The sequence below is a fragment of the Leptinotarsa decemlineata genome, unplaced genomic scaffold (assembly GCF_025532065.1).
Source record: "Leptinotarsa decemlineata unplaced genomic scaffold, Ldec_3_MD MMD2_tig00000199_RagTag_RagTag, whole genome shotgun sequence".
Classification (NCBI taxonomy): domain Eukaryota; kingdom Metazoa; phylum Arthropoda; class Insecta; order Coleoptera; family Chrysomelidae; genus Leptinotarsa; species Leptinotarsa decemlineata.
In genome coordinates this window covers 11,135,497-11,620,399 of record NW_027412544.1, presented here as the reverse complement: position 1 = coordinate 11,620,399, position 484,903 = coordinate 11,135,497, and the positions used below count along the sequence as shown (strand labels likewise).

At 34.5% G+C, this 484,903-nt stretch overlaps 6 protein-coding genes and 5 long non-coding RNA genes across 13 annotated transcripts; 5 read left to right on the top strand and 6 right to left on the bottom strand.

Moving 5' to 3' along the window:
* The first annotated feature begins 14,294 nt into the window (after positions 1-14,294).
* On the top strand, positions 14,295-18,832 carry LOC111516771 (uncharacterized). The gene is made up of 3 exons (XR_012464974.1): positions 14,295-17,502; positions 17,596-17,865; positions 17,922-18,832. It is a non-coding gene; the product is annotated as an uncharacterized lncRNA (long non-coding RNA).
* An 11,177-nt stretch (positions 18,833-30,009) lies between these two features.
* On the bottom strand, positions 30,010-32,461 carry LOC111515808 (uncharacterized). Its single transcript, XM_023172010.2, has 3 exons — positions 31,845-32,461; positions 31,491-31,790; positions 30,010-31,283 (listed from the first exon to the last, which is right to left on the bottom strand). The coding sequence occupies exons 2-3, from the start codon at positions 31,671-31,673 to the stop codon at positions 31,146-31,148; spliced, it is 321 nt and encodes a 106-aa protein (XP_023027778.2). The 5' UTR covers positions 31,674-31,790; positions 31,845-32,461; the 3' UTR covers positions 30,010-31,145.
* Positions 32,462-85,261: 52,800 nt separating this feature from the next.
* LOC111504126 (RYamide receptor) lies at positions 85,262-385,641 on the top strand. Its single transcript, XM_074172935.1, has 6 exons — positions 85,262-85,499; positions 190,667-191,282; positions 223,965-224,169; positions 335,959-336,027; positions 359,341-359,542; positions 383,126-385,641. The coding sequence occupies exons 2-6, from the start codon at positions 190,747-190,749 to the stop codon at positions 383,314-383,316; spliced, it is 1,203 nt and encodes a 400-aa protein (XP_074029036.1). The 5' UTR covers positions 85,262-85,499; positions 190,667-190,746; the 3' UTR covers positions 383,317-385,641.
* LOC141481504 (uncharacterized) lies at positions 152,597-155,361 on the bottom strand. The gene is made up of 3 exons (XR_012465026.1): positions 155,179-155,361; positions 155,000-155,087; positions 152,597-153,357 (listed from the first exon to the last, which is right to left on the bottom strand). It is a non-coding gene; the product is annotated as an uncharacterized lncRNA (long non-coding RNA).
* On the top strand, positions 194,919-196,033 carry LOC141481432 (uncharacterized). Its single transcript, XR_012464973.1, has 2 exons — positions 194,919-195,449; positions 195,520-196,033. It is a non-coding gene; the product is annotated as an uncharacterized lncRNA (long non-coding RNA).
* LOC141481430 (uncharacterized) lies at positions 195,493-196,646 on the bottom strand. The gene is made up of 2 exons (XR_012464971.1): positions 196,182-196,646; positions 195,493-196,144 (listed from the first exon to the last, which is right to left on the bottom strand). It is a non-coding gene; the product is annotated as an uncharacterized lncRNA (long non-coding RNA).
* Positions 201,902-203,410, bottom strand: LOC141481431 (uncharacterized). Its single transcript, XR_012464972.1, has 2 exons — positions 203,257-203,410; positions 201,902-203,219 (listed from the first exon to the last, which is right to left on the bottom strand). It is a non-coding gene; the product is annotated as an uncharacterized lncRNA (long non-coding RNA).
* On the bottom strand, positions 282,464-286,996 carry LOC141481508 (uncharacterized). Its single transcript, XM_074173131.1, has 3 exons — positions 286,146-286,996; positions 285,813-286,088; positions 282,464-282,528 (listed from the first exon to the last, which is right to left on the bottom strand). Exons 1-3 carry the CDS (start codon positions 286,282-286,284, stop codon positions 282,464-282,466), a joined length of 480 nt encoding a protein of 159 aa, XP_074029232.1. The 5' UTR covers positions 286,285-286,996.
* On the bottom strand, positions 319,874-321,946 carry LOC141481429 (uncharacterized). Its single transcript, XM_074172937.1, has 2 exons — positions 321,065-321,946; positions 319,874-321,007 (listed from the first exon to the last, which is right to left on the bottom strand). The coding sequence occupies exons 1-2, from the start codon at positions 321,231-321,233 to the stop codon at positions 320,601-320,603; spliced, it is 576 nt and encodes a 191-aa protein (XP_074029038.1). The 5' UTR covers positions 321,234-321,946; the 3' UTR covers positions 319,874-320,600.
* LOC141481428 (uncharacterized) lies at positions 345,038-346,692 on the top strand. The gene is made up of 3 exons (XM_074172936.1): positions 345,038-345,555; positions 345,615-345,836; positions 345,895-346,692. Exons 1-3 carry the CDS (start codon positions 345,385-345,387, stop codon positions 346,540-346,542), a joined length of 1,041 nt encoding a protein of 346 aa, XP_074029037.1. The 5' UTR covers positions 345,038-345,384; the 3' UTR covers positions 346,543-346,692.
* A 51,612-nt stretch (positions 385,642-437,253) lies between the features above and the next one.
* Positions 437,254-450,841, top strand: LOC111514085 (retinol dehydrogenase 11). 3 transcript variants are annotated; one of them, XM_074172933.1, is made up of 4 exons: positions 437,254-437,470; positions 440,982-441,311; positions 446,082-446,213; positions 449,529-450,185. In XM_074172933.1, exons 1-4 carry the CDS (start codon positions 437,335-437,337, stop codon positions 449,627-449,629), a joined length of 699 nt encoding a protein of 232 aa, XP_074029034.1. In that variant the 5' UTR covers positions 437,254-437,334; the 3' UTR covers positions 449,630-450,185. The 3 variants fall into 3 exon arrangements, with proteins under 3 accessions (XP_074029034.1, XP_074029035.1, XP_023026093.2); XM_074172934.1 differs by lacking the exon at positions 449,529-450,185 and adding an exon at positions 450,575-450,717 and having other exon boundaries at positions 437,255-437,470; XM_023170325.2 differs by lacking the exon at positions 449,529-450,185 and adding an exon at positions 450,575-450,841 and having other exon boundaries at positions 437,257-437,470; positions 446,082-446,359.
* Positions 450,842-484,903: the final 34,062 nt, after the last annotated feature.

The window sequence follows — 484,903 nt, the reverse complement described above, 5'->3', positions numbered from 1 at the left end:
TAAATACAGAAATATATATGTTATCGAGTGTGTATGATATAAATCAAAAGGGGGAAATTCGTGGACAGAACACTCAAAAAATGGGGGCATGAAAAAACAACAACTAACCCAGCTAATGCCACGCAGAGAGAATAACAGCTGATTGGAATTTGGAGGTTGGCATCTGATTATTTCCTGATGTGATTATACTCTTCAGCAACAGGTGAGTAAACGTAACGATATATAATACAATTTTTTTAATAGAAACACTTATACGCATCATGTGAAATCGTCTCATTCGATTTACAGAAATCCTACTAGTAATTTAATCTGTGTCAGACATCATTCATGAAAGTTTTTTGTGGTCTACATGTTGGTTTGAGTGAGATTATATGGCATCTTGAAAATAGGTAGGTATTAAACATAAACAATTTTCCACAACACTACTAATTCCTTTTTTCCTTTTCAGGGATTGATGGAGCATTATTACGGTCTGCATATGAAAAAATAAATACCCGGTTATCATCGGCTCACGAATTACCTGAATGAAAAATCAATTTTACCGCCGACACAATCTGGATATAGAAGAGGACATATTTGCACTACCGCCTTGCTACATATAGTCGATAATATTCTCTCAGCTTCAGATTGAGGTTTATGTACAGCCCTGAGACTTCTCCTTCTTCTTCTATACATCATATAGGAATATCTGCAGATAGTGTTGAATTCTTCAATAATTATTTGAGAAGAAGATATCAGAGTGTGACAGTAGCAGCCAATAAGTCGAATTTTCTAGAATTGAAGTCGGGAGTGCCACAAGGTTCAATCCTAGGTCCACTACTCTTTTCTTTTCATACCAGCCAGCTCGTTAACTCCCTTGGACATTGTTCTTCTCATTTATATGCGGACGACACACAGATCTATATCTCTTTTAAACCTGAAGACGTTGATAAAGCTTGTGCACAAGTTAATAAAGACATCAATAATTTTGTTGAAACTGCAACTGATCGTCTAGTTAACAACCCAAAAAAGTGAAATGTTTCGATATTTGGGCCAAAAAATGTCAGGGAGAAGATTGAAGACAAAATAAAAATAAAAATACTTGACAAGGACCTGTCCATTGTAGATCAAGCGAAAAGTCTGGGACTCATCCTCGAAAGTAATTTAAGATTCGAAACACACGTGAAAAAACTTATTCAAAAGGCTTATGGAACTCTTAAGTTTTTATGGAAATAGAAATTTTCTTACAAAAGCAACAAAAATATGTGATGGTTTAGTTTTGTCCACCCTGAATTTTGCTGATTCAGTGTACGGTCCATGCTTAACGAAAGCATATGAGCAAAAAATCCAAAACATTCAGAATTCATGTTTACATCTCATTCATGGGATTCGAAGGCGAGAAAGTATTTTCAATTAATTGGTTGAAACGGGTTGGTTAAATATGGCAAAGCGTAGGTGGTTTCATGCAGCGTGCTTATTTCACAGAATAATCATAACGAAGATTCCGATTTACTTATATGAAAAAATTTCATTTAGAACCGATGTTCATACAATTAATATTCGATTTAAAGGTATTTTAACACCACCAATTCACCATCATGAATTCTTTAAACGGCCCTTCAGTTACCAAATTGGCTACGTGTACAACGGTATTCCAAACGAAATTAAAAAAATGAAAGCGATTAGTTTTAAGTACTACTATAAGAATGTTTTGTGTAAGCAATAAACCAAATAATACATTTCAGATCTTGTTGATCAGAAGTTGTTAAGAGTCCCTATTATTGTTAATTTTTTTTTTCAAATTCTGTATTATAGGCATATTCCATAATGTTAAGCTTGTGTGAGGTTGAGTGATAGAACAAATCAGTAATTTTGAATTATTGATTTGAACTTCGCCTTTGACGTGAGCCCTAGGATCATTAATGTTCCAAATGTAAAAAAACTATATGTATCGTAGATTGACAGAATAAAGACACATTATTATTATTATTAAACAAAACCATACACATTCCTAGAGAAGATCTAACACGAAGAAGAGTACCTGATGCAGAACAAATACAGGCAAATTTACCTAAAGTACCTGAAATACCTGAGTTAAGACGCTCCGACCGTATAAAGAGACAGACAACAGGATAACCAGTTTGAGGAGTGCCAGATGATGACAGTACTACCAACTGTCGAAAGCGCTCGCAGATAATCAATAGAAGATATAAAGCCTCAAATCCTTCTTGTAGAATTTTAATATTGAAATATTATTATTATATATACGTATCCATTGGATGGAAAATATAAGCTCAAGTCGCTTTAGCTCATGATTAGGTACTGTATGTTGAATATGGTTTCAGTTGACTGAGTGAAACGTAAGCCACACTTCGAAAGAAATAGCATTTGATGAATACAAAATACTGCATGATAAAAGAAAAGGCTGTGATGTTATGAAATTTGTCTGAAGACTGTATCGAGAAGAAAAACATACGTTTAAGAAAATACATTTTCAGAAATAACATCTCGAAATATTGATTTCTTCTAACTACCTACACCGTAGGTTCCGGTAAATAGCTGCCAAAAAACAAATACTTCTTCGGGTAACACAACGCTGGCTATTGAATTATATTCGACAGACACGTATGCAAGATACCTTACAAAGTTTAAGTCTCGCAGATGTTTGTCGTTCATGCAGGTGCAGGGGCATGTTGAAATAGTGCGAGTAGATCACCTACGGCAAAGTACCTGGGACTCGCTTGATTTCAACATACATGTATGAAACCTTCGTCTAACTAGTAACAGCTTCATCTCGAGGGAAGAAACATCCCATGTATCAATACTCTAACAGATATCAAAACCTGTCTGAAGACATCTGCGGTACTAATCTCTTGCATAAATGTCTGTATAAAAAAAATCCCTCAGAAGTCGAAACTTGTACGAGCTAAGGATTAACGAAGTCGTTACCTTTCAACGTGTGATTCCTATATCCTGTTGGATATAATTCAAGATCCAGCGTGATAACAGCCCGGGAAGTATTTGTGTTTCGACAGGCATTTACCAGAACATACGGTACAGGTAATTGGGAGAGATGGATATTTCCAGATTTCATTTCAATATATTCATTTTCTTACACGTATGTATCTATGAATTCGAAACTTTCCTGTAGAATGTTTTCTTGAATGTTCCATCCATTCACTAGAGGGATATCTTCATTACTATTGCGGGATAATAATGATTCAACACATGATAAGACATTGGTTTTCGTCAATTAGGTGGTCCCTACATCTTCATTTCAATTTTCATTATGTGAAATGAACATGTAACGGACTTGCGATAAAAAATGTATTCCCCATTTAATTTCAGTATTTCATAAATCTCCAAGACATCTGATGATATTTTCATTTTCAATAAAGTGGAAATATATATATATATATATATATATATATATATATATATATATATATATATATATATATATATATATATATATATATATATATGAAAGTAGCTGTTTCAGGAGGACTTTATTCCAGTTTGTGTCTGAAAGTTACTTCTTTGCATGATCTACTCATCCATGTATAGAGTTACGTCCTTCCTTTCTTTGGAAGACTCCCTCATCCTTCTTTTTTTGTATCAAGATGGAGTAGTAGAAAGCCAAAAACTTTCTTTCCCAAAAATTAATCACTTCTAAAAAATATAACCCCCTCAATTCAAATAAGATTCCTCTTGGCTGGGATTAAATCAAATAGATGAATGAATGTCATTACGATGTCATCGATGACATAAGCAGATCAAGCTTATTCCGTGACATTAAAAAATCGTAATTCATGAATGAAGTGTGTGTATTTTCTATAATGTTATCCAATTTGGTACTGAAGAGCCTTAGGGCAAGTGTTTTAAGGGAAACATCGGTGTATAACAGAGGATGGCAGTGTTTTATGTGAGTGCAATTTGTTACCATTCATTTAAAGTAGAACGTATGTGAATGATATCTGATTTTTATTCCACAACGAATGTTTGAAATACAAACTGAGTAGAGAAAGGTATCTTCTGTATAATTCAGTGTTCATATAGAAGTATTTGTTTCGAAAGAGTTTTTTCTTTCGTATAATCCAATGTTCATATGAAAGTAGCTGTTTCAGAAGGACTTTTTTCAGTTTGTGTCTGAAAGTTACTTCTTTGCATGACTCCCTCATCCTTCTTTTTTTGTATCAAGATGGAGTAGTAGAAAGCCAAAAACTTTCAATTATCCCGCTTTTCATATATATCTTCACCAATTTGGAAATTATTATCTTCTTTCGTGTATACGAAATTATTGTTTTTTTGTTCAGATGCACACGTACCCCTGAGAAATTATCACGCTAACAATGGAAATCCATTTCACATACAAACGGATCTCATCAAGACTCTTTACATCTGCAGTAGAACAGAATTCTAAGTTCCAATTCCCGCAAATCTGCAAATTTTAATTAACAGAGGAAATCGTTGCACGGAATCACGACAACATAATTATACTCCCCTCTCCTGCTTTCAGCACCAGTTTAATATAATATACAGGTTCTGAGAACATTTCGTATCAACTCATGACGGTGAAACAAGTACGATATAACGCACCCACATTTAGATTTTTTTCGAATCTATCTAGGTATAAATGAAACAGAAACGAAATGGTGAGTTTGAATGTTAACCTGAAATATTTTTGTAGTCCTCGCATCGTCCTCTTTTGAGATGAACCATTGCACATTTGTCTATCTCGAATTTCATACCGATAGCATGCGTGTACTCTTCCACCACCCTCAAGGACTGATGGAGATCCTTCTCTCCAGAGGCATAAAGTTTAAGATCATCCATATAAAACAGATGAGTGACCTTGTGCCTCCGGTTTCCGGGGGGTGCCACAGTTATACCCTCGAGTCTTTTTGAGCGCAACGGATAATGGCAATAGTTAGATGCAGAATAGAAGAGGGCTGAGGGAATCACCCTGAAATACACCCCTTCTGAAAGTGACCCACCCTGTTTGAACTCTTGCTTGACTAGGTGTTATGGTGAAGCGAGTTCGCCAAAGTGGTGTCAGTTGTGCAATGCATCTTACTATGTTGTCGGGTACCGCAAGGCATCTGAGCAAATGCAAGATGAGCTCATGCAAGATGAGCTCATTGCGGCAAGCCGGTATGATTTTGAGATTCGAGAGGAGAGAAGACATCATTCCACCAAGGACTCCAACAATCAGAACGACCATCTTGACAGAGTGATCTGGATAGAGTCTGCGGAGTTCGAAGAGAAAATCTCGATATTTTATCCGTTTTTCCTCCTCTTTTCTGACGATATTCGTCTCGCCAGGAGCTGAAAACCACGACAAATATCGTTTTGGTCTGGTGGTCGAGAAGGACTACATCAGGCTTGTATGAGCCTGAGGGTGGATAACGAATAGTTCCAATAAATTCGGCACTTCTCGTTCCCCACAACGGATTCAATATCCCCGGAGCGTAGGCCAACACCGGTGTCTCGTCAATACCGTAAGAGTGCCGTAGATGGTAATATAGCACTCTTAGGGCCGCGTTATGTCGATGGATATAGGCCGAGACCGCATATGCTGGACATGCTGATAGCAAGTTCATTAGGGTCTCGGGCGCCTCGCGGCAGGCCCTGCACCTTGTGTCAGGAACCTCTATACCCATCACGCGACTGCGGTAGACTAAGGTGTTGAAGACACCATCCTGGCAAGCCATGATGAACCCCTCAGTTTCCGACTTCAGCCCACTCGACCTGAGAAAAGCGAACGTCAGGCGCTTTGATATGCCAAGGTCTTCAATATTATTGAAGAAGACCCCATGCATTGGCTCATCCCTGTGTCTCCGCAGAAGTAAGGTGATCTCTGCGGCTTTTATCTGAGCTTTTTGCTGAACGGGTTCCAACTCGGTGACAGAGTTGTAGTCACCTCGTTCAGAGTCGAAAATTATACCGAGTTCATCAGCTGCTCGAGCAGCTGCCCTAAGGAGAAATGCTCCAATTTCTGCTCTCTCATGGTCACGGACCATGCAGAGAAGGGGATCCGAACTCCTGACGACTTTACAGGCTGTATCCAGTACCATTCTGTCATGTAGACACTCCAAACTCAAAAGTCCACGACCTCCCTGTTGTCGGGGGAAGTACAACCGTGGAACGGACGATTTGGGATGCAAACTCCTATAGAGATGCATCATTTTTCGGGTCCTTACGTCGAGTTGATACAGCTCCTCCCGAGTCCACTTCACTACTCCAAACGAGTAGAGTAAGATTGGAACGGCAAGCATATTTGTTGCAGCAACTTTGTTCTTCCCCGACAGCTCTGATGACCAGATCTGTCGAAGTTTGTGCTGATACTTGCCGCGGAGAGAGTTTTTCACTGCGGTTACCTCTTGTGAGTGACGCTGTTCCACCCCGAGGTAAGTATACGTCTCTCCGGCATCCAGATGGTGTAGGATGCTTCCATCTACGAGCTGCACATCCTCTCCGTAGTCCCCGCATCGTCCTCTTTTGAGATGAACCATTGCTCATTTGTCTATCCCGAATTTCATACCGATAGCATGCGTGTACTTTTCCACCACCCTCAAGGACTGATGGAGATCCTTCTCTCCAGAGGCATAAAGTTTAAGATCATCCATATAAAACAGATGGGTGACCTTGTGCCTCCGGTTTCCAGGGGTGCCACAGTGTGTTTCTGAGCGCAACGGATAATGGCAATAGTGAGATGCAGAATAGAAGGGGACTGAGGGAATCACCCTGAAATACACCCCTTCTGAAAGTGACCCACCCTGTTTGGACTTTTCCTTGACCAGATGTTATGGTGAAGCGAGTTCGCCAAAGTGGTATCAGTTGTTCAATGCATCTCACTATGTTGTCGGGTACCGCAAGGCATCTGAGCAAATGCAAGATAAGCTCATGCGAAATTGTATCAAATGCCTTACGGTAATCAATCCAGGCCATAGAGAGGTTACGCTTATATTGTATCGAGTCCTGTGTTACACATCTATCGATGAGCAGGTTCTCTTTACATCCAGCGACTGTTGACAGTGTTGTCACTTTTATAAAGTGAAGGTGAAACTTGGGGCTGATAGAGTAAAACGTAAATAGAATGGTTGATAAATTAGATTCCTTATTATTGGATATTTTATTCCAAGTGGCCAATCACTGTGGGGGAGGCCAACGACTGTAACGTTTACCCTACGTCACGATTGATGAAATGCTATTAGCCTTCCGTGGCCGATGTGCCTTCCGAATGTACATACCTAATAAACCTGCAAGATATGGAATAACAATATATTCGCTTGTAGATGCTAGGATGTATTATACGTTCAACATGGAAGTGTATACAGGAACCCAACCAGTTGGACCATACCAAGTGAGCCATAAATCTCTTGATTTTGTCAGAATGACATCAAGATAGCATTCTATGATAGCTATCCATGATAGCAAAAAAAGCATCACGATGGATAATTTGTTTACCTCTATCCCCTTAGCACAATCACTATTGACTGATCATAAATTGGCTCTTCTGGGAACTTTACGCAAGAATAAAGTGGAAATTCCACCAGAATTTCTAACAGTGCGAAGACCTGCTGAAACTAGTATGTTTGCTTTCACTAAAGACATGACTTTAGTATCTTATTACTTGTCTACTATGCATCATGACGATAAAATCGACGAAAGTACTGGAGATAAAAATAAGCCAGAAATGATCACCCAGTATAATGCGACAAAAGCGGGGGTAGATTGTGTGGATCAAATGGTGGCACCATACGATGTATCAAGAAATACCAGGAGATGGCCAATGACAATATTTTATTCCTCGCTCAACGTCAGTGCAATAAATTCGTTCATCATATATAGGACCAACAATAAGGATATGGTTATCACAAAAACAGGGAGGAGAAAATACCTGAAACAACTAGGAATGAGCTTAGTTGCGGAACAGCTAAAGAAAAGAGCTATTGACAAAGGTATATCAAGAGATGTAAGGCTGAAAGCTGCGAAGTTTAGTGGACAGAGTTTGGTTGAGCAAGCAGATCCACTACAAGGAACATATCAAAGATGTGTCTTTTGCCGAAATCGCAAAACAAGATTTTTCTGTCACATCTTAAAAAAAATGATTTGTATGGAACATTCCAAGCATACATGCCTATACTGCGCTCAAAATTAACGTTCCGAATCCATGTACCACATAATTTTTCTTCACTTTGTATATTTTCATGAATTTTCTGTTACATTTTATATGTAAAACATGATCGTGGGACAAGAATATACTACAGTGTTCTATATATCGGAGAAGTGAAATGTTCATATAATTCAGATTGAACCAACCTCCTCAAGGTAATTCGTTTGATCCATTTTAATAATATAGTAGAGACAAATTTTAATGAAATGGATGAAACACTTTATGTCTAATTACCACTAGTTAATTTTATTTATACGACCGATTTCGGGTTTAACCTCATTCTCAAGTATAAAACTGAAATACTTGGAAGTTTTCAGGTAACATGGAAGGACAAGTAGTTGAACAACAGGTAGTTGCATCTTCAAGAATCAAAAAACAAGTTAAGTAAAGATAACCTTGAAATCCTACACATATTTAATAAAAGGGAAAAAATGAATTTGTTGGGAGATATGGAAATTAACAAATCAATTGAAGACAAGAAATATATACCTAACCCTAAACGAGAAAGTCGATTTATGTAGGTCTCCACCCTTGAATTTATGAGTTTAACAACTCCTATAGTTTTCAGTGTTGAATTTTGAAGTTAGCGTATTTCATCAGTTCGGACTTCCATTGTCTAATATAATATAAATTGATTTGATAACCCTGAAAAAATCAAAGAGAATAACCGAAAATAACAATTTTATCAAACAAAACACTGAAATTACAAAGAAATAACATACGTCTCCAAAACCAAAGAAGCCGCGTATATCTTGTCCAACAACGCATTTAGTCAAGCTAGCGTAGAAATACGTAACATATGGAAACCTCTAATCAAGCGAAAAATGACCAACTCCCGCCAAACGGTCATCTCCCGCCAAAACCAATGAAGCGGAAAGAGGGGATAGGTGAAAGCACTCGAATGACCTATAAATAGTCAGATCTCGGAGGAATGAGTCCAGTTATCACCCGAAGACGATAGTGGATACTAACAATCGAAACGTTGTGACATAACTTGGTTTGAAATCTTTTAATTTTTATTTTCTCATTTTTTGTTAATGATATTTTTAATTTTTTCAATTTTTCAGCTTTTATTAATATTTCAATTTTCATTTGTTTGGTTTTTGTGGTATGTTATTTCTTTGTAATTTCAGTTTTTTGTTATTTTCGGTTAATTTTTTTGATTTTTTTCAGGGTTATCAAATCAATTTATATTATATTAGACAATTAGACAATGAAAATTCAAACTGATGAAATACACCACGAAACATTGTCAACCACCTTCAAACAAACGTTAAAAGTTGGCACCCTGTTTCGTTCAACTACCTGACGTGGAACTGTCCTTCATCTTACCCGAAAACTCCCAATATAAACGAGTTTTCAAACTCCACATTTCAGTTTTATACTTGATAATGAAGTTATAACCGAAACCGGTCGTGTAAATGAAATTAATTAGTGGAAACAAAAAGTGTATTTATTATTTTCTTTAAAGTGATCATGAATTACCACAAAATGAACAATCAACAACAACAACAACAGTCAACAATCACAAATATTAGAGAAAAACTGATAATTTTAGAGCTTTCCAGAGTTATGTTTTTTTGCTCATACTTTGCAAACGCTGGCTGAACCCTGCAAGATAGATCAAAATAATGCAATACAGTATTGTACACCTTGAAAAGGTCTACAAAAAAGTCCGCGATGGTATATGTCTATCACTTAGGGATATCATACAATAATCATTTTTTATCCGCTAGAAATAATGACTTATTTATGAAGCAATTTTAGGGAATAATCAGTAATAATCCTTATGCAATTAAGTACCTTAAATGCATTGTGCATTCAATATAAATCAATATGGCCCTTTGCAGCATGTAAATAAATTAATATTTTTGAAAATATATCAGAAATAATGGCTTATTGACGAAGCGATAATGAGCAATATAGCAATAATCCTTATCAAATTAGGTACCTTGAATTTATTATGCATTCAATATAGATCAATATGGCCCTTTGCAGTATGTAATTTAATGAATATTTTTGGAAGTATCACAGATTTGAAATGCAGGGACATGGCGGTTGCGGCGGCTCCGGCCGGGGTGCCGGTGCCGCCCTTAGCACACAGCTGGTGCAGCACGCATTTATATTTGGATATATTTAGTATCAGCGTTACACCCGCGCGAGACCGGGGCAGACGCTAGTATATTATTATGAATCATTCTGGAGACGACTACTTCAGGAAGATAAATAGTCAATTAGATATAGAAATAAAATACTTTGACTAATTTTCACTTACTTACTTAAGTAAGTACAAAGTATTTTATTCCAATATCTATAATTGAAGATGAATTTCCACAAAATAAATAAGTCATCAATATCACAAGATAAATAGTAATTATTTTGACAACTTTGTATAAATTCATTTCATATGTGCCTACCGTTACATTATTTTAAGTTTTCAACTTGACTGCTAATGAAAAAACACCAAAGTGTATTTTATATTTGAAATATTATCTCATTATTCCTCTTACAAAAAATATAAAAGTACAACTGTAAGGCTGTCTGCTCAACGTGATGTCTGCTTTGCATTAATCAACCGCATTTTGTCTAATTTTGAAAAGTGTGAAAAACAATTAGCATCTTTCTCGGCCTTTTTCGGTCACCTGATATAATTAATGCTTGAGAAATATAATTATGTCGGTATTCGCGGACCAAGTTTATTCTGAACTGAATGGTATATTCCAACGTTTGTTAATGTTAATGAAATTCGTAAATTTCACAAGTCACTAGTACAAGTAACTGGCCTGCTAGTGAGCTATCTCAAGTCCAAGGTTAGTAGGTGTCTACATTAATTTCGATACTAGTATCACTAGTAGCTAGTAAACATAGCGATAAACATGTCTTTTCGTCGTAGAAGTTCGCGTTCACAATACATTCGAATCAGAAAATGTATTTTAAATGTGTCCCTGTGTGTAATTGAAGAAATCAATGACCTATATAATGATGAAGTGAAAGAAGGTACCAGAAAAAGAATGTGGACAAGACAATGGATAATGAGAAGAAATACTAGAGGAGCATCTGCATTACTTTTAAAAGAACTGTCAACAGAGGATCCTGAGGAATATAGATTGTGTATTCGGTTAACTCCTAAGCAATTAGAAACTTTGCTAACTATGGTATCACCAGTAATTCAACGTTCTGATACTCAAATGAGAGATGCCATACCTGCTCGAACAAAACTAGAAATAACTCTTCATTTTTTAGCTACGGGAAATAGTTATAGAACCATCCAACATTTGTTTCGTGTTCCGAAACCTACAATATCAAAATTCATACCAGAAGTTTGTGATGCAATTTTTGAAGCATTAAAAGATTTTGTAAAAGTGAGTATAAATTATATACTATTTAAAGTAACATAGTATGGAATACAGAATAGTTGCATAGTATGGAATACAAAACTAAATCATTAACACTTACAAAAGTTCTTAAAGTAACATAGTATGGAATACAGAATAGTTGCATAGTATGGAATACAAAACTAAATCATTAACACTTACAAAAGTTCTTAAGTTCTTACGAAAGTTCAAAAATACATACTAGTGGTTGAACAGTTGCTATAAAAATAAAATACTTTAAATATCTCTTATGGCCTCTGCAACAATGGTACTTAAAGAATATTGATGGTTCTTGTCACGTTCATTGGAAGATGGCACATTGTAAGATAAATAGGGAGAAGGGGTTTGGGGAAAAGAAGAATTCGTATCATCAGCATCAGAGCATGTATAATTAGAACCTTCAACCGCATAAGGACTGGACGAAGAACTTCTTGTAGGAGGAGTTATTGCATCTATCGGAGTTACTGCCATAATGCGATACCGGTTTAATGTTGCCTGCAATTCTGTTTCGCATTGAAGTGCCAAATGAATTGGCTAAGTGCCAGATATCTTGCAAACGTGTCAAATTCATCTTCCTCAGTGTCAGGTGTTACAGACTCAGTCAGTTGGCGAAGTTCCGATACTGCTGCAGACAAATCTTGCAGACGCCTTTTTTTTCCAGCTGAGGAAGATCGTGGAATGGGTTGTTTGCTGCTCTGAAGGGTATTTCGCAGAGTAACCTCGTTTTTGGTTATTTGGGAATTACTATCTGTCTCTGTGTTCTGTGGCCTTTCAGCGGTTTCCTCATTATAATGTAGTTGAGTCTCATTAGAATTGTCCTCCTGACTTTGCTGATCTAGTTCCTAGAATAAAATACTAATGATTTATTAGGGAATATCCAATAAAACTTGAAGTTGTCTCCACCAATTCAGTTTAAAACAAATTTTATTTAAACTTAGTTAAAAAAATAAATTGGTTAAGAGACTCTTCAAGTTTTATCAGATATTGCTTAGTTGTTTTTTCCACTCCACTTTGAGATTGGACTACAACAATGTAATAATGATTAAACCGTATTAAAGAAATGCAGGAGAGTACTCCATTAATCATAAACTAGGTTAATGGTTTTAACATTTGTTTCTAGGTGCCATAGCTTAGAGAAGAGTGGGAAGAAATTGCTCGTGGTTTTCAAAGTAGATGGAATTTTCCTAATTGTTCAGGGGCCATCGACGGCAAACATATATTAATTCAAGTTCCCCCCCATTGTGGAACCAAGTTTTTTAATTACAAAGGTCATAACAGCATTGTACTTATGGCCATTGCAGACTACAACTATTGCTTTATGTATATCGATGTTGGCTGTAATGGAATCGTATCAGATGGAGGTGTTTTCCAGAACTGTTCTATATATACAGCATTAGAAAAGGGTATACTTCCAAAGGGACATTGTCTTGTCGCTGACGATGCATTTCCTCTAAAGGTATATTTAACTAAACCTTACAACAGCTTACCTCTGACCAAAGAAGAAAAGATTTTTAACTATCGCCTAAGTAGAGCAAGACGTATTGTTGAAAATGCATTCGGTATTTTGGTTAGCAGATTTAGGATTTTTGAAAATAAAATATCATGCAATTTGTCAACTGTAGATAAAATTGTTAAGGCTTGTTGTGCTCTTCATAACTGGTTAAGGAAAACTGCCTCGAACACCTATTGTCCCCCTAGATCTGTTGATGAAGAAATTATAGATACAGGTGAGATTATTCCAGGAAACTGGAGGTCTGAAGTTCAACAAATAAGATCAATTACAAAACCTACTACAGGTTATAAATCATCTAGACTTGCCAGAGAATTTAGAGACCACATGAAAAGGTACTTTTATAATGAAGGTGCTGTACCATGGCAATAAAGTAGAATTTATTTATTGTTAAGTTGAAATAAATATTGCAGAGTATTTTTTCTTTAATTTCATTCACTGCACACCTATACCCCTCCTATACTACATATTTATAACATCATTATCATCTTATACTTAAGAATAATTTCCACTTCTACATTACTTTTAAAAATTTCTTCCCTTATTTTTAAACTTACCGCACGCCCCTGCTATTTATATCAAACAAACATGGAGTTAATAATTGAAATTATAATATATCCTTACCATATGACTTTGTGTCGATCGTTTTTCCTTAGTTTTTCTAACAAAGACATCCATAATTTTAAATCATTTCATGGACGGTGTGTAAACATCATCTCCACCCATTCCAGATTTTATGGGCTTCTCAATTTTCTGTAACTCTTGATTATACGTGTTTCGCAAGTTCTTAATTTTTATCCTAGCTTCAGCTACCGAAAAGCCATCAATATTCATTTCTGCAACGATTTGCTCTAGCGCTGCTAATCGTAATTGGTTATTTCGATATATAGGTTCACAAACATTCCACAGGCACTCATGATCTCTATAAAGTTCAACAAATTTAATTGTTTCTGCTTCTGACCACTTCATTTTAAAATTTAAGTTTACCGTTCCACGTGCTCAGTGTACACACAAGCAAACGTAAACATAACCTAAAACCAACTGTCCTACCACTTCCACTGGCATCCGTGTGTTTACATTCGGCGAGTAGTAGCGCGACCAGTAAATTTTTTAGAGTGGGGGAAGGCTAGCAGACTAGTAAATAGCCTGGGAAGCTATTCACTATCCTCGCCAATCCACTGGTACAAGTACTAGTACCCGTACTAGTCTTCGGAGTTTACATTAGATTAGTAGCTGGCTTGCAAGTTACTGGAACCAGTAACTAACCCATTTACTGATCTAATGTAAACGCCGCTTTATACTCAGTATAATACTGGTCATATATTATTACGACTGACATTAAGTTTATCCGACCGGCTTCATTTTCTTGCAAATAAAACTGTTATTGATATGTGGGACTACTACGACAGAAATTATTCAATTCCAAATACAGCTGAAACACTAGTTGATAATTGAATTCTATTATAGTAATTTGAAAAATCAATTGGAAAAAAAATAATCTCATAGTAATTGGAATAATCAAAATTTGTTGTTGTTTGGACAGTCTGAAAATAGGCATTCATTAACTGAGGATGTATACAGAGTGGGCTAAATTGGGCACTGGAAGTGAATTTCTGTTTTCAAACTAGACAGATGTGCTTGAGGGCCAAATTTTATGACAAATGTGAAGGTGAAATCGCACATCCTGATCTATCATCGTTTCTGAGTTATAGCATGTTTTTCAAACATTAGCATTTAGATAAGTTGCTGTAACTTTTTTCCTGTCGAAAATTTCTTATTTCTATGGAAAAATTTCCGAAGTATTTTTGTACGTATCTTATGTTTAAAATTTGTTGTGTTTGAAATATGTTTTTCCCGTTAACCAGCTATCGCACCCCTACGAACGACAACCCTCAGAAGTCGAGACTTGTACGAGCTAGGGACTAACGAGGTCTTACCTTTTAACGTGTGATTTCTAGGACGGGTTGGACGATAGCTAGTGAAAATCGAGCGTGAACCATCGACTTACACATCGGCCGATTAACTACACCCACGTCGAACCGCCCAGCCACCGACCGTAGAATTCAATGATGTGAAAAACTCATTTATTCAAATTAGTTCTGTTTTAAAAATCTGTTTTGAAATCTATTTTTCCGTTAATCAGCTGTGGCCCCCATATGAACGACAACTCTCAGAAGTTGAGGAACTTGTGTGAGCTAAGGACTAACGAGGTCTTACCTTTTAACGTGTGATGCCTAACACAGTTGCAAAATCATCCCAGCTTCAACCAGATGAATTATCTCGATAAAAATATCTGGCCGAGGCGGGAATCGAACCCACGGCCTTCCGATCGTGAGTCGGTGCACTACCACCGCGGCCAATTTCACACACAATAACAAAAGTTGTTGATTGAAAACTATTTTTTTCAATGAGACAGTCTGTATCTTCCTGTATATTTCAATAGAATATTATTGAAGTTTTATCCCAACACCAAACCGTTATTTCAACACCTCGACACGTGTTTAAATCACCATGTAATCATCTTCAAGAGAAAGATTAATCTTCCTCCTGCCATAATTCAGAGTCATAGTCAGCCTAATGGACAAATACACTTCAAAACATATTTCATGGGTAACATAAATAACTGAACGAACAGATACAGTTTTCAAGTAAGTGGACCAATACATTCATTTAATAGCTCACATGGGACTGAAAATGTGATTAAAAGTTTTTGAATGGCTCATCTCAGTCAAGAAGTTTTCCGCAAAACACATTGAAGAAAAAATTGCTCCGAAAAAACAGAAGTGGTAGAATAAAAAAAAATCATCACTATTCAAAGATAAAAACAGAGATGTAATCAAAGAATACGTTTACAATAATTGATATAGAGAAAAGAAATAATTTTATTAATTTTCATTTGATATTTTTCAACCCAAGTTGTGGTTTCATTTCAGTGAAATGAAATAATTCACAATTCATAGTAATAAGACAGACCCACAGAATTTGCAGTTCGGCCAGTTCTCATCAGAATAAGGAAAATATTTGCATTTGAAGAGAATTTCTGACAACTGTTATTTTTAATAGAGTTCGTCAAATTTAGGAGGTGAAGAAATCATTCAATTGAAGTACACCAGTTCAACTGAAAGCTAAGTATTCTTAAAATATAATATTTATATAAAACACATATTTTGCTCATTTTAAACAACTTGTATAAAATCATTCTATTCTTTAGGTTAATTTCCTAGTTGTATATCATTCATTTCAATGACTGCTAACGATGTCCCTTCCCTTCATAACAAATTCTGTAAAATTTGTGAAAAATACTTTAAAACAACGAAAGATCTCAAAGTTCATAATGGTAGAGTTCATAAAATTTCGGACACAAAATCTTCTTTGAATTAATCAGCTTTCACACGAGCTGTCGATTCTGTTCTGTTGCCTCATTCTAATAAAGATGCGTCATTCAATACTACGTTTCATGAAAAATTGTCCTCATTGAAACGATCCAGTCACATTATAAAAAGGATTCCCAAATCTGCTAGAATTTGTTCTGCCTCTGCCCTTTGCGGAATTATAGATGAATCGGTATATCGGAACGTATTCTTCAACTCTATAAATCCACGGTCGATCAGCTGATCGATTTTTATATTCTCAAATCGAAACTGTCAAATGTCTGAATAAGTGCAATATGGTGCATGTGCAATTGCAATATATATCAATAAATTGATGTTTCATATAATACAAGAATGATATTATTTACGAATGTTTTTCCCGTTAGTATATATACTATTAGTTCACAGACGTCTTGGTAAGTAGCTTGTTTTGATTTAAAATAATAAAGATGTCAGTTTAATGCATAAGGTGAATTGATAACTAATATTTACTTTGTTCTAGGTGCTAACTACAAAATACCACTACTTGCTCTTACGAGTTCACGGAGTATTCTTGGTGATATGAAATGTTCCTTATATGGTAAAAAGAAGCAAAAGTTGTTTGTGCAAGTCAAAATTATTTAATGAAGTAGATCCTACTTGTATATTCCTTTGGAGGTTGTCCTTTCTTTTGCAATTCCCAACAATGGCTTTCTATACAAGGTTCGTTCAGTTTATCAGGATTGGAGGAAGTCTTATACTTTAACTAGCAGAGGAAATCAAGCAAGCTCTATCTACTAAGCAGGGATGAAGCTGTCTCCAAGCGGTTAGGTGTGAAGCAAAGTTCTAAACATGCATGGTAGCTAAATTGATGTATAGCTATAGGACATAATGATTTGGGAACTGGTAATATCCTTCGTACAGAGAAAACGTAAAACTAGGTACTAAACAAAAAGAGATCTGAGAATACAGAAAAGTTACTAACCTGTGGATCCATTAATACATACGAAATGCACTTATTAGAGGATAATCCCCAGAATGTGTCTCAGCGGAATATCTACCTTCAATTGAGGGTGGTCTCGGAGAGAGTTTCGTCAGGAAACGTTTGAGGTTAGTTGAAAACCAAAATCCACATTAGATGGTTGAAATATCAATCCTATGACAATTTTCTTGATGATTTTACTACCACTTTTTATTTTTCAGACTCAGAAAATCCTCTATAACTTGAGAAAATCACAACCACATGTTCCACTTTGATAAGCTCACAATAAAAAGGAAAAAGAAACAGATAGATTCTGGAGGTCAAACTAGGAATATTAGTGACATTTCATCAAAGTTGAGAATATTGAAGATGACTGAAATCAAATTTTCAATATTTAGCCTAACCTAACCTGTATGAAAATGGAAAGTTGAGGAATGGTGATGAAACAGATAATGTTCTTAACTGGTATCTTAAATGAGAAAGCATTCGAAGTAGGTAAAGTACTTCTTTTGCTGATCGAACATTCAAAAATATAACTTTATTTCAGATATTTTTCTGCTGTGCAAGATCATCGACTTCAAGTTATTCATCCTGAATGATTTGATACATTTTATAATGTTTTGGCTTACGAGAGCGCTTTTAAAGTTATGAGTCAACTAGGAGGTATCAGTATAATTGAACCCGTAATACACTCCTCTTTCCCGATAGAAGTTTTTTTTTCTCAATCTGGGGGATGAGCTTCTAAATATTCTGCGTGCTCAACACCGCAATCCCGGCCAAACTCATCCTGAAGTTCATATGTCCATGGAGACACAATTCGAGTCACAACCATCGGACCTACTAACCTGGGAGCGAGCTTGGCTGTGAAATCCCTAGTCTCGTTAGAGATGACATGGTTTCTTTTCCAAACCTTCTGTGATTTGGTAAGGCGCTTATCCCGTCGTCTTAGATTGTATCCCTTTTCACTTATCTCGTTTGCTTTCTTCAGTCTTCGAGATACATCTTGAAAAACCTCTCTATGATTCTCGTTACGAGTTGAAATATCTTATTCTCGGTTGAATTCTATAATATCTCCAGTATCGGGATTAACTTTCCCAGAAACGCTAACCTCACGCCCAAACACAATGAAATTAGGTGTCATTCCCGTGACTTCGTGCCGACCTGATTGCGTAAGCAATGTTCGCTAGGTATTTATCCCAAACTTTATGATTTTCACCGACATACGCCGTGAGCATAGTTTTGACCACTCGGTGGATTCTTTCAATGGGGTTGGCTTGGGGGTGATAATTGGCTGGAAAGGAGTGGGTAATCTGATATTCCTTGACTACATTTCGAAATAGTTTACTTTTAAATTGAGGTCCGTTATCTGTTATCAATTTATTAGGAGCACCATATACTAAGATAATTTGTTCCTATGGAATTCTGGTAACGTTTGTAGCAGTAATCGTTCTCAGTGGAAACAGTAGCAAAACTTACTGAAACAGTCACATACCGATACAATGTAACTATTTCCGGTGGAGCTTCTAGGTAAGGGTCCCACTATATCCATACATACCAACTGGAATGGATAAGATACGGTAGTTGTCTTACTCAGCATTAGACCGGCTGGTTTCTTCTGAACAGGCTTGGTTCTCAAACAGGTTTCGCAATTCTGGATGTATTTTGCTACGTCGGTCTTCATTTTAGGCCAGTAATTTGATCGAGATAAACGTCCTGAGGTTTTGAAACACCCGAGATGTCCACAAGTTGAAGGATCGTGGTGAGCCCTAATGAGGTCTTTCCTTTCTTCCTTGGGTACAACTAGAACCCATTCTTTGGTTAAAGGGTCATCCAGGTTGGGGTATTTCACTCGAATTCTTTTATAGAGTTTATTAGTTTCTACTCTCCATAGAGGATATCGTGATGGAGATTTCTGGACTTGATTAACTATACGACAATACCACTTATCTGAACTGGAATGATCTATACGGGTCTGTTCTGTATCGTTCACGTCAAGAATTACATCTAGTATTGGTACCGCCCGAGAAAGAGTGTCAGGTACCACGTGCTCTTTGCCCTTCCTATGTATTATGTCAAAATTATATTGCTGCAAACGTAGTGCCCATCGCGCAACTCTCCCTACTGGATCCTTGATCTGAAACAACCATCGCAGACTATAGTGGTCAGTTACAACTGAAAATTTCGATCCTTCGACAAAAGGACGAAGTTGTTCCTCCTCAAAAAGCACCGCAAGACACTCCTTTTTGGTAGTAGTATACCGACGTTCACTCTTCGTCAATGAACGACTCAGGTAAGCCACGACTCAGGTAAGCCACGTCCTTTTCGCCATTTTTCGTGATAGGACCGGTCCCAAACCGTAATCTGACGCATCCGTTTGTATGGTGAATGGTATGTCAAAATTGGAACAGGAAAGGACCGGTGCTGAGATAAAACGATCTTTAATTGTATCTAATGCTCTCTCGCATTCCTCTGACCAGACAAATTTGGCATTCTTCTTCAAAAGAGCTGTTAGTGGAGCTGTTAGAGTTGAAAAGTTGGGTATGAAACGACGGTACCACGAGGTCAAACCAACTATCCTCCTCACTTCAGAGACACTCTGAGGAGTAGGAATGCGAATAATGGCCTCGACCTTTCCAGAGTCAACCAATAAACCAGTAGAATTCACAACATATCCCAAATATTTCAACTCTGGTCTACAAAAACAACATTTCTCTTTATTGAGGGTCAATCCAGCGGCCATGATTCGAGACAAGACCTCTTTCAAAACAGATCGAAGGTGGGAGTACAGATGACCACGTCATCTAGATAAACGAACACATACTGCTCAAGGTCCACTCCCACTAGTCCATCAAAAAATCGCTGCCAAGTAGCTGGAGCGCTATGTAAACCAAAAGGCATTCTTCAAAACTGGAAAAGTCCTCGAGTTGGCACGACAAACGCCGTAAGGGGTCTGGAAGCTTCTGCCACCTTAATTTGCCAATACGCCGATTTTATGTCCAGTGTGGTCAGAAATTTTGCATCTCGCAACTTATCAAGTGTAGAACTAACGAATGGTAAAGGGTAGGCATCAGGAAGACTTACTTCATTAAGTTTTTTATAGTTCACGCAGAATCTATATTGACCGTCGGGCTTTTTCACAAGAACAACGGGAGATGCCCATGGTGAATTGGAAGGTTCCACTATCCCCTCTGCCAACATTTCCTCTAATTCAGTGTTAACTTGCCTTTGTGATGTAGGGGAGAGTGGATAGTGTCTTTGTTTTATCGGTGGGGAGTTGGTTCAAATATGATGTTCAACTGTATCAGTACAACCCAATTTGTCTCCCATTGACCGGAAAGTACTATCTATTAGGTCATCTAATATTTTGCGCTGTGCAGGGGTAAGATGATCTGTACTGTGTATCGCTCAGGTCTCTGTTGTTACAACACCTTCCTCAGATCTGAAAGTCCATTCTTCTGAGTAAAAGTCCGGTACAATTCACATTTTCGACCAGAAGGTCGCTGCTGTTTTGTAATTTCGCGTGATAAACGAAGCTCCTCAATTCTTTCCAAAAAGTTGGTAACACTCTACTCACCATCGAAGTGTATTCGCCACCTTGATACATCAAAATTTGGAAATCTCTCTTCTGGGTTGTGATGAACCAATACTACATCATCAGCGGATGGAAAAGCGAGGTTACGAAGCCGCGAAGTGGAATTCATTAAATCCCTATAATTTTCGTTGCGTCCATGCACTTCTTCCCCTCTTCCCATATCCGAGAAGAAACTTCGAGGCCGGGTTAGGTTGTGCCCTAAAAGAGAAAATCCTGCGTCTGTACTGAATCTGACAGTTTCCCGTAATGGTCTATTTCCAATTGGATCTATAGTGTTAACATGTTCTTGAATCCGTTGAGATTCGTTTCTAACTGCTTCATTTCCAATAGGTTAAACATCAGCTTCTTCCTCGATGAAATCAATCAAGAAAGGAATATCTTCATTCAGTTGGTTTTGAAGAGCTGTAAGTGTTCGTTGCATATTCATCCGTGCCGCTTCAAGCTCTCGGGTTGATCTATTATTTAAAGTAGTATTGTTTGTTAATATCACTTCAGGCAATAAAGGATTCTGTTCAACTAAAATATGTCCTCCAATTTCGTTAACCCCATTCAGTAATGAACCATCTTGTGACATTTCTGGGTTGTGCGACTCCATCAACTCTAAATTTTCATTGATCGATTCTAAGTTGCTAAGAAGTTGACCACATCGTGTAAGTAAAAACTTTTTTCTTTCCTCCAAGTGGCATCATTGTTCACCGCTACTCTAATCAATCTTAGACGGATATGGTTAAGCCGAGACGTAATACGCTTATTCTCATTCACTCGATTAGTAATATCAAAGTTATCAATGTCATTTTCTTAAGTAAGTAACTTTCTATTACAAACATAAAATTCTTCCTGAGGTGAAAGAATAACGACTGGAAGAGAAGACGTCTCTCCCTCCTTTTCATTTCTTAACGCCGCTCTTAGGGTTGCTCTATTTTCTGCGACTGTACGCCGAACAGGTAAACTACGGATCATAAGCTCATGAGCTATTCCGTCACCTAATAAACGATTGACTTCTATTGTGAAAGAAAAAAAATTTAAAAATCAAAATTGTGAAAACCGTACGATATCAATTTATGTGAAAACCGAACGTACGATCACTAGTCCAATGATAACTAAACGTATGGATACCTACTAACAATGAAACAAACGCACGCAAACCCGCCACTTTCAGAAAAAGAAAAAAAACAAGTAAAAAAATATCAAATCAAAATTTAAACTGAGTATGCGCAAAAATAACAACACTCAATGTCACCCGAATGACTTCGCACACAGAACTGAAATAACCTAATACCAAAAGAGAACAAAAAAAATACACATTAGGCAAAAAAACACATCTATGAAAGTCCAATTTACCTTTTGCTTTTTTTTTCTATGCAACAAGTAGTCACCTGTGAAAGGTAAAAGAAAAGTACCACTAAGTAGGGCGCCAAATTTGTTACGCCCACAATAATAAGATGGAAAATCAAATTATCGAAGCGTAATAAAACTAACTCAAAAACAAAACTCTAAAATCAAAATCAATCAGCCAGTAGAGGGTTGGTGGGTGGAATAAATTATTTGACCCTGAAGATAACAAAAAAACAATATTTATTAACTTCCCTCTTTGGGTAAGTACTCTTTTCACGAAACAATGTAACCCTGGATAAAATTTCCGAAAGTTAGGGCCGTCGGTATATCGGAGCGTATCCTTCAACTCTATAAATCCACGGTCGATCAGCTGATCGATTTCTATATTCTCAAATTGAAACTGTCAAATGTCTGAATAAGTGCAATATGGTGCATGTGCAATTACAATTATAAATGCAATATATATCAATGAATAGATGTTTCAAATAATACAAGAATGATATTATTTACGAATGTTTTCCTTTCTTTTGCAATTCCCAACAATGGCTTTCTAGACAAGGTTCGTCCAGTTTATCAGGATTGGAGAAAGTCTATACTTTAACTAGCAGAGGAAATCAAGCAAGCTCTATCTACCAAGCAGGGATGAAGCTGTCTCCAAGCGGAGGTGTAAAGCAAAGTTCTAAACATGCATGCTAGCTAAATTGGTGTATAGCTATAGGACATAATGATGTGGGAGCTGGTAATATCCTTCGTACAGAGAAAACGTAAAACTAGATACTAAACAAAATGATACCTGAAAATACAGAAAAGTTATTAACCTGTGGATTCATTAATACATACGAAATGCACTTATTAGAGGATAATCCCCAGAATGTGTCCCATCAGAATACCTACCTTCGATGGAGGGTGGTCTCGGAGAGAGTTTCGTCAGGAAACGTTTAAGGTTAGTTGAAAACAAAAATCCACATTGGATAGTTGAAATATCAATCCTATGACAATTTTCTTGATGGTTTTACAACTACTTTTTATTTTTCAGACTCAGAAACTCCTCTATAACTTAAGAAAATCAGAACCACATGTTCCACTTTGATAAGCCCACAATAAAAAGGAAAAGGAAACAGATATATTCTGGGGTTAAACTAGGAATATTTGTGACATTTCATCAAAGTTGAGAATACTGAAGATGAATAACATACTTTCTGTCAAATTTTGAATATTTAGCAAGGTTGGATCTTTTAGATAACCTCTATCCAAACAATAATAAACTAACCTATATGAAAATGGAAAGTTGAGGAATGGTGATAAAACAGATAATGTTCTTATTCTTTTCGGAAGGTAAAGTACTTCTTGTGCTGATTGAACATTTAAAAATATGACTTTATTTCAAATATTTTCTTGCTGTGTAAGATCACCGAGTGACTTCAAGTTATTCATCCTGAATGATTCAATACATTTTATAATGTTTTGGCTTACAAGAGTGCTATTAAAGTTGTGAGTCAACTAGGAGGTATCAGTATAATTGAACCCGTAACACCGTAGATCTTCTCTCGCATCTCTTATAAAGAAAGACAGTATACTTCCTAATTCCAAGACCAATGTCATTCCATCTCAGATCGATAAAAGTAAATATAACCAAAACTTTTCTAAGCTTGTTTTGGGTAAAATAGCTGACGGTGACATTAGGTCATCTATGAGAATCTTGAGCTCAAGTGATACGTTGGCCGAATACGATGAATCCACACTTTCAGTTCTCCGATCAAAACACCCTTGATCAGATTCTTTCACAAATTCTCTGGATTCGCAGCCACCACATGATTTTTAAGAGTTTCCGGTGTTCCAATTTTCAGAACATGAAGTATCGGAGAAAATTGAATCTTTTCGTTCTGGTTCTGCTGGTGGTTTAGATTCTTTCCGCCCTAGCCATATGCAAGACCTCATTAGTCACAGCTCTTGAAATTCAGGACAGAAACTTCTTTTTTCTGTTACAAAATTATGTTACTTCATTTTTACTAGAAGGGTTTCTCCAGAAGTTTGTCCTATATTTCTTGGTGCTTCACTGTGTGCTCTTCGGAAAAAGGATGGAGGAGTAACACCGATTGCCGTCGGTACGTTTTATCGTCGATTGGTAGCTCAACTTGCTTGTATGAAGATTAAAGACGAACTAGGATCGATGTTACGTCCACTACAGTTTGGTTTCGGTACTGTAGGTGGATGTGAAGCTGTTGCTCATGCTGCTTGTAGATATATTAATCTTCATTCAAATCCCGATTCAAAAATTTTCCTGAAAAAAGACTTCAAAAATGCTTTTAAAATGATTGGCCATCAACGAACTCACTAGAAGCTCATCATCCGAATTGAATTGTTGGTATTTTGACGATGGCTCAATCGCTGGCGATGAAAACAGTGTTTCAAAGGATTTAGAAAAAATCATTGATTATTCAAAACATCTTGGACTTGAACTAAATTTTGAAAAATGCGAGTTGATTACTCTTTCAACTCAGAATAATATTTCCAATCCATTTTGAAATTGGCTCCTGACATAAGAATTTTGGAAAAGTCTAAATGGAGTCTTCTGGGTGCTCCTCTCTCTAAAGATTCACTTTCAGAACATCTTCGAGAAAAAAGGGAATCACTCAATTTGCTGACCACCAGATTGCATGAACTTTCAAAACACGTTGCATTTTTCCTTCTGGAAAATTGTTTGGCGATTCCAAAACTCATGTACGCTCTCAGATGTTCCCCCACTTGGTCAAGTCAGTTAGAGCTTGACGAATTTGATAATTTACTCCGCCACACGACGGAATATGTTACAAACAATAATTCCAATAATGATGCATTGCTCCAAGCAACACTTCCTGTAAACCTTGGCGGACTAGGGCTACGTTCGGCTTCTTCCGTAGCTTTACCAGCTTTTTTGTCATCAGTCAATAGTGTTTTTGATCTTATCGAGACGTTTTTTATGCTGAAGGTGAATCACTTTGGCATGCCGCAACTAATATTGCTCCTCCTACAGATAAAAAGAAAATACAAAGTACATGGGACCGACCTCCTCTGAACATTATAACTGATAAACTTCTGAAATAAACAAGAGTATACGATAAGGTTCGTCTGAAAGCAGTAATGATCAAGGAATCGGGTGCTTGGCTGAATGCTTTACCTGTTGCATCTCTTGGAACACTATTAGACGATGAATCAGAATAGCAGTAGGACTTAGGATGGGTTAATCTATTTGTGTTCCTCATACTTGTGTTTGCGGTAGTACAGTTGATGAGAAAGGTACACATGGTTTGAGTTGCAGGAGAAGTGCAGGGCGTACATCTCGTCATCACCAAGTGAACGAAATATTGAAAAGAGCTTTGTTGTCAGCTGATGTTTCTGCAATTCTGGAATCCTTAGGTACCAGTCGTGATGATGGTAAATGACCAGATGGTATGTCTCTCATACCATGGAAATACGGTAAACTTGTGGTATGGGACTTCACTTGCGTTGACACGGTCGCATCTTCCCATCTAGCCGGAAGTTCGAAGTCTGCTGGAACTGCAGCATTGTCTGGCGAGAAATTGAAAAGGATATATATATTTATATATATATATATATATATATATATATATATATATATATATATATAGTTTAAAAAAACTAAAAAACACGCTTTCAAAGAACATCGAACTAAAAAGTTGAAAATATTTTTTTTAAATAAGCCTAAAACAATATCGAACGAAAAATACGAGTATTATTGTGAGAAAAGCGACGTGCGCTTGATATATAAAAAATATGGCACAAAGCGCCCACCCTCTTTTCACAATAATACTAGTATTTTTCGTTCGTTATTGTTTTACAAACAAACATGCATACAAACAAACATACATACATACACACGTACAGGTAAAGCTAATAAAAAGCGTGTAAAAAATACCAAAATCTTGGTAACAACTATCTGTTCCATCCAGTAGCGGTTGAAACTTTTGTTGTTTATGGCCCGGAGTCTCTGTTATTCGTTCGTGAACTCGGAAGGAGAATAGGCCAAGCAACGAAAGATCACCGTTCTACCTCTTTTTTGATAGAAAGAATTAGCATTGCTATTCAACGTGGCAATGCTGCTTCTGTCCTTGGAACATAATTTTGATGAGATCATGCAATGCCCTAATTTCAGTACGGAACTGAAATATCTTCAAAACAAGCCGAGATATGTGGATATTCGTCAGTCCCCTGTCAAGGTTAATTCACAAGTGATTGATCCACCTTCTTCTCTTTCAGTGCGGTCAATGACCTTGGGTCATTCTTACCCCCTAAATATGAGTTGCAATTCTCGTAGTTCTGATTCACTTTCAGTGGAAGAGCTTCATGAAGCAAGAGCCGATTCGATCCCTCTACGAAAACCTTTTTCACTTGGAAGGATCGATCGCAGCTTGAGAAATGGTTCTTATGGAGATTATGTGAAACATGTTCTTCCTTACGAATCAGTAGTTGTCCTGAAAATTCAGAGAAGAAAATTGGATTGGATAATTTAGGAAACACTTGCTACATGAATAGTATTCTACAAGTGTTATTCAGAATTTCAAAAACGAAATTTTAATGTTGAACGAGAAAGGGAATGTTCCCTACTTATTCATCAAACTCAAACACCTGTTCATGCAGCTGCAGTTTCGTAAGAATATATCATCTTTTTCTCCAACCCATTTTCTGGAATCTTTGAAGTCCACTAGATACTCGTTAGGACAACAAGAGGATTGTTCCAAATTCTTGGGATTCTTGTTGAATACTCTTCGTGAGCAAAACAATAGCAAAATCAATACTCTTGACCGCTCTGGATTGGATGATTCCGTAAAGTCCATCTCGTCTTGTGTTTGTAAATGTTTTGCTGGAAAAATCTTCATTTGTTTACTTTGCAGTAGATGTTCAAGAGGTAGTGAAAACTTATGTGAATTTCTGGAACTTCATCTAGCGTTTCCTAATAAGACTAATAACCAGTTCGTGCGATGTTTATTGTTAGATCATCTGAAAATGGAATTTTCAACAGGTGATGATAGACTGTATTGCCAAACATGCGTCAAACTAACTGACTGCTATAAGAAAACAAGTATAGCTGAGGCACCAGTCAATCTAATGATAACACTGATACTAAACCTCTGACGGAAGCAAAAAATTCTTTCAAAATAGATGAATATTTCAATCTAGCAGACCACTATTATAATATTCATGCAGTCATTGTTCACTGTGGTTCTGACGTTGAATTTGGTCATTATCACGCCTTTGTCTAAGACGAAACGGACTGGTTTTCAAGTTTGACAATAGTCATGTCACGAAGTGTTTTGGCGATGTATTGAATCTATTGGAGTCTCTGGAGACACCCTATATTTTATTTTATGAGAGAGAGGACATCGGCAGATCAAGATCTTCAGACGATGTGGTGCTGCAGGTTTTTCCGGGTTTTCCTGCAGCTGAAAAAGTAAATGCGTCACTGAAATCAATGAAGTCGCCCCGGAGCGCCAATTAATTTTAATTGTTGTTTTTTTATCGTTGTTTTATAATTTCATTGAAAATTATATTATTTTTTTTCATACCACGTGTGCATTAGTAATTCTGTAGACGGTTGATTGGACAATTACCTTTTGTTAGAAGTTCTCAAATTAAAGAATACTTCATTCAAATAGATATTGATTCAACCTGATAAAATTTTTTTTGTACTGAAATATCACAAACCTTCTTTTACTTTGGTTGAAATGTCTGATGCAAGTTATATAATCAATGCTGCTGTGACGTATTCATCGTCATGAATAGTCAATGTAATAAAAAAATCGTAAAATCATCACCGTTAAATAAGTTTTAATCTCCACTTCATTATGTTCAATCTGAACAATATCATACCTCCAAAAACTGAAAGCGAGTTTTCGAAAAAACTATTGCCAAGAAAAAAACAATTGGAACTTATAACTAATATTTGTTCCACAAATTATATCTTACCATAAGGTGACCAACATAAGTTGGTCACTCAGAATTTCGTTACTAGCATGTCATAAAAATATATTTAGTGTTATTTTTACCTGTTTTTTGAACTAAGTTATATAGCGAAAACCCATAGTGCTGTTGCGGATGTTTGTATAGAAATCATTCAAAGAGGTAGACATTCTAAATATTCACTATTCATTCTTCTGTGAATTTATTACCAAATCATTCATCATATATAAGATCTTTTATTTGTGATTAACATGTCATTTTTCATTTATTCATTTTTACTCAGCCACACTACGATTATTTTTATGCCATCTGTTTTTCAAATTTGCAATTTCAAACTCAAATCCAAAGTTTCCTTCTTCGTACCTCAAATTGCTTTACACAACGCGATTTCTGTTAAGGCGTCCATGCCAAATCAATCGAATTTGAAAATCTACCATTCGAGAATATATCTAGTAACAAACAGCAAAATTACATCGATACTTTCAAATTATAACATACCAAATTTTTGCATCTAAGATAGCGCAGAAATTAAAATTGCTTCGACAAGCTAAATGGAATAACGCAGTAGTAGTTATTATGTTATTATTATTCTAACTAGTACAGAAACACTACATTTCCGCATTCGACACCGTTATCCGAAAAAGCTGATTTCGGGTAAGTAGTCGAATGTGGGAAAGTATGAGTTCAGATCAAGCATTTTTCCACAAGTGAAAATGTTATAAAGCGCTGAAAAAACTATATGCGGAACAAGTCCTGATCTGAATTGCTTGTAGATATAGGGTGATCCACTCACACGCACGCTTGTACAAAAACACATACAAAACAGGAACTTCTTCAAAAAATTATTCTCCATTATTATCATCGGATTCCTGCACCACGAGAATCTAGTTAGAATATTATTCATCATGAAATGCAAGTGCAGCGTTGCCTGATTGTGGGGTGACCAACATGGTATCCATTGAAAGCGTTCATATAAGCCTGGGCTCACAAATACACTATTCACAGCAAGTGTGTATGTGTATATGGTGTAATTGTCGGCCCAACCAAAAATTTTCCAAACGTCATTTCACATGATAACATGTCCTCACAACACTATATACAGTGGGAAACGTCGTATATAAATATATATATATATATATATATATATATATATATATATATATATATATATATATATATATATAAATTATAATGGTGAACTTTATACAAGTGTAGAAGGGCAAACTTTTTAGTTCACCCCGATAAGTTACTGCGTAAAATCAAAGTATTTTTCACAAAGAAAAATCTTCTATTTATCAATAACTTGTCGTATTTAACAATTTTGCCTATAAAAAAAATTGTTAAGAAATAATGCAATACTTATCTTAACGTTTCTGAGGCCAAAATCTGCCTCCGTTTTCAGAAATGGACAAAAAAAGTTCTAATGTAGTGGCAGTTATTCCTTTTTGATTATTGATTTCTTTACTTCTTCGACAGATGTCAAAGAAGTTTTGAAATATGAAATTATGTCAATGTTGTCGATTGACAACTGAAAAAAGTCGATGTAATAATTTTTGAGTAAATGGTGATTTTCCTTTTTAGCACTCTCTGCTCCTCCAGTTTCATAATTCAAAGAGATGGATGTATCTGTTAATACGTGGTATGAGATCATCATGAAAGATGAGAAATGAAACTTTGTGTTTTTTTACTACTTTTATTTGTAACCAACAATATTGTATCAGTTTGAAGAGTGGATTCGATTTTTTTCTTGGGTTATTTTCGAAATTTATCAGTTTCTAATAATATATTATCAATAATTGGTTTGCATTCATAAACTGACCATCATTCCAAGGTATTGCTTATCTGTTACAAGTTTCATGGGATTTTTTTCATATTATCAGATTTGCAATTTCATCAACATTTTTTCTGAAAAAGAAATCTATTGAATTTATGCAATAGTGACTGTGAGAAAGCAATAATTGAACCATTTTGTTATATTGCTGAAGTCTGTTTGCACCTTTCTGAATAAAGCTTTCCAAATTTGTCTGAATATAAAAAAGTTGTTTCACTGGCGAAACTAATAATGTGTTCTGTACTATTTTCATGAAATAATTTATAATATGGAATATTTTATAATAAAAGGTATTGGTTCTGAAACCTTACCATGTGATATATCGAATTCAATATTCAGTATAGGGCTTTTTTGTCTGCAATGGAAAAACAATTTCTCTACCTGTTATACAGAAATTCCAGAGTGGCCGCTATAATGCGTACATCCTCTACAGTTTTCAATAAAATTCCAGGTGACAGAGACCGCGTCGAAAATGGAAAGTAGGTTAGTTTAACTAAAGATATTCATACATATTTTAAATCATTAGTGCAATTGCATTCTGTGTAGATCTCGCTATCATTAAGAGCGCTCCATACCTGCAACTGGACCCTCGAACTGCATCTAACGGTAAATGTCTGAGAATATGGTAGGCGGTCCTATTTTTACAATCACAGACATACTGAAAAAGGGACGCCTCCTTCTATCTTGATAGATATATTCATTACGCAAATCGACAAGTTAATGTTGTTGCGACTACAGAGGGGACACGGCAAACTCCATAGACGGAGCGTAATTGTTTTACGTTTGGAAATTAATTAATCGTTTAAATATTTTCAATGGTGAACGATGTTTTATTATTCTATTATTATCATGAGGCTATTGCCAGAATCATTTCATCTTCAACAAAGGTTGTCCTACATTGGCGGTGATAAAATTCCTTCTAGTTTCGAAAATGCACCTATATTATCAAACAGAAAAAAATTCTGAATCGAATGATACTTCAACCATACTTTTAGAAGCCGGCAAAAAGTTTTGACCTAAAAAGCATTTGTGAACTAGACTTTTCAACGGTATGTTTACTGGCGTGGTGGATTCCGAATTTCCAATTTCCTCGGGTATCTAGGATCTACCAATTTGGGCAGGAGGCAACTGTTGTAAAAATTTTCCAACTTTCGTTTCTTTTTATTCGTCCAGAATGAATCGTCCTTGATAATCTAAAAAAAAATCCTATCAATTTTATAAGGTCATGGAATATAAAACAGAATTAATATATAAAGTGCTCAGCCTATAATTTTAATATTTATAATCAGAAATATTTTTAAATGATTGGGGTGAGTTGTTGAAGGCAGTTTAAACATGGATGAAAACCAATTTATCGTTTTGATATCACAGATTGTTATAGGTATGTTACTAAAACTCACCTTTTCAACTAAAATTCCCAACGGAGTCCAAATTACAAAATAACACAGAGAACGCTGAGTAATGTGTAGCTGTCCTTGTACTTGATAGTAATAATTATGATTTTGTTTCAGCTGTAAGTGTAGATTCTCATCTAGAGTACAGAAATTTATTATTTTCTGCTCGATTGCTTCTTTGGGGTGCATTTTTGACGCAGTTTTGGGGCACTTCACCTCAACAATGGCGTCATCTCCTATCTACCCATCAGGACTGGCTCCAAAAATATAGTCGTATTCATCAATGAACATTCCACAAGGTTCAACCTGTGACAAAAAAAAATAATATTTACTCTTGTGTATCATTAAAGGAAGTATTACTTTGACATCAAAATCATTCTCTAGTTGTCTAATTGCGAATGGCTCATGTTCTCTTATTGACACAAGATGTTGTTTTCCGCATCTTGCAAATGTCACCAAAATGTGGAGCTGTTAAGCGAATACTTCTCTCCTGTTGCCATAAAGGATTGCCAGATTGACCTATTGTATTGAGTTCAATGAGTTTTATCTCTTCGGCAGTTTTTTTAATGAATTGAGAAAATTGTATTTTTTTCGCTCGAATTGATCGGTAGATAAATCAGGATCAGGGATAGCGTCTGGGCCGTAATCCTTATCTGGCAGATCATATTTCTTCTTAAATTTTGGTGGAAGCTCTTTATTTTTGCGCCTCGTGATTTTCTGCAGTTGGCGTCTCCTTTTCATCATTTCTACATATCTTTTGGTATAAAATGGAACTTTGTGTTTTTCAACAGCATTATAATAGTCCCCATCAGAGTTGAATGAAATAGCAGCAGCTTTACAACGTGTCGCATACGATCTTTTACGAGAATAGTTTATTCTTTTACCTCCAACAAACTTGCAGATGATGCTGTTGTATTGTTCAGCGATATTGGTATCCAGGTCCGCTATTGAGCTGGCCTCATTGAAAACTAAGCGGTTAATACAGACTTTAATATATATAACTTTAATAATATAACTTCAGTAACGTTAGTTAAAAATAAAAGAGGTAACAAACATAGAAAGTTTCAATTATGGTTCCATCATAATGATTTCCTACAGCGTAGTAACGGCTACATCCATCAATTTATTTGTAAATACCATTACTTCCCAGTGAATTGCCACAATTAGTTATTTCTGATACTACTTGATGTGCTAGATCATCAGTCGATATATAAATGAAATTACTACTTTAATCAAATTTGAATTGATATTAACGGGAAACACTTTCATCGTCTCTTTGTCAGGGTATACTTTTGAAAGCACTCAAGGTTTACTCAAACAATAATCATTAATTGATATGAATTATAGTTCTTTCAATAAAAACGGTATAATAATACTTCATAAAAAATAAACTGAAATTATTATTCATTCCGTTGTTAATTATTCTTTCAACCATACCATAAAGTATCATAGATCAGAAAAAATAGTCTATTCCTTTATACATTTTTGAATATTTTGAACTATCTATCAATAACAGTCATTGAAATATTCAAATTGAAAGCTGATAATGAAATATTTCAATTGTAAATATTTGAATGCTGAGAATAGTGAAGAGTATATTATTTTGAATATTGTGAAATCATATACAAGTTACATTACGACAGAATGAAGGAATAAAAAATTCATTGCAAGCAACCATTGATCAAAATCGATAATAATTCAACAATAAAATTTCGTTACGGTCCCAGAAGCTGAGCAAGCTCACTCAAAAATGAGTTATTCAGGACGGATCGTATCGCCGCGGCTGTAGAATAACGGATAAGGAACTTGTATTTTCTGGGGATTCAGCACGTTTTCTTTCTACACGGTTTCGACCAAGGAATCGTCGTACCTTAACCAACAGTTGTAGTCGACATGAAAGACATCGGTTACAGTTTGTTCCTTGTTGGCCTCTTTGTCGTCGTGGTAACCGACGCGACGGCGGATAGCTTGTACAACTTCTCTTCTGGAGACTGTATTTTCAACGATACCGGTATCGGATCAATTATATAGTCAAAATTCAAATTATTTAGTCAAAGCCATGTCTTTGTGCAACCGTCGTAGCTGTAATCGAAATATTCTGAAATCCAATATAAGGATAACGGAAGGTTCTCGGGGCATTACTTTCTACCCGCTTTGGACAATACCAGTCCCTCTAATATATGTATTTTTGGAGACAAATACCTCAAGCGCTTCTCTGACAGTCGAAACTTCCTCAATGTTGAGTTGCAGCGTGAGGAAACGCTGGATTGGTAGCAAATTGCCAGAAACGACTCTCCTCGATAGGAAGACTCAACAGATAGTCTCTGGTCTGGATTTCTGGCCAAACTGATCTGGAAGGCAATGAGGCTGCTGACTCCCTTGCAAAGGAGGGTGCTGCAATCAGCTTCATCGGACCAGAACCTGTCATTGGCATCGCTTTAGGCTTTGCCAAACAAGCATTGACCACCTGGATGGCAAGAAGATTTATGGACTTCTGGCAGAATCTTTCAGGATTGGCTCACTCCAAGGCGTCTATTCACCCTTCGAAGCTTAATTCCAAACAGTTGTTGGACTACAGTAGAGATTAACTACGATGTCTAACAAGTCTTCTTACAGGTCGATGTCATTTGAATCATCATATGCAGCGACTCGGACTATCGGAAGACAGTGTGTGTCATCTCTTTTTGGAAAATGATGAACCAGCAGAGTACATACTTTGTGCCTGTTCCACTGGGGATCAAATCAGGTTTTCAAAGTTCGGTAGAGTCGTACTCTTACCATCTGACCTGAAAGATCACACACCATACAAACTAATCGGGTTCGTTGAAAAGCTGGGTTTATTTGGTCGAGTGTGAATAGGTGTGACCCACAATAAACCCAGTGCGGGTTGCGGTGAAGGATTGAATAGACCCACTCACTTTAGACCTAACCTAACCCCTAAAAATATCGCTAATCGATGTACTGACAAAGTTGGTCCTTCCGGTTGCATATCATTTATTTTTCAATTCTATCACCTTTCACTCATTACTCGAATCATTGCTTGTATTAGAGTCAACAAGAGGTGCACCATTTAACAACTTCAACTCCAACTCCGTTGTGGACTGTGCGGGTTCAGCCAGACTCTTGACTTCAGTGTCATCAAAAATTCCCTAATCGTGTTCTGTCGAAGATTGACCATTCTGCTGCGAGTTTCGTGTTCACTATTGTGATGATACCCATGAACCGCAGGAGTTTGTAACGGAAAAATATGATGATTGGAAAGCGCCATCAGATATTGAGGCTTGTAATAGATAACACTCGAATGGGGATGGTGATAGGATAGGACTGACTAAACCATATAGGCGGATGCTGATTTTACTCATGGGAAACATGGACAATGCATTTATTGTTTCAAATGAGGAATTGTACCTGAACAGAAAACTATATTTCCCCTTTTCAATCCAAATATTTGCAATCAAGGGTATTTTGTCTCTTTGGAGATTTTGGAGATTTTTATACCGATTTCATGAATGAACTCTAATGCTTGGGGTGCAAAAGATATCGAATGTTCCGATTCTCATTACATAAATAATTGAATTATCTTCTAAACAATTGTATTTTCGTTTTTCGCCAATTCCGACGATGAAGTGGCTGAACCGCTAGATACTGAAGTCGTAGGAAAGTAACTAGGAACCGATGCACTAGAAATCCTGCCAGAAAATGGAAGTGAAGTCATCTGGTCGTTTCCCAACATCGCCAAAAGTGCCTGGGGATTCTAAGATGGAGAGTATATTTGCCGAACCTGAGGCACGTTTGCTGACATCAGCATGATGACCTACGGCAACTCAGGAAGATTCATTGTTCAATTATGTACCAAGAGATGGAAATGATAAGACATTCAACCGAGCGCCTGCATGTTTTGATGTAACTACTTTCATACGTGCCTTTTTTATAGGAGTTTCAGCCAAGTCTAGAATTCAATTTTGAATAACAGATGAGAGGGCATTGATAACTTCCTCACAGTCTCTTCCGAAGGAACCGTAATTTAAATACCACGCATTGAACTCTATTTTCAAAATTTTCATTTTGTGTATAAATGTATATTACTGGAGTTGTATTCCAACACCAAACCGTTATTTTTAACACCTTTACACGTGTTTTAATCATCAAGTGATTATCTTCAAAAGGAAAATCAAACAGTTCAGTCACCAAGTGATCATCATCAAGAGGAAGATTAAACAGTTTAATCTTCCTCTTGAAGATGACCACTTGGTGATTGTAACACGAGTCAAGGTGTTGAAAATAACGGTTTGGTGTAGGGATAAAACTCCAGTAATATCCATAAATACACCGTTATTTGAAGCAGATTTCAAGTTGAAGTCCCGATTCAGCACATTGAAAGCTTTCTTTTATTCCAATGATGACGTCATTAATGATAAGTTGTGGCGGTGGTGCTATGATATAATCAAATCATTTGGCAAGTTATAAAATTACTAGTTCCAAAGTACTAAAGTGAACATGAACAATAGCCGTTTATTCAATATACCCCATTTTTCACTTATTGATGCGAGGGTCATCAATGGTCATGAAACACGCACCGATATGTCAAAATTGATCATCCGTTATGTGTATATTGAAATATTGAAAAGTCTCCGACTACTGAATCTCCAGCGTCATATATATCTGCACCACATATCATCCATCAAAATTTTCATTTATCTTTGTACTCATTTAATTAAGGTAAATGACAGAATCTTGCTGGAGGTATTCGGTGGAATCGAATTATCACTAATTTGTTTTAATTAATTAATATCCCTGGAATGATCCCATCAATCAACCTTCTATGTCAGATATAAAGTTTCGTATAACAGCTGGTAGTATAGAGATAAGTAGAGTAATTAAGATAAGCAATTATCTCTGAAAAGTGTTTATTAGAGGATTTCAGGTGTTAATTAACTGCATCAATTCATTCTATTGTCCTCTCAACTCAGAGAATTGGATCTTCAACCTTTCGAATTGATTGAGGCAGCAGTTATTTTTTGGTTGACCGGAGGTCATAGGACATTTTGATCACCTTTTCAGGTATATATCGACAATACAGAAAATACCTGGAACAGAAAAAAAAACAATAGAATATGAAACATTAACGAAATCCACCACATAGAATAACTAAAATCCTAATTGAGTATATTCATCCACAGAATGAAATGTTTTCAACGAAGGTATATTTTCATCTAATTTTTGAAAAGTTGAAAATTCATTATTGGCATCAGTCAGAAGTAGGTTATGAAGATAGACATTCAAACAATTTGATCTAATTTGAACTTCCGTGACCACAGCGAATGATTGAGTCTTGTTATGTTATATGAATCTCCATCTGTTTTTTTGAGTTAATAACGTATAGGATTCACGAGTGAAAAAAATTATAATACACTGATTTTAATGTAATGGAAAGTAGGAATATCGAGAGCAAAAAACCTTGTGAAGTAAGAATCAATGTCTCTGATAAAAATCTATTATTACAGCATATAATGGAGATATGAGTACGTATCAAACACAATTTTTGGAATTTTTTATAACATTTCCCGAGGGAGTTATTCAATATTTTTCAATTCTGGTTGCGGGAATCGATATCGAAGTTGGTTCTCGAGCAGAAAGTTTTTCAGTTTTGCTGTAATTTTGTTTCTTCACATCACTGGCTTGCATCGGATTCGTTCATTTATGAAGAATTGAACAATAATTCATTTTTCACTCGACATGAAATTTTGGTAATTACGACCATCCGTCCGTCCGCGCCTCGTACTGACGAACACAGTGCGCGCTAAGCCTAATACTAATACTTTGTGGATAAATCACTCCTCTCAATAACTGAAATGGGTTCATGGCCTTCCTTTTCGCTTGTGATTGCTGCTATTTTTGAAATGAATTTTTTTTAGGTATCTTCGACAGAATCAGATCGTAACTGTTGAAATATGTTCGACCTCCATTAGTTCTGAGAGCCTTCGTGGCTTCGGAATGCGAAAAATAGACATGCTGCCAGGGCCGCATCTGGTAACTCGCCTCGATCGTAACCGTATATACGAAATCCTTGGCCACCAGTTCTGACGTTGTCAAATATGTTTTTCCATCTTCAAAACTATTCAAAAGTGGTGGGAGATTTTTTCAAAACACATTTTGAAGTACCTTCGAAAAACCCTCACGGAATGTTTACAAAATTCGCAGAAGTTATGAATGATTCAATTTTGTAATGAATATTATAATTAACGGTGAATTGGCGCAGTGGGTACAGTAGCCGTTTCATGATCCGAAGAACATTTGTTCGAATCCCCCTAGATCCATATATTTTCATGGCATTGCTGAATATGAAATGATTCTCCATTACATGGCTGATGGAACTGCGAATTATCATAATGCTCACCCAGAACACGAGGCTGATGACTCTAGTAATCAATACCGTTGTAGTATATTCATTCAAAGTTCCGGTATTATAATTGATAAAAATAGGCGCTTTATATTTTATTTATTTGGTGGAGGATAAAAAGTAGAATATTTCGAAGAAGGGTGGACGTTTATGTTCGGAACATATGAACATATTGTGAGTATGGTAAATGAATAATTAAGTGAATAATACTTTGAGAAACTGAGAAAATACGCTTCACTAGCGACAAAAAATCAAAATAAAAAAAATCATAAAATAATTCGAAACTAATTTAAGATTGTGTTCAACATCAATAATGATTCCTGTGGTCTGATGTAACTAATGACTTTCAATAAGTCTGAAATCAGAATGAATCTATTTACAAAAAAAATTGTTGTTAAAATGCGTGGGATACTTCGAATTATATTTGTATTAAGGTTCCAATCTAGCAAACAGCTCCTTACTAAGTATTTATAACAATGGATATTCAGCACCCCATTTTTCAAAATACAATTAATTTTTTTGGAAACAGATTCATTCTGATTTCAGACTTATTAGAATTTTGGCTCTAAAGATCCATCATCCTGTGCTTCTGAAGACACGGAAGTTATTTTATCAACCACGGATGTATATATTCCTTTTTCAATGGAACAACCTTCTAACGGCAAACCTTGGCTCAACAAAAATTGCGAGCAAGCTGTCTCCTCCAAAAGCAAAGAACTTCAGAATCAGAGAATCAGGAATGAACTGCTCGCCAATCCCAACGAGTCTAGATCCTTCTGGTCGGTAGCTGAAGCAGTTAATCAGAACTTTACAAAATCAACAATTCCACCACTAACACAAGCAGATGGTTCAATTGCAACAACAGGCATAGAAAAAGTAAATCTACTAGCTGAACAATTTGTGTCCCACTCCACACTCGATTTTCTGGGAAAGGCACCACCCACTATTCACACAATGGAATCCACAATGCTGAAAATTACTTCTCGACAGCGCCTAGTCAGGCGAATTTTGGAACAGCTCAAAATCAACAAGGCGTGATCCTGATGAAGAACCTATCATAGTACAAGTATTTTACAGACTTTTCAAACTGTCTTACAAGAAAGGCGTTTTTTTGTTTTTTTTTTTCTTGTTGAAAGATTACTCGAGTTCAGCCTATTTCCAGAAAGGGCAAGAAAACTCTTCCAAATAACTATACATAAGTCGCTTCGCTATCAGTGATGGACAGCAATAGGTCTTGGCACAATCATGTTGCTGGATTTGCAAAGGCTGCTTCTCAAAAGCTTGAAACACCGCTCAGAATCAGAAAACTGTACACATCCCATCAACTTTTGATGCTTCATAAAGCTCAGATTAGACCTTCTTTGGAGTATTGTTCTTATATATGGAGCTTCGCCCCCAAACATACCCTGAAGCTGATGAATTCCATCCTGAAAAGAGCCATCTGCCTAATTGGAGACGCGAAGATCATTTGCAATCTTGATAATCTGCAACATCGAAGAAAGGTTGGAGATCTGCCTCTCTTTTATAGATACTTCCACAAGAACTGTTCAAGTGATTCCACCAAGAGCGGTACATATCAGAAATACGCGACGAACTGTGGCTGCTCATCGTTTTGAAATTCAACTCGGTACTTTTCGAACTTCTCTGTTTGATGTTTCTTCCATTTGGAGACCGGCGTTTATGTGTAATGAACTTCCTGAGAATATTTTTTCAAATGGATTCAATCTCCAGCTATTCAAATCCAATGTGAATCACTACATTCACACAGGTACCGCTCTAAGAGCGTCTTCAGTATTTTCCTGTAGGGCTTGTGTTTTGTCGTTAAAAAATATAAGTAGAGGTATACAGCCGGTGCTGGGCCTCCCCTCACCACTATGACGTATAAATTGCTTTTTTTTTGTTGTTGTTCAGTAACATCAAGGCGATGTGATCTTGAAGGGTCTGGTGCAGGGATCGTTCAGAATTTTTTTTTCATATGAGATTTTTGGGTGTGTGAGTGTGTGTGACACCAACATTTGGTTGGTGTGTGAGAATGCACGGTACAGGGTTTACATCCTCCATTTATGTTCATGACCTTGAACATGGAATTCAACTTTGAGATTAGGGAACTAGATTGCATACATGGTAAAGTCAGGGTTTGATATTGTCCTTCATGTGTACTCTGTACCTGTTTCTACAGAATAAACACACGTCTGAATACCACGAAAATTCATCGACTGATGAGCGGTCCTTCTTCACCAGTTTGGACGATATCCATTGTAACAGAGAGTGTACACGTCTGCACTCCGTGAAATTTCAACGACCACTGTTTGCTTATATCGCCTTCTGTCAACACATCGAGTTGGAATTGGTTGTGGTTTGGGAGCGCCTGTGTTAGACGCATCGAGTTGACTTCGATTTTGATCTACGTTTCACCCTTAACGTACGTCACAAGGTAATAAGGATGAGGCGACTTTGAGGTAGTGTTTTCGGTTTGACTTTGAATGACTTTCATTCACACTTCATATTTTCACAGATATTTCGAACAATGTTCAAAGTCGCATAACAAGGCGACTTTGAAGTAGTGTTTTGGATTTGACATTGTCGTTCATATGTACTCTGTATCAGTTTGTACAGTATAAACACACGTCTGCATAACGAGTTGTGATTGTGAACGCCATCATTCAGTATGTGAGAGCGCATCGAGATGAATTCGTCTTGAGTATATATTTCTTCCAAAATTTTGTTTTTCTTTCAAAATTTTGTTTACATTGTCATAAAACGTATGTGAAACTGCTGATTACACAGAAATGGCTCATTCGAAATTCCGAAAGTAATACAGTGTTGAATAGACAATTGAAGAAGAACGGTTCCTTGGGGGACCCCTGTTCTTATGTTCATGGTTTCACTTAATGTAACGTTAATCTTGACACATTGTTCCCGATCAGTCAAATTATTGTGAAAGACGTCCAACACTAGATCCAGCTATAACGGGAACTGATTTTACAACAAAACACGATCATTCAAATAATTCGTTTCCAGGCTGGATACTACGAAGAAATGCCTCGATGACATGATTCAAGTATTTCACAGATTTCTCATGAGATTGCATGAAAATTAAAGTAGCTGTCCATCTGACAAATTGAAAAATTTTAAAGCACGAATCATTGATGAGCAAATGGGGTGTCGCGAAGTGACACCCCATTTGCTTTGAATTCATAACAATAACTGGCAGACAACAGTTTGGGCGATTACTTGATTTATAGATTACCCCCACTTAGGTGTTTGCAGGTTTTTCAATTCAAAAGTTATTACCTTCGGAAAAATCTTGATAATGTTTTTGTATTTTTTCAAACAGTTGTTTTACAATATGTTATACCGTGTCGTACGTTTCAGGTAATATTCGATATTTTCACAAATTGAATGTAAGCATTTTATGTGATGCAATTCGAAAAAATTATCGTGCGCTACCCTTATTGAATTGCTATATTAATATATTTTTTCCCGAATTGAAATGTATCACTGAAACCATAATATCTCTTCCTAATCATTATAGAAGAGATGAAAATACACACAATGAATAACAATCTATCTCACATGCATATGACAAATGCATTCAACTTTGTTTCTCGTTGATGTTTCATCGAATTTTCAACACCTTCCAATCTCCCTGGTGATACATGAAGACATTTGAGACTACCGTGAACATTTACGAGATATTCACTGTACCGGTTTATTCTAATTCAATTGTGACAAATCGGGCACGATGACAAAAATGTCCAAGCGAATCCAAGACACCCACCGCTTATTGATTTAAAAATTATGCGTTCAAGAATGAATAATTACACGTCATATCTCACTACATTCGTGATATTTTCAAACTCCCTCAACTCTCTTTCTAGCCTTACGTGATAATTGGGCGATCCCAAAGACATGACCAAAATCGTGTCAGTATCATTTTGTTTGTTCGCCACTGATGCGAAGAAAAATATTTGTTCGATCAATAGTCAAGCAATCCTCCTCTCTAAATTTAGATATGCGTATTTATCAGATTTTCCCTTCACTTACATTGCTGAATAATCACTTCTAGATGCCTAAACCAAACAAAATGCTAATGCTGAAATTAATAGATTTTCGAATGCCAGATTCTAATCTATTCAGGAAGAAGCAGTACACAGGCTACTGACAAAATAGTTTGATTTCACAAATGCATGTATGTATCAACTTTCTCATGTGTACTTCTTTCCTTTATGACGCCAAGTTTTTTGGTAGAGATCGCCTCGAAAAGAGTGTTTCAGTTCTGCTGTTTGAAAGCAGATTTCAGTTCTACTTCTTAGTGAATTGAAATTATCATCAGTGATGCATGTATACTTCCTGAAGTCTATCATTTTATATAAAATCATCGGTGGGAGTGAAGTCGACTGGTTTTTTCTAGAAAATAATAGACATAAATAGTACACCTTCTCATCCTAATTTTTGAACAAAACGGAATATCGAGGTTGGACAAAAATGGAAGGAATCATACTTCCCACTTTTCAATAAATGCATACTAGTTCAAGAAACTAAAAAACACGCTTTAATAGCAGCACAAAATGAAAATGATTCATTATGTTCGACATCGATAAAAAGTCCTATGGCTTGATGTAACTAATGACTCTTAATAAGTCTGAAACCAGAATAACTCTATTTACAAAAAAATTAATTTCATTGTGAAAAAGCGTGGAATGCTTCAAATTATATTTTTATTTTTAGCAAACAGCTCCTAATCAAGTATTCAAAACAACTCACGCTTTTTCACAACGAATTTTATTTTTTGTAAATAGATTAATTCTGACTTCAGACTTATTGGAAGTCATGAATTACATTAAGCCATAGGACTTAGTATCGGTGTTGAACACAATCTGAAATTAGTTTTGAATTATTTTTTATTTTTTAGTTTGCGCTGCTATTATAGCGTGTTTTGAGTTTATTTATTTTCCACTTTTTAGTTTGGCTTCCTATTTGAACATTTGTTTCAATATAAAATATATACGCATACGTCTCTTTTTCGACCTAAGCAAGGCCTTCAATACCGTGGACCACACTATATTATCACATATATTATAAAGGAACGGAATTCGAGAAAAATGTCTCAATATTCTGAGTAGTTATTAAAGAAAACAAGTAGTGAAAATAGGTGATGACCTGAGTGAACTGCAATATATTAGATGTGGTGTACCTCTAGCTACTGTTCTTGGTCCTGTTCTTTCCAACCTTCATGTCAACGATGTGTTTGAAGTCAACAGTGCAGGAAGAGTAATTGGATATGCTAATGATACAATATTCTATGAAACGGATACTTGGGACGAATTAAAAAACATGATGGAAAAAGATTTTATTATCATAAATGACTGGTTTGGCTAAAAATTCTCAACTGTCAATCCGGAAAAAACTAAACCATTCCATCAAATTGAAATCAACTTACCTAAAAAAACCATTATATATTGAATCTGTAAGAAACATAAAATATCAAGGTATATATATCGATAGTAACTTGAGGTGAAACTGCCATATCAAATTTATAATCAAATTTATAATTTGAATTAAATTTAATTTATATTAATTTATGATTATTTGTCAATACAAAACTCTTACAAAATGTTTTCACACCACCGAATTGAAGAAACTGTATTATTCTCTTGTTGAGAGTCATTCGAGATACGCTATTACGGTTTGGGGAAACGCATCTGGGATATAATTGAATCCTTTGCAAATAATTCAAAAAAGATTCATTCGACTAATCCCCAATAAACCCCTCAGATTTTCTGCCAATAGCCTGTTTAGAAATTAATTTTTTTTTTATATTGGACAGCTATCTCTCTCTCTCTGTTTTGGATGGTCGTTGCTTCCTATCTTCAGGCGCATATGACCAATGCTCCTCCTGTTACGTAACTGGCTGTTACATAACAAAAGCGCTTCGTCGGGGGACAAAGACTGTCTTGCAGCTTGCAAGCCTGTGTCCAGAATGGTGTGCTACTTCGTGTTTTTGACTAACTCGGCTGGATTGCTTTGGAATGTCTGGATAAAGCGGTACACGTAGCGTCTACTGGAGTGTCGAACGTTGTCTTGTGTGCTGGGAACTGGGGGATGAAAAGACAGATAGTACGTACATTGGGGTGGAGGGATGGGAAAAAGGAGAGAAATAAAAAGGAGGTGAAAGAAAGGGAACCATCCCTCCCTCCCCTGTTGACTTATACTTTGATATGATTACATGTCATAAAATAGACAAGAGTTTTGATAATACCGAAGTGTAAAGAGCCAAGTACTGTTGACATATTCAAGGGAGCCGGAATGCCTTTTTTGACAAGTTGTTGGTAAATGTCATATCCAGGGATACTGTTAATTGGGCATTCTAGGAACGTGTGTTCCAATGTGTCTAGTTGTCCACACTCGCAATGTGAACTTGAAGAGACGCCAATACAAAATAAATGAGACTTAGTCCAACAGTGGCCGGTTTTCATACGGATGAGGCTAGAAACATGTCTTCTGTCCATAGCTGGAATTGTCAGATACCAAGGCCGTTTGGGGAAGGTAGGGTGGATTCTACAATATGTCTTACCTTTATTCTGTATCTCTTGTTGCCATTTAGTATAAAAGTGTTGATTGATGTTGTTTTTCAGGAATGGTAAGTAATTATGTTTATCTGCTGGAATATTCAATGGAACACTGAGGATCGTGCCAACTTTTGCCAACTTATCCGCCTGCTCATTACCATCAATATGCGAATGTCCTGGAATCCATGTAAATTTGAAAGTATAATGTGGAGTTGTAGTAGATTGGACAGCTATATTTCCTATGTATAAACGTCAGATTTAATTTCTGTAATTCAGAAGCAGCTCAGTGAGAACATGAATATAATACACGAAATCGAAATGTACTCGCCTACCAGTACATTCTAAAGAAATCACTTTCTCAATGAGCCTTTTCATATGTTCCGTTAAAATTTTATAATTCGCTACCTGAAATAATAAAAAAAAATGAGCATTTGTTCGACAAAAAGCAGGGGGTAGATATACTTGAAGTTAGGAGATATTTTGTACAAATGCTGAACTAGGACTTCAAATACTTACCCAGACTTGACACAACTTTAACGACTGAGTTTAATACATTTTTCTTAGATGAAATTCTCCTTACTCATTGCTTTTTTTTATCATATTACTGTATTGAAATTTTATTATAATATGCATATACCTACCTGTTATTTTATTATATCACTTTATTAAAAATTCATTATAATTTCTATTTAAAATCTATTTAAAATTAATTTCATGTATGTTTCATTGCTATAACGAAACCAGTACTTAGGTACTTATCGTTTTTACTATTTTATTCATTTAATAATTATTTTGAAATGTAAAAATATTTTGTATTCTGTACAACTATCTGTTAAGTGAAAAAAGGTATATTATTATTATTATTATGATCATTTTTTCCGAAGTATCATGTGCCCTGAGCAAGCGCAGTGTGCCAAGAATGACAGGCTTCTGCATCTGTCCGGCTAAGATTTCTGCCTTAGTGCGGCAAGCCGCACTTTGTGAGAAAATTATTCAATCTTGACGATCCTGATCAGGATAAACTCATGAAATTATGGTATTGTCACCGATTTTTGATGGCTGTACAAAATTCAAAATGAATCTGTCTGTTTGAAGTTAGTCAAAATCGAGTCCAATGGAGTCGGTTACAAACAAACATACAAGTGGGGCTAATGAAAGCGTGTTAATTAAAAAGACTACATTATTGCATGACTGGTCGCCTTTGTCAACTTTTTTTTTCACCTTGAGCCTGGGCTCTTGCGATGATTATTTGGACAGCTACTTCAATTCTCTATCTGAACATTTTTTTAAAATTGTAGATGTTCACTATTCACTTCTTGACAATAACGGAACTTCAGAAATTCATTTCTTATATTATGAAACGTTCCGTGGATAGTTCTGGTAGGAGCATATCTTATTCTATCCATGATCTCTGGAATAGAATAGACTGCGGTTGTTCAACGTATACTTCAGACTTCACGAATCTATATAATAAAGAGGAACCTTATCTTACTTTCGTCCTCAGAAGGGTTTTCACTAGATCGCCTGATACGGCGGAGATAGGTGACATCAAATGTTCATTTTAGAGTTCATGAATTGAAAAAGAGGTACTTGTAACAAAGATATCCCAGGAATATTCAACACTGAAAATGAATTTGTGAACATTTGATAATTGTAAGTATAAGTCAGTAAGTAAATTTGTCATTATCAGGAAGTACACGTTAAAATTTTTTGTAATGAACTAGAGTGAGTTTTGAACACTTCTTTATTGATGAATCGAAGAGGTTTTTGTATTAAAGTATATAATTTTTCAAATTCTTGCAAAGCGCAAGAAACTGCAATAGAAATACCAAAATATCACATAAAATAGATAATGAAAATTTCCTTAGACTTGACTTGTTTGAAGAGTTGGAGATTTCTAAAGAACTTTCCAACAATGATCATTGTTTGAATACTCAAGTGAACTTAAACAGAGATTTTCTTCCCCTTCATAAGAGGATTATGAATTATTAATTGATCACAGTTTATTAATATGATTTATTCAATATTTTTCCTCTACATATTCAATCAAATCCATAATGGATCACTCCTCAAGTTGGTACCATTATTTTAACATGACACTTGACACATTCTGTCTCAAGTTGTCCTCCTTCATATGATACTTTGACTGAACCACATAGCCTCAATCCAAAAATGTATTTTCTTGGCTATAAGCCTATTTTGTTTTATATAATTTAAATATTACAATGTACAATTCACTTATCTTGATACTTCCTGTTGCCTGACAAGTAAGTAATCTCAAACAATTTTTCCAAATTTCTTAATCTTAAAAATAAAAAAAAAATTACAACTTCAATTTCACTAAATTCCCTTTTCAACTAGATCACTTACTTTCAGGTGAGCACTGATGATGACGAAAGTCGAAAGCGCTTTGCAAGAATTTTAAAATATTATACACTTTTATACAAAACCTCTTCGATTCATTAATTCAGTCTTTTGTTTGTTTCGGAGTATTAAACTACGGTTTTCGTGAAATGTATATAACGGTGTTTATGTTGAGTGTTAATTCTCTTTCAAACGATATTCGTTACTGAGTTGTTATAAAGTGAAATTTTCAGCCATTTTCAAATGATAAGACTCCTTTGTTGAACTTGTTTTCAAAGAAGCAAATTTCAAAGGAATTTCATAACTTCCCAAGCTACTTGAACTCTTATTTATTTAGATTTTTCCAGTATACTATGGAATGGTTGAAGAATTCATTAAAGTCTCTATAATAACCAGAAAAATATTTATTTCAGTTTTTTCATTTGAAGTTGCACTGTCTTACTGAAAGACAGGTACCTCACTTCCTGTCTGATAGTGGGTGATTTCTTGACAGATGAATTCCTAACTTACTATATTCTATTGGAAAAGTCGTTAACATATTATCAAAAATCTATATTTCATTCAGGGTGTAACTAAATGAGTGTAGACCATTTAAGGAGGTGATTTCTCATTGAAAAAAAGATAGGATCTTTCATATAAAGAAATTTCATTGGATCATCCCTTTTTAAGATACAGCCCCTTGAAGGGGGTACATAAAATTTGTATTACAGTTTTTTTCACAAGCACTAAAAAAGTTACGTTATTGAAATCAACCTGACGTTTTGTACTACCAAAAAGACACTAAGCCAGGAATTTATTTGGTTTACCCCATGGTTGTATGGGGTGGAAAACGCAAATTATTTCCAATGTAACTTTTTGTCTTATTATTTGTTTACCATTTGAAAATTTATTTCCGATAGCTTGTTTCATTCTAAACAAAAAATGTCTCGTGAGTTTTTGCCCAAAATGAACCAGTTCGCGGCAAAAAATTATTTTACGATCAACTACAGAGATACATCTTCATAAATGCGAAAATACGAAACTAATCTATCCAGTAGGTCGCTATTAGCGATAGTGACAATTAAATTGGTATGACGCTGTCAGTTTGTGAATTTTCGAAATTGAATTAATACTAATTGTGTGTTGTTATTTTGTTTTTAATTTGTTACTTTAATAATTCACTTGTTATTGAAATGGCATACACATATGAGGAAATGGATGATATGCATTACGTTTACGGTCTGTCGCAGAGGAATGCGTTAGAAACTTCTAGAAGATATGCAGAAATGTATTCTCGACGACAGCATCCTTTATATAGAATATTTGCTCGACTCAATCAACGATTACGAGAATATGGTTCATTTGACAAAAGAACGCAGGATTGTGGTCGCCATCGAGAAGTACGAACACCACAGCTTGAGGAAGCAGTACTTAATTTGATTGAAGAACAACCTACTACCAGTACTAGAAATATTGCTTTCCAGCTAAATGTTGATCATATGACGGTATTTAGAATTTTAAAGGAACAACTCTTATACCCTTACCATCTGCAACGAGTACCGGCACTGTTACCGCGAGACTTTCCGAACCGTCTTGAATTTTGCAATTGGATGCTGGAAATGATTAGAAGAAATTGTGACTTTTTGAAGACGATAGAATTCACAGAAGAATGTAGTTTTTCTCGGGACAAGATTATTAATTATCATAATTACCACATATGGGCTGATGAAAACCCTCACGCTATTGTCGAAACTAACCATCAAGAACAGTTTTCTCTTAACGTGTGGCTCGGAGTTATTGTAGATGATCCAAGTGAGCCTCATTTTCCACCTCCTCGATTGAATGGTGAGGCATACGTTCAATTTTTAAGAGAAGTGCATCCAGTACTGCTGGAGGAAATTCCTTTGGGCGTCAGAAGGGATATGTTTTTCATGCATGATGGGGTTCCCGCCCATATTAGTCGAGTAGCACGTCAGCATTCAACTGAAACATGTGTAAATCAGTGGATAGGTCGAGAAGGACCACAGAATTGGCCCGCTCGATCCCTGGATCTCAATCCTCTCGATTTCTCCATTTGGGGCCATTTACAGCATTTGGTTTATCGTACTTCTGTTCGCGATGTAGGGGACCTAAGGAAACGCATCATCGAAGCGTGCAGGGTAATCAGAGAGACTCCAGGAATATTTAAGCGAATACGTGGCTCAATGCGCCGACGTCTGGACGCATGCGTAATGTCTGAAGGTAGATATATTGAACATTTACTATGATTTCTACATGTTGTGTGTTTTGTTATTAATAAATTAGTTTTGTTTATTACCCTTTAATCGTTTAATGCAGGTACTAACTACAAAATAACAAAAAATCCAATTCGCATTTATGACGATGTATCTCTGTAGTTGTTCGTGCTGCGAACTGGTTTATTTTGGGCAAAAAACCCAAGCAACATTTTTTGTACAGAATCAAACAGGCTATCGGAAATAAATTTTTAAATGGTGAACAAATAATAAGACAAAAAGTTACATTGGAAATAAATTTTAGGGGTTGCATTTTCCACCCCCTACAACCATGGGGTAAACCAAATAAATTACTGGCTAAGTGTATTTATGGTAGTACAAAACGTCAGGTTGATTTCAATATTGTAACTTTCTCAGTGCTTGTAAAAAAAATTGTTATACAAATTTTATGTACCCCCTTCAAGGGGCTGTATCTTAACAAGGGATGCTCCAATGAAGTTTCTTTATATGAAAGATCCTATCTTTTTTTCGATGAGAAATCACCTCCTTGAATATTTTACACTTATTCAGTTACACCCTGTAGTTATGTCTTTCAAATGTACACTTTTGTATTAGTATTAGTAGTGAAAATCAACAACGACACAGAATTTGTAGAGATTATCTTCAATCTTTCGAAAGGATCAAAACTTCTCTCAGATGAGTTAAATATGTCCGAAAAATGTTATATTTCATAGTACATTTTCTATTATTCACAATAGTCACATCAACATCTTAGTTGCTATTGATACGTATGTTTCATATGGTTCATTTGGAATTTCAACAGGAAAATGTATAGATTTTTGGAAAATTAATTTGGTATTCACTTTGTAGTTTTTCTTTGAGACTGTACACGGTAGGCCAAATTGGACACTTTTTAAGAGATACTCCTGTTTTTGAACTAGATAAATGAAAACTGATGGCTGTGCCTGGAAGTCAAATTTTATGACACTCAATGGTGAAAACCGCATATCGATATCTATCATCGTTCCTGCGTTACAGCATGTTGCTGTAACTTTTTTCCTGTCAAAAAATTTTTTTCTATGAAAACCCTCTATAGCACTTTTCCACGTAGAAGTCAATGGTGTAAAAAGAAACTCAATTTTCCAAATGGGATATCAATAGTTACTAATGGAAAACTTGATGAAGAACAGAGCTTTCAGGTTTTTTTATGTAGATTTTGTTTTATACAAAACGGGAAAAATGCAAAAGCAGCAAGCAATTTGTATCACAAGAGGACGAAAGGTATCTCGAGAGAGAACAACCTTTTAGATACATTTTCTCAAGATTGCGACACCACCTAATTGATAGTGGTCAATTTGAAAAGAAATGGCCAAAATTATATGGATCAAATAGAAATGGGAAGTTTGAAGAAATACTCGTTTCAGGAGCTGTCAAAATAATCCCAAAATGTCAACGCAAAATTTAAAAATATCAACAGGCCTACCAAGAACTAACATCAGGAGGATTTTGAAAAAACACATATGCAAGCCATACAGGACCAGAAGAGTTCATCAACTCAGTCTAGAAGATTTTGAACTCCGCCTGGCTTTTTGACAGTGGTTCCTGGAAAGTTTTAACCAAGTGCATAATTTTTCGTTGAATGATGGCAGTCCCACATCTCAGAGATATTTAGAAACTTCGAGTCATAATATTGAAACCCTTGTTGATGGCCACTAATGGAGTTCAGAAAAGTATATTTTCAACAAAACGAGGCTTCGCCTCACAACACTGCAATTGTCACCAATTTTTTAGCTACAAATTTTGGTGACATAATTGGATAGCTAACTGAGAAATACAAATGAAAATAAAAAAAATAGCTGAAACTAACAATTCTATTAAGAAAAAAACTCTAAAAAGAAATTACAGTGAAATAAATTTCAAGTAAAAAATATAACAGTTGAACAAAACTGAAAAATTGAAAATTAAGAGATTCCAAGCTAAGTTACTTCACTAGAAATTTTTTTCTGTGTTATCGCCGCGTCGTCAACCAAAGCCTACTTGATTGAAGTGTGCGCCTGAAAGTCTACATGAAAAAACATTGAAGCTCTGTATTTCGAATAATGACTAGCAGAGCATCAAGTGTGCTTAATTTTTGGAAAAGTAGTTGATATCTATCGATATCTCATTTAAAAAAATGAGCAATTTTTAACAGGAAAAAATTTAAAGCAACTTATCAAACATGCATTTTTTGACAAACATGCTGTAACTCAGGAACGATGTATATATATGCGGTTTCTATCGTTAAGTTCGTCATAAAATTTGAGCCACAGAGACAGCCATCAGTTCTTATCTATCTAGTTTGAAAACAGGAGTTTCCCTTTAAAAGTATCCAATTTGACCCTCTCCGTACACAAAATGTTGTTTTCACGTTGCACCGTGTATATTTCATCAAATTTTAATGAATAATAGATAAATCAAAAACAAGCACTTTTTCAAATCACAAGAACTACAGTAACATCAATCAAGTTGGCGTTATTCAATAGTTATTCCAATATATAATGGTTCACTTGTAGGGATCAACAGAAATTTCTGAGTCATCCTTGTATGTCCTTGTTTAAATAGCACATTGTATTCAAGAACTATTGTTTGGAATGGCCACGATTTAACGTGACATTTCATTGGGCGCATCACATAGACGAAACTGATTTTGCCACTTTTTCATCATTGATATTTTCATCCGTGCCTTTATACATATAGAGTGGTCTAACGAAAAGTATGCACCTTGCTTTTCTCCTTTTTTTGTAACTTAACACAAAAATGCTCAGACAGGTCAATTTTGCTTTTGAGGGGGACACATTTCAGATGCATTTTTCTACTGTGCCTTTAAATGGAAAGTGGGGTCGAGTGATATATCATTTGCAAGGGCACAACATTATCTTTCCAATGATTTGTTTTTTTTTTTTTGTTGTATTTTGTTGTATTTCACTCAAACATGTAGGTATTATGAAGAAAAGCAACTAAAACCCAGTACTTTGAAATGTGTAATTGACTTAGTAGAATCCTACTTCAGCAAGTGCTGAAAATGTGATCCATTCGCTTTCATACAATAATACAGATTTTGTTCGAATCTATTCCTAACATTCCAATCCACCGTCCAGGAAACCGGTCATCTAAAAACTCTCTTACCGGAACAACATAGTGAGGAGGTGCTCCATCTTGCTGGAAATGAAACCGATCATCATTATGATTTTGATCATTTTCAATTATTTCTGTTATGAGAGGATCAATTGTATCTTCAAGCATGTTCAGGTAGACCTCACCAGTTAAATTCCCAGGAATAAAAAGTGGCCCTACGATATGACTACCTAATATGCCACACAAGACATTGATTTTTTGAGGGTACTGGGTATGGACCTCTCGGAATAAGTGTGGGTTACTGTCATCTCAATAACGGCAATTATGCCTATTTACAGCTCCATTCAAAAAAAATGTCCTCTCATCGGAAAAGCACGTGTTGAATGATAGGTGCGGATCATCAATTAGTAACTGGCTCAGTTGTTCACAAAATTGCAGCTTTCTATCAGGATCATCTTCATTGAGTTCCTGTACTAATTTAATTTTGTACGGATGAAATTTATAGGCTTTTAATATCCGTATTATGGACGAACGGGAGACACCTGAGGCTGCAGCAAGCTGACGGGTACTTTGAGTATGATCCAATTCAACATGTCCCAAAACAGCGACTTCCACTGCTTCATTTCTGATCGGTTTCCGTGGCTGGTGTTTCACATTACAGACAGATCCGGTATCGACTTTTGGACTAACTTGGCATCGTACGAATCATTCACATTTTTCCTGGGATGACCGTTATTGAAGAGGCGAGCAGTAAGTCTAGCACGACTATTATGTTGATAATAAAGTTTAACAATTTCAACTCGTTCAGGAATGGAATAAACTATTTTTACAGTAAAGTTGAAATAATTTCAAAAGCAACCGAACTAAATCGATGAACGTTTGCCTAAATTCTTTTTGTACACTTATCTGCTGTTGTTATTTGAACCAAAAAACGCACGAGAGAAATTGAGGAATGTAGTAGTGATAAAAATGCCGTTTTTTCCGCATTTTCATCAACACCACAAATATCGAGTAAATGTTCTTGCTTTTTTTATAACTATTCAAGTAAATACAACAAATTAGGTATCATTAGAAAGATAATTTTGTGCCCTTTCAAATGATATATCACTCGACCACACTTTCCATTTAAAATTTCAGGGTTGTTACTCACCCTCGCTAGGAGGTTGAAGGCATAGGTAGAAAAATACATCTGAAATGTGTCCCCCTCAAAAGCAAAATTGACTTGTCTGAGCATTTTTGCGTTAAGTTACAAAAAAAAAGCAAGGTGCATACTTTTCGTTGGACCACTCGATATATGTGGTAGTACGAATACGAAAGAATGCGAGTACGTTGTGCATTCGATGTTTGTCCACAAATTGGAACAAAGTAATGAAAACGAAATGATGTGGCTACTGCTCCAAATAATTTGCCCTTTTAATGAACAATGAATTAGTGCGATAACTACGATATACAAATCACTTACTGCTTACTGTGAAATATGCAGTGTATTAGTTGTGAAGAAAACCATTTGTACATCATACGTAGAGAGTATTCAAAATCATAGAATATTTTCAATAAATAATATGTTAACAATGTAAACTGTTAGTCTAATCAACAAGTTCAAAAACATGAAAAATAGAGATGAAGGTCCTAAAAATATGAGCGATAGCTCATTCGATTCGGAATCACCTCTAGAAAAATATTCTGAAGGATTTTGGTGCAGGTAAAAAATTGCAATTGTTATTAACAATTGTTTAAAAAAAATGATACTAAGTTTTTCGTTATTAACTCAAAAAATATTGATATTCAAACAATTTTTATCACCATTTTTCAAAAAGTTATTGAATTGTAGACTAACAAATTTTTTCCCACTCTTCGTTGGCATAAATAATGGGATAAATAATAATAGGTATAAATAATTGCCCTATAAATCTTAAACTTCGTGGATCCCTTTTGATATATATACTTCAAAAGATCCTACGATAAAAGTTCATACAAATTTATTAATTTGTTAATTATGATTTTTTATAACTATTGCAAAATTAAATATCTAAAAATTGTTGATAATTTTTTTAATTGATATTTAGTTATGTTTGTTTTCACATTAAACAATGGCAGTTATTATCATAGGATATGAGTTTTTTACGTAATTTGTTCATTAAATTGTTTTAAACAAATAGAGAAATTCATTATTTTTGAAAAATGTTTTTTGCTATTCCGTTTAGAGATAGTTATGATTTTTTTTTTCCTGATTTCAATTTTTAATTGTTTAAAATCGATTTTTTTATATTTCGATTGTTTAAATAATTAGTAAAGAATTAATTTTGCTTTTAAAAATCATAATTTACACTTTTAATTAGTTTCGCAAAATATTTTTTTTCCATCATTCAATTGTTTATTAGTTTAACAATTTGTTATAAACAAATATGGAGCATCGTTATATTTTTTTTTGAAGCACAAAGAAATTATAAAAGGAGCTATGAATAAAAGAATAACATGATAATTTTTTTTTTGTTATAATAGATATTAGAAAATTTATGACACGTTTTTATATATAGCTGTTTTTATAATTTTTTTCTGCTTCAGAAAACGTTGGTCAATATTTGTTTATAACAAATTGTTGAACTAATAAACAATTCAATAATGAATAAATTTTTTTGCTTCTGACCAACTAATTGAAAGTGTAAATTATGATTTTCAAAAGCAAAATCGTTTCTCAACTAATCATTTAAACAATCGAAATATAAAAAAATCGATTTTAAACAATTGAAAATTAAAATTGAGATTTTTTTTCAATCATAATTATCTCTAGCACGTTGAATGCCGTATGTATCCAACACGGATACACGCGACTCAGTGTTTCGATGGCCGCGTGAATCCATGGCGGATACATAAGTATTTCTGTAATTTCAGCCACATGTATCTGTGTTGGCTGCATGCCTTGCGCAGATTTTTATAGGAGCGTTCGCACTATGGCCTGGCATACCTAAAAGCATATTTGGCCTGTGAATTTTATTCACAGTTTTTTCAGGGGACGATTTTGTTAGTGAGTAGGTTTGAAATTGGGAATGTTTTTTATTCGACAACAATAAGCGCTAAATTATAATGAACAAAATGTATATTCACGGAAGAAATGAACATTACAAAAACAGATTGGGTATTTTATGCCATAAAACATTTGTGTACTTCAAAAAAACAAGATAAGCAATAATGTTTTTCACATGTTATACATCTGAATTTACTTTGTGTTGTTTGATTAGCTGCAGCCTTTCTCCCAACCTCTTCAGTTTTTTTCTTATAACATCGTACACATCTTCCTCGTTTTCTGCCAGCACCTTGACTTTCTTCCAAAACATGTTGTGCTGAAGGTTCATCAGCTGGTGCCGTTTTGTTAAGTGTCTCAGTTGGAAAATGTAACAAATCTGATATAACGCATTCTTTGAATTTTGTAATCGGCATTTTGTCGTTTGCAACCTCTTGATGCAATATATATGCATTCACCAAAGCCGTACCCAATAGAAGCTCAACTGCCAATTTTCGGTACCATTTCAAGCTCCTTCTCAAAGATGATGAATATGCTTTCATTTGGTCTGAAAGGTCGATGAAAGCTTTACATTTGTTATAGTCGCTTATTATTTTTGGTTTCTGTACTTCACCACCCCTTTGACTTACTGTTACTAGTTCATCAGTGTGTTTTGTACTAAGGACCAAAACATCTCTCCATTTCAGTACCACCACGCCTGTGTTGCTCTCAGCTGCGACAATTTCATTTTTATTTATCTTTTTAGTGACATCTTTGGGATTGAGCTTCCTATTTGAACGTAATGTCCCCACTAAATGTGTCTTTTGGTCTAACAAAGTGTGAGCTAGGGAAACACTTATATAGTAATTATCAGTATACAAGGTTCTCCCTTGATCTAATAAATTGGTTAAAAGGGAAAGTACTACGCTCGTTGCTACCGTTTGACCTTCAGTTTTTTCAGTCCCGCAATATACGCTAAAATTATAGGTATATCCTTTATCGACACATAACTTGAATAGCTTTATGCCAAATTTGGACGATAAACGTCCTCTGAAAGGGACAAGTGTTTCATCTATGCATAGCTCATTTTGAGGAATAATAACAGCTTGAAAGCTTATTAGGAGTTTATCAATGATAGGGTTTATTTTATGAAGTCGATTTTGTATGACTCCTTCATTATTGTTGAAATGAAGCATTTTTAGCAAGAGTTGAAATCTATTTCTGCTCATCAAGGACTGTATTTTATTGGAGTACAAAAATGATGTCCGCCAGTATGACTCGATACTTGGTAACTGAGACAACCCCATCCACATAATTATTCCAAAAAATCTCTCTATTTCTTCTGAGTTGGTATCGGCCCATGCTTTTATTGTAGACTTTCGAAGATTATTATTTCTCTTGCATTGTTCCGCATAACGATTCGTTTCAAGAACAATATGGCTTATTATGTAATCGGGTACCATAAGTTTGTAAAAATCGTATGGTGTTTTATCGTAGAACCGCTCATATATTTCTGATTTTATGCCAGGATTCGGCTCCGTGAACGGAAAGTCTTTTAGGTGATTACCTTGTACTGGTCCCCATGTAGGATCACTCGTTGGAAGTGAATCATCGTCTTCTGAAGACGATTCATCTACTCGAAATTGAGTACCAGTAAACCTAGTACCACGAAAATTGTGGTACTAGATTTCTTGGCCAACGTACTGGCATTCTTTGTTGAAATTAGTGTTGAACTCGTACTTGGCTGGAAAATATCTGTAAAAAATTGTCATGTCATTTCAAGAGATCAATTTCATAATCAAGTACCTAGAGTTTCGATATAACATTTTGTAAATGTTTTCTAGTCAGTCTAACACAAAGACTTGCAAATTGCATACAACATTTTTCCATTTATTTTATAATACCTAAATCTAATATTATATGCAATTTACAATTTTATTGACGGTAGGTCATTTAGTAATTTGTTTTAGATTTCGAATAACATTAGGTTTATATCATTTTGAAGGAATCATAAACTTACCTAGGTCAGATGATCTGGTTGCTTTCAGTTTTATGCGCTTACTTTTTCTGAAACTTGTAGAAGAGGAGCTACTATCACTATCACTACAGTCATCACTTTCTATTTCATATTCGTCTGATAAGTAAACATCTCCAAATAGCGAATTCTCTTCGTTAGACAACAACTCTTGCATGAGTTTTTGTAAATGTAATGCCGTATAAATAATGTAAAGAACACTAATAACTTATCAAAGAGTACGGAAGTTCAGTATCCAAAGTCAAGACACTGCATGAACTTCGTCTGATGAAAAGGCATTGCAAGTGATTTGTTCCAAACTTGTAAACACCTGTTCTAATCTTTTTCGACGTTGTTGCCGGCTCATGTATCCAGATTGGATACATGCGGCAGCAGTTTTCAAAAATGAATATTGTGGCCGTGGGTATCCAATGTGGATACATACTAATGACAACGTCATAAAATGTCAAAATCTATTTTCTTCATTTCTAACTTGAAATTATATGAAAGAAGAATATATTTTTGAGACACTACCACAAAAAAAAATTTGGCCTGATATACCCAATTTTCGGCTCCCACGGTGGCGTTCAACGTGCTAGACAACAAAATAGCAAAATAAAATTTTTCAAAAATATTGAATTTCTCTATTTGTTTAAAACAATTTAAGAAACAAATTACGTAAAAAATTCATATCCTATATTAATAACTGCCATTGTTCAATGTGAAAACAGACATAGCTGAATATCAATTGAAAGAAAAAATTATCAACAATTTTTAGGTATTTCATTTTGCAATAGATATAAAAAATCATAATTAACAAATTAATGAATTTTTATGAACTTTTATCGAAGGATCGTATGAAGTATATATATCAAAAGGGCTCCACAAAGTTTAAAATTTATAGGCCAATTATTTCTACCTTTTATCCCATTATTTATGCCAACGGAGATTGGGATAAAATTTGTTAGTTAACAATTGAATAACTTTTTGAAAAATGGTGATAAAACTTTTTTTTCTACGGCGCTCCATTCATTAAAGTGTTAAAATGACTTCTTATGTTATAAAAAAATTATTTCTTTTGATAAACTCCCTTTAGCGCTAGCGCGCGCATGCCGTAACAGTCGCGCGGAACCCTATTTTCAACGTCAAATTAAAATTATAAATAATGGAGATAGAGTTTCGGGAGTCCAGATTTTTTTATCGAAAATTTCCTCCTTTTCAACGAGCTCTTTTCAAAATTGCTCAAATATTAATATTTTTTGAGTTATTTTTAGGACCTTTATCTCTATTTTTCATGTTTTTGAACTTGTTGATTAGACTATGTCAAACGATCTGAAAATGAAAGAAATTGACGACTCACATATGTTCAAATGTCTCTCTTATATTGAGCACAAGGAACATCCAAAGAAGAGCTCTCTCTGGCAAACATTGAATGTTTTGTCTTTCCTTTTCTCTTGTAGAAAAAAAGATGCGGTATGAAAGTGTTTTTAATCGCGTATCTTGTTTATGATCCTCGTGCATTCTCTAATCGTTCACACAACTTCGTATATGGAGGAGTTATCGGCCTTTCTTGCACACTCGTTTTGATTAGTTTGCTCAATATTGCGTTTATCGTAATATGTTGTACTAGTATTTCATGTTGGTAACTTTCCCGCCAGGATGTGATTGTGTGGAAGTTATGAAAGGTCAGGGAGAGGGAAGTTCTCGTTGTTGGATTCTCTAGATTCATAAAAATGTTCCTTTTTGTTAAAGGTGTTGGCATCCACCTCAGTAAACATTTTGTCTGTATAACTTGAAAAAACGAATAGTTTTCTTAGTAGAACGATTATGGCTACCGTAAAATGCGCGAATCGCGCGGTACGTTGGCCGAACAGAACACCCATTTTGATTACACAATTTCATTATTTGCACGTGTTGTTGAATGCTATATTCATTCATGATGATTTGGAAAAACATACTGAATAAATAATAAATTTTACAAATGTAGCTTCAACAAGATGTCCGTAATCAATGGTCAAAGTTCGGAAGTCCCTGTTGGAAAAAACGTTATAATTTATGATTATGAATCTGATCCACTAATATAAATTGCATATATCCATGTTGGCTTTTCTTCTAGTCATTTTATTATCAACGTCCAGTGTTGTTGCTCATTTTCAACAATGATGACAATGCATTCGGTAGCTCGCTGTTCATCTTACCTATTCTTGAGGAGAAGTTAAAAATTTATCAGGGTACAAATAATGTAATTTTCGAGATGTGTCCCTTGAAGGCATATTATGTCAATATTCACACACAGAGGGTAATTCATAACATCTCCGAGACTATAATTTGCACCATTTATAGCTTTTGGAACCATTTATATTTAACCGCAATATATACTTAAATCCGAAAATAATATTCAAAATGAGATGAATATGAGTATTCCTAGGAGGTTTATTAGATATGAGGATATCAGCATTCTCTTCCAGCAGTAGTCTAAACTATTACTGCATTTACGGAGCTAGATTCACTTTTGAATGGATTCATTATCCATTCGTAGTTCAGTATGAAGACCGGAGAATATTGCCGAATGAATTCTTTCCTGGGACCAAGTAATCCGTCTATTCATTTGGTTACTTTGGGATGTTTGACAAATAATCTTTTCAAGGTCTTGGCAAAGCAAACAGTTTCAGGTGAGATATTGATTTTCTTTCATCAGTTGAATCTAGAATATATTTATTCGGTAGTTTATCAAAAGTGATAGTGAAAAACATGAAAATTCTATTATTTGGGAGTCAGTGTGTGGTGTAGTATTCAAATTTGGTATTTTAGGGTTTGATTGTGAATTCTTGATATTTCATACACCTTGTGAAGGAAATATCGAAATTTTTGCATCTGGTTAACTTTTAAATTTCAAGTGAATACATATTCATTTCCCCATTAGCACCGATAACTTCACAAGACGAAACACAGATCACCAGCATCGGATGAAAAATCATTCAGTAGCGGTTTAAACGAGTATTGTAACTGCTTGAAAAATGCGTACTGTCATATTTTCATCAATATCAATATTTTGTAGACTTGTTACTTCATTCTTTTGTACTTGAATATTTTCAAAAAAAAACATGTCACCAAATTATTGGAAATTTATTGGGTCCAGCAGCAAGAAAGAATGTGTACTCTTACACTATATTTCCAATATTTCGAAAGTATTCACTTCCATTCTCAGGAAGAACTACGGCAATATTTTCGAAGTTGTATTTACAAAAAAATGAAAGAGACTGAATGTATACTTACTGTGTCGATAGAAATAAACCCCACAAATGGAGAGCACATTGAGTGCAATAACACTATTGAAAGGAAAATGGTAGTTTTTTGACCACATGTCCCAACAATTAACGAAATTCAGTCGAACGATAGAAACAGTGATATTATGAATATGTTAATAAACATATCAACTTTACGAAATTTTTAAGTCATCACAAGGAAGTTTTGTATTATAGGTCACAGAACCACCAGAACAACTTCACAAAAAGAGGAATCCGGATTATTCACGGCAACTGACGTAAATTTTATATACAAATACAGTTCGAAGCCGAAACTATAGAGTCACCATAGGGGTTTGCATGCCGAATCATTCGTTCAAAGGTTCTATTTTCTCCGAAAACGGAGATGCGGTGGACTTTTCAGTGTTTACATCACAAAATTGTACTGGATAGATCTTGTAAAAACATAAGGAATTCGAATCCATTCACTACATGGTCCGCGACCATAAGAGACCGGGAATTGAAGCATATGTCTCGTTAGGGCATAGGGATACACAAATGCATAGGGTCTTCTTCAACAACACTGAAGATATCGACTCATCAACATATCTGACTTTCGCTTTCGTCACGTTGATTGGGCTGGAGTCGAAAACTGAGGGTTTCGTCATGACCTGTCTTCAACTGTCTTCAACATCTCAGTCTACCGTAGTCGTGTGATGAGTATATAGAGATTACTGACACCAGGAAGAGGGCCTGCCTCGAGGCATCTGAGACACTTATGCCGTCGCTTTCAGTATGTCCAGCCTATGCATCGACATGACGCTTTAAGAGGTCTCCATTACTACCTATGTCACTTCTTAGGATACTAACAAAATACTGGTGTTATTCTACGCTCCAAGGGATATTGAACCCGCTGTATGGCATGAAAACTGACAAATTTTTGAAACTTATCATGCACTGCCCTAGTATTTCCCTGTCTCCAAGCAATTAAACCTAATGAAGGTCTTCTAGAGCAACGGTCGGCAACAGGCGGACCGCGGTCTGTTTGTGTGTGTATGTGTGTTTGTGCGCGCTTGCCACTATTTTGTTTTGTTGAAACAAGCGCGAGCGAGTATCAAAATAGGAGGTGCGGGTGTGTGGGCAGGGGAAGCAGACTGTTAGTCGTAGCGCAAACCGCGAATCAACCATTCTTTTGTTTTGTGATTTTTCGCGTTTTCATAATATTTTCGTTCCTATGCTAATATGGATTCTAAAAAGTGTGACGTGGACAGTAAAAATAGGAGGTTTCTGGCAGAATGGACTGAACAATATTGTTTTACGCTGCCTAATAGGCAGCGTAATAAAAACCATTTTCAGATGATCAGAAGGTGACAAAATGTATGTCAGAAGTAGTCACGGCACCTTTTGAAGAAAAAAAGATGTCGCTGCATTTCAAAGTATTCCCTTATCAGAGCAAGAAGTAATTCACGAAAAACGGAAATTTTTGCTGCTGATATTGAAAACACCCTTCTTGAACTCCTATGAAAGGCACCTTGCTACGCCATAGCACTTCTGTTCAAAAATCTTTTCAAAATATGCTTCCCGTTAACCGAAATTGTTGATGATGAACAAATGTCTATTTTCGTAACATTTCTTGATAGTGAGTGTCAGATTAGAAGACATACTTCGGTGTAATTTCTCACAATAATTTTAGTTCTTGTGTTTTATAATTCAGAATTTTAATCACTTGTTTTTTTCTGGAGCTCGTCAAAATTTTCCCACAGTTACCTTAACCCACCTAAAACTACTTGCCGACCCCTCTAGACCTTTAAGCAAGAAGATATTTTGGTTGAGTTTATCGAAATGAAAAGAAAAAAAGATAAAATATCGTGATTATTCGTGATATTATAAACAAATACTATTTCAAATAGACTAGAGGCTCATTCTTAGCACATTATGCCTCTTTTCGCGTGTTATGGTATACTTGAAGTGTATTTATATAGCATACATCAAATGGTACGGAATCATTCAATCAATATTTGTGTATCGAATTTCATGTGTGATGGATAGACAAACAAGACGAACAGAGACCTTATAACATAGAGAAATATACATTCGGAGGAAATAGTAAATGAACTCATTTCTTCAAAAAGATTATTTGTATTTGAGAGTCATAAATTTCAGGATATCGTGTTTTCTACTCCAGAAACACGTTATCAAACGTGGCCTATAAAAACGCGTTTTTTTTTTTGCCCGAAATTTTCTGTTCAAAATTGGCTTTATTCATCAAAGTAATCTTCACCAAGAACAACAAAATCATTCCAGCACCGCTCTAATATTTCAACTCTAACTTCTGCATTCGAGTGAAATTTCTTACAGGTAAGCATTTTTTCAGGTCTGCGAACAACCAATATTCGCTGGGAGACAAATCTGGCGAATACGGTGGATGTGGAAGCAATTCGAAGATCAATTCATGTAGTTTTGTCACTGTTTCGATTGAACGGTGCGTTGTCTTGATAAACTATTTTTTTATTGCCATATGCGGTCATTTGCAATTATGGCTTTCAAACGCTCCAATACCATTATATAATATTCACTGTTGATGATATTTCCCTCCTCAAGATAGTCGATGAATATTATACCTCGAACATCCTAAAATATCAAAGCCATAACCTTTTCAGCCGATTGTTGTGCTTCCAGGCGAGGTTTACCAGTTGCTCCCCACTAAGATGACAATCGATTTGATTGGTGATGGATCCTTGTTTCAGCCATTATCACATATCGACACGAAAATTCTGGTTTTTTATGTTTGAACATGGCCAAACACTGCTCAGAATCATCAAGACGTTTTTGTTTTGGTCAACAGTGAGCTTGCGCGGCACCCACTTTGAACAGAGCTTTATCGTTGTCGAATGCTCTTTCAAAACAAAGCCAACACGTTCTTTTGATATCACTACAATGTCGGCTAACTCACGCAACTTCACGTCTCGATCATTCAAAACGATTTTGTGGATTTTTTCTGATATTATTGCCCCATTTGGACGTCCACCGCGTTCTGCATCATCGATGTCTCTACGACCACGTTTGAAGTCAGCAAACCAACGTTTAATTGTTATTTCAGAAGGAGGTGAGTCTTATCAACATTTTTCAAGACATGCCTTCGCTTGAACAGTATTTTTTTCTATCAAGAAGCAGTGTAAAATTAAACACGAATTTTTTTTGATCCATTGTTTTGAAAATAACAAAAGTAGTGTCACTCTCAGCAAAATAACTCACAAACTTATGATTAGAATATCATGAAATTTCAACAGCTTCCTTTTGAAGGTCAATACTAACTGAAAAAGCGGTGAATGCGATAAGACTAGCGCATCTATGTGTTGGACCCCAGACTTTTTTTTCATCTGATATGGTATTAATACAATTACAGTTGAACATTTTTCACTTCCTCATTTATTTTCATTAGATCATATAAAACGACCATTCTTATATCATTTTTTTATGTGAAGTAGATGTAATACTGAATTCAATTTATGTGAAAAACTGGAAAAATTTGAAATTTGACAAATAATCTATAAACAAACTCTCATCAGAACTGGAACGCATATCATTATACGAATGAAAACTTGTTCACTGAGACCTTTGTATTTTTTCCTCAAAATGTTAAGGCGAAAATAAATATTTCAAACCATTTTTTTGAAAGTTATTCTCAAATTTACGAGCTTGTTTATCTCATTCAAAACCATTGAAGAAATGTATCAAACATCGGATAGAGGGCGGAGAAGCAATGAAAATGCTTCTCCGCCCTATTGGGGACATTGAAAAATATGATTACCTACGCTGGCAGAGAGATAGAAAATGTGGAAGACTCGAGATTGAGGATTTTGAATGATTTCGCAACAAGGCAGCAAATAAGTGTGTTAAGGGCAATAAATAATTTGAAAAACCGAGTTCAAAAATGTCTTTAAATGGAAGGACTCCAATTCCAACATTTATTGCGTCATTAATTTTTTTGTGTATATAAATTAGTTCATTTCAATGTTCATTACAATTATAGTGTTCGTTTCGGTTATTATTGCTATCATTTCTTTTTCTGCTGATTAAAATACATATAATGTATTTTTCATGTAGATATGTTTCAGATAATCATAAAAGGTTGTCCTATTCGAAGTTCATTGTAGAAAACGTTCAGAGCAATAAAAGAAAATATGAATAGGTACCTAATAATGATAAAAAACTCTCGAAAAACTCTACGATACATAGGGAGACGTGGAAGTTGCTATTGTGTTTTCATCCAACTCAGTCAACCAATTTCCAGGTCCGTAATTCAAAAGGAAATAATTCACACAATTATAATCAAATATTACTCAAACATCCCGTAATATAAAATTCAATTTAAGTTCTTAGTATATAGTGAACGTCGAAGACACAAAAAATAAAAAATAAAATACAGGTCCGTATTCAAAAATTCAAAGATGGGGGTGGCCCAAGTCAGATGACACCCTGTATAAAAAATTCATGGGCATATTCTGAAAGCCCACATCAAGTGCCAATGGCGAAATGTGAACAGATTTTCAATATGTCTGTGAATAAAAAAGATATAGGTAATGAAATTATTTGGGATTTTTTGGATTTTCCTGTATATGTCCAGAACCAAAAGAGCTATATTCGATTTTTTTACATGATTGAATAGGTCACAATTCAACCGATACTCTATCTCTTATCGTTTACGAGATCCCCATGTACAGAAACGAATTTGAATAGCCTTGTATATACAGGCCGTTTCTTTATCATGTGGTAACATTGCTATATTATAAACCGTAATAAATACGAAGACGATCAAATGGGAAAAAAGGTAACTGTCATCGGGAACAATACAATGGTCAAAGAAAATTTACAGGAACTCTCGCCCTTCTCGAGTTATTCGGGGAAAACCAAAAATACTGTTTTTCGTTTTTTTCGAATGAAATTGTTATTTCGGAGAATATCAAAAAATGAAAAAAAAATTGTTATTGTATTCGAAGTGTACTATGACGATGTAATGATAAATATCCGATAAAACGTTTCATGTCAACATGGCCACCATCATCTTTTTTTTTTAATCGACCTGTCGTTTTTATCACAGATATTGATAAATCATTAAATTCACTCACAGATATTGATAAAGCATTAAATTCACAATCCTAGGGTACATCACATTTGATATTTTTATAGCGTTTTATTCGAAATAACTACCATCATCAGTGACAAAAATTTTGAATTACGGCCCTGTCGTTACTTCTTTAGTAAATTGTTTCGATTTCTTCATAATATGATTTAGACAACCTTATAAATTCTACAGGTAGGTACCCTAACACAACAAAGGTTTCTGGTTCAGCAGTCCAAATCTCATCCTCATTATTCGTAGGTTGCTGCTGGGAAACTGAAGAACCACTGACACTAAACCAGAAAAAAAGTTCGTCTGGAGATACGTCAATCTCTTTGAAGCACAATAAAAAATCGTACTTTTTCGTTTTGTAAATTTTTGTATTGCCGTAATCCTTCTGTCAAGGCTTATTTCTCCCTAATAACTCGTAATATTTTTATAATTCCCATTTCGAAAATAACAGTTTTTTTGTCAAAACTCGATTTTTGTACGATTTGGTATGATCAGGTTCTGCTAGGGTTCTATGACAGGAAAAATTAATGCGATGTTGATATCTGTTGATAACTGTCAGACGTTTATGAACTTATCAAAGATGTATTCAAATGATGAAGGACTGATATGCTATTTAGATATGCAAAATTAAACAGAAACCTCTTTTGGCAAGGAATATGTATGTTGAGCTATACCCGAATCGTCGTATTCCGAACATTCAAATGTTTAGACGATCAGAAAGAAATTTGAGGGACTATGGTGCATTTTACAGAAAGAAGACAAGAAAATGTGTGGTTACTGAAAGGATGAGAAATGAAATAAATATTATGGGTAAGCAAATATTACCATATCAAAATTTACACAGAGAAAACCTGTTTTTTTTTAAATATAAGATAAATCAGTTACAAAAATTATGCTAATCAAGATTGTTCTATAAAATCCACCAGAACTATTTTGAAAAAGAACAAATATAAATGCTACAGGATACGCAAATTCATCACTTCAATGAAAGGGATCATGGAAGGGGTTTACGTATTGCGAAGTGGTTAAGACGTAGAAATAGTGTAGTTGGAAATATTTGTGAAAAAATAATATGAACGGACGAGTCAAAATTCACCAACAATGGTTGGTTCAACATAAATATCCATTATAGGTGGAATAATACAAATGATCATTTACACAGGGAAACCAATTTCCAAGAAAGGTTCGGAATAAATGTTTGGTTGGGAATTGTGGGAACAAACATCCTTGGCCCTTTCTTTTACGATGATCATTTGAATAGTGAAATGTATCTTCATTTTTCATTCAACGAATTCGATGGCTACTCAGATGAATTGCCACTGAACATCTGCCGTGAAATACAATATTTTCAACAGGACGGCGCTCCTCCCCATAATGCAGCAATAGTAAGGAAACATTTAAAAGCAATATTCCCAAGAAAATGGATTGGAAACAATGTACCAATTCCCTGGCCAGTTCGATCCGTAGATATTACTCCTTTAGATTTTGTTGTCTGGGGATACATAAAGGATAAAGTTTTTTCAACATCAAGTATAGATATCGACCATCTCAAACAAAACATTAAAGATACATGCATTAGTATCACACCTATCATGCTAGAAAATTGCCACATGAATTATCTGAACCGACAACGTATGTGCATTCAACAAAGAGGTCGTCAGATTGAGCATTTGATGTAGATTGCCACGTATTGCCGTATTGGTTTCATTTCTCCCAAAATTTCATGATAAAATAAATTGTTTTCCTGTTTGATTGTTGTCATTGATGATGGAAGTTATTTCAAATGAAACGCTACACAAATATTAAATATGATATACCCTTGGATTGTGAATTTATCGCTTCATCAATATCTGTAATATAAAAGACAGGTCCGTATTTGAAAAAAAAAGTTGATCTTTGCCATGTTGACCCGAGACGGTCAATATTCATTACTACATCGTCATAGTACACTTCAAATACAATAACATTTCTCGCCTCCATTTTTTGATATTCTCCGAAATAACAATTCCATTGAAAAAAAATCGAAAAACAACATTTTGGTTTTCCCCGTATAACTCAAGAAAGGCGAGAGTCCCCGTTGATTTCTTTCGACCATTGTATTGTTACCAATGGCAGTTACCTTTTTGCGCATTCAATCGTCTTCGTATCTGTTACGGTTTAGAATATAGCAATGTTATCACATGATAAAGGAAACGGCCTGAATGTACTTTTTTGTACATTCTATTACTTTTCTGGAGAAAAATTTGAACACACCAATGTGTGGCATGATGTTTGTCGTAGTATGTATACGAGAGAATCAAGATATTTGTTTCAGTACAGATAAAGCATTATCATATTTATAACCGGTATAGAAAAAATTGTTATTGTTGATCAGTCTCAGTTGTTTCACTTATAGGTAAACCATGATTCATCATTCATTTCGCATTCAAAATATACCAATGCCAATAGGGTTGATACTTTCATGTATTGCGGTACTATTAAGAATTTTCTGAAATATTCTGATAACAGAATATAATAAAAGTAGTTGGAAACGATGAATAGTTGGACTTTCATAAAGTAATTTGCTTTTTTTGATATCATAAACAACAAAAAAGCAGAGTTAATACCTGAGAAAAAATCACTACATTATACAGGTTCTGCTTTATGACATCACCAACCTCACTATATTTGAAACATTTTCAAAACCACGAATGTAATTTATGAAATTTCCTTTGATACCAAGGTTTTCGCTGATATCATCGAAGAAATTTATGACCGCTAACACAGAAAAAGTAAGTAGAATGTTAAGATGTAGTGAAAGAGAATTCATATATTTCACAGCGACCAATTGCCAATGAAACTGGTATCACTCGGCAATCAATCTAGAAATTCTCAGAGTTGATACAACGTATTCGTACCATAATGGCTCTATATGTATCGAATTATCAGGACTATGATAGAAGACATTTCTGCGATTCGACTCAACAAAAACACCAATACATTATCTATTGATGCACGTTTGGCTAACCCATCCGATATACATGGCGTTTAATAAGAAACTGAGTTGACTTTTTTAATATTCAAAACTAATTAAGTTGTCCTTGGTGTTGATGAAAAAGTAACTGTGAATATGAATGTCCAACTACTAACTGTTTTCATTCATTTCTCAAGTACAACGTTATATTCGTATATTCCAATTTTCAATTGAATTCTTTTATGCAAACTTTCTGACAATAACTAACTTGAGACACTCGGTATTGACAGATATATGTTTAGGATACGCAACATTATCGATGAACGAAATTTCTTTGGAATGTTGTTTTTGTTTCGATTTTCATGACCTTTCATGATCTAACAAAACTTAAAATTGAGAGAAAATATATGCGAGTGTGGACAGAGTGGATAGATATTTCTGAAGCTATTTATCAAGTTATTATGGAAGCCCAACCCCGTTTCTCTCAAACTTCCTGTCTTTAATATTTTCTGTCTTATCTCCGCAAGAGATACCATTTTCATAAATGGGAGTGGAATTTTACGTGTTATACTTTATAAATTGAGCAAATTATACAAGTTTCAAGATTTGGGGGTCGGGTATATTACGACCCCGTCGTCGAGTTATATAACTACAGAGCATATTCAGACATTCTCAACTCAACTGACATATTTTCGACAATGCGGCGTTGTCACTTCCATAAGAGAGTAATAGTAATTTGATATTTCAAATGAAACATCCTCTATATGATATCATTTTTAAAATATAGAACAATTACCAGACAACTTTTCTTTATATTCCCCTATACCTGTATGTTACTGTTTTCGAAATATGAATTAATTTCAATTTTTTTTTCGGAAATCATGACTTCTGAAAAAGTTGATATCTTCGACTTGAAGAATACGATGGTACCGAAATTTGAAGGCTTCCCACATTCCACCGTAATCTGCGTTACTTCAATGCAGGGTGGTAAAAAAAAGACTGTTTTTTCGTTTGTTTGAAATAGTGACTCAAAGTTGAATATTTCAAATGCAACACCCCGTGTATTATTACAAATTCAGAAAGATGTTAAGATATGATTCCTTTCTATGTATATCATGCGTATACCTAACTACTCCCTTCAGAATGGTATTCCCATTCTGTATTTTGTGAGCAGAACATGATTACTATTCGATATTGATATTTTCGTCACTTCAGAAGTTTCTAATTTTTCCGAAACGATGGAACAAAAAAAACTATTCAAACGAAGTTCTTATGAATATGTTTATTATTTTTGGACCTTGTGATAAAACTATCACCAGAACATGTAGAAAGTGTTATCCATCCCTGTTGCCGATATTGCGAATATTCACACCAAAGATTTCCTCATAGGTGGTTAGGAAATTCTGGACCAGTGAGGTGGGCAGCAAGGTCGTCTGACTCCACAATTTTGGATACTTTCTTTAAAGAACAGAATAAATGGAGAGCAAGAATATGACACAGTGGGTGAACTTAGAGTAATTATCATTACGCGAGTCATATCTATCAGAAGAAGAGATATTGTTAGGGTTGTTCTCAATTTGAGACGCCAAGCTCGCTTATGTATTTAAGAGGAAGGTCATCATTTTGAATACTTGTTGGAATACTTTTTGTTCATTTTTAACAAGCTCATTATTTCATTATTGGTTTTTGGAACGCACCGTATTCAGCCGAGTGTTTGTCCAAAATACCGGAAATAATTCAAAACGAATAAGTATGTGCTGTTTTCGTACAATTCCCAAATTTATAATTGAGTTTCAACGTATCTCGTTTTTTTTTTCATTCATGAATGAGGACTTTTCGACTGAAGTATTTGTGCAAACTTATGATGTTTGATGAGTTCTGACAACTAGTGTTCATTGAACAAATTTTTTCGATGGAGTCATGACCATCTCAGATGAAGTTATTTTTTTTTAATACCTGTAGTTTCAGAAGAGCAAATGATAACAAATTATAAATCAATTGAATCAGAATGAGAAGCACTACTTTTCTGTAAAAAACAATATGGCGCTCATGTTGAAAAAAAAGTTGTTGATGATTACCAGAAGACGAAACATAGGATAGTAAATATGAACATAAGCTGAACGTGTGGCAGAAAAAAAGTATATATGAAAATTTGTTTTTGGTTTTGAGCTATGATTTCAAATAACGCCGGATATTTCCGGAAATACTCGAAATTTTTCTAGTTTCGAAACAGTGTCAACTTTGCCCTAATTTAAGCTTCCATGCATGTTCCGTAGTTCAGGAGATCCCAATGGTGGGGGTCGAATTTAAATTACAAATATGTAATATGAACCGAAAAAGAATAGTTTGATTCAGAAAAAACTTGTCCGAAACAAATTGTAGATAATTTAATCATCATTAATATTGAGGCCCAAAGGTTAGGACGCAAATTGGTGAGCGCGCGTAATAAACAATAAAAAACAGGTATTTTTCATGAGTCGAAAGTACCCTTGAAAAATATGAACTATCGTAAGAAATATTTTATATTTGCACTTCAATACATAATTGAAAAAAAATCCCGGTTGAAAAAAAATAATTTCTTTCAATTGTTTGAACAATTTTGTTTAAACAATATGGTACGGGGTTGCCGCCTGGCAACATGCATTTATATGATTACTGGAACATTACCACAGATTTTTGAAATATATTATATTTGAAAAAACGTCGAACAATCTCATTTTTCATTGATTCCGTTCATTATTTCAATGCTGGTTTCTTCTTCAGTTAGTAGAATCGTTTGTGACCAAATTTTTTTTTAAGATTTTAGCTGAATGAATTGTACACATTACTTCGTTTTCAGACTTTCATTCCAGGAATATTTCAGGAGGTATCAGAGTGGCCAAATAAAATTGAATGATTGACTTAATTATGTCGGAATTTTGTTTAATATCCAGTGTTTAGTATGCGTGATACTAGCACTAGACACTATGTCCATACAGAAATACAGTACATTACATTTTTTAGAATGATTCTACTCTGAAATGTAGTAGATTGATTTGACATGGTGTCCTACTCCTACAGGAATGATCATTGCGGTCACATCTTTGTTTCCTGAACTATAAGATCAATATTTGAATATGTATTGATAGTCATTATATACCCATATAATTGAAAACTTCGATTTCGTTCACAAACATATTAATGATTCAGTTTGTGACATTTGTGAAATACTCTTGATTCCACCTGCTAATAATCTCAGTCTTCATGCTTCAATTACACGTAGTCTTATTTTACTCAAAATACAAAACAGATATTTAATCAAGCACATGAGAAAGTATTTGATATTTTTTAAATTGAATGTTGACAATGTTCAATTGGATTACCTTTTTCCGAGAAGGATAGATACATCGTGAGTGAAAAATCTCAACTTCTCATATATCATCTTGAATATGATGAAACGTAACTCAGGTATGTATAGGTATCATACCATCAAAATACCAATGCCATACTGAGAAATTACAATATGTTTATAAATCTGTTCATAGTGCTAGGGAAGCGAAGGGCTTGTTGTAACAATTTTCAGATTAACTCCGAAATTTCAAAATCTATCTGTTAAATTACTAAAAATAAAACTGTGACTAAAACTTCAATTCCTTCTCAATTAATTGAAATTAAAAAATGACAAAATTGTAGGTAAAAACGTCACTATTTGCTTTTTTTAAACATCCGGTGTTACAACTTACCCCGGTCTTGGGGTTAGTTGTTACATCCATCGGGGCAAGTAGTACCAACAATGAAAAGACTAAAATGAAACAAAGAGATACAGAATAATTTATTTTTCATTCATTATTAACAAAATATTTGTACCAAATAAACATGGCACTAACAAATCACAGAAAGTAAATTAAATACTTTATGTGCATGTATCTGCCATTTAATTTAACACAGGTCGGTACAAATTACTCGTATAAGCGAACAGTATGGGTTATCGGCACGATATAAAAATTAATGTTGCCAAAAAATCACAGAATCATCAGGAGATAATATCACCAATAATGATTTACCCAGGAAGATATTTTATTTGAATTTCTGTTTTTAAAATTTGAAAAATTTGAGATGCATCTCTCATAACTATCATCAAACATTACTGATACATTGATTGGGAGAAGTAAATTCAGAAAGAACTTCTTTGAATCTTCAGCTTTCGAAAAACTGAATAATAAATCAGCTCACAACTTCAGTGATTGTTAGGCAAACCGAAACACAAAATAATCTGAAATGGTATTGATGAAACAACCTGTAACATCTGTCAATTTCTTCATTCCATATATATCAATTAAGGCTGCAGGAGGAAATTATTTCGCAATCTATGCGGTGGCTCAAAAAAATGTGACATATCAAAGTTGTGTTTTTTCAAATGAACACTCTGTATTTCGTTACACATTCGAATAGGGCAGAAAATACCTAAATGATTTCATATGGGGTACTGTGTACCTAGCCATAATAGTTCTTAAATTATTGATTTTTTTAAGAATCTGGTAGGTACAATTGGAAACTGAATAACATCGGAATGTATAGAAATCATCCCTTCGAATTCTGACCCAGCATGAGAGAGGTTTTGGGCTATTGATTTCGATAAAACTCAATATTATACAGAATGTTAAAAAATCATTGTCAGTTTTTCATAATTTCGAAGAGAGAAAACTTCGTTATTTCGAATAGAACACCCTGTATTTTTTTGGTGTGAATAATATAAAATTCAATCATTTTTCAGTTAATTTCGGAGTTTCCTATACTTAACCTAAATAGTTTTTCAGGTATTGACTCTTTAAAATGGTAGTTCTTATTTTATGAAAAGCTGTTTATTTCAAATTGTGTATATAAAGTATTATTTTTTTAATAAGTGTATTGAATTATGGTGTATTATTATTTCTCCCATATCATTGTCGATTGTAATAAAATACGGAGTGGGGTGTAAGGAGTGATGCTTCGTTGTCCATTGTTCTTAGCGTCTGTACGTAGGTACTTTGTATTGACTTTTTTGTCTTGTTGAGGATCCATGATACGGAATACGAATGTCGTGTTTGTTTTCTACTGATATACATCAAAACAGAATGAATAAAATGCTGCCTTGGGTCAAAGCAATTGATTTCACAATAAAACTTATTTGTAAGGTAGGTAGATTTATTTTTGGAAATAATTTTCGAAAAAATATGTTTGTATTACTCCTATCTTCTTCAGGATACTATCAGTTATTTCATCAGTGTGTTTCATATATATTTATTGGACAATAAATAAATAGTTAATGTTACACTGGATACGAGGATGAAACTACACCGAATAAGTATGAAATTGTAAAATACCTAATTTTTATTTTTTTTATCGAAAATAACCGCATCCACCTTATGGTTATTAGCGGCTGAAAATATATTCGAGCAGTAACTACATTAGTCGAGAAATTATATTTTGTTTGATAAGTTTAGAGCATTTGAAAAATTCTTAATCTTGTTAGCACTAAAATAGCTCAAGGTTTCCTGGGATTCCTTCGATATTTTGCACATTTACCTTTCTAACTGAAACACTGGGCACTGAACTATGATGTGTTGTACTGTCAGTGCAATTTCACAAAATTGTGGCACAGTGGTCGATCTGTTAGAGATATCAAGTATTCCTAGGTGAGTTTGGTGTATCCTAATCGAAGTCTAGTGATCATAAGTTGTTCCCTCTTTTTCAGTACTCCATAGTTCCATAGTACACCTTTGATTTTCTATTCTATCAGTTTGAATGCTATTCAATGTTCCACGTACTCAACAATATGTTCTTGAATTATTGTTTCAGGTCAGTGTGAGGGATATACGTTGTTGTTTCCTGGTTTGGGTTGTCGATGGCTTCCCGGCCATAAAACTCAGCACTTTCGTTTCCCACAATCCCACAAGCGAAGGGACCCAAAGCAGGATTATTTTCTTGTTGAGCATTTGGAGTTCGAAGAACTGTTGTTTGATGAGTATTGCAATGGGGTGTTTGATATACATTCGTTGAAGAAGTTGTAAGGCACTGAAGGAGCTTGAAATTTCAAAGCATTGGACAAATATACGAAATCCTTGAGGGCTTAAGTATTAATCACCAGTTAAAACGCCAAATTGAATGAATCCGTATGGGCACAGGTATCAAATATCGGATAAATCCAGATCCGTATGGAGCCGGAAGTGTTTAGATGTTGAGAACCAGGAAAAAATACGAAAATACAAAAATTGAAAAAAAAACTGTGAGGCATGCATATCCGCCTGCAAGAGTATACGTAATTCAGCCAAAATAACGACATCTGAAGTGATTCAAATTGGCGTGAATAAATATTCATTTTGAATAAATGATTATCCAAAAACCATAATGATAAGAATGATTTTGTGAATCATACACTTTTCGTAACCACTGTGATCTCCTGAATGCCTCCCGTACCGGAGCTAGGGAAACTAGGACCTGACAAGAGGTTTAAGATGGCTACGTGAAAAGATTGAAATGATAACAATACATTTGTATATTATAGAATCACATGTGATTGCATTAAATCACATCGCTGTTATACTCAATTGTAACTGAATCACATAAGTATTATATTCAATTGTATCTTCTTCATATAAAATGGGTTCAGTGAAGAAAAGAAAAAGGCTAATAGTACATCTGAGAAGAATCCAGCTACAAAAAGTTGCCTGTAATATATCTGAAGCTATAGTGGAGTATGATGATGGAGCTGATGATAATGGTTTCGAAATTCGGATGAATGCTTTAACGAAGCATTTTTCATTTTATCAGAATTCGATTTTTCAACAGCATTCATTGAGGAACACCAAACTGAACCCTGGATAAACTCTTGATAACTACTTGATAAGACTGTAACAGCAAACATAAGTTTGGCTATATGCTTGTCGAAGCCACCAAAATCAACATCAAAGGTAAAAGTATCGATGATTGGGCTCCATGTGAAGTCAATAGAAAATTTCTGGAAAAAAATCAGATACTGGTTGAAATAATTGACCTTTTTCTGTTTCATGAACAGATAACCATTAATCTGAAGTGATGGGTTCTAACGTCGTCGCAGTTACCAGGAACTTGAGGAATCTACAGAATATCTACTCGGATCCTGCTACCCAACGAACCTTCTCTTTATAGAAAATAATTGAGTTCGATACACAAATCTGGACCTGTCTCATTATATACATTTTTGTATACCACTTTTATAGATTTTGTTGTTGTAGCTTATCTGCAGTCTTCTGAGGATCGATTCATTCATGTTTCCACTTTCCCGTTTGCTTGCAGCCAATAGGATGGAGTATGAATCAGTTTCATGTTGTTCTCTTGACATAATTTTTGGATATTTCAGTAGTGAATTCTGTTGATAGATTTATTCGGCTTCAGATTCCCCAGCTGAAGAAACAGTTTCCGAGAGTAATAATCGATAACCACTAGAACGTGTTCTTGGTTTGCCAAGGGTCACATCAAATCAATTGCTAGGAACTTTCAAGGTCTCTCCAGAAAACTATCTCAACTGAAAGGGGGTGGTGTTTCTGGTCTACTAACCGGCAAACAACTCCTACATGTTTTTGCCCAGCGTTCACACCTCGATCAATCGGATGCCTCCATATCTTAGCCCTCAGTAAACATTTCAATACCGTTCTCCGAGACGGCCAATTCAAGTATTTTCTGTCTCTGTGAAGCGAAGCATTACGATTCGAAAAAGAAAATAGGGATTCTTGTCTGCTCTTTCCCAGTTATCTAACCGAAACATTTTTACAGCGTTTACAAATTTGTGGTCAGTCAACAATTCAGATTCAAACCATTTTAAGTGAAAATAAAAATGGTCGACTGTCAAACCAACGCTGAAGTTTTTTTCTGTATGAGTATCTGAGACACATTCGCTAGCAAACAAGACAACTTTTGGTATTTCTCTTTTGAGTTGAATTGGAACTGCTCCTAAAGCTGCTGGGCTAGCTTCTGTTGAGCCCATATAAGTAATTTTATCAGAGCTTGCTTAAGCTTCTCAAAGTTGTATTGATGTTCATTTGTCCAGATGAAACAAACGTTCTGTGTTGATGTCATAAAAATTTGGTTGTTGCCATGTTTTTTTTTTAATTCATCTAATGTGTCGAATAATTTTTAAAATTGTAATATTAACACGGAAAAACTGCTTTTTGAGCCCTAAAGAAGAATTCAAATACATTCGAAACGTTGGCAAGACAACAATTTTTTTTAAGAAAAAATTGATCCTTTTACCTCTTTCTTCAGAAAAATCATTGGATCACTAAACTAGTTAACTCAATAATAGTTATTATTATTATTTTCCCTAGAGGTTGTGCTGGTCGGAACCTAACCCCTGAAGCCCCGATTCATTCGGGAGAGCATTATCAACCAATAACCACTTCTCACATCTTGGCGTGAGTGATCATTGGGTCCGAAATTCATGGGCCATAAGCAAGCGTAGCGAGCCAAGAATGACAACTTTCTGCATTTGTCCAGCTGAGATTTCGGCCTTATTGTGGCAAGCCAACATGATCCCAACATTCAGCAGTGAAGAGGGCATCATTTCACAAAGGACTCCAATAATGAAAACAACCATCTTGACAGAGTGATCTGGATATTCTGCGGAGTTCGAAGTGAAAATCTTGATATTTTACACATTTCTGCCGTTTTCGAACGGCATCCGTCTCGGCAGGAGCTGAAAACTCCACGACAAACATCGTTTAGTGAAAGGAAGAGATGTAGTGTATGACCCCGTATACGACGGTAAATGATCACATTAACAGGAGTGAATATCGATGACTAGGAAGTCAGTAGATACGAGACCAAAGTGCGTTCCCCGGACAATAAGTGAACAGTGCACGTTACATGGCTCGTATTGTCTCGTAGAGGAAGATGACAACACAACTGACTTTCTCAGTATATTGTATGAACTTGGGTACATATCCAGTACCAATGATCTCACAAGAATATATACTGACCATATATTATGTCTTGTTCACATTTTTATCAAGAGTAAATGGAATATACTAGTATTATAGCTATAGGAGTTCTATGACATTCCTTATGGAAAAACACGTGCAAATTTGAGCAGGTTCATTCTGGACCTTTTTGAACCTCAGGCCCGGTTTACACAGATGGGACGAAGGTCAGCGCCTCTTCTCTGCAAGACGCCCATTATGTGTAAACTGAGCCTTAGCCTTCAAAGCCGACATCATACCACCTCCACTTCTCCAGTTTTACCGTCATACAGTAGACCAATCAGAAGCTACCGCGCGTTCAGCGGGAAATTCAAATGTAATGGGGATGATTACGGGAAACTCATCCGTCAGAATGCGCTGAGTGTTTGTCACATTGGTCATTAGCTGTCAAAGTTTCCACCGTTATTTATTGATTTATTTGAGAGTTTCTTATTTAAATTGCTTGCAATTCAAGATGTATTCTACATGGCGTATCGCTCAGTTGAAGGAGGAATTGCAGAGGAGAGGTACAACCCTACGAGGGAAGAGTTCATAATTTTGCATATTTGAACAAGTCTCTCATTATAAAAATAGTTTTTTGCATCCAATTTGCTCCCAAGAAATATATTGATGAAAAAAACCACATATTTTGTGTTTTTTTCACTAATAATCAATGAACATTATTCTAACCTCAAAAACATTGCAAGTTTTAAGGTTCAATTTTGTTTCCAGATTAGAGCCTTATGATAGACATTTTAATTTCGAGAATATCCCTCAAGAGAGACCTGTATAATAAAGAACAGATTTTTTGTTCATTAGAAATTCATCATTGAAAAATAATCTGAATAAAGTTGGTGTTTGTATGGACTGGCTAATTAGGTGGCTTTCCTTATCAGGATTATCTTCCTCGGGGTGGAAAGTAACTTCTGAGGCAATTTCTTGTTGGAGGTCTAGATAAATTATATCTGAAAATCAAATGGAATATAGTGGTGGTTGAGCAGTCAATATAATAAATTTATTTATTGGATACTTACCATTGAGAGGCAGCTGTTTATCTTTATCTTCGAAAATTCCAGATGATTCACAACTAGCTGGCTTCATATCACGTTTAGCATTCCTTTTTTCTAATCTTAACATCCGTGGATTGATAGAATTCGAAGTACAGCGAAATATGGAAGGTACAGCTGATTTTTCAAAAAATTTTCTTTGGAGTGAAAATCCTACAAAATTTTATAAAATTAATATCGCATATAAGTAAGTAGAATATTCATTCTACTTACCAGTTGTCTTTGAAGTAGTCTCAAAATCAGAATCTTTGAAATGTTCACCACATAACCTAGAATGATCAGTACATTTGAACTTTACTATCCTCAAAGATTTTTCCCATTTTCTTCTCATAACAGTATCTTCTAGAAACTTATAAACTCCCATTTCTTTGCACCCGAAAGAAGCACAACGACCCATTTCTCTGAATAAAAACGAAAAATCACAAATGTTCCCATATAACCAATCTATCTTTTGATGACAAACACTTAGCGCCCTCTATGTACAACAAATTGACAGTTTGCTTCCCCATTGATGAGCAAAGAGACCACGAGCTCAAAATCCCATGTATTTTCTTATGCCAATTTTTTTAGCAATTTTTGGTTCAAACAGGAGTAGGGGAAACGTGAGACGTCATCGACGCAGGATGGAATAAGTATCGGAGAGATTCAAGCGTGGGACTCCGCCTCTCGCTCCCCTTAGTACTCCGCATCACCGCGCAGGCCCCCTGAGTGCTACGCCGCACCCCTTGGGCCCCCTTGTCCCATTCCATTCACGTGATCTTAATTAAAGAAAGTTTGTTGGTTTGAGATTTGAACCCAGGACGTCGGCGTGGTAGACGTTGTCCTTAACCAAATGGTTGGTATTTATAGTGGTCATTTTGTCGGGAACAAAATTGACTCATTTTATATACTTTATCGCATTTTTTTGATTTCCGTAGAATGTTAGGGAAATTGTAACGTCATTATCATGTTGAATATAGAAAAATTTACTTAGATTTGGGAAGGAATTGATATTTCATATAAAGGTGTATGTGTGTGTGTACGAGTGAGACACAAGTGTGACGTAATCAACGCAAAGAGAGATGGAGATGTTATCAAAGATATACTTTGCTAGCGCGGTTTCGGTGTTGCCGCTTGTGAAATAAATAGTTGTTTATGGGGTAATCTAGCGTTGCCGGTTTCAAAATTAAGCATAAACGGTTAGGACTACGACTTGATGAAAATTGGAAGTTTAATAGAAGTCTAGCATTCCAACATGTCAGAAGGACACTAAGTCGTATCTTTGTTAACCAAATTAGCATAATCATGCGAAGGGGGAGGTGGCACCAAAGGTGTCGAGGAGTTACGTATTGTGAAATTATTGTTCGAAAATGGGCGCATTTTGACTGTTTTGCGTGCGTTTCGACCGTTTTGCGTACGTTTCAACCGTTTTGCTGTTTCGACCGATTTGCATGCGTTCAACCGTTTTGCGTGCGTTTATTCGTTATAGTTTCATCGTTATTGTCGTAGTCGTTTTCATGTTTCAATATGACAGTCATCTATCACTTAACGCGTTTCGTTAACCAAGTAAGCATCATTAGGAAATGCCTAAAGTCCATGCTTTGTCGTATGAACGTTCATTTTACGAATTTTCAGACTCCTGAACGGAACCTTTTGGAACACTCAGTCTAACTTCTGATACAGAGTTGTGTCAGTCAGCCAACCAGAATGAAGGAATCAAATATCGGTCGGTTGATTGTGTTAAATGAAATTGAACTTGAGAATGAGGGTCTAATAATAATAAAATTAATACTGACAAAACATTAAAATTTTGAAAGCGACATAATCAGCGTGGAAGGTGGTGTCGTGGTAGAAAAATGAATGAGTTAATAATAAAAAATGACGCAACTGTCAGAAGGGCAATAAACAACATCTTCGTTAATTAACGTCAGATCGTGACGTAGAGCACATCAAATGAAAAAGAAGCGAATGCAGAATGTATCTTCAAAGAAAAAACAAAGATGGCGCAACATATTAAGAAGGCACTAAGCCGCATTTTCGTTAATAATAGTTTGTTCTCAACATGCAGCATAATAAATGAAAGGGAAACGAATGCAGAATTCATCGACAGAGAAGAATAAAGATGGCCGCAACATGTCAGAAGGGCACTAATTCACATTTCGTTAATAATAGTTTGTTCTCAACGTGCAGCGATTCAAATGAAAGGAGAAGGGGTATATAATTCATATAGGGAACTCAAAGATGTCAATAGGGCGCTAGTTTACAACTTCGCAGACAGATTACCATGTAAGCACATGGAATGATGAAGGAACGTCATGGTGACATGTGAAATAGACATCATATGATGTGCACATAATGCAATAATTTCGAAATTTGTATGAGAAACATATATACTGTTGTAGAGATCTGGAGAAAAAAAAATGAAAATTTTTTTATCCACCTTCACGTTTGATGCAAAAACAAATAGATCCGGTAATGAAAAAATCTTCGTTCACTAAAACATACGATATATTTGGATTCCTTATGACGAGCCGGGTTTGAAAGCCGTCGTGGTTCGGAACTGTATCCTAACGTTTCGCCAGCACGAGAGGCTGTCATCTTCAGAGGTCTATTCATCCTGATGGCTCACCGATGACATCAGTGAACCGAACGAATACCGTAACACTGAAACATGTTTATATAATTTGGATTGAGAAGGAGAATATCTGTTTTCATATATAAATCCACGTATTGACCCAAAGTCTGACAACACATCCTGAGCTCGTTGATATAATCTGCGGGGACAGGGATTATTTTCTTATTTGTTGTAGAAGGCATCAATAGGAGGCAAGCAGTTTAATCAAATCTATCGAAGAAATCAATATAATCATAAGGCATGACCCCATTCTTGATAAGTAATTGAACCAAGTCTTCAGATAACTCAGAGAACTGAACCTTTTCACCTCAACTCTATCAACTGTATCAAATATGATGGTGATATATCCAGACATGAATTCATAAAGCGGAATGAATCGATGAATTGAAACTGCACTGGAGTATCATCCACATGTTAGTTGGAGCTGAATACGCCTGCGTTGTTGGTCAAGCTAGCGTAGAGATACGTAACGTATGGAAACCTTTAATCAAGCGAAATCTACCAACTCCCGCCAAACAGTCATCTCCCGCTAAAACCAATGAAGCGGAGAGAGGAAAGAGAGAATAGGTGAAAGCACTCGAATGACCTATAAATAGCCAGATCTCGGAGGAATAAGTCCAATTATCACCCGAAGACCTTTGTGGTTACTAACAATCGTGACGTAAATTGGTTCAGAATCTTTTAATTTTTCATTCTCTATTAATGATATATTTTAATTTTTCAATTTTCAGCTTTAATTAATATTTGAATTTTTAATTTTTTTTGGTTGTTATTTCTTCGTAATTTCAGTTTTTTGTTTAATACAATTTATTTTTGGTTAATCTTTTTATTTTTTTTAGGGATTTCAAATCAATTTATATTATATTAGACAATGGACGTCCGAACTGATGAAATACACCACGGAATATTGTCAACCACCTTTGTTATATATTGGGTAACTTAGTGGACTGTTTTAATAGGTCTTTGAAAATTATCGAGTAATTCGTTCTGTTCAGTGGTGCTAACAATAATAATGATATCAAAAAGAGAGAATTTAACGTGTCTGTGATTTCCTTACCTTAATTTCGGTCACAACGACACTTGAGGAATCGGTGAATAGAGAGAGAGAGAGAGAGATAAGAAACTGCACTTTTCCAGTACAACTGCAGTTTTCTCGAGCACTTTCGGTTCTTTCTCCGGAATCGAACCTTTTTGTCTATATGTTCTTCCTCTCGCGGCAGACAGAAAACCACAGTCTTCTCGCGATAAGAATATAAACAAAAAAAAATGAAAACAAAAACTCTACTTAATCAGACAAACACACTATACAGGGAGGTGGTGACGATACAACCTTCAAACAAACAAGGTTTGTCATCGCCCCATCTGCCTGTGAATAAGGTAACCAACCGCATATCCAAAATTTGCCCAATTTCTCGTATAAGGCAATTACATTCTTCACACACAGAATCGGTATCGGTTCGAAATTCAAATCATTCTATAACTTGTTGAAATAGACATATGAACAAGCCCATCGATTCAAAGAATGACATGACTGAAAGAAAATATCCCTCTCCGTACCTCACTTCTCATTTCACGTTATACTACAACCACACTATAAAAATAAAGTCTATGACTGAACAAAATATGGACAGAACTAGTTGAAATATATTCGTATACCTAACCCTAACATGGATGAAAACAATCAAAACAAACAATATGGTTTCAATTGGAATGGTTATATTTTTCCAAGTGATTAATTTTTGGAAAAGAAATTTTTTGGCTCCATTTGGATAAAATGTGGGAATCATCCAAAGAAAGGAAGGAAGCAATCAATCAAAAAAAGTACATCTATACAAAGATTTGTAGATCATGCAAAGAAGTAACTTACAGACACAATCTGGAGGAAAAAGCCCTCTTGAAACAGCTACCCTCACCCGTGTTAGTCTACCTAACTGACGCGTCCCCAGGTGTCGGATAGGGAAACGGCTAGTGGACTGGTGGCCCTGTCCGGAAAGCCAATGTGGCTTCACGGACGGGGTCGCCGGACTCCTAGTCAGTGGCAAAAATAAGTAGGGGGAGGAGAACTAAAACTCCCCAAAAGCCTTTGCAAAACATGCCACCGTAGTCCAGCGTAACCAAGCTGAGGTGTGAGGAATCGTGCCGACACCTGAATGGCCGCAGGGTGATATGCGGTTACGAATGATCCCCTTGGGGAACTGGGCAAAACCTCATTGTAATCAGCCTACCTCTGGTACTGCGGGGCTCTGCAGGAGGTGACCAACTTTTCCCTTGCTACTCGTGGGAACACACATGAATGAAACAAACACAAAAGCAGAAACAACAAAAACAAATACCAGTCCCGAGGCTGGACAGAAGTGCTCACCTCCATCTAAGATGGTTGCTGGGGATGAACAGAAATGTCCACCCCAATCTACCGTTTGAAATGAGGCTGGACATAGCAAATCACCTCGTGATGTAATAGAAAGGCCAAGGCGTAAGCGCATTTGCGGCGCTGAGGCCAAAAGGAGAAAGAGAGCGAAAGGGGCCGAAGTTGCAGCAACTATGAGTGCACCCTCCTCCTCCCTCACTCCACCTCCAATAGCAAGGACACTTGCTGATGCGGGCGCCAAGAGCTCCGCCTTGAATAAAGGTAAGGCTGCCCCTGCAGAAAAGCTTCCTCACTTAGGCACCTCCATGGAGGGAACCCCAAGTGCTGTGGATCTACACTCACCCTTCCTACTCTACAAATACAGATACAGCTACCCTCATATAAAGGTTGAATTACACGAAAGAAAAATACTTTCGAAACATTTTTTTTTATATAGACACTAAATTATACAATAAACAATCCTCTCTACTCAGTTTGTACTCCAAACTTTCGCTGTCGATATATTGAAGACACTTTCCTAACACCAGAAAACAAATACGGTCTCTTGACGCGCGTTTCACTAACCAAGTTAGGCAAAATTTTGTTTTGGTATTGGGAAAGTGTTTTCAATAAATTCATTTCACGCCAGAGCTTCCAGTACGAACTATCATTCGTTATGAAATTAAATGATATATCATTCACAGGTTTCCTACACAATAAAACAAATGAAAGAGTAAAATTTCACTTATATGAAACAGTTTCATTCTCACTGGTATACATCAATGTTTCGCCGTAAGACACTTGCCTTAGGACTCTTCAGTACCCATCTGGATAACATTACGAGAAAAAAACACATATTTCATTCATAAAATTACGACTCTATGTCACGGAATGAGTGTCATCTACTCATGTCATCGATAACATCGTATTGACATTCATTCGCCTATTTGACTGAATCCCTGCCAAAGGAATCTTATTTAAATTGAAAGGATTATATTTTTAGGAGCGATCAGTTTTTGGAAAAGAAGATTTTTGACTTTCTACTACTTCATATTGATACAAAAAATTGTTGAGATCTTCCATAGGAAGGAAGGAAGCAATAAATCAATTTCAAAAAAACATAAATTATGGATCAATATGGGTTTTGAATAATTGTTAGAATTCTGATTTCTATTTAATAAGAGTGCTACGGTGAGTTGCTCAGAATTCCAGATCTGTGAAAATATAAAATAGTAACGTTACAATGGGAAGCAAAAATGCTTTTTTCTGCATATATGTGGAAGTGATACCTGAAAATGAACAAAAATTTACATTTCGTATTCATCGATAACCGAGTTTTTCAGAACAATGATTTTTACGGACTAGCGCAGCAGATGGCCGATGATCAGTGTGTCTTTCGCAGAAAAGTTTCTTGAGAATGACCTGGAATATTCGGTGATGAGTTAGCTGTTTTATATCAACGTGAATTAGAATTGGTAACAAGTTCAAATATTTTCGATGAGAAAGTTTTCAAACCATCAGTTTCACTATTTTCAAATGAAATGAAGCCATTCTTTCTTATGGAATAAATGTATTTCGTTCAGCAAGCTTGTTTCACAATCGAAACTTTTTCCGATTGGTTATATAAATAGTTAATATGGATAATTCCAGGCGTGATGCGTCTTAAATCAAATAAATGAAATGTTGAGTTGAGAGGATATACAGGTGTTTGCATCTTCAAAAGCGCGTGCGTATCGCATAGCCGCTATTTTCACAAAGCTCTCAAACTGTATTTCAGTCGCGCGCGGAATTCACAGCAAATCTGCAAAGATACGGAACATATTGGCGGATCGTCGTGCGTAAGCTTTCGCTGGAAACATTCGAAGTTTTTTGAAATCTCATTGCCCAGTTTCGGGTTGATCAGTGAACAAACTGCTACTGATGACTTGAGAACTGACTTGAAAACTATTAAATGAAAATGTATTTTGTTGAAAATATGAATGAAGTGAATATGCAAATATTAAGATGTTGTGATAATGATGTTGGGGTGAGTTGATTGGATTATTCAGTGTGACTTTTGTATTGAAATTTTGCCTGAATTGAATACTATATGAATCGAAAAAATCAGAAGTAACACTTCTTTCAAAACATATTTTTTCTTTAAATACTTCACAACAATTTTTCATTTAGGCAAATGATGTACATTTCATTATTATTACTCACATTCACATACATAATATTATTCACATACAAACAATTGAATACCTATATCATCAATGCAATTTTCAGGAAAACAAAAAATTACATTATGAGTTCAGTGAAAATTTTTCAATTTTGAAAGAAAGACCATGAAAATGTTGATTTATTCGTGTCTGTGATTTGAACTACACAGACGTTAAACAGTTATATGTATATATGAAAGTTCTTCATTATAATTTTCATATTTTCCAGATTGTGGAAGGTGGAAATACGCAAAACAGGTCGATAAAAACTGATTTCCCCCCATATATATTTTAAATTTTTTTTGGCATATTTTGATATTTTGTTCATTATAAAAAAGTTTTATTATATTTGAAGATGAATTTCCAAGATAAGGTATAGATTTATAAGAAATATTGATAGATGAACTATTATTACATAAATTTTTGTTGATTACATCGGAATTTGTATAACTGCCACTTTTGAAAATTATTTTATTGGGAAGTTTTTTGGGATAGAAATTTTCGATCAATATGTCTCTAAGAAGTCTGAGATTTTTTTGCTTGAGTACTAATTTTTCTATTATTTTTTTCAAATAAAGTATTGAATTGATTTCAACTGATATATCTTCCTGAATTAGTAGGTTTCACATACCGATCAGTTATCAAGGAATTATCAGTTTTACGGATAACTCTTGTATCAAGAAGAGGAAGGGTTATTTTCTAATTCGATGGTGAAATGCAATTTTTCATCATATCTATTGACATTATCTATATATATATATATATATATATATATATATATATATATATATATATATATATATTTCAATAATAAATTCTACAAAAAGGATTCGAAGCTTTATAGCTTCTATTAATTATCTGCGATCGCTTTCGACACTTGGTAGTACTGTCATCTTCTGGCATATATATATATATATATATATATATATATATATTGAATGATGCAACTAATTTTTCTCCATTTCCATATTACAAAATTTATTTTAAAATATATAGGGCGACTCTCAAAAAAAGTTATACATACCAAAGTTATATTATTTCTTAATACTATAGACCAAATAAAGGTGAGTTACTTCCATATTTCTCGTACTTAAAATCGACCGTTTCTGAGAAATTTTGAGGAATTTGAAAATACGCCCAACCAGCCAAGTTGTTTTATAATTACATGGTGTTGCAACATTTTTATTTTATTAGTATTTTATAATTACTTCCAAAATGCTAATTGATTGTATTAGATGATCGGTGAACACAATACAGTTGTAGGCAATAAAAGTGTTTTATAAATTTGTCATAGAAGCGTTTATGAAATAAAATTGAAAAACTATTATGAAATAGTAAGGAAATTATCACAGAAACGTTTTTGCAACTAACTTATAAAACTTATTTTCCTATAAAAGTCACTTGTTATGTAGCAGTTTTATAACACTTTTCTGCGAGATTTTTATGATAGTTATAAAACTATTTCAAGCTTATTTATAACTGTTTCCTGTAGCTTTAATGAAATTATTTTATTAAAATTCTTTCAGACACAATTTTATTTTCATTACCATATTGTCACTTTAATGATAATTTTCCAACTATTTTATAGTATTGTATATTTACTACAATTCAAAAACACTAATATAACTGTTATGAAATCAAATTGCTTTTGCTAATACATATTTGCTGCCACCAATAATAAAATGCAGCATTCAAGAGAACAACCAGCTGATATCGATTCCTAATCATAGCTTTGGGAAATTCTTCAAAATTTTAGTTGTATTTAGTAAGAATATTTTTGTTAAGTTATTCAAGTGGGGCACCATCGATGTCGTGGTGGAAATTAGTTCTTCAGCAACTTCTAAATATTTGATTTTTATGGAATATAGGTACACCATAAGTGAATTCAATATTTTCAAGGCATTGGGTTTAGTAACTCAACCTTATTATTCACAATTTGAAAGACAGTAAAATACAAAGGTTTTGCACTTTCAAGTTTCAGTTTTTAGTTATCTATTCAGGAAACCTGGATATTTTGTTCTGAGTGAAGCAGTTTCGTGTTACAACTCTTTAAATGATGACAAATTCAGGTACATCAAGGTATGCTTCACAGACAGTATTCAGAAGTAACTCCTCGAATAACTAATAACCACTGTCATATAAACGATGTCCCATAAAAGATACATAACTTTGGCTTTTTCACACTTTTTGTGACAACTTGTTTGGATGAAAATGACCCTGCTTGCTTTTTGGGTTGCATAGAATTGATAATTTTTTCTTGTTCTGTATCGTCATTCTGCAGCATTCGTTCTAATAGTTCTTCTTCAGCAATTTGGTAGGTCATCAAATGACTTCGTTTTAGTTTATACATCATTGTAAACCAATTGGCTTCGGGCATATAATTGTGGTTTCGTATTAGCTTATCAGCATCAATTTTTGGCCATGAGGGTTGGTTATTATTTACCCATGACAACGGAACTATGGTGAACATAAATACCTAAAACTTAGATGAAATGAGTCAAATCCAGCTTCAAAAACACAAAACTATCAACTGAAAATATAGGCCTGAATTATCAAATATCTGGTCAGTTATTGAAGCTAATTAAAAGATATATTCCGACATCAAAAACTTACCCGTCATTTCCACTAAACGCACGACAAATTGAATATCAACAATATTTAATCCGCGTTCATATAGGTTATGTCTAATATATTATGTATTTAGCATTAGACAACGAATATTCATCATAAAAAAGGAAATATGTGATGAATATAAGTAATATATATTACAAGAGTCACCAAAGTGTCATTTATTAGCAAAAATGTAGCCAACTAACTTATAAACAATCACAATAGTTGTGTACCGACAGCAGAGCCACAGCGGAGCAGAAAGGCAAACAAATATTAATAGGGCCCTATTCTTAGTATTCTGTGTAAAAAAAAACATCAAAATAACGGAATGCTTAGTTGTGTTTCGAAAAAATATTTCATATAGAAATGAGTTGTTAGGGTTGAATGGGAGTTCAGTTTTAGCAGCTAAACCATACAAGGCGATTCACGAAATTTAATTCATTTGGGAGTATCTAGGTTTGCGATAATTTTGTGATTTGAGCGTATGCGTTCGCGTTAAAATTCAATTGTATAGGTTCGCTACCCGCTTTATATAATTAATTCGTGACATTGTTCGTATCCATAGGTATTCGTTAGTGTAAATGGCTTTGATGTTGGGATGTTGACTAATTGACGTATGATTAATTTTTGTGGTGGGTTCGAATACTCTATTTGTAACAAATATTTTTTTATAATTTTTTGTTTAGTGAAAGAAGGGATAATGGTTGGTTTGGGTTAGTTTGGTTTTGTTTCAGTTATTTCAGAAAATCCATATATTAGAAAATATACGGTCGGAAATCTTAATAGTGGGTCTAGAACGGTTTGGTGTTGGGAGAAAACTCCAGTGATATGAGGTAACACTCTCGCAACATACTTCCATATTTTCAATACATTGTAGCTTACGGCCAAAAATATATTGAAAACTCATTTTTATAAATTATAATAAATTGATATATTTTGTCAATAACCGATAATCAGTTTCTATTGTTACTGTATTCAATTCTAATTCATCCTTAATTTTAGACACTATGATATGCATATATTAGTGTAATAATTTATACTTTCAATTTGATAATGATTCAATTTTGTGTGGATACTGTAGTGAATTTTTCTGTTTGTATCCCGAATATATGAATAAAAATAAATAATAACTCAATGGCGGCCATTTTGAACATTTATTGGGGGGTATATGATAGTTTTAGATTCAGTTCGAGGTGCTCCAAATAGACGAAGAAATGACTTGGTGTTCCATAAAAAAACTTTCTGGAAGCTTTTTGAGTCGCCCTGTATATTGGAAATACTAAAAAACACTTCAAATTATCCCACCTAACTTAGTGCTTCAATTTTTTCTTGCGAAAATCATGAAAAGGTTATGAAAATGGTTAAAACCCGTCGTTTAACCTTTATAATCGTTGAAAGAAACTTTTAAGCCAAAACATCAAACACAGATAATATTTATCCAAACTATATGTGAGAAATCTTTTATTCATACTAGCACTTTTCTAGAAACCTAAAGCTTTAAAATTAGTCCGACTCTGCCGCAATACCATCACTCCCAGAACTAAGTGTTTCTTAACAGTTTTATAGGGGTAACATAGTAGCTAAAATACGTTGAAATGCTTGCTACTGATACCAATTCATTTACAGCTGAAAAGCACATAAATATTATAACATTATATTATTTAGAATAAAGTGAGTTAAGTTTACGACTAGAAAATTAATACGTCGACAGAGTGAATTTTTGTATAGTTAATAATTTCACCGAAAACATTTATAAATGAGTGGCGCGCTTAAATTTTGCTTATAATAGGCTATATATTCGTCAATAAAATTTCATTTGCAGTAAAATTATCAATCTTCGAAACATAAACAGTGTCTTCAACAGTTTCATGAGTGCAGAAGTGAAATTTTAAAATGGCTTCAACCTTTCTATTTGTTGGTTTTCAGTTGGTGACATATCTATTATATTTTCCTAGTGTCCAATACAAAATTACTTCTTGCGTCTTCAAGAAAACATTTTTAACACTTTTTTATTTTATTGTTATCGTTTTCGGCTGTATTATATTTTATAACGCCTACTTGGTACTACTAAAAAACTCTTATAAAATTGTCTCCTGATTATTTTATAAGTATCGCTTAAATATGTTGCAAAAGTGCAGTAAGGGAAGTCTTTACAAAACTACTTTTTAAGAGAGTTAGACAAATTTTATAGTAACTGCCAAAATGTTTATAAAACTGTTTTGTAGTGTAAAAGGCCCAACAAAATATTGATAATAACTGAAATGTTTTATAAAACGATGCCAATTTCCTATTTATAGCAGTTTTATAAACATATTGAAAACATTTCTGGGAGAAATGCAGTTTTATAATTTGTTTCTCCGAAACGTTTCCGCAACTATTATAGAATACGAAATTGCTAGTTGGGACAGACCATAATTCGAAAATTGTTTTCACCCTATAACGTGTAACGAGCTGAACGTGATTCGATGTTCTGCTTAGCTGAAAAGTTAAAGTTATCTATCACATAAATTTTTTAATTCAATATTATTCAGAGTGGCGAAAAAAATTGCCTCAAAATTTGGATATACACATTTAAAATTAAATAACTTTTTAAAGTTGAATGGAACACCCCGTATTTAGTGGCGTAATTTGACGCAGGAGCAGATTCCCTTCAAATATTTATTAGGGTTTCCTATACCTGTCTTTTCTGCTTTTTACACAAAAGGCGTTATTACATTTTACTTATGAGTAAATTTTTCATCTTGAAAATGGAACACCCTGTATTGTAATGAAAAACAAAAAAGCATTTTTGAAGTCAATTTATCGAAGAATCGAGAAACTTAAATAGGGTAAAGCAGACAGTCATCGGCCACCGGGTAGTGATTGGCATAGCCTCAGTTTTTCATAATTTATAATAATCTGGTGAGAAAGAAGTGGAATTTGATTTCATCAGTTGGCATCAGCAACCCTTTAGAATATGTTTCCCTGTTTTCCAAGTCATATCGCATAACCTCAAATGACTACGTCGTTGTGAATATGTTTGTGCTCTCTGTTCTTCAGTCTGTGGTCAGATATACTAAGAACTATTCATATCGACTGTTGTACGAGGTCGAATAATTCCCAATGTAAGTAGATTTTCACATTTTTTATGATTTATCAGTTCAAAAAACATTGAAGGCAAATAATTTAATGCCGGAAAACTGATTTTTATGGTCAAAATTCATGTTATACCGTATGCCAATCACTGGCATCGAATTTGATGTCTGAAACAGTTATTGACCATATGGCGAATGACTGCATGGTTGAAATTTTTCACTATTTTACATTTCTTAGTTCATTCAAATCCATTTCAGAACCTAATTGACAGTAACCTATCGAGAATGTTGAAAATACCATCGTATATAGTAGTTGGCCATGTGCCAATCACTATAATTGACCATATGCCAATAACTCTATGGCCACTCGAAATGAAATGAAATATTTTTGATTGTTCCTTTCTAGATGCCGAAAGTACAAGAAGAGGGAAAATATAAAAAGAATTACACGGAAGAAACTATCACCTCAGCTTTAGCAGCCATAAAAAATGGTATCTCTCAAAGACAAGTACACGGAAGAAACTATCACCTCAGCTTTAGCAGCCATAAAAAATGGTATATCTCAAAGACAAGCCTCTAAATTATTTGGTGTGCCTCGTCAAATGCTGCAATCCAGAAAAAGTGAAAAGTTTCACAGTAAAACTACCTTGGGACCAAATCTCATTCTCTCACATGAAGTAGAAACTATTTTAGAAAGTTACTGGAAAGTTTTCCCAGTCAGAAAACTTGATATTCAAGTATGTGTGGAAAAATTTTTGGATGCAAATCCTCAAAATAATCTGTTTTGTGATGATTTACCTGGGGACAAATGGTACAAACGACATCCAGCTCTAACTCACCGCACCCCAGAGGTTGTAACAGCAGCTGTTATTTCTGTTATTTCAGAGTCTGACATACGACATTGGTTTAGTTTGGTGGAGGAATATCTCAAGGGAAAGGGTTATTTTGATATATCGAGAGATCCAACCAGTGTGTTCATGGGGACGAGACATGTTTTTTCCTTTGTCCTGAAAATACCAAGGTTATTGCTCCTAGAGGTGCAAGAAACGTTTATGAGGTAGACTCTGCCCAAGCAAAAACGAACATAACCTACATGTTCACTTCCTCTGCTACTGGACAGGTGACAGAACCTATGCTAATATTTCCGTATAAGAGGCTACCAGCTTCCATCATAAATTCGGTACTAAGTTCTTGGGGAGTTGGTCATAGTGACAATGGTAGGATGAAGGTGGAATTGTTTTACGAATATATCAGCAATGTATCATATCCGTATTTGAAAAATTAAATTTCCGGTCATTTTTTTCGTGGATGGACATTGTACTCATCAAACTTTGAAGTTGAGTCAGCTATGCACGAAACTAGAGATAATTTTGATAGCACTCTATCCAAATGCTACCAGAATTATTCAACCTGCTGGTGTGGCATCTTTCAAGCCACTCAAAACCGGATGGAAAAAAGCTGTATTGGAGTTCAGAAGGAAAAATCCTCAACAATACTAACCAAGGAAAAATTTGCTCCAGTATTGAGAATCGTGATTGATCAGTGTGCCAAGGTTGATACAATAACATATGGGTTTCGAGCCAGTGGTTCATTCCCATGGAATGCCTCTACTATTGATTACGAGAAATGCCTTGCTTTGAACAAAAATAAAATTGAAATAATCCACGATGAAGAGGAACCACAAGGAACCAAAGATGCTTCCATTTCATATAACCACTTCAAAAATATAGTGGGAGATGAAAGAATTGAAATTCTTGAACAAATCGACAGCGTCAATAATAATAATGATGAGTCAATTATATTGTACAAACTGCACAGAGAATTCAAATAAAATGAAACCTTGGTTGTAGATGCTGAGACTGATGATGCTTCATATATCACAAGTGAAATACCTGCAGAGACCAAGATCAGTGAAGATATAGATATAACAAATCGCGAAATAATTTTCACCATCTGTGAATACCGAGGATCATGTACCTACCGTGACATATGATGTTATAGACTCGTTAGAGGAAAAAAATCATACTGGCACAGATCTTGATGAAAGAAATGAGTTTGGAGATGGTATAAATGAAGAAATGATAAAGATATAAGAAATGACAGTTAGTGCCACAAATGAAATAAATTGTGAATTTGATAAGCATTCAATGAAAAATACCATGAAATTAGATGGGTAGAATGAAAATGAAGAATCCGACGCTTTCGTCATTGCAAGAACATTACAAGAGAATCATGACGAAAGAGAAATCAATCCAGTGAAATCCAGTTTTTACGATCATGTGATATGGCCTAAAACCCCGGTAAGAAAGGGTAAGAAAAATAGTGAAAGATTACCATTGATTGATTGTTCTAACGAGCACTCAATGGAAGAACATTCAAACGGAAAAACTGGAAGCTAAGAACAAGGAAGAAAAAGAAAAGGAAAATAGAAAAATAGGAAGATGTTCGGAATGAGCTGAAAACGAAAAGGCGAAGTTGGAGAAAAAGAAGGCAATCAAGCGGAAAAAATCAATTTAGCCAAATTCACCAAAAGGTAAACAGAAATCCAAACTGCAATTTCTTCAGTTGATTCATTGGAGCAGGAAAGTCCTACTCCCCAACCTTCTTCAAGCATCAGCCGAGTAAACATTTCATCATGTGTCACAATTGCACGAGAAAAACACATGAAGAAAGTATTCGGTGACGACGAGAGCAATAATTCTACTGAAAACAATCAGGAAAAATTACTTCTTTCCAATAATCAGATTGCTCTTGGCAAAATCTGCTTCATCTGTACGAACAAGATTAGCCTAATATCAAAAGGAATCAAATGCTATGGATGTGAAAGAACCTAACATAATAGGAGCATTATTAGACTGACACCATCAACTGATACATCCTGTTCACAAATTCATTATTGTAAAACCTGCTCAGTCAAACCAAATATTTCTTGAAATCATTATTATGATATATCAGTTGAATAAATTGAATTTCTGGTAGGATTTGAAAACCTGGAGTTTCATTTCATTTGGGTATGCCAATCACTGTAAGTCTTACGGCCAATAACAGTAATGTAACGGCCAATGACTGTGGATTTTGCATTCTTGGAAAATTATATAAAATTCTGGGTTCAAATGGAAGTAGGGCACTATTTGATTCACTCTTCTCCTACTTATATTCTTTAGAAAGATTCTTTGACAACAGTATCCTTTATAATGTCCGTATTTATTCCATTAAAACAGATAAACTACGAGACAGGTCCTAAATGGCCAATGAATGTACGCTTTACCCTAGTTTATTATTTTAATAAATGCTCAAAATGGTGTCCATTATTCCCGATGCATAGGCGAACTCTTCCTTGGAATGAGTTCTGAACTCTGGATAACATATTTTGCGATATGGAACGAAACGCTCTTCTCATTCGTACTTTCATATCCTGAGGTGTCGTTGGCGGTATATCGTGAACAATACTTCTGATATACCCCCATAAAAAATAGTCGGGGCCTGGCTGGCCAGTTCTGTGGACCTCCTCGTCCTATCCAACTATTTGGATATTGTCTACCTAACTCGTTTCTAACACGTCTATCAAAATGTGCAGGAGCACCATCCAGCTGCATCCACATCCGTTGAAGAATATTAGGAGGTATACTTTCCAACAGCATAGGCAAATTACTCCAAATAAATCCGAAAAACATGACTCCGTTTACATACCCTTCAAAAAAGAGAGGACCTACCACTTGCGATCCAATTATTCCACCCCACACATTAACAGACCATCTGTGCTAGTGATCAAGTGTTCAAAAAATAATAGGGTTTTCGTCATTGCAGTAGTGAAATTTATGTCTGAAACTAATCCGTTGTTATGGAAAGTTGACTCATGGAAAAAGCACATAATCAAAAAAAAATTCTCCATCACCAAACTTTTCTGAAACCCATAAACAAAAATTCAGTCGTCGATCATAATCCTCTTAAAAAAGCTGTTGATGTAGTTGAATGCGATACGGGTGGAATTTGTTATTTTCAATTATTCTTTGGATACTCTGTCTGCTTATTCCAGTTGTTTCACATATTTTTCGTTGACTTGTGTGAGGGTGTTCAATTAGGGATGACATACTAAATAATCATTTTCCTCTTTTCCAGTAACCGGTTTTTGCCGTTATTGCATATTATAAAATACACTGCCTGTTCTTTGGAAAAATTGCAACAACTTTTCCAATAAACACTTGTTAGAATAACTCCTGTTAGAATACCTTTGAGCATATACTGTTGTCGCTTATGAACAATTTTATTCACACTCACCGATTATCAAAATCATATCTTTCTTCCTGGAGATGAATTCTCAGGTTACAATATTTCAAAATGACAATAATTTTGAACTACTTGAAACAATTATAATGGTTTGCTTTACAAGTTGTGTCACTGTCAAATACTTTTTAGTTCATAACAATGAATAACGTCACCTAGGCCAGAGCCTACTATTATTGAAAAAAAAAGTAGAATAGGTTTTATATATATATATATATATATATATATATATATATATATATATATATATATATATATATATATATATATATATATATAGCACCTGAGTTGGTTAACGTGTTGCAGCAGACGCACCAGGTAACCATTGGTCGTGATACTGTCAGAAATCGACTGCATGAAGCAGATCTCCACAACAGAAGGCCACTTAGATGTCCACTTTTGTCGCGGTAGAAGATTAGAGTGGTGCCAAGAACATCAAAACTGGGATGCAGTTTTGTTTACAGACGAATCCAGATTTGGATTTCATCCAGATTCTCGTAAGATTGTGGAGACGACCTGGACATAATGAACGTTTGAGACACGTCCAGGAAGTCCACACATACAGAGGTGGTACAGTAATGCTATGGGGCGGAATCATGATCGGCGGCAGAACCGATCTCGTTTTTCCAAATCGCTCCCTCACAGCTCGACAGTACCTCGACACCATTCTTCTACCTATCGTCCGTCCGTTTGCTGGTGCTGTTGGTGAAAACTTCCACCTAATGCACGATAATGCTCGTCCACATGTCGCGCGTCTAGTGACTGACTGGCTCACCAACGAAGGAGTTGATGTATTGCCATGGCCAGCACAATCACCGGACCTGAATCCCATCGAGCATGTGTGGGACATGGTTCAACGAAGAATTACTCCGCATATGGGGAACATTCACACAACGTTTCAATTGAGAGAGATTTTAATCGCTGAATGGGCAAATGTACCTCAACAAGACATTGACAATCTTATTTTGTTGATGCACGATAGATGTAGGGCCTTAATAAACCAGCGTGGAGGCCATACTTTGTACTGATTCCAATTTTTTTTGTATTATGATTTTTTTTGGGGTGCCAAAGAAGAGCCATATTTTTTTTTAGTTTTGCTCATATGTGCACTCAGTATTTTTGACCATTTAATAAATTTTGTTGTAAGTTACATTCGTTTAATAATCACCTGTCAACTTTTTTTTCCCTAAAGCGATCTAAAAAAAAAATATTGCCATTTTTAAAAATATTCCTAGACTTTTCCGATGTGTGTATATAAGATATTCCTGGGGTGGTTGTTGGAGCCTCGGTTGTTATAACTGCGGATGTCATTTGCTCGTGTAAGCGTCATGTGTAACAGTCATGTTAATGTGAATTATATCAGATGTTACAGATATGTTTGTCCAGGTTCAGGTGAAGTATGGCGAAAATTAAACGTACCTTGCTTGTTTGAGTACTCGAAAAGTTGAGTTTCACTGAAAATTCTGTACTGAAGAAAATGAAGTATGTTGAACCACTCGTCAAGACAAGAGTTGAAGTATTCATAAAACAGAAAAGAAACTGACTCGTATTTGGATTGTGGAAACCGTTGTTGTGAAGTAATTTCTTGCGTTCAATAATTTGACGTAGGATATAAAAACAGATTTTCTGTAAGGGAACATTGATAGAGAAAAGTATGTTGGTATTCCAGATGAGTGAATCGCGATAAAACTGTCTTAGTCATTATTTCTAAATATAATCTGCGCCCTCGCAGTCAATGCACATACCACTGACAATATCTGCCGCAGTGCTAGACGAAACGTTTGTTACTTCCATTCCGAATGTTTTCAATCGTAACTCCGGTTGAGAAAGCCTATTGAAAATGTGTTTCTTTGTAAGTTACGAAGAGCGATCTATGGAATATTTTGGCTTTCTAATACTTTCTTTAGGAAAAAGTGACTTTCGTAAAAATGATTTATCATATGTTGCATCGTACTGATTATTGAGAATATTACACTCTACTCAGGTTATTGATTATTGGTGCAAATTCCTCTGAGGAATTCCGTAAAAATGGAATATATTAACTACAGAATTTAGTAACTAGTATGCTAGAAACTCCATGATTTTGAATAGCTCTAAATCAAAATGTATGTAATTTTCCACATGATCTATGAATATATAAAATGATTTTAATGTTAAAATTGGTAATGAAGTGATCGGTTTGTCTGAAACAACAATATTTTTGGGATTTAAATATCAGCTAGGAAACAAATATCAATTTCATTTCAAAAAGAGTGAACAGTGGATACTTTGCTATACTACAATTTAAAAATACCCTCAATACCTCACAGCTACTTAGCATTTATTATGGTCTAATTTATTCCCGAATATCCTACAATGTTATACTATGAGGTAATAATAATCATTTTCAAAGAATATTCATGTGCCGAAAGTTGGAATAGACTTCAAAATTTCAGATTTATCCTTCGAAACGATGCGAATTAATGTATGACACTCTACGAACACAGGGCATCAAACTTTCTGATAGGAATTGAAAAAATACATTTGGTATATATTCAACTCTGGCCTGGAGAAATACCTCTGTTTCTATAGTATAAACGAATGTTCAGATCAGGAATAAATTGTATTCTGCATAAACCACCTAATTCATTACTCGTATTATTCACAGAAATGCTTGTTTCAGCTCTCTTTTACATGAATTTTCTAATATCATGTATTTAATCTGAATTGAATTAAAAGTTTATTTAATAATTCGATTAATTCATTCAGATAGAAAAAGAGCGGACGCTGACTCCTTGAGATATGTACTAATTGTGAAATGATACTAAATGAAACAACATTTTGAAATTATTGTTATCAAACTAATTGTTTTTTGAAAATCATGTACTTCTTTGAAACCCTGTTTTTTATCAATATTGGTTTTGAGTAATCTAACATCTAGCTAGATCATCATGGGCATTGCAAAGGTTTCTTTGCGCACGTCCATGTCCTGTTCTGTGTAAATCGTGTTGGAATAATTCAGATGATTTAGCGGCTTGGATGATTAAGAAAAACTTTGTGAGTGTGTATATTCGTGAATTGAAATCATATACCGCAGTGAGCTTTTTGTGAACAATTTCACGAGTAGTGTGACAGCCTTTATTAATTTCATTCTGAATTAATTACTACAAAGAGTAAGTTGAACAATGGGTTATTCAAGTCAAGTCAAAATATGCTTTATTGTCTGAAGATTCATATGTTATTGACAAAGCTTGGGTGAAATAATTAAATAAAAAAAACAAGCAAACAATATTACACATACCATCTATCGCTACTTAGTCATATAAAACTATAAACTACAAAATATTTACAATTCCAAATAGATACTGAATATATTAACAGAAACAGTTTGTATTCACTTATCACAATACAACACTTTAGGAAAATAGCCAGTAATAATGTATTTTAAAATTTTCCAATAGTGATTACATGAACTGTATTGAGAGTCAGACACAAACCATTCAATCAATCAATCATGCTTTATTGTCCAAAAATCCCTATTTGATGAAGCTAGTGAAACTTTATGAAGTCAACAATGTCAAAGTTTTTTGAAAAAATATTAAAATTATGATATACAGTGAACAATCATTATAGGGTTGAAAAATGTACATATACGAATACACATTAATTGAACAATATATAAACCATTACAGATAATAAATAAATAATTTTAGATATGTAAGCATCTGAAATACTAAGACTTTCTGACGTGTGGTAACGTCTGTCATTATTCACTGCTGAGTTGAAGTATTTTTTTTTGAATTAGGCAAACGGTTTCTAAAAAAAATAAACAATGAAAAGTTGTTTGAAGCATGCTTTTTAATATTTCAGATATGGCAATACATTTGAGTCTTTACAATTGCTTTAAGCTTTTCATAACAATACAGCGTGTTTTATTTTGAAAATGAAAAAATTACTCATAATTAAAATATAAAAACGCCTTTTGTGTAAAAAGCAGAAGAGATAGGTATAGGGAACCCTAATATAATTTTGAGGGAAATCTACATCTGCATCAAATTACACCATTAAATAAGGGGGATTCCATTCAACTTTAAGAAGTTATTTGATTAAATGTGTGTCCAAATTTTGAGGCAATTTTTTTCGCTACTCTGAATAATATTGCATTTCATGTGGTAGTTAACTTTAACCTTTGAGCTGAGCAGTACGTTCAATTACGAGCAGCTCGTTACACTTTACAGGGTGAAAACCATTTCTAAATTATGGTCTGTATTTTTGAATTTCTCAAAATTTCTCAGAAACGGTTACTTTAAGTATGGGAAATATAATAGTAACTTACCTTTATTTTGTCTATAGTATCTAAAAATAAAAAAATAGAGTGTTCCATAAGAAAAAATATAACTTTGGTATGTGAATATTTTGGGAGTCACCCTATATATTTCAAAATAATTTTGGAATATGCTTCTCATGGTCCCACATATTACTGTGCCAAGGCGAATGTTTGTTTCTATTTGTCTCAATCTTCATGTAATTTTCATTTCTGAATGGTTTCTGCTGAAATATTAAACGTATCTTTGAGGCAACATAATAACAGTTCAGTATTAATTATTTCCTAGATATAACAATAGTCTGCATCGTCCTGGGCATACTCCACAAAAGGTCTTTGATGGTGTCTTGTGGAATTCTATTCCATTTTCCTATGCAGCAATTCTTAATTCTGCAATTGATTTGGAAGCTGAATTTCGTACCCGTATGTTTTTTTGGAATGTCCCAAATATGTTCTATGTGATTTGCGTCAGGAGTGTTTGGTGGCCACTCGACTGCCTTGAGTCCAACAACTTCCAGATACTCGGCCACGTTCATTTGATTTCCATAACTGTATTCTTGTTTCATCTGTGAGAAGATTTTTTCTCCACTGATGTTCATTCCAGTTGACATGGGCAATGGCAAATTGTAACTGTCTAGATTTGTGAAGTAGTGTATAAACCAACTTCTTTGAGTCTTTCTATTACTGTTTTGACACTTATGTTAACTCGTAGTGTACTCAGTAAATTAAAATTAAAGATTGCGTGATATTTCACATGAACGTTCTTTCAACTGCATCCAGTGATGATGATCAATTTGATATCTTTGTACTTGGTGACCAAACATTGATTTTACTTACTTTATATCCAACAAAACACAACAGTTCTATGAGGTTTTCAAACTGCCATCCACCACAATACATTCTTTATAAATATCACGAATAAGTACTGGGGTTATTCTGCTAATTTCGACCCTGATTTGATTCTTTATCCCATCTAAATTTCACGGTTTACGTAAGATTTTGGTGACCAATTTATCGTTCCGCGTCTACTAATCTACCTCCTAGTAGAAAACAGTTATTTAGAAACTCGCGTATACGTCAACGTGAATAGTGGGTGGGTTGCAATATGACGTTGCACCCATATGCTTTGAATTAAAAGGGGTATAACTTCAGGAAAGAATCACAATACTGAAAAAAAACCCTCACGAAACAACTGCTCCTATATGATTATCGAATTATAAAGAAAACGCCTTTTCCTGTTCAGTTTTCACTTCAAACATTTGTTATGGAATTGAATCAGATATCATCCACAGGATTTCTTCACAATATAGTATATGATGAGGTGAAATTCACTTACAATGTCATCCTCAATGGCGGACGTCGATGTTTCGGAATCATACACTTGCCTTATTGCCTCATTAGTAAAATTCTGGATAACATCATAAGATTGAGCACTCGATTAAAATTTGTTAAAATCTGTTTTTGCATTAACCAGCTATCGTCCCCTACGAACGACAAATCTCAAAAGTCGAAACTTGTGCGAGTCAAGGACTAACAAGGTATTATCTTTCAAAGAGTGATTCCTAACACAGGTTGGAAGAAAGGAAGTAAAAATCGATCGTCAGACCTTGCAGCTTGAATCAGCGGTTCACATAGCAGTCGATTGACTGAGTGAAGCAAATCACCCACGTCAACCCAAGCTACCATCCCAATTCATTCATAAAATTACGACTTTCGGTGAGTTAGGATTGTTGGCGTCTGGAAAAATATGGGCAAGGAAAGGTATGAGTTCAGTGTTTAGAAATCTCAAATAACGCCCTCCTGTGGAATTTTTTCAAAAAATAAAAGCACAAGAATGATTTCTTTTTGTATTTCTTCCCAAATATTGAATTTCTTAGGGTGTCAGCATGCCCCTCAATTTTTGTTTTAGGATTATTCCTACTCCAATATCTGCAGTTTTGAGAATTCACTGAACTATTCAGGCAAAAAGTAGCCGCATCAAAAAATATGTTTTGTTCAATGAAACGTGGATTGCGTTTATTCTGCATCATTTGATAGAATTCCATGCGAGCGGAAGTGAATAGATGTACCTATGCAATGCCGGACAGAGAATTGGAAAATGGAAAAAAATGTTTTTTTAGATCAGTGAGATCAAGTATTACTTGATATATTATAATGATTCCAGAAATTTCATTTGAAATATAAGAATATGGGCATTCACGGCTGGAGTCATGATCAGAGAGAACACAATTCAAGGGACCGTGGTCGAATGAGATTTGTAGTAGCGAAAGTTTCGTGTGCTACCGAAGATTCAAGCAACGACTGAGACTTCCAGTCAACCATGGCTCAACAGCCCGACCTTTCTTCTCTTTTTTCAAAAAAATTGTTTCGATTTTCTAGAAGCGTTCAATGAATTCCGTTTTCATTTTTTAATTTTAACGTAATTTGAAAAGAGAATCGATTCATTCCTATAGTTTCACGTACGAAATATTGAAGACATTATTTTTATCGGATATGTACATTTAGCCAAACAAAATATTGTCTCAGTCGCTTGCGATCTGCTCATTTAATGATAATACATTATTTGAGCAAAAATAAACAGATATTTGACCTCAGACCAGTGGCGTTGAAACTTGGGGGGAGGGGAAGTTATCCTTGCTGGAAATCACTGGATGATGATAGAAATCTGTTGTTGGTTTAGAAAATGACACTCTTTTTGAATTCCGAATTTAAACATCAAATGATCAAACTCAATTCCATATCGAAAGCACCATATTGGAAAGTTGTTGCTATTGAATCAAAAGTTTTTGGAACCATCACACCGTCCTCAATATAGAAAAAATTTAAATGACTCTTATGATTTGTTGGATTCTTATTAACTTGCTAGAGTATGTGAATTCAGTTACATACAAAAATGGAAACAAAGATGTACAAAATCATCACTCAGAAAAACGATAAAAAATACGTTTAGAAAAAAAAATCTTGTTGATGTATTAATGAGGAGTTATTTGAACTTTGGTTTTTTATACTCCATCTAAATGACATAAATTTGTACATCGATTTGCATTCACTGATGTTAATTTAATAGTAGGCAAAAAAGGATTTGGCAATAGAATAGTTGAAAAATTTTATTTAAACATCATTTACAGTTAAAATACCGTTTTATTATCCTCAGTGCGAGGATGGATGTAGTAAATCAAGTACTTACTTGTGTGGTGGTTTCCATCTACCACTGCTATTTAATCATATGTCATTAACTATCCTGTATCTATATTCATGGACCTACAATGTTTTGGTTGGTCAAGAAGATTATTTGGTTGGTCAAGAAGAGTACTTCACCTACGCCACTGAAGATGACTGCCTCAGTTGCAGTTGAAACGTTTGGAGATTATAACCAAAGAAGACCACGGCAAAACCCAGAAACCAATCAGAACATTATCGCTAGCTGTGAAAGCCTACATTCCCAAATAAACCTTCATTTCCAATAATGAATTTGATAAAAAGATGAATATTGGGGGTGATGAAGATTTTGCGGAATATCGTTTCTGTTCAGTTGAATAAATCCAGAAGTTTGGTAATAAACATAACAAATGTTCTGATTGATTTGTTACATATATATTAAAATACGCGAGATCACACCTACAAACAGCGCAGATGCGATTGCTTTACTACATATTGTTCGAAGCCCACCTCACATACGGAATAATTGCTTAGGGAACAGAAAACACAACTTTTCTGAAACACCTAGAATAAGCACAAAAATCATTATTGAAAATGATCCACCTCAAAAAAGAACTTACCCAACCGACTAATTAATAAAAAACATCAATTCTAGACAACTCTACTTTCTCGAAACTATAATAAGACAACATATTAATAGACATGAATTAAGGAAAATAGAACACCAATATGAAACTCGACACAAAAATGATGCATATGTTTCGACTTCACGCAAAAACATCGTTCAAAGATTTTACTCATACCTAACTCCTCGATTATATAATGTCGTCCCACATTATATAAACAATCTCAGGAGTGAAAATTCATTTAAAAATAAACTGAAAACCAGGGTCTTGAACTTGCCAAGGCTTCAGATACACCAGTACGTTGATATGAAAAATGTTTACTATCACAGTGACATGCACAGAAACTGATTCACATCTTCATACAGAAAATAGCACCTCTCCTGTGGTATTGGAGTTACTAATCAAACCAAACTGTCTGTTCATTGGTATTTTTTTAACATTGCGGTTATGTTCTCGAGTAGATAGGACTGAATTCTCCGGGAGAAGGCAATATTGAGAGCAGATGGTTGTTGGAGAACAGATGGATCAAAAACACCTTCCGGTTCTGGTGCAGGTGTTTTAGTCGCAGACCCAGGACAGAAATATATACCTGCCTAGGAACCTTCTTTGGAATCAAGTACCTGAATGGTATATATTGACGAATGTAATGAATCATTACTGTAGTTTACTATATTCGTTTGAGAATGTCCATATAGGACAAAACTGCAGACAGAGCGTAAAGTAAGTAAAAGTAGATCCTTTTTTTTTAATAAAATTTTTTATAGCAAAGACGAATCGAAAAATCCATAGGGTAAAAACCAAGAATGCCACAGTCCTTCGCGTACTTCTGATATGTACCAAATGTGCCAAGTCTCTTGAAAACTTTCCATGGAAGCATCTACAGAAGAGAGACAAATCTCCAACCTCTCTTTGATGTTCCAGGCTATCAAGGTTGCACGTCTCCAATTAGGCGGATGACTCTTTTCTAGATGAACTTCAGGGTATCTTTGGACAGCCCCAAACATGAGAACACTATCCAAGGCATGTCTGATCTGAACTTTATAAAGCATGAAAAGTTGCTGAGGAGTGTACAGTTTTCTGGTTCGGATAGCAAAATTGTCTGACCTGACATTATATATCCGATTATATCCGATTCGCAGACATGTATCTCCTAGGAGAAAACAGATGCCTGAGTTTTTGTGGCATTGAATTGAACCTGGTTACGTTCACCCCAGTTCGAAATCACATCTAGATCCTGCTGCCAGTGAAGATGTGCCTCTGTAGCCGGTGTCGATGTGCATCGTAGCCGGTGTCCTGGAATCCAAATGGAATGACGACACAAGTCAGCAAAGCACTATATTGGATTCTTTCCATATATTCATATACAATTAAAAAAAGTTTGGAGACAATATGGATCCCTGGGAAACACCAGCGTTGATGACGAAAGTATTCGAGAGATATTTATCGACTGCCACTTGCAGGAAAAGTTCTTTCAGGAAGCTGGAAAGCCATACACAAAAATGATCCAACATGACATATCATCGAAGTTTGGCCAGCAAACCCTCATGCCACACACGGTCAAAGGTCATAGAAATATCAAGTGCAACAGATCTTGATTCTGCATGTTTCCTGGTCGCATTTTTCCAAATATGGGTGACATACGATAGGAGGTCGCCTGTTGATCTTAGTTTCCGAAAGCCATATTGATGATCACTCAAGATGTTGAAGCCATCTTCCAATAAGGAAAAAATATCCCTTCCTTTTAAGACAGATTGAAAAGTCTGCAAAATACTGGTGCGAGTTCATTAGCGTATTTTTCAAGGACGATGACGGGCACTCTATCAGGACCATATGCCTTGTTGATATTGAGCTGTTTCGAAATTAGCTTGGCGCTATTGGAAAGTTGTGGATTCTAGTTTGAAAATAATGGGTGGTGCCTTTTCCTGAAAATCGACTGTGGAGTGTGACGCAAATTGTTCAGCTAGTAGGTTCGCTTTTTCTATAGCTGTTATTGCAATTGAACCATACGCTTGTGTTAGTGATGGAATTGTAGATTTTGTAAAGTTCTGATTACCAGCTTCAGCTACCGACCAGGAGGATCTAAACCTGTTGGGAATGGTAAGCAGATTATCCCTAATTCTCCGATTGTGAGGTTATTTGCTCTCATTTATTTTGAGTTTGTAGCTGTTGCAAGCATCAACAAACCTAGTTTGGGATTTTTGCGCCACTGCCAGTAGGCAAGATTTTTGGAAGCGACAGCTAGCCCGCAATTTTTATTGACCAAGCTTTGCCGTTATAAAATCGTTTCATTAAAAAAGAAATATATGCATCAATGGATGATAGAATAACTTTCGTGACTTCAAGATCTTTAGAGCTGAAACAAAAATCTAGCCAGGGGAAATTTCGGAAATGGTCTTGAAGATCCTTCCATTCAGCTGATCTGTAATGCCAAATTTTGCGCGACTCAAAATGTTCCTCAACATCTATCGGTGATTCACTCAACACTGCAAGTAGTTTATGGTCAGAGAATCCCTAAGTAGATCAGAAGAAAGAAGAAGAAAGTAGAATTGGATGGTTCATTTACAATCTAAGTAAGTCCGCTGCTTATTGCAAAAGCCTCAGCTTTTCATCGGTTTATTAGTGCACTGAATTTTTAGATCATATTGTTCTTCAACCAATTTTATTTCACGATGAATTGTATGCCTGAGTGTTATTTTTGAACATTTTTAAACATTATAGTATTGATTCTTCACTAGCTTTATGATATTATTCAATCGATTATTGTATGATTCATATTCATTTTTCCTTTCTGGGGTATATCTATATAATTATCTCTTTTTCAGGTGATCCTTTTGCCGTATTGAGGTAATCAGACCAGTAACGATCTATGATCTGATTCGTTATATTCATTGTATTGGGTATTATAAAAATATGAGGCTGCTTTTCAGAAAATTTATAATTCCAAACTTGCATTTCATCCGTCTCTGTCATTTCTTCCCATGTTTCCCCTCTCAATGTTTTACATATTTTATTGAAATTTGTAATAATTTTTGAAATTCTGTTGGGTCCATTTTTATTTGCAGGAGATGACTACATTGTTCCTGATATTTCCAGGTTAACTGGGTAGTAGTCGGTAATATCGATTTTAAATAATGCCGGTGTAAATAAAATGTTTTCATTTACGTTATTTTCACGTACGAAAATATGGACAATTGGTTCATTTAGGAAAAGTAATAATTTTCAGCAAATATATTGAGATATTTATTAACAGAACCAGAAATTTCATCTATCGAATTGATGTTTATGTCACCTATAGACATATCAATACTATTAATAATGGAGAGTAAGATGATGTTTTTCCACTCTCAATATCATCAATAGTTAATGAAATTTGTTTTAATTTGGTTTCAGTTATTGACATTATTTCGAAATTGGCAATAAAATATATAAAACCTGATGTACACCAATAGACCATCATTCTGATTCACGTTTGAATTATTGTGATGTGCAGTGTAATCTTATAATTAATAATCATTTACCGACTAGACATTCTGTGTTTCCTATATAATTATCATGTTCTTTTACCTCCTCTAGATGATTGATAGGTTCATCAAAATTTTTGTTGAGGTTCATGATATTGAACTGGATAACGGTCAACTCCTCATATTTTCTTTTCCATCGGAAAACGCCCGAAAATCACAATTTTCATGAGTTTAAATTTCCTTCTGAATATATCATTCATCGAAAAACTCCATCATTCCGTATTTTCATAATTGAGAAAAATCTGCCCTTCGTAGGTCCAGACGTTCTATAATGACGTTTTTTCAATAGCTTTCATTGGAAATTTTGAACCTGAAACTTGTTCAATCTCCCTTTACAACGACCCCGGTTCCTTTCAATAGCCTTTTCTTCACATAAATTATTCGCTGCATCGCATAGGCTCCAAGTCTCATGAAAACATGAAAATTAATTCATCTTGTTTTTCTTCAGGTTTCTGTTTTTTTTCAACTCTGTAGCATTATTCTGTATACGCACTACTCATCTTAATTGCCATTATGATATTGAAAAATTTGATTATACCTCGTCTAAATTTTCTCCATCAGAGACTATGTTCACTGCTCTATCAGATGAATCTTCTGACCACAATGCCTTGATAACTTCTGCGAAAGCTTTGATTAAAGCACCCTCCGTACTAGAAATATTAGTATTGGTATCTTTCATGTCCTCATCTTTTTCCAAATATTCCAGTGACCATCTCGTATTTGATAAATACTGAATTACTCTGTTCATGAAACAGGTGTTGCCAATATTTTTCGACCCATTAAGCCCAAGGGTTTTGACTGAGCATATCACTGATTTAATTGTGTTGTAGCTGTTGGTGATACGTTCGCCACCGCTGTTTTCATTCCAGTAATCACGGATGCAATGAATCTTCCCATGATTGGACCAACTGAATGAGAAATTTGAAGTTAAATTTCTTGAAACTGAATCAGCTATACTCATGGTGGTTTTTTCGAATTTGTGAAAGAAAGATAACTCCAGAACTTGTTTATTCTCCTCTGCATCTTCTGACACAAATTGGAGAACCTAACCGAAGACCTATCCAAATCCTAAAAGATGCATCATCTAAGAGGGTAGCCAAAGAAGCCACAAGAAGAGCATTTAACCAGGGACTAGATTTTTTGGACATAACAGCTTTGAGTCCAGCCATTTGAATATCGAAACGTTCAGCTGTTGATTCAAGAAGTTGATTATGAACCAAATTGATCATTAGATAATCCCAGGCTTTCTGACACTTTTTATTTTTGGGAAGGGTATTTTTCATTTGAGATAACCATTTATTTTCATCATTCAAGTAATACGCATTAGAAATTTCATACAAAGATTTGGAGAGAATGGAGTTGATCAAATGACGAGAACTGTTATAAGAGGAAAGAAATGCTGGCATTGAGAGAGATGAGGCTGATCAAATACCCAAACCACCAGAGTTAACTGGGAGAGTAGATTGACTCCAAGTGATGTCTTCGAATTAACTATTGGTAATTTTTTGGAAAGATTGGCGTGAGGTGCAATCGAATTCTTGTAACTCCTTTTGACATATCAAAGTTGGACTGCATCTTAGGATATACAATAATTTGGGGATTGCCAAACAGTATTTCAATAGAAAATATGCTATATGAGAAGGAAGACTATTGAGACGAGATGGTAGTAGAATTATAGACTCTGTTTTTCTGTGTGAGGCAACGTGATAAAGACTCTACAGAGAGAGGAGCTCCCAATAAAGACCAGTGTATTTTGGGAACAATTTTAATTTGTGAAGAAATCATTGTGAAAGAATTTGTAAGCATCTGAAAAGGGGCAAAAATTTCACATTTGTCAAAATTTAATTCAAGTCCAACGTCATAGAGATAAATTATTCTTTGATATTCCTGGAGAACAGAATCTATATTACCTCCAATTGAATCATCGTCTAGGTATGAAATTATTTTTTTCCCCACGAAAAAAGTGATACAATACCTTTTCCCTTGTATAATAAATAAAATTATTGCTCATACCTTTGTTGAATATTCTGAACAAACTTCTGAAAGCCACCATAATCTATTTGCTTCATTACGTTCGAAGAAATTACTTCATACCAAGAAATATTTCAATAAGCATGAGAATTATTCGAATATTGCTAGCACTGAATTTAATTCCGAAATTCTGCAATGGAATTTTCATGGATTTAATGTTTCGAAAAGAATTATATTCAAATTAGTTGTAAAGTTGGTCTGCGTTATTTTTGCCTGGATATCTTCTATGATCGGAACATTTATAGTATTTTTAAAGTACTCTGAAATGATAGTTGCTTGTTAAATAATGAAAAACCTTCTAGTAAATCATTTTACATTCAATGTACTGTTGAAGAGAAGTTTTATTTATTGAGAGACGTAATAAAATCAGCCGATACTTGATGAAAATCCATAATGTATTCAAGAAACATTTCATGTTTTCGCTGAACACTTTTACAAAATCGCGACACGTGTTTTGCTATATAATAGCTTCTTCAAGCGTGTCTATAATGACTATAGTAGAGATGTTCAGTAGAAATCTCACAATAAACTGTCTTTGAATGAATATTCCAGTCATGATTTTTTATACAGATACATCGTTAAGAGCTGATTATAATTCGGTGTATAATAAACCTAACGGAAATGAACTTCAATTGAATTTGCCCCTTGATTTGTAATCGGTATATCAGTTTTCATCATGGAGACTTCAAAACTATGTAGCATTCAATACCAGCGTTTTTTCATAACGTTACACACCCTATACCTTTCAATGATAAATTGGAAAATAATATATTTGGATTTTCTGGTAGTGAACTAGACGGTTATGGAACAATATCCTGAATTTTCAATGAGAAGATATACATTTGACCGGATATTTGAGATTTGTATGAACTACCAAACCAGATTCCGGTCTGACAGTATGGTTTGGCTCATCATCTGAAACAAAAAACTCCTTCTCAAAAAATGTATTGTACTCCACGATCTCAATGTATCGAACTCAAACAGATATAGAATCCACACTACTAATAGGTCAAAAAGTCTCATATGCCATTTTCAGTTATCCGTTTCAGTTCTCTTCATTATACAGGGTACAGCGCGATAACCGTCGGTAAGCCGTATTTAGGGGAATAATATGATTCATATTGTGAAATTGGCAAATTTGGATTCTCAAATATGCTTCATTAAATGAAAACACTTCCGGTTATACCGGTAGTTTGTACCAACTTTCTTAATTCAAATGTAACACTCTACATATTTTAACATTTTTGAATACCTGCCATAATTCTGATCTGAGTTTATGTGAAACTCGAACATTCTATAACAAAAATGTGCCGTTCTCGAGATATTCATTTGTTTACTTAAAAATTTTGATAAAATACGTAAATGAGCTATCATTGATTTATCAAAATACTCCATTACATCTTCTTGTAGGAATAACATTTCCAAAATGTTATGCAAGATGTTCGGATTCTACGACTAATTCGGAAGATATAAATGTGCTCAACTCCAGTTTTCTCGAATAGAACACCCTGTATTTCAGGATACTTTAGAAATTCTGATATGATTTTGACTCATTTTCATGAAGTATTTCCTATCAAAAATCAACTATTCACAAAATATATCGGTTTTTCTTGAAAAAATAAAAATATGCGTGTGTCCGCAATAAAATTACATACTACGAAACCTTCATTTCAAAAAGTTACAAAAAGTTTATCAGAGCTATCAATTTGCCGTCATGTTAACAGTAGACAGGATTTCAGATAAATGAATACTGACCTGACAAATTTTTATTCTGAATGATTCATAAAAGAGCGAAGGTTCTAAGATGTTGCACTGTATTTTCACATAAAATATAACAACTACTTCCAGGCATTTATTACCTCTTTTCATCAAATTGTGTAGCGAAACGCCTTTCAACTGAAATTTATGGTAAACATTCTATAATTGTTTCCATAGTATTTACCTAGGTATACTATAATATAACTAGTTTGTATGCCAAAACGTTATTTCGCTGTCACTCAAAAAATCAGAGAATTACACTCATTGGATACATAAATGAATAAACTTTTACCGTCTATTCAAAGATATGTATATGTGTGTACATGTATAAATGTATATATATATATATATATATATATATATATATATATATATATATATATATATATATATGTATATGTGTATATATGCACATATGTGTGTATGTATGTATATAAATAAAGGGCTATATATGCATATATAGCCCTTTATTTATTTGTTTTTTGTTCATTGTTACATATTATGTCACTAGGAGTTATAGCCAGAACTTTAGCCATGCCCGGATATATTTCCATTATAGATAGTGTCAATAATTTTCATCAAGTAAGGGGTCAGAGTATTCAATGTTTGTTTGAAGTTTTTCATGACTCTTTAGGATTTCCTGTAGGTTCTAAAGTACTTACTTCCTCAGGTAATTATGATTCTGAAACAATTATCGTTACGATTTATCAAAACATTTCAATGAATAACGAAAGTCATTTTTTGTGGAGGAAAAAATAAGTTTTTTATCGACCTTTTTGTTTGGGTAATTGTTACCTTCCACAATCTGAAAAAATATACTTGGCTACCCATCTTGAAGAAAACTTTGGATAGTGGCGAAATAGCAACAAACTGATATCGGAGAGTACCTTGTATTACATCGAATATTTCAGTTGTCAATCAACAACATTGACATAATTTCATATTTCAAAACTTCTTTAACATCTATCGAAGAAGTAAAAAAATAAGCTCTCAAAAAAGGAATAACTGCGTATATATTCGAATTTTTATCCATTTCTGAAGACGGAGGCAGATTTTGACCTCCGAAACGTAAAAGATAAGTATTATTTCTTAATAATTTTTTTGATAGGCAAAATTGTTAAATACGACAAGTTACTGATAAATAGAAGATTTTTCTTTGTGAAAAATACTTTGATTTTTACGCAGTAACTTATCGGGGTAAACTAAAAAGTTTGCCCTTCTACACTTGTATAAAGTTCTCCATTATAATTTTTATATTTTTTCAGATTGTGGAAGGTAACAATTACCCAAAAAAAGGTCGATAGAAAATTTCAATGAACTTTCGAAAAAACATCCATAAAAAGTTATAGGCCAGAAGATGGAATGTTGTTGTGAGAAGAGGGTGGCTGTTTGAGAAGATTTATTAGGTACCGGTACCGGTTGAAAGTGAATTTTGCCTCAAATTAGCAACTCTGGTACATAAAATTTGAAATTCAACGAAAATACAGTGTGAAAACTTGGAATTCTCAATATTTCATCCTACTGCCAACAATTATTATTTGTATTAATATTTCGCTTACACCTACCGCTACGGTTCAGCAAAACGGATCTGGAAATGAGAATGTTCATTGAAATTTTTCGATTTCATAGCATATAGTCAACGCGTTTTCCAACCCTATCTTTGCAACATATCTGTCCTTTCTTGTCCTACCTATGAGGATGACACTGTCTCATGTAAGTGCAAATTTTTGCCATTCGTCTAGTGTAGAACTCCTATGAATGATATCTGAATTTATTCCATAACGAATGTTTGGAATACAAACTGAGTAGAGAATAGTGTCTTCTGTATAATTCAGTAGTAGAAAGCCAAAAACTTTCTTTCCCAAAAATTTGTCACTCCCAAAAATATAACCCTTTCAATTTAAACAAGATTCCTTTGGGCTGGGATTAAATCAAATAGGTGAATGAATGTCATTACGATGTCATCGATGACATAAGTAGATCAAACTCATTTCGTGACAAAAAAAATCGTAATTCATGAATTAATTGTGCGTTTTTTATTATAATGTTATCCAGATTGGTACTGAAGAGCCCTAAGGGAAGTGTCTCACGGTGAAACATCGATGTCTACCAGTGAGGTGTTCCATGTAAGTGCAAATTTTTACCATTCATCTAATGTAGAACTCCTGTGAGTGATATCCGAATTTATCTGATTTAATTCCATAACGAATATTTGGATTACAAACTGAGTAGAGAATAGTGTCTTCTGATCAATTCAGTGTTCATGTAAAAGTATTTGTTTCGAAAGAATTTTTCTTTCGTGTAATTCAATGTTTATATGAAAGTAGCTATTTCACGGGGGCTTTTCGTTTCAGTTTGTGTCTGAAAGTTACTTCTTTGCATGATCCATATATAGAGTTACTTATAATAAAATTGATAACTTCCTTCCTTTCTTTGGAAGATTCCAACATTTTTTGTAACAAGGTGGAGTAGTAGAAAGTCAAAAACGTTCCTTCCCAAAAAAGAATAATTTCATATTTCACATTTAAAATTCGTCTATGAATTGCATAAATCACATTACCTTTGACTTTTTGACATTTTAAGAAGTAAACAATTCTGCGTTTCGTAACTGTGATTGTTAGCATCGTGAAATTTATCACCTAGAGATTTGTCCATACAATTTTATTTACAATGCTGAGTGCAAATAACAAATTTGAAATAATCCTAATTCATGGAGAAAATAAAACAGATAGAGAAACAGCAGAAATATTCATTCTGCGAAATCTTGTTATTGAATCATACTGATAGTTATGGACAAACATAGAGAGTAAAATATCAATTTTGCACCAAAAAACTAGTAAAAATTCAAACCATTTTCAACAAACATCAATATACTAGTTCGAATAATGAATTGGACCGAATTTCACATTAATATATTATTATAGTAATATGAGGGAGGTGTACTTAATATACTAGTACTCTTTATGATGCTAGAACGTAGGTAGGTGTCATTTCAATATTGGATATTTTTTTCAAATTCAAACAACTTTTGTTCTCCCCTGTACCCCGTTCGGAAATTTAGAATTTTGACAACTCAAATCGAAGTTTTCCGCAATGCACCAATTTTCATCAGTCATAAAATTTTCTGATAAATGTATAATAAAAGAGTTTTCCATATGGTGCAAACTTTTCGAAAGTCACTAAAGTGATAGAAAAAACTTACCACATTTCAAGGTGCCAGGTTAAGAGACGGTGGATTGGGTGACAAGGATACTTTCTTTCCGCCATTGATTATCGTTTTTATATGAGTAGAATTTTGCCCACTTTTTCTATTTATGAATTATGAGTCACCTGTAATTATCAGTCACTTATTTTTTCAGTTTCATTCTTGTAAAATTATTCTATCGTCCTACTAGTTGTGTACTTCTAAATCTTTTTTGGTTTTGTTCAAATATATGCATTGCGATTTTCACTTGCTATCGTCCAACCCGTGTTAGGTAATCACACGTTAAGTGGTAAGACCTCGTTAGTCCTTAGCTTGCACAAGTTTTGACTTATGAGGGTTGTCGTTCGTAGGGGTGCGACAGCTGGTTAACGGAAAACAGATTTTTTTTAAACAGATTATGTTGTTGAACACATTTCAAATAGCATTTTTTCTGATACAATTCTTGCCATGAAACCAAAATGTCAAAAAAACTCAATTACCTAATCAACAACTTATATTTTGAAAATAAGGTGGGATAATAATTTATATATATATATATATATATATATATATATATATATATATATATATATATATATATATGTATATATACAGGGTCCTGCAACAGTGGCGCGGTGTTCCATATCTCTATATAGGAAGCAGATAGGAATCTAATTTTCTATAATATTACCTTATTACTCGAGCTCGACAAAATAAAAATATTGGCGGTCACACAGGGTGTTCGATTTTTTCTGGGCGGATCCCAACTGTGTCTTTTTAAATGGCAACCTATATTTTTTATCGCTTTTTCGGTTTCTTCATAGAAAATAAAATAAACTTTATGTATATCTGCACTTCGAAAATATTGACGGTTTTCGAGATATCTAGCATGACAGGTTTTTTTTTCCAATATTCGTCACTCAGAATATTTGAAATTATAAAGTGGCGCCAAGTCCAGTTGAAATTTTTTTCTGGTCGAATATTCTACATTGGTAACTCTCTCAAACGATATATCTGAAATCGACCTGTGATATACAGGGTATGAAAAACCGCTTGCCAAATATTGTAAATGAAAATTTGCAAAATCTTCCTTAGATTAAATGGAACACCCTGTATATTATTGATCCATAAGAAGCGCCAACGAAACCTCTACAAATTTCATTAAGTATTCCCTATGGCTAAGTTCAATAGTTTTTCTTAAATGAGCATTTCTTTCGAAAAATGGTCATTTTTTCCAAGCGAAATCCATTTGACGACTGATAAAAATATACGAAAGATATCTTGTTTCAATTTTGTACATTAGAAGGTGTCCAAACAAATATTTTTTAACGAAATAAATGTATGTACCTATCACTTTTTGCTAAATGGAAAATTATTTTTTCATTGGATGCAGAATTTCACTCATAAATCGTGCAATATCAAACCAAACAAGTTAAAAGAAAGAAACATTATAAATAACAATTTTTTTCATGTTATTATATTCATTCAGAGCTTGAGTTCTAGATATTCAAATTTGTCAACTGGCAAATTACAAAACTACAAAAGGGAGAGTTTAATTAAGGTTGATAATGAAACTTTTATAAAATATGTTCAACATGTCTTCCATTTTCTTGAATGGAGAGCTGAAGTCTATGTTTGAAAGACTGTTCTACCCTGCGCAAGACAGCTGGTGTAATGCTGCGAAAAGCATTCGTTATTCTAAGTCGCATATTTTCGGGAGAAGTTGGTGGCTCAACGTAAACCATATTTTTTATGTATCCTCATAAGAAAAAATCTAGTTTCGTCAAATCTGGTGATCTAGCGGGCCACCGTACAGGCCCATTCCGTCCTATCCATTTATTGGGAAATACTTCATTTAGATGATCTCTCACTTCTGCCGAATAGTGAGCAGGTGCACCATCATGTTGTAACCACATTCTATTGCGGAGGTCAAGAGGAATATCATCTAACAAACCTGGTAAATCATTTCGTAAGAAATTGAGATACATTGCACCATTCATATGTCCCTCAAAAAAGTATGGACCAATTACATATTCTCCAATGATGCTTCCCCAGACATTTATCGACCACCTATGTTGATAATCCACCTGTCTCAATAAGTGAGGATTTTCTGTCGCATAATAATGGTAATTATGTCGATTTACAAATCCATTTTTATGGAATGTCGATTCATCCGACCATAAAATATTATTGAAAAACTATTCGTTTCGACGAATTTTGTTCATGGCCCAATTGCAAAATCTCAATCTTTTCTCGAAATCAGCATACAGTAGTTCTTGATGTAACTGAACGTGGTATGGATGCAAGCGATGTTTCTTCAATACTCGTTGCACTGATCTCTCACTTATATCCACTATTTCCCCAATTTGTCGTTGACTCCTACTAGGATCTTCTTCAACAGCAAGAAGAACTTGCAATTCATTATCTTCATTAGTACCTGGCTTGATGCGCTCATGTTTGGAATAATTAATAGATCCAGTTTCAACGAATCGTCCCAAGACCTTTCGGAAAGATCTTTCATCTGGATGCCTTCTATCTGGATACCGTTGAGAATAAATTCTACTTGCCAATAAACAATTCCTGTCTGATTCACCTAATATGAAAATCATATCAATCAAATCACTTTTTGATTACAACATTCTGATGAAATTATACCGACAGTTCAACTTCACGATTGACTAAAAATTTCAATATTCATTTGCAGCCAAATATTTTGTTCTGTCATTTGCCAGACTCCTTGATTTCCAATAAATATTTCATTCGCTGAAAGGTTGTTTTAGACCGAAAGAATATGGCACAAATTCCGAGATTTTTGAAATTATTGTAACTATTCAAGAATGTCCATTTTGTGGTGTAATTCGCAACTTGTTTATCTAGCAACAGGTAATTTTAGGAATGGGCGATATTTTAAGGAAAGGGTATTTTTTGTATATTCTTATCAGTCGTCAAATGGATTTCGCTTTGAAAAAATGACCATTTTTCGAAAGAAATGCTCATTTAAGAAAAACTATTGAACTTAGCCATAGGGAATACTTAATGAAATTTGTAGAGGTTTCGTTGGCGCTTCTTATGGATCAATAATATACAGGGTGTTCCATTTAATATAAGGAAGATTTTGCAAATTTTCATTTACAATATTTGGCAAGCGGTTTTTCATACCCTGTATATCACAGGTCGATTTCAGATATATCGTTTGAGAGAGTTACCAATGTAGAATATTCGACCAAAAAAAAATTTCAACTGGACTTGGCACCACTTTATAATTTCAAATAATCTGAGTGACAAATATTGGAAAAAAAAACCTGTCATGCTAGATATCTCGAAAACCATCAATATTTTCGAAGTGCAGATATACATAAAGTTTATTTTATTTTCTATGAAGAAACCGAAAAAGCGATAAAAAATATAGGTTGCCATTTAAAAAGACACAGTTGGGATCCGCCCAGAAAAAATCGAACACCCTGTGTGACCGCCAATATTTTTATTTTGTCGAGCTCGAGCAATAAGGTAATATTATAGAAAATTAGATTCCTATCTGCTTCCTATATAGATATATATATATATATATATATATATATATATATATATATATATATATATATATATATATATATATATATATATATATATATATATATATATATATCAAAAATCTCACAGACTTTCTGTAAAGAAAAAAAGAAAAATTCCCTATAAATTTCGTTCATGCACCATTCATAGCCGATAAGAGAAAGCTTATATATTTTCCATTATTCTAACGGAAATGATGAATCTCCTTATACTTCTAGATCTTTCGAAAATTATGAATTCATTCAGGAATAAGTTCGTGAATTGAATCCCACAATAGTATTTCCAATAAAACATCAATCATCTCTTCGTCTCTCAAATTTCTTTTCAGGCAGACGTCAAGAATATCAATCTTGATTATTCCTTAATGAGCACAGAAAAATGCATTGGTTCTCTTGATTGTGACGAGTATCTTGAAGTAATGACAAAAATAATCCGGTTATATCGATTTCATAAAAAATGTTCATATACTCCAAACTTGTGCACTTTGTTGGGGTTTCTCATATGAAAAGTTTTGCTTTGTAGATTGTGTTCCGCAAAGCCGTTTTCATTGAATTTCATAGATTGTGAACCAGCCATAGAATAAGTATTACTTGAAATTCATATATTTACAAAAATGAACACATTCTCTGGAATTGAGAAATGGATCTTCAGATAGTGTTGTTCATCCCAGGAGTCTTAAAAAAATTCATTTGTTTACAGTGACAATATACAGTGAGCGGCTGAATTACCTAACACATTTGTTATTTCACAAGCAATATACTTTTTACAAAGATACTGGAATAGTTTGATTTTTATTTTTGAAGCCGATTTCCAAAATTATATTCTGAAGATATTACATCACTGGTTTTGGCGTAGTGACGTTATGGGCTATTTTCTAAATGGAAGTATGGTGAATCGTATCTTCTTCGTATCTAATACCTTCGTACTTATTGACTATAAAATAATGAAAAAAAAAAACTTTTATAACAAGTTTTCATTCAAGTGCCCTAAAAAATAAAAAAAATTAAGTCACATTAACCACATTCACTTATGACTTTACAGAATTGAAAATATAATAAAAGCTTTATTTTGATCTTTTTATGGCACCTTAATAAAAGCTTGTTTTAAAAGTTTTTTATCATTATTTTATTTTATATTTTTTAGTTTCAATCGATAGTTATCGATCAATACGAAAGTCCATCTATAAAACGGAGAGTCCTTCAACAGAAAAACTTAAGGAAAGGGGAAAACTATTATTAGGATAAACTATATTCTATAGAAGTAGGTAGGTATCTACTCCTCCGGCATACCTTATAGAAGAATTAGCTTGTTATATACCTTAGTTCATTTCATGGATGGTGTCATTATTACATGGCCGAGTCCCAGTTCATTTCGAACAGTCTAATTCTCCTCTTAGGAGGCAATTGGCGTTTCAAGTTAACGCTTTCATTGGCAAGTTTTTCATTTCGCTTCAATTTCTCTTTCTCTTACCTTCTTTTCCTTTGTATCGATGTTTCTTTATTTTCCATAGTTTTCCCACGAGTACCGAAGAAATATTTGTCAACCCTTCCAGAGCTTCGTTTAGCAGGGTTGTCACCTCACAAACCACAAGAGGAGACTAAATCATCTGTCGGTAACAAATAAGACACATGGGTATCCGCGGCTAAGCTAAACAGTGGAGACGGGAGTGGGTTAAACAACTTAGCAAATTTCAAATAGATCTTAAAGGGCGCCAGGTAAATTTAATCCTCCAGATACCCTAAGTAACTCACAATATCAATAACTTACCAATTAATATTGGAAATAAAAGATAAAGATCCCCAATATGATTTATTCAGTAATCCTAACTTACATGGATTAACCAACAACGCTTCTAAGACAACAATGCAATATTCACACTACTACGCGATGTTCAAATGTCAATACAAGAGCGCGGTGTATATAACCACGAATTCAATCAGCCATAAATTACGGTAGTAACGACGCTCAAGAAAACTACAATACGTCGAGTAAAACTACCACGAAAATTGAGTAGGTGAAATCGTAAATACTAGTATCGGAAGGTAAGACAAACTCGTTTGCGTTGCGTGAGCTGAGGCGTAGGCGCATCGGTGTCAATCAGCAATCGTGAAAGGAAGAATATACCTCAATTTCCGTTTCACAGATGAATCACTATATCAATCAATAAACATAAGGGCAACAATTATTCAAATAACTCCGTATATCACAAATATTCAATTAAATCAATTATAACTTGCGTGCTCCTTTTGGGCCACCCGGTATATGGTGTTAGGCTACCCCGTGGTTCGACGGAAGTGGATCACCCTGTAGTACTGCTGAGAAGGATCACCCTGTTGTACGGCGGAGATGGATCACCCTGTAGCACCACCAAGATAGATCACCCTGTAGGGCACGACAAGCTGGACCAGTAATGGATCACCAAATAAGATCCAGAAAGATAAATAAAAAAGGAAAGAAGAAGAAAAAAAGGAAAACAGGAAACCAAGAAAACCGGAAAACAGGAAAAACAGGAAAAAAAGGAAAGAAGAAAAAAAAAAACCCTACGGAAGAAAATTCTCAATCAGAATCAGATAAAAACAAGGTGAGATTCAACCCCCATTCAATAGGGACTATTTGACTAATCAATACCCCTGGTATATTGGGTGCCCTGTATAACCATATAACCCGTAAAAAAAAACAAGAAAATTGAATGAGTATTGAAACCTCTCTTCAATACTAATATTCAGTTGAGATATAACGATGGAATCAGAAATTACTGAAATCATCAAAAACACATTTAATAGTAAAATTCTTACCCTGGCCAAGGGGTTTTCTATACGTTTCTTCGTGTGCGGTGTTCTGCACGGAAGTCTTACTGGGACTTGATGAGTGACTGAGGGCCTTCTGTTTCTTATGAATCTAGAGACGAGAAACGAAGGTTGTAGAATTGGAGAGGTGATATCATAGCTAAGACCACATGAGAGATGCGACAGTGATTCAGACATACCTAATTTCGGAAATCCTTCCACCTGGCACGAGTTCGGTAACCACCACAAATCCTCAAAAGAGCTTAAGTGTCAGACTGCAAATATCCACACCAAAATGACCAATCAGTCTTCCACTATACAATCCTGACTTGTAGAAATAATCCCCGTGAAGGATGGCACAAATACAACCAAATATATCCTACAATCAGTCTGATGGTACGTTGAACTCCGAACCAAGCTCATCGAAGGCTAACTTCCGAATACTAAGACACTGCCACATCTGACAGCTAACCAGTTGTTGCCACAGTGCGTCCAATCTACACTACAAGCACCAAGGGGGCGCTGTGCACAACATCATAAATCTATCAATTCCTCCACAGCCACTTGAGACATCATCAACAAGTCCATGACCCATCAAAACTCCTTCTCAAAGCAATGCAACCCTAAAACAACCCTTGACAACTTGAGTAACCGTTCAATCCCTCACCCGTGAACAACTGTAGAACTAGTTCGGTGTAAGTCGACGGAACGACACTACGAAAGTTCGGCGGATGTCAACCAACAGCTGTCTCTTAACCTTGTATATTAGAATGTTTACAAAAGTATGCACTCCAACCTATTTTCAACTATTTACCAATCCTTATTCATGCGATGGAATAGAAACATATAAGGTAAGTCTCCACATCCTTCCCTTTCAGTACAAATATTTAAGCATTCGTATTATGCAGAATATTTACCGAAAATATCAAACAGTATTCAGAAACCCAGAGCTAACTAATATTGTTTTTCAGGCGATATGACTCTAATATGTAGTAATCCTTCTGGAAGTTATGAATAACAATCTATGCAAGAAATATCCTTGGGAAGGTATAGAGAATAAGGCAGACAACGGCTGAAAAATGATAGGCGAAGTAAACTGAGAAACAAATAATAACAACTATTTCAACCTAGCGAGGAATTTCGGATCTCCAACGTCGATTGGCAATAGGAGAATGCGTAAGTACTGGTCAAGCAGTTAGTCAGGGAGCATACATTTATTCTTGTACATTTCAGGTATGGTTTTCTATGGAACGGAAGATTCCCATTACTATGATGTTAAATGAATAAAATCTACTTGTAACTTAATTACATTGTTAATATCCGTTGAATGAAGATCTTAGAAGGTAGTGTTTTGAAAGGTCACATAGGAGCAGTATTGATCTAGTGCTAAATTGAAACGTAACAGGGTAAGAGCTAATATACAAAAGGGTGCGCTCCGGTGCACTGAGGTGGTACGTTCACGACATCATTCTACATCCTGATGACACTCAGACCTCGGCACGGCCTCACCTTGATTTGGTTGGTAATTTGGTGGAAGATGCACCACTTTTTTCAGCTTAGAGCTTACTGGTGCCTGACGAAACACCGTTTCGGGTTTGATTTTGGAGTTTTCCTTCTCCTAGACGGGTTGCAGACCAATGCTAATGACGCCCATCTCACCAAATCACACAAGTCATGGTATGCTTCTTGTGCCTGTTGCTCACATTGCGTGCCGGACACTCTTACTCTGGGAACTTAGAGGGTGGTAGGTAATGATATTTTTTTTCAATGCAAATAAATATGGGTTCTTACAACCTACTACACATTTCATTGTCTTCTTTTTAGAATCTGGAAGTAGTTATTTAAAGGTAAAAGCTTGATTTAATTTTTTTCTGAAAATAATTTTTTCCAATTGGAGCCAACCCTGGATGTGACATCTATTTCATGGTGGGCCTACCAACTACCTATCATAAACGAATGCGTATACAAAATTTCGTGTCCCTGATACTTACCGATATGGAGATCTCTCGTACGGAGCCGATTCTGTCAGCAGCATCAGGTCACGTTTATAATTAGCATGCATTGTCATCGGTTTTGTACCAGCATGCAGAATTTGAGGTCAATCGGATACCGGGAAGTGGGTCAAATTAAACTTGCAAGATTTGTTAACATACATACAAGTCAAGTTAAATAAAAGCTTTTAAAAATAGATTTTTTTTCAGTAGGGAATAACCCCATATCTGGCGAAATTACAAGAGTTGAATAAGATGTTCAAAATGCCATCCACCAGTTTTTTGACAATGAGCGAGTACGCGGACACATCCCTCTTGCACATTGCGAATAACTTCCCACATAGCAATAGATATTCCAGGTATATTTCATGAATATACATTTAAGGATATTGTATTATGCTATGAATATGCCATGGATATATATATCTTCTGGAGAATATTCCCTGGAAGTGCTCCTGGCGAACTTTTGATATATTTCAAGAATATTCCTAGGGAATATTCTTGGAATATCTTATAATATTCTTAGAATATCTAAGGTATATTCTATTAAGAATATTCCAGGAATAGAACCCGAGGAATATCCATAAAATATTCAGGATATTCTTAGTTTATTGTAGGAATATACAATAGAGAAACACCATAGAATATTCTATAAATATATTTTATGAATATTCTAGGAATATTTGGAATATTCCAAGAATGTGACGAGTAACCGCTATTAGGCATGTATATATTGCATTTTGATACAAGATTCACACAAGTACTAAAACACATAATATTCATAAACAAATATATTTTAAAAACAATATACACTGAAATATTCGACGTTTCAACCAATATTAAAAATAAAAAATCTAATTCAAAATATTTATTCACTGAATAAAATATTCCTGAATACTGTCATATTACAAATATTAGAAATGTATTCAAATTAGGATATTCCTACTCTCAAACAAATGTATACTAAAAAATTTACTAAAATAACAACTCTGTGAATTCATCAGAACTAATTAAAAAATAATAAATATATCATTTCATTGAAAAAGAAAAAGTGTATTACATCAAGAAATAGGTTAGGTTAGGTTTCTCACTTAGAAAAATAAACCCACAAATGAAGTATTTAAAATGAGTGGTATGATGGGTTCTTCAATGAATTTCACTTACTTAAAGTTATTCAAACTTTGCTCACCAGAATAGTTTTCCTTATATTTGTCCAACAATGCATCAGCCAGTGTTTCAATAGTAATACCTGGAACAAAATGTACATTAACGTTCATTATCACTATTTGAAAGTGGCACAATAAAACTGGAATAAAAATCAAATAGATATTTTTCGCATAGGTTACTCATGAACATTTACAACATTTTATGACTTGGAGAGCAACTTGCATTGTCTTGTTGAAAAGTAATCATTACGTTTTCAGTTCCTTGGCGTACCTGCCTGTACCAGGTACCACTCTGTTTCGTTTTGGGCAAATTGATACTATCTTGAAAACAAGTGATAAAAATTATGAAAACAAATGATACAAAAGAATGTGTTATTCACTTACTTTTCTCTATTGAAGATACACAACTGAAATCACTCTAGTTCAAACATGTACTTAGTCAAACCAACAAATCCCACACACCAACTCTCCTCGAACCTAAAATGAGGTATAGTAGGTTAATCACCATGACTTTACTATCGATACTTTTGCATTTTACTTACTTTTCTTGAAGACTGACTAGATGCGACTCTCCTGTTTGAAGATCCAAAATCAAACTATTCGCTGTACTGCAAATTGGACAACCCCAAATTATAAATGGTACACTGAACGTGACAGAATTATACTTTGATAATAACACCAACACACCATGCATTACACACGCGAACCTGCCACGTCAACCGCCATGTTGAATCAAATGTCGAATTTAACGCAAACGCAAATGTACCATGCATTAAGGGACAGCCGCTTTCACAGAGCTTATTCGACTGTCGCGCGCTACACTTCAATCGACCAATGAGAAACGTTTACTCCAATTATTCACTTCCCCATTTCTCTGTTTCCAGAAATTTTCGCTTTGTTATTAAATAATTTCAAATACAAAAAGACAAATAGGATGAGAATTAACCAATTTATTGATGCAATTGGTTCATTTATTGGCCCATTCAAATTTTTTTCTCGTTTCCAACAGTTGCTGTTGGAGCAATTCATCCAGAATCTTTGCGTTGAGTTCAAAAACTGGTTAACACTATCAGGGTTATATACATTAGGTTATGCATTCGATTAAGATCTTCAAATATTTTTGTTTTTAATAATATTGAATTTTTGGATACGTTATTATAAGATAATTCAAAATTTCATTGTATAGAATATTCCAAAATATACCGTGGGGATATATTCTAAGAATATATCATATGGTATATTCGATCGACAATATTCTTAGAATATTCAAGGGAGAATAATCCATTTATAGACATTCTATGCACATTCTTTCGGGAATAATCCTGCCATATTCATTCAAGCATATTCTATGAATATTCTAAAGGCATGTATATATTCCAAGAATATTCTATGAATATTTGGAATATATACGTTCGTTTTATGATATACAGGGAATATTCCATGAATATCTAGTGCTGTGTGGGTTAAACGGCCTGCCTACATATATTTTCAATTACAAATAACTACGGTTCACGAGTGGGTCGTGAGTCGTTCGCAAGTCTATTGCATGGTTGTAACATTGCACGAATTTGGCTTGGGGTAGTCTGGGCTCGAGCTCGCCTCGCCATAACCTATATAAGAGTAAGGAGAATTTCTCTATGGAAAAATTCGAGATTTCACATTTTTGAGATCCTGCCAAGGCTCCAATCCCCTAGGCTACACCAATAGTTCCTTTTCAAGTATGAATGGTTCGAATGTCTCATAATTGGTTTTTCATGTATAGTATTTCCAATACCAATTGGAAAAGCACAAAGAAGGAATTCCCGCCTCGACATAGGCGTCAGCATATTATTTTTCAGTGGTAGTTTTTCAGTTATTTATTCTTACAATCATAGCAATTGATCACCCCATGAAAAAGTTATCTCAACTGAATTTTTCCACCATGGGTAATTATGAAAAGCTTCGAAATTTAAAGTAGTTGATTTCCGAGTCGAAAACTCTAAAATACAATGAAAACACAAACAATCACACCGAATTCTCGTCAAACATATATTTACAAAATAATAGAGGCCAACAACATTGCTAGAAAAATCAAAATTCTTCTTCGCTATATTCGGATGAGGTGGAATCATCATCGGGTTGAATAACGATCGGATTTATGGAACTTTGCACATAATATTTGTTCTCTTCTTTCATAACGTGGGCCACACAGTTCTTCTACACATCACTATTACCTACTTCATTCACTTCTCGCCTTACATTGTCAAGCATTCAAAGTCGGTGACTGATTACATTTCCGCAATTTTTTTTTCATTGTGGCCCATTTTCATTGATTGAACACACAATAGTATGGAGGCAAACGTAAAAGAATATGACCACGTGTTTCACACATCGAATCAATTTTTTTTTTAAATTACGTTGTTTTATGGTCGCCAGTAATATCTTTTTCGTTGGGATTTTTTGGGGTATTTTCAGGTCATGATTTCGCATGAAATCAACCATATCTGTTTTTTTTTTGTTATTTTTTGGTATTGTACTCAATAACCGAGAATGATACGAAGCGTTATCCATAACAATAACCGAGTTTGGAGGAATATTTGGGAGAAGCTGCTCACTGAACCAGATTTCGAATGAAGCCGCAGTCATATCTTCGTGATAATCAGCAGACGAATCTTTTATATTTTTGGCCGACAGAAGCAGAGTCAGGTACGAAACCACTTTCATTCCCGGCATGCAAAATTATAAAACGTTTTCCCCTTGAAGAAGGTGTGTTCAAAGCACAATACTTGGTCTACCAGCCATATTTGACAACATCATGGGTGTCAAACCAAGTTTCGTTGAGGTAGATTATATGTCTGATGGATTCGCGGTAGCTTTTAATTCGCCTCAAATATTCTTGTCGGCGTTGAATAATGCTTGTAGATTCCATTATGACCACTCGAATATTCAATTTTTTATATTTGAAACAACAAGACAATAAGAAACCTCGTAGAGTTTCGAAAGATTTGTAAATGTAATCGGGATAGTCTAGTAATTTATACCAAATCATTTCCAAGGTTGATACTCAATTTTTTAGGTATATACCATGAATTGTTCGCCGAATCACTTCTTTTGTAGCACCATCAACGTTTGCGAATTTTTTATTCTCTTGTTTTCGTTTCATTGCATGGTCAATGACATCCCCTATTTAAATGACTCGAAGAATTGTCGAACGAGATAATTTCGTTAACTCACATATTCTATTCACAATAGCATTCTGTGAAGTGTGACAGTTTTTCTTCTTCAAGCATTCATGGATATTTGAAATTACTCGCTGAACTTAAACATGTAAGTCCTCATTTTCAAATTCCAGATCCCTGTCGATTGACACTGATTCCTTACACGAAATGTTCTCATTTGTTTCAAAAGGTCTCCAGAAAGCAATATTGATGAAAGTACCCAAAAACACTAATATTTTCATGAAAATCGGTTTGAACGATGATATTGGAACCTTTGGTGTAAAAGTTGAAAACTTTTTCTAGAGATCAATTACCCTAACACCAAACTGATATTTTTGCACTCGACGCGCATTTCGCTAACAAGGTTAGCATCTTCAGGAGAAGCAAATTGATACTGAATTCAAAGACAAGAGTTAGCTTTTTATATACCTGAAGCTTTTTGGTCCGATGTGGACTTTGTTTGTTAAATGATGATTATCCTGATTGATTTTTCGGTAATTAACTAGTGGAACCACTACCTGCAAATTAATTTGTCCGCTTTTTAATCTATTGTTGACAAATTAATCACTCCTAAAAATATAACCCCTTCAATTCAAATAAGATTCCTCTTGGCTGGAATTTAATCAAATAGATGAATGAATGTCATTACGATGTCGTCGATGACATAAGTAGATCAAACTCATTTCGTGACATTGAAAATCGTAATTCATGAATGAATTGTGTGTATTTGCTATAATGCTATCCAATTTGGTTATCCAATTTGGATGAAGAGCCTTAAGGCAAGTGTCTTACGGCGAAACAGCGATGCCTACCAGTGAGGATGACAGTGTTCCACATAAGTGCAATTTGTTACCATTCTTTCAAAGTAGAACTCGTGTGAATGATATCTGATTTTATTCCATAACGAATGGTTGGAATACAAAGTGAGTAGAAAAAAGTAACTTCTGTATAAGTCAGTGTTCATATAAAAGTATTTGTTTCGAAAATTATTTTTTCTTACTGAAAGTCACTTCTTTGCATGATCTACACATCCATGTATTACTCATTTTCAAATTGATTACTTCCTTTCTTTCTTTGGAATAGTCCCACATCTTTTTTTGTATCATGATGGAGTAGTATAAAGCCAAAAACTTTCTTCCTAAAAATATAACCCCTTCAATTCAACGTATAAAACTTTCGAATTATGTTTCATATTCAATGAGAGATATTCAAATAGACCTATCAACAGATATGGGATTGAAAAAATTTTTGAAGGATTTGGACATGTCAAACATATCCCGAATGCTGAATATCCTCAAATAAAAGATAATGTCGGACTTTATTTTCTGTTCAGTCGAGAGGATGATCATCGTAGTACTTCAGGACAAATTACATCATACAGTGGCAAATCTCAACGTTCTGTATTACGTATTCTGAAAGTGGAAAAGTATCATACGTATTAAGTACAGCAACTGAATAAATATGATCCTGATCGCTCGCCATATGGAATCCTGTTGAATGATGCAGATGTATGTGTACTGAATCCAAGTTACTGTTCCGGTGAATCGTCAACACTGCAGATATTGGAGCAACAATGATCCTCAAAGAGTCAATATTTGGGAGGTGATAATAAAAAAAAGGATTGCTGGCATTTTTTCAAATCTCCCAGTGGAGCGTTATATGTAACTTCTGACAGATGAACCTGCAAGAGGAATTCATTCGCAGATTTTCCCATTGTCAAGACACTGCTATTTAACAGTTCAAACATCCCATGTAACTGTTTTTTTGGATATAAAGTCAATCTGCCGCTGAAATAATATCAATTGTCGGTTAATCAGTACAAAGATATCAAATTAATGATCATCACTAGATGCAGCATTGAAACACCTTTCAGATGAAGTATCACAAGATCTATATTTCGATTTGAAAAAAACACAATAAAATCACTACTTCAAAACCAGTAACGCGATATCTCCAGAATATGCATTTGAGAATCAGCATTCAAAAATAAAAATCGGTCTTTTTCAGGTTTTTCGTCAAAAGTTGTTCCATAATATAGCCGCTTACTGAATATGCAAATATATGATGCCGTTCAAATCGGTTCTCTTTGCTGACGACACCACTTTCATTCTGTCAGATAAAAGAATGTTACAGTTTCATCTCGACGAAGTATCTGCTAGTGCTAATCAGTGAATCTAATAAGCTGAAACTAAATGGTCAGAAGACACAATACATCCAGATTTCTGCCAATAATCAAATTATCTCAAATTGTGTAACTAATAAAGTTGAATTATTTGGCATTACATTAGATAATAGACTCAACTGGTCTGCACATATTTCTCAACTGAAGAGAAAACTCTCGGGTTCTCTATTTTTTCTTCTCCAATTGAAGTACATTACTAGTGCGAATATATTAAAAACCTTATATTTTTCACTGTTTCACTCTCATATTAGTTATGGTGTACAACTTTGGGAAAATTTATGTCAATCCATTCAATTATTTAGGATGCAAAAGAAATCATTGAGAGTTTTGGCTAATATTGGATACAGGGATTACTCTCAAGAAAAAACTCTGAATTATGTCATTGCCATCTTTATTCCTTCATTACGTTATGATTGGAATCCATGAGAAGAAACCATCCTTGGCGAAACAATGGCATATCTCTCTCTCTGTTTATAATCTGTTTAAAATCTGTTTTTTCGTTAACCAGCTGTCGCACCCCTACGAACAACAACCCTCAGTAGTCGAAACTTGTGCGAGCTAAGGATTGACGAGGTCTTACCTTTTAACATGTGATTCCTAACACGGGAATCATTTATAGCAGAAAAATTCCATAGATTACTCTCTGTACATTATTTTGCCCCAAGATTTCAAAAAACTCAGTCTGAATACTTACAAGAGGAAATTGAAACATTATTTGTTGAGGCATTGCTTCTATCTTGTCGATGACTTCAGGACACATTTTAGTGGTAACATACAAGTCACTACTTTTTGAATTTCAATTTTTTTATATATTTATAAGATTGTTGTTATTTGCTTGTAAATTTTAACTTGTATATTTCAAATGTAAAGCCAAACATGACTTGCTAGAAACATATTGTACTATGTAACGTAGTAAAATAAATATTATTATTATGGATAATGTTTCAGTACTACGACGGATTGAAATGGCCAGTGATGCAATTGAATCCAGGTTCGTATCCAATAAATCCTAGAAAATACAAATAAAACAGAACACAGAGTCAAGTGCTACAAATGCAATACACATATATACAGACGGCTCAAAAACCAAAGAAGGCTCACGATGTGGAGTTTACTCCAGATCACTGAGCCTAAAGATTGAGTGGGGAATGAGAAAAAATTCAGCGTGGTTCAAACAGAACTGGCTGGTATCTCAATCGCTACATGAGAAAAAACCAGGAAAGGAATTTCTGGCAAAAACATAACAATCTGGTCTGATAGTAGACAACATGTTACCTCAGGGCTAGTACTAGAGTGCAACCAAGATTAAGCCAAAGCCTTGGTAGCCTGAGGTGGGAGCGGCTGGACTAAGAATTTTAGGACCTGATCATCTGACGATGACCAGGAAAAACCTACGTTTAACAGTAGGATTTCTGACTGGCCACTGTCAACTGAGGATACACCTCCATATTATGGGGCTAGTGGACACACCTCTATGCTGGATGTGTGAACAGGAAGACGAAACTTTCAGGCATGTCTGATGCGAGTGTCCGGAGTTAGCGTCAATAAGAGAGTGTGCGTTTGGCGAGTCTTGGCCTACGCCTGCCGATATAAAGGAGATGTCTTCTAGTGAACTGTTTACCTTCCTGGAAAGGACAGGATGGACGATGATCTTGGAAGACAACTCCTTGGGAGGATGGGTCACATGTGGCCTATGTGCTGTGGGCCTACACTCACCCTCCCGAATACGCTGGCTCACGTATTCGGGAGTACCAATCAGGAAACCCCACTATTGTAGTCTGAAGTCTTATTTTGCATTGTCAATAGCTCAACAGCAAGAAATAAATAGTCTTGAATCAGGCGTTTCAAGTTAATAAGACTATTTCATAACTTCGAAATGAGAGAGAAAAAATGTGTTATAACGAATGCGTATTATTACTTTGAAAGTAGAAAGGGTGGATTGGACACTTTATTAATGGCGAGAAGTAAACCATCGCGAGCAACAGATGAATAACTTGAAATTATATCACAATAATATTTATTGAGTTTACGGTAATCAATTCTTTTATACGTTGATTTTTATTAAATAACTATTAGGTAAACATTGACGATTAGATGAACATATTTTTTTTGATAAATAGCCAATCACAATTGAATAATCTGTTAAAATTGATTAGAGAACTGGGAATTTCAATGAAAAATTATTAGAGGCGTAATTTTGTAAAATCAACTCTGACGATTGGAAAAAATGATGTGGATATGTTGCTGGAGTAGAAGATGAATATTTAGAAAGATCAATGCTTTTGTAGATGTTCATCCTTTCATAAAAACGTTAGAAGATGATACAAGCAACGACAGTGACTTCTCATCATCTTCTGAGAAAAAAAATTTGAACTTTTAAAATGTAATTCAGTGATTATAATGAGCACAAAATTTTTTTAAATTCATCATAATTTGTATTTTTTTTTTCAATGTTACTTCATTGTCACATTGAATTTTATTATTTCATGTATTACATAAAGGAAAGCTCGACTGGTGACACACAGGCACACAGAATACTTGAAACTATACAATGAACTAAAGGCAGATCCCATACTAGCTCATTAAGAGAGTCATAGTTACGACCGCACCGGGGGGCCTGGGGGGCCGGTTAGGCCCCCCAGACGTACCCTGGCGTTGGATGCGATCGGGCGTGAAGGGGTGGATTTTCGGGAAATCCTTGCGGGTACCGCCCCTCACCCCACACCAACAGGATTTCGCAGGGCTTCCTCCCGCTCACCGAACCCGGAATTGCTTCCTTACATCTACTCAGTGTGGCTAACCAAGAGACAGGACCATCGGCAGCGTTCGACCGAACGTTCGTACAAGTTAACTAAGCTCTTCTTTCGCCAGAGAGTGCTCGCGTCGCACACCTGCCCCCGCCAGCCATGCCAAATCAATTGGGAATATGGTCCCGAAAGTGGCCGGCCGGGGTCCTAAGCTCGGATACTAGTAGCTCCGTCCATTCGGGTTCCGACACCTCAAGCGTCTGCCTTGGTGCCCTCCAAGGCTAGACTCGGATACTAGAGCCCGGAAGGACCGCAAGCCCCGACACCTCGAACGCTTGGATCCGTACAGAAGCAGGCGAGGATCACGGAACAGCATAAGCCGTCCAGTGCCTCATAATGGGGCTGCAATGCACCCATGAATGGATTACCGCAGCCCTGTATCCCTTTACCCGCTAGCGGAGCCGCTGCCCCTAAGAGGCCAACGCCAGTTGGAGATGAGGCTCACTAGCCTGCAGCCGCGAGCGGGCACTCACCTCCCCCCTAGAACTCATGTTAGGAAAGTTCCCTTTCCAACGTTTGATGAGTAACCGTCGAGGACTCTCACGAGCATCCTCTACCACACATCATATGTCGAAGATGTCGCGCCCATTACCCGTATAGGTGCGAGATAGGTCGGTTCATCAACGACTTTTGGGTGTACACCGTGTGGTCTGCACCGCATACCCCTACGTTACCCCGAGGGGCACTCATGTTAGGAAAGCTACCTTTCCAGCGTTGGATGAGTAACCGCCGAGGGCTCTTGCGAGACACCTCTCCCACACATCTAGCTTGAAATCGGCCAACGCCTGTTACCCGCAGATGCGGGATAGGGTAGTTGACCGATAACTTTACTGGGTGAGTGCCGTGTGGTCTGCACCGGAGGACTGTCAAACACCCATAAGAGAGAGACAGTGACCCCCCGCCACTCACCCCGCAGTACAACTTTCAAAAAGATTTCAAAATCATCATATCAAGTACAGAGGACTGAAAAAACGGTCCACCGGTAAGAGCAGAAGAAACTTGGTATACAGATGGCTCAAAAACCGAAGAAGGCGTGGGAGGCGTTATATACGAAGGCAGAGCAAAGATGAGAATCGCACTCAGCCTTGGACAGAATGCAACTGTGTTCCAGGAAGAAATAGCGGCCATCGAACACTGTATAGGGGAAATAAACAGGCAGAAGGTCACAAATAAAACCATTGCCATTTTCTCCGACAGCCAGGTGGCAATTGAGGCGCTCAGCTCATTCCAAGTTTTCTCAAGACTGCTGAAAAGCTGACTGAGCACATTCAAGGTGCTAAGTACCCAAAATAGGGTAACTCTAGCTTGGGTACCCGGACATAAGGGTTACAAGAGCAATGAGGAGGCCGATGTTCTAGCCCGTGAAGGCGCATCCAAGGCTATGCTCGGCCCAGAACCCTTCTGCGAGGTAGCGAAAGCATTCATATAGGCATCCATATACTCATGGTTGCAATCCGAATCGATAGATTGGTTGAATAAGCTTCCATGAATGAGGCAGGTGGAAGAGTTTATGAAGAAACCATCGCCCAGTTTCACGGATGACCTGCTATACCAAAATCGTAAAGTTGCGGGGATATTGGTGGGTCTACTAACGAGGCGTGACCGACTCAGGAAACATATGAGCAACATGGGTCTGACAGAATAAACCCAATGCAGGTTCTGTCAAGAGGAGGAAGAAACCGTACTGCATGTGCTCTGTGAATGCGAAGTGATAGCAAGGCTGAGACACGCAAGATGCAGGGAACAGAAACTAGAAGCTGACAGCTATATAAAGGGGTCAGTGTCAAGGCTATGGAGTCTCATCAAAAAGATCAAGCTAGACAACTAGCTCTAACAACCAAGCAGCATCACAATAGATCTGAAAAGGTCGCAGTGAATCAAGCCATGGGCCAGCTCCCCGACAGTCTAATCTAATATTCTATAAATGCAATTGACTGTTGGGCGTTCCATAAAAAAAATAATATTATGGTGTCACCATATAGGGACACATGAATCGCAGTGATGTCTAAAATTCATCATCGTAACTTTTTCCTGTAACTGTTGATATAACGGAACCTTCGAATTCTATCAGAGGTTTACAACACCCTGTAGATCTGTCAGTGACCAATTCATCGACGTACAACAGACTTATGAAAAAACATTCATTATATCATTAGTTTATTTTAAATACATTATAAATTGTTACTATTGACAATCAGTTTGTGTGATCAATGGCTACCTTCTGGGGTGCATACAATTGGGTCTTGATGCCTCTCAAAATATCATCTCAGTTGGTGAATTAATAATGTTGGTTCGTACCGAACTGTGAGAAGATGAGTATTTACCACACATCGATAGGAATCGTACGTTGAAAGGTGAAGACCTCGTTAATCTTGAGTTCCTACGGGTTTTCAGTTACAGACCTAAGAATAGAATTCAAATATAACAAATTCGAAAGAAAATCGCTTCAATTCTATTCGTTCTGGATGAGTCGTTCTGTTGGAAGTGATATATGAATTTTCGAAAAAAGAGCATATTATTCGACAAGTTATTACTGGTTTCGGAATCTGAGTGCTATTTAAATTGTCCTAATTTATGAAAATTTACATTTTTTTTTATTGAAATCTTTGGATGAATATTTGGTTGGTGGATTTGAAGCCAGTTGGTTAGCGTGAAGGTTTGTTCGAATCCAATTGGAGAATTTAGTATTTTCACTGCGTATCGTTAGATCCGAGGTAATAATCGGATAAAAACCAAGACTTCGGTCATCCTTAGATAGCACAATTTTCGAAAACTGAAGGTTCTCTTTTGTGGGATGGCAACAGATGATCAGAGAAAAAAAAATTGATTTCCACAGATTATGAGATGAAGATGATAAAGTTGATTTTTCATCGGACTGTATTTCAATCTCGATTTATCAGCCTATTTTTCTCCAAATATGTCCTATTGATTAAGTTGCTGATGTATTTTATCAGTTCGGACTGCCATTGTCTGAAATACTATAAATTGATTTGAAATCCTTGAAAAAAAAATGAAAAAGATTAACAGAAAATAACAATTTCATTAAACAAAACACTGAAATTACTAAGAAATAACATACAAGCAACAGCCAAAATAATAAAAAATTGAAATATTAATGAAAGCTGAAAATAAAAAAGTAAAAATATTATTAACAAAAAAAAAAATAAAAATTAAAATTAAAAGATTCCAAACTAAGTTACGACGTTTTGATTGTTAGTATCAACAATCGTCTTCGGGTAATAACTGGCTTTATTTCTTCGAGATCTGACTATTTATAGGTCATTCGAGTGCTTTCACCTATCCCCTCTTCCCTCTCTCCGCTTCATTGGTTTTAGCGGGAGATAACCGTTTGGCGACGTTTGACCACGTTTTTCGCTTGATTAGAGGTTTCCACATGTTACGTATCTCTACGCTAGCTTGACTAAATGCGTTGTTGGATAACATATAACGCGGCTTCTTCGAATTTCCCTCTAAACCAGTGTTGATCTTTGTGAATGATTTCAGCTTGAGCCCATTTGATGTTATGTTGATGAGTCCAAACATACTCTGCTAGTCCGGATTTGCTGGTTTCTCCTCGCTGTGTGTGATTCTTGTGCTCAGTAATACGACATTTCAATGGCATCTCAGTTTCACCGATTTATGATTCTCCGCACTCCGGTAAATGCAATTTTTGGAATCGCAGTCTGCGTTTGGTTGCCTGGTTTTTATGAGGCTGCTACGGATAGTGTTCCCAGATTTGAAGCAGGTCCTAATGTTATACTTGGACTCAATCCTTTTTATCCTTTCCGATAATTCCTCTGGTGTGGGGAAGCACGGTATATATATATATATATATATATATATATATATATATATACATATATATATATATATATATATATATATATATATATATATATATATATATTGGCTATAACCTGTGAAAGTGGCAGTCCCTCATCTTGCGTAAAGAATCCGTCCTTCAGTTGGAAGTAGCAGTTTCGTACACAGCATCCTAGTAATTCCATGATTACTTGTATCGATAAGTTTGTTCCATCTTTCAGGTCACCATTGATATTATATTAGACATTGGAAGTACGAACTGATGAAATACGCCACGAAACATTGTCAACCTCCTTTAAACATAAGTTGCTGATATTCTGTCACAAAACATTTCTTTTTGCCAAGCATCATCGATGTTTTCACCTCAGCTCATTTTTTTCAATGATTCAATGTGCATAGACTTTTCTTCGGAATAATGAAATGTTTGTTGAGGAATAGACATAAAATCATTTTAAATTTTGTAAGAATATGCTGAAAGGTCAATAATCTATCAATTCTGACTTCAATTTCCCATTTTTTACTCACAAATAATTCCTTGATGTATCGAATCAACGAAGAAAAATATTTCCATGAGGATCTCAATTATAACACACGAAAATTATTGGTGGATATTTACAGCAAGCAAACATCCGATGAACTATAAACATACAACAGACATTGATTTGTAGACCACTAAATTATAATTGGAATAAAATTATTAACACGCACTAACATGCTCTGTATTTTGTTCATCGAATTCATCGAATGGAAAAATGTTTTGGCATCCATTACTGCCTCAACTGAGATAATTTTCGAGCAGTCAATTATACGATTCTCCAAAGTATCATTTCGAAGGACATAACTTTGATAGGTTGCCAATGCTAGTATACAGCGTGAGTCACGGTCGGTGGTAGGTTAGACGTTTCTGGAACGCATGATTTTTCTAATAATTTCACATTTTCTTACCTGTTCTATCGATGTTAAATATTATCATCATTGCGACATTACCCCTTCCATCAAAAAGTCCTAGCAAGTTTATTTTGTTTAATTTAACACCCCATATATCAACCCATTTTTGTAATCGCTTTTTTATTGTACTACTTTGGTGTTGTGAATATCGTGTACCTTTCCCAATCGGTTTTCAAATTTAAAAAAAATTGTGCTAAATGTGGTCCAAAACATAGACCTAATTGTACTGAAGTACATCAGTACTCTCAATTGATGAAAAGAAGATATGTTGATGACAGTTTGGAAAAATTTGAAATATTTAATTGCCACCTAGAAATAGACACCACATCATACAGGGCGTGCTAAAAACTATTATTTCCATAATGCATGAAAGTGGTCAAAAGATTTTCTTTTCACGGCGAATAGTGAAAAATTCAATCGAAAAAGCAACCACAAGTCGCCCACAAAAGAACATTTCAACATGTTTCGAATGTAATGGCTAACATTTCCAGTATTCATTGTAAAAATGTGATATTTTGTTTAAGAATTTTGTTATTTTCATTAACATAATTCTGTTATTTTCTGTACTTGCACATGTTATAGCACAGAAAATCTTACTTTTCAGCTAGAAATGCCTGATTTTGTATATAGTTGTTCCCTCGGAAAGTTTGAGCCGTAGTTAAGAAAATCATTTTGTAACCTTACAAACTCCCTTTTGTTCGTTATCGTTCATTCAGGATACATTTTGTTGAATTTTCTGCAAGTTCTGACAACGATATGATCACTTTGTTCATGTGTAATAAATGATTTCATAGGAACTTCGTTTGAATAATAAAATAATTATTTTTATAATAAAACCGAATTTAAAAAAATGTATCCAGAACAAGTGATTTTATTAAGAAAACTTTAAGATTTAGGTATAGGGACATGATATATCGTGTTGAGGCATTTTCCATCATCTTTCAATTTGCTGAGTAATATACGGGGAGTTTCATTTTTGACCACTTTCATGCATAATGGAAATAATAGTAATTTTAGCACGCCCTGTATGATATGAAGTCGATTTCTTGGTGTCAATAAAATATTTCAAGTTTGTTCAAACTGTCATCAAAACAATTACTTACATGAATTGAGAGTACCTACTGATCTACTTAAGTTCAATTAGGTCTATGTTTTGGACTATATTTGGCACAAATTATTTTTTATCTCGAAAAACGATATATATAAATTTAGGACATTATTGACAAAAAAGTATTTCATTAGAGGATCAATTCCAAAAATATGTTAATATACGGGGTGTTCCATTAAAAAAAATTAAGTGGTTTTTGATAGAAGTGGCAATGCCGCAATGCTGTCTCTCAACTTTTGTAGAACCAGTCATTTCTGGTAGAAGCTTTTCATCTAGAAAAACAGTTCGTTACAAAATGTCGTTTCTGAAATTAACAATTCAATAACATTTTAGCGTTTATTTTAAATGATTTTAAATGAACAAAAAATTGCAGTTTAAAAAAAATTTACTATCACTGTTCATTAACATTCACCTTAGCAACTCTACACCTTAAAAGTTGTTGATTGGAGGGTGTTTGCTCAGAAAAACTTATTTGTAGCAAATTCAATTTTCTAGAAAATCTTCATACTCAATAAAAAAATAATATCGAAAAATTGAGTTGAAATCAAAAAAAGTTTCAATGGAGTTTTGCTCCATAAGTTACCAGTTACCAGAAGTTGATTCCTTACTGAGGCACAATAATTACATGAATTATTCTCAATTCATCCAAATTATAATTTACGGGTGAAAGACGATGTGCTAGGTACGAAGAAAAGGAAGAGACAAGCAACATATACGAAGGCAAATGTCATTGATTTCCGTTTGAAATATGTAATTCCATGCTAAACCAACTAGACGAAATTTGGTGGAAGTGTGGTTAGAGACATCTACTGTTGAAGTGGACCTAGAAATGAGAAAACTGTTATGACAAATATATCAAGAAACAGAAAATTTATCAAGTAATGACTGATGAAACTTCAGTCATACAATTTATTTTCAGTTATAATCATACAATCTGTGATAGAAATAACAAAATTTACTGAATAATTATAGTAAGATTTTATAATTGTCACTTCTTTGACATGTATGTACATCTTTGTCAATATTCAACAAAATTGCACATATTTCGCTGAGGTGGTTATTATCAGACCTTTTATCAAGGCAATTCTGTGATTGTGATACAAAAGACATTTCCAGACATTTCCATTTTTTTCGACTGTCGAATTTATAGTACATTTGATGACTTTCTTTAAGAAACATGACAACTGAGAGCACATCTCTCAGGATGTAGTCAACTCTCACTTTTGTGTGAAGCACTCCGATCTCTGAGTAATCTTGATGTTTGGCCAATAGATTTATTACTACAATCATTGAATATTAGTGGAGTTTTTTTCCCAACACCAAATCGTTATTTTTAACACCTCGTCAGGTGGCGTTAAAAATAACGAAGGTCATTACTACACCAAAGGTTCCAAACATTGCATCATAACTACAATTATTATAAAATGAAACAGAGTGAATTAATTTCGATTTGAAGTTACTAGGAGTTTTATCTTCAAGTTTTGAAAACAATTCATTGATAGTTAAAGTGGTTCTAAAAGCTAATTCTTTATTTGAATTTTTGAAAATTCTACACAACCTAGGTGTCACATCAATAACGTAAGGTGAAGAGGAGAACAATATGGGATCTTGACAAGGACTATTCTCATTTGTGATACTATTGGATTGTATGAGAATTTGATCGATATGATTATTATTAGCATTAAATTGAACGCCAATGGTAGACGTGCTGAATAAGCTCTTGCTACAGAGAATCCGGATAGGACTCATTTATAAATAGTTGGTGGAAAATATTGAGGTTTTTATTTTAAAAAAAAGGTCGGAAATCTGGAGAATGCAATTTTTATTTCGACCCATATCATGGTAGTGCATATGAATTAACTAGAGTGGTTTGCCATATTGGAACTACAGCGACATTATTCCATATTGTATATTTTGTTCAGCAAACGCTTTTTAATTGTAATGAGAATTCATGGAAAATAACTAATGCAACTTGTGAGGGGATCCCAGGTTGAATTTAAAATGACGTCAATTCATTTTCTGTATTCTCTATAAAAAATGCTTTCAATTGATACCCATATGATGGAAATTCATAAAAAATTATTTGTCTGCCATCTTAGACGGATCGTCATATTTGATTCAGAGTATTTCATATTTCGTAATCTTCTCAGGTTACTTTCGAACAATTTACATATCGTAGGAGTACATAAAGAACTTATTCCTCATCTTGGGCGGTCCGACATATTAGGGTAAAACCAGGATAGATGTCCCAACGGGAAAGATGCCTCATATCGTAAAAAGCTAACTTCCCGAACTCGCGACTAAGAATTAATTCTATGGCACAGTATTTCTGTATACAGTACCTAGTTTCACTCAGCGTCGGTCCCTCTGATGTCGGTGTCCAGGAGTTTCATTTTTTATAATGATGACGTATTTGACACTAATGACATTTCTCCCTACTACAATCTCAACCAAAGCGTGTATACACTGCTCAACATAACAACTATTCATATAAACTGCTCAAAAAAAAAACAGTCTATGAAAACCATGTTGGGCACCTGAGAAAATTGTATAAATGATAATTTTGCATTTGTGTAATATTGAAGTAACCCAGATCATTTGGGCAATGATGAACTAAGTTTCAAGTAGATTTTAAAAATTCATGGAATCGGCAGATGTTCATATTCGAATGTGACAAAATATATTTTCATTTCAACAAGAAAAAAGACAAGATAAAGAACGTGTTTTGTTATTCATGAACCATGGTACGAATCCATGCGAAATTTCTTTGTAGTGATTTTTGGGGCCAAATATAGCATATTCATTTATTGATTGCGGACGAGTTTGCCGATTCGATTATATTAAGGACCAATTATTAAAAATATTCCTAATCGAATTCATCACTCAAGATTAAGGAATCTGTAGAGCCTATTCTTTCTGAATTATGTAGTTACTATTCAGGACTTGAAGAAGTAAAAAAGTAATTAAGTATGTAGTGTTCAATCATACAAAAATAATTTTTTTGTATGTATGTACTAACTATAAATGTATGTGAGAGTTTTCGGAGTCGGAAGTTATGAATTATTTACACTGTAAGATAATAGGTTGTTGTGCTGCTTTCAGCTTTTATCCAAGGATAAATATGACAATAAAATCACTGACAAGTCCAAATGCATTTTGACTATACCATTATATATGTTTTCCGACAGAAAACAACTACTTCTTTAGCTAATAACTCGACATATATTGACAAATGTTGATATTTGAATCTATACAAGTCTAGATGTCTAATCAACCCCGAAAAGTTGCTGCGTAGATTAAAAACAGTTATTCTAAATGAAACATGTCCTATTAGTCAGCAACTTCTTATATAATGTAAATTTGACTATCAAAAATACCTTACGACTGTTAACCTTTCGGAATCCAAGTCGCCTCAGACATAATTGCAAAGATTCTCACTTTGAAGAAACAACTTTGCAAGAGCTCTCTAGGACAAATAGTGGGACTTCGCCTGATTCGAACAAGGAACCAACTGCGAACCGTTTTGAAGTGTTCTTCATCAGTGCAGACCATGCTATCACGGTTGTATACACACAGGGACTCGGCACAGTATAGTTATATAAGTATACTGTGGACTCGGTATTCCTCGTAGACAGCTCTTGCAGAGTTGTTCCTTCAAAGAAAGGATTTTTGCACGTATGTCCGAGATATAATTCAACATCTGTTGGGATAGTTGCCAGAGAAGTAGTTGTTTTGTCAGACACATGCCATACAATGTATACAAAGGTATAGACATTTCCAAAATGAATGTTTGCAACTGTCCTGCAGTCCCTAAATAATTTCAAATACGTTTTTCCTCCTGACCTGACTGATAAGTACAGTAGAAAAAAATAAAACTATATAGCCCATAGTAAATCTGGAAAAGCTTAAGTGGGGTTGCAGTCAGAATTTTTGGTACTAGGTCAAAGAAGACTCCTTATTTTCGTCAAGCTTTCGATAGTTTATTTCTACCTTCCTCAAATAAGACATCACTTCAGGCTTTGAATACACTTTATTCAGAAAACTAACAAATTTTTCTATTGCTAAAGTATAATAAGTCGTGGGTACATATAAACACTAGGTATTTAAGAAGTATTGGAGAAAATTTACAAATGTCGAAGGTTTTGTATTTTTTGGTTTTCTTTAATTTTTTTCGATGTAGTTTTGAAACTACGATTTATAAACTTAATCGTATAATAAATTCTCACCCACACATATAATGAAATTGAATAATCAACTGGAAAATGCAAACATGGATGAGAAAAAGGCACTTCCTGGAGTTTATGTTTTATGCTCCTTCCAACACCAAGTTCTATCGATAAGTTTGGAAAATGTTCACTGAAAATAGTTTCCAAAATGTTCAAATAATCTATAAACTTTTTATTTGGAGTTTGTAGATTTCCAAAAGTATCGTTTTTTGCATTTGGATATGCTCTGAATTGCGTGTACAAAGTTTCTGCACTTAATAATTCATTTTCTCTAGCATAGTTAATGCAAATGTCACATTTGTGTATTTCGAGACATTTTTTCATAAAATAGCCACTTATGTAACTGAAAGAGTTCTGCTCAGGCAACTGTAGATTGGTGTAATCATTGCTATCTAGGAAAAGATATTGATGTATTGTATTCGGTACTAGTACCTCATATTCTTTCAAATTTTCAGGTTTGAGCGAAGTTAGTATTTCATCGAAGTCCTCTATACAATTAGTTCCCTCAATATGTTCAAAAAAACTAAGGGCAAATAGCTTTTTAAAACTTCTTTGAAACTGAATGCAAGTAGGATTTCGACAATTTCCACTCAACTGTCGAATCTTTCCAAAAAAGTTTTCCAAACAATCTTGGTTGAATCTTCTTGTGGAAACTTTGGATATTCCCTTATGTTTCAAAACAGGCCACAGACCTAAAAGAGCTGATATTGTTATCTGCCAGCCTTTTATGAATTTAATTCGATTAGTCACATCTTTGCCCGCTTCATCTATTACCCTCATACATTTAAATAATTGTTTCATTTCTTCAAGAAATGAGATCTGTTTTTCATTTCCTACAAATGGTTTGTTGAACTCTTTCACACCCATATTTCGGCTAGAATTGAATATGTCGAACAGTTTATCCATTTTTTCAATGAAATCTACAGTATGTATTGCTTGTGCAGTTATGATATTAAAGGAAATGTAACTGCTCAGCGCTGCTGCCTCAGTCGAACTAAAAACTTGTGTGGCAAGTTTAACCTTCATTTTTTTGAAATTATTAGGATAAATATGGTCATTTGTTAATTTGGGTGTTAATCGGAATTTCTGTTTTATATCCAATTCATAGAATTGTTGTAAATATTTTTTAGATGTCTCATTTCCACCGAACTGCAATTTATACTTGAAAAAGTTGTTTCTTGTGGATTTTACAAGATGTGGAACATCCACCATATAAAATATATTTGAATTGTCAACAGTGAAATATGGGTAGTCTGGTGTTATTCCAGACACTCTGGTGAATTTATGGAAGTTTCCACCATCATCTGAAATGACAACCATGACATTCAAACCTATATTTTTGAGTCTGCGTATGAATTCAGCAAGTATTGTATGTAAGTCTTCGACAGAGCACCCATTATTAACAAAGAAATATCCTAATTGCTGCTTCCACTTCTGATTTATACTCCTGGCCATCAACACCAATACTTCTGTGGCAGGAATGTACTGTTTTTGACAACCATCATGGAAACCAAGTATTTCATCCTTACTTATGTTATAGAAAAGATTGGTCTTTAGAGAGATTTCATCAATGCATAAGATACAATCCCTACTCTCTGCACTGAGTAGCTTAACTTTGGTTTCCAGAGCAGCAAAAACAAAATCATTGAAACCAGTAGAAATTGGCCATTTTCTAGTGATTCTAAACAAGGTACTTTTAGATGGCAGTCGAAATATTTGTTTTAAAAAATTGTACACTTTAGGGCCCAAGAAATATATAGTGAGTGCCAATAATTTGATTTCATTGTTATATCGGCACCCTTTTCCAGTCTTGCCAGATGAAAGCAACAACTGTGTTTCCATAAAGGTAGCTAAAACTGGTGAACACTTTTTCCTAATAAAATTTAAGGCCACTTCCATTTCATTTGAATCTTGCTGATTTGATGTGGTTGGTGGAGTGGACTTAGAATTGAGTTTTCTTTGAAGGTCTCTTATCTTATTTTGAAGGTGCAGTTTCCTTGGTGTGCAGGCAGACAAACTTGTGGATGTTTGAATGTAAGCATCTGAAACAAAAATATTCTCAATAAAAATCCAAAATGCAAAACAGAATTCTTCAATGAGCAAATGGCACATAGTGTAATTTATCATGTTTATAAAATGCATATATTGTATTATTGGGAGTGAAAGTTGCCCTCTGTGTGTCAAGCATGAAAGTGGATAGATTACTTTGTCAACCATGCCACTTAAACTCGTCTCACACAGAATACCACATTTTATTTACATTCACATAGAAATATCAGTTATCAAGAATTGCTTGAATCATTCTTCTTGATAATTTGATTAATCTTTTAGATAAATAAAAAATTTATGCCACATAATTTTGTCCATTAATAATGTGCCAAAATAAACAAAACTTCACTCAATCTTCACTACCATCTTCCAAAATATAAGTTGTAAAATGATTTTTTTGTCTTCACTTAGCTACCTGTGATTCCATCACACTCAAAAATATATTTTCGTGTATTGCTGATTCCATGATATTAATTTTATTGAAAAAATTAATGAAATGAATTTGAATACATATATGATACTTCTCCGAGTTGACATTTCGGATACTCAATATGTCTCAGAAACGGGGTTGGAAATATTTGTAGAAGTTTTTCATATTCTTGTACCTATTAAGTTCAGAATAAATTTGTCTTAAAAAAAAGCATGTACCTACCATCATTTATCAATAGTTATCATGACTGGTTCTTGTAGCAAATGTGGTTAAAAAATTTTTTCATTAAGACAAAAATAGAATTTTATAACAAAAACTTCTGAGTTGCCTTTATTAAACACTTATAATACATACCTGAGGTATCGGAATATTGAAGTTCAATATTTTCATAATCTATTGACGAGCTGGTGCCTGGAACAAGACTCAATAGTCTTTTGCATTTTTCGGTTGATGTATTGGCAGGAGGAACAGTTCTTGCCTTTCTGCTACTGACATTATCAGCTGTAACATCTTCATAGGTTTGCCTGCCTTGAGAGGTGCCTGCTACACTCTCAGAAATGTTCGACATCCCAGTATCATCAACAACGGGATCATCTTGAAAATAAAAAAAGGTATGGTGGAATTCATTGCTTTGCTTTCAAGAATAGAAAGTTATCTACTATTAACTACTGGACTTTACCTTGCTCTGAGGGGTTTATTTCATCAGAAAAACCGGTGGGAACTGCTTCTTTTTTCAATCTGTTTTTCTGCAAATTGGCAAACATATCACTTCCAAAGTGCTTACAACAGACACGAAAACAGGAATAGCATTCTTCAGACGTGAACTCCTTCAATTTATCCACTTTCAAAATGGCCTTCCATGAAGCACACCTATGAAAAAAATCTCAGTAAAGGGTTTTTTTTCAGTTTCAGAAGATAGTTACCTTGCATCATCTTTGGGAATCCTAAAAAAACTCAATTGGGGATTTTCCCTCGAATTGCTTGAACATACTACGCAATATTTGCATTGTTTTTTGGAAACAAACTCAGCCAAAACTGTAGACATCTTGCAATTCACTATTTCGCAGAAAAAACACCCACTGCTAGCAAACGAATAAAAGTATATGCAACAAAACTTAGAACACGTGAAAACTACGAAATAAACAAAAATCACAGTATTTTATAGGTTATGATTGCATTTTGCACTGTTGCCAATGTGACAATTATCGTTATCCGACATAATATTGTAGATTTGCCAAAATGATCATTTTCGAATAAAATACGTGGAATATTTCTAAGAACCAACGTCTCATCCAGTAATATTCCAGCAATCAGAATTTTATGAAATAAGAGACCACCTTTAACATTTTTTCACGAGTTGTAAAATGATGTACCACAGTAGGTGAAACTCGACAACTATGGAAGGTTTGTATGCCTGTCTTAAACTCGTCGTTTGCGCAGACCTAAGACATCGACGCGTGGGTCTGCGCGTAGGAAAATTCAAACCACAAATAAGCCTTTATGAAATTACTGTATACAAAATACTGTGTCTATGGTAGGAGCCGCAGTCAACCCGTACCTCATTTACCCAAGGACAGTTATGTGATGTAGAAGCGTTTGGCTCGTGGGTGTATTTATCTCCGCGACGATATTCAGAAACACGTCGAAGATTCAAAGGTTAGTATATTGCATTGTATAACTTTAAATTTGTAATGAATTCCGTTATATTTTTTATTACATCAATATACTGGTTCATTGAGTCTACATCTAGATGCGAATAGATTCTTTTCTTATAATTTATTTAAAAAAATATTTGGGTATCTATCCCTATCAGAAAGAATAGTTGCCCTGATTTTTCGAGGGATAGGTGCCCTTAGGGGCATCTATCCCTACATACACTGTCATTTATGATTACAGCAGAACTATGCCACGAAATTATAAAAGAAAGGAAGGAGTGCAAACTCGAGTATGTTCGTGGACCACAGTCAGCTTTCGATGAAATGGACAAGAAAACCATGGGGATAAACGAAATATCCCGACAATTTGGGATTCCATCGAGAACATTGCGAAGATGATATGTCGCTAGAAATACAACAAATTTGACCCTGGGTCAAATGGACAAGAAAACCATGGGGATAAAAGAAATATCCCGACAATTTGGGATTCCATCGAGGACATTGCGAAGATGATATGCTGCTAGAAATTCAACAAATTTGACCCTGGATATGTATCAAAGATCATGTAATACATGACACTTCAAACTTTCAATTAACTAATTGTTAAATATTGCTGGAGTTTCATCCCAACACCAAGCCGTTATTTTCAAAACCTCGACACGTGTTTCAATCACCAAGTGATCATCTTCAATGAACTACAGTTTAGTCTTCAGATCACCAAGTGATCATCTTCAAGAGGAAGACTGAACTACAGTTCAGTCTTCCTCTTAAAGATGATCACTTGGTGATCGAAACACAATGATGATTTGGTGTTGGTATAAAACTCCGGTAATATTCATTACCATACCAAAGGTTTCAAACAGTGTATCACAAGTAACTAATTGCTGCCTCTGGTTTCCGATAGATCCATTAACGTGAGCCTATTTTTAGGAAAACATCCTATTTTGTATTTTGACAACGATAAAAGGCTAGTAAACCACATTCTCGAACTTGGTGATGCAGGATTCCCACCAAATAGACAAGCCATACGCATGTTAGCTTATCAATTTGCTGAAAAGCAGGAGCTAAAACACAATTTCGACCACGAAACCGAAACGGCTGGAGGTGCATGATTCAGAAGTTTCATTGAACAAAATCCGGAGCTATCTATCAGACAAGCTGAAGGTTTATCCGTGACTAGAGCTGAAGGTCTTAGTAGAGAAGAAGTCAATGACTCCTATGATTTTTTTATCAAAGTTCTGACCCAAAATGCAAATGGATAAAATAATGTACATATCTTTATTGTGTTATTTCAATATGAAAAAAAAATAATTATGTGATGTACATGTTGAAATTCAATGTGAATGTTTCATAACAACAATTGAGAATTTATATTTTTGTTGAATAAATGCTTGTGAAATTCAATTGAAAAAACATGATCGAGTATGCATGTTGAAACTCAAGAATTTATATATTATTTGAACAAACGCTTTAAAAATTCGATTATGATCATTATTGTGATATTAGAATTATTTCCCAATGATAATAATTGGATGATTTAAAAAAAAAATTTTCATAATCATGACTCATGTTTTTTGGAGACTACCTAACATTTGGTTTGGGTTTTTTTTACCTACACGATATAAATGATATCTATCTTGGCGATTATCCTCCTCACTATTTTCATAGTGGGGCAACTATCCATACAGGTAGACATCTATCCTCAAAAACAATGTGCCACGAAAACGTATGAAATTAATATTTTTCAAATTAGATGGTTATTTCAAATAATGGGACATCTATCCCGGTTTTACCCTATATATTTAGATTGAAGTGACTTCGGTAATTTTTCAAATTCAACCTCAATCGCAACTTATTCACGGACACCGCATACAGACATTCTCAAAGAATTTGCTTCGTTTTCACACACAAAGGCATATTGGCACGAATAAAATGCCCTTTAGGACTTTTAGGGCCTTTAGGACATTTAATTCATGATGATAGTCTCCTTAGTTTTAGTTGTTTCTGTACTCTAATGAAACGAAATGGGGTGGAAAAGAAAGATCGGTGGTGTAATTGACCTGTATAATACTGTATACGAGCTAATTTAAAAAAAAGATCGTTTTTTCACGATCCTCCTAAATTATTATTCATTTTTTGTGATTGATTTGTGCCCTACAAATGGATGAGGTATGTGAACATTTTATTAGTATTATGTATTGTATTATGATATAAATTGATTTGAAATCCCTGAAAGAATCTAAATAATTTAAAAAGAATATCTGAAAAATAACAATTACATTAAGCAAAAAGAAACTGAAATTACAATGAAATAAAATACAAGCAACAACCAAAAAAAAATTATCACGATATGAAAATTGAAAAATTATTAACAAGAAGACGACTGCGGATACTAACAATCGAAACATAGTGAAGTAACTTGGTTTGAAATCTTTTAATTTTTATTTCTTGTTAATATTTTTTTAATTTTCATCTTGTGTTAATAATTCATTTTTTCTTTATTTTTTTTTGGTTGTTGCTTGTACTTTATTTCATTGTAATTTCAGTTCAGTTTTTTGCTTGATATAATTTTTATTTTTCAGCTAATCTTTCTACAGATTCTTCAAGGGATCTCAAATCAATTTATATCATATAAGACAATGGAAGTCCAAACTAATGAAATGTACCAGAAAAGATTGTCAAGCACCTTCAAACAAACGAGGTATGGGAATTTTTGATTTTGGTTTACTTTCAAATACTGCTGTCGAAATTTCTCCATTTCTCAACAACTGTTTGTATTTCGTTAATAGAAATTGGTTTCGAGAACTAAAATCAGCGAAATAATGCCAATTTAAGCTTCAATTAAACGTCGAATATTTATTGAAAAATTTGCACGTCAATTGAACATGAAATCACTGCAAATTCTCAATTTTGAAAATTTTGATTGTATCAAAAAACTCATATAACTTTTTTCAAAAATTTTGTGATCTGAAGATGATAGTGAAGGAACTGGATAATTCATGAATGACAATGGAAAGTCGATACTACTTTTCATTCACGATATGAACGTGTTTGTTGATACTCATTGTATTTTCCAGTTTTGTAATAATTTAGATTTTGATATATCTCTACATATTTTCAATCACATCTATATAAGAAAAACTGAAGACATGGGTGTTTTCATCAGTATAATTTGATAACAAATCCGGAAGAAATAATCATGGTGTGATATAAATGGCGAGCTGTTGGAATAAATATATTATAGGAATGAAATGAGTATTAATATTGCAGACATAAAATCCAAACAGAATATTCCAAAAATTTTGAAATGATTAATAATATAACCCAAGTTCAATGAATGATATCTTTTTCATGTGTTTTGTATTTTCTAATAACATTTGCATTACTTTTTCTGAATGAAAAAATGCAAATCTTAGTTGATAAACGACTTGAAGATAATGATAAATCTGTGAAAATTCTCATGTTACGATACGCCTGAAACTGATGAAATTTCACAATCCCTTCGAATGGGTGATAAATCTGAAAGTTATTGGGCTATAAAAGTTTTCTACGAAATTCTGTCGGCATTATATAGTTGGAAAGTTGATACCACCATTGTTATCTTTTGTGCCACCAAGCCACGTATTAATGTCACCATAAAAACCGATACAACTGAAAGTCCACATAAGTCATCATAAAAAACTCTGAGGAGTCCATAAGTACGAATACATTCACTTCGATTAAATGAATTATTTCCATGGGAAGGAAATTATAGTTTCCATTTATTTGCTTGAAAGTCAAGTATTAAATAAGTTATTTGCTTGAAAGTCAAGTATTAAATAAGAATCATGTTAACGATATTATCTTTTGGAGATTTGATGTTAACTGAGATCAAGGAATTAAAAATCGTGTTCATCAACTTTCGATGGAGCCATGCGTATTTTATATAATAATAATGAAACGTCTTCATTCACCTAGTAAGTAAGAACATACAGAATATACAAAAAATATTGAGGTGAATGGTCGGAATGTCAGCAAAGCTGTTTTTAAACTCAACCTTCAAGAAAAAAATTTGAAATTTGAAAAGAATAAAAGAAAATTACAGTACATACATGAATGATTATTAATTATTATTCAGTCACCAAATCTTCTGTGTAAACGCATGAGCCACGGTCAGCATGAGGAAAGTGAAATACTCAAATAAATGCTCTTTGAGTCTTTTTTTTTTAAGTTTTCCAACATGTAGGATCTTAATTCACTGGGCAGGAGATTGTAGAATTCAGCTGTGTTGTATGAGAAACTGCGAGTAAAAACAGAAGACCTGTTTTCAGGAACCGACCTGTTCCTAGGGAAAAAGCTGTTGATATTTGAGAAAGACTTCAATTTCTTTATTAAATAATGTGGCATTCCGGTCTTCAAGACTTTGTGGGTGATTGTGAGAAGGAGCAGTGTTCTGAGTTTCTCTAGTTGCAGCCAACCTGATTCCTCCATGACCGGTAATATGTGGTCGTATTTCCGAATGCCAAAAGAAAAACCAAGGCAACTGTTTTGGATTCGTTGAAGACGGAGAGAATCAGATTGCAGGGCCATAAATGCTATCGCAATATGACCCTTTCGAAATGATTAGCGCCTCACATAATTTTAGTTTAAGTTGTTTGGTGAGTAAGTCCCGATTATTTGTTTCGGTTACAAAAGGCAGAACGTCACCATTTATATGAATATGAAGACTATTTTTAGAAATATCTCGCAACCTTTTCGGTCCAAAGATCATTAATGCCGACTTTTTGGAGTTCAACTTCAAATGATGAGCTGATGAAATATCAAGGATGGCATGTAGATCACGATTGATGAGGTTTTGAGCGGAATCATTGTCAGGAAACTGAAAAGAGAAGTACAGTTTAGTATCATCTGCGTAATAATGAATGTTGCATTTTCCTACAAACTGATGGAAGTCACAAATATATAAGCTATATACTAAAAGGCCAAGGACGGATCCTTGAAGAACACCTTTGCTTACGGACAGAGTCTCTGAGCTGATACCGACCACCAAAACTCTTTGAGTTCGGTTCAATAAGTAATTTCTAACAAGAGACAGCGCATTCACAGAAAAACCGAAGATTCTGAGTTTATCGTACAGGATGTCAAAGTCAAGAGTGTCGAAGTCTTCACTGTAGTCCAGAAGTATTAAACAAGTTAATTTACTTTCATCGACAGCTTTGAAGATGTCGTCGGTGGTGGAAAGCAAAGCTGTGGTTGTGCTGTGTTGAGGTCTGAAACCGGATTGCACGGGTGTGATGATTTGGTGATCATTTATGAAGCTGCAAATTTGATCACCTCAACAACTTTTGAAAGACAAGGTAGGATGGTGATAGTAATCTCAATGGGTTCCAAGTTGCTTCAGAATATTTTTTTTCAAGAATAAAATCGAAGTATGTTTTTTTCTCACGACAAATTGCTCCAGTTGTGTGATTCCTGAGATCTTTATAACTATTCCAAGCAGTAGGAGAATGAGTTCGCTTACATTTTTTGTTGAAAGCATGGCCTCTAAAAGCAATAATTTCCTTGATGGTGTGAGTCAGCCAAGGGGCTGATGGCTTACTGAATTTTTTGGTAAGGATGGGGGTGTGTCTGTTGAATAGATGGATAATATTTTCGTTCAGAAGCATAGCCATTCCGTAAATATCATCAAGCTAATAGAAGTCACCCCAATTAATAATCTGGATATCATTACGAAATAGTTCGTGACTGAGGCTGCGAAAATCAGGATAGGAAATAATTTTGACTTTCAAAGGTATATGGATGGTGGTTATCTTGCAAGAAACAGCCAAATGATCGGATATTCCACCTAAGTCAGAGACTTTAATATACAAGACACTTCATCTTTGTACGAAACAAGGATGATATCTATCAGTGTTTGGTAATTAGAAGTTATGTGAGTAGGCACCTCAATAATTTGATGAAGACTGGCCACACCATCTTCAAGTTCGCTAAAGCATTGATTTACATCACCGAAAGGAGGACGATAAACTACTCCAAAAATATAAGTCTAACAACGAAAAGAAGTAGAGATCCATAGCTGCTCGAGATGCGAGCTAATATGAGAGTAGATTGAATTGAAAGGGTTATATTTTTAGGAGTGATGGAGTAGTAGAAAGCCAAAAACTTTCTTTCCCAGAGAGTAGATTGTTTTGAAACTGATTTTATTACCGATAAAAGAGGCGACTCCTCCACCTCGACCATCTCTATCGGCACGTACTAACTGATAGGAGTTGATTTTAAGTGCGTCCGAGCTTGAAGATGGATTTAGCCACGTCTCATTAACACCAAAAATATCAATGTTTTCTTTAAAAATATAATCCTTCAGTTGATCGGACCCAGTGAACAGGGATCTCACATTCAAGTGGGCAAAACTGAAAGTTTTGCCATTGAACTTTGAAAAAGTTCTTTGTGGTTGATAATAATGCAATGAAATCAATCTGATTCACAAGTGGGAAAATAAGATACAATAAATGAATCGATACAAGTGAAAAGGCGAAAAAGCACTATCAACCGCTAATTTATCTTGTTTAGTGGAATTAGTTCGGGTGGGATGGACTCTATGTCTGAGATTTCGTTTGGGGGATTTCTCCTCGGGGGAAGAACGATCTTTTCTCATATTTGCTCCTTCGTCTTTATCCTCTGAATACTTTTCGCTACGCAAAACCCATGTTTCGTTTCCAAGTCTGTTAAAAATAGGTGTTTTTATTGATGACCAGTATATTATTCCGTATAGTCACTTTTATTCCGTTTTCTTTGGCGGTATTGAGATATTTCCTCAGAGACCTATGGACAAGCTGGTCTTCAGAGCTTAAGTCATTAGCTACAAAAATGTTTTTGTTCTTCAGTTTATGGGTATTTCGAAGTATCTCCATTTTTTCCAATAGGACAGCAATTCCTATTATCTTTATTTGTAAATATGAATACGTTGTTCAAGTCATGCAGTTCAATTTGTATTTCTAGCAGGCTACTAAGTAGGGCAAGTGCTTCTAGTTTATCCTCGAGTTGGATGCCAAACACCACTAGGTTATTTCGACGAATTCTGCGATTCAGTGATTGTATCTTTTTTTTTCTGATATTTTCTGGTTAACGCATGCTACCTCTTTTTTCACTTCAGCTACTGTATCCTGGAATTGTCAAATTTTCTTTCGAGACCTTTCGAGAGAAACATGTTGAAAAATCTGGAAAAAATGCAATTTAAATGGGAACGTCTACATCAAGCTTATGAGAGTTGAAACGAAAAAGCCATTGTATGGCGAAACACGTGTTACGATTTTGTAAAACTGTTTAGTGGAAATCTCACAATAAATTGCTTTTTGAATACTATAAGCTTGATTTTGATTCGATCCAAATTACAGCGTCGACAACAAGCTTGATTTTCCCTAGATTTTTTTTGAATTGACCTGAATTTGCCTGACTAGCTTGAAAAAAAACCCAATTGATACTTAGAATTAACTAGTATGGAAAATGACTACGTAATTTACATTTATTTTGTACCTTAAAATTTGAACTATTTTCTGCTGGGGAATCAAAATTTCTAATTAAATTACATCGTTGTGCTCATCATGTGAAGCCATGCCAGAAAGGACCCTTTCAAAATTTTATCCTCCAGAGAAAGAATTGGTTTGAGTTCAGAACCTAGGCAATATTACTATCTGTTTTATTACTCCCTTCAAACATATACTGTTACAGGCTTTTTCCTGGCTCATAATAGTGCTCTACCGAAAGCCAGTATTTGAGGTAGGGTAGAGCACTGGTTATCTCAGTGGAGACGAGTGGTTCGTATTTACTAAGTAGTTCAATTAATGCAACATTTTCTTTGGAGAGAGAAAAAACGTCTATTTTACGTTACTTCACAAGATCACTTTCTGATATACTAATACCTAGCCGTGTTCGTACTAGGGGTTGAAATTAGTCTAATTTATTTATAAAGGTAATCAAGTTAGCCCAAAAATAACTACAAATAACTTGGCTGGTGACGAAATGAGGTTTCAGAAGAAAAAGGCAATAATCAAAGAAATAATGATAGTACTCATCCGATTCGTTACCTTTTCTCTCTTTTTGGCTGCAACCTGGGAAGTTGAAACTACACTCCCCCAACTTCCAAGAAGTAGCGGAACTGTCAGGCTTTCGACTTTCAGGAATTCCTTTATTTCGATATCCAACGACATAGAGGATAGAGGGAACACTATGACTCTATAATACTTCATCAACTATTTTATCCATACCTTTGATGAAGAGTAGCCTTAGAGTCTGATTTCAGCTTTGTATCCCCTTTGAAAGAGGTAATAACAACTAAGCTCACAACACTAGTTGTTAAAAATGGAACACGGCAATTCAATCCCCAATCGTGGGTAATAGTAATGAAAAATAATGCAGAACTCGTATTTTCACACTTACGAATTTTGAAATGTTGGAAAGGGTATAGGCTCCCGTTCACGAATCAAAATACTTGATATCATTGTCGAACTTCTTTGTTCCACTCATGAGAATAATTTGGCAGCTTGATGCGGAGCGATATTTAAAGTTGCCGAAACATCGAGAAACGTACCTAGTTGTAAACTTTGCAGAACAATGACCTTGATATAATTTATCGAGTATGCGAAACAAATTGACAACCACTCTAAGAGAAATTATACTTCAACAATACACTGGGGGCACTCACCGACTCCAAGTATAATATCCCCGCAAATATAAGTAGATATCCTTGCCTGTACCTCACTCCTCACTTCATGTTAATCACTATGACCGAATACAAGAAAAAAAAATACTTGACATCAGTTTATCTACCTAACCGTGGAATGAATGAATTAAACAAATTACCAATTGATATAGAACGTCAATAGCTGTCATAATTTTGGCTATGGTTTACGAAGTGCTGCTGCAGACTGCTCAGAGGAATCCTAGATCTCTGAAAATAAAAAACAGAGACATTAATTAACTGGTATGTTACAATTCACAAGTGGAAATTGAAAAAAAGGTTTTTTTTGTGTTCAGATTACCTTGCAAACAGTGGAAAAATGAAATGTTACAAGAGACTGTTTCCATTCTGGATAGATTACCATCTCCATCCTCTGAAACTTCTTCAATTTCAGTATGAAGTATAAATAACCCCAAGAGTCTATTGGATTGTCATCTAACGTGATCGATATTTTCACGCAATTCAAATCGAAATGTCAAATCGAAATTGTCTGTCGGCACATTTTATTAAAATGTTTAATCAAGTAAGTAAACTCAATCACATATGGCTGACTTGTCGAACGTGTTCATCGTGTTTCAAGCATGAAGTGATATAATGAGAGTATTGGAAATAGTTGAAGGTTTTTCAAATTCATCCTGGACATTTTTAGGGTCGTTCAGTCTAGTTTTGTGCATTTTCATACATTTTGGTAGTCTATGTCATCCAGAATATAATAGCGAATTGATAAACGTCTGCCGGAAAACAACTACTATCCCGGCTAATGTCACGCTGGATATTCTATAATATCCGATAGACATTTATGCAAGATATCTCAGAGAGGTTAGTCTCGTAGATGTATCTCGTTTATCAATCGACTAAAAAATGAATCAAGATTCTATCAGACCATGCTTTCGTGCTCTGTAATACGAGGAAAGGTCTCGAGAAGGAACTAGATATCATCAAAAATTATTTTCAACGGAATGGCGACTCCAAAGCGATGTTGGAACAGACTTTGGCTGAAGAGAAGCCGTCACAACCAGTGCTTGCACTTCCCTACATCAGAGGATTATCGGGAAGGGTAAAAAAAATGGGTCCAAGTGCAACATCAGAACCTGCTTCATATCTGGGAACATTATCCGTAACAGCCTCACGAAAACCAGGCCACCAAACGCGAACTGCGATTCCAAGAATTGCATTTACCGGATACCCTGTGAGTGCGAAAAATCCTATATCGGTGAAAGTGAAAGTCCGCATTGCCGAGCTCAACAAACCAGCAATCAGAAATAGCAGAGTATGTTTGTACCCATCAACATAACATCGAGTGGTCCCAAGCTGATATCATACACAGGGAGGAACACTGGTTCAGGAGCAAGCCGCATACATGTTGTCCAACAATGTATTCAACCAAGTACTTCAGGTACTTTAGGTGAATTTCTCTGTATTTGGGTTACACCAGGTAATATTCTTTGTGTTGGATCTTCTCTAGGTTTACTGTTTCTAGGGGTGTGTATCGTTTTGTGTAATATATCGAATGGTAGGTCTTGTTGTGTTTTGATTTGCGTTTGTTTCTCGATAAGTGAATTATGGCTGTTAAATTTATGGATGTTAAAGTTTTCCCAGATGTCCATACGGTTTCCTTTATTGACTTGTTTTATGAGTTGTAGGTTCTCTGTTGGAGGAAAATTATGTTTGTTTCGTATAACGTGTGTTGCGAGGTTTGATTTATATATTATTGGGTTTATGTATGCCTTTTTGTGCTCGTTGTACCTTTGCATCATTTTTTTCTTGGTTTAGCCGATATAGAGTTTGTTGCAGTCCAAGCATTGTATACTGTACACCCCGTTTAGGTTTTTGTCGTCTTAGTTTTCATAGCTGTTTATTTTTTGTGTTATTTTCGTGTTTGGCTTGTATGTGATGTTGATGTTCATAGGTTTGAATATGTTTGTTAGCCAAACACCAAACCAAAAAAATAACAAACATCTTCAACATTGCAGTCCTCAAGTTTTTTTCCACATAATTTCGAAGAATTCATAACCCATCCTTTACTTCCTCCGCAATGCACAATGTTAATTCGCGATCCATTGTTTGCAGGTATGTTAGGCGTACACATTCTTGAACTAGCAGTCCACCCTTTCGTAACTGTATCGTGAGTGACACACCAAGTTTCGTCCAAATAGAAAATTTGCTGTTTTCCTTGTCTATATTTAGTTATTTGTTCTAAGTATTTGTTACGCAATTCCACTATTCTTCTGCTTTCCATAACTGTTTGATGTTTGTTTATTATTCCAAATCGAAATCCTAGTTTCTTTGTACAATTCTGAAGAGTTTTGTCACAGCAGCTCACGTTATAGCCGGAAATATTCAATTTCTTCCTTATGATTTCAGTTGTAGGAAACTCATTGCTTTGGTAATAGTTGTATATTGTTTTTTCAATGATTTCATTGGATGGACATCTAAAGGTGTTGGTAATCCTGTATCACATCGCGCCTTGCGTTCATAACGTTTGTTTTTGACTATTTTACGTACAGTTGAGAAAGGATTTCTGGTCAAATCTGATGTTGCTTGTGATAGTTTGTTTTCCTCGAAACCAAACTTGAGATATAGATTCTTATATACATTAAAACATACTCTCTGCGTTTCAATATTCAAATGTATCCGAGTCTGCATCACTGGTATCTCTTTTTCGCATTGTTCACCATTACTATTGGAATCACTACACTGGGAAAAGTCTGCGCTTTCATCACACTCGTTATAACTATTAGTAACTATTAGGTCGATCGGTAGCCAGACAGTTCGACGTGGGTGCTTTGTTCACTCATTGACTGCGGTGTTGGTCGGTGGTTCAAGCCCTCTTCCGAACGATCGATTTTCACTTGCTATAGTCCAACCACTGTTATGAATAAAACGTTAAAAGGTAAGACCTCGTTAATCCTTAGATCGCACAAGTTTCGACTTTTGAGGGTTGTCGTTCGTAGGGGTGCGATAGGTGATTAACGGAAAAAATATTTTGAACAGATTTGAACAGATTTGAACTTGTCCAAGGACGCCACATTTTGTAGAGATAACAAAAGTAATTAAGTAATAATAACTGCACCAATATCGAATTTCAATACTCAAATCGCGATCAGTTCCTGAACTGAACGTTGATGGCACGACGGCGATAACCCTTCCCGCATTCCCCGATTTCTTTTCGTCACCGTAACATGACTTCAAATTCAATTTTATGACTCATCAGCCAATCATAAAACTCGGTTAGTAAAAATTATCGAATACGAACCGCCAATTCTACAGTCCACGTGGACTAGTTTGCAGCTGGTTCATTTCTATGTAATGGATTTTTTGGCCTTCGAGAGTGCCGCCAATTTTAACTGTGCCCGATATAATATGGTATTACTTTCGGAAGTGAGTTCGAAATGAGGTTATTAAAAATATAACATCAAAGACACGTGTGGGAAGTGTCCAAGTATCACCTAACTCCAAACCAAATTTCGATATCATAGTACTTCTTAACTAAAAGATATCGGCATTTTCAGAAGTCATGATTTTCGAAGAAAAAAATTGAAATTAATTTTTATTTCGAAAACGGTAACAGATAGGTATAGGAAAATATCAAGAAAAGTTGTCGGGCAATTGTTGGAGATTCCAAAAATAATATTATATATAGAGTGTTCCATTTGAAAAATCAAAGTTGCTACTGCTTTCTAATAGAAGCGGCAACACCGCATTGTCGAAAATATTTTAGTTGGCTAGAGAATGTCCGAATATGCCCTCCATTGAATTTTCAAAGTGATCCGTTGTCTGGTTCACCAGAAACGTCTAATGTGCCATCCACCGTGAATCAGCCTGTATATATATATACACATATATATGTCAAAGATAAAATTATTCAAAAACATAAGTCCACCAATGAAATTTGATACGGTGTTGCCAGTGACATCGTACAGAAAAATAGAGAAATTATCGTGATAGACAAAGGAAAGTGAGGGTTTATAATTAATGTACTATCAAAAATTATCAAATTTATTATCTTTATTAAAACTGAGGAGATAGGTACGTAACCTGCAAATCATTGGGATAAATTGAAACGTATTATGTTTATGCTTTAGGTTCATAGCTTTACTATTACACCTTGAATATTATGTATAGTTACATGAGTTCTGACTTACATTGTCTAATATAATATGAATTGATTTGATAACCCTGAAAAAAATCAAAAAGATTAACCGAAAATAACAATTTTATTAAAACAAAAAACTGAAATTACAAAGAAATAACATGCAACAATAACAAAACAAATAAAAATTGAGATAATAATAAAAGTTGAAAAAATTAAAAATATTATTAACAAGAAATGAAAAAATGAAAAGATAAAAATTTAAAGATTCCAAACCAAGTTATGTCACAAAGTTTCGATTGTTAGTATCCACAATCGTCTTCGGGTGATAAATGGACATATTTCTTCGAGATCTGACTATTCATAGGTCATTCGAGTGCTTTCACCTATCCCCTCTTCCCTCTTTCCGCTTCATTGGTTTTGGCGGGAGATGACCGTTTGGCGGGAGTTGGTCGTTTTTCGCTTGATTAGAGGTTTCCATATGTAACGTATCTCTACACTAGTTTGACTAAATGCATTGTTGGACAACATATACGCGGCTTCTTTGAATTTTCTCCTAAACCAGTGTTCCTCTCTGTGGATGATTTCAGCTTGAGCTCACTTGATGTTGTGTTGATGAGTCTAAACATGCTCTGCTATTCCGGATTTGCTGGTTTCTCCTCGCTGTGTGTGATTCTTGTGCTCAGCAATGCGAACTTTCAATGGCCTGTTAGTTTTACCGATGTATGATTCTCCGCACTCGCAGGGTATTCGGTAAATGCAATTCTTGGAATCGCAGTTTGCGTTTCTCAGGGTTATCAAATCAATTCATATTATATTAGGCAATGGAAGTCCGAAGTGATGAAATACACCACGAAACATTGTCAGCCACCTTCAAACAAATTATGTATAGTTGTTAATCATGTAAAAAGGCCGTCCTGGCCTGTTTGGTTGAAATCAAATAAATAAATAACAGTCTTTCAATGTTAGTCCTGTAGTCAATGGTATCAAAATTTTTTAAAATATGGCACATTTCCAAAAGAGTTATTTTTTGAACATTACTTTCTGTCTGAAATTTCAATATTGTCAAAGAAGAACTCAAGATCTGAGTCAATGGTGTGTTTATGTGTGCGAATTGTTTTATTGCACCTAATGCCACTTTGATGGAAAAGGATGGAATAAATGGAATTGATTCTGAAACCTAGTTTCACATTTTCAAATTGGAAGAAAAACTAAGTTTATGAAAAAGACTGCATAGATGAAAAATAAAAACTAAATTGTGGTATCAGCGGATCATCACCATCGTTCAAATTAATAATACTGTTATTGACAGTTTTATTTTTTCATTCGCACGCTTTTATTAGCTTCACCTGTGTGTATGTTTGTTTGTATGTAACTCTCAAGCTCGGGATCTGTATTTGACAGAATTATCGACATTATTGCTTGATCTATTCACGGGCAGATGGCGCTGAACGTAACCTCCTTGATATAATTCGAACTCACTTCACTCACTCATTTGAAAAAAAGGTTTTTTCATCAACACGCACGCCTGCTGCCTTATTTGTAACCCTCCTTTGCGCGCCTGCTGCCTTCCTTGGGCTTGGTAGCTGATTTCCAGGCTCCCTCTCCGGAATCGGAAAATAGGTATTGTAATTTTTTTTCTAAACGATATAAGGTTAATTGATGCCAAAGTTCAGATAAAATGAATATAGTTTAAAAAGACAAAAAATCACGCTTTTATAGCATATGAAAACTATAAAACACGCTTTCAAAGAACGTCGAACTGATAAGTTGAATATATATTTTTTAAATAAGCTTGAAACAATAACGAACGGAAAATACTAGTATTATTGTGAAAAAAGCGTGGGCGCTTTGTGCCATATTTTTTGTATATCAAGCGCACGTCGCTTTTTTCACAATAATACTAGTATTTTTAGTTCGTAATTGTTTTCAGCTTATTTGAAATTATTATTTTCAACTTTTCAGTTGGACGTTCTTTAAAAGCGTGTTTTTTTAGTTTTTTTAAACTATATTTATTTACCTCACTATGTACTGTTCAGGCCCTATCCTCAAAGCCCTGATACTATCGGGAGGGCGCGCCAGCATTATCAACCAACGACCACTCCCCACACCGTAGGGTAAGTGATCATAGGGTTCGAGAATCATGAACCCTGAGCAAGTGCCGTGAGCCGGAAATGACAGCCTTCTGCATCTGTGCGGCCAAGATGTCTGCCATAGGGCGGCAATCCTATATAATTTCAAGAATCGAGGGCAGAGAGGGCATCATTCCACCAAGGACTCCAATAAACAGAACAACCATCTTCACAGAGTGGTCTGGATAGAGTCTCTGGAGGTCAATGAGATAATCTCGATATTTTATCCGTTTTTTTTCCTCTTTTCAGACGATATACGTCTCGCCAGGGGCTGAAAACCCCACGATAAATATCGTTTTGCTCTGGTGGTCGAGAAGGACTACATCATGCATATTAGCTTGTATGAGCCTGAGGATGGGGAACGAATAGTTCAAATAAATTCGGCACTTTTCGTTCCCCATAGTTGATTCAATATCCCAAGGAGCGTAGGACAACTCCGATGGCTTTTATATCTCATTATTATTATTATTGAGAGTAGGGATGATATAGGATCTGTTGGAGAGTAATTTATAAACAAGAGATTTCGAAAAACCGTTTTGGACAATCAATTCTGCATATTTCTTCAAATTTTGTACACGAAGGCTGCTAAGAGAAATGACCACCACTTCAGTTTTCCTTCCCAATATGAAATTTATCTTCTGTTTATACTGATGGAAGAAGTCAAAATGTTGATATCTGCCAGAGGCACCTGGCTTTTTGTATCACGAAGTTATTTAAGAATTTTCCTGTCGTCCTATGATAGAGAATCTAAAAAAGGAAAACTCAAAAAGTAATTTGAAAGGAATTTTCTAATGCAAGATTCTACCGAATTGTCCATCATGTATTTTTCTAGAATGGGAGAAACAATTTATAAATTTTATTGGAAAAAGAAAACACAGTTGATTCTAATGGAAATTCTACTGCTTGACTGAATTTTGTGGGTTTATTTACAGCTCTTGGAAATGCCATTTTAATCTTTTTTGATAGTATTTATAGAAATAATGCTGGAAATATTATTGAAAAGAGCTTTCGAATCGAGACTTATAATGATGTGATCGGGAGGTAATTGAAATTCATTGATATAATTGCAAAATTAAAATGGATCTTCGAAAAAGAAGGTATTATCGGTAAGTATTGTGAGCTATGGTTAAAATATTGGTAATAAGTTGTGCAACTCCCCTATCGGGGTTGTTAACACCAAAAATTATTGGACGAAGAGTTGAAATTGGTTTGGAAATATTTGATAGTCTATAGAATTCATTGATTTCACCGGTATAGAAAGTACAATGGTGTAATCAGTAAAAAGGGCACCAACAGAAGTATTTTTTTTTAAGTTTTCCATTGATGAGACTATAGGATAATTACCTGATATCTTTGTGATATAAAAAGCCGGGTGCCTCTGGCTGATATTTACATTTCAACTACTTCCATCAAGATAAACAGAAAATGAACGTCATATTGAAAATATGGAGTGATGTTCACTACTCATAGTACACTTCACGTATAAAAATTTAATAAACCTGATATCATTTTTTAGACGTGATTCTTCTGGACTCTTACATTGGTACGGTTGGACTTTGGTTTCAATGTTATAACCGTATACCAGCGTTACCAGTTATAACCCTTTTCAGCGAATCTGGATCGCGTTTGATATCATTCAACAACTCCTAAGCGATGCTCATGTGACGATCTTTCAGTCAAAATTCAGCAATTTCGAAACTAACTCCGCTATCACACGCGTCGTGTCCAAAATTTTCGAAAAAAATTGCATGGCATGAGCCAACCGATATGTCGACATCCTCAAAAACTTTTCTGATAGTAATTCTACGATTTTCCATAACAATTTTCTCCACTATGCATTCATGACTGCCTTGTTCATGAATTTTCCTTGCTTATGATTATATCAAATCCACTCACCAAATTATCATTCATGTCGTATACTGGACCCGGATATCACGCATGTAGCTAAAGTTGCCTCGTGGTGACTATAGTGGTATCTTCAACCCAAGATGACCAGACTGAAACCACGAAGTGCAGCTGGCTTCTGTTGTTGACTGAACTTGCACTTGGCTATACAATACTGATGACAGCTAATGAGGCAGAAACACGTGGCAACATATGTCTGCGGTTTACGTATTTATCAGAGTTATGTTGCTTTCAGGGTAACGGTTCGTTGCTGTAACAGTCGTTTTCGGTTCAAGGGTGAAAATATAAGAAAAAATTGCATGATGGTGCGCCTCAATACACCAGAGGTAAAATAGCTACACAATCAGATCTCCGAGTGGGGGCTGATTAGAGGGCATAATTCTGCAGAAGTTATTCGATAGCCACCATTTCTGAAAGTCAGCAGGGTCCTTCTAACATCAGTCTACCGGAAAATAACATGGTAACTGCAGTTGCCAAGAGGCCCACTAGCAACTTCAAAATCGATTTCTGCAACATCAGAGGACTTTCCGTGATGGATATTTTTTTCAAAACCAAAATACAAGGACTACGGAAAAATCCTCAAAGCGGTGCCTGTGCGAAAGTACGTTCTCAGGAAGTTTATTCGACATGAACGCAGTTATTCAAATGAGAGAGTTCTTGAACAGTGGAATTCGAGGTGTACAGAGTTGAACCTCAATATGATGAGTAGCCACAGTCCGTTGCGTATTTCTGATAGGTATGTATCATCGCTCTTGGTGAAATTAAATGTGCCAAGTCACTTGAACAACTTCTGTAAAAGCGTCTATAAAAGAAAGACAAATCTTCAACCTTTCTTCAACGTTCCAAACTATCAAAGTTGTAAGTGATGTTCGTGTCTCCAATCAGGCGGATGACTCCATACAAGAGAACAATACTCCAAAGAAGGTCTAACCTGAGCTTTATAAAGCAATCCCACCAACATTATAGTGCCAAGACATATTGGTGTCAATTTTAACACCCAACAAACTTTTCGAAGCAGAAAGCGAAGCGAAGGAGAAAGCATTGAATTGAACCTGGTTACTTTCACCTCCATTCGAAATCACCTCTAGATCCCATTAAGATATGCAGCTTCCTGCTGCCGGTGGAAATGTGAATTCGTAAACGATGTCTTGGAATCCACATGGAGTGACGAGACAAGTGTGCTGTTAGCAAATCTATATATTGGATTTTTATTTTCTTTCACTGAGTCGCTGATATACAATGGAAGGAGGGATCCTTGAGGAACACTAGCGTTGATGGTGAAAGTATTAGAGGGATATCCTTCGAAAGCCACTTGCAGGAAGCTGGAGAGCCATATATAAAAATTATCAAAAAATGCTCAGTTCACTTCGAACTGTTCAAAAACTCTTCCATTTGAAGAACTGCGTTCACGTGTTATGAACTTCCTGAGAACGTTTTTCCAAATGAATTTGATCTTCAGCGATGCAAATCCAACAACAAATCCTACTTCTGCACAGGCAACGCTCTTAGAGCACCTCAAGGATTTTTCAGTAGTGCTTGTGTTTTGTCATTGAAAACTAAATATCCCTGCTTTTGAATATATCAAATTCATTTCCTAAATTTTTTTTTCTTCAGTTTATTCTTCAAAATTCTGATTGAGTATGAATGTTCAATAGGTTTCCGCGGTCAGCAATTTGATGAAATGTCGTCCGGGTTGAACCGCGTCTATAATTTTCATTTGTTCGACATTTCGGCTCCTACTTTGAACCTATTTTCAAGAACTATTTGAAACTGAAATCACATGACTCGAAAACGGGTTCGTAATCTACCTGACCCCCAAGTCTCGTCACTGGCTTTGTTTTTTGTTCCAAGTGTCTTTCTCGAGTCATGTAATTTCAGTTTCGAGTAGTGCTTCAGAATGGCTTCAAAGCAGAAACCAAAACGTCAAACAGATGGAAACTACAGACGCGGTTCAACCCAGATGACAGTTCATCAGTGTTTATAGATACGAACGGTCGTGACCTCTCATTTTTATAAAGCAAATGAAAAAGGCAGGTAACAAATTATTTCATGTCACAATGCTTATATTTCATAAGTCGATTATTCTTCATTCGAAGACTTCAATGAAGTATTCGAATTGGGCGCAGCGTGCTCGAGTCGTACCATCCGTTTTCCCCGTATTTTCATAGTTCAATAAAAATTAATAATATTTGTGCTACATTAATTTTCTGTTTATTAAAACCTTTTTTGAATTTTGAATATTTGGAAATGTGTGTGACATATTGGGAAAAAACGAACCCTACATTTTTTAGCAGATTATTTTTAATTTGCAAAAATATGTTAATTGTTGGATCAAATCATAAATTGTTCTGGTTCTGGGTGAACTAAAATTTCGCGAAGTGGCACTTGCGAACTGAACTATCTGCCTTATTTACACCAAAAATATCACATTGAGTAGGAATCCAAATAGAAATACATTCACTTCGAAAAGTATTCATATTGAGAACTCGAATACGTATTGTGAGAAATTACAGTAATCCGCTTATATACATCATCTAAATTATTTAGTGTATCCAGTGTTTCAGTATAATTTTCAGGAATTAATGGAAATTCAGAATGTTCGGAAGGAGAATGAGAATTGAACATTGGGAAAATGAATTTGAAAATTATGGACTTCCTCATAATGCGTACTAAAAACAAGATATTTGTGAGGTGGAAATATAATCATTCACCTATCAGCAACAGCTGCATTTTCACTATCAATGAGAAAATTGAAGATGAATTCATATGAATATTCGATCAAAATATAGCATTCAGGAATTTGAACAATGCTTTTGAAGATGGAAATATTAGTCGTTTCGGTTATTCGCCGTTATAATAACAATTTATCAAAATCGTTTCATCAGGAATGTCAATAGTTTGATGGTGTAGGATATTATTCAGCAACTAAACATCATTTCAATTGTTTGATTACTTCAAAGTGTATGCATTACTTTGATATATAAATTTAATATAGTGTCATTATAATTTTCATTTAAAATTTCGAAACATATCCTCAAGGATTCATTTAATATTTGAAGGGTTGAGTGGATACAGCTATTGATTTAAAACAAATCATTTAGGTTGACTTAAATACTTGAGATTATTTTTTCATTCATTGGGCTTTGAAAATTTCGGTTTCAATTGTTTCAGAAAACATCTCTATGGAATAAATGGAAGTAACTTGATAGATTTTACACATCTTACGAAAAAAGTATGTACTCGTTTCGCATTGGGTACTGTATGGGTATGAAAAAAAATTGGCTTCTTTCGGTAATTGAACTATGATGACAAAATCTTACATAATCATTGAAATTCATGTACCTCAAAATGAAATATCTACAAAATGTCCCGGGCTCCGCATCCATGGATGTCAAAACTTTTGCATCCGAATCAACCCTGGTATCACGGTTGAAATCACAACAGTTGATATCAATAAATTCAAAATAGCGAATGGATTCATATAGAGGTCTCTTGATACTTCAAACACAATTTTATATGAAAAATAATCTGATTTCGCAAGAGTATGCATAGAGGTTGAAAACAGAATAATAATAGAAACATCAAAATCATTTCACAAAACACAACTTCCTATTACTATCGCGAGTTGAATATTATTCTCCTATGTTTCAATTCCAATAAGATTTGCATACACCAAATTTCAGGTTCAAAGTGACAAACCCAACCCTGAGAAACTCTGGAGAGGTTTTTCTTTGTGGAATGTTCATAACGAACAGACACTTCATTGATCTTGTTGGTCATATACATGTTATATTTGAGTTTCCCAAATGCAGTTTGGATAAGTTTGGATTGAGTTCGATATCTTTCTCAACTTCTCCTCCTATTTGGTAACTAGGTATTCTTCTTGGGAAGAACTTGGCTACAGCTCTGAATCTGTTTTGGTTGATTAGTGCCGGTCCATCGTTTCTTGATGTCAAACTATCAATGTTTACATTGTTCTCATTTCTCCATTTGCAGAAGAAATATAATATGACCTAAAATATCATCAAAGCGATTATGAAGTACGTAACGCATGAAATGTGCTTTGAAACGAAAGGTTAATTAATGAATTTATCTAATTGGTCTAAATATTTATTCAATCAGAACTGGACTGTGTGCAAATCACCAACATTCATTTTATTAAAAAAAATTGGTTTTTTTTATTAAAAAGAGAATTTTTTTTCAACATCGTCATCATAATATGAAAATATTTTGCAAGGATAATTTCAAATTCAAAAAGAGGTTATCATCATCAGACGGTGATAATATAATAATCTTTTTCACTTCAGTTTATGCTTTCGAATTTGGTTGAAAGTCTTGAATTGAAGTGACAGGCAAATCTTCTTGATTATACTAAAACCAATAATGATTGAGAGTAGAAGTAAGCCCAGTTGACAGCAAATCGGGGGCGTGCTTATTAATTTTTGAGAGGGTTAAGAATGAAAGAAAAATTCTTAGTACAATTAATTAAAATATTCATACACATTTTTTATTTATTTCATTAAAACTTTGAAATATCGTAATTCACCTATTCGTTGTAGTCATTAGGTGGGCCTTATGAAAACGGAGTAATAATCGTTGTGATTATAGTAGGTACCAAATGAATTAACAATATTAATAAAAAACACAATATATATATATATATATATATATATATATATATATATATATATATATATATATATATATATATATATATAATATAACTTTTTTTCACTATTGGGTTGCAGCAATTGATAAGTGAACTCTTTATAACTATTATCAAGCTTTCGAGTAACCTAAACTCACCGTCAGGGGTTCTACAAAATACAAATTACAAATTTTTGGTAATAGAATATAATATAAATGTAAATGTACAAATTTTCGTCTAATCTTCAACTTCAGATTCGTCACTGTTGCTACCGCTATCATCAAAGTGAATTATGATTGATTCATTATTGTGTTCAATACGGTTGTCTACGTCCCACATTTTTGCTCCTCTTTTAAAACATGCTGCATGCATTTCTTTCAGTCTTCTGCAGAAACAGTTCGAATAGCTTCTTGTAGGTGATGTTGCACGTCCACTAATTTAAATGTTCTGTTTTCACGTGCCACATATCCTTTTACTTGCGCCCAGATTAATTCTATTGGGTTTAATTCGCAGTGGTATGGTGGTAACCTTAAAACTGTAATTCCACGACTCAACGCCATTTCATCCACTGCGAATTTTTTATATTTGTCTGTGTGTAATTTTGTTAGCTGAAGTAGTTTTGCCTTTGAACTATCTTTGTAATATTGGATGTTCTTATTAATTAACCATTCTTGAATTGCTGCTTTTTTCCATGATTATTTCGGTAATGGTTCTGAATGTCGACTATGGTATGGGGCATTGTCCATGACGATGACAGACCCCCAGGTTCCACAAGTTGAATGATGCCTTCAAACCATTTTTCAAACACCTCCGCACTCATCTCTTCATGATAGTCACCTGTTTTCTTAGATTTAAATATTAATTCACCATTTGGTGAAAATCCACTGTAGCTTCCTATATGCGTAACTATCAGACGACTACTTTTTCCAGATGGCTGTTTTAACCCAACTGACAAACCTTCAATAAAGGCTTGTCGTGCACTTGTTATATTACCATCCTGCCATACTTTTTTGACCGTATGTCCTTGGTTAACCCATGTCTCGTCCATGAAGTACAATTTTTTTTGAGCTTCCGAAATTCGTCAATTTTTCTTAGATAGTTTCTTCTCCATGCTATTATTTCTTGACGTACAATGAGAATGCTTCTCCTGTCAACTTTTCCGTACGTAAATTTCATTTCGTGTACGAGTTTCCTAAAAATTTCTTTACCCATTTTTGGGACCAATTCATGATCGCTAAGTGCCTCCAGAACTGTTTGTAGTGTGGTCAGCTCATTTCTGAAAAAAAGAAACTGTGAATAGTTCTGCGTATACTGGTTTTGGCTTCTTCATCAACTGTGATTTTTTTTCGTCCGCTACTAGTTTTTTGCGTTTGTACGTCCCCATGAATTTCTGCTTCTCTTAGTATTTCGTAAATCGATGATTTTGGTACACCGGTATAATCAGAGCACATATCAACTAATTTATCTATTATAATTGTGGAACTTAATGATGTAGAAATGCCCGGTTGGTTATTCGGAGGTACACTCGTAGAATTACAGCACATATGCACAAAGTCATCTTTTGGTGGCTGAGGATCTCTTTCAAGACAGTGAAATACTCGCAGTATAATTTGTTTTTCTCTTACTGACCGAGACTCCGACCGTTTTACCTTTTTCGACTTGGAAGGCCCGACCATGTCTCTCATTTTTTGAGTAGTTTGAGAACGGTGTAGAAATATAATTATGTAACGCTTAAACACTAATTAGCACTATTATTTTCACCAATTGTTATCACAACACGTCGATTGCTGACTAACTCAACTGTAAAACGTACCATTCACGCTGTATAATTCACAAACCAATGAAACGCTCATGGCTGCAAGTACATTAGCGAGGACTGCAACGATGAGATGGAAGTTACAGTAAAGTGACAAAGACAGAAATATCGTTGCGTACAGCTTTGCCACTTGTTGTAATAAATATCTAACACTATACAGAAAATAATGAATTTTAACTGATCAGTAACCAGGAAATGTATTACTCATTACAAGCTCATTACTGATTTTTGTCATAAATAATACCTTTTAATCGTACTAGTATTGTGTATTATCTATAATTTGCCACAACCTTCAACTCTACTGCTTACTATATTTTGATTCTGCTATAAACTGGTAACGTAAAACTCAGATATGACAACACGCTTTACTCTCAATCATTATTGGTTTTACTATAGAATATAACCAAGTAGGTCCTTTCCACCATTCCTGAAATTTTATATCAGGATATAATCGTCTACTAGTACAATCGGAATTATTATTTTTAGACAGACAGTGATACCTTTGAGCAATCAAAAGTATATCTTTTATGACGGATACACGATTACCAACAAAAGGTTCCCAAGAGTTTAACCAATGCGAAACAACAGTACTGTCAGAAAAGGTGGGTATATATACTTTCAATTGGTATTTTCTTTCCATATGTTTCAACAACGATTTCCATACATTTAAAAAGGAGAAATGCGGCACACAATCCGATTCGAGTTATAGAAATTTGTTTCAACGGATTCAGTATACATCAAAGATATTTTCACAGACTGATCTGCTATCAGGGCCCAGAGTGAATGCAAGCTGCATAGTCCTTGAGAGATCCACCACAAAACCCACATAAATATATCTTCTGAAGAGGATAAGTGCATGGATACAAGCAAGATTCAGAAGTTCTGAATTTCTTCCATCTCCTTTCAATTTTTCCAGAAAGAATTTTATCCTAACCTACTTATTAACCCACTGGATTAACAATTCAGCCACTAAAGAAACAGTTCACAAATATCGGATAGGATCCTAGATGCGATCTAGGTCAGACAGTATATTTCGCTTTGTATATAATTCATTGATAGAATTTACCAAATATGAAAAGCAATCATCCACAGGAGACTATCCCAGTCCTGAAATTTTCACCCAGGAATTGGGTTTATCATCAAACACCAAAAAGTTTTGATTGACATAATCTGGGGGCAGGCAGGTAATCAATTCAGAACAATTTGAAGTCTGTTTTTTTCAGTTCAAACCTGCTGTTTGAAGTAAAGATATTAATTGTGTTTGTAATGTACGGGCTTCAGTCAAATCAGTACAAGACATGCATATGTCATCAACACAGTTGCAATTCAAAAGAACTTTTGAGGCGATGAGAAACCTTTCTCGTTCTTCAGCCTTTTGACGCTCCGAAATAATTATGTAAAAAAAAATGTTTCGAAGGAAAGAAACCAATACATATATAGTTCATTCAGTATTATCTGTGAGTGGAAGAATGCAAACATGCCGGTATGCAAGTGACACTGCAATTCATCCACAATGTCAATGGAATATTTCTACTCGCTATGCCCCTTGAGGAGCCATTAAAATAGTGACTTGCGACAAACAACATCAAAAGAGGCGGACCAGGATTTTGTCATATTGCGTTCAAGACAGTATTAATAGGTGTCGGACGGGGGGGTATTAATATAAATTGTTAGTGATATATTTTGTATGGTGCGAAGACAAATGAAATACCGTGAAAACTAATTTTGTTTGAATTTTTATATTCAATATTTCATTTTTATATTTATATTTGAAATAGTTTTATATTCAGGATTATTACCTGCTGCAGATCTATAAAATAATCACAATATTAAATTTGAAAATAAATACAAATGTGGAAAGGTCAAAAAATCACTGCATTAGATAAATTAGCTTTTTTAAAAAAAAAAAGATTTATTAGTCAGTAACTTGAATTCATAAAATTTTGCATATAAAAATGAATATGTATCATCTGGTGATGTTTTGAAGGCTATCCATTGTCTTTATCCAACCTATTCAAAGCAAATATATACATATATATGTATATATACAGCGTGACTCACGGTCGATGGTAGGTTAGACGTTTCTGGAAAACGCAAAGCATGATTTTTCTGAAAATTTCACCTTTCACATTTCTTTACCTGTTCTATCGATATAAAATATTTTCAGCATTGCGGCGTTGCCACTTCCATCAAAAAGTCTTAGCAAATTATTTTTTTTTTAATGGAACATCCCGTAAATTAATACATTTTTAGAATCGCTCTAGTATTTCATTACTTTTTTATCAATAATGTCCTATACCTATCTCTATACCTATCAGAATGTTTGCAGGAGTCGAGTCGTAGTTGCTCTCATTGTTTTCGGAAATGAATTCAAACCCACGACCTTGGTACATTTCTGATATTTGGTATGGGATAATCCTTTTGTTGATAAATCGGCAATCATGTGAGTTGAGATATGTTGCAAAGATTAATTGCTTGTTCTGAAGTGTTTCACGTTTGAGATGATGCCGAACGTCAATGTGTTTACTTTTGGCATGAAACACTTGACTTTTTGCTAATTTCAGAGCAGAAATACTCTCTTCTTTTTCCGATTGATTCGGCCGTTATTTGATGAAGATCCATAATAATTTCAAAATTTCAAAACTGCATAGAGAACAAGTAATACGTTGGGAAAGTTAGTTGAAAATAATAAAGAAATCGAGAAATCAGGAGTATATATATTGAAGTATTGTAATGTCTAAGGTTTTAACAATAAAATGCCATTTAGGTTATTGCTATATTTCTAAAAGCAGACAAATACAATACTGTACTATTTAGAATAAGAAAGGAGTAGGGATGACATGCGTATCTCGTAGATATAAAATACTGACTTTAGGATGTAACACTCTTCTTATTTCGTTTACATACAATGAAAAAAAAAATTCTGGGAAATTCAACTTGCACATCAAGTAAAACAAAAAAAAAACATTCTTTATTTTTTATTGGTAAGTCACCTTGAACAAAATTAATAACGTAATCGAACAGGCGACTTCCTCACTCTTTTTGGTCGATTATTTATCAAAAATGATGTGCGCATCGGTGTTGAGGTGCTAGTTTCACATTCCATCAGGATCATAATGAATTATATTATCATCAACACCTACCGGCAAATCATTTTCGCGAACATTTTCTGTCAAAACCTGTTCATTTTCAAAAGCGATTTGTTTATTGGCGGAATCACAAACACTATACTCAATATTTGAGATACCACAGCGTATGAGTTGGTTCTGATGTCGTTTCCACGTCAAGTTAGTTCCATAAACTTTCACTAGATAGACATTTTTTTCCAAAATTTTCAGAACATGCCCAACTGACCATGTTGGTTTCATGGTCATGATACGACGAATCAAAAAGTTGTAATCGTCATTATATGCACACATTTCCACGCCACCTATGAGGTAGTGTACTTAGCGCGTTTTTTTTTTTAACGTGGTTTCCCCAGTAGGCCTATTCCACATGTCTGTTTTGATTCTGTCAAATTGAAAACTTGCATAATGAAATATATTAGAAAGGGTTGGAAATTATAAAAGCGATTGAAATTTAAAAAATGTAAAAATTTATTCATCTGAGTCATAACCTTCAAGTACTTCCTCTTGTCGTTCTTCTTCTTCTTCTTCTTGATGTTCATCCTGGGTGTAGGTAAACTGCGTCAAGAGTGATATATCGCATGTTGGTATCAAATGAATCCTACACTATTGGTGATTCAGCATTAGAACATGACTGGCCTTGACAATGTGTACATGCTAGAGAACACAACAGTCCAACTTCTTTACAACCACATTTAGCGCTGCATCCCTTTTTACAGTTGCAAAAAATTGTGCTCAGCAGTTTTTCAAGCGCAGGTGGGAAGTAAAGTCTGAATAGGTTCTTATGCATTGTCGACCAACTTCCAACCCCAGTATTTTGGGTCTAGCTGATAACCAGCCACACTTGAACTTGGTAATATACCCGGAAAAGATGTTGATAATCAGCAACTGAGGTTGGAGAAAGACTAGCTAATTGCACCTGTTTCTTATTTTTAGTGTTTTTACGAAACATGCATATCTATACTTATCTAAGCAGGTGATTTTTATGGAGCTTTGTACATAGGAAGAAGAAACTGAGTCCCGTTGGTGATAATTTCTTGTTGAGTCGAATTACTTTTTTTGAAAACTTCAGCACATTGAACTAAATCTTGTTTTTCAAACATTTTAAAGACTGTTGCTTTACCCCTCCTATAAAATGCAGACGTCGTATCACAGACAGTTATTGCGTGTAAAAATAGTACATGATTTTGACTCTTTGCAAAAGTAGATAAACTTTTTGACGAATATGTTTCGGTTTGACTTTGAGCTTTTCCTGGCTTTAGAAAGAAAATAGTTTTTTCAGGTGCAGTTCGAGCAGTAAGAAGTACGAGTAAGTCTACATCTTCACCAACAACAATAGTTGTATTTGTCAAATTTAATTGCTCTAAAGCTCTTTCAATAATCAGTACGTCGGCATCGTTATTAGCCTGTTTAACCAATATATTTTCGCCAATAAACTTATACTTCAACATTGAAATGAACCGAGATTTGTTGTGAGTATTTGCAAAAAATTACTGTTGACTGGTAGGAACTGTCATGAGTTCATCAAATAGAATATCGGAAGATGAAGATGTTGCTAAAGTTCGACGACGTTGTTCTGTAGCTTCAATATTTCTCATACAATCATCATAGCCATCAAATACGACCGTAAGTCTGGCACCAAAATGTCTACGTACATACTGAACGTATTTATCTAAAATAATGCTATATGTTTCTTCACTATCCCACACAACACGATGTAGTTAGTATCCACCGTCAATGATTTTTGTAGTATTAGTATTGTTAATTCCGATATTGACCTGTTGGAAACAATCGTAAATGGCAAGACTTCTGTATTTTACGCATCTCGAGGTCATCAAACAACGATAAAGGGTAGGGAGCTAATTAATATTCAAAATATTCCTCAATTTCATCTTGAAATGCTGCAGTAATACTATTGCGCTGGAACAATAATACAGGGTCAACAGGTACTTTTTCTTCGTGAACTTTTATAGTACTACTCATCGCTGAAAGAGGAACAACTTTGTCTGCGCGTTTAAATTCAATATCATTGAATGTTAGTCCTGTTATTTTCGCCATAGAGGCAACTCCAACTTCACGAGCTTGATAACAGTTTATTTTATCATCTCCAACGACATTATTTGCAATAGATATAATTTTGTTTACCTCTGGAAAAGGGTCATGTATTGAGAACCACTGTAAAAGTTTTCGGATGTCTTCAGCATATTTTTTTACTCTTGAGTCCCTCGCATCAACATTCTGCTCAGTCGTTTCCATCCTAACATTAGCGAGATATTTTAATTTTTCACACACTGTATTCATTGCATGCATACTATAAACCCATTTACTTATAAAACTCTCTTTCGTACTTCTCCCTCGAGCAATACCACCATCAGTCTTCATAGCTTTCATCATAAACTGCTCGATAACCATGTCCGTTAAAGTTCCACAACTCAATTTGTCTGACAGTAAAAAAACCTTCACTAAATTTTTTTTACACTTAGGGATCTATTAAATTTTGTAACTGTTGCATATCCTGCAAGTAGAGGCGTGCAGACTTAACATAAGGAAAATTTCCAGACGCGTGAAAATAAGGAAGCATTTCTTTAAAGCACTTTAAATGAGCTTTCCAATCCCCCATACGCTCAGTTCTCAAAAATTATTTAGCGACTGAAACCATTTGAAAATATTGAATCCAAAGTTTTGCAGTTGGTCCTCGCTTCTTATATTCTTTGAGCTTTGCATTAAATTTATTAAATAAAGCTCCAGATACTTCATCATCATTTTTAATATCATTGTATGAAAGAGTGTTATCTAATATATGGTCAATATGAATTAATAGATCTGCTTCCATGATGTCATTAAGATCAACTTCTTTCAGTATTATAATTGCTAAACCCAGCTGAAGTAAAATATGAGCTCGAACAGCTCTTGCGTAAGCATGATCATTCAGCATTTTTTCTAACGATTTTACAGCATGGATCTCTGCAACTACTTCTTTCATGCCGCTTCCTTGCATAATATTACCAATTGATCCAAAAAAGGACATGAGAAGATGAAATCCTCCGAGTCTAATGATGATTTTTGATACTTCAGAGCAGTCAGGTGCAGCTGATACAATTTCTCGAGCTTTTGCATACAAGGATTGGTCGAAAGTCACTAAACATACAGTGTGGCCATACCGTTTTGCATTCTCTAATGCACAAAGTAAAGTCGTGTATACGGTATTATAATTACTAGCTGGTTGATGAATAAATGGTAAAAATGAAATCTGAGATTTAGAATAATTTACATGACTGATCATTAAACATTCAATAAAACCATTCCAACCGGGTAAAGACGCATTTTTCCATTCCCCATAAAACCATACTACATCTGTTCTCTTGAGAAATGACACCGTTTCAGTTTCATATGCAAAATCTTCAACATTTATTTTACGGTAACCTACTACACCATCATTTTGATAGATCTGTATGGGGTCATGAGCTTTTGCCTTGAAATCTTTTGCTGAAAGCGCTTCTTTCATTCGTGGCAACGGTTCTTCCAGTAAAACGGATTGTTTTGGGGTAACAATTTGAATAATACCAATTATGTGAAGCGTGTTATTACCGTCTAACATATTTACATTGATATCAGCATTGTCTGCAACATATTGAATAAGTGTGCCACTTTCTGGCGGTAAAACATGAGGAAGACGATGAAAAACTGCTGCGGCTTCGTACATTATTGTATCATTATAAGATGCACACAAACCAATAGCCGAAAAAAATTTGTATGAGGCGTTTAGAGCCGAATCGTCGATAAAAAAAAACTGCGAGGCCTAATTGTAATATAGACTTAAAAGACCTTGGTCGAACCGCAGTCATAATACTATGGCAAATATTTGTGCATACTAATTTTAAGTGATGTAAATTAGATCGTTCATTCTTCAAAATCACTCGTTTCGTGAAATATGTCAATGACTCAGGAATTTCATTGTTTAAATCTTCAAACATGTGACCTGGTGGAGGGTAGTTAGAATTATCAAACACTTCGGCTTGAATATCTTCGCGAATGATAGCTGCTGCTGCTTCTAGAATTCTGAATCGTTCTTCTGTTTTATTCATTTTTTTCCTACCAAGCTTGATTCTATATATCATGATGATTGTCTTTTAAGCATTTAAATGTTGATGATCCCGATTTTTCAGTGATAATAAGTTTTTCCCCGTATTTGAGTTTTAGCCGTATCTTTAACGTCCTGTTATTTAAGGTTGCAGTTTTGCAAACATTAATTAATTCATTTAAAGTGAACTGACAGTCATCACTGTTTTCAACGTAAGTAAATATTTTCTTCATTGCCAGATCCATAGCTTCGTCTTTAGGACGGCCAACTTCACCCCCAGTGGAAGGTTCCAAGAAAGAAACATAGCAATCATGATGATACTTAGCTTTAGCAGCAACCAAATCATATTCATATTCTACTCGAGCAATAACAGCTTCTGATATAGCATCGGAACGAGTCCAAGCTACTTCCAAAATTGAGTCTTTAAAATTAAGAGTACTTACTTCACTAATTCGACGGCCAGAATCCGAAGATTTTTTCTCTCATGCTCTTCACTCAATTCCTTGCCGCAAAATGAGCATAGATTTGTTAAAAAAAAGCTGAATCACTTACACGTGATCTTGTACGAGGAAGATCCACTGTTGATGTACTGGCTTCTTGTTCGTCGCGTTGTCTTTTAGCTGCAGAAATAGAACACTTCCGAGTATAATTTCTACGACAATCTTCAGTTCATCTGAAATCGATACTTGCATTGATTAATGTCTTCATACCACGTTCAACACTAACAATTTCACCTTCAGTTAAAAGTTTTTCGCAAATGAAACAATCTTCGGACAATGTTTTTATAAAACTCAAAACAGCACGAAATAGTTTGAAGGTGATTGACAATGTTTCATGATAAATTTCACCAGTTCGGACTTCAATTCTCTACTATATAAAATGATATGAAATCTCTGAAACAACTAAAAAAGAAGAATTAAAAATGACTAGCTGAAAATAACAATTATATTAAGCAAAATAAACCTGAATTGAAATAATAGCGAAATGAAATACAAGTGAAATAGAACAATTGAACAAAAATAAAGAAATGAAAAATGACAGCCACAAATTTACTGTGCTTGCGAAACATATGATATATTCTTCAAATAAAGTTTGTGGAGATCAAATCGTGAGGTGTAGTTTTTGGAAAGAAATATTGTCGTTATATACCATGACACAATAAAGTTTTTCAAACCCCAATTTCTGTAGCAATTCCTGAAATAGATTGCTTTTTTTGCAACATCTGTTAGTCCCATATATTTCTCCTCAGTATACGACAAAGCGACGGTTTTTTACTTCTTAGCTTCCCAGGATATTGGATATCCATTCAGCATAAAAACGTATCCAGTACATGAGCTACGGTCAACGGTAAAATTAGCCCAATCGGCATCCACACATCCCTTCTTACCACTGTCAACGGGTTGGTACACTAGACCTACATCCATGGTACCGTTCAGATATCGAAGAACACGTTTTGCAGAAGTCTAGTGAGTACTTCCATAGTGAATGTTGAATTGGTTCAAGTAACTCACAGCAAAACTGATATCAGGACCTGTTGTGACTGCTAAATAGGTCAAAGCACCGACTAGTTCACTATATAGAAAATTTTCACAAATTGAATGGGCATACTTGTAGACTGGCTGTAAATCAAATTATCTGAAATAACAATTCATTAAGACCAGTCTCAAATTACCTATACTGTAGATTTATGGAATGACACCTATCAGAAAACAACTACTCTCCTGGCTGATACTACAAAGAGCGTTGAATTATATCCGACAGGTGTCTGTCTGTACAGGATTCTTCACTGAAGTTATTCCTGCATATACTGTTAGCAATACAACTGCCGAAATCGATTTTCAATTATTGGAACACACTTGCATACCGGTTTCGGGCTGTTTGGCCACTCGTCAGTGCGAAGTAGTGTCTTTTATCAACATAAAGTCGATTATTTCCGATAACTGAAAATCGAATTCCTTCAGAGGCTGAGGCGAACAACAAACAAAATGTTTGTCGCCCCATCTGCTTGTGAACGAGATTGGCAACCGCCAGGGGAGTAGTTTTCTAATTGGTATCAGTCCATTAACCTAGAGTGTAGGTAATTTGAGACTAGCCAGAAGAAAAAAATTGTTTTTTCAGATAATTTCATTTACAGCCAGTCTCCAAGTATCTGTTTAAAAAAAATCTGTTTTTCAATTTACCAGCTGTCACACCCCTACGAACGACAACGCTTAGAAGTCGAAACTTGAGCTTTCTGAAGATTAACGGGGTCTTACCTTTCAACATGTGATTCCTAACACGGGTTGGACGATAGCAAGTGAAAATCGATCGTTTAGACTAGGGCTTGAACCACCGACCAACATGGCAGTCAATTCGAGTGAGTGAACAAAGCACTCACGTCGAATCGCCTGGCTACCGACCCACCCAATTTGTGAATTTTTTTCTTGTACAAGGAATTGGGCAAATTTCGGATATGCGATTGGTAACCTCGTTTACAGTCAGATGGGGCGATGACAAACATCTTGTTTGATGTTCGCTTCAGCATAGTTCGAAGAATGATACTTCGATTTCCAATTATCGGAAATCATCGACTTCATATTGATGATAGACACTACCTTGTACTGACGAAAGACCAAATAGCCCTAAGCCGGTCTGCAAGCGTGCCCGTTCTGTAATTGTGAATCGAATCCGGTAGTTGTATCAACAAGAGCATATGTAGGAAATACTTGAGTGAAGAAACCTGCACTGACAACTGTCGGATATAACCGAACGCCCTTCGTGGTATTAGCAAGGGGAGTAGTTACTTTCTAATAGATGTCGGTCCATCACCCTACAAACTCTTCGAAGCTACTAGAATATCGTCCATATAAATTACTATGAACAATAGTTCTTTGCTTTTTTGGATACTATATAGACATTTGTTGGATTTGCTCCAAATGTCTTCAATATCTTGTCAAACTTCTCATGCCAGCACCTTCCGGCTTGCTTAAGTCCACACAAGAATTTCTTCAGCAAACACACTCTATTTCCTACTTATGCTTCTACTTTTTCCATGCAAATGATTTTGTTGGTATTCGTCAACGGTTCTTTTCAAAATTTCACAAAAATGTTCTGGAGGTTCCATGAAGATTGTCTGGTCGATTTCAGCATTAAGATAAGCAGTCATTTTATTACTAACAGCTAGAGATACCAGTAACCTAATCGAGCTTATTTTCGTGACAGGAGCGAAAGTTTGATTGAAGTGTACACCTGATTGTTGTCTGAAGCCCTGGGCTTCAGACAACAATCTTCACGAACTTCTTCACGAATAACTTCTTCACGAATAACTTGATATATACCCTTTCCGTGGTCTACCTTTCAAACCGGTTTTGATTTACTAGGTCTACCAGGTTTCCTTTTCAGAACAGATCGTTTCCACTTCTTGGATATCAATTTCACTCCTCTGCTCTATCGTTAACTTCATCATTAGTATCAGTTTCGATTTCCCTCAATGCAACTACGTTTGGTTGAAAATGTGTTGTCGATTCGTCAGGAGAAAAATCTTCAAATGTTTCAATACTAGATGTGCTTTTTTCTATGAAGTTTACATTTCCAGGAATTCCAATTTTATTTCCATTCGGTAACTAAACTCTATAACGTTTTGACTGTTAAGAATATCTTTAAAATATCCCCTACATTTTGTTTTATAAAAGAGAGGACATTGTTAGATCAAGATCTTCAGATGATGTGGTGCTTCAGGTTTTTCCGGGTTTTCCTGCAGCTGAAAAAGCAAATGCGCCACTGGGATCGATGAAGTCGCCCCAGAGCGCCAATTAATTCTTATTGTTGTTTTTATTTTATTTTTATCGTTGTTTTGATAAAATATAGGTCCCGTCTTTGCAGCGAGAATCGAACTTTCCTTTATTTGGTGTTTTATTCAGGCGAAATATTTTACATCCAAATATCTTGAAAAACTGACACTGGGTTTACTTTCTGTTCAATCTTCGTAAGGAGTCATCTCATTCAAACGCTCAGTTGGACAACGGTTTCTAATGAAAATCGATATTACATTTTCCTTCAGGAATTCATTGAAATTTTTACTAGTATATTCTGCCCCAGTATTAGTTTGTAAACATTTTATTTTCTTTCCCTTCTGATTTTCCATGAAAGTGATATACTCTTTTGTTTTCTCGAGTAATTCAGACTTCGTTCTCATAAAACGCACCTCGCACCAGCGGGATGCGTCGTCTATAAATTCAACGAAGTATTTTGCTCCGCTTTCAGACGCAACTCGCATAGGGCCACATATATGAGAGTGCACTATTTCGGAATCTCTCTCGTATTTCCTTAGAAACAGCATTCTTGTCGTTTTACATCGTAAACAGATGTCACATTCCAGGTCGCTATCAAAATTGTTTATGTTCGGACCAGTAAGAGTCTGTTTACGTCCAGCTTCAATAATGCCCAAGACGTCTGTGCCATAATCGGAGAGTTTCTGATGGGGATTTCACGGTTAGTGCTGAATCGTTGACATTGGAGGTTTATCCATATTCTCGTATGTAATACAAATCTCCAAGACGATCAGCAACTAACTTAATATCTCCATTAGGAGTCGTAATTTGAGCAATATTATCTTTTTATGAAACTTCAAAACCCTTATCTGTTATTTTGCTCACAGATAAAAGTTTAGTTCGCAAATCAGGTACGTACAATGTATTATTCAGATGAATGTTCTTTTCTCCACTGAAAACATCGACAGTGAAAGAAACAGTGCCTTTAGCAATGATTTCTTCATCATTCGATAAATTCAATCTGCCGCATTCAGGTTCAGAAATTTCCGTGAATTTATTCAGCTCATTTCATAAATGTGATGTAGCACCGCTGTCTAAACACCAACTGTATTATCAAAATGACCACTTTCTGATACGCACAAGCAATTGTCTTCAGTACAATTAGCTGACGATCAAGAGAGTTTGCTGCTCTGACAATCCACGGATTTATGTCCGATTTGTTTGCATTTATGACAACGAAACGTAACTACTACTTTCCGCTTAGAACTCAACTCATCATTTCTGCCCAACTTTCCATCCATTTTGTTCTTCTGCCGATTTCCAATGAATTAACGTTTATTTACAAACATTGCATTATGTACTCTAGCACGAGTTTCATTATTTCGCGCCTCATATCCTTCAATTATTTTCACTCGAAGAATGTATGGGGAAGGCAATTCGTCGCGAGACTCGATGGCGCATTTGAAGTTTTCGAAGCTTGGAGTTAGACTGTACAGTAACATTATCGCCAGAATATCCGGATTGATCTCAACTTCCATTTCATACACCTTGTCAACAGAATCGGAGAATTTATTGATATGTTCATGCACATCACTTCCATCGTCCATGCTTTAAAGTGTCAGTTGTTAAAGGAGTGTCGCCTTTCTAGCAGGACTCGTGAAGTGACAAATACCTTGTAGTTTCAACTATATTTCTCGGGAACTAGTACAACCTTTTACTTGTTCCAGTTCAGAGGGAATTATTAACAAAACTATGTCGGACTTGGCCTTACTATCATTCATGACCCAATTATTCCGTATGACGCTGAGTTGCAGGGAAGGTTACGGTTACTTAACGGCTTCAAAATGAATCAACAACAAATATATAAAAAAAATACAGATACAAAACTACGGATTGTATACAAAATGTTGGCGTAAGTTGCCACATTAAACAAAAAGAAGAGTTACAGACAAAAACGGATGAATTTTGGAACAATACATAAACCTAACAAAACTATCAAAACACTCTGAACAACTCAAAGAACAAATCTAATGTAGGAAAACAAGGCATATGTTAGTTCACATATATGGAGATTGCAATGCAGCATACGACGCAAAACAAATGAACGCAAAAAAAACAAACAACCTCAGCCATTAATTGAAAGGGATTTATTTTTAGGAGAGGTTAATTTTCAAGAAAGAAAGTTGTTGAATTTCTACTTCTCCTTTTTGATACGAAAAAAGTGGAAATCTTCCAAAGAAATGAGGGAGGCAATCAATTTCAAAAAAACACTCATGCGAAGAAGTAACTTTTTGACACAAACTGGAAGAAAGATCTCCTTTGAAACAGCTACTTTCATAAAAACCTTGAATTACATGTGAATACAAATGAATACTGAATTATACAAATTTTATTCCAAACATTCGTTGTGTAATGGACTCATATATGATTCACAGGATTCCTACACAATATAACAAATAAAAGAGATGAAATTTCACTTACATGAAACACCGTCATCCTTACTGGTAGATATCAGATATCATTCATGAAATTATAACTTTATGTCACAGTAGCTGTTCATGTCATCGATGAAAGTACTTAATGGCATTCATTCGCTCATTTGGTTGAAACCCAGCCAAAAAAACATTGTTTACATTGAAAGGGGTATATTTTCAGGAGAGGTTGATTTTTCGAAAGGAAAGTTTAAGGCTTTCTACTCCTTCATCTTGTTGCAATAAAATGTGGTATTCTCTCAAAGGGAGGAAGAATGCAATCAATTTCAAAAGAGTAACTCTAAACAAAAATGTGTAGGTCATGCAGTGAAGTAACTTTCAGACACAAACTGGCAGAAAAAGCCTTCTTGAAACAGCTACTTTCATATTAACAATGAATTACAAGAAATAAATATACTTTCAAACAAATACTTTAATATATAATCTTTGGAAAATTCCTAAATTTATTTGAATGAAGATGGAGAAATATAAAGCCAAAAACTTCATTTCCCAACCTCAGTCATATAAGAACAGTTCCTGGAGACAGGCTACACCTACTATATAATATTAATATCAATAGCTGCAAACAGATTTGGAATATACAGCACCAAAAAATTATAATTATGAGAAAGAGAATCAAAATTTTTAAAAACGGTAGTCATGTACACCATTTCATTCTTTCAACGTATGTCAATAAAATTATAACTGTTTCTGCTCTTTCCGCCGTTACTAATTGGGGTGTTGTTCATAAGTGATTTTTTTTTGGTTTTGAAAACGGAAAAGGATTATTTTATTAGATGTCAAACATTTATATGAAGGTGATTGACAATGTTTCGTGGTGCGTTTCATTAGTTCGGACTTCCATTGTCTGATATGATATAAATTGGTTTGAAAACGATTAGCTGAAAAATAACAATTATATTGAGCAAAAAAACTGAAATCACAATGAAATAAAATACAAGCAACAACGAAAACATGAAAAATGAAAATTGAACTATTAACAAGAGATGTTTCGATTTTTACTATCCACAATCATCTTCGGGTGATAACTGGAACTATTCCTCTGAGATCTAACTATTTATAGGTCATTCGAGTGCTTTCACACAAGAAAAACACACATGGAGGAGAAACCAGCAAATCAGGAATAGCAGAGCATGTTTGGACTCATCAACATAACATCAAGTGGGCTCAAGCTGAAATCATCCACAAGGAGGAACACTGGGTTAAGGAAAAATTCCAAGAAACCGCTTACCAACAACGCATTTAGCCATGCTAGCGTAGAGATACGCAACATATGTAAACCTCTAATCAAGCGGAACACGACCAACTCCCAAGAAATAGTCAGCTTCCGCTAAAACCGATGAAGCGGAGAGAGGGAAGAGAGAATAGGTGAAAGCACTCGAATGATCTATAAATAGTCAGATTTTGGAGAAAGAAGTCCAATTATCACCCGAAGGCGATTGTGGATACTAACAATCGAAATGTCTTGTAGTAACTTGCTTTGGAAACTTTTAACTTTTATTTTTCATTTCTTGTTAATAATTTTTTAAATTTTCTTCTCGTGTTGATAGTTCAATTTTTTATTTTCATTTTTTGGTTGTTGCTTGTATTTTATTTCATTGTAAATTCAATTTCTCTGCTTAATATAATTGATATTTTTCAGCTAATCTTTTCAGTGATTTATTTCAATTTATATTCAATTTATATCATAATAGACAATAGAAGTTCGGACTAATGAAATGCAGATGTCAAACATTTAAGAAAGCTAAGTAGAAACATTTTATTTTATTCATGATTTTTCGGTGTGTAGATAAAATTCATGATAACGACAAAGAAATGAATATTTAGAGTCTCCAGTGATTTCTATCAAGCAGTAACTTCTCGGGGTGAACTTTTCAGTTTGCCCTTTACTACACTTCAGCAGATTCTGTATTGTTTCATCTTTGTTCATTCATCGGGTTGCAGAAGGTTGAACATCCGAAAAACAGTAAGAAAAATGTTTTCTTCCAATTCATACACTCTTAAAAACTCTCAACATAACGTGATATGGAAATTTCATATTGATTTATCAATCAAAATGTCTACAGCTTTCCTTCTAATCGCCTCATGTTACAAATATTGCACTCACCAGGAATTGTAGTTTATCGCGAATAGTTTTGATGAGCATTATTTTGTAACGGTCTGAATTCTCGATATAAAAGCTTCATATTCATTTTTCAATTAAAATGTTTGCAGCTTTCCTTCTAATTGCCTCATGGTCCAAGTATTGTACTTACCAGGAACTGCAGTTTATCGAGAATAATTTTGAAGAGCATTATCACGTAACGTACTGAGTTGTCACCTGATAAATATTCAAAAAATATTGATATTTTAAGGTTCATTTCGTTGGCTTCATATTTATTCTGATCATTTTTTTCAAACCGATGAAATAATGAAAAAATTCAAGTCATCAAAACAAAGTGTTACAGCGATCGTTTTTTTTTCAAACTGAAAAAATGTTGAAAACATTGAAGGCAATGCTACCAAAACAGAGTTTCACAGCGATAAAACTTACCTTTTCAACAGCGATAAAACTGGCAGCCATGAAATTAACATCTAGTTTTTATTAGCTTCGAACCACACGTGACTTTCGGAGCCTAGTTATACTTCAATCACTGTCATTGTCCTGATCTAATTTAACCAATCGATTTAAATATTCAAGTATAATTAGGAATTGAATGTAGTAATACTTTCTATAACTATGACGCGCAAGTCGAAAGATAAGAACTCTTTGTCGTGTTTCTTGGCCCTGGTTTGAGTCATTATGCTTCATAAGCTGTATATCGCCTCTAGGGCGGGTTATCCACTCCTGAGCAGAAAGCCACTCTTTTATTTTTAGGATGTAGGGTGGGATGTGAATCTATTCGGATGTGACCAATCTTGTATAATTTGGATTGAACTTCATCAATTCGTCGTTTAATTATACTATACTTTACTTTACGTTTAATTATACTTATATTTCGATTTGGTCACATCCGAATAGATTTACCACCTTGTAGATGTTTGGAGATTCTAAGGCGATCTTTAGATTTCAGGTAATGAATGTCCGTATGACATCATTTCATAAAAATATTATTCGTTGGTAGAAAAAATTATATGTAATGCAACATTAAGAGTAATAGTATACTTCAATGTCCCTCTCTTTTATTTTTTGAACGAGTCGACTCAACAAATATAGTCAACTATATACCTTTTTATCTACCATAATATGGCAATTTCAATAACCCGATTGGGTTTGTTAAGTTATTTTTCGTTTATAAAAATTCCAAAAAATGTCAGTACGACAATGAACATCATTGTTCAGTTAGAATATTCCCATTTAGGTTTCGGTTTTACTAGTTGAAAGGTACCACGTCAACAATCTCTGAAATGGTCAATTCTCGTCCATTCAAGAAAAAATTGAAGCGAATTTCATTTACGGTGCGACGGGTAACTTTCACGAGACGAAAGAATTTTCAATGAACGTTTTCCGAATCATCCTATCTGTAGAAAATATCTAACATAAATAAGAAAAAGCCATCAGGTCATCTGTCCATTCCGGAAGAACAGCAAGTGAAAATAATTGCTGAGATGGTAGTAAATCCTGAACAGTATACTTATTCCGTCGCGAATGTTTATGAGGTGTCTGCTTCTACTATGTGGAGACTTTTGAAAAGGAATAGGTATCATCCATACAAAATTAAAATGGTACACCAATTAACTGAATGTGGCCCTGATCGAAGAACAGAATTCAGCGAAATCATGACGGAAACCATTGCAAGGCATCCTACCTATCTCCACAATATTTGTTTTAGTGACGAATGTACATTTTTTTAAACGGCAATGTTCACAGTCAAAATTGCCGCTATTAGACCAACCCTCACGTTTTCCGGGAAACACATACCCAATATCCAGAAAACATTAACATTTGGGCAGGAATATTGGGAAACTTAATTGTAGGACCTCTATTCATTGATCAAAATTCAACAGGGGAACTGTATTTGGATATGCTGGAAACTACTGTTAGCCCTCTCATCTCATTCGTCGAAGCGAATCCTATTGAAGTCGATATGGATATTTTATTCCAACAAAATGGAGCACCATCACATTACTCCAGACAAGTAAAAAACTATTTGGATACTACTTTTCCAGGTCGTTTGATTGGCCATCGGGTTCCTACAGAATGGCCAGTCCGCTCGCCAGATTTGACACCTTTGGATTTTTATGGGGCTATTTGAAGCAAGAAGTGTACAAAACTGATCCTGCTTCAATATTGGATATACGGTAGAGAATAATAAATATTTGTAGAGATATTGACGTTACTGTTTACAAAAATGTTCGGGGTGAAATATCGGATAGGCTGCTCATATGTCGAGAAGTTCAAGGCATCTTCTGAACTGACCTCAAGCTTATTAACTCATATTATGTAGTTGAATGTCAATGTATTCAGGCAATTATTTAAAGTTCCTCCATTTTGTAGTAGTTGAAGATATTGACATTATATTCTATGGTTGTGAAGCTTCAAAGGAGCTTCAAAAAGATCTGTCAGAAGACCTCCCTTTCCATTTAATTTTTTTTCCCAGTTGACGCCCAGTTGCCATCTTGAAAGTTTCATCTGTCAATTTCACTTCCAAATAAAGTATTCATGCATTAATTTCATTTTCCCTGATATCAATTTTTTGAGTTGACCCGTTCAAAAAATAAAAGGGGGGTCATCAAGAAAATGATCCCCCCCTTAATGACATTAAGAAAATTCGAATTCCACAAAATGTTTACATTTACAGCCAATACAAAAGGAAATCACAATGTGATATAATACAATATTTCAACACTAGAGGGTGAATTTTAATTTTTTTTTTTCAGATCATTTGCAAAACAGTCAATTGAAACTGAAGGTCTGTTGTAGAATTTATAGAAGGTATCTGACCTTCTAGACCAACCTGCAGCCGAACGAATGTGTTCTATGTTCATCCCCGATCTATTCGCCGCTGATGAAGCAGCGTGTATCGTGATGTGTCCTTTAAAAATGGCAGTATCCACGCCACTTTGTCGCAAATCTTCTTTTATCCATCGGCTCAGAGTTTGCGACGTGGCAGGGTGGCGAGGTTTTTTAATTGACAAAATAAAATGCTCATTAGTTTCTTTTCAAAGATTTTTTGTTTTCTCGATATAGTATAAGATGGTGGAGGCCAGACATAGTTCCGGTTTTTCTCTGAAAAATGGAAATTGTAGCCTTGGTTGTGGATTTTTAGGCTTGGAAGTCTGTTATACGGATTTCAATTCTATCTTTTAGAATGAAAATACCCGATAACGAGTAGTGCTTACTGTCTAGACTCATTGCGCAGAGGCTAAGGCCAAAAGAAGTGTTAATCTCAACGTTAATTTTCTTAGAACCAAGGACTCTAGTGGAAATGAACTACTTCTGTGCTCCGTGTTAGGAATCGCACGTTAAAAGGTAAGACCTCATTAATCCTCAGCTTGCACAAGTTTCGACTTCTGAGGGTTGTCGTTCATAGGGGTGCGACAGCTGGTTGACGGAAAAATAGATTTTACACAGAACAGATTAAACAGAACTGGTTCTGGGTCCCATATTCCCTTGTATCTGGGGAATGTCGGTTTTAGACATCTGTCCACTATACTACATTTTCCAGCTTCCAAAATTAGATTTAGACACGATCTGCTGGTATTTTTGGAAAAATAATTTGCCTCATTTTCCAGTTCGCCATTCAGAAATTCCAAGATATTTTTAGTTTCTGGGTGGAATGTCATATCTTTCTCATCCTTGCAGAATTTCCACCACTTAATGTAAGTCGAGTTACATTGTTTTCTGAGTATAATAACTCAATAACGCTGTCATGGTGTCTATAACTAATGTAGCAATCTGCTTTATGTTAAGGCTTCCCTAATAAAATGACTGCTCCCAGGATAAGCTGCCTCCAAAGCGGGTGGGGTTTTCTTAGGAGCTCGAATATGAAAATGTCAGAAACAACCATTGATTCTAGTTTGGGAAACCATGGTTGTGGAGTTGTGATGTCCACATTGGAAAAACTACAATTATTTCTGCATTATAGTTTTCTATTTTGCTGAGGACTTTTGGAATCAGTGAAAAAGTGAAAATATATATGCTTTCGAATTTTTCCACGAAAATGTAATAGCATCAACTCCTATGCTGTACGGATCAGGATCGGGATGAATTATTTGCATTTTGTATTCAAATGAGTAGCGAATAAATCGATTTCAGGGCTCCCAAATTTTCATGTAAACTTTTGAAATGCCTCTGAGTTGAGATAATACTCTGTTTAAAAGTGTTGTAACCTTGATTCTTTATCCGCCTCACGATTTTCTTCTGAATTAATGTAAGACGGTAAGACGCATAGATCATTATTTGTTTTTGTCACACCATCGTCATATCTTTTTAGGTAATTCGTTCAACTATTTATATTTCACACCCACCATCCAATTAATATAGGATACGGCTGTAGTGTTGTCTACACGTAGTAAGATATGGCAATTGAAATGATCTTTTGTGAAGATTTTGAGTCCATACAAAGCGGCTAATAGCTCTAGGTAATTCATAGAAACATATACAATTCTCCAGTAAAATAAACAATATGGTTGTAATCATGAAAACTCTCAAATCTCCAGGACATCTTCAGAATCCACAGCTACCGAAAGACCTGATCAGAAAGTTACCTGATCATTTAAAGCTGAAATGGGGCGACAAAATGATTGAAGGAAATGGAGTGTTGTATTTGGAAGATTTTGCCAAATGGGTGGGAGAAGTTGCAAGAGTTACAAGTACGCCTTCAGTTTCTGAAAGTTTCTGTAAATCATTGTTTCAAAAGTTATTCAGGGTGGTTCGTTTCAAATGGAATGCACTGTATATTCGAAAATTGAGTCTTTGATAATTGTAGTTTCACAAAGATTGCTTTGTTGAAATTTCTTGTTATTCAGGTGCATTCAGCTTGAGGTTATTCACACGTTTTGAGACGATTGCTCAATTTTCAGAATGTAATATATATTGGAAGACATATCTGCATATATCTGCATTTTACTGCCTCATAGGTACAATTGAAATAACCAGACAGTTTTATTGATGAATGACGCAAAAAATGATGGATGGGTGTCGTGCAGTGATTCACAAATGTTGACGATGTGGAAAGATATTTTGAACATCAATTATACGTCTTCAATGAAATAAGAGATAATGAAAAGAAATATATCTCAATTGAAACTTTTTCATCGAAACTTCTACAATAGTGAATCAATTACCAGTTACATCAAACCGCTGTGTTAGCAATTCAATATTCTTGAAAAATAATTCAGTACTTATGGTATACCTACTGGGCATTATGACGTAGTGTCTGCAAGGGATGAGAGGGTTGATAATGTCCTCGGTGTTTTAGAACGATTTGCAGTTTTGTATGTGATTTCTGGAGTGGATTGGGTAATACTGTATTTTTCCTCATTTATATTAATAATTATAATGAATTGATTAATGTAGTCGCTACTACGTGGTAGGAGATCATCATGAAAAATGAGAAATAAAATTTTCTATGTTTTACTGTATGATTTGAAAATGTCGATATAGGATGAAACTGCAGTAACGTTAGTTACGAATGAAAAGTGGTAAAAAAATATATAAAAAATTGAAAGTTTCATTTCTCATTTTTTCATAGCAATAATAATATTCACGAATTTTCGAAAAATATGTTATATTTCCATGTTTTAACGTTCTCCTTTAATTCCAGGAATCATCATGAAAAACCTGGGACTCCAAAGAAATGCAATATAAGTGATTACCAAGCAACTTCCGTCTACCGCCGCGAAAATGGATTTTAATGAAACACGAAACATAACGGATTGCGAAAACTTCATAATGCCCGAGAGTCCTTTGAGAAACCCGTATTTCCAAGGATCAGTCTATTCCATGTACGTCCTTATATTCGTAGTAGCTTTCGTAGGAAACAGCTTCATCTGCTACGTGGTGGTATCATCTCCGAGAATGCACACCGTGACAAATTTTTTCATCATGAACCTGGCTGTTGGTGATATGCTCATCATTGTCCTTTGCGTTCCTTTCACGTCTGTTTCGCTCATGCAGCAATACTGGCCTTTTGGTGGAATATTGTGTCCTGTAGTGAATTACTCCCAAGCTTTATCAGTGTTCATTAGCGCGTATACTTTAGTGGCAATTAGTATTGACAAGTACATGGTGATTATGTGGCCGCTGAAACCGCGGATTACCAAAGGGTTTGCTATTTCCATGATCGCTCTAGTCTGGATGATTGCAGGAACGACTGTTCTCCCCTCTGCCTTCTTCGCAAAAATCATTCAACCAGATTACCCCTATGTGGATTGTGACAGGTAAGATTTTTGAATAATTTTTATTTCATATGTAAAGTCCGGAAAACAAAATTTTTGTCAATAAGTGAAGCATTATAACGATATCATTTTGAACACATTTATCTGTGACGATAAGACCAAATCTACAGCTTTGTATGGATATGGTCAATTTGCTTTCATGTCCAGTGTATGAGAGATAATCAGCTGTTTATAGGTTTATCAGTCGGTCTGCAGGTTCTTGGGGCTGACGTTTCGTCTGCGAAGGTGGCAAATATTATCATAAGTAATGCGCAGTAGTGAAAGTAATCAACTTCACATACCATGAGCTATTGAAATTGGTGCACTCCCACGCCCAATTGCTCATATAATCCTGATGTCGTTAGGAAATGTTTAAAGGAGGCATTGCCATCTGGAGCGAAGAACCCGCTGATGAATTGCAGGTTTTCACCACAGTATATAAGTACACACCAGTAAGTTCACTCTCCGCCATCTTTGGGTCAAGATTCCCCACCTCAAATTTTATGCGCGGCCGAACTACAGCGCAACCGACTGAATCTGAGGCGTTCACCAAGTGAGCCAAATTGAGGCATGAAATATTATTGCAGAGTGAGTTGTTGTAAGTGGTGGTTTTGTATTTGTGAAAAATTTGCGTCTAGTTTCAAAATGAGCAAGTGTCAAGCTGTGGACTGCTGTAATTTGCAGGGTGATGTCGGCATTCATTTTTTTCGATTTCCAATTGACGAAAAAAGGTATGTTTTTCTATCATTCATTATGTAAGATTGGAGTAATGAATATATAACGAAAATCATAAAATAAATTGTTATAGACCATATATAGTGAAGGCATTAATATGCAGACTTTTTATTATGAATTTAATTTGATGAAGTTGAACGAATAGTATATGCCATTAGTTCCACTGGAAATCCACACAGGAAAATAATTGTTGAACCACATCAAGTTTTTATTTGTATCTGTAGGAAAACAATTACTTCCACTGAAATATTTGCAAAACCATTTATATGTTCCAGATAATCTACTATAAATAGCAAATATGTTTTTTCTCAGATTCTGTCATCAATAACAAAAAACATTAGAATTTCATTCGATTGACACACTTCATAATTAGCAAACTAGGCAACCCAGAACCAAGGAATCTGTATTATATATTGAAGTTTTGATTTACAACAACCAACCCAATAATATAAAAAAAAAATTCAGAAAAACGATTCAAAACAAAATGAAATTCTGCAAATGCCTTGGTAGTCATGGCAAAAGGCATGCATTCGAACTGGAAACAGCCTGTTGCATACTTTTTTACCAATTCATCCACATTAATACTGGATATAAAAAGTATTGTGATTGAAGCTGTTAGGCAATTTTCAAAAATTGGATTGAGAGTTAAAGGTATCATTTCAGATTTAGTTTCTAATTTTTATAAACTCGCCAGAAAAGATCTCGAAGTGACTGTAGAGCAGCCATATTTCTTTGTTGATGAGAAAAAAATATTTTACATCTGCTGAAATGTGGCAGAAACCATTTTTTCGATGACTTTTTGAAATTTGGTGAATATACAACGAACAAAAGTCATTTTGACATCTTAAATGACTTTACAACTTGGATAAAGAAAAGCAATATAGACTAGCACCCAAACTTACTGATTCTCATTTATTTCCAACTAACTTTCAAATGATGAAGATTAAATTAGTCAGTCAAGTTTTCAGTCATTCGGTAGCTACAGCGATGAATACCTATGCAAGTTTCAATCAGATACCATCAGCAGCAATAGGAACGGCTACATTCATTGAAAAAATGGATAAAATGTTTGATATTTTGAATTCGAATAGATTTGAGGGTGTGAAAGATTTCAATATACCTTTTTTTAGAACATCAGAATGAATTGATTTTCTGAGGCGCCAGTCAATGTAATTATAACACTGATGATCTTCAAACAAGACTCGACCTCTGACGGAAGCAAGGAACTCTTTTGAAGGTTCGAAATAAATGAACATTTCAATCTAGCAGACCACTATTATAATATCCATGAAGTCATTGTTCACTGTGGTTTTGGCGTTGAATTTGGTCATTATTAAGCCTTGGTCAAAGACGAAACGGATGGATTTATGTTCGACGAAAGTCGTGTTCTGGCAATGTATTGAATCTACTGAAGCCTCTGGAATCACCCTACATTTTGTTCTATGAGAGAGAGGACATTGGCAAATCAAGATCTTCAGATGCTTCAGGTGCTGCAGGTTTTTCCGGGTTTTCCTGTAGCTGAAAAAGTAAATGCGCCACTGGAATCAATGAAGTCGCCCCGGAGTGCCAATTAATTTTTATTGTTGTTTTTATTTTTATCGTTGTTCTATAATTTTTTAGCAAATTAATGTTATATCAAAAAAAGAAAAAAACACGACTGGACAAATGAGATTCATTGAGGGGTGGCAGATAACAACTTTGGCATTTCTGCAACTTTGGGAAAACCTACATAGTGAAGGACACTCCTACATATTAACGAGGAATATAAATCAGGACTGTGTGTAAAATTATTTTGGTCAACTTAGGAATACTTGTAGAAATGCCAGAAACCCAACTCCTATTCAAATTACCAGAGCTCCCAAAAACACATTTACTCTCCAGTATTTCACACAGGCAGAAGGAACTAACTGTCTAGAAGATACAAGTGAGATTCTATCAAGTATTACAGATGCAGACATATATAGAATGAAGATTATTGTGGAAGTTCCAAAAAATCACTATAAACCTTTGAGAGTAGAGATAAATGATTATAGAACTCTAGCCACTCCAGAAGGAAACAGTTTGGGCTATGTTCGTGGATATCTTTTGAAAAAGAAAACATCCATGAGAAGTATGTACAAATTTTGCCACGGTGGCTAGTACGACACTGAATGAAATAAATGTAGGTATATAGTCATTTCAAGGCATATAGTAATACAGTAGCCAAACAGTTTGGAAGTTTATATATGCCTTCAGATTCATTTTTACAATGTATCATACAACTATAGACAGAATTTCTATATCATTTCAACAACTTATGTGCCACTGATTGTGATAATTTTCCATTGGATTATTTATTTCCTCTTTTCACAAAGGTAAAAGTTTACTATACTTTGAAACTGCCAATAGAAATTTGAAAATAAATGTTGAAAAAAAATCAAAAACTCATCATTCTGAATAAACCTTTAAAATATATTAGCATAAGTTTTTTACCTAAATTGTATAATCTTACTACATAAAATATACGTTCATTTCACCACATTGTCTTATTTTTTATGAATTCCTAAACAGTTCACAATCATATGAGACATTTATTGGGAGCTCCTCGTAGCAATGATGAAGTCAGATCATGGTCACATATTTTTTGATCGAACCTCGTGCAGAGGTGCACAACAGCTCTTAGCCGACACCCTCCTGTCCCGCCACATGCCAGCAAAAAATAAAATCTCGACACGAAACATCATAGACGATTCTGTCTTTCACACTGGTGGCTATAGCAGGCTACACATATACGAAACATGTTCTCACAAAAGGTATTTATGATATTGCCTTAGAAATCGGTAAACACAATATAATAATTTAAATCGTATAAAGAGAGCTTGCATAATAACGAACAAGGATACCGGTACTTTAGAACCCATGTTACGGGTCAAAAACTCACAACGAGCTTTTTAATGTTTGCAGGATAATCACCCTGTATTTCGAATATGAAGGCTGATTATTTATCAACTGATTCAAATTTATAGACAACCAACTTCTCTTTGAAATCATTGTACAATGGGTCATATATCTAACGGGCGCTTTATCGGCCATTGTCGATTTAAAATATACCATTCGCTTAAACAGCTTATCACCCTAATTTCATATGAATTGTTTTTCAATTCGTTTTTCTGAACAGGCTTTTTCAAGTAAGGAATTGGCGAGCGATTGTAAAAGATTTCGACTGATGTACCTAGGTAGATTAGTGCTGGTTTTCTGTTTCGTAGTGAGAATGCGATTTTGTTTATTTTCCTATAGGGATATCTAGCTTCTCATAGAGTTTTCGTGCATTTGGTTATAAATGCGAAAACGTGTTTCAAGATTTGTTTTTTTTGGATTTGGGAAAACTGTAAACAGCACTTGTGTTCGATTGATCACGCGGAAAATCTTTAACATGAAGCCTACATAACATCTCAAGTGAGTAAATATAACTGCAACTTCCCGGTGTAACATTTTCTAATTTTCTTTTTTTTTCTGCTGCGTTCAGGGCTTTTTATATATACCACAAAGAAAAGGTCTGACTACCAATACAAACAAGTTGGGCTATTAAGACGGTTCTGGAGACCTCTGTATCCTGGGACTTATCCTGGAATTGGTGGCATAAAGATAAGTTTTATGTTTGTATCGTCTCCAACATCGATAGTCAGGTCCTGTACATTTAGATTCTCTTGTTGCTTCCACAAGCAATCGTTCAAGCGAAATCGTATTGGGCATTACCCTATTTGAAGATAAAACAACGACTGACAGTTATTTATAGTGTTTTCTTTAAATTTATAATTGATTTTATTGAAGTCATGAAGTTCCATTAAGTGGATTGTTGAAAATTACGATATATTTGGAAAAGTATGTTAGCCGAAATATAGATCTATACGGAGGTATAAAATTAAGTGTTACAAAATTTGATATTAAAAATATCGCCATGAGTTCACAACAATAATTTATGTGAATATTGACATTCCTAATAACTTTTTGCTGGGTCGAAATAAATTGTCTCTGAACCATTTTATTTTGTTCATTTCATAAATTTTGTTGTAACCATAACTGGAAATTTGATAACGGCACACCGCCTATCTGAATTTGGTTTGTATGGTATTCTCGCTTATACAAATTCACTGTTTCGTGATTTATTTTGTGAGTTAAGTATTTTACATGAACTACTGATTGGTTTAAATCACGTGGCGCTCATTTTTTTTTCTTTCTCCAATTATGACTCACGCCCACTCTCTGAGTTAGTCGGCGACCGATCAGTGGTTGAGCTCCTGGAAACCGTATAAAATAGGTAGTAGAAGCCGCGTGGTAACATATTTGGCGCCCAACAATAATTTTTTGTTTCAATTTTACCTTTTTTTTTCTTTTCTTTCTTGCTTCTGAACTATTTATTTAAGTCGCATTTTTTTTTTCAAAATCTATGAGGTAAACTTAATTATTGTACCAGCCAATATAACTGACAATTCTGTTTTCTGAAATTTCAAAGCGAAGTTGTGTCAGAATACATGTCGATATACAGGGTGTCCCATTAGTGTTTTTTTTCCGAAACCGAACATATTCGAAAAATTGTAACACTCATTAGTGGTATACTTATAAGCGTGGATCATTTTTATTGTTTCGTTTTTTTCGTTTATAAGCGTGGATCATTTTTATTGTTTCGTTTTTTTCTTTCATTTATTCCACCTTGGAGCGTTTTTTTGTTTTTTTTGCGAGGAAAGGGTGGGAGTGTTCATATACCTATTTTATCATATATTTTTTTTGTTTATTCGTTGTGTATGAACTATGGAAGTGAGTCGACTTCATAGTGATGAACTTTCTTATGAATTGCACGTTAGAGGGTTACCATATGAGGGTACGGTAGCGGAAAAACGTCAGCGATTGAGGGCTATTTTGAAAATAGAAAAACTTGGTGGAATTCCGTTCGCATGCTCAGAAAAGATAGATGCAGAAAAAGAAATACAAATTTGTTATGATAAGCTTGAAGATTTGGATAAGGAAGTCGGAAATTTTCATCTCGAGAATGCCGAAAACGAGTATAAACGAATTCAATCTCGGGTATTGCATGTTGTTGGTAGGTTGAATCGATTACTAGATCCAAACGTGGCAGGGCGTAAGGGTGAGCTGTTGGTCAAGGTTGGAGAAATGACAACGTTGTTAGATGAAATGGTTTCTTTATCACGACAACGAGTCGAAAGTCCACCGAAACTAAATTCAACAATTGCACCCAGTCCTACCACTGTTTCAAATCATAATTTATCAATCTTGGACCTACCCAATGATGACTTAGAAAGCCTTCTGAAGACTGCTGATTCTGCAAAGGGAAGCGGAATAGGGCTACTGCCAAATGGTTCGGAGCCTTTTCGATATCGTTCAGGGATGAACGGTAATCGAGAGTTTCCGAATTCAGTTGGAAAGACCACTACTCAAAATTTCGGTACCACAACTACGGTATCACAACCGAAGCATTCTAATACCACCGTAACGTTCTCAGGTACAGCTGTACCTCCTAGACATGATACATACCTACAGGGCAAGTCGATGAGTCAAATCTCTGGTATTTGTAAAAATGATATTTTACAAGGTTTTGATAAGATTCCCGGTAGCTTTGGACGTTCAGAGAGAGTGGCTCCAGATGGTCAAATTCCTTGTTATCCTTTTTCTGAAGATCGGTCTAAAGTTTTTAATATAGTATCGAGATGGAATTTACGGAAGTTTGATGGCAATTCTAATGTGTCAGACTTTTTAGAAAGAGTCGAGGAACTTCGTCTTGCTTGTGGCTTGTCAAAAGAGCAGCTAATGGGCGTATATATTCTACTCTTTGATGATAAAATAAAAGCATGGGTAAATGCCAATGTGGATATATGGCATTCTTGGGATGATCTTACCGTCCTCTTAGGCAATACTTTCCTACCAACCGACTTTCAGGAAGACCTTTGGGAAAACATCCGACATAGAGTCCAACACCCTGAAGAGAAAGTTGCACTCTATATTGCCGAAATGCAGTCTCTCTTCAATAAACTTTCAGCCAAGCCTAATGAGCAAACTCGCATTTTTCATATTCGTCGAAACCTACAACCTTATGTTCAACAAAGGATTTCGGCACAAGAAGTTACAACCGTATCCGAACTAATTAGGTTATGTCAGCTAGTGGAAAACTCTAAAGGACGAGAGGAACGTGTCAGTACTTTACTGGCCATCGAAAGAGATTCCTCCCTACCTTCAACAATGATCCGTGATAGTGATGTACTTCAGGGTCCGGCTCTTGGCACTGTTACTCAAGAACCTGTTCGCGCTATTGTGTGCTGGAATTGTCGTCAAAATGGTCACGTTAAACGTAACTGTCGAAGTCCGGCAACCAAGCACTGTTACAGGTGTGGTCACCCAAATGTCACCTCCACCAATTGCCCTTCATGTTCGGGAAACTTGCGGATGGCTCGCAGGTAAGTTGTCCTGTGAGCCTATCCACTGATTTAGACCAGAAGCTCCAGATTCAGTTAGATTTTATTCTTGCTAACGTCATCGGAGATGAACGTCCCTACCTGAAGGTAAAAATATTTGATCAAGTGATTCTTGGGTTGCTCGACTCTGGAGCCTCAAGAACGATCTTGGGCCAAAACGGGTACGAGCTTTTTAAAAGTTTTAATTTGAAACTATTACCTAGTGCTGTGACAAGCTGTAACGTGGCAAACGGAAGTAGTTGTCAGGTCGTAGGTAGCTTTGATATACCTTTTTGTTTAGAGACTCAGGTTAGAGTGATCAATGTACTGGTTATACCCTCTCTACCCCATCTACTTATATTGGGCTCTGATTTTTGGAAGAGCATGGGGATAGTCCCTGATATTAGAAGGGGTTTGTGGAATTTCTCTGATGGAGGTGATGATCAAATAGATGCTATTACTGACCATAGAAACTTGTGTCCCGATCAAGTGAACCAACTTGAGTCTATTGTTGGACAGATTTTCTCAGAAATGCCAGAAGGATTAGGGTGTACGACTTGTGTAGAACATAAAATTGTTACCAAGGCAGATCCAATTAAGCAACGCTACTACCCAATCTCGCCCGCTCTTCAGAAGCATGTTAACGAGGAACTAGACGAAATGTTGCAACTCGGAGTAGTGGAGCCTTCTTCTTCACCGTGGGCATCGCCGATTGTGATGGTGAAAAAGAAAGATGGACGTTACAGATTCTGCGTCGACTATCGCAAGGTGAATGCAGTAACAGAGAGGGACGCCTATCCTCTGCCGTTTGTCTCGACTACGTTAGACAAACTCAGAGATGCCAAATACTTGTCATCGCTTGATATAAAAAGTGCTTATTGGACTATCCCGATGTCTTTAGATAGTAAGCCCATAACTGCATTCACAGTACCAGGAAGGGGTTTGTTTCAGTTTTGTAGAATGCCGTTCGGCTTGCACAACGCTCCAGCAACTTGGCAGCGTTTTATCGATAGAGTTCTAGGCGCAGATCTTGAGCCTTATGTGTTTGTGTATTTGGATGATATCGTGATAGTGACACAATCATTCGAGAAGCACCTAGAAATATTGAAGGAAGTATTTACTAGGTTATCTTCTGCTGGGTTGACAGTCAGTCGAGAGAAATGTCAGTTCTGTCGGGAAGAACTTAAATTTTTAGGATATCTGGTAGACAGTAAGGGCTTGCGCTGCGACCCAGAAAAGGTTTCAGCTATTCTGAATATACCTAATCCAACTAGCGTCAAGGAAGTGAGAAGAATACTAGGTATGACTAGCTGGTATCGTAGATTTATCCCCAACTTTTCATCACTGGTGGCACCTATTACAAACCTTTTACGGAAAAAAGTAAAATTTGTTTGGACCGATGAATGCACATTGGCACTCAATTCTATCAAAGAGAAATTAGTTTCTTCCCCAGTTATAAGCTGCCCTGATTTCGAACGTCCTTTTATTGTCCAGACGGATGCTAGTAATTTTGGTCTTGGTGCAGTGCTTTCACAATCTTATCCTGATGGAGAGAGAGTCGTTAGTTTTATCAGTCGCAGTCTCACCAATTCTGAGAGGAAATTCAGCACAACTGAAAAGGAGTGCTTAGCTGTAGTATGGGCGATAGAAAAATTTAGACCATATATAGAAGCAACAAAGTTTAGGGTTATAACTGATCATTTTGCACTTATGTGGCTTAGTAATTTAAAAGATCCTAGTGGAAGATTAGCACGTTGGAGTGTTCGTTTACAACAATATGATTTCGATATCGTCCATAGACGAGGCAAGGATAATGTGGTGCCAGACGTCTTGTCAAGATCAGTTCCTGTTTTGGATGAAGTTTGTGTTGAAAGTGATTGTCTTTTCCCCGATTATAAGGACTCATGGTACTCCAGAATGATACAGAATATAACTTCACGTCCTCTAAATTTTCCTAATTGGAGGATTTCCAATGGGACTATTTACAAAAAGCTGCAGAGTCAGTATCCTGGTCTTGATAGTGCTGTCTATGACTGGAAAATTGTAGTACCGAAGTCACATCGCAAGAAAATTTTGGAGGACTATCATGATAGTCCGATCGCCGGACATGCAGGTATCTATAAAACCTTTAGTAGAATTGGTAACAAATTCTATTGGCCAAAGTTAAGGTCGGATGTTGCCAATTATATCAGACACTGTCAGGTATGTGCCTCTCAAAAACCGGAGCAAAAACCTCCAGCCGGTTTCATTTCCACCCGTCCAGATATCACAAGGCCTTGGGAGTTTGTGACTTTTGATATTGTTGGTAAGTTACCTAAGTCCACTTCCGGTTATATGTATATATTGAGCGTACAAGATTATTTTTCTAAATATTGCGTGTTTTTACCAATGAGATCGGCCAATGCTAGAACAATCGTTCGTCTTCTGGAAGATCATGTTTTCTTGGTTTATGGAGTACCACGGTTTCTTTTATCGGATAATGGAAAACAGGTAGCTGGTAGAAAAGTTAAAGAATTAGCACAAAAATATAACGTAAAATTCATCCAATCACCAAATTGGCATCCGCAAGCAAATGCGTGTGAACGCCAACATCGTACCTTGAAAACCATGATTTCATCATTTGTGAAAGATAACCATCGAACTTGGGACATACTTCTACCCAAGGTTTCTTGCGCAATCAGAACATCTCGAAATGAGAGTACTGGTCAGACCCCATATTTCATAAACCATGGTCGTGAGATGATTCTTAATGGCTCAGATCACAACCCACCACCGATAATTGAAGCCGACGTCTCGGATAATACGGACATACCTTCACCCGAAGAGAGATCTTCCGCTTTGAAAGAAGTATTTAAAGACGTTAGAAAACGATTAGATCAAGCGCAAGAGCGTGCTCAGAAGTCGTACAACCTACGTCGCCGTGATGTCCAGTATGAGATTGGTGATCGAGTATGGCGCAGGAACTTTCCTCTTTCTGATGCTGGACGGTATTTCACAGCAAAATTCGCACCAAAATTTTTAGGCCCTTTTAAAATCCATCGTAGACTCAATCCATGGACTTACGAATTGCGCGGACTCCGTGGTTCGAAGGGTGGCGTTTGGAATGTGAAAGACTTGAAACCAGATTTGACAGCAGAATAGTTCAATTTTCAGTTCGTGTAAGGATGTTATGATTATACAATATCTGGAACTCGCCACAGTGTCGATCGTGGCCACTTGTTGTAAGTGGATAAAGTTTTCTGGATGGATTGTAGACGTTAAGTTATTTGACAACTGCGATTTGTTGAAGGAGGTTGTGCTGAATATTCGTAACATGGCTTGAAGAGGATTAGTAATCAAATCACTTTCCTTACACGAAGTTCTCTTTTGTGAATATATTTTTTTTATATAGTATTCTATTACAGTTTATGATGTTATTCAAATTATGTTTTTTTTGTTCGGGAGTTGCAATTACTTCGATATTGAGTTTAACCAACAGATACGACCTTGGAAAAATTTCAGAAGAAATTTTCCTGGGAGTGAAGGGGGAGTTGTTACGGGTCAAAAACTCACAACGAGCTTTTTAATGTTTGCAGGATAATCACCCTGTATTTCGAATATGAAGGCTGATTATTTATCAACTGATTCAAATTTATAGACAACCAACTTCTCTTTGAAATCATTGTACAATGGGTCATATATCTAACGGGCGCTTTATCGGCCATTGTCGATTTAAAATATACCATTCGCTTAAACAGCTTATCACCCTAATTTCATATGAATTGTTTTTCAATTCGTTTTTCTGAACAGGCTTTTTCAAGTAAGGAATTGGCGAGCGATTGTAAAAGATTTCGACTGATGTACCTAGGTAGATTAGTGCTGGTTTTCTGTTTCGTAGTGAGAATGCGATTTTGTTTATTTTCCTATAGGGATATCTAGCTTCTCATAGAGTTTTCGTGCATTTGGTTATAAATGCGAAAACGTGTTTCAAGATTTGTTTTTTTTGGATTTGGGAAAACTGTAAACAGCACTTGTGTTCGATTGATCACGCGGAAAATCTTTAACATGAAGCCTACATAACATCTCAAGTGAGTAAATATAACTGCAACTTCCCGGTGTAACATTTTCTAATTTTCTTTTTTTTTCTGCTGCGTTCAGGGCTTTTTATATATACCACAAAGAAAAGGTCTGACTACCAATACAAACAAGTTGGGCTATTAAGACGGTTCTGGAGACCTCTGTATCCTGGGACTTATCCTGGAATTGGTGGCATAAAGATAAGTTTTATGTTTGTATCGTCTCCAACATCGATAGTCAGGTCCTGTACATTTAGATTCTCTTGTTGCTTCCACAAGCAATCGTTCAAGCGAAATCGTATTGGGCATTACCCTATTTGAAGATAAAACAACGACTGACAGTTATTTATAGTGTTTTCTTTAAATTTATAATTGATTTTATTGAAGTCATGAAGTTCCATTAAGTGGATTGTTGAAAATTACGATATATTTGGAAAAGTATGTTAGCCGAAATATAGATCTATACGGAGGTATAAAATTAAGTGTTACAAAATTTGATATTAAAAATATCGCCATGAGTTCACAACAATAATTTATGTGAATATTGACATTCCTAATAACTTTTTGCTGGGTCGAAATAAATTGTCTCTGAACCATTTTATTTTGTTCATTTCATAAATTTTGTTGTAACCATAACTGGAAATTTGATAACGGCACACCGCCTATCTGAATTTGGTTTGTATGGTATTCTCGCTTATACAAATTCACTGTTTCGTGATTTATTTTGTGAGTTAAGTATTTTACATGAACTACTGATTGGTTTAAATCACGTGGCGCTCATTTTTTTTTCTTTCTCCAATTATGACTCACGCCCACTCTCTGAGTTAGTCGGCGACCGATCAGTGGTTGAGCTCCTGGAAACCGTATAAAATAGGTAGTAGAAGCCGCGTGGTAACACCCACTAGTTTTATGTGAAGGTGTATGGGAAAGTTGTTATGTTAGATATAAATGGATAATATTTCAAAGTGAAGAATTAGTTTTTTCCACCTATTTGTATGTGATGCCTCAGTGAGTGGTCGAACTAAAGAGCTCTATCAGAAATTCAGTCATGGTATTCAAACAACTGAATTAAAAATTAGGAAAAACCATGAAACATGAATGATATGACGTTCTGAAAAATTGTTAAATACACACATTGGAAAAGTCTAGGGATATTTTTATAACATACTAAATATCATAAAAATAAATGCATGAGGTCGTTTAATTTCGATTAAATTGGTACACTCGACCACCCTGTAGATTTCTATGGGTTGAACAAAGCCTGCAAAAACGGTAACTAATCTTTCATCAAGTTTTTTACAAACTGTAGGTTTTCGGCTAAAATGAATAATCTGAAAGTGTCGAGTTTGTACATTCTATGCAGTTCTTGCTCAGCAATTAAACTGGAAATATTGTGCTTTAACATGGATCGCCATCACTTACCATTGGCTGAGATGAATAGAGCTGTAGGGCTTCTTCAAGGTGGCATGCGACAAAATGAAGTAGCTCTTCGTTTGGGGGTCTCCCAAAGTGTTATGAGTCGATTGTGGCGGCGTTTCCGTGAAACTGGCAGTCCAGCCGAACAACATCCAGGGCGAGGACGCGCTACAACTGCAGTTCAAGACCGATTTTTGGTCTTAACCGCAAGAAGACAACCGACAATCACAGCACCTGAGTTGGTTAACGTATTGCAGCAGACGCACCACGTAACCATTGGTCGTGATACTGTCAGAAATCGACTGCATGAAGCAGATCTCCACAACAAAAGGCCACTTAGATGTTCATCTTTGTCGAGAGGCAATCGCGGTAGAAGTTCAGAGTGGTGTCAAGAACATCAAAACTGGGATGCAAATGATTGGGCCACAGTTTTGTTCACAGACGAATCCAGATTTGGATTTCTTCCAGATTCTCGTCGAGTAAGACTGTGGAGACGACCTGGAAATAATGAACGTTTGAGACACGTCCAGGAAGTCCACACATACAGAGGTGGTACAGTAATGCTATGGGGCGGAATCATGATCGGCGGCAGAACCGATCTCGTTTTTCCAAATCGCTCCCTCACAACTCGACAGTACCTCGACACCATTCTTCTACCTATCGTCCGTTCGTTTGCTGGTGCTGTTGGTGAAAACTTCCACCTGATACACGATAATGCTTGTCCACATGTCGCGCGTCTAGGGACTGACTGGCTCACCAACGAAGGAGTTGATGTATTGCCATGTCCAGCAAAATTACCGGACCTGAATCCCATCGAGCATGTGTGGGACATGCTTCAACGAAGAATCACTCCGCATATGGGAAACATTCACACGTTTCAATTGAGAGAGCTTTTATTCGCTGAATGGGCAAATGTACCTCAACAAGACATTGACAATCTCATTTTGTCGATGCACGATAGATGTAGGGCCGTAATAAACCAGCGGGGAGGCCATACTTTGTACTGATTCCATTTTTTTTGTATTATGATTTTTTTTCAGGGTGCCAAAGAAGAGCCATATTTTTTTTTTAGTTTTGCTTATATGCGCACTCAATATTTTTGACCATTTAATAAATTTTGTTGTAAGTTACATTCGTTTGATAATCACCCGTCAATTTTTTTTTCCCTAAAGCGATCTAAAAAAAAATTATTGCCATTTTCAAAAATATCTCTAGACTTTTCCGATATGTGTATTTCAGCAAACTGTTACTGAATATCGAAAACAAATTGAAAAAGGCTTCCGAAGCAATAAGAGACTCCCAGGATAAAAACTGTCAACAAATGCCCTTATCAGTTGAAGATAAGCATATAGCTAAAGGTATCCATGCACGTTAAAATGTGAATACCGAACTATTGACATGGATGAACTTCGTCAGGAAGTCATAAGAAATATGAAAGAGATAAAAAGTGCGAAAGAAGCGAGCGAAGCCATAGTAATTGAATAACAAAGTTATTACGTTGGAAAGGAAAAATCAAGATTTGAAGAAGAAAGTCGAGCTACTGGAGAGGACAGCAAAGAAAATCATATCTTGATATTTGGCTCGGACCAAAGAGATACTACTACTGTCAATGTGTGTGCGGAATTGAAAAATTCTCTTGGTATCAATATCACTGAAGATCACATAAATAAAATGCATCCATTGAGACATATGAGATAAAACCCATTGATAGTGGAGCTGATGTCTTATATGAAAAAATAAGAGATTTTCAGAAATTGCAAGAAGCTGAAGAGAACAAATATATCAATCCTACAGAACTTGACATTTGAACAAAGGACAGAAAATAGAATATTATGTGAATAGCTGAACAGAACAAGACTAAACAAGGATAATATAACACATATAAAAAAACCAAAATGAACATCAATAAAAAAGCGTACACAGTGAAACAAGTTGAAAGATCCCATTTACAAACCACACAATAGCGCCCTCCTTACACTGAACCTTAGGAATAAAGAATATACACTTGAAATATAATCCTACCAACCTGAAGTTTTCAACGATACAATCAGCAAAGACACAGCTGCACAAGAAACGGCATCCCACCAAAAAAGTTAGACTACCGAAAAATCAACTATCGCTACGAACTCTAGCATAATCAAGAAAATATTGGTGAACCAGTTTCCAAAGGAAATAACAGACTGCAATCCGCAAATTAATGAATAATTACCAACAACGACAAGATATAAATTTACTACATTCTACTTACTTACTAACATTCTACTTACTTACATTCTACTACATTCTATTTACTATATTCTTACTTTTCTATAGGTAATCCAGGGACAGCAATCTTTACATAACTAACATATTATTACATGCATACACTATCACCATATTCGTTATTGTAAGCTCATCCAAAATTACTGACACAGAACTTTATATTCCATTGTAATTATATGGTGATATTTCTAAATTTTGGATCCTCATATGAGAGATTTTATAGTAGAGAAAATAAAGGTCCTCAATACTAATAATCACAGTATTTCAAGATCAATCTTGAAGAACTTGGAACGTGCCTTTTACTTTCTCCCTCATCATGACTGATTATGACTATACAATGACAGCAACTACAATCAAAATGACGGTGTCATTGTTTTTGTAAAAACAAACTTTCATCATTCCGATAATCATATCGAGCTAAACCGAAGTGTATTACTGAAAATCAATATGAATGTAAACGAACAGACTATCTGCATCTATGCGTTCTATAGATCTCCGGCGAGTGAATTGATTACTTTCTAAACCAACTTAATGATATGCTAAACAAAGAGAATGGCACCCACATTACTGTTTATTCGTTGCTGGCATTGATATATCGAAAGAAACTGAAGACTCGAGAATATATCTCGACATAATTAATGATGATGGGTTTCACACAACCATAAATACCACTACAAGAGCAAGAAATGGATCGGAATCATATCTAGATCAGATATTTATTAAAACAAAACAGCAAAACTACAATGATCTCCACCATCTTCACCACAATCAAAGATCACTACATAACGTTACTACAAATCGTACCACATAATAAAAAAATGAATGAAATAAATAATAATTCAAAAAAATACTTTAAGAAATTAGACAAACAAAAAAGCACTTCTTGAATCCATTAGCCACATAAATTGGGAGGATGAATTATACCCGATGCGTGATCTTAAATAATAGAAAAATTCATAAATATAATAAAAACCCGTGTTCGTAAATCAACGAGATACATAAAAATAGAAAAAGAGTGAGCGCAGACAAAAAAATGCATTACGAAACATTGGAAACAAGACCCAATTAATGTGAACATAAAAAATAATCATTCAACAGACATAAAATAAAAGATGCGGAAGACAAGTATTATGGAATGTTGCTGAAAAATTAACAGAATGCAGGGAAAAAAACTATGGAAAACGGTTAATGAAATTCTGGAAATCGAAACAAAAAACAAATGAACTACTTTAAAAATAATTGCTGACATGTATAACAGCTTTTTCGCGAATATAGGAGAAAACCTAGTAAAAAACATTAAAAAACCTAACTGCAAAAGTAGGAGAAATATAAGAAATGATTAATTTTTCCTCCCACCAACAAGTATGAAGGAGATAAAGAACGCCATAAATAAATTGAAGAATAATAAATCGCCTGGACACGATGGAATCAAAGCCGAAATTCTCAAGATTATTATTGGGTTCATTAAAACACTTCTAATGGGCATTATAAATAAATTCCTATAAAAAAACTTAATGCAAAAGTAGGAAAACTATAAGAAATAATTCGATTTTTCTCTCACCAACAAGTATGAAGGATATAAAGAACACCATAAATGAATTGAACAATAATAAATCGTCTGGACACGATGGAATCAAAGCCGAAATTCTCAATATTATTATTGGGTTCAATTGAACACCTCTAATGGGAATTATAATTGAATTCCTAGAAAAAAACTAACTGCAAAAGTAGGAAAACTATAAGAAATAATTAAATTTTTCTCTCACCAACAAGTATGAAGGAGATAAAGAACACCATAAATGAATTGAAGAACAATAAATCGCCTGGAATCAAAGGCGAAATTCTCAAGATTATTATTGGGTTCATGGTAAAATCTCTAATGTACATTATAGATAGTAACTCCAATATTCAAATGCGGTGAAACATATAATGTCAAAAATTATAGACCTATTATATACTTCTCATTATCGATCAGTAAAATTGTCGACTATATACATTTCTAACAAAATATAATCTGGCCGGTCGGTGGCCAGGCGGTTCGACGCGGGTGCTTTGTTCACCAACTCGAATTGACTGTCGTGTTGGTCGGTGGTTCAAGCCCTAGTCTGAAAGATCGATTTTCACTTGCTATCGTCCAACCCGTGTTAGGAATCACACGTTAAAAGGTAAGACCTCGTTAATCCTTAGCTCGCACAAGTTTAGACTTCTTAGGGTTGTCGTTCGTAGGGGTGCGACAGCTGGTTAACGGAAAAACAGATTTTAAACAGATTTTTTTCTGGGTATGGGTTTAGAGATAATAAATTCACTACTGATGACATTCACTCCCTAACAAGAACCATCTATGAATCTCTGGACTGAATAGCGAGATGGCAAATACGGCAAAAAGCAAACAAAAACCTATGCAAACAAAAACCACAGAAAAGAATACGCTGCTACATAAACCCAATGTTGAAGGTAACTTCTACCTAAATGAAGGTGAATCATCCAAAATCAAAGAAGTCAGTCATTTAGAAGGGACAAGCGCTCTCAAGCAAGCGGAAAGTGTACCTACTATGAATAAATACATCCACATCCAAGAAAGTGAAAACACCGAACTCACAAAACAAAATGAAAATGACTGGTGGAAAAAAGTCACCAGAAAAAGAATATCTGTTATCATAGAAAAAAATGCTGGAAGTGAGGTGAAAGGCGTTCCCAAAATAGCAAATCCTCATGTCAGTAGAGTGGACCCAAAGAATACTATAGAAGACATGCAAAAAAAGCCGGAAACACACTTTCCAGAAGTCAAATGTGAATCTTTGAACCCTAAGTATCCCAGCAGTTATTCATCATTCAAAGTCAGCATTTTTGAAGATATATTTCGAAAAGCCATGGACCCTGATGTTTGGACCTATGGAGCGTGCATTAGTCGATATTGTCAAAGGAAGGAGCGGGAACAAGTGATACGGTAACGTTTAAACCTGATCTACTGTTGAATAATATAAACACTATAAAAAATGACAAAATCAGTCATTTACTGACTGATATTGATGAACTTGAAAATATAAAATTTCTTTGCTTAGTAGAAATAGGCATTAAACAGAATGTTGTGAATGATGTTTATATTTCTGTGTTCAAACTTGTCAGTTCTTATTGTAGATCTGCGTTACGATGTGGAGGTGAAGGAATTTGGGCTCGTTCAGACTCAGTAATTGATAGTATTGACTTGTCAGATTTTTGTCTAGAGCAACATTTCGAAATATGTGCATGTGTCTATAAAAATGGTGGAACAACTTTTTGTATCTTGAATTGCTATAGGTCACCTTCAGCAAACGAAAACATATTCTTCACAAAAATAGCAGATGTTTTGGATTTTTCATATAAACCAAATTACAATTTCCTTTTATGTGAGGATTTTAATTTTGATAGATTTAAAAATACGAACTTCAACAAGTTGTCATTAATTTTGTCGTCATATAACCTTGCACCAAAGGTAGCGTGGCCTACCCGTGTCACAAACACAACCTCTACCTCAATCGATTAAATATTTTCAGATGTGAATTGAGGAACATGTTGGGTGATAGACAATGTATACTCTGACCACAGAACTATACTTTTTGACTTTCTCCAAAACACAAAAAATAAAATAAATTATTCAGACACGAGAAGACACTTTAGCGAACAAAACACTGGCAATTTTAAAAATACATTGATAAAAGAGGATTGGAAAGACCTTCGCAAAATTTCAAAATTTAATGCTAGTTTTGAATATTTCTACAATACATTTATATATCATTTCGATTTGAATTTTCCCAAAACTAAATATAAAAGTAATAAACGTCCCTCCAAGAATTGGGTTACCAAGGAAGTGAAAATATCTAGTCAAAAATTGAAAGACCTTTTTGTCCTACAAAAGAACTGTGCTAAAATTATCCCTATCTATAACCAAAAAAAAGAGAGAACATAATAAATTGGTAAAAAATACAAAAATAATATTTCTGTCAAAAAAAATGTTAACTCTGAAAATCAGTCAAAAGCAAGTTGGCAAGTCATTTCTAAATTAAACAATAAACAGAAGAAATCTACTTATGTTACATTGAATATTGAAGGCGGAGTAGTAGAACACCCAGAGGAGGTTGCTTCAATTTTTAATGACTTCTTCCAATAAAATTCAACAAAAAATTTGATTGGTCAAATGCCTAACTAATAGGTATATATAGCTCAAAGTTCGTTGAATATTAATTCAAGTACTCAATATCTCAATCCCTCTTGTGAACCAGAATTACTGAACTTATTGTTGAGGAGAATGAAAAATAAGTATTCTTCATGCTTTAATTAATTTTTATTCTTAAATAGGTAAAAACTATTACATATTTGATAAATTATTCATTCACTTCAGGAACTTTAACAGAGAGTATCAAAATCGGAAAAATTATGCCAATTTTTAAAAAGGGTAACGTCGATTCTCCTGGAAATTACGGACCTGTCACAATCCCATGTAGTTTTTAAAAAGTATCTAGATCGATTCATGAAATTCATTGACAAATTTTCAATTTTGAATGATAAACAGCATGGCTTCCAGAAGAATAGGTCGACGATAACAGCCATTCTGGATTTTTATGAAAAAATTGTAAACCTGATTGAGGCAGGCGAGAGCCCTGTTGGGGTCTTTTGCGACCTCAGTAGGGCTTTCGATTGTGTCAATCATAATAAATTATTAATGAAATTAGAGACATATGGAGTCAAGGGTGTTGCACTTCAATGGATTTCAAGTTTTTTACAGGATAGAACTCAGTATATATGCATAAAATATAAATGTAATGATGTGATAATAACAAAAAATTCAGATAAAACCAAACTCGTTATGGGAGTGCCGCAGGTATCAATTTTAGGTCCTATCATCTTCATTATCTACGTTAATGATAAAGAGAATGTTTTAGGGAATGAAATGTACACAGCATACGCTGACGATTTTACGTTAATTCTATCAGATTTTGATGAAGACTGCTTCGAAGAAAAATGCAATGTATATATGGAAAAATGTATATATGGAAAAGTTAAGCTATAGTGGTAATGACCTTCATTTCAACCAGTCGAAAACACGAATCGTAAGGTTTCATACCAGGCAAAAAACGTTTCAGCAAAAACTCAGTGTTACATCTGATAATGAACCGAAGGGCAGTACTGCAGAAACCGTGAAATTTTTAGGTGTATATGTTGATGAATTTCTCAGCTGGAAATCTCATTGTGTACAGTTAGTGTCAAAGTTAGGTTAGGTTAGGTTAGGTAGCATTATATTTCTTTTCAGGAATTTAAAAGAGGTACTGGAACAAAATCAGTTGATAACTCCCTATCACCCTTAAGTAAATTCACGACTGAGGTATAGGTTGTGTCTGTGGGGTAATACTATCCATGCACGGGATGTTTTCATTACTCGAAAGAAAATTTTGAGACTAATGGCAGGAGCTTCCTATGATCATTCATGTAGAAATATTTTCCCTTCTTATAAAATTTTACCTCTAGCGAGCTTATATATTTTCGAAGTATGCGTCTATATATTTATGAATATTGACAAATTTTATAAAAATTTCAACATTCATACATTGAACACAAGGCATAAAAATTATATTTACGTTCCATATGCGACACTCAATATTACTTCAAATTCTCCTAATTGTATTGGACCTAGGATATATAACCATCCTCCTGAAATTATAAAAAAGACATTATTTTGCTTCAAAAAAGCTTTACATGACTTCCCATTGGAGAAATGTTTTTACTTACTAGATGAGTATTTCAAAGAAAATTTTTGATATCAACTTGTGCTTGTTTAATGTATTTTCATGCACTTTTATTGTGACACCCAGTTTTTGTGGTATTTTGTTCCGTTTTGTAACCACTTTATTTTATTGTATTTCAATAATGACTATTCCTATACATTTTAGATATCAAAAAGAAAATAAATATTATTATTATGACTATTTTTATTATCATTATAAATACCCCTTCAATAGGTGTTTTCATAAATTTGAAAAAGGCATTCCATACGCGACCACTCCATACTATTAGATACCCTGGAGGATATAGGTGTGAGAGGTATTCTGACCTTGTCTTTCACGTTATACAAAAATTATAATATATTCACTCGAAAGATAGGCACAATGCGTACGGCAGCTCTTCGTCGGTATACACTATGGGTTTCGTTCAAAAAAACTTTTCAGTATCTTGAAATTTCAGCATTTGAATATTTTGTTTTATGAAGATCTGAGTTGGGCGCCACACAGCCAATAAAATTAATGATACATGATCTCGTCGACTGTGAAACGAAATCTAATCAAATTGAGTTTTTTAAGTCACAGCAATGAAATGAATTCATAAAAAATCAGATATTCTGAAGATACTTGATATTCACAAATTACTGGCTGATGAATTGAATAAGGGTAGAAATTAAAATCTGAAAGTGCTCCAAATTTGTCATTTGATCATAATAACTCAATAATGGTCGTAGGTAAAAGTACGCTTTCATTTACCTAGGGATAGTCCAGGTAAAAAGATCGGGAAAAGTATTACTTACAAGATAATTGTTATAAAAAAAAATTAGGAATGGTGTTAATAATTACCTCACCATAGTTTACTCAGTTCAGGTTTACATTATGAATGGATCAACTCAAAATTCAATAATTGTATCATGTCAATAAATCAGTATTTCTAATGAAAAAGTAGTTATTTTCAGAAAAATTTGTCAAGTGTAAGTAATATTTGCCTGTTAGTTTCTTGTCGAGCTGTAGCTACAGTTTTCTTCGACCAGGAATGGGACAGACTTGGAGCACGTACTTTTCTAATTGATAAAATGGGCTTAGAATATCTCGCGGATGTGGACAATTACATTTATCGAACTGGACGAATGAAAAACCCACCATACGGCAAATTAACTGAAAATCTATTCCGTAAGGCAATCAGAGATAGAAGTCCTTGTTCTTCCTTCTTCAATGGTTCCAGACAAGTTCTGTAAAAGCTCTTCTGCAGAAAAACTATTGCAAAAAGTCTCCAATACTAAAACCCTGGCAAAACAATTTTCATAATGGAAATTCATTCAAATTAAAATTTTCAAACCTTTCTAAACGAAGGATTTCGTTACCCAAAAAATCACGAATAATGTTTTCAAAGAAATGGCGTCGCTCTTTCTGGAAAAGTGGTTGTGACCCAGTAGAATCCTCAGGAAGTGCAACCTTTTATGGAACTCTCAAAATCTATATATGAAACTATATTCGAAACAATATCGTCAAAATTTTTGAAATTGGACCACACGGCTCACGTTCTCGTCCATCACTCTCCTTTCCAAAATGGCACATCTCCTTGCCGTTCTCATGATCAAGGATCACCTACCGCGCAAGTATATTCTATGGAATTCACCCAAATAATTTTGGCAACACCTCATTTCTGCCTTTTGGTCTAACGAAAATAGAAAATCTATTTCGAAGGGATTCGATTGAATCGGTCCTATTCGAAAGAAAAACTTACCAATCCGTACCGGAAACTAATTATCATACGTGTATTGAGAAGTGAAAATCTTAGCGAGGCAAAAGGTGTAAATTGGTTTGCCTTCCCCTCAGGAAACTTTCATTAAAATCAATTGGGATTACCTTCGGTGAAATAAAAATTAAATGAAAAGTACAGTAGGTTTTTATAAACGTAGGTTATTATTATCTCCTGAATACGTTGACTAGAATGATGAAATGCGCGTCGAGAAGAGTATTGCAATTCTGATGATAAGGGAAAAAACTTGTTTTGGAAACTTCGTTTATTTCACCCAAAAGTATTTACCTGAAATGTAAATTATTTCCTGTTTTTTTTTTGGTTAATTGAACCTTCATACTATCTGATGAGTTATTATTGCTAACTAGCTTATCATAACAATAGTATATATAACTTTCTTTTCAAAGGTTGAAGAAAAATTTCTGAAATTTGACTTACTTTCAGTATTTGCCTGAAGACAATATCAAATAATTTTGAAGATCATCATAACACTCAAAAACAATTATGAGTCCATGAAGGAAATGTTTTTAGTAGTCTTTGAAAAAATTTGTAATCGTTATTTAGCTAGTTTGAAACGGAGAGGCTTCAATAATGATCCTAAATAATTCACATATCGCTCTAAATATATTCGTGACATAAATTTGTATTGATGGGATGTCAGTTTTGTTGATTTATCTGGGAAAAGGAGATGAGATACGAGAGTATTTCGTATAAATATATGAAAGATAAATTTCATTTCATTGACTGACAATTACAAATTAACAAGCGATAACGTTATATTTCAAACAAATCAAGTTGAACTTAATTTCGAAGAAAATTGCTAATTTCACTACTACCCATCTATGTATATGGATAATAGATATAAATGTGTCATAACGTTGTACTTAGCATCCACATTTCCAGTCGAAGATGTTGTTAAAAATGTGCATGCATTCATAATTTTCTCTGGATCGGAAACCAACTTTGTTGAGAGTATTATAATAAAGTTAAAAATGCAACTGAAAACCTTTCTCTTTGATTTTGATTCAAAACTACTTCACTGTTCCACTATTATTTTCGTATCTAGCCCTGTCTTGCAACTAATCTCATTTCAATTCTTCACCTGCGTATATTTATATTGGGGAAGAACATTCCAATATGTTCATTATTACCTTCTAGATGATGGCTCTCAACCGCTATATCATTCAGTTATTCGATATCTTACCACAATGACACAGCATTTTTTATGTTTAAGATTTGTCAGTTCCGAGCCAGATTTTTATTCAATTATCTGTAAGCTGCATACGATTTTTCGTGAATTCTTTCCTAGGGAGGTTCATTGCAAAGTCAAGCTTCAATATCGACCATCGAACGAAATTAGTGCTCTGTCTTTCACTACAGGGTAACAGGATAACCCGCCATTATCTCATCAGCCTAAATGACAAACGCATTATCATACTCAGCTGTCCTCAAAGGACAAATAAATGCGATGACATTTCGCCTCATTGAGAGAGTTGAGTGTAGCAATACATTCGTTGTTGAGCTTAGCACTGCTAATAAGGCCTTGACGAAACAGAGTGGCGCTGTCTGGTGTTGAATTATAGATGCTCTATTTTTCAGCTCTGCCGTCAATGAAAATTCAGTGTTGTCACAAATATTAGCAAGTAATAATTCAGCACAAATTCCAACCAGAAAGTTAGACTGGCTCTACACTGCGTTAATTCAACCCTTAATATTAATTGAATTGGAGTTTACTTGTAGTTTACAGTTTACAAAAATACAACACGTAGTCATTCAACCGATCAATATTAACAAACATGCGTAAAAATTTCATAAAGTTATGTTACTCAAAAGGCATTATCATATCTTTTCATGAAGTATTGACCAATTATATCACATATATCACAGTGCATCACTAGTGAGAATTTTTTTTTCAAAAAAGTTCTATTGAAAATATTGGAATTCATTTCGGAACATTTTGTATATCAATCCATAACACCCTACATTCTCAGGAAAGTGCTTTTCTAGTGATGTTCACGTGTTCAGGAAAGTATAGAGTGTCCATTAAAAAATCGAGACTATTCATCTGAGTTTGTGGAAATTAGAATATCATGAACAATATACAGTATCTCAATTGAAAATAGGACTTTAATAAGTTATGTTGCTACTGGGTACTCTATACGTACACTAGTATAGTATCTCCAATTTATTGAAATAAAAAAACTTTCCGAAAAATTCACAACTTCACATCGTAGTTCCGAAGGAATCTCAATGTGACACTTACTGTATATGTTGCTCAGTTGCGAAATAAAAAAATACATAACGGAAGTTCAGAAAAGATGAAAACAACTAGTGAAAGATTAATTCGTACACCAATTTTAAAGGATGTAAAGAACTAACTTGAATCTTGATTTGTCTTCCATAATATACTCCACCAATCGCTATTGCTGTTTTTTCATTGTCATGTTGTTGGGACAAAATTACAATTATCTGAATAAACAGATGGGAGTCGCTGCCTATTTCCTTTGATGTCAATATCGACGCTCTATATTGACCCCAATATGTAATTTGATCGAGGATTCAGTGGTTTGTGAGGTATTGGATATAAAGTAAAACTGGGAAAAATGTCTGATAATGACTGGGAATGAAAATAATAATTCATCATCGTATACGAAGTTCAAGTACAAATATAAAAATAGTGAACATAATTGAATGCAAAGAAATCAACTCGTATTTGAAAAATAGAATGGGTATTAAAATGTTGATAATAGATTACGGATTAGTGAACAGGTAGTTATCATATCATTATTTTCAGGTTTGAAAAGTTCATCCAATTATTGATTTCCAGTTCCATTGTAAATTTTATGTTTTGTTGAATGGAATTGATGTATTGTAAAAATGACTGTAATTGTCGAAGTGTACCTGTGAAAAAACCTGAAAAGTCGTCTACATATTTGTACCAATCAATGAATTTTTCCAAAGATATGTGTTGTGAAATAGTTTGTCCATTCGAATTTTAGCTAGTAAGGGACTTGGACGATTACCCATTGAACTGACATTTCGCTTCATTAACTGTCAAACCAGAATCATTCAAATGTTGGAAAACTTTGTTCAAAGTATAATTATGATCCTGTTGATTCCTTCCAAAAATTAAAATGTCATCACTGACATTGAATACCCCTTTGATCTGTATAAGAGTTTGACAAATGATATTTTGGAAAATTTCAGCTGCAGCATTTACACCAAAGCTAAGACGTTTATATCTCAGCAAACCAACCTGTGTCGAAAAGGTAGTTACCATTCTTGATTATTAGTCGAATTCAAACTGATGATATCCATCATTGAGGTCTATTTTGCTAAATACAACAGCACCTTCGAGAGCCAAAATAATATAATCGATTGTTGGTGTTAAGTGACGTTCTTGTTTGATATCTTGATTGGGAGCTCGCATATCCACATACATTACAATGGTATCTCTACTGATACCCATGGAGTTGGTCCAATGGCAGGTTCGCTATTATCGACTGCTTGTAGTCTGCCCAATCCAGCTTACACTTTTTCCCTCGTATGAAATACTATTCTTCGATATTGAACAGATTTATCGATATAAAGATGTCCTTCAACTTTCCTACTCCTTGAAAAACGGCGGGAAAATTCTCTTTGAAGCTTTCGATTGTGTAACAATCTGTGCTTCTAATCAATTGTAGAATGTTCAGGTTCATAGCAGCTTCGCAACTCAGTAATGACTCACTTCTACCTTTTATGATGAAAATCTCAGTTCGAAATTTCGTATTATTGTTGTATTCAAGTATGGCGGGTAATTCTTCATTGACTGGCAAAAGAGTTTTCGAGTTGTATAGAAATATTTGCTGGTTTGTTGGTTAAATGTTTTTGTCTTCTGCTATTTTTCTAACTGCGTCGGAACTAATAATGTTCACGATTGCTCCTGTATCCACAATAAATTCAGTTATTTAGTAGAATTTGACTTTGATAGACCCATCTGAAACTGTATTAACTGTTGAAATCATTCTGACTGCTTCTTCTGACAATGATTCACTATTTTTCAAAAGTTACATTTTTGGTTGATTATTCATTATAGCCCTTGTTTGTTGTTTGAAGGGAATTTTCGCAAAATTTTTAAAATGTCCGTTTTTCTCGCATCCTCTACATTGCGCATTTTTTGCTGGGCATATCAACTTGGGATCTTGAATATGCCTGTTATTGCCATAATTTTCGTACATTTTCCCCGTTTTATTTTCTTTGACAGATTCAAAATTTCCAGCTTGACATTTTGACTTTTCTTATTTATTCTGCTTGAAAAAGCCATGATCTTTTCTACCCTTTCTGCTTTTTTTACTGGTTTTTGAAACATTTCTTCTTTCTTTCTATTCAATAGCCATAAGTTGTTCTAGTTCTAGTGTTAATTGTAAAGATAATGCAATTCACCAAATCCGGGTGAAATTAGTACTGAGAATAATTTGAGACTTGATTTCTTTCTTATGGTCATCAAAACTACAGTTTTTGTCGCCAAATGTAATATTCGTGTTGGAATATCAATTGAAATTGTAGGATTACTTTTCAGTCTTTGTTTATTTTCACAATCTCAGTTATTCAGAAAAGTGACAACTCAAGAGTCCACTTGACATACAACATATATAGGATGAAACATTACAGATACGACCAATCGATGAACCTAATTCGGGGTATTCCCTCATTATCAGTACCAACAGGTCACTACAGACGGAGACTACCGTCTGAGTATCCCGACCAAACAAAATCAATCATAAACTCTTTCTGCAGTCGATTCGGTATGATGTCTTCTGCGCCACCTACAGAAAAAGCCAAGAAGCGCATAACTATGACAGCATTGTATCGACTACATTGTGTAGATAAAAACGTATTTATAGAGGATCTCAAAAACGATTATGGATCATATATTCATGAAATATAATTTTGTTCAAGATAATGAGTAAACGGCCATGATAATCGAGTCAAAAATAACAGATCATTATCTTATAATCATTAATTTCAATGCGCCTCAAGAAAAAACGAAACAAACCTAACACATATCTATATCTGTTGATTATAAAATGCTAGAATTATTGGCAAGAAGGGAAGTCTGGGGTAGTAATTTCAGCCAAAATACCAATGTTGATAATATGTCTGAAAATTTAACATCGTCCAATGAGCATAATATCCAATCTGGCAAAAATATTCAAAAAAATAATAAAAAAACGTTCAATGACGTTCACAGAGAGACATTATATATTTTCAGATTTCCAATTTGGTTTTCAAAATGGAAGATCCACCTCTGATGGCAAGTTAACTTAGTCACACAAATATATATCGGAATACACATTGATCATAATCTTAATTGGAAAATACATATAGACTATCTTTGTAAAAGGCTCAGAGCCCTTTTGTATATTTTTCGAACACCTAAAAATATACTGAGTATCAATGATTTGCGCAGTATATATTTTTCGTTAGTCCAGTCTCTCCTAATGTATGAAACTCTAGGATAGGTTGGGATCTATAGTACAACTGAACAACCGCTTTTGGTACTACAGAAACGAATTCTCAAAATAATCTATAATTTGAATTTCCGTTTCCCATCGGCACAAATATTCCTATATGGTGATAAGGTAAGTTTGAGATATATTTATTTTGAACAATTATTAATATTTATATTTCAAAACAGAAATGAGTTAAAAAATCATCGACATGGATGTTAAACCCGACTCAAACTAAGATATACCAAAAATGAACAAAGCTATTGGACAAACATCAATTACAAATATTGGACCCAAATTATTCAATCTTGCTCCAAAACATATAACAACTACTACGATGAACAAATTCTACTAAATTGATGACTTCATTTTTATACAGTGTCATCCCCAAAGTATGCACCATATGGGAAATTCATTTATTAAGGGTTGTTCGACAAAAAATATTCCTGATGAAAGTTTGTGCACCCCCTAAAACTTAACATGCACCAACGAAGTACAGTAAAACACACGTAATATACGAGGAGCCTTCAGATATTTGATTTTGAGACAAGAGTAAAGTACTCTCATTTTGAAAATTTTTGAGAAATATAATTCAAAAAAATTGTTCAGCAATAAAACAAAATCTAGATTTGAATTCATGGCCATCTGAGTGAAGTTTTATTTTTTTACCGGTTAATTTTTTTTAAGAGTCAAATAATTTCCAAAGTTTTGGTGTCAAATAAATTTATTTTTGTTAACACCAAAAATCACTCAAAATTATACAGTATTGTAGCAAGAACTTAATTTCAATAATACCGAATCACAAAACATCAAAATAAAATAGGTAGTTATTTCGAAGATTTTCTTGTCCAAAATGAGTGTTTTGAGTTGAATTTCCAAAAAATCAATGAGTTTGTTTCGAAATACCTATTTTATTTTGATTTTTTGTGATTTGATATTATTGAATATTAAGTTTTTGTTACAATACTATATAATTTTGAGTAATTTTCGGTGTTAACAAAAAATGAAGATAACTTTGCACCAAAAACTTTGAAAATTATTCTACTCTTCAAAAAAATTGACCGTAGTTAACACCATAGTTGTGTAATTTTCAATATTACAGGCTTTCAAAATGAACCGTCGTATGAAGAATGCTGTCTATTTATCGTTTTAGCAAATTTTTTTTCGTAGTCCCCATTTAAAAAAAAATACAAAAAAAAACTCCACTCAGATGACCATGACTTACAATCATGGTGAATTTTTTAATGTTGAAAAACTTCTTTAAATAATATTTTCCGAGATTTTTCCAAATAAGGGTACTTTACTCTTGTCTCAAAATCAAATATTTGAAGGCTCTTCGTATATTACGTATGTTTTCCTGTATTTTTTGGTGCATTTTCAATTTTAGGGGATGCAGAAACTATTATTGGGAATAACTTTTGTCAAAAAACCCTTGATAAATAAGTTTCCCATATGGTGCATACTTTGGGGATGACACTGTATATAGTTTGCATCCCAACGTAGCATTTTGAATATTTTTAATTCAAGACGAGTTTGTATTTTATATTGTAACTTTTATATTTTTATACGTTCACACATTTAAATCTTTACGTTTTATATGTTTCACATCATTTACACGTTTAGACATTTTATATTTCCAGATTTTATATTCAGTATATCTTTTTTGTAGTATACTAAGAATATTAATAAATACTTTTTAGAAAAAATAATATCGATATTGTTAATACTATTTAGCACTAAAATGTTTTGCCCAAGTAGCTCAAAATATATTATATCTTGACCATCTTCAAAGGAAAGAATTTCGATATTGATGTTTCGCAGACAAGTTTTCCAAAAACTTACGTGAATCATCAATACCAATGTTTCCTCTGATAAAAATTCAATAATAAGATTCGTTTTGACAAACCTGTCCTTATATCTATATCACTTGCCCATTTTTTTTATTGTATGCTTTATTAATACATGTAATTTGGTAATCATTAAACTACTACTACTAAACTACTACAACTCCACACAACTCTACAAAGACACACTCCGGGGTTGGAGTCAGAATAATAGCGATATCCCGGAGAGGTGCATTACATGACCAATGTTCAGGTGAAAGACAACAACTAACTGTAATGATAATGAAAATAACAGTCTGGTATTTGCTGATATATTTCTATTGGAAATATCCCGCAACTAAAACTAAAATATATTACACGTATTCTGCCTGATTGACCGTATAATTGCCTCGTAGCCTTTTTTTCTCCGTTGTCAATTCGTACTCGTGAATCAGCTTCTTTTTTATCATTTGATATGCATTAGCGTAACAGGCGACTCTTCCAAGGGGTAGAAACATAGAGTTGATCTCGTAACATTAGGCCATCCTGTCGTATAGCCTGTCTCCAGTCGAACTCTCAGTAATTTCATCTATTAGAAGAGAAAAACCATCAATTTCATAGAATACTTATGTACTTATAAGCTAACCATCTCGAAATCACTTCTTTTTTATTGTGATTAAGCTTTGTACTATATAGTGCCCATCCAAAGAGTCACACATACTCATATGTGATTGAGCCTTGTACATATATTGTACCCATCTCAACAGTCACACAGATCCGTCTGCGAATGAGCCTTGTACATAAATTGTACCCATCTCAACAGTCACACATTCTCATATGTGATTGAGCCTTGTACATACATTGTACCCATCTCAACAGTCACATATACCTATACTATTTGCGTGGTCCAGGTAATTAGCTAGATGTTCTATAGATGTAAACTTAGCTGCCCCAGCGGAAAGTTTTGTGTTCATTTCTTATACCCCCAATGAACGAATAATTGATATTCGTCTCGTTGATGTCTAAATTCAGTTTTTTAATTTTGTTAAGTTTTTTGAAACAATAATCACTCAGTTTTTGTCCCTTCTCATGAGAATAGTTTGCAGTTTCAATGAACAATTTTCCGAATTTAACATCACTAGGAAAAGTTTCGATAAGAGATTTTTTCATATTCTCCCACAAAGAAAACTCTTGTATTAAAGAGTCGCACCATTTTCGCGCATTCCCACGTAATCTGCTAGCTGCTAATTTTACGCTAGTTTCACACACACCGATTTTGGACAGCCGACTTTGTACCGGTCTTCCAAATTCCAATAGTGAACCACATGTGGGAACGGGACCTGGCACACACGCCGACCGGTGATCGTCGCCGGTAAAATACCGGTGGGCAGCCGTCCACTGCCACTGTACCGGTAAGTAGTGGCGTACATGACTAAATACACTCTTTCATACTCACCGGTTTTTTACCGACCATTCCAGTCTCGAATGCTCGGTGAATGCGTGGTAATTACGACAACAAAGCAACTGATTGTTTGACCGATAAAAATCCGGTGAGTGTGCAAGCACCCGCTACCAATAAAATATCGGCCGATTTTATACTGGCCGTCCAAAATCGGTGTGTGTGCAACTAGCGTAAGACGCTGCACAGGTGCTGTTGTTTAAAATGGTCTTTCACGAAACCTAATGTGACAAACAAAATTCTACGCGGGAGAAATCGCGAGTAACAACTAATTCACTGATAATCCGTTTTCGAAATTACGGTAATGAAAACTTCACAATGGAAGGTAGGACTAGAATCTCTGGCGTATGAAAACTCCAACTGCAAGAAACACTTCATTGTGAGATTTGTACTAAACAGTTTTCCAAAAATATTCGTGATATTAGAGTGGGAGGAAGATTGATCTGTATTATACTTCGGTCCCATCCGATTACATACTCATCTTCCCTCAGCCAACACGATCTACTAAGTACAAAAATTAGCACTGAAGTGATAGAATCGTATCATTTGATGTATGAATCAGGAGCATTTTTTTCATTCAAACGTTTTTACCAAATCGTACGGGGTAGTGCAACTACAAGTGTGAATATTGGTAATCTTCGGTTGGTACCAAAGTATGATAAAGATCAATTTTCCTTACGAAGTAAGTTGGCTTATGTCAAAAATACCACATTTCATTTTGACGAGGCGTTGTCCAACTAACAACATTAAAATCTTGTTATAAATTCAAAGTCATTTACGCATGTGTATGGTACTTGAAGTTTTCAGAATGCTCGATGGACAGCAAACAAAACAATGCTGTCGAAGAGACAAGCCCTAATGGAGATTTATTCAATCTGTGATTTGACTGATGATTCTTCACAGCTATTGATGTCCAATACACATCACATTCCCAATGTCATTCATTTATCCCAACGTAATTAATTAACGCTACTGGCTTGCTGTAGGTGACGTTTACAAACACCAGTTTAATTCGATTGAATTTCATGAAGAATGCGAAAATCTCCGGGACCAAGACAGGTTATTTGAGAATATTCCGGTCAATTTAGACCTGAAAACAGTGATGAAATAACAAAAATTGCGACAGAGCTAAATTTTGGTGAAGATCTTCATTTCACCATAAAAAATGGAAATTTGAAAGTTCCAATCTGTCCATAGTTCCATAGGTCAAAATTTCAAGTTTTTTGAGCTTTTCTCGAAAATCGTAAGTTTTATCACAAAAATACTATGAACCAAAGTTGTAGAACTCAAAATTCTCTACAAAAATGGTGTCCAAAATTTTTTCTGGAAGTATCACTGTTCCTGAGATATCGCAATTGTAAAAGTCACGTTCTATGTAATATGCACACGTTTCCACACCACCTGTGAAGTAGTGTACTCGGCGATTTTTTTAACGCTAAAACGATCATCAAATTTGTTGTTTCAATTATTTATGTTTTCTTCCAGATATATCTGCCGTGAAGATTTCTCAAGGATCGGACAGGAGTACGAAGTACTTTACTCGAAAATTTTGATGGTTTTTCAATACGTTATCCCATCCATTGTGCTGATTTTCACATACACCAGTATCGCAGTTGTTATTTGGTGCCATAGAATTCCCGGGGAAGCTGAGAATTCGCGAGATATGAGGATTGCAAAATCAAAGAGGAAGGTAGGTGGTGAAATGAATATTTCCACAAATGAATGTCAGAAGTAAATAGGTACGACTTTCATTTCACTCATCTTCAAAAATCGAATATTGGTAGTTATCAGTTTGACACTTATTTGATGAATAACTTCTATGGGTAGAAACAATTTGTGACAAAATCTACATATCTATAACGAAAATGATTCACTCGTTAACCGAGAATCAAAAATAACTTCTTGATGACTGAAGGAGGATGAAATGTTCTTCATCTAAAACTTTAAATAATAGTCAGGTTTCATGTTTTAACAAAATGTAGATTGAACCAGCTTTATGAAAAACCTTCATATCCAAAACCAAGACCAGTGCACCACCAACAGCAAACGTACCGCCCAGTCGAGCGTGAAACATCATACCACCCAATTACCCCACCAGTCAACCGAAACGATTTCCATCAAACATGCACACCATCGACCAATCATGACTTTTCACGCCACAACTATAGCCTACGGCAACATATCATATCAGTAGACAAGCATAGACAAGAATGACTTCAATTTCAAGTTCAGCTACCGAGTAGACCACATGATTATGACAATGTAACATACGACAGCCATCTTGATTTTGAACAGGTTGGAGTCTGGCTCCTTTACCCTTACAACTGATGTTTGTCAAAGGGACAAACGGGTCATAACTGATGGTGGGATGGCGACATTAATGTCCTCAGATATTAGTGCCGGTCTTTACGGTATACCTCTACCTGGCTGGGGTGAGATGGATGGAAATATTGTTCATCTTTCAACGGGGGACATAGGGGGCTCATTCGACAGAGTGTCGGGGCCTTCTTTATCGGTATGGGTCGTCTACAGAATAATCTATAGCTTCCCTAACGAATAAGACAATGTAAAAAACCAAGAACAGAACTTGATAAAAATAATTGCGTAAAAGCAAGCGAGGCATAAGTGGAACTACCTATTGGTAGTGTACATGCTCAACAGGCTGAAACAGCTGTCTATCGATGGCTCTTGAATTGAAATCGAATTGGGAATGATGGGAAAAGTACTTATCTTCATCATTTGAATTTTATCGAATTATTGCAGCTCGATTGCATTAACCTTTCTTTATTTTATATCATTTTTAGGAGCATGTGTATCCGTTTCCTGATAACATTCTAGGAGAGCCCTCCAAATGTCTACCAATAAGAAAATATAATCCAGAAAGTCAAATATTCACCTTGGCGGAATAAACAGAATTCCTTCGTTCCTCATCGCCTCTTTCTAACGTGTGAAACAAATAACTATTTTTTTTCAAACATGTACGTATTTCAGATATACTAAAGTATTACTCTCGTAAAATCTGCCGCAAGCTATTTTTCGGGTTTTCTTGAACATACTCTGAAATTTGTCTGTCTATCTCTATATTCTCTCTTTGTCTCAGTAGATGTGTTTCATTTATTCTCCCGGTTCTATTGAATAACGTATTGATCCTGGAGACAGTTGTATGGTGGATATATTCACGATTTTGATGTCTTCTGTTAAACTCTTCCGCGGCCACCCTCGTTGATTGAGCATTCTCGCTAACTAAACACACAATCTGAATTCTCTCGAGTAAGTTGAGATTTACTATTTTGAAAACTCTCTTCGCCTAATACTCGTGCAAAGAGTTTGAGGATACCTAACTGTCAAAATTATAACAACTTAATTTCAAAGCATGCTATGTATTATGACTCACGATTATTTTATCGTAGGTATGAATACTTAATACACATAAGAATTATATCAACTCTTGTGAAGAGGTAAGATAAGATAAATAACTGGCAAGATGTACTCTAGAGAAGAAAAGATTTTTGGGAAAGAAAGTTTTTGGCTTTCTACTACTCCATCTGATACAAAAAACTTTCTTTCCCAAAAATTAATCACTCCTAAAAATATAACCCCTTCAATTCAAGAAAAGATTTATTCTGATTTAACTCTTACAAAGTTCAAAATCTAATGAATGTATTTTACAAATACAATATTTCACTTAGCTAATTAGAGAGGAGTCAACTTGGTCATTGTAGGAAGAGGAAAGACGTTCAGATTGAAATAGGTAGGAAAAGGTCATAATGGCGGGTAAGTCCCAAGATTAGGGGCACAAGGAACAATAAAGGAATTGAAAATCAAGCTATTTGTAGTTTACAATATTCACATGGAAATAAGCCTAAATATATGGGTTGCTCGAGTAAAGATCTTCGGGAATACTAAATTTCATGAGGATAAGTGGATCAAAAAAGGCCCATACATTAGAAAACCAACTGGAAAACCCAGATTGGGAGACCTTTGAGAATAATGAAAAACTATATAACTTGAACAAGATTAGTTAACAATACTTAAAATAAAAATTATGCAATAAAACAATTTGCTTTGTTGTAGAAATTTCAGAGCTGAAAACTTAAGGCTAAATACTAACGCACTGTATGACATATTAGGTTGAAACTTTGTATATAGGAGATTAAAATATGCCCAAATATACTATTGGATTTATGTATGTATATAAATCAAACCTCGCAACACACGCCATACAAAACAAACATAATTTCCCACCACCAGAGAACATAAAACTCATAAAACAAGTCAACAAGGAAAACCGCATGGACATTTGGGAAAACTTGAAAATCCATAAATTCAACAGTCATAAATCACTTATCGAGGAACAAGTACAAATCAAAACACAACAAGACCTTACATTCAATATATTAAACAAAAACAATACACATTCCTAGAGAAGATCTAACATACTAACTGTGTAGGCATGTTGAGATAAATGAATGTTTCGAAATTTCATTTCTTTATTTCATTTATCTCAACATGCCTACACAGTTAGTATGTTGAAAGAGATTATTTCTGGTACATGGACTTTATTCAAGAAATAGGGATGTTACTAGTTAGAATAGAATAGAATAGTTTATTGGTTACGAGATACATTTGAACAAATATTTGTAGTAAGTCATATATACAAATAAAACTATCACACAGCTTGTATAACAGAGCAGTGTACACAATAATAAAATCAATCAATCAACTAATGTTAAAAATGAGAACAATTGTTACTCACTCAAAGTCACATGAATTATCTATGTTGTATAACATGTATTCATCTGTAGAATAAAAACAGTGATTCAAAAAAAATTATTTCAGTTTTTGGTTGAAACAGTAGAATCTGAGTTGTTTTATGTATCATGGTAACTTATTATAGAATTTCAAATTCAATGAATTATTTTGTGGGGTGCTCAGTCTGAATCTCTCAGTTCTTATCAGATTTCCTGATCTTGCAGGATATTCATGTTGTTGCGATTGTAAAATGTATTTTGATTTATTTTTATGAATTTCAATCAATGTTTCATATACAAAAGATGTAGGAAGCGGCATAATTTTGTCATGAATAAAAAGTGGGCGACAATGATCTTTAAAGTTGGCATTAGATATTAGACGTATAAGTTTTTTTTACAATATGAAATTTTTTTTGGAATGACAAGAATCCCCCCACAACACTATGCCATATACCATGTGACTATGGAAGAGTCCGAAGTACGAAGATTTGACCGCTCTGATACCGACGAAATCCTTCAGTCTACGAATCATAAATATTACACTCGATAATTTCTTGGCCAGTTTGTCAACATGTCATGACCAGTTCAATCTGTCGTCTGTATGAATCCCCAGTAGCCTAACACTTTTACCCGAGGTTAAATACGTATTTGTGGAGCTTATAAGATTTTGAGTTTCAGCCTCATTAAGGAGAAGTAAATTTGAAACAAACCAGTTACTTGCACACTTCATGGTGGCGTTGGCAGAAACACTCAAATCATTAACACTACCGTTACAGTCCACCAAAGTGGTATCATTTGCAAAAAGAAAACATTTTTTAGGAAGTATATGGTAGTATAGGTCATTTATATATAGTATAAACAAGATTGGTCTCAGTACAGAACCCTGGGACACAACAAGTTTGACAGATTTCACATTCGATTCAATTCCATGTAATGATACACACTGTGATCTATCGTGCAAATAGGATTCAAAGAATTTAAGGGACAGTCCACGGATAATAGGAAAGTTTCTTAAGCAGAATATTATGCGAAACACAATCAAATGCCTTCGATAGATCGCACAACGCTATGAATGAATGTCTGCCCTCCTCAAAACCCATCACTATACTGGATATGATATTCAAAAGAGCATCGATTGTGGACTTACCCTTTCTATATTCAAATTATCCAGGGCAGAAAAGAGAATTAGCTTCTAAGTATGCTATCAATCTGCTTTTGACAATTACTTCGATAACTTTTCCAAGTATAGGTATTATTGAAATGGGTCGAAAGTTGTCAATAATATGAGGGTTTCCTTTTTTAAAAAGAGGTAGGACTACAGATTTTTTTAATATTGCAGGAAAAACCCCATGAGAAAAACATTCATTTATTAATGGGTACGCAATCATATTGGCAATACTTTTGATGATCCCACTGTTAAGCTCAAAAAAGTCCGAGCAATTGGAGTTCTTGAGAGACTGAATACTTTCCATTACTTCCCTCGGGTCGTGGGGAACAATACGAAGGAGTTAACGGTGTTTTAAGATTTTCCAAGAAATCTGTCGTTTCATAATTTACTTCAGGAAGAGATGAAATGAGATAATCTACAATGTCAACAAAATAATCATTGAAGTCGTTCTCCGAATGCGGTTTATCAATCTCCCTTGAAGGTCTCCTATTACACTCATAATTGATGATCCTCCAAGTATCTCTACTGATATTTGGAGAACATGCCAAAAAACTTTCATACGATTCTCGTTTTGCCAGTTGTATAGACTTTTTGTAATCTTTGCGTAATGTTTTGAAGATTTTCTCGGTTACCAAATATTTCCTAGCGTTTTAGACAACCCTGATGCTTGAGAGGATTTTCCTCTTATAGCGCAATTCATCACCCAACCAACTGACTGGAGGTCTTTGATCGCGATGATGTCTCGCCCTCCTCAAAGGAAACATCTTGACCACATAGCCATTCAAAACCTCCACAAGAAGTTCACCCAAAACATCCGGAGAACGATCCGTGTTTTCGAAAATACTCCAGTCGAAACAATCAAAGGCGCCCTTAAAAGAAATAAATCTTCTATAAATTGCGTCTTTTTTCATGTAACTGTAAATTCACTCAGCATGTATTGTCTCAAGTGATCCGATAGACAGGGTTCAAGAGCACCCGTCACAAAAAGATCATCAGGAATATTAGTTATATTATCTATGTAGGTAGCAGTGTCTAGGAAAATTCTTGTGGGTTCCTTGATTGTGACAGTCAAATCAAAAGATCCGAATAAATTTGTTAGTTCAGAAAAATAACGTGTTGTTGATAAAACATTTATATTGAAATCACCGAGAAGTATCACTTTACTTTTTTCTTCAGTATCTTTTGTAGACAAGCATCGAATGTATTCATAAAACTATCAAAATTTCCATTACAAGATCTATACAAACTAACAACGTGTACACCCGAAACCTCAATGCAACATATTTCCATATCCAAATCAATACAACATTCCTTGAAATTGAGGGGTTTATAAGTAATAGTTTATTTAACAAAAATCGCAACACCTCCATGAATATTTTTTTGTCTACAATAGTAACCTGATAAGTTCATTACTTTGAGATAAATTTCACTCAATCAGTGTTCAGAGACACAAAATACATCAAAGCTGTACTTACTTGAGAAGATATTTATCTGATCGATTTTATTTGATATGCATTGAACATTGATATGAAAAACGCTCAATTTATTCGAATTCGAAAAATCAAAACTTGAAATGTTCAAGTTTCTATTGTCATCTTGGGTCTCAGGTGAAAAAACTTGCTGACGTGAGTTCCCACATGCCAGATTTGAGAATTCATTGCCGGCTCAAAGTTTTTTTCATGTATAGTCACCTTAAACGAAGAGTAGCGATCTGGAAATTCGGCAGCTAGTGATTGACATTCAACTTCAGAAAAATGTGTTTTCAAAACATTTTTCAGTTCCCCGAATGTAGTATTCCTATTTACTCTGCATACATGCAGAGATTTCAGTTTCGGTACTCCTTTAACGGTGAGGTCGACATTTTTACCATAAACAAGTCGTTTTTTCCTGAATTTTTTTTCTGTTGTTGACTTCTCATCAATCTTTCCGTCCCTGTTCCATTACATCCTCAGTTGGATGCCTAACTAAATTGATGATCTTCTTGCATTTTCTTTCAATTTCAATTTTCAGTACATTTGATGATACTTGTGGTACCATGATTTTATTCTGTTTTATCATCAAATCGCTTCGAACATTCAAATTATTATTACAATTTTCTCTCGTTCTATTGTCTACAATTTTTTCTTTTGTTTCTTTGCTCGTCCCAGGATGAAATGAAGTATTTGTTAGTGACTTTTTTGAGGACATTCCTACGGCGTTTTTTTTCCGGTGAACAGCTGATAGGAATCGCCGTACTGGTATTATTAATGCATTTATTCAGAAGAACAACGTGATTATTTGGAATTGCTATTTTATTCTTCAACACGGAAATCATTTCGTCTTTCTGCCTGAGAATATACTTGAATCCAGTTCACCTCCGGCTTCTTCTACTGCATCGTAGAATACAGAATCTATTGGTTGACACTGTTCACACTTGAAATCATTTGGAACTGAGTTTTCATCAACATTTGCACATTTGAAATGTACGGATGCGGAACAAATCACACATTTCACTCCTATGGCAATCCTTCTATTACATTTTACACATTAACTAATTAAATTCTGAGAGAGCTCTGGACGTACGTCTGCACTGCTTAACATATTGTCTACCATCTCGTAGATGAAGGTTCTACACATGTAGTAGAACCGCGTTGAAGTCTATCAAGTCCAGTCACTTTGCTGTTCAGATTGGAACTTTTCTGCACTGATGGCATTAGCCAGAAAACTAGTTGTTTTCCGGCAGACATGTACAAGAATCAACTGTGACGGTACATCGGGGGAAGAAAGTTTCAAAATTTTACTATCGAAATATTCATTTTCTTATACGTATGTATGTTCCTCGATACAGTCTTCAGACTTATTTTCATTGAAATCGTACATCTTCCATTCATATCATGATGAACGTTATTAGATTTGAAAGCGCGCGAAACTCAATTAGTTTGTGAGAGACGTCAAGAGTAAATTACTCATCACACCTACCTCCAGAAACGGAACAGACATGATATTTGACGTAAGGGTATTGAATGACGGGCCTCAAACTATATAGGTAATAAACTCAAATATTCCTTTCGTCGAATATGAACCCGGCTCCGCATGGGTGCAATACTGATACCTAATATAAATTCACACACCGGAAATTTCAGGGAATGGAGAAACAGCGGTGAAAAAATAATTTTGTTTTACGAACTCTCCTTTTTCCCCGCGGCTGGCGCCCTAGTTGTTTAAAATTCACTTCTTATCAAACATATACAACATAAAACGAACCTACATACAAAATTTCAGCCTCCGAAAATATACCGGTATTGGAAAACAGTGATGAAAAGTTAACTTTATTTAAGTTGGAATATTTAAATATCCTTTCTTATCGCCCATCTTCAAAATAAAATGAACCTACATACAGAATTTCAGCCTCCGATAATAAAAGGTATGGAGAAACAGTGATGAAAAGGTAATTTTTATACGTAAACCCGCCCCTTTTATCCCCATGGGGGCTCCTCAGTTGGAATATTCAAACTTTTGTTTTATTGCACATCTTCAAGATAACGAAAAATTCAAACTATCGATCGGGGTGCACAAAAAAAGATATGCTAAATTGGAATCTCGACATTACATATTCACTATTATCTAGAAAACTTATGGCAATTCATGTGGATGTTGAAGGGAACCACTTAGTTCTTTGAAAATTTAATTGTCAGAAATATCAGTCCTCAGTTCACAATTTATTGTATTGAAATATGTGGATGACATGAGAACAGAAGTTATAAATAAATATAGTTCAAAAGAACTAAAAAACACGCTTTTGAAGAACATCGAAGTAAAAAATCAAAAATATTTTTTTTTAGTAAGCTTAAAACAATAACGAACGAAAAATACTAGTATTATTGTGAAAAAAGCGACGTGCGCTTGATATATAAAAATATGGCACAAAGCGCCCTCGCTGTTTTCACAATAATACTAGTATTTTTCGTTCGTTATTGTTTTGAGCTTATTTGAAAAAAATATTTTTAACTTTTCAGTTCGATGTTCTTCGAAAGCGTGTTTTTTATTTTTTTAAACTATATTTATTTTTCACTTTTCAGTCCGATTTATTGTCAAAAATACTTTTTTTTTTGTTCTAGTCACTAGTATTATAAATCTTCAACAGACGGCGCACGAAGATGGCGTGAAATTCCTCTCAAACAACATAATAAAGTTTGAGCATTAGTTTGAGGTCTTAAATTCTATAGTAATAATGAGATAGAGTAAGTCTCCAACAGAGGGCGGACAGTTGTAAAACTTATTTCGAAGTAAAGAGAAAATTTGCAGTAATAATTTCAAAAAACAATTCAGTCTTGATGTTCTGATTTGAAATTTCATTCAAAATATTAATGGACTAAAAATATTTCTTCACTAAATAATTTTATTATTCAAATCAATCTTTTGATTTCATATGTATGTCAAGCACCTTAATTCTAATTTTTTGATTTTTTGGAATATTTAAGTGACTGAATTTTTCAGGTGTAAAATTCACCATAAAGTTTTCATTGTTGAAATTCATATTCTGGTTTGCTTTCAAATTATCGAATTAGATTTCAAAATGTATCTTCCGTTTCGTTCAAAACTTTTTTCTGTACTGAATCACGGGTAATTGAAAATATTTAAATATTTCATCTGTAGTTCAAAATTTCGCTAACACTTATGATTCTTGAATTATGTTTTTTATTTTGATTTTCTTTTGAACAACCTATCAAGGAGGTTACGTATAGCGCTATCTGCACGCGAATAGCTCAAGCGAAGTAGATTCTTACTGTTATTTTCTATCCATTAACTTTTATATTTTAATGCTTTATAGTTTTTATATTCTCATACTTACATTTATGTCTTGCATGAGAATATTCATTATTATTATTATTTATTTATTCATTTCAATATGTAGCATATATATTATCACTTTTTGACTACTTTTTCACTCCAAAATGCTGAAATCACCAAATGTTCAAATATTACTTTCAATTTGTATAACTTATATTCTTTAAAATATTAACACTTTGACAATAATATTTTATCTTCCACAATATCTTTTAAGTTGTGTACCTTCTATTCCTTAGAATAGTAACATTTTGTCAGTGAGATTTCATCTTCAACAAATTAATACATTTTGATTTGATTTGATTCGATTCCAATAAACAGCGCCATCTGTTCGCAAATATATCAAGCAATAATTGATAGTTACGTACAACGCCATCTGCGCGCGAATAGATCAAGAAATATCATTAGGTTACGAACAGCGCCATCTGCCCGCGAATGGATCAAGCAATAATGCCGATAATTCTGTCTATACAGATCCCGATCTTGAGAGTTACACACAAACATGCTTACAAACAATCATACATACATACATACATACACACATACATACATACATACATACATACATACATACATACATACATACATACATACATACATACATACATACAGGTGAAGTTAATATAAAGCGTCTAAAAAAAGAATTTTCAAAAAGCAATAATTATTTTGAAAAATTGATTGAAATTTCTTCTGTTGGAGTGGAGATTATTACAGATCATACGTACGTTGTTATCTTGCATTTTTAGTTTCAGCAACAAGAGTTTTCATAATCAGAATGTTGATAGTTGTTGTTATCTTGTCTTGTTCAGAAATATAAATTAACGTATGTTTTCATTATAATGATTTACTATTGAACAAACACAAGGGTTTTGTATGAGCTGGCCAGCAGAAATAAGCAGGAATAATAATATAAATGTTTGTTAGAAGGTGGTTGTCAATGTTTCGTGATGCATTTCATCAGTTCGGACTTCTATTATCTAACATGATATAAATTGATTCGAAATCCCTGCAAGGAGTGATAACACGAAGACGATTGTGGATATTAACAATCAAAACGTCGTGAAGTAACTTGGTTTGGAATCTTTTAATTTTATATTTTTTTAATTTCTTGTTGATAATTTTTTAAATTTTCAGCTCGTGTTAATAGTTCGATTTTTTTTTTTTTGGTTGTTGCTTATATGTTATTTCATCGTAATTTCAGTTTTTTGCCTAATAAAATTGTTTTTTTGACAGATTCTTTCAGGTATTTCAAGTTACATCATATTAGACAATGGAAGTTTGAACTGATGAAATGCAGTACTAATGTTCTCTCAGAATTAATAATCAGTTTTTTCCCAACAATTATAAATGAAGATGTTTGGTCTCAAAATGTTGCTATAGAAATTATTATTCTCAAAACAGTGATTTGTGAGTTTTAAATTTTTAGTATTTAGCCTAAAGTTGCCAGCTCTAAAATTTCTACAACAATGCAGATTGTTTTATTGCAATATTTATATTCTAGGTATTGATAACTAATCTTGTTTAAGTTATTCAGTTTTTCATTATTCTCAAGGGTCTTTTTATCTGGGTTTTCCAGTTGTTCTTCTATTCTAATGTATGGGTCTTTCTAATCAACTTAGCCTCATCCTCATGAAATTTAGTATTCCCGAATGTCTTTATCCAAGCAACCCGTATATTTAGGCCTATTTCCATATAAATATTGTAAGCAACAAATAACTAGATTTTCAATTGTTTTATTGTTCCTTGTGCCTTATCTTGGGACTTACCCACTATTATGACCTTTTTCTACCTATGTTAACCTCTTTCTCTCCCTACAATGACCAAGCTGACCCCCTCTCCAGCTAGCTAGGTGAAATATTATATTTGTAAAATGATATTCATTACATTTTGAACCTTGTGAGAGTACAATCAGAATAAATCTTATCTTGTCTACAGTACATCTTGCCAGTTATTTTTTTTATCCTACGTTTTCATAAGAGTTAATATAATCCTTGTCTGTTTTGAGTATTCATACTCACGATGGAATAATCGTGGGTCAAAACTGAAGATGTCACAGTTTGCAGTGATATTTATCACCAGTAATCATTCCTGGGTTATATTAAAATATTTAAATATGCAATTGCATCATAACTGTTGTTTAACCTTTTTGCACAATCATAACAAAAATTCAATTGGAAACATTTTATATTCATATAAAATAGATGAAATACATTGAGAAAAATAAAGATTATGAAGCTTGCTTTATCGTCAAGAAGTGAATGGTTATTATTGAAATTAACAAAGTTAAAATCAATCCATGAATAATGAAACCTGATTTCCTATCACTTGTAGCGTTTATGAAATATATTATAAATAAATATATGGATATATAAAAAATTATATAGAAAAATATAAAAATATATTTAATTTTTATGTTACCATTGGTAATCCCAGATGATTTTCAAAGAAAGTTTTCTGAGGAGTACGCAATACAAAATTACTTTTCTTTTTCCGCTTAGATTTTCACTTCTCATTTTTCAGAAACGAGATATCTATAAATTACTTGTTTATTACTCATAGAAAGTCCTAGGTCTCTTCGAATATCTCCTGTTATTTATTTTCCCAAAACAGGTATATAATTAGTTTCCAGTACAGATTGTTGAATTTTCCTTTCCGATACGAGCGATTCAAGTTCCATAAAAGGTTGCTCTTCCTGAGAATTCTACTGAGTCACACCCACTTTTCCAGAACGAGCACGCCACGTCATCAAAAACGTTTACGTGATATTTTTGGTTAACGGGACCCTTCGTTTGGGAAGGTATGGAAACTTATTTTGTAACATTGATTCGCATAACATTCACATTTTAGTGAATTGAACTCTTGAATGAATTTCCATTATGGTGTCTGGCTCTGATGAAGTGCCCGTCATCGTTGTTGAAAAGTTCGCAATTGAACTCGCCCATCATTTTATAGACTTGTCAACTTGTCTTGCAAGGAACGGGTTTTTCCTTCTTGTTGGAAGATTGCTCGCGTTCAGATTATAAACAAAAAAGGGAAGAAAAATATTTCAAATAACTATAGATCAGTCGCTTTGCTATCAGTGATATCAAAATTCATGGTGAAAACCGTAAACCACCATATTCTTGAACATTTGGAAGACTTTAATATCTTGAGCGATCATCAATATGGCTTTCGGAAACAAAGATCACCAGACGACCTTCTATCGTGTCACCCATATTTGGAATAACGCAATCGAGAAACATGGAGAGTCAAGAGGTGTAGCGCTTGATATTCCTAAGGCTTTTGACCGTATGTGGATGAAAGTTTGCTGGCCAAACTTGTCGGACCATTTTTGTGTATGGCTCTTCAGCTCCCTTAAAAAATCGAACGTTCCCTACAAGTGGCCGTCAACGGATATCTCTCGAATACTTCTACTATCAACGCTGGTGTTCCTAGGGATCTATATTGTCTCCAACCCTCTCTCTGTTATATATCAACTGCTCATTGGAAAAAATCAAGAATCCAATTTATTTCTTTACTCAAGACAGCACACTTGTTTCGTCATTCCATTTAGATTCCAAGACATTCAGGCGCCTGATTCACATCTTCGCTGGCAGAAGGCGGTTGCATATCTCAATGTGGATCTGAAAGTGATTTCCAATTTGGGTAAAAATAACCAGGTTCAATTCAATGCCACAAAAACCCAGGTATCGGTTTTCTTCAAAGAGATGAATGTCTCTGAACCGGATATAATAATGTCAGGTCAGATAATTCCAGATTCTGCTTCGATAAGTTTGTTGGGGGTTAAAATTGACACCAATATGTCTTGGCACAATCATGTCGCTGGAATTGCAAAAATCGCTCCTCAAAAATTTAGAACACTAGAAAACCGTACCCTCCTCAGCAACTTTTGATGCTTTATAAAGCTCAGATCAGATCTTCTTTGAAGTATGTATTGTTCTCACATATTTGGCGCTTCTCCCCTAAGCATACCCTGAAGCTGCTGGATTTCATCCAGAAAAGAGTCACCCGCGTGATTGGAGACGCAAACATCAATTGCAACCTTGATAGTGTGTAACATCGAAGAGAGGTTGGAAATTTGTCTCTCTTCGATAGAGTTCAAGTGACTTGGTTTAATTGATTCCACCAAGAGCGGTACATATCAGAAATACGTTTCGGACTGTGGCTGCTCTTCGTTTTGAGGTTCAACTCAGTACACCTCGATTTTTACTGTTCTAGAACTCTTTCAGTTGAAGAACAGCATTTGTGTGGAATAATCTTCCTGAGAACGTTTTTCCAAATGAATTTAATCTTCAGCGATTCAAATCTAATGTGAATCACTACTTTCGCACAGGCACCGCTCTTAGAGTGCCTCAAGGATTTTCCTGTAGTGCTTGTGTTGTCCTCAAAACACAAAAAAATCCCAAATCACTACGCTTGTCCGTTATAAAAGATGATCATGATCCTCCGACCAGTAATCATTTAGGTTATTACAAAACATTTAACTCGGGTACGACTTCAATATTACTGGCCGGAAATGGGTCACAATATATTAAAATATGTAAGATCTTGTAAAGTTTTCCAATCACAAAAATCTTCGATTAATTCCAAAATGGGATTGATGGGCCGTCAGAAATCGTTTTCATTTCAGACTATCGCCGTTGACTTAAAATGGGACCGTTTTCACGTGGTGGGTGATTTTCCACGAAGTAAACTTTGCTCTCTCCCTTACGTAATGCGAAGAAAGCCTCTAACATCGTTCGATATTTAAAAGAACAAATTTTTTTAGTGTACGGGGTTCCACGGATCATTATCTGTGATAATGGAAGAGAATTCGGCGAAAAGGAATTCAAAAAACTAGTAGACTCTCACAAAGTACAAAAAATTTGCTTTTCGCATCTCTACCCCACACAGTGCAATTTCGGAGAACGAAACAATAAAACCGTCTAGTAAGTAATTCGTAACAGATCATAAAAATTGGAGTCCAGATCTTCCTAAAATTACGTCCCCGCAATCCTTAATTTTGCAAGACATATACCTAATTCTGGAAATTATTACGGTTACATCTCTGTCTTATTACTATTTATGTCTTGGGGACGGAAATAAATTTGTTGATGATAGATCAGACCTTTCACTTATTCCAAAGAATTTTGTGAAAAAATTCCTAAAGCTTATTTGAAAAACGAGATTTTCCATTTAATATAGGTGATGAAGTTTGCAGAAGAACTAAAATACTGTCACAAGCGTCTTCGAAATTTATGGCAAAATCAGCTCCGAGGTATGTCTTGGATATTGTTAAGAAAAAATGTTCCCGTTTGGTTTATAATTTGGCATTAGAAACCTCATTTCGGTTTTAACTCCGAAGTGTCAGTAGGGTTATATTTGGTTAGAGAACTCCTATTTCAAACTATGTTGGATTTGTTGAATTGATATAAAGATAACCAGTACTTTTCATTTTCAGGAACTTAGTGCGCGATGTTCCTGATTCTGAGAGAACTATCAGTTTCTGTTTCTGATAGAGTTGTTGTCATTCTGGTATATAGATTATCTTGAAGATAATTGTATTTAGATTTTGTGTAGTCATCTCAAGTTGAGGCAAACATATTCGATTGTGACTTTTTCCCGACTTATGAGAAATCCTGATTCAGACTTCTCGATATTAGTTATCCTTTTAGGATGTGTGGTACGCAGAGCTACTGTAGCCGGTACTTCAATGACTTGTACACCGTGTTATATAAAATATCCCTTTGGGTGTCAATTTTTTTTGAGAGGAGTTGGTAATCCAAATTATACTTTCATTTGTTTGAAACGAAATATCTATAAATATCTTTTTTATCGCTCATTTCTATTCCATTACGCATAAGAAGTTTTAGGTTTCCTCGAATATCTCCTATTATTTATATATAATTAGTTTCCTGAACAGATTGTTGACTTTTTCTTTTCAATACGACCGAGGTGTTCCCAAAATTATTCGGGTAGGTAGATTCCTCAGAATAGACTTGCGCGGTGGGTGATCGTTGATCATGAGAACGGCAAGGAGATGGAGCCATTTGTGAAAGGAAGATTGGACAAGAATCTCCAGATGGGATTTGTTGAGTGATGAGCCGTGTGGATCAATTTCAAGAATTTGAACGAACTAGTTTCAGATATAGTTTCATACATTGATTTTGAAAGTTCCATAAAAGGTTGCACTTCCTGAGTCCCAACCAGTTATCCAGAACGAGCGACGCCATTTCGTCAAACACATTTTTCATGATATTTTTGGTTAACGGAACCCTTCGTTTGGGAAGGTATGGAAACTCATTTTGATACTTTCATTTGCATGAGATTCACTTTCCAGCGAATCGAACTCTTGAATGAATGTTCATAGTGGAAATCATTCTTTTCAGTGTTTGTAGTGTTGGAGACTTTTGACGATAGTTTTTCCGCAGAAGAATTCCTACAGAACTCTTCTGGAATCATTCAGAAAGAAAGGACAAGGACTTCTTCTATCTCTGTTTGCTGCACGGAATCGATTTTCAGTAAATTTTTCATCTATAATAATTTTTGTCATTAAAAAAAAAATCACACACGATTAAACGACAAATTTGGGGCATATTTAGATTTTGATTTACCCCTTTGTTTCAATCTTCCAGCCAGTATTTTGTGAATATGACGTATTTTTAGAATATCTGATTTTTATAGATTCACTTTATTACTGTGATTTAACGGACTCAATTTGATTAGTTTTGGTTACACAGTCGACCACATCACGTACCAAAGTAAGTGTACCAAATGAGGCTCTCTGCATATGTTGTAACAGTTCATTTATAAGATACTGCGACAACCTGTATGTACATTTCGATAATTCAATTGAAATGGCGTGCAGGTGGACAGAGGACGATTGAAGCGACAATAAATTTCACACTTCGTGTAACTATTTAACTTCAAAGGCCTAAAAAGAAGCTAAGGTAAATCATTCAAGATATTACAATTTCTAGTTTTTGTGGTAGATTTGCAGAAACGATGTTCTCGTTTCAGGCCTAAAAGAAGGAATAAAATCAAGAAGAATCAGATTCAGTTGAGTTGACGTTAATTTCAATCAATTCAACTTTATCCAGCAAATTTGGCTTCATCTATATTTTGATCGTTCACTACCTGCTACGTCGTTGTCCGATTGTCTACCTTAAGAGCCCATGTTCATTTGATAAGAAATTCGATGCGAGTTACACCACTAACTAGCGGGGTTGAGGACAATTTTCTTAAGTAATTTCGGTCTGGTCGTGTCTGCAATTTTAGGAAGACTCGTGGAATTTCATCCCTTCCGGATATATAAGTACGTGAAAACCTACATCTTGAGACAGAGTGAGTACCTACATTCTCCTTCAATGTCAAGTGGACTATTGAAATAAAGAAGCTATGTGTTTTATTTATTATTGTTACCGAATGATTATTTATTGATCGTTTAAACTTGTAAATGCTTTCCCTCCAATATTGTTCTTATATACCTATTTGTGATTTAATCGACAGCTGTTGATTGAACAATTCCTATTGATTAAAAGTATTGGGTTATAATTATTATGAAATTTTGATGTTCATATATCTATTCATATTTGTAGGCTTCATTAGTAACCAATCTCCGTGTTTCATGTGAATTTATTTTCCTGCTACTTGTTTGCTAATTCAGTTATATTTCATAGTTAAGAGGGTAGCAAACCTCTTGGCAAGTTATCATATTTTAATTGATTAAATATATATATATATATATATATATATATATATATATATATATATATATATATATATATATTCATATATCTTCATTTATTTTGTTTGAATCCCCATTCCTCGTCAATTTATATAATTATATTTATTGGCTGGCACCTTCTCAGCTTACTAAAGAACATCTTGAATTTTCAATCAGAGCTCAAGAATTCGAATCCACGCCTTGGTTGTGACGCAGAAATTTCGTTTTTCAAGTAAGTACGCCACAATGTGTTGGTAATTTTTTGGGTGATTGATACTTTTGGTATCAAAGAGAGGATAAATGACATATTTAAATATGATATGAAATTATTAAATTTTGTCAAATCTTTTTTGAAGTGTTAATTTTAGCTCTTTAAAAAACGGTTGCTTCTGGACCTGATTGGGAACACTATATTCTTTATAAGGCCCGTACTATGTACCTAATAAAGCCCACTTTTGAAATGTCAATGAAACAAGAATGACAGGTAGTACATTCTCTGTCTCTGTTTCTTTGTTGCATTGCCTACAGCTGATGTCTCTATTGTACTGTTCTAATTTCTTCAGGTGTCTTCTCAGTGAACAGTTTCCAGTAGCGACTGAGTGAGTAGAGTAATTACTATTCAAACACATTTTTCTTCTTCGTTTTATAACGCGTATTTCACCTAATTACATAACATGGAAAAACACTTTCGGGAACTAAGGAAAAAATAAAGAAATTGTTTAATTTTCAGTGTTACTTCACGCGGTAATATTTTTATCCAAAATGTATGAGAGTCATATATAGGCTTTTTCATCATGTAGCAAGCTAAGCACTTCGATATTTCAAAGGAATTTGGTACGGTTTCGTAAAACTATGGCTGGAAAAGCAATATTTTCATCACAAACAAATAAAATCATTGAAACGAATTATTCATATTCCTGTATTCGCCTATAGTTCAGTAGATAATCATAATTGTGACAAATGTCAAGGAAGTTCGTGGACACTCAAGTGGACACGCAAAAAAAGACAAAGAAACAAGTTGTTTGATTTTGGTTGAATAATCATCAATACGATATTATTGTACAGATTGAGAAGAAAATAAATATTCATTCAATGACTTTATCTCAATGCGGAAAGCGCACATGTGCGCTTTCCGCGTTGAGACGCAGACGGCGCGCTTGAGCGTCCTGAGTCCTGTAAATTATAAGGAATTCGTAGAAAATCCCACACTTACGACTAGGTTATGAAAATTTTTCCGCTGATTTGGACATATTGTAGAGTAGATTCCTACATTATTCGTTTCTAAGATAAATAAAGCGCTTGCTAGTACTTTATAATCCAGTCATTTTGGATTTTTCAAACATCCATTATGGCGTTTTAATGAAGATGTGAAAATTAGACATTGATATCGTGCCGGCTAAAAAAGTTATAACGGTCAATAGGTCACGAAAATCAGTTTTTCGCGAATATCTCGCGAACTATCGCTCAGAGGTCAATAAAGGTCATTATAAAAAATATTTTCCATACGATTATCTACAAAAAATGTCTTTAGCATTTCTGTTAAGTCAACCGTTTTCGCGAGTAGCGAGTAGAATGCACTCACATAGGATATTGTATACCGTATACATATAAGGCGCATTGAAACAGATAATAATGACATTGAAAAACTTGTAGAGTGGTTTACATTACATAATCCTTTTTCAACTTGCAATGAAGTAGTTTCTATATCAACAGGAATTGTTGGCAATAATCAAATCAACTGTTGTAATGCCAAAGAAATTGGTCTGCAGTCAATAAAAAAATGATAGGTGTAACATTCGACAGAATTACATTAAAACGCCCTGCCAGAGTTCTTCCATTATCATCAGTAAACACTTCTATCATAGTTCATAACTCTCAGGTACCCATCGATCCCTTATTGCTATTTCAACGAGTTAGTTTAAATGAAAAATTTGAGGAAAATATTTGTGAATATTTACAATATGAATTAAGTCCATATCCAACAACACTATTTGATAAATTTGGCTTGAGAAAAACTCAGAAATCAAAAATATATCAAAAATTAGATGGAATATTCCTGAACCCACAAATCAAATGAAAATTTCCTATGAACAACGCAAAATGGAGTAAGCAGATTGATCATTGCCCAATTGTCTCAGAATTCGAAAAAACCACCATGAGTATATCTGATTCATTTTCAAGAAATTTAACCTCAAATTCCTAATTCCGTTGGTCCAATCATGGGAAGAATCATTGCATCCGTGATTACTGGAATGAAAACAGCTGTATCACCAACAGCTACAACACAATTAAATCAAAGATTTATTCCTCAGTCAAAACCCATGGGCTTAATGGGTTGAAAAATATTGGCAACACTTGTTCCATGAACAGGTTTATCAAATACGAGATGGTTACTGGAATATTTGGACAAAAGATGAGTACATGAAATATATCAATACTAATAGTTCTAGTACGGAGGGTGCTTTAATCAAAGCTTTCGCAGAAGTTATCAAAGAATTGTGGTCAAAAGATTCATCTGATAGAGCAGTAAACACAGTCTCCTCAAAAAGTCATATTCAGAGTTTTGCCCCTCGATTCATGGGTCATGTGCATCAAGACGCCCATGAGTTCCTTCGTTATCTTTTAGAAGGTTTACATGATGACGTTATTAGAATTATTGAGAAATCTAAACCGACCTTAACGGAGTTTAACGAAAAATTGAGCGACAACGGAAAAGTGCAAGAGTCATGGCTGATTTATTTGAGTACATATAACTCCAAGTTTGTAGATGATTTCGTTGGACAATTAAAATCCACGATGAATGGCACACATTGTGGACACTCATCTGTAACCTTCGATCCTTTCTGGGATTTGTCACTCCCCATACCACAAAGAACTGGCCAATTGAGTTTATCACAGTGCTTGGATTTCTTCACAAGAGAGAAAACTTTGGATGGACATGAAAAACAGACGTGTTCAAGTTGCAAGGAAAGAAGAAAATGCACAAAGTCCCTTTCAATCCATGAGTTTACCCGTATTTTAGTCATTCATTGAAAAAAAAAATCTCAAAAAGAAAGATTTAGAGGCAAGTTAAATGTTGCCATCGAATTTTCTCTAGATGGATTAGATATGAACGATTATGCAGTAGAAAATGTGACTCATTGTCGTTATAATCTATATGCACTTTGGAATCACAGTGGGTCTACTTACAGCGGACATTATATAACATTCTGCAGACATCCTCATACTAGCACGTGGCGCGAATACAATGATTCACACATGTCACCAATTTCACCAAAATCGCTTGTGAGTGGAGACGCATACATCCTATTTTATGAAAAGGAGGAAACAAGTTCGCACCATTGAGCGTTTTGAAATGTTACTTTTGTACTGTTGCTTTTAATGTTACAATGAATTGAATGTTACTTATTCAATTACGAAAAAATTAAATATCAATTAGTTTGTAATAATGCAACATACATAATCAATGGTGGATTTCTTATGCATCGTGTTGTATGGCAAAAAATGATACATTCAATATTATCATCAACAGATATAGTAATTATTCATTAAACAATTTTGGTCAAAATACTGTTGCCATTTTTGATAGTTACTCCGATAGGAGTAAAAATATCAAAGCGATAGAACAACTAAGACGAACCGCAGCCTTTCTACATCTTGTGAAGGGCACTTCAATGAATCGATGGAAGTTCCTGTCGGTCAAGAAAAATTTTTATCTAATCGATTTAACAAAAAAAATGTATTGTAATGCTCATTGAGAATTTCGAGAAAGTTGGTATTTCTACAAGACAATTACGTGATGATGCTGACGTCTTAATAGTTGAAACAGCAATTGAAAAAGCAATAAATAATACTACAATTATCGTTGGCGAAGACATAGATCTATTGGTACTTCTCATAGCACGCACACAAATACTTTATCAACCTACATCCATTTTTTTAAGAAACCAGGGAAAAACAATGTTGAAACAAAAATATACTCGACTGAGAGTATCCACACCGCAAGAAAAATATGTGACACAACTTCAACACTTTTTGAGAAAGGAAAAATCAAAATCATGAAGATGTTTGAAAAAAGAACCGATTCACACAATTCTCCAGAAATATTCCAACAAGAAAATTGTGCTCGAGATGCCCTTGTCAATGCTGGAATATATTTTCTACTAACAATGTACGGTGCTCCAAAATCTGAAAATTCAATTGATAATTACAGATACTGCAGCTTTGCTAAACTAACAAGGCAAAGCACAGCTGTGAAATTTCAGTTATTACCACCCACTTCTTCAGCTGCTCAACAGCATATTTATCGAGTCTATTATCAAATACAAACCTGACTAGGAAAAGAAACTGAACCAGAACAGTGGGGTTGGGAGTTGAAAAATAATATATTACAACCAATAAAAACTTTATTGCCACCAGCACCCGATGATCTACCGAACACAATCTTTTGTGATTGTACATGAGGTTGTAGCGGCAGATGTGGATGTAAAAATTTGGATAAAGATGTTCTAAAGCTTGTGGACATTGTCGTGGTCAGTCATGCTTAAACACAGAGTCCAGTAGTGAAGAAAATGATGAAGATGTTGACTTAAATACAGCAATAAACCCACTCGATGTTTTGTCAGCAACTTTTGATGAAGTTGAAATTGAGGATATCGACGACGAATGAATATAAAAGAAAGTTATATACAAACATTTGTTCCCTGGTTTTCAATGTACAAATAAAAAATTATTGAGCATAAAATAAAGGAAACTTTTCATTACAGTTCATGGATTATGCCTACGGGGGAAACCATGTGAAAAACGCGCCTTGCATTCTACCTCAAAGGTGGTGCAGGAACGAGAACATCATCATAATGTAATCACTTCCTCAGCGCTCTAGTCTGAAAACGGTTGACTTTACAGAAAAATGCAGAAATCATTTTTTGTAGATAATCGTATGAGGAATAATTTTCATAAAAACCTTCAAATGTTCGTGACCTTTTGACCCTTATAATTTTTTTAGCCGGCACGATATCAATGTCGATTTGTCACATCTTCATTAAAACGCCATAATGAAGGTGTATACTAAAATTCATCTCGAAGAATTTTTCCGCAGATAAAACCTCAGATGACTGGACTATTTACAGAAGGCATAATAATACCACTGTATATGATACGTTTTATTTATTTGTGCACTGTGCACTATACGTAATAGCAGAAACGTATTGAATTTTGCTGTATATGCTGGCCAACTTGATGTACTGAGTGTCAAAAGTCAGGTACAAAAGTTGGTAATATATAATTGAAGTAACCTGTATTGTGAACAGTTGAAGCTGTCGTCATCTCAAAAGCCAATAATAACAATACAGAGAAATAACGCCGCTGTCAACTAGTCCACGTGGACTGAAGAATTTGCAGTTCGTATTGGATAATTTTTACTAGTCGAGTTCAATGATTGGCTGAAGAGTCATAACATCAAATTTGAAGTCATGTTACAGTGACGAATAGAATGAATGATTTGAGTGTTGAAATTTACCAGTGAATAAGATTCGGATGCATTTGAATATTGAAACACAGATAGTATGTTTCAATGTATATAAGAATCTACATCTCAAGTTTGGTTTCGAGGGAAACGAACTATTACGAACAACATCAGATTTGTCCGAATTTCCTTTCTCAACTGTACCTAAAATAGTCAAAAACAAACCTTATGAACGCAAGAGCGATGTAATACGGGATTATCACAACCTTTAATTGTTCATCTAATAAAATCATTGAAAAAACAATATACGACTGTTACAAAAGCAATGAGATTCTTACAACTGAAATCGTTAGGAATAAATTGAATACTTTCGGCCGTAACATGAGCTGCTGTAACAAAACTCTTCAGAATTGGATAAAGAAACTAGGATATAGATTTGAAATAATAAACAAACGTAAAGCCGTTTTGGAAAGCAGAAGAATAGTGGAATTGCGTAACAAATACTTAGAACAAATAACTAAATATAGACAAGAACCACGGCAAATTTTCTATTTGTACGAAACTTGGTATGACACTCACGACACAGTTACGAAAGGATGGACTGATGGTTCGATAATGTGTACGCCTAACATGCCTGCAAACAAAGGATCGCGACCAATCATTTTATATGCGGAGAAAGTGAAGGATGGGTTACGAATTCTTTGAATTTATGTGGAAAAAAACTTGAGGACTGCAATGTTGACTAACGTAAGAACATGGAAGCTACTATTTTCGAAGATTGGTTTGAAAACATATCGTTCCCAAATTTGGATGCGAATAGTGTAATAGTTCTTGACACCGCTTCTTCATTCGCGACAGCTCATCAAAGTACCGAATAAAAATTCGAGAAAATATGAAATATAAAGTTTCTTCATGGATAACAATTTGTATTTTGAAAATAACTATACAAAAAACCAACTACGGTGGACAATTTTCACAACAGTTATAGTTAGGTATTTCGAGTGAATATAAATGTGAAGTCGTTGAGGTTGAAAAGAGAAGAAAACAGTTAAAACAGAAATCTTTGCCGATAGTAAAATATGATAAATTTATGTTACTTAAAACTTTAGGATGGTACAAAAAACTGGATCTTGACGTCATCACCTCTTACTGGTAAATGCTTGCTTAGAATTTAGAAAATATGGTAATATACCAAATTTATCATTCTATGATTGAAAAATAATTGCCGAAAAAATAGGTACAACGAATAAGAAAGGAAAAACTCTTAGAAAAAAGGGTCGTATGTGTTGTCAAAAAACATTCGGAAAGACACAATTCATCATTGTATGATGTGTTCACAACAACCAGAGTTATGTCTTGAGCCATGTCTCATTTTCCCGTTTTTCGTCCGAAAATAAACGAAATCATTATGTCACATATAAGGAACTTTTTTGATAAAATTGGGAAGAAATATCAATACCGCCATTGTACGGTACCATATTTATTACTGTCGCAGTGAAACTGTATGCTGAGAATCTACATTCTTTCCAAAATACATATTTATTAAATAGTTTGATTAGTAAACTAACACGAAATGCTGAATTAGTTGTTAATATTGTGAAGTAACTTGGTTTGGAATCTTTCAATTTTATATTTTTAATTTTCATTTCTTGTTAATAATTTTTAATTTTTCAGCTCGTGTTAATAGTTCAATTTTTTGGTTTTTGGTTGTTGCTAGTATGTTATTTTATTGTAATTTCAGTTTTTTTGGTTAAAAAAATTGTTTTTTCAGCTAATCTTTTAAATTTTTTTCACAAATTCTTTCTGGGTTTTCAAATCAATTTATATATCATATTAGACAATGTAAGTTCGAACTGATGAAATGCACCACGAAACATTGTCAACCACATTCAAACAAATATGAAAGAACTATAGCTTGTTATTCATTACTGAAAAAGTATTGTGCTGATGAATATCTCTATTGCAAAATTATTTTCCATAAACAAAAATCTCTTTTCAAAATTGTGTTGTTTTTTTTTTACATAAGTGGAAAAAACCCTATCAAAAAATCATTTCTACATGAACATCACATTACATAAAAGAAAGTGTTGATTTGGAACCACTTTTTTTTTTATAAACATTGAATTTCGTGAAAAATGATTTGTTTGGTCTCCAAACGTTCGGTATGCAATTGAAATAGATATAATCCATAGAAACGCTGAATATTATTATCATATATAAAAGAGGATCTAGTTTATACTCCAAATATTCGTTATGGAATTGAAACAGAAATTATTTACAGGAACGCCACGACAACCTCATATATGAATGACATAAAATCTCAATGCATTTTTGTTTTTGGAAGTACAAATAAGTGCCGTTTCATTCATTGCGTTGTGTAGCGGTCCTTTGGATGGAATATGTTTCAGTTACATAACGGATTGCTGATCTTGCGATTGCGCAGTCTCTGAACAGATTTCCTATGCAAACTAAACGATATTAAAAATATCTAATAAAGACTCATTTTTTCAAGAACGGTTAGCGTGACAACAACACAGCTCCAGATGTGGTTTGATAGTCAATTATTTCTTACTTCGATATGAAAAATGGATTGTTCTCAAATCAATGTTAAATGGAAAAACTACGAAACTATCGGGGAAACAAGGGAGTGTTACATATCGGGAAAACAGGAAAAGTCAATTTGTTGAGAGTGATAATTTGTGGTTTGGTGATTGTAAATCAAATACATTTTACGATGCACAGATGCTCAGGAAGAGAACATATATTATCAGCTAATGCAATGATTTGAAAAATATACAAAATATCAAAATTATATTTTAATGTATTTAATGTTCAGATGTGATGGCTAAGTAATGAAATGAAATAAAGTAAAATACTTTTATTTTCCTAAGAGACTGGCGATAATCAGTATATGAGTCATCCTTTGTTACGATGGAGAAAAGTAAATCTAAAAGTATTCACTAAGTGAATACAGACATGCATCCAGCAGAAAGTCCTTCAATTTTTTTTTCATTCATATATTTACACATACTAACATGTATTGGAAAAGCATTAAATAATCTCAGACTTGAACATCTTGGCATACAAGACGTTAATTTTGGTTTTTGTAAATGATATGACAGTCTTGTGTTAAAAGAGTGATATTCACCTACACGGATGAATTTATTTATGTTTTTGAACACAACAACACAACAGTTAAAATTTGATATTTATTCAAATATTGACGGCAATATGTCTTTTTTAGAAGACGAATAATACATCTCAGTACTCTTTTTTGCAATTTAAATATTTGCGTAATGGAAGTAGAATTTCCCCATGCACAGATACCATATCGCAGTCTTGAGTTGACTTGAGCGAAGTACTGATTTATCTTTTGACCTGCATTCAAAATCGATTTTAGACAATGAAACAAATATGTTATAGGGTTCAACTCAGAGACAAATCCAGAGCAATGAAGTTTCCAATCGAGATACTTATCAACCTCAATACCTGAAATTTAACATTATATTTTTGTTCTATCTGAGCATTTTCAAATAAATGTTGATTACCTTTTCTGCTTCATGCTTGTTATGAAAACATATGATATTGGTTTTTGTTGTATTGAGAAGTAGTAAGTTTTGAAAAAACCACTAATTCATTGTAGAAAGTACCCTATAACATATGATATTGGTTTTTGTTGTATTGAGAAGTAGTAAGTTTTGAAAAAAAACACTTATATATTGTAGAAACTACCCTATAACTTTTGTTTTCCGAGTCGATTTTCAATCTATCTGATATAATTGCAGATGTTTCATCGGCATATTGCGTAGTGAGAGCGTCAGATGTTAATGAACCTATTTCATTCACATACAGAAAGAATAACACAGGACCCAAAATAGAACCCTGTGGACCTCCAATATCAACTGAAACTTGATGTGATTTTACTGTTTTCATTCATCTATCCTAAAAAAAAATTCAGACTGTTATCGATTAGTCAGAAATGATGAGTACCAGTCCGATGATGGTCCCCTGATATCATATTCCTCTAATTTATTCATCAATATATCGTGGTTGACGCAGTCAAATGCCCTACTGAGATCACAAAATATGCCTTCGATTCATATTTTTCAAACTTGGCTAAAAACAATTCAAATTCAATCCATCATTGTTTTTTGTTTCATCATCGTATATAATGTTCTAGATTTGAATTGATAAAATTGGAAAATAGAAGGCCCGTGACGTTAACGTCTCATACCAAATTCATGTTCGAGATAGTTAACTTCTAAATTTTGATGTTTCCAAATGATGAATGCTCAATGTTGCAGAAATAACTGATTGAAGATTATTGAAACACAAAGTTCATATTCTCATTCATGAGAACCCAACGTCAAAGTTATAATAGCAACTATTTGCTTAAACATATTGGTCATAAGCCTGACTTGATCTCACACCCTAATTTCACAATTTTTTTATCCAGTACAATCAGCGTGAATGCTACGTTTCAAATGAAACGTTACCTTTTTTTACACGCTTTATATTAGCTTCACCTGTATGATCGGGATCTGTATTGACAGAATTATCGGTATTATTGCTTGATCTATTTGCGAACAGATGGCGCTGTACGTAACTATCAATTATTGCAATCAAATCAAATCAAAATATACTTTATTGTTGGAGATGAAATCTCATTGACAAAGTGTTATTATTTTGAAGAATATAAGTTATACAAATTGGAAGTAATATTTGAACATTTGGTGATTCCAGCATTTTGGGGTGGAAAAGTAGTCAGAAAGTGATAATATGTATCCTACATATTGAAATAAATAATAATAATAATAATAATAATAATGAATATTCTCATGCAACACATAAATGTAAGCATGAGAATATAAAAACTATAAAGCATAAAAATATAAAAGTGAATGCATAAAAAATAACAGTAAGAATCAACTTCGCTTGAGCTATTCGCGGGCGGATGGTGCTATACGTAACCTCCTCGATAGGTTGTTCGAAAGAAAATCAAAATAAAAAACATATTTTAAGAATTATAAGTGTTAGGGAAATTTTGTATCACAGATGAAATATTTGAATATTTTCAGTTACCCGTGATTCAGTACAGAAAAAAGTTTTTAATCTAAGTCGATCATTTGAAAGCAAACTAGAATATGTATTCCAACAATAAAATCTTTATCGTAAATTGTACACCTAAAAAATTCAGTTACTTAAAATTTCAAAAAATCTAAAAATTAGAATTGAGGTGCTTGACATACATATCAAATCAAAAGATTAATTTGAAAAATAAAATTATTCACTGAATAAATATAGTTTAAAAAAACTAAGAAACACACTTTTGAAGAACATCGAACTAAAAAGTTGAAAATAAATATAGTTCGAAAAAACTAAAAAACACGCTTTTGAAAAACATCGAACTAAAAAGTTAAAAATATTTTTTTTTAAATAAGCATAAAACAAAAATCGAAAAATACTAGTATGTTGTTCAAAAACGTGTTTTTTAGTTTTTCTTAAACTATCTATATTCATGTCTGATTTCTCATTGGAGTACATTTTCGAAATAAAAATTCTTCACTTTTTCTAATCAAAAAGATCAAAGTAATCGCTGTTCACCCAGATTCATGGGAAAGAAAGTTTTTGCCCTTCTACTTCTCCATCTTAATACAGAAGAATCTTCCAAAGAAATGAAGGGAAGCAATGAATTCCAAAAAATTAACTCTATACAAAGATGTGCAGATCTTGCAAAGAAGTATTTTCAACTCGCTAGTTTGTAATATCATCCTTTGATGAATTTCATTAGTTCGGACTTCCATTGTCTGATATTATATAAAATGATTTGAAATCCCTCAAAGAACTAATATGAAAAGAAGAATTAAAAAAGAATAACTGAAAATAACAATTATATTAAGCAAAAAAACTGAAATGAAATAACAGTAAAATAAAATACAAGTAAAAATAGAACAACTGAACAAAAATTAAAAACAAAAATAAAAAGTCAAGAGATTCCAAGTCGAGTTACTTCATGGCGTTTCGATTGTTAGTATTCACAATCGTCTTCGGGTGATAACTGGATTGATTTCTCTGGGAGATGACTATTTATGGGTCATTCGAGTACTTTCACTTATCTCCGCTTTCTTATTTTGCCGCTTCAGCGGTTTAGTAGGAGTTGGCCATTTTTCACTTGATTATGGGTTTCCATATGTTGCGTATCCATACGCTAGCTTACATATATTGTTGGACAACATGTATGCGGCTTCTTTGAGTTTCCCCCTAAACCAAAGACTACAGAATACTATAAGACGTGTCACTCGCTCATTTTTCGACATCTGAGAAATCTCGCCGCCCGCTAGCGACAGCGGGTAATTACCAGCCGAGGTAGTACAGTGTGTCGCTTGAAGTTACCAGTTCTCGTCGGCACACGAGATATAAAGGTTGTCCGTATTGTTTGGTATTGTCAAAGACTACAGAATAGGTAAACTTTGGTATTGTGATTGTGTTGTGTTCGTTCGGAGTTCGAAATATTTATTTTGTGAAAATGTCGACGTATTGCTCAGTGGATGGTTGTCTGAGTACGGTGGGAAGCCCAGGTATTTCGTTTTTCCGCTGCCCAAATTACAGTGAAAGGTATGCGTTCAATATATTCACCATTAATTTTTATTTTACCTATCTATACCTTTTATGGTTTTGTTGAATAAAATTATTCATAACGAAATATACCGCCGGCATTTGCCAATCCAAACTCATTTCAATCTTTTTTCAAAATGTTCAGTTTATCGATTGATATACTTGAATTTTTTTTTAGGTGTCAAATTTGGAAAAATGTATTAGGCTTCATTGGGATTCATAGATATGCTAATCTTACCCCAGAGCAGAGTCACAATAGAATTAAAATTTGCAGCTTACATTTTAGAGCCGATGATATTGTGAATTCTCGTATTCATAGCTATGCTGTTCCTTCATTGCGTCTGCCTCAAGATGGTTCTCAGAAAGGTTGGTTCAGTGAAGTTTATAGATTCAAATGATGAAAAAATCTTATTCCACTTTTTAGCATATGAAATTTACAATATCAATTTTGTTGTTTAAACTTTCCAGATGATGATGCCATTGCCGGTACTAGCAAGGATTTTATTTACATTGATGCTCAGGTTCAAACGGATCAATTAGAATCACGAGGTGAAATATCTTTTCGTTATATTATATACTTACCTGATCTATTTTTATATGCTTCGGAAACAAAAACGATGACAAGAAAACAATTATTGAAAGTACGTACATCTTTCTTTTAGATGAATGCAGCCAAACATCTGCTAAACTCTCTTCGGGAACTCCAAGAAAAGTGGCATTACGAAAAAAAATTGTATCACTAGAGAAAACAGTAGCTTCAACATCGAAAAGAGCACTGGACGAAACCGGAATTACTCTGGATGATGTTTTCAAGTTTCTGGATCGAAAATATCCTGAGCAATATTGTAAGCTCTTGAAAGCACAGCTTTCTTTGATAAATAAAGCACCAAAAGGGTCCAGGTATAGTGACGAATTCAAACAGTTTGCATTGACTGTTTATTTTCTTGGTCCGAAAGCGTACAAAAAATTTTCAACAATTTGTAGATTACCGTCAAAAAGTAGACTTCATCGTTTCACGAAAAATTGGATTGTTGAACCAGGCTTCAACGATTTTATTTTTCGTGTTATTGAATTCAGGATTGGGCTCATGAAGGAGAAAGAAATATATTGTATTTTATGCCTAGACGAAATATCTTTGAAATCTCATCTTTATTATGATATTTCCAGAGACAAAATAGTAGGTTTCCAAACGAGTTTGAATGGGACCTCTACTGACATAGCAAGTAGTGCTCTAACAGTAATGGTCAGAGGTTTGGCAAGCAATTGGAAAATACCACTTGCATACTTTTTCTATAAGACATCAGCAACTTCTGATGATTTGAAAGATATTTTGTTCAAAACGGTACGAAGATGCAAAAGTATAGGCCTAAATGTCATGGGGGTAGTTTCCGATCAGGGTTCAAATTTTCAGAAGTTGGTGAAAACTTTGAATGTTACAGACGAAAATCCCATATTTCTGATAGACGATCATAAACTTGTATATTTGTTTGATATCCCGCACTTACTGAAGTCGACACGAAACAATTTGTTTTCCTATCAGTTTTTACTTCAGGGTGGAGAAACAAGAAAACATTACATAGAAACAATGTATAATTATGATAGAAATAAACAATATAAATTGGCTCCTAAACTTAATAATGACCACATTTATCCAAATAATTTTCAAAAAATGAAAGTCAAGTTGGCTTCCCGAGTTTTGAGTCACTCTGTAGCCGTGGCTATGCACACATACATTGACTTCAATATTTTGTCCAAGGAAGCATTAGTTACTGCTGATTTCATTAAAAAAATGAATGATCTTTTTGATTTATTGAATTCGAGCAATTTTGAGAAATGTCAGGCTTTTATGGGAACGGAAAAGCAGATGAAATGTTTTCAAGAAGCATATGTCATGTTTCAAAATCTCCAAGTAAAAAAACACGATGGCAAAAATGTCACGAAACAATTGAAATTCATTTTTGGGTGGAAGTTGACTTTGAAAGCAGTTTTTGCCTTGTGGGAGATGTTGAAAGAACGCGATTATAAATATTTGTTCACGCGTAATTTGAATCAAGATTGTTTGGAGAATTTTTTTGGACAGATCAGAAATTATTCTGACAACGCAAAGAATCCAACACCCATACAGTTTTGTGGAGCTTTCAAAAAAATATTTGCTTTGAAATATTTGGTTCTAGTGAAGGTGCTAATTGTATGGATGATGTTAATGACGTTTTGTTAAGTTTGACGCCAGAATTAACTGAACAATGTCGATATATCCTTGCTAGACCCGACATTCCAAACTATGCTTCTCTGAAAGTTTTCACTCGAGATTATAAGAACCTTAAAAGTCCCGAAGGAAACGCTCTTGTCTATGTCACAGGATACCTCATGAAAAAATGTCTCATGCAACATTCGTGTGACATTTGCATACATTTTAGCAAATCCTCAGAAAACCTTCTTGATCAAGATGTAATTTTCTGTAAGCTAAAGGCTTACAGTACCAACAAATCATCGTTTGGTGGATTAACCGTACCATCAAGAGATATTGTTGACCATGTAATAGAGATGGAAAACATTCATTGAAAATTTTGATAAAATCGGCAGTGAGAAGGGAATTGGACAGTATTTGAAAACAAAATATTAGAAATTTTTTTTCTCACATCCATGTCAAAAATTCCCCTTCGATTATTATATATCTTTATATACAAGAGTTCGGATATACTTTACTTTAAAATTCATGAACCAGGACATGAAGATTGTTAGGAAACATAAATCATGAAATGTAAAATTGAATATTTTAAATCATTTATAAACATATAACATTATATAATTGTATTATTTTTGTTAATAAAACATGTTTTTCTGAACGTATGTTTATCATTTCATCAGTAAATCACTCTGATCTGTTTCTTAGATCATTCATTCATGAGTTTATCTATCATGTTTCTAGAAGTTGATCGACAAACAACTACTTTCGTATCTTTGTTTATCTGTCTGATACAACCGAGAAAGCGAAGTTTCAACTTCGGAACGTCCCCTGTAGATATCGCGAATAGGAACTGCCCTCGTATAACTTTCATGCGGCCGGCGGCTTCCGGACATCGTCTGTCGGCGATATGATTTATGGAAATCGCAAAAAATGCAATCCTGAGCCGTACCGACAAACGAATTCCTTGGAGTGAACCAACTTATAGTATTCGGTAAACTTTGCCTAAACCAATATTAATCCCTGTGTGGGACCACTCTATATTATGTTGGTGGGTCCAAACATGCTCTGCTATTCCTGATTTGCTGGTTTTCCCTCGCTGTGTGTCTTTCTTGTGTTCGGCAATGTGAACATTCAATGGTCTCTTAGTTTTATCGATATAGGATTTTTCGCAATCACAGAGTATCTGGTGAATGCAATTCTTGGAATCACAGTCCACGTTCGGTGGCCTGGTTTTCGTGAGGCTGCTACGGATAGTGTTTTCGGATCTGAAGCAAGTTCTGATGTTGTACTTGGACCCAATTCTTTTTATCCTTTCTGATAATCCTTTGATGTAGGAAAGTGCAAGCACTGGTTGTGACGGCTTCTCTTCCTGCTGTCTTTTAGCCAAAGTCTGTTCCACCATCGCTTTGGAGTGGTTATTCCGTTGAAGATCATTTTAGATGATGTTTCGGGTGATAACTGGCAGCTATCACTCGAAGAAGATTGTGGATACTAACAATCGAAACATCGTGAAGTTATTTGGTTTGGAATATTTTAATTTTCAATTTTCATTTCTTGTTAAAGATTTTTGGGAAAGAAAGTTTTTGGCTTTCTACTACTCCATCAGATGGAGTAGTAGAAAGCCAAAAAACTTTCTTTCCCAAAAATTAATCACTCCTAAAAATATAACCCTTCAATTCAAATCGTTCAAGATATTTTTAATTTTAGTTTCGTATTAATATTTCATCTTTTGGCTTTTTGGTTATTGATTGTATTCTATTTCATTGTAATTTCAGTTTTTTTGCTTGATATAATTGTTATTTTCAGCTAACCTTTTTAATTGTTCCACAGATTCTCTCAGGGATTTCAAATCAATTTATATCATAATAGACAATGAAAGTCTGAACTAATGAAATTAATCAATTTTCTATTCATCCATGTCCCGTCAATCTTCATCGCAAAAACTATTTCTGTGAAAATTCTTTTCAATTCTGAATTTCTCATATACTATTGCTGATATTCATCTTCAAATTACTTTCTCTCTGACATTTCATTCACGGTGTTTTTTCGATGTCGGAGCATATACGTATTGCTGACGACCTAACGAAATTTTACGAATTGAGAATTCATGAGTGAATTTCAATGAGAGAGTCCAAGCTGGATCTATATTACCTTCATTAAATTTTTTTCGTCTCTGGTCCCTTTCTCAATATCCCAAGAGAATTTTTAAAATGGAACAAGTTTTTTCAAGTTTACAGAGAAATTGCATTCCAAATATTTCTATACGATGGATCTAGCAAATGCCGAACATTTTTATTGGTTCAGTTCGTTATTTATTTCCATCGAAAAAAAGAAAATAAGAAATGTGATATAATGGTAAAATTTAATTTCATATCGGCTCATCATATTTCTTAGGTATATTCAAAAACTTTCAAATGTGAGATTTCCACTTGACAATTTAATTAACGCCTGAACAATAGCATCTTCAGGCGTTAGGATACAATAATTTTCCATTTCGTATTTTCCATATCATATTTATAGTCGTCTTTGATAGTCATTCACTTATTATAATAGGGGAGCCTAAGCGGGGATTTACTAAAGCGCGGCAGATTAATATACAAAGGGATACCTTATACCCGGTTAAGTACCTCCACCAAATATGAGCCCCATATATAAGGCTGCCTGTGAGGAATAGAGGATCAGATTAGTAAAAAAAAATGATCATCAGAAATTCTCGAGCGCGTCAGATTAAGGTGGGGTGAGTTAATTACCTGCTAAAAAGTGATCTGACAATTTGAGAGTGACGTAAAGAAAGGGGAAAGCAGTAAAGTTGTAAAAAAATAACGTCATTTCGACATTTTCGAGCGTAGCAAATTTTTTTTTTTCATTCTGAAGGGAATAATTCAACGATAACGAAAAATATATAATCTGACGATTTCCGCACAAAAATTCGTCGATAAAATTAAATGCTTGCAGCTGTGTGATACCTATATTTCTCTCTCCGAGTTTCTATTTCTCTATTCTCTATTCACTTTTTCTCTATCTATCACTCTCTCACTCCGTCCCCACTCTGAATTCTATTGCCATGACGCCATCACAGCTGATCACAGAGACTCGTTCGTGATGAAGATGAAGATGAAGATGATGATTAATTAATCAATTAATTGATCTATGTAGCCGTTACTACGTGGTAGGAAATCATAATGAAGAAAAGAGAAATTGAACTTTCTATTTTTTTACCACTTTTATTTGTAACTAACGTTACTGCAGTTTCGTCCTATAAGGACATTTTCAAACTTATACAATATATAAGGACATTCTCAAACTTATACAATATATAAGTTTGAAAATGTCCTTATAGGACGAAACTGCAGTAACGTTAATTACAAATAAAAGAGGTGAAAAACATAGAAAGTTTCATTTCTCTTTTCTTCATTAATTAATCAATTGATAATAAAAAATTATTTTTTTTTGAGTATTTTAAAAAAATTATTTTTTTATAAATACAAGTATTCTACTTAAAAAACATACACTTATTCATTTGCATGCTATTTCCTGAGCTTTTCAATTAATTAAGTTCAATGAATTGAAAAAAATATTGTTTTTGTCAGCTTAAGCGAATCCCTCTAGATAATGGTTAGATTATGAGACAGCACGTCTAAAACATGAAGATGAATTATAAAATTAAATTAAATTATATATATATATATATATATATATATATATATATATATATATATATATATATATATCTTAATCTGACGCGCTTGAGTATTTCAAAATGGCGAATTTTTTTTGCACATCAAAATAATGGCCACGAGTTTGCGTCAGATCGAAATCTTCAGATTATTGAATGAGAGTTTTTTTTGTTGCACTTAACACCCCCTTAGAAAATCTAACGCGCTCGAATACATTTTTTTTCTTTTCACTTTTAACCCTTACGTACAACCACCTACATCATGCAAACGATCAGATAAACATACCAACATTATTAAAAATACCTAGGGCATTGATGCTATGAATATCTGACGCACTCGAGTATGTCCATGCAACAGTATTTTTTTACATATTTGAAAATCTTCAACCGCTTCAACCGCTCAAAAATCGAGCTCTCAATTAGGTAGCAGTGAGGCACCAGGAGCGGTGGTGGGAAAATCACAAGAGAGAGATTCAACGATGTCAGTATCGAATTATGATAATATCAATTCAACTAGTAGTGATCAAGAGACTCATATATCTCCCAGTGAATTATCCCATCGCCCCCAGCGTTTCAGAAAACCGCTCAGGTGGGGGCGATGGGATAATTCACTGGGAGATATATGAGTCTCTTGATCACTACTAGTTGAATTGATATTATCATAATTCGATATTGACATCGTTGAATCTCTCTCTTGTGATTTTCTCACCACCGCTCCTGGTGCCTCACTGCTACCTAATTGAGAGCTCGATTTTTCCACCTCTTGAGGCAAAACAATTTGTTCCTTACTGATTTCAACTTTTCCTAAATTCACATAGCTATCATGAACAGGGAGAATCTGGTTTATGTGACGTTTCCATTCCAAATTGGTATTGGATATTCTTACTTTAACAATATTTTTTCCTAATCTACGAATTACAATTCCCGATGTCCACTCTGGTTTAACCCTTCTATAATCTTTCACTAGCACCTTTTGTCCTATTTCAAGACGATCCCGTATTTTTCCTCGATAATTTCTCTTCTGACGATTTTGTGATTTGATAATATTATCTTTAATAGTACTCATAGGTTTGGGTTTACGTACCGGTATATTTATGGGTTTAATTGAATCTAATCTAGTTCTGAGAGCTCGGCCCAGCATCAAACGGGCAGGGGATTCGCCTGTGCTACAATGCTCTGTATTTCTATACAATACCAAAAAATTATAAAGGTCTAATTCTGTAATCTGAGATTATTTCGAAATCTCATCAAAAATATTTTAAGAACTTTTCAAAGTCTTAATAATGAATTGTTTAATAGTTTTCACACTATTTTCAGCCGCCCCGTTTGAAGCTGGGTGGTGTGGTGGAGACGTCACATGAACAAAGCCATTATTAAGTAAAAAATTCTGAAATTCTTTGGAGATAAACGTTGGTCCATTATCTGAAACCAATGTCCTCGGGAGACCAAACTGAGCAAATAATCCCCTTAATTTACTTATAGTAGCTGATGCTGTGATTGAAGTCATTAAAAAAACTTCCAACCACTTCGATAATGCATCCACAATTACGAAATAAGTTTTACCATTAATTGGTCCCAAAAAATCTACATGTAGCCGTTCCCATACTTCGGAAGGAATCGGCCAGGGCGTCAACTCATCCTTTGGAGGGTTTTGTCGTTCTCTCCTACACGAAATTCAATTTTTACACATTTCTTCAATTTTTTCATTAAGAGACGGCCACCAAATATATGAAAGTGCCAATGCTTTTGTTTTTACAATTCCCATATGGCTTTTATGCATCTCACCTAACATAGCAGATTGCAATATTTCCGGAACTACTACTCGATAACCCCAAATTAAAACATCATCTTCAATACTTAGTTCATTTTTTCGTTTGAAAAACGGCATCAATTCACTTTTGTAATTTATTGGCCACCCATTTTTTACATATTCTAGGACTAAGCTTAACTTTTCGTCCCTTTTTAATTCCCTTTTCATAATTTCAATATTTATAGGTAATTTACTTTTTTCTACATAATTTAATGTTAAACTCGGCTCCTCTGTTATTTTTTGTTCCTTATCCATTAATGGAAGTCGTGAAAGAAAATCAGCACAATTTAGTTTTGAATTTACATACTGAATATCAGAATCATAGGAATATAAAAATATTGCATAGCGCTGTAACCTATTTGCTGTCATAACTAGGAAACCTTTTTTTGGTCCAAAAATTGACACTAACGGTTTGTGGTCACATTTTAGAAAAAATTTACGGCCCCACAGATACGAATGGAATTTTTGTACACCATAAACTATAGATAATGCCTCCTTGTCTATTTGACTGTATCTTTTTTCGGTATCTGATAATACTCTAGAACTGAATGCTATCGGTTTTTCAATACCCGGGAAAAGGTTGCACCTAAACCGTACGATGAAGCATCTACCGTTAAAATTAGATCAACATCTGGGTTATAGTGTGCTAAAACTTGAGGAGAAGTAATTGCTTTTTTTATTTCCGAAAATGCCTTTTCACATTGTTCGTTCCATTCAAATGGGTGATATTTTTTTAATAAGTCATAAAGAGGAAATAAAATGTCGGTCAGATTTGGTATAAATCTGTGATAGTACTGTACGCTGCCCAACAATGATTTTACTTGTGAAATATTTGTCGGTCGCGGAATTTTCAAAATAGTTTCAATTTTCTTCGCAGATTTATGTAACCCATTTTTGTCTATAACATGCCCTAAATACTCAACCGAATTTTTGAAAAAATGACATTTTTCTTTTTTTAATGTCAAGCCACTTTCTTTTAGTCTATCCAAAACTAATTCTAACCTTGCAATATGTTCTTTTTTATTTTTACCAGTCACTAGAATGTCATCCAAGAAACAACAAACTCCTGGTATGCCACTTAAAACCTGCTCAATTATATACTGGAAGTATCCAGGTCCAGACGAAATTCCAAAAGGTAGACGTGTATAGACGTATACACCTCTATGTGTGGAAATAGCAGTTAGTTTTTTTGATTCCTCATCTAGCAATATTTGTTGATAGGCAAATTTCAAATCAAGTTTAGAAAATTGCTCACCATTACATAATTTTGCAAACACATCCTCTATTCTTGGTAATGGATAACGACAAATTTCGATATGAGGATTCAAACTAATTTTATAGTCTTCACAGATTCGAACATTTACTTTATCGTCTTTTAATACTGGAACAATCGGTGTGCCCCATTCAGAATATTGGACTGGTTCTAAAATACCCATTTTAAGCAATTTATCTATTTCTATCTCTACTTTTTCCCTATGAGCATGAGCTATTGGTCTAGGTTTGAAAAATTTAGGTTTAACACCTCCTTTTAATTTAAGGGATAGTTTTCCTTTATTGAATGTTCCCAATTCGTCCTTGAAAACATCTGCATATTTTGTTTGCCAAGTTTCCACAATTTTTTTATCTGAAATCTCATCTATATAATTCAACTGCCTGAATCCTAAATTGAATTTGTGAATGAAATCACGCCCCAGTAAATGAATGGTTTAGACCCACCTTGCATTCTCTCTTTAAATGGCCTTTTCCTCCGCATTTCTCACAAATATATTCTCGGTAAAAACATCTGTAGGATTCGTGATTTTTGCCCCCGCACACCGAACAAAAAAACATACCTTTTTTAGAGGAATACTTTCCTGAAGCGATGTGTGGTCCTGTAGTCGTAGGTTTTTGTCTATGCATCTGCCCTTGACTACCGCCTCTTTGCCCTCTTCCGCGCGGACGTATCAAATCTTCTTCCAAGCGATGTAATTCTTCCACTTTCACTTGCACTGGTAATCCATAATTATTTTGAGCTGACTCTGTCGTTAATGCGCTGCTGATGGCTTCTTCAAATGTTAACATTTCGGTTTTGGTAAATAAGGTATCCAAAATTCTTCCAGGTTCGAAACCACATATAAATTTATCCCGAAGTGCATTGTCTAAATAAGTACCAAATTTACAATGTGTAGCTAGCCTTCTAAGACGTACTGAATATTCTTGAATGCTTTCTATTTCAAGCTTTTTCGCAGAATAAAAAGCATACCTTTCTGCATAAACTGCCCGTTGCGGTTGATAATGTTTCTCCAATAACTCAACCAACACATTGAAACCTTTATTTTCTGGTTTATCGGGAACACATAAGTCCTCGAGTAAGGCAAATGCACTCTGATTAAGGCTATTCAACAACATTGCTCGCTGCTTACTTTCCTCTGCCACCTCATTAGCAGTAAAAAACGATTTCAGTCGCCGGACATGGATGCCGAAATCGTGAATGTCTGGATTGAACTCCGTTTGTAACCCAAATTGTCCCGTCGCCATGTTACTTGTTTTCAATCAAACAAATCCGTTGTTAGACTAAATTTTCAATATACGTTCATCCTCGTCGCCACTTGTAATGTCTGTCATCCAGACATTACAAGTATTATAGTCCAGGCACATTCCTACTGACATTACAAGGTATATATTATATAACATTTTTTTCTTCTTATCATCTAAGCTTTGCAACCTAATATGTCTCAATGGCGCTCGAGTAAATCCCCATTTTGCATTGTGGGCTCTCCTGTTATTACATAACTGATTTCAATTTTCTAGGAGAGGTCATGGAATGGGAATCGATGCTTTCATTCTTGATCATTCACTTACGCCCCTGAAATACATACATGAAAATGCATCTAAAAATAATTGCAGATGTAGTCAAATAAAAATTGTATGTACTCTCTTATTAGTTATATTATTACTTTGAATGATGCATATTTCACTATCCTTGATTATATGAAAATATATTGCATATCACATAACATTTGTCAATTCAAATATACCTGATCATCAAGTCGAAGGGGGTATATTTCTATATATTTTAGAAAAAGAAAAGTTTCTTTTCAGAAAGATGTGTAGATTATGTGAAGAAGTAACTTTCAGATAAAAACTGAAGAAAAACTCTCAAAACAAACGATTTTTTTCAAACTACTTTTGTATGAACATTCAATAATACAAAAAAACACATTTTGCTATGGAGTTTGAATGCATAACATCCGTTATGAAATTCTATCAGATATCATTCACAGGGTTGCTAAACAATATAGTGAAAGAGATACAATTTCACTTACATGGAACATTGTTATCCTCAATTGCAGACGTCCGATATTCCAGAATAAGACACTTGCCTCATTGATGCCTTTTCAGCACCAACCTAGTGGTAATTATCAGTTTCAAAAGTAGCAGAGGTATTGATAGATCATCATTAATGATTTTGTAACATCTTGATAACATTATTCAAAGAAATATTCATCACATGTAGGTAAAAAATATTTCATCACTTCGAATTGAGTTCTCAAGCAACTTGCTATCATTTGTCTTCCTCTCAACAAATCTAGGGGCTTACTACGAATTCATCGCAAAACAACCTTTTTACATTTTTTCCGATTCTTCTTCTTGTCACTGTCGAAATAATGTATTGCGTCTGATCTGCCGTTAAACATTCTTGGATGATGATGAACGCTCACTGTGGTTACCCAGCATTCACATTATGTAGAACATGAGATGAGTTCGCGAAGGTTTTGTAATTACAAGAAATCGATCATTCCATAGTTTACAAAAGGAAAATCGCTCCATTAATAATTTTGTTCACTGAATATTTTGAAGTACATCCTAAATAACAGGCATTACATTCATTTCTTTATGTTATCTATAAGGCTTTATACTTCTTGCATCAATTCGAATGACTTTTATTAGCAACAGTGTCAGTCATAATTGGCATTTGTTCAATCAAAATTCCATCCAGAGTTTGCTGCAATTACATTAAATCTCTCTGAGTTTAATTCACCTAATGGTGTGAAAGGCTTGAAGGAAACGTGCGATTAAAGGGCCTGAAAGTACTAAACAACTGTAGTCATTAATCATCTGAAGATGCTCTCAGATCCGACAAGATATATCAAGCCGCTCGCGAAGCAAACATTCCATAAACATGAACGGTTTAACAGGCGGAACATCATGAATATCAGCTATTTCTAGCAGAAAACAAAGGCGCTTTTTTAGTTCAATCCATTGATGGCATGAACATAAATGTATCTTGCAATTTTTGAACTTTGTGGGATGAACTACATTCCATATAGTGGAAGAAACTTCTATACCTACCTAATGATACCTAAATACCTACATAATGAAGTTTCCATGATGAGGTTTTTCTGAGGTGAAAAGTTCTCATTTCCAACCTCAGGTATCAGAGAGTACATACATTATTCAAAAAAGATTTTGAGTGAAGCAGACAGCGTCAGCGTACCATCATGAAAAATATACATGAATAAAAGAATAATGTGTTGCACAAATTAATTGTCATTCATTCACAACACCACCCTTATCCATATTCATGATATACAAAACCTTGCAATGCGAACAATCATAGACAGTATCTGAAGAAATAACTTGAATACTGCGCCTTGAACCCACAAAGCGAACCTTAAGGGAATCAGACCAAAGAACTTTATGAAAGATAAAATCATGAACTATGGATAATGGGAAACGAATGTACTTACCTGAAGTTAATGTATACGTATACAAAAGTTTCCACAGCCCGAAATCTGTTTTTCTGTTTAAAAAATGTCTTTATAAAGTCAAATAAGAAATATAACAGAATGTATAACAGTATTGATGAATAATTCTTTTCCATTTCTGAATATTTGTTGATTTAGCTAAAGTTGAATTGGAAAATTTCTTTTGATTATGATTCGTTACTTTGGAAAATCTTCGACTGCAGTTGATGGTAAGTTTCCTGCAGAAATAGGTGGTAATGAATTCAGGTAAAACTGCAACAAGTCTGGATTTGAGGAGAGTCAAAGCCTTCAAATTCGAAATATTGTTTCTTAACCTGTAATTGCAGTGAAGTATTCTTAGGAGAAGAGTTTCTGCTACTGTGTTGATGAGGTTTTTGAAGTTTCTTTACGTTGGAAAACCTACGTTTCACAACATTGAAAACCTCACGTTTCACAACACGGTGCAACCGGTGAAGCCAAGTGTGAAGATGGGCAATACGTTGTTAATAAAAATTGAAAACATCACATATGCACGGAGTAACCAACAGGAGCCAACCACAAATTTATGATTTGAGTCAGGAGAGTTCAAAATCTGTTTATCCGGTAACCAGCTGTCGCCCCTTTATGAACGACAACTCTCAAAGGTAACATCCAACATGACCACGTAGATGGCTACCTGCATGGCTCTTGATTCCGAAATGTGAATTCTCTCAGATATTAATGAGTGTGTTTGAACCAAATCAAAAAGAAATCTCGCGGACACAACATCCATGAAATAAATATAGTTTAAAAAAACTAAAAAACACGCTTTTGAAGAATATCGAACTTAAAAGTAAAAAATAATTTTTTTAATAATCTTAAAACAAAATAACGAACAAAAATACTTGTATTATTGTGAAAAAAGAGACGTGCGCTTGATATATAAAAATATGGCACGCTTTTTCCACAATTGTAATTGTCGTTCGTTATTGTTTTAAGCTTATTAAAAAAAAATTTTGTAAGTTTTTAGTTCGATGTTCTTCAAAAGCGTGTTTTTTAGTTTTTTCAAACTATATTCATTTTTCGCTTTTTAGTCCGATTTATTTTCAAGTTCTAGTCACTAGTATTATAAATCTTCAACAGACGGCGCACGAAGATGGCGTGAAATTCCTCTCAAACAACATAATAAAGTTTGAGCATTGGTTTGAGGTCTTAGTAAGTCTTCAACAGAGGGCGGAAAGTTGTAAAATTTGTTTCGAAGTAAAGAGAAAAGTTGCAGTAATACTTTCAGAAAACAATTCAGTCTTGATGTTCTGATTTGAAATTTCATTCAAAATATTAATGGACTAAAAATATTTTTTCAGTGAATAATTTTATTTTTCAAATCAATCTCTTGATTTGATATGTATGTCAAGCACCTTAATTCTGATTTTTCGATTTTTTGAAATATTCTAGTAACTGAATTTTTTTAGGTGTACAATTTACGATAAAGTTTTCATTGTTGAAATCCATATTCTGGTTTGCTTTCAAATTATCGAATCAGATTTTAAAATGTATCTTCCGTTTCGTTCAAAATTTTTTCTGTACTGAATCACGGGTAATTGAAAATATTCAAATATTTCATCTGTAGTTCTACATTTCGCTAACACTTATAATTCTTGAACTATGTTTTTTGATTTTCTTTTGAACAACCTATCAAGGAGGTAACGTATAGCGCCATCTGCCCGCGAATAGCTCAAGCGAAGTTGATTCTTACTATTATTTTCTATCCATTCACTTTTATATTTGTATGCTTTATAGTTTTTATATTCTCATATTTACATTTATGTGTTGCATGAGAATATTCATTATTATTATTATTATTATTATTATTATTATTTATTTCAATATATAGCATATATATTATCACTTTCTGACTACTTTTTCACCCCAAAATGCTGAAATAACCAAATGTTCAAATATTACTTTCAATTTGTGTAACTTATATTCTTTTAAATACTAACACTTTGACAATAATATTTTATTTTCGACAATATCATTTAAGTTGTGTATTTTATATTTCTTAGAATAGTAACACTTTGTCATTGAGATTTCATCTTCAACAATAAAGTACATTTTGGTTTGATTTGATTTGATTGCAATAAATTATAGTTACGTACAGCGCCATCTGTTCGCAAATAGATCAAGCAATAATTGATAGTTACGTACAGCGCCATCTGCCCGCGAATAGATCAAGCAATAATGCCGATAATTCTGTCAATACAGATCCCGATCTTGAGAGTTACACACAAACATGCATACAAATAATCATACATACATACAGGTGAAACTAATATAAAGTGTGTAAAAAAAACAAACCACAGACACATGTGTTCCGTTATTGGTAACCACGTGTTGCTCAACTTCACACTAGGCTGCAGTGCGTTGATGAGGCCAAGAGCCAGAAACTCATGCCCGAAGTTTATCTTCCTTTATGAATCTTATGTCAGTGAGATTTTCACTTTTTGATTTAGGCCAGACACACTTGTCAATATCTGAGAGTATTTACATTCCGGACTCGTCACGTGGGTAGCTATAGCTGTCTACGTGGTTATGTTGAATGTTACCTAGGAATCTAAGGGTCTTCTAACTAAAAATACAAATGTATGGTTCCTGTTAGTGACTCCATGCCTATGTGATGTTGTCATTTCATGGTAACCAGGAGCTGTCTTTCTTCACAGTTGATTGCCCCTCGTTAATGAGGTCAATAGCCAGAAACACTTGTCCGTGGTTTGCCTTATTTTATGTCGGAGATATTTTCTTGTTTTGATATACTTCAAGTAGAAGACACATATTTTCCTTAACATCCGGTACATTTTCCGGTATTTTTTTATAACTCATAGTAAATAATTTGTGACAAGTAACACAATGGATAGCACACTCAAATTCGAGCTGCATAGGGATCTCGTAAATGGTAAGATGTACAAAGTTTCAAACGAAGTTGCTTATTATAGAAAATTGTCAACCGTCACAACTAAATCTTGATAGCTTGAAACTAAGTCTTTATAACGGTGGAGAATTTTTTTCTGTTAGATATTTCTTGATGTTAATTCTTGGACAGAAAATTTAATTATTATTTTTCATCACATGAATACTTGAATTCATTTATGTATCACAAGAGTTTCTTGGGATTTTTTTTAAATTCCCTTTTCACATAAGTAGAGCTGAAACCATTGCTATATAATGAATTCAAAACATTGCTATGATAACCTAGAACTGCAACACTATTTTCAACTCTCATTTTAACCGTACTGTTTGTACTGATGTATCAGATCGAATAAAAAAAGCAGCAGCGGAAAATGAAGATTAAAAAGTGCTGGTGGTATGATTCTCATCAAGTTCATCATTTCCGAACAAGTAATTCTTCACATTCTTCTTAATTTGTCAATATCGGTCAGATTTTCAACCCCCAGATAATAGATGCTTATGTTGTCTCCGGTTTGATCACCATGGTGTAGAGCCTTTGTTGATTTCGTTAAAATGTTATTCAAAGCCAATCGGTTCGGCTTGGGTGATTTGTTCACTCACTCGAGTTGACTGCCGTGTTGGTCGGTGGTTCAAGCCCTATTCTGAACGATGGATTTTCACTTGCTATCGTCCAACCCGTGTTAGGAATCACACGTTAAAAGGTAAGACCTCGTTAATCCTTGGCTCGCACAAGTTTCGACTTCTGAGGGTTGTCGTTCGTAGGGGTGCGACCGCTGGTTGAAGGAAAAACAAATTTAAAATTACAGATTTCTTTTTTAAGCCTGCTGCATATTCCTTACTAAAAAATCACTAGTGACACGTAGCACTGTACTATTATGATCCAGAATTAGTAACTCGTCATTTGAAATGTTTTTATTCAGAGTCAACACATACTGCATATCTTGCTACCAGTGTTCCTATTTTTTCCCTCGTTTCAGGATCCAGGCTTGAATGGAGTGTTTTCACCGCCAACCCACCTACCTTTTTTTCGATGCCTGAATCATTATTTCTGAAGACGTTTCATCGAATTTATCATGAATGCAATCCAAGAGAGCAACTGGAAGTATTTTTTTGTTTCTGTAAACATATTCTGCTTTTTCCATAACCCAACACAAATTTTTTTTCATTGATATACACATGTAGGTATATCAATTTTTCCATTGGTCTGTTAGCTATAGGTAAGACACCAATGTTTGCCAAGTAGTTTTTAGTACTTGATCCCAAAACCTCAGCCAAAGCCTGTATACGTTTGTATGAAAGTGATTGACACTGTTTCATGATGAATTTCATTGGTTCGGAGAAGGAAGTCCACAACAAATTGCCATTGTTAGACGTATTGATGAAGAGGACCGACACTAAGTGGGAAACATCTGTATACCGAAAATTCATTCACACGGGACAGTATTTGAACCACGAATCCAACTACCATCAATCGACTAAAAGATTCTGTAATACGAAAGTTTCGAGAAGGAACTAGACGTCATCAAAAATGATTTTCAACGGAATGGTTACTCAAAAGCGATGGTGGAATAGACTTTAACAAAACGCAGCAGGAGCCTCGCAAGGAAGAGAAGCCGTCACAATCAGTGCTTGTTATTCCTCACATCAGAGGATTATCGAAAAGGATAAAAAGAATTGGATCCAAGTACAAAATCAGGACCTGCTTCAGATCCGGAAACACGTTCGGTAGCAGCCTCAAAAAACTAGGCTACCAAAACTGGACCGCGATTCCAAGAATCGCATTTACCCTATGAGTGCGAAAAATTCTATATCAGTGAAACTAAGAGGCCATTGAATGTTCGCATTGCCGAGCACAAGAAACACACACAGCGAGAAGAAACCAGCAAATCATGAATAGTAGAGCATGTTTGGACTCATCAACATAACATCCAGTGGTCCAAGATGATATTATACACAGAAAAAAACATTGTTGACCAACAATGTATTCAGCCAAGCTAGCGTAGAGATACGCAACATATAGAAACCCATAATCAAGCGAAAATTGGTCAACTCCCGCCAAAAGGCCGTCTCCCACCAAACCCGTGAAGCGGAAAAAGGAAAGCGGAGATAAGTGAAAGTACTCGAATGACCCATAAATAGTCATCTCTCGGAGAAATTAGTCCAGTCATCAGCTATACTTTTTCAATTCCCTTTTTTATTAGTTCTTTAAGGGATTTCAAATCAGTTTATATAATATCAGATGAATTAATCAAAACCTGTCTAATTCTTCAGAATTTGCAGTGAAGGTTGCCCTAGTCATTCTCATTATTCAATTAACCAGTGCCAAACTTGCTTTGAGATTATATACAGTTCTAGAAGTTCTGGTGATTTTCGCAGGATAACTGAGAACATGCTGTCTATTCTCAGCTACTCACATGATTGAAATAGTTCACAATCCCTTTCGTTTATGCCAACTATGTTATATATTTGAAGAAAAAACACCTTCCAGGCGTCCCTGGATGACCAAATTTTTCTTAAACTCCGTTCCGGCTCTCACTAAAAAGCCCTATTCTCCACTGTGAGTTTCCGTACTCTACGGTATTTATTCCCTTCCATTGTGACCTGATTTCTCTTCTAGAGAGTATCGTTAAATCATGCACACCCTTGAATTACTCAACCTCATCATATTCCCTTCTCTATGAGTCTTTCTTTGATTTTCCAAAGTATTTGTGTATTGGTCCCATATGACTGATTTCGCTGATTTCCCATAGATCAAAAATATAAGTCAAAAGCAAGTTATTGAAGAAATAATGGATTCACATTCTTTATGATAATCTACCTCTTGTTTATAACATTTCTTGTGGTCATTGACAACGTCATAAAAACTAGGTGGATTTCTCTCATTCGACTGAACACTTAATGAATTACATTTTCCTTTCAGGCATGAAGCAATTAACTGAGATTTGAAAGACCAATAAAGCAGACTTAAGGAAATCCTGAAAATGTTGAAATGTTTCAGGCGACATTCAATCTGAAATTTTATGTTCCCCTTCATGTTTCGTGTTAAATATATTATAAAATAGGATTTACAGTTTTTACTCTCATTTATGAAAATTACTACATATTTTTTATTGGTCACAACATTTCATACTGTAGAAAGTACTTTCGAAAAAAATCGTGTTACCGATCTGATTATATAACTCAGAATGTTTGGGAAATTAATAAATCCGAGTAGGCAGGATTTTAACAAAAAACTCCACATATAGTTCACCCATTTTATGTTAGGCGAATATAGCTTATTTCAAGTTGTAATGACTGTTACATATTTTGATATTTCAGGATTTGTTCATTTCCATTATTTCTTCACTTTCATCATTTATTCATTTATTTTTATTTTATTCACTTCATTTAAAGTCGCATCAACCTCCAAGGTCATTAGCGACTGAACAATGCATCACGTGCAGAGGAATTACAAAAGGATGAACAAGTTGACATTTTCTAAAATTAACATCGCATTAGGTACTAATGCGATGTTAATTGAAAGTGGCATGTCTTGGTGCTTGGAGGGAGAACTTGCCGACCTCATTCGTTCTATTTTTAGATATATTAACAGAATTGTACAAAAATTAAAATGAATTTTTCAGCTGCCTAATTTTTTATTTTGACTTCCCTCTGCCAACTTCAACAATCGTATGGAAAATTCTGCCCATAAAAATGCATCTATTGAAAAACTTGAGACTGGCAGTTGATGGCAGTCCAATTTATCACTTTTTGAAAAAGAAACACCTTTTTTCAATGTCCTGGGCTTGAAACAGTAAACACGATTTTTTCCAATTTCACCTCTACACTGACAGAATTGATATTCAGTTCCAGAATTGATTTGAAGTTTGAATAAGTCACAACATATTGTAAGAAAGTGTGCTGACATTATTTGTTTATACTTGAATAGAACTGGCCGATACTTGAAGAAAATCTATATTATACATATACAGTTTATTGTATGATTTTCACTATAAAGGGATTTACAAAAACTGGTTTTTGTAAATTTCTTGGTAGTAAAAATCATACAATTAACTGTATTAATTAGTTTCTGTTTATACTATTGACAAAGACAAATGGGCAGTACCAATTGCAATCAAATTTAGTTATGAAAACAAGCATTCGGACGCTCCTCATAGTCCAGATAGATAAGCTGGACGAAGTTAATGCATATGAAAAATACTACATATTCCCTTTAATTTTTATTCTTCAAAACCCATTCCTATCATGATATAAATAGTCGATATGGTTAGAGTCACAAATGTCATGTCATCACTCCAATGGAAAACAAACGGCTTTCATTTCGTTTTTTTCCTCAGTTAGGAGGTAAATTCATTCCATCTCTAATGATGAAATGGTGAAGTGAAAGTCACAGCTCATTTCAACAAACCTTTTTCATATATTTAAAAAAAAAAATTGGCTTTTCGAAAGGTACACGAGTATTGTGTACCTTTTGTCATACTTGTACGCAATAGTTAACGAATATTGCAGCACTGCAATTTTTTTCTAATCAGAAATGCAAGTATCGCCACTTCAAAATCCAAATAAGGACTTCACCATTCGAAAAAACATATGAACCGAAGAACGTAAATATGCAACTGTGAAACTGGATTATGAGAAATCTGAATGATTGGCAAAATGGAAACATTTGTGAATAGTATGATCACCCTTGCATAAAATGCATTATGATGTATTAAGTTTAGAAAAAAATCAAGATGTCCTTTTTGTTCGCTGATGTGGGTTTGTACGAAATATTTACGAGATCCTGGTAACCCTTAGGATTTTTTGGATTCGTTATAACATGTGTATTGTCAACAGCTTGTGAGTGAGCAAAGGCAATAACACGTGGATTATCGTACTGAGCTATTAGCGAGTCATAGGCAGACTGATAATTATCTGATGATAATTGAATTGAAGCCAGTGCTTCGCATTGTAGAAAGGATGATAGATAACTGAATTTTCCAATTTTTGATACATTCTGATTTTCATTGATGAGCGATGTATACATATCTTTGAAAGTTTTAAATTGTTTTATATCTCAAGAAAACTTTCGTATTTTAATCTCTGGCAATTTGACATTTGGACGAAATGGTTTGATTCCTGACTGATCAGTATCAGACGACGCTATCTTCTCCACTTGCTCAAAAAGTGTCAAATATATAGTATGAACGTACGAAGCATCGAATTTAAAAGATTTACGAGTCTTGAATGGCAAATAATGAAACAAGTGACTGATGATGTCTTTTGAAGTCAGTAGTAATTGATTCAAAATTTTGATTCATCATATTGAACTGAAGTTCAAAATTTGATCATCTTGAGAGGATCTATCAGAAAATCCTATGAGTTTGATTATTTGATTAATTTTCATTTGGCGTAGAGCTTTTGACTGTTTCAATTCATTTATACTTCTTGTCATTTTTGTTTTGAAAATTCACAAAATATCCCACAATTATTGAAGGAAATCCTTTTGGTACACATATGTTCCTGAACCGTTCCAAAAGGTATGGCTTGCAAAAAAGAATGTATTGTTTTGTACGTTCACTATGTGGACTAATTTCATGAATGTGAAATGAATTTTTCGGGCATATGATAAATATCTTGAATTGACAATGAAGTTCTTGATTTTTCAAAATCACAAAATTTACTGACTGGAGACTGGCGAAAAGCAATTAGAAAGATTTTCCTTGGCTCGAAGGTACATAATGTTTAGTAATAGCATGAAATTAGCGCTATTGGCGGCAAAACTTAGGTTTGAATTGTATAATAGTAGGGCAGTTGAGAGAGATACGCACCTGTTGGTTCGGTAGATCCCTTGCTGTTTCAACTGATGCAGTTTGCTGTCTACCAGCGAAAAAACTATTTGCGTATTTGTGTTAGGAAAGAATTCATTCATGCTATGAAACACCCTGCCATTTAAGGCGTGTCTGTCGAACATGGAGTGAGGATGATATTTGAATGTAATTTTGGGTTGGTTCAAAGTGAAATTTGACCAACAAGTTTCCAAGTATGGTTCAATCATCAAATACCACCTCAGGAAATTCGAACTATGAGCATAGCAAGTTCGGGTGCGAATACGGAATACTTTACCCAAAAAAAAAATTTGATTTGATATTTTCATAAACTGCACCTTACGATTTGATCTCCACAAACTTTATTTGAGGAATATATCACGACATGTTTCGCTAACACAGTGCTTCTTCAACAGTGATTTGAATACTACAAGTAGATTCTTAAGCTAATATTTATATACCACAGGTGAGTATAATTATACTCACTCATAAAACTGCACAAACAGAGTTATCCTATTAGACCAGTAGTTTCCTGTGTCACTGCACCATCAGTTGTAACTTTCAACCAAAATTCAGTCTAGGAAATTACTATGACTTGATCAATCAAATAAAGAACACAACTCTACCAGACTACGCAAACTTACTATTCTTTGATGTGCAAAATCTATTTCACAGCATACCTCCTGATGATACTATTACTTTAGTAATAGAATTAATAGTTAAACACAGAGTAAACCCAGTTATGAAACAAGAAATCATTGATCTTCTGTTGTTCTGTCTCAAAAAAAAAATTATTTTCAATTTAACAACAATATTTATTCCTCTTCAAAAGGTTTAATTATGGGAAACCGTTAAGCCCCTTACATGCGAAAATTTTCATGGGTAACCTAGGTAACCTAGTAACGGCCGAATCAATCAGAAAATATAATTCCACAAAACAACTGAAATGCAAATTATTACAATTGTGGAAACGATAAAAATTGGAGTTACTTACTGACGTGAAGATTATCAATGACATTTTTTAAAAGTGTTGTTGAGAATGGTGAAATGAAGAGTGACGTGAAGTTGTCGGTACTTTTAACATGTCATCATTATAGTGCTTTGCGAGATCAAATAATCGAAGGGAAAATTGAAGAAATAACCTATAAGACATCATATATAATGCTAGCTTGAGTATGTATAAAAATCGTTTCAGAAGTGCAATTATGGAATCAAATGATGGATGTGGAACTATTCATGGCTTCTAACAAATTGACATCAATTAAAAACCAGAAATATATGCGCCTAAATGGGCAACTCGATTTATGTAGGTCTCCACTCTTGAATTCATAAGTTTAACAACCTCTATAATCTTCAGTGTTGAATTTTGAAGTTGGCACCCTGCTTCGTTTAACTACATGTCCTTTCATCTTACCTAAAACTTCAGATACAACTGAGTTTTCAAAATTCACATTTTAGTTTTATGCTTGATAACGAGATTGAACCCGAAACCGGTCGTAAAAATAAATTTAGCTAGTAGTGATTAGATGAAAAAGTTTTCATTCATTTCATTGAAGTGATCATGAATTACCACAAAATGAACAAGTCATCAATCACACATACGGAATACCATTAGTTACTTAACTGTTTCGGAGCGTCAAAAAACTGAAGTATACTTTAGAAAAACATATTCAATAATGAAGTGTATGGTTGTGAAATTTGATTTCATATTTTTTTCGTACAATAACAGCCGTAGTTTCTGGAGTTCATATTTCATACGTGAGCATTTTGAAATTTTCTCATTTCATAAATGGAATTGAACGCAAATCTCTGTAATTCAACAGTTCCCTCGAGAAGTTAGTTGATAAAATAACACTCATCACGATGTAATTGAAAGCTATCACAGAAGAAGTTGTTTTACTCACATCTGAGTCAGCAATCAGTGAAATTGTTGCTTTCACTCTAATGAAAACGATCACATAGTATCCGTTCGCTTGTTGTTTCAATTTTGACCTACGAATCAGTTGGAGTGTTCAATTAAGATTTTTACAGTCCATTTCTAACTGGAGCATTTATCTCAAAGTGAAAACATATTGGAGTGTTGCTCTTTGGTCACATGCATTGTCAAATGGAAAGTTCCCCCGATGAGAATAATTAATCCACTCATTAAATGCGGATCACGAATATATGTCAAGGCATAGATATAGAAATAAAACACTTTGTGTAAGTGTATTTTATTTCTATATCTATATCATTTAATTGAAGATGAATTTCCACAAAATAAATAAGTCACCATTATCACAAAATATATCAATATATCAAAATACACACATCGGAAAAGTCTAGGGATATTTTTAAAAATGGCAATAAAATTTTTTTTAGATCGCTTTAGGGAAAAAAAAAGTTGACGGGTAATTTTTAAACGAATGTAACTTACAACAAAATTTATTAAATGGTCAAAAATACTGAGTGCGCATATAAGAAAAACAAAAAAAAAATATGGATCTTCTTTGGCACCCCGACAAAAAATCATAATACAAAAAAAATGGAATCAGTACAAAGTATGGCCTCCACGCTGGTTTATTACGGCCCTACATCTATCGTGCATCGACAAAATGAGATTGTTAATGTCTTGTTGAGGTACATTTGCCCATTCAGCGATTAAAAGCTCTCTCAATTGAAACGTTGTGTGAATGTTCCCCATATGCGGAGTAATTCTTCGTTGAAGCATGTCCCATACATGCTCGATGGGATTCAGGTCCGGTGATTGTGCTGGCCATGGCAATACATCAACTCCTTCGTTGGTGAGCCAGTCAGTCACTAGACGCGCGACATGTGGACGAGCATTATCGTGCATTAGGTGGAAGTTTTCACCAACAGCACCAGCAAACGGACGGACGATAGGTAGAAGAATGGTGTCGAGGTACTGTCGAGCTGTGGGGGAGCGATTTGGAGATCGGTTCTGCCGCCGATCATGATTCCGCCCCATAGCATTACTGTACCACCTCTGTTTGTGTGGACTTCCTGGACGTGTCTCAAACGTTTATTATTTCCAGGTCGTCTCCACAGTCTTACTCGACGAGAATCTGGATGAAATCCAAATCTGGATTCGTCTGTAAACAAAACTGTGGCCCAATCATTTGCATCCCAGTTTTGATGTTCTTGACACCACTCTAATCTTCTACCGCGATTGCCTCTCGACAAAGGTGGACATCTAAGTGGCCTTCTGTTGTGGAGATCTGCTTCATGCAGTCGATTTCTGACAGTATCACGAACAATGGTTACCTGGTGCGTCTGCTGCAACACGTTAACCAACTCAGGTGCTGTGATTGTCGGTTGTCTTCTTGCGGTTAAGACCTAAAATCGGTCTTGAACTGCAGTTGTAGCGCGTCCTCGCCCTGGATGTTGTTCGGCTGGACTGCCAGTTTCACGGAAACGCCGCCACAATCGGCTGATAACACTTTGGGAGACCCCCAAACGAAGAGCTACATCGTTTTGTCGTATGCCACCTTGAAGAAGCCCTACAGCTCTATTCATCTCAGCCAATGGTAAGTGATGGCGTTCCATGTTGAAGCAAAATATTTCTAGTTTAATTGCTGAGCAAGAACTGCATAGAATGTACAAACTCGACACTTTCAGATTATTCATTTCAGCCGAAAACCTACAGTTTGTGAAAAACTTGATAAAAGATAAGTTACCGTTTTTGCAGGCTTTGTTCAACCCATAGAAATCTACAGGGTGGTCGAGTGTACCAATTTAATCGAAATCAAACGACCTCATGCATTTATTTTTATGATATATAGTATGTTATAAAAATATCCCTAGACTTTTCCGATGTGTGTAGTTCAAGTAAACGATATAGTGCAACCATCCAACAGCTCCCATTCAACAATATAGTTGGGGAGCTGACTATATATATATAATGATGCAACTAATTTACCTTTATTTTCAGTATTTTAATATTGAATTTCACAAAAAGGATTTGAAGCTTTATATCTCCTATTAATTATCTGCGAGAGCTTTCGACAACTGGTCGTACTGAAGATGTTTCGCTTGCGTTTACGCAGCTATATTTATCAAGTGCTTTCTTGGTTTTTCCCATTTTGTCTTCAATCGAGGACCGCCTACCCGGTACTGATGATGCCCAATAGGCTGAAACAGCTGTCTACTGGTGGCTCTTAAATTGAAATCAATATGGAAATGATCAAAAAGTACTTATCTATTTGTTTTTTGATTTTCATGGAATTATTTTCCAGCAGCTTGACTGTATTAACCTTTCTAGATTTCATATCATTTCTAGAAACATGTGGATTCGTTTTCCGATGGTAACTCAGGTTAGTTTCTCAAATTTCTGCTACCGCAGTTGTCGGTTGATTGGTCAAACCACCAACACTGACCTAGGAACTCGGCAAGTTGACTTGGGTGTCACACCAATAGGTGGTTCCACTTATGTTTCGCTTGCGTTTACGCAGCTATTTTCATCAAGTACTTTCTTGGTTTTTCTCATTTTGTCTTCAATCGAGGACTGCCTACTCGGTACTGATGATGCCCAACAGCTGTCTACCGGTGGCTCTTAAATTGAAATCAATATGGGAAAGATCAAAAAGTACTTATTTATTCATTTATATTTATATATATTGTAATGAATCTGAAGCCGGCCCTGGCCGATGTCCCAGTCAGCAAACGCATGTCTCATCGCGAAACAGCGCGAAAGGTGTGGATGACTCCCGAAATCCGCAGAGAGATCCGGAGCGTTCGTTGACGATATAAAAAGGTCGCTCTCCGTCTCGAGCAGGAGTCTGTACTTAGAAAGTGAATCGTGTGTTTGAAAGTGTTGTATGTAAATTAGTTGTGATAGTGAAATATTGTTAATAATAAATTTGTGGCATTATCAAGACGTATTACTGCTTCGCTTCGAGAGGTGTAACTGATGTTAGGTTCTTCTTGTGGTGTTTTTATATGGTTTCGCTTGCGTAAATTGTATGGATTTGTTACATGTTTTTCTACCTGAGGGTTGTTAATGGCTTCTGGCAGTTTTTCTACCTGTTTTTCTACCTGAAGGTTGTTAATGGCTTCTGGCAGTTCTCCTACCTGCGATGGTTCATTATCGATTTGTGGTTGTCTTTGGGGGTTGTTTTCAATTATTGTTTTTCAAATCCTTGGGGTGTTTAGTGAGTCATCCCTTTTGTTGATGAGACCTTGCTTTCCGATTTCGATAGCTTCTCAGATTTGTCGAATTCTTGGGTTTTGCACCTGTGCTATCTGTTTTGTGGACTCAAAATTGATCTTGTGACCTGTTTGTAGATGGTGTTGAAAGAAAGCAGAGGAAGTTTGTTTTGTTCTTATCGAGTTTTTGTGCTCCTGGGTTCTGGCAGATATACGTCTGTTGGTCTGACCGATATATTGTTACCCACAGTCCTCGTATGTGATGCTATATACTCCTTGGTTTTCTAGGGAAATTCTCTCTGTCGGTCTGGGCAGCCAACTGGATATCGTTTTGTGTAGTTTGTAGGTTGTCCGGATGTTTTTACGTCTTAGTATTCTCCCGATTTTGTCGGTCACACCTTTGACATAAGGTAGTGTCACACATTGTTTGTCGTGTGAAGAGTCTTCTGTCGATCTAGTGGATGTTTTTTTGGTTCTTCTTTGTCTGTCGATGGCCTTTTGAATGATCTTTGGTCCGTAGCCATTTTGTCGCAGATCCTTTGTTGTCTCCTTCAATTCTGTTGCCCTGTTTGTTGGTTCTGTTAGGCGGAAACTGCGGGATATTAACGTGTTGGCTACGGATTGTAGCTGGGTAGGGTGGTGGTGTGATGCTGCTTGTAGGTAGCGGTTGGTGTGTGTGGGTTTTCGGTAAACTGTATAACCCAAGTTGCCAGTTGGTTTTCGTGTTATAAGTAGGTCTAGGAAAGGTAGCTGCCTGTTCTCCTCTCTTTCGGTAGTGAACTGGATGCGGGGATGAATATTGTTCAGGTAGGTCACAAACCGGTCTAGTTCTTGTTTTCCGTGGGGCCAGATAATGAATATGTCGTCTACATATCTTTTCAACTTTTTAATCAACAAAACATTCATTCTTCTCAAGGCGACGAAAGGAGACGCCATTTCACAAACTGATAGTGATTTCTGAAATTCAGATCCTACTTTGTTAGGTGTAGCATAGAACAATTTTTAAAGTAATTTGATGTTCTCATTGGATAATTTATATTTAGAATTTAGATTTCACATTTTATTAAACTGTTTTACATTATGTGAAAAAAAACTTGAGGACTGCAATGTTGACTATCATAAGAACATAGGAGCTAATGTTTTCGAAGAATGGTTTGAAAACACATTGATCGCAAATTTAGATGCAAATAATATAATAGTTCTTGACAACGCTTCCCATCATTCACGGCAGCTTATCAAAGTACCGAATAAAAATTCGAGGAAAGATAAAATACGTAGTTATTTATGGATAACTATTTTTATTTCAAAGATTACCAAAACCCAACTATTAGAAGTTTTACAGACAAAAACATTTGAAAAATTGTATGCCCTTGAGAGTATTGCTGAAAAGTATAGACACACACATTACTAAGACTTCATCCCTATTTTTGTGTTCTCAATCCCATCGAATGGATCTGGGTAAAATTGAAACAAAGCATCAGGCGTAAAAATAATTTGATTTAATTTATATATATATATATATATATATATATATATATATATATATATATATATATATATATATATATATATATATATATTATTACTTTCACCAAATCAAATTGTAGTTTGACCACAGACTCTTATCTACTAACTTTGAGAAAACCTATTACGTACCATTTAGTAGGTATGACAGATAAATGTTTTTATAGAAATTGTAACTGCCATATATGTGATAAAAAAGGCATCTTGCTCCTATGTGTCCAAATAAAAAAAAAATATAAATTCATTCAAAGAATTGAATGAAAATAGAAATAACTTTTTAGAATCGGTAGACTATTTCCTGTACAGTGTGGAACCAAAAAAAAAAAGTTTTTATGAAACTTTTTACAGATAATAAATCGTACATTTTTACTTTGGATACAGGACCAAGTTATACCTATTGTAATTCCTCGCACATTTTATGAACAAAATTTTGAGGGAAAAATATTTGGAAGCAACTGACAAGGATTTTTGTTTGTATAATGGGGACAAGATTGTACCATCAGGGAATTTTGATTGCAAGGTCATTTATCAAGATAAACAATTTGGGCGCGATTATTTCAATCAGTGCAATTTGTGCCTTTCTGAATTATTTTACGCGGACGTACCCGATGATTCACAATTTTTGATTGGTAAATACAACTCTCTTTTTATTCCTGGACTGAGTACTTTCAATAAGGGACCTTTCTCAATAAGAATAAAATAAGATTCTGTTACTCCAAAATTTTTCAGAGCACGTTATTTACCTTCTGCCATTAAGGTAGGGGTGAAAACTTCAGCGGTTGAATGATCTTGGAATAATACAACAGGTTCAGTATTCTAAATGGGCATCTCCTATAGTCATAATTTTGAAGAAAGGTGGTACTGTTAGGATATGTGGAGATTTTAAGATTACTGTGAATATTTTCATCGAAATCGACTCATTTCCTCTTCCAAAAATAGAAGACCTCTTTATCAAACTACAGGGTGGAATACATTTAACGAAGCTCGATCTTTCAAATGCGCATCAGTAAATTTTCAAAAAAAATTAGTAGTGATATCTACCCATAAGGGTTCATTCCAATATAATAGGGCACCGTTTGGTATTGCAAGTATACCGCGAAAATTCCACAGAATATTGGAATAACTTCTACAAAGTTTAGATGGTGTTATTTGCTTTCTGGATGACCTCTTAATCACAGATAAAAATCGCAATTTCCATATTAGAAGGTTGACAGCTGTATTAGTTGTATTGGAAAATGTAGGATTGGAATTGTCGTTGAAAAAATGCGAACTTTTCAGGAGTAAAATATCCTATTTGGGCTACGACATAGATAAAGTTGGTCTGCATACTTCCGAGTCAAAAATTTTAGCTATCAGACACTCTCCAGTTCCTCATAATATTACCTTATTGATATATTTTTTTGGATTAATCAACTATTATGGAAACTTTGTTCCAAACCTTTCTTCTGTTTTGCATCCGCTGTATAACCTACTCAAGTCAAATTCAGAATGGGAATGGTATGATGTATGCGAATTCGAATTTGAAAAGGTTAAACAGTTGTTGATGTCAGCACAAGTATTGGTGTATTATGATAAGAATTTATCATTACCTTTAATAACGGATGCTTCAGACACATGCCTGGGGGCTGTGATCACAATATGATGCTTGACGGTTGTGAGAAGCCTATTGCTTTTGCCTCGGGAACTTTCTCCGAGGCTGAAAAAATTATCGTCAAATGGAAAAAGAAGGTTCAGCAGCCATCTTTGGTCTTAGGTCTTTGCAAATACAATAATTATTTATACTTGAGGGAGTCATCTAAATATATGTAAAAAGCTGACTGACTGACTGATCTATCAATGCACAGCTCAAACCACTGGACGTATCAGGCTGAAATTTGGCATGCAAGTAGATGTTATGACGTAAGCATCCACTGAGAAAGGATTTTGATCAATTCTACCCCCATGGTGATAAAATAGGGGATGAAAGTTTGTATGAAACTTTGTCAATTTTGAACAGATCGGGCTGAGACTTTGCATGCATAAAGCTACTATGATGTAGGCATCTCCTAAGAAAGGATTTTGATAAATTCCACCCCGAAGGGGATGAAATAAGGGATGATGGAGGATGTGAATATATTAGTTTGAACCTATCAGTACTTAATGGAACGGATGAATTAAGATGAACAAAATAATTTTTAGTTCTGAATGTTGACAATAGATGGCGGTAGTTGTATTTTAAAACGCGCTATCGTTGTGTTTTCACTGAGTTACATATACCCGATGATGAGTGCCCGCCGTATCTAATAGTACATACTATACCTAAATATTTCTAGCAGATTATATTTGACGATTTTGGTTGTTCTTTTTTTGGCATATTTTGGATTGTATTTGCTTCGTTTCGGTTTAGTGGTTTTGGTTATAGACTCTGCTTTGTATGTGGCATTTATTTTGTTTTCGTTTGATTTAAGTATAGGTTTTGTCGGTTAGACTTTTTTAAAATGGCTAAAGAAAATCTGAACGTTAATGGAGAAGTTGAAGAATGAACTGTCTTCCCTATTGTTGGTGATGGTACATGTTTGTTTCGTGTTCTCTCTTTGTACGATAGAGCGATGAAGGTGCGTTCAGAAATTGTCAGATATGTGGTTAATGACTGGAGCAATTTTCAATTATGACCCACGACAGGAATGGTGATCAATGACTACGTAACACCTGATGAATATTTTGCTGATATTATGAAAAATTCTACTTACGGCGGATTTTGTGAGTTAATAGCAGCATGATTAATATTCCCATTTAACTTTGAAGTTTATAGAAACGGGCTCATATATACGGAATCTAGATCTGACGACTATCCGGTAAGGCGATTACGATTCAGCAAAGATTTGTCCACTGGGCATTTTGATGCCTATCTTTCCATAGTAGCACAGAAAATTACACGGCGTCGTATGGAGGTAGCTGTAGGAAAACATGATTTTGGAATTGATACACCTTCACAACTTAAAGTTTATTAGGGTTGTCAGGAGGTACCTGTTTTAGAGCGTGAACATTTACCTATTTTATCTTCAATAAATCATGATTAAAATTCAATAAGAAGTTTATTGTCCCAATCTGAGTCTGTGAAATTAATAGAAAAAAAGAAAAACAAACGTAGGTCAAGGTTTACTAATTACGCACGAAAAAATCAAATAAAAAAGGCACAAAAAATATGGACAGACTCTACTCTGAATCCCACCGTAAAACTGTGTCTGCATATAAGAAAAAAAACCCTGATGTAAAGAGGCAAACTGTCGCCACTTACCACGCTGCACACCCTGAAAAACACAGGCAAGCTGTCGCCACCTACCAGGCTGCACACACTGAAAAACACTGGCAATCTGTCGCCACCTACCAGTCTGCAAATTTTAAAAAACATAGGCAGTCTGCTGCACTATATCAGGCCAGAAATACCGATGTGCAGAGTGATTCAGTCACGGTATAGAGAAAGTACAATTCACCGTGTATGGAGAAGCAAGTTGCTTTCGGATTTGGCAAATGACCCAGATATTGCTCATGGAACTGACAGCAGTATAGTCTTAGGTTCTATGACATACAAGTGTCATTGGTGTAACGCCTTGAAGTGGAAAGATGAGACACCTGGCATGTGTTGTAGCGCCGGTAAAGTACAACTTTAGCCGTTTAAACAACTGCCTGAACCACTTTGAAGTCTGGTTATTAATATACAGGGTGTCCCTGGACTTCCTCTTTTCCTCTCGAGAATGTATAGATGGGGTCAAAATATCACCAGTACTTGTTATAACTTTTTTTCCTAAAAGTCTTCGTAACCAAGTTACGGGCCCTCGAAGTTACAAAATGAAAAATGTTTTTCTTTGATAACTTTTCAAGTGAATATTCAAAATCATCCAAATTTTGGTAATTGATTAAACAAATGAATTCCTTCGATGAGCTTTCATGCAGGAGTCAGTTGTTTTGCTACAAAGTCAGGAACGGACTACCCCCGATGGTCCACACCCCAAAACTTTGAAATGACAGATATTTTTCAATATTTTTCAACAAATTAAGGTTACTTGGACAATTTTATGAATAAAAGTACTCGTGTGGAAAATCGATCGGAGCAACGAGTCTTGATAAAAATGTAGTTTCACTCGACGACATCAAACCCGCTCGTCCACCATTATCTGAAATGAATAATTATCAAAGCAGAAATAATAATGATAACGTTAATTCAACAACATTTATCCTGAGATGTCTACCATTATTCGAAAATATTAGTTTTTAAGGAAAATGGAAATGATAGGTAAAATGTTCATAACGAATTTTTATAATGCAAACACGTTTAACTAACGAAACTCAAGAGCCTCAAGAGCAAACAGAAATGAAAAATCCGCTACACAAACTGCTCGATATGACCACCTTCTCTCTCTATACATTTTCTTAGTCTGCGAAGACACCCTCTCTGTACTTGAAATAGCATTCCAGGGTCGTTTCGTATGGCTTCACAATGTAATGTTATTCTATTCAACAATGCATCTCTTGTGTGAATAGGTGTAGCGTAAACAAGGCTTTTTAGATGCCCCCACAGAAAGAAATCCAATGGATTTGAATCCGGAGACTGCGATGGCCATGAATATGGCCCACCTCTACCAATCCATCTATTGTGGAAAATATGGTTCAGATGGTCACGCACAATCAAACTAAAATGCATAAACCACATATCTCTTCGGGTTTGCAATGGAACATGTTCCAAAAGTCCATTCAAATCGTTCTGAATGAACTCCAAATAACGTTCTCCATTCAATCGGTCCTTTAGAACGAATGGTCCTATAAGATGGTTTCCTATGATACCAGCCCAAACATTCACGTTGAATTTCCGTTGGTGTTTGGTTTGCAATATCCCATGGGGATTTTCTTCGGCCCATATATGGAGATTATGAGAGTTGATAACTCCATCTCTACTGAAACCCGCTTCATCAGTGAATAAAACTCGATTAATAAAAGTCATACCCTCTCTTTGCCTATCCATGAACCACTTGGCATATTCCAGTCGTGCTGGAAAATCTTGAGGTGTCATGGCATGTACCTTCTGGATGTGAAATGGGTGGAGCAGTTGTTCCCTAATTATTCTATGAATAGTGGACTTGGATGTATGGAACTGTTCTGATAGATTTCTGATGCTCATTGAAGGATCATCAGCGACGGCTTCCAAAATATTTTCCTCCAATACAACGGTACGTACAGTCCTAGGAGCGCCCTCACCACCTCGTTTTGGCAAAACTGTACCTACAATAATATCGAAATAAAACAACGTGCTCAAATTAATTATCAATTATTACATACCTGTCTCCCTCAAGCTGCGATCGACACGCTCGAATGTCTCTCTTGACGGTACCGTTCGATTGGGAAAATGCTCGGAATATAGACGACGAGCTTCTGCAGCATTACAAAATGCTCGTCCATAAAATACATGCATATTCATTGAATGTAAACTGTTCGGCCATATCAAAAAAATTCAAAATATCCTATAGAATATTGACAGTACAATGATAGTCATATGACAACGCACCACTCAACAAAACAAAATCGCATTCCAGTTTCTCATTTTTTATCAAAACTTTCTAAAAGGTTTTTTTGTCAACATCTGTGAAAGAAATGAAACATAATTATTCCCTGGATATTTTTCACCTGATCATGTGCAGCCGTTTTTGTAGTTCATTCGTTTGCTTTTTATTAGTATAGTAAATATTTTTTCCGATGTGCGTTTTTTCAGCTAAATTTAGATTCGTGTTAAAGAATTTCTCCCATAAAATTATAATTATCAGTGAAACTCCTCAACAGTTTAGATGTGATGAAGAATTTGAAACATTCGAATGTTGAGTTTCATGAGATTCAGATAACTGATCAACACGAAACGTGATTATTCCACACGTATTATGTACATACAAAATATGGAATGAATTCGATATTTCATAGTAGAGTAGCTTGTTAGTTTAAAAACACCACGAATCTACTGAACTTGATATTTCTTTTGAAAAAATATCTGCTATCACAATTGTGACTTAAACTTCCATATAGGTACTGTACTTTTTGTTTACGACTTCATTTTAGCATACTTTGTATTATTCCTGTTATAAATGTTGTTGAATTAACGTTATCGTTATTATTTCTGCTTTGATAATTATTCATTTCAAATAATGGTGGACGAGCGGGTTTGATGTCGTCGAGTAGAACTACATTTTTATCAAGACTCGTTGCTCCGATCAATTTATGTTAAGTATAATGGTGCCACTGGTCGCGCCGATTCATTAAGTTTCTTAGACAGTATTCAGTAGATTGTCTTTAGTTTGTTTTTTGAAGATTACATTTGTTTTTTACTACTAATTTTACTTGATACTTTACGTTATTTTTGATTTGTGAAAATAGTAGTATGCACTCATTCTGAGTTTATGTCAAAATGTAGGTAATCGAATATTCCACAGGGTGGTTACATGCAGCGGCTTACGTACTTGAATTTAATTGCATTTATTTTTTATTTTGTAATTCTGTCTGAGTATACCTGACACAATTTTTTTCTTGTTTTCTTCTTCTTACTTGCCTCTTGTTACCTCTCTCCTACTATAAATTTTCTACATTCCGATTTTCTGTCTTGGTCCTTCTGCCCTTTTATCCTAACACTCTTCAGTCGTAAATATTTTTTTCTCTCCTTTTTTTTATTACAAGTTTATTCTACTAATAACTGTAACTATCTATTTAGATGAGCCTGAAATTCGCCCACTTAAATGTTCGGTCTCTTCTGAGTGATTTCAATGGTTTTTCTGCTCAGGTGGAAAATTCAAATTATGATGTCCTGGGTATTACGGAAACATGGCTCCGCTCTGGGGTGGGTACCGACGCTGTGAGAATTCCCAACTATGAATTTATTAGACTCGATAGACAAACACATGCTGGGGGAATTGGTATGTATATAAAATGTAACATTAAATTTGAAATTCTTATCAGAGAATGTTCGGAATTTATTGAACAGATGTGAATCTTAGTTGAAGTAAATAAGGAAAAATTTTCAATAGGACTTATCTACAGACCGCCTCACTCAAATATAGATTTTTTTTTTCATAGCTTCGAGGACGTTATGGCCAACATGTTCACAGAGTTCGATAAAATAATATGTTTAGGAGATTTCAATATCAATATTCTCGATATAAACTATAATCGTTCTTCACAACTATTATCATTGTGTGAAACTTTTCGCTTGAAACAAATCATTGACAACCCAACTAGAATAGCAAAAAACTCAATATCATTGATAGACATGATATTTGTTTGTAACAATATTACAATCAATCTTCGAAATCGATAACATTGATGATAAAGTGCAGTTTTTCACAGAACAAGTCTTACTTCTATTCGAAGTACATGCACCGATTAGAACAGTACGACAAAGAAAAAATTATAATTACTCTCCCTGGATAACTGATAATATGAAATATATGCAACAACTAAGAGATAAGGCATTGAAAAAATTCAAATGCAGTAAACAAACCCATCACTGGGACTACTACAAACAATTGAGAAATTATATTACTTGCGCAATAAAATCTGAAGAAAAAGCATTTTTGGAATTCAAGAGAGTCAGCAGCTTTATTGCCTTCCAGGTCAGTATGGCCAGGAATCCAGACCAGAGACAATGTATTTAGTCTTCCTATCGAGGAGAGTCTTTTTTAGCAGTTTGCTACCAATTTAGACGTTGCTCGGTGGGAGCCAAGAGCTTCCAACACCGCTTGACTGTCCGATAATATTTTTATTGACTTGTGAGTGAGGTTGGATTTATCCAATCTCTCCGCACAGAATTCAATATCGTAAATTTCCGCTTGAAATACAGTCGCATATGTTCCTAGGCAGGTAGATAACTCTGTTTTGGGTCTGCGACTGAAAAATACCTGCACCAGATCCGGAAGGTGTTTTTGATCCATCTGTGAACCAACAACTATCTGCTCTTTTTTATGGGTCTTTTCAAGAATAAGTATTTTTTGATAGTTATGGATGCTAATAGTAAGTGGTTGGAGGTTTTTCCTATGTTTTCTATTTTCTCGAGGTTGACAATAGAGATTTTAAGGGATTATTTCGCTCGTTTTGGATTACCAAATCAGATCGTTACAGATAATAGTTCATCTCTCTGTTCTCAAGAATTTGAAAAGTTTTAGGCTAAGAATAGTGTAGGTCATATTACGACACCTCCTTATTATCCTTCCTCTAATGATGCGGCGGAGGATTGCGTTAGATAAAAGTAATCAAACGAATATCAATTTAGTTCTCGATAACTTTTTATTTCACTTTCGCAATACTCCCCAGTGTACAACAAAAAGTAGTCCGGCCAAATTAATGTTTGGAATGAATTTGAGAACTCACTATGACTCACTATTGTTAAATTCGAATATGGTTGTAGAAAATCGCGCCCAAAAAGCACAAAATAAACAAAAATTTTATTTTAGAGGAAAGAGAATAGTGCAGTGCGTTCCGGGAGAACAGGTGACAGTAAAATATGTGACAGTAAGACATGCGGTTAAAGGGGTGCGTTTCATTAGGTCGGACTTCCATTGTCCAATATGATATAAATTAATTTGAGATACCTGAAAAAATCTGAGGAAAAAATCAAGAGAAACAGCTAAAAAAACAATGATATCAAGCAAAAAAACGAAATTACAATAAAATAAAGAACAAGCAGCAAAAAATAAAAAAAATTGCACTGTTAACACGAGATAAGTATCAAGTAAGTATCAAGAAATGAAAATTGAAAATCAAAAGATTCCAAACCAAGTTACTTCACGATGTTTCGATTGTTAGCATCCACAATGGTCTTCGGGTGATAACTGGACTCATTTCTCCGAGATCTGCCTATTTATAGGTCATTCAGGTGTTTTCCCTCTCTCCGCTTCATTGGTTTTAGCGGAAGCTGAATGTTTGGCGGGAGTTGGTCGTGTTTCGCTGGATTAGAGGTTTCCATATATTGCGTATCTCTACACTAGCTTGGCTAAATGCGTTGTTGGACAACATATATTCGGCATCTCTGAATTTTTTCCTTAACCAGTGTTCTTTCTTGTGGATGATTTCAGCTTGAGGCCACTTGATATTATGTTGAGGAGTCCAAACGTGCTCTGCTATTTCTGATTTGCTGGTTTTTCCTCACTGTGTGTGTTTCATATGCTCGGCAATGCGAACTTTCAATGGCCTCTTAGTTTCACCGATGTATGATGGTCCGCACTCGCAGGGTATCCGGTAAATGCAATTCTTGGAATCGCAGTCCGCGTTTAGTGTCCTGGTTTTTGTGAGGCTGCTTCAGATCTGAGAACACTAATGTACCACGAAACATTGTCAACTACCTTCAAACAAAAGCGGCTAAAGTGATTTGGGTTGACGCTAGAATTGTCAGGAGAATTGGAAGGTAGATATTTGTAGTTGAAGTACCTGTAATTTCCTTTGATACTTTATTTTTCAAGGAAATATCAAATTTCACTTTTTGACGTCTATAGACCTTTTCTGACAATCGACAACAACTTTTTTTATACAAATATCTCATTCACAGCTAACTAAATGAAACAAAAAATATACTGAATGAAATATGAATTACATAAATTTCGAAGCAACAAATGAACAAAATATATAATCTGTAACATACTCTCCACCAGGAAAGTTTTTAAAAATTGTCCCCAAATTCAACATCCACCTTACATATTTTGGTTACAGGACGTTTGAAGACTCCTGTAGGTGGTTTCACCTCAACTACTCTCGTAACACTGTCCTTTCCTGGAAATACTGCAGTGATCCTACGGTTTCACCTCAACTACTCTCGTAACACTGTCCTTTCCTGGAAATACTGCAGTGATCCTACCCAGTGGCCAAGTATTTCTCGGAAGGTGACCATCTGCAATAACGACTACATCGCCAACCGCAACGGGTTCATCATCCTAGATCCATTTTGCACGTTTCGATGAAGTCGGTAAATATTCCTTGATCCATCTTGACCAAAATATCTCTGACAGCCTTTAGGACTTCTTCCACTGCTTTCTACGGTTTAGTTTTTCGAATTTTGTTGGAAATGGATTTTCTGAGGGTGAACCAATCAGAAGATAATTTGACGATGAACACTGAGCATCGGAAGTATCAGCTGAAATATGAGTTAATGGTCTACTATTAACTGCATTCTCAGCTTCCGCGAACAATGTTAATGAAATTTCATCCTAAGGACATTCTTCCTTCAAAGAAAACCCGCAAAATTATCTTGACCGAGCCTATTAATCTTTTCCAGCATCCACCTTTATGTGGATGGAATGGAATGAAGTGCCATTCTATCTCCATCTGGGTCATTCTTTCAGTTAGCTCCTGGTGGTCAAGTTCACGGTACAATTTTAAAAGTTTTTCATTCGCTCCTTTGAAATTTGTGCCATTATCTGAATAGAGGCGTCTGATTGGACCCCGGCGTGATAACATCCTCCTTATGATCATTATTATACCATCAGCAGTAAGGTAGTATGCTATTTCCAAATGAATTGCACGAATTGTCATACAATTGAAAAAACTCCCCATCGTTTTTCTTTATGCCTTCCAACTGTAACACACGTGGGCTCGAAATAATCAATTTCAGTGTGAGTGAATGGTTTCAAGCCTGGTGTGAGGCGCATCAATAGTAAATCTCCCATCTACAGTGTATTTGGTTTCGATTCTTCCAATTTACAGTAACTTACAACACCTATGAAAGTTATTTTCTACAGCTTGTATTCCTTCAATTAGCCAGTATTCCTGACGTATATCATTTGAAACCATTCCCTTTTCCTGATAATGATTCTTTTCATGGAAATGCTGTTTTATCAGCAAAGAGTCTGGCTGATTCTAATTTGCATTTTAAGAAGTTCATCATCATCAATGATTTCTGAGAAATTGAAAAGCGAGCTTTTTTTGTAAAATCGACTCTTAGCTTTGAGTAATTCAATTTCCTTGATAAAACTTTGGTTTCTTCTCAGACACAATCTCTTTGCATCACCTATTTCCTTGATAGTTATTTCTCCAAAAGAAATATCTGTTTTCCCACGATGTCCATGAGATGCATTGAATTCTAGTTTTCGGTACCTTGAAAATGATACGCTCTGTATATTCAATTCCATTAAGATATCATTCAATCACTCACCATCAATCAGTTTTCATTTGTGATTCCATTGGTGCTTTGAGTGTTCTCTGAGATTCATGTGAAATACAAATACGAGAAATAAATAACCTAAAATTCTAATATTTAGTTCTTCAAAGTATAACTTCACATCATTTCTGAGTTATATTGGCAATCTATGTCACTTCTGTTGAGTTCATAACTATGTATCATAGAAAGGTGTGATCAAAAGGGTTCACTCTAGTGTAACTCTAGTATAGAGGTATCAAATGATCATTTCCATCTCTCTATGTGAATTTGAATGGATAAATGTAGTTGAGTCATCCACTTTATATCACATTAGAATATTTTTTCCACGACCCACTCTCCGAAAGTAGCTAACCACATTATTTTCCATTAGTAAAACCCTCATTATATCCTCCAAACGTTGCTCATATCATTTAGAGGCGTTTGCAGGTCATACGTTTTCATTTCAAATCAGAAAGATTCATTTTCCTATTTGACTGAATCCAAAATATATACCTTACTGAATACAAATCAACAAGTTCCTCTGGATAAAATCAATTCCAAACTCAGTGCAGTGCCAACATCTATTGGGGAATTCAGCAAGGCCTTCTTGGGAGCATGTCTATCAGATTTTTTTCAAAGAATTATGTCGAATACATTGAGGGTCCTCCAGAGTTGTTCATTTAGAAAAATATTAGTTTTTGGTTGATATTGAAGAGCACAATAATAATTGGAGTTCTAAAAAGCTACATCGATCAGATTTGACGATACATAATGGAAAATAATTGCAATGATCAATATGATCTAATTTTTTAATCAATTAAGAAAAAATTAATTAAAAAAAAATCATTCTCAGAAAACCTCCATTGGAGAAACTGAATGGATATGGGCCATGAAATACGAAAAATGTTTCTGTTACTCAAAATAGATTGTTATAAGAGAGCCGGTTTTGACTCACTTCAACAAAAATATTGTTAGTGAATTTTAGTAGTTATGGTATTGATATTGAAACAGTTATATTGTGGAAGGCTCACCCACATGACATGCTTAAATTTTTTTCAAAGCAGTCAGATAACTTATCGCGATAGTTTTTGGGTGTGAAAGGTTTCATTTTGAACTAAATCAATTGAAACACTTTTTGCGCATCAGAATGAAAATACAGCGTTTTGCATCACCCTCTGACGTTGCCTAATTCTCTGCTCAAACAGAGAATCAACTGAGTGAACTCTACTACTCCAGGCCCGTTTATTGGTGGAAGACACTTCAAACCTAAAACCATATGAATTTCCAATTCTTGGCTCCGTAAATTTCGTTTATCGAGATGTGGTCCTGAAGCCAGAATTTGTCTTTATCAAATAATCACAGACTGATAACGTACTAAAATTTTTGTTGTGAATCATTCAACAGCATATCATTAACATCACAATTACTATCCGTGATTTGAAAAGTATTCATGTCTTTGTTTCCCCTCCTAAGAAGCAAAGACATGAGATCAACTGAAGAGGGCGATGAAGGAATCCTTTTGCTTTTCTGAACCAAGAAACCAGAATACGTTACCAAATTAATTTTTTTTTGAAAAGAATTTCAGATGTAAGTCGCGAAGACCAATTCATTTCTTTAAGCGGATAGATGGAAGTCTTCTATATGAGCATTGAAGCCGTAAGCTTATCCAACTCAACGTTTGTCTTCCTCAGGTCAAGTTGACTGAAGTCGAAGATCAAGGGATCCATCATGAAATTGGGGAATAATTGCTTCAACAACTCTGAAGTGGTGTGATGGTGTGACTTCATATACAGCACCTGCTTCAAAGCATCTAGGACCTTTATTCGTTCGTTATTGGCACATCCAGCATAGGTGGTCCTTGCTTATATACATTGACATAACGCGGTCCTAAGAGTCTTATATTACCACTGTCGGCATTTCTACGGTATTCACGAGATACTTGTGTTGCATTATACTACGGAGATATTGAATTCGTTGTGGTGAATGAGAGGTGCCAAATTCATCGAAACTATTTATGCACCACCCTCATGCAGATACAAGTATATATCTTTCAATTTTTCTTTGAACTAGCACTTTTTGTTCGTTATGTCTTCTAAGGGTACATGATTTTTCAACTCAGTAATCACCCACCTCAGTTACTGATTTGAACCTATATTTCATGGATGAATGAATAATATTATCTAAAAATCAAAATAGTGAAATAATGAGGTTGAGGTTGGTGTGATAATGAGAAATTCTGAATTATATGAGAACAAAATGATAAAACAAACATTGTTTTATCATTTTTGTTATTTTATACGGACATAAATTGCTCAAGAAGGTAGAGAAATCCTCAAGGTTGAAATTTGACAAATAATTGTTATACATCATTCCTTGATTAACTGTTATCGATTACCCTTTCCAATTCCAGAGTCGAATATTGATATGGTTTCTTCCAGTTTTCGTGTTTGCTGAAAACTGAATGAATCGAGAAACATTCATGGTGCAAACATAGGTACTATGATATTGTTTTTTTTTCTTCTCGCGGAACAATAACTTCTCCATTCTGATACACGAATTCCAACTTGTTTCACAGATAGACATATTTTAGCTTTCTTTAAATTAGACTGTATTCGCGAATGATTTTTTTTTTCAAAGAAATATCAGCAAGCCGCAATGTTCCATGAATAATATGATTCCTTTGAAGTGTTTCTTCTCGACAGAGGAAGTAAAACGACTGAATTGTTTCGTTTAATGAGAAGGTTACTTTCTTTGTGTCATACCTGTTTTGTTGATTTTCGTAGATTTGATCGGTAAAGAGGGTAGAATTCTTATGTTCAAAAAGTTCTAAAAAACAATTAGTTTGAAATATATTACTTTGTGTTCAATTAATTCAAGAAGTTGAAGATTTTATCCTTTTGCAATTCGGACTAAGTTAAAAATGTTGACAAAGAGAAAGAACATTCATTTGATCGAAATTGAAATGTTTTCCTTTGAGAGTTTTTGAGATGTTATATCCCAACCAGCAAAGTTGTTTCATAATTCCATGGTGTTCCAACAGTTTTATTTTATTAGTATTTTATAATTACTTCCAAAATGATAGTTGAATATATTAGATGATCGATGAACACAATACAGTTGTAGGCGATAAAAGTGTTTTATAAATTTGTCATAGAAACGTTTATGAAATAAAATTTAAAAAACCATTATGAAATAGTCTGGAAATTATCACAGAAACGTTTTTACAACTGACTTATAAAACTTATTTTCCTATAAAAGTGAATTGTTATGTAGCAGTTTTATAACACTTTTCTGCGAGATTTTATGATAGTTATAAAACTATTTCAAGCTTATTTCATAACTGTTTCCTGTAGCTTTAATGAAATTATTTTATTAAAATGCTTTCAGACACAATTTTATCTTCATTGCCATATTGTCACTTCAATGATAATTTCCCAACTATTTTATAGTATGGTATATTTATTACAATTCCAAAACACTAACATAACTGTTATAAAATCAAATTGCTTTTGCTAATATATATTTGCTGCCACCAAGAATAAAATGCAGCATTTAAGAACAACCAGCTGATATCAATTCCTAATCACAGCTTTGGAAAATTCTTCAAAATTTTAGTTGTATTTAGTAAGAATATGTTTGTTAATTTATTCAAGTGGGGCACCATCGATGTCGTGGTGGAAATTAGTTCTTCAGCAACTAAATATTTGATTTTTATTGAATATAGGTACCCCATAAGTAAATTCAATATTTTCAAGGCATTGGGTTTAGTAACTCAACTTTATTGTTCACAATTTGAAAGACTGTAAAATACAAAGGGTTTGCACTTTCAAGTTTCAGTTTTTAGTTATATATTTAGGAAACCCGCATATTTTGTTCTGAGTGAAGCAGTTTCGTGTTACAACTCTTTAAATTATGACAAATTCAGGTACAGCAAGGTATGCTTCACAGACAGTATTCAGAAGTAACTCCTCGAATAACTAATAACTACTGTCATATAGACGGTGTCCCATAAAAGATACATAACTCTGGCTTTTTCACACTTTTTGTGACAACTTGTTTGAATGAAAATAACCCTTCTTGCTTTTTGGGTTGCATAGAATTGATAATTTTTTCTTGTTCTGTATCGTCATTCTTCAGCATTCGTTCTAATAGTTCTTCTTCAGCAATTTGGTAGGCCATCAAATAACTTTGTTTTAGTTTATACATCATTGTGAACCAACTGGCTTCTGGCATAGAATTGTGGTTTCGTATTAGCTTATCAGCATCAATTTTTGGCCATGAGAGTTAGTTGTTATTTTCCCATGACGATGGAACTATGATGAACATATATACCTAAAACGAAGATAAAATGAGTCAAATCCAGCTTCAAAAAGACAAAACTATCAACTGAAAATATAGGCCTGAATTATCAAATATCTGGTCAATTATTGAAGCTAATTAAAAGATATATTCTGACATCAAAAACTTACCCGTCATTTCTACTAAACGCACGACAAATTGAATATCAACAATATTTAATCCGCGTTCATATAGGTTATGTCTAATATAACATGTATTTAGCGTTAGACAACGAATATATATCATAAAAAAGGTAATCTGTGATGAATATAAGTAATTTATATTATAAGAGTCACCAAAGTGTCATTTATTAGCAAAAATGTTGCCAACTAACTTATAAATAATCACAATAGTTGTGTACCGACAGCAGAGCCACAGCGGAGCAGAAAGGCAAACAAATATTAATAGGGCCGTATTCTTAGTATTCTGTGTAAAAAACCATCAAAATAACGGGATGCTTAGTTGTGTTTCGGAAAAATATTTCATATAGAAATAAGTTGTTAGGGTTGGATGGGAGTTCAGTTTTAGCAGCTGAACCATACAAGGTGATTCACGGCATTTAATTCATTTGGGAGTATCTAGGTTTCCGATAATTTTGTGATTTGAGCGTATGCGTTCGCGTTCAAATTCAATTGTATAGGTTCGCTACCCGCTTTCTATAATTAATTCGTGACAGTGTTCGTATCCATAAGTATTCGTTAGTGTAAATGTTGGGCTTTGATGTTGGGATGTTGACTAATTCACGTATGATTAATTTTTGTGGTGGGTTCGAATACTCTATTTGTAACAAATATTTTTTTATAATTCTTTGTTTAGTGAAAGAAAGGATAATGGTTGGTTTGGGTTAGTTTAGTTTTGTTTCAGTTACTTCAGAAAATCCATGTATTAAAAAATATACGGTCGGAAATCTTAATAGTGGGTCTAGAACGGTTTGGTGTTGGGAGAAAACTCCAGTAATATGAGGTAACACTCTTGCAAAATACTTCCATATTTTTAATACATTGTAGCTTACAGCCAAAAAATAATCAGTTACTATTGTTACTGTATTCAATTCTAATACATCCTTAATTTTAGATACTATGATATGCATATATTAGTGTATTAATTTATACTTTCAATTTAATAATAATTCCTTTGTGTGGATGCTGTAGTGGATTTTTCTGTTTGTATCCCGAATATATAAATAAAAATAAATAATAACTCAATGGTGGCCATTTTGAACATTTATTGGGGGTATATAATAGTTTTAGATTCAGTTCAAGGTGCTTCAAATAGACGAAGAAATGACTTGGTGTTCCATAAAAAAACTTTCTGGAAGCTTTTTGAGTTGCCCTGTATATTGGAAATACTAAAAAAACACTTTAAATTATCCCACCTAACCTAGTGCTTCAATTTTTTCTTTCGAAAATCAGGAAAAGGTTATGATAATGGTTAAAACCCGTCGTTTAGCCTTAGACTCTGCCGCAATACCATCACTCCCAGAACTAAGTGTTTCTTAACAGTTTTATAGGGGTAACATAGTAGCTAAAATACGTTGAAATGCTTGCTACTGATACCAATTCATTTTATAGAACGACGCCATTTGTAATGATAGCGATCCGGGATACTGAAATTAGATGAGTTGAAAATATGAAATACCGCACATATAGTGATATTTACAACTGAAAAGTACATAAATATTATAAAATTATATTATTTAGAATAAAGTGAGTTAAGTTTGCGACTAGAAAATTAATATGTCGACAGAGTGAATTTTTGTATAATTAATAATTTTACCGAAAACATCTATAAATGAGTGGCGCGCTTAAATTTTGCTAATAATAGACTATACATATATTTGTCATTAAAATTTCATTTGCAGTAAAAATATCAATCTTCGAAACATAAACAATGTCTTTAACAGTTTTATGAGTGCAGAAGTGAAATTTTAAAATGGCTTCAACCTTTCTATTTGTTAGTTTTCAGTTGATGACATATCTATTATATTTTCCTAGTGTCCAATACAAAATTACTTCTTGCGTCTTCAAGAAAACATTTTTAACACTTTTTTATTTTATTGTTATCGTTTTCGGCTGTATTATATTTTGTAACGCCACTTGGAACTACTGAAAAACTCTTATAAAATTGTCTTTTGATTATTTTATAAGTATCGCTTAAATATGTTGCAAAAGTGCAGTAAGGGAAGTCTTTACAAAACTACTTTTTAAGAGCGTTAGACAAATTTCATAGTAACTGCCAAAATGTTTATAAAACTGTTTTGTAGTATTTGTAAAAGGCCTTACAAAATATTGATTATAACTATAATGTTTTATAAAACGGTGCCAATTTTCTATTAATAGCAGTTTTATAAACATATTGAAAACATTTCTGGGAGAAATGCAGTTTCATAATTTGTTTCTCCGAAACGTTTCCGCAACTATTATAAAATACGAAATTGCTATTAGTTGGGATATTAGAGCTGGATTCACCTAAAATTATGTTCAGAAAAAAATCTTAATGTACTGAAAAATTTGCCAAATTAGTATTTTTTTGGACATAATACAATCACATTGTATTTGAATCGCTGAATATTAAATCTATTCGAAAAATCTTTCTCAGGAAATGTTTTCCACATAAACACAGTTCTCCAAATAAAAGAGTTTTTAAACAGTGAAGTTCGAAGTGTACTGAGTTGAACCTCGAAACGATGAGCAGCCACAGTCCGTCGCGTATTTCTGATATGTAACCGCTCTTGGTGGTATCAATTGTGCCATGTCACTTGAACACTTCACGTGAAATTATCTATAGAAGAGGGATAACTCTCCAACCTTTTTTCGATGTTTCAGATTATCAAGGTTGCAAGTGATGTTCGCGTAATCAATCAGGTGGATGTCTCTTTTTTGGATGGAATCCAGATGGAAACAATACTCCAAAAGCTCCGATCTGAGCTTAATAAAGCATCAAAAGTTGTTAAGGTTTGTACAGTTTTCTGGTTCAGAACAGTATTTCAAGCTTTTGAGAACGAGCTTTTGCAATTCCAGTGATATGATTGTGCCAAAACATATTGGTGTCCATTTCAATTGTCTGTCCTGACATTTTTATATCCGGTTCGGAGACATTTATCTTTTCAGAGAAAAGCGATGCCTGGGTTTTCATGGCAATGAATTGAACCTGGGTACACCCCAATTCAAAATCACCTCTAGATCCTAATTGGGATATGCAACCTACTGCTGCCGGTGAAGATGTGCATCGCAGCTGATGTCCTGAAATCCAAATGGAATGATGAAACAAGTTTTCTCTTGTCAGCAAAGCAATATATTGGATTCTTAGTTTTTTCAATAAGTCGTTAATATACAATGAAAAGAGGGTGGGAGACAATATGGATCGCTGAGGAACACCAGCGTTGGAGGTGAAAGTATTCGAGAGGAATCTATCGAAGGTCACTTACAGAGAAAGTTCTTTTAGGAAGCTAAAGAGCCATATACAAAAATTATCCGACAAGCCATAGCATCGACCAGTAAACCTTCTTGTCAGCACAAACGGTCAAAGGTCTTAGAAAAATCAAGCGCAACAGCTCTTGACTTCCCATGTTTTTCGATTACGTCATTTCAAATATGGGTGACATATTATAGAAGGTCGACAGTTGATCTTTGTTTCCTAACGTCATATTCATGATCGCTTAAGATGTTAAAGCCTTCCAAATATTCAAGGGTATTTTGGTTTACGCGGCATCCTCCATATTTTCTGATATCGCTGAGGGTAAAGCGACTGTTCTATATAGTTATTTGGACTATTTTTTTTGCCCTTTTTGAAATTGGGATGAACGTGAGCAAATTTCCAGCAAGGATAAAACCCCCTTCCTTATTAAACAGGTTTGAAAGTCTGAAAAATACTACTGCGAGTTCATTTTCGCACTTTTTAAGTACCATGACAGGCTCTTCATCATGACCAGACGCTTGCTGATATTGAGCTGTTTCAAAATTTGCCTGACTAGACGTTGTCAAAAAGTAATTTCCGGCATTATGGATTCTAGTGTGGAAATAGTGGGTGGTGCCTTTTCCAGAAAATCGACTGTGGAGTGGCACGCAAATTGTTCAGCCACTAGATTTGCTTTTTCTATATATAGCTGTTGTTACAAGTAAACCATTCGCTTTTGTTAGTGGTAGAATTGTGGATTTTGGGATTTTGTGAAGTATTGATTAACAGCTTCTGCTACCGTCCAGAAAGATCTAGACCCGAAATCCACGAAATCTCCGGATTAGAATCAAACTATATTGATTGCAATAATGAATATTGAAAACAATTATATTTGTCTTGCGGAAAATATCATTACTATATCCCAATGAAGACAGGAAAAGGCATGAACCGTTGCACATTTGTTCATCTAGAATGTTATATCGATGGTATGTATATACTCTTTCATTAACCTCAAGGGGTGGCTCATCTATCTTTGATCAAAGCCGGAATTCCGTCCTTTCGATTGAACAGCTATATAAACGCCTGTGTCAGACGTAATCATCTTCTGTAAGAACATGACAAACCTCCGCATCCAAACAAGTCGGTTCTTGCGGCTTTAGGAACCTAGATCGTGCCTCACCAAAGACCAATGATATCCGGATGGCCATTCTTCCTTATATCATCATTATTATCATTTTTGCCAAAAGATGAGTTGGTCGGGCCCTATACACGAAGCTCCGAAACAATCGGGACGGATGGTCAGCATAATGAACCAATGACCACCGTGGGGTGAGTAATCATTGCGTACAAGAGTTATGTGTCCTAAACAGACATAATGAGGCAATAATGACAACGTCCTGCATTCATCCAACCAGGACTATTATTATTTTTAAAATTTTAATTGTTGCCATTATTATTATTATCATGGATCATATTATCCTCAACAACTGAAAAATATATCAATTTTTTTTATATTCTAATATTCAGATTATTGGAAATGATGATTTCTGCATTATTCCGATTCAATGGTTGAAAATATTTCTCAAATTTTTTAATAATTTTAAAGAAATCCGTGTAAATTGTCAATATATTCTCAGATCACGCAATTCCACCTTGAGTTCTGATAGAACGTTCCCTGCATGTGTCCGTCGATGGATAACTCTAGAATACTTTTACCATCAATGCTGGTGTTCCCCAGGGATCCATATTGTCTCCCACCCTCTTTTTATCGTATATCAACGACTTATTGAAATAAATCAAAAATCCATTATATTGCTTTGCTGACGACAGCACACTTGTCTCGTCATTCCTTTTGGATTCCAGGACATCTGCTGCATCTGCAGGCATCGTTATTTTCCAAAAAGATAAATGTTTCTGAATCAGATATAATAATGCCAGGACAGACCATTCTGATTTTTGCTTCGATAAGTTTGTTATGGGTTAGAATGGCACAATCATGTCGCTGGAATTGCAAAGCAGGCTTCTCAAAGCTTGAAACACTGTTCCGTACCGGAAAACTGTACACACCTCAGCAACTTTTGATGTTATATAAAGCTCCAATCAGACCTTCTTTGGAGTATTGTTCTCGTGTATTTCCTGAAGCATACCCGAAGCTACTGGATTCCATCCAGAAAAGTCTGGATAGTCTTTCACGTATAGTCAGTGGGCATACTTGAAGACTGGCTATAAATCAAATCATCTAAAGGAACAATTCGTTCAGGCCAGTCTCAACACCCTACACAGTAGGTTAATGGACTGACACCTATCAGAAAACAACTACTCCCCTGGCTAATACCACGAAGGGCGTTGGATTATATCCGACAGGTGTCAGTGCAGGATTCTTCACAGAAGTTATTCCTGCATATGCTGTTGGCAATACAACTGCCGCAATAGATTTTCAATTATTGGAACACACTTGCAGACCGGTTTCGGGCTGTTTGGCCACTCGTCAGTGCAAGGTAGTGTATATCATCAACATAAAGTCGATGATTTCCGATAATTGAAAATCGAATTCCGTCAGAGTATCATTCCTCGAACTAAGCTGAAGACTACAACAAACAACAGGTTTGTCGTCGCTCCATCTGCCTGTGAACGAGGTAACCAACTGCATATCCAAATTTGCCCAATTCCTCGTAAAAGGAAAAAATCTTTCACGTATAGTCAGTGGGCATACTTGAAGACTGGCTATAAATCAAATCATCTAAAGGAACAATTCGTTCAGGCCAGTCTCAACACCCTACACAGTAGGTTAATGGACTGACACCTATCAGAAAACAACTACTCCCCTGGCTAATACCACGAAGGGCGTTGGATTATATCCGACAGGTGTCAGTGCAGGATTCTTCACAGAAGTTATTCCTGCATATGCTGTTGGCAATACAACTGCCGCAATAGATTTTCAATTATTGGAACACACTTGCAGACCGGTTTCGGGCTGTTTGGCCACTCGTCAGTGCAAGGTAGTGTATATCATCAACATAAAGTCGATGATTTCCGATAATTGAAAATCGAATTCCGTCAGAGTATCATTCCTCGAACTAAGCTGAAGACTACAACAAACAACAGGTTTGTCGTCGCTCCATCTGCCTGTGAACGAGGTAACCAACTGCATATCCAAATTTGCCCAATTCCTCGTAAAAGGAAAAAATCTTTCACGTATAGTCAGTGGGCATACTTGAAGACTGGCTATAAATCAAATCATCTAAAGGAACAATTCGTTCAGGCCAGTCTCAACACCCTACACAGTAGGTTAATGGACTGACACCTATCAGAAAACAACTACTCCCCTGGCTAATACCACGAAGGGCGTTGGATTATATCCGACAGGTGTCAGTGCAGGATTCTTCACAGAAGTTATTCCTGCATATGCTGTTGGCAATACAACTGCCGCAATAGATTTTCAATTATTGGAACACACTTGCAGACCGGTTTCGGGCTGTTTGGCCACTCGTCAGTGCAAGGTAGTGTATATCATCAACATAAAGTCGATGATTTCCGATAATTGAAAATCGAATTCCGTCAGAGTATCATTCCTCGAACTAAGCTGAAGACTACAACAAACAACAGGTTTGTCGTCGCTCCATCTGCCTGTGAACGAGGTAACCAACTGCATATCCAAATTTGCCCAATTCCTCGTAAAAGGAAAAAATCTTTCACGTATAGTCAGTGGGCATACTTGAAGACTGGCTATAAATCAAATCATCTAAAGGAACAATTCGTTCAGGCCAGTCTCAACACCCTACACAGTAGGTTAATGGACTGACACCTATCAGAAAACAACTACTCCCCTGGCTAATACCACGAAGGGCGTTGGATTATATCCGACAGGTGTCAGTGCAGGATTCTTCACAGAAGTTATTCCTGCATATGCTGTTGGCAATACAACTGCCGCAATAGATTTTCAATTATTGGAACACACTTGCAGACCGGTTTCGGGCTGTTTGGCCACTCGTCAGTGCAAGGTAGTGTATATCATCAACATAAAGTCGATGATTTCCGATAATTGAAAATCGAATTCCGTCAGAGTATCATTCCTCGAACTAAGCTGAAGACTACGCGAAATCATCGACTTTATGTTGATGATATACACTACCTTGCACTGACGAGTGGCCAAACAGCCCGAAACCGGTCTGCAAGTGTGTTCCAATAATTGAAAATCTATTGCGGCAGTTGTATTGCCAACAGCATATGCAGGAATAACTTCTGTGAAGAATCCTGCACTGACACCTGTCGGATATAATCCAACGCCCTTCGTGGTATTAGCCAGGGGAGTAGTTGTTTTCTGATAGGTGTCAGTCCATTAACCTACTGTGTAGGGTGTTGAGACTGGCCTGAACGAATTGTTCCTTTAGATGATTTGATTTATAGCCAGTCTTCAAGTATGCCCACTGACTATACGTGAAAGATTTTTTCCTTTTACGAGGAATTGGGCAAATTTGGATATGCAGTTGGTTACCTCGTTCACAGGCAGATGGAGCGACGACAAACCTGTTGTTTGTTGTAGTCTTCAGCTTAGTTCGAGGAATGATACTCTGACGGAATTCGATTTTCAATTATCGGAAATCATCGACTTTATGTTGATGATATACACTACCTTGCACTGACGAGTGGCCAAACAGCCCGAAACCGGTCTGCAAGTGTGTTCCAATAATTGAAAATCTATTGCGGCAGTTGTATTGCCAACAGCATATGCAGGAATAACTTCTGTGAAGAATCCTGCACTGACACCTGTCGGATATAATCCAACGCCCTTCGTGGTATTAGCCAGGGGAGTAGTTGTTTTCTGATAGGTGTCAGTCCATTAACCTACTGTGTAGGGTGTTGAGACTGGCCTGAACGAATTGTTCCTTTAGATGATTTGTCTGGATAGTCTGTAACATCGAAGAAAGGTTGGAGATTTGTCTCTCTTCTAAAGATACATTCACGAGAAGTGTTCAAGTGACTTGACACATTTGATTCCACCAAGAGCAGTACATATCAGAAATACGCGACGGACTGTGGCTGCTCATAGTTTCGAGGTTCAACTCAGTACACTTAGAACTTCACTGTTTGATAACTCTTTCATTTGTAGTACTGCGTTTGTGTGAAATAAACTTCCTGAAAATGTTTTTCCAAATGGATTCAATTTGCAGCGATTCAAATCCAATGTGAATCGCTACTTTCGCACAGGCACCGCTCTCTGAGCGCCTTAAGAATTTTTCTGTAGTGTTTGTATTTTGTCTTTGAAAAAAACAATGCAAGTATAATCATCTGTGGACTTTGTACTCGTCGTTCAATCTGTTAAAAGCATCTCTTTACCACATCAAATACAATGAGTTGAGCGGTATTTCTGATTAGAAATGGTTTCAACAAGAAAACTCATTCATGAAAGGCGACAAATTCTTTCATTGAATTTGAAAATCTATCTCAGTTTTAAATTGTTCGATATTTTCGGGCTTATTAGCCGTGGTGTGCAGATTTTTGTACCTGCGCTTCGCCGCAAGGTAGATTACTTCGGCCGTTGCCGGATCTCCTTCGATTATGTCTAGCAGACAAAACATCTGGAATATAAACTTACAGACCAGGGTTAATTTACTCGGAATACTCAGATAGTTTGGTAGACATCGGCCGTGAAAGCCTACACAACATAATATCTTACTTTCATATGCAGCTATCAGTTTCGTGATGGAATATTGTACACTTAAAGCCCTCGGAAGAGATTATGATGGCTTGCTAGCTCTTGAGAATAATTTGAAATAGATAGGAGATGAATGTTATATACGACATCATTTCCCAGTCAATTACCGTTAATGAATTTTTATATGATATATACATTTTAGAGAGGTTTTATATAATATCTTTCTGCATTTTCCACACATGAAATGACTACGATTCCAACCAGGAAATGAGTTTCAATTAATTTCTCTCTGGGGTATAATTAATTTTTTAAAAGCAACACTTTAATCAGCTCATATAGAACATCATATTCAGCCACGCTGAAATAAACCACACGCAAGTTAAGAATATTTTGATAACATGCTGCTATTCGGGGAAAACGCGGACTGTTCAAAAAATAAGGTGAATATTCAAATTACGCGAGCTACATTCAATTAGTGATTTTTTAAATTTTTTTTCATATTGTGGTATACTAGTCTCGAACATATTTCTGTTCACAGTTTCAGCTGTTTGAAATCTTCATTTTGTTGGTGAGCGGCATAACAGTTATATGCCGCTGTTATATATATATATATATATATATATATATATATATATATATATATATATATATATATATATATATATATATATATATATATATATATATACAGTGTCACCGATAAAGTCCGCATCAAATGGGAAACTTTTTTATTTATCGTTTTATGTGAAATTTGATGTTGGCAGTAGATTTTGCTTAAGAAATGATGTCAAATGGCGTCTACAAAATAGGTCACGTGATTTCCTTAACCTGTCAAAATTGACATTTAAAAAAAGAAACATCGAAAAATTACATTATTCTTCAAAATATCCAAAAATATCAAAGGATAAAAACATTTTCTTTTGTAATTTTATACCCACACACCGAGTTTCAAACCCATAATAAGTATTTTATATTTTCACTATTTTTCCGCATTCCTGCTTTTTCTACTTATCAAAATTTAAGCACACCTGTACTAAATCATTCATTTTAACTAAACTCGTCACCGAATTTCTTTTTTTGTAATATAATAATATTTTAAGAGCCTCTTTGATGTTAAAAACAAATTTTGAAAAATAAAAGTTGTCAAACTTGATGCAAAGTTCATCTAGTTTCAACGGGGCTTTCCAAACTATACAGTACTTGAGTTTTTTAATGAGCAAATGGCCTCACAATATGAATTAGAACAAAACGGAACATTAGGAAACAATATCTTAGAGTGTTTATTGTTTTTTTAACAAAAAATACAGTGGAATTTAATCTTAATTGAAAGGAACTGAAAATAAACATGTACCTATACCTAATAGCAAAAAAACACGAAAAAAAGACTCACGACATCAAATACACTACATTTCTGTATGTCTTTCATCGCGTTCTATGCAGATAATTGTCCTCCTTGATACATCTTTTATTGAGTTGCTGATACTCAGAGGGTTTATGTTTAAAATAGAGTTTCTAATAACAGTTTCTAGGTGATTCACGTCACGAAAAGGTCTTTGTTTATAAACGATTTGTTTTAAGTAACCCCACAAGAAAAAATCTAGTGGGGTTAAATCTGGCGACCTAGGCGGCCATATTTGCTCCATATTTCGCCCAATAACTTTGCCCCTAAACATTTCTAATAGTTTCTCTTTGACTTGTCTTGAACTATGAATAGGAGCCCCGTCACATTGATACCACAGACTGTGTCTTATTTCAACCGGCATATTGTCCACTATATCACTGATCTCAGTATTTAGAAATTGCAAATAATCCTGAGAAGTTAAATTGTGTCTAAAAAAGAATGGTCTCATTACCTGATGATTTAAAACACCGCACCACACATTTGTTTTAAATGAATATTGGTCCCGACATTCTATCACAAAATGAGGATTTTCCTGAGCCCACCACCTACAATTCTGGGAACTGACTACGCCGTTCGATGTGAAGGTAGCTTCGTCGGTCCATAGGATTTTGTGAGGAAATTTTCTGTTTAATTCTACTTCTCCTTGGTACCAGAAAGAGAAATCTAGTCACATCGAAATCTGTTTCCTTTAAGGTATTTATAAATTTGGGTTTGTAGGGTTTGAATTTATTTTTATGTAAAATTGCTCTTACGCTTTCTCTTTTAACGCCAGTTCTATCTACAATATTGGTAATACTTGATTTTCCCTGTTCGATAACATCCAGGCAGACAGCCAACTGAACCTCATCATTATTGCGTGATGGATTATGACGTTTTTTTAAAAGTATTTTCAACTGAACCAGTCAGTTTAAATTTTTTTAAAATCCTACTTACAGTGGATTGCTGTACATGTCTACCAGGATGTCTTGCGTTAAAAATATCAGCCACTTGTCGATGCAATGTGTTTTCACCACAAATTAGCACAATTTCAATTTTTTCTTGTAAAGATAACATATTATTTTAATTTTCATACATTACATTGAACTAACGGGCATTAATTTATTCAGTGACAGTGACGTTTTCTAAAACACATTATGTAGTTTCATATTTTTTCACAGCCTACCCAGTTTTTTTAAATTAGTGTTGTTAGCGGAGTAGGTAAATGTAAATACTATGAGTTTTTTTCTTCTATTGAATGGGCTTCAAGAATCACGAAATGATGTTTCCTAATGTTCCGTTTTGTTCTAATTCATATTGTGAGGCCATTTGCTCATTAAAAAACTCAAGTACTGTATAGTTTTGAAAGCCCCGTTGAAACTAGATGAACTTTGCATCAAGTTTGACAACTTTTATTTTTCAAAATTTGTTTTTAACATCAAAGAGGCTCTTAAAATATTATTATATTACAAAAAAAGAAATTCGGTGACGAGTTTAGTTAAAATAAATGATTTAGTACAGGTGTGCTTAAATTTTGATAAGTAGAAAAAGCAGGAGTGCGGAAAAATAGTGAAAATATAAAATACTTATTATGGGTTTGAAACTTGGTGTGTGGGTATAAAATTACAAAAGAAAATGTTTTTATCCTTTGATATTTTTGGATATTTTGAAGAATAATGTCATTTTTCGATGTTTCTTTTTTTAAATGTCAATTTTGACAGGTTAAGGAAATCACGTGACCTATTTTGTAGACGCCATTTGACATCATTTCTTAAGCAAAATCTACTGCCAAAATCAAATTTCACATAAAACGATAAATAAAAAAGTTTCCCATTTGATGCGGACTTTATCGTTGACACTGTATACAAATATGAAAGTTATTGAGTGTCTTGATGTTGTGGCTCCGTGCATTTGTATTTCTATCTTTTGGTAACCAAGTGTTGCCCATCCTTACACTTGGCTGCACCATACTGATGATGGGCCAAAAGCACGAAACACGTGTCTATGGTTTGCCACTTTCATGAGTGCTATGTCCGATATAAACTTCTGTTTCTATATATATATATATATATATATATATATATATATATATATATATATATATATATATATAATATATATATATATTGGAAATATTTTTTTCTGTATGTAAAACTGTGATATTAGAGTAATTTGGTTTATGTCCTGTTTCTATATATATATATATATATATATATATATATATATATATATATATATATATATATATATATATATATATATATATATATACACCGCGCCACCTGTATATATATATATATATATATATATATATATATATATATATATACAGGTGGCGCGGTGTTCCATATCTCTATATAGGAAGCAGATAGGAATCTAATTTTCTATAATATTACCTTATTGCTCGAGCTCGACAAAATAAAAATATTGGCGGTCACACAGGGTGTTCGATTTTTTCTGGGCGGATCCCAACTGTGTCTTTTTAAATGGCAACCTATATTTTTTATCGCTTTTTCGGTTTCTTCATAGAAAATAAAATAAACTTTATGCATATCTGCACTTCGAAAATATTGATGGTTTTCGAGATATCTAGCATGACAGGTTTTTTTTTCCAATATTCGTCACTCAGAATATTTGAAATTATAAAGTGGTGCCAAGTCCAGTTGAAATTTTTTTTTGGTCGAATATTCTACATTGGTAACTCTCTCAAACGATATATCTGAAATCGACCTGTGATATACAGGGTATGAAAAACCGCTTGCCAAATATTGTAAATGAAAATTTGCAAAATCTTCCTTAGATTAAATGGAACACCCTGTATATTATTGATCCATAAGAAGCGCCAACGAAACCTCTACAAATTTCATTAAGTATTCCCTATGGCTAAGTTCAATAGTTTTTCTTAAATGAGCATTTCTTTCGAAAAATGGTCATTTTTTCAAAGCGAAATCCATTTGACGACTGATAAAAATATACGAAAGATATCTTGTTTCAATTTTGTACATTAGGAGGTGTCCAAACAAATATCTGGCAAATTACAAAACTACAAACGTGAGAGTTTAATAGAGTTTAATTAAGGTTGATAATGAAACTTTTATAAAATATGTTCAACATGTCTTCCATTTTCTTGAATGCAGAGCTGAAGTCTATGTTTGAAAGACTGTTCTACCCTGCGCAAGACAGCTGGTGTAATGCTGCGAAAAGCATTCGTTATTCTAAGTCGCATATTTTCGGGAGAAGTTGGTGGCTCAACGTAAACCATATTTTTTATGTATCACCATAAGAAAAAATCTAGTTTCGTCAAATCTGGTGATCTAGCGGGCCACCGTACAGGCCCATTCCGTCCTATCCATTTATTGGGAAATACTTCATTTAGATGATCTCTCACTTCTGCCGAATAGTGAGCAGGTGCACCATCATGTTGTGACCACATTCTATTGCGGAGGTCAAGAGGAATATCATCTAACAAACCTGGTAAATCATTTCGTAAGAAATTGAGATACATTGCACCATTCATATGTCCCTCAAAAAAGTATGGACCAATTACATATTCTCCAATGATGCCTCCCCAGACATTTATCGACCACCTATGTTGATAATCCACCTGTCTCAATAAGTGAGGATTTTCTGTCGCATAATAATGGTAATTATGTCGATTTACAAATCCATTTTTATGGAATGTCGATTCATCCGACCATAAAATATTATTGAAAAAATATTCGTTTCGACGAATTTTGTTCATGGCCCAATTGCAAAATCTCACTCTTTTCTCGAAATCAGCATACAGTAGTTCTTGATGTAACTGAACGTGGTATGGATGCAAGCGATGTTTCTTCAATACTCGTTGCACTGATCTCTCACTTATATCCACTATTTCCCCAATTTGTCGTTGACTCCTACTAGGATCTTCTTCAACAGCAAGAAGAACTTGCAATTCATTATCTTCATTAGTAGCTGGCTTGATGCGCTCATGTTTGGAATAATTAATAGATCCAGTTTCAACGAATCGTCCCAAGACCTTTCGGAAAGATCTTTCATCTGGATGCCTTCTATCTGGATACCGTTGAGAATAAATTCTACTTGCCAATAAACAATTCCTATTCCTGTCTGATTCACCTAATATGAAAATCATATCAATCAAATCACTTTTTGATAACAACATTCTGATGAAATTATACCGACAGTTCAACTTCACGATTGACTAAAAATTTCAATATTCATTTGCAGCCAAATATTTTGTTCTGTCATTTGCCAGACTACTTGATTTCCAATAAATATTTCATTCGCTGAAAGGTTGTTTTAGACCGAAAGAATATGGCACAAATTCCGAGATTTTTGAAATTATTGTAACTATTCAAGAACGTCCATTTTGTGGTGTAATTCGCAACTTGTTTATCTAGCAACAGGTAATTTTAGGAATGGGCGATATTTTAAGGAAAGGGTATTTTTTGTATATTCTTATCAGTCGTCAAATGGATTTCGCTTTGAAAAAATGACCATTTTTCGAAAGAAATGCTCATTTAAGAAAAACTATTGAACTTAGCCATGGGGAATACTTGATGAAATTTGTAGAGGTTTCGTTGGCGCTTCTTATGGATCAATAATATACAGGGTGTTCCATTTAATATAAGGAAGATTTTGCAAATTTTCATTTACAATATTTGGCAAGCGGTTTTTCATACCCTGTATATCACAGGTCGATTTCAGATATATCGTTTGAGAGAGTTACCAATGTAGAATATTCGACCAAAAAAAAATTTCAACTGGACTTGGCACCACTTTATAATTTCAAATATTCTGAGTGACGAATATTGGAAAAAAAAACCTGTCATGCTAGATATCTCGAAAACCGTCAATATTTTCGAAGTGCAGATATACATAAAGTTTATTTTATTTTTTATGAAGAAACCGAAAAAGCGATAAAAAATATAGGTTGCCATTTAAAAAGACACAGTTGGGATCCGCCCAGAAAAAATCGAACACCCTGTGTGACCGCCAATATTTTTATTTTGTCGAGCTCGAGCAATAAGGTAATATTATAGAAAATTAGATTCCTATCTGCTTCCTATATAGAGATATGGAACACCGCGCCACTGTTGCAGGACCCTGTATATATATATATATATATATATATATATATATATATATATATATATATATATATATATATATATATATATATATATATATATATATATAAAGAGAGATTTTATCGAGTGGGTATGATATATAAATCAAAAATAAAACAATTAGTGGACACAACACTCCAAAAGTGGGGCAAACCGCGGACACGTGTTTCTGGCTATTGGCCTCATCAGCGCGGTGCAGCCAAGTGTAAAGATGGGCAACACTTGTTTGCCGAAAGCAGGAAACAACACATATGCACGGAGTCAATAACAGGAGCCAACCGCACATTTGTGGTTTCAGTTAGAAGACCTAGAATTCCCAGGCTACATCTAACATGACCACGTAGGCAGCTATAGCTACCTGCCTACGTGCTACCTATATATTTATATATATATATATATATATATATATATATATATATATATATATATATATATATATATATAAATATATATAGACCGGTTTCGGGGTGATTGCCCCATCATCAGGTCTTTTCAGAATAGTGTGGACCGTCTGGGTATCACGACCAAACAAATGTATGATTACTTTTATTCATTATTAAAGGGTTAGTAGTTCACAAAATATTTGGATGGTTGTTAAATATATTTCCAGCTAGTCATAGAATCTCTCTGCATATTCGATTTGGAAGATTCGTCACAAGTTATTTCCCACTATGAAAAGCAGAAATGAATTTTGTTTGGTCGATACGACCAACCGATAGGTCGGTTTTGGAGTAATTGCCTCATCATCAGTACCGGGCATGGTCTCTTCAGAATGGTGTGAATCTGAGAATCACGACCAAAGAAATATGATTGCAGCTTGTCATGAACTCTTTCTGCTCTCCATAAAGTGCAAATTGAGAGATATGTTTCGTGTATTGATTGATCCAAAGTCTACAGAACTTCACGATTTGAGCGATATCTCAGAAAAGTATTCCGAAGTAATTAACTGTGTGCTTAATCGAAAGTCGCTCATTTGAATTAAAAGTCAACACACCGAGAGTGAAGCTACTAGCTGTAACACTTTTAGCGCGATTATATTTCCTACTGAAAACTACTCTAGGTATCATAATTGCACTTTCACAGCTGTACTATATTGTACTAGCTGTACTATAGATTATAACCGTTATTAATCTGAAATCAATCAGTTATGAATTTTCAGTATTCCAGTATTTTATGAAAAAATGAATAGAACAATTATTCTGGGGATATCTAATGGATGATGCATACTCTTATGCAACATCACCAGCTGAACAGATTGTTAGTCCGACCAATCCCAATTCATCGCTATTGCCCGGTATTTGGAAGTAAGTGTAGTAGAATAATCATAAATCATTTATTCCTCAACGTATGCAAGAAATTTATACTTCGTCATATTGCTAAAAATCACAACACAAGTTCATCTCGTCTCTTTCGTCGATCTCGTCAATGCCTCTATGATTACTTTGACCTTAGTGATATGGCTGTATCAGTTATAAAGCTTTTTTTTTTATCAATGACATCAATTAGTTTAATTTTACATCTTTTAAATTTTAATGAAGGTCATTTGAAATTTCATCTTATTACTTCACAAAATCGTTCATAATTATCTGAATTTAATTATCTGATAATAAGGTATGTTAAGGTGCGATATATTCTTTTACAAAATCGATTACGTTCCTTTCAAAGTTGTTTAAAGAAAGCTGAACAGTCATTCTCTGTTTCTTCTCAAATAAGGTCGTTATTTTTGGTTTAGATGGTGAATGAAGAACAGATTGGAAAATAATTTGGTTTTGACCAAAATTTACTAGGGATTCTGAAATGGGTATTTCAATAATTGGATTTTCCTCGGTATTAGTGTGTTCGGTAACGTCATCAATTTCTTCAATTGGGTTTAGTTCATGTTTTTCAGGAGTTTGAGTAATTTCTGTGTCGGCATTAACTACCATAGAAATATTATCTTGAAGAGGTTTACCTATTTCTAATATATCCGAAGATGATTGGTAGTCTAGGGTATTTAAGTTGGTGTTAACACTATTTTGGTTGTCAAAAGTAATAGATTGGCTAATTGGACGTTCAGATTCGTCGACATTTGAATGGTCAGTACTAAAATCAGGTAAGTCCAGTTTACGTTTGTACGTCTGATCAAAAGTATTTAAGTTAAATTCTATTAAATTTTTCAACGACAATATGTCCAGAGAAATCTAGTGAAATCTGATCCGTACTGTTATTTAATATAGTTGTTAGTGCTTCTCCGTTTCTCGCGATCGACAAACTCTCTGGAATTTCGCAGTTGTGTATCTTTTGATAAGGAATTACAATTTCACCGTCGCTTACAGATGTTTTTATTTCAATTACTTGTTCGTTTCGGGGAAGAATGATAATGAGGTTCAAATCATTTTTTAATTAAATACTTTTGAAATGGGAATGAAAGCACTATGTTTGTGACAAAAGTTTTGAAATACGGTTGACACTATGAATGGATCATTTTGGATTCTATCGGGGTATAGATTAAAAGCTAGATTTGGATCAATGGAAGATTTAGTCGAACCTGTATCGACTAAAAATTTCAAATTATATTCAGGTAAAATGAGAAGTTCAGACTTAAATATATCAATGGAAATCCAAGGATAGTGAAGGCTTTAAACTAAGTTGCTCCAACAGTTCCAGTTTTGTTTACAAAAACGTACTTTGTTATTACCAGAACGTACGTGATCTTAAAAGTAAAGTTGATTCTTTCAATGCATCAGTGAGTGAGGGTGAATATGATTTGGTCGTTTAGAGTGAAACTTGGTTGAATCGGATGTGCCGAGCTCGAAGCTGTTTCCGGATAAATATGCTGTCTTTAGAAAAGATCGTCGACTTGACCTGGTTTCGAAAGTCGATGGTGGAGGTGTCCTAGGAGCCTGTAAGAGTACATTCAAAACTGAATTAGTAGATACTTCCCATTTCGATGTCGAATTTCCTTCAATTGATTTATTAATTTTGAAATGCTCCATGAGCTACCAAATCTATCATATTGTTGCTATGTATATACCTGACAAACTAAGTTCGGTTGAATTCGAAGTCTTCTTCGAGTACCTGGAACAAATCAACTATCTCAGTGATGGTTCAGTTATAGGTGATTTTAGGTGATTTTAATATTCCCAAATTTACTGATGATAACTCTGTCGATACCAAAGTAGTAACAATGAAAAACTTCCTGGAAATATTCAATTTGAAACAATTAAACCAAATTAGGAATAATTTAGGCAGATTACTAAATTTAGTTATTTCCAATTTGGATTGTGAAGTGACCAGGGACTATAATCCATTAGTGTATGAAGATGGGCATCACTCAGCTCTGATGATGAACTATACTATTATCATGAATAAACAACCGAATTTTAGAAGTAATTTACAACAAAAAACGTATAATTTCCGAAGAGCAAACTTTCCAGCTCTATATAGAACACTGTATGAGATGAACTGGGATTTTTCCAATGTAACAGATGCTAATATGGCTGTAGAACTATTACATAAAAAAATATTCACCATTTTTGATGAACATGTTCCAGTTTATAGAAATTATGCCCATAAATATCCTCCTTGATTCAATTCGTCCATCATCAAAAATATTAAACTAAAATCTTCTCATATAAAAAAATACAGAAAATCAGGTTCACAAGCAGAATTCCTTGAATTTGTGAGACTCAGTCGTACTATTAAATATCAAATAAAAATGTCCTATAGTGAGTACACGGAGAATTTACAATCCTCTTTGTCAAAGGACCCCAATAAACTCTGGTCATACATTCACTCCAAGAATAATACAACCAGAATACCGGTCAAATTATATCTTTACAATAATACTGTAGAAAATCCGCAAGATATTGTCAACGCTTTTGGAACATTCTTTAGTAGCGTTTTTCAACCTCCAGAACGGAATACAATTGCCAAGTATAATGACCATAATCACGTTTGTATTAATTTCCATCCAATTGAAGAAGGTGAGGTTGTAAGTGCTCTGAAGAAAATGAAGGACAAAATGACATCTGGTCCCGATAACATACCTTCTTTGTTCATCAGGGACTATTCTGGTTGTCTCACTGCTGTTTCAACTAAGATCTTTAATTTATGTTTAAAAACGAGAACATTTCCTGAAAGGTGGAAAGAGGCTAGAGTTTGCCCGATATTCAAGAATGGCGATAAAGATAAAATCGAAAACTATAGAGGTATTTCATTGCTCTGTAACTTTGCAAAAGTTTTTGAAATCATTTTGTATAATTGTATATATTCCTGTATCCGAAATATGATATCTCAAAATCAGCATGGATTTGTCAATAATCGCTCAACAGTGTCAAATCTGATATTTATCACTCAATATATCGCAGAGGCGCTAGATGACCATAGTCAAGTAGATATCATCTATACAGATTTTGCAAAAGCATTCGACAGAGTGGATCACACCATTCTATTAAATAAATTGAGTGCAATTGGCTTTACTGAAAATGCAAGAGATTTTATAGAATCTTATTTATCAAACAGAAAGCAGTATGTTTCATATAACGGATTCAATTCCGACATTCACCTAGCATCATCTGGCGTTCCTCAAGGATCAAATTTGGGACCACTTCTATTTTTATTATTTGTGAATGATACGAATGACTGCTTAAATCTGCAGAAACAACTGGATTATATTCAAAATTGGTGCAATATTAACAAGTTATGTCTTAACGTTAGAAAATGCAAAGTCCTGAGTTATACTAGAAAAATTACATCAATACTCTATTCTTACAAGGTTGAGAATACTCTACTGGAACGATGTACCAAAATCAAGGATTTAGGTGTTATTTTTGACAAAGAGTTGAATTTCATAGAAAACACAACCTCAAAAGTCTCTCAAGCACTGAAGACATACGGTTTCATAATGAGAAATTGTAGAAATTTCACCAACATCAAAGCATTGAAACTACTGTACTTTTCTAATGTACGATCAGAACTTGAATATGCTAGTATTGTCTGGTCCCCTTTTTACGAGTGTTATAAAGCAGCACTTGAGGGCATTCAAAGAAGATTTTTGAAATTTCTCATCTTCAAAATAGATGGTACATATCCTGAAAGGGGAACAAACAATGAGGAATTATGCATGAGGGTCAATATTGACAGCTTAGAGTGCAGAAGAAATTGTGCATTTGTTATTTTTTTGTATAAAATCTTGAATGGCCTTATTGACTCTCCCAGTCTGCTCAGCCTGATTAATATCAATGTTCCTTCATATTTTTCTCGAAATCATGCAACTTTCAAACTTCCAAGAATAAGAACAAATATGCAATTGAAATCTTCACTTTATATGATGTGTAGTGAATTCAATAAAATTAGTCAGTCGGTAGCCAAGCGGTTCAGCGTGGGTGCTTTGTTCACTCACTCGAATTGACTGCCGTATTGGTCGGTGGTTCAAGCCCTAGTCTGAACGATCGATCTTCACTTGCTATGGTCCAACCCGTGTTAGGAATCACACGTTAAAAGTTAGCTCGCACTAGTTTCGACTTCTGAGGGTTGTCGTTCGTAGGGCTGCGACAGCTGGTTAACGAAAAAAAAAACAGATTTTAACAGATTTATTTTTAACAGAATTGACATTTATTCGCGTTCTATCAAGGAACTCATCTCGGTGATGAAGAATTAAACAGCATTGTTATATCGATATTTCGTTAATTTTTGATGTTATTTTAATTATTGTATAATCTACTAGATATTATTATTAATTTACTCATAAACACCATTTTATGTTTTGTTATTCTTTAATATTGTCCTGTAAATGGGAAACTGTTGACAATAAAGGCTATTATTATTATTATCATTATTATTAATACAGATTATCAAAAAAAGCTTTCATTTATCAAATACAATTCAATCGATATATAGGCGAGAATTGAGAGACGGGGTCCAGACCCTTTAGAAAAAAGTATTGTGACAACTGACAAATTGTGTTTTTTAATAATAATCACGTTATTATTCACGCCGAAATGTTGCTTAAGTTTTATTCAATCTGTTTGCTATGAATGAATGGCAACAGGGACAATAGTATTCATTTTGACATTGAATGCACAACAGCAATTAACAGATATGGAATTATACACGGCATAGATTATAAACTTGACGAATTACCAATTGCATGTTTGCCGAATTAGTGCAGGCAATAGAGAAACATTTCTTTTGCAAAAACCGATTCAATGTGCTCACTAGCTCAACAAACAAATTCCTTGCCAAAAAAGGATTTCTATTTGATTTTGTATAACTAAATAGCATATCAGTCCTTTCATTCATTTTTCCTGGAATGGAATGGGATGGAATGGAATGGAATGAAATGGAACGGAACGGACGGAACGGAACGGAACGGAACGGAACGGAATGGAATAGAACTTCATGGGCCACGTTAAATATCCATACAATACATTCGTAGCAAGTCAGTGATCCACTTTTCGGAACAAGAATTGAAGTAATGTACAATTCAAACAGAAAGACCAATGCTTCCACTGTAAATAGGAACATCACACAAACACATAAATATACATATACCTCCATAGGCTCATCCTACACGACAAATAGTAAAAATACCTATAATACAAGTATATGAATAAAAGAAAGAGTAAATACTATACAATTGTCTGAAATTGTTAAAAATCACAATGAACCTCAATATCAAATGGAGTTGTCGTTTCAAGGAGTTTTGAGAAATTCATTGATGGAAGGAAAACAATATTTTAATAATAGCACATTGCATTTTCTTTTGAATAATCCTAGAGGAAGTTGTTTCAAACTAGTTGGTAACTTGTTGTATATCTGCAGTTTAGGGGACTTATTCCTGGACACGTCAAGTCGATAAAAGGAACAGATTCGCTGATCTCGTATTATGATTATAAGATTCAGATACGTTCGAATAACATTGCCTGTTTTTGTGAATATCTATCACGGCATAATAGACAAACAGGCAAGGTAGAGGCAAGATGCCATATTTTTCGAAAATTGGCTTGCAGTGAGCATTGAGGTCCGCACCAACGATTATCCTCATTGTTTTTTCTGTAAAGCGAATATTTTCCGAGCATAGCTTGAGTTCCCCCACAAAAGAATCCCATACGTGATCTGAGAGTGTATCAATGAGTAGTACGCAGAGAACATAGTGTTAATGTTAACAACCTTTTTTAGTTGTCTCAGTAAATAAATATAGCTCGATATTTTCTTACTAAGTTGTTCTATGTGCCTGGACCAATTCAGTTTATCATCCAAAACAACTCCAAGCAATGTGACCTCATTACCTGCCGCAACGTAATGATTTGTAGAAATAACGAGATTGTGCGTTTTTCCTCTATTTAATTTTAAATTATTGGCATTATACCACACCTCCGCTTGATTTTCTGTCTGTTCAATAATAATCTCCGTAGTCCGTATTTTTATCCGCGTTTATGAGTGTTGCATCATCAACAAACATCACTATATTTTTGGGAAAGAAAGTTTTTGGCTTTCTACTACTCCATCTGATACAAAAAAATGGATGAGAGAATCTTCCAAAGAAAGGAAGGAAGTAATCAATTTGAAAATAAGTAACTCTACAGGGTGTCCCTGGACTTCCTCTTTTCCTCTCGGGAATGTATAGATGGGGTCAAAATATCACCAGTACTTCATATAACTTTTTTTCCTAAAATCCTTCGTTACCAAGTAACGGGCCCTCGAAGTTACAAAATGAAAAATGTTTTTCTTTGATAACTTTTCAAATGAATATTAAAAATCATCCAAATTTCGGTAATTGACTAAACAAATGAATTCCTTCGATGAGCTTTCATGCAGGAGTCAGTTGTTTTGCTACAAAGTCAGGAACGGACTACCCCCGATGGTCCACACCCCAAAACTTTGAAATGACAGATATTTTTCAATATTTTTCAACAAATTAAGGTTACTTGGACAATTTTATGAATAAAAGTACTCGTGTGGAAAGTCGATCGGAGCAACGAGTCTTGATAAAAATGTAGTTTCACTCGACGACATCAAACCCGCTCGTCCACCATTATTTGAAATGAATAATTATCAAAGCAGAAATAATAATGATAACGTTAATTCAACAACATTTATCCTGAGATGTCTACCATTATTCGAAAATATTAGTTTTTAAGGAAAATGGAAATGATAGGTAAAATGTTCATAACGAATTTTTATAATGCAAACATGTTTAACTAACGAAACTCAAGAGCCTCAAGAGCAAACAGAAATGAAAAATCCGCTACAGAAACTGCTCGATATGACCACCTTCTCTCTCTATACATTTTCTTAGTCTGCGAAGACACCCTCTCTGTACTTGAAATAGCATTCCAGGGTCGTTTCGTATGGCTTCACAATGTAATGTTATTCTATTCAACAATGCATATCTTGTGTGAATAGGTGTAGCGTAAACAAGGCTTTTTAGATGCCCCCACAGAAAGAAATCCAATGGATTCAAATCCGGAGACCGCGATGGCCATGAATATGGCCCACCTCTACCAATCCATCTATTGTGGAAAATATGGTTCAGATGGTCACGCACAATCAAACTAAAATGAGGAGGAGCGCCATCATGCATAAACCACATATCTCTTCGGGTTTGCAATGGAACATGTTCCAAAAGTCCATTCAAATCGTTCTGAATGAACTCCAAATAACGTTCTCCATTCAATCGGTCCTGTAGAACGAATGGTCCTATAAGATGGTTTCCTATGATACCAGACCAAACATTCACGTTGAATTTCCGTTAGTGTTTGGTTTGCAATATCCCATGGGGATTTTCTTCGGCCCATATATGGAGATTATGAGAGTTGATAACTCCATCTCTACTGAAACCTGCTTCATCAGTGAATAAAACTCGATTAATAAAAGTCATATCCTCTCTTTGCCTATCCATGAACCAATTGGCATATTCCAGTCGTGCTGGAAAATCTTGAGGTGTCATGGCATGTACCTTCTGGATGTGAAATGGGTGGAGCAGTTGTTCCCTAATTATTCTATGAATAGTGGACTTGGATGTATGGAACTGTTCTGATAGATTTCTGATGCTCATTGAAGGATCATCAGCGACGGCTTCCAAAATATTTTCCTCCAATACAACGGTACGTACAGTCCTAGGAGCGCCCTCACCACCTCGTTTTGGCAAAACTGTACCTACAATAATATAGAAATAAAACAACGTGCTCAAATTAATTATCAATTATTACATACCTGTCTCCCTCAAGCTGCGATCGACACGCTCGAATGTTTCTCTTGACGGTACCGTTCGATTGGGGAAATGCTCGGAATACAGACGACGAGCTTCTGCAGCATTACAAAATGCTCGTCCATAAAATACATGCATATCTGCATATTCATTGAATGTAAACTGTTCGGCCATATCAAAAAAATTCAAAATATCCTATAGAATATTGACAATACAATGATAGTCATATGACAACGCACCACTCAACAAAACAAAATCGCATTCCAGTTTCTCATTTTTTATCAAAACTTTCTAAAAGGTTTTTTTGTCAACAACTGTGAAAGAAATGGAACATAATTATTCCCTGGATATTTTTCATCTGATCATGTACAGCCGTTTTTGTAGTTTATTCGTTTGCTTTTTATTAGTATAGTAAATATTTTTTCCGATGTGCGTTTTTTCAGCTAAATTTAGATTCGTGTTAAAGAATTTCTCCCATAAAATTATAATTATCAGTGAAACTCCTCAACAGTTTAGCTGTGAAGAAGAATTTGAAACATTCGAATGTTGAGTTTCATGAGATTCAGATAACTGATCAACACGAAACGTGATTATTCCACACGTATTATGTACATACAAAATATGGAATGAATTCGATATTTCATAGTAGAGTAGCTTGTTAGTTTAAAAACACCACGAATCTACAGAACTTGATATTTCTTTTGAAAAAATATCTGCTATCACAATTGTGACTTAAACTTCCATATAGGTACTGTACTTTTTGTTTACGACTTCATTTTAGCATACTTTGTATTATTCCTGTTATAAATGTTGTTGAATTAACGTTATCATTATTATTTCTGCTTTGATAATTATTCATTTCAAATAATGGTGGACGAGCGGGTTTGATGTCGTCGAGTAGAACTACATTTTTATCAAAACTCGTTGCTCCGATCGACTTTCCACACGAGTACTTTTATTCATAAAATTGTCCAAGTAACCTTATTTCGTGAAAAATATTGAAACATATCTGTCATTTCAAAGTTTTGGGGTGTGGACCAACGGGGGTAGTCCGTTCCTGACTTTGTAGCAAAACAACTGACTCCTGCATGAAAGCTCATCGACGGTATTCATTTGTTTAGTCAATTACCAAAATTTGGATGATTTTGAATATTCACTTGAAAAGTTATCAAAGAAAAACATTTTTCATTTTGTAACTTCGAGGGCCCGTAACTTGGTTACGAAGACTTTTAGGAAAAAAAGTTATATGAAGAACTGGTGATATTTCGACCCCATCTATACATTCCCGAGAGGAAAAGAGAAAGTCCAGGGACACCCTGTATACATGGATGTGTAGATCATGCAAAGAAGTAACTTTCAGACACAAACTGAAAGAAAGTCCTCCTGAAACAACTACTTTCATATAAACATTGAATTACACGAAAGAAAAAAAATCTTTCGAAACAAATACTTCTATATGAACATTGAATTATACAGAAGATACTTTTCTCTATTCAGATTGTATATCGAACATTTGTTGAGGAATAAGAATCAGATATCATTCACATGAGTTCTACTTTGAATGAATGGTAATAAATTGTACTCACATGGAACACTGTCACCCTAACTGGTATACACGTGTTTCGCCTTAAGACACTTGCCCTAAGCCTCTTCAGTACCAAATTGGATAACATTATAGAAAATACACATACTTCATTCATGAATTACGATTTTGAATGTCACGGAATAAGCTTGATCTGCTTATGTCATCGATGACATCGTAATGACATTCATTCACCTATTTGATTTAATCCCAGCCATGAGGAATCTTATTTGATTTGGAAGGGTTATATTTTTAGGAGTGATTAATTTTTGGGAAAGAAAGTTTTTGGCTTTCTACTACTCCATCTGATACAAAAAATGGATGAGAGAATCTTCCAAAGGAAGGAAGGTGAATTTGAAAATAAGTAACTCTATACATGGATGTGTAGATCATGCAAAGAAGTAACTTTCAGGCACAAGCATGATCTACACATCCATGTATAGAGTTACTTATTTTCAAATTGATTACTTCCTTCCTTTCTTTGGAAAATTCCCTCATCCATTTTTTTGTATCAGATGGAGTAGTAGAAAGCCAAAAACTTTCTTTCCCAAAAGTTAATCACTCCTAAAAATATAACCCTTTCAAATCAAATCACTATATAATTTGAAAATGAATGAAAGAACAGATCGTTGATGTAGATGTTAAACAAAAGTGGTCCAAGAACTGACCCTTATGGTATATCGTGTGTAACTGGCTTGGAACTAGAGTATCTGTTGTTAACAAATACCCTGTGCTCCCTGTTCGTGGGATACGATTCAAAAAATTCAAGCGGTAGTCTTCTTATACCATAATGGAATAATGTTTTTAACAAGAAAACATGGGATACACAGTCGAAGGCCTTGCTTAGATCACACAGCGTAATGACAGTATGCTTCCCCTCATTAAGGCCTTCGACTATATTTTGTGGAGCATTTGCTCCTAAATCCAAATTGATTTTTATACAATAGACCGTATTTTTCGAAATACTTTGTCAGCTTGATCTTAATTATTTTCTCTATTATTTTAGATAGAACTGGATATTTTTAAATTGGTCTATAATTACCAGGGGTTGAAAATAGGAATAACTTTTGAGAGTTTGAGAATATCCGGAAAAACTCCATCCTTAAAACACGCATTGATAATGCCGGTCAAGGGTTCTATCAAAGAGTGCATAGTCTCCTTTATGATGTGAGAATTTAGATCGTGAATGTCGTAAGTATGTATATTTTTTAAGGATTTGATTGCATCATCCACCTCTCCAGGTGTGACAGGATCTAAGAAAAAAGAATTGGTTTTGGATTTGGGGTTGGGACATCTCTCAGAAACTGCGTAACTTCGATGTTGTTACCAGCGAGTGAATTATTCTGCTAAGGTAGCAAAGAAGTTGACAAAAGCATCAGCATTCATTTGAACATCCCCTGATTTTTTTGGTGGGGCAATGAACTTGTTATTGCATTTGTTTTCGTTTGTTTAATAGTGTTCCTGTATTTTTTTTGAATCCATTAAATATGACCTTATCAGTTTTCTTTTTACTTACGTCACATACAGTTTTCAACCTAGATAATAATTCTTTTTTTTACCGAAGCTCTCAGTTGAACCATTCGACGGGTGGTTTATTCTGCTTCTCAACTTTTTTTAAGGGAAAGTGTTTGGTTACCAAAGTCTGGTAGGTTTGTGTCATAGTGTTTGTTAAAACATTAGTATATGAGTAATCCTGGTTGTAAAAAATACCCCAGACAACTTTATGAAGAGAATTTTCAAATTCTAAATGAATTGAGGTGCTATTTGATTATACCAAATTATACAACAATCGAATCTTGACCAAAAACTGATATTTTTGTTACTTAAAGGATTGAGAAATATAAAAATATTACGAATTATAATTGATTAGGGTGAAATAAGCCTTGAAAGAAGGATTACAGTCGGTCGGTAGCAGGCGACGTGGGTGCTTTGTTTACTCATTCGAATTGACTGCCGTGTTGGTCGGTGGTTCAAGCGCTAGTCTGAACGATCGATTTTCACTTGCTATCGTCCAATCCGTATTAGGAAGTTTCGACTTCTGAGGGTTGTCATTCGTAGGGGTGCGACAGCTGGTTAACGGAAAAACAGATTTTTTTGTACTAACATTTCCAAAACGAAAAAGTACAAATTTTCATTGTGTTGGAGTTCCTACCTTTTGAATTTATTGGGTTGTCTGAATTATATTTTGAAGAAATCGAAACAATTTTAAAAGAAGTAACGACAAGACCGTTATTCAAAATTGTTTTCACTGATGATGGTAGTTATTTCAAATGAAACGATATGAAAATATCAGATGTGGTATACCCTTGGATTGTGAATTTATCGCTTTATCAATATCTGTAATAAAAAGCAGGTCCATATTAAAAAAAAGTTGATGGTGGACATGTTGCACGAAACGTTTTATCGAATATTCATTATCACATCGTCATTGTTCACTTCAAATACAATAACGTTTTTTTTCCATTTTTTTGATATTCTCCGAAATGAAAATTCCATTCGAAAAAAACGAAAAACAGCATTTTTGTTCCCGATGACAGTTACCTTTTTTTTTTCATTTAATCGTCTTCGTATCTGTTACGGTTTAGAATATAGCAATGTTATGATAAAAGCATACATACAAACTGGAAAAAACCCTTGTGAAACAACAATTTTCATAAGAATATTAAATAACATACGTAGAAAAAGTCTATTCGACACAGCTATTTCCATATGAATGAAGAATTACAAAAAAATCCCTAAATGGAGCCGATGTGTGTGTTTGATATAAATCAACAAGAGAAGAACATAAGAAATAGACCGCGGAAATGTGGGCTTTCACCGGCGCGATTTAGCCAAACACAATGATGGACAATACCTGATTGTAGATAACAACAAAAAAGCTTCGATATTACTTTACCAATTCGAACCTGTACCAGATTGATTTTAAAACTCTAAAAATGATTCACATTCATGGGTCGCGATCATAACTGTGCCATGGATAAGCATAATGCATAATATTTTGCAGTTATTTCCATAAATTCTTCTTTGGAGAACAAAACACTCACTTAGGTTATGACAGTGGCATAAGCTTCATGAGCAGAAGGTTTCTTGATTTTCGTTAGATTTAAGTTCAGTTTTCAATCAAAATAATGTGCCAATACTCAGAGAGGAAAAAATTATTTGTTTTTATTGTTTCGAGAATGCCACAGAAGTTCAAGAAATGCTGCTGAATTTTATGCTCCAATCGGCAACAACCATCTCATCAGTATTTTCCGTATGTGGAGAATCGTCTTAGGCAAAAGAAAAATCGAGAGGCAGAACAGAGGTTTATCGTAAATGAGGAGACTGAGATTGTATACGTTCTTGCTATGGTTGAGGTTGACAAAACGGTTTCTTTAAGAGAAATTAGTCGAGAAATGCAGATAAGTCCCGAATTGGCCAGTTATATCAGTTACATCAACTTCATTCTATATTTCGACGAATTTCGTTTAACAAATAATAGCTTGTTTAATAAGGAAAATTCTCGGTACTGGGTCCAAGAAAATCAACATGCAATGAGAGAAAGCCATTTTCAAAGAAGGTTTGGCGTCAATGCCGGGGCTGGTATCGATAGAGACAAATTAATTGGGTCAATATTGTTTCAAGGTCAGTAAACAGGGCTCAGGTACCTAGGTTTTCTTCAAAATGAAATCAAGGATAATTCTAATAATCCAGGTTCAGCTGTTTCACGAAAAAATCATTTTCAACAAGCTGGAGTACTCCTTCATAATATCAGAGACGTATTTGATTACCTAATAGCGCATTTTGATAATCAATTTATTGCAACCAATAGTCCAGTATGGTGGCTTGCCCGCTCACCGGATCTGACTGTACTAGATTTCTTTATTTGGGGATATTTCGAAGAAAGGTTCTACTATGCAACAGCCCCAGCTACTCGTCATATTTTATGCGATTCAGAGGTCTTGATGACAGAAAGCAGGCAATTCATGCACACACCAAATTATGAAACAATGTTTTAGGCTTCCGCGACCAAGGTTCTCAGTTTCACTATTTTTGGGATTTGAAGGCCGTCGATGAGATAACTCAGGATGTTCAAACCTCTGAAGAAGCTAGCCACTCGCCCAAGCGAAACGTTAGGAAAAAAATCAGAAAATCGATGGCCTTCAAACCCGAAAATAGTGACACTGAAAACCAAATTATGTCGAGAAGGGTATGATAAACATCCAATAAAAGTTTGAGATATATGATGAAGTATGGGCACGCCTGGAGATGCTATTGTATAACGAAAACAAGTGTTGCGTTTCTGTAAAACTGTGATTCTTGAAATGAGTGTCACAAAAAAGATGTAAGCAACAACACAGAAAGCTCTTGAGGCTATAGTGCTCTACGGAGACTTCAAAGAAATTGACTAATTAGCAAACAGTAATAATGGATTCAATGGATAGAATAAATTCAAGCCCACAAGTGCCCACAAGTGTTCATTTCGAAAAAGAATTACACAGAGATGAAAGAATTTTCTGTCACAGCAGAAAAATTATCTTGTAGGATTTTTCATTCAAATTCATTTAGTTCGCAATACAAAAAACAATAATTTTTGATTTTATAATTTTCCTCATTCTAGGCATAAGTGGAGATACTCGATCATATTACTCTCAATTAAAATGAAATTTCGATATCCGTTGGTGAGCGTAATTAGATCTCAGTTGGGTACGTAGAATCCCTCAATTTACCTTGCAGATAACTCTGTAGTAATGTAATTGAATTCATTGTTCATAGTAAAAACACAAATCTGAAAGTATTGAGTGCACTATAATAATAATAATAATAATACACGTTTATTAGAAATGAAATGAAAGGTACATAAACATAAGCAGTCAGCAGTAAAAAAACATGTGAAAAAACCACTATAGGCGGGGCCTGAGCGTGGATGAAAAGGGGTATATATATATATATATATATATATATATATATATATATATATATATATATATATATATGAATATGAAATATAAATGTGAAGGTAGATATGAAAGATGTCTATATATTTAATGAGTTATATTAAAATATGAGGTAAGTATCAGGTTTTTCTTTTGTATGGCATGATTAGTCAATAAGACTGTGAATTTTTGTTCTGGGCAATGAGAAAATAAATTTCAGGTGAAACTTGAATGTAGTTGGCCTTGAAATATTTTGAATTTCAGCTGGAAGACATTGGTATAATTTGGGACTCAAATATGTCAGACTCATTTGTCCTTTTGATTTTCTCATAAAAGGAGTCAAGTATGTGAGTGGTCTGTTCCTTGTATTGTATTGATGTTCCGGGTTCTTCAATTCGTGCTTAGAATTATGCTGTTTGATGTTGCTACGTAAAAAGAATAGTTGCCTTGGATCCATAATATTAGTTTCATTGAATAGTCTATCCGATGGATATTTTATATCTTTATTGAATATAATTTTGAGTAGGTGCTTTTGAACAATGATTAATTTTTCGAGGTGAGACTTACTTAAACCTCCCCATGCTAATCTCATGCACTAATCAGATATATAGTTGTTTCAAAAGGTTTGTCCGTTTTATTGTAATTTGTTTTTGAAGCTCCACTTCGCATTGTATATTTGTTCTACTGATCGATAAAAAATTTTGTAGTCTAAACATTGATGCCGTACTTTTTTTTTCAAATTTTAAGTTTTTGTCACTTTTCAGCTCATGTCGTTGAGCAATTTTCAGCCAAATTTTCTCTATATACGAATCAAAGAGCTGACGAAAAAAGCCAAAAAATTAACCAGGCATTTCGCAATGAATATTCTGTCAAATTTGAGATATTCCAACATCAATGTCAAATTTCAATTGGAAAAAATCTTCTATTTCGAAATGTGTATTCTCTTCAACTTCCACGTGAAGACTTCTGCTAGCTCGATCCCTTCAGCAGCTACTGTAATTTGGAAAAACTATATTTGCTCGCAACGTGGAAATCTAATAATTGAAAAAAAATGAGTTGATGAAACATATCCAATATTGCGCTGAAAAAAAATTTGTACTGGTCAAGGAATCTCAAGTAGGCACTTTTTTGCTATCCTGAAATATAACAAATAATACTCGAATTTGAAAATGCAGCTACTTCAGTTGGGGATGATGGTATGAAACATTCATCGTTTTACGACACATTCCTTCAACGTACTAGGTTGGGATAGTTCAGGTCAAAAGTGAGTCGGTATATTCGACCCTCCACCGCAACGTGCAAGGGTTGCAGGCATTCAAAGATCTGAGCAAACCGTAACAAAGTTTCGAGAATGTACCTCGTTATTGACAAGTGGTTGGTTAATTATCTGCTTCTTTCATCTGATGTGACTTTTCTCAAATCTTAATCATCTATCTCTCAGCTTCTCTATTTTTTCTTTCCCTTTCCATTTTGAATTCAGCCTTTTTTTGTATATCTTCAAAAAAATTTTTGGAAAAGGTATTTTTTAAAGTATTTAATTGGCCTCCAGAATTTTATGATGAACCAGTACATGATTCAGTTTTATTTTTTGTACTATTGAGAGGTAGCTCCAGAAAGCGGATAAACTGCAAATATGGTTGATTATGCGTTTTTTGTATTCATGTATAGGTTGCCATTTCTTGCTGATGAAAGAGAGCTTAATGTCATTGTTTTTTATTTAATTAAATGTTGGTGAACTATTCTTCAATGAATCCAAAACGAGAATCTTGAGGTAACTGTTTTCAAACCATCATTGAACTATATCATATCCTCTGAAAATGAATATGAACTGACTCAAGTAGATTTTTGACTCCAAAATTTCCATGAAATAATTTTTGTTTTCATCATGGAAACCTAACATCAACTAAAATGCTTATATAGTTTCTTATTTAACACGCTTTGTATATTGTGTAAGATGAAAAATTATTATCTAGTTCCCGAATAGGATTTCTAAATACCTTCTTGAATGCGTGTGTCACGTTTTAAGATTAACGGTTCTCTCCCCTTCTCCCAAACCATGAAGAGATGAAAATTCGGAGCGGGCCTTCTATCTTCAATCTCATTATTCTCTACTAGGAATTCAGGAATGTAATTTCACATATTACGGTTTCTCGTTCAGGACACAGTTATATCCCAAGAGAAATGTATTTTGGGAGAAATGAAAATTTATTGTTATTATTTTCTTCAAATCGATAAAATGCTCCTCTCCAACAGCGATAAAACTGACAGTCATGAAATCAATATCTAGGTATAATTAATCTTGAATCATTTGTGACTTTCGGGGCTTCATTGACATCAAATATTTAGATATGAACTCACTATCATATCTAAATACTTCTGCAGAAATTTACAGATTTAATTTAACATCATGATAATGACAGTAACTAGAACACAAGTCTTCAGAGACAATTCGAATGAATGAACATGTAAATCAAACGATACACACCAATACAATGAAAATATACAAGAAACCAAAATGAAAAATGAATTGCCACACTGCATTGATTCATATAACATTTCTTGATAAATAACAAAGTTTAAGTTGAAAATTAACACTCATCTATGAAATTTTGAGGTGTTGTGGTATTAATATTTATAAAAAAATGGTATACTTTTACCGTTATGGAACAGTTCATTTACGTAATGAATTGAAGTTCTAATAAATAACACATATCTCGTATTTGCAAATGATTGTCAATAAGTTATTTCGTTTATCGTTGACACAGATAATGATTCGAATGAAGCAAGTAAAGTTAAAGTATTGTTACGTTTTCCCTGTGGGTTTGACAATACTTCAGTACACTGTACAATAATCAAACCTAACTCTATTCCACTGCTGATACAATGAAACACTTCAACTAATACTTTAAATTAATATTCAAATGTTTATCGCTTTATTTGAATTCACTCCGCATCGAAGTGACGCTGCTTCTAACTAGAACAATCGCGAAGAGCACGTCGAGTTGAGCGGGATCTTGGCTCACAAAAAACATGAAGTTATCCTTTTGATTGAAATGTTGGAAAATCGTGTCAAAATCGTTACTGAATAAAACAGTCGACCAACATTAACCCATCAACGATACATATAGAAATATTTATGTCCACACTATTATGTTTCATGATTAGAGAACTTCAGTGTACTTGTTCGAATGTACCAACATCCATTTATTTATTGGCTCTTATTGTGGTGTTCTAAAATGATGAATACTTCATCTTGTGTCAGTTTGATGATAAATTATAAAAAGCGAACGTAAATAGTTCTCTCCACGATATATCAAAGATAATATATCAAAAACAGACAAAATTCAAGTGGAAAAATATTATTTTCGTTACTTTCATAACATTACTACAATCTTTTTTTCGAATGCAAAGAAGGTCTTTTGAAACTTCTTTTAATAACTACTCTGATTCTCATACATTATTTTTTTACTTCTGGAAATTAGGTCAGTCCTTTCTGATTAATTAGCAGTTTTCTATTCTTTCAAAGCATCTGAAAACCAACAATAAATATCATGATTTCATGGAAAATAGTATATTACGTACCGACTAGGATAAGAAGCCAATTACTCACGATTGAAAAATTGTAAGCACGAGGCGTCAGCCGAGTGCGATAATTCGTGAATGAACGTAATTGGCCTCATACTCGAAGTGCGTACTATACTTTTGCTGGCAGCAAATTATTTATCGCAATATTTGCATGCTCGGTAATGTCTGGTGGGGTAGCACGAATGTGCGAATGTGCGTTATCACTCATTTCGAATTTTTACGAGATAATGAATGACAGCTTATAATTAAAACAAGAGGTTAGTTGTGATGTACTCTTTGGAACCTTTGGTGTAGTAATGAATATTACTGAAGTTTTTCCCAACACCAAATCGTTATTTTAACACCTCTACACGTGTTTCGATCACCAACTGATAATCTTCAAGACGATTGATCTTTCTCTTGAATATGATCACTTGGTGATCGAAACACGTGTCGAGGTGTAAAATTAACGATTTGGCGTTGGAAAGAAACTCCAGTACTATTCAAAACAAGTGATTGTTGATCCACGGATATAACAAGATTTATTACCATCCCAAAATTGTTGAACAATAAATTTACTGAAAATATGATTTTTATTTCGATTTTACAGGGAATTTGGAGAGACAATGCACCGATTTTGACTTTTGGACAATTGAAGGTATTCATGAGATGATATTTATTAAATTAAATGTTACATATCTCATCATTTTTTATAATTCATCACGGAAGTGGCCACCAATAATTTAGAATACAATTGTATTCTAAATAATCCATCATCTATCTTTTGTCAAACACGTAATGATTAGTTTAGAATGGAGGGAGTAGAAAAACATACTTTTTAGTTTAAACACATGAATTATTTAAATGTCCATAATTCATTTTCTGGCAATAATGAAGCTCGACCACAAATTCATTTTTTATATCATGGAATGATTCTGGGGTGATTTCGTTGGGAGCACCTTGTTAACTATTCATAACCTCTAGAATAGACTGCTGTTGTGTAACATATACCTTCAATCTCAAGAGTTCACACAAAAAACTGAGGGCATCATGTCAGGTGATTTAATGGACCATTAAAACAAAGTGAACACGTTTTCCTGTTCACTGGTGTGTCTAGCCTATCATAATGAAGAGGTATGTTATCTTGCTGTAACGTACGTATTTTTTCTTCACTATAACATTGTAAGTGAAAATCAATTTGGATTCCAGAGCAATAAGAGCACACATGATGCAGTATTTTCTTTTTTAGATGTATTCCTATATGAATGCTGGAGATACCTACTACTTCTGCAGTGTTTTATGACCTTATAAAAGCGTTTGACTGCGTTGATTATAAAATACTGTACGTAAGCTGAATATCTATGGATGTAGAGGGATAACACTACAGTGATTTAAGTCATATTACAATGGTCGCAATCAGATTTTGAAAACAACTGAATGCTTAAACATTATTGAATCAAATACTGGTCTACCACAGAGATCGGTTCTCGGTCCCATATTATTCCTGTATATTTACGATTTAGTGAACATTAGTATATCCGGAACATTCACTCTTTTCGACACCACTATAATGTGACATAGTGATGGTATAAATATACTCAATGAGACAATATCTCATAATATACAAGAAATTAAGTCTTGGTGTAATTCAAATCTAATCTACTTTGATATTTCTAAAACAATTATTATGACTTTTGAATGTTCACTTCAGAATTGATTTGTAGCGAGCGGTACCATTGAGAACAGGGAGTGTACTAATTGCTGGGACTGTATATAGACGGTGGGCTGAAATTCAACAACCATATCAGAAAAATGAAAAGCAAAATTTCCACTGCCTGTTATGCAGTGGGAGTTATTGCTACAGAACTGGGAGTTTTATACTGCGGGTTCTTACTACGAAAACAGCATATCACGTTTTGGTAGAGTCTCACTTAAGGTACGGTATACCTTTTTGGGGTATACCGTACTTTGAGCCTTAATTTGCTATTAGAAACTTGTGTAAAGCTAAACATCGTGACTCATGCAGGCAACTGTCTATAGATATAAATATATTGACGGTTTTAGCTCATTTTATGCTGGAGACAGTGTGTTTGATTGAGAAAATATATGTTATTAAAAACATTAGGTTACCACCCATCGGTATACAACTCGTAAAGGACTCTTCACTTTACAATGGTGTGAAGATGTATAACCATCTGCCGGGTTACTTTGATGAGACAAATATTGATATCAACCAATACAGAAAAATAATTGTGAAAATTATGAATAATAGACCCTTTTACAGTTTGACTGAGTTATTTACCGATCAGTGTTGACCTAGCATGTTTTATGTGTATGTATGTTCCATCCATTGTTTGTGATTTTTCAATCAGTGTTTCTATACCTAATTCAACATTATATCTCATCTATATTTTTGAATTCATAGGACATTTATGTCCTTTTTTTTGTTTACTAGCCTTGTCAACAAGATTTTTTCTTTGGACAACAAATTATAATCATCATCTTGTATATGTTGAAAACTCATTTGAATTTGTCAATTATCCAAAGCGATAGAAGAGCCCACTGGATCACCTGAAATGACGCATGTAGATGTTTTAGAGAGTATACTTGATATCTAGAGGGGACGATACACAACTGCCATTCATTTTAGAACTCGTGGAAAGAAAAAGAGGAACAAAATTACATCGGAACATTTCATAATGTAAGAAATGAATTTGTAAACAGACTTCATCATTGTCAGGAAGTTAATGGTGAACATTTTGAAAATTTTTCAGAATAATCCGAAGTGAATTTTGGAAAAATATCTACTGAATAAATAGCAGACCTGTCAATAATGAATAGGCACTCCTCTCTTGCGATTAGGTTTGTTTCGATTGTTAGGAATCAAACGGAAAAACGTAAGACCTCGTTAGTCCTTAGCTCGCACAAGTTTCTCAACTTCTGAGAGTTGTCGTTCGTATGGGGGCGACAGCTGATTAACGGAAAAACAGATTTTAAACAGACAGACAGATATTTTTCATTTCAGACTGTTAGGGTACTGTTACGAATCGACGCTGAATCAATGCGCAGAACACAACTTCACAGAGAAGTTCTGTAACAGTTTCCACAAATGAAAAACTTTGTCATCTATTCATTTTCAGTCGTTCCTGTTATAATTGTTATTACAAATCTTGAAATTTTAAATAAAACAGGGTTGAAAAATAGGTTATTGTATAAACATGTTGTATTGCAGATGTGCAATACAACATAAATGAAAAATTCCATTATTGAGCATGTGTGAAATAAAAGTTCTGACCACCAATCCAATGTCCGAATTGATAATTATCGTTCTGAAATAAGTCTTGATCAATTCTCTAGAAATGAAAACACTTTGGAGACGATAACAAACCGTTCCAAATTTACTAGAACAAATTTTTAATAACTGTACTTGATAGAACTTCACTGAACTCAGAACCAGAACAAACCTTTATATTTCTTCTTTATCTGCAGTTGATATATTCTCAATATTTCACAGTCTAACTGCATTACGGCTTCGTTTTGTGAGACTCAAACTTCAATTTTGTCAAGGAAAGTGGAGTGATCGAATGTAATATCAGTATCACTATTTTCCGGGTTTGAAGGCCGTGGATTTTTGGAATTTCTTCCAAAATCCATGGCCTTCATACCCAAAAAATAGTGACACTAAAAACCTTAGCCACGAATGTTTTAACCGTTTTTTTAACTGGAATATGTTTGATAATTTTGAAATGTAGTTGAAGTAAAGTGGTGATATTCAACGAACGCAATTTTTTGTAAAGGAAATCAAGTTTCCTTATTGACCTTCTTTGGGCGTTTTTACCTCACACTATCTGATGAAAAATGAAAATTGTAATGGATTACTTTACACATGTGTAGTTCACCCCGATAAGTTACTACGTGTAAGTATTGTCCACAAAAAAATGTGTATATATCAGTCATTTGTCATTTTCAATATTTTTTTTAATGAGAACAAGAGCAAAGAAATTGAACAGAGTCATATATTATAAATGTTTCGTAGAACCAATCTGCCTCCGTCATTACAATTTCTATATTTTTAGAATGTGGAAAGTGATAATTCCCAAAGAAAGTCGATGAATGAAGTGTTCAGCCATTAGAAAATAATGTTATAATATTCCGATCAGCATATCACCCATCAATTACCAGGAACACATGCATAAACACTACATATGAGATAGCAGATAGTTTGTAGAGGTGAAATATTGAAGCAGATTCGAAGATGAATTGTACGTCATTGCATCAGCAGACATCTTGAAGTCTGAGTTCTGGAAAACGCTGTTGGAAGAAATGAAAAGAGAAAAAATAAAGGCAAGAGTACAAAAAAACGATACGCGTTGTAATGATAATGGTGTTTGAACTTGAGGTTTTGGAAATTGATTCGGTTTCGAAGAAGTTTTAAATCATTTAATGTAAATTCAGTTGAGAAACGTGACCTCGTACAATTGTAAAAAATAAGGCACCATTTTATGGATTGTTGAAAAAGATCTATGCATCATCATCAGAGAATCATTGAATTGCATTGCAATTTCTGTTCCACTTTCCATGGGATGACAAGTTTCGAAATAATAATAAATAACTGATATTGAAAAAAAATCATTTATTGACTCTCTTTAAATATCATGTGTGCTGAAATGTATTCAAAAGTATGTACTTCTTGTTCTTATAATTTGGATGGGTTAGATTTTATTTTGGAAACTTCAAAATGAAAAAAATATATGTTCGATTCGATCACATACCTACTGTCTTCAAAATCAAAGAAAATATTGTCGATTGATATAATTTCAATTATATTCTATTACAGATGATCAAAATGATGGTGACAGTTGTGATAGTCTACTCAATATGCTGGCTGCCCTACAACATACTCATGGTGAGTTCCATTGTCTTTTAGTGAGTTTCAGGTGGAAACTATTCATGTTCACATCATTGGTCACTCACATATCAGTCACACACCATTTCTAACTCTGTAATCGGATGGAAAGGATAGATAGAAAAAAACAGTAAGCATGAAAAATCAATGATACTGACATAGTTCCAAATGATAACAATAAATCTCGGCATATTTGGAAAAAACTGCTGAATCTTCTGAAAAAATTTGAAAATTGGATGCTGATAAGGAATTGAAAACATTTCCTTCAGGCGTCCAAAGACTGATGAGAATTTTTCTCATCTGAACATTGAAGACTTTATACAGATGTGCTACAAAGTATTTTAGATGTTCATTTCAGTGAACTTTGGAACGCCTTGATGTCTGACCAATATAACTTTCACCAATAAAACGAGGTAAATTTTTCGTATTGTTGTAAAAAGTAGAGATAGTTGTTGGACTGGTGTTGCCATTTGTGGCATCTGATTTTTACATGACTCGGTACTTCCTATTGCATTCATTCTAGAATCTATGAACGGATCTAAATATGGTTTGTGATCTGAAATAATAACTACCCGCTATTCTCGAATTCACTCCGTTCTCCATAATATGAAATCACTAATAGACAAGATTCACTGAACGGCATAGAACGAAAACTTGAAAAAATACATTTTGGGTGACAAAAAAAATTTCAATGCTTTCTCATTCATCGACAGTAATGTACTCGTTTTTCTCGAAATATAATTCAGAAACACAGGGTGCTTTCGTTTTTATCTACCATAGTAATGGTTTTTTCAAAAGTGAGCAACTCGAATATCAAAAAAAGTAATAAAAGAGAAATTCAATAGAACCAATCAGACGCTTCATACCGACAACGACTGCTAGAACACTTTACGAGTACAATACTATCGATATCAAAATTGACATAATGTTAATAATAATAATAAAATGGTTAGAGTTTATTGGAACTTTTCGTTCCCCACCCTCAGGCTCAAACAAGCTAATAAGTCCTTCTCGACCACCTGACTAAAACGAAATTTGTCGTGGAGCTTTCAGCTCCTGGCGAGACGTATATCGTCAGAAAAGAGGAGGAAAAACGGATAAAATATCGAAATTTTCTCTTCGAATTCTGCAGACTCTCTCCAGATCACTCTGTCAAGAAGGTTTTTCTGATTATCGGAGTCCTTGGTGGAATGATACCCTCTCTACTCTCGAATCTCAAAATCATACCGTCTTGCCGCACTAAGGCAGAAATCTTAGTCGGACAGATGCAGGAGGCTGTCATTGTTGGCTCACTGCGATTGCTCAGAGCACATGATTTTCGGACCCAATGATCCCTTACCTCACGTTGTGGGGAATGGTCGTTGGTTGATAATGCTGGCGCGCTCTCCCGAATGAATGTATCTGGGCTTCGGGAGATAGGGCCTGACCAGCGCATACTTCAGTTAAAAAAAATGGTAAAAATAATAATAATAAATAACTTCATTGAAAGGTTACTCAGTACAGGATATACTGACCTAACTCAACAGATGGCAGAATTCAACATCTGCACATGATAAATCACGGCAGATATTGCTCTTCCAGTCAACCAGCAAAAGCTTACTCAAATTATTACAAAATATTTGCAATGAAACTTGTTGAAAAAGAAAAAAAACAGGAGAAGAAAAAAAAAGAACGGGTGAAAAGCAGGAAAGAGAGGCGAAAAGCGAATAAATGAGAAAATAATATATTGAATGTGAAAAGTTATGTCATAATCATAAAGGAAATGCATAAAGAATAATTATAATTTTGATATTTTATACATATTTATGGTAGATAAATATCAAGTATAGGTATCAACTGAATGAATTTCTTCTGATTTTTTTTAAAACTGAGTGGTGGTAGTAACTTCAATTCAATGGATACCCGATTATACAACCGTACAATGTTATAAGAAAAAGAGCCTCGAAAAAGAGAGATTTTATGTTCAGGTGCAGTCGAAAGATGTTTAAATCTCAAATTTAGACTATGTTTATCGGTTCTAAAGGACAATTTGGTGAATAGATAAGCAGGATTTCCGGTGGTTATGATCTTACGGAATATACTAGCAGAATTCAGTATGCGCCTAGCATCTATAAGCCACCCAAGTTGTTTCAAATATTCAGACACATGCTCACGTCTCCTTGCGCCTGTGACGAGGCTTATGTACAAATTCTGCAGTTTTCGAAGTCTCTGCCTGTCAGATTTTAAGAGTCCTGGACCATAAACAATATATACGTAATTGGCATGAGATAGTAAGTGCGTCGCAGAATAACATTTTATTTTTTTTAGACAATTTTAGTCGACCTTGTGCGACTTCCACTGAACGACGAGGAATCCCAATGGAATCTATGTTCGTGGGACACAGTATTCCAAGAACTCCAGCTGAGACATCTAGTCTGAGGATGTCTCATGCTAATCGTACTATTTCTGTCAACGAGGACACAAGTACCTCTTCCGTGGTCGCAGAGCGACAAATCCCCGGCACTTTCGGTTCCACTGCAAGTCGAATAGAGAGAAACACCGAACTGTCACAAAAGACTCAGTCCTCAAAACGCAGTAATAATTCGGACATTCATTCTTTATTGAACCGCATTAGGGAATTTAAAACTCCACCGATCCTACAGAATAGCATTTTCCAGGAGGAAAATGTCGCCAGGGAACATCAGGAGATGTTTCCCGAGAAGCTTTCCAATAAGGGAAAAACTTTGCAAACGCAAAGCGCACCCCAGTTAGGGCTACGCGCGATGATGAAGGCAGCAAGGAGACCCACTATACCGAGATCGGGTGCGACGAGAGAGATGGAGGATGGAATCCCTCCAAAGACAATTCTGTCTGAAAACTTGAATATTTTCAGACAAAGGGAAGTGTTGGTCACTTATGTGGAAACACCAAAAGTGAATATGTACAGGGTGTACATTCATCCTGTACCACTTGCAAATTTGGATACTACAAGGCCATTGTCGACCTCAAAGAGTTCATGCAGGAGCAGCCAGCACACTCGAGACGTAGGACGTTTCGAGTGCAACGTGGGACTCTTCAGAGAGGATTCGCCGGCGGGCGTAAAACGTAGAAAGGATTTCCGAAATACGGAGTATTTCGGAAGAGAAGAGGACATTTTCAGGTCGCCGGCGAGCGTAAAACGCAGAAAAGAGGCTTTCCGAAACACAGGGTGTTTCGGAAGTGAAGAGGACATCTCCGAGGATGAGTATCTGGGAGATGGATACTCCAACGTGGGATGTATCACCGATGGGTCGCCGGCGGGCGTTAAACGTAGAAACAAATGGAAATCCAAAGTCGGACCATGGAACTATGGAACACTGAAAAGAAGGGAACAAGTTATAATCACCCGTCTTCGATTAGGACACACCAAACTAACCCACGAATACTTGATATCTCTAGCATATCAACCACAGTGCCACATTTGTGAAGTTTCACTAACAATACATCACATCATAGTGCAGTGTCCAATGTTTCAATTAGAAAGGGAAATGTACAAAATATCGACGGAATCGCAGGAAACCTTGAGTTATTTTAGTGCCAGCAAGATTTTGAATTATTTAAGTTCTCTGAACTTATCTAACAAAATATAATGTTGAAATCAATATAGTTACTGCTTGCAAATATCTTTTCCGCCGCTAATAACCATAATGTTGATGCGGTTAGTTTTGAATAAATGAAGAAAACAAAGAGAATTGGACTTAAAATCGATCCGTCAGAGACCCATTATTTATTTTGAAGGCATTATGAGTATCATACACTGAGAACGTTTAAGCAGGCAATTTTCAAGCAAAGTTACCACGCATCGTTAGCAGACATCGTTGAGTAAAGACGTGCGGCAAGTGATGAGTGCAAGTGATAACAGTGATTCATTATGGTGGTGAGACGAGTAAACACGCTAACTTGAAATTTTAAAAACGTTCAGAAGAAACCGTCGAACACAAACCTTCATATATGGACTAAGAACGTCTTGAAGTGTACCGTAGCTCAAATCATGAGAATACAATTTGATCATGTTAGACGTAAGGTGTTTCTCAAGTTGGTATCAAACTTAAAGATGCAGACAATTCTGCAAGAGATTAGTGGTAGGATAGTCAAATACGTAGGAGATGAAGTTGATGTCTTCTCAACAGAGGATACTGACAACCAGAAAATCAAGGAGAAGATGTCAAATTATTGAATTGTGAAAAGTATTTGGAATGACAAATATATTGGCAATGGGCTCTTCAACGTGGTAATTGGAATAAAATCAATGTGCTAGCCATGAAAAAACCAGTATCGTCTTATGCGTCGATCAAAGGGTGCACCTCATTGGTTACGTATTTCAATCAGGTACGTAGCTATATGGTTTGTGAAGAACCAGGACATGACACGAGAGATTGAACAGAGTAAATGACATCAGAAGACCGAATGCTCCGGTGGTAACTGGTGATACAGAAAGGCAATCGGAAAACATAGTGATGCAGATGGAAGTTCCTGAAACTCAAATGGATGAGTCCACACCAGTGAATCAAACGGTAGAAGGAGACAAGGATAAATGGAAGGAGGAAAAAGATCTGGATGGAAATTTTTCGGAAGAAGAATCATAGAATGAATCACCTAGTGATATAATTTCTTCAACACTGAATAGTTGGCAGGAAGTTGGACCAAAATGGTTGGGTTGGTGAGGAAGAAGCGACAAAGCACGGATACCAGCTCTGAAGAGATTAGGAAAGTGCTAAACAACTTGGACCGATTGCGAGAAGATGAAAATGGATACTTTTGAAAACAACAAAAAGGGTGAACAGTCATAGGATGGCAAAGATTCATTTTTCTGAGGAAACGTAAGGTTTTCCTATAGTAGTAATCCTTGAGAGGTTGATTGAAAAATCAGCTATATCTGATCCAAATGATGTACATACAAATTATAGCTACTATACACTGTAATGGGCTGAAAAATAAGACAAAACCAAGTCTTTCATATGAATATGTATATATAGGCAGTCGACCGGGTCAGACGTTTTTTCGGAGTACCCATCCTCGGAAATAGTTTATTGCGTACCGATGCCAGATGTGGTGAAGTATTGTGGTGAAGAAAGTAAATGCTGTGTGTAAGCAAGCCATAGCAGATTCACCAGAAACATTATCTATTTATACAGTCTGACCCATTTTCAATGGAAACACCCCCCTAAAATTTGAAGTTGCAAATCGATTTTAATAATTTTTTTTCAATTTCAAGTACTGAAAGGTCTACCTTGGGACAAAATTTGAAATGTTTATCAAAGTTTCAGGGCATACTACGATATTTTTTCTTAGTCGAAAAACAGCATTTTTCATTAGCGATTTTTTTATTGAAAAAATCACTACGCCACTGGATTCAGAGTGCCTCTAAATAGGTGTGACCAAAATTTCATGAAAAAATATTCATTATTAACAAAGTTATGACATCTCAAAAATTCGAAAACTCACACAGCTAACAGTCACAATATATCATTTTTTTATGATTTCAACAATAAAGTGCCGCCAGATGAAAAAAAAACAAATAACGTAAATATTTTCAATGAAAATTACGGAATTACATTCGCACAATTCAACTAACAATGAAGCAAAAAATTTTAATAAACGTAACTAGTGCAACAATTAATTCTAACTCATATTCTAGTAGCCTCTACTAATCCACCATGTATTTCGATACATGTGTCGTAGCGGTTACGATTGTTTCTGATTACGTTCCTTAGTTCTTGAGGGCTGATATCTGCACATATTTGTCGAATTCTTGCACAAAGTTCATTTCTATCTCTTGAGCGGTTTTTGTAAACCTTTTTTGTGAGAAGTCCCAAGAAAAAAAGTCCAAAACTGTGAGGTCTGGAGATATGGGTGGGCACTCTATGAACGGACTACCACGGCCTATCCATCGGTTTGGAAAATGTTCGTTGAGCCATTGTCTCACAGCTCTGGTGTAATGAACTGAACACACATCTGCGCATTAATGTTTTCCTCAAAAAAGAAAGGACCAATAATTCGTTCATTCAATATCCCACACCAGACGTTGATTTTTTGGGAATACTGGCTTTTACAGTTTATTACCCAGTTAGAATTATCCGCTGCCCAATAGCGACAATTCTGTGATGACACTACTCCATTTGTAGTGAAAGTCGGTATATAAAATATTTTTTAGGATATTTCTATTGTTTAAATATTCCCCTTCGGCCCATAAACAATATTCCAGGCGTCTTGCTTCGTCGCCTTCTTGAAGTGTGTGTGAAATTTTGGTTTGAAAGGTTTAATATTCTTCGCCTTGAGACATCTCCGAATAGTTTCTCATGGAATATTCAAATCTAAAGTGGCATTCCTTACACTGGCATTAGGATTATTTCCGAAATAATCTAAAATGATTTGATCATTCGTGTCATTCCTGTTTCGTCTTTGTACAGGATTACTTTTAAACATCATTTTTGATACTGCACTAGTTTCATTGAATATTTTATTTATTTTATTTACCGTACCGCAGCTAATACGAGGACGATCTGGATGTTTCTCACTAAATACTCTCTACAAACCTCTCTAGCACTTCTAACGAAAGGCGTACAATTTCAATTTTCTCTGTTACGCTCAATCTTGCAGCCATGACACAATATAATTCGAAGAACTGTAAGGTGAATATTGTTGACAATAATACACTTAAATCTTTCACAAGTGTCAAACTGTAATATCATTTCCATGGCAACTAAGATTTAAATTGAAATATTAGGTATTAGTTTTAGTTAATTTGCGTGAAAACTTGAATGTAATTCCGTTATTTTCATTGAAAATATTTACGCTATTTTTTTTTCATCTGGCGGCACTTTATTGTTGAAATCATAAAAAAAAATATTCTCATGGCTATATATGTTGATATAGGGTGTTTTTTGTGACTGTTACTGTGTGAGTTTTCGAATTTTTGAGTTGTCATTACTTTGTTAATGATGAATATTTTTGCATGAAATTTTGGTCACACCTGTTTAGAGGCACTCTGAATCCGGTGGCGTAGTGATTTTTTTCAATAAAAAAATCGCTAATAAAAAATCCCGATTTTCGACTAAGAAAAAATATCGTAGTATGCCCTGAAACTTTAATAAACATTTCAAATTTTGTCCGAAGGTAAACCTTTTAGTACTTGACATTTCAAAAAAAAAATATTGAAATCGGTTCACAACTTCAAATTTTAGAGGGGTGTTTCCATTAAAAATGGGTCACACTGTATATTTCCGGCTATGTACTAATACTCAATTTCTCAATTGCGATATCAATTTTGAGTTTGTCCATTTACCAAAAATCCTAAAAAAATTAAACAAGTCACTATGGTCAACTTTGAATGCTCCAGAACGAAATCCTTTCCCCCCAACTACTATATATACGAAAAGTGTTTTGGGGTCATACATAAAAGCTGTGCAATAAAAAAGAAAAATGATTATATATTCATAAAACATTTTTTGGTCATATGTAATAAATGTAAAGAGAATTATCCAGAAACTAGTTCTTTCGATGACAAAAGTCTGTTTGAACAAACTATAGATGAACTGACGAAGAATACTAAAATGCTCAACAGTCACATTGAGAAACTGACTTATGAAAATAAAGTATTTGTTGATGAAGTTCTACAGAGAGAAGATGAATTGAAGAACCTCATCAAGTAACGAAAAGAAATCATTACAGGATACGAAATGAGAATAGATGAACTCCAGAATATTGTATATAAGATAAAAAATAAACCTAAAGAAACAGCGTCAACAAAAACAGTAACTGACACGTCATCAAAACCAACCCAAACAACAGATGAAAATAAAAATTACACGTTAAGCACCGCAGGGCATTTAGTGGACGAGTCGCACATTTTCTTTGAAGATGTAATGTAATTTGATGAAAGCAATGAAAGTGTGCCAAATAGAGTGTCAGACAAATCTGAAGGAGAACTGTACCAAGATAAACTTAAGGAAATGAACCCTCATCAATACATGGATTGAAGATGGGTTAAATGAAAAAGATATTGGAAATGAAGAAATAAAAAGTAACAAATCGATGGAAGAAATAAAACAATTGGAAAATTTTTACAGTGTCAGTAATGAAATTACATGTGTATATATCAAAAACAAAATTCTATTATCGGGTGATGAATATATGATGAACTTTCCGATCCGAAAGTATTAAAATCCATTTTAGACGAATCGACATTTTTTATTGACGAATGTATCAACTCGAGAGTAGAACTAACGGATGCTACCAGTGATTTATTCCAGAGAACAATGCATTATGGACAAAATGACTATGTTATTGTAATGTATAGCACAAACAACATAAGCAACAGGAAATCATCTATACAAGCATTGAAAAATCTTCTTCCACTGAGTAGTTATACAAAGTTGCTATTGATAACGGAGACATTTCAGGTACAGGATAATATTGCGAACAAAATTTTAAATAGCTCTATATACAAATATACGAAAACAATCAAAATCAGAAATTCTATCAAATTTATTGTTGATCCAAAAATAAAATCAAGCAAATGCTTCATACTTGATTCAGTAAAATATTTTATTATGCAATCCAGGTCAAACCTTGACATGAATCTGAAAACTGTTGATATAGATTCCACTCTGTACAACAGAAAATAATTTTTTCAGAGTGAATCTGTCCTTTCAGTCATTGAGGGCAAGAATTATGATGATAATTTATCCTCAAGTACAACCAATAATGACGTAAATTGTGATTTTTTTAAACTAAACCCTCTGAAGAACCCTCTATGATGCTGTTAAATATTCAATCAGTACGGATTTCCAAGTATTGTAAGGTTGACTAAACATTGGCTAGAGGAGGGTGAGCCTCTATATATACCAAATTACTTTTAATATAAAAATACTGTAGAACTAACTCAGTGCATGGAGGAACATTGATCCTTCTCCACGAAAAAATATGTGAAACAGTTAGTTTTATCAAATGTGATAAATATGATCATATGTTGGTTGAGAAAGAATTTATAGTTATTTATGTATCAAGGGAATTAGGAGGGCCTTAATTACCGATGGCAAAGTTTGCGTCCCGAGGGCCTCTGGCCCGAGGGACAGCAATTGCCTGAGGTTATTAAGGCTCATTAATTCCCGTGGTACATAGATAATTTTATTTCTGACCGATTTCAATAAAATTTTGTTCATTTTTGAAACGGAAAAATGTACCAATTCATTACCTTCCCGGTATATTTGAATCAGGTACCGTTGATTATAGTAGAGTTTTCTTGTTGCTAGGTTGTTGCTATGTTACTTGTTTATAAACAGAACTTTGTTATTAAGCTGTGTTTGCGGTGAAAACGTGTTTTCTACCCCAAATATAATGGAGGATATTTTGAAAAAAGCTGAACAAGCAAGAGAATCATTAATTCCATCGAAAAGTGGAGCCGTATACCAAAAAGAATACAAGATATATCTGGACTGGCTGACACGGAAAAATGTTATGCCAAAAGATGTCACTGAAACTGTATTTCTGGCATATTTTCAAGAACTGGTAAGGAATTTTCTATGTTTTTTGGTAGATTTGGTAGTAATTGTGTTTATTCGCTTCAGTCAGAAACGTATAGTCCGAATTCTTTATGGACTAAATGGTCAATGCTGAAATCGATGGTGACTATACATGAGAAACGAGATATCACCAAGTTCAATGAACTACAGGCTTTTTTGAAACGGAAGAGTGAGAGTTATAAGCCGAAAAAGTCTGCTGTTTTATCTCCTAAAGATGTTATCAGATTCCTAAAGGACGCTCCTAATGATATTCATTTATTGCATAAGGTAATTTTTTTCTTATTTTCCTTTTTGTGTGTATTTATTTCCTTTTTTTTTGTTATAGGTTGTTTTGATTATGGGTTATTTTGGAGGATGCAGAAGTCAGGAACTTTTGAATATGAAGATATCGGATATAGAGGACAGGGATTCCGTTATGGTAGTGAACGTACCGGAAAGTAAAACTGGTGTATCGAGGAAATTTACAGTTGTGGATGAAAAAGAGTTCTCCGCTTTGCCTTTATCAAGACTTTATATGTCTTTGCGTCCTAAAGGTATTGAAAGATTTTTTTTGAGCTTCCGACAAAATAAATGTACATCTCAGCCAATTGGAAAAAACATGTTTGGGAAAATCCCCAGCAAAATCGCAATGTATTTAGGATTGCCAAACTCATCTTCCTATACGGGACATTGCCTTCGTCGCACTTCTGCTACTGATCTAGCCAATGCAGGAGCAACTATGACTAACTTAAAAAGACACGGAGGTTGGAAAAGTTCCACGGTGGCGGAGGGGTATTTGGAGGATAGCATCGAATTGAGAAATAAAACGGAGCGTATGTTGTCTACTTTGTCATCAGAAGAGGCAGGTACTTCGACTGTAGTGAACAGAAGCTCCAGCCATACAAAAGAAGAAATTGTTTCCAGTGGCGGAAGTAATTTTCAGGAAACATTTCAAAATTGTACATTTATTATATGTAATAACGTGAATAAATAAAATATGGTTCAGTTTTCATTTCTATTTATTTTTACTTGTGAAAGGTAGAGGGAATTATAAAATCTATAATGTCCCAAGGGAGTTATGACCCTCTTTATTGATAGCGTAACTATGACGATATAAGCTTATAATATCCCGGTCAGAAATAAAATTTTTAATGATTTACTGTCAAGTTTATGATGTATACATGTTATGTCTTTATCGATCACCATTATGTAATGAATATGTTTTTCTAGAACGACTAGAAATGCTGTTATTGCAAATCTCTTCTGAGGCACTTATAGTTACGGAGGACTTCAACATAAATTTTGAAAATAAACTCTCTAGAGCAGGGGTCTCCAAACTACGGCCCGCGGGCCAAATTCGGCCCGCCAGTGTCATCAATCCGGCCCGCGACAGCCAATGATTTACTGTCATCAATCTGGCCCGCGACAGCCAATGATTACCTAATTGTTGTTACTATTGCTGTGATAAGTTGAAGAAGAAAACACAGAATGATAATTACTCGGTTTTATTTACTTGCAAGGTACAACTTAACGACAGAAATGATGACAAAGAAAACTTAACTTAAGTATCTAAGTTTAAGCATATTAATAACTAACAAATAATTGAAATGAATCACAGTAAAACAAAAACACTAATGAGATTAATGTAATTGTGATTTTCCACCGACAATACTTTGTAGTTGTGGATCAATTTTACTTGTACCAATTATTTATCAAAAGAGATTCAAGATGCTCATCGGTCAATTGAGATCTGTGAACATTCTTTGTGTACTCCATCTTGGAAAACGTTTTCTCACACAAGTAACTAGTACCAAAAACAGAAAACAATCCACGAGCAAATTTATGCAAATTATCAAATTGTTCCAGTGGAAGACTCTTATAAAATTCCAACAAAAATGAATTTTGATATTTGTTCTTAAGCATATCACTGCACCGTAAATCAATAATTTCCATTTGGACTTCCGGAGGCAGGGTTTTAATATCAGAATCAAAAGGGTTTTTAAAAAGCTTGATTTCATTCGCTATGACATCAAAATCTGAAAAACGAGTATCAGAATTTATCTTCAAAGCACTCAAAGTTTCGATTGCAAAATTTTCGGGAAATTCAGTCTCTGTAGTGTGGCTGAATAATTCACACGTTTCAAAATGTGTGAAACATTTTTTACGTAATTGCGATTGAAATAGTATTATTTTCTGCCTGAAGGATTTGATATTGGTGTATAAATCAGGGAGAAGCTGATTTTCTCCTTGCAATATCAAATTCAGTTCGTTCATATGATTTGTCAAATCGACATAGAAGGCTAACTTCCACATCCATTCACAATTTTCTAAATCGGCAAAACGGCGCTGCTTCTCATTTAAAAAAAAATCGATCTCTGCTCGAAGTTCAAGAAAGCGCCTAAGGACTTTTCCGCAACTAAGCCAGCGTACGGCAGTATGATATGGTAAATCATTTTCTCCAATCTGTTGAATACACTCGCGGAATTGTCGGTGATTCAGCTCAGTGGATCTGATGAAGTTAACAACTGATATGACTGGTTTTAGAACTTCAGACATATCCGAACATTTTCCGCACAAGGACTGTTGATGAATGATACAATGTGAGGCTAATGGTTTTGAACCACCATCATTTTCTACAGCCTTTGACACAAGTGCAACCACTCCTTCATTTTTACCATACATATTTTTGCCTCCATCAGTTGTTATAGATTTCAAATTTCTCCATCGAAGGTTCTTTTTATTAATAGCATTTTCAACTCCTTGAAAATATCTGTCCGGTTGTCGTGCAGTGAATACTATCAATATCAAGAAATTCTTCATACACTTCATAGCTTTTATCCACTTCGCGAATAAAAATCAACACCTGAGCAGTATTCGATACATCCGTTGACTCATCCAATGCTAGAGAAAACCACTCATGTTTGATGTCCATTTTTGTCAGACAGTTGAGATGATATATTTTCTGCGATGTCTTGCACCCTCCGAGCCACGGTGTTTGCTGAAAATCTGACACTTTTACATAAATTTACCTTTTCGGGGCATATTTCTTCGGCTACTGCAATCAAGCATTCTTTTATCATTTCTCCATCGGTGAATGGTTTGCCACGTTCTCCGATTTCAAGAGCCACACGAAAGCTGGCGCGAGTTGCAGACTCTTGTTCAGTATTCGCTTTGGTGAACAAAGATTGCTGCGATTTGAGTCCGCGTTTCAAAGCTTCAAATTTTTCCTTCCGCAAACTTCCTGTATACTTGAAGTAACTTTGAAGATGTTTCGATTCATAGTGTCGTTTAATGTTATAGTCTTTGAGAACAGATATGGTTTCATTACAAATTAAACAAAGCGCCTTATTACAACACTCAATCACAAAATACTGAAAGTCCCATTTTTCTTGGAACGTTCGGCATTCACTGTGGATTTTTCGCTTCCTTTCCATACTAACAAATCACACATAAAAACAATAAGTCAAATCAAAATACTTTTATTGACGGGTGCTACTTTCTACGCAGACTAACTCGCAGTTGCGCCGCTAGTCTTTTTATATGCAATTATTACTGCCATCTCGAGGTGATCGGAATACACTAGCTAGAACCAGAACTTTCTCTTACCAACGCGGTAATTCCAAATATTTAATTACGCCTAATGCCACCCAGCGGGTAGCTGAAAAAGATAGTACATGGTACCACTCCTCGCCACTAGATGTCGTTAAGTGTCACAATACACAATAATAATTGAAATGCAAAAAAGCGTAAGTTTGCTTAGGTCACGCACTTTGCGACTATCCTAGTCTAGAAATATAGTTAAGGGCAGAAATTGGCCCTTGGAACAAACTGAAAAAATCATTATGGCCCAAAGGCTTCAAAGTTTGGAGACCCCTGGTCTAGAGCAACTTTTGAACTAGAAGACATGCTGACAGTATTCGATCTCACAATGCATGTTGATTCTCCTACACGTATTTCTAAATACTATGTATGTTCAAATACCCGAAAAATCAGCTGTAAAGTTGTCAATGCTGGACTCTCTATGAGTCTGTTTTGTTTATTTTCCAAGGAAGTCAAAATTTATCGAGGCCAAAGAAGCGCTTTGAAAGAATCTACAGCCAAAAAAAATGATACTTTTGAAGATCTTTGCAATGATGCAAAGTGGAATGATTTACATTATCCCAATGACGGCCCATTGAGTAGGTTTCATGAAACTCTCTCGAATAATTTTGATACTTTGTTCCCTATTATTAAACTAAAATTAAGAAGCCATGGATCACAAAAGACATCAAGGTCTCAGGTCTATATTTGATTCGGAAATATTTAGATAACAATGAAGGCTTTAACTCTCTACATAATAGGTACAAAAACATTTATAGAAGAACTATAAGGACTGCAAAACAACTTCGTTATATGAAAAAAATGTAAAGGTCTGCAAACAAACAAAAAGAAAGCAGGAGAAAAAAGAATAATGCTCCTACGAAAACTGACCTAAAATCTGAATGTATTAAAAAATATTACTGCACTGTGGCACATTATTTATCCAAGGATATAAAATCCAATATTAATCCCTTGCCTTTTCTTGAAGACAAATCAGTTTCAGAGACGTTTTATTTCATGCCTACAGATGTTATTGAAATTATAAAAATTCTTAAAGAAGCTATGGTAGAAGCTATAAACACAAGCTTCATAACGGGTGTATTTCCGGCATGTTTGAAAACAGCCATTGTTATTCCTTTGCACAAAGGAGGTGATACTAATAATCCTGCCAACTTTAGGCCCATTTCTATGCTACCTACCCTTGCTAAAATCATAGACAAACTTGTTAAACAAAGAGTTATGATGTTTGTGAATAAGCATAATATTATTAGTAGCAGTCCAATTGGGTTTCAGACTTTGAAATGGAAAACGTTCATCGCAATTTAAATAATCGTGAAATAGCAGCGGCAGTTTTTTGCGATCTTTCAAAAGCTTTCGATTGCGTGGATCATGAAATTCTGCTGCAAAAACTAGAAGTGTATGGCTTTAGAGATATATCTTTGAAATAGTTCAGATCATACCTGTCAGAACGTACTCAGAAAGTCAAACTCTCGGACAACATGTCCATCTCCAAACAAGGATCGCTTCTAGGCCCAATTCTCTTCTTGTTACATATTAACGACCTAGCCCGCATCAATATAACCGCAGAAATAACCCAATTCGCTGATGACACTACATTATTTTGGCATTGCATAAATGAAAGATAACTGCATGATTTGATCAGCATAGATATTATAAAAATAAATGCTAATCTCTTGTAATTTAATATCTCAAAAACTAGCATCATCACCCTCAAGTGCTCCACACTAGATCTACCTGGGTACTCAATTAATAGAAAACAAAATGTCATCAAAATTTCTGGGATTACAGATTGATAAAAATTTGGCTATTGAAGGTCACATTAATAACCTATGTAAAAAAAATTCATCAGGATACTTTGTAGTCAGAGTATCAGCAAATGAACTGGGCACTAATATGACAAAAAATGTGTACTTCGCTCTCATTGATTCTTGTCTGAGATACGGTATCTGTTTTTAGGGAACATGTTGCCAATACATGTGTACAATACAATACATGCTATATATGTAAAATGGCTGCTGTCGATAGTGGTAGTGGATTAGATAAAGTAAAGAAACTAAGCAAATACTGTAAAAAAATGCAAATACTGGCTTAATGTGCGTTGGCTGTGACGTAGTTTACCATAATGCATGTGCTAACAGAACGAAAACTTGTTGGGGAGAGATAATTAAAGAAAAATTCATGTTGGACATCTACATGACAGAAGAAGCCTAGCTGAGTGAAGAAAATGACCTTCTGAAGCAAATCATCTCGGACAAAAACACCATAATTAATAACAAAGATGAACTCATTCCACTACTAAATGAGAAAATTGCATTTCTAGAAGATAAACAGAAACACATAGAAGTATAAAATCTTGAATCACAACCAACTGGGGGTACAATAAAAAGAACGAAGCTCATTGATATAGTGAATGTTACAAAAAATGACAAGAAAAATGATACATCCAAAAACATACAAACTTAAACAGTCAGTAAGCCAACAGATAAAAACATCGCTGATCTAAAACCTACAAATTAACTTGTTATACAGAGTGACCCACCTCTCAAACTGAAGGAAGTGGCAAATGAAATCTTGAAAGTTCAGACTCAACTGAAATTTGATGAAGTTGTCAAATTGCAAATTGACTCAGAAGTAGATCCATCAGAATCTTCCCATGCTGGAAACTACAAAGACACCTCAGAATGGCAACAAATACGAAATAAACAAACAAATAGACATCTCATCAGTCAGTCGAATGATGGTGGCTCAAAATTCAAAGGTTCACAACCAAAAGTTTGGTTGTACATCTATCGAGTAACTGAAGATGTTGAGGAAGATTACATCAGAATTTTTCTAGCTGAAAAAACAGCATGTCTCAAAGAAAGTTTCAAAGTAAAATACATCACAAGTGATAACAACTTGAAATCTTTCATGGTTGCTGCGGATTTCAAAATCAAGGAGGATTTCTACAAACCTTTCTTTTGGCCACGGGAAGTCGGTTACGGAAGACACGACTTTAGAAGAGATCGTCTTCAATATGAAGGACAACCAAGATCTTTTTTAGAACTAAAGCATCAAAACAAACAGAATCGAATCTAAATGATATAAGCTTATCGGAAACAACGAAAAGCAACTATAGTGGCGTCCCAGGCTCAAACATTACTCATGAAAAACTAGGTCCTGTTGGAGAACTGAAAATCTTTCATCTAAATATTCAGTGCTTTCGGAATAAGATTTTTCAACTAGATAATTTTGTTAATTGTCCCAATAACCTAAGTGTACTGTGCCTAACTGAACAATGGCTATTTACAAGTGAGTCCTTCTGTTCTCTTTCAAAAATTTTAAATTAATTTATATTTATTGCCGACATAATCATATACATGGAGGTACTTGTATCTACATGAATAATTTTTTTGATGGCAAAGAAATCATCGAAATTAAACAACTATCTCAAGAATTTCACTGTGAACTTGCTGCATTATTCTCAAAGAAATTCAATTTACTAGTATTATCTGTATACCTATCATCCTGTAGTAACTCTGATTCTACTAAATTTTTAAACATAATGACAGAAGCCCTCATCTATATAAAAAGGCATTATAGCAGAGCTAACGTTGTTATATGTGGCGATTTCAATGTAAATTTCCTAAATCCGGAGAAGAAAACGTCATTTTAAACTGCTGAAACAAGTCGTTGACTTGTTTCAGCAGTTTAAAATGAGCAAAAAATTAATTCAGTCACCAGAGTGATGGGAAAGTCTAAAACATGCCCTGATAACATATTCTCAAATATAGAGAGTTCGAATGCAGAAGTTCTTAGTGTTCCACTGGCAGATCATGATTCTCAAATCTTCACATACAAAATTAGGTGTGACAAAAAAACTAATAAGAAATATGAGCTAAACTTTTTCAACAAAAATCTAAGTGTATTCAAAACTCATCTCACTGGAGAATCATGATCTGACGTGTACAGTAAATCGACATCTGTGAAAATGGTGCTAAAATTTCACGAAATATTCATGACACATTTTGAAAATTATTTTTCTATCATTGAATCAAGATCACTGAAAAAACCCACAATGTCGATTGTTGGAGAAATACTGCTATTGAACAGCAAAAACTAAATGTTCAATTACCATATGACATGAATAATGAATCTCCTAGCGATTTCAATAAATTGCAATACAAGCTGAGTAAAAAAAATACAATGGAATGCTGCTTGTAGCAAAACAAAATTATTACTCGAATCAAATATTCCTCTCCAGCAATAAAAATAAGACAATCTGGAAAATTATAAACTCTCTTAATAATATTGCCACACCCAAAAATGTTTCAATCACTTCCAACTCCTGTACATCATTTAAATCCTTTTACCAAGGCTCCTTCATCGAAGAGGAAATTATCATTATTATTAAGAGTCTGAAAACAAAAAAGACGCGAGATGTATATGGTACCAGCACTTATTTGCTCAAACAATGCGCATCGCTAATCGTTGAACCACTTACCATCATGATAAATAAATGTCTTTCTGATGGTTTCTTTCCATCAGAGTTCAAACCAGCCAAAGTTCTAGCTATATTCAAGAAGGGAGATGAAAAATTACCTGAGAATTACAGACAAATTCACATATTGCCCACCCTATCCATAGTAACGGCAAATGCTACTTTAATACAGTTTAGTAACTACATGGAAAGCAATAATTTCTTACATAATCATCTGTTTGGGTTTGGGAAAGGTAAAAGTGCCATAGACGCTATAAACATTATTGAAGCTTTTGAAAATAAACAATCCTGTTTAAATATCTTCACAGATCTGTCGAAGGCTTTCGATTGTGTCAGTCATGATAAACTGTTGGAGAAATTAGAATGGTATGCCATAAGAGGAATTCCCAATAAAATAATTGAATCATATTTAGCTAACAGAACACAAAGAGTTAACAATAACAATATGATAAGTCAAGAACGTATTATCAAAATGGAAGTCCCACAAGGATTCATACTGGGACCTTTCCTGTTCCTAATTTGTGTTAATGATTTACCTTCATATATGCATCTGAAACTTGAATTACTGACAATATTATACGCTGACGACACGTTATTTTCTGTACATATAGATAGAACCCATGATGTTGATGAAATATCGGCAAATATTTGTGCCTCTGCTAAACAGTGGTTTGACTCTAATGAACTGTATATGAATAAAACAAAAATAGAAATTTGTGTATTTTCAAACTATCGTACTGATGCCATTTCTACATCAGAAAGTATAAAATTTTTGGGAGTTCATCTTGAGTCGTCTCTTGCCTGGACCACCCACATCAATAATCTTTGCAACTAACTAGCAAAATATGTTGTATGCCATTAGGCGAATAGCTACAACGGCTGGTCAGAAAGCAACTCTAATGACATACTACGCCTTGTTGCACTCAGCAATGAGTTATGGGTTGCTGTGCTGGGGTAATGCAAGCTACACCCGTCTTCAAAGAGTATTTGTCTTGCAAAAAGCTGCTGTACGTAGCATTGTAACAGCTGAATATAATGAACACTGTAAGCCTTTGTTTGAGAATACAGGAGTCATGACTCTATTCTCACAAATTATCTTTGACAATGTTCTGCATGTCAAAGAAAATTATCACACACTCACAACACACTCGGATATTCACTCCTACAAAACACGCAATGGAAATAATATTGTGCCCGTCTTAAGAAGATTGGAAAAAACCAAATCAATTTGCATCACTCGCTTCAATTTACTTCCTGAAAAAATCAAACATCTGCCACTCAGATTTTTCAGAAAAACAGTGAAAAAACTTCTCACTAAAATGAGCCTGTATACTCTGAGTGAGTAATACTCTTAAGGATTCGCTTGAAGATGCCTAGTGCATCTTTTCCACTTTATATTCCTGTTTCTTTATACGTTAAGAATTTTTAAAATGCATTTCGTACTCTACATTTAATTTTATTGTTACATTTACAGCTTCTTTATGTAACTGTGCAATGTAATAGGTGACTTGTCCAAAATATTTGTATTTTTTATGAGCGCAATAAAGTTCTATTCTATTCTATTCATGTTTGATAGGGTGTTTGTACTACAGAAAAGAGGAGTTAGAAATATGTGTAGAGTTGGATTCAGGGATTCCTATACAGTGTGTAACAACGAAAACTTAACATAGCCGTTTTTGAATATAAAAAGTAAGATTTTTAAAAAAGCTCGGACACGTCGATTTCTAATTGAAGGAGGACGGACACTTTTCAGACCAATCAGATTTTTTTAGTACGCACCCCCTCGGAGGGGTGCGTCCGACGACCCTTATTTAGATAGAGAAAGTAGGTCGAGTGGCACCTTGGTTTAAAGGTCTTTCGAATACCTTTACAACTCTGTTAAAAGAAAATTTTTGTAACGATTAGTTTTCGAGATAATTTGAAGTTGAAATTGCTATGTCAATAATACATTAGATAGACCACTCGGTAACTTGTATGCCTAAATGAAAAAAAAATCTAGCAGTTCTTCTTATCAGTTTTTTGTTAAATGAAATCCCTTTTTTAAAATCAATACCCACTCGTTGTCTTCCAGTTTTCATCAGTACATCGTTCGATTGTTTTGTTTAAACGGGTCGTATATTGTTATTTGTTTAAAAATGTCTACTGCTGAAAGGGTTTCAGTTATTGCTTCATTTTTTGGCAACAACCCAAATGCTAATAGAACATCAATTTTATTCAACGAACAAAACCCTGGTAAACACGTAAGCAAAAATCACGTTCTGGATTTGGTCACACAATTCAGGGAGACAGATTCGGTTTTAAATAAGAAAAGAAATATTAAGAATGAATATTAAGTGAATGACGATAATGCCATTGGAGTGATTGGTCAAGTCATCGTCAATCCCAGGTTAAGTACCAGAGGTTTATCAGCAATGGCCGGAATAAGCCATATTAGCGCATGGAGAATCCTTAAAAACCACAAATACCATCCATACAAAATTAAACTTGTTCATGAACTCAATGAGGATGATTTTGACCGAAGACAGGAGTTTTGTGAGGGCATGAGTGAGATATTATCGCAAAATCCCGAGCTGCTTTATAACATCTGTTTTTCGGACGAAAGCTTATTTTATTTAAATGGTTGCGTGAACCGTCACAATTGCAGTTATTGGTCGGATGAAAACCCAAGACAATGCGCAGAAATACATACCCAACATCCACAAAAGTTGAATGTCTGAGCCGGAATATTAGGCAATCATATTATAGGTCCATTTTTCATTGATGGAAATTTAACCGGTGATTCTTATTTACAACTTCTTGAAGAGGCAATACAACCTCAAATAGTTGAAATAATTGAACAGGATCCAAGATGTCAAGATGAATTTATCCATTTTCAACAAGACGGTGCACCACCCCATTATGCCCAGCGGGTTCGAAATTTTTTGAATAATCATTTTGAAGGACAATGGATTGGCAGAAGAGGTCCAATTGAATGGCCAACACGGCCACTGAACTACTTTTTGTGGGGATATTTGAAGTCTTAAGTTTATGCTACACAGCCAGCCAATTTGGATGAATTACGTCGTAGAATTATTGATGAATGCCCAGCTATAACTCCTGAGATGTTGAATAATGTAAGAGCAAAATTCGAACAAAATCTTTATTGTTGCATGGAGCAAAATGGTGCACATTTTGAACATTTACTCTAAATTTCCTATGTGAGTAACCCTTATTAGGTGTTACTTTTTTGTGTGTGCTTTAAAAACAATCATTGGGATTTATTAACCCTGAAACAGTGTTTTAAACTTTTCTGTGTCATCAGCATTCAAGGAAATCAGCAGGTTGTATTCGTTGTGTAGGTAAGTTTTTAGTATGATTCACTTTTTCATCAGAAGCATAAAATATCCACGTCAAAAGGCAACCTTCATAAGGAGGTGAAACTCAATATACCTAAACTGTAAGGGTGGTAAGCAACACCATTCCCCGAAAAAATCTCCTCGTAATAAACAAATAATTCTTAATTTTTCACGAAATCAAATGGACACGTATTAGCAGGTTGTCATAAAAAGCAAAAAAAAAATTTTTATGAAAGTTCTGAAAGTAAATTGTACCTTGAAAACAATTTGATTTATTTCAAAAAGGGGGTGCGTACTACAAAAAATCTGATTAGTCTGAAAGGTGTCCTCCTTTAATTAGAAATCGACGTATTCGAGCTTTTTTAAAAATCTTACTTTTTATATTCAAAAACAGCTCTGTTAAGTTTTCGTTGTTACACACTGTATAAGTCTGTAAAAAAGCTTCTGATTTCTTCAGACGAATTCTATTCAGAAAGAAATTTAAATTATTCAAACAATCAGTTTCAATTATTGTTTTTCAGTACCTACTGGTATTTGTACTATGTGACTATTTTAACTTTTTGTTTGATGTTTAAATTCAGATCTGAACTGTATAGTTGAAAATGTTTACGAAGTTGATACTTACTTTTATTTTCTATGCATTCACGTTTATATTTTTATGCTTCATAGTTTTTATATTCTTATACTCACATTTACCTATGTGTTGCATGAGAATATTCATTATTATTATTGTTAATGATTTCAATATGTAGCATATACATTATTACTTTTTGACTACTTTTTTACCCCGAAATTCTGAAATCACCAAATGTTTAAATATTACTTTCAATTTGTATAACTTATATTCTTTAAAATAATAACACTTGGACAATATCTTTTAAGTTGTGTATCTTATATTTCTCAGAATAGTGACACTTTGTCAATGAGATTTCATCTTCGACAATAAAGTACATTTTGATTTGATTTGATTAACTATTTTGGTTATTGTTTTCTGAGTAATGTGTGGCAGCAACAACAATAAATGACATTAGGTATAAAAATGTATATGCACCATCTGGATCTCACAATTATAATCCCGTGCTGGGGCTGTAATAAACACATACTTGGGATTCAACTCAGAAAAATAAAATATAATATAGTTTTGCTAGAGAACAAAGTTTGGGACACAAGTCACGGGTGGGGCTATTGGAAAGTGAAATGATCTCCTCTGATTGATGAAACAATTGCAAATCACAAAAAAAATACAATATTACAGCTTGAAGAAGAACAACTGAATACGAGGTTTAAAGGTGAAGAAGTTATAAACGACAAATATAGCCTACATGATCTCATCAAACAAAAGAAAAACAAAATATGCATTCGGCATCGTCAGTAACGTTTGCGTTGACACAATTAATTTTTTTATGTAGTTTCCTCACATTTTGTCTTCAATCGAGGATTGCCTGCCCGGTATTGACGATGCCTAATATGCTGAAACAGCTACCTACCGGTGGCTCTTAGATTGGAATCAATATTGGTGTGACACTCAAGACAACTTGCCAAGTTTTTATGTCAGTGTTGGTGGTTTGACAAATCAACCGACAATTGCGGTGGCAGAAATTTGGGAAGCTAACCTGGAATGTCATCGAAAAACGAATCCACATGTTTCTAGAAATGATATGAATCAAAAAAGGTTAGTGTAGTCAAGCTGCTGGAAAATAATTCCATGAAAATCAAAAGATAAATGAGTACCATTCTGATCATTCTCATATTGATTTCAATTTAAGAGCCATCGGTCAACAAGTCACCTTAAATCAAACTATGTTAAGTCGCCTCAACCTTGTTTGGCTCTGGATTCACATTCAGTCTGAAATGTCAACTCCACCTGTTAACATAACTAACCTCGTTGGTCAGAGCGTCTTAACCATATAAAGAGACAGACAACAGCATGACCAGTTCAGTTTGAGGAGTGCCAGAAGATGACAGTACTACCAACTGTCGAAAGGGCTCGCAGATAATTAATAGAAGATATAAAGCTTCAAATCCTTTTTGTAGAATTCAATATTGAAATACTCAAAATAAAGAAAAATTAGTTGCATCAATCAAAATATATATATATATATATATATATATAATAAAAATAACTATCACTCAAAATCTTTATGAGATGGAAAATTTTTGATGTTGAAGTCGCAGTCACGATGCTTTAAACTTCAATTATCATATAAGTTGCAATTTATTTTCTTATTTGTTGGCTAGTGTAATTAAAATGTATTATTGGTATTGTTGCTGGTCAACATCATAAATTGCTTCATTCCCCAGACACTTCCACATGTTCATGTTCTTACTCAACAAATAAATCCTCAGAAATGGAACTGATTGTGAGTTTTCTTTACAGGTGAAGTTAGATGAAATCAGTGATCGAGTTATGATGTTCATCTACTTTCCTCTTCACGGACTCGCTATGTCGCATGCCTGTTACAATCCAATAATCTACTGTGTCATGAATTCTAGATTTCGTGAAGCCCTATATGCTCTCCTACGAAATTTTCCTCTGATGGAAAACTGTGGTACACGAACAAATAGTCGTCGTCGTCCAGGTAAGTTGGATAAAAAAGTGGTCACATTTCACCAAATCGCTTAGGATGCATCTGTATCACTTAAGAAGTCTGAGGAGTCTAGTAACTCATTATTCACAATTTTAAATGAAGGCATACTGAATTCATGAAAACGAGACATTTGGATAATAATATTCATTATTCATCTGTGAAAATTACTAGATCTGCTCATCTTCAATTATTAGCAGTTGTCAGATTGTACACATCGTATGTAGGCCATCCACCCTTCACCATTCGACGTCTTCAAAGTATAGCTGGTTTGGTCATCACATATCAATGCAGTTATAAGTGAAGAAAAGATAATTGGAACTTTCTATGTTTTTTACCACTTTTATTTGTAACTAACGTTACTACAATTTCGTCCTATAAGGAAATTTTGAAACGTATACATGAAACTAACAGTTATTGATCACATTAGCCCTTATATAACACAACTGTAGGTAATAATAGAGGTACTTAACTCAATTGAGTACCTGAATTTTGTTCACTAGAAACAATATGGATATGCTAATTTGAAAACCGGTGAGTGAACTAAATCGATTTGATCATTTAACAGGTTGCACCCGCAATGTGTATGCTTGTGAATTTCCAAAGATTCCAAATAACTGAGTTTGCAACCCTTCCTTGCAAAGTGCAAAATTTACGTATCGCTTGGATTCGGGAACTTGTGGTTGCATATATGCATAAGGACAGTTTCAAACTTATACATTAAATAGTTTGATCACATAAGGACATTTTCAAACTTTTACATTGAAAAGTTTAACGTATAACTTTGAATATATTTGAAAGGGGCAAAAAACAAAGTAAGTTTCAATTCTCCTTTCTTCATTATGATTTTCTACCACGTAGTAACGGCTACATCCATCATCAATTCACTTATAAATGCATTTCCAGAAGCCTCGTATAGGTATGTAAATATTCGAATGTAGCATTTTGGACTACTGTGTAACATAGAATAACGGTGTTATATAGTTTACTGAAATTGAATTTATAGTAGATTCCTTGTTGGTATCGATCTGAAAGAGACAAAAATGATTGTTAGGAAACATCAAACATTATAAAGTTATCAGATGATTTCTTCAAGCTTTTTGTTTATATTTCGTGAAAAGATTATTGTTTCTCTCTTACGATTTGACAGTATTGCCAGTCGTCAAAATGTGAACTTCAGAAAACGAACAGATGATTGCGGTCGATTGGAACTGTAGGTTACTTTTGGAGACGAAAATATATTTGTTTCATTTGTGTATCGTAGTTTTCAATAATTGTTCATACACTATATTTCAGTCATTAGTAATATATAATTTTTGAAATATAAGTTTTGACAAATTACCGGATCTATTCGTGTTCAGTTTTGGGGCAGCACTTGCTCGTATCAAATAGGCTCAATTAATTTGTCACTCAAAACAAACATTCTGAGATCCAACTGGTTGCTCAATATTGATGTGAGATTCTCGACATTATCCTGAGTTTTCCGGTTTCGAATGGTAACATCAGTGGATGTTTGTTAAACTCGTGTCTTAATGTTGAATATTGTGGGTATTTTGGATATTTCACCGACAACATACTCTTCAGAGGATCCAAGAACAACATCCCTTGCCATTCTTATCTGCAAGATTGAACTTTACTGAGGGTTCCAATTGGATTTTCGTTTTTACTTTTATTTCTGCCCAAAGTTTTTAGTAACTGTTCAAATTTTTTTTTCACCTGAGCTTCATAGTATAGCTTCATCGGCAGTAGAAACGTAGTTTTATTTTGATTATTTTGAATTGCGGTTGGCTGAATTTACGATTCACGCTGAGGGGACATGTTTATTGTATTTTAAGTGAGCAAAAATTGGGATGTATTCATTTTCTATCCGTATTGTTAACCTTCGGCTGATAAGGCTAATTGTACACACACCAATTGTGGAAGGCCGATTTTCTACTGGTCGTCCAAATTCCAATAGTGAACCACATGTGGGAACGGGACCTGGCACGGTGATCGACGCCGATCACCGGTCGGCGTGTGTGCCACATGTGGGAACGGGACCTGGCACGGTGATCGACGCCGATCACCGGTCGGCGTGTGTGCCACATGTGGGAACGGGACCTGGCACGGTGATCGACGCCGATCACCGGTCGGCGTGTGTGCCAGGTCCCGTACCCACATGTGGGAACGGCCGGTAGACCGTCCAAAATCGGTGTGTGTGCATTTAGCGGAACGTTACGCTAGTTGCACACACACCGATTTTGGACGGCCGACTTTGTACCGGTCGTCCAAATTCCAATAGTGAACCACATGAGGGAACGGGACCTGGCACACACGCCGACCGGTGATCGTCGCCGGTAAAATACCGGTGAGCAGCTGTCCACTGCCACTGTATCGCCGGCAGTACCGTGAAGTAGTGGCGTACATGACCAAATACACGCTTGCATACTCACCGGTTTTTTACCGACCATTCCAGTCTTGAATGCTCGGCGAAATTGTAGTTACTACACATTAACTTCGTTTTGGTAGTGCGTGCTAATTACGACAACAAAGCAACTGATTGTTTGACCGATAAAAATCCGGTGAGTGTGCAAGCACCCGCTCCAATAAAATATCGGCCAATTTCATACTGGCCGTCCAAAATCGGTGTGTGTGCAACTAGCGTTATGCCTCTCGCACCGACAGATTCAAAATTTCGCGGTATATGCCGTTCTGAATTTTATTTTAATGTGAGTTTCCTAGTACGTTTCGAGAAGGCGGTTGTCTATTCAGTCGTAAGTTGGCAAACGGGTAGTGAGCATCATGAAATCAAAACTTGGAATATTATTTATGATTCGGTTCCAAAAACCGACGTTATCATTGCTGTTATATTTTGAGGTACGTATATTTTGAATGATTTTTTATAACAGTACTGATTAGATTATATTTAAGATGAATGAATTCATAATGAATTACGAAAAGGGCTCAAGAATGGTTGTTACAAGAATGGTTGTTACGGCTTCATAGGGAAGTTTTAACTGATTCAGACGTTGAACCAGATGATGACGAGGGAAGTTTGATAGGCGATCATATAGAAACTATTGAAGATACAGAATCAGAAGAGGAGTTTGATAATGAACAGAACTTGCTTGTTCCTGAAAAATAAAAAATTCAAGCTGCGAGAATACCTCGCTTTATTGGTAGAAATGGAACTACGATGTGGCGAAAATATCTTGCAACAGCACGGAATGTACATGCCGAAAATATTGTCACTCATTTACCTGGCCCCAAAGGAGATATACGTCACAAAAACAAAGCTTCAGAAATATGGGAATGTTTTTATCTGCCAGTATATTAGAAAAAATTGTCACCTACACCAACAAATTCATAGAAATGCAAGCTTATGTTTATGCAAAATCGTTTTTTAGGCCAACTGATTTATTAGAAGTGGAAGCATTATTGGGACTTTTAAACATTTCTGGTGCTAGCAAAAATAACCGGCAAAATGCTGAAGATTTATTCAGGACCAGTGGAATGGCGAAATGGCTATGGACATATTCAGGCTTACTATGTCGCAGATTCGATTTCAGTTTTTGTTGAAACATATTCGTTTTGACGATAAAGCTACCAGACAAGAAAGAGTACAAATTGACAAGTTAGTTTTAATCAGGGAAATCTACGACGAGTTTGTATTAAATTTGTCACAACATTATATGTCAGCATACACCACTATTGATGAAAAATTCGAAGCATTTCGAGGTAAATGTCCGTTCAGAGTTTATATTCCGAAAAAGCCTAATCGTTATGGAATCAAAATATATGCCTTGGTCGACGCCAAAAAGTTCTACACGGCAAAGTTAGAGTTCTACGTAGGAAAACAGCCTATCGGATCATTTCAATGTGACACTTCAAATCTCTGTTCACCTATCTTGGGATCAAATAGAAATGTCACGTTCGACAACTCTTTCACTAGCGTACCTATAACTGAGGTAGTGAAGCAAAACTGTACGTAAAAGTAAACCTGAGATACCTCCTCAAATGTTGTTGCCTAGACTAAAAAAATCTATCATGTTTGCCTTTAGAGATAAGTGTACACTCGTTGCCTACATTCCAACCCAAAAAGATATGTGCTATTACTATCGACGATGCATTACGATAATGGTGTTGACAGGGAAACTGGCAAACCAGACATAATCATGGACTACAACAAAACGAAAGGAGGTGTCGATGTTATAGACAAAATGTGCGAAGCCTACAATTGCGCTCGTGTAACTCGTCGTTGGCCAAAGATCATTTTTTATAGTGCCATGAATGTTGTTGGAATGAATAGTTATATAATTCATAACTCGAATAACCAAACAAAAATTATCAGAAGAAAATTCTTAGAAAATTTAGGATTCAATGTTCCACATATTCTTCGACGAGCTCAGCAGCAAAATATTCCAAGAAGAAATATTTGTGTCTAGAGCACTTTACTGGATTATGTAGATTGTCATGAAGATTATGAAGCTGAATATTTGGAGTAATAGTTTCAGTCGTCCATATGGATTTCGAGAGTTGAAGTTTATTTGCTTCATTTTTCAATATGCAAGTAACTATTTTTGTGTTTTATCGAATCCAGGTATTTTTTTTGTATGAACAACCATGAATGAATTGTTTTCAAAACTTAAAGATGAAAGTCCTATAAATGTTTAATCTCAATTATTCTATTTCATATCATGTATGAACTATAATGATGAATATATCGGTCAAACATCAAGATTACTTAAATATAGAATCAGTTTACACAAAAGTGATGAATTACATTCTGAGAGATGTGCTCCCAGTAATCATGTTTTTGAAGGTCATAACATGGACTATAATTCAACAAGAAATTTTAGCGATTGAAAGATCAGACATTGATCACCCCAGTGAAATCTATGCCTTTCTATTAGATATTGATGAAGGATTTACATGATTTTCAAACTAGCAACAATTCAGGAATTTCATTAGTATAATTCATAGTAATTTTTCAATACTTTGAATTAAATTCCCAACCAATTCCCACATGGCCTGTACCGGTAAATCATAATCTTCAAACATAACGATTTTTATAAGGTGAATTCAAATAATCTTCTTTACATCAGTGATGAGTCAACCTCTTTCAATATAGGGACTTGTTTTATTGTATTGATATGTTTCATCGTCCGAATGTAACATTCTTTTCGACACGGCTATCCTCACCAACAGTAAGCTGAGCGTTTTGTAAAAATTTTCTAATATTGTACTATTATCATACAACTTTTGTAGCGGATAGAAACCCGTAAATCAATTCAGCATATTCCTCAGTAAAAATTGACAAAATTTAAATAGTAGGGTAGTAGAGCGTGTAGGGACAGTCTACCGTCGAACACGTAACAAACATCATTTTACCAGTATAGTAGGTAGCGGATCGAGTAAGGTCGACAGACTTTCGAACATACAACAGTAATATCCAGATGATGACAAATGAGACTTTGTCGAAACGTCGGTGAGACTGAAGATAATAGCAGATAACACGGATAAAAACTCAGAAACCAGTTCAGAATATTCCTATCCGTGAGAACTTCAGATTTAACATTTCAAAACTTAACGGGAAGAAGAGGTTAATCAAGAAGAAGAACTCAGGTAAAAATCAACAACATTTGAATAGTAGATAGTAGAGCGTGTAGGGACAGTCTACTTCGAACATGTAACAAACATCATTTTACCAGTATAGTAGGGAGCGGATCATGTAAGGTCGACCGACTTCCGAACACTCAACAGTAATATCCAGATAATGACAAATGAGACTGTCGAAACGTCGGTGAGATAGAAGATAACACATAACACGGATAAAAACCCGGAAACCAGTTCAGCATATTCCTATCCGTGAGAACTTCAGATTTAATATTTCAAAACTTTAAAGGAAGAAGAGGTTGATCAAGAGGAAACACTCAGGTAGAAATCAACAACATTTGAATAGTAGGTAGTAGAGCGTGTAGGGACAGTCTACTTCCGAACATGTAACAAACATCATTTTACCAGTATAGTAGGGAGCGGATCACATAAGGTCGACCGACTTCCGAACACTTAACAGTGATATCCAGATGATGACAAATGAGACTGTCGAACCGTCGGTGAGATTGAAGATGATAGCACATAATACGGATCTAAACTAATTTTTCTTTATTTTCAGTATTTCAATATTAACATATGTTTTCAAAAAGGATTTGAAGCTTTAATAACTTCTACTTATTACATGCGTAATATCACATTTTACCTTCTTTTTTATTTTTTGTACGGTTAGAACGTCTTAGTGGAGGTATTTGTCTCCTCCTGTCATACGTAAATCTCTAAATTTGCCTATACTTGCGGGACATCAAGTTATATCATTTTTGTTGGAGCTCCTCTAGGTTCATTGTTTCTAGGAATGTGTATTGTGCAGTATAATGAATGTTGGGTCTTGTTGTGTTTTGATTTGTATTTGTTCCTCGATAAGTAATTTATGACTTTTGAATGTATGGATGTATAGGTTTTTCCTGGTTTCATTATCATGTGATGATGATGAACCGTTTTCTGGGTTTCGCTCCATGTTCTCTTTTTTGATCGACATAAGGATTATTTCCATAAAGTTTCGGCAAAATCACATGTGCCATCTTTTTGTGGTGTCTGGAGTTCAGAACTAGACTAGACTATACTAGACATGGCCTTTGGGCGTCCATCAAACATCCATTAAAGTAATTCTCCAATTCCGGTTTCGCTTTGAAGATCTATTATGACGTACAGGAAGGCGCTTTCTTTAATATTCTCTGAAAATGTCATTCATCATTAAATATACAACTGGAAAAATTTCATGTATTGTTCAAATCTCTTTCAAAATAATTTGAAATGGATATTTCTTGTATATTCTGATGATCCTGACAAATAGTTAATCCGATAGATTCTACTTCAGGTAATGTCACTCTAGGTGCACAAAAATTTCAATATTCACAAAAATAAAAACCAGTTGCGCAATTAAAAAGGAATCAAGAACTTTCTGTAGTTCAAGTTATTTCATAGTCCACGAATTACTCATCATCATTTCGTAAGTTAATTTGAGTCAAGAGCTCTATCTCTCCTTCGAATATTTGATTGAAAATTCCATTTCAGACAATACTCCATAGTGCTCTAGAACAAGAGAAAAAATATATTCAGGGAAACACTGAGGAATTTGCAGTGACCGAAACATACAAAATTGCAAGATATTTTGTTCTGATAGAGTATTTTTATAACAAAACGAATAAATTATTGAAATATGAAGAAGTTTCGAGAAGCCTAAAATGCTGAAAAAGTCGTGCATTTTCTATTCTTCGACTTTCTATTACAAGAAATAAATTTATACTTCTGATAGAAAATCAATACAGTGCAGTTTCCTCAAATATTGTTCTCGAACTCAATTTAATCAAAACTGTTGCAAGTGGTCAATATTTTTCTTGACATTTCTGATACTCTTTTATATTGGATTGATTTCGAAAGTTACTCATGAATGAAATATCGTTGAGTGAAACTGGTAAGCCACTTCCACACGAGGGTTTATTTCATATTTACAGAGTCTATTGATATACTCAGCCAGAATTGTTACTGGTGGGTAAACTTATTTTCTTTACATTTTCCTCACTTCTGATACTCTTCATTGACTGATTGATTGAAAACATATTTCAAAAGTAAAAGTTATTCGTTGATAATTCTTATCAAGTCAATCTTTTGAAATTTCCTCTGAAAAGAAACTGGGTGAAATATCTTTCCAGGAATATTCCAAAGTTCGTCGTGCAATTGGTCAGGTTATTTCCACTAGACCAGGATTCACTGTGAAAGAACATTGATAGTAGTGGGTGTTTCAATATTCATTCAAAAGATTATTAGTCTGACATGAGATTCGAAAAATATATAAATAACGAGTTACAACGAGCGTACTGAAGTACTAGAAAATTATATCCAATAATTTATGTCTGCCACATTTCCATTTCGAAAAGGTATGATGTGGAACATTGAAATAATTACCTGTGAATTACATTATTGCCCTCATTCTCTTTGAGAATTCAAAACGCTAATGGACAATAAAAAAAACATTATGTGTTTCTATATTACAAAGTAAAAACAAAATATACTCCTCTACATATATAGTAGAGTAGCATTCCTTACATATGTACGTGATCTGAACATCAGTCCAAACCGTCCAAACTTTCCATCACAACTAACAATTTCAGATGGTCATTTGTTTATCTGATATATTTTTTGTACAACCTGGTTTTTAAAATTATGAAAACGAAATATTGATCAATGAAATATATCTTTAATGATCTCGAATTGGATAAAAGTCATTTTCTATTCACCTTATTTTCTTCTTTTGCTTACGACTAGTATCATTATCATTATTATGGTATATTTGTGATGCATTGTTTGGAACATTTGGTGTAGTAATGAATATTACTGTAGTTTTTTCCGAACACTAAACCGTTATTTTAACACCTCGACACGCGATTCGATTAACAAGTGATCATCTTCAAGAGGAAGATCAAACTAATCATACTTACAAAGTTTTCCTTATTTACGCCTTAGATACCTGTTCTAGGTACCTGCGTCTTAAGTGTCTTAAATTAATTCCGCAATATTGCCTTGGGTATATACTAGTCTTAAATTAATTTTACAACGTGCCTTTATGTAATAGTCTAGTTCAATTCAATAAAAATAATATAAATAATATAATAATAAGCTATATAGTATACTATTAGGTATTGGTCCACCATCGTTATTCATAATATTATTATGTTTATTTATTTCTACACTCTCATAGTCATCTAGATGCCTGTTGTTTTTAACTTGTCAACTAATCTTAATGAACTGAAGTCTATGGAATGGTTTTGTTTGAGGGCAAAATATGATGTGCGACTGTTGATTTTTCAGGTCTTTCACATTTGAAGTATGATAAGTATTCCTCATATCTTATTTTGATTGATCTTTTTGTCTGTCCATAATATTTTTCATCGCCGCAGTCCTTACATTTAATTTCGTAAATTCCAGACATTTCCGATTTCCCGATTTTGTCTTTTGGACTTCCTTGAAGGATCTGTAGTGTATGACTTGTTCTAAAAACTACCTTCATACCTAGTTTCTTGAAAATCTTTCCAAAGTACTTCGTGAAGTGGTGGTATGGAACTGAGAAATATTCATCTTGGTTTTTGTCCTTTTTGAAAGTCAACATTTCGTTCATTCTTAACCGAAACATCTTCTTCCTTATTAAGTCATCAACGGTTTCTCGATGGGTATTGTAGATTACATAATAAGGAAGAAGTTTAGGTTGAAAATGAACGACATCTCGATTTCAAATAGGACAAAAACCAAGATAAATATATCTCATTTCCATACCACCAATACACGAAGAGCTTTGAAAAGATTTTCAAGGAATACCTATTTGTAATTTGGTGAATGAACTTATGTTTTTCAACCGCGCCTCACTTAATAATAAAATGAGGGTGATGGAAAACTCAAATAGCTTTATGTCATATCAAATAGTATGATTTTTCTTGGAAGTTGTTAGAACGTTGGACTCGAGCGTCAGTGATCCTGACGCTTATTATTATTAATTAGAGAAGAACTTTTTCAACTAGTTTCCACTCCAAACTCTTTGGAATTGAATGAAATATTGTAAATAAAAATATGAATACTGTTTATAGGATGTTATTTATTATTGAACATAATATTTCTACTCCGATTCGGGATATCATTTACAAGTGAATCTTGGAATATTTTGGAATATTCCTGTTTGAGTTATATTCTAATTGCGAAAAATTACCATTTATAACCTGAATGATTCACGGAAAATTTCATTCTCACTAGATATAGTCACATTCGTTGTGTTGAATAATAAACTGTTATTCATTACAAACATTACGACGCCACCTTCTTCCAAAATTGTTATAATAGATTATGGTGTTATAAATTAATTGTTGAAAAATCTGGCATATATTTTGTCAACAACTCTGTATTGATCTCTCTGCTCATAATTTCATTGACTTTTGGTGTTTTTGCATTTCTATATATCTACATAAAAAGGTCAGAAACACTCTTAATATTTTCCATCACCAGGAGAATTTGATTCAAGTAGTTATTCATCTTTCAGTTATCATTATTACAAATACTTCCAAATGATATTTGTTCATCAATTATTTAATCAATCTATTGAAAACACGGTGAAACCACACCGTCTTCCTCGCGAATTTCGCTTACTAAGTTAACATCATCAGGTGATGACTAAAACTAATCCCTATGGCAATATTTAGATTCTTATATGCATTTAGACGGTCATTGAAATAATCCCAAGTATTTTGTAATTGTTCTCAATGTTATATTTTCTACATGGTTGAGATACTCACTCTTCTGTTTTCTACCTGTGATTACATTTACCTTTATACGTTTTGAATGATTTTTTTTTCAGCTCTGAGAAAGATGCATTTCAGAGGTGAAGATAATGGAATTTATTGATTTAATTTTTTTTATTTCTGTAGGTAGTCGCAAACATTTTTGGAAAAAATATGTGTTTTCAACAACATAACAATTAGTTGCACAAGCTGATGTTGACAGTTAGAGTAGTACTTTCGAAATGCGTTGTTTAATCGAAACTCAACATCATCCTAATCATGATTGGCTAGAAGAATATGACTACAATTTTGGCAGATGAAAATATTCGTTTCTCTCATAAGGAATGAGTAGCAAAATAAAAGAACAACTCCATCAGTTAGGTCATGTGAATTATTTAGTCCCAAAAAAGCATTATTTCGTTGACGAGGGTACTGAACAAAATGCATTGTTCGAAATAGAAAAATCCCATCGTTTACGCAGAGCAAACAAAAGATTACACATTCGACATTAACAAAATACGCGATAAAACACATATAGATACTTTTTTATTGCACCCTTTTCTACGACAAATAAACAGCAAATACAACCATTCCACCATCGGAGGTTTTCATTTTAATAATATATTACACTCAGTGTATCAAAGGAAAATAGTTATGCAAATGTGAGTCGTCGGCAACTTCCTAGATTTTGAGATCAATTGGACAAAACGCTATCATCACCTCTCACGTAATGAAAAATCGACCAACTTTCTAAAAGCCTTTGATTGAATGAGTTGAACGAACCACTCACGCTAACCATACATCTGCCGTCTGAAAATAATTAACAATTCGAACAAATTTAAACCTTTCAATGAGTTCACAAAACTCCATTATAATAAACCGAAGATCACCACCTACAACGATACGAGTATACAGGGTGTTTCAAATTCGAGCCTCCCCATTGGGATCTCGGAAACAATGAGACATACGAAGACGATTGAATTGGAGCAAAGTTGCGCATTTATCTTACTAACATTATGTCGTTGAGAAAGTTCTAAAATGCCGAGTATATCCGGAGATATCTGGAAAAAACAGAAATTTCGGAAAATTTGTTCTGACTTTATTTTTTGCAGGATACGAAAATGAATTGGAGGCCTACATTGACACTTTTTTCCTGCTACATAATGATGTTTTCAGATTTGCTATCCGACGTTTCGTCTTCCGGCCACCATCATCAACTTTTTTTTTCTCATAGGCGCTATATTGGATTCTTTCTGTTTTGAATACAACCAGATTTTACCTTTTCAATGATATATCATGAGTTATACTCTTTCAAAAAATTTGAGATCTTGAAAAACATTGATTCTTATCATAATAGGCTTTGACTTTGATGTTTGTAAATTTGACTGGCAATTTGTTACACTAAATGACATTTTATTGTTTTACATGTCATTGAATTTTTGGCAAAAAATGGCTTTCACGAATGAAGAAAAAAGAGATATGATACAAATTTATTACAAATAAGATAGAAACATTGTTATGGCATCGCAAATTTATTTAAACTTATATCCCAAAAGACGACAACCACATCGAACTATGTTCAAGTTATTGGATCAAAATCTCACCGAATTTGGTTCATTTGAAAAGTCGAGAACAAAATACGGAGACAGAATGGACCAGGAAACTTAAGAAAATTTGATAAATGAGGTATGTATGAGGTAAGTTAGACATTATGTCATTTTCAATAAAAATTATTAATTTGCCCGGGAAAATTTACACGTCAAATTTCCTCCGAAATGAATATTTGTCATACAAGTGCTTGGAGACATCTCTAAAAAGCAGTTTAAAATGTTACAGAATGGACCAGGAAACTTAAGAAAATTTGATAAATGAGGTATGTATGAGGTAAGTTAGACATTATGTCATTTTCAAAAAAATTAATTATTTGCAGATAAACAGGAACCCGGGAAAATTTACACGTCAAATTTCCTCCGAAATGAATATTTGTCATACAAGTGCTTGGAGACATCTCTAAAAAGCGGCTTGAAATGTTTCACATTATACATATACATATACATACACAATATACATATCTCAAAAATTTCATCCAGGTGATTCCGAAAGGCGATTAGAATTTTGTAATTGGCTAATGAGAATACCTGACTTCTCCGCTTTCCTGGAAAATGTAATTTAGACAGATGAAAGCACTTTTACGAATTTTGGGATATTCAACCGAAATAACGAACACATTTGGATCATAATCAACCCCAGGCAGTTCCGAGAAATTCGACCACAAGTGCGATTTAGTTTTAACGTGTGGGCAGGAATTTACAATGGTAGAATTTTGGGTTCTCATTTATTTCACGGAAGTTTTCAATGTGAATTTTCGAAGACTCTTTGGACGATCTACCTTTGGCTAACTATAACAACATCTAGTTTTAACATGATGGTGCTCCACCGCACACGAGACGAGTATCTAATTACCTGACTGAAAGGTTTGATGATAAATGGATAGGGAATGATGGGCCGGTGAGGTGGCCAGCAAGGTCTCCAGACTTGACTGTTGTGGCTACATTCTTATGGGGTACACTGAAAATATAGTTTATAGTCAAAGGGACTATCAACACCATTGTTAAAAAGTTCTGAAGATTGAGGAGGAGGGAAATAATATTGGAAGTGAATAATATTCGAAGAAGGGCGCAGTTTTGTTATCATGGACGAGGCCAGCATTTTGAGCATTTGCTGTGGTTTACTTTTATCTTTGTATTTGAGTTAATTATTGTTATTTGTTCAAAGTTCCGTTTTCATTGAAAAGGACACAATGTCCAATTTACCTCATAGTCACCTAATTTATCAAATTTTTATTGTTGATTCTGTCTCCGTATTTTTTCATTGGCTTTTCAAACGAACCAATTTCGGTGAGATTTCGATTCAATAACTTGAACATAGTTCGATGTAGTTGTCGTCTTTCGGGATACAAGTTAAAATATATTTCCGATGTTCCAACACTGTTTCTATCGTATTTGTAATAAATTTGTATCATATCTCTTTTTACTTCATTCGTGAAAGCCATTTTTCGCCGAAAATTCAATGACTTGTACAATAACAAAATGGCATTGAGTCAAATTCAAAGTCAAATTTAGAAACAACAAAGTCAAAGCCTATTATATGATAAGAATTAATTTTTTTCAATATCTTCAATATTGAAAATGATAACTTATGATAGATACATCATTGAAAAAGTAAAATCTGGTTCTATTCAAAACGGAAAGAATCCATTATAGCGCTCATAAGAAAAAATAAAGTTGATGATGGTGACCGGAAAACGAAACGTCGGATGCCAAATCTGGAAACACCATTATGTAGCAGGAAAAAAGTGATAATGTGAAAGTGCAATTCATTTCCAAATCCTTCGGAAAATGAAGCCAGAAAAAAATAAAAACCATTTTCTAAAATTTCTGTTTTTTCCGGATATCTCCGGATTTACTCAGAATTTCAGAACTTTCTCAACGGTTGCATATTTTTAGTTAGGTGAATGCGCAACTTTGCTCCAATTCAAGAATCTTCGTATCTTCCATACTTTCCGAGATCCCATTGGTGAGGATCGAATTTGAAACACAATGAATATGTGGGGTGATAACTAGTGACGTAAATATTCATTATATTCAGTCTACCAACAATATTTCTCATGGTAGGTGTGGCAGAGTATTAATAGGTTTAAATCGATAACTCCGAAGGGTTCAGTTAATTGAAACCTTTATCGAATGAGCAATATCGATATTGATACCAAATTACGAAATACTGGTAGTTTCGCTTTTTGGGGATGACGAAGTTCCAAAAGATGGATTACAGGATATTTGAAACAAATTAATTGAGTATCAAATAACATACCACGTTCATATTTCTAGTTTGAAAATATGGAGTGTAATACATCATTCACCCTCGGCATCTCCTAATTAAGATATATCAATTGACAATATTCGATGAGAAACAAGTGGTGGGTGAGTTTTATGTTTCATTTACGACACCACTCAATTTCTGTCAATGTATAATTTTTGTCATGTTATGCAAACACTTTATCCAAGGCGCATGGAAACAATTATATCTGCAGAAATTATATTTGAAGGAAGTTTTTCGAATCAAACTGAGATGACGAAAGAGTTACTGATTTTTTCTACGATATTGTTTATCAATATATTGATAATAATAATAATAATAATAATAATAATAATAATAATAATAATAATAATAATATTCATTCAGTAAAATACATACAGTGAGCAGTGAGTACAGTACACAAAATACCGATAAATCATTAGGATCAATATTAAATTGAACCAATGACGGAATGAATCCTTGTGCGTGGCTATAAAATCATACAATATAATAAAATACATATATGTATATATAGGAATAACGTAGGGTATGAATCGGGTATAGCAGTCAGAGGCAAAAAGATTGCAAAACTCTTTTTTCTGTTCAAGCTTTCGAGGCGTTTATTGTCTCTTCATCGGGAACTCTACAAGTGAGTTTTATGTTCTCTGGTAGGTGGAAATTATGTTTGTTTTGTATGGCGTGTATTGCGAGGTTTGATTTATATATAATTGGGTTTATGTAGGCTTTTTTGTGCTCGTCGTACCCTATATCGAACTTGTATTTCCCAACATCAGAGGATTGTCGGAAAGGATGAGAAGAATTGGGTCCAAGTATAACATCAGAACCCGTTTCAGATCTGGGAACACCATCCGTAGCAGTCTCACGAAAACCAGGCCACAAAACGCGAACTGCGATTCCAAGAATTGCATTTGCCGGATACCCTGCGAATGCGGAGAATTATACATCGGTGGAACTGATAGACCATTTAAAGTTCGCAAGAAACACACACAGCGAGGAGAAACCAGCAAATCCAGAATAGCAGAGCATGTTTGGACTAGTCAACATAAAATCAAGTGGGCTCAGGCTGAAATCATCAAAGAAGCCGCATATATGTTGTCCAACAACGCATTTAGCTAAGTTAGCATAGATATACGTAATATATGGAAACCTATTATCAAGCGGAACACGGCTAACTCCCGCCAAACAGCTTCCGATAAAACCAATGAAGCGGTGAGATGGAAGGGGGGATAGGTGAAAGCAGTTGAATGACCTATAAATAGTCATATCTCGAAGGAATAACTCCAGTTATTACGGTTGTGGATACTAACAATCGAAATGTCGTAAAGTAACTTCGGTTTGGAATCTTTCAATTTTATATTTTTAATTTTCATTTCTTGTTGATATTTTATTTTTCAGCTCGTGTTAATAGTCCAGTTTTTTTGGTTGTTGTTTGTATGTTATTCCATTGTAATTTCAGTTTTTTGCTTAATAAAATTGTTTTTTCAGTTAATCTTTTTGATGTTTTTCTTTCGGGTATTTCAAATCAATTTATATCATAGTAGACAATGGAACTCCGAACTGATAAAATACACCACGAAACATTGTCAACCACCTTCAAACAAAAATATTTGCATTGATGATTCTAGGTGACCCGGCAAATAGGTTATCAAATATGATGCCAAATGAAATAAATCGTAAAATAAAATTCTGGATATTCTTATCACTTCAATCACCTATCTGTAAAAATATAGTTCAGGATCTATTTTCATACCTATCAAATATACACGACAAATTTTATAAATATACTCGTAACAGGTGAGAGAAAAATGATATTGGCAACACTAAATGAAAATCAGCTATTATTTCGCCTCCACTTCTTTCTTCAAAATGCCGTATGACGGCATACGAAATTTCAAAATTTAAGCATATTCCATGAGACGGGTTTCATATTTTGAATACAGACTTTTTGATGAATTCGTTGAAATGGTTAGAATGATCAAATATCTCAATTAACTAATGACATGGGGAGTTATTACGGAATTCATGATTGTCCATATAAATATGGTGAATTTGAAAAGGAGTCAATTGCGAATACAATAATTTTATGTTAAAAAAATTTCAATAACTGATAATTTTGAATGAATATTTTATATTTCATCTATTGTTCCCTGTATCAGGTCTTATTGTAAGAAAGGTTCGATAGATCGGTAATTTTTGTCACTGTACGACACCTATCTAGAATAGACGTTTGTATCGTCATGACAATAATTGAATTATTTCAATTCACTTACCCAGTTTACAGATCATAATATTTTAGGTTATCAATGCTCATTATAGCTTCTGAAACAATGTCAAAGATGAACAACGCAGATATATTTACTGGAACTTTCTTAAATTCAGTGAAGCAACTTTGAAAAGGAATTTAAAGAAATGAACTTTAAACGTTCAAACCAGTCTCGAATATACCTACACAGTAGATCGAATGTACTGACGCCTATCAGAAAACAACTTGAACGTTTAAAGTTCATTTCTAGATTTGTTTACTGCCAGTTTTTCTTCCTCATTCAGAGGAATAGGGCAAATTTCAGATATGCAGTTGGTTAGTACCTCGTTCACTAGATGGAGTGACATTTTGTTGATCGCTCCAATTTAGGAAGAGGAATGAAATACTCTGAAATAATTCCGATTTTCAATTATGGAATATCATTGACTTTAGGTCGATGATGGCAACTATCTTGCACTGATGAGTGACTAATGAGCCCAAAACCGGTCGGTAAGTGTGCCCTTCCAAAACTGAAGGTTGACCCTTACAGTTGTATTACCAGTTGCATATGCAGGACATTTTCTGTGGAGATTCCTGCACTGACGCTTGTCAGATATAATCCAACGCCCTTCGTTTTATTAGCCAGGGGAGTAGTTGTTTTCTGATACGCGTCAGTCCATTCAACCTACTGTGTAGGTATATTCGAGACTGGCTTGAACGTTTAAAGTTAATTTCTTTAGATTTGTTTACTGTCAGTCTTCAAGAATAGCCCACTGACTAATAAGAAACTTTAACGAATAATATTGAATAGGATGTACAGCTGAAAGATCAGGAGCATAGAAAATGAGCACGAAGAGAGTTCAAAACGATTGCTTTCGCTCTCGGGGGATTATTCTGAAATCGAAAATGATTTCTTGGAGGTGGATTTTTCTCTCAATCCCTTTTCATTTATTTTGGTGTGGAGTGCTTTCCAGACATCAGTCTAAATTTCCGATGGTAATTTTCAATGTACAAATGAAAAGACGAAAAGATGATTTTTCTAATACTCATTTAAATTGGATGATAAGTGAGAAATTAGATGAATCATTGAATATTTATCTAGAGGAAATAATTGTATAGGATTCATTCAGAGGATCTTACACATTTCTCTGATGAGCTATGTATCTTTTCAACTTCCTTTTTTTTACTTTCAAAATATTTTCTATTCTTCACACTATTTATGAATTGACTCATATTTCTGCAATGAAAAATGCATCTGTTCCATGAATTTTCCATTAGTATTCAATTCCAGCTCGTCATTTACTTTCTCGAAACATCGATGTCTACCAGTAAGGATGACAGTGTTTTATGTACGTGGAATTTTTTAACTATTCATTCAGTATATTGTGTAGAAATCAGTTACATAACTAATGTTCGGAATACAAACTGAGATAAAGAAACTATTTTTTTTGTATAATTCAGTGTTCATATAAAAGTATTTTTCTACGGATGCTATACAGTGTGCCACTTCGCCACTTCTCTCATCGCTTTCATACGTTCAAAACGGAAGATTTCTCACGCAGTGAGAAATATCCGCCATTACAGTGAGAAATAATTTCACACTGTTATTATGATAACCCAAGTCAGTCATCAATTGTTACATGTCAGATTGATATGACACGTTCTCCATGTTGACAAAGCTACGCCGACGATTCGCGTGCAATATCCAAGTAGCCCATTGTCGGCGTTTCCATAACAACAAAACCGATGCGTTGCATAATTATTGCTGTCAACTTATCCAACGAAAATAGTTTTATTGTTGATTGTTATAGTATAAAAAGTTCATATTTATTGAATATAATGAAATACGAAGATTTAGAGAAATACACCTCCAGAAATTGTTCAGAAAGTAATAGATGTTTGCAATAATTTGCTATCAAGTACATCAAAAGAAAAATATGGACTGGAGAATGAAAGTAAAGGTCAATTCTTTTTTCCAAAATACCTTGTTATATTATTTTGAAGACTGTCAATAAGATTGAAATCATCAAAATTATGATTTAATGAATCGAAATCCAAATCCTTTTATCAACATTATGGTCTCAGTACTCGATGCTGAGGAGTACCTTAATTATTGAAAACTTTGTTGATATATCAAAATACGTAAAACTACGTGCATTTTCAAAACGCAAATCAGGAAAATATGCTCCAAAACAGTCAAAAACATTAACTTCTGAAGAAATTCAACATTTTTTCAAAGATGCACCTGATGAAAAGTATTTGCTGATAAAGATATGAATTGAAAATTTTCAAATTGTTATTAAAAAATGAATGTTTGGTTTTGATTTCAGGCTGCTTTAGCTATTGGCCATACAGAGGCATGCCGTTGTGATGAATAATGGAAGATCTTAATTCGACCCTTTTAATAAAATTACCCGATACTGAAACCAAGATTCCTAGAAATATCACAGTCACAGGAGAATTCTACCAAATTTACAAAAAATATGTGAAGCTTCGGCCATGCACAAATGAAACACTTTTTTTTTATTACAAAAATTGCAAATGTACGCAACAGCCTGTAGGGATAAAGAAATTTGGCACCATGGCGAAAGAAACAGCGAAATTTTTGCAATTACCGAACCTTGAATTATATACTGGCCACTGTTTTCGAAGGTCATCTGCGACTATTTTAGTTAATGCAGAGGCAGATCTTTTAACTTAAAAACGCTATGGGGGTTGGAAACCCAACAATGTTGCTGAATCTTACATCGACAACTCCATAGCTAAGAAAATAAAAATTTCAAAAAGTATAGTAGAATCTATTCAGCCTTCAGTGCCATTAGAACCTGAATACAACAATGCTGTGGAAGCTCAGTATGTTTTCCCAACTTCAACTTCGACCGCAGCTAATATTCCAATTACCGAAAATATGTTGAAACAAAACGACCTACCAGGAATTTCTTCACAAAATTGTTCAAATATAACTGTTAATTACTATTTTAAATGAAATACAAAAAAAAAAAGATTCAATGACATAAAAGTATTATTATATATTATGTATTTTAATTTTCGATACTTGAAAACAACGCAACCAAAGAAAAAGTACAGTGTACAATGCGTGAGAAAATGATATATTTCTCACTCGCTTGATTTGCGCAAACTGTCGTTTTTCTCACATGTTGTATAATATACTATTGTTTCGAAAGAATTTTTCTTTCATGTAATTCAATATTTATATAAAAGCAGCTGTTTCAGAAGGAATTTTTCTTTCAGTTTGTGTGAAAGTTACTCCTTTACATAATCTACACATCTGTATATAGAGTTACTTCTTTTGAAATTGATTGTTTTTTTTCCTTCTCTGGAAGATTTAACTCTATTTTTCAAGATGGAGTAGTAGAAAGCCAAAAATTTTCTTTCCCAAAAATTATTCATTGCTGAAAATATAACCCTTTCAATTTAAGTGAGTTATTGTTTCATGTTTTCCGTTTTTTGTTTGATGCACATTCAGATGTTATTTCTAGTACATTCAGTTTCTTGAATGACTATTCACCCCATTATTCACGTGATGGAGGCTTAATGAAATGGAAAAATGAAAAATTCTGTTCAATACAGAGAAAAACATTAGTTAACACAGCTCCAGACACGAATTCACAATTCTCACGTAAAAATGATTGAGAGTATTTCACAGTCAGTTTAATGTGTTTCATAAGAGGCAACACGTGTAATTTCGAGATGTTTTGTAACTGTCATAAAAATTGTACTGCATTTAGAAAAATCATGTAGTACAAAGGTTAGTGAATTGACATTTCATAGCTTTCCATTATCATTGGATGAATAGAATCAAGTTCAGGCGCACAATATTTATGTCCAACAAACAAAACACTTAATAATTGTATTGAACGCGTTAACATTTCCTAAAAACAATAACAGCAGTGACAAGTCTTCAATAATGACCTATATATACCTACTCAATCATGAATTTATGCGTTACATAACGGACGCATTCTATACCTTATAGCATTAAACAGAAAAAAGTTTTATGCAAACCAGTGTAACAAGATGAGTATATAATTTCGACACAAAGTAAGTTTCACAGAGTTTAAAGGAATCAGACTGTCTAACATCAGAAATATCACAACCTAACTTATCTTATCATCCTCTCGGGATATGAGATGATCATGGTTGAGCTGTGTGTACTTCATAAGAAGTTGCGTAATTATAACTTCCTGCAGTGTTCAGTGATCCCCGCTCGGGAGAACTTTCAGTTACATAATTTTAAACAGTGCTGACGTAACTAGTTGAAAAGTCTTAGCCTCTTAGCTTTTGAACGGGATATATATTACAGTCGGGCAAAATTTTTGTAAAACATAATCATTTTCAGTTCTTTTTTATTAAAATGTCATTAGTGGGGCATCACTTGCCGCCGAAACGGTACCATCAACTTTATTTTCAAATGGAAAGGTGGTCTTGTAATAATGTGTAAGGAAGATATCTCCAGTTTCTATGCAATGACCTTTTCTTCAGATTTAAGAAACTGTTTACAAAGTTATTGATGTTTGAATGTGGAACTAGGAATACTGTAACTTCGCCAACCATGTCAGATTTTTTATTTAAACGATCATTGTGAAGAGGAATGAATTAGAACATATTTTGTAATATATTAAATTCCAATTTCAAAGGCAAAAAACGATAGAATTTTATTTTACCCCTCTTATCATTTATCTCATACATAAAAAAATCATTTGAGCCCTGACGGAGAAAATCTAGAGGAGCCAAATCCAGTGAACAAGCAGGCCATTCCAACAAACCGCGCCTACAATATACATGCCTGAGTATGCATGATCTAACCAATCCCTTACAGGACTACTAAAATGTGGTCGATCACCATCTTGTTAGATTTCCTGATTCATCTTGGGTATTTGCCACATCTTCTTAAAACCATAGGTGAATGAGGTTCTGAAGAATTTCTAAATATATATGAGATTCTTTTTCTTTAAAATTTTGTCTTCAAAATTTAAGCGGGGAATGGGACTATTCACATGTGCACTAAGGATCGCAGAAATCTACAAATTGATGCACGAAGAGTAGAGCAGATTGTCTGCTATTATATCAACACAAAATGCAGTTGACGAATTTTGTCAGCATCTATGAAGAGTTTCTCATTTGAAATTTGAAAACTTGGTTATTTAGGAAGTTTTGTGCAAATTCCTCAATCAGCAGTGATTGGCAAAAGATAGTTCTACTGAATCAAATTATTCATTTTGAAATGAAGGTATCCGGTATACATTTTTACTACACTTCCATCTGAGTTGGCGTCTTCAGAAGGAGTCTACTTCCTATCTCGTTAACGTTGAGAGAGTTTTATTGGTCATGGGTGTGAATGAAACGATAACTAGGCAAATACTGGTTCATTTTACTTCCTCTAGTACAATTGAAGGATATACATTTCAAATAAATATATCGGGTGATCCTATGCATCTTTCCCTTTTTCAAAATTGTACATTAATAATAATTTTCAACAAATTAACATATACCATTGTGAAACTGACACTGAAACAGGATGATTTTACTTTTGCCAAACACAAAATACTGGAACACTCCATTTCATTTACATATTTGAATACATCATGGGATTATATCTATCAACTCTCTCTACTACCCACTACTTAAATGTTGTTGAGCTAGCTAGCTTCTTAGCCTCAGTGGTTCATTTGTTTATTTCAAAATGCAATTTTTGTAGAGCATTGAATAATGTTGTCATATGTAAATCTACCCTAGCAACTTGTTATTGATATAAATGTACCTTTTTCTTTGGAAATGAACATTATTGTTATTATTATTTTAGTTACTGCGTGTCTAACAACGGGAACAACAACTCGAGCACCAACTCGGGCACTGCGACCGTTACCATATCGTCTTTGATAATGTCTAACGCAGTAGTAGACGAAACGTCAGGCATGAAAATAGCTTTCACACAAATCATATAGTAAAAGTTTTCTCAAGCAGCTGCGGTATAAAAAGAGAATGAGAATTGCTCTCAATCGAGCGATGATCAATTTTGTAATGTAAAGAAGCATTTGATACCCGTAAAATTACTAAAAAATTCAGAAAAATTGCAAAATCTTTTCGTTATTTTTCTTTGGAATTGAAAAAACATCAGTCGATTCAGATATATACCCAGTAAGAATCACTATATCCACGTAGAAATGGTTGTACATGTTCTACTCCATCTACGTAATTATCTGGAACCAGCAGATAATATTTCAACTGTACCTGTCTCAATCAGAGCGATATTTTTATTACACGCTTTATATTAGCTTCATCTGTATGTATGTTTGTTTGTTTGTAATTCTCAAGTTTGGGATCTGTATTTGACAGAATTATCGACATTATTGCTTGATCCATTCGCGGGCAGATGGCGCTGTACATAACCTACTTGATATATCGCCATTATTCCTTGATCTATTCGCGGGCAGATGGCGCTGTACATAACCTACTTGATATATCGTCATTATTGCTTGATCTATTCGCGGGCAGATGGCGCTGTACGTAACCTCCTTGATATATCGACATTATGGCTTGATACATTCGCGGGCAGATGGCGCTGAACGTAACCTCTTTGATCTAATTCGAACTCACATTACATGTATTTCTTCATTTGAAAAAAGTATTTTTTTCATTAATACACACGCCTGCTGCCTTATTTGTAACACTCCTTTGCGCGCCTGCTGCCTTGGGCTTGGTAGCTGATTTTCAGGCTCCCTCATCGGAATCGGAAAATATCAGTGGTCATTTCTCTAAACAATATACGGCTTATTGATCCCAAAGTTTAGATAAAATAAATATAGTTTAAAAATACTAAAAAACACGCTTTTATAGCATATTAAACTAAAAAATAAATATAGTTTAAAAAAATATATTCATTTCCAAATAAGTTCATTTCATCAGGAAGAAATGAGGTGTCTCGAAGAAGAATATATGGTGATCATTAAGTATTTTTAAAACTCTTATATCATATCGATTGACTCAATATTGACTATGATTGAACTAAGTACTTTCACCTGATCAGCATTTACAAACAATTACCTTCGGAAACGTATCTGATAGTTTCTTTTTGTTTTGCAGGAACAGATGGAACGGAGAGCACGGAACTACAGCGCAACAATACTTGTACGACTTACCTGAGTGTGAAAAGGAAAACTTGCAATCGAATATCTAGAAACAACATTTCTCCTCCTGTGAGATCTGTTTCCATCAGGAATCCATGCCAAAATGGAAATAGATCAGTCACAAATATTTTCGACACGAAAGTCTGAATTCATTGGATTCTAGATTCAAAAAATACTGTTGACAAAGAATGGCTGATCGGCAGAAACAAAATGATTCATATTCCAATAATGTATGAACGAATCTCCAATGAATGCAGGAATATGCAACGCTCAACTCGAATTACTCAGTTATTTGATGAATTCATTGAAATTTTGATAGGATTTGTTTTTGTCTGTCAGTCAATGAATACATTTCACAGGGTACAAATAACTTAAATGTGGAGTAGAACATACCATTTTTGCATAACGTGAAATAAATTCACGTCTCGACACGTGAGTGTATGAAGGAGTATTAGAATTTGAGAATATTCTCTCTGATGAATGTGCACTGAACTATAAACATAAATTTCGAACCGTGCCAAGTAGTAATATTCTCAATGATAATAGTCCAATAAATGGTACATATTTATCGAATCCCATCCAATCAGAAAATCGTAACTGAATGGTTATTCAGAGTACTTTCTAGATTTATTTTGAAAGTGAAGCAACAAAAATTACCCAAAGCTTGAAACAATTCAGTGAAAGAAGAATTTGAGAAAATAGAAACTGTAACATGTATTATAAGATTATTAGGCATACTAGACCAGCAGAAAATTCCTTTAATTTATCGGTATTTTGACGAAAAAATAATTAGGCGCCCGCTATATACCATACTTCTCCGGTGGATGTTTAGGCCTGTCATACTTTTTTGAAAATGGTTTTCAATTTTTTTTTATTCATTTGCTTGCGGGCTGATTTTTGTTAACAATTGTTTTCTATTGATGTTGTACGAGATTCACTAAGCCAAACAATTCTGACACACCAAAATACCCGCTATACCCCCTCAAACATGTCATTTTTCAAATTTCAAAATTTTCAAAATTATGAAACATTTGAACAATTTCTCACAGTATGGCAACAATTTTTTTTCAAGTTGGACATGTGAGTAACGTAAATACTCAATTTCGAAGTTGTATGTGGGAACATTTTTGTTTGATCAAATTACGTGTTGTGTCATATAATATTTTTCATTCATTCCATATTCGCTTACTGTAACTACCTGCCCTTTCTTTACGTATATCTCAGTACAATTTTTAAGATTTTAAGTGAAAATTTATTATATACTCTGGAACATATAAACTTTGAGGAATTAAAAAAATCGATTTCTTTGACCCATCACAGTGGCGTTTCCCCTTAACGATATTAAAAATGATTTTTTCAACAAATCGATTCCCAGAAGGATCCCCACTATTTAGCTTTATATCCGAAATTATTATCAATAATAAAAACATACGACGAAAAAAAATGGTTCACATACGTTGACGATGGCCTATACATAACACAAAACAAAGGAATAAGAATAGAACAAATAACAGAGGAAATTAACTAAATGAATCAAAAACTGATTTTCAGCATAGAGAAAGAAAACGACACGAAACAAAAACTGATTTTCAGCATAGAGGAAGAAAACGACACGAAACTCAACTACCTAGACACAACTATCGGATACAACCACAACAAAACAAAATTTCAGATGACAATATGCAGGAAACCTACACAAACAAGCTCCACCATACCCGCGAATCCAAACCACCCACTGACTACAATCAAACAAAATATACAGAATAAGGATCAAACTACTCCAACAGATAAAACAACACAAAGATGCATTCACATACATACATAGGATGCATTCACATACATAAGTCACCAAACCAAAAATCAACAAACATCTTCAAAACCTTGAACATCAACATCCGAAAATGAAAATTACACAAAATTACCAGCTTTGAAAAAGAAGAATACAGAAACCTAAACGGAGTGTACAGCATACAATGCTTGGGCTGCAACAAACTCTATGTCGGCCAAACCAAGAAAAAACTGATCCAAAGGTACGACGAGCACAAAAAAGCAAACATAAACCCAATGTCATATAAATCAAACTTCGCAACACACGCCATACAAAACAAACGTAACTTTCCACCACCAGAAAACATCAAAATCTTCGAACAAGTCAATAAAGGAAACCGTATGAACATCTGAGAAAACCTAAACCTCCATGAATTCATAATTCACTTATCCAGGAACAAATACAAATCAAAACACAAAACCTATCACTCAATATACTCCACAAAACAATACATAATCCTAGAAACAATGAAGCTAGAGAAACACCGTATAAAAGAACAAAGAAGAAAATAAAATATTCAGTTTGAGTAGAACCATGAAGATGATAGCATAGTCCGCTATCGAAAGTGTTCGCATATAATAGTTATTGAAGCTTCAAATCTCCTTTTTGTGAACGAATATTAATAATTATTATATATATATATATATATATATATATATATATATATATATATATATATATATATATATATATATATATATATATATATATATATATATAAAATATGTTAAAATCAAAACTCTGCTTTACTTTGCCAAGCTTTCGCTTCTAGTGGGAAGCTTCTTCACGGCCTAAAATTTATTGAGTTGTGGTTTTTTTTGCCAATGAATAAAATTACAAATCATATTTACAGTAAAAATGAGTGAAAAATAATGAATTGAACATATAAATCGACGAAAGAGAGTTGTACATCAATGGATTTTTTTGGTTTGATAAATGTCATACCTTCACATAAATGTCACTTTTCAAAGGGCATGATGATTTGATAATCTTTAACTCTGAAGGGAGAGTTGATTGATACAATTTTCATAATTATCATTATGATTTTTGGTACATTTCCAATAAGTTGCTGTATATACTGCTGAGATTATCAATCTCTTATTCATTAGAAGACTTATTAATTTCAACCATTTCAAGAAAAAAGCGTTCGGAAATATTTTTTTCTGTATGTAAAACTTTGATATTAGAGTAATTTGGTTTATGTCCTGTTTTAATAGAATGTTGCGCTAATGCACATGATTTCTTATTAAGCTTTATATCACTTTTATGTGAAGCTATTCTATCTTTAAGAATTCTAGATGTTGTTCCAATATAATCCAAATTACAATTATTACAAGGAATGTTATAAATCACATTTGACTTTTTGGTAGTATCCGTTTCATCTTTCAATTTGGTATTCAAATTCTTTATAGTTTTAATATTTTTTTGGCATATTTTGAAGTTTTATGATATTTGAAGATAAATTTCCAAGATTAGGTATAGATTTACAAGAAAAATCAATGGGTGAACTAATAATATTACATACATTTCTGTTGATTACATCGGAATTTGTATGACTGCCACTATTGAAAATTATTTTATTGAGAAGTTTTCTGGGATAGGAATTTTCTCAAACTTCTTAGAGACATATTCTCTAAGAAGTTTGAGATTTTTTTGCCAAGTTTTTATGTCAGTGTTGATGGTTTGACCAATCAACCGACAACTGCGGTAGCAGAAATTTGGGAATCTAACCTGAAATGCCATCGGAAAACTAATCCACATATTTCTAGAAATCATATGAACTCTAGAAAGGTTAATGCAAGCAAGCTGCTGGAAAATAATTTCATGAAAATCAAAAAATGAATAGATGAGTACTTCTTGATCATTCCCATATCGATTTCAATTTAAGAGCCACCGTTAGAGAGCTGTTTCAGCCTATTAGGCATCGTCAGTACCGGGCAGGCAGTCCTCGATTGAAGACCAAATGATAAAAAACCAAGAAAGTACTTGATAAATATAGCTGCGTAAACGCAAGCGGAACATAAGTGGAACCACCTACTTTATCACACCAATAGGTGGTTCCACATATGTTTCGCTTGCGTTCACGCAGCTTTTTTTATCAAGTAATTTCTTGGATTTTTCTCATTTTGTCTCAAATCGAGGACTACCTGCCCGGTACTGACGATGCCCAATAGGCTGAAACAGCTGTCTACCGGTGGCTCCTAAATTGAAATCAATATGGGGATGATCAAGAAGTACATATCTATTTATTTATATATATATATATATATATATATATATATATATATATATATATATATATATATATATATATTTATATATATATATATATATATATATATATATATATATATATTTATATATATATATATATATATATATATATAAATATATATATATATATATATATATATATATATATATATATATATATATATATATATATATATATATATGAAATCTAGAAAGGTTAATGCAGTCAAGCTGCTGGAAAATAATTCCATGAAAATCAAAAAATAAATAGATAAGTACTCTTTGATCATTCCCATATTGATTTCAATTTAAGAGCCACCGGTATACAGCTGTTTCAGCCTATTGGGCATCGTCAGTACCGGGCAGGCGGTCCTCGATTGAAGACAAAATGAGAAAAAACCAAGAAAGTACTTGATAAAAATAGCTGCGTAAACGCAAGCAAAACATAAGTGGAACCACCTATTGGTGTGACACCCAAGTCAACTTGCCAAGTTTTTATGTCAGTGTTGGTGGTTTGACCAATCAACCGACAACTGCGGTAGCAGAAATTTGGGAAGCTAACCTGAAATGCCATCGGAAAACGAATCCACATGTTTCTAGAAATGATATATAATCTAGAAAGGTTAATGCAGTCAAGCTGCTGGAAAATAATTCCATGAAAATCAAACTTGGCAAGTTGACTTGGGTGTCACACCAATAGGTGGTTCCACTTATGTTTCGCTTGCGTTTACGCAGCTATTTTTATCAAGTACTTTCTTGGTTTTTTCTCATTTTGTCTTCAATCGAGGACCGCCTGCCCGGTACTGACGATGCCCAAAAGGCTGAAACAGCTGTATACCGGTGGCTCTTAAATTGAAATCAATATGGGAATGATCAAAGAGTACTTATCTATTTATTTTATATATATATATATATATATATATATATATATATATATATATATATATATATAACTTGGACTTGGATGTACCGTTATGAGTACTTGTACAAGATGGAGCTGAAATGCGTCAATGAAAATAAATTTTTCGCGTATAGCACCAATTTTGGACTTTACCATAAGTATTGGATAATTTTCCTGTATCATACTTTTTATGAACATTTTACATCGCAGTGTGCGTGTCACGGTCTTTCGTACTATTTACACAGGATGGCATTTTTTTAATTCATATTCATATTGAAACAATTTGATTCCATTTATGTCATACTGTAAAAAATAATTTTACGGCTTCTATAGGTGTGTTTCAAAAACGGTTAAAAATACCATTTTTCAAGTATGGAAACGCTTTTGTACTATACTAGAAGTATGCCGAATAAAATTTTGTCTCACTGTTTCATGAAATGTCCACGATTTAACTGCCATACTGAATGGAATGGTTTTTGAATTTCGAAAAATGACATGTTTGAGGAAGGTATGGCGTTGTGATTTTCGTACAAGATTAATAAGAAACAATCAGTTCAATCTTCCTTTTGAAGATAATCACTTGGTGATCGAAACACCTGTCGAGGTGTTAAAATAACAGTATGGTGTTGGTATAAAACTCCAGTAATATTCAAAAAACCATTTATTATAAAATCAGCCTGTAAGAAATGAATTTTAAAAAATAAAAAAACATTTTCAAAGAAGTATAGCATGCCTAAATACCCATCGGAGAAGTATGTATAGAGCGAACGCCGGATTTTTGTTTTGCTAAAATACCGATAAATAGAAGAAATTTAATGAAAGAAATTGTTTGACACCTCCGGATTTTTGAGCAGTTGCAATTAATTATTCTGCAATTGTGTTTCGCGCACCACTGGTAAGACCATCATTTTCCTTTCACTTATTACGTATATGAACCCATGCAAAAGGGCCATACTGTAAGAAATGACTTATCGAAATCTTTCATCATCTGCCGATCTATACACAAAAAAGAGTATTGAAAGAAAGACATTTTCTCAGATCCTTTCCGAACGTTAAGTAGGTATAAATACTGAGAAATGGAAATCAATTAAAAAAATTAATGTTGTCACCAATACAAGTTATTTTCTTTTGTTCGAACTTCCATTGTCTAATATGATATAAATTAATTTGGAATCCGTGAAAGAATCTGTAGAAAATTAAAAAGAGATTAGCTGCTTTTTTGGTTGTTGCTTGTATTTTATTTCATTGTAATTTCAGTTTTTTTTGCTTAGTATAATTGTTATTGTTCAACTAATCACTTTTTGATTTTTTACATATTCTTTCAGGGATTTCAAATCAATTTGAACTATATTATCTTATTAGTCAGTGTGCTATGCTTGAAGACTGGTAGTGAACAAATCTAAAGAAATGAACTTCAAACGTTCAAGCCAGTCTCGAATATACCTACACAGTAGTTTGAATGAACTGACGCCTATCAGAAAACAACTACTCCTACCATGAAGGGCGTTGGATTATATTCGACAGGCGTCACTGCAGGAATCTTCAGATCTGATTATACCTTATTAGACAATGGAAGTCCGAACTAATGAAATGATCACGAAACATTGTCAACCACCTTCAAACACAAGATATTTTCTTCTATTGTGTCGTCTTATCTTGCTTCAGATGGAACAAGACAAGAGGATGGGTCATCTTGGTCGAAACGGGAAAAGACAAAATAGTCCTCTCTAGACAAAAGGAACAAAATAAGTCAAGAGAGAAGTATCATCATAAAATTTATTTCATTTTTCATGCACAGCTTGTAAAAACCAATTTTATTTTTATTCTTACTGCAAAACGGAAGATATTTTCAGTTTTTGTTTAAAATAGTATTCATTGTTCCTACTCCGCTGAAAGTAAGACTTTTGTAGATCCACCAGAATCTTTAAATTTGAAATGTTCGACGTTCAATGTTGACCTTTGCGGTCTTCATACTTGATTTTTCAGTAAATGAAGATGATTATGAAATGGAGTATTCTCCTAAGCAGAATTCTTGTTCGTCTCTTCATTTTGGAAAAGTAATCAAGTATGCACGCGAGTTTTCAGTGAATTGAATTTTCTATACCTATGCCAGAATGAAGTTATTCAAAATTGTTTACAATAAGTAAACAACCGAAATCACTGTTGAACAAACAAACATTATGCAACGATTGAGAATAATATTCCCAGATTTATATCGAATTGGCTTTTGACTGGAAGTTTTGAATTCAGCAGAACAACAAAACAACAAAAAACCAATTTATAATTGGGACCAACTCCGATGAAAATTTTCGAAAAGGTAAAAATTCCTTTCAGTTGGGTGCTCTAATAAAAATTTTCTTACCAGTAATTTCATAACCTATAATATTGACAACCGATATTTATGTTTCCAATAATCCCAAATGACAAACTGATAAATTTGGAAAGTTTGCAAAAGAAGAATCTTGAAAAAGTGCATGCAGGGCATTTGGATTTGAATACAACGAAATATCTAGCTGGACAACATTTTTTTGTTCAAAATATCATCTGATATAAAACATTATAATTCTATTTCACAGAACTTCCTTAGAATTTCCTTTCTTTAGATATTTGTCATTACGATGGCAATGTTAATTCGGTAGTCCTGTCACTTATTAATATGAATTGACATCAAATGATTCGAGAGTACCAGTGCTCATTCTGTGATAGATAAACCGCCAATAATAGTTGCTGATAATATGCCATTTTGATCAAACGACTCACAAAAGTGTATAGGAGAAGGGGATATCCAAGTGAAAAACTCGAATCCGTTTCATTTCAAGTACAATGGTGGTGAAAATAGCATAGTTACGAACTTGAAGCAAAATCAAAAGCATCATCGCAAGATCAGCTCATAGATGAGCAGATAACTAAGATCAAAATTACTAACTTCCAATGTCACTTCAAAATCGAAGGTTATGGAAGTTCGATCAGAAAAAGTCACGAAATGAAATGTATTAACAACAAATCATGATAAATCGTCGGGATGCGGTTGAAGAATTATTTGAAGGCAAATATGTCTATGTGTCCATGTATCTTACTCATCACCTCTTTCGAAGTAGTGGACTGAAAATCAGGTGGAGTTGTACCAACTCAATCTGAATACCTGTGAAAGGATTCTGTTCCATCTCAAATCATCCATTCTTTGGCAAATGAGAGGCCATGACTAACTTTAGAGTTAGAATCTCACGAACAAAAGCTGATATCGAAAAATGCTGGAAACCGTTTCTGGGATAGTAAGGGGGAACTGAAGTGACATGAAAGAGAACTCACCCTCATCAACCCCCTAGGCTACACTCACCAAAACTCAAAAAGTTTAAATCGCAAACCCCTACATCATTGAAAATACTATAAAAAATGCTATCCTATGGTATAAATAATAATTGTACAGGGTGAGGTTTTTGTTGAACTACAAATATATTAAAAATGTCAATTAAGTGAATGTTCAAAATGGGTTCCGTCGTTTTGTAAACAATAATACAGCCTATTGTGAAAGTCTGCACGAACTTTAATATCAGCCGGCTTACTATGACTTTTTGATTTGTAATATCCGTCAATACTTTTTTTGTTAAACAAAAACTTAATTGGCCGTTTTTGCAAAACAAGTTGGAAAGATCTGTTTTTTGGGTTCTGTTAGAGTCAATAATTTTTGGTTTGTTTGAAACTTTTAAATGTCATTAGTTTTCGTCATTTATAAGATCTGTACTGTCATTCACCTGTATTTGTTACGATGGTTTACAGTATACCTGAGCACGTGGAGATAATTTTCTTATTTGCCTCCCAAAAACAGTGTTATTTAAAAACAGCTCAAATATTTCATGAAAGGCATCCGGAAAAAAATTTGTAGTTCAACAAAAACCTCATTAAATATTCCATTTAAGCCAAAGTTTCATAATTATTTTTTCACCCTGTACAATTATCTTCAGAAAAGAGGAGGAATAGCGAATCAAATATCGGGATCTCCGCAGCGGACTATTCGGTTTCTATGTTTGTTCTCATTATAGGAGTTTTTAGTGTAAAGCTGCTTTTTTTATTCTAGCTCAAATAAATCAGTTCGATTTAAGCGGTATAAATTTCAGACAGGCGAATAAACAAATATTTTTTATTCGCTAGAATCACCTACACGATTCTTAAACCTCAACGATAGGTACTATGCCGAAAGTAGTCACTGAATAATGAGACTGACAACTTTTTGTAATGATGGTAAACGTTTTGGAAACATTTTCCATTCAACATATGGAAACAACAAAAAAATTTTAAAATATGGTCAACGGGTCATCCATCCACCTTCCATTGAGGAAATTGTAATATTATGTCCTATATAGTCTCAAAGATAATTTCCTTACCAAACGGTAGATTTTCACTTTTTATCGAACAATTGAAACATGATCAAAGGCGATGGCATACCCACTATGAAAACTCCATATATAGGATCGACACGAGACTCAATACCCGAATGTCAATGATAAACGAGGGTCTTCAAGTCGGTCCCTTGCAAATCCAAGCTTTGAAATTGACTGCCAAACAAAATTCGACCTCTTTCACTGCAAGGCAACTCGGTGGATTCGTTATACAACATCAGACAGCGCTGTATCAACTCGCCAAGGTATCTGTATATGTATCTGTAGAGTAGGGAGGGTGAGTATAAGCCCACAGCACTTAGGCCACATGTGACCCATCATACATCCTCCCGGAGAGTTGTCTTCCTAGGTCCATCCTGTCCTTTCCAGGAAGGTGGACAGGTCACTTCGAGACATCTCCTTTATATCGGCAGGTGTAGTCCAAAACTCGCCGAACACACACTCTCTTATTGACGATAACTCCCGACACTCGCATAAGACATGCCTGACAGTCTCATCTTCATATTATGGAGGTGTTTCGTTAGTTGACGGTGGCCAGTCAGAAATCCTACTGTTAAGCGCTGGTATTTTTTTCCAAGGTTTCATCAGTAGTGTCTCTTCTGGCTTTCATCGCCTCCAATTTCCGGCTTGTCGTTCAAGGCATTCGACTGGTTTAGCCTAGCATGAGATCTTGGCGAGTCAAAAGAGCGCTGTCTGGTGTTGAATGACGAGCTCACCTTGTTGCTTTGCAGTGAGATTCACCGATGACAGTCATCGGTGAATCATCAAGATGAATATAACTCTGGAGAAGCCAGCCACTCGATCTGGCGAAACGTTAGGATGCAGTTCCAAACTACGACGGTCTTCAAACCCGAATGAAAATAGTAACACTGAGAATAAACTAATCTTCGGATACATGAAGTTCTGTTTTCAATTCCATTACAGGTATCACGTTTTATCCACTTCACACTAACATATTTAACTAAGAATTTGACCAAACTACGCCCGGCTTTCTTAAGCATTACGCTATAAGTGTTACTACTTCCATTGTGGAAATTCCGTTCAGGTTTCCATGGAAAGAGCAAACGTTTTATTGTCGGCGGAATTTTGTATTGACAGCTTTGCATTAGGCTCGTTAATGTACAAAAAAATATGTTTTGAGACATGGATCTCTGTAGAATATCAAATTCCATAAAGAAGTTATCCAAGAAAGAACCTCCAGTTACACGTTCAAGAACATTTAAAATACAAATGCAAGTTTTGCTCAATAGGGAGATCCTAAAATTTTTCATTTCGTTTCGAAAAACTTGTTGGATTGTTTATAATATGGGTAATATCGCTACTACTACTTTTTTACTGATGTCGTGAACATTGGAATTCTTTTGTTCATAGAATAACCTAACCTAACCTAACTGCCGATGATGAGTGAGTTTTTCTATGAACAGAATGTTCAAAACTGAACAGATAACTTCCTTTGCGAATGAATTTGGTACGTTATATATGGAAACTTTGCATCAGAATTTCTTCAGAAATCTCATGATGATCATTAATGTTTTATATATTTATCGATGACGAAACAATCTTTTTTTACCTTTTGTTAATTTGAGATGTTTTCAGATGTTCTAAAGATAATCAAAACATTTAAAAATATCTCAGATGTAGTGGACTGCTTGATAATCTAAATTACTTCTCTGAATGAAGTAACGTCAACTTGTTTGAAGGTGGTTGCCAATGTTTCGTGGTGCATTTCATTAGTTCGGGCTTCCATTGTCTAATAGATATAAATTGATTAGAAATCCGTGAAAGAATCTGTAAAAAATTAAAAATATTAACTGAAAAATAACAATTTTATCAAGGAAAAAAACGAAATTAAAATTAAATAACATACAAGCAACAACCAAAAAATATAAAAAAAGGGCTGAAAATTAAAAAAAAATTTAAAGATTTGATTTACTTCACGACGTTTCGATTGTTATTATCCACAATCATCTTCGGGTGATAACGAAGACGATTGTGTTTTTTCCTTAATAAAATTGTTATTTTTCAGCAAATCTTTTTGATTTTTCACAGATTCTTTCACGGATTTCAAATAAATTTATATCATATCAGACAATGGAAGTCCGAACTGATGAAATGTATAATGTCAAGTTATTATGCTAGAATCCAGATAAAATCAGTAAAATTAATGTAGCACTACCTGATGTTAGAATTCACACTTCTCTCTAACAGAGTGAATTGCATTCAAGAATACACTGTCACGATAGTAATAAATAAAACAATTCAAAGAAAAACCAACCACTTGAAATTGAGGCAGCAATGAAATAGAAAAAGAATTTTGTATCCATGCGATATGGGATAATTATTTATTTGAATTTGAACGATGAAATAAAAAATTTGTAAACTCATGAATACATAACGCATAAAAAAAGTCAGTAGAGTTGAACCATCAATATTCAGGAATTGAATTAGTTTCATTTCCTCAAGAATGTTTTACTCTCATGAGCTTACAATAACAGTTTTCCTCTAGACAATTCACCTACAAAATCATCCAATTTCTGAATTAGATGAACAAAAAAATATGTTTTGAAGCGGAGAAGCTAATGTACCTTCTCTTTTATCAGACTCGCAGTGACCATATAACGCAAATGTGAATGGGTATAATCACTTATTTAGGCTCTTGGAAAATTCATTTAAAACAACCTCACACTCAAGGACCCTTGAAACTAATTATGAGTTTCTGAAACGACTTATAGTACTATGCAGGAGTTTTACGTTGATATATTTAGTTTCATTATTGTGAATTTCCCAACAAATTGCTATTTCATATGTTCATTTTGTGAAAAATCAAGTTGTTTGTTCAATCAATCTGACAATGAACAAAAAAAAGTATTGTGAATGTGAACTGTATTTTTTTCTTTCCTTATTGTCACCAACACTTTCCTGTTAGCAGTTATATTTTCAAACACAATAGTTTCATTAATTATTATCCATGTTGAACTGTACAAATTTCATAATTATAACATAATTGTTGATGCTTGTCTGTTATTCCCACGAAACACTTTACATGTCAAAACCAACCCGCTTGAAAGTATTCAAAAATGGCGACTTTGAAATTACAAGTTACATATATATTAGTTTTTGATTTCCTGATTGTAATATTCTTCAGAACGTATAACTGATGTTTCCATTCAGAATTCAACGAATTTTTACCGCTTCAGAATCAGATAATGCTCGTGATTACCAAGAATAATTGTTCGAGCGTTGAGCGGTTTTATGTACCCATCCAGTCCATATTTGTTAAGTGTAAAATTGATGTGATGTAATTAATAAACATATTTATGTTCTTCGTCTTTTATTTCAATACTGACTTGAAAGCGTAGCATATTTTTTGGTGAGTGAAAATACTTTAAATGAACCCTACGTAGTTTAAAATTAACCCTCAAAATCTGGACTTCTGCTGAAGAAACAATATCAGAAAAAATATCAAAAAGTGAAGCACTCAACCTACTTACATTAATACAAAAATGAGACGAATTATCTCGACCCAAAAGTCCTTTCAGTCATCACCCCGTTAACCAATATGTCATTGAAGTATCAACATCCAATCGGAGAATAAAATCAATTCCAAGAAGAGTTGTATTTTGCAGCACAAGCAAAGAGTTGTTTCAGAAAAGAAATTGTCATATGCTGAGATATTATAATAAAAGGAACAAATGAAACATTAATTATTGAATATTGATGTGATTGCCACTGGATCACTTTCATATCATTAGTGAGGTCAACAGAATTGCAAGGTCGGGCTATACACAATGTGGACGTGAGAAATCGTTCCTCCACCAACTTTTGAACTGGACGAGTAATCAACATTGGATGAAATTTACCTGAGAAGGAATCATTAGTACTTTTTGATAAAAAATAAAATTGTTTTTTCAAAAAGTAGGTCTTTTACGCATAACATCATCTTTCTCCTGAAATACATTTTGCTTTTGATTTGACAAATAACATGTTAATCAAACCACTTTTTCCAACTCATTTTTCTGCTCATTCATTTCATCACACCACTCTCCCCAGCAATCTACGGTATTGATCAGATGAAAAATTATTAAATCGTTGGGCGATTTAATAACCTAACCTAACCTAATAACCTAACCTGTTCAACTATGTATACATAAATAATTATTTTTCAGATTTCATCATTACCTTTTTTTCATTTAGTATACTGTATAGAAATCCTGTGAATGATTTCTGATTTTGATTTCAAAACGAGTGTTTGGAAAACAAACTGAGTGGACAAAAGTATTTTTTGTATAATTCAGTGTTCATATAAAAGTATTTGTTTCGAAAGAATTTTTCTTTCGTGTAATTCAATGTTTATACGGAAGTAGCTGTTTCAGGAGGAGTTTTTCTTTCAGTTTGTGTCTTAAAGTTGCTTCTTTGCATGATCTACACATCTATGTATAGAGTTACTTCTTTTGAAATTGATTGCTTTCTTCCTTTCTTTGGAAGATTCTCACATTTTTTTGTATCAAGATGGAGTAGTAGAAAGCCAAAAACCCTTCTCAAATCATCAAATTGTATTATCACAATACTAGATGTGAGGATCAAATATCGTATCAATCTATCAACAGGAAGAGGGTCAAACTTCAATTACTGAATTTGACACAAACAAACAAGGCAAGCAAAATAAAACCGTTTGAAAAAAATAATGTCACAAAAAAATTGATGTTACTGTTTGAATCTGCTACCTCAGGACTGCGCGAGTATGTCTGTTCGTTAATATTGATGTTAATGAACCTTACCGGAGTGTTATCCCAACACCTAAACGTTATTTCTACACCTCGACCCGTGTATGGATCTCCAAATGATAATCTTCAAGAGAAAGAACAAAATATACATTTACACCACAGATAGATATGCTAGATACCTGCGTCTTAATTATCCTAAATTAGTTTTACAATGTTGCTTTACCTACTATCTTAATTTGAATTCACAATGTTACCTTACGTTATAGTCAAGTGAATCTGATAATTGAAATAATATCTCAACAAGCTATTAACTATACTATAAGATATTGGTTCACCATCGTTATTTATAATATTATTATGTTTACTCATTTCTATACTCTCGTAGGCATCTAGATGCCTGCTGTTGTTGACTTGTCTGACTAATCTCAATGAACTAAAGTCTATGGAATAGTTTTTATTCATTTATTTATTTATTCACAGCTTTGGCAACTCAACAAAACAAAGGTTCCAATCATAGAGTCGCACATAAATTACAAGATTCATCATTACTTTCAAAGAGTTAAGCTAGATCAAACTAAAGATAATTATTTACAAATAGAAATAAAAATACAGTTACCCTACCTAGTCCATAGTATGCTTCTCCAAGAAAATCTTACTTTTGAGGGGGTGAGGGGTGAAAGAAATTGGTCAACAGAGAAAAAAGTGGATGCATATGGGATATTGGAGCGTTTCCTCGTTTATGATGTTATAGTTAGCCTTCCGAAAAAGCTTACTTTGATGAGATATTTTACCTGCAAGAACAATATCAGGAATTTCTGAATTGATTTGTTCTTTAATATCTTAACGCAATATTGAAAAGTTCAAGCAATCTTCTTTGTTTTTGAATATTTTCCATTTTTTGTGCAGTTTAGATTTATTTTTTATCAGTTTCTTTGTATTATACGAAATCCAGATTGGATAGTTTCTGTTCATCATTTCGGTTTTGATGCAAAATATGATATGCGACTGCTGATTTTTCTGGTCTTTCATATTCTAGGTGGTCTGAGTATTCCTTATATCTTATTGAAGATCTTTCAGTCTGTCCGTAATACTACCAAATTTCTCGAAACTATTATACGTGTCCATTGCCATGTTTGCTTGCAGGAAGTTTGACTCGAGAGAACTCAACACCCGAATAGATACTTTGTACGTTGTACCTTCAGAGCCTGAGTTAGTACTAGTACATGATAGAAATATCGTTCGAGAAAAAAAAAAGAGAATGATTTCAGTTGTATCAAAGTTCTCCATTCGTATAGGTGATATTGAATAACATCGATAAAACTCCGAACCTGGAGATACAAGCAATAGATAAAAAAAAAATGGAAATTTTGCTTTGGCTTTCATTTTTAACAGCTTTCATTCTTGTTGCTTCGTGAGTATATATTATGTCGGTAAGTATGTTGGTATAATATATATGTAGTTCGGGTCAACTCAATTTTCACACACTAAACCTCACCCAATTGAGCTAACATTTTGCGTATACTGAAGATGGCAAACTGATTTTCATGCACTCTCCTGAAATGGATGTCAGGTGAATAGATTTTTGGGAAAGGATATGAAAAATAACATGACGTCACTGTGAATCAAAATGGCGGACCACCCAGGACAACGTGTTAGTTGTTTCAAGCACTTTTTTGATATGTTGATATTTTAATCACAGGCAAACAACAACATACTATAAAAGTATAATTTGTATGATGATTAATTTTTCACTGACTTTTTAATAATTTTTCAATTGTATTTTTTTAGACCTATGAGTAATAAATAAAATTGATACCATTTTAATCTTTCTATTTCTCCTTCATTTATTATGTTGTAAATAAATTATGTTATAAATAAACAAATATCTGACCATTAAATATGAAGTTTTCTCAGGAGTTTAATTAAAAAAGCCTTTGAACACTTTCAGAAGAGTAAATATTATACGTTTATTGAAATGTTTAGGTTTGGTCGTACGCCAATATTTCTCAAAAAGTCAATTGGTACGAAGGTGCAAAAAATTTGGGAACCCCTGCTCTAGATAATTTGCCTCCAGCGGTTACTCTTACCTGCTGGTTTCAACAAGATTGGTACTCATAGATAGTGATACATACTGGACTGCAAGGCCCCCGACCTAACCCCACTAGACTGTTTCCTTTGGGGATATATCAAGAATCAAGTGTACTCTCATAATTTTCAGCGCGTACTATCTGAAATTGAAGAAGAGCAGGTTAAGTAATCCCTTTTCATTTTGGGCAAAAAATGATTATAAAATCATATTGTGTGATACATTGTTGTATTCACAATGGAAAATGGAGTCGTTACAGGGTATACTTCAGTTTCGGCCATATAAAAATACCCTAATGTTTTCTGAAATACGAAACGCCGCAGAGAAATTCTGCTCACGTTATCATGTAGTCTTCAAGAATTGGCCATGACAAAGTGCTATTTGTTTTATATTTCCTTTGAAAATAAAGCTAGTAGAAAATAAAAACGAAATTCTAAAATATCGGTTTTCTCGGATATCTCCGATACTACTCGGAATATTAAAACTTTCTGTATGACATATTATTAGGCACATAAATGCGCTACTTTTCTCTAATTCAATCGACCCCGTATCCGATATCCCCATGCTGTTCATTCTTATCTTAGACACAGTGTAGGTATTTTACAAATTTAACGTGAAAAACACTACTTGATTCTTGACTGTCCCAGCTCAAAAAATTGCCGACCCCTGGTATGTGTAGGACATTCCCATATCTTAATGAACCTACCAATAATATCGTTCGTTTTTTAAAAAAGAATGCCTCACTATGATTTGCAGAACAAATAATTATTCAAACAAATTTATCAAAAAAAAAACAAAGACAGAACAATGAAAACTTGTGGCTTTTGTCTGAAACTTCATACTGGCAAAACGGGAAGAACTTTTTTCCAAAGAATTGAGAAGCAGTTTATTGAATGGAAAAATTCAACATTTGCAAACCATCTTCTAGCAGGACGACATGAGTTCAATCACGACTATGACATGTCACATTCAGAAGAGGAAAGTTTGATATTCAATATTTAGAAATGTTTAGAAATGAGAAGTCGGGTCATTTATTGAATGACCAAACAGAAATAAACAACTCTACACTACTGAATATTTTTTCAAATATGGCAACTGAAGATTTCAGGAAATTTTCAGGTAATTTTAGGTGATTCCATTAAAAACATATTACTTTGAACATGTTGATACAAATCATCTTCTATTCTTATGGTGATGTTAAAAGATTAATTCTCAAACTCAGGTAACTACACATTGTTACTGAACGTACTGAATGTACAGTACGAATTTAGAGTGGAACACAGCAAACATAGAACTAGTAACGAAACTTGAGGAAAAGGAAAATTACGGCCTCGTCCTCGAGTCATGTTAGTACAAATCTAAGTCGAAACGATGAAAATTACAGACGTGGTTCAACCCGGATAACAGTATATCAAATTACTGACCGCGGAAACCTATCCGAATTATATATATGTTATATACCCATGGCTGACCTCTACCATTCATCTCCAAGGTGACCTTCTCAAGAGCATAGCTGAATCAACATCCGGCACCTACGCAGTTCCAGAAAGATCCCAGGCGCCGTTTACTGTTCTTTGTTCACCTAGACGCTTACTTCATGATATTTTTTCATATAAAAAACGTCCTGCGTGGTGTAATGAAGTTAGTTGTATTCTAGTTGTCATACTGTTACTACTCAACTCTAGGGACACAGATCTGTTTCCCCTGTTCAATAAATATTAATTTTTAAAAAGTTATTTTTCTCAAGTGAGTTATAATAAAATTGGCGCAGTCGGTAGGATCCTTCAACACTATACGAAACAAGGAACAGCCTAACCGATAGTGGTGGATCCTAATCCTTCAAGGAAGAACCAACAACCCCAAAGAAGAAACGAAAACAACCCCAAGCCACAGGACCATAGCAGGACGGTGTCTTCGACGGTAGAAGAACAAGCGCACGCTAACTTCGCCGGAGCAACACTAGTGAAGCCGGATTTCATCCTCCATGGACATCCTTTGGTGAGCAACAAACAAAGAATCATCTCGATTTTTTAAATAAAATTGAATATTTCCATTCTTGTGTGTACTGTTTTATTTTCAAAAAAATGCCCAACACAAATGCTTCGCCCAGTGCATCCCCACTTGAACCCTAAAAATTGAGTGAAATTTTTCCAATTGTCCCAGAATATGACGGTGATCAAATTTTTCTTAATACGTTCATAAGTGCGTGTAATACCGCTTACCGCATGGCAATTCAAGACCAAAGAATTTTACTTATTTTACATATCAAAAACAAACTCAGAGGTAAAGTAGCAGAATTAATAAGTTCTCGCAACCCAGAAACTTGGGAAGAAATCAAAATATTGCTAAACCAATATTTTGGTGATTCTCGAGATTCAGCCTCTTTAATTCAAGACCTGCAGAGAATTTTCCAAATGCCAAATGAGTCTCCTCTTGTTTTTATTAACAGACTCCAAACTCATAATGCAAAAATGCACGCGGCTATACAAAAACAACCGCTCACCGCAGAAGAAAAACAAACCCAACAAAATCTTATCGAAACCATGACGCTAAACTCGCTATTAGCAGGTTTAGAGCCAACAATCGGACAAATAGTAAGAGCAGGAAATCCACCCTCAATGCTCGAAGCTATCCAGAGAATTAAGAGAGAATTACAACTCTCTTACTTCCAACAACAGAAACTCAATAAAAATATGAATCTTAACCAACACAAAAAACCACAAAACCCTACACAACAAAAATTTTGTAATCTCTGTAAACGACAGGGACACCTCCAAACCGAGGGTAGAGTCAGACAGAATCCCCAACAAAATTTTCAAAAACCAATGTTCCAACAAAATCAATCGATCCAACAAAATTTTCAAAAAACAAATTTTCAAACGCAAGGTGTCAGACCTAATCAACCCGCATCAAATCAGAATTTAAATAGACCATTGTTAATTAAACAAAACCCAAATCAACAAAGACCATTGGCTATACAACCCAATCCTTATTTTAATCGAACAAACACTCAAAGAGCACATTATCTCAATCAAGGAATAGATAGTTATCAAGAAAATTTTAATGAATTTTCTGAAAACCCCTACGAATACGAAGACTATGCAGCTAGTTTTCCAACATATCAAAATTTCCATGAAAACCCGAACGTTGAATCTGTTGATTACCCGCAAAGTCAATGCAATCAGGATTTTCAATTTTGCTCAACAGCAGCAGACCCTCCTCCTATCGACCCAACGTCAGAAATTCAGACTCAAATACAAACATTGAATTTGGATCCCAACTTGAATTTTTCAGAGCAGAAATTCGTATAGAAAAATCATTTATGCTCAATTAAAAAAATTTATATTATATCATGGATGCCACAAAAACATTCAAAATTTTAAAAGATAGTGGAGCCGGAATTTCAGTATTTAAACCCAAAACTGTTGAAAAATATAGAAACCGCTCACCAGAAAATGTTATGATTCAAGGTATTACTAACGAAAGAATTCAAATAACCGAATCAGTACTAGTGCCCTTTTCAGACACTGACCCCCACAAAATCTACATACACAATCTTGACATAGACTTTGACGGACTTCTCGGAGCTAATTTTTTGGAACACTATCATTGTGTTGTTGATTTTCAAAACAAACAACTAATAACTGATTTCAAAACCATACCCATTTTCAAAGTGATAGACTCGAATAATGTACCAGAATCTTCCCCAAATCGTCAAAATTCAGAAAAGAAATACCAAGTTACGTTGGACCCGGAAACATCAACCGCAGAACTTGACGATATTTTTGAATACGACCCTGACAATTATGCTTTTGAAAGTAAATTTGACTACTACCAATATTTAAAAGACGAAATTCCAAAAACTATAGAAATCGAACCTCGGATAGAAGGAATTTTTAAATTAAAATGTCATCTCTCAAATACTGATGCTATACTGGTAGCCCAGAATAAAGAAAATGTTCGTTTGCCAAACGCCTTAGTAAAAGTAAATGAAGAAGGAGAATTTTTCACTTCAATTATAAATTCAAATGCTATACCTGAAGTGGTAGAATTTTATAATCTGGATATCGAACCAATTCAAAATTTTTCCTCGAACCCCATAAACGAAACAAAAATCGAAAAAAATTATGTAGATAGGGAATTTGAAATGAAAAAACAATTACGATTAGATCATTTGAACGAAGAAGAATCCGAAATAATTACGCAAATTTGCTTGGAATTTTCAGACATCTTTTATTTGGAAGGTGATCGACTCACATTCACAAATGAAATAAAACATTCAATCGACATGAAAGATGCAAAATCGGTCTTTACCAAATCGTATCGCTACCCTCAAATTCATAAAGAGGAAGTGAAACGACAAATAAACAAAATGCTAGAAGATGGAATTATACGTCCTTCTATTTCTCCCTGGTCATCTCCAGTGTGGGTTGTACCAAAGAAAATAGATGCATCAGGAAAACAAAAATGGCGTGTAGTTGTCGACTGTAGGAAGTTAAATGAGCTTACTGTAGATGACAAATACCCTCTCCCAATGATATCAGACCTTCTGAATCAACTTGGCAATTGTCAATACTTCACCACCTTGGACCTTGCTTCTGGTTTCCACCAGATCGAAATCGATGACAAGGACATTCCCAAAACAGCATTTTCGGCAGAAAATGGCCATTACGAATTTCTTAGGATGAGTTTTCGCCTCAAGAATGCTCCATCAACCTTTCAGAGGGTGATGGATAACATTCTTCTCGGAATCCAGAACGAGCGATGTCTTGTCTATATGGACGACATTATCATTTATTCCCCTACCATTCATGAACACATTTCCAGACTAAAAGAAGTATTCAAAAGACTCCGCCAAGCCAATCTCAAAATACAACCAGATAAATGTGAATTTCTTAGGAAGGAAGTAGCATATCTTGGACATGTAATAACCAAAGACGGAGTGAAACCAAATCCCGACAAAGTCGATTGCATAATAAATTTCCCAAAACCTCAAAACCAGAAAAGTATAAAATCATTCCTCGGATTAGCCGGATATTATTGAAAATTTATCCCAAATTTTGCTAAAATATCAAAACCCCTCACGAAACTGCTTCAAAAAGATACACTTTTCATTTTTAATGATGAATGTAGAAAATCATTCGAAGAATTAAAACAAGCCCTTGTTTCAACCCCAATTCTAATATACCCAAATTTCGAAGACACATTTCTTTTGACTACAGATGCAAGCGCATACGCTATTGGAGCCGTATTATCCCAAGGCCCTATTGGCAAGAACCTACCTATTACATACGCATCACGAACTCTCTGTTCCGCAGAATCAAAGTATTCCACGATTGAAGGAGAACTATTGGCAATAGTATGGGCAGTCAAACATTTCAGGCCCTACCTTTTTGGTAGAAAATTTGAACTAATCACGGACCATAGACCCCTAACTTGGCTATTTTCCATAAAAGATCCAGGAAGTAGACTCGCAAGATGGCGTTTAAAGCTTGAAGAATACGACTATGAAATTAAACCCGGAAGAATAAATAAAAACGCTGACGCACTTTCAAGAATCAAAGTTGATTCCACAAAAGCTTGTCTCGTTTTTAATACAAAATTAATACCTTCAGGTACCTTCATTTTGCCAACAAATGAAGAACTAGATCTTGAAATAATCCAAGATCCGGTACAAGAACAAGAGGAATCCAAAGGAAACCCTGAAAACCCTGAAAACACTGAAAACACTGAAAACCCTGAAAACTTTGAAAACCGTGAAGGCGATCAATCAGAATATACACCAGAACACATAACCGAAGAGTTCACAACATTCGTAAATTTATACAAAACAACATCCTTGATGGATTATTCAAAAGTCGAGTATTCCAATTGCCAATTACTCGATAAAGAAAATAAAAACATTCTAATATTCCCTAGACAAAAGGAATTGACAGACTTTCACTATAAAATCTTTGAAGATATTCTCGAAGAAGATTACGAATTCAGAAATCTCAAAATAAATATTGTATCAAGCAAAACAATAAAAAACAGAAAATATATTATAGTTCCTCTCACTTATGATCCAGAATCGGTGATTGAACACTTGTTTCTTACCCTGTATAGAAGTCAAAATGATTTAGATCCCTCTAAAGTATATTGCATTGGAACTAATCCTGAACTTCCCATTTTGGAAATTCTATGTTTCATTTTTGCTCAAAAAGATATAAAATTCAAAATATGCAATAACATTATTACCACTCCGGATAAAGATCAAATCCCGATCATAATTGATCAAAATCATAACGGAAAAAGTAATTTACATCGAGGTATCAATGAAACAATTCGTAGAATACGTGAAAAATATAATTGGCAAGGACTCATCAAAGATGTTGAAAATTTTATTAAAGCTTGTGATGTTTGTCAAAAAACAAAAATCTGCCGAAAAAATTCAAACAACCCATTAGTCATAACCGAAACGCCTAAAACAGCTTTCGAAAGAATAAACATCGATGTAGTTGAAATTCCAACGAAAAATTACGCATTAAGTATACGTGATAAACTGACAAAATTCACACAAGTGTATCCAATCCCAGACAAAACAGCAAAAAACATTTCAGATACCCTACTTTTATTTTTCCAGCACTATGGAACCCCATTACGAATCCACTGTGATTACGGTCGAGAATTCGATAATGCCCTTCTAAGAGATCTTTGTACCCTTTTTGATATAAAGCTAACATATTCCAGTGTCAATCATCCCCAATCCAACGGATCTGTGGAAAGATTCCATACAACATTATTAGAAATGATTAGAGCCCATCTGGCCGAACACCCAGATGATCACCCGTTTAATGTAATACCATTCGCGGTAATATGTTATAATATCTCTGAGAACAAATCTCACGGATTTACACCCCATGAATTAGTTTTCGGACACATGGCAAGCAGGCCTCCAGAAAAACTATATAATCAAGAACAACTTATTACAAAATACGTGAGAGACCTAAATAACAGACTCTCTCATTATTACAAAGTCGCACGAGAAAAAATCGAAAGGAAAAATGACAAAGCTAAAATCCGTTTTGACAGAAATATTTCTGGAGAAAAACCTAATTATAAAGTAGGCGATAAAGTTTACGTCAAGGAATCGCAAATAAAAGACAAATTGCAAAATAAATTCAACGGCCCACTCGTAATTGAACAACTCTTTCAAAACTCAGCAATACTTCTAAATGTGCAAACAAATCAAAGAACAAAAGTGAACTTTGATAGGATGAAACCGTATACTGAAAATTAAATTTATTTTCAGGTCACTCCTACTGCTCGGAACAGTAGCGTTCCCTGTAACCAGTCCATACAAAATCGAAACAATCAACAATACCGTAGGCGTATATTATCATGAAAAAGGTAATATTATTCTTACGAACGACAAATGGACGCTTACCCGTCAATAAACACATTTCCCAAATCAAAGAAGCCTTTGACAACAACGTTAAGATTCTAGATTCTACGGTCAGAGTATGAGCACATTTCGCTCTGAAGTCAAAACGCACACCGGCCTTATCTAACAACTAGCTCAAGCGTTGAGAGATAAGTTTCGTGAAATTGCAATGGATGCAAAACACCCTAGACGAAATAAACGTGGTCTCATAAATGGCATTGGATCTATTTTCAAGTCAATTACTGGAAATCTTGACGCTTCAGATGGCGAATTTTATACAAATTCAATAAACAGGCTAAATAACGATGAACATTAATTAGAGAATTTATTAAAAAATCAAATATCCGTTACCACTTCTGTTATTCAAAATTTCAAAATACAACAATAAGAACATTGCAAATTGATGAAAAAACATTTAATGAAGTCATTCGAGTTATAGAAAAGTCAATAACAGAACTGAACGACAGAATAGCAGAAGTGGAAGCAAAATTGAAATTTATAGAAATTTGTGAAAAACTTATGGAAAGCTTTTTATTCATTCAAGAAAACATTGATGACGCCTTGGATTCAATTACATTTGCAAGATTAAATATTATTCACTCGTCAATCATAACACCTGATCACTTAATAAATGCACTACTAGAAATTTCTCAAAATTCAAGAAGAAATAACCTTCCTCTCCAACAAAAATTGGACAAAATAGCTCAATATTTCGAAATAATTGAACTAGAAGCCTTTCAAACTGAGCACAACCTAATATTTGTACTCAAAATCCCATTGACCGAACCTCCAATTTATACCCTATCCATGTGTACCCCATTCCAATATTTGATAATAGAACAGGGCTACATCATATTTTGCAAATTTCACAACAATATATCGCGAAAGACGATGACTCTTTAATGCTCATACCAATCACGGATATGAGTGCGTGTAAGACATTGACATTCCAAACTAAATTGTGTTACAATATGTTCGCATATCCGATTGACCAAAACTCAATTTGTGAAGCCCAAATTTTCAAGTACACGAAAAACGTTCCAACCAACTGTCAGAGCTCCTTATTTTTCAGTCAGAATTGTGAAGTGCACAAAATTGAAACGAACCTATGGCTAGTGATACTCTCAAAACCTTTACAAGTGACTATAAACTGTCCCGAAAAGAAAGTGAAAACGGAATTAATAAACAAAAACTCTCTCATAACCCTTGAAATGGAATGCAGTGCCTTTATTGGAGTAACAAAAATTCAAGCTGATTCCAGATTTTTCGAAATATTCAAATATCTCGTATGGATCAAGTGACTATAAACTGTCCCGAAAAAAAAGTGAAAACGGAATTAATAAACAAAAACTCTCTCATAACCCTTGAAATGGAATGCAGTGCCTTTATTGGAGTAACAAAAATTCAAGCTGATTCCAGATTTTTCGAAATATTCAAATATCTCGTATGGATCAAGTGACTATAAACTGTCCCGAAAAAAAAGTGAAAACGGAATTAATAAACAAAAACTCTCTCATAACCCTTGAAATGGAATGCAGTGCCTTTATTGGAGTAACAAAAACTCAAGCTGATTCCAGATTTTCAAAACATTCAAATATCTCGTATGGATCACATCCAGTCTTAATACCATACGAATGTTGCAATAACCTACCGGACAAATCAAGTATTCCAAAACTAAAGCCATTGAAATTGAACGATTTGAATGTCGATGATTTGGAAATTGCCAAACACAAACTTGATTCGTATTCCAAAACCTTGGATGATTTGATAAATCAACCATATATAACCAAACATATTTCTTGGTTTACATGCTTTACCATTACGCTAATTATTGTGTTAATAATTCTGTATACCTTTTGTAAATGCAGAAGAAGACGTCGCAGCAGCCTAGCAATTGCAGATGTCAACAACCCACCACCGCCTCCAAGACCCTTCAGGTCTTTTAAGCGCTTTACAAGTATGTTCCCAAGAAGAAGACCTAGCCTTCAAGATGAGATTCCCGAGGACGAGGAAATCACATTAGACGATTACTAATATATTTTTTGTATTTTACAGCCCAAAAGTTGCTTCATAAGGAACCAACTTTTTTTGGTAAAGGGGAGTTGTTATATGCCCATGGCTGACCTCTACCATTCATCTCCAAGGTAACCATCTCAAGAGCATAGCTGAATCAACATCCGGCACCTACGCAGTTCCAGAAAGATCCTAGGCGCCGTTTACTGTTCTTTGTTCACCTAGACGCTTACTTCATGATATTTTTTCATATAAAAAACGTCCTGCGTGGCGTAATAAAGTTAGTTGTATTCTAGTTGTCATACTGTTACTACTCAACTCTGGGGACACAGATCTGTTTCTCCTGTTCATTAAATATTAATTTTTGAAAAGTTATTTTTCTCAAGTGAGTTATAACATATATATTCGTTTCTGTACATGTAGATCTGTACATGTAGATCAAAGATGGGGGTGGCCCAAGTCAGATGACACCCTGTATAAAATATTCATGGACATATTCTGGAAGCCCACATCGAGTACCAATAGCAAAATGTAGACATATTTCAATATCTTTGCGAATAAAGAAGATATAGGCAAAAAATTAATTTGGGATTTTTTGGTTTTTCCTGTATATCTCCAGAACCAAAATAGCTATATTCGATTGTTTCACATCATTGAATAGGTCTCTAAAACACGCCACAACTTCGCCACAATTTAACCGACACTCAATCTCTTATCGTTTACGAGATCCCCATGTACAGAAACGAATTTGAATAGCCATGTATATATAGATTTTAGTTAGAATCGACACGCCTGAAGAAACGTTTGTATAGCGAAACACGTATTGGATTTTATGAATATAATAGAAAAGATATTCAAAAATTTATAATTCTGTCACCCTACCCTCCCGAAATATGAGCAAGAACATTTTCTAACTTCCTAAAGAGTATATCCAAATCAAATATTTACCTTTCATTTCCCGAAGTTCACGATTTTATTGTACAAACATGTTGAAAGATATTTGAAAATATATCAACAAATGCGAAACTTTCCAAAAAAATTAATTCAAACGAATTCCCCGTATTATTAAATTCAATATTACACCTACAGCTTCGAAATTATTCGAGCACGTTTATGTTGACACATTCACAATTTTTGATGAAACCGTTCAAGTGAATCTGGATTGCCATTGACGTCATTCAACAATTCCTGTGCGATGCTCATGCGATAGTTTAATTAGTCAAAATTCAACAATTCAAAATTTTTGAAAAAATTGCATGGCATAAGCCAACCGATATGCAGACATCCTCAGCAACTTCTCTAGTAGTGATTCATAAAAAATGTTTTCACTTCCTTAACATTTTCATCGGTTGTGATGTGCTGGGGAGTCATAGGCGAGCGTCGTCATTCTTCTCGACCTTCCGTGAAAAGCTTATACCACTCATAAACATATTTCTGACTCTGAGTACAATCACCGTATGCCACTGTCAACACTCAGTATTTCTGAGCTCCTAATTTGATTTTTACACATAATTTGATACAAAGTCCCTATTTTGAATAGAAATTTCCCAAAACTCTATCTATTCAACAGTCTCAAGTAGCTCCGCTAACACTTTCAATTATCCCTATTTTGAATAGAAATATTCCTAAAATTCTATCTTTTCAACAGTCTCAAGTAGCTCCGCTAACATTTTCAATTATCCTTATTTTCAATAGAAATTTCTCCAGAATTCTATCTATTCAACAGTCTAAAGTAGCTCCGCTAATATTTTCAATTATCCCTATTTTAAACAGAAATTTCTTCAAAATTCTATCTAATCAGGACATATTTCGGTGTATCCTTTCCGAGGCTCTGGTCTATCATATATATTTCTCACAGTCGTAGAATATTTATTTAGAGTCGTACGGGGCTGTAGAAAATCATTCCTCAGAGCCATAGGGGACTGTGTGGCATGGTCAAGTTTTTAGAAACGCAAGTTTATAAATGCACAAAATGGAAATCTCATATAACTTCGCTAATGCTTTCAATTATCCCAATTTTTAATGGAAATTTCCCAAAAAATTCTATTTAACAATCAAATAGTCACTAACACTTTCATCTATCTTTTTCAATAGAATTTCCTCCCAAAATCCTATTTTTTGACCATATTTTTACCTCGAGAATATTTTAAATAAAAAATTTTCAATAGATTGAAAATTTCTAATGATGTTTATTAATTTAACATATTCTGCGGAAAAAAATGATTTGCACAAATTTTGAAAAAAATTCAGCCCATTACAAAAATTCTAAGAAACCTAGTGAAATTTTTGCAATTTTTTAAAGGCACCTCCCTAAAAATCGGTCAAAATTGAGTCTTTTTTTTGCGTACTTTTTGTTTTCAATTTTTTATTTTTATAACTTTTATAATTTATTTTTGATACTTTTTTCCTGTATTTTTTTTTTTATTAAAAAAAATATTTTTCAACATATTTTTTTATCACTCGTTTTTTAACAAATTTAGCACCTAAAACTTTCAAAATTTAATTTTTAATAATTTTACCAATAAATTATCATTGGCAATAATTCAATTTATATTATTTTTATTCTTTAAATATATAAAAATTTTTTGGTATATTAAGGATAAAAGAACCTTTTTTTTCGAACAATTAATTTATTCAATAAATCAGTATGAATAAAGAAAATTATATTTTATTTAAATTTTTTTTATTTGGGATGTTTACCCATTTTTCTAGGATTTTTACCTAAATGAATGATCACTGATAGTTTAATTGAAAATAATTTTGTTTTAGTAACTTTCATTCCAATTACTTTTACATTAATTACTATGTTCTTATATATTCGAATAACTTCCTCAATGTTGTTTTTTTTTTCAAGAATGAATCAATTTTGATTAGCCCCTCAAAATTTAATTTCTGAATTATTTTATTAAATAGATTTACTTTAGTTGGATTATTCGAGGTAGTACAAACTTTCAACCTTCAAAGTTGACAATAGATTTTTATCTAAGCCTTAAAAATTGATTTCACCTTCAAATTTGCAATTTGAAATCATTTTTAACTATAAGACTGGCATACATTTTTATTTCGTAAATAAATTCACAATTTATTGCTTATTCTCTGTCATTCCACCGAACAAATGGTTATTCTCGACTTATCATAAAAATATTGAAACTTTTATTTTCATTTTCATTTATTTTATTTTTGGAGTATGAGCAGGAATATTAGGTACTTCATTAAGAATTTTAATTCGAGCAGAATTGACAAACCTTGGAACTTCAATTGGTAATGATCAAATTTATAATGTTATCGTAACTGCTTATGCTTTTGTTATAACTTTTTTATAGTTTATCAACTTCAACTTTTCAGACTTCAATACAAATATATGGAAATTCTGATCTGGGAGTCCCGAAGTCACGTTTAATGGGTATTACAGGGTTGCCACGACTTCTGGTCAAAAAAAGAGAGTTGTTGTGTAACCATGGGAGAATCAATAAAAGAAAAAAAGAAAGTGTGTTTGGGAAGGAGCTACACGAACATTTTTCGAAGAGCCCAATAAATTGAAATACTAGTCCTATTTTGCAACCAATCAACATAAATCCTTGATAAAAAAAAAGAAAAAAAAACGTACCTACATTAAAAAAAGGTAGGATACTTACTGGAATTTCTGAATTTTTTTTGAAAAATTCCATTTGCACTTCAAAATGAGCCATCCCTGTAAGCTGAGCTTGTATAAGGTATTAATCATCCTCAATTTAAATTACAAAGCCTTAAGCGGAATCCAATTTGAATGATATTTGAAAAATTCCAATCTCGAAGTCAGAAATTCATGTTTCCATTCACATCAGACTTTCAAGTGCGCAAAACGTATATCATTGAACTTTCTTGCACTCACTAAATTATTAATTTGATGAATATAAGAACTCTAACTGCTTTGAACATTGAATAATTGGAATTATTATTCATAGTTGTGGGTAAATATTGTTAGACTCCATCACTTCATGAAACACAGAGTTTTTTTTTAGTGCATATTGCTACGTATGAAGGTATTATAACATCACAGAACATATTCTAAGAATATTTACTACACCTTGGATATTTATTTGAGTATTTATATATTATATTTATTATAAATTTAAAACTTTAAAGCAAAATTTTCATATATATTTTTCATATATATTTTCATATATATTTTATATATATATATATATATATATATATATATATATATATATATATATATATATATATATATATATATATATATATATATATATATATATAAAATGGATAATGTTAGCGACTGGAGAAATGTATGGTAAAATGGATTAACAGGGTCTCTCAGTCAAAAAATCAAAAATCGAACTCTGCTTTACTTTGCCAAGCTTTCGCTTCTAATGGGAAGCTTCTTCAGGGCCTATAATTTAATGATTTTTGAATATTTTCGCCTTTGAATAACATTACAAATCATACTTACAGCAAAAATGACTGAAAAATAATAAATTGAAGATATAAATTGAGGTAAAAGTTAACATGTATACAATTTTTTTTGTGGGTTTGACAAATGTCATACCTTCACATAAATGTCATTTTTCAATGGATATGATGATTTGATAATTTTTTACTGTAATGAAAGAGTTATTGATTGATGCATCTTTCATTATTATTATGTTTTTGATGTAGTTCTAGTAAATTACTATATATACTGCTGAGATTATCAATGTCAGTTTTCTTATTCATACAATCAGAAGACTTATTAATTTCCACCATTTCAAGAAGAAGGCGTTTGGAAATATTTTTTTCTGTATGTAAAACTTTGATATTAGAGTAATTTGGTTTATGACCTGTTTCTATAGAGTGTTGTGCTAATGTACATGATTTTTTATTGAGCTTTATATCACTTTTATGTGAAGTTACTCTATCATCAGGAATTCTAGATGTTGTTCCAATATAATTCAAGTTATAATTATTACAAGGAATGTTATAAATCACATTTGACTTTTTTGTTGTATCAGTTTTATCTTTCAATTTAGTATTCAAATTCTTTATAGTTTTAATATTTTTTTGGCATATTTTGATATTTTGTTCATTATGAAAAAGTTTTATGATATTTGAAGATAAATTTCCAAGGTTAGGTATAGATTTTCAATATCTGAGAGTAAATTTGGTATATTCACCTCTGTTGTAGTTGGTGGCAAGCTGAAATTGAATACTAAGGCGAAAATGTTTTATATCCAATATCTCAGCAGTATATATAGTAATTTACTAGAACTACATCAAAAACATAATAATAATGAAAGATGCATCAATCAATAACTCTTTCATTACAGTAAAAAATTATCAAATCATCATACCCATTGAAAAATGACATTTATGTGAAGGTATGACATTTGTCAAACCCACAAAAAAATTGTATATATGTTAACTTTTACGTCAATTTATATCTTCAATTTATTGTTTTTCAGTAATTTTTGCTGTAAGTATGATTTGTAATGTCATTCAAAGGCAAAAATATTCAAAAATCATTGAATTATAGGCCTTGAAGAAGCTTCCCATTAGAAGCGAAATATTTTTTTCTTCAAGTTGTCATTGAAATTATGAATGTCATAAGAATTTTTCCCATTTGTAGAGTTGAAAAGGATATTTGAATTTTTGGTATTATTTTCTACAGTACGATGCAAATGTATGGAATAAATTCGATATTTACAAAATGAGCGTCTTTCGGAAGAAATCCAAAAACAGGTCAACTTTAATTTTTGACGGCCCATCTCATGATATTCATATGAAAGACGTTTCGTCACCGGTGTTGGCGTGATGATGTAATCGACAATTTTTTTAAATGCAAATAGGGGTCATGTGGCACCTCATTCAAAAGTTCTACTAATCATCTATTCAACGGTATAACCATGCCAATATTCGTTTATACAATATGAACCAAAACATGTTATTTATTGAAGTACAATAAAATTATAATAAATGTTCAAATTGATGACCTTCAGCTATGATGCAATGTGAAAGCCGGGCACTGAATTCATTTCTAACGTTTCCGAGAACTTCGGGGGTTATTTGTGCAATCTCCGCTCTGATGCGTTCCTTCAACTTTCCTAAATCATTTGGTCGATTTTGGTAAACTCTACTCTTCAAGTATCCCCATAAAAAAAAGTCTAACGGGGTCAAATCCGGAGACCTTGGTGGCCATTCGATCGGCCCTCTTCTTCCTATCCACTTTCCTCGGAAAACAGTATCCAGATAGGTTTGTACATCAACGGCGTAGTGTGGGGGCGCCCCATCCTGCTGGAACCACAAATCATTTCTATTTGGAAATAGCTGATTCGGTTGGGGCATCAGATAATCTTGAAGAAAGTGTAGATACCGAGCACCAGTTACGCTTTCCTCAAAAAAGTATGGTCCTATTATCTGGTAGTTCAAAATTCCGGCCCAAACATTCACTTTTTGTGGATGTTGTGTGCTATGCTCCTCCATCCAATGTGGATTTTCTCTTGCCCAGTATCGATAAGTCTGACGGTTTACGTGACCGTTGAGCATAAAATAGCTTCATCTGAAAATATTATATTTTGTATGAAACTCCGATCTCTGTGCGAGCGCTCCATCATGATTTCGCAAAATTCGACTCTTCTGTCAAAGTCATCTTCTAACAGTTCTTGGACCAGCTGAACTTTATACGGATGCCACTTTTCTTTTTTCAACACTCTAACAACAGTCGATTGGTGTAAATTATTATCCAGTGCGACTTGCCTCGTGCTGGTATGGGGGTTTTCTTGGAACGCAAGTACCACATCAAGTTTTTGGACTTCTGAAATTGATTTTCTACCACTTTTAGGGAGATCTTTAACATGGCCCGTTTCTCGAAACTTTTTCTAAATTTTACTTATTGTTGATTGAGAAACGGGTTCTCGGTTGGGGTATTTCGCATTGAATAAATCACGAACTTCTGCCTGTAGTCCTTACTTTATCTCCACAGCCAATCATAATTAAAATTTCGATTCTTTGAGTTTCTGTTACTTTCATTGCCAGGTTATAAGTGATTTAAATATTTTTCTAGAAATAATGTCAACCGCTTCAATGATACTTGACATCAATGACATTGACTGATCTCAAGTAGAGTGTAGGACTTTTATCACCATTTCTTTTTTCCAATCAACAAAAACAATAGAAGACAATACGATACTTTATTCTCAGTGGCGATGCGTAGCATTATTTGGTTCAACGAATTACTATTATTTGTAATTCCAGTCTTCTGAATACATAATTTCGGTTGACCCTGTATTAATACATATTGAAATCATTATACCGTTGAATAGAAGACTAGTAGACCTTTTGAATGGGGTACCACTTGACCCCTGTTTGCATTTAAAAAAATTGTCGATTACGTCATCACGCCAACACTGATATATATATATATATATATATATATATATATATATATATATATATATATATATATATATATATATATATATATATATATATATATATATATATATATATATATATATATATATATATGCAAGCTGTGGTGTTCGTACTTCTCGATGACGACCACAAGTCAAATATTCTATATGAAGGATGCGGCCGTTAAGGATACATTTCAGCATATCTTCTAGAAGCTTCTAACCCATTCCCCTGCGACAGACCGTAAACGTAATGCATTTCAGCCGTTTCCTCAATTGTGTATGCCATTTTAATAACAACTCAATTATTAAAGTAACAAATTAAGAACAGAACAACAACACACAATTAGTAATAATTCAATTTCGAAAATTCACAAACTGACAGCGTCATACCAATTTAATTGTCACTATTGCTAATGGCGACCTACTTGATAGATTAGTTTCGTATTTTCGCATTTATACATTGTCATAAATGCGAAAATACGTAGTTGTAGTTGTTCCCAGAATAATTTTTTGCTGGAACCTGATTTATTTTGGGCAAACCCAAGAGACATTTTTTTTGATGAAACAGGCTATCGCAAATGAATTTTTAAATGGTAAACAAATAATAAGTCAAAAAGTTACATCGGAAATACACTTTAGGGGTTGCGTTTTCCACCCCTTACAATCATGGGGTGAACCAAATGAATTTCTGGCTGTCTTTTTGGTAGTACAAAATGTCAGGTTGATTTCAATATTGTTACTTTTTCAGTGCTTGTGAAAAAAAGTGTTATACAAATTTTATGTACCCCCTTCAAGGGGCTGTATCTTAACAAGGGATGCTCCAATGAAATTTCTTTATATGAAAAATCCTATCTTTTTTTTGATGAGGAATCACATCCTTAAATGTTTCACACTTATTCAGTTACACCCTGTATATATTGTTATAAGATGTGATGTGGTTTTTGTCAATAAGTTATTGTAATTTTTATTATTTTATAATTTTGAACAATTTTATTCCTGTTTAACTTTTATAAATATTATTGTTTTCATATCTGCTTTTTATTTGATGAAATGATGATTTCGATTCGGCTAGACTCTTATGTTGAGTTGAAATCCCTATAACTGAATGTATAGAGATTTTTCTGAACACCTCAGGTGGATTCAGGCTCAAATACAACTATAACTTACCCAGAATGATCTGACTAACAGATGATCCTGTAAATAAAGTTGGGGAAGGCACTACTGAATATAAAAAAATGTAGAACAGTTTAATAAATTGTGAAATTTAAATTTTAAATATAAGTTATCTAAAGAGAACAGCAAGTAATTCTAAGAATGTTCTATGGCTACAATAAAAATTCTTGTATTTAATTGTTTTATTTGATTTGTCCAGTTTTTGTTCTTTGACAATTTATTTTATTTTATATGCATATATTTTATATTCGATGTTTGAATGTGTTTAAAAAATCTGTTTTTCCGTTAATCAGATGTGGAAAAGGTAAATACCTGGTTTTTCTCCAATGTGTTGTGTAGTGTAAATTTTCTGACCTCTGGATTCCTCTTCACTCTACTGTTGTGGATGCTCCAAGCACTGACTGGATCTGGCTTATACAGGTTGGTTTTTTATTATTCTTGCATTTAATTACTATTACTTGATATAATTTTATATTATTTTCTATTAAATTTTATTTAAGTTCCGGAGACAAAATTTTTGCGTGGCGTCCTCCTTCGTCGCCTTGAGGAAAATCATCTTGTTGATTAAAAAGTTGAAAATCTTCCACCTTTCTTAGTTACCAACTACAAATTTTCATAACTCCAAATTTTCAACTTCAATATCACAAAAACTATGTGTTCTACAATTTTGATACTTGTTCCTGAATTTGAATACATCTTTACTAAACAATTATGTAAATAAATGGTTGAACTCACTTATGTCTAAATATAATTGTTTTTTATAATTATCATCTGATGTCCGTAACTAGGGAAATGGTTTACAACAATAAAATTATCTTCATCATTTCTAAATATTTACAACAAGCTTATGTCTCTTCCAATTTCATTTAACAGATATCATTTTGTTTTCATCGGACATTAATTAATAACCTCGGCTGGTTGTCTGTTACATGAATATCAATGCATTTTGGTACACAAATTTTGAATTTTAAATTTGCCACTTTTTCATACTTGTTTATCGTCAAGTCTGTGGATTTTCAGATATATATATATATATATATATATATATATATATATATATATATATATATATATATATATATATATAACAGAATAAGAGAATCTTCCAAAGAAAGGAAGGATTAATCAATTTGAAAATAAGTAACTCTATACATGGATGTGTAGATCATGCGAAGAAGTAACTTTCAGACACAAACTGAAAGAAAGTCCTCCTGAAACAGCTACTTTCATATAAACATTGAATTACACGAAAGAAAAAATTCTTTCGAAACAAATACTTCTATATGAACACTGAATTATACAGAAGATACTTTTCTCTATTCAGTTTGTATATCGAACATTCGTGGAGGAATAAGAATCAGATATCATTCACATGAGTTCTACTTTGAATGAATGGTAATAAATTGTACTCACATGGAACACTGTCACCCTAACTGGTATACACGTGTTTCGCCTTACGACACTTGCCCAAAGGCTCTTCAGTACCAAATTGGATAACATTATAGAAAATACACACACTTCATTCATGAATTACGATTTTGAATGTCACTGAGTAAGCTTGATCTGCTTATGTCATCGATGACATCGTAATGACATTCATTCACCTATTTGATTTAATCCCAGCCATGAGGAATCTTATTTGATTTGAAAGGGTTATATTTTTAGGAGTGATTAATTTTTTGGGAAAGAAAGTTTTTGGCTTTCTACTACTCCATCTGATATGATTTCCTCCAAAACCAGTGTTCCTGTGCACAAGAAACACACACAGCGAGGAGAAATCAGCAAATCGGGAATAGCGGACCCTGTTTGGACTTATCAACATAACATCAAGTGGTCCCAAGCTGCATATAATGATTCAAATAGGTGAATGAATATCATTACGATGTCATCGATGACATAAGCAGATCAAGCTTATTCCGTGACATTCAAAATCGTAATTCATGATTGAAGTGTGTGTATTTTCTATAATGTTATCCAGTTTGGTACTGAAGAGCCTTAGGGCAAGTGTCTTAAGGCGAAACACGTGTATACCAGTTAGGGTGACAGTGTTCCATGTGAGTACAATTTATTACCATTCATTCAAAGTAGAACTCATGTGAATGATATCTGATTCTTATTCCTCCACGAATGTTCGATATACAAATTGAATAGAGAAAAGTATCTTCTGTATAATTCAGTGTTCATATAGAAGTATTTGTTTCGAAATAATTTTTTCTTTCGTGTAATTCAATGTTTATATGAAAGTAGCTGTTTCAGGAGGACTTTCTTTCAGTTTGTGTCTGAAAGTTACTTCTTTGCATGATCTACACATCCATGTATAGAGTTACTTATTTTCAAATTGATTAATCCTTTCTTTCTTTGGAAGATTCCCTCATCCATTTTTTTTTGTATCAGATGGAGTAGTAGAAAGCCAAAAACTTTCTTTCCCAAAAAATTAATCACTCCTGAAAATATAACCCTTTCAAATCAAATAACAGAATAATTAGTGACTGGATTAACTATAAATCGGTTCAATTTGTGAGGTTACAGTCAATAGCTGGGCTGTTACAAAGAAAACTCTTTGTTATATATGCATTAACAGAACATGTTAATTCGGAGGGACATAAAATGAATTTTGAAAATCCAATTATTTTAGATAGAGATACCAATACAACTAAAAGAATATTTTTGGAAATGATACATATTGATAACGAAGAACATTCAATGAATGAACGAACTGATATTGATAGTCCTAGCAAAATTCACACGTACCTACTGAAATATGATATAGAAAATAAAAGATCTAGTAATTCGAGTATCATTCAGAATTTTCCCACTTGACATTGTCAGCCAAAAATGTTTATCAACTGTCATTATTTAATGTTTTTCTATCTGTTTTTGAACCATTTTATATTGTATTCTCACGTTAGTAAGTTCTCCATATTTATATATTTTTCACAAGATATATTTCTTTGTAACAGCCCAGCTATTGACTGCAACCTCACAAATTGAACCGGTTTATATATATATATATATATATATATATATATATATATATATATATATATATATATATATATATATATATATATATATATATATATATATATATATATATATATATATTACAACAACAATGTGTGGTTGGCTCCTGTTATTGACTCCGTGCCTTCGTGTTGTTTCCTGCTTTCGGCAAACAAGTGTTGCCCATCTTTACACTTGGCTGCACCGCGCTGGCCAATAGCCAGAAACACGTGTCCGCGGTTTGCCCCTCTGTTTGGAGTGTCGTAACCACTCAATAAAATCTCTATTTGTATATACATATATATATATATATATATATATATATATATATATATATATATATATACATATATATATATATATATATATATATATATATATATATATATATATATATATATATATGTTAAATCTAAAGTTCTTACGGATAGGAATATGTTGAACTGGTTAACGGGTTTTGATCTGTGTTATGAGCTATTATCTTCGATTGCACCGACGTTTCGACAAAGTCTCATTTGCCATCATCTGGATATTACTGTTGAGTGTTCGGAAATCGGTCGACCTTACTCGATCCTCTCCCTACTATACTGGTAAAATGATGTTTGTTACGTGTTCGGAAGTAAACTCTCCTTACACGCCCTACTACCTACTATTTGACTGTTGTTGTTATTGATTTTTACCTGAGTTCAACATATTCCTATCCGTGAGAACTTTAGATTTAACATTTCAAACCTTTACAGGAAGTAGAGGTTAATCAAGAAGAAGAAATCAGATAAAAATCTACATTTAAATAGTAGGTAGTAGGCCGTGTAAGGACAGTTTACCTCTGCCTACTCCCCACGTCTCGTCACGAGTCCTCTCCAAGGTCTCAATCTCCCTACTCCTTAGATTGAACTCCTTTGGGTATGCCAGGATCGGTGCGCTGGTCAAATGTCTCATCAGGGCAGCTAATGTTTCCTGGCAGTCTGGACACTCAACGAAAGGTGTTCTCTTTTCAGTCAAGTTATGCAGGGGTCTGGCGATTTTTCCAAAGTCCTTCATGAAACGCCGGTAAAAGCTACAGAATCCAAGGAAGCTTCTTATGTCGTGCTTGCTCTCCGATGTTGGCCATTCTTGCACTGCATTGATTTTCTCCGGATCTGTTTCAACTCCTTTTGAAGAAACAACGTGTCCTCCAACATGTTTTCAACAATAGATGCAGCTTTGTCTAGCTTTGCGAAGGGTAGACGTCTCAGTGGTTGACGTATGGGCTTGGCATCACCAGTATCGATGCAATGTTGAACTAAATCCGTTCGACCAATGATTTTGCCCTTCACAAACATATCTTTCTCTTCCTCTTCCATAGTTCTTCATCAGACATATGGTTCCACGTCTTCTTGAAAGAGTTTATGAGTTCATTTGTGGGTTGTTGAGCACGCTGTAGAGGGACTCCTCCTTCGATTCTGTCGATTTTCACGATCGATTAGCAGGTGCATTTTACATGCCATTTCTTGGGAGTCACCCCGTTATTATTTGGGTTGATTATCCTTACTGGGATGGTCTGATTGTTACCATTCACGAGGGATCTGTCCACTTTGATTCCTGATTCAGAGCTGTTGGATGGTTCTATCAATGCTGTACTCAAGCCACCAGGTCCAACAATTTTCGCTTGTATAATTTTCTCGGTGTAAGGAGAGATTCTGGAATCCTCCATTATAACTACCTTGGCGCTGTAGTAAGGCTAAGAGGGTACGTCGAGCAAAACTTTCTCATTTCCAACCTTCAACAGTTTGTTCCTTATGTCCACCACGAATCCGTAGGGAAACATGATGTCGAGTCTCAGAATGAATTCGTCGACGATGTTGACCACTAATACCTTACTTTCTATTTCGCAATTTTCAAGCCTCAGTTTCACTTCAGCTTCTTCATTGACTGTCAATCTATCTCCAGTGGCTGTTTCCAGAACTGGTACTACTGATAATTTCTTCAAACTGCTCCTGCTGGAAATGTCGGCTCCCATTACTGACCTCGTTGCTCCAGTATAGATGGTAATAAGGCACTGATGATTATTCAGGAATCTGTCAACAACCAAGCTGTTGCTGTTACGTCCAATCATGAAAATCGAATACCTGGGGGCTTGGGATGCAGCAGCCAATGTACCCCCCTTAACAGTGGCTGAATTTAGTTTTTTGAACCCCGACGCTCTAGTTCGGGCGATCCCGAACGTCAGTCTCTTCTTTAGTTGGATGTTGAACGAGATCGGCAGTCCCGCCTTAAATGTCCTTGTCCGCCGCAGTTATAACATTTAGGCCGTCCTCTTGCCTTGGGTGCAGTTTCATTCATCAAATATTCCTCAAGGAGTTCTTCAAGACCTACATGAGTTGATTTGTTGAAGGTGCTCACTACCATATCTGACCTCCAAAGCTGATACGACTGCCTCAGAATCATTCTGCCTATTCCCTGGAATATTTTGTAGTATTTCGGAAGCCTTTCCTCGTAGTGCCAGTATGAGAGCTGTTGCTTTCTCCTCATTTCTCCACCCATTATTTTCCGCAGCGGCCTCAAATTGACCATGAGTTGTTAACAAGCATCTTATACACACGAATACTCACCGCAGTTGACCGAATGTTCGAATGGATATATGAGCAGAGAGAGGCGAAGAGAGGAGTCGCTGGATGTAAAGAGAACCTACCCATCGATAGATGTATAACGCAGGACTCGATACAACATAAGCGTAACCTCTTTATGGTCTGGATCGATTACCGTAAGGCATTTGATACAATATCGCATGAGCTCATCTGGCATTTGCTCAGATGTCTTGCGGCACCCGACAAAATGATGAGATGCATTGAACAACTGATACCACTTTGGCTAACTCGCTTCACCATAACATCAGGTCAAGCAAGAGTCCGAACTGGGTGAGTCACTTTCAGAAGGGGTGTATTTCAGAGTGATTTCCTCGTTCCCCTTCTCTTCTGCATCGGAGGCACAAGGTCATCCATTTGTTTTATATTGATGATCTTAAACTTTATGCCTCTGGAGAGAAGGATCTCCATCAGTCCTTGAGGGTGGTGGAAGAGTACACGCATGCTATCGGTATGAAATTGGGGATAGACAAATGTGCAATGGTCCGTCTCAAAAGAGGACGATGCAGGGACTAAGAAGAGGATGTGCAGCTCGTAGAGGAAAGAATCCTACACCATTTGGATGCAGGAGAGACGTATACTCACCTCGGGGTGGAACAACGCCACTCACAAGAGGTAACAGCAGTGAAGAATTCTCTCCGCGGAAAGTATCAGCACAAACTTCGACAGATCTGGTCATCGGAAGTGTCGGGGAAGAACAAAGTTGCTGCAACAAACATGATCGCCGTTCTAATCTTACTCTATTCATTTGGAGTAGTGAAGTGGACTCGGGAGGAGCTGTATCAACTCGACGTTAAGACCCGAAAAATGATGCATCTCTATAGGAGTTTGCATCCCAAATCGTTTGTTTCACGGTTGTACTTTCCCCGAAAACAGGGAGGCCGTGGACTTTCGAGTTTGGAGTGTCTACATGACCAAATGGTACGTGATACAGCCTGTAAAGTCGACAGGAGTTCGGATTCCCTTCTCTGCATGGTCCGTGACCATGATAGAGTAGGAATTAGAGCATTTCTCTTCAGGGCAGCTGCCCGAGCAGCTGATGAACTCGGTATAGTTTTCGACACTGAACGAGGTGACCACAACTCTGTCACCGAGTTGGAACCCGTTCAGCAAAAAGCTCAGATAAAAGCCGCAGAGATCACCTTACTTTTGCGGAAACATAAGGATAAGCCAATCCATAGGGTCTTCTTTAATAACATTGGGAGACATTGGCTTATCAAAGCGCCTGACGTTGGCTTTTCTCAGGTCGAGTGGGCTGAAGTCGGAAACTGAGGGGTTCATCATGGCTTGCCAGGATGGTGTCTTCAACACCTTAGTCTATCGCAGTCGCGTGATGGGTATAGAGGTTCCTGACACAAGGTGCACGGCCTGCCGCGAGGCGCCCGAGACCCTAATGCACTTGCTATCAGCATGTCCAGCATATGCGGTCTCAGCCTATATCCATCGACATAACGCGGCTTGGCCCTAAAAGTGCTATATTACCATATACGGCACTCGTACGGTATTGACGAGACACCGGTGTTGCCCTACGCTTCGGGGGATATTAAATCCGTTGTGAGGAACGAGAAGTGCCGAATTCATTGGAACTAATCGTTCCCCACCCTCAGGCTCATATAAATTAATGAGCTTGATGTAGTCCTTCTCGACCATCAGAGCAAAACGATATTTGTCGTGGAGTTTTCAGCTCCTGGTGAGACAAATATCGTCAGAAAAGAGGAGGAAAAACGAATAAAATATCGAGATTTTCTCTTCGAACTCCGCAGACTCTATGCAGATAACTCGACCAAGATGGTTGTTCTGATTGTTGGAGTCATACAGGCTTGCCGCACTAAGGCAGAAATCTTTGCTAGACAGATGCAGAAAGCTGTCATACTTGGTTCACTGCGCTTGCTCAGGGCATATGATTCTCGTACCCAATGATAACTTAGCCCACGGTGTGAGGAGTGGTCGTTGGTCGATAATGCTGGTGTGCCCTTCTCGAATGTATCGGGGCTTCGGAGGATAGGGCCTGACCAGTGCATACTTCGGTGAAAAAAATGATAGTCTTTATTACCCAACAGTTAAAAACATCTACAGGGTTAACTAAGTATGTTGAAAAAGTAATATAAATCCTTATAATTACAAAGTTACAATTTGAGAAAATGAATTTCTTCTAGGTAATCAAAACTGATATCATACAAATTTGAAATTAAATTGAAATTATTGCAAATGCTAAAGATAGGTGACTTGAGATACAAATTGATTCTGGCCAGTTGGCTGTGAAAAGTTTTTGTACTTCTAGTTCTGAAATGAGGCACAGATAAATTTATAAAAGATAAGACCTCCATAGCATCCACATTGTTGTGCAGTAATTTATACAGAAAATTTATTTCAGCAAGTTTTTTGCGTAATTCAAGACTTTCAATATTGGATGTTGTGGTAAGAGATTCATATGGAATATCTCTATCAGGATAGATACCATAAGATTTGAAGTAAATAAACTTCATGAAATGAGGTTGAACTTTCTCAATAAATGTATTGGGTATATCAATTGTAGAATGGAGGCCATAGAACAGAGCCATTTTTTGATTTTGACATTACGTAGGCTACATAAAGAGTAAATAGAGCAGATATGTTTGAAAAAAATCTACAATTGCGAACTATAAAGCCATAAACTCTCAATGCTTCAATTACTTTCGATTTAATGTGGCTGAAAAAAGACAAATTTTGAACAAAATATACACCAAGATTTTTAATTGAGTTAGTCGATGACTGACATTTTCCTACTATAAGACATTTGGATGCATTTAGATGCATTGAGATATAGTTTGTCAACTTCACACCAAGTCTGTATATTTCAGAACTGTCGTTGCAATGTATTACAGTCTTTGACAATTTCGACAGGTAAATATATTTTCGAATCATCTGCGAAAAATAACTTCTTACAATCGACATGATTACTGAGGTCATTAATAAATAATAATAACAGAAGTGGTGCGAGATTCGACCCCTGAGGTACTCCAGATGAAGGATTGTAAAAAAAGAGTCATAGCCGTTATAAGATACAAACTGTTCGCGTTGAAGTAAGTAGGACTTAATGAAAAGTACTGGTGAATTATGGAAACCAAATTGGTGGAGTTTTTGTAGAAGGATCATGTGATCAAGTCGATCAAATGCTTTAGCAAAATCAATATATATCACATCAACTCAACCACGATTATCTAAGACATCACTAACATTTTTGGTCAATACAATTAAATTTGTTATGGTGGATCTGTTTGACATAAATCCATGTTGTTGCGGAGATATGATATTACGAACTGAGGAATGTACGCGACTGTAGATGACAATTTTGAGAAGTTTTGCAAAGTTCGATAGGATTGAGATAGGACGATAATTTCGAATATCAGATGGATCTCCAGACTTAGAAATGGAACAAACTCGTGATATTTTCCATGATTCAGGAAAATTATTATTTTTAACTGCAAGATTGAAAAGTGTCAGTAAGGAATAGACCACTACACCGATGCAATCTTTTACCAAAAAGGATGGTATCTTATCAGGACCAGAAGTGAACTTATTTTTTAGTTTACGTGCTGCAATCAAAATTTACTGTTTGCTGATGTTTTCAAAGTTCATATTATTATAAAAACAATTTGAATTTGATAAGCATGGGTGCAAAGTATTTCCATCAACTGCAGAGTGTGAATATGTGCTGTGAAAAAAATCTGCAATACTATTTACAATTTCATCTGGAGAATCGATAGTGAAGTTATCATATTTCATTCTACCTGGAATACGGGAGGTGCAAGTCTAAGGCTCTTGAATTCATAATTGTACTACATATTACCAGTTTTCTTGTAATTTTCGCGTAGTTTAGCTTTCTTTTCGATATTGTAAATAATCTCGGATGTATACCATTTGAAATATTTATGTTTGAACACTCTAAAAATAGGAACATGTGAATCAATAATAATATATAAGACATCATAGAAATTACTAACAGCTAAATTCACATCATTACAATTTCGAAGGAAAGACAAGTTCGTGAAAAGTAGCGCATTATGTAATGTAGAATAATTGGCTCGTTTGAAACTATAATTTTTTTGGTTTTGGTTATCATTTGAGTTGAAACTGGTGTCACTAATCAAAGAATCATCAAACTCAATAATTAGAGCTGTCATTTACGACTTGCATATGATTATTTTTCTGACGATTTCATCTTGAATTTCAACATTATATGGGCATTGAAAACACTAAAAACGTTTTTCTACAATATGTTATCATAATCTGTAAAAACACAATCATGTGAGCGGAATCACTGATATCATCGACACTCAACACGGCTTACCTCCTAAAATTGCCGAACGGACCATACTTATCACCGTAAAATTTGCTACCATTTGCTATCATTTTGAATTCTACAAAAAATAGTATTAGAGCTCGATTCACAACATAAATCTTCAGGACCACGTTGAACAATTCCCCAAAGCTGAGCCAAGAGCAAATATCAGTAAGGAAAACCTGGCTGCTGCTCAATCTTGACAGGATTGGGAAAATATTGAATAGCAAAGATCGGATATTAAGGAAAGAAAATTACAAAAGATAAATAAAACAAATAAGTTTGATATAAAAGTCATTAGAAAAGTTCTGCAAAGTGAATTGGAAAATGTCGCTAAAAATATTTCTCTTCATGAAGACTCGGACTAGTGCGAGGAAGACGAAGTTAGAGACTGAATCGAGGTACTGCCTGATCAAAAATTACTGGTCAATGTCTTGTTTCGGCATCCAAAAGTGGGATTATGTTCTGATACGTTTTTCAACCAAGTATGCATTTCTTTTGTGAGAAGAGTTTTGCATGAGTATAATGATAACTTATAATATCACGTAAGTTTTCTGGGTGCAAATAGTAAATATCAATTCCAAACCCCAAGTAATCCTGCAATAAAACACGCATATTGCCTCAACGCTCTACAGGAGGAAGCACCTCACACCAACAATGCCACTACTATTTCCATGTTTATTTTCCATCAAAACTAGTGTTGAGTTCAAAATGCAAAGATCTCAATTGATATTTTGTAGGTGAACTATAAAAAAACCAAAGTTCAATTTTTATTTGCTAAGACAAAGACTGAAAGTAGCTAAATCATTAAGTTTGAATGCTAAGAGTACTCATGTTGTTTTTTCCTTCGATTGCTCTTTGATTTTTATTTCTTATACATTATTGTTCCTATCGAAGTTAATGTGAACCAAAATCTTTGTTCAATCATTTTATTAATTTCAAAACGGAAGGAAGCTGTGATTTGTTACGATAATTCATTTTTTTCATAACACTGATGTGTTATTCTGGACAAATTGAAACGAGCTCAGTACTTCACTATACTTGATTTGGTAAGTAGTTTCTACAAATCAAGATGGCCGAAAAGTCGATGAAGAAATAATTTTCGCATGGAACACAAACATTACGTGAGTCCAGTATGACCTGAAGATTTTTTTTTTAGCATTTAACGAGTATAAGACAAGGTTCTGGAGACCTACAGAACAAGATTTGCATGATTTATATGCACGACATAAATATCTTCAGCACTGGCCTTCAAAAACACATCCAAAACCCTGATTTGGTCTTTTTTGAATCATAAGAAACGAATACAATTGGACAAGTTATAATTTCTCCGAAAATATTTGAAACTACAAACAATCGAAAAAAGTTCTTTTTCGATAGTTATTTCATGTGGGTCAAGTTGTCGCACCCAGACACTCAAATATTTCTATACCTGTAAATAGGTTTTGACTTCAGAACCAGTTCTTGCATACTTTGATTTCGAAAAACCTGCAAATCAGGACAGATGCTTCAAATTACGCTCTCCACAAAATAGGAACCCAATTTGTTATGCCTCTCGAAAACTTGACCCACATGGAATAAATATCGAATGGAATAACTTCGATTGTTTGTAGTTGCAAATATTTCTGGACATATCTTTTTGACGAAAAACTCACTATTCATTCATACCATCAACCACTTCAATGATACTTCTCATTTCTAGAGTTCCTTGCACTAATGATTTCAATAAAATTGAAACATTTCTTACTCGAAATAATCCCGCTGACGGAAACGAACATGTTAATAAATTTTTGAATAACTTGGATATCATAACAATGTACGGTGTTGGTGTACTTGGCGAAATTTCAGAATTAATTTACATATTATCCGATATTCAAATTCAAATCCAAATGATATCGAGAGATCACCTAATTCCGATACAGTTTGCACTTCAGTAGATGTGCTATGTTCATACAGACTCCGTATGCTGGCGTATGAGTGCGAGAGAGATGGAGAGATCATCGCCTGATGCACTAGTTTGAGAGAGACGGAGAGTGCACAGACTTGGAGCTGATCCCTTGCAAAGATAGGAAACATGTCATAGGCGTTCCACAGACGCAATATACCAGGAGTATCAAACATGATTGCGTACAAAGAAAAACATGACAGTTCAACGGGATCAAGCGTTCAGAAATTCAAGCACAATGAGAAACGTTTTGAAAACACATCGTCAAAGAAAAATAAATGAAAGAAATTCAACGAGGTCTTAGGTTTCAACGTAGAATCCCAATGAGAGAAACTTATTCAGGTTGTCACAAAAATATACCGTAGAAGAAAAAAACATGTCGGTGTTGCAATGGAGTGTACAGGGGATGTTGAAATATGAAAATTACATAGAGTTTTTTAAAAATATATTGTATTTTTATACATCATTGACTTACTCATAGCTTGACATTATAGCTGGATGTAGAGTTTTCATTTGCATAGTAGTCTAATTTCTTGTCGAAATGCAGTAGATCTCAAATCTCATATACTTCACAGTTCAAAGATAGTCGAATATCAATAATACTCTCAGATTGGTCAGCCGAAGTGGAGGTAATTCATTAAGATCCCACATACGATAAGCAACCCTTATTTTGGTAATATTACCACTTTGATTGAAGGGGCTCAGTAGTTTTTTTTCTGTCGGTTTTTTGGTGAAATATGCCTGATTGATTACCAATGTTTCATCGACTTCTCGAAAAAATGACATTTCGAATGGGAATGCTATAAATAGAACAAGCTGTTGCTTTTCAATCAATATTTCCTTGTTGTAATTTTTAGCGAAACACATGATACCCATGATACTTCAAAGTTTATTTATAACTGAATACATGGCTGACGAGTTTAGTATATCTTGTTTCTTCACTTCTAAACCTCATCCTATCGATAGAAATGAATTTTCGTGCGCTTGTCCAAATGATACCATACTTTTTATTGTGTCGGTTATGCCAGGATTTTGAACAACAGCCTCATGCTCATCACCCATTCCATACCAAATTTCATCAAAAGAAAACGGGAACGTTATTGGATTAGTAGCATTGCTTGGTAGCACCAGATGGTGTGAATTTTCCTTTGATATATATGTGGCTGTATACAATGTCCACTATAGGACCTTGAATATCAATATCAACTCCAGGTTGTCCTCACAATACAGTGACTAACACTGTCCCACTTTTATTAGCCAGGTAGGTGTATTTTGAATAGAAGTTCATTGATGAGGGAATTGACCAATCCTCTACGGGTTTTATCCGATGGCAGTTCAGTACATCTACATCGGCTCATTATCCTAATTTAAATAAAGGTCCCAGTTTAATCTTACACTTGAAGATGATCGGTTGGTGATCAAAATACGTGTCGAAGAGTTAAAAAAAAACGATTGGGTGTTGAGATAAAACTCCAGTAATATTCAAAGATAGTGAAATCCGCTTATTTAGACACCAATACAGTACGCATTATCAAGCAGAAGCAAAAATTTCGCGTCTATAACTGGATGAAAAAGAGGTGAGAGGAACTGGTGTTGAACAGCGTGGTCTAATTAATTATTGTAGAATGTAGAAATTTGACAGGTAGTGAGTCATAATGATTTAAAATACTATATAAGCACGACACACAATTTGTACAAATTGTATTGTGACCCCCGAAGATGCTATCGGTTAAATAAACTTTCAGATGGATCTCTCACGTCATAATGTGTTATTTTGAATACGTTATATGAAATACCAAGTCATAATATATTGTTAATATAAGGGAGCCCTGTTATAGGCTTATGCCTCATCAGGGTTATTCAATGTTTACAAACAATTCGTTTGATTTCTGATTTAGAATATTGTTTCATTATCTGACAGGTGATAATTACAGAGCTTCATTAGTTATTATCACTTTATTTTTTATTTTTTCAAAACACGTGTCGAAGTGTTAAAAATATAACCCCTTCAATTCACATCATTATATTATCCCACTTCTGGTTTCAACTCATTTCATTATAGATTAAAAATTCAGAATTCTCTAAATGTTATTCTTATTTCCTTGACAGATCAGAAGATTGACAAATGTTTGACAAATTGAGTCATCATAGGTATAGTTCAACAATATATTGCAATCTACCCTCCAACAGCTTCCCTTTAATAATATAGTTAGGGAGGTAACTATTTCGATATTCAATAATCATTTCTGATAATACAAAAATCACAATAACTATATAATATATATATATATATATATATATATATATATATATATATATATATATATATATATATATATGTTGTTTCTCCGGGTGTTCATCCGTTGTGTACTATTCGATAGTCGACGTTTCGCCATCATCTCAGATGGCATTATCAAGACGAGTTACTGCTTCGCTTCGAGAGGTGTAACTGATGTCAGGTTCTTCTTGTGGTGTTTTTATATGATTTCGCTGGCGTAAGTTGTATGGATTTGTTACCTGTTTTTCTACCTGAGGGTTGTTGATGGTTTTTTGGTAGTTCTCCTACCTGCGATGGTTCATTATCAATTTGTGGTTGTCTTTGCTGGTTGTTTTCCAAATCCTTGGGATGTTTAGTGAGTGATCCCTTTTGTTGATGAGGCCTTGCTTTTCGATTTCGATAGCTTCCCTGTTTTGTCGAATTCTTGGGTTTTGCATCTGTGCTATCTGTTTTGTGGATAATAAAATTAATCTTGTGGTCACAAGATTAATTTTATTATATATATATATATATATATATATATATATATATATATATATATATATATATATTGGAAAAAATTCAAAAATTTTGGAAATTTTAAAAAAGATTTGGAAAGATCCATGAATTTGCGTAAAAACAGTCCCGACTCTTGAAACTGTATCTCGATAATTTATAATTTTCACAGAGCCCTGAAAATAGAGCCAAAAGCGGGTAGTCTGGCTTCCGCGCGCCTTTTGTCACACTGACATAAAAACAAAAAAAAAATATTTTTTTATAATTTTTATTTTGTATTTTCAATAAAAATTATATTTTTATCAAAAATAAATTACAAATTTTTTTATTTATTGTTCCAATGTCTCATGGCTAAAAACTAATCAATATTTTTTTTTAAATTTTTCACAGCTATTGTTGATAAATTCATTATAAGCAAGCAATTCGAAAAGTTTTTTTTGCAATATGTTAATTGAAAAAAATCATGATTTTTATAAAAAAAATGGTTTTTAAAAAAAATTCCATGTTGCTGAAAAATGCGTTTGTTAATTAACAATCGTTTTTTGCAACTAAATATTGAAATTAAGGAACAGTTTTTTTTTTAAATCATAAATTCTGTCAATAATTGAATGAATAATAGGACTACAACTTTAGTAAAAGGCTTAAATTGTTAATAAATTCATAATGAACAAACGCATTTTTTAGCAAGAAAGAATTTTTTTAAGAGACCATTTTTTTTAATCATGATTTTTTTCCATTATTATAATTTCCATAAAAAAATTCGAATTGCTTATAAACAATGTATTTGTTTATAATAAATTTATTAACAATAGCTGTAAAAAATTAAAAAAAAATATTACTGATTAGTTTTTAGCCATGGGAAATTGAAACAATAGAAAATAAAAAAAAAATTAATGTATTTTTTATAAAATTATAATTTTCAATTGTCAATAAAAAAATAGAAAATGAAAATTTTTTCATTTTGGCAACGGTAATCTATTTTTTTGCCTATTAAGGATAACTTCACCAAAGGAAAAACAATGCCAGGGTTTTAGTTTAATCATTATAGGGATTTTATATTAACTTTCAATTCTGAAAAAGTTATTAATTACGAAATTTATAATTAACGTTGAAATTGGGATGCAGATTTTTCGAATACGGATTATTGTTCATTGATGTATCCCAACATCAGATGAATTTTTTCATTCCTCAATATTTACATTTGATATGTTTAAATAATTTTTTTTGTTTTTATGTCAGAGTGACGAAAAGCGCGCGGAAGCCAGACTACCCGCTTTTGGCTCTATTTTCAGGGTTCTGTGAAAATTATATATAATCGACTTACAGTTCCGGGAGTCATAACTTTTTTTACGCAAAAGTTTGAAAATTTTCCCCATTTTTTTTCAGTTAATTGTTTATTACTTTTGTCATTTTCACCGGAGCGTTTTCGTACCTTTCCTAAAACTTTCTAGGCAAAAATACGAATCGAATGACACCTTGGTCGTAATTTTTGGCAGGGCTGAAAAATGTTACAAAAAAAAGTACATGTGAACTAGACTATATATGGTCAAACCACCAACACTGACATAAAAACTTGGCAAGTTGAATCGGGTGTCACACCAATAGGTGGTTCCACTCATGTTTCATTTGCGTTTACGCAGCTATTTTCATCAAGTACTTTCTTGGATTTTCCCATTTTGTCTTATCAGTTCAAAGGGTAAGGGAGCCAGGTTCCAGCCTGACCAAATTCAAAATGACTTCCCATTTTGTCTTCAATCGAGGACCGCCTGCCCGGTACTGACGATGTCCAATAGGCTGAAACAGCTGTCTACCGGTGGCTCTTAAATTGAAATCATTATGGAAATGATCCAAAAGTACTTATCTCTTCATCTTTTGATTTTCATGGAATTATTTTACAGCAGCTTGACTGCATTAACCTTTCTAGATTTCATATCATTTCTAGAAACATGTGGATTCGTTTGCTGATGGCATTTTAGGTTAGCTTCCCAAATTTCTGCTACCGCAGTTGTCGGTTGAATGGTCAAACCACCAACACTGACATAAAAACTTGGCAAGTTTACTTGGGTGTCACACCAACAGGTAGTACCACTTATGTTTCACTTGCGTTTACGCAGCTATTTCTATCAAGTACTTTCTTGGTTTTTCCCATTTTGTCTTCAATGGAGGACCGCCTGCCCGGTACTGACGATGCCCAATAGGCTGAAACAGCTGTCTACCGGTGGCTCTTGAATTGAAATCAATATGGGAATTATCAAAGAGTACTTTTCTATTTATATATATATATATATATATATATATATATATATATATATATATATATATATATTTATATATATATATATATATATATATATATATATATAGATAAAGAAGTTTTTTAATCGGACATAGCAGTCAAGGAAGTGGCAAACCATAGACACGTGTTTCGGGCTTTTGGCCCATCATCAGTATGGTGCAGCCAAGTGTAAAGATGGGCAACACTTGGTTACCAGAAGAAATAAATACAAATGCACGGAGCCACCAGCAGGAGCCAGCCGCACATTTGTGGTTTCACGTAATAGATCTTGTGTTTACAAGAAAACTATCAGAATTACTGGTAACCAAGTGTTGCCCACCTTTACACTTGGCTGCACCATACTGATGATGGGCCAAAAGCCCGAAACACGTGTCTATGGTTTGCCACTTCCTTGAGTGCTATGTCCGATTAAAAAACTTCTTTATCTATATCAAGACACTCGATAACCTTCGTATTTATATTATTTCCTGGACCCGGATGTCACGCAGGTAGCTATAGCTGCCTCCGTGGTGATTCTGATAGTTTTCTTGTAAACACAAGATCTATTACGTGAAACCACAAATGTGCGGCTGGCTCCTGCTGGTGGCTCCGTGCATTTGTATTTATTTCTTCTGGTAACCAAGTGTTGCCCATCTTTACACTTGGCTGCACCATACTGATGATGGGCCAAAAGCCCGAAACACGTGTCTATGGTTTACCACTTCCTTGAGTGCTATGTCCGATTAAAAAAATTCTTTATCTATATCAAGACACTCGATAACCTTCGTATTTATATTATTTCCTGGACCCGGATGTCACGAAGGTAGCTATAGCTGCCTCCGTGGTGATTCTGATAGTTTTCTTGTAAACACAAGATCTATTACGTGAAACCACAAATGTGCGGCTGGCTCCTGCTGGTGGCTCCGTGCATTTGTATTTATTTCTTCTGGTAACCAAGTGTTGCCCATCTTTACACTTGGCTGCACCATACTGATGATTGGCCAAAAGCCCGAAACACGTGTCTATGGTTTGCCACTTCCTTGGGTGCTATGTCCGATTAAAAAACTTCTTTATCTATATCAAGACACTCGATAACCTTCGTATTTATATTATTTCCTGGACCCGGATGTCACGCAGGTAGCTATAGCTGCCTCCGTGGTGATTCTGATAGTTTTTTTGTAAACACAAGATCTATTACGTGAAACCACAAATGTGCGGCTGGCTCCTGCTGGTGGCTCCGTGCATTTGTATTTATTTCTTCTGGTAACCAAGTGTTGCCCATCTTTACACTTGGCTGCACCATACTGATGATGGGCCAAAAGCCCGAAACACGTGTCTATGGTTTGCCACTTCCTAGAGTGCTATGTCCGATTAAAAAACTTCTTTATCTATATCAAGACACTCGATAACCTTCGTATTTATATATATATTTATATATATATATATATATATATATATATATATATATATATATATATATATATATATATATATATATCCTCGATCGCTTCAAAAACACTTCACTAACTTTCTTTGAGAGCTTTTGATAATTCTTCTTCCATATTCTCTGTTTCACTATAACTGTTGTCATTTGAATCAAAAGTGAATTCATTTCCACCATTATTAGGTAGTTCCGTCCAAATAAAAAAAATTGTCGTTGTTCTTGTCTATATTATTTGTTCTAAGTATTCGTCACGAAATTCCATATTTTTTCTGCTTTCTATAACTGCTTGACGTTCATTCATTATTTTAAATCTCAATCCTAGTTTCTATATCCAGTTCTGAAGAGTTTTGTCACAGCAGCTCGCATTATGGCCGGAGGTATTCGAATTCGTCCTTATGATTTCAGTTGTAGGAATCTCATTTCTTTTGTAACAGTTTAGTAATCCTGTATCACATCGCGTCTTGCGTCCATTGCGTCCATCAGGTTTATTTTGTGTATTTTTCCACAGTTGATAAAATAATTTCGGTCTAATGTGATATTGCTTGTAATAGTTTGTTCCACTCGATAACAAACCTGAGTTGTAGATTTTTATATACATTGAAACATATCTCTGTGTCTCAATATTTAAATGAATCCGAATCTCATTTACGGGTATCTATTTTTCGCATTGTTAACCATCGCTAATGGAATCACTACACTGGAAAAAGTCTGCGTTGTTATCACACTCGGTAATACTTTTAGTACTTGTCCAAGGATGCCACATTTTGTACAGATAACAAACATTTTAAGTAATTATAACTGCACCAACATCGAATTTCAACATTCAAATCGCGATCAGTTTCTGAACTGAACACAATAGCTTCAACCATCTCCGCATTCTCCGATTTTTAATCATCATTGCAACATGACTTCAAATACAATTTTATGACTCTTCAGCCAACCATGAAAATACGAACCGCCAATTCTGCAGTCCACGTGAACTATTTCGCAGCCGGTTCATTTCTATGTATTGGTTTGTTTTGGCCTTTGAGAGTGCCGCCAACTTTAAAGGTTCACAATTTCGTTTACTTCGACTCTACATATATTATTACATTTCAAAGTTGTATCTATATTTCGCTGCTTTCACTATGAAATGCCCTGCAGTAGGCTGGATGAAAAATATTGTTTCAGTTGTTTTCTCATAGTTTTTTCGATATTGAAGGTTGTTTTGGAAGATTGAGTGAATTTCAGGTTGGTAATTATCATTTTCTTCGATGTCGACATTTTTATTCCCCAGTTCGCTGTTGAATTCAGTTAGAATCATAGCATGAAATTGAAAGCATTTTAATTTTGGTACTACCACATGTCATACTACTGGGTAGCCGATGAGTTGTATCCAATTAGTTTACTCTTACCAATTATAACCGTGAAAAATCATGTGTATTATCTTGAGTGCACAACAATCAGTTTTGATGAATTATCCATTATCACAGTGAGATAAGTAATGTAATATCGAGAGTTCCATCACTCATTATCATTATATTGATATGTCATCAACAGAAGTAATCACTTTTATTCATTCATATTTACTTGAAATATACTCCCAAAAAGAATGTTTTTTATTGTGTTATTTTTTCTGTTAGTAACATTCATCTTGATCAAATTTCGCAAAAAATTTAAACAGAAATGGTGTAGAAGCAAAGTGTGCCTTGTTGGAAAGACTGTCATTGTTACAGGTGCCAATACAGGTGAGAATGTTTGGAAATAATTCAGGAAGATTCAATTTCAACTATTTCAGTGCATAGTTCATTTCTTCTTTCTTGTTGAAGTGATATTTAAATCTTCATTCATCATTTAGAGGGTGTTTCTTCATTTTATTGCTTAGGAAAACTATTCAAGAATTGTACTTAAATTCATTTGGACTCGATTGTTTTTTGTTCTACATCATAATTTCTGCAGATTCATTATTCAGTTGAGAATCATTGTACCTTTCGAAATAACATTGAGTTTGGAAACATAAATGGAAGTGCAAATAATATGGAAAATATACAGAATATTTACGGCCCTATAGTCATAACGTGAATTTGAAACAGATCATGTGATTCTGAACATGAAATCTTAATTCCATTTTGCTACTCCAAGCATAATTCGGCCAATATACACACATCGGAAAAGTCTAGGGATATTTTTAAAAATGGCATTAATTTTTTTAGATCGCTTCAGGGAAAAAAAGTTGACTGGTGATTATTAAACGAATGTAACTTACAACAAAATTTATTAAATGGTCAAAAATACTGAGTGCGCATATAAGCAAAACTAAAAAATAATATGGCTCTTCTTTGGCACCCCGAAAAAAAATCATAATACAAAAAAAATTGGAATCAGTACAAAGTATGGCCTCCACGCTGGTTTATTATGGCCCTACATCTATCGTGCATCGACAAAATGAGATTGTCAATGTCTTGTTGAGGTACATTTGCCCATTCAGCGATTAAAAGCTCTCTCAATTAAAACGTTGTGTGAATGTTCCCCATATGCGGAGTAATTTTTCGTTAAAGCATGTCCCACACATGCTCGATGGGATTCAGGTCCGGTGATTGTGCTGGCCATGGCAATACATCAACTCCTTCGTTGGTGAGCCAGTCAGTCACTAGACGCGCGACATGTGGACGAGCATTATCGTGCATTAGGTGGAAGTTTTCACCAACAGCACCAGCAAACGGACGGACGATAGGTAGAAGAATGGTGTCGAGGTACTGTCAAGCTGTGAGGGAGCGATTTGGAAAAACGATATCGGTTCTGTCGCCGATCATGATTCCGCTCCATAGCATTACTGTACCACCTCTGTATGTGTGGACTTCCTGGACGTGTCTCAAACGTTCATTATTTCCAGGACGTCTCCACAGTCTTACTCGACGAGAATCTGGATGAAATTCAAATCTGGATTCGTCTGTAAACGAAACTGTGGCCCAATCATTTGAATCCCAGTTTTGATGTTCTTGACACCACTCTGATCTTCTACCGCGATTGCCTCTCGACAAAGGTGGACATCTAAGTGGCCTTCTGTTGTGGAGATCTGCTTCATGCAGTCGATTTCTGACAGTATCACGACCAATGGTTACCTGGTGCGTCTGCTGCAACACGTTAATCAACTCGGTTGTCTTCTTGCGATTAAGACCATTAATCGGTCTTGAACTGCAGTTGTAGCGCGTCCTCGCCCTGGATGTTGTTCTGCTGGACTGCCCGTTTCACGGAAACGCCGCCACAATCGATTGAAAACACTTTGAGAGACCCCCAAACGAAGAGCTACATCATTTTGTCGCATGCCACCTTGAAGAAGCCCTACAGCTCTATTCATCTCAGCCAATGGTAAGTGATGGCGTTCCATGTTAAAGCACAATATTTCCAGTTTAATTGCTGAGCAAGAACTGCATAGAATGTACAAACGCGACACTTTCAGATTATTCATTTTAGCCGAAAACCTACAGTTTGTAAAAAACTTGATAAAAGATTATTTACCGTTTTTGCAGGCTTTGTTCAACCCATAGAAATCTACAAGGTGGTCGAGTGTACCAATTTAATCGAAATTAAACGACCTCATGCATTTATTTTTATGATATTTAGTATGTTATAAAAATATCCCTAGACTTTTCCGATGTGTGTATTTGTATGTTATTTCACAGCTAGACCAAATCGACACATTTGCCTTAATTGGTTCGAAACTATTGAGATGGTTATTTGCGTGCGCATACATTCACTCGAAATACTCGTACATTCAAACGGAAAGTATGTCGATACTTCATACATTTCGAGAGTATTGCAATAAAATTATCCCGCGGTAGCGATAGAGAGCTGAGTTTCGTAAAAACGAAAATTTGTGTTTTGTAATTGGGGAGCTCATTACAGAATTGAGTCCTAACTTCGAAGATTAGACTTCAGGAATGTATGACACCCTCGGTACCTATTCCTTTGGCCGTAATGTGTGGTATACTCTTCAAGAGCAGTACAGAGTCTTGTTCCATAACAGGAGTCCTCATACAAATTATCTTCATAGCATTCTGATCTGGTGTAATGAGGACAACAATTTTCAAAAGTCGCACATCTGAATAGTAGACAATGCTCATTCAGTCCAAAGGTATACTTTCCAACATCAATTTTCATCGAATATTCCGGTTGAAATAGTGAATTAACCTGATAGGTCGTTTTGTAATACCTGCTAGAATAAATGTAGGAGACCACATCTCATTACAGCGAGTTCACTATCTAATAACTCTTTGATGAAGTACCCTTGATATTCATCAACTTATGGGGTTTAATACGATTTTCAACTTGGCTTCAGACTTGAATACACTGAATTTCCACAAATGAAAACATAAGATATAAAATTCTTCAATTTTGATGACTAAGAGTTGTTGATGCAGTATATACAATTCGGTTGAAGTAGCCCCCATGAATAAAGTCCCGAGTCATAAGAAAGAAAAACTCTGTGCTGTATTGAAGTTTGCGGTTTGATTTAGCTTTCAATAATTTGAGTGTGATTGGAATTATTTCCACGATTCTATGTGTGAGATGTGTACAGTGGATATATTCTAATAAGTATGATTTCGTTCCGATTTCCCATATGTGGTTTTTATCTTGAAATTCAACATTATGTGGGTATTACAATCACAGAGAACGTATTTCTAAGACATGCTTTCTAAACCTATATAAACATTATTGTCCATTATAGTCATGCGAGCGAGATCACTAATATCGTCTACAATCAACATGACTTATCTCTTAGCATTGTCAAACAATTCATTTCTACCACTACGAAATTTTAAACCTTTTGCCATTATTTTGCATCCTACGAAAAATAGTATGAGAGTTTCTGTTTCCCCATAAGTTCCTTATTTGCTCTTGAAAGTAGGACACTGTGACCGTAAACATCCTGGTTTCCATCATCAAATAAATAGCAAACAACACGAAATTCACTTCGCTAGGTAGGATTCGAACCATATAAAATGGATCTATTGGAAACACGTTTTTCACATCACAACAAAAATTCTATCTCTCGACGTACTTTTCTATAAACAGTAAACATTGATGATGCGAACTTGATTAGCAAGACGCTCCTAGAGATAAAGTATTTTTTGTTCTGGTGTGGTGAAAGTGTTCTTAATAGATTTATACATTCAATGCCTGGTTGGGATATGGTTTAATTTTTAGGATTTGATATGATGATGAAAAATCAACTAGTTTCACTTTCAATAATTTCAGGTATTGGGTATGAAACCGCTTTGGAATTTGCTAAAAGAGGGGCACGTGTTATTCTTGCCTGTCGAAATGAAGAAAGAGCAACAACTGCTAGGCAAAAGATAGTGAGAGAAACACAAAATGAAAATGTGGTGGTGCAGATTCTCAATTTATCGTCAATGACTTCGGTGAGAAAGTTTGCCAAAAACATTTTGGATACCGAAGAAAGATTGGATATATTGGTGAATAATGCTGGAGTTGGTGGTCTGGAGCATAGTATGACTAGTGATGGTTTGCAGTTGTTGATGCAAATAAATTACTTTGGTCCAACCCTGCTGACCATGTTACTGATTGGTAAATAGTTGCTATCAAAGTTCACCACTTTCTTTTCGGTACTACGTATACAACGCAATACTTGATATAGCGGAGTTTCTTTCTCAAGTAACCCAAAAACCTCAATTTTATCCAATTATAATACTTACCCATGAATATATCTTTCAACTGTGTAAGACTCCAGTCTTGTGAAGTCTGTTACATTATGATAGATACAAAATAATTGAAAAAGAATTGAACTGCTTAGAGACACATGAAACATTTCCTTCTTGAAGTCGCAACACGTCGATGTCACTTTCCATCAATCAATCAATCACAGATCTGATGAACCAATTTGATATATGCCATGTTTGTTGTTATTGTTGTCAACTCGGTGTGAATACAACTGTTACAATTATCTAATTGAAAACCGTTTTTTGTTTGTAAAAGGTAGGTCTCGGTGGGTGCCTATTTACCTGCATATTCCGTATCATTAGTTTACATTCCGAAAAATATTTTTTCAAGTTATTTTTGGATTGAATTTTACCATTACTACCACTAAAATTAATAAAATATGTTTTATACCTAGTTGTGAAGACAGATCATTCATACCAGACAAAAAGTTTTTCAGTTTTCCAAAAAACGAAACTCTAAGAGATCTATGGTTTTTTTCAGTTGGCCGAGCTAAAATGAAAATTAAATCAAAATTTTCCATCCTTCGATAAAAGACAAAGTCTAAAATGAATGTCATATAAATAAAAGGGACCTGCTAAATATACCACCCACCGTTTCAATTTCTCATTTTCTTTTCCGGTACCAAAGTATTGCAAATTTCTCAAATAAAATTCGTCGATCATTTCAAAATCGACTCTTGGTAATTTGTCGGTCTCAGCTTTAACTAAACTAGGCTCAACATTTATTTTGAAATCATTTCATCAAAAATACGAAGTTATATGTGGAAACCATCGACATTAGAAAAAGAACATTGTCGCTTACGCTACAGAGGGCGCTGGCTAACTGGATGACAATATGGCTAATATACTAGTAACGTTGAATTTTTATTTTTGGTGGGTGGCATGAATGCATATTCGATTTATTTCATTAGGATTCATGAGCATTCGAAAACCATTTGAAAATAAAGCTCGTTAAATTCTATTTAGAATCATATTCAGATATTACTTGTACTATATCAGTTATCAAGGCAAATATTATTGTCCATTTTTATGCTTAATTCGTGGATTCGGGCGATCTTATTATTGTATATTTATTTGTTTGCTGCCTTTATTCTTAAAAAAAATAAATGAATAATTACAGAAAATTTTAACTGATGGTATATTTTCTCAGGAAAATGAAGTTCCCATATCACAATTCACTGGTTTATTCGGCATTGAGAATGTATGTCATATCCGATCCATTCTGCTTGTTTTTGCAACATTGTGTTTCAACTTTTTCTTAGCTGACAGCTCGCGTAGGAACAATTCGTATTTTCATCGAGTTTAGTTTTTGCTGATTTTAATTGTGCGGAAAGGCACAAGGAAACAGAAAGCGCATTAGTTTATAGGTGAGTTATTTCATATGATGAGTTTAGGTTCTCAAAGGATGAAATGATGAGAAAAAAATTGGTGAAAGTATTGAAAAGAAAAAACTACAATCCTTCTACTCTTCCAAGACTTTATAGAAATCATTTGAAAAGTGACAAAAGTGACAATAAACAAAAGGGGAACAAAAATATTGAATTTGATGACACAGTTGTTTATTTCAACTTCAAGTATTCTTCAACTATACTGTTTCTGAAAGTATGAAACAAAATGAAATAATATTTTTGCAAAAAAATCAAATGTTTTCCATTCAACTTCATTAAATTTTATCATATAATTTACGGTATTACCTCATAAGCTTTTGTTGGATCAGTTCGAGTACAATCAATTCTGTCCATACTTGACCTCATTCAACCTTCCTCTCAAGTTTTGGAAGATTCAACAGATTACCCAAGCGAGCCTATAACGCTTGAATTTAGAAAGAAGTATGTAGGTAGGAATCGTTTTTTTATATAATAAATTGCAGTTGTACAGATTGAGGATTGCAGAATAAATTGAATATTTGAAATGATTCTTTAATCCAGTTTACTATATTTTTTGATTTACATAACAGTATATTATTACATAATGCATAAAATCGTAGTTTATGTAAATATTTTGTGATCTTTCAACTTTGTGTACTGATTTTAGATATAGAACTTATTTCCAAACTTGATTTTTTGTATACATTTTATTCCATGTGGAGAATTTTTCAATAATTAAAACGTTAACGGGTTCATATACACTTCCATAATAAAATTGATAATTATAAGCTTCGTAAATTTTACGATATGGCAATGTTGTTCCTATTGGTTAATCGATCAAGAAGCAAGAATAGGGTCGTGACGTCACCGGCCTACCACATTCGATTTTTAACAATAAATTACGGGAAAACTACGGTACTTAGAGAGCTGAAACAAGGTGCACTGTTTTTCAATTTGAAATTTTTATCGAGTGAACTATAAACATCATGAAACAACCCCATAAGTTGCCTCCATTAGACTCTGTTGGGCCCCAGTTATGGGTTCCCTCGCTCGCTCTCCCCACCTGAGCACCTCGGGGCTCTGGAACATTTGTTTGTGGTATGCTCCCAGAGCTGGCATCTGCGACACTGCACCAGCACTCGGCTATTGTTCCGTAGGTCCCATCTTACCCTTGTGAATAGAACAGGTGGAACATTTCGCTTGGAAATTTTAGGCTCACCTTCTTGTCCATGACCGGAGGTTCTTCTAAATTTACTCTACCTTCGAAGCAAAGTCTAGCTCCGGAGGACAAATGCGTGCGTTTTGTCCTCCAAAATGGTATAAGTGTGAAATTCAACTTTCGCGCCCTTTATAGTGTTTACTATCAAGAAATGGTTTCTGCACTACTTAATACATATTAAGGTAGACATCAGTGTTATTTACTGAGATATCTTTCTCCAATTGTTTCTTAAGGATTCGAATGGAGTTTCTATTCATCGGGATTGTTCCTTGAACAACGATTGGAAGGAGGCTTCTTGTTCTTGGCATTGTTGGCTTTCTTGTATCGAATGCTGATGACACTGGTGGATCCATTTCGGAATCAGAGTCGCTGAAAGACTGATTCCTGTTTTTTGTGGTTACCACTGGCTTTTCCACGGGCTTAGGTTTCTTGGCGACCCTCCAAAAATCCGCCTTTCGGTGGCTTCAAAAGTTTTGGGTGAGGGGATAGAAGATTTTTTTTTCTGGACATGTTCGGTTTCCTTCTTGGTTCATCCGTCTTCAGGGGGCCGAAAAGGTAAATCTATTCTATTGACTTTCTCTAGGGATTTCAATAATGCCACCGCCTCTGGATTTCTTTCTGGGCCTCCGCAACATATAAGCTATGATAGTAGCGTCAACCCACTTCCATCTGTCTTTCCCTCATCTTGGCCTGGCAATAAATGATGACAGTCCCTGTCTTCACTATGAAACAGTATTGTAAGTAGCTTCCATCGTATTTACGATTGGCCGGTGACTTAGGTTTTTTAGCACAATCCTTTGAAGTAGAAGAGGACGTCAAAAATCGTTTCATAGTTCAGTTTTCTTATGTGACATCAGAATTGATAATTACAACGCCCACAACAAACCTGCAATGCCAAGTGAGAGGTAAAAGACAATACTTTTAAAGACCTATAGGTAAAAGTGAAACACCGTTTGTTTACTAATTGTACTATCTGGGGATTTCTAGGTGAAATTCCTAAAGTGTTTTATTGTTTTATTACCTAAGAATTATATTTTCCAATGTAATAGAAAAACAAAGATGTCAGGTCGTTCATTGGGTTATGGGTATTTCGTTTTTCTAGCGACCCGTGAGCTGAGTCATGTTTGCTATTAACAGCATGTTGCTCACATCACACACGCGTATCACCAGTTGGGAACCCCTGCAATAGATGATTATTGTGACAAGCTTTTTATATCACATGAATTGTGTAACCAATTATTTTTCTCTTCAATAATTGTTCAATGTGATGAAATATTATTTCGTTCCCTTCTTCTCTTTAGAGCATGTCAATTTTGGAAAATTCATCATTATAATATTCCTGGGACGTCCTGTTATTTTGTTATCAGAATAACCATTGTCATTGATGTTTTTTTCATGATCTCTAGAAAAAAAGCAATACTCCAATGCTTCTTTTTTGTAACATGACTGATTCATGGAAAATCGCTATCACAACTCTGTAATATTTTCAGTAAGTGCTACCATGTCTAGAAACTCCATGTCCTACCATGTCTTTGGAAACTCAAAAACAATGGTGATGCTCCTCATTTACACTTGTGAAATTCCCTTGTGTTCGAAAAGTCTCTTTTAAAAATTACTATGCCAAATTTTGAGTGTCACTCACTTTGTGAATATTATTTTTGAATAAATGGTTACGTGTCATGAACTATCTAGTATTCAAGAAACTTCTTGAAAGCTTTTGTTTCAATGATTTTTTTGGTAATAATGATTGATTTCCTAAAGGATGACAATTTGGAAAAAAATAATAATCTTTCCATAAATTTTTTTATTGCCTCATCAAATATATACACATCACATCACATAAACAAAGAAAACAAGAAATTTTTCAGCAAACGCTTGTTTTCATTGCCCAGTGGGGCAATGAAAACAAAACAGGGCATAGAGAGTGCTCTATGCTACGAACATATTTGAGCGAAAAATAATAATGTTTCTAAATTTTTCCACATCTAACACAAATGAGTGAACTTTAATGAAAAACTAAATTCATTTTCAGATCTACTGAAGAAATCTGCTCCAAGTAGAATTATAAACGTTTCTTCCATGATAGCCAGATTTGCGAAACTGACTCCTGAAAATCTTAACTCGTATACTGGGCTAGTGATGAGCTACAGCAATAGTAAATTAGGTAATATTTTCTTCACAATGAGACTGGCCCAACTTTTGGCAAACTCCAACTTGAGCGTATTTTCGTTGCATCCAGGAGCCATAAATTCCGAGTTGTTTAGGAAAATACCCCGGTTCCTAAGGCTAATTGGCAAGTTCATCTTGAAAGTAAGTCGTCTCATCCAACATCAATATTCTGAGGGTGGAAGAAAATCATACAATCTCTGCTTTTCCGAAGTTTGGACTTTCAAACTGAAAATGCACAAACACAACTCAGCTTGAGTACAGGAATCGAAGGTTCTCTGTCAGACGTCGCGTCGTATGTAGTGCATTTCGAGGTGACGAAGGGTTACGTAACTAGATGTTTCAAAAAAGGCTGGGACCCTTGAATAAAATACTCTCCAATAATGTTGGCCAGGATCAGTGTTCCAATCGGAGGTTCTCCAAAGCGAATTGGTTGAATCCTAGAAGATGAGTGGAGTGAAAAACCGTATAAAAATCACAAGATCAATGTAATATAATACTTCGAAGTGGAGAAGAAGATTGTTTCTAACTCTCTGTCTCGAATTACGACAGTAAAAGTATCAAGATGGGGGAACTATGTCCTTCAAGACAAAAAACTTTAGTAAAAGAAATCAAAAGTGAAAACTATCGAGGAGAGATACATACGTATAGGAAAAAATTAATATTTCGAAATGAATCTCGAAATATTGATCTCTCCCAACTACCTACACAGTAGGGCCTGGTAAACATCTGTCAGAAACCAACTATTTCCCCGGCTAATACCACGCAGATATATCTGACAGATATTTATGCAAGATTTCCAACAGAGGCTAGTCTCGCAGATGTTCCTCGTTCATGCTGAAATTATTCAACTATAGATCACCTGCAGATCGCGGTTTCCAGGTATTATTTCTAGCCAGTACAAGAAAGATCCTACCCAGACATCAAAGTGTCTGGAACTCGATTAATTTCAACACGGCTTCGATACATATGTGAAACCTTCGTCTGAGAGAAAGATTGTTAACTAGTCACAACTCCATTTCAGCATGGTCCTGCTGCTAGATTAACGAAAAACATCTACGAGACTAGCCACTGTGAGGAATCTTGCATAGATGTCTGTCGAATATGATTCAATATCCAGCGTGGTATTAGCCAGGAAAGTAGTTATTTTCCGACGACAGACCCTACTGCGTAGGTAGTTGGGAGAGGTTAATATTTCAAAATTCATTTCTGAATATCAATTTTTTCTTATACGTATGTATCTCTTCTCGATAGCTTTCACTTTTGATTTCTGTTAGAGTTTTGGTATATGATAAGATGTTTCTTTTTCGCTTGTGGCTTTGTTCACGAAAGAGAATTGATACTAGTTAACAATCTTTGTTTTAAACGAACGTTTCATACATGCAGTCGAGCCAAGTTGAAATTAATCGAGTTCTAGGCACACTGCTGTTTGGGATGTATCTTTCCTGCACTGACGAGAGTTATTACTTCGAAACCGCGGTCTGCAGGTGATCTATTCGAATAATTTCAGCACAGTCCTGCTGCTGGATGAACAAGAAACGTCTGCGAGACTAACCTCTGTGAGGTATCTTGCATGAATGTCTGTCGGATATAATTTAATATCAAGCGTGGTATAAGCAGGGAATTTTTTTTATGCTTCCGTTAAAGTTCTTTCGTATGGATTCCAGAATGATTGCCTATTCCATGAGAACTAGCGAAAAAAAAAGCATGAAAATTTTTTTGAATTTTCTTCGAATTTGATCAAATAAGTAGATGAAACTTCTATCAACCAATAAATATTTAATTTTATAGTAAACTTAAATAGCAAGACCTTATAAAGATTTTTAGGATTTCAAGATAATAGGAAATACGTTTTAAGGATTCTGCAGTTTCATCTATCTCAATTGTCAATAGTCGACTAATTCGTTGATTATTTAAGAAAACGTTATTGAATCATATGGATAAAGTTATTGAAAGCATACACCGAAACACACTTTCTATTCAAACTGCATATTTACGAACCTTTTGAAATACAGACGAGTTAAAAATTGAACATGAAAGGTTAGCTGGAATATTCTGTGCGAGTATGATGTAACATCACAGCCTAATTGATACACAATAATTTTCCATATGAAAGTGAATACAATGAGAACGAAATATTGATTTGTGGCCTCAACAAAATGAGCGGAGGTTAATGCACTTGAGGCATTGATGATCCCAAGAGTAACATCGAAATTGCTCGGAGAATGTTATGAATAATTTAAGGAACTGATAGACAGAAATAGCTTGACTGCATATTGGATCCTACATAATGAAATTGACGTTGCTTGAAATCTAAGTTACTGGACCTGCACGAATTCAAGTGGAATACCTCGTATGCCATGAAAGTTCAATTTATCTAAGAGTTTATTGTGTGAGACGCTTTGGAAAGGTCACACAGGGTGACTTCGGTTTATTCCCCTCTCTCAAAGTCCTCGACTACGTCAGTAATAATCTTATGAACTACTTGTATCGTAGAGCATTTAGTTCCCACCCAGAGTACTATACTTTTTGAAATAGTTTAGTAGACGATCCTTCGAAATTGTCTCTATTATTTGTCGGCCAAGTCAGGATCTCCCTTTTTTAGAACTGGTAGGTATTACTTTGGTAATTTTTAAGTTATCAGGAAAGGTTCCATTCAGAAAACATTGGTTCATCATTTTACTTAACGGCTCTAGAAGTACAGTTGAGGTTCCTTTAATAATTTCAGCATTCAGCCAATATACATCAAAACAATGTGAATCTTTTAGCTTTTTATGGCATTCTTTACTTCTTCATGGCTCACAGGTGATAGAAATGGAGAGTCTTTAGGTTTTTAACTATTTCAGGAAATCAGTGGCGCGATGATTGGAGCTGGGTAAAGTTTTCATGACTTCTTCGGCAATATTCAGGAAAAAAATATTGAGTTCTTCGGGTTTCAGATTGGACTTTTTTGTTGAACCTACGATTTCATTTCTCTCATAGTTTATAAGATTCCAACTGATTCCAGTTATAAGCTGATATATCATGAGGGTCGTTTGTTACTTCACTAATAATCTTCATTGCACATCATGAATCTCTCATCTTACGGAGGTGTTCATTGAAGTAACTGACAGAAGATTTCAATTTTTTTGTTTTTTCAATGGAAAATGCTTATCCACAAGATTAGAATAGTTGTCTATCAAGAAGTCCGATAAAGGGTTGCAGTTTTTTCAAAAGTGTATCAAATTTGCTCCAGTATTATTTATCCAAAGATTCACTGAAATTTTTTAAGCCAATTTCTTCTATTTTTCTCATAAAGCTATGTTTATTGCAGATCTCAACTGTTTCCTTGATGGAAATGGCTGGTGCTCTATGATCGGATTAGCATGGATCAGTAATCTCCACTGTGAAGTTTTTCTTCTCCATGTTTGTTGAAATATTGTCGATACAAGTGACTGATATCATGCTAACAGTAGTGTAATCGTCAATGGTCTTAGCAAGTCCAAAAGACTACACAGTATCGTGACCAATTCACAGGTCTGGAACATGGCAAGGGCAGTCTATTTTAAATCGGATGACGTATAAATCATGGGCAACTGTTAAAAACAATATAAAGATGCGAATCGTTCTCGAAATTGTCAAAAATACACCAGAAAGCTGACAATACTGCTGTCAGCAGAACTCTTCTGCTCATCTGAGCATTCGTTTAATGCTCAGAGAATTCAAACAACTGTTAGGTTGTTCACAACAACAGACTGTCCTTAAACAATACGATGAAGCAACTGCAGCCGGCTTGAGTACATGCAATCATCAACTAAGTATTTTACACCTTCATTGAAATAAATTGATGGATGTAGCCGTTACTTGGTGATAGAATATCGTTATAAAAATGATAAATAAAACTTCCTGTGTTTTTATACCACTTGTATTTGTAACTATCGTTACTGCAGTTTAGTCCTACACGAACATTCTCAAACTAATTCAAAATCATTGTATTAGGACGAATCTCCAATAACATTAGCTACAAATAAAAGTGGTATAAAAACATAAGAAGTTTTATTTCTCATTTTTCATGAATAAATAAAATAATTTTTAACTTCTACAATGGGTTGAAATGGATCTTGATATTAACAAGCCGTCGTCCCCTTAAATACGACAACTTTCTGAAGTCGAAGCTGTGCCACTCAATGAAGTCTGAAGTCTCAATGTGCCACTCCTAGTATATAATGTGTTGGGATTGAGATGAATTTGAAAGGGGAAAGTAATATTTTCCGATTCAAAAAATCATTGTAAGCTATATTAAACAGTTGAGCTCGTTTGATCCGCTGATAAAGTTAAACTTTCCACTCAATACAATTATATTTCAATTTTCTCTCACAGACACCTGAGGAAGGTGCCCAGACAACGTTACATGCAGCTTTGCAACAAGGTATAGAACATTATTCTGGTCGACATTTTGAAGAATGCACTGTAGTTCCTACATATAAAACCGCCAAAGATGAGGAATTGATCAGAACAATTTGGGACCAAACCATGAAGTTGATACAATGCGAAAAGGAATCCTTGAAATTGTCGTCATAATATTTGTATTGAGTTACATGTAGAATAAATAAATAAAAAGAGTGATTTTGAGAATATTTGATGAAATTGTCTCATTGATTTTCTTGTTTACCATGTTCAGCTTCTGACCTATGATCTCAACAAAATGTTACGTTTTTCCCCGTGGGTTGATCAATAATTGACTATGCTGAACAATAATCCAAGTTAACTTTATTTCACTTTAAATACAACAAACACTTCAACTGTTATCCGAATGTCTATCGCCTCACTAGATCGTTTCGCGAACCGCACTGTAATTTCTACTTAACTGTGTCGATATGCTCGTTGCTAGCCTATATACAGTATGTCTGCAAAGTATGGAATGAATTTGAAAGATGTGCGCTTAGAAAATAAATTTTATTGATATCTAATAAAAGTAGAAATCAATTAATTATTTTATATTTTTTTCTAATGATTAATTTAACAATGACTTCATTTTAAATGTTCGAACTGTATTCCTTGCTGTATTTGACAGTAACCTAAACGTTGAATAAATTCTTGTTGAACCTTGTTTATGGTTTCTGTTCGAATTCTCCCTTCAAATTGCTGAATATTTGCTGGTTTCGAAAAAGTAGGGTCCGATGATCCTGTTTCTTACAATGCCAGCTCATATATTTACCTTTTGCAGGTATTGTGTATGATGCTCACACATCCAGTGGGTGTTTTCTTTGACCCAGTGCCTACAATTCTGACGGTTGACCCCACCATTTAATGTAAAAGTGGTTTCATCAGAAAAAATTATATTTTTTACGAGAAGACGGTCTCGGTGACAGTTATCCATCATGGCTTCACAAAATTCTATTTTTCTATCTGGATCATCCTCGTTTAATTCCTGTAGGAGTTCGATTTTAAAGGGATGTCATTTTTCCAATTTCAATACTTTGTGTACAGTTGTTTTACTGACATCGAAATCACGACTAACCTTACGAACAGAAGTGTGCATATCTTCTTCAGAAGCAAGTAGAATATCTAGTTTTGTATCATCATTTACAGAAGGACGACCTGATTTGCGTACATTTTCAACTATACCAGTTTCTCGAAATTCTTTTCAATCTTACTTACTGCTGACTATGTTATGCGCTTTTCTGGATATTTTTCATTAAATAAGTTACACACTTCCATCTGAGTTCGCGATCTATCTCCATAGCCAATCATCACTGTATTTCTATTCTTTGCTTCACACTTAAATTCATTACTACTTCAAATCAATTCGAAACAATAATAAAGAAAATTCACGAATTATTACAACAACTACTGTCCTACTTAACAGTTACTGAACGTCAATCGAAATAATGACATTTCACAATGACAATAAAAACTAGCGGCAAAGTTTTTCGAAATTAATAAGAAATAATTGTTAGCACGGTTACTGTCAACTACAGCAAGGATTACAGTTCGAACATTTAAAATAATGTCATGTATTTATTACTGGATTACTTTCGCATTGTTGAATCCTTCATTAGAAAAAAATATAAAATAATTATTTCAAATTCTTTCCGTTGACCCCAAGTATCATAACTTTTCGAAATCAGCTCGTTACGGATTATCTAAAACTGACACCAAATACAGGGTAAAAAAAATTACCGATGACGTCATCACATTAAAATGGATCACCCTGTATAATGAAATTTTGTTGTAAAATGTTGAATATCAAAATTAAAATTGACGTGTTTCAAGTTTTTGTAAACCGACCTTTGATTTTGGAAATATCGAATTTATTCCATACTTTGCGGACACACTGTATATCGTAGTCGAATGCTCTAGAAAATTCCACTGGAATTCTGTCAAACTCGATAGCAGTATTCTCGCTCATCTAGAGCGGCAGCGAACATCGTACATTCGCGTGCTTTCAGCTAAGTCACCATTGGTTTACGGCCACCAGCGGCGGCCGGCGTTATTTTCTTCAGAAAGTGATTCACAACACTACCCCCTTTCCTGAGGTTGTTCGCCCCGAACAACATTCCAAGAGGGGAAATCACGATCCATGTGAGGACTCAGCTTCTCTATGTGGACAACTTCAGACTTGCTTCTGGGTGACAATTGGATTCTGTACACCAGATTGTTTATCTTTTTGGTTACTGATTAAGGTCCTTGCCATGGTCTCTGCAACTTGAAACACAAACCTTTTCGACGTTGGGGTGGTATATCAACAATCCATCGCCCTCCTTGAAGCTCACTGTCAACGATTTTTTGTCAAATCTCATCTTCATCCTGTCGCTGAGAAGCTGTAATTTGGTCCTGTCAAATTCGTGTACAATTTCCAGTCTCTGCTTCAGGTCATTCACATTCTGAAAGAGGTACCTCTTGAGATTCATCGAAAGGACTGCCACACAATACATGTATCGGAAGCTACAGTTCCCTACCAGTTAACAACATGGATGGTGTAACCTGTCGCGTCATGTTGCTGGCTCCTGTATGCCAACAGAAAAATAGGAAACAATTTATCCTAGTCTCTTTGTTTTTCTGAGACAAACATCGAGAGGTAGTTATTGATGGTTCCATTATACCTCTCGAAAATTCTATCGGACTGTGGGTGGAGAGCAGTTGTTCTTGTCTTCTTTATTCCCAACAGAGTCATAATTTCCTTCCTTCCATAAATCTGATTCGTAGTTGCGACCCTGACTCGAGTGTTGTTCTTGTGTTATTCCGTTTCTGGCAACTATGTTCTGCAACAGGGCTTCTGCCGCCGTTTTAGCCTCTTGGTTGGGTAAGGTACTACTTCAGGCCATTTGGAATGTATCATCCTTTTTTCGGTAATGGTTGCAAAGTATGAACTCTTTAGTTCCTATATGCAACAACTTTGAGACAGTCCCATCTGGTATAAAATCATAAATGCACCTCTTTCGTACTCTGTTGCAAGCCAGCTGCAGGCAACTGTTTTCTAAGAGATAGAAAGCCAATTCTCATTCGGCCGTGCATGTCCAAACTGAGCTTTGCCATTAAACCCTCGTCCATTTTTGATAATCGTAGTTTGGTGTCTTTCTCTTGATTGATTCTCCTCAAAACTATAGGAAATAGGAACAGAATATTTCAAATTTAGCAAATATTTGAACGTTTCATGCATGATTGGGTCAGTACTACTGATGACATATGTAGAAGAGAAGAATCTGCAAGACTTTTACCTCTGAGAAAACTTACTGTTTGGCAAATATATTTTTCCAGGAGGATGGTGAAAAAATTATCATTAGCCACACTCACCAATCCTTAGATCTGATATCAACTGGTGATCCAATCAGTCTTTTAATGAAACCATGGTTTCATGGGATTAAAAGCAAGAGGCCAATTTATTCGGAACCCCAATACATAGTGACCAAAACATACAAGAAAAAATTGTTCCCATAACCGTAAATGTTTCGTAACAAAGAACTGAAAAGTCTGTTTAAAAAAAATATGACTACATCCCTCTGTTCGATTACAGAGTTCAATTTACACTCTCTTTGTTTTTTTCTGTTTGGATTTTCCAATTCGATAGAACAACGTAATGCTTTTATAAACCAATATTATTTCAAACAGTATTTTTCCAATTCACTCGTCCATGATAAAATTTTAAATATGTCAAACCCTTGTCGAGAAACTCACATCTGTTTATGAAACTACATCAAAACAAATTATAAACCAGTCTTTCGCGGTGTTCGTCTGCCAGGCTGAACGCCTCAAACTTGAAAACTGTCCTACAGATTTTCATATGATTATCATTAATTGACGATGTGATTCAAGAGAAAGTATGAATTGGTTAGAATATGACTATGGTGTTCGTAAAAGTCGGGCGGTGGTGCTACCTTGCGAAATTTCATCTAAAACACGACTAAATTCTTAGGGATACAATATTTTCACTAACTGTTCTTGATACGAAATAGTTTGCAATGGCATATATCTATCTTCAAAATCCAGCTTACTATGTAAATTTCATTGTTTTGAATAATGGTCACATGTTGAAAGGTAAGTGAAAAGTCATGCAGGCGGATACAATTTTTTCAAGGACGAAACACAAGCACTGCAGAAAAATCCTCAAGGTGCTCTAAGAGCGATGCCTGTGTGAAAGTAGCGATTCATATTGGATTTGAATCGCTGGAGATTGAATCCATTTGGAAAAACGTTCTAAGGAAGTTTATTCCACAAAAACGCAGTTCCCCAAATGAAAGAGTTCTTAAATAGTGACGTTCGAGGTGTATTAATCTGAACCTCAAAACGATCAGTAGCCACACTCCGTCGCGTATTTCTGATATGTACCGGTCATGGTAGAATCAAATATGCCGAGTCACTTGAACACTTTTCGTGAAAGTATCTATAGAAGAGGGACAAATCCCCAACCTTTTTTTGATGTTCCAGACCATTAAGGTTGTGAGTGATGTTCGTGTTCTCAATTAGACGAATGGCTCTTTTCTGATGGAATCCAGTAGCTGCAGGGTATGCTTAGAGGCGTAGCTCTATACATGAAAACAATACTCCAAAGAGAGTCTGATCTAAGTTTTATAAAGCATCAAAAGTTGCTAGGAGTGTACAATTTTCTGGTTCAGAACAGTGTTCTGAGCTTCTGAGAAGCAGCCTTTGCAATTCCAGCGACATGATTGTGCCAAGATATATTGGTGTCCATTTTACCCTCCAACAAACTCATCGTAGCAGGAAGCGGAATTGTCTGTCCTGACATTATTATATCTGGCTCGGAGACATTTATCTTTTTGGAGAAAACCGATCGAAATCACTTCTAGATCCTCATTAAGATATGCAACCTCCTAGTGCCGGTGAAGATGGGCATCCACAGCCGATGTCCTCTTATTCAAATAAGATGACGTGACAAGTGTGCTGTCGTCAGCAAAACAATATATTGGAATCTTCGTTTTTTCCAATAAGTCGTTGTTATACAGTAAAAAGAGGGTTGAAGACAATATGGATCCCTGGGAAGCACCAGCATTGATGGTAGATGTATTCGAAAGTCATGCATCGACGGCCACTTGCTGTGAACTTTTCAGGAGGCTGGACAGCAATTCACAAAAATGATTCGACAAGCCATAGCATCGACGTTTGGCCAGCATACCCTCACGCCTCACACGGTCAAATGCCTTAGAAATATCTCTCGCAACAGCTCTTGACTATCCATGTTTCCCGATTGCGTTATTCCAAATATGGGCGTCATACAGAAGAAAAAGAACAGTTCAGTTGTTGAATTTATTCAGGAACTGAACTGAACTGAACTTCGCCCTTCATTTAAAAAAAAATTCTGTTGGTGCACATCCTCAATCTTGTTTTTTTATATTTATTGAAAATAATGAAGAAGATTATTATTATTATACGTAAGAAGGTCGCCTGTTGATCTTTGTTTCCGAAAGCCATATCGATGATCGCTCAAGATGTTAAATCCATTCAAATATTTGATGATAATCATTCTTACTAAATGAACTCTACAGTTACCTCAAGCATTTCATTCACATTGGAATTATCCTTCAAACTTTACACTTCCGATTGATTTCTTGGGAGTTTTTCACAACATTGAAGCTATCGTGCGGAAAAGCAGCCTGATAATACAATGCAAGTTTGTTTTTCGTTCTGTATCGTCTTGAGGTAGATTTTTACTCACAAAGGTATGTTTAATGTTGGCTAACATACTTCTGGGATATTCCGTGATGCTCCCGAACGTTCCAGATTAGTACAGAATATTTAATAATAATAATAATAATAATCAACGACTTTATTATTTCCACTTATTAGAGACTTTCACAATAATTCAAACTAAATATAATACAATATAAATGAAAATAATAGAGGGAATTCACTTTTTGTCGAGACTGGTCTCTAAAAATGCTGTTCTCCCACTCAACCTGTATAAAGTCTCTGTGATGATTTTACATATAGATAGATAGTGTGTTTCATTTTCAGGATGAAAAGTGTGGTAAAAAAAGAAAGAATGAAATAAAGTTCACTGATTTGCTTAAAGAATAACGAATAACTGGGAACTCAATACTTGATTACTATTGATTTTGAAGTAAATATAACTTTAGGTAACTTAAGGTGACAGTTCGCAGGATTTTTACAAAATATAGTATATGAAAAATCTAACATTTCAAATCTATGGAACAGTGACATCCTAAATAGTGTACATCCAATGTTTGGAACTGAAACACTTGCCTTATTGCCTTTCCAGTACTAATCTGGAAAAAATCTGACTGAAGAGAAGATAATTGAAAATTTCTCTTGTCTTCATTTCAATTTCCTACCACGCAGTAACAGCTATATTCATCAATTTATTAAAATCTGGATAACAAAGATATAATTCTCAGTTGTTGATTTGAAATTCAAATATCCGTTGTAGTATACGATGATATCTGATATCATTCTGTCACTTTCTATATCTTTCTTCAAAAGGAAAAGCCAAAAGACTGATATGCAGTTCTCACCAAATATAAGAATGTTTGCTGATTTGGGTTCACCTTCAGCATATAATCTTGATGTTCATTTTCATCTCACTAATTTATCTTCATCCACAAAAATAAGATATATTATGAACCAACACACCAACACCAATCCTATAACCATCACAAATACTACAAAACTCAACAGCATCGTTAGAAAGTTTTATTCATTTTTCCAATCCAGTTTGAACAACCTAACAAACCTTTGGATTACTCTGGAGTTCTCGTGTTGACTACAACAGTATGTTTTTGAAGATATAAAAAACGAAATTTTCAGCCTCTGGTTCTGGAGCAGTTCCAAATATTCGAGTGTGTTAAACAGTCTTCCACAACATCCTACAGCATTCTAGAACGCCCCAGTGAATTAGATCAGTGATAAATTCCTCAGTCGGGAAATATTAGAAATATTGGCAACACCTGTATCATAAACGGTATAATCCGAAGATTATCAAATACGAGATGGTTACTGAAATATTCGAAAACGGATGTCACATTATGGAATTGTGGTCAGAAGATTCATCTGATATAGTAGTGAACACAGTTTGACGGGTTGGCTGTCTTTGTTCATCTTTCACTGCCTGAACCACTGTGCATGCTGTTTTTGGCAAGTGCTTTGGCCTGGGATGTGGGGGTTGAGCAAACCGGTCTTCGGATGCCTGCTTCCACGTAGCCCCGCTGGATACGGGAATGACAGAATCACGTGTGGTCAGGTAACTGGGAGCTTCATAAAACCAATCTAACGTTATACAACAAGGAAATCAGAAAGGCAAAACGGGAGTCTTGGAGGAAATTCTGTGAGAGTAGCTTTGATTTACCTCGCAGCACAAGAATTCACAAGATTCTCTCTAGAGAGCCGACTGCAGAAATTGTGTCGCTTAAACGACCCGATGGAATATTTACGACCTCTAGTAAAGAAACGTTAGACCTTTTGATAAAAATCCACTTTTCTGTAAATCTGACTCTTGATAACAACAGACCGCCCATCTTCCAGGGGGCTAAACGCCAAAAAAATAACGAGTGGGATGTCGCAAAGAAAGTTATCACAGCACCGGCAGTTGAATGGGCTATCAAGTCTTTTCAGCCCTTCAAACCTCCCGGAAAGGATGCTATATTTCCAGTTCTTCTTCAAAACGGACTGGAAATAATTTTGACACTGGAAGTCACAGCATTCTGGGAATGACCTCTGATTGTATGCCTCTAACTGTCAACTACATACTGCCTTATAAAGTACTATTCCCGAGTAGAGAGGATTGGATCCTCCGGGAGAAGGAAATATTGAGAGCAGATAGTTGTTGGTTCACAGATGTATCAAAAACACCTCTCGGTTCTGATGCAGGTGTTTTTTGGTCGCAGACCCAGGACAGGACAATCGGAAATTCACACTATTCAAATGTCTGCGGAGAGATTGGATAAATCCAACATCACACACAAGTCAATAAAAGTATTCTCGGACAGTCAAGCGGCGTTGGAAGCTCTTAGCTCCTATCGAGCAACGTCTAATTTGGTAGCAAATTGCCAAAAACGACTCTCCTCAATAGGAAGACTCAACAGATTGTCTCTGGTCTGAATTTCTGGTCATACTGGCCTGAAAGTTAATGAAGCTGCTGACTCTCTTTCAAAGGAGGGTGCTGCAAGCGGCTTCATCGAATCAGAACCTGTCATTGGCATCGCTTTGGGCTCTGCCAAACAAACATTGAACACCTGGATGACAAGAAGATTTATGAACTTCTGGCAGAATCTTCCAGGCGTTCATCCACCCTTCGAAGCTTGATACCAAACAGTTGTTGGACTATAGTAGGGATGAACTACGATGTCTGATAGACCTTCTTACTGGCCACTGTCATTTGAATCATCATATGTAGAGACTTGGACTGTCGGAAGACAGTGTGTGTCGCCTCTGGAAAATGATGAAACAGCAGAACATATACTTTATGCCTGGGGACCAAATCATTTCTTAGAGTTCGGCAGATCCGTACTCTTACCATCTGACCTGAAAGATCACTTACCATACAAACTAATCGGCTTCGTTAAGAAACTGGGTTTATTTGGCCAAGTGTGAATAGGTCTGAGCCACAATAAACCATTGCGGGTTGCGGTGGAGGGTCGAATAGACCCACTCACTTTAGACCCAACCCTAACCTAAACACAGTGTCCTTGAAAAGTCTGATTCTGAGTTTTCCCTTCGATTCGTGAGTCATGCCCATCGAGAAATTTAAAAGTTTTTCCGTTATCTTTCAGAAGGTTCAATTTGAATACATCACCTCAAATATTTTTCAAGTTGAACTTCTTTTTGCGCGTTAGGGAAAAATGATGAGAATGAATGTTTTACGATGCGCGCGCTCACCGTCACGAAAAACCCACACCCTGACATAAGCTGCTTCTTCTTCTTCTTCTTCAATTCTGGGTTGAAAATATACATAATAAATAAATATTTTTTCGAATACTATATCATGGTGACTGATGTTTATTAACAATTAATTGATTTGAAGATAATTTTCTGTGATTATAATTGATGACAGTGTTTTCTACATATCACTTTGAGTAACTTTGTAGAATTTGAGGTTATTTAACGGTATTTATTTACATCATAAGCTGAAATGAATTTTTATGTTATTATTCAATATATATTAAGTGTACAAATAAATTATTAAATTATTAATAGATTTAAATAATAATTATCAAAGTCTGGAATAATTGTTGAATCAACTATGTTTTTCAAATAATAAAATTTATTGTCAGGTTGTGCCATATACAGTACAACATGACGATGGTATCAAAATGAATTTTATTGAATATTTGGAATGTATAAATGAAAAACAAATAATCGAATAAATCATAGCGGGAACGTAGGAGATTGCAAAAATTAAAATTTTTGGAGAGATTTTTATCTTGTTAGGCCAAAGAATTATAATTTCTAGCACACATAAATAAGTATACGCACACTTTTTTTCAACTCTGAATTACTCTTCATGATCTCCTTGATGATATAATGGAAAAAAATTGAGTTTATAGTTAATTGAATACAAATAATATTTTTTCCACACAATAATAGCATCAATGGATTTGTTTCATGCTATGAAAAATGATACTGGTTTGCTTATAGACTGATCGAGTTAGGAGTATATTATACTTATCAAGCCTAATCGGTCCCAAGATCTCTTTATATTTGCAGAAAAAAGAATAATTCGAAAAGTAAGAATTTAAATTGGCCGCTTGCCTATTGACCAATAAAATTGATCGTGTCTAAAGCGAAGTTGCCAAGTTTGGTTTTTACTATCGAAACTCCGATCTGACAGACGCCATTTTTGTTGTTTTGTTGTCAACTCGGTGCGAAAACAACTGTTACAATTACCTAATTGAAGAACGTTTTTTTTCGTGAAAGGTACGTCTCGGGTGCCTATTTTGCTGCATATTCTGTGTCATTAGTTTACGTTCCGACAAATATTTATCCAGGTTATTTTTGAATTGAATATTACCATTACTATCTTGGCCGAGCTAAAATAAATTGAATCAAAACTTTCCATCCTTCGATAAAATACAAAGTCTGAAATGAATGTCATATAAATAAAAGGGACCTACTAAATATACCACTTACCGTTTCAATTTTTCATTCTTCATTTCGGTACCGACGCATTGCAAATTTTTCAAGTAAAGTTCATCGATTACTTCAAAATCAACTCTTGATAAGTTGTCGGAGTCAGCTTTAACTAGGCTCAACATTCATTTTGAAATCATTTTAACAAAAATACGAAATTATGTGTAGAAACCATTGACATTAGAAAAAGCACATTTTCGCATACACTACAGAGAGCGTTGGCTGACTGGATGACAATATGGCTAATATACCAGTAACCTTAAATTTCTTATTTTTGGTGGGTGGCATGAATGCATAATTGATTTATTTTATTAGGGTTCATGAACATTCAAAAACTATTTGAAAATACAGCTCGTTAAATTCTATTTACAATCATATTTAGATATAACTTGTACTATATCAGTTATGAAGGCAAATATTGTCCATTTTTATGCTTAATTCGTGGATTCGAGCGATCTTATGATTGTTTGCTGGCTTCATTCCTAACAAAAATTAATGAATAATAAAAGGAAATTTTAATTGCTTGTTCATTTTCTCAGGAAAATGGAATACCCATATCACAATTTATTGGTTTATTCAACACTAAAAATGTATCGGATCCATTCTCCTTGTTTTTGCAACATTGAGTTTCAACTTTTTCTTAGCTGACAGCTCGCGTAGGAACAATTCGTTTTTTCATCGAGTTTAGTTTGTGTGTTTCAAAGTGTTTTGAATATTAATATGGTGCATTCTTGTGCTGATTTTAATTGTGGGGAAAGGCACAAAAAAACAGAAAGCGCATTGGTTTATAGATAACTTATTTCATATAATGGACTTAGGTTCCCAAAGGATGAAATGATGAGAGAAAAAACGGGTGAAAGTATTGAAAAGAAAGAACTACAACCCTTCTTCTCTTCCAAGACTTTATAGAAATCATTTTAAAAGTGACTATAAATGAAAGGGGGACGAAAATATTGAATTTGATGACACAGTTTTTCATTTCAACTTCCAGTATTCTCCACAGACAGTATTATCTGGAGTTATTACTGTTGCTGAAAGTATGAAACAAAATTAATCAATAATTTTGTAGAAAAATCAAATGCCTTTCATTTTACTTCTTAAATTTTATCATATGACTAATGGTATTACCTCAGAAGCTTCTGTTGGATTAGTTCGAGTACAATCAATTCTGTCTATACTTGACAGATTACCCAAGCGAGCCTATAATGCTTGAATTTAGTAGCAATATCAGAAAGAGTTATGTATGTAGGAATCTTTTTTTTATAATAAATTGTAGTTGTACAGATTGAGGATCGTATAATAAATTTAATATTAGAAATGATTCTTTAATCCAGTTTGCTATATTTTTTGATTTTCATAACTGTATATTATTAAATAATGCATAAAATCATAGTTTAGATAAATATTTTGTGATCTTTCGACTTTGTGTACTGATGTTAGATATAGAACTTATTTCCAAACGTGATTTTTAGTGTTCATTTTATTCCATGGGGAAAATTTTTCATTAATTGAAACGTTAACATGTTCATATACACTTCCATAATTGAATTGCTAATTATAGACTTCGTGAATTGCTGATTATTCTTATTGTTCCTACTGATCAATCGAACAAGAAGTGGGAATAGAGCCGTAACGTCACCGCGCTACCACATTGGATTTTTAATAATTAATTACGGGAAAACTACGGTACTTAGAGAGGTGAAACAAAGTGCAATCACTGTCTTTCAATTTGAAATTTCTATGGAGTGAACTATAAACCAAAAATCATGAAATAAGCCCATTACTCTATTGTCTTTTCAATACAGATACCAAATTTGACACTTCCAAACTTTATTGTTATTCTGCTACAGATCATAACGAATGATGTTTTGCATTAAATGGCTGAACATTTGGAGTTTCATGTTCAATTAACATTCCAAATATAGAGTTGTTTCTAATGTTAATAACCAACGTAAAACGTAAAACGATTTTCATGTAACCCTGAAATACATCATAATGCATAGCTTCTGAGCGAAAATTTACGATGAAATTCATTTCGTGTATTGAAGTGTTTTGCCAACCAATTTCTAGATCGAAGTGAAATATTTGATTTACCATCACTCCCATTTTTCAAGGAATATGCAGTATATTCATTCACAATATTATAATGATTATTCGTTGCATTATCAAGTGACTTAACCGATCTGAACCTTTGAACGAGTTGATAGTCATATGAATCGCATCGCTTTTGAATGCTCCCGAATAAAAATATATTTTGGCTTACACTTTGATTGGTGAATTGATAATAATTAAAATTCATAAAAAATGAGAACACGTTGATGCAAAAGTAAAATTTTCCTTTTTGGAGAAACCATTCTTATCACAGGAGCTAACACAGGTAACATATCTTGTCTTACATACCCGGATTGAACGTTGAATTTCATGTGATCGCCATCAATCAAGGTCATCTTCAGAGTAATCGTTGAATAGTTTCGACTAGACAACAGGAACAACAGGAAACTTCAAGTATGTAACCATACATAAATAAGGAAGCCACTTTTCCGATGTGAATGTATGAGAAACTTTCGAAGGTTGAGAGATAGAGAGTTGGATAAATGAATGAAAAACTGTATTTTTTCAAGCTCTGCCTACTGGTCGAGATAATCACGATATCAGAACCATTTCTTGAAATATTGTGACACATGGAGTTGTTATGGACAAAGAATTGAGGTCCACGTTACGTGAAATAAAGTGTTGTATCGATTTGTAAACTCAACAAATACAGTGTCACATAACTATAAGGCAGATGTTATAGTACAGCTGCCTATTTAATGCGTTGCTTTGTTGGCTTGAGCCATGGCTTCCTTCCACCTCGTCCTCTTTCTCCTGATTTGTATATGACAATTTGAATAGCAGAAAGTATGTTGGGGCACTACTTTTCAATTTAACATAAACTTTCGATGTCATTAACATAAATTATATTCCATAAATGATATTCCTCATCATCTGAGTTCAGAACATGTTTTCGGTATGTAAATGATACAACTATATAGTAGCCATTTCCTCCGGGAATTTGTATGCGGAGTGGTTCGTAAGGTGACCTGAGTCCTAGGAATTTTAGGGCTCAATCCTAGCCTGGATGCAACATGAGGATTTCTTTGTCCGATTTGCTCTTGAATTGATCGTGGTTGATTTATACTTGTTGTTGGAAACTAGCCCCACCATAAAGCCACCCCAAAGTCTCTCTTGATTTCAGGGCAACCCCCTGGTCAGCTTCCACCCCCTAGTTCTTTTACTGGGGCGCCAGTCATGTTCGCTTTGCAGACACACTACGCACCTATGCGCGGTATGTCTACCGCGCGGTATGTCTACCCGGAGACCGCTGAGGATGTCCTTCCAAAGGCTATCACGACGCCTGGCGATGAAAGCCATGTCCTTCGATGTCTATACTTCCATTTCTATTTCCGTATTTACTTTTACTTCGACTCTCAGTCGGGATCAATAGTGACGTTGTTGTTTTCCGAATTTGCAATTCGGCAAGATAATTGTTTAACCTGCCAAGAAATATTTTCCTAACTTGCTTTTTACCATGGATGATCTTTCATACCGTAGATGACTCATAGACATGTTGTTGTTTGAGTAGTATTATAGGTAAATATAGACCAAACATTATTTCATTCATTCCCATTTTATCACAATTTTTATTAAAGGATTGGGAACACTATATCTCCAAGTGTGTGAGAGGTGAAAGTTATGACAGAGTTATTCAATACAAAATTGGTTTCAAAATACGAGATCGCCTTAAGAACCACACCACTGCTGAGGTATAAACGTAACTGGCGCAGTCGGCGACACTATCAGGAAAATTTCAGAAGGCAGGTTAATACAGGGTGTAGCTGAATAAGTGTAAAACATTTGAGGAGGTGATTCCTCATCGAAAAAAAGATAGGATCTTTCATATAAAGAAATTTCATTGGAGCAAAGATACAGCCCGTTAAAGGGGGTATATGAAATCTGTATTACAATGTTTTTCACAAGCACTGAAAAAGTTACAATATTGAAATTAACCTGACGTTTTGTACTACCAGAAAGACACTTAGCCAGTAATTTATTTGGTTTACCCCATGGTTGTAAGGGGTGGAAAACGCAACCCCTAAAATTTATTTCCAACGTAACTTTTTGTCTTATCATTTGTTTACCATTTAAAAATTCATTTACAATAGCCTGTTTCATTCTAAACAAAAAATATCTCTTGACTTTTTTGCCCAAAATAAACCAGTTCGCAAATTATTTTACGAACAACTACAGAGATATATCGTCATAAATGCGAACTGGATTTATTGTTATTTTGTAGTTAGTACCTGCATTAAACGATTAAAGGGTAATAAACAAAACTAATTTATTATTAACAAAACACACAACATGTAGAAATCATAGTAAATGTTTAATATGTATACCTTCAGACATTACGAATGCATTAGACGTCAGCGCATTGAGCCACGTATTCGCTCAAATATTCCTGAAGTCTCTCTGATTACCCTGCACGCATCGATGATGCGGTTTCTTAAGTCCTCTACATCGCGAACAGGAGTACGATAAACTCAATGCTGTAAATGGCCCCAAATAGAGAAATCGAGAGGATTGAGATCCGGGGATCGACCGGGCCAGTTCTTTGGTCCTCCTCGACCTATCCACTGATTTGCATATGTTTCAGTTAAATGTTGACGTACTACTTGACTAAAATGGGCGGGAGCCCCATCATGCATGAAAAACATCCCTTCTGATGCCCAAAGAAACTTCCTCCAGTAATACTGCATGCATTTCTCTTGAAAAATGAACGTATGCCTCACCATTCAATCGAGGAGGTAGAAAATGAGGCTCAATTAAATCATCCCCAATAACTCCGAGCCACGCGTTAAGAGAAAACTGTTCTTGATGGTTAATTTCGACAATAGCGTGAGGGTTTTCATCAGCCCATATGTGGTAATTATGAAAATTATTAATCTTGTCCCGAGGAAAACTACATTCGTCTGTGAATTCTATCGTCTTCAAAAAGTCACAATTTTTTCTATTCATTTCCAGCATCCAATTGCAAAATTCAAGACGGTTCGGAAAGTCTCGCGGAAACAGTGCCTGTACGCGTTGCAGATGGTAAGGGTATAAGAGTTGTTCCTTTAAAATTCAAAATACCGTCATATGATCAACATTTAGCTGGAAAGCAATCTTTCTAGTGCTGGTAGTAGGTTGTTCTTCAATCAAATTGAGTACTGCTTCCTCAAGCTGTGGTGTTCGTACTTCTTGATGGCGACCACAATCCTGCGTTCTTTTGTAGAATGAATCATATTCTCGTAATCGTTGATGAAGTCGAGCAAATATTCTATGTGAAGGATGCTGCCGTTGAGGATACATTTCAGCATATCTTCTAGAAGCTTCTAACCCATTCCCATGCGACAGACCGTAAACGTAATGCATATCAGCCATTTCCTCATTTGTGTATGTCATTTCAATAACAAGTGCATTTTCAAAGTAACACATTAAGAACAGGACAACAACACACAATAAGTTTCAATTCTATTTCGAAAATTCACAAATTGACAGCGTCATACCAATTTAATTGTCACTATCGCTAGATAGATTAGTTTCGTATTTTTGCATTTATGACGATGTATCTCTGTAGTTGTTCCTAAAATAATTTTTTGCTGCTGGCTAAGTGTCTTTTTGGTAGTACAAAACGTCAGGTTAATTTCAATATTGTAATTGTTTTAGTGCTTGTGAAAAAAATTGTTATACAAATTTTATGTACCCCCTTTAATGGGCTGTATCTTAACAAGGGATGCTCCAAAGAAATTTCTTTATATGAGGAATCACCTCCTTAAATGTTTTACACTTATTTAGTTACACACTGTATAGTATTGAAAAATTCCGAGGAAGTAGGAAGAAAGTGTTTCAACAAACCTCTTGCGAGTTTTCAAAAAGACTCTAGTTTCTGAAAGTACGGACAGCATTCCATTCATCTTGCAGAGACGGGGTGAGAATCTAAATATTCAGCAACAAATGAACGAATCAGAAGACCACCAACAACCATTCAAACGGCAAGCCCAAGATTAGTTCAGGCTTAAGAATAAAACAAAAAAACAGATTCACAGCAGATTATGGGGACATCCATCAAGAGGGTTATAAGGATGCTTGCAGAACTGGATACTTCAGGGTGAATTACTTTTGTGTCCTGGATTGGCATCGTCTTGTTTATTTCGATTTCTAGAATGATTAGAGGATGGCCTCTCATGATTTCTTTTTTGTTCCATAACTTCAATAAGGCTAGGTTTTGACTGATATTGAATTGAAGAAAGCCTAGCTAATTTTCAATTACTTCTTGACTGGCGGTAAGAAGAGTTATCATATCATTTTAACCGTCTACCAGCTTTCTTGAAAGTGATATCTGCATTGTGATTTCCTTTAGAGTGGAATTTTGGTTTCGCTTGAGTTCCTGAATAGCATCGTTATATTTGTTTTCATCGTCTGAGTTCAAAGTACCGAAAAGACATTTGGAAGTTTTTCATGATACTCGGCGTGTTTCAGTAGATTGGATAAAAGTGTTTCTAGAAGGTATATTTTGACGTTTTCAACTATTTCATCTACTAATTGGTCTACTAATTCATCGTAGAGCACTTGCTGATTAGATTTGGCTAGTTGATAATGTGGTCGGAAATTTTATTAGAAAACGATCGTAGATTTTTCTGTTGATTGAAAAGTGGTTATATTTCGACAAGCTGGATGAAGGTATGTTTAGTTTCAATTATTTTGGGAGTTTCAAGGTGGAAAAGAAACAAAGGAGTTTTCATTGGTTTGACTTTTATGTCACTAGTTGCTATTCTGGACAAAGTTAGGAGTATGGCTTCACGAAGCAATGGCGCCATCAGTTTCATTGTCCTGTGAAAGAACAGATGATTTTGTAGATCTTTTCATTTGTGATATGTGAACGAATTTGTCTCCTGTTGTCTGTATTTTAGTCCCTTGGTCTTCAATTACTGTTTTCTCGAGAAATTGCCGATGATAGCAGAGAATTTGGAGTTGGAAATTTGAAATGTGTCTATGTGAATTGCTACCAAGGACTTTGTCGGCGTTGGGGTCAATGCAAATTTGATCTCAGGTGGATCATATTTAGGATCATATTTTGCTAGTTAGGATGTTATTCAGTTCATTTCATTCAATTCAGGTAATTGGAAATACATTTTTACATTTTGTTTAATATCATTCCTCCAGTGATAGTTTCAGTTAGGCAACTAAATGCCTGTCTTCTGAAAGTTATCTTTTGAAGAATCATATTCCTATTCTAACAATATATCGTGGAGCAGAGATAAAATTAGTTAAACATAGAATGTGTCTGATTTACTTGTTTTATACACATCTCAGGCTTTCATGATTATTGGGTATGAGAGGAGTGGAACAATTGATAGAATAATATTCTTGTTCAGAACAGACGTATAGTTCACAACCTATGGGTGTTTTTGTGAGTGTTAGAATATATTGAAATTATTGTTGTAGTTGGTTGATTGAGGTCAGTTGGAGATAATGTCATATTTTTAGTGCTATTTATATTTAGGCTTAACAGATGATAGTCCATCCACTTTTTAACTTTTTTGATGCTGTTTTCAGCAGTATAGTGACCTTGGTCCCAAAATTTCTCTGTAAAAACTAAAATCATATCATCAGCATAGTAAACAAGATGTCCTTGAAAATTTTGAATTATAGCTAAGTTGTTGATGTGCACTAGGAACAGTATTGGACCCACTACTGTCCCCTGTGAAACACCAATACTGATATTGAGTGGTTCACTTACTGCATCTCCTACTTTAACTTTCTGCGATCTGTTGGAGAGATAGTTTACTATTAGATCCAGTGTCTGCCCTCTTATACCGTAGTTCTGGAGTTTCTCTATTATTACATTATGTGATATTGTGTCAAAGGCCTTCGCTATGTCTAGAAATATTGCCAGGCCTTTGGAAGATCTATCCATGTCGGTATTAATTTTATGAAGGAGGTCATTCATAGCAATTTCGGTATTGGAATTTTTAATAAATCCAAATTGTCTATCGTTAATAATAGTCTTTTTTCAAGAGATTATTCAAATTGTTTCGCAAAATTATCAATTTGAGATATTGGTCTGTAATTATTTAGTAAACTAGTAAACTAGGGTTACCTGACTTGAAAATAGGTCTAACTATAGACTCTCTCTATTGCTGTGGAATATTACCTGTTGAGTAGCATAAATTTATAATATGTACTGAAGGTTCCATAATGTGGTTTGTTATGGCCTTTATGGTTTCAGAACATATTCGGTCTGGACCGGGAGAACACTTATTTTTCAGTTGTGAGATTAAGCAAATTATTTAATTTACAGTCACGGGCTCTGCAAACAAAGTGGATTGCACTGCGATATCATTTAAAAATTCCCTAGGTGAAGTACTTTTTGCAATTTTTTCTGACATTTTTTTACCCACATTAGTGAAGAAATTGTTGAAAAGAGCTGCTTTTGTATTATTTTCTGTGATGGTTATTTTATTCTCGTCAGTAAATATATTATTCTCAATTTGGTTTTTATTACATTTATTTAGAGTTGTTTCATTCATGACTTTCCATATTTTGTTATAGTTTTCGTTTGCTTCATGAATTTTGTTTTTATAAAAGTCATTTTTGGCTTTAATCAGTAGGTCCTTAGGTTTATTTCTATAAGATTCATACTCATTTTCCAACTCAAATGGATAGTGTGATAATAAACTTTTTTTTCAACATATCGTTATGCTTTATGGAGTTAATGAATGCCATAGTCACCATGGTTTCAGTTTCTTTTCAATGTATTAAGAGTAATTTTAGTTGCACAGCTTATGTGATTTTTCAATTTAATAATGAAAACATTATATGCTAATTGTGTTTCGTTAATAGCAAGAGAGTCGTCCCAATGTTCCCTTGACAGGTACGAATTGAGTTTTTTATAATTAATTTTTGCAATTATCTGAGAGGTTGTATTTTTAGTTTTGATTTGAACGAAAGGTGTAAAATAGTCTGTTATATGTGTTCTGAAAAGAAAGGGTTCAATAATAGTTTCTGAATTTTTTTTTTTGTATAATAAATATATGATCAATAGCTGACTTATTAGTTGAACTAATTCTTGTAGGTCCGTTGATTTATGAGATAAACCCGTTTGCATTCAAAATTTTCCGATAGTCATTTGTATCGGTTGAACTCTCATCCAGCAGGTTTATATTCATATCTCCCAAGTGTATTTCCATATTTTGTACAATTATCATTGAGAGATATATTTTTAAATCTGTGTTTGTGTTGCCGCGGATCGGTAAGATCCAGTTATTCCTACTGTTTGATTTCCCTCCGGAGTAAATAAGGAAAACGTTAATCTTAAAAATTTATTGTTATTTATGGAAATTATATTTACGTTTGCTGATAGTGTGTTTTTCACCTAGGCTACAACTCCACATTTATTAACCTTAGATTCATTATAATACATTGGGTAATTTGGTATATGAAAATCACTTACTAATTGTATTTCTCTAGTTTCCGAAAGGAAAATTATGTCCACTGCATTTTCCACCATTGCTATGTGGACTAAAAGTTCATCAAAATGTTTCCGTAGGCCTCTTATATTGAAGTGTATGTGTAAGTGTATGTATACTAATCCATTGTTATACTCCTCTTCCCTATGCTTTGAGTATTCCACTATATTGTCAACAAATTTTGTACGTATTTTTCCGTGGTAGTTTGCATCTTTCAAATCTAACAATTCTAGCATTTTCGCTATGAATGTAGTGCTGAGAAAAAATAATGAGAGAAGCCTCTGCTTCCCTATAAACAGTGAAAAATTATAAAAATGTATGTATTAAAAAAAACGTATCTTGTACATTACTATACTAGTTCAATGATTTCAAATGTCACGGAAAAGTTTGTTGAGATCTCCGACAGATTTCTATAATACAATTTTATTGTGTATTTCAACATAACTCTTCCCTTCATTTGTCCATGATTTTTTCTGACCCACTGTTTCGATAGTTTTATTGAGTAGAGCTACTCTATGTTGTGTCAGGTCTTCTCTAATGACTATCCCTGTTCCTTTTATCAATTTTTTGCATCATATATTTTCTGATTCATTTCATGTGATTTCAACTTCAGAAAAATAAATCTGTTTCTTTTTTCTCTCTTTCCAATTCTATAGCAAGATTCGATGTCCTCTGTTTCAATTTTGTAATTCATGTTTGTGTTACATAATTTCAATACTTTTTCTCTAGCAATGGAGTTTTCAACAACGTTAAATCCAAAATAAAAGCTTTTCAAGTCAAAATTTCATAAATCCGAAATTCTTGAATCAACACTTTTTCTCTAGTGTCCTCAATGAAGTTTTCAACAACGTTAAATCCAAAATTAAAACTTTTCAAGTCAAAATTTCACAAATCCGAAATTCTCGAATCAAAATCGTAATTTTTCTAGCAAGTCAATTCAAATTCAAACATGAATCAGCAAGTTTTTCGAAAACCAAGTAGGAATACGAAATTTTGGGAACCTAAAAATCAATCGTCCCAACAGAAACCAACTCCTATATCTACAGTAATTTGAAATACAGTAACTAGAAATATAAATATACCTCATGACTCATAACAAAGGCAAAAATTTTAGCCACACTCTAACAAACTTTCATTTCTGAAGAAATTCGTCAAATAAATGCACTGATGATGAAAATGATTTTGATTTCACATATGAACAAATAGACCCATTAAATTTCGTTAGTGAAGATCATTGCTATATATTCACAAAGAAGGTAGAGAACAATCTAATGAAAACATTCCTGAAGACCTTGATTTCGAAAACTCCAATGAAAAATTTTCTGCTCTAGCCTATGAAAGGGAAAACCACATTTTGGAACCTTCAGTACATATTATAAATTTATGCTACTCAACTGGTAATATTCCACAGCAATAGAGAGAGTCTATAGTTAGACCTATTTTCAAATCAGGTAACCCTAGTTCACTAGTTTACTAAATAATTACAGACCAATATCTCAAATTGATAATTTTGCGAAACAATTTGAATAATCTCTTGAAAAAAGACTATTATTAACGATAGACAATTTGGATTTATTAAAAATTCCAATACCTTTCATCATAATTCCAATTCCAAAATTTCGACTGCTCAAAATTATTTTAGACTCTGGAACTCACATTCCACTTCTGAATCCGGCTTTGGCAAAAAAACATTTTTGACAATATATTCTAGTCGTAGTAGTTAATATAATAAACCTCTATATTTGGAGCACATACCAGCTTTTCCAGTCTGACATAAAAATGATTTTCACTCTTTTTGATTTTCATCTTTTTTTCGAAGGACTAATGAGTTTTGAAGACGTTAAGTACATGGATTTCACTTGGAATATTCAAGAAGGATTTTTGTATTTTGTATAAAAATTATATTATTATTCAAGTTTTACAATGTTTACCATCTGAATATGATTGCTACACGTTATTTAAGTGGAATTGAAAGCTTTAGAAGACAATATCCAGTCGATACTTCAGTGAAGGGAACTCATTATGTGCTACAAACAAATTCTAATCAAAACTGTTTTATTCCGGAAGGTATAAATACAGTAGAAAGTAGTCAAGCAGAAGTAGAAATTTCCAATTTCAATTTTCAAGATATTCATATAAATCTAACAGAACCACTTCATGCATTTCGAATTGACGAATCAGAAATTCATCAAGCTGAAATTGACTTTAATTATTCATTTCCAAATAAACAGGAAATTGAAAATTCATCACGCCTTTATCGTTTGAATTCTGAAGGAAAATATAGAATTCTAAAACTTTGCAAAAAACTTTATGATGTCTTTCACTACCCTGATCAACCATTTTCTTCTACAATGCAAACCACTCATGAAATTAAAACAAAAGATGAGAAACCAATTCATACCATATCTTAAGATTTCTTGAAATCCATAAAAAAAGTGAGATAACAAATAACACAAATGTTAAATGACGGTATTAAGAGAAATAGTTCGAGCCCTTGATCAGTCCAATTTGAATAGTTTCAAAATAACCAGATGCAAGTGGACTATAAAAATTGCGTATTGTAATTGATTATAGAAAATTGAACAATACAACAATTCAAAATCGTTTTTTATTCCTAATATTGATGACGTTTTAGAAAAACTGGGAAGAGCTCAATACTTCACTACTCTTGATTTAGCCAGCAGCTTTCACCAAATCAAAATGAATAAAAATTTTTCGTACACCTTGATTTCTCGAAAATGTCTACACACATTACTGATGCAAGTCAATATGCTATAGGTTCAGTTTTATGTCTAGACAAAAAAAAACGTGTATAATTATGAAATTGATTATATAGAAGGCAAAAAGAATGTAGTTGCTGGAGCACTCCACCTGATAATACTTCAATCATAAATGGAGTAGGTGATTCAGACGAAATTATTCAAGATTTCATTCAAGAATGCGAAAATTATCCATATATAGCTCATACGACTGAAGAAGTTCCTCTACTAACTTTTCCCCATTTAAATAAAGCTATCACAAATACCAAATGATTGTTGTAAAGATGATTGTCGTAAAGAAAAAATATTTCAAAATAACAGTTTTTCATTACTCTTAGAAAACGATATCTTGATGATGAGCTTGAAGAATTCATGACAAATTTAATCAAGTATAGATTTTATCACTTGTATTTTCCCGAAAAAGAACATGAAAAAATTTTCGTTATAGCTATGCAAGATAAATTACTGAGAATGAACTCAAAAATGGAGAAACAATCTTTAGAGTCGTAGGGGGCTGTAGAGAATCAATCATTCCTCAGAGCCGTAGGGGACTGTGTGGTATGATCAGTTTGTTAGAAACTCAAGTTTCTAAATGCACAAAATGGATGTTCAAAAATGATGTTTGCTCAAATATGCTGAAAGAAGAACAAAAAGACAAAATAAATTATCATCATATTTACAATGCTGGGTATGGCGGAATAACTACAACTTTAGAATCGTTAAGAAGGAATTATTATTGCCTATTATGGATGAAGATGTGAGAAATTTTATAAATAACTGTAATATTTGAATAGAACTGGCCAATACTAGATAACAATCCATATTAAAAACTAATTAATACAGTTTATTGTTTGATTTTCACTATAAAGGGTTTTACAAAAACTGCGACACATGTTTCACAAAATAATAGCTTTCTGAAGCATAGTTTATACTTGTAAATCCCTTTATAGTGAAAATACAAGAAAACTGTTGTACTCAGTTTTTACTGTAATATTTGTCAGACATCAACATACGAACTGCAACCAAATAAATTCGAGTTTCCACCAATCCCTATAGGAACTAAACCTTGCGAGAGAATTCATATAAATGGTTTATCTATTTCAGAAGAGAAATTTCTCACAATAATTGATACTTTTTCGAAATTCACCCAAGCCTATTTGATACCAGGAATAAATGGGATCAATATACGTGACGGACTTTTGACTTTTATTTCCCATTATGTTATACCGCATACAATAGTATGTGATGGAGGACCTGAATTTAATAACCAGAACATTCAGGATTTTTGTAAATTACACAACTCTCAGAAATCCAAACTCGAATAGTTATATTGAGAGATTCCATTCTACTATAATTGAACACGTGAGAACCCTGACAAGACAAAAAACCCTACACAGTCTTCACAGAATTTGATGAAATATTCAATATTATATTATAACAATTTCGCCATGGGATATACACCATTTGAAATAATTTCTAGAAATCTCTCTTCGAAAGATCCATTTCACATATCTGAAAAAGATAATGAAATAATGAATAGAAAATTCAAACAAATTAGTCAAGAAATAAGAAATACATAGTAAAAAACTAAACAAGTAGAAAAAAATTGAAATCGACAAAAACCACCAATTTCAACAACAGATGAAACAATTTATCACAAAGAACAACCGCGTGACAAATTGATCCCTCGTTTCAGTATCGTTCAACCCGTCGCTCAAATACACAATGATATCAGAACAGAAACTTCGAAGTGTTTGAAGGACAATTTGGAGAAACCCTAAAATAATAATTTTATTATAAGTTATCTAAACATAACAGAATCAGTAGATATTAAAAATAAATCATGGTTTCATACGCAATTAAATTAACTCTTGCAACAAGAGAAAAATATACAATTACTGAACTGTGCTCACATTCGCTGTTTTACTATCACTGTCGTCATTCAATAATGAATTTCCACCATCAATATGGAAGTGTCCAATCTCCATATAGTCTTTTTCAACTAAAATTACTTTTTAAATCCTTTTCTGCCAGTCTTCTTCGGTAATATTAGATACTCCTTCTTTAATTAGTTCTATTATGTTCTTATCAAATTTTGTAAAATTACTTTTACGCCTGATGTTTTGTTTCAATTCTCCCCAAATCAACTCGATTGGGATTGAAAACACAAAAATAGGAGGGAAGTCTCAGTATGGTGGGTCCATACTTTTCAGCAATACTCTCAAGGGTATACCTTTTCCAAATGTTCTTGTCTGTTAAACTTCAAGTAATCGGTTTTTGGTATAGTTATCTTCAAAATACAAATTTTTATCTATTAAAAAACATTGTATATTATTTTTCCTCGAATTTTCATTCGGTACTTTGATGTTCTTCGATTGTTTATATATGTGAGTAAGTAGTATTTTCAATTATCCCCTGTTATTTGCATCCCTACTTTCCCACTCACCTATATAAATGAAATATTCATTATATTGTCTACCAATTCGGATACTACAAACAAAATATAATTCAACAAAGATTTATGGGAGTTATTTGTTGCTTGCAATAATCCTTTCCACCAATTGAATAACGAAATATTCCAAAAATTCCTCAAGAAGTATTGCACTTATCAGATAATTCCTTAAGAATCCACAATTCAAGAAAACTACCTTTCAACTATCTACGAAGAAGTACTTAGTCAAATACGCGCCGATCTCTCGAACGATCCAATATAGATCAGCTGATAAAACAATAGATTTATGTGTTGGAAAAAGTTATTTAGAGAGCCGTCTACTTCCCATTCGGTGCTTGGGATGCTTGCAAGGTCTTTGAAAAAAACAAACAATTCAACAATCCCCCGGTTCATGAATGATTCCATCAAATCAAATTTTCAGATTCTTCTATGGTCGATAAATTAATGTGTTTTTGTTTCTGACTGTGCGCCTTATATGGTAAGACCTGGTCAAGCTCTGAAAGTATTGCTTCACATCACCTGTCTAGCCCACGAATTACATCGAGTTACGAAAGAGATCAGAAACGAGTTCGGGATAGTCAATAAATTGATTTCTTCTACAAAAAAGATGTTTTACAAGCACAATCGCGGGTACAAGCATATAAAGAAAATATAAAGGCAATAATAACATGGTGGGTAACTTGGTTGAAAGCTGTATTGTTTTATTGCAAATAAAAAAATATTGCTTTTATTGCAACAAATTTCAGCAATATACTCGATTCAATTGAGAAACTAGAAACTAAAAACCTTCCCCTGTGCAAGTCTTTGGAAATATTGGAAAAAATTATTGAACAGATTAACGCCCTTCCGAGTTCACTATGGCAGAAGGTTCCTGGCAATTTGAATGTAGTTCGATTATATAGTTATTTGATGTTTCTATTGCCAATAAAAAAAACTTTCGTGCGCAACTCGCTATCAGCTGATTTCGAAATACAATTCTGTAAAACTATATGAAATGTATCCTTCAAGCAAGTGTATTTATCGTGGAAATGATATGGAAATTGAACAATAATTAATTAAATTTTATTTTCATTCATTTTTAAAAATTATTCATAAAGTAAAACACAGGTTATGTATACTGACGTGAACGCAACTGCATGTACTATAGTGTGGCGAGAGAGATAGCGTAACGCCGAACCAGTGGAAAAAGAATCGCACAGTCGCTTTCGTATAGCCACCCGTAGCCATGACATGCATCGCCTCGCTAGCGATCGGTTTCACCTGTGGCTATAGATGTTTCACATCAAAAAGTATTTTTGCAGACTACTGTAACTTGATAAGTATATATTCGACACCAAATAAGTTCATCAAAATTCTAAACAATCAGATTGTCTGGTATGAATGTGAATTCGCATCGATCTACGTGAAAGTGTCTCTCTTAATGCAACACCGGGCCTTGTATTACACTACTGAGTTAATCATAGTTCAATTCTGTATGTCCCATGAGAAATAGGTTAGTTATGATTACCTGCAGTGTTCATTGATCTCTAAGAATGCCATTTCAGATGAATAGTTAAAGGTGTTGAAAACCATAAAGGTGTTAGTTTCGAATTGACACTTCTTTGTTACTATCTTTGAATAAGTCTTACTCCTGATCAATAATCATTGAAAGTTTCAACGATAACTATCAATGTACATTCGGAGAAATATAAAAAATGATACACAAACAGTTGAGCAGATTTTTTTCAACACTGATCGAAAAAATATAAGAAAATTGAGTTTAGAAAAATGGCAAAATGGTGGTCTTTTGAATTGAATTGTTTTTTGATATCAACATATCCAGTACCACTGAAAAGTATTACTGAAACTTCTGGCGTTTTTCTATCCCAATCAGCGTCTTCATGATAATTTTATTCAATCTTGAAAATGGTGACAGAAAGCTTTTTTATTCCGGAGATATACGGAAAAATCCCGACAATTTCATTATCATATTCTTTGCTGTATCTTCTTTATACAGGGTGCGGGGCACCCCATACGACACGATCCCTCCCAACCCATTTCATGATACTGCAACAGTTTCATTTTTTTGAAATTTTATAATTACTTCCAAAATGCTAATTGATTATATTAGACGAGCCGTCAACATAATATAGTTGTAAGCAATAAAATTGTAAATTTGTCATGGAAACGTTTATAAAAAAAAATTAAAAATCCGTTATAAAATAATTATGGAATTATCACAGAAACCTTTTTACAATTAACTCATAAAACATATTTTTCTATAGAAGTAAATTGTTTTGTAGCAGTTTTATAGCACTTTTCGGTGATGTTTTTATGCTCTTTATAAAACTATTTCAAGATTATTTTACTACTTCTTCCTGTAGATTCAATGAAATTATTTTATTGGAATCCTTTCAAACACAATTTTGTTCTCATTACGATATTGTCACTTTAATTATTATTTCATAGTATGATATATTCACTGCAATTCCAAAACAATAAAATAACTGTTATAAAATCAAATTGCTTCCGCTAATTTATATTTGCTGTCGCCAAGAATGAAATGCAGCATTAAAAAAAAAGTTGACATTGATTTCAGAGGTCATGTTATGTTAAAATATCAATCTCAAAAGCACAAGCAACGTCTTTAACAGTTTTATAAGTACCAAAGTGGAATCATCAAAATGACCCCTACCTTTCTATTTATCAGTTTTTAGTTAGTGACACATCTATTATATTTTCCTAGTGTCCAATACGAATTTACTTCTTACGTCTTCAAGAAAACATTTTGAACACTTTTTTATTTTATCTTTATTGTTTCAGGCTGCATTATATTTTATAAAGCTTGTTTGGAATTACTAAGAAACTATTATAAAATTGTATTTCAATTATTTTATAAGATTCTTCAAGAATAGTGTCACAAAAATTTTATAGTAACTGCCGAAATGTTTATAAAACTGTTTGTGAAAAACTTCAGAAATTATTAATAAAGACATAATTTTTTTATAAAACGGTGCCAACACAGTATCATAATTTGTTTCTCTGAAACCTTTTCACAACCATTATAAAATATAAAATTGCTAGTTGGGCTGTAAACCAAACCACTGATTTTTTTGGAAATTTCTCCATTTCATTTTATGTATATTGATTGAGGTTGCAGAAGGAATTCATTTCATAATCTACAAGGTGGCTCAAAAAAGTGTAACATATCGAAGTTGTGAGAGGGACTACTTTGAAGGGGACGGAATAAATATTAAAGAATAAATGCATATTTTTTTGATATATTCTGATACATGCCGATAAATTCGAGAGGAAAAATTTTCATGGATTCACTCACACTTTTCGCTCTGAAATTACTTGAACAAATGAGTACAATTTTGTTTTGACATTAGTATGAATGAATGAAGAAGTTCATGCAAGATTCTGAGCCCATTCCAATTTGTATTTCATGCCTTTACACGTCTGAACAAACGTTGCGGGCTAGCAGGTAAGCGGCGTTTTGTAGAGAAAAAAGTTCAATATTGTTGACCGAAAGAACAATAAAAAGTTGCAATATTATATTTTCATGGTATCATGAAATTTTTTCATATAAAAACGTCCTGCGTGGTAATAAAGTTAGTTGTATTCTAGTTGTCATACTGTTACTACTCAACTCTGGGGATACAGATCTGTTTCCCCTGTTCAATAAATATTAATTTTTAAAAAGTTATTTTTCTCAAGTGAGTTATAACAAAATTGGCGCAGTCGGTAGGATTCTTCAACACTATACGGAACAAGGAACAGCCTAACCGATAGTGGTGGATCCTAATCCTTCAAGGAAGAACCAACAACCCCAAAGAAGAAACGAAAACAACCCCAAGCCACAGGAGCATAGCAGGACGGTCTCTTCAACGATAGAAGAACAAGCGCACGCTAACTTCGCCGGAGCAACGCTAGTGAAGCCGGATTTCATCCTCCATGGACATCCTTTGGTAAGCAACAAACAGAGAATCATCTCGATTGTTTTAATATAATTGAATATTTCCATTATTGTGTGTACTGTTCTATTTTCAAAACAAAAAAAAATGCCCAACACAAATGCTTCACCCAGTGAACCCTATAAATTGAGTGAAATTTTTTCAATCGTCCCAGAATATGAAGGTGATCAAACTTTTCTTAATATCGCATGGCAGTTCAAGACCAAAGAATTTCACTTGTTTTACATATCAAAAACAAACTCAGAGGTGAAGCAGCAGAATTAATAAGTTCTCGCAACCCAGAAACTTGGGAAGAAATCAAAATATTGCTAAACCAATATTTTGGTGATTCTCGAGATTTAGCCTCTTTAATTCAAAACCTGCAGAGAATTTTCCAAATGCCAAATGAGTCCCCTCTTGTTTTTATTAACAGACTCCAAACTCATAATGCAAAAATGCACGCGGCTATACAAAAACAACCGCTCACCGCAGAAGAAAAACAAGCCCAACAAAATCTTATCGGAACCATGACGCTAAACTCGCTATTAGCAGGTTTAGAGCCAACAATCGGACAAATAGTAAGAGCAGGAAATCCACCCTCAATGCTCGAAGCTGTCCAGAGAATTAAGAGAGAATTACAACTCTCTTACTTCCAACAACAGAAACTCAATAAAAATATGAATCTTAACCAATACAAAAAATCACAAAACCCTACACAACAAAAATTTTGTAATCTCTGTAAACGACAGGGACACCTCCAAACCAAGTGTAGAGTCAGACAGATTCCCCAACAAAATTCTCAAAAACCAATGTTCCAACAAAATCCATCGATCCAACAAAATTTTCAAATTACAAATTTCCAAACGCAAATTGTCAGACCTAATCAACCCGCATCAAATCAAAATTTAAATAGACCATCGTTAATTAAAAAAAAATCCAAACCAACAAAGACCATCGGCTATACAACCCAATCCATATTTCAATCGAACAAACACTCAAAGAGCACATTATCTCAATCAAGGCATAGATAGTTATCAAGAAAATTTTAATGAATTTTCTGAAAACCCCTACGAATACGAAGACTATGCAGCTAGTTTTCCAACATATCAAAATTTCCATGAAAACCCGATCGTTGAATCTGTTGATTACCCGCAAAGTCAATTCAATCAGGATTTTCAATTTGGTTCAACAACAGCAGACCCTCTTCCTATCGACCCAACGTTAGAAATTCAGACCCAAATACAAACATTGAATTTGGATCCGAACCTGAATTTTTCAGAGCAGAAATTCGTATAGAAAAATCATTTATGCTCAATTCAAAAAATTTATATTATATCATGGATGCCACAAAAACATTCAAAATTTTAATAGATACTGGAGCCGGAATTTCAGTATTTAAACCCAAAACTGTCGAAAAATATAGAAACCGCTCACCAGAAAATGTTATGATTCAAGGTATTACTAACGAAAGAATTCAAATAACCGAATCAGTACTAGTGCCCTTTTCAGACACTGACCCCCACAAAATCTACATACACAATCTTGACATAGACTTTGACGGACTTCTCGGAGCTGATTTTTTGGAACACTATCATTGTGTTGTTGATTTTCAAAACAAACAATTAATAACTGATTTCAAAACCATACCCCTTTTCAAAGTAATAGACTCGAATAATGAACCAGAATCTTCCCCAAATTGCCAAAATTCAGAAAAGAAATACCAAGTTACGTGGGACCCGGAAACATCAACTGCAGAACTTGACGATATTTTTTAATACGAACCTGACGATTATGCTTTTGAAAGTGAATTTGACTACTACCAATATTTAAAAGACGAAATTCCAAATACTATAGAAATCGAACCTCGGACAGAAGGAATTTTTAAATTAAAATGTCATCTCTCAAATACTGATGCTATACTGGTAGCTCATAATAAAGAAAATGTTCGTTTGCCAAATGCCTTAGTAAAAGTAAATGAAAAAGGAGAATTTTCACTTCAATTATAAATTCAAATGCTATACTTAAAGTAGTGGAATTTTATAATCTGGAAATCGAACCAATTCAAAATTTTTCCTTGAACCCCATAAATGAAACAGAAATCGAAAAAAATTATGTAGATAGGGAATTTGAAATAAAAAAACAATCACGATTAGATCATTTGAACGAAGAAGAATCCGAAATAATTACGCAATTTGCTTGGAATTTTCAGACATCTTTTATTTGGAAGGTGATCGACTCACATTCACAAATGAAATAAAACATTCAATCGACACGAAAGACGCAAAACCGGTCTTTACCAAATCGTATCGCTACCCTCAAATTCATAAAGAGGAAGTGAAACGACAAATAAACAAAATGCTAGAAGATGGAATTATACGCCCTTCCATTTCTCCCTGGTCATCTCCAGTGTGGGTTGTACCAAAGAAAATAGATGCATCAGGAAAACAAAAATGGCGTGTAGTTGTCGACTATAGGAAGTTGAATGAGCTTACTATAGATGACAAATACCCTCTCCCAATGATATCAGACCTTCTGGATCAACTTGGCAAATGTCAATACTTCACCACCCTTGCTTCTGGTTTCCACCAGATCGAAATCGATGAGAAGGACATTCCCAAAATAGCATTTTCGGTAGAAAATGGCCATTACGAATTTCTTAGGATGAGCTTTGACCTCAAAAATGCTCCATCAACATTTCAGAGGGTGATGGATAACATTCTTCTCGGAATCCAGAATGAGCGATGTCTTGTCTACATGGACGACATCATCATTTATTCCCCTACCATTCATGAACACATTTCCAGACTGAAAGAAGTATTTAAAAGACTCCGCCAAGCCAATCTCAAAATCCAACCAGATAAATGTGAATTATATAATGAATTTCCCAGAACCTCAAAACCAGAAAAGTATAAAATCATTCCTCGGATTAGCCGGATATTATAGAAAATTTATCCCAAATTTTGCTAAAATATCAAAACCCCTCACGAAGCTACTTCAAAAAAGACACACCTTTCATTTTTAATGATGAATGCAGAAAATCATTCGAAGAATTAAAACAAGCACTTGTTTCAACTCCAATTCTAATATACCCAAATTTCGAAGACACATTTCTTTTGACTACAGATGCAAGCGCATACGCTATTGGAGCCGTATTATCCCAAGGGCCTATTGGCAAGGACCTACCTATCGCATACGCATCACGAACTCTCTGTTCCGCAGAATCAAAGTATTCCACGATTGAACGAGAACTACTGGCAATAGTATGGGCAGTCAAACATTTTAGGCCCTACCTTTTCGGTAGAAAATTTAAACTAATCACGGACCATAGACCCCTAACTTGGCTATTTTCCATAAAAGATCCAGGAAGTAGACTCGCAAGATGGCGTTTAGAGCTTGAAGAATACGACTATGAAATTATATATAAACCCGGAAGAATAAATAAAAACGCTGACGCACTTTCAAGAATCAAAGTTGATTCCACAAAAGCTTGTCTCGTTTTTAATACAAAATGAATACCTTCAGGTACCTTCATTTTGCCAACAAATGAAGAACTAGATCTTGAAATAATCCAAGATCCGGTACAAGAACCAGAGGAATCCGAAGGAAACCCTGAAAACCCTGAAAACACTGAAAACCCTGAAAACTTTGAAAACCATGAAGGCGATCAATCAGAATATAGATCAGAACATATAACCGAAGAGTTCACAACATTCGTAAATTTATACAAAACAACATCCCTGATTGATTATTCAAAAGTCGAGTATTCCAATTGCCAATTACTCGATGAAGAAAATAAAAACATTCTAATATTCTCTAGACAAAAGGAACTGAAAGACTTTCACTATAAAATAATTGAGGATATTCTCGAAGGAGATTACTAATTCAGGAATCTCAAAATAAATATTGTATCAAGCAAAACAATAAAAAACAGAAAATATTATATAGTTCCTCTCACTCATGATCCAGAATCGGTGATTGAACACTTGTTCCTCACTCTGTATATAAGTCGAAATGATTTAGATCCCTCTAAAGTATATTGCATTGAAACTAATCCTGAACTTCCCATTTTGGAAATTCTATGTTTCATTTTCGCTCAAAAAGATATAAAATTCAAAATATGCAATAACATTATTACCACTCCGGATAAAGATCAAATCCCGATCATAATTGATCAAAACCATAACGGAAAAAGTAATTTACATCGAGGTATCAATGAGACAATTCGTAGAATACGTGAAAAATATAATTGGCAAGGACTCAAGAAAGATGTTGAAAATTTTATAAAAGCTTGTGATGTTTGTCAAAAAACAAAAATCTGTCGAAAAAATTTAAACAACCCATTAGTCATAACCGAAACGCCTAAAACAGCTTTCGAAAGAATAAACATCGATGTAGTGGAAATCCCAACGAAAAATTACGCATTAAGTATACGTAACGAACTGAAAAAATGTACACAAGTGTATCCAATCCCAGACAAAATAGCAAAAAACATTTCAGATACCCTACTTTTATTTTTCCAGCACTATGAAACCCCATTACGAATCCACTGTGATTACGGTCGAGAATTCGATAATGCCCTCCTAAGAGACCTTTGTACCCTTTTTGATATAAAGCTAACATATTTTAGTGTCAATCATCCCCAATCCAACGGATCTGTGGAAAGATTCCATGCAACATTATTAGAAATGATTAGAGCCCATCTGGCCGAGCACCTAAATGATCACCCTTTTAATGTATTACCATTCGCGGTAATATGTTATAATAACTCCGTGAACAAATCTCACGCATTTACACCCCATGAATTAGTTTATCAAAATTGAAACAATCAACAATACCGTAGGCGTATATTATCATGAAAAAGGTAATATTATTCTTACGAACGACAAATGGACGCTACTCGTTAATAAAAACATTTCCCAAATCAAAGAAGCTTTTGATAACAACGTTAAGATTATAGATTCATTAATCAGCATGACCTCGATTCACGGTCAGAGTATGAGCACATTTCGCTCTGAAGTCAAAACGCACACCGGGCTTATCTTACAACTAGCTCAAGCGTTGAGAGATAAGTTTCGTGAAATTGCAATGGATGCAAAACACCCTAGACGAAATAAACGCGGTCTCATAAATGGCATTGGATCTATTTTTGAGTCAATTACTGGAAATCTTGACGCTTCAGATGGCGAATTTTATACAAATTCAATAAACAGGCTAAATAACGATGAACATCAATTAGAGAATTTATTAAAAAATCAAATATCCATTACCACTTCTGTTATTCAAAATTTCAATACAACAATAAGAAAATTGCAAATTGATGAAAAAACATTCAATGAAGACATTCGAGTTATAGAAAAGTCAATAACCGAAATGAACGACAGAATAGCACAAAAAGAAGCAAAATTAAAATTTAT

Bases quoted from the DNA above. Each gene is read 5' to 3' on its own strand.
- LOC111515808 (XM_023172010.2), bottom strand. From the start codon at position 31,673: ATGCACCCCAAAGAAGCAATCGAGCAGAAAATAATAAATTTCTGTACT. The intron at 31,284-31,490 runs GTGAGTTTTAGT...ATTTTTTTTTAG, and splicing joins TGGGAATTTTAGTTGAAAAG to ATTATCAAGGACGATTCATT.
- LOC111504126 (XM_074172935.1), top strand. From the start codon at position 190,747: ATGGATTTTAATGAAACACGAAACATAACGGATTGCGAAAACTTCATA. The intron at 336,028-359,340 runs GTGAGTTCCATT...TTTTCTTTACAG, and splicing joins TGCCCTACAACATACTCATG to GTGAAGTTAGATGAAATCAG. The intron at 359,543-383,125 runs GTAAGTTGGATA...TTTGTTTTGCAG, and splicing joins AAATAGTCGTCGTCGTCCAG to GAACAGATGGAACGGAGAGC.
- LOC141481508 (XM_074173131.1), bottom strand. From the start codon at position 286,284: ATGAATATGCATGTATTTTATGGACGAGCATTTTGTAATGCTGCAGAA. The intron at 286,089-286,145 runs GTATGTAATAAT...ATATTATTGTAG, and splicing joins TCGCAGCTTGAGGGAGACAG to GTACAGTTTTGCCAAAACGA. The intron at 282,529-285,812 runs GTATGACTTTTA...TAATTTTTTCAG, and splicing joins CATGGATAGGCAAAGAGAGG to CCTCGGAGAAAGTTCCCGAG.
- LOC141481429 (XM_074172937.1), bottom strand. From the start codon at position 321,233: ATGGCCGAACAGTTTACATTCAATGAATATGCAGATATGCATGTATTT. The intron at 321,008-321,064 runs GTATGTAATAAT...ATATTATTGTAG, and splicing joins TCGCAGCTTGAGGGAGACAG to GTACAGTTTTGCCAAAACGA.
- LOC141481428 (XM_074172936.1), top strand. From the start codon at position 345,385: ATGGAGGATATTTTGAAAAAAGCTGAACAAGCAAGAGAATCATTAATT. The intron at 345,556-345,614 runs GTAAGGAATTTT...TATTCGCTTCAG, and splicing joins TGGCATATTTTCAAGAACTG to TCAGAAACGTATAGTCCGAA. The intron at 345,837-345,894 runs GTAATTTTTTTC...TTTTTGTTATAG, and splicing joins ATATTCATTTATTGCATAAG to GTTGTTTTGATTATGGGTTA.
- LOC111514085 (XM_023170325.2), top strand. From the start codon at position 437,335: ATGTTTTTTATTGTGTTATTTTTTCTGTTAGTAACATTCATCTTGATC. The intron at 441,312-446,081 runs GTAAATAGTTGC...ATTCATTTTCAG, and splicing joins GCTGACCATGTTACTGATTG to ATCTACTGAAGAAATCTGCT. The intron at 446,360-450,574 runs GTAAGTCGTCTC...TTTCTCTCACAG, and splicing joins TTGGCAAGTTCATCTTGAAA to ACACCTGAGGAAGGTGCCCA.